At 45.6% G+C, this 576716-nt stretch overlaps 3 protein-coding genes across 4 annotated transcripts; 2 read left to right on the top strand and 1 right to left on the bottom strand.

Annotated features, from left to right (window-relative positions):
* Positions 1-14576: 14576 nt before the first annotated feature.
* On the top strand, positions 14577-42129 carry LOC140196955 (claudin-1-like). Its single transcript, XM_072256891.1, has 4 exons — positions 14577-14637; positions 24068-24232; positions 33364-33448; positions 39602-42129. Exons 1-4 carry the CDS (start codon positions 14577-14579, stop codon positions 39753-39755), a joined length of 465 nt encoding a protein of 154 aa, XP_072112992.1. The 3' UTR covers positions 39756-42129.
* A 102257-nt stretch (positions 42130-144386) lies between these two features.
* On the top strand, positions 144387-262688 carry p3h2 (prolyl 3-hydroxylase 2). Of its 2 annotated transcripts, XM_072254861.1 has the most exons (15): positions 144387-144800; positions 212418-212570; positions 214347-214536; positions 218234-218365; positions 218790-218932; positions 219841-219930; positions 230310-230362; positions 237219-237316; positions 244226-244353; positions 244448-244543; positions 252864-253014; positions 259891-260008; positions 260351-260426; positions 260906-261046; positions 261309-262688. In XM_072254861.1, exons 1-15 carry the CDS (start codon positions 144408-144410, stop codon positions 261399-261401), a joined length of 2055 nt encoding a protein of 684 aa, XP_072110962.1. In that variant the 5' UTR covers positions 144387-144407; the 3' UTR covers positions 261402-262688. The 2 variants fall into 2 exon arrangements, with proteins under 2 accessions (XP_072110962.1, XP_072110963.1); XM_072254862.1 differs by lacking the exon at positions 260906-261046.
* Positions 262689-279279: 16591 nt separating this feature from the next.
* tp63 (tumor protein p63) lies at positions 279280-444130 on the bottom strand. Its single transcript, XM_072254860.1, has 12 exons — positions 444066-444130; positions 386718-386969; positions 331518-331704; positions 330878-330993; positions 329388-329497; positions 326778-326914; positions 320848-320933; positions 315256-315380; positions 290087-290235; positions 283149-283290; positions 281858-281951; positions 279280-279983 (listed from the first exon to the last, which is right to left on the bottom strand). Exons 1-12 carry the CDS (start codon positions 444105-444107, stop codon positions 279687-279689), a joined length of 1737 nt encoding a protein of 578 aa, XP_072110961.1. The 5' UTR covers positions 444108-444130; the 3' UTR covers positions 279280-279686.
* Positions 444131-576716: the final 132586 nt, after the last annotated feature.

Raw genomic sequence — 576716 nt, 5'->3', positions numbered from 1 at the left:
AGCCGTGGTCCCGCAGCGTCCAGCTGGACAACCCTGGTCCCGCAGTGTCCAGCCCTGGTCCTGCAGCGTCCAGCTGGACAACCCTGGTCCCGCAGTGTCCAGCCCTGGTCCTGCAGCGTCCAGCTGGACAACCCTGGTCCCGCAGTGTCCAGCCCTGGTCCCGCAGCGTCCAGCCCTGGTCCTGCAGCGTCCAGCTGGACAACCCTGGTCCTGCAGTATCCAGCCCTGGTCCCGCAGCGTCCAGCTGGACAACCCTGGTCCCGCAGTGTCCAGCCCTGGTCCTGCAGTGTCCAGCTGGACAACCCTGGTCCCGCAGTGTCCAGCCCTGGTCCCGCAGCGTCCAGCTGGACAACCCTGGTCCTGCAGCGTCCAGCCCTGGTCCCGCAGTGTCCAGCTCTGCGGAAGGTAGCTCGACCCGGATTGGAAGTAGTCCTGAGGAATCTCAGGCTGGAGATCAGTGGTTGTTTATGACGTCAGTGTCACTTTGCAAGTTTTTTACAAAATTACACTATGGAAAATGACAAAACTACAATAGTACGACACGCACAGAGACAGCAACAGGAGTAACACAATCACTGAGAGGGATGTTCCTATCCCTGTCTGGGATGACACAGAATGTAGAACAGTGCGACACATTCTGTGCTCCATGCACAGGGACAGGGACAGGCCATTCGGCCCACAATGCTGTACAGAACCAATTAAATTAATCATCAAATGGAGAACTAAGCTAAAGCTTTCCACCCACTTTGGGAAGATGTTGAGGGTGCAGAATGGGTGTACCTGGATGCTGCCGGTATGTGCAGTGACACCAGCACGTCCTTGCGTTGTTGGTTGTTAACACATGTCACTGTACATTTCCATGTACATGTGATCAATAAATGTGAATCAGAACTTTTGAATGGGGTAGAGGATCTTTGACATAACATAGTGAAATCAGAGAGTTCCTGGACTTGGGAAGATCATAAATAACAAAAAGTTAGTGTTCTGAACGAGAAGCTGGACAAACTCGAGTTGATCTCTGTGGAGCTGTGGATGCTGAGGGGAGATCTGACAGAGGTTTATAAGATTATCAGAGGCATAGACAGAGTGGACAGACTCTATATATATATATATATATCCTTTTCCCAAGGTTAAAATGTCTGATACTAGCGAGCATATATTTAAGGTGAGAGAGGATAATTTCACAAGGAAATGTGAGGGGCAGGTTTTTGTTTGCACAGAGGGGTGGGGGCCTGGACTGTGCTGCCTGGGGTGGTGGTAGAGGCAGATACGATAGAAACTTTCAAGAGAAGTTTAGATTGGCAGACGAATGTGAGGAAAATGGAAGGATCTGGACATTGTGTAGGCAGAAGAGATTAGTTTAATTGGCCATTTGATTATTAATTCAATTGGTTTGTTACAACATTGTGGGCCTGTCTCTGTGCTGTACATTGTGGGCCGAACGGCCTGATCCTGTGCTGTACACTGTGGGCCAAATGGCCAGACCCTATGCTGTACACTGTGGGCCGAATGGCCTGATCCTGTGCTGTACACTGTGGGCCAAATGGCTGGATCCTGTGCTGTACACTGTGGGCCGAATGACCTGATCCTGGGCTGTACATTGTGGGCCGAATGGCCAGACTCTGTGCTGTACACTGTGGGCCGAATGGCCTGATCCTGGGCTGTACATTGTGGGCCAAATGGCCTGATCCTGGGCTGTACATTGTGGGCCGAATGGCCTGATCCTGGGCTGCGTTCTGTTTCTGCTGATGGCACTGTTTCTCTGTCAGAAGGTAGACTGAGTGGGCAGTTATTAACCAGACCGGACTCGTCCTGCATGTGAACAGGATGTACCTGGGCGGAGTTCCCCATTGCGGGCCACTGCAGTGGGAGAGCCTGACGGGAGAAGCAGATACCGGTGGAGTGTGTGTGTGTGTCTGGAAGCCCATCCTGCACAGGCTCCTTTGCTAAATCCAACATTCTGAGGGATGTCGTGTGGTGCCTCACATGGCTTCAGGCTGCTTTCGTGCCGGTGTGGGTCCCGGGAGGAGGTGGAGCCGATATGCACGATATGCAGCTCCCCCAGCTGGACCCTACCATCGCTTAGTGAGCCAGGGTCTGAAAGCCACCCCTCCCTGTCATATCTAACCATGACCAGACATCTGTGGAGAGTTTTGAAAGCCGTTGCACTCTCTCAGCTTCGGATGTCTCAGTGCAGTGGTGGAAGTAATCGTCTTTGGTTGGAGTGGATGACCGTGGCTACGTGTGTCTCCTCACTTCCTGCCCGTCCTTCTGATCCACCCAGTCTGCCGGAGCTGGCTTCACGTGCGACAGGATAAGAAACCTGCATCTGGCTTAGCCCACCTGTCTGTGTACTGGGGTGTGGACACTATCGCAAGCCCCTTCCCATTGGCTTTTTAGTTGCCCTGGACCATTCATGGACAGAGGTGGTTGGGCCACTGACTTTTGACCTGATCCAAAACCGTTTGACCTTTGTGTCTTGAACTCACTGGGTGCCTGAAGTTCAGGGGTCAGGAGTTCTGCAGAGATATCCTCCAAGAGTATCTCTGTCCTCAAGAGCTGAGCCCACACCCTCAGGCACTCCAGTGCAGGGAGAAAAAAAACACCGTTACTCCAGTGGAGGGGGGGGGGAAACGAACCACCGTTACTCCAGTGGAGGGGGGGAACGAACCACCGTTACTCCAGTGGAGGGGGGGAACGAACCACCGTTACTCCAGTGGAGGCAGGGAACAAACTGCTGTTACTCCAGTGGAGGGGGGGGACGAACCACCGTTACTCCAGTGGAGGCAGGGAACAAACCGCCGTTACTCCAGTGGAGGGAGGGAAGAAGCCACCGTTACCCCAGTGGAGGCAGGGAACAAACCGCCGTTACTCCAGTGGAGGGGGGGAACAAGCCACCGTTACTCCAGTGGAGGGGGGGAACAAACCACCGTTACTCCAGTGGAGGGGGGGGGACGAACCACCGTTACTCCAGTGGAGGGGGGGGACGAACCACCGTTACTCCAGTGGAGGGGGGGGACGAACCACCGTTACTCCAGTGGAGGGGGGGAACGAACCACCGTTACTCCAGTGGAGGCAGGGAACAAACCACCGTTACTCCAGTGGAGGCAGGGAACAAACCGCCGTTACTCCAGTGGAGGCAGGGAACAAACCGCCGTTACTCCAGTGGAGGGAGGGAACAAACCACCGTTACTCCAGTGGAGGGGGGGAACAAGCCACCATTACTCCAGTGGAGGGGGGGGACAAACCACCATTACTCCAGTGGAGGGGGGGAACAAACCACCGTTACTCCAGTGGAGGGGGGGGATGAACCACCGTTACTCCAGTGGAGGGGGGGGACGAACCGCCGTTACTCCAGTGGAGGGGGGGGACGAACCGCCGTTACTCCAGTGGAGGGGGGGAACGAACCGCCGTTACTCCAGTGGAGGGGGGGAACAAACCGCCGTTACTCCAGTGGAGGCGGGGAACAAACCGCCGTTACTCCAGTAGAGGGAGGGAACAAACCACCGTTACTCCAGTGGAGGGGGGGAACAAACCGCCGTTACTCCAGTGGAGGGGGGGAACAAACCGCCGTTACTCCAGTGGAGGGAGGGAACAAACCACCGTTACTCCAGTGGAGGGGGGGGACAAACCGCCGTTACTCCAGTGGAGGGGGAGAACAAACCACCGTTACTCCAGTGGAGGGGGGAGAACAAACCACCGTTACTCTAGTAGAGGGGGGGACAAACCACCGTTACTCCAGTGGAGGGGGGGACAAACCACCGTTACTCCAGTGGAGGGGGGGACAAACCAACCATTACTCCAGTGGAGGGGGGGATCAAACCAGTGTTACTCCATGGAGAGGTCAGAATCTGGTCCTCTTGGTGTTTCATCCTTTCGTCTAGAGGAAATGTAGGCCCAGTCTGATCTTAAATGGCATAGCCTACAAGATGTCCCTAATGGATAAAACCCTCCCCACCACTGACCACATGTGCATGGAGAGCTAGCACAGGAAAGCAGCATCCGCCATCAGAGATCCCCACCACCCAGAACATGTCCTCTTCTCACTGCTGCCATCAAGGTGAAGGTACAGGAGCCTCAGGTCCCACACCACCAGGATTAGGAACAGTTATTACCCCTCAACCATCAGGTCCCACACCACCAGAGGGGCAACTGGACAATTGTGTTTCAATTCTCGCCGCTGTCTGTAATGAGTCTGTACATTCTTCCTGGACTGCGTGATTCCTCCGGGTGTTCATTTCTGGTCGCCTCACTACAGGAAGGACGTGGAAACCATAGAAAGGGTGCAGAGGAGATTTACAAGGATGTCTTATGAGAATAGGTTGAGTGAACTCGGCCTTTTGTTGTTGGAGCGATGGAGGATGAGAGGTGACCTGATAGAGGTGTATACGATGATGAGAGACATTGATCGTGTGGATAGTCAGAGGCTTTTTCTCAGGGCTGAAATGGTTGCCACAAGGGGACACAGGTTTAAGGTGCTGGGGAGTAGGTACAGAGGAGATGTCAGGGGTAAGTTTTTCACTCAGAGAGTGGTGAGTGAGTGGAATGGGCTGCCGGCAATGGTGGTGGAGGTGGATACAGTTACAAATACGGTGGGTCTTAAGAGACTTTTGGATAGGTACATGGAGCTTAGAAAAATAGAGGGCTATGGGTAAGCCTAGTAATTTCTAAGGTAGGGACATGTTCAGCACAACTTTGTGGGCCAAAGGGCCTGTATTGTGCTGTAGGTTTCTATGTTTCTATGTTCCAAAAACATTTAGGTTAGAGTTAGTGAGTTGTGGGCATGCTGTATTGGTTGGTTCTGGGAGCATGGTGACACTTGTCGGCTTCCCCCAGCACATCCTCAGACACAAACAACACATCTGACTGTAAGTTTCGATGGTTTCATGTATGTGTGACCAAAAACCCTAGTGGCTCTTTACGCTATTGAAGGTTGACAGAGGCAGCAGCACTACCTTGGTAGAGGGCTGTCTCATCGCCAAGGCTGGGTAGCTCTGTGGTTTTGTGCACGTGGGGTTGAATCACCCATTCTCTCCCCCCACCCCCCCCGCACCCCCATTCTATGCTGCAGGCAATGAATGGGGGAGGGCAATATCACTGAATCCTATCGAATACTGAAAGACCAAAATAGAAGTGGATGTGGAGAAGATGTTTCCTATAGTGGGGAAGCCAAGGACCAGAGGAAAGAGGCTCAGAACAGAGGGATGTCCATTTACAGCAGATATGAGGAGAAGTTTCTTTAGCCAGAGAATGGTGAATCTGTGTGGCTGTTAGTGGGTATATTTACAGTGAAGGTTGATCAGTTCTTCAATAGTCAGAGCATCACAGATTACAGAGAGAAGACAGTAGAAGGGGGTTGAGAGGAATAATAAATCTGCCATGATGGAATGGGGGAGCAGACTCAATGGGCCGAATAGCCTAATTCTGCTTTTATGTCATGTGGTCTCAGACCGGGATGGGGAGGCTGGCACAGAACGAAAGTATTTCTGCCATGTCTGTCCTGACATGTCTCACTGACGCAACTCCCTGCCGGAATGTGTTGAGTCCTGGCCGGTGTCTGGACATGTTGGGAAAGAAATGACGAAGATTGTCTGCCGAGATACGAGGAATGGGAATAGGGTAGGTTCAGTATCACTCGCATGCGTCATGAAACATGTTGTTTTGCGGCCGCAGCACAATGCAATACATTATAAAAATTATAAATTACAATAAGATTTTTTTTAATCGTGCAAAAAGAGTAAAAAAAAAAGGAAAATATATGTATACAGTGGATTCCAGTTAATTGGGCCATCGGTTAATCAGCACAGCCACTAATTTGGGGAAACTGTTAAAGGACAAAAACTAATTGAGAAAATAGCCAGTATTCCCTTTGTCCAGTTCTGGTCACCTCACTATAGGAAGGATGTAGAAGCGTTGGAAAGGGTACAGAGGAGCTTTACCAGGATGCTGCCTGGTTTAGAGAGTATGCATTATGATCAGAGATTAAGGGAGCTAGGGCTTTACTCCTTGGAGAAAAGGAGGATGAGAGGAGACATGATAGAGCTATACAAGATAATAAGAGGAACAGATAGAGTGGACAGCCAGTGCCTCTTCCCCAGGGCACCACTGCTCAATACAAGAGGACATGGCTTTAAGGTAAGGGGTGGGAAGTTCAAGGGGGATATTAGAGGAAGGTTTTTTACTCAGAGAGTGGTTGGTGCGTGGAATGTACTGCCTGAGTCAGTGGTGGAGGCAGATACACTAGTGAAGTTTAAGAGACTACTAGACAGGTATATGGAGGCACTTAAGGTGGGGGGTGATATGGGAGCAACACACATCAAAGTTGCTGGTGAACGCAGCAGGCCAGGCAGCATCTGTAGGAAGAGGTGCAGTTGACTGAAACTCGGCCTGAAACATCGACTGCACCTCTTCCTACAGATGCTGCCTGGCCTGCTGCGTTCACCAGCAACTTTGATGTGTGTTGCTTGAATTTCCAGCATCTGCAGAATTCCTGTTGTTTGGGTTACATGGGAGGCAGGGTTTGAGGGTCGGCACAACATTGTGGGCCGAAGGGCCTGTAATGTGCTGTACTGTTCTATGTTCTATGTTTATTCCAGAGAGTGACATATTGTATTAAAGACGAGAAATTCTGCAGAAGCTGGAAATCCAGAGCAAGACACACAAAACGCTAGAGGAACTCAGCAGGCCAGGCAGCATCTGTGGAGGGAAATGAGTAACAGTCGATCTTTTGGGCCAAGACCCTTCATTAGGACTGGAAAGGAAAGGAGAAGACTCCAGAATAAAAAGGTAGGGAAGGAAGACAAGCTGAGAGGTGGTAGGTGTATCAGAATGGGAAGGAAAGGTAAAGGGCTGGAGATGGAGGAATCTGATAGGACAGAGAGAAAGGATTAGAGGAGAAGGGAAGGAGGAGGGCCCAGGCAGGTGTTCATGCCATCAGGTTGGAGGCTGCCCAGCTGGAATACAAGGTGTTGCTTCTCCAACCTGAGAGTGGCCTTGTGGTGGCACATGGACGGGATTGGAATTAAAATACTTAGCCACCAGAAAGTTCTGCTTTCGCTGGATGGATGGAGCAGAGGTGTTTGATGAAGCAGTCCCCAATTTGTGACACATCACGCACACACAATGCTGGAGGCTCTCAACAGGTCAAACACAAACTACTGGATCTTCCAAAAAAGCAGAACCTCCTGTGGCCAAGCATTTTAACTCTAACTCCCATTGCCTGGAAATTGTGGACATGCTGTGTTGGCGCTAGTATATGTAGTGACGCTCGAGGGTAAATTCAAAGGGGCAAGTGTTTTTACACAGGGAGTGGCAGGAGCTTGGGTAGAGGCAGAGGTAGACAGATTAAGGATATTTAGGAGATGTTTAGATAGACACATGAATGAGGAAACTAGAAGGATATGGACATTGTGTAGGCAGAAGGGATTAGTTTAGTAGGCTATTTGATTACTAAATGAATTGGTTCAGCACAACATTGTGGGCCAAAGGGCCTGTTCTTGTTCTGTACTGTTCTGTGTACAGAAACTGGATGAGGTGGGGCTTTCCATTGCTACATGCGGTGTGCTCTCCACCTTCCCAAAGAAGGAAGTCCTGGAGGGGTTAAGTTGCTAATGCAAGACTTGACTTGAGTTTTTGTTTAAGTTATGACTTCTATATCATCAGTGAGGGCAGGTTAGAACAGAGCATTTGTCATCACTGGTGATTAACAGTGAGTGTACTGGGCTGGTCCGCTTTCAGTGCTACTGCTGGCTGTGAAAACAGTTTGCTCAGGAACAACGGACAGGGAGGAGAGGCAGCTGGCTGAGATGGAAATCATCTCTGCGACATCTGTGTCTGAAGCTTGTGTGACTCAGAGCCAGCAAGTAACTTCACCTCCTGCTCCCACCACTGAAAGGAGAGGGTTATCCGCCGAGGGAGGATTGCCAGTTGCAGAAGTTGATGCCCTCAAGGTTGTTTGTCATTTGTAAGTGTAAAGGAGAACGAAACAATTAATACTCTGTATCCAATTATTTCAATTCAGTTCAAGTAGGGTGCAACGGCTTGGACGCCTCTCCTTCAGAGGCTGAAAAGCAAGTGACCCTGCAGCTTGAGACTCGAGTCCATTGAATGCCACTGAAGATCTGCGGCCAGCCACAACGGAGCTCGTCTTCTGCCGAGTGAAACTCTGCGAGGGCAGCACTGACTGTTCAGAACACCGTGCGACGCTTCGTCCCCTCACTCTGCCGGTCGCAAACAGATGACACCATATGGCTTCAGGCCTAACCCTCATTACAACCGAGGACTAAGCCCCCTCCATCTATCCCTGTTCGTATCCAATACATCAGCGTGGGGAGGGGGTGAAGCTGTTGATCAGTCTTACTGCCTGCGGAAAGTTAATTATTTTTGATTCTGGTGGTCCTGGTGTGAATGTTACGTAGCCTCCTCCCTGATGGGAGTGGGACAAGCTGGTAGCGGACCCAAATGCAAGACACAGACACTGAAGTATGAGGAACAGGACTTGACTAGAGTAGAGACGTCACCGGATACAGGCAAGGAGCAGGGACAAGAACGTAGATTAGGGCTTGGACCCTGAGCCAGATACTGGACAAGGACCCAGAACCTGGGTCTTGCCTCGGACTTGGGCCCTAGAACCAGGCAAGGACATGACATAACTGCAGGACTGGAGCTGGGGTCTTGCTCTCGAGGCCTGCAGGCTGGGGTCTTGGGTCTAGGGTACTTCGAGGCTTGGGTATGGACTCCGAACCAGAGACTGGGCAAGGACCCAGAACCTGGGACTTGACTGGGGCTCGGACTCCAGAACTAGGCGAGGACAAGACGAGGCTACAGGACTGGACAAGGCTTGAGTGTGGAACTCCTGGGTAGGGCGAGACACAAGGACAGGTAAAGGCACATGGACAGGAGTCAGATAGGACTGGACGAGGCACAGACTGGATGAGGGTCTTCAGGAGCATGGAGCCATGGACTAGAAGAGACAGAAGCACGGAACACAGAGCCGGGACCCCTCCTTGGGAGCAGGACGTAGGGCTGGGACTCTCACACAGAATACCGAACATGAAGAGACGGATCCCAACACAAGGTGGCGGCAAATGGCCGGACCCACCTAGCAAAGGCATGGACACAGAGACAATTCCACACAACGGAAGACAGTTCCTTATCTTGACCTAACAATGCTCCGGTCTTGCTCCAGCGTTAAGACTTCAGCAATACAGGTGGGGTATCCAGGCGGGTATCCAGGCTAGGTGAGCAGGCTGAGAGTCAGGTGAGGTTTCCAGGCAGAGAGTCAGGCAAGGGGGAAAAAGACAGGGAGGGGAACAGGACAGTTCAGCAGGGAATCTCCTTCTCCTTCTCCTATTTCCGGCTGTTTAGACGCATCTAGGCATATTACAGCCCTCTGCAGGATGTATAATTAATTATAGAACTTCAAGGAACTCAAATTCTCGAATACAACCTAGTCTCACATATAAACTGAATAATACTCTTCAATCAGATGTTGATTCTCTTGATGGCCAAACAAAGATTTAATAGAAAACCAAAAATAAATTTAAGCCAGATAGCCTCTTGAACAACATGCTTCTTTCAATTTTGTATCGATTACAGCTCAGCAAAACATGCTGGACTGTCTCTGGACTACCACAGTCACCTAATCCAGTACGATGTTTTCCTATTATCTTTAAATAATAGTTTAGCCCACAATGCCCCAACCCAAGTCTTGTAAATTTCACCATATCTCTATGATTTAAAAGGTAACAGTCTGAGACATTTTTAACTAGTGGGTGACTAGAAAAATAATGCCTGCCCCTTAATTCATTTTTCCAGTCCTCCTGCCACTTCTTCTCTATACCTTTTTTAATCCTACTTCTCAATTCTGCTCTGCCTAGGGGAACTCAAATTTCTACTTGTCTGCTCTGTAAGGAAGACTTTGCAATGTCATCCACAATTTCATTTCCCTCCACCCCAGCATCCCCAGGTATCCATCAAAATCTAACTGCACAACCCATCTTCCCTACTCTAAACAACACTAAGAGAATCTCAATAACTATGTCAGGATGAGCTTTTGATTCATTCCCTTTTATAGACTAAGGCAGCAGCAGAATCCGAACAGATGATAACCCTACGTGGTCGAGAGTCTTCTATCCACCATAAGGCCCAGAAGATTGCTAATAATTCTGTTGCAAAGACAGAAACACCATCCGAAACCCGGTTACCAATCTTAACTCCAAGTTGAGACACATACATCCCAAATCCTGCCCTACTGCTCTCTGGGTCCACTGAGCCACCAGTAAAAATCTTCAGACAAGATCCTCATTTATTATTTAAATATTCATTTGTGATCAATGCTGATGAAACTACATTGCTTCCTTGAAGCTGAAAAAGGAGGAATAGGTCTACTTCTGGTTCTGGAAAAAGCCAAAAAGGGACGGGTGGCAAGCAAATTTGGTCAACTATGTCTTCCTCAGTCAGTTTCAATTTCACAGCCCAGTTATTAACAAAATCTAAAAATGGATATCTTTTAATTTTACTTTGGCGCTCCGACTTCCCTTGCAAAAGACACTTTGGTGGACAGCTGTGATTGAATCCATTTAGTTTTACCCAATACTGCAGGCCCAACTGAATTCGTCTTAAATGCAGAGGCACTTCTCCCATCTCCACACATAATGCCGGGACTGATGTTGTTCTAAAAGCTCCACAACAGAGTCTAAGTGCTTTGGACTGCACAGTGTCTAGTTTTTCAAGCACTGCTGTAGCAGCAGAACCATAAGCAATACAACCATAATCAATAACTGATCTAATCATAGCTAGATATATCAAGTACATAGTTTCCCGCCCTGCTCCCCAGTCACATCCAGCAATACTTCTCATAACACTGAAAACTTTCTCACACTTTCCAATTGTTTTATCTAAATGAACCCTCCAAGTAAGTCTTTCATCAAACCAGACACCTAAAAACTTGAATACCTTGACCCTTTCTAGTGGAGAATCATATAGACACAATTCACGATCAGGAATCTTTCTTCTAAAGCCCAAAATCATGTATTTGGACTTAGAAGCAGAAAACCTGAAACCCCATTTATTAGCCCAGTTTTCAACTGATCTTAAAGCCTTAATATATACTTGACATTTCTTCCTCTTTTCCAGATGGTACCATCGTCTGTAAACAATGATTTGCCAAATTCTGTCTCTACCTGATCAAAGATATCGTTTATCATGACATTAAAAAGAACTGGACTAATGACACTTCCTTGAGGGGTACCATTACCCATTTTAACTGACTTGGAGCTTGTTCCACCTATTCTTACTTGAATTGGCCTTTCCTTAAGGAAATCTTTGATCCAATTAAACATTCTACCTCTAATTCCCGCATCATAGAGTTTAATTAATAAGTCATCCTTCAATAGTGAGTCATATGCTCTTTCAATATCTAGAAATACACTGACCATTACTTCTCTATTTTGAAATGCTTTTTTAATATCATGATCTAAAAGGGCAACAGATTCCACTGTTGATCTTCCAGTTCTAAAACCATTTTGATAGGCAGCAAAATGTCCCTTATTTTCCAAAAAATTGGTGACCATTCATTTCATAGTTTTACAAAGCACTGGCGTTAAAGCTATAGGCCGATACGAACTAGGACTAGACACATCCTTACCTGGCTTTAAAACTGGAACTACCACCACATGCTTCCATTCTACTAGTAATTCTCCTTCTTTCCACACTGAATTAAACAATGCTAGAATTTCTATTAATACAGAGTCATCTAAATGCTTAAGCAATTCATAACACAGTCCATCCAAGCATGATTGGACAGCTTCCCGCAATTCCTGAAGGGAGGAAAAACAAATTTATGGAGCCATTATCATCCAAACTCCTTTAACATAATTTCCAACTTTCCTTTAACATAATTTCCCTTTTCAAATCACCAAACTCTCCAGAACTGTGTAACACTTGGAACAGCTCTACAAACATGTCAGCCTTTTCCTTATTGGTTACAGCTTCAGTATCTCCTTCCAGCAAAGCTGGGATAGATGGTTTCCTGTATATCCCTGACATTCTGTGAATGATCATCCATAGCTGCTTTATAGGTGTCTCAGGGCCCAGGATTCCACAAAATCTTCTCCAACTATCCCTCTTTGCATTTTTAATTACTCTCCTTGCTACTGCTCTTTCCTTTTTATAATCCATAACGTTATCTAACACTGGGTACTTTCTTAATTTTCTTTAAGCTCGATTTCTGTTTCTTACTGCTATATCACAATTTTTATTCCACCACAAAACTAATGCTCAAGCCTTAAGTACATTCTGTAGCGGAATAGTCAACTGAGCAGCTTTATGAATTATAGAACAGAGGGATTCATTCCAATCGTCTATGGAGCCCTCACTATTAATCACTTCTATTACATCCACAGCTTTATCCTGGTACTCATCCCAATGGGCTAAAGAAAAACTATACCTAGCTGACCTCTCCTCAACTTCTACTATCAAATTTCTACGAAATCTACATAATATAGGATAGTCATCACTTCCTAGTGTGTATCTGTCCATAACATCCCATTCTCCAACCCTAGCTAAGTTTGAGGAAGTGATAGACAAGTCTAAGTGACTACAAGTATTCTTTACAATATTAAATCTTGCAGGCCTTCCATCCTTTAGCAGTACCATGTTGTATTTATCTAGAAACCCTTCTATTACCGCTCCATTACTATCTTTACTTTCACTGCCACATATAGGATTATGGGCATCGAAATCTCCAACCCAGATTACTGGGGATCTTACCTTATTCATAAATTTCATCCAAATCTGATAACATCATATTACCTGGATTATAAAAGCTAATCAAAGTTATTTGACCACTAGAGCTCCAAACCTCCACAGCCACAATTTCGAGGTTAGATTTAAAATCAAGTCTTCTAAACTGAAGTCCTGTTTTTATGAAAGTTGCACACCCTCCACCAGATTTACCTGTTCTGTCAGCTCTCAAACTATCCTATCCAGGGATCACAAAATCTAAATGTCTCCTGTATACAGATCAAATCAGGCTTGTCTTTAAAAGTTCCAACAAATCTTTTTAATTTTTGACCATTTGCAGATAAACTTCTTGCATTCCATTGTAATATTAAAAACATCCAAATACTAATTATTGGCCTCTTCATCCACATAAAGCTCCCCCATGCTCTCTGATCCCGACAATTGGGAAGTATTCAGTGATTGTTTGTCTGTCATATACTCATGTAATTTTTCCAGCAAAATCCGTTTCATATCAAGGAATCTCTCTGCATCTCCAACAACTACTTTTATCATATCCGACCTCTTGGCTGTAGTTTTAGCCCCGACCAGTACATCAACAACAAATGCCAAAAAAGACTCTTTAGTCATCAGCAACATGCCTGAAGGAACCATAGTTGGAGAACTCAGAATGTACTGACTCCCCATCGTTCCAATCTTTTCTTTACTTATCCTTTGCTCTCTATCAACTTTCTTTACTGCTTCAGCATATGATATTTTTTGTTGGATACTAACATCTTGAATCTGCTTTGCCTTACTGAAATACTCACATCCTCTGAACACCGCTATATGGTCCCCTCCACAGTTACTGCATTTAGGCACGGCTGCCTTACATGCTTTAATATCATGATCCTTTCCACATTTCATACATCTTCTTTTACCTCAACATGAACCAGCAACATGTCCAAATCTCTGGCAATTATAACAGCGCAAGGGAGCTCTAATGTATTCTCTAACTTGATAAGACATGCACCCAAGATAGACTCTAGTTGGAAGAACATCACCTGCAAAAACCAGAAGAACAGGGGAATCCCAATTACCACCTTCTCTTGATTTTAATCATTTGGCTTCAGTCACTCAACCACCTTTAATATTGTCCAAAATTTCCTTTTCAGTCATTCCAGACCAAATACCATACACTACCCCCCTAACTCCCTTCCTTTCTTTCAGAGTAATACACTCCACTTTCACAACCAATTTTCCCACCATTTTAGCACTGTTATATTGGTCAATATCTTTGCAACAAATTTTCAGCAATCCATTAGACAAAATCTTGGCCTGGAATCCTTTACCTACTTGGTTCTCTAACGCTGCTGCCACTTTCAAAGGATTAAGGGCTCTAAATCCTCCTTCTCCTTCCTTCTGACGTTTAATTTTATACAGAACTTCCTCAAATTCACCCACGTCCCTCAATTTGTTGTCCCCCATTACTTCAGGTCTTTCACTTGATGCACCCCTTTTTTGGCTACCCTTACTTCTGGAGTATTCCACAGTCTCCCCCTTCAATCTCACCCCCCCTGCCACCCTTTTGCAGCCATAGGCTACAAACTAACCCTTTCCAAACTACTAGGCTCCTCCACGCCAAAGTCCCCACGCACTCAATCAACAGCCCCAACTGCCAGTCTTGGCTCAGATACAAATGCTGGAAAGGCTCAGGAAATTTCACTGCCACAATCTAGCCCTGACCCAGCAGGGAATCCCTGCTTTGCGGAGGTATTTATGTCTCAGCCCCAAAACGAGAAACATGTGCCCACAACAGAAACTGGGGAAAACCAGAAACCCCGGAACAAGGAACCATGGATCGGACTGTGAACCGGAACACGGATCTCACGGACCAGCCCATGACACATGAGCAGGGTAGATGGGATCTTTCTTGATGTTCTTGCACTTTTCTGTATATACAGTATGTCCTTATGGTGAGTAGACTGGTGCCAGTGATGTGCTGGGCAGTTTTGACTACCTGTTATGGAACCTCAAACACGAAGGAATCTGCTGATGCTGGAAATTCAAGCAACACACACACAAAATGCTGGTGAACGCAGCAGGCCAGGCAGCATCTATAGGAAGAGGTACAGTCGACGTTTCGGGCCGAGACACTTTGTCAAGACTAACTGAAAGAAGAGATAGTGGGAGGGGAAGGCCCCTCCACACCCCTCCCATCCATGTACCATCCGAATTTCTACCTGGTCCCGTTGACCCACACCCGGACAATATCCCTCCACGCCCCTCCCATCCGTGTACCATCCGAATTTCTACCTGCCCCACCCAACATACTTCCTCCTCCTGCCACCCCATCCTTCCTCCCCTGGACCTGCCCCTTTCTTCTTGCATCCTTGACTCCTCTTATACTCCTCACCACTTTGAGAAGTTCCAGCTTCCAGTCTTGATAGAGGAACAGCTAGCACGATGCTGTTACAGTTTGGAGTATGGGACTTTGGAGTTAATTCTGATGTTCCCATGCAATGCGTGGGTTTCCTCCGGGTGCTCTGGTTTCCTCCCGGAGTCCAAAGACATACTGGTTAGTAGGTTAATTGGTCATTGTAAATTTTCCTGTAATGAGGCTATGTTAATTCAGTGTTTTCTGGGCAGTGCGGCTTGGTACATTGGAAGAGCCTGTTCTACGCTTGTCTCAATAAATAAAAGAACAGAGAACGTAGAACAAAGAACCATCAGCACAGCACAGGCCCTTCGGTCCGTCATGCGGTGTTGACCCTTTAGCCTACTCCATGATCAATCCCTCCCTTCCACATAGTCCTCCATTTTTCTATCATCCATGTGCCAGTCCCTTAAATGTCCCTAATGTATCTGTCTCAACCACCACCTCTGTCAGCACATTCCATGCACCTACCACTCACCGAGGAGAGGGAGGGGAGAGAGTAAAACTCCTTTGTATCCCCTCTATACTCTCTACCAATTAGATTCTCTGGCCTGGGAAAAGATCTCTGGCTGTCTCCTCTATTTAGGCCTTTTATCGTCCTGTACACTTCTATCAAGTCACCTCTCATCCTCCTTCACTCCAAAGAGAAAAGCCCTCATTCGCTCAATCTATCCTTATAGGCATGCTCTCCAACTGGGACTGCATCCTGGTAAATCTCCACATCATCTCTAATCCTTCTCGTAATGAGCCGACCAGAACTGAATGTGATACTCAAGTTTGGTCTAACCAGAGATTTCTAGACCTGCAGCATTATCTCCTGGCTCGTGAACACAATCCCCCCAACTAGTGAAGGCCGGCACAACCCATGCATCTTTGGAATGTGGGAGGAAACATGAGGACAAGGGCGCTATGGTAGCATAATGGACCTGTTGCAATCACAGTAGCTCTTGTAATGCTACTGTGACACTGTCATTTCTTTTGGGATCAATAAAGTGTCTATCTACAACTCGGGGTGTTGTGGATTTTGGAATTCAACCTCAGCATCCTCTGCACATCTTCCCCGTGGAATGTGTGGGTTGTTACACCCCGATCACTGGCACCGTCAAGCGTTGTGTGAACCACCAGCTACCGCGCCATCCCATATTTAAGCTACAACACACTAGTTCTTTATCCACCAACACCATTCCCAGCATTATGAACCCATGAACACCACCTCACTCTTTTTTGCTCTTTTTACACTACTTAATTTAAATGTTTAATATATATTTCTCATTGTATGTTATAGTTTTTTTATCATACGCATTGCATTGTACAGCTGCCGCAAAACCACAAATTTCATGACATAGCCGGTGATATTAAACCTAATTCTGCTCCATCTGGACCTGTACCTTCCTCTACACCCATCCAATTGGCCCACGTCAGGCTCACTTCCTTCTGTAATCATGTAATCACATACCTGTCCAGATACCTCAAATGTTGTGACTGTATCAAACTCCTCTGGCACTGTCTAATTATCAATCACTATATGTGGCTGTATTTTTTAAAAATCACTTTCCACAAATCCTCTTTGAAGCTCCTTCACTCTCTTCTATGGATGTGTGGTGGAGAGTGTATTGACTGACTGCATCATGGCCTGGTATGGGAACACCAATGCCTTTTGAACTGAAAATCCTACAAAAGGTAGTGGATTTGGCTTCATGTACCTATCCAAAAGACTCTTAAAAGACCCTATCGTATTCACCTCCACCACCGTCACCAGCAGCCCATTCCACGCACTCACCACTCTCTGCGTAAAAAACTTACCTCTGACATCTCCTCTGTACCTACTCCCAAGCACCTTAAACCTGTGTCCTCTTGTGGCAACCATTTCAGCCCTGGAAAAAAAGCCTCTGACTATCCACACGATCAATGCCTTTCATCATCATATACACCTCTATCAGGTCACCTCTCATCCTCCATCGCTCCAAGGAGAAAAGGTCGAGTTCACTCAACCTGTTTTCATAAGGCATGCTCCCCAATCCAGGCAACATCCTTGTAAATCACCTCTGCACCCTTTCTATGGTTTCCACATTGTTCCTGCAGTGAGGCAGCCAGAACTGAGCATAGTACTCCAAGTGGGGTCTGACCAGGGTCCTATATAGCTGCAACATTATCTCTTGGCTCCTAAATTCAATTCCACAATTGATGAAGGCCAATACACCGTATGCCTTCTTAACCACAGAGTAAACCTGCGCAGCTGCTTTGCGTGTCCTATGGACTCGGACTCCAAGATCCCTCTGATCCTCCACACTGCCAAGAGTCTTACCATTAATACTATATTCTGCCATCTATTTGACCTATAAACTTGCTGAGTATGCCCACAGGAAAATGAATCTCAGGGTTGTATATGTACTCTGATAATAAAAACTTTGACTTTTGAACTTTAAACCTGTACCCTCTTGCTTTAATTCCCCCTATCATGGGGAAGGATTTGAACTATCTACCTTAGATGAGGGAATTAAAAGTAACATTAGCAAATTTGCCAATGACACAAAGCTGGGAGGCAGTGTGAAATGTGAGGAGGATGTTATGAGAATGCAGGGTGACTTGGACAGGCTGGGTGAGTGGGCAGGTGCATGGCAGATGCAGTTTAATGTGGATAAATGTGAGGTTATCCACTTTGGTGGTAAGAACGGGAAGGCAGATTATTATCTAAATGGAGTCAAGTTAGGAAAAGGGGAAGCACAACGAGATCTAGGTGTTCTTGTACATCAGTCACTGAAAGCAAGTATGCAAGTACAGCAGACAGTGAAGAAAGCTAATGGCATGCTGGCCTTCATAACAAGAGGAATTGAGTATAAGAGCAAAGAGGTCCTTCTACAGTTGTACAGGGCCCTGGTGAGACCACACCTGGAGTACTGTGTGCAGTTTTGGTCTCCAAATTTGAGGAAGGATATTCTTGCTATTGAGGGAGTGCAGTGTAGGTTCACAGGGTTAATTCCCGGGATGGTAGGACTGTCATATGTCGAAAGATTGGAGCGACTGGGCTTGTTTACTCTGGAATTTAGAAGGCTGAGAGGGGATCTTATTGAAACATATAAGATTATTAAGGGATTGGACACGTTGCAGGCAGGAAGCATGTTCCCGCTGATGGGTGAGCCCAGAACCAAAGGCCACAGTTTAAGAATTCGGGGTAGGCCATTTAGAACGGAGTTGAAGAAAAACTTTTTCACCCAGAGAGTGGTGGATATATGGAATGCTCTGCCCCAGAAGGCTGTGGAGGCCAAGTCTCTGGATGCTTTCAAAAAAGAGATGAATAGAGCTCTTAAAGATAGAGGAATCAAAGGTTATGGGGATAAGGCAGGAACTGGATACTGATAGTGGATGATCAGCCATGATCACAGTGAATGGCGGTGCTGGCTCAAAGGGCCGAATGGCCTACTCCTGCACCTATTGTCTATTGTCTATTGTCTTAGACATGCTCATAATTCCAAATCCTTCTGACAGGGTAGAGGAAATAGGAACGCAATTTTCATACTACGAATGTTTTCAGAAAGGGCAATTGAATATCAAAATGATTTCCTTTTATGTTTTATTGATTTCACTAAAGCATTCAACAAAGTGCATCATGAAAAATTATTTCAAATTCTCACTAAACTAAACATTGACGGAAGGGACCAACAACTGTTTCAAAATTTATATTGGAACCAAATGGTGGCAGTAAAAATTGATGATAATATAAGCAGTTGGACTAAAATTCAGAGAGGAGTTAGACAGGGATGCATTGCCTCACTGGAATTATTTAATATCTATAGTGAAATAATTCTCAGAGAAATAGAAGACCTAGATGGGATCAAAATTGGAGCTGTTAACATCAGCAATATAAGATATGCAGACGATACCACCCTAATAGCAAGTGCTGCAGAAGACCTACAAATCCTCCTAGACAAAGTAGTACAAACAAGTGCAGATTTTGGTCTAACCCTCAACTGTAAAAAAACCAAATGTATGGTAATATCAAAACAGCAGGATACTCCCAACATCAGTAACCAAGAGATTGAACAAGAGACCAGCTTTAATTACCTTGGTAATCTTATATCACAAGATGCTAGAAATAAAGTAGAAATAAAAAGAAGAATTGGCATTGCCAAAACCAACTTCCAAAAAATGAAAGCCATTTTTACCAACAGACACATTTCTATGACAACAAGGCTTAGGTTACTAAAGTGTTACATCTGGTCAATCTTGCTGTATGCTTCCGAAACATGGACTATAACACCAGAACTCCAAAGAAACTTAGAAGCAACAGAAATGTGGTTTCTCAGAAGAATGCTGAAAATATCATATAGAGATAGGGTAACTAGTGAGACAGTACTCCAACGTGTCCATACAAAAAGATCTTTAATGAGAACATTAAATGAGAGGAAACTTAAATTCCTGGGCCATGTCATCAGAAAGGGAGAAATAGAATGCCTTCCATTACAAGGCCATATGCCTGGGACACGCGGAAGAGGAAGGCAAAGTAGAAAATATGTGGACACTTTGAAAGAACTAACAGATCTAAATGTGCGAGATATCATTGACGCTGTGAGGGATCGTTTGATGTGGAGAGCCATGATCGCCCAAGCGTGTAACACACAAGGCACATGAAGAAGAAGAATTAATTAAAGTCCTCCAATTCAGTGAATCACACAACATTTTGTGCACTCTGACCAGTGATTTGTAAAGCTTTATTCTGACATCCCATCTCTTAAACACAGTGCCCTGACCTATGAAAGAAATCCTCTTTCATCTCATTTGAAGCCTCAGCTGAAGACTGTAGCACCAGTAGTGAGGACCAAGAAGGTATGGATAAGGGAAGCACAGGAGTGCTTACAGGACGCTTTGAATCGGTAGACCAGACTGTATTCAGGGGTTCATTTAGAATCGTTACTGACTTCATTTAAACCTATGTGGATAAGTGTGTGCCTACAAAATCTTGCTGTACGTTCACAAACCAGGAGGTTGGTCATCTGCTGAGGGCTAGATCAGTGGCATTTAAGTCTGGTGACCCAGGTCTATACAAGAACACCAGGTATGACTTGCAAAGGCCTATCTCAAGGGAAAAGAAACTATCACGAGCGAGGTTGGAAGCAACATCAGATGTACGTCAACTCTGGCAGGGTTTGCAGGATATTACTTCCTACACAGTGAAACCCAATGACATGAATGGCAGCGATGCTTCACTACCAGATGAACTCAACACCTTCTATGCCAGCTTTGAAAGGGCTGTGAAGATCCCTACTGCAGCTGGTGATCCTGTAATCTCCGTCTCAGAGGCCGGCGTTAGGCTGTGAACCCTCGCAAGGCAGAAGGTCCCAATGGAGTACCTGGTAAGGCTCTGAAAACCTGTGCCAACCAACTGATGGGAGTAGTCAAGGATATTTTCAACCTCTCACTGCTACAGACAGAAGTTCCCACTGGTTTCAAAAAGGCATCAATTACACCAATGCTTAAGAAGAATAATGTGGGCTGCCATAATGACTATGCCCAGGAGCACTCACATCGACAGTCATGAAATGGCCATGGGTAAAATGAGCTCCTGTCTCAGCAAGGACCTGTCACTGCAAATTGCCTATCGCCACAATAGGTCAATGGCAGATGCAATCTCAATGGCTCCACACAGCCTTAGATCAACTGGACAACACAAGCACCTGTGTCAGGATGCTGTTCTCTAGCACCATCATTCCAAAAATCCTGATTGATAAGCTAATGAACCTGTAGCTCCCTCTGCAATTGGATCCTCGACTTCCTAACCGGAAAACCACAATTGTGCGGATTGGGGATAACATCTCTTCCTCACTGACAATTAACACTTCTGCACCTCAGGGGTGTGTGCTTAGCCCGAGTCTGTACTCTCTACAAGCCATGACTGTGTGGCCAGGCATAGCTCAAATACCATCTATAAATTTGCTGATGATACAGCCATTGTTGGTAGAATCTCAGGTGGTGACAAGAAGGTGTACAGGAGTGAGATATGCCAACTAGTGGAATGGTGCCACAGCAACGACCTGGCACTCAATGTCAGTAAGATGAAAGAGCTGATAGTGGACTTCAGGAAGGGTAAGATGAAGGAACACATACCAATCCTCATAGAGGGATCAGAAGTGGAGAGAGTGAGCAGTTTCAAGTTCCTGGGTGTCAAGATCTCTGAGGATCTAACCTGGTCCCAACATATCAGTACAGCTATAAAGGAGGAAAGGCAGTGGCTATATTTCTTTAAGAGTTTGCAGAGATTTGGTTTGTCACCTAAAATGCTCAAACTTCTGTCGATCTACTGAGTACTGTCTGACAGGCTGCCTCACTGTCTGGTACGGGATGATGGGGGGGGTGGGGGGTGGGGGGGCTACTGCTAAGGACTGAAAGAAGCTACAGAAAGTTGTAAAATTAGTCAGCTCCATTTGGGTACTAGCCTAGTATCCAAGACATCTTCAAGGAGTGATGTCTGAGAAAGGTGGTGTCCATTATTAAGGACCTCCAGCACCCAGCACATGCTCTCCTCTCATTGTTACTGTCCAGAAGGAGGGACAGAAGCCTGAGGGCACACACTCAGCACTCCAGGTGCAGCTTCTTCCCCTCTGCCATACAATTTCTAAATGGACATTGAACCCATGAACACTACCTCACCTTTTTTAGTCATTGTCATAGTCATAGTCATACCTTATTGATCCCGGGAGAAATTGGTTTTCGTTACAGTTGCACCATAAATAATTAAATAGTAATAAAACATAAATAGTTAAATAGTAATATGTAAATTATGCCAGTTAATTATGAAATAAGTCCAGGACCAGCCTATTGGCTCAGGGTGTCTGACCCTCCAAGGGAGGAGTTGTAAAGTTTGATGGCCACAGGCAGGAATGACTTCCTATGACGCTCTGTGCTGCATCTCGGTGGAATGAGTCTCTGGCTGAATGTACTCCTGTGCCAACCAGTACATTCTGTAGTGGATGGGAGACATTGTCCAAGATGGCATGCAACTTGGACAGCATCCTCTTTTCAGACACCACCGTCAGAGAGTCCAGTTTCATCCCCACAACATCACTGGCCTTACGAATGAGTTTGTTGATTCTGTTGGTGTCTGCTACCCTCAGCCTACTGTCCCAGCACACAACAGCAAACATGATAATTTTAATATATATTATTTCTGTTTTGCAGTATTTTTAAACTAATGTACATATATATACTTAATTTTTCTTTCTATATTATCATGTATTGCATTGTACATGCCGCTGCTAAGTTAATAAGTTTTATGACACATGCTTGTAATTGTAAACCTGATTTTGTTTCTGATTTTAATTTAATCCCAGCAAGTGCAAGGCGATGCTGTTTAGGAAATCAGATAAGGGTAGATTCAGGATTGGTCAATGTCCTTTCCAGTACACAAGAGTAAACCTCCCGAATTGACGCAAAACAAACCAACTTGACGGGAAAACCAACACCAAGGCCTTTACAAGGGAAACAGCAGACTCCATTTTCTAAAGAAGCTGAGATCCTTCAATGTGTGCAGCAGGATGTTGGAGATCTTTTACCAGCTTTTTGTAGCGAGTTCAGTTTTCTTTGCGGCTTTATGTTGGGGGAGTGACATCGGTGCTGGTGATGCACAAAGACTAAATAGATTCATCCAAAAGGCTGGATCTGTCCTTGGCTACAACCTGGACTCTTCTGAGTTAGTGGTGGAGAGGAAGTCACTAAACAAACCGTCATCCATTATGGACAATCAGGCACATCCTCTCCATGACCTACCGAATATGCAGCTGAGCACCTTTTCAAACAAACTCATTCAACTCTGCTGTCACAAAGGTCATTATAGGAAATCTTTCCTACCAAGTGCAATAAGCATATACAACAGCTCACCTCTGTGCGACAGGAGGACACACATCATAGTACACTGTCTCTGCTTTACTATTTTGTACAGTATTATTGTGCACTGCTACACTATTATTGTGTGTATTCTTTGTATATTATTATTCGTTAAGTCTGCACACTGCTAAGTGTGTCTTTAAATGTTGCTGCTGTAACGAAAGAATTTCCCACTCTGAATCAATAAGGTACTTATTATTATTATTAAAAAACCAATTAGATAAAGAACACAATAATAAAAACACAATATAAATACCGAAGATAGCTTATACACATAGATTGATTGTATGTCCATAAAGTGACGCTAGGCACAGGAGTGTCTGTACATAAGGTGACTGACAGGAAATGATAAAGTCGTGGTGGTTGGGCATGCGGAGGGCTAGGTTAGTGGGTGGGTGGAGGTGTTGATCAGCCTTACTGCTCGGGGACAGGAACTGTTTTTGAGTCTGGTGGTCCTGGTGTGCCAATGGTCACCTTGACAATGTGATTACTCAGATGTTTGGCCGTGCAGTGCTGTCTGAGCAGAGTTTACAGCAGTCAGCTCAGCACACAGCCCTGGGGGGGTGGGGGGTGGCCGTGTTGAGGATGATGGGGAGGGAGGAGTAGTTGTGCATCCTGACTATCTGAGGTTTGTTTGTGAGGAAGTCCAACATGTGGTGGAACAGTGAGGCCCTTCATGGTCAGTGGGGGTTTGAGATCTTCCCCTAGATGGGCTGCCAGCACAGCTGCTGAGCCATACCTGCCTGAAGCGACCCGCTTTAAGGCACCAGTAACTTGCCTTTGACCCTTCTCCTGTCAGTAGAAGTGATTCCGTCGTAGCTCAGTAACTCCGCCACGCGTGAAGGCCAGGAGCTGGACTTGGTTGTCAGAGGCTATCTGGGACTCACATCATTGGGATCATTTAATATTTAGTGGGAGCCTAACCCCACTACCACCCCAGAGTCTGAGAACCTTAAAGAACTGACAATACCAATACCGTACGATGTGGCATATCAGGAGTGGTTCTCACCGTGTTCCCCTGTCCTTTCTCAGGAACCCTGCAGGCCACCCGGGCCCTCATGGTGATCAGTATCCTGCTGGGAGCCGTGGCGATCCTTGCCTCGTGTGTGGGAATGCAATGCACGACCTGCCTTGCGGGTGACGAAGGAAAGAAGGCGAAGGTGGCAGGCACTGGCGGTATCCTCTTCATCCTCTCAGGTACGCGGAAGGGCCAGAGCAGGCCCAGTACATACTCAGAACAGGCCCCAGGCTGACCTTTTAACCTATTCCAACATCAAATTAACCCCTCTCTCCCATATAGCTACTGTTTTCCTTTCATCCTGGTGCCTATCAATCTCTTAAATATCCTTAATGTATCTGCCTCTAGCACCATCCCTGGCAGCGTTCCAAACACTCACCCCCACTTCTATTCCCCACTATGGCCCCTTACCTCTTCTCCTCTCCCCCTTCCCTTTCTCCCATGGTTCACGCTCCTCTCCTATCAGATTCCTCCTTCTTCAGCCCTTTACCTGTTCCCACCTATCACCTCCCAGCTTCTTCCTTCATCTCTTTTCCCTTACCCATCTGACTTCACCTATCACCTTCTAGCTTGGCCTCCATCCCTCTCCCCCAATTTCTTATTCTGGCATCTACCCCTTCCTTTCCAGTCCTCATGAAGGGCCTCAGCCCGAATTTTTCACTCTGTATTGCCCTGCATAGATGCTGCCTGACTGGCTGAGTTCCTCCACCATTTTGAGTGTGTTGCTCTGGATTTCCAGTATCCGTTGAACTTCTTGTGGTTAAGATTCTGAATCTGCCTGTATGACCACAGGCACCGTGAGCCGGGGATCACTGAGTGTTAACACGGGGGAGGGTGGCTGACAGAGACTTGGGTAAAATACTGAACCCAGTGAGTGAATGGTTTGACAGAAGGTGGTATCCATGGCGACAGGCAAACTGCTGGAGGACCAAGGGGTTGACATCTGATCATAAGGGCCCCCGAACTTCCTCCTTAACCATCCACTCCAACATCCACACACCCAGTCAGAACAGCCCATCCCTTGCCTCCCAAAACAGCCTGGGATCAACTTCCAGAGATTAACTTTATTTGTCAAGTGTATATCAAAATATTAGAGATGCTGGGGTGGACATACGTCTCTACCAGAGGAAGTGTGAGAGGACGGGGTGGAGATGTGTCTCTACCAGAGGAGGTGTGAGGGGACGGGGTGGAGATGTGTCTCTACCAGAGGAGGTGTGAGGGGACGGGGTGGAGACGTGTCTCTACCAGAGGAGGTGTGAGGGGACGGGGTGGAGACGTGTCTCTACCAGAGGAGGTGTGAGGTGACGGGGTGGAGATACGTCTCTACCAGAGGAGGTGTGAGGGGACGGGGTGGAGACGTGTCTCTAACAGAGGAGGTGTGAGGGGACGGGGTGGAGACGTGTCTCTACCAGAGGAGGTGTGAGGGGACGGGGTGGAGACGTGTCTCTACCAGAGGAGGTGTGAGGGGACGGGGTGGAGACGTGTCTCTACCAGAGGAGGTGTGAGGGGACGGGGTGGTGGAGACGTGTCTCTACCAGAGGAGGTGTGAGGGGACGGGGTGGAGACGTGTCTCTACCAGAGGAGGTGTGAGGGGACGGGGTGGAGACGTGTCTCTACCAGAGGAGGTGTGAGGGGACGGGGTGGAGATACGTCTCTACCAGAGGAGGTGTGAGGGGACGGGGTGGAGACGTGTCTCTACCAGAGGAGGTGTGAGGGGACGGGGTGGAGACGTGTCTCTACCAGAGGAGGTGTGAGGGGACGGGGTGGAGACGTGTCTCTACCAGAGGAGGTGTGAGGGGACGGGGTGTTGGAGACGTGTCTCTACCAGAGGAGGTGTGAGGGGACGGGGTGGAGACGTGTCTCTACCAGAGGAGGTGTGAGGGGACGGGGTGGAGACGTGTCTCTACCAGAGGAGGTGTGAGGGGACGGGGTGGAGACGTGTCTCTACCAGAGGAGGTGTGAGGGGACGGGGTGGAGACGTGTCTCTACCAGAGGAGGTGTGAGGGGACGGGATGGAGACGTGTCTCTACTAGAGGAGGTGTGAGGGGACGGGGTGAGACGTGTCTCTACCAGAGGAGGTGTGAGGGGACGGGGTGGTGGAGACGTGTCTCTACCAGAGGAGGTGTGAGGGGATGGGGTGGAGACGTGTTTCTACCAGAGGAGGTGTGAGGGGATGGGGTGGAGATGTGTCTCTACCAGAGGAGGTGTGAGGGGACGGGGTGGAGATACGTCTCTACCAGAGGAGGTGTAAGGTGCTCCTTCCCTCCGTTTGCCTGCAGGTCACCCTTGGGCAAGGTGTAGCATCTATTTACCTCCCTGATCAGGGTCACATGAAGCCATGGGAGCAGGTGGTGGATATCACAAGTCCTGGTTATGCGACCACTAATGCCAGGCAGACAATCTCTGAAGAGTGTTGAGGATGGCTAGGGTCACCCATCTTGTAAAGACACTGCCCAGACGAAGGCAATGGCAAACCACTTCTGCAGAAATATGCACCAAGAGCAATTATGGTCATGGGAAGATTGCCCACATTGTACAACACAGCAGATAAAAAGAGAACAAATATCAAAACATACAGTCAAGTGTGTTGTTTGCGTCAATAATGAACAGAGAAGAGGATGTGCTGGGGTCATCCTGTAAATATCGCCACGTGTTCCAGTGTTAACGTAACATGACCACATTGACTTCCCCCCCCCTATGACTTCCTCCAATCACCTTAAAATTATGTCTGCTTGCATTAGCCAATTGTAACAAACTGAATCTTTCTTCAGGAGCATTGCAGCCACCTCAAACAGACCATCCCTGGGATTTCCTGTCCGTCCACTGACACTGGTATTCAGTGACGGTTTGCTTTACCTAGCAATAGATCTCAATTTCAGATTAATTCTAACTTAACTTGTCATATGAATATCAACACATCGAAGCAAGTGGTGAAATGTGTCGTTTGCGTCCAAGGATGTGCTGGGGCAGTCCTGAGTGTCACCACAGTTTCAGCACCAATACAGCATGCCCATAACTTGCTAACGTCAACCTGTACGTCTTTGGGCTGTGTGAGGGAACCAGAGGCCCAGCAGTCACGGGGAGAATGTATAAACTCCTTATAGACACTGGTGGGAACTTAACCTGGATCACTACCATGTGCCCTTGGGGAATTATCCACCGTCAAGCCTGCCAAAGCCTCCACTGCCTAAAAATAATTTCACTCTCCACATCAGATGTGGAATGTGCATCGCAAGTAGTTATACAACCCATGCTGCTGTGCACAGAGCGATTCTGATCACACCGGCCCTTTCCCCGGCCAATGTGATTGCCGGGGTGGAGTCTCTGCAGGTTCACACTGTCCCATGGGAGACATGGTCAGGATGGGGTTCAGCCTGCTGATTGTGGTCGGCGTGCTGTGTTGGGTGCCAGAATGCTGGCTGACACCAGTGGGCTGTCCCCAGCACATCCTTCGGTTAGAATTGAATTGACGTTGCTTACATCCTTCAAATACATGAGGAGTAAAAATCTTTATGTTACGTCTCCATCTAAATATGCAATGAGAAATTATAGTAATTTGTAATAAATAGTATGTACAACAGAACAGTCAATATAACATAGAAATACAATTGTATCAGTGTGAATTAATCAGTCTGATGGCCTGGTGGAAGAAACTGTCCCGGAGCCTGTTGGTCCTGGCTTTTATGTTGCGGTACCATTTCCCGGATGGTAGCAGCTGGAATAGATTGTGGTTGGGGTGACTCGGTCCCCAATGATCCTTCGGGCCCTTTTTACGCATCTGTCTCTGTAAGTGTCCTGAATAGTGGGAAGTTCATAACTACAGATGCGCTGGGCTGTCCGCACCACTCTCTGCAGAGTCCTGCGATTGAGGAAGGTACAGTTCCCATACCAGGCAGTGATGCAGCCAGTCAGGATGCTCTCAATTGTGCCCCTGTAGAAAGAGACCAAAAAAACCATACCATACAGGAGCAGAAGTAGGCCATTCGGCCCATCGAGTCTGCTCCGCCATTCCAGTCATCCCCTGCCTTCACCCCATACCCTTTGATGCCCTGGCTAATCAAGAATCTATCTATCTCTGCCTTAAATACACCCAATGACTTGGCCTCATGGCAACAAATTCCACAGATTTGCCACCCTCTGACCAGTCATAGTCATAGTCATACTTTATTGATCCCCGGGGAAACTGGTTTTTGTTACAGTTGCACCATGAATAATAAATAGTAATAAAACCATAAATAGTTCAATAGTAATATGTAAATTATTTATGCAGGAAATAAGTCCAGGACCAGCCTATTGACTAAAGTAATTTCTTCACACCTCTGTTCTAAATGGACGTCCTTCAATCCTGAAGATGTGCCCTCTTGTCCTAGAATTCCCTACTATGGGATATAACTTTTCCATATCTAATCTGTTCAGGCCTTTTAACATTTGGAATGTTTCTATGAGATCCCACCTCATTCTCCTGAACTCCAGGGAATACAGCCCAAGAGAAGACAGATGCTTCTCGTGTGGTAACCCTTTCATTCCTGGAATCATTCTCGTGAATCTTCTCTGAACCCTCTCCATTGTCAATAAATCCTTTCTAAAATAAGGAGCCCAAAACTGCACACAATATTCCAAGTGTCTCACAAGTGCCTTATAGAGTGTCAACATCACATCTCTGTTCTCATATTCTATACGTCTAGAAATGAATGCCAACATTGCATTCACCTTCTTCACAACTGACTCAACCTGGAGGTTAACCTATAGGGTATCTTGCACAAGGACTCCTAAGTCCCTTTGCATCTCTGCATTTTGAATTCTCTCCCCATCTAAATAATAGTCTGTCCGTTTATTTCTTCCTCCAAAGTGCATGACCGTACATTTTCCAACATTGTATTTCATTTGCCACTTCTTTGCCCATTCCTCTCAACTGTCTAAATCTCTGCGGGCTCTCTGTTCCCTCAACACAATCCACTCCTCCACCTATCTTTGTATCATCGGCAAATTTAGCCACAAATCCATTAATCCCATAGTCCAAATCATTGACATACATCGTAAAAAGCGGCGGTCCCAACACTGACTCCAGTGGTAACCGGCAGCCAGCCAGAATAGGATCCCTTTATTCCCACTCTCTGTTTTCTGCTGATCAGCCAATACTTCACCCATGCTAGTAACTGCCCTGTAATTCCATCGGCTCTTACCTTGCTAAGCAGCCTCAAGTGCGGCACCTTGTCAAAGGCCTTCTGAAAATCGAAGTACAGCATATCTACTGCATCTCCTTTGTCTAGCCTGCTTGTAATTCCTCAAAGAATTGCAGTAGGTTAGTCAGGCAGGATTTTCCTTTCAGGAAACCATGCTGGCTTTGACCTATCTTGTCATGTGCCTCCAGGTATTCTGTAATATCATCACAAGATCACAAGACAAAGGAGCAGAAGTAGGCCATTCGGCCCATCGAGTCTGCTCTGCCACTCCACCATGGGCTAAACTATTCACCCATCTAGTTCCAATTTCCGGCTTTTTCCCCATATCCCTTGATACCCTGACTAATTAGATACCTGTCAATCTCCTCCTTAAACACCCTCAATGATCGGGCCTCCACAGCTGTATGTGGCAACGAATTCCATAAATCCACGACCCTCTGGCTAAAAAAATTTCTCCTCATCTCTCTTTTAACTGGGTACCCTTTAATTCTAAGACTATGGCCTCTTGTCCTGGACTCACCCACCAAGGGAAACAACCTTTCCACATCTACTCTGTCCAACCCTTTCAACATTCGAAACGTTTCTATAAGATCCCCTCTCATTCTTCTACACTCTAATGAATACAGTCCAAGAGCCGACAAATGCTCCTCAAATGTTAGCCCCTGCATTCCAGGAATTATCCTCGTAAATCTTCTCTGAACTCTCTCCAACATCAGTACATCCTTTCTAAGATAGAGGGCCCAAAACTGCACACAGTATTCCAAATGAGGTCTCACTAATGCCCCATAGAGCCTCATCAACACCTCCTTACTCTTATACACTATTCCTCTTGAAATGAATGCCAACATAGCATTCGCTTTCCTTACCGCCGATCCAACTTGGTGGTTAACCTTTAGGGTATCCTGCACGAGGACCCCCAAGTCCCTTTGCACTTCCGATTTTTGAATTTTCTCCCCAGCTAAATAATAATCTGCCGGATTATTTCTTCTTCCAAAATGTACAACCGTACATTTGTCAACATTGTATCTCATCTGCCATTTCTTTGCCCACTCTCCTAAACTTACCAAGTCTCTCTGCAACCTTTCTGTTTCTTCAACATTTCCTGCTCCTCCACCTATCTTGGTGTCATCCGCAAATTTAGCCACAAAACCATTTAATCCATAATCTAAATCATCGATATACATTGTAAAAAGAAGCGGCCCCAACACCGACCCCTGCGGAACACCACTAGTAACCGGCAACCAATCAGAATGGGATCCCTTTATTCCCACCCTTTGCTTTCTGCCTATCAGCCAATGCTCCACCCATTTCAATATCTTTCCTATTATTCCATGGGCTCTCATCTTATTAAGCAGCCTCATATGCGGCACCTTATCGAAGGCCTTTTGAAAATCCAAATACACAATATCCACAGCCTCTCCCTTGTCAATCTTATTTGAGATTACCTCAAAAAATTCCAATAGGTTGGTGAGGCAGGATCTTCCCTTCATGAAACCATGCTGGCTTTGGCCTATCTTGTCATGCACCTCGAGGTATTTCATAACCTCGTCCTTGAGGATTGACTCCAGTATCTTTCCAACTACCGATGTCAGACTAATAGGTCTGTAATTTTCTTTTTGCTGCTTCCCACCCTTCTTAAATAGCGAAGTAACATTTGCAATTATCTAGTCACCTGGTACAATACCAGAATGTATCGATTCTTGAAAGATCATCGTTAATGCCTCCACAATCTCTCCAGCTACTTCCTTCAGAACCCAAGGGTTCATTCCATCAGGTTCAGGAGATTTATCCATCCTCAGACCATTAAGCTTCCTGAGCACCTTCTCAGCCATAATTTTCACTGCACAAACTTCACTTCCCTGATACTCTTGAATGTCCGGTATACCGCAGATGTCTTCCACTGTGAAGACTGATGCAAAATACACATTCAGTTCCTCTGCCATCTCTGTGTCTCTCATTACAATATCTCCAGCATCATTTTCTATTGGTCCTATATCTACCCTCAACTCTCTTTTACCCTTTATATACTTAAAAAAGCTTTTAATATCTTCTTTGATATTAAGAGGATAGAAGATTGTCTTTATTTATCTATCACATGTACATCGAAACAGTGAAATGTATCGTTTGCCTCAACGAAAAACACAAAACAAGGATGTGCTGGGGCAGCTCACAAGCACTGCCATGTTTCTGAGGCTAACACAGCTCACCCACAACTCACTAACACAGCTCACCCACAACTCACTAACACACCTCACCCACAGCTCACCCACAACTCACTAACACACTAACACAGCTCACCCACAACTCACTAACATACTAACTCACTAACACAACTCACCCACAACTCACTAACACAGCTCACCCACAACTCACTAACACAGCTCACCCACAGCTCACCCACAACTCACTAACACACTAACTCACTAACACAGCTCACCCACAACTTACTAACACACCTCACCCACAGCTCACCCACAACTCACTAACACACTAACTCACTAACACAGCTCACCCACAACTCACTGACACACTAACACACTGACACAGCTCACCCACAACTCACTAACACACTAACTCACTAACACAGCTCACCCTCAACTCACTAACACAGCTCACCCACAACTCACTAACACAGCTCACCCACAACTCACTAACACAGCTCACCCTCAACTCACTAACACACTAACACAGCTCACCCACAACTTACTAACACACTAACTCACTAACACAGCTTATCCACAACTCACTAACACACTAACACAGCTTATCCACAACTCATTAACACACCAACACACTAACACACTAACTCACTGACACAGCTTACCCACAACTCACTAACACTCTAACACACTAACACAGCTTACCCACAACTCACTGACCCTAAGACAGCTCACCCACAACTCACTAATTCACTAACACACTAACACACTAACTCACTGACACAGCTTACCCACAACTCATTAACACAATAACACACTAACTCACTAACACAGCTTACCCACAACTCACTGACCCTAAGACAGCTCACCCACAACTCACTAATTCACTAACACACTAACACACTAACTCACTAACACAGCTTACCCACAACTCACTGACACATTAACACACTGACACAGCTCACCCACAACTCACTAACACAACTCACTGACACACTAACACACTGACACAGCTCACCCACAACTCACTAACACAACTCACTGACACACTAACACACTGACACAGCTCACCCACAACTCACTGACACAACTCACTGACACACTAACACACTGACACAGCACACCCACAACTCACTAACACAACTCACTGACACACTAACACATTGACACAGCTCACCCACAGCTCACTGAACAAACCTGTATGTCTGTGGAATGTTGGAGGAAAGCAGGGCACCCACAGCAAACTCGCACTGTCACTGGGAGGACATACAAATCTCTCACAGACAGCAGCAGATATCAAACCAGGAGTGGCAGTGTAAATCGCTAATCGCTATGTGGTCATGCCTTGTTGGTTGTTATTGCAAACGTCATGTTTCACTGTAGGTTTTGATGTACAAGAGATAAATGAGTCTGATCTCACTGATGCTGGGACAGGTTGATGATCAGTGTTACTGTTGTTTTATATATTGCAATTTCAATGATCCACCTACAGTTGGATAAATGTTATCAATAATAAGAACTGTTGAGAGGATCACCCCCTTATTTGTGACATTCACTGGGAGACGAAGGGCCGGAAGCATTGTTGAGGATCCCTACCACCATCCCACAATCTCTCTCACCCAGTCATCAGGAAGGAGGTACAGGAACATCAGGACTCAGGCTTCCAGACTGGGAAACAGCTTCTTCCCTCAGACAGTGAGACTAATGAATCCCCTGTCACCAGCGAGGTCTCGTCACCAGGACAGAGAGCTGTTTACTGTTTACCTGTGCTGCAGACTGCATGGATTTCTAAAAATTATTTTAGTTTGTGGTAATATTTTGTTTTAGCTGTTGTGTGGGTGCACTGTGGTCCGGAGGAAGGTTGTTTCGTTTGGTTGTATATGTGTACAGTCAGATGACAGTAAACTGCAACTTGAATTTGCCTGCTTCGAAGGTCCGAGACACTAACGCTCCCATCCCACCTCGCAGGTCTCCTCGCGCTCGTTGCCACAGCATGGTACGGAAACAACGTTGTGCGAGATTTCTATAACCCCGCCGTCCCGGTAAACACTCGGTAAGCTTTGCATGGAACGGGAAAAAAAGCCTGCAGTCTTCTGCCACTGGGCAAAGTTCTCGCGGCAACAGCTTTGATTTGGTTTAAATGAATTTGAAAAGGTTGTTTCCAGATCTGATACAGCACAAAAAAAAGATGAAAAACACAATAAGTATAAATACATTAGATAGCTTATATACACAAATTGATTAGAAACATATAAACACAGAAAACCTACAGCACAACACAGTCCCTTCAGCCCACAAAGCTGTACTGAACATGTCCTTACCTTAGAAATTACCTAGGCTTATCCATAGCCCTCTATTTTTCTAAGCTCCATGTACCTGTCCAGGAGTCTCTTAAAAGACCCTATCGTATCCACCTCCACCACCGTCACCGGCAGCCCATTCCACGCACTTACCGCTCTCTGCGTAAAAAACTTACTCCTGACATCTCCTCTGTACCTGCTTCCAAGCACCTTAAACCTGTGCCCTCTCGTGCTAGCCATTTCAGCCCTGGGAAAAAGTCTCTGACTATTCACACAATTAAAGCCTCCCATTATCTTGTACATTTCTATCAGATCAACTCTCATCCTCCGTCGCTCCAAGAAAAAAAGGCCAAGTTCACTCAACCTGTTCTCATAAAGCATGCTTCCTAATCCAGGCAACATCCTTGTAAATCTCCTGTGCACCCTTTCTATGGTTTCCATGTCCTTCCTGCAGTGAGGCGACCAGAATTGAGCACAATACTCCAAGTGGGGTCTGACCAGGATCCTATGTAGCTGTAACATTACCTCTCGGCTCTTAAACTCAATCCCACAATTGATGAAGGCCAATACACCGTATGCCTTCTTAACCACTGAGTCAACCTACACAGCAGCTTTGCGTGTCCTATGGACTCGGACCCCAAGATCCCTCTGATCCTCCACACTGCCAAGAGTCTTACCATTAATACTATATTCTGCCATCATATTTAACCTACCAAAATGAACCACTTCACACTTATCTGGGTTGAACTCCATCTGCCACTTCTCAGCCTAGTTTTCCATCCTATCAATGTACCGCTGTAACCTCTGACAGCCTTCCACACTATCCACAACACCCCCAACCTTTGTGTCATCAGCAAATATACTAACCCATCCCTCCACTTCTTCATCAAGGTCATTTATAAAAATCGCAAAGAGTAAGGGTCCCAGAACAGATCCCTGAGGCACACCACTGGTCTCCGACCTCCATACAGAATATGACCCGTCTACAACCACTCTTTGCCTTCTGTGGGCAAGCCAGTTCTGAATTCTCAAAGCCATGTCCCCTTAGATCCCATGCCTCCTTATTTTCTCAATAAGCCTTGCATTGGGTACCTTATCAAATGCCTTGCTGAAATCCTTATACACTACATCCACTGCTCTACCTTCATCAATGTGTTTAGTCACATCCTCAAAAAATTCAATCAGGCTCATAAGGCACGACCTGCCTTTGACAAAGCCATGCTGACTACTCCTAATCATATTATACCTCTTCAAATGTTCATAAATCCTGCCTCTCAGGATCATCTCCATCAACTTACCAACCACTGAAGTAAGACTCACTGGTCTATAATTTCCTGGGCTATCTCTACTCCCTTTCTTAAATAAGGAAACAACATCTGCAACTCTCCAATCCTCCGGATCCTCTCCCGTCCTCATTGATGATGCAAACATCATTGTCAGAGGCTCAGCAATTTCTTCCCTCGCTTCCCACAGTAGCCTGGGGTACATCCCGTCCGGTCCCGGTGACTTATCCAACTTGATGCTTTCCAAAAGCTCCAGCACATCCTTTTCCTTAATATCTATGTGTTCAAGCTTTTCAGTCCACTGCAAGTCATCCCTACAATCACCAAGATCCTTTTCCATAGTGAATACTGAAGCAAAGTATTCATTAAGTACCTCTGCTACCTCCTCTGGTTCCATACACACTTTTCCACTGTCACACTTGATTGGTCCTATTCTCTGATATCTTATCCTCTTGCTCTTCACATACTTGTAGAATGCCTTGGAGTTTTCCTTAATCCTGTCCGCCAAGGCCTTCTCATGGCCTTTTCTGGCTCTCCTAATTTCATTCTTAAGCTCCTTCCTGCTGGCCTTATAATCTTCTAGATCTCTATCATTACCTAGTTTTTTGAACCTTTCGTAAGCTCTTCTTTTCTTCTTGACTACAACGGTTTCTCCGTAAGAACATCTGTTTCCAATGTATGCTTCCACGTTCCTGCCTGATAGACTTATATTTCCCCTTACCCAATTAAACGTTTCCCTAACTTGTCTGTTCCTATCTATCTCCAATGCTATGGTAAAGGAGATAGAATTGTGATCACTATCTCCAAAATGCTCTGTCACTGAGAGACCTGACATTTGACCAAGTTCATTATGATTGTATGTCCATAAAATGACACTAGGCACAGGAGTGTCTGTACATAAAGTGACTGACAGGAAATGATAAAATCTTGGTGGTTGGGGGTGTGGAGGGGTAGATTAGTGGGTGGAGGTGTTGATCAGCCTTACTGCTGGGGGAAAGGAACTGCTTTTGAGTCTGGTTGTCCTGACGTAGATGCTACGGAGCCTCCTCCCTGATGGGAGTGGGACAAACAGTCCATGAGCAGGGTGGGTGGGATCCTTCATGATGTCACTGGCCCTTTTCTGGCACTTCTCTGTATACGTGTCCTTGATGGTGGGGAGGCCGGTGCTGGTGACGTGCTGGGCATTTTTCACCACTCGTTGCAGGGCATCCTGTCTGCCACAGGGCAGTTTCCTACACAGATTCTTTCATATGTGAGGCAGTAGAAATGGAAACAGGGTTTCAGAGGGAGTGCAGTGCAGGCGGGAATCTCCTTCCCTCAGGGATCTGAGTAGGTTCGAGGGGATGTTGACAGTGAGTGAGCAGGAAATGGCAATGAGGTCAAATGGGATCTGCACTGGTCTTGTGGGTTGGACTCTTGTTCCCTCGAAACCAACAGAATGCAGTGTAGCCAGTGCCCGGCCCCTCTTTTTCCACCAGTGAATAATCCTGTGAGGCCTCCGTAGGTCGGTGTTGACAGGGGTGTTGCGTCCCAGCTCTGCGTCATACACAAACCAGGGCAGTACGATCTGGAGAGCGAGCTGTTGCCCACCCAGCAGGCGCCCCCTCTCCACACAGCTGATCAACCAAAAGGAGTGGCAGAGACCGGTACAGTTTGGCACCAGTGGCATCATAGGAGTTGTCAGTCAGCATTGAAAGCAACGTAGGACTGTATTAGGGACTTCAGCTCTGGATTTTTCCCTTGGGGTTTACTTCCAAAGCCTTTCCCATGGGTGGGTAAAGCCGAACGACAGTGGAGGTTTCATGTCAGAGTTTCTGTGCTCCTAGATGAGCCACCAAGCACGGCTGAACGGCCCCAAATGCCCAAAGCAACTGGTTTTAAGGTGCCTGTAACCCATCTTTTCCCCTTCTCCTGTCAGTAGAAACTGCTCTGGTGGGGCTCAGTAGCTAAGCCGCACGTGAAGGCCAGGAGCCCAACTTGCTCATCAGAGGCTGTTTGAGACACATGCCATTGGGAGCATTTAATAGCTGGTGGGAGCTTTCCCCCAGTACCACCCTTGGCTAAAACCATAAGACGTGGGAGCAGAATGAGGCCATTCAGCCCATCGAGTCTGCTTCACCATTTCTCAACCCCATTCTCCTGCCTTCTCCTCATAACCTTTCATGCCTTGACTAATCAAGAACCAATCAACTTTCACTTTAAATATATCCAGAGTTCTGGCCTCCTCAGTTAACTGTGGCAACAAATTCTACTCACTAGCCTCTGGCCACAGAATTTCCTCCTCATCTCCATTCTAAATGGATGTCCCTCTATTCTGAGGCTGTGCCCTCTAGTCCTAAGCGCCCCTCTATAGGAAACATCCTCTCCACATCCACTCTATCCAGGCCTTTCAACTTTTGAAAGGTTTCTTTGAGGCCAGTCCTCACTCTTCTGAATTCCAGTGAGTACAGTCCCAGAGCCATTAAACGCTCCTCACACGATAAGCCTTTCAATCCTGAAATCATTCTCATGAACCTCCTTTGAAACCTCTTCAATGTCAGCACATCCTTTTTTAAATAAAGGCCCCACAATACTCCATATTGTGGCCTCAGCAGTGCCTTATAAATCCTCAGGATTACATCCCTGTTTCTATATTCTAGTCCTCTCGAAATGAATGCTAGCATTGCATTTGCCTTCCACACCACTGATCTAATGTGCAAAGGACTCCCAACTCCCTTTGCAACTTGGAGTTTAGAATTTTTTTCCCATTTAGAAAATAGTCTATGCTTTTATTCCTTACATGAGCATATACTTCCCAACACTGTATTCCATCAGCCACTTCTTTGCCCATTCTCCTCATCTGTCTAAGTCCTTCTGTAGCCTCCGCATTTCCTCAAAACTACCTGCCCCTTCACCTATCTTTGTATTATCTGCAAACTTGGCCACATAACCATCAGTTTCATCATCCACAACAACCTTAATGAACCAGTAAATAATTGCAGAGCTAGAAATGGAATTGAGTTTACTTATTCTCCATGAAACCCCTCAGTGGGAGTGCCTTTCGGAGATATTATCACTGATTACCACTGCCACTCCCACAGCTTTCTTTTACCTCCCTCCCTGTCCCTTTGAAACATCAAAATCCCCAGATCATCCTGCTAATGGCAGCATAATCCTTGCTCCCCGGATTACACACTTCCCTATACCATCTGCTCCAGGATTCTCAGCAGTGTGGAGGAACAGATCTTGGGGTCCATGTCCATAGATTTCAAAAGTTGATAGGGTGGTTAAGAAGGCACATGGTGTGTTGACCTAAATTAGTCTGGGGTTGAGTTCAAGAGCCACAAGGTATTGTTGTAGGTCTATAAAACTGGTTTGACCAGCGTTGGGAGTATTGTGTTCAGTTCTGGTCATTATAGAAAGGATGTGGGAGCTTTAGAGAGGGTGCAGAGGAGATTTACCAGGATGCTGCCTGGATTAGAGAGCGTGTATTATGAGGATAGGTGGAATAACCAAGAGCTTTTCTCTTTGGAGTGAAGGAAGATGAGAGGTGTCTTGATAGATGAGTGCAAGATGATAAGAGGCAAAGATCGAGTGGATAGTCAGAAACCCTTTTTCCAGGGTAGAAATTGCTAATATGAGAGGCAGAATTTTAAGATGATTGGAGGAAAGTATGGGTGGAGGGGGGGATGTGGGCTGTAGGTTTTTTTAATACAGAGAGCGGTTGGTGTGTGGTACATGCTGTGGGATGGTGGTAGAGGCAGATATATTAGGCACATGGATGATGGAAAAATGGAGGGTTTTGTAGGACGGAAGGGTTAGATTGGTCTTAGAGTACGTTAAAAGGTTGGCACAACATTGTGAGCTGAAGGGCCTGGACTCTTCTACATTCCATAAGCTGAGGAATGGAAGCAGGAGTCAGCCATTCAGCCCTTTGAGTTCTGGCTGTTCAGAGCAATAACGATTGATCCAGTGTGTCTGGTTTACTTGCTTCTCCCATCCACTCTTTGATGTCCACAACAGGTGACCAACATTGGAGGCGTTGTAGAAGAGATTCACCAGACCATTCTTAGGACGAGACTTTCACTGTTCTATCTTTATTGCCAGTATGTGAAACTGTCCAGAATTGATCGCAGTTCAGTGCCAAACATAAAACACAGGGCAATACCAGAACAGACAACACAATAGCAACCAATAATTAACAAGACAACAGTGCAAACGGCCATGAGGAATCTACAATTAGCTGAACGGTCACATGCTGAAACGTCAATACTCAAACTGAAATAAATGTAAGCATGTGAACAGACTGAATAATTCTCACAGAACAAGGAGAGCAGGAAAGGCCATTTCACAGATGTTGAACGGGGACAGTCAGGGTATTACACCTGAGTGAGTTTTGTGGAGAAGCTGGGTAGCTACAGAAAAGAAGCTTCAGAGCTGACATGTAGACCTGGTGCCAATGGACTTGTGGTGTCTCCCTGATGGCAACTTGGTGAATAGGTGACTGGCAGGGTGGGTGGAGTCGGCAGTAATTTGTTCAGTGTTCTTGGACTTGGGCTATACTTCAAGTTTGGCTGTATTCATGGGTATTCATGAATGGTTGAATGACAATTAAACCGGAACTTGCTCTGTGTTCCCTTGCAGGTTTGAGTTTGGCCAGGCCCTCTTCATTGGCTGGGCAGCGGCTGCTCTCTCCATGTTGGGAGGAGCTTTCCTCACCTGCTCCTGTGCCAAAGGCGGGTCCTCAGGACGTTCATACCCGCGATCAACTCCCTCTGCCCCAAAGAACTATGTGTAAGCTTGGCCCCGGCGGGGGCTGACGTGTTCCCCCTCGGACTGGGCACACCCTGCATGTCTCTGAGCTTTGCCAAATGTTACCCCTGATGATGGTTCCCACGGGGACAGCTGGGGACTGAAGGGGTTGGAGGGTATTAGTGTGGGGGCCTTTGCAGCTTGCTGGAACCCATTTCTAATCTCAGAGTATCAGCAGTGACGTATCCACAGCAAATGTGACTCTGTCTGCCTGGGCCCCACCTGTGTCCATTTTAACCCACAATATCTGACCATCACACACTGTCCTATCATTTCATTTCAAGTAATCTTGAGTAATTCCCATTTCATTAAGGCTTTCCTGCAACATGTAGTATCTGAAGCAGCTTTCTTTCAAGGGGAGATTGGATGTGTCATAGCCTGCTTCTGAGGTCACTGGGTGGAGGGTGATCTCTCTAATGTCACACTCGGGGACCCCAGGAGACTAACACCCAGAGGAGACTTTCGCCCAGACTCCAGTTCACCCTCATATCATCTACATTGCCCTTTGTGTCGACCTGAACAGAAGTCCGACCAGAGGTCCCCATTCCATAGTTGTCTTGTTCATGATCAGTTACGGTTCTTCAAAACCCCGGCTGCCACGTGTCCAGGTCACACTTCCCCAGAGCTGCTGCCTGACCTGCTGAGTCCATTCAGCACTCTGCGTGGTTTGTTCTGGATCGCCAGCACCTGCAGACACCTTGTCCGCTCATCCTTCCCCAGTGACCTCCCTCCTGGCACTTGTCCTGCTTGCAGTGGTGGATGTTACTCCAGCCCATACACCCCTCCTTCATGACCACTCAAAGCTCCAAACAATCCTTCCAGGTGAGGCAACACCTCACTGCAAGTCTGTTGAGGGTTGTCTTCTGTTTCTGATGTTTGTGAGACCCGATGCAGATTGGGGGATTGCTTTGTCTAGCAATTTGCTCTGTCTGCCACAGAAGATAGGATTTCCCAGTGGCCGTCCATTTCAATTCTACTTCCCCTTCCCATTCCGGCATGTTGGTCCTGGCCTCCTCTACTGCCAGGTAGACCACACACAGGTTGGAGGAACAACACCTGATATTCCATTTGGGTAGCCAGCCTGATGGCATGAACACCAATTTTTCCATCTTCCGGAAATTTCTCCCTTCTCTCTTTTTCCATTCCCTATTCTGGCTCCTCTCTCACCTGTTCTCTTTTGCTCACCTCCCCCTGGCGTCCCTCCTCCTTCCCTTTCTCCCCTGGTCCACTCTCCTCTCCTTCAACGTCCCACCTTCGCACTCTGTCACCCTCACCCACCTTCCCACCTCCCCCCTCACTTGGATTCACCTCTCACATGCTGGCTTGTCCTCATTCCCGTCTCCCCACTTTCTTATTCCGGTCCCGATGAAGGGTCTCGGCCCAAAACTTCAACTGTTTATTCATATCCATAGATGCTGCCTGACCTGCTGAGACCCCACAACATTTTGTATGTGTTGCTCTGGATTTCCGACATCTGCAGAAACTCTTGAATTGGCAGACCCCATTACCTGTTTGCCCTGTGCCAACCTATCCTCCTCAAAGAACGGATTGGTGACCCCAGCCATCCTGGAACAGACAAACCAGCAGGAGGGGTCTTTAAACTCAGTCTTCGCAGGTTGGGACACAGATCTGACCTGGGACTGGAGTTCAATTTGTCAGAGCCCCAGGGAGGAGGGGGGAGATTGGCCTTCACACAGGTCCCCTGTGGTTGGGACACAGATCTGACCTGAGACTGGAGTTCAGTTTGTCTCCTGCACTCGAGGAATAAAGACCTAACATATTGAACCTTTCTCAATAGTTCAGGACCTCAAGTCCCAGCAACACCCTTGAAAATTTTCTCTAAACACATAATAACACAGGTTCTGCCAATGCTGGAATCCAGGGTAACACACACAATATGCTGGAGGAACTCTGCAGGTCAGGCAGCATCTGTGGAGGGGAATAAACTGTTGATGTTTCAGTCCAAGACGCTCAATCGAATGAAGGATCGAGAAGTAGGATGCTTATCCATACATTGTCAACAACTTTTGGAGCTCAACTTTCGTTTTAAATTCAGCATATGACTAGAAATGGACTTTCTGACCAGTTGCAACATAATCTCTCAGGCTGAAGTATCAGAGCCACTGCTTGCCTGCTCCTACCAATCACTGGGGTCTCATGGGATCACTGGAGTTTCTATTTTTACTGAACACTGGGGTCTGGTCCTCTGCTCTGACTGAATACTGGTGTGGAGGTAATTACAAATTCTTCTAACCTTCTTCAAGATTTGAGTGTTTTTTCACAGAGCTGTTTATAAAACCTGTATCCGCTGGCCCAAGGGCATTGTTTATGGTTTAAGTTTTTGTGCTTTGCTTGTTTAAATAGACTTTTCAATAAATGATGAATTTTTGAACAAAAGAAAAGATGTGTCATTTAGTTTACAGAAGAACAATCATTTCCTCTGCTTTGGCTTCAGTAGAGTATGTGTGAAAGGGTGATCTTCCGAATCTCAATCAGAATCAAATTCAAAACAATGTGAAATCTGTTACTTTGTGGCAGCAGTACGATGCAATAAGATTAAAAAATACTATAAATTGCAACAAGAAATAGTGCGAAAAGAAAACAAGATACTGTTATACTGAAGATTCTTTCAGTCAGTCCTGACGAAGGGTCTCGGCCTGAAACGTCGACTGTACCTCTTCCTAGAGATGCTGCCTGGCTTGCTGCATTCACCAGCAACTTTGATGTGTGTTGCAAGATACTGAGGGTGTGTTCATGGGTTCATTGTCCATTCAGAAATCTGATGGTGGAAGAGGAGAAGCTGTTACTGAACCATTCAATGTGTGTCGTCAGCTCCTGTCGCTCCACAGTAGCAATGAGAAGAGGCCGTGTCCTGGGTGATGGGGTCCTTAGTGATGGATGTCACCTTCCTGAGGCATCACCTTTTGAAGATGTCCTCGATGCTGGGAAGGCTGGTACCCATGATGGAGCTGGCTGAGTTTACAACTTTCTGCAGCTTTAGGGTCAACTTGTCTCTCACCTCACGGTAACTGTGCTCACGCTTTAACTGGTACTGACCTCCTGACCTCCATTCAGTGGGGCCCTTCCAAACTTCGAACAGAAACAGACTCCGGTGAAAACACAGTGTGTCAGCAAGTCTCCATGGGGTGAGATGTTGTCAACATTTCAAGATTCAAGATAGTTCCAGTGCACAAGTGTAAAGGAGAACAGAATTTTCCCTCTTCCCTCCCCACTAAATATCCCCTCTCCCCATCCCACTCAATTTCCACTCTCCCCTCCCAACTCAATTTCCACTCTCCCCTCCCAATTTCCTCTCTCCCCACCCCACTCAATTTCCTTTTCCCCTCCCCACTCAATTTCCTCTTCCCCTCCCCACTCAATTTCTCCTCTTCCCTCCTCAATCAATTTCCCCTCTCTCCTCCCCACTCAATTTCCTCTCTCTTTTTCAATATTTTTATTAGTTTCTACATAGAATACAGAGTACAAGAAAGTATATATAAAGGTCGAAAAAAACAACTACCAATTACATTACATCAAAGTTACTGGTGAACGCAGCAGGCCAGGCAGCATCAGTCCTGACGAAGGGTCTCGGCCTGAAACGTCCACTGTACCTCTTCCTAGAGATGCTGCCTGGCCTGCTGCGTTCACCAGCAACTTTGATGTGTGTTGCTTGAATTTCCAGCATCTGCAGAATTCCTGTTGTTTACCAATTACATTATGTCTATTCATAATAACAATCTAATTACCCCGTATTCATGTAGGTTAGTCAAAGTTATATTGAAATATACTAATTTATTACAAAAAAAGTCTAACCCCCACCAAGACCGAAGCTGTTTATTAATGAGAAAAAAAGGTAAAATACCTTCTCATATAATAAATATTAATAGTAGCCAACATCAAAATTTAAACAACGAATTGAGGGTTTTGAAAGTTTTGAAAATAATTCAGAAAGGGTCCCCACAATGTTTGGAAGTCTTTACGAGATTCACAAATTGAAAAACGAATCTTCTCTAAATCTAAGCATGACATAACGTCGCATAACCATTGAGCATGAGTAGGAGGAAAAACATCTTTCCTTTTAAACAAAAGCACCCTCCTAGCTCTAAGAGAACTAAAGGCCAAAATATGTAAATCAGATGTCTTCAGCTTGATATCTTGTCTGGCAACAATACTGAATTGGGCCGTCAGAGGATTAGGCTTAAAATTGACTTTGAAAAGTAAAGAAAAAGTTTGAAAAACTTCCTTCCAATATTTTTCAAGATACGGACAAGTCCAAAACATATGAATTAATGAAGCTTCTCCATGTCACAGTTGGGGGATATATCCGAAGAAAACCGAAATAGCTTATCTTTGGTCATATGGACTCTATGTACCACCTTAAATTGTATGAGGGAATGGCGAGCACATAGCGATGAAGTTTAAAAATTTCATTCCAAGTTTCTTCAGATATTGATGTCTGTAAATCTTGTTCCCAGAGATTCTTAATTTTCTCTAAAGGAATATTCCTCATCTCCAGTTACATACCATAAATATTAGATATTGAACCATTATAAAAAGGTGTCAAATTGAAAATTACGTCTAGTAAGTCCTTATAGGAAATGAGCATAACTGAGATCTTAGAAGGTCTCTGATTTGAAGATAGCTAAAAAAGTGAGTTTTGGGTAAGCTATATTTAGCTGACAATTCCTCAAACGAAAAAAGATTTCCTCCAACAAACAGATCCCCAAAACATTTAATAGATAGATAGATAGATAGATATACTTTATTAATCCCGAGGGAAATTTGGTTTTGTTACAGCCACACCAACCAAGAATAGAGCATAAATATAGCAATACAAAAACCACAAACAATCAGACAACAAAATATAAACTATGCCAGATGGAAAATTAGTCCAGGACCAGTCTAATACCCAACCTGTCCAATTCTTTAAAAACTAAATCAGTCATGGAGGGTTTAACAAAAGTTAGAATAAATGGGACTAGAAAGGGAAAATCTCAATAAACCAAAATGTTTTCTAAATTGTATTCTGATCCGCAGAGAATGTTTAACTATTAAATTATCAGTTAGTTTACTTACAAATAAAGGAACTGAGGGTCCAAGATGAGAAATAATAGAAAATTTATGAACAGAATTAGCTTCTAAAGAAACCCATACCAGACAGTCTACACGATTAATATAATACAGCCAAAATGTAAGATATTGTATATTAACTGCCCAGTAATAAAACCTAAAATTAGGTAAGGCTAAACCTCCAGACTTTTTAGGGTTTTGAAGATCAACTTTATTTAAACGAGGGCATTTATTTTTCCATATATAGGAGGATAAAATAGATTCAAGAAAGTCAAAAAACGATTTAGGAATAAAAACAGGTAAAGCCTGAAAAAGATATATAAATGTAGGTAGAATATTCATTTTAATAGAATTAACTCGTCCAATCAACAATATTGAAAGAGGTGACCAATTTAATAATATCTTTTTTTACATGGTTCAATAAAGTAAGGAAGTTTTACTTAAACAGGTGTTTGTAATTCTTAGTGATTGTTACACCCAAATAAGTAAATTGAATCCTTACAATTTTAAAAGGGAAATTAGTATTAATTGATACCACATTATTTAAAGGAAATAATTAATTCTTATGTAGGTTCAATTTATATCCTGAAAACTGGCTAAAACAGGAGGGTAAAGAAAGTGTGCAAAGTAACGAGGTCTCAACATTAGAGATAAAAAGCAATATATCATCAGCATAAAGCGAGATTTTGTGGGTGATACCTCTCCTTAAAATACCACAGATATCATTAGATTCTAGAAAAGCAATGGCAAGGGGTCCTAAAGCTAAATCAAAAAGCAAAGCACTCAACAGACAGCCTTGTCTAGTTCCCAATAATCCCATCCAACCCGATCGAAGGCCTTCTCAGCATCTAAGGATATCACACATTCTGATATCTCCCGAGAAGGAGAGTCAGTAACATCTAATACACGGCATATATTAAAATGGGAATGTTGGTTTTTAATAAATCCAGTCTGATCATCAGAAATAATACAAGGTAAAATATTTTCAATCCTACGAGACAGAACTTTAGAAAGAATTTTAGTATCTACGTTAAGTAATGAAATTAGTCTATACGAAGAGCATTCAGTTGGATCTTTGTTTTTTTTAGGGTAGGCGAGATAGAAGCTTCATAGAAAGATTGAGGCAAACTACCCAATTTGAAAGAATCCAAAAACACTAAGTGTAATTGCAGTATAATTAATGAGGAAAAGGCCTTATAAAATTCTCCAGAAAATCCATCTGGACCCGGAGCCTTCCCTGAGTGTAATGAACGTATAGCCTCGGCAATTTCCTCATATGAAATGGGTTGATCCACAGTCATAGTCATAGTCATACTTTATTGATCCCGGGGGAAATTGGTTTTCGTTACAATTGCACCATAAATAATAAATAGTAATAAAACCATAAATAGTTAAATAGTAATATGTAAATTATGCCAGGCAATAAGTCCAGGACCAGCCTATTGGCTCAGGGTGTCTGACCCTCCAAGGGAGGAGTTATAAAGTTTGATGGCCACAGGCAGGAATGACTTCCTATGACGCTCTGTGTTGCACCTCGGTGGAATGAGTCTCTGGCTGAATGTACTCCTGTGCCCACCCAGTACATTATGTAGTGGATGGGAGACATTGTCCAAGATGGCATGCAACTTAGACAGCATCCTCTTTTCAGACACCACCGTCAGAGAGTCCAGTTCCATCCCCACAACATCACTGGCCTTATGAATGAGTTTGTTGATTCTGTTGGTGTCTGTTACCCTCAGCCTGCTGCCCCAGCACACAACAGCAAACATGATAGCACTGGCCACCACAGACTCGTAGAACATCCTCAGCATCGTCCAGCAGATGTTAAAGGACCTCAGTCTCCTCAGGAGATAGAGACGGCTCTGACCCTTCTTGTAGACAGCCTCAGTGTTCTTAGACCCGTCCAGTTTATTGTCAATTCGTATCCCCAGGTACTTGTAATCCTCCACCATGTCCACACTCACCCCCTGGATGGAAACAGGGGTCACCGATACCTTAGCTCTCCTCAGGTCTACCACCAGCTCCTTAGTCTTTTTCACATTAAGCTGCAGATAATTCTGCTCACACCATGTGACAAAGTTTCCTACCGTAGCCTTGTACTCGACCTCATCTCCCTTGCTGATGCATCCAACTATGGCAGAGTCATCAGAAAACTTCTGAAGATGACAAGACTCTGTGCAGTAGTTGAAGTCCGAGGTGTAAATGGTGAAGAGAAAGGGAGACAAGACAGTCCCCTGTGGAGCCCCAGTGCTGCTGATCACTCTGTCGGACACACAGTGTTGCAAGCACATGTACTGTGGTCTGCCAGTCAGGTAATCAAGAATCCATGACACCAGGAAAGCATCCACCTGCATCGCTGTCAGCTTCTCCCCCAGCAGAGCAGGGTGAATGGTGTTGAACGCACTGGAGAAGTCAAAAAACATGACCCTCACAGTGCTCGCTGGCTTATCCAAGTGGGCGTAGACACGGTTCAGCAGGTAGACGGTGGCATCCTCAACTCCTAGCCGGGGCTGGTAGGTGAACTGGAGGGGATCTAAGTGTGGCCTGACCATAGGCCGGAGCAGCTGTTTGCAATTAACTGCAGAAAGTGCAGGGATATTTAATTGATCTGGAAAATTATTCTTTACAGTACTACCTTTAGGGGAATCAGAACTATAAAGCTTAGAATAGAATTCTCTCAAGGTATCATTTATTGCAGAGTGAACAGTTGTCCTATCACCATTAGTTTTACAAATTTCTTTAATTTGTCATTTAACTACAGAAGTTTTTAATTGGTTGGTCAATACTTTGCCTGATTATCTCCACGAGTGGGGATGAGCGGGAATGGAGAGCAGAGAGGGTATTGAGTGGGGTGGGGGTGGAGTGTGGAGGAGGAGTGATGGAGTGGGGAGTGTAGGGCTGATGATGTGGGAAGGAGAGGGGGAATTGAGTGGAGAGGGTAGGGATGACGATGTGGAGAAGGTAGGGGCAATGGAGTAGGGTGGGGAGGAAGATGGAGAGGGGAGGAGGTGTGGTGCAGAGGAGAGCTGGATGGAGGGGGATTGAGTCGGGTGGGGGATGGGCGATGGAGTGGGAGGGGAGGGCAGAAGGGGTGTGGAGAACAGGGGACAAGGATTGGGAATTGAGTCAGAGGGACAATGGTGTGGGAAAGGGAGGGGCATTGTGGGGGAGAGGAGAGGATGGGAGGGGGATGGAATAGGGAGGGAAGGGCGATGGAATGGGAAGGGGAGAGGATGGTGACGGATTAGGGAGGGGAGGGTGATGGAGTAAGGAAAGGAGGGGACGGCGACAGAATAGGGAGGGGAGAGTGATGGAGTGGGGAGGGGAGGGGATGGCGATAGAATAGGAAGGGGAAATGGAGAGGGGAGAGGGGAGCAGAAATTGCATTGCCTGGTAGAGGGGAAGTTAAGTGGTGAGGGGAGATGGGAAATTGAATGGGGAGTGCAGAGGGGCAATTGAGTGGGCAGGGACAGGGGAAATTGAATGGGGATGGAGAGGGGGATAGACTGTAAAGGCGTGGGGAAATACAGTAGGGAGGGGTGAGGGAAATTTGTGTGAGGAGGGGAGAGGGGAAATTGAGTGAAGAAGGGTGGGTGGAAATTGATTTGGGAGGGGAGAGGAGGGGAAGGCAGAGGGAATGGAGTGGAGAGGTGAGAGAGGAAATTGAGTGAGGAGGAGAGAGGGGAAATTTAGTGGGGATGGGAGGGTGAAGTAAAGTCTGGAGGGAGAGGGGAAATTGAGTGAGGAGGGGGGAAATTGAGTGGGGAAGGGAGGGGATAGACTGTAAAGGTGTGGGGAAATACAGTGCAGAGGGGAGAGGGAAAATTGAGTAAGGAGGGGAGGGGTAATTGAGTGAGCTGGGTAGAGAGAAAATTGAGTGGGGACGGGAGGGTGAAATAAAGTGGGGAGGGGAGAGGGGATTACTGAGTGGGCGGGAAGAGGGGAAATTGAATGGAGAGTGCAGTGGGGAGGGGAGAGCAGAGGGGGATAGACTGTAAAGGCGTGGGAAAATACAGTGGGGGAGGGATGAGAGGAAATTGAGTGAGGAGGGAAGGGGGAAATTGAGTAGGGAGGGGAGAGGGGAAATTGTGTGGGGGCAAGAGGAACTTAAAGAGGAGGGGAGGGGGCAATTGAGTGGGGAGTGGAGAGACGAAATTGAATGAGGGGGTGTAAGGGGAAATTGAGTGGGGAGCGGAGGGGGAAATTGAGTAGAGGTGTGAGAGGGACAATTGAGTGGGGACAGGAGAGGGGTAATTGAGAGGGCAGGGGAGAGGGGAAATTGAGTAGGGATGGTAGAGAGGAAATTAAGTGGGGAGGAGACAGAAGAAATTGAAAGAGGAGGGGAGACAATATTGCGGGGAAGGGAAGAGGGGAAATTGAGTGGAGAGGGGTAATTGAGTTGGCAGGGGATGGGGAAATTGAGTGGGGAGGGAAGAGAGGAGATTGAGTGGGGAGGGGAGAGGGGAAATTGGATTTCCTGGTGGTGGCTGATGGAGTAACAGCAATCTGCCGTTGCTCTAACTTTAATTATCTTACTATTTCCAGCCTGTCCTGAAACTTTCTTTTTAAGTGTGATGTTCTTTCATTATGGGTACAAGGAGGGCCAGAGGTACTAAAAAGGATGATCTTCCTGCCTCTTTGGATTCTATTATGGAATTGCTGCAAAGTCATACACGAGGAGCCTCTGAGAAGTTTCAACAATTCAGCACTGAATTTAAACAAATAGATGGTAAATTGGACTCTATTCAACAAACTCCTAATGAACATGATAAACGTACTAAAAATAATGAGGAAAATTTGTCGGCTCTGGAAACGGAAGTGGATGAATTGCAGAAGCCTTGTGAAAAGCAATCAAAGTCCAGCGAAAAGTTAAGACAGAAGATTATCAACCTAGAAAATAGAAGTAGAAGGAACATCCTACGGGTTCTGGGTCTCGAAGAATTAATCGAAGGTAATCATCCTACGGAGCTTTTTGCAAACTTTTTGCAAGAATTATTTCCGGAGATTTTGACGTCTGTGCCTATGATCAATCGAGTTCACAGATCTCCTGCATTTAGACCTCCTAATGCTCAGAGACCAAGATCAGTAATAATCTGTTTTCAGGAATTTAAAACAAAGGAACTCTTAATTTGCGAATCTCGTCGAAGAGGCATGATTGACTATAATGGTTGCAAGATTAGAATTGTTGAAGATTATTCACCTGAGGTTATGCAGGAACGTGTTAAATTCAAAGAAGTTATGTCCAAGCTTTTTAATAAGGGTTTCCCTTCGCTACCCAGTCCTACTCAGAATCACACTTAAAAACGGCTCTTTCGAATGGTTCTGCTCGACTGTCGAAGCACGAAAGTTTTTAAAATCCAAAGGCTAACTGTTTAGTTTCTCCTTACATGAAGACAGGATTAAATGAGAAATTTTTAATTCGCAAGTCCTATCGAAGGGGCATGATTGGTTATAGGGTGGTATATTAAGATTCTTGAAGATTATTTGCTTGAGGTTATGCAGGATTGTATTAAGTTTAAACAAGCAATACACATCAAAGTTGCTGGTGAACGCAGCAGGCCAGGCAGCAACTTTGATGTGTGTTGCTTGAATTTCCAGCATCTGCAGAATTCCTCGTGTAAGCTTAAACGAGCTCTGTTGGAGTTTTTTTAACAAGGGTTTTAACCCGTCCCTTGGCTACCCAGTTTGACCGAGAATCTCCTTAAAGATGGATCCTTTGAATGGTTTCGTTTGAATGCTGAAGCACAAAGATGTTTTAAATTTGAAGGCTAACTGCTTAGTCTGTTTTTCCATGAAGATATAGGGTTAATATCTAATGTCTATCTGTATGAATAATTGTATCTTTTACTTTTGGTAAACCTTTGTAACTAATTTCCTTTTGTATTTTTAATACTGTATTTTTGATATACGAGAATTCAATCTCTTGTTTGGGTATTGTTTAGTCTAGGTTGGAATATAAATAATCTTGAAACTAATTGGAGTGATCACAAGGTTTTTTGGGGGTTTGTCTGTAGTTTGTAGATGCTGACTTTCTATTGGTCGGTTTTCTTCTTTTGGGAGTTGGGCGGGGTGATGTTTTTTCGCCCAGAAGCTGTTTCCGAATTTTTAGCCAACTTGTTGCTTGGTTACCATTTCTCAAGGTTTATGGCTTGGTTTTTAACTTACATTTTAACCTTTCCTTTAAATAATATTAAAAATGGATCAAACTATTAACTTACTCAGTTTTAATGTGAAAGGGTTAAATCACCCTGTTAAACATAATAAGATTTTTGATTATATTAAGAAATTTAAGGTCCCTATTTTTTTGTACAAGAAACTCACATACGCAAATGTGATCATCTACGTTTCCTTAGCCGTTGGAATGGACTTTGTCTTCACTCTTCTTTTCAGGCCAAATCTAGAGGAGTTTTGATTCTTATAGATAATACACTTTCCTTTCTCCAACATAAAGTAGTGTCTGATACTAATGAATGTTTTGTTATAGTTTCAGGAAAACTAGATAATAAATTAATAGTATTTGCCAATGTGTATGCCCCAAATGTAGATGGCCCAGGGTTCTTTGAACACTTTTTTTCCGTTTTTACCAGATCTGAATCTTTATTCTTTGGTGATAGGAGGAGATTTTAATTGTTGGCCTGACCCAATTTTAGACCAGTCACCTTCTAAACCAGCATTTCTTAGTAAATCAACTTTGTTTATTCAATCCTTTTTATTGAAGAGTGGTATAGTTGATGTTTGGTGTTTTTTGTACCCTTTAGATAGGGAGTAATCGTTTTATTCCCATGTTCATCATACATATTCCAGGATTAATTTTTTTTAACGATAGTCAAATGATTTCATTAGTTGGTTGCTGTGAATATAAAGAGATTGCTGTTTCAGACCATGTTCCTATATTTTTATCTTTAAAACTCCCTGGTCTTCTTCAAACCAACAGATTCTGGCATTTTAATACAACTTTGTTATCTGATAAGGAGTTTTTAAAATTTCTAGAGAAGCATCTTATTTGCTTTTTGAAGAGATTAAAAGGAAGAGACTTTTAATCTTATTGTATGAGATACTTTCAAGGCCTATATTAGAGGATAAATTAATTCCTGTACTGTGAGTGTTAAGGATAAAGCTAATAAAGAAAGAATTTAATTAGCCAATCTATTAAAACAATTATATCAAAAATATGCTATAGCTCCAGATCCTGTATTATATAAAAGATGTGTTGAAGTTAAAACTAAATATGATCTCTGTTAACAAATCCAATTGAAACTCAATTTTACATTCATGGAGATAAATCAGGCAAAGTATTAGCCAACCAATTTCAAACTTCTGTAGTTAAACAACAAATTAAAGAAATTTGCAAAACTAATAGTGATAGGACAACTGATTACTCTGAAATAAATGATACCTTTAAAGAATTCAATTCTAAACTTTATAGTTCTGATTCTCCTAAAGATAATACTGTAAAGAATAATTTTCTAGATCAATTAAATATCCCTGCACTTTCTACAGATAATTGCAAACAGATGGATCAACCCATTTCTTATGAGGAAATCACCGAGGCTATAAGTTCATTACACTTGGGGAGGTCTCCGGGTCCAGATGGATTTTCTGGAGAATTCTATAAGGCTTTTTCTTCATTAATTATACCACAGTTACACTTAGTCTTTTTGGACTTTCCAATTGGGCAGTTTGCCTCAATCTTTTTATGAAACTTCCATTTCATTTATCCTAAAAAAGAACAAGGATCCAACTGAATGCTCTTCATATGGGCCAATTTCATTACTTAATGTAGATACTAAAATTTTTTCTAAAGTTCTGGCTTGTAGGATTGAAAATATTTTACCTTGTATTATTTCTGATGATCAGACTAGATTTATTAAAAACCAACAGTCCCATTTTAACATACGCCGTGTATTAAATGTTACTTACTTTCCTTCTCCGAAGATATCAGGAAGTGTGATATCCTTAGATGCTGAGAAGGCCTTCGATCGGGTTGAATGGGATTATTTATTTGAAACCTTAGAAAAATTTAATTTTGGACCAGATTTTATTCAATGGATTAAATTACACGCGACCATCGAGCATGTTATCGTCCACAACCAGGGCTACACAATATACAGTATACATTCTTCAGCCCAATGTGTCCACAAAAGATTTAGCATTGCCAGGAGAATCAAATATCTTGGTGGCCCCATTGTAGGTGATTTTCAGCGCCACTGGGTATAGCATAAAGTATTGGATTCCAGATTCTCTCAGCCGCTTCTTTACCTGGTCGAATTCCTTGTGCTTCCAAATAATGGCTGCTGAAAAATCTTGAAAAAACGTAAGCCTGGATCCCTCCTATATTAAAGCCTGGGCATCAGTCCTGCGGCGCCTCGAAGCCCCCATCACTCTTTGCTTATCACCGAAATTATGGAACCGCACAAGGACGGGTTGAGGGCGTTGGCCTAGGCCTGGTTTTGGCGCTAGCATACTGTGAGCTCTTGCCACTTTAATCCATCCAGCCTTGGTTTCCAAGTCAAGGAACTTAGGCAGCTAGCCCTCAAAAAACTTCGCCGGTTGGCTGCCTTCCGTACCTTCAGGTAGACCGATGATTCGTATATTCTTTCTCCTACCTCTGTTCTCAAGATCATCGATATAGTCAGACAGGCTTCAACCCTGTTTTTCCAGCGCCCAGATGCAGCTTTGGGCCTGATCAGCTACAGTTTCTACAGAGGAGACTCGGCCCTCGGCTGTGGTTGTCCTTGTATCACGATTTTTAAGCTCCAATGTGTGGTTCTGGAGTGTCAGAGAGAGTGGACCCAGCTTCTCGTCCATCATTTTGGATATGTTCTCCGTTACTTCCTGAATTACTTGATGAAAAGCAGGGTCCAACGTGTTAGCATAGCTAGCTCCTCAGCCCGGTCGACCGCTCTGTGCAGTCCACCTTGGCTGCCTTTTTAGTGCCTTTCGATGGCATGTTGTTGAAACAGCTCAAAAAAATACTCATCAATGTTCACGTCATTAAATCCGACACTTGAGCATTTAAAAAGAAAGCTGTAACGGATAGGTTTATATGCGAAATTATCAGTGTTGCGGTGCTGAGTTCAGCAAAGCAGACTTTTCACTGCACCGCCATCTTGAAACTGCCCAATATACGATATCTTACATTTTGGCTATATTATATTAATCATGTAGACTGTCCGGTATGGGTTTCTTTAGAAGCTAACTCTGTTAATAAATTTTCCATTATTTCTCTTCTTGGATCCTCACTTCCTTTATCTGTAAGTAAACTAACTGATAATTTAATAGTTAAACATACTCTGAGGATCTGGATACAATTTAGAAAGCACTTTGGTTTATTGAGATTTTCCCTTTCAAGTCCCACTTATTCTAACTTTTGTTAAACCCTCCATGACTGATTTTGTTTTTAAAGAATGGTACAGGTTGGGTATTAAATGTTTTGGGGATCTCTTTGTTGGAGGAAATCTTTTCTCATTTGAGCAATTGTCAGCTAAATATAGCTTACCCAAAACTCACTTTTTTAGATATCTACAAATCAGAAACTTTCTAAGATCTCAATTATGCACATTTCCTATAAGCTCAGATAAGAACTTACTAGACATAATTTTCAATTTGGCACCTTTTCATAATGGTTCAATATCTAATATTTATGGTATGTTACTGGAGACGAGGAATGTTCCTTTAGACAAAATTAAGAATCTCTGGGAACAAGATTTATGGACATCAATATCTGAGGAAACTTGGAATGAAATTTTTAAACTGGTTAATGCTTCGTCATTATGTGCTTGCCATTCCCTCATACAATTTAAGGTGAAACATAGAGCCCATATGACTAAGGATAAGCTATCTCGTTTTTATTCGGATATATCTCCCTACTGTGACAGATGTAATAATGGAGAAGCTTCATTAATTCATATGCTTTGGACTTGTCCAAGTCTTGAAAAATATTGGAAGGAAGTTTTTCAAACTTTTTCTTTACTTTTCAAAGTCAATTTTAAGCCTAATCCTCTGACGGCCCTATTCGGTATTGTTGCCGGACAAGATATCAAGCTGAAGACATCTGATTTACATGTTTTGGCCTTTAGCTCTTTTATAGCTAGGAGGGCGCTTTTGTTTAAATGGAAAGGTGTTTTTCCTCCTACTCATGCTCAATGGTTATGCGACGTTATGTCATGCTTAGATTTAGAGAAGATTCGTTGTTCAATTTCTGAATCTCGTAAAGACTTTCAAACATTGTGGGGACCCTTTCTGAATTATTTTCAAAACCTTCAATTTGTTGTTTAAATTCAGATGTTGGCTATTTTTTTTATTACATGAGAAGGTATTTTACCTTTTTTCTCCTTAATAAACAGCTTCGGTCTTGGTAGGGGTTAGATTCTTTTTTTTTTGTAATAAATTAGTATATTTCAATATAACTATTGATTAGCTTACATGAATATAGGGTAATGAGATTGTTATTATGGATAGATATAATGTAATAGCTAGCTTTTTTCATCTTTTTTGACCTTTTATATATACTTTCTTGTACTCCATGTTCTTCTATGTAGAAACTAATAAAAATATTGGAAAGAATTTCCCCCCTCCCCTCCCCATTCAATTTCCTCTCACCCCTCTCACTTTATTTCCCATCACCTTTACGGCCTATCCCCTCCCCTCCCCACTCAATTTCCCCTCTCCCCTCCTCAGTCATTTTTGTCTCTCCTCTTCTCTTTCGATTTCCTCTCGCCTCTCCCCTCACAATTTCCCCCTCCCCTTGACACTCAATTTCCTACCTCCCCTCCCCAACAATTTCTCCCTCCCCTCACCACTCAATTTCCCCTCTACCAGGCAACACAGTTTCCGTTCTCCTCTCCCCACTCCACTTCCCCTCACTCTTACAGCCCTCCCCTCCCCACTCCATCACCCTCCCCTCCCTATTCCATCGCAGTCCCCTCCCCTCCCCTCCCACTCCATCGCCCATCCCCCACCCCACTCAATTCCCCTCCATCCACCTCTCCTCTGCACCACACCTCCTCCCCTCCCTACTCCATTGCCCCTACCTACTCCACACCGTCACCCCTACCCTCCCCACTCACTTCCCCCTCTCCTTCTCACATCATCACCCGTACACTCCCCACTCCATCTACCCCTCCCCACTCCATCATTCCTCCTCCACACTCCACCCCCACCCCACTCAATAACCCCTCCCCATTCCATCCCCCCTCATTCCCACTCAATTCCCCCACCCCTCCCCACTCCAGCACTCCTCCCCCCAACAACATCACCTCTCCACACTCCATCACCCCTCCCCTCCTGCTCAATTCTTCTTCCCCTCCAGATCAATTCCCCCTCCCCTCCATTTGCACTCCATTCCCCTCCTCTCCCCACTCCATTTCCCCCTCCCGATAGCATCGCCCCTCCCCATTCCATTCCCCTCCTCTCCCCAGTCCATCTGTCCCCTCCCCTGCCCACTGCACTTTCGCTATGATTTTCGACCTGATACTGGGCACACCCTGGCCCTGCCCTCCATTTTCCAGCTGGCCCACCCCTGTGGTTGTGTGGACTGAGAGAAGTCTCAGCTCTCCGTAACCCCAGCCAAGCTTCCTTTGTGTTTTTGAACAGAAAGATGTGGTTTCAGTCATAGAGCTGACAACCAGCCACCTCTTGTGTCTGGATGCGGAAGATGAGGCTGACAGACTCCGCTTCTTCAGCTGTGGGCTTCGCCTCTCTAACCTCGCCTTCACTCCCTCCTGGGGCCTGTACTCACTGCAGTCTAGAAGAATGAGGGGGGAACCTCATTGAGACTTATCAAGTATTGAAAGGTCTGGATAGAGTGGATGTAAAGAGGATGTTTTCTAGAGTGGGGAAGTCTTGGACCAGAGGGCACAGCCTCAAAAAAGAGGGACATCCACTTGGAATAGAGATGATGAGGAATTTGTTTAGACAGAAGGTGGTGAATCTGCGGAATTCACTGTCACAGGCTGCGGAGGCCAATTCATTGGCTCTATTTAAAGCGGAAATTGACTGGTTCTTGATTAGTCAGGGTGTCGAAGGTTCCAGGGAGAAGGTAGAAGAATGGGATTGAGAGGGATGATAAATCAGCCACGATGGAATGGCAGAGCTCCCCTATCTTACTGTTTCCAATTCCTCCTGCCATCATCTACGTCGACTGGGTCATAAAGAGCTCACGATAAAAGTCAGCTTATTTGCAGGATACCATTGGTACAGCAGGCATCTGAACTTTCCAGGGACCTGGGACCCAAGCTGGATTTTAAATCCTGTCTCTCTGGGTTGGGTTAGTGCAAGGAAAGCTGAGGCATACGTGTAACAGAAAACCTACAGAAATGAGTGAATATGGCTCAGTCCGTCTCGGGTAAAGCCCTCCACTACAAAGAGCGCTGTGGCAGGAGAGCAGCATCCATCATCAGAGATCCCCACCACCCAGACCAAGCTCTCTTCTCACTGCTGCTGTCAGGGTGAAGGTACAGGAGCCTCAGGTCCCATACCACCAGATTTAGGAACAGTTATTACCCCTCAGCCATCAGGTCCCACACCACCAGGTTCAGGGACAGTTATTACCCCTCAGCCATCAGGTCCCACACCACCAGGTTCAGGGACAGTTATTACCCCTCAACCGTCAGGTCCCACACCACCAGGTTCAGGGACAGTTAGTACCCCTCAAACATCAGGTCCCACACCACCAGGTTCAGGAACAGTTATCATCCCTCAACCATCAGGCTGAAGCTAAACTTCACTCAGCTGCACTCACTCTAACACTGAACTGTTCTCACGAACTAGGGACTCATTTTCGAGGACCGTTCATCTCTGTTCTCGATATTTATTGTTTATTTATTTGTTATTATTATTATTTGTTTATTTGTATTTACTGTGAATGCCCAAAAGATAATGACTCTCAGGGTTATATACGGAGACATAAGTGTACTTTGAACTTTGAGGGAGGAGTGTAGGATTGGGTAGGGTTTAGAGGCAGGGTGGGGTTACAGGTAGAGACACACCATGGGTCTAACACCTTCCCCCCGTGGAATGAGCAATCTCCTCTCAGTAATACCCCTGCTTACACCCCCCTGCCTTCTCCCCCGTGGGTCTAACAACCTCCCCCTGTGGAATGAGGAGTTTCCTCTCAGTAAACCCATCCTTACACCCCCCACTGTGTCCCCCGAGACTCTCATAATCTCTCACTGTGGAGAGAGCAGTTTCCTCCCAGAAACAACCCCACCACCCACCCCCAATGGGTCACAACCTCCGTCTGTGGGGTGAGCAGTCTGCTCCCAGAAACACCCCCACCCCGACCCTCTGCCCGTGGGCGTCGTAGCTTCCCTCTGGAGGCGAGAAGTCTATTCTCAGAGACACACACACACCCCAACCGCCCCGTGCTTGGGTGGGCTCAGGTATCAGGTAGAGAGGTTACAGCACTGTGTTTGTGGGTGTGACATGAATCATATCTCCCCATGCCTGCACTCTTGGCAGATCAAATGGCAGTTTGCAACTAATCTGATGATTCATCAAAACATCTTCAGAACAAACAAGGCAGGAGAGCATGCCCTGACTGGAGCCTCTTATAAAGGAAAGCCTTTAGAAGGAGTGTTTGTTTTGTTCATGTTTTATTCTGTGGGACTGGGTAGATCGAACATTAAAATCGTTAACCAGTTCAAATCCAAGTTCCAGTTCCATTCCCAAAACACAAATCTCTGGTGTCGGCCCGAAGTCAGGGGAAATTCTGTCTATTGGAGTTCTCTGAGGATATAACAGACAGGATAGAAAAAGGAGAGTCAGCAGATCTTATTTACTTGGATTTTCAGAAGGATTTTCAAAAAGTCTCCCCACTTTTTAAGTTAAGGTTAAATTGTCATTCAACCAGACATGAATACCCACGAATACAGCCAACCGAGGCAGCGTTACTACAGGGCCAAGGTGCAGAACACAGTACCAATAGATACAAACAGCAGAAAATACATATAAGATAGTGGTAAACATGCAGCCACACAGAAATACGTCATCCAAGACCGAGTACGTAAATGTTACAGCAGTCGGTGGTCAAACACAACACACCTTGCCTCTTGCCGAACAAACACTGGGGGTGGCACCAACCCCAGTTTAGATGAGAATCAACGACGGTGGGGTAGGACAGGGACTGGGTGATGGGGTGGGGCAGCAGAGGAAGAGTAGGGCCGGCAAAGGGTCATGAGGGATGGGGGAGAATAGGGCGAAGAGCGGGGAGCAGGAGGAAGGGAAGAGCAGGACAAGAAGTTGGAGACGAAGGAAGAGGGGAGTGTAGAACTGGGAAGTGGAGACGATGGGGAGGAGGGTGTAGAACTGGGAAGGGGAGACGATGGGGAGGAGGGTGTAGAACTGGGAAGGGGAGACGATGAGGAGGAGAGTGTAGAACTGGGAAGTGGAGACGATGGGGAGGAGGGTGTAGAACTGGGAAGTGGAGACGATGGGGAGGAGGGTGTAGAACTGGGAAGGGGAGATGATGAGGAGGAGAGTGTAGAACTGGGAAGGGGAGACGATGGGGAGGAGAGAGTAGAACTGGGAAGGGGAGAGGATGGGGAGGAGTGTAGAACTGGGAAGTGGAAACGATGAGGAGGAGAGTGTAGAACTGGGAAGGGGAGACGATGAGAAGGAGGGTGTAGAACTGGGAAGGGGAGACGATGAGGAGGAGGGTGTAGAACTGGGAAGGGAAGACGATGAGGAGGGGAGTGTAGAACTGCGAAGGGGAGACGATGAGGAGGGTGTAGAACTGCGGAGGGGAGACGATGGGGAGGAGAGTGTAGAACTGGGAAGGGAAGACGATGAGGAGGAGGGTGTAGAACTGGGATGGGGAGACAATGGGGAGGAGGGTATAGAACTGGGAAGGGGAGATGATGAGGAGGAGAGTGTAGAACTGGGAAGGGGAGACAATGAGGAGGACAATGTAGAGCTGGGAAGGGGAGACGATGAGGATGGGAGTGTAGAACTGGAAACGGGAGATGATGAGGAGGGGAGTGTAGAACTGGGAAGGGGACACGATGAAGAGGAGTGTAGAACAGGGAAGGGGAGACGATGAGGAGGAGGGTAGAACTGGGAAGGGGAGACGATGAGGAGGGGAGTGTAGAACTGGGAAGGGGAGATGATGAGGAGGGGAGTGTAGATCTGGGAAGGGGAGACGATGAGGAGGAGCGTGTAGAACTGGGAAGGGGAGACGATGAAGAGGGGAGTGTAGAACTGGGAAGGGGAGACCATTAGGAGGAGAGTGTAGAAGTTGGAAGGGGAGGTGATGAGGAGGGTGTGTAGAACTGGGAAGGGGAGACAATGAGGAGGAGAGTGTAGAACTGGGAAGGGGAGATGATGAGGAGGCGACTGTAGAACTGGGAAGGGGAGACGATGAGGAGGAGAGTGTAGAACTGGGAAGGGGAGACGATGAGGAGGAGAGTGTAGAACTGGGAAGGGGAGACGATGAGGCAGAGTGTAGAACTGGAAACGGGAGATGATGAGGAGGGGAGTGTAGAACTGGGAAGGGGACACGATGAAGAGGAGTGTAGAACTGGGAAGGGGAGACGATGAGGAGGAGGGTAGAACTGGGAAGGAGAGACGATGAGGAGGAGGTTGTAGAACTGGGAAGGAGAGACGATGGGGAGGAGGGTGTAGAAATGGGAAGGGGAGAGGATGAGGAGGAGTGTAGAACTGGGAAGGGGAGAGGATAAGGAGGACAGTGTAGAACTGGGAATAAGAGACTGTGAGGAGGAGTGTAGAACTGGGAAGGGGAGACGATGAGGAGGAGTGTGGCACTGAGAAGGTGAGACGATGAGGAGGGGAGTGTAGAAGTGGGAAGAGGAGACGATGGGAAGGAGTGTAGAACTGGGAAGGGGACACGATGAGGAGGAGTGTAGAACTGGGAAGGGGAGACGATGAGGAGGAGGGTGTAGAACTGGGAAGGAGAGACGATGGGGAGGAGGGTGTAGAGCTGGGAAGGGGAGACGATGAAGAGGGGAGTGTAGAACTGGGAAGTGGAGACGATGAAGAGGAGAGTGTAGAACTGGGAAGGGGAGACGATGAGGAGGGGAGTGTAGAACTGGGAAGGGGAGACGATGAGGAGGGGAATGTAGAACTGGGAAGGGGAGACGATGAGGCGGAGTGTAGAACTGGGAAGGGGAGACAATGAGGAGGAGTGTAGAACTGGGAAGGGGAGACGATGAGGAGGAGAGTGTAGATCTTGGAAGGGGTGACGATGAGGAATAGAGTGTAGAACTGGGAAGGGGAGGCGATGGGGAGGAGAGTGTAGAACTGGGAAGGGGAGACGATGAGGATGGGAGTGTAGAACTGGGAAGGAGAGACGATGAGGTGGGTGTAGAACTAGGAAGGGGAGACAATGAGGAGGAGTGTTGAACTGCGAAGGGGAGATGATGAGGAGGAGTGTGTGGAACTGGCAAGTGGAGACGATGAGGAGGGGAGTGTAGAACTGGGAAGGGGAGACAATGAGGAGGGGTCTTGAACTGGGAAGGGGACACGATGAGGATGGGTGTATAGAACTGGGAAGGGAAGACGATGAGGAGGGGAGTGTAGAACTGGGAAGGGGAGACGATGAGGACGGGAGTGTAGAACTGGGAAGGGGAGACAATGGCGAAGAGTGTAGAACTGGGAAGGGGAGACGATGAGGAGGGGAGTGTAGAACTGGGAAGGGGAGACGATGAGGAGGAGTGTAGAACTGGGAAGGGGAGACGATGAGGAGGAGTGTAGAACTGGGAAGGGGAGACGATGAGGAGGAGAGTGTAGATCTTGGAAGGGGTGACGATGAGGAATAGAGTGTAGAACTGGGAAGGGGAGGCGATGGGGAGGAGAGTGTAGAACTGGGAAGGGGAGACGATGAGGATGGGAGTGTAGAACTGGGAAGGAGAGACGATGAGGTGGGTGTAGAACTAGGAAGGGGAGACAATGAGGAGGAGTGTAGAACTGCGAAGGGGAGATGATGAGGAGGAGTGTGTGGAACTGGCAAGAGGAGACGATGAGGAGGGGAGTGTAGAACTGGGAAGTGGAGACGATGAGGAGGAGAGTGTAGAACTGGGAAGGGGAGACGATGAGGAGGGGAGTGTAGAACTGGGAAGTGGAGACGATGATGAGGGGAGTGTAGAATTTGGAAGGGGAGACGATGAGGAGGAGTGTCGAACTGGGAAGGGGAGACGATGAGCAGGAGAGTGTAGATCTGGGAAGGGGAGAAGATGAGGAAGAGAGTGTAGAACTGGGAAGGGGATACGATGGGGAGGAGAGTGTAGAACTGGGAAGGGGAGGCGATGAGGATGGGAGTGTAGAACTAGGAAGTTGAGACAATGAGGTGGGTGTAGATCTGCGAAGGGGAGACAATGAGGAGGAGAGGTTAGAACTGGGAAGGGGAGATGATGAGGAGGGGCGTGTAGAACTGGGAAGGAGAGACGATGAGGTGGGTGTATAACTAGGAGGGGGAGACAATGAGGAGGAGTGTAGAACTGGGAAGGGGAGATGATGAGGAGGAGAGTGTAGATCTTGGAAGGGGAGACAATGAGGAATAGAGTGTAGAACTGGGAAGGGCAGACGATGAGGATGGGTGTGTAGAACTGGGAAGGAGAGACGATGAGGTGGATGTAGAACTAGGAAGGGGAGACAATGAGGAGGAGTGTTGAACTGGGAAGGGGAGATGATCAGGAGGAGAGTGTGGAACTGGGAAGGGATACGATGAGGAGGGGAGTGTAGAACTGGAGCGGGAGACGATGAGGAGGGGAGTGTAGAACTGAGAAGGGGAGACGTTGAAGAGGGGAGTGTAGCTCTGGGCAGTGGAGACGATGGGGAGGAGTGTAGAACTGGGAAGTGGAGAAGATGAGGAGGAGACTGTAGATCTGGGAAGGGGAGACGATGAGGAGGAGAGTATAGAACTGGGAAGGGGAGACAATGAATAGGAGTGTGTAGAACTGGGAAGGGGAGAAAATGAGGATGAGAGTGTAGAACTGGGAAGGGGAGACGATGAGGAGGAGGGTAGAACTGGGAATGGGAGACGATGGGGAGGAGAGTGTATCACTAGGAAGGGGAGACGATGAGGATGGGAGTGTAGAACTGGGAAGGGGAGATTCTGAGGTGGGTGTAGAAATAGGAAGGGAAGACGATGAGCAGGAGTGTAGAACTGGGAAGGGGAGACGATGAGGAGGAGAGTGTAGAACTGGGAAGGGGAGACGATGAGGAGGGTAGTGTAGAACTGGGAAGTGGAGACGATGAGGAGGAGAGTGTAGAATTTGGAAGGGGAGACGATGAGGAGGAGTGTCGAACAGGGAAGGGGAGACGATGAGCAGGAGAGTGTAGAACTCGGAAGGGGAGACGATGAGGAAGAGAGTGTAGAACTGGGAAGGGGAGACGATGAGGATGGGAGTGTAGAACTAGGAAGTTGAGACAATGAGGTGGGTGTAGATCTGGGAAGGGGAGACAATGAGGAGGAGAGGGTAGAACTGGGAAGGGGAGACGATGAGGAGGGGAGTGTAGAACTGAGAAGGGGAGACGATGAGGAGTAGAGTGTAGAACTGGGAAGGGGAGACGATGAGGAGGAGTCTTGAACTGGAAAGGGGAGACGATGAGGATGGGAGTGTAGAACTGGGAAGGAGGGACGATGAGGAGGGGAGTGTAGAACTGGGAAGGAGGGACGATGAGGAGGGGAGTGTAGAACTGGGAAAGGGAGACGATGAGGATGGGAGAGTAGAAATTGGAATGAGAGACGATGAGGAGGAGTGTGTAGAACTGGGAAGGGGAGAGGATGAGGAGGAGTGTAGAACTGGGAAGGGGAGATGATGAGCAGGGGAGTGTAGAACTGAGAAATGGAGACGATGAGGAGGGGAGAGTATCTCTGGGAAGGCGAGACGATGGGGAGGAGAGTAGAACTGGGAAGCGGACAAGATGAGGAGGAGACTGTAGATCTGGGAAGGGGAGACAATGAGGATGAGAGTGCAGAACTGGGAAGGGGAGATAATGGGGAGGAGAGGGTAGAACTGGGAAGGGGAGACGATTAGAAGCGTGTGTAGAACTCGGAAGGGGAGACGATGCGGAGGGGAGCATAGAACTCGGAAGGGGAGACGATGAGGACGAGTGTAGAACTGGGAAGGGCAGACGATGAGGAGGGGAGTGTAGAACTGGGAAGGAGGGACGATGAGGAGGGGAGTGTAGAGCTGGTAAGGGGAGACGATGAGGATGGGAGAGTAGAAATTGGAATGAGAGACGATGAGGAGGAGCGTATAGAACTGGGAAGGGGAGACGATGAGGAGGAGTGTAGATCTGGGAAGGGGAGACGATGAGGAGGAGAGGGTAGAACTGGAAAGGGGAGACGATGAGGAGGGGAGTGTAGAACTGGGAAGGGTAGACGATGAGGAGGGGAGTGTAGAACTGGGATGGGTAGACGATGAGGAGGAGTGTAGAACTGGGAAGGGGAGACGATGAGGAGGGAAGTGTGGAACTGGGAAGGGGAGACGCTGAGGAGCGGAGTGTAGAACTGGGAAGGGGAGACGATGAGGAGGAGAGTGTAGAACTGGGAAGGGATACGATGAGGAGGGGAGTGTATTAGTGGTAAGGGGAGACAATTAGGAGGGGAGTGTGGAACTGGGAAGTGGAGACGTTGAAGAGGGGAGTGTAGAACTGGGAAGGGGAGACGATGAGGAGGAGTGTAGCTCTGGGCAGTGGAGATGATGGGGAGGAGTGTAGAACTGGGAAGCGGAGAAGATGAGGAGGAGACTGTAGATCTGGGAAGGGGAGACGATGAGGAGGAGAGTGTAGAACTGGGAAGGGGAGACGATGGGGAGGAGAGTGTAGAACTGGGAAGGGGAGACGATGAGGAGGAGTGTTTAGATCTTGGAAGGGGAGACGATGAGGAATAGAGTGTAGAACTGGGAAGGGGAGACGATGAGGATCGGAGTGTAGAACTGGGAAGGAGAGACGATGAGGTGGGTGTAGACCTAGGAAGGGGAGACAATGAGGAGGAGTCTTGAACTGGGAAGGGGAGACGATGAGGATGGGTGTATAGAACTGGGAAGGGGAGACGATGAGGAGGGGAGTGTAGAACTGGGAAGGGAAGACGATGAGGAGGGGATTGTAGAACTGGGAAGGGGAGACGATGAGGACGGGAGTGTAGAACTGGGAAGGGGAAACAATGAGGCGGGGAGTGTAGAACTGGGATGTGGAGACGATGAGGAGGGGAGTGTAGATCTGGGAAGGGGAGACGATGAGGAGGAGGGTGTAGAACTGGGAAGGGGAGACGATGAGGACGGGAGTGTAGAACTGGGAAGGGGAGACAATGGCGAAGAGTGTAGAACTGGGAAGGGGAGACGATGAGGAGGGGAGTGTAGAACTGGGAAGGGGAGACGATGAGGAGGAGTGTAGAACTGGGAAGGGGAGACGATGAGGAGGAGAGTGTAGATCTTGGAAGGGGTGACGATGAGGAATAGAGTGTAGAACTGGGAAGGGGAGGCGATGGGGAGGAGAGTGTAGAACTGGGAAGGGGAGACGATGAGGATGGGAGTGTAGAACTGGGAAGGAGAGACGATGAGGTGGGTGTAGAACTAGGAAGGGGAGACAATGAGGAGGAGTGTAGAACTGCGAAGGGGAGATGATGAGGAGGAGTGTGTGGAACTGGCAAGAGGAGACGATGAGGAGGGGAGTGTAGAACTGGGAAGTGGAGACGATGAGGAGGAGAGTGTAGAACTGGGAAGGGGAGACGATGAGGAGGGGAGTGTAGAACTGGGAAGTGGAGACGATGATGAGGGGAGTGTAGAATTTGGAAGGGGAGACGATGAGGAGGAGTGTCGAACTGGGAAGGGGAGACGATGAGCAGGAGAGTGTAGATCTGGGAAGGGGAGAAGATGAGGAAGAGAGTGTAGAACTGGGAAGGGGAGGCGATGAGGATGGGAGTGTAGAACTAGGAAGTTGAGACAATGAGGTGGGTGTAGATCTGCGAAGGGGAGACAATGAGGAGGAGAGGTTAGAACTGGGAAGGGGAGATGATGAGGAGGGGTGTGTAGAACTGGGAAGGAGAGACGATGAGGTGGGTGTATAACTAGGAGGGGGAGACAATGAGGAGGAGTGTAGAACTGGGAAGGGGAGATGATGAGGAGGAGAGTGTAGATCTTGGAAGGGGAGACAATGAGGAATAGAGTGTAGAACTGGGAAGGGCAGACGATGAGGATGGGTGTGTAGAACTGGGAAGGAGAGACGATGAGGTGGATGTAGAACTAGGAAGGGGAGACGATGAGGAGGAGTGTTGAACTGGGAAGGGGAGATGATCAGGAGGAGAGTGTGGAACTGGGAAGGGATACGATGAGGAGGGGAGTGTAGAACTGGAGCGGGAGACGATGAGGAGGGGAGTGTAGAACTGAGAAGGGGAGACGTTGAAGAGGGGAGTGTAGCTCTGGGCAGTGGAGACGATGGGGAGGAGTGTAGAACTGGGAAGTGGAGAAGATGAGGAGGAGACTGTAGATCTGGGAAGGGGAGACGATGAGGAGGAGAGTATAGAACTGGGAAGGGGAGACGATGAATAGGAGTGTGTAGAACTGGGAAGGGGAGAAAATGAGGATGAGAGTGTAGAACTGGGAAGGGGAGACGATGAGGAGGAGGGTAGAACTGGGAATGGGAGACGATGGGGAGGAGAGTGTATCACTAGGAAGGGGAGACGATGAGGATGGGAGTGTAGAACTGGGAAGGGGAGATTCTGAGGTGGGTGTAGAAATAGGAAGGGAAGACGATGAGCAGGAGTGTAGAACTGGGAAGGGGAGACGATGAGGAGGAGAGTGTAGAACTGGGAAGGGGAGACGATGAGGAGGGTAGTGTAGAACTGGGAAGTGGAGACGATGAGGAGGAGAGTGTAGAATTTGGAAGGGGAGACGATGAGGAGGAGTGTCGAACAGGGAAGGGGAGACGATGAGCAGGAGAGTGTAGAACTCGGAAGGGGAGACGATGAGGAAGAGAGTGTAGAACTGGGAAGGGGATACGATGAGGAGGAGAGTGTAGAACTGGGAAGGGGAGACGATGAGGATGGGAGTGTAGAACTAGGAAGTTGAGACAATGAGGTGGGTGTAGATCTGGGAAGGGGAGACAATGAGGAGGAGAGGGTAGAACTGGGAAGGGGAGACGATGAGGAGGGGAGTGTAGAACTGAGAAGGGGAGACGATGAGGAGTAGAGTGTAGAACTGGGAAGGGGAGACGATGAGGAGGAGTCTTGAACTGGAAAGGGGAGACGATGAGGATGGGAGTGTAGAACTGGGAAGGAGGGACGATGAGGAGGGGAGTGTAGAACTGGGAAGGAGGGACGATGAGGAGGGGAGTGTAGAACTGGGAAAGGGAGACGATGAGGATGGGAGAGTAGAAATTGGAATGAGAGACGATGAGGAGGAGTGTGTAGAACTGGGAAGGGGAGAGGATGAGGAGGAGTGTAGAACTGGGAAGGGGAGATGATGAGCAGGGGAGTGTAGAACTGAGAAATGGAGACGATGAGGAGGGGAGAGTATCTCTGGGAAGGCGAGACGATGGGGAGGAGAGTAGAACTGGGAAGCGGACAAGATGAGGAGGAGACTGTAGATCTGGGAAGGGGAGACAATGAGGATGAGAGTGCAGAACTGGGAAGGGGAGATAATGGGGAGGAGAGGGTAGAACTGGGAAGGGGAGACGATTAGAAGCGTGTGTAGAACTCGGAAGGGGAGACGATGCGGAGGGGAGCATAGAACTCGGAAGGGGAGACGATGAGGACGAGTGTAGAACTGGGAAGGGCAGACGATGAGGAGGGGAGTGTAGAACTGGGAAGGAGGGACGATGAGGAGGGGAGTGTAGAGCTGGTAAGGGGAGACGATGAGGATGGGAGAGTAGAAATTGGAATGAGAGACGATGAGGAGGAGCGTATAGAACTGGGAAGGGGAGACGATGAGGAGGAGTGTAGATCTGGGAAGGGGAGACGATGAGGAGGAGAGGGTAGAACTGGAAAGGGGAGACGATGAGGAGGGGAGTGTAGAACTGGGAAGGGTAGACGATGAGGAGGGGAGTGTAGAACTGGGATGGGTAGACGATGAGGAGGAGTGTAGAACTGGGAAGGGGAGACGATGAGGAGGGAAGTGTGGAACTGGGAAGGGGAGACGCTGAGGAGCGGAGTGTAGAACTGGGAAGGGGAGACGATGAGGAGGAGAGTGTAGAACTGGGAAGGGGAGACGATGCGGAGGGGAGCATAGAACTCGGAAGGGGAGACGATGAGGACGAGTGTAGAACTGGGAAGGGCAGACGATGAGGAGGGGAGTGTAGAACTGGGAAGGAGGGACGATGAGGAGGGGAGTGTAGAGCTGGTAAGGGGAGACGATGAGGATGGGAGAGTAGAAATTGGAATGAGAGACGATGAGGAGGAGCGTATAGAACTGGGAAGGGGAGACGATGAGGAGGAGTGTAGATCTGGGAAGGGGAGACGATGAGGAGGAGAGGGTAGAACTGGAAAGGGGAGACGATGAGGAGGGGAGTGTAGAACTGGGAAGGGTAGACGATGAGGAGGAGTGTAGAACTGGGAAGGGGAGACGATGAGGAGGGAAGTGTGGAACTGGGAAGGGGAGACGCTGAGGAGCGGAGTGTAGAACTGGGAAGGGGAGACGATGAGGAGGAGAGTGTAGAACTGGGAAGGGATACGATGAGGAGGGGAGTGTATTAGTGGTAAGGGGAGACAATTAGGAGGGGAGTGTGGAACTGGGAAGTGGAGACGTTGAAGAGGGGAGTGTAGAACTGGGAAGGGGAGACGATGAGGAGGAGTGTAGCTCTGGGCAGTGGAGATGATGGGGAGGAGTGTAGAACTGGGAAGCGGAGAAGATGAGGAGGAGACTGTAGATCTGGGAAGGGGAGACGATGAGGAGGAGAGTGTAGAACTGGGAAGGGGAGACGATGGGGAGGAGAGTGTAGAACTGGGAAGGGGAGACGATGAGGAGGAGTGTTTAGATCTTGGAAGGGGAGACGATGAGGAATAGAGTGTAGAACTGGGAAGGGGAGACGATGAGGATCGGAGTGTAGAACTGGGAAGGAGAGACGATGAGGTGGGTGTAGACCTAGGAAGGGGAGACAATGAGGAGGAGTCTTGAACTGGGAAGGGGAGACGATGAGGATGGGTGTATAGAACTGGGAAGGGGAGACGATGAGGAGGGGAGTGTAGAACTGGGAAGGGAAGACGATGAGGAGGGGATTGTAGAACTGGGAAGGGGAGACGATGAGGATGGGTGTATAGAACTGGGAAGGGGAAACAATGAGGCGGGGAGTGTAGAACTGGGATGTGGAGACGATGAGGAGGGGAGTGTAGATCTGGGAAGGGGAGACGATGAGGAGGAGGGTGTAGAACTGGGAAGGGGAGACGATGAGATGGGGAGTGTAGAACTGGGAAGGGGAGATGATGAGGAGGAGAGTGTAGAACTGGGAAGGGGAGACGATGAGGAGGGTGTGTAGACCTGGGAAGGGGAGACTATGGGGAGGGGAGCGTAGAACTGGGAAGGGGAGACGATGAGGAGGGGAGTGTAGAACTGGGAAGGGGAGACGATGGGGAAGAGTGTAGAACTGGGAAGGGGAGACGATGAGGACGAGTGTAGAACTGGGAAGGGCAGACGATGAGGAGGGGAGTGTAGAACTGGGAAGGAGGGACGATGAGGATGGGAGAGTAGAAATTGGAATGAGAGACGATGAGGAGGAGCGTGTAGAACTGGGAAGGGGAGACGATGAGGAGGACTGTAGAACTGGGAAGGGGAGACGATGAGGAGGAGTGTAGAACTGGGAAGGGGTGACGATGACGAGGAGAGTGTAGAACTGGGAAGGGTAGACGATGAGGAGGAGAGTGTAGAACTGGGATGGGGAGACGATGAGGAGGAGTGTAGAACTGGGAAGGGGAGACGATGAGGAGGAGAGTGTAGAACTGGGAAGGGGAGTCGCTGAGGAGGGAAGTGTAGAACTGGGAAGGGGAGACGATGATGATGGGAGTGTAGAATTGGGAAGGGAAGACGATGAGGAGGAGTGTAGAACTGGGAAGGGGAGACGATGAGGATGGGAGAGTAGAACTGGGAAGGGGAGACGATGAGGAGGTGGGTGTAGAACTGGGAAGGGGAGACGATGAGGAGGAGAGTGTAGAACTGGGAAGGGGAGACGATGAGGACGAGTGTAGAACTGGGAAGCGGAGACGATGGGGAGGAGAGTGTAGAACTGGGAAGGGGAGACGATGAGGAGGGGAGTGTAGAACTGGGAAGGGGAGACGATGGGGAAGAGTGTAGAACTGGGAAGGGGAGACGATGAGGAGGGGAGTGTAGAACTGGGAAGGAGAGACGATTAGAAGCGTGTGTAGAACTCGGAAGGGGAGACGATGCGGAGGGGAGCATAGAACTCAGAAGGGGAGACGATGAGGACGAGTGTAGAACTGGGAAGGGCAGACGATGAGGAGGGGAGTGTAGAACTGGGAAGGAGGGACGATGAGGATGGGAGTGTAGATCTGGGAAGGGGAGACGATGAGGATGGGAGAGTAGAAATTGGAATGAGAGACGATGAGGAGGAGCGTGTAGAACTGGGAAGGGGAGACGATGAGGAGGAGAGGGTAGAACTGGAAAGGGGAGACGATGAGGAGGGGAGTGTAGAACTGGGAAGGGTAGACGATGAGGAGGAGAGTGTAGAACTGTAAAGGAGAGACGATGAGGTGGGTGTAGAACTAGGAAGGGGAGACAATGAGGAGGAGAGTGTGGAACTGGGAAGGGGAGACAATGAGGAGGAGAGTGTGGAACTGGGAAGGGGAGACGATGAGGAGGAGTGTAGATCTGGGAAGGGGAGACGATGAGGAGGAGAGGGTAGAACTGGAAAGGGGAGACGATGAGGAGGGGAGTGTAGAACTGGGAAGGGTAGACGATGAGGAGGAGAGTGTAGAACTGTAAAGGAGAGACGATGAGGTGGGTGTAGAACTAGGAAGGGGAGACAATGAGGAGGAGAGTGTGGAACTGGGAAGGGAAGACGATGAGGAGGGGAGTGTAGAACTGGGAAGGGAAGACGATGAGGAGGGGAGTGTAGAACTGGGAAGGGGAGACGATGAGGAGGAGTCTTGAACTGGGAAGGGGAGACGATGAGGATGGGAGTATAGAACTGGGAAGGGGAGACGATGAGGAGGGGAGTGTAGAACTGGGAAGGGAAGACGATGAGGACGGGAGTGTAGAACTGGGAAGGGGAAACAATGAGGCGGGGAGTGTACAACTGGGAAGGGGAGACGATGAGGAGGGGAGTGTAGAACTGGGAAGGGGAGACGATGAGATGGGGAGTGTAGAACTGGAAAGGGGAGTTGATGAGGAGGAGAGTGTAGAACTGGGAAGGGGAGAAAATGAGGAGGGTGTGTAGAACTGGGAAGGGGAGACTATGGGGAGGGGAGGGTAGAACTGGGAAGGCGAGACGATGAGGATGAGTGTAGAACTGGGAAGGGGTGACGATGAGGACGAGTGTAGAACTGGGAAGCGGAGACGATGGGGAGGAGAGTGTAGAACTGGGAAGGGGAGACGATGAGGATGGGAGTGTAGAACGCGGAAGGGGAGACGATGGGGAGGGGAGCGTAGAACTCGGAAGGGGAGACGATGAGGACGAGTGTAGAACTGGGAAGGGCAGACGATGAGGCGGAGTGTGTAGAACTGGGAAGGGGAGACGATGAGGATGGGAGTGTAGAACTGTAAAGGAGAGACGATGAGGTGGGTGTAGAACTAGGAAGGGGAGACAATGAGGAGGAGAGTGTGGAACTGGGACGGGAAGACGATGAGGAGGGGAGTGTAGAACTGGGAAGGGGAGACGATGAGGACGGGAGAGTAGAACTGGGAAGGGGAAACAATGAGGCAGGGAGTGTAGAACTGGGAAGGGGAGACGATGAGGAGGGGAGTGTAGATCTGGGAAGGGGAGACGATGAGGAGGAGTGTGTAGAACTGGGAAGGGAAGGGGAGACGATGAGATGGGGAGTGTAGAACTGGAAAGGGGATACAGTGAGGAGGAGTCTTGAACTGGGAAGGGAAGACGATGAGGATGGGAGTATAGAACTGGGAAGGGGAGACGATGAGGAGGGGAGTGTAGAACTGGGAAGGGAAGACGATGAGGAGGGGAGTGTAGAACTGGGAAGGGGAGACGATGAGGACGGGAGTGTAGAACTGGGAAGGGGAAACAATGAGGCGGGGAGTGTAGAACTGGGAAGGGGAGAAAATGAGGAGGGTGTGTAGAACTGGGAAGGGGAGACTATGGGGAGGGGAGGGTAGAACTGGGAAGGCGAGACGATGAGGCTGAGTGTAGAACTGGGAAGGTGAGACGATGAGGACGAGTGTAGAACTGGGAAGCGGAGACGATGAGGAGGAGAGTGTAGAACTGGGAAGGGGAGACGATGAGGATGAGTGTAGAACTGGGAAGCGGAGACGATGAGGAGGAGAGTGTAGAACTGGGAAGGGGAGACGATGAGGACGAGTGTAGAACTGGGAAGCGGAGATGATGGGGAGGAGAGTGTAGAACTGGGAAGGGGATACAGTGAGGAGGAGTCTTGAACTGGGAAGGGGAGACGATGAGGATGGGAGTATAGAACTGGGAAGGGGAGACGATGAGGAGGGGAGTGTAGAACTGGGAAGGGGAGACGATGAGGACGGGAGTGTAGAACTGGGAAGGGGAAACAATGAAGCGGGGAGTGTAGAACTGGGAAGGGGAGACGATGAGGAGGGGAGTGTAGAACTGGGAATGGGACACGATTAGGAGCGTGTGTAGAACTCGGAAGGGGAGACGATGGGGAGGGGAGCGTAGAACTCGGAAGGGGAGACGATGAGGACGAGTGTAGAACTGGGAAGGGGAGACGGTGAGGAGTAGAGTGTAGATCTTGGAAGGGGAGACGATGAGGAATAGAGTGTAGAACTGGGAAGGGGAGGCGATGGGGAGGAGAGTGCAGAACTAGGAAGGGGAGACGATGACGATGGGAGTGTAGAACTGGGAAGGGGAGACGATGAGGTGGGTGTACAACTGGGAAGGGGAGACGATGAGGAGGGGAGTGTAGAACTGGGAAGGGGAGACGATGAGGAGGAGAGTGTAGAACTGGGAAGGGGAGACGATGAGGAGGAGAGTGTATCACTAGGAAGGGGAGACGATGAGGATGGGAGTGTAGAACTGGGAAGGGGAGATTCTGAGGTGGGTGTAGAAATAGGAAGGGAAGACGATGAGCAGGAGTGTAGAACTGGGAAGGGGAGACGATGAGGAGGAGAGTGTAGAACTGGGAAGGGGAGACGATGAGGAGGGTAGTGTAGAACTGGGAAGTGGAGACGATGAGGAGGAGAGTGTAGAATTTGGAAGGGGAGACGATGAGGAGGATTGTCGAACTGGGAAGGGGAGACGATGAGCAGGAGAGTGTCGATCTGGGAAGGGGAGACGATTGGGAAGAGAGTGTAGAACTGGGAAACGGATACGATGGGGAGGAGAGTGTAGAACTGCGAAGGGGAGACGATGAGGATGGGAGTGTAGAACTAGGAAGTTGAGACAATGAGGTGGGTGTAGATCTGGGAAGTGGAGACAATGAGGAGGAGAGGGTAGAACTGGGAAGGGGAGACGATGAGGACGGGAGTGTAGAACTGAGAAGGGGAGACGATGAGGAGGAGAGTGTAGAACTGGGAAGGGGAGACGATGAGGAGGAGTCTTGAACTGGAAAGTGGAGACGATGAGGATGGGAGTGTAGAACTGGGAAGGAGGGACGATGAGGAGGGGAGTGTAGAACTGGGAAGGAGGGACAATCAGGAGGGGAGTGTAGAACTGGGAAGGGGAGACGATGAGGATGGGAGAGTAGAAATTGGAATGAGAGACGATGAGGAGGAGCGTATAGAACTGGGAAGGGGAGACGATGAGGAGGAGTGTAGATCTGGGAAGGGGAGACGATGAGGAGGAGAGGGTAGAACTGGAAAGGGGTGACGATGACGAGGAGAGTGTAGAACTGGGATGGGGAGACGATGAGTAGGAGTGTAGAATTGGGAAGGGAAGACGATGAGGAGGAGAGTGTAGAACTGTGAAGGGGAGTCGCTGAGGATGGGAGAGTAGAACTGGGAAGGGGAGACGACGAGGAGGTGGGTGTAGAACTGGGAAGGGGAGACGATGAGGTGGGTGTAGAACTAGGAAGGGGAGACGATGAGGAGGAGAGTGTAGAACTGGGAAGGGGAGACGATGAGAAGGGGAGTGTAGATCTGGGAAGGGGAGACGATGAGGAGGAGTGTTGAACTGGGAAGGGGAGACGATGAGGATGCGAGTGTAGAACTGGGAAGGGGAGACGATGAGGAGGGGAGTGTAGAACTGGGAAGGGAAGACGATGAGGAGGGAGTGTATAACTGGGAAGGGGAGACGATGAGGAGTGGAGTGTAGAACTGGGAAGGGGAGACGATGAGGTGGGGAGTGTAGAACTGGGAAGGGGAGACGATGAGGAGGAGAGTGTAGAACTGGGAAGGGGAGACGATGAGGAGGAGAGTGTAGAACTGGGAAGGGGAGACGATGAGGAGGGTGTGTAGAACAGGGAAGGGGAGACGATGAGGACGAGTGTAGAACTGGGAAGCGGAGACGATGAGGAGTGGAGTGTAGAACTGGGAAGGTGAGACGAGGGGGAAGAGTGTAGAGCTGGGAAGGGGAGATGATGAGGAGGGGAGTGTAGAACTGGGAAGGGGAGACGATTAGGAGGGTGTGTAGAACTGGGAAGGGGAGACGATGGGGAGGGGAGCGTAGAACTGGGAAGAGGAGACGATGAGGACGAGTGTAGAACTGGGAAGGGGAGACGATGAGTATGGGAGTCTAGAACTGGGAAGGGGAGACGATGAGGAGGAGTGTAGAACTGGGAAGGGGAGACGATGAGGAGGAGAGGGTAGAACTGGAAAGGGGTGACGATGACGAGGAGAGTGTAGAACTGGGATGGGGAGACGATGAGTAGGAGTGTAGAACTGGGAAGGGGAGACGATGAGGAGGAGAGTGTAGAACTGTGAAGGGGAGTCGCTGAGGATGGGAGAGTAGAACTGGGAAGGGGAGACGATGAGGAGGTGGGTGTAGAACTAGGAAGGGGAGACGATGAGGAGGAGAGTGTAGAACTGGGAAGGGGAGACGATGAGAAGGGTAGATCTGGGAAGGGGAGACGATGAGGAGGAGTGTTGAACTGGGAAGGGGAGACGGTGAGGATGGGAGTGTAGAACTGGGAAGGGGAGACGATGAGGAGGGGAGTGTAGAACTGGGAAGGGAAGACGATGAGGAGGGAGTGTATAACTGGGAAGGGGAGACGATGAGGAGTGGAGTGTAGAACTGGGATGGAGAGACGATGAGGAGGAGTGTAGAACTGGGAAGGGGAGACGATGAGGAGGGAAGTGTAGAACTGGGAAGGGAAGACGATGAGGAGGGAGTGTATAACTGGGAAGGGGAGACGATGAGGAGTGGAGTGTAGAACTGGGAAGGGGCGGCAATGAGGCGGGGAGTGTAGAACTGGGAAGGGGTCACGATGAGGAGGGGAGTGTAGATCTGGGAAGGGGAGACAATGAGGAGGAGGGTGTAGAACTGGGAAGGGGAGACGATGAGGTGGGGAGTGTAGAACTGGGAAGGGGAGACGATGAGGAGGAGTGTTGAACTGGGAAGGGGAGACGATGAGGATGGGAGTGTAGAACTGGGAAGGGGAGACGATGAGAAGGGGAGTGTAGATCTGGGAAGGGGAGACGATGAGGAGGAGTGTTGAACTGGGAAGGGAAGACGATGAGGATGGGAGTGTAGAACTGGGAAGGGGAGACGATGAGGATGGGAGTGTAGAACTGGGAAGGGGAGACGATGAGAAGGGGAGTGTAGATCTGGGAAGGGGAGACGATGAGGAGGAGTGTTGAACTGGGAAGGGGAGACGATGAGGATGGGAGTGTAGAACTGGGAAGGGGAGACGATGAGGATGGGAGTGTAGAACTGGGAAGGGGAGACGATGAGGAGGAGAGTGTAGAACTGGGAAGGGGAGACGATGAGGAGGAGAGTGTAGAAGTGGGAAGGGGAGACACTGAGGAGGGTGTGTTGAACTGGGAAGGGGAAATGATGGGGAGGGGAGGGTAGAACTGGGAAGGCGAGACAATGAGGACGAGTGTAGAACTGGGAAGCGGAGACGATGGGGAGGGGAGTGTAGAACTGGGAAGTGGAGACGATGGGGAAGAGTTTAGTACTGGGAAGTGGAGACGATGTGGAGGGGAGTGTAGAACTGGGAAGGGGAGACTATTAGGAGGGTGTGTAGAACTGTGAAAGGGTGACGATGGGGAGGGAAGCGTAGAACTGGGAAGGGGAGACGATGGGGAGGAGAGGGTAGAACTGGGAAGTGGAGACGAGGCGGAGGGGTGAGTAAGACAGGGAGAGTGTTGATGGGGAGTCGTGTTTGGACAAGGAGGGAATGGCAAGGAGGAGGGAAAGTGGAATGTAGGACGGGGAGGGTGACGAGCGGAGGAGAGGGGAGGATAGGACTGGGATGTGCTGATGCGGGGTGGAGAGGGTAGGACAGGGAGGGTCTGAAGAGTGGGAAGCGATCGGGAGAGTAGAAAAGGGAGGGGGAGTTAGTGAAGGATAATGAGGGTTTTGAGGGTAGGTGAAGATATGAGGGATTTGTGGGAAGTTGAGAATAATGAGGGATTTGAATGACTGTGGCAGTAGTGAAGGATTTGAAGGAAGGTGAATATTGTGAAGCTGAGGGTACTCAGGGACTTGAGGGACATGGATGATGAGAGAATTGAAGGAGAATACTGAGGAATTTGTGGGGAGGTGAGGATGGTAAGGGATTTGAGTGATGCTGGTAATATTGAGGGATTTGAATGAAGGTAAGGATAGTGAGGGATTTGAGGCACAGTGGGGTTAGTGAGGGGTTTGAGGAAAGGTGAAGATTGTGTGTGAGTTGAGAAGCACTGAAGGATATTGAGGGATTTGAGGAAGGTGAGGATAGGGATGGAGTTGTGAGACAGTGTGTATAGTGATGGATTTGAGGGAATGTGATGGATTGTGCAGGATTTGAGAGAAGGTAAGGGTAATGAGGGATTTGAGTGACAGTGGGGATGGTGGTGAATTTGAAGGAAGTTAAAGATGGTGAGGCATATGAGGGAACTTGAGGATAGTTTGATTTATGGAAGGTGAGGATAGTGAAGAATTTGAGAGACGGTGAAGGATATTGATGGATTTGAGGGACGGTGAGAATAGTGAGGGATTTGAGGGAATGTGTGATTATTGCGGGATTTGTGGGAAGGTGCAGATAGTGAGGGATTTGAGGGACAGTGAAGGATGGTGAAAGATTTGAGACAAGATGAGGATAGCGAGGGATTTGAGTGAGAGTGGGGATAGTGACGGACTTGAGGGAAGATAACGATAGTGATGGATTTGAGGGAAGGTGAGGATAGTGAGGTATTTGAGGTACGGTGGGAATAGTGTGTGGTTTGAGGGAAGGTGAAGATTGTGAGGGATTTAATGGACGCTGGAGGATAGTGATGGATTCGAGGTATGGTAAGGATGGTGAGGCATTTGAGAGAAGGTGAGGATAGTGAGGGATTTGAGAGGCAGTGAGGACAATTATGGAAAGAGCAAAGGAGAAGATAGTGAAGGATTTGAGGGACGATGAGTATAGTAAGGGATTTCTGATAACATGGGTTTTGAGGGAAACTGAGGATTGTGTTGGAGTTGAATGACGAGAGGAGAATGAGGCAATTGGGGGAAGGTGAGGATAATGAGAGATTTGAGGGAAGGTGAGGATTTAGAGGGAGTTGATGGAAAGTGAAGAATGTGAGGGAATGAGGGAATGGCAGTGATTGATTTGAGGGGCAGTGAGGATAATGACAGGTTTAAGGGAAGGTGGGGATAGTGAGGAATTTGAGGGAAGATGAAGGTGGTGGGGCATTTTTAGGAATATGCAGATAGTGAAGAATTTGAGGAACTCTGAAGGATAGTGATGGATTTGAGGGAAGCCGAGGATAGTGAGGAATTTGAAAATGCTGAAGGATTGTAAAGGATTTGAGGGATGGTTGGGATAGTGAGGAATTTCAAGGAAATTATGGATAGTGAGGGGTTTGAGGAAAGGTGTGGGCACGTGGCCAAATGGTTAAGGCATTGGACGAGCTACCTGAAGGTTGTGAGTTCGAGCCCCAGCCAAGGCAACGTGTTGTGTCCTTGAGCAAGGTACTTACTCACACAGTGTTCTGCGACGACACTGGTGCCAAGCTGTATGGGTCCTAATGCCCTTCCCTTGGACAACATCGGTGTTGTGGAGAGGGGAGACTTGCAGCATGGGCAACTGCCGGTCTTCCATACAACTTTGCCCAGGCCTGCACCCTGGAGAGTGAAGACTTTCCAGGCACAGATCCGTGGTCTCGCAAGACTAATGGATGTCTTTATTTATGAGGATAGGTGAGGGTAGGTGTTTTGATGAAAGGTGAGGATAGAGAGCAATTTGGGGGAAGGTGAAGATATTGAGAGATTTGAGGGATGGTGAGGATATTGGGGGATTTGAGGGAAGGTTGGAGAGTGAGGGTTTTGATAGATGGTGAGGATAGTGAGGGATTTGAGTGACAGTTTAGAATACTGAGGGATTTGTGGGAAGCTGAGGATAGTGAGGAATTTGAGGGAAGGTGAGGATCGTGAGGGGTTCAGGGATGATGAAGCATAGTAAGGGATTTGAGAGAATGTGAAGGATAGTGAAGGATTTGAGGGAAGGTGAAGGATAGTGAGGGATTTATGGGACAAAAAGGATAGGCAGGAGTTTGATGGACAATGAAGATCATGAGGGATTTGAGGGATGGTGTAGGATTCTGAGAAATTTGGTCAGGGTAGTGGGGGATTTGTGGGACAGTGACAGATAGTGAGGGAATTGAGGGAAGGTGAGGATAGTAAGTGATGTGAGGGAAGCTGGGGATAGTGAAGGATTTGAGGGTAGGTGTGGATAATGAGGGGATTGAGGCAAGGTTGGGATGGTAAGGGATTTGAGGGAATCTGGGTATAGTGAGGGATTTGAGAGACGGTGATGGATACTGAAGGGTTGGAGGAATGGTGGGGATAGTGAGGGATCTGAGGGAAGGTGAATATTGTGAGGTTGTTAAGAGAAGGTGGGGATGGTGGGAGATTTGAGGGAAAGTGAGAATAGTGAAGGATTTGAATGATAGTGAGGGATTTGAAGAACAGTGAGGATAGTGAAGGTTTGAGGGACAAAAGGATAGTGAGGGAAGATGAGGATAGTGATGGATTTGATGGGCAGTGGTGATACTGAGGGATTTGAGGGTAGTGTGGGATATGAGGAACAGTGAAGTATAGTGAGGGATTGGGGGAATGTGAAGGATATTGAGTGATGGGAGGAACAGTAAGGATATTGAGGGATTTGAGGGATGGTAAAGCATAGTGAGGGATTTGAAGGTAGGTGGGGATAGTGAGGGATTTGAATAACGGTGGGGATAGTGATGGATTTGAGTAAAGTTGAGGATAGTGAGGTGTTTGAGGGAAGTTGGGGATTGCGAGGGATTTGAGGGACAGTAGGGATAGTGAGGGATTTGAGAAAAGATGAGGATAGTGCGGGGGGGTTTGAGGGAAGGTACAGATAGTGAGGGATGGTGTCAAGAAGTGATATCAAGAAAACAACCTCTCTCTCAATGTCACAAAAACAAAGGAGCTGGTTGTGGACTACAGGAGGAATGGAGACAGGCTAACCCCTATTGTCATCAATGGATCTGGGGTTGACAGGGCTAACAGCTTTAAGTTCCTCAGCATCCATACCACCGAGGACCTCGTGTGGTCTGTGCACACCAGTTGTGTGGTAAAAAGGCACAACAGTGCCTCTTTCACCTCAGATGGTTGAGGAAGTTTGCTATGGGCCCCCAAATCCTAAAAACTTTCTCCAAGGACACAGTTGAGAGCATCCTGACTGGCTGCATCACTGCCTGGTATGGGAACTGTACCTCCCTTAGTCTCAGGACTCTGCAGAGAGTGGTGCGGACAACCCAGCGCATCTGTAGTTGTGAACTTCCCATGACTCAGGACATTTACAAGGACGGGCGTGTAAAAAGACCCGAAGGATCACTGGGGACCCAACTCACCCCAATCATAAACTGTTCCAGCTGTTTCAAACAGAGACGTAACGTGAAGATTTTTACTCCTCATGTATATGAAGGATGTAAGTAATAAAGTCAATTCAAATTCAAGTTTGAGGGACGGTAGGGATAGTGAGGGATTTTAGAGAAGGTGCAGATAGTGATGGATTTGAGGGAAGGTAGAGGTAGTGAGGGATTTGATGGAAGGTGATGATAGAGATGGATTTGAGGGAAGGTGTGAAAGTTGAGGAATTTGAGGGGTGGTATAGATAGTGAGGGATTTGAGGGAAGGTGAGGATAGTGAGGGATTTGAAGAAAGGTGAGGATCGTGAGGGAAGTTGGGAATTGTGAGGGACTTGAGGGACACTGGGGATAGTGATGGAATTGAGGAAAGGTGAAGATAGTGAGGGATTTGAGGGAAGGTGGTATAATGTGGCAGTTTCGAGGATTTGATCCTGAGTTCGGTGCTGAGCAGCTCCCAGGCTCCCCCTGGTGACGGTGCTGGCAGTTGCAGCCCTTCCTCGGACACTTCATATCCTCGCCATCCATCCGAGGCTACGCCTTCTAGTGTCTTGGACTCACCCATTGTTGGAAACATCCTCTCCACATCCAATCTGCACTGCTTGCTAGAAGCAATACATCAGAAAAACACATACATTAGAGTAATCATATAACCATATAGGGGTCGCCAACCCATCGATCGTGATCGACCAGTCAATCTTTGAGACTTTCCCAGTAGATCCCGAAGAAAAATCAAAAATAAATACACAAATTCTGTTGTAATGTGAGCATTATAAACGTAAGTAATACTAGTTAGGATAACAGTAATATAGCAATATTTTCACTGAAAAGCTGTTTGTAAAGAAAGATTGTTTCTGGGTTGCGGGAGTTTAGTTCCGTTCTTTCTGCCCAGTGTGCATGTGTGTAGTTCCCCCGCCATGCACCGCGTTTTCAGCGTAGCCTGTGCTGCATCAAAGTGACCAATTAGATTAGGTAACAGTACGGACTGTCGCAAACGTCAATGTACCGCAGTGTCCCCAACCTCCGGGCTGTGAAGCAGGCAGGGGTGCAGCCGTAGTCAGGAGGCACACAACACATCTTTAAAAAAAAAGCCGAAATAAACAAGCTAATTAATTAGGTGAACGTCAGCTCAGATCAGAGGCAACACAATCGGCACTCGCTCGTGATATCCTGATAGCATGGCGGAGGCTCCACGAAGGAAGGCGAAAAAAGCAAATTCCATCCAGAATGGGAAGAGGAATTTCTGTTTACCTTGGTGAAAGACAAGTGCGTATGTATGTTGTGCCACCAAACACAAGCACTGACTAAAAGAGGGAATCTGGAGCGGCACCGCAACACCAACCACCAGGAATTTAAAGACACCTACCCCCCAAAGAGCACAATTCGTGCCTGGAAAGTTGAGCTGAAATCGGGGATGAAGGCCCAGCAATCGTTTTCCACAAAACATGCTGCTCAAAATAAGACTGCTATTGAAGCATCATTTCGTGTAAGTCACCTTTTGGCTAAACACAAGAAGCCTTTTACAGATGGCGATTTATTCAAGGAAGCAATGACCATTACCACAGAGACTGTTTTTAATGACTTTAAAAACAAAAACGACATCACAACCGCAATACATAATATACCGCTTGGCCCTGCAACAGTGACAAGGAGGGTAGAGTCACCGTCAGAGTTTGTGGATCGACTTGTCACTCTGTGAATATTTTTTCACTACAGTTCAACGAGTCCCTGGGTGTAATGCAAACAGCTCAGCTTGTTGTATTTGTCAGAATGGCTTTCCAGGATTTTACAACAAAGGAGGACTTCCTCACTCTTTTGCAATTAAAGGAAAGAACGAGAGGTGAGCATATTTACAATAAGTTTAAAAATATGTCCGTGAAAATGACATCCTCATTCATAAACTGGTGGCAATTACACCGAGCAATGCACGGTGTGCGCATTAGTTTTATAGTACTGAAAGTCAGTGCCTACTTCGGGTCAACTTATCTATGTGAAATTGCATTTTCACAGATGAAAATTATTAAATCTAAGTACAGGAGCCGACTTACTGACAGACACCTCACTAGGGTTGCCAACTTTCTCACTCTCAAATAAGGGACAAAAGTAGCAGTCAAATCCCGAGACATTTGTGTTTACCCCAAAAAGACTACAATGACCATGAAACCTTGCGCGGGCACCTGTGTGTGCATGCGTGTACGTGCCGATTTTTTTACCCCATGAATCGGTTTTGGCTTAATCTTCATTATTTCTACTTTATATAGGCTGTGTATTTATCATATCATTCCTGCTTTTACTATATGTTAGTGTTATTTTAGGTTTTATGTGTTATTTGGTATGATTTGGTAGGTTATTTTTTCGGGTCTGGGTACGCTCAAAATTTTTTCCATTTAAATTAATGGTAATTGCTTCTTCGGCGTAAAGCATTTCAGCACGAAAGGTTTCATAAGAACGTTCTACCTTAGCGGGGGAAATACGGGACAGTTGGCAACCCTACACCTCACAGACTGTCTCAGACTGGCTGTCTGTAGTTATGAGCAAAATTTCAGGGAACTAGCAGAAAGTATTCAGCCCCAGTCATCACACTGAGTGCAACAGTCAATTTTTATTCATTTATTTTTCATGTTGAAATAAAATTAAATAATGCAACTTAGAATTAAAGGTGTGAAGTATCATAATATTCTTAAAGAAAGACAGCTATGGCCTGTTTGATATGCTAGTTACAGTGTTCTCTTGTTTGAATTAATTTGAAAGTTTGGCAAAAGTATTTTGTGTAATTCAAATACAATTCGCCCAAATAAAAGGCATCAAATTGGAAGTACAATCTGAGCTGTTTTTTCTCTAAACAATTTAGTAGGTAGATCTTGTTTTTCACTGAGGTTGAGGTAGGGGATCTTGGGCTTAAAAAGGTTGGTGACCACTACTATATAACAATTACAGCATGGAAACAGGCCATCTTGGCCCTTCTAGTCCGTGCCGAACTCTTATTCTCACCCAGCCCCACCGACCTGCACTCAGCCCATAACCCTCCATTCCTTTCCTGTTCATATATCTATCCAATTTAACTTTAAACGACAACATCGAACCTGCCTCAACCACTTCTGTTGGAAGCTCGTTCCACACAGCTACCACTCTCTGAGTAAAGTTCCCCCTCGTGTTCCCTAAACTTTTGCCCTTTAACTCTCAACTCATGTTCTCTTGTTTGAATCTCCCCCACTCTCAATGGAAAAAGCCTATCCACATCAATTCTATCTATCCCCCTCATAATTTTAAATATCTCTATCAAGTTCCCCCTCAACCTTCTACGCTCCAAAGAATAAAGACCTAACTTGTTCAACCTTTCTCTGTAACTTAGGTGATGAGACCCAGGTAACATTGTAGTAAATCTTCTCTGTACTCTCTCTATTTTGTTGACATCTTTCTATAATTCGCTGACTGAAACTGTACACAATACTCCAAATTTGGCCTCACTAATGCCTTGTACAATTTCAACATTACATCCCAACTCCTATACTCAATGCTCTGATTTATAAAGGCCAGCATACCAAAAGCTTTCTTCACTACCCTATCCACATGAGATTCCACCTTCAGGGAACTATGCACCATTATTCCTAGATCCCTTTGTTCTACTGCATTCTTCAATGCCCTACCATTTACCATATATATCCTATTTTGATTAGCCCTACCAAAATGTAGCACCTCACATTTATCAGCATTAAACTCCATTTGCCATCTTTCAGCCCACTCTTACAACTGGCCTAAATTTCTGCAAGCTTTGAAAACCTACTTCATTATCCACAACTCCATCTATCTTAGTATCATCTGCATACTTACTCATCCAATTTACCACCCCACCATCCAGATCATTAATGTATATGACAAACAACATTGGACACAGTACAGATCCCTGAGGCACACCACTAGTCACCGGCCTCCAATCTGACAAATAGTTATCCACCACTACTCTCTGGCATCTCCCATCCAACCACTGTTGAATCCATTTTACTACTTCAATATTAATAGCTAACGATTGAACCTTCCTAGCTAACCTTCCTTGAGGAACTTTGTCAAAGGCCTTACTGAAGTCCATATAGACAACATCCACCGCTTTACCCTCGTCAACTTTCCTAGTAACCCCTTCAAAAAATTCAATAAGATTTGTCAAACATGACCTTCCACGCACAAATCCATGTTTGCTGTTCCTAATCAGACCCTGTCTATCCAGATAATTATATATACCATCTCTAAGAATACTTTCCATCAATTTACCCACCACTGACGTCAAACTCACAGGCCAATAATTGCTAGGTTTACTCTTAGAACCCTTTTTTAACAATGGAACAACATGAGTAATACGCCAATCCTCCGGCACCATCCCCGTTTCTAATGATATTTGAAATATTTCTGTCAGAACCCCTGCTATTTGCTATTTCCATACTAATTTCCCTCAAGGTCCTAGGGAATATCCTGTCAGGACCCAGAGACTTATCCACTTTCATATTCCTTAAAAGCGCCAGTATTTCCTCTTCTTTAATCATCATAGTTTCCATAACTTCCCTACCTGTTTCCCTTATCTTACGCAATTCAATATCCTTCTCCTTAGTGAATACCGAAGAAAAGAAATTATTCAAAATCTCCCCCATCTCTTTTGGCTCCACAAATAGCTGTCCACTCTGATTCTCTAAGGGACCAATGTTATCCCTCACTATCCTTTTGCTATTAATATAACTGTAGAAACCCTTTGGATTTATTTTCACTCTACTTGCCAAAGCAACCTCATATCTTCTTTTAGCTTTTCTAATTTCTTTCTTAAGATTCTTTTTACATTCTTTATATTCCTCGAGCACCTCATTTACTCCATGCTGCCTATATTTATTGTAGATATCTCTCTCTTTCTGAACCAAGTTTCCAATATCCCTTGCGAACCATGGCTCTATCAAACTTTTAACCTTTCCTTTCAACCTAACAGGAACATAAAGATTCTGTACCCTCAAAATTTCAGCTTTAAATGACTTCCATTTCTCTATTACATCCTTCCCATAAAACAAATTGTCTCAATCCACTCCTTCTAAATCCTTTCGCATCTCTTCAAAGTTAACCTTTCTGCAGTCAAAAATCTCAACCCTGGGTCTAGACCTATCCTTCTCCATAATTATATTGAAACTAATAGCATTGTGATCACTGGACCCGAAGTGCTCCCTAACACAAATCTCCGTCACCTGACCTATCTCATTCCCTAACAGGAGATCCAACACTGCCCCTTCTCTAGTTGGTACCTCTATGTATTGCTGCAAAAAACTATCCTGCACACATTTTACAAACTCCAAACCATCCAGCCCTTTTACAGTATGGGCTTCCCAGTCTATGTGTGGAAAATTAAAATCTCCCACAATCACAACCTTGTGCTTACTACAAATATCTGCTATCTCCTTACAAATTTGCTCCTCCAATTCTCGCTCCCCATTTGGTGGTCTATAATACACCCTCATAAGTGTTACTACACCTTTCCCATTCCTCAATTCCACCCAAATAGCCTCTCTAGACGAGTCCTCTAATCTATCCTGCCAGAGCACTGCTTTAATATTTTCTCTAACAAGCAATGCAACACCTCCCCCTCTTGTCCCTCCAATTCTATCACACCTGAAACAATTAAATCCAGGAATATTTAGTTGCCAATCACACCCCTCCTGTAGCCATGTTTCACTAATAGCTACCACATCGTACTTCCAGGTATCAATCCATGCTTTAAGCTCATCCACCTTTCTTATAATGCTCCTAGCATTAAAATAAATGCATTTAAGAAATTTTCCACCTCTTACTGTGTGTTTATCACTAACGGTGCAAACAACTTTACTATTTCTTTTTCTTCTTTCTCCCCTACATCTGTTCCTGCATTCTGTTTCCTCACCCCCCTTTGTATCTATTTTAAATCCACCAGAGCCTCTCTAGCAAACCTACCTGCAAGAATATTTGTCCCCCTCCAGTTCAGATGTAGACCATCCCGCCGGAACAGGTCCCACCTTCCCTGGAAAACTGCCCAATTATCTATAAATCTGAAGCCCTCCCTCCTGCACCTTGTCTTCAGCCACAATAGATCTCAAATTAAATTAAATTATAAGTGCAAAATGAGAGGAAAAAAACAAAAAATATATAAATGTTGTGTTCATGGGTTCATGTCCATTCAGAAATCTGATGATAGAAGTGAAGAGGATGTTCCCAAAATGTTGAGTGTGTTTCTTCAAACTGCTGAATCTCCTCCTTGGTGGTAGCAATGAGAAGAGGACAGGTCCTGTGTGATTGAGTTTGCTAATGTTGGATGCCACTTTTTTGAGGCATCACATTTTGAAGTTGGCCTCAGTGCTGGGGAGCCAGTGCCCATGATGGAGCTGGTTGAGTTTACAACTTTCTGCAGCTTTTTCTGATCCTGTGCAGTGGCCCCTGTGTGCAGCCAGTTAGAATGCTCTCCACAGTACATCTGTAGAAAATTGCAAGAGTCTTTGGTGACAGACAAAGTCTCCTCAAAATTCTAAAGAAATATAGCTGCTGTTGTGCATTCTTTGTAATTGCATCGATATTTTGGGCTGTGGAGAGATCTTCAGAGATGTTGACACCCAAAGTTGAAACTGCTCACTCTTTCCACTGCTGATCCCCCAGTGGAGACTGATATATGTTCCCTCATCTTCCCCTTCCCGAGCCCAAACTCAGTTCCTTGGTGTTACTGTTGTTCAGTGCAAGGTTGTTGGTGTAACACCACTCAACCAACTGATCTGTCTCAGCCCTGTATGATAATGCTGGTGATCAATGTCTGGATGATCGTTGACGTCTGACTGATCTGTCTCAGCCTTGTATGATAATACTGGTGATCAATGTCTGGGTGATGGTTGGCGTCTGACTGGACTGTCTCAGCCCAGTATAATAATGCTGGTGATCAATGTCTGGGTGATTGGGATACACAAGTTATCACTATATGCAGATGATCTGTTACTGTATATCTCTAACCCTGAGAAATCCATTCCTGTAGTAATATCCCTGCTTGCTCAGTTTAGTAACTTTTCTGGCTACAAACTGAATCTTAATAAGAGTGAACTTTTTCCATTAAATATGCAGGTTCCAATTTATAGACGTTCATCATTTAGATTAGTTACTGACTATTTTACTTATCTGGGTGTTAAAATTACTAAGAAGCATAAGGATTTATTTAAGGTCAATTTTTTGCCTTTAATTAATCAGGTTAAACAATTGCTTACTAAATGATCCCCATTGTCTTTTTCACTGATTGGTCGAATCAATGCTATTAAGATGATTATTCTACCTAAATGTTTATATCTATTTCAAGCAATACCAATTTTTATTTCTAAATCCTTTTTTGATGCTGTTGACTCTAAAATTTCTTCATATATATGGCAGAATAAAAATCCTAGGCTAAGTAAAAAATACTTACTGAAATCTAAAAAGGATGGTGGCTTGGCATTACCGAATTTAAGGTTTTATTACTGGGCAATTAATGTCCGATATTTAATATTTTAAACAAAGGATTTGGATACAATGGGTAAACCTTGAATGTAAATCTGTACAAGGGTTTTCATTGGTTTCTATTTTAGGGACTTTGCTTCCCTTTGTTCTTTCCAAATTGAATAAACAAATGGTCAATTCAATAATTAAATATACATTATGAATATGGTTTCAATTTTGTAAATTTTTTGGTTTGAACAAATTTATTTTATCAAGCCCTATTATATCTAATTTTTTTCCCAACCCTCTGTTATGGATCAAGCCTCTTTGGTCTGGAAAATTGAAGGGTAGAATAATATGTTTTTGTGACTTATTCTTGGATAACTGTTCATGTCTTTTGAGCAGTTGTCTAATGAATATAATTTGCCCAGATCCCATTTTTTTAGATAATTACAAATTAGAAACTTTTTAAATACTATGCTACTTACTTCTCTGACTTCATGTCCAACTGATATCACGGAAAAATTTTAGGTTTAACCCCATATCAGAAGGGTTTAACAGCAACTATTTATGATATGATTATGAAAATACAGCCAAGTATATCTGATAAAATTAAGAATGAATGGGAAAAGGAACATCAACTTCTCTTACCTATAGAGAAGTGGGAGAAAATTTTCCAATCAGTTAACTTTTGCTCTATATGTGCTAAACATGCCTCGATACAATTTGAGGTGGTACATAGTGCCCACATGTTTAAAGATAAACTAGCTTGTTTTTACTCTCATATAAGTCCTGTCTGTGACAGATGTCATTCTGAGGTGGCTTCTTTGACTCATATGTTTTGGACTTGCCCTCTTTTGGAAAAATATTGGAAAGACATTTTTGATCCTATTTCAACAGTTTTGCATATTGATTTAAAACCTCATCCTATTACCGCAATTTTTGGTTTACCAATGACAGAACATAGTTATTTATTCTCTTCAGCTCATCGGATGATTGCATTTGCTACATTAATGGCTAGAAGATCCATTTATTGAATTGGAAAGAGATTAATCCTCCTACTGCATTTCAATGGTTTTCCCAAAATATATCTTATTTAAATTTAGGAAAAATCAGAAGTGTCACTTTTGGTCCTTCGGTCAAATTTGAAGAGACTTGGAGGCCATTTATTCAACACTTTCATATAATGTAACTTGACCTTTTCTGAATCCTTTTTATTAACCTTAAATATATGGATAGAGGAGCGAAGTTAATAACACTAATGATTGTATCCAATGTAATATAATAGCCCAGCTTTGTTTAGTTTAGTTTTGTTTAGTTCAGTTTTTTTTCTGATTTGGGTTTTTTTTCTTGACGTTTTTTCATTTTTCTTTTTATCATGTTTAATTACATTAAGAGTTTGGGAGGCTTGGTATACTTGTGTTATCTGTAGTTTATATTTGCATACGTTAATTATCAATAATGTAATCCCAATCTCTTTGTACTAATATTGTTGTTATAGGTGCACAGTAGAAAGCATTCTTCTAGGGTGCATCACAACCTGGTCTGGAAGTTGTCCTGTCCAAGACCGAAAGAAGCTGCAGAAGATCGTGAGCACGGCGCAGCACATCACACAAACCAATCTTCCGTCCTTGGACTCACTTTACACCGCACGCTGTCGGAGCAGTGCTGCCAGGATAATTAAGGACATGACCCACCCAGCCAACACACTTCTCATCCCTCTTCCCTCCAGGAGAAGGCTCAGGAGCTTGAAGACTTGTACGGCCAGATTTGGAAACAGCTTCTTTCCAACTGTGATAAGACTGCTGAACGGATCCTGACTCGGATCTGGGCCGTACCCTCCAAATATCCGGACCTGCCTCTCGGTTTTTTGCACTACCTTACTTTCCCTTTTCTATTTTCTATTTTCTACCTGGCACTAGTCCTCCCCAGGGCCAGCTCTTTTCCCTCTCTTGTCCTGAAACGGTGACCATGGAGGAATACATCAAGGAAACATTGGCCGGGGGAATTATCTGTCTGTCAACCTCGCTGGCAGGAGCGGGCTTCTAGTGAGCAAGAAAGATGGCCAGCTCTGTCCCTGCATCGATTATCGGCCCCTGAACAACATCTCTGTGAAGAACCACTACTGTCTTCTCTTGTTGGCATCTTTATTTGAACATCTCCAGGGAGCAACAATATTTTCCAAAATTGATCTGCGCAATGCTTACAATCTGGTTCATGTAAGAGAAGGGATGAGTGGAAATCGGCTTTCAGCTCCTCTAACGGCCTCTATGAGTACCTGGTGATGCCTTTTGGTCTGACCAACTGTATTCCAGGCCTTGGTTTACCATGTGCTCAGGGACATGTTGAACCTGTTTGTGTTTGTATGTTTAGATGACATCCTTATCTATTCCCACTCTCCTCAGGAACACGTCCAGCGTGTCCGGAGTGTTCTCAGGTAGCTCCTGAAAATAACCTGTACACCAAACCCAAAAAATGTGAGTTCCATAAAGACCAGGTATCATTTTTGGCCTATATACTTACCCCATCCAGTGTTCAAATGGACACTAGGCAGTTACAGAGTGGCCCAAACCATCTACAGCCAAACAAACAGGTATGGCGCTTCATGGGGTTTGTGAACTTTTATCACTGCTTCATCTGGAATTCTGGCTCTATGACGCTCCTATAAATGCACTCACCAGCAAGACCTCAGCAGGATTCCATTGGACAGACAATACTGACCAAGCATTTTCCGAGTTGAAGTTTGAATGCTTTCTTGTAAGATTCCACAAAGTCAGCGATCTCTCACTGTATCACTGAGCCCACTGCTGACTGGCAATGCCCAGACAATCTCTTCAATTCATCCATGCACACTCAAGTGGATTCCCTTTTTTTTTATTCCATTTATGGAGGAAACCTAAAGCATTCTGCAACCAACAATGTATTCAGTTCCAAACAATCCTGCATCACTTTCACCATTTCAGCACAGTTAATTTCTGCTGGCTTGGTTGGAACAGTTAAACATAGAAAACCTACAGCAGAGGTTCCAGTGATGTCATCATCCAAAATGGCAGCTTAAATCAATAGCTCCTCCGGAAAAATGCATATTTTGCCCCGTTAATCCATCAAATATAAGATCTTTCGAAAATATCTGAATTGATAAGGGGGCAAGAATGGGGAACAAGAATGGAGATAAAAAAGCACCACTGCGGAGCCTATGGAAGAGAGAGGTGCAGCGCGCAGCTCTCCTACACGTGTGCGTGGGGCGAGGCTGACACAGGGCCTCGTGCAGGAGAAGCGGCAAATATGATAAGGAATCTGGAAGAGATAAGGGATGTCCAGAAAGATATAAAACAGCAACTCAATGATACAAAGTCAGAGCTCACCAATGTCAATCAGAAAATAGTGGTGGCAGACACACGAATTGGGAAGGTGGGAGATTGCATGCAAAACGTGGAACAAATACTAAGTAAGATGATAAAAATATTAAATCAACTGGGAAGTAAATTGCTTGACCAGGAGGGAAGATCGCGATGGAAAAATATCAGGATTTATAATGTTCCCGAAGGAGCAGGGTTTGTCGATGATGGAGTTTGCAGGAAAGTTACTGCGGGAAGCGCTGGAGATTCCCCGGACTATGGAGATTGAAATTGAGAGGACGCATTGTGCGTTCATCATAGTCGTAGTCATACTTTATTGATCCCGGGGGAAACTGGTTTTCGTTACAGTTGCACCATAAATAATTAAATAGTAATAAAATCATAAATAGTTAAATAGTAATATGTAAATTATGCCAGGAAATAAGTCCAGGACCAGCCTATTGGCTCAGGGTGTCTGACCCTCCAAGGGAGGAGTTGTGAAGTTTGATGGCCACAGGCAGGAATGACTTCCTATGACGCTCTGTGCTGCATCTCGGTGGAATGAGTCTCTGGCTGAATGTACTCCTGTGCCCAACCAGTACATTATGTAGTGGATGGGAGACATTGTCCAAGATGGCATGCAACTTGGACAGCATCTTCTTTTCAGACACCACTGTCAGAGAGTCCAGTTCCATCCCCACAACATCACTGGCCTTACGGATGAGTTTGTTGATTCTGTTGGAGTCTGCTACCCTCAGCCTGCTGCCCCAGCACACAACAGCAAACATGATAGCACTGGCCACCACAGACTCGTAGAACATCCTCAGCATCGTCCGACAGATGTTAAAGGACCTCTGTCTCCTCAGTCCGGAGGCCTTCTGGAGACAGAGAAAGTAAGCCACGCTCAATAGTACTTAAATTCCTTTGATTCAAGAGCAAGGCGGAAATTCTACGAAAGGCCTGGGGTAAGAAGAGGATGTTTTGGAACCGGAAGTTAATATGCTTCAATCATGATTACCCCACAGCGGCCCTACAGAAATGGAAGGAATATTCCGAAATGAAATGAATATTAAAGCAAGAAAAGATTAAATTCCAAACCCCGTACCCTGCTAAACTGAGGGTGTTTTACGAAGAAAGGATACAGTTATATCAGACGGTTGAAGAGGCAACTACAGACATGCGGAACAGAGGACTGCCCATGTAGTCAAACCAAGGGAAAGTCTGGCTGAGCAGTTATCCCGATCCGCTTGGGAAATAGTAAGGGAACCAAGAAAGCAGGGGATGGGAGCAGGACGAGAGAAGGATATTAGGAAGAGACTGTGAGTTCTCTGAGGACAGCCCTCACCTCCTCCAGAAGAGCCATAAGGTTTGGCTGACTTTAAAAGTGTTGATAAACTAAATGAAAGCAAAAATAGATGGTGATATACCTATCTCGAGAAATACATATTATAATGTGGATTTTATATTACTCAATTTTTTTTATTCATTCATTCACTCCTTTTTCCCCACCTAAATGAGAATATATATATATATGGGAAGGAATACACAGGGAAATCATTTCTGTATAATGGACATAGATTTTTTTTTACTTACTCTTATAGGTACTGCAGCGGGGACCCTCAACTCACAGGTAGGAGGGGCTATCCCCCACGGCTAGACGTTTCTTCTAGCTCAACCCAGGGTCATCTAGAGACCCCAGCCTTGGAATCACATCTTTGTTACCTTTTTTTTATTATTGGCGTTTCTTAGCTCTTATTTGTTCAGGGAGTGGATCGATAAAGTTATATTCTGCAAATTTCAAAGTTATACTAACAGATAAATACACATGGCTAAGGACAAAGTAAAATTCATTTCTTTTAATATCAATGGGCTGTTGAATGCAGTCAAGCACATTAAAATTCTATCAAAAATGAAAAAAGAACAAGCCCATGTAGTATATTTACAGGAAACTCACTTAAGTGATAATGAGCATGGAAAATTAAAGAGAATGGGCTTCACTAATTTGTTTTTCTCCTCATATAAATCAGGATTTAGAAGAGGAGTTCCTATTCTCATCTCAAGCAAGCTTAATTTTGAAAAAGTATTTGAAATGGGAAATAATGAGGGCAGATATATTCTGGTAAGGGGGAATATAGACAGAAATCCAGTTACTTTATTGAATATATACACACCCCCAGGAAGTGATATTAGTTTCTTCCAGAAAATTACTAATATTATGGTAACAGAAAGGGAAGGTCTCTTGATATGTGGGGGAGACTTAAATTTACAATTACAACCAAAGTTAGACTCTTCCAATAGAAAAACTTACGAAACAAAGTTCTTACATAAGAAAGTTAACACTCTTTTTGAGGATGTACTAGAATGATTCCGGGAATGAGAAGGTTAACATATGAGGAACGTTTGTCCGCTCTTGGACTGTATTCCTTGGAGTTTAGAAGAATGAGGGGAGACCTCATAGAAACATTTCGAATGTTGAAAGGCATGGACAGAATGGATGTGGCAAAGTTGTTTCCCATGATGGGGGAGTCTAGTACGAGAGGGCATGACTTCAGGATTGAAGGGCGCCCATTCAGAACAGAGATGCGAAGAAATTTTTTTAGTCAGAGGGTGGTGAATCTATGGAATTTGTTGCCATGGGCAGCAGTGGAGGCCAAGTCATTGGGTGTATTTAAGGCAGAGATTGATAGGTATCTGAGTAGCCAGGGCATCAAAGGTTATGGTGAGAAGGCAGGGGAGCGGGACTAAATAGGAGAAAATGGATCAGCTCATGATAAAATGGCGGAACAGACTCGATGGGCCGAATGGCCTACTTCTGCTCCTTTGTCTTATGGTCTTATGTTGATCTAATTGATATATGGAGGGACCTTTTCCCCGACAGAAGGGATTACACTCATTATTCTGCCCCCCATTCCGTATATACAAGAATAGACTATTTCATAACATTTGGAAAAGATAAAGACAAAATAATCACCTGTGGAATTGGGATAATAGGTGCAAGTGACGATGCAACTATATATTTACCTGTTGATTTTGACCTACAACCAAAGAATACTATTTTGAAACTAAATTCAAGTCTACTCAATGATCCCTATCTTAAGGAACAAATTAAAAAAGAAATTGGTCTTTGCTTAGAATGCAATGATAATGGAGAGGTTTCACCTCCCATTCTATAGGATACTATGAAGGCTGTATTAAGAGGGAAAATTATAGCGATATCTTCATATAAGAAAAAAATAAGGAATAAAACATTAGAGGAATTACAAAATAAACTGAAGGAACTAGAAAAAAAACACAAATGAGTTTGGCACAGGATACGCTAGAGGAAATTTTAAAAATTAGAAATGAAATTAATAGTTTGGCTACACAAGAAATTAGAAAAAAATAAGCGTTTCTGAAACAGAGACACTATGAAAGTGGATCTAAATCAATGAAAATACTGGTGTGGAAACTGAAAATAAAGATAGCAGAAAATACAACTCATAGAATTAGGCTAAGTGAAATTCAAGAATCTGTTGAAATGTTCTACAAAACTCTATATTCCAAAGTTCCAGGGGGAAGCATAACCCAGATTGACACTTTCCTGAATTCTTTAGAGTTACCCACTTTAAGCAAAGAACAAAATAGAACGATGACTGCTGACATAACTGAAGCTGAACTAAAAACTGCAATTAGTAGGCTTAAATGAAGCAAGTCACCAGGATCAGATTGATATACGGCAGAGTTGTACAGAGAATTTAGAAATGAGTTAATTCCTGTTTTGCTCCCCACACTGAACTGGGCTGTAAGAAAGGTGCAAATGCCACCCAGCTGGAAGGAGGCGATAATCTCAGCAATACCGAAAGAAGGCAAGGATAAAATGGAATGTGGGTCATTTAAACCAATATCTGTTCTTAATGTGGATTATAGAATATTTACCTCCATCATGGCCAAACAATTAGAAGAGTTTCTACCCACACTGATACATAATGATCAGACGGGCTTTATACAACAATGCCAACACAAGACAATATACAAAGGACACTTCACATTGTGGACCATATAAAAAAAATGAAATTGAAGCAATAGTGATAAGCGTGGACACTGAAAAGGCATTTGATTCAGTTAATTATAATTTTTTTACAGAGTTTTACATAGATTTGGTCTACATGACACAATTATTAAAACTATACAGGCACTATATGACAATCCTACTGCTAGGATTAAAATCAATGGATACTTATCTAATAGTTTTACCCTAGAAAGGGGCACGAGACAGGGTTGTGCATGGTCACCTCTACTCTTCGCATTACATCTGGAACCATTGGCTTAATACATCAGACAAAATGAAGATATCAGGGGAATTACTATTAAAGGGACAGAGAATAAATTGGCCTGTTATGTGGATGACATTTTGATCTATATAGCGCAATCAACATACTCTTTACCTAAATCGATGCAATGCTCTGAACAATATGACCAATTATCAGGATACAAGATCAACATAGATAAAACTCAACTACTTTCATATAACTATAGCCCACCAAGAGAAATTGAAAGTAGATATCCTTGAGCATGGCAAACAGAGTCTGTCAAATATTTGGGCATCATTAAGCCAAAAGATCTGGCAAAATTACCAGGATGAAATTATCAGCCTATATATAAAAATTAAGGAAGATATAACAAGATGGAACCTAATTCCTTTTCTTGGTCTCAGTTCTAGGATTGAATCTATTAATATGAATATACTGCCCAGACTACTATATCTCTTTCAGACCCTACCAATAGAGATTAACCAAAATCAATTCAATGAATGGAACAAGATGCTATCAAGATATATATGGCAGGGTAAAAGGCCTAGAGTTCATCTCAAAACTTTGCAATTAGCCAAGGAAAAGGGGGGATGGGGCCTACCTTCTTATAGAGATTATTACTCTGCAGCACAGTTGAGAGCTGTGATATGTTGGTGCAACCCATCATATGACACTTAATGGAAAAACATTGAGGAGAGGATACTTTCCATCCCCATACAGGCAATTTTGGCTGATAACAACCTACAGAGTTACATAAGTAATATTGACAACCCGTGGGTGAAATAGACTCTTAAAATATGGAAAACTATTATAAAAGAATATAAACAACAGGAATTCTGCAGGTGCTGGAAATTCAAGTAACACACACCAAAGTTGCTGGTGAAAGCAGCAGGCCAGGCAGCATCTCTAGGAAAAGGTACAGTCAACATTTCAGGCCGAGACCCTTCGTCAGGACTAACTGAAGGAAGAGTGAGTAAGAGATTTGAAAGTTGGAGGGGGAGGGGGAGATCCAAAATGATAGGAGCAGACAGGAGGGGGAGGGATAGAGCCAAGAGCTGAACAGGTGATTGGCAAAAGGGATATGAGAGGATCATGGGACAGGAGGCCCGGGGAGAAAGAAAGGGGGAGGGGGAAACCCAGAGGATGGGCAAGGGGTATAGTGAGAGGGACAGAGGGAGAAAAAGGAGAGTGAGAGAAAGAATGTGTGTATAAAAATAAATAACAGATGGGGTACGAGGGAGAGGTGGGGCATTAGCAGAAGATAAGAGAATATAAACTAGAGAGAGAAATTGCAATTCTTAAATGGTGTACATATGACTCGGATTTTACGCCGAACAAACTGGATGCTAGATTTAAGGACTGGACAGCTAAAGGAATAACAGCTATTTGCAATATAATGAAAGAAGGAACACTGTTCAGTTTTGAAATGCTCAAAGAGAAACATTTATTAGAAAAACAAGACTTTTACCGGTATTTACAGATGCAACAGTATGTTAATAGGACAGTTAAAAAATGTAACCAAGGCAAGTACATGTCTGATAGAGCTATTTAGAAAAGCATATAATTCAGACAACGGTAGTAAGATCATTTCAAGTGTGTATAAGGGTTTGTCAAATCTTAAAAAAACACATTCGACGTCATACATTAAAACAAAATGGGAGAAGGAAGGAGGGATAATAATATCTGAGGAAGACTGGACAATAACATGGAGGTTATCAATGGAAGTGTACCAGTTCACAGAAATGGAGGGAGTTCAGGTGGAAAAACTTGACAAGATATTTTATTACACCCTCTCAGAAATCCCATTATGATAGTAACCTCCCTGTTTGCTGGAGAAATTGTGGAAATCAAAATGCAAACCATTATCATATTTTCTGGGAATGCCTCGTTATAAAAGACTATTGGAGTGGGACACATAATGCCCTACAAGAGATCTTTAAATGTGAAATACCCTTAGAGAGTAAGACCATATATTTTGGGTATATACCTCAAGAATGGTTGAAAAGAGATAAATATTTAATGAATGTACTGCTGGTGGCTGGTAAAAAGACCATTACCAGGAAATGGTTATCACAGGAGAGCCCAACTTTAAATGTATAGATGGAAATTACAATGGACATTTACAAAATGGAGAATATAACAGCGTCTGTTAATCATAAGTTGGAACAACTTTATTAATGCTGGAAAAAAATGGTTTAATTACATAACACCTCATAGGCCTGATTTTATTCTCACAAGCCAATGAACATGTTGTAAAAAAAAAGATCACTCCCTACTTTGTACATAGTTTTCTTCTTTCGATTGTTCTTTCTTTCCTCTCCTTTCTATAAGTGTATACCTCAGATAAATATTATGTGGAGATTTGTGACAAATATGATTATATGATATATATGTACAGTATCTGAAATACATCTTATGGAAATGTTTGTTTGATGATGAAATTCAATAAAAAATAAATTACAAAAGAAAACCTACAGCACAATACAGGTCCATCGGCCCATAAAGTTGTGCCGAACATGTCCCTACCTTAGAAATTACGAGACTTCCCCATAGCCCTCTATTTTTCTAACCTCCATGTACCTATCCAAAAATCTCTTAAAAGACCCTATCATATCTGCCTCCACCACCATTGCCAGCAGCCCATTCCACATACTCACCAATCTCTGCGTAAAAAACTTACCCCTGACATCTCCTCTGTACCTGCTTCCAAGCACCTTAAACCTGTGTCCTCTTGTGGCAACCATTTCAGCCCTGGGGAAAAGCCTCTGACTATCCACAAGATCAATGCCTCTCATCATCTTATACACCTCTATCAGGTCACCTCTCATCCTCCATCGCTCCAAGGAGAAAAGGCTAAGTTTTCATAAGGCATGACCTCCAATCCAGGCAACATCCTTTTAAATCTCCTCTGCACCCTTTCTATAGTTTCCACATGCTTCCTGCAGTGAGGCAACCGGAACTGAGCACAGTACTCCAAGTGGGGTCTGACCATAGTCCTATATAGCTGCAACATTACCTCTCAGCTCCTAAATTCAATTCCACGATTAATGAAGGCCAATACACCTTACGCCTTCTTAAGCACAGAGTCAACCTACACAGCTGCTTTGAACGTCCTATGGACTCGGACCCCAAGATCCCTCTGATCCTCCACACTGCCAAGAGTCTTACCATTAATACTATATTCTGCCATCATATTTGACCTACCAAAATGAACCACTTCACACTTATCTGGGTTGAACTCCATCTGCCACTTCTTAGCCCAGTTTTGCATCCTATCAATGTTCCGCTGTAACCTCTGACAGCCCTCCACACTATCCACAACACCCCCAACCTTTGTGTAATCAGCAAACTTACTAACCCATCCCTCCACTTCCTCATCCAGGTCATTTATAAAAATCACAAAGAGTAAGGATCCCAGAACAGATCCCTGAGGCACACCACTGATCACCGACCTCCATGCAGAATATGACCCGTCTACAACCACTCTTTGCCTTCTGTGGGCAAGCCAGTTCTGGATCCACAAAGCAAGTTCCCCTTGGATCCCATGCCTCCTTACTTTCTCAATAAGCCTTGCATGGGGTACCTTATCAAATGCCTTGCTGAAATCCATATACACTACATCTACTGCTCTACCTTCATCAATGTGTTTAGTCACATCCTCAAAAAATTCAATCAGGCTCGTAAGGCACGACCTGCCTTTGACAAAGCCATGCTGACTATCCCTAATCATATTATACCTCTCCAAATGTTCATAAATCCTGCCTCTCAGGATCTTCTCCATCAACTTACCAACCACTGAAGTAAGACTCACTGGTCCATAACTTCCTGGGCTATCTCTACTCCCTTTCTTAAATAAAGGAACAACATCCGCAACCCTCCAGTCCTCCAATCCTCCTGAACTTCTCCCATCCCCATTGATGATGCAAAGATCATCGCCAGCGGCTCAGCAATCTCCTCCCTCACCTCCCACAGTAGCCTGGGGTACATCTCATCCGGTCCCGGTGACTTATCCAACTTGATGTTTTCCAAAAGCTCCAGCACATCCTCTTTCTTAATATCTGCATGCTCAAGCTTTTCAGTCCACTGCAAGTCAGTACTACAATCACCAACACACATCAAAGTTGCTGGTGAACGCAGCAGGCCAGGCAACATCTCTAGGAAGAGGGACAGTCGTCGTTTCAGGCCGAGACCCTTCGTCAGGACTAACTGAAAGAAGAACTAGTAAGAGATTTGAAAGTGGGAGGGGGAGGGGGAGATCCAAAATGATAGGAGAAGACAGGAGGGGGAGGGATAGAGCCAAGAGCTGGACAGGTGATTGGCAAAAGGGATATGAGAGGATCATGGGACAGGAGGCCCAGGGAGAAAGACAAGGGGGAGGAGGGGAAAATCCCAGAAGATGGGAAAGGGGTATAGTCAGAGGGACAGAGGGAGAAAAAGGAGAGAGAGAGAAAAAGAATGTGTGTATATAAATAATTAACGGATGGGGTACGAGGGGGAGGTGGGGCATTAGCGGAAGTCTGAGAAGTCAATGTTCATGCCATCAGGTTGGAGGCTATCCAGACAGAATATAAGGTGTTGTTCCTCCAACCTGAGTGTGGCTTCATCTTTACAGTAGAGGAGGCCGTGGATAGACATATCAGAATCAGAATGGGACGTGGAATTAAAATGTGTGGCCACTGGGAGATCCTGCTTTCTCTGGCGGACAGAGCATAGGTGTTCAGCAAAATGATCTCCCAGTCTGCGTCGGGTCTGGCTAGTATATAGAAGGCCACATCGGGAGCACCAGACGCAGTATATCACCCCAGCCGTCTCACAGGTGAAGTGTCGCCTCACCTGGAAGGACTGTCTGGGGCCCTGAATGGTGGTAAGGGAGGAAGTGTAAGGGCATGTGTAGCACTTATTCCGCTTACAAGGATAAGTGCCAGGAGGGAGATCGGTGGGGAGGGATGGGGGGGACGAATGGACAAAGGAGTCGCGTAGGGAGCGATCCCAGCGGAAAGCAGAGGGGTGGGAGGGAAAGATGTGCTTAGTGATGGGATCCCGCTGGAGGTGGCAGAAGTTACGGAGATTAATATGTTGGACCCGGAGGCTGGTAGGGTGGTAGGTGAGGACAAGGGGAACCCTATTCCTAGTGGGGTGGCGGAAGGATGGAGTGAGAGTAGATGTGCGTGAAATGGGGGAGATGCATTTGAGAGCAGAGTTGATGGTGGAGGAAGGGAAGCCCCTTTCTTAAAAAAGGAGGGCATCTCCCTCGTCCTGGAATGAAAAGCCTCATCCTGAGAGCAGTCGCGGCGGAGACGGAGGAATTGCGAGAAGGGGATGGCATTTTTGCAAGAGACCGGGTGAGAAGATGAGTAGTCCAGATAGCTGTGAGAGTCAGTAGGCTTATAGTAGACAACAGTAGATAAGCTGTCTCCAGAGATAGAGACAGAAAGATCTAGAAAGGGGAGGGAGGTGTCGGAAATGGACCAGGTAAACTTGAGGGCAGGGTGAAAGTTGGAAGCAAACTTAATGAAGACAACGAGCTCAGCGTGCATGCAGGAAGCAGCGCCAATGCAGTCATCGATGTAGCGAAGGAAAAGTGGGTGACAGATACCAGAATAGATGTGGAACATAGATTGTTCCACAAAGCACCAGAATAGGTTTGGAATACAATCACCAAGATCCTTTTCCATAGTGAATACTGAAGTAAAATAGGACCTCTGCTATTTCCTCCTGTTCCATACACACTTTCCCACTGTCACACTTGATAGGTCCTATTCTTTCACGTCTTATCTTCACATACTTGTAGAATGCCTTGGGGTTTTCCTTATCCTGTCTGCCAAGGCCTTCTCATGGCCCCTTCTGGCTCTCCCAATTTCCTTTTCAAGCTCCTTCCTGTTAGCCTTATAATCTTCTAGATCCCTAACATTACCTAACTCTCTGAATCTTTTGTAAGCTTTTCTTTTCTTCTTGACTAGATTTATTACAGCCTTTGTACACCATGGTTCCTGTACCCTACCATCCTTTCCCTGTCTCATTGGAACCTACCCATGCAGAACTCCACACAAATATTCCCTGAACATTTGTCACATTTCTTTTGTACTGTTCCCTGAGAACATCTGTTCCCAATTTAAGCTTCCAATTTTCTGCCTGATAACCTCACAATTTCCCTTATTCCAATTAACTTTGAAGCAAACAGTATACCTTTAATCCCAATGACCTCAGCAAAATGGGTTCTTGTTTCTCATTGGCTATTTCATTTCTTTCAAATTACTCTCCAATTTGCTCAGTATACAATATCCAGTTCTCTCTGTGCAATTGCATGTGTCAATCATTCTAATGCAGCCAGACATTTTTACTATTTATTTTAATTATTAATTATTATTACTCTGTACTTACTGCTGATGAACCCATGAATCTTTCCATTTTCTGCTTTTTTTTAACTCTACAAACTCTGTATGTGCTGTGCTGATCTTTTTTAAAACTCCAGCATCTGGCTGTGCTTCCATTGGTAGGGAGTTGTCTCGAGTTTGTTTCAAGAATACCTTGGTCACTATTTATGCCTTATAACTCCAAAACATAAAACTAATCAAAATAAAAACAAGTGAGTCCAGAGTAATATACCTAACTTCGTGTTTACTTTAAGAAAGTTGCGCATGCATCAGAATTAAGTTTATTATCACTGGCATGTATCGTGAAATTTGTCAACTTAGAAGCAGCAGTTCAATGAAATACATAATATAGAGGGAAAAAATCAGTAAAAATAAGTAAATCAATCACAGTACATGTGTATTGAATCCATTAAAGATTATGCAAAAACAGAAATATTATATATTAATGTGAGGCAGTGTGTTCATGTGTTCAATGTCCATTTAGGAATCAGATGGCAGAGGGGAAGAAGCTGTTCCTGAATCACTGAGTGTGTGCCTTCAGGCTTCTGTACCTCCTGCCTGATGGAGCTGAATAAATTTACAATCCTCTGCAGCTTCTTTCGGTCCTGTGCAGTAGCCAACCGCCCCCCCACCATACCAGACAGTGATGCAGCCTGTCAGAATGCTCTCCATAATACTTCTTTAGAAGTTTTTGAGTGTATTTGTTGACATACAAAATCTCTTCAAACTCCTAATGAAGTATAGTCGTCGTCTCGCCTTCTTTATAGTTTCATCAATATGCCGGGACCAGGTTAGGTCCTCAGAAATCTTGACATCCAGGAAGTTGAAACTGCTCACTCTCTCCACTTCTGATCCCTCTATGAGGATTGGTGTATGTTCCTTCATCTTACCCTTCCTGAAGTCCACAATCAGCTTTTTTGTCTAACTGATGTTGAGTGCCAGGTTGTTGCTGCGACACCATTCCACTAGTTGGCATATCTCACTCCCGTACACCCTCTCATCACTATCTGAGATTCTACCAACAGTGGTTGTATTGTCAGCAAATTTATAGATGGTATTTGAACTATGCCTAGCCACAAAGTCATGGGCATAGAGAGAGTAGAGCACACACCCCCGAGGTGCACCAGTGTTGATCATCAATCAGGAGGAGATATTATCACCAATTTGCACAGATTGTGGTCTTCTAGTTAGGAAGTTGAGGATTCAACTGCAGAGGGAGGTAGAGGCCCAGGTTCTGTAACTTATCAATCAGGATTGTGGGAACGGTGTTAAATGTTGAGCTATATTCGATGAACAGCAACCTGATATGGGTGTTTGTAGTGTGCAGGTGGTCTAAAGTCGTGTGGAGAGCCATTGAAATTGTGTCTGCTGTTGACCTATTATGGTGATAGGCAAACTGCAATGGGTCCAGGTCCTTGCTGAGGCAAGAGTTCAGTCTAGCCATGACCAACCTCTCCAAGCATTTCACCACTGTAGATGTGAGTGCTACTGGGTGATAGTCATTAAGACAGCTCACATTATTCTTCTTGGCCACTGATATAATTGTTGCCTTTTTGAAGCAAGTGGGAACTTCCACCCATAGCAGTGAGAGGTTGAAAATGTCCTTGAATACTCCCGCCAGTTGGTTGGCACAAATTTTCAGAACCTTGGCAGGTACTCCATTGGGACCTTCTGCCTTGCAAGGGTTCACCCTCTTTAAAGACAGTCTAACATCGGCCTCTGAGATGGAGATCACAGGGTCATCAGGTGCAGCAGGGATCTTCACAGCTGTAGCTATATTCTCCCTTTCAAAGTGGGCATAGAAGGCATTGAGTTCATCTGGTAGTGAAGCATTGCTGACATTCATGGGTTTCACTTCATAGGAAGTAACGTCTTGCAAACCCTGCCATAGTTGTGTATCTGATGTTGCCTCCAACCTCATTCAAAACTGTCTCTTCAACCTTGAAGTAGCCCTCCACAAGTCATACCTGGGTTGCCAGACCAGAATGTCACAGATCTGGCCTTCAGCTGATGACGTACCTCCTGGTTCATCCACAGCTTTTGGTTTGGGAATGTACAGTAAGACTTTATGGGCACACACTCATCCACACAGGTTTTAATAAAGGTGGTAACAACTGCAGCATACTCATCCAGATTCGAAGATGAATCCCTGAATACAGTCCAGTCCACCGATTCAAACCAGTCCTGTAGGCGCTCCTGTGCTTCCCTTGTCCAAACCTTCTTGGTCCTCACTGCTGGTGCTGCAGTCTTCAGTCTCTGCCTATACTCAGACTTCCCGAAGTGAGGGTGTGGAATAGCCCGGTCGGCATTCTTGATGGTGGTGTAGCAATGGTCCAGTGTGTTGCTTCCTCTGGTATTGCAAGTGATCTGTTGATGGTAATAGTTAAGTGATTTTTTTTTTTAGACTGGCCTTGTTAAAATCCCCCCAAAACGATGTTGAAAGCGTTGGGATGTGCTGTTTCATGCACGTTGATCCCATTGCTCAGATTATCTAAAGCCTTATTGACATTGGCCTGAGGTGGAATGTATTCTGCTATCAAAATGGCCCCGGAGAATTCCCTTGTTAGGTAAAATGGACAGCATTTAATTACAAGATATTTCAGGTCTGATGAGCAGAATTGGGACAGCACTGATATACTTGTGCACCAAGAGGAGTTGATCATGAGGCATACTCCTCCACCTCTGCTTATGAGAGACTCTATATGATGGCATCATGACTTCATTCACTTATTTTTACATTTAACCCATAATGATTTATTTAAGTGAACAAGAATGCTTAATCACACAACACATTTACAATTTTACTCAAATAATACTAAAATAGAGTCAGAGTCCATGCCAAAACCATTTAAACTGCCTCCTCACATGAACCTGACAGGGTCCATACGCCTCCATACCCCTACCATCCATGCACCTATCCAAGCCTCTCTTAAACTTTGAGCTTTGCATGCACCACGTCCGCTGGCAGCTCGTTCCATACTCTCACAGCTCTCTGAGTGAAGAAATTCCCCCTCATGATCCTGTTAAACTTTTCACCTTTCAACCTTAACCTATCACCTCAAGTTGTAGTCCCATCCAACCTCAGTGGAAAAGCCTGCTTGCATTTACCTTATCTATCATCATCATCATCATCAGGTGCCGTGCCCAGTTTGAGCTTTGACTGCCATGGCCCACACACTCCCGTTTCGGGTCAAGTGGATCAATTCATTGGTATTCATTTCCAGTTCTCTGGATGCTGTCTCCATCATCATTTGTCTTTGCCTTCCTCTTGCTTTCTTCCCTTCAATCTTTCCCGTAATTACCGTGCATTCTAACTTCTCTTTCCTAATCACATATCCAATGAAGTTACGTTGCCTTTTCAGGATCTCATACGTTATTTCTCTTTTTGTGTTTGTTCTGTTCATGACATCCTCGTTAGATATTCGTTTCGTCCATGATATTCTTTGCAACCTCCTCAAAAACCACATCTCTGCTGCTTCAATTCGTTTCCTCATGTTACTATATATTGTCCAACAATCTGAGCCATATAATATAACTGGATAAATGTAACATTTCAGTACTCTGAGGCGGGTTGTCATGCCTAGTTTAGTGTTGGTCAGTATACTCTTCATTCTCGTAAAGGTGTCTTTTGCCATCCCTATTCTTCTTTTGATGTCCATGTCACACCTGCCATCTGATGTCACCCAACTTCCTAAGTAGCAAAAGTTCTGTACTTGTTTTATGTCTTCCCCATTTATTCTCAGCCTGCAGATAGGATTCTCCTTCTTTTTGGATATCACCATACATTTTGTCCTTTTGCAATTGATAGATAGACCCATTTTTGCACTTTCTTCAACAATTATATCAATCAAGGTTTGTAGTTCTTCTTCCGTACTTGCAATTAACACAGTGTCATCTGCATATCTGAAATTATTGATGTTTTCTCCGCCAACTTTGATTCTCAAGATATTTCTTATTTTTTGTAATATTGTTTCACTGTACACATTATACAAATCAGGGGAGAAAACACACCCTTGTCTAACGCCTCTCTTGATTTTCGTAAACTGACTCACTTCTCCATCTATTCTTACAGCGGCAGTTTGTTCCCAGTACAGATTTCTGATTAGGTGGAGGTCTTTCGAATCTAAATTTAGAGTTTCCTGTAATGTTTCAAGTAATTTATTGTGCTTCACTTTATCAAAGGCTTTTGTGTAGTCCATAAAACAAACAAATCTTTTTGCACTTGAATAGCTCGTTCTGATAGTATTCTTAACATCAATATTGCATTTCTTGTACCTTTGTCTTTCACAAAACCACATTGTTCTTTGCCTGTTTTAGCTTGTATCTGACTTTTAGCTGTTGTCATCAAAATTCTTAGAAGTATCTTGGTGATATGACACATTAAACTTATGGTCCCATGTATTGTTCCAGGTTTCTTAGGAAGAGTGATAAGTACTGATTTTTTCATCTCTTCTGGTATAATTCGTTAATTTTTCCGTTAAAGACGGCGCTGGTAACTGGCGACTCTGTGCGTGCTCTCCTGATCAAACTGCCCTCTCCACTATCTTATACCCGAGAAACCCTTCTAAACCTCCAATCTAGCAAGATCAAGATCCACAACACCCTGGCGAAGCTACTGACCGAGCTGGAGACCACCGCGCCAGAACTGCTTCTTAAACTCCGGACCGCACCTGGACCTGACCAACGAGGCCCACCACATTTCTGGAGACCCGTGGTCTGCTACCGTGCCGGAGTGCTTGGAGACATGGCCCATTCCGACCAGCACCTTTCTGGAGCAGACAACGACACAGAAGTGACGCCGCAGACCTCAAGGTGCCTCAGATGCTTCCCCGGAGCGACCACTGTAAAGTCCCGTTGGTGGCCATCCACAGCTGCCGGAAGTGAGGCCTCCGCGACCGACCTCGGAAACCGAGCCCGAGGCTCGACTGGAGCGGAGGCCTCGGCAAGCGTGACTCGGTTTAAGGACTTGTTTCAGCCAGGAGCCCGGCCATCCGGGATTAAGTGTCGGCTTCGGGGCCCAACCCAATCGACAGCCCGGGCCCCCAGCAGCTGGAGGTGGCAGCGGAGCCTCCCCCGTTACTCGGTGCGACCCGGAGCGTCCGACGACGCGTCCCGCCGATCGATTCCTGCGGGACGCGTCCACCAACCTCAAAGAGCTGACAACACTGCATCGATGGAAACCTGGAAAGATGCACTATTTACCAAGGAAGCATGGGAAAAGAGCTGGGCTGCTGGTCAGATTGAAGCTGAGGGGCTTCAGGGTCCCTATGCCCACCATGGAGAACAAGGTGGATGATCTTAAAGGGAGACTCACCTACTGCAGGGAGATGCAGAACTGCTGTGTATTCTGTTTCACCGAGACCTGGCTCTCCCCTGCCACCCCCCCGACTGTACCATCCGACCGGAGGGATTTTCGATCCATCGGATGGACTGCACGACATCTTGGGGCAAGACGAGGGGAGGCCGTGTCTGCCTACTGATCAACACTACGTGGTGCTCGGACACAGTGGCACTGACAATCTCCTGCAGCCCGGACCTGGAACATCTGTCGGTGAAGTGTCGTCCATATTATCTGCCATGGGAATTCACCTCGATCGTACTGACAGCGGTCTACATTCACCCCCAGGCGGACGTGGAGTGTGCTCTGAACATACTGTATGCCAACGTCAGTGAACTTGAGACCAGATATCCAGAGGCTTTGCTCATTACAGACGGGGGCTTTAGCCAGGCCAACCTCAGAACGGCACTGCCAAAGTTATACCAACATGTCTCCTGCCCCACTAGAGGCCCGAATATACTTGACCACTGCTACACAGCAGTCAAGGATGCCTACCGTTCTGTCCCACAACCTCACTTCGGAAAATCGGACCATCAGGCCGTACTTCTCCTCCCGGCTTACAAACAGAAACTGAAGCGGGAGGTCACGGTGTCAAAAGTAGTGTCGTGTTAGACGGAGGAAACAGATGAGGTCCTCCGTAACTGCTTTGAGTCGGTGGACTGGTTAGTATTCAAGGACTTGGCAGCTAACCTCGATGAGTATGCTTCAGCTGTCACGGACTTTAGTTGGAAATGCACGGAGGACTGTGTGTCTCGCAAGACGATCCGGGTATTCCCTAACCGGAAACCTTGGATGAATTATGAGGTCAAGTCCCTTTTAAAGGCTAGAGCTGTGGCTTTTAGGTCCGGGGATACCAGTCGCTACACAGAATCCAGGCGTGAACTCCGGAAAGCCATTAAGGGTGCCAAGAGGCAATATCAAGCCAAGTTGGAAGCCCATGCTAACCAGAGGGATGCCAGTTGACCATGGCAGGGTCTAAATGAGATCACTGGGTGCAAAGAAAAGGCTGGGAATATCAATAACTGTGGCGCTTCTCTTCCTGACGAACTTAACGTATTCTACGCAAGATTCGAACAGAAGAGGAGCGTCCCGCTCCCTCCGGATGAACCGGACCTGGTGGCATCGAGATTCATCATCACCGAGGAGGACGTTAGAAGGGCCTTCCTGAAGATAAATCCAAGGAAGGCGACGGGACCAGATGGCGTCCCAAGACGGGTTCTCCGGGCCTGTGCAAGCGAGCTAGCTGGAGTGTTTGCTGACATCTTCAACTGCTCCTTGCTTCAGTCTAAGATCCCCTCGTGTTTTAAGAAGGCAATGATAATCCCAGTGCCGAAGAAGAGCAAGGTGGCATGCCTGAATGACTATCGACCTGTGGCTCTGACATCAATTGCTATGAAGTGCTTGGAGAGATTGGTTATGGCACACATCAACCACAGCCTACCGGTCAACCTCGACGCTTTGCAATTCGCCTACTGGAGCAACAGGTAAACGGCAGATGCCATCTCTCTGGCCCTACATTCCTCCCTAGAACACCTGGAGAATAAAGACGCGTACGTAAGGCTCCTTTTCATTGACTACAGCTCTGCCTTTAATACCATCATTCCAAATAAACTGATTCCTAAGCTCCGGATGCTGCATGGGGCGACTGAGGAGAACCCAAGTGCAGGACTCCGGCACGTCGACTGAGTTGGGGATGCTGGCATAGACGTGAACGTAGAACAGCAAACCAGAGGAATCTTGACAAGGAGACGGGATCTACAGGGACTATCTTGAAACTGGAGCAGAACTTGGAACTAAACTTGGAGCTAACGGTTCTAAGCGGACGAGAGAACGAAGTATTGCACAAGAATAGACTAACAAACTGGTGACCTGTGTAGTGATGCCATCGTACTTATTTCACAGTCTGATGCAAACCAGGTGTACCATAACTAGGTAAACTAGCAGCAATTGGAAATCTAATGGCTGTAATTAGGGCATAATCAGGGAGAAAGGAGCGTTAAAGGGGAACAACCAAACGGAACCATGACTCCGGAACCTGGGCCTTAGCACTCAGATCTGCAGCTGGATCTTCAACTTCCTCACAGACAGGACCCAGGCTGTAAAAATAGGGGACAAGCTCTCCTCTACAATCACTCTGAGCACCGGTGCCCCACAAGGCTGTGTACTCAGCCCCCTGCTGTACTCACTGTACACCCATGATTGTGTAGCCAAGTTTCCATCAAACTCAATATATAAGTTTGCTGATGACACAACAATTATAGGCCGTATCTCAGGTAATGATGTGTTTGAGTACAGAGATGAAATTAAGAACCTGGTAGCATGGTGCAAAGACAATAACCTATCCCTCAACGTCAGCAAGACGAAGGAATTGGTTGTTGTCTTCAGAAGGAGTAGCGGACCGCATGACCCAATTTTCATCAGTGGTGCACAAGTGGAACAGGTCAAAAGCCTTAAGTTCCTCGGGGTCAATATCACAAATGACCTGACTTGGACCAACCAAGCAGAGTCCACTGCCAAGAAGGCCCACCAGCGCCTTACTTCCTGAGAAAACTAAAGAAATTTGGCCTGTCCCCTAAAACCCTCACTAATTTTTATAGATGCACCGTAGAAAGCATTCTTCTAGGCTGCATCACAGCCTGGTATGGAAGTTGTCCTGTCCAAGACCGAAAGAAGCTGCAGAAGATCGTGAACACGGCGCAGCACATCACACAAGCCAATCTTCTGTCCGTGGACTCACTTTACACCGCACGCTGTCGGAGCAGTGCTGCCGGGATAATCAAGGGCACGACCCACCCAGCCAACACACTTTTCGTCCCTCTTCCCTCCAGGAGAAGGCTCAGGAGCTTGAAAACTCATACAGCCAGATTTGGGAACAGCTTCTTTCCAACTGTGATAAGACTGCTGAACGGATCCTGACCTGGATCTGGGCCGTACCCTCCAAATATCCAGACCTGTCTCTCGGTTTTTTTGCACTACCTTACATTTTTCTATTTTTTATTTATAATTTAAATTTTTAATATTTACTAATTTTAACTATTTTTAATATTTAATATTTGTAATCCAGGGAGCGGGAAGCACAGAATCAAATATCGCTGTGATGATTGTACGCTGTAGTACCAATTGTTTGGCGACAGTAAAGTATAAAGTATAAAGTAGTATTTCAGTCTCATAAATGTCATTGATTAAATCAGCAAGTTTTTCAATTCCATCATCTTCAAGGGCAATAATTTGTTCTATTACTTATTCATCGGTACCTGCTGCCTTTCCTTTCTTCATCTTATTTATTGCATTACGAACTTCAGATTTTAAAATACTTGAATCTTCAATGTTTTTCTTAATTTCTGTTTTTTTGCCTCGATCGTCTTCAAACACTTCCTGAATATACTCAGTCCATCTGTTCATAATCTCATCTTTTTCCATGATAATGGTACTGTCCTTTGCTTTCAAACATCCAGCTGAAGAACAGAGGAGCTTTTTACCAGTGATATTCTTGATTTGTTGATGTAACCTTTTTGGATCAGTAATAGGAATTCTTTCTGGTTGCTCACATTCCTGGTTTAACCATTCTTCTTTGGCTTTTTGACATATGCTTTTAACTTTTTTATCTAAGGACTTATATTCTATAGGATTTGCTTTCTTCCGTCTCCTTTCTTCCATTAGATTTTTGATTTCATCTGTCATCCATTTATTCTTTGTGCTTTTTTCTTTTTTAGGAGTCACTGACTTTGCTGATTCTACCAAGGCATCCTTCAGAGAGTTAAATTTCATTTCTATGTGTTTGCTATCATCTTCAACAGATTCTATTTCTAGACTCTGAAATCTATTCCTTACTTCAATTGTAAAATTTTGTCTTAAGTTTTCTTCTTTAATTAATTGCGAGTAGTCAAGGGATTGTTCAGGTTTTTGCTTCTTTAGTTTTTTAAGTTTTACTTTTAGAAACATAGAAACATAGAAAATAGGTGCAGGAGTAGGCCATTCGGCCCTTCGAGCCTGCACCGCCATTTATTATGATCATGGCTGATCATCCAACTCAGAACACCGCCCCAGCCTTCCCTCCATACCCCCTGACCCCCGTAGCCACAAGGGCCATATCTAACTCCCTCTTAAATTTAGCCAATGAACTGACCTCAACTGTTTTCTGTGGCAGAGAATTCCACAGATTCACCACTCTCTGTGTGAAGAAGTTTTTCCTAATCTCGGTCCTAAAAGGCTTCCCCTCTATCCTCAAACTGTGACCCCTCGTTCTGGACTTCCCCAACATCGGGAACAATCTTCCTGCATCTAGCCTGTCCAATCCCTTTAGGATCTTATACGTTTCAATCAGATCCCCCCTCAATCTTCTAAATTCCAACGAGTACAAGCCCAGTTCATCCAGTCTTTCTTCATATGAAAGTCCTGCCATCCCAGGAATCACATGACATACTACTGGGTTATCGTCACTGTTACAGTCTGCACCTGGATATGTTTTGCATTGAGTCACTGAGTTTCTAAATCTTTGGTTTACAGTAATAAAGTCAATTTGATTTCTGGTGTTATCACCTGGACTTTTCCAGGTCCACAAGCGTCTTGGATGGTTTTTAAAGTAGGTATTCATAATGACCTGATTATTCATCTTGCACCATTCTACCCATTTCTCACCTCTTTCATTTCTTTCCCCTAGTTCAAATTTTTCTATGGTATTTCCATCAGCACCTTGTCCTACTTTAGCATTTAGATCTCCCATGACAATAACAATATCTTGAGATTTACATCCGTTCCTTGCTTGTTCAAGCTCTTCATAGAATTTAACTATATCTTCATTTGTTCCATCTGTTATTGGTGCATGTACCTGTATAATTGCTAAATCAAATGGTTGTCCTCTGAATCTAACAAGGAACACTCTTTCTGATATTGCCCAATGTCCTAAAGCACTTTTTGCCATGTTTTCATCCATAAGAATTCCTACTCCATTAGTATGGGATGTTCCCCAAGAATAAACTAGTGTTTTATTTCTAATTTGACATGTTCCAGCACTTATCCAATGAACTTTGCTATTTCTCATGATGTTAATCTTTAGTCTTCCCATTTCATTTATCACATTGTCCAATCTTCCTGCTTGATATAGGGTTCTTACATTCCAAGTGGCAATAATTTTCTTTGTGTGTTACTTTAATTTTATGAGCAGTAGCTTGATGACGGTTGGGGATCCCCTGCTGGCCAGAATCAACCCTGCCGAGCAAAGCATCTTCAGAGTTGTCCTGAAGATCCTCTTGATGCTGTTGTTGTGTGATACATTTTGTGAGTTTGACCATGGTTTTCTCAGCAAATATCAACAGTGGTTTGCTATTGCCTACCATTGGGCGAACTAAAGAAATCGCTATTTCTCTTCCCAAATGTTCACCCGCCTATGCTATAGCCGTTGATGTTTGAGGTCCAAGCTCATCCGCCTTCTCTGTCATAAGTTCAGTTACTGAACCTCCCGGATCTGCCGTTGGCCTTCGCTCGTATCCTGAGCAGGAACCCTGGCAGGTGCTACCATTCCGGGTCAGAGCGGCCCTGGGAGCAATGAATGACTAAGGGGCAACTCCACTTTCCCCAAAGCTCTGAAAGTCCCCAATCAGAGCCTCATCACTAGGTGCAGTTTAGACGTGGACTTACCCAGGACTGAAATTCGGAAACTACCCTCGCCTCTGCCTGTGTACGCCAAAGCCTGTTGAGCCAAAGCCATCCCACTCTGATACAGTCCACTCTGACGACCACTCCTCCTTTTTCAATTCTACTAGTCACATCCTTAAAGAACTCCCAAACAAAAGAACTTTATCTATACCCCTCATAATTTTATACTTCTATCAAATCTCCCCTCAATCTTTGAGAGCCAGCAAAAACCTTGTAATTTTTCTGCACCCTTTCAACCTTATTTACCTACCTGTTGGTAGGTGACCAAAACTGTATGCAATACTCCTAATTAGGCCTCACCAATGTCTTATACAACTTCAGCATAACATCCCATCTCCTGCATTCAATACTGTTCACTAAGACCAACCCTAGTTGGTCCTACTGCAGTGCAACACCCTGCGCTTGTCTGCATTAAATTCCATCTGCCGTTCTTCTAGCTGATACAGATCCCTCAGCAAGCCATGATATCTTTCCCCGCTGTCCACTGCATCCCCAATCTCAGTGTCATCCGCAGATCCCTAATTTGCCTCAAGACAGTAAACACCCTTTCTTCTGCAATCTGCACAGGTTCAATGATCTTGCTGCTGCTTGTCCTCACTTCTATAGACTCTGCATCCAGCTGGGTAAATGCAAATGCAAAATAAGTTCCCCCCATCTATTTTGGCTCTTTGCATTGTTTACTGTTCTGGACTTCCAGGGAACCCATTGCCCTTTGCAATCCTTTTGCCCTTGCCTGCTAGAGAAACTCCATCAACAACAGGAATTCTGCAGATGCTGGAAATTCAAGCAACACACATCAAAGTTGCTGGTGAACGCAGCAGGCCAGGCAGCATCTCTAGGAAGAGGTGCAGTCGATGTTTCAGGCCGAGACCCTTCGTCAGGACTAACTGAAGGAAGAGTGAGTAAGAGATTTGAAAGTTGGAGGGGGAGGGGGCCATCCGAAATGATAGGAGAAGACAGGAGGGGGAGGGATGGAGCCAAGAGCTGGACAGGTGATAGGCAAAAGGGGATACGAGAGGATCATGGGACAGGAGGTCCGGGAAGAAAGACGGGGGGGGGGGGGACCCAGAGGATGGGCAAGGGGTATATTCAGAGGGACAGAGCAAGAAAAAGGAGAGTGAGAGAAAGAATGTGTGCATAAAAATAAGTAACAGATGGGGTACGAGGGGGAGGTGGGGCCTAGCGGAAGTTAGAGAAGTCGATGTTCATGCCATCAGGTTGGAGGCTACCCAGACGGAATATAAGGTGTTGTTCCTCCAACCTGAGTGTGGCTTCATCTTTACAGTAGAGGAGGCCGTGGATAGACATGTCAGAATGGGAATGGGATGTGGAATTAAAATGTGTGGCCACTGGGAGATCCTGCTTTCTCTGGCGGACAGAGCGTAGATGTTCAGCAAAGTGGTCTCCCAGTCTGCGTCAGGTCTCGCCAATATATAAAAGGCCACATCAGGAGCACCAGACGCAGTATATCACCCCCGTCGACTCACAGGTGAAGTGTTGCCTCACCTGGAAGGACTGTTTGGGGCCCTGAGTGGTGGTAAGGGAGGCAGTGTAAGGGCATGTGTAGCACTTGTTCCGCTTACACGGATACATGGAGAAACTCCATGCCTTCTTTTAGCTGTCCTCATTTCCTTAAGTGTTCTCTTGCATTTCTTGTATTCCATAAGCACCCCATTTGTTCCTACCTGCCTATATCTGCTTTTTTTCCTTAACCAGCATCTCAACTAAGGTTCCCTAAACCTGTTACCGTTACCTTTTTTTCCTGACAGGTACATACAAGCTTTGTACTCTCAAGATTTCATTTTTGTAAGCCTCCCACTTACCAGGTACACTTTTGACATAAAACAGCTTGTCCCAATCCACACTTGCCAGGTCCTTTCTGATACCATCAAAATTGGCCTTGCTCAAATTTAGAATCTCAGCCTCCAGTTCAGACCTACCTTTTTCCATATTTGCTTTGAAACAAATGGCATTGTGATCACTAGATGCAAAGTGTTCTCCGACATGTTAGTATCATAAGACATAGGAGCAGAATTAGGCCATTTGGCCCATCGACTCTGCTCTGCCATTCAATCATGGCTGATCCATTTTCCCCTCTTCAGCCCCACTCCACAGCCTTCGCTCCGTAACCTTTGATGCCATGTCCAATCAAGAACCTATCAATCTCTGCCTTAAATACACCCAATGACCTGGCCTCCACAGCAGCCTGTGGTAATAAATTCAACAAATTCATCACCCTCTGCCTAAAGAAATTTCTCCACATCTCTGTTTTAAAAGGACACCCCTCTATCCCGAGGCTGTGCCCTCTTGTCCTAGACTCCCCCACCATGGGAAACATCCTTTCCACATCTACTCTGTCTAGGCCTTTCAACATTCAAAAGGTTTCAATGACAGCCCCTCTCATCCTTCCAAATTCCAGCAAGTACAGACACAGAGCAACCAAACATTCCTTGTATGATAACCCTTTCATTCCTGGAATCATCCTTGTGAACCTCCTCCGGACCCTCTCCAATGCCAGCACATCTTTTCTAAGATGAGGAGCAGGTGACACAAACCTCATTCCCTACTAGCAGATCTAGTATCGCATGTGCTCTCATTGGGACTCCTACGTACAGATGAAGGAAACGTTCCTGAACACATTTGACAAACTCTATTCCATCTAGTCCTTCCACAAACACGAGGAATTCTGCAGATGCTGGAAATTCAAGCAACACACATCAAAGTTGCTGGTGAACGCAGCAGGCCAGGCAGCATCTCTAGGAAGAGATATAGTCAACGTTTCGGGCCGAGACCCTTCGTCAGGACTAACTGAAGGAAGAGTGAGTAAGGGATTTGAAAGTGGGAGGGGAAGGGGGAGATCCAAAATGATAGGAGAAGACAGGAGGGGGAGGGATGGAGCCAAGAGCTGGACAGGTGATTGGCAAAAGGGATATGAGAGGATCATGGGACCGGAGGTCCGGGAAGAAAGACAAGGGGGGGGAACCCAGAGGATGGGCAGGGGGTATAGTCAGAGGGACAGAGGGAGAAAAAGGAGAGAGAAAGAACGTGTGTATATAAATAAATAACTTCCGCTAATGCCCCATCTCCCCCTCATACCCCATCCGTTATTTATTTATATACACACATTCTTTTTCTCTCTCTCCTTTTTCTCCCTCTGTCCCTCTGACTATACCCCTTGCCCATCCTCTGGGTTTCTCCCCCCATCCCACTTTTCCTTCTCCCTGGGCCTCCTGTCCCATGATCCTCTCATACCCCTTTTGCCAATCACCTGTACAGCTCTTGGCTCCATCCCTCCCCCTCCTGTCTTCTCCTATCATTTTGGATCTTCCCTCCCCCTCCCACTTTCAAATCTCTTACTAGCTCTTCTTTCAGTTAGTCCTGACGAAGGGTCCCGGCCTGAAACGTCGACTGTACCTCTTCCTAGAGATGCTGCCTGGCCTGCTGCGTTCACCAGCAACTTTGATGTGTGTTGCTAGTCTTTCCACAGAATGGTATTCCCAGTCAATATGTGGAAAATTAAGATCACCTAGTATACAGCCTTGTGTTTCTTGCAACAGTCTGTGACCGCTTTACAAACTTGTTCCTCTAAATCTGTTGGGTGGTCTGTAATAGGGTGTCATTAACATGGTCATACCTTTCACATTCCTCAATTCCACCCATAAAGCCTCACTAGACAAGTTCTCCAGTCCGTCCTGACTGAGCACTGCTGTGACATTTCCCTGACTAGTAATGTCACCCCTCCTCCTTTAATCCCTCCCACTCAGTGTCTAAAACAGCTGAACCCCTCCTGCAACCAAGTCTCACTAAAGGCTGCAATATCATAATTCTGGGTGTTGATCCATGCCCTCAGCTGACCTGCTTTTTCTACAATACTCCTTGCATTGAAATATAAACAGCTCAGGACATTAGGTGCACCATGCTCAATTTTTTGATTCCTGGCTTTGTCTGACATCTTAATGTCTGTCTTCACAATCTCTCCACAAACTGTTCTGTCACTCTGGTTCCCATCCCCCAGAACTCTAGTTTAAACCCCACCATGCAGCATTAACAAACCTTTCCGCTGGGATATCAGTCCCCCTCCAGTTTGGTGGCAAACCGTCTCTGTACAGGTCCTTCCTTCCCTGGCTTGTGGACCCCCCTCACCTACTCCTTAGCCACTTATTAAACTGTATGATCTTCCTGTTTCTGGCCTCACTCTCACACGGCACAGGTAGCAATCCTGAGATCACTACCCTGGAGGCCACATCCTTTAGCTTGGCACCTAACTCGCTGAACTCACTTTGCAGAACCTTGTCACTTTCCCTCCCTATGTCATTAGTACCTACAGGCACATGAACCAAGTCCTCTGGCTGCTCACCCTCCCACTGAACAATCTGAAGACTCAGTCTGAGATATCCCAGGCCCTGGCACCTGGGAGGCCACGCACCATCCAGGAATTTTGTTCTTGCCCCCAGAACTTCCTGCCCATTCCCCTAACTAACGTATCCACTATCACCACAGCCTCTTCTCCCCCTTCCCTTTTGAATGACAGAGCCGGAAATATTAAATACACAACTGAATTCATAGCGGTGGATGCCAAATCATTGGGTCTATTTAAAGAGAAGGTTGATAGGGTCTTGATTAGTCAGGGCATCAAAGGTTATGGGGAGAATCAGCAGAATGGCATTGAGAGGGATAATAAATCAGCCATGATGGAATGGTGAAGCAGACTTGATGGGCTGAATGGCCTAATTCTGCTCCCATGTCTTATGGACAAAAGAAAAATGGATACCTATGTTGTAGGGAATGACTAGATGGATCTTGGAAAAGATTAAGCGGACAGCACGACATAGTGGGCTGAAGGGCCTGTACCATTTTATGGACAGCAGACATGGGAGCCTGGTTTTGATTCTGTGTTGCTGTCTGTGGTCACCCTCAGGCACAGAATCGCCTCCCAAGCCACCACACCACCAGGTTCAGGAACTGTTATTACCACTCAACCATCAGCCTCTTGAACCAGAGGGGATAACTTCACTCACCCCAACACTGAATTGTTCCCACAACCTATGGACTCACTTTCAAGGACTCTTCATCTCATGTTTTTAATATTCATTGCGTGGTTATTTATCATTATTGCAGTATTTGCACTCTTTGTCTTTTGCACACTGTCCATATTGTTGTGTGTGGTTTATCATTGCTTCTATTGTGACCCGAGTCACCATAACTGCAAACTGTTGCAGCTGCTACCATCTGGGAAACGGTACCGCAGCATAAAAGCCAGGACCAACAGGCTCCAGGACAGCTTCTTCCACCAGACCATCAGACTGATGAACTCACACTGACATGTATTTCTAAGCTATATTGACTGTTCTGTTGTTTATCTTACCGTACATACTACTTATTACAAATTAATATAATTTGTACATTCAGACAAAGATGTAATGTAAAGAATTTTACTCATGTATGTGAAGGATGTAAGAAATAAAGTCAATTCAATTCTATTCAGTTTCATACATCACATGAACAGTTGTTAACTATTCACATGTAGCAATCTGTGCAATAAATTCATTATTTATGGGCGTTTACATATAAATGAGGTGAGGTGATGGCCTCTGTTGGTCAGAGTTGACCATGGATATTGTGCCTTGGCGGTCGAGATAAGCCAGCCTCAGCAACATGGAATCAACACATAAATATCCACAAACTAATCCAGTCTCATCACCTCATACAAAACACGTCACTCTGAATGTTAACTGTTCACTCCCCACTGATAATTCCACCTATCACCTCTCCAGGCCACCTGTTCAGCAGCTGTTATTTCAACACAATTGTTTCCATCAGCTTGAATACAGTATTACATATCCGACATTCCAAGCTGTGCACACAGAACGTACTTTGTTTATCAGATACCACACCACATCGCTACGCTCATGTACGTCATCAACTCACTCACAACAATCTCTGGCTGCCTCTCAAGGCTTCCATCCCCTGGCACTGTTCTGATGTGATCTGCACCCTCTCTGACTGCCCACAAACCTCTGTCTATTGCAGACGGTGTCAGCCTGTCTCGAGCTGACCATGGTGCCCACCAAACCAGTCCTGTTTGCACCATTGTTTCTCTAAACCGTTCCTATCCACATACCTGTCCAAATCCCTTGTTACTGACCCTCCTTTGCCAGTTGGTCTGGCAACGTGCTCCATATACTGCGCCCATCATCTCCTGGCTGGAAGTCTTTGCCGCTCAGCTCCCATTTAAATTTCTCCCATCCCTCCTTCCAACCTGTGTCCTTTAGTTCTCAGTTTCCATCTCTGGGAAAAAGACTGTCCCCTTCACATATGTGTGCATCTCATGAGTTTGTAAAGATTTTCAAGGTCACTCCACATCTCCTAAATTCCTAGTATTAACATCCGTGATAGTCCAGCTTTTATTTATGAGGAAGTTGCCAGGCCAGTGAGTCCTGGCAACATTTTCATAAACAGTCTCCCCTCTCTCTTACAGCATAATTTAAAAAAAAATTTAGGTCCTTCCGGCCCTTCGAGCCTGCCATCCAGAAACCCGCTGATTTAACCCTAGCTTAAGCACAGGACAATGTACACTGACCAATTAACCTACTAACTGCATGACTTTGGACTGTGGGAGGAAAGCCAGACGTTCCATGGGCAGGGCATACGGAGACTCCTTACAGAGACGTTGCAGTTGAACTCTGAACTCTGACACCCTGAGCTCTAATAACCTCATGCTAACTGTCACCATGTGGTGGCGCCCAGTAACGCTGTGGTGTAAGGAAGAGGTGACGATGTCTTTCTTATAACCGGAGACAGCTTGTAAACTCATGAACTATACAGAAGGTGCAGATAAAAGGTGAGAGGGGTCACATTTAAATAGGGCCCGCAAAACAACGTTTTCTCGCAGAGGGTGGTGGGTGGGTTTATGGAACGAGCTGTCAGGGTGGGTACAATTACAACATTTGGACAGATACATGGATAGGGAAGCATGCACTGTCAAGTTTGGAGATGTATGGGGCAAATGGACAAGCTTGCTGGGCCCAGCATTTCGATGCAATTACGAAGTTATGATAGAGACTATATTTCATTAGGAGTTTGAGGAGATTTGGTACGTCACCAAAGACCCTCAGCAATTTCTACAGACCAACCATGGAGAGCATCCAAATTGGTTGTGTCACTGTCTGTTTGGAGCAACCATCACACAGGATCAGAAAAAGCTGGAAATTCACCCATTTCCATCATTGGCACAGCCTTCCCAGTATCGAGAACATCTTCAATAGGTGATGCCTCAGGAAGGTGGCATTCGTCACTAACGACCCCCATCACCCAGGACATTCTCTCTTTCCATTAGTCTGAAGACACACACTCAATGTTTCAGGAACAGCTCCTTCCCTCCACCACCGGGTTTCTGAATGGACAATGAACCTAGGGACACTATTTCAGTACCTCTCCCTCTCAATTTGCACTACGTATTGAATGTTTTATTATATACCGTCACGTACCCCGTGACAGGGATAAAGAAACCAGCAGAAATAGAAAACACTTTGGAGTCCAGTATTGCTATAAACTACTAATATTTATTAGTAACTACACAATACAGTAATATCAATGTAAATAAATCACACAGGTTAGCAATGATTATATATAAAAGTAAGTGTGGAATATATATGTATGAAAAACCAAGCTTCTTTAAGTCTAGGGGTAAAAAGATACAGTCTTACAATGTTGAGTAAAGTTCAGTTCAGTTCAGTTCGTGGTATTTAGTTGAGTAGTGATGGAGAGAGAGTGAGTGAGTTGACTCTTCAGGTGAGCTGCTGCTGTCGATCTTCTCGTCGTCCTCCGAAATCCTTTACAAGTCACCGACTGTGACTTTAACCAGGGGGACTGGTTTTCCTGTGGTGGAGCTATCACCCAGGCGAGGGTGGACACATAGACAACTCCCCACCAGTCAACCCCTTCTTCACCGCTGGAATAGCAATTTGGATCAATCCACCTGATCGATCCTCCAAAACCCACTTTCTCTGCAGGCACAATAATGCTCATTCAATGTCCAGATCATGTGTCCTGAGGTCTGTATCATCTGACCTCCCATTTATTTCACCAGGCTGAGCATCACCTGTCATTCAAAGAGTCCCTCCTTCCTTTGTCTGTAAAGAAATGCACAAACAGGCAACAAGTCCTTGAAAGTAACATCAACAATCTGCCTTTGGTCACCATAGCAACCTTCGAGCTGCTCGGTGCTGTCTCCAACTCCAAACTCAGTAGAAATCCAAAGTTACTTCCAATGCCTTAAAGTGACAGTCCAACCGTTAATCTTCGTCTTTCTCTCTCCTTTCAAAACAAACCATCAATGATGAATGTCTCTCTCTGTCTCTCTTCAAACAGTTAATAGGGGCACTCTTGGATCCCCTCACACTCCCCCTTCCTCAGGGAAAAAAAATTGTCGAAGACGATTTTTTTAAAATATCCATCACAGGGTTTTAAACAATACAGGGAAAAACATCAGATGACAAAGCAAAAATGGTTACAGTTTTCAACTTAACATCGGGATAAGCAATCAGCTATGATGTTATCAGTACCTTTTACATGTTTGATTATCAAATCAAATTCCTGCAATACTAGACTCCAATTTAACAACCTCCTATTTTTATCTTTCATTTTATTTAAAAACATCAACAAGTGGTCTCTGAGCAGGACAAATATAAACCTCAAAAACTTATAAGGGCAGAATAGGTGCCGATAACTCCTTCTCAACAGTTGAATAATTTTTCTGGTTTCAAGACCCTATCAACCTCCTCTTTAAATAGACCCAATGATTTGGCATCCACCGCTATGAATTCAGTTGTGTATTTAATATTTCCGGCTCTGTCATTCAAAAGGGAAGGGGGAGAAGAGGCTGTGGTGATAGTGGATACGTTAGTTAGGGGAATGGGCAGGAAGTTCTGGGGGCAAGAACAAAATTCCTGGATGGTGCGTGGCCTCCCAGGTGCCAGGGCCTGGGATATCTCAGACTGAGTCTTCAGATTGTTCAGTGGGAGGGTGAGCAGCCAGAGGACTTGGTTCATGTGCCTGTAGGTACTAATGACATAGGGAGGGAAAGTGACAAGGTTCTGCAAAGTGAGTTCAGCGAGTTAGGTGCCAAGCTAAAGGATGTGGCCTCCAGGGTAGTGATCTCAGGATTGCTACCTGTGCCGTGTGAGAGTGAGGCCAGAAACAGGAAGATCATACAGTTTAATAAGTGGCTAAGGAGTAGGTGAGGGGGGTCCACAAGCCAGGGAAGGAAGGACCTGTACAGAGACGGTTTGCCACCAAACTGGAGGGGGACTGATATCCCAGCGGAAAGGTTTGTTAATGCTGCATGGTGGGGTTTAAACTAGAGTTCTGGGGGATGGGAACCAGAGTGACAGAACAGTTTGTGGAGAGATTGAGAAGACAGACATTAAGATGTCAGACAAAGCCAGGAATCAAAAAATTGAGCATGGTTCACCTAATGTCCTGAGCTGTTTATATTTCAATGCAAGGAGTATTGTAGAAAAAGCAGGTCAGCTGAGGGCATGGATCAACACCCAGAATTATGATATTGCAGCCTTTAGTGAGACTTGGTTGCAGGAGGGGTTCAGCTGTTTTAGACACCGAGTGGGAGGGATTAAAGGAGGAGGGGTGACATTACTAGTCTGGGAAATGTCACAGCAGTGCTCAGTCAGGACGGACTGGAGAACTTGTCTAGTGAGGCTTTATGGGTGGAATTGAGGAATATGAAAGGTATGACCATGTTAATGACACAAGCCTGAAGGCACACACTCAGCGATTCAGGAACAGTTTCTTCCCCTCTGCCATCCAATTTCTGAATGGAATTTGAAGCTTTGTACCTCACTTTTTTAATATAGTGTACAGCATTTCTGTTTTGGCACATTTTTAATAATCTATTCAATATGTGTAATTTACTTGTTTATTTATTATTTTTTATTTTTTTTATTATGACTATTTTTTTCCTGTCTCTGCTAGATTACGTATTGCATTGAACTGCTGCTGCTAATTTAACAAATTTCACGTCACGTGCCCATAATAATAAACCGAATTCTGATACTGATTCTGATTGATTCTCTAGAGTTTACAGAGAATGGTGCAAGAAACAAAAAAAAAATCAAATGAACAGCATTTCTGTGGGTGAAAATGTCTTGTTAATGAGAGAGGTCAGAGGAGAACAGCCAGACCAGTCCAAACTGCCAGGAAGACGACAGTGACTCTGAAAATCACACATAACGACAGTGATGCACAGAGGAGCATCTCTGAATGCACAACACGTCAAACCTTGAAGTGGGTGGGCTACAACAGCAGAAGTCCACAAACATCCACTCAGTGGCCAGTTATTTAGGTAGAGGAGGTGTAAATGGCCAAAGGTCCCAGCACAGAGCCCGGGTGGCCTGGGGACTCACCGTTCCAGTCTGAGAAATAACTTTCAGCCTTCGCACTCTGTTACCCAACATGCAGCCATTTATGTATCTTCATCACTAGGTTTTGCCACTTCCCAAATAAAGTCAATCAGTCTCACGAGATAGGATCTGTCCGTCACAAAACCATGAAGACCTGACTACCCATAGCACCATTAAACATTGAAGAAGAATTAGGCCATTCAGCTCATTGTGTCTGCTCCACCATTCCATCACGCCTAATTTATTATCCCTCTCAAACCTATCCCTCTGCCTTCTCCCCATAACCTTTGACTCCCCGGCTAATCAAGAACCTATCAACCTCTGCTTTAGATATACCCAATGTCTTGGCCTCCACAGATGTACTTGGCAATGAATTCCACAGATTCACCACCCTCTGGCTAAAGAAATTCCTCTTCATCTTTGTTCTAAATGCAAGTCCATCAATTCTGAAGCAGTGCCCTCTGGTCCTAGACTACCCTACAATAGGAAACATCCTCTCCACATCCACTCTATCTAGACCTTTCAATATTCAATAGGTTTCAATGAGATCCCCCTCATTCTTTTAAACTCCAGCAAGTACAGGCCCGGAGCCATCAAACACTCCTCATGCATTAACCCTTGCATTCCCAAAATCATTCTTATGCACCTCCTCTGGATCCTCTCCAATGCCAGCACATCTTTTAGATAAGGGGCCCACAACTGCTCACAATGCTCCAAGTGTTGGCTGAGCAAAACTTTATAAAGCCTCAGCATCACATCATTGTTTTAAAATTCTACTCCTCTGCAAATGCTGTAAATCCTGTCTCTGAGAATCCACTCCATTAGTTTGCCCACCACTCATGGAAGGAGTCGGAGTGGAGATGTTACACTTCGGTAGCACCAACCGGGGTAGGTCTGACACAGTGAACGGTAGGGCACTGAAGATGTGGTGGATCAAAGGGATCTGGTAATACAGGTCCATAAATCATTGAAAGTGGCTTCACAGGTAGATAGGGCCATAAAGAAAGCTTTTAGCATATTGGCCTTCATAAATCTGTAGCCCCCCTGGCTACCCTCAGGGTCACTTGGCTCACTGTCGACTGGGGAAACAGCCTCAGCCCTGCCAAACTGGGTAATTCATTTGTTTGGATGCTGTGTGATGTACCCCACCCCGCCCAAATAACAGACCATACACCAGATACGATTAAATGATTTAGTTTATAGATATTACTGGAACTATATAATTAATAGACAATAAAATATAAAAGGAAAATAAAAGGCACCACACTTATCAAAGTTCAATCGCTACGTGCACAAAACAGTTGGAGCTCGGGACCCTTCTTCTTCCCCTGCGACCCATCGGACCACCTCGACCTGCCACCTGGGACCAACAACAGTGGTCGACCAGACGCTCCACACGAGTCCGTCTCCGTCTCCCCGCCGAATGCCCTCCTCGTGGTCCGACCCCGTTAGCGGAGTCACAGCACCTGGTCCATTCTCTGTCTCGCTCTCCCGCCTTCTGCCCCAAAACCCCGGGCATACAAATCTTCCAGATACACCAAAATCATAACAACTATCCTAGTTGGTTAATAGCACCCTGCTGTCTGTACTAACCCAAGCAAGTGTCTAGCTGGAGACTTTCTCAGCACTTAACATAACAAAGAAGCATTCCCGAGTATAACATAACCAAGAAGCCATTTTAATTAACCTACGCAGTAAAAGACGAAACCCCCTTACAAATCAAACTACTGAGTACAGGAATTGGGGTGTTATGCTGAAGATGTATAAGATGTTGGTGAGGCCTAACTGGAGTATTTTTGTGCAGTTTTGGCCACCTACCTAGAGGAAAGATATAAATAAGATTGAAAAAGTGCAGAGAAATTACAAGGATGTTGCCAGGTCTGGAGGATCTGCGATATAAGGAAAGATTGAATAGGTTAGGACTTTATTCCTTGAAGGTAGAAGATTGAGGGGAGATTTGGTAGGGTAAACAAAATTATGTAGAGTATAGTTAGTGCAATGCTTTCACTAGACCCAATCGCTAACTCTGCTAACGGCCACGTGATTCAGCAGTGAGAAGGCCACCTTTCATAAACAATATACGTCTCGGGTTCGTAAACAATATACATCTAGGGTCTTATTGAAACAAATAAGATTATTAAGGGATTGGACACGCTGGAGGCAGGAAGCATGTTCCCACTGATGGGTGAGTCCAGAACCAGAGGCCACAGTTTAAGAATTAGGGGTAGGTCATTTAGAACGGAGTTGAGGAAAAACTTTTTCACCCAGAGAGTGGTGGATATATGGAATGCTCTGCCCCAGAAGCTGTGGAGGCCAAGTCTCTGGATGCTTTCAAGAAAGAGATGGATAGAGCTCTTAAAGATAGCGGAATCAAAGGTTATGGGGATAAGGCAGGAACTGGATACTGATTGTGGATGATCAGCCATGATCACAGTGAATGGCGATGCTGGCTCGAAGGGCCGAATGGCCTACTCCTGCACCTATTGTCTATTGACTATTGTCTATTGTCTCTCGAATGTTCCATGGCGTCCCACTGGGTAGAAAGTTGCAACCCATATGGCTGACATAACATTCTTAAGTTGGACAAGCTTCAGTCAGGGTTTGGAGGAATTGAATAATTTAAAGATAAGCTTCTTATCTTTAGCTGAAGCCAAAACACTCTTACTAGCAGGACCTATTGCTTAGCAGGGGAGATGAGGCTAAGTACAGGGCTACGGTAGGAAACTTTGTCACATGGTGTGAGCAGAATTATCTGCAGCTTAATGTGAAAAAGACTAAGGAGCTGGTGGTAGACCTGAGGAGAGCTAAGGTACCGGTGACCCCTGTTTCCATCCAGGGGGTCAGTGTGGACATGGTGGAGGATTACAAATACCTGGGGATACAAATTGACAATAAACGGGACTGGTCAAAGAACACTGAGTCTGTCTACAAGAAGGGTCAGAGCCGTCTCTATTTCCTGAGGAGACTGAGGTCCTTTAACGATGTCGGACGATGCTGAGGATGTTCTACGAGTCTGTGGTGGCCAGTGTTATCATGTTTGCTGTTGTGTGCTGGGGCAGCAGGCTGAGGGTAGCAGACTCCAACAGAATCAACAAACTTATTCATATGGCCAGTGATGTTGTGGAGATGGAACTGGACTCTCTCACGGTGGTGTCTGAAGAGAGGATGCTGTCCAAGTTGCATGCCATCTTGGACAATGTCTCCCATCCACTACATAATGTACTGGGTGGGCACAGGAGTACATTCAGCCAGAGACTCATTCCACCAAGATGCAGCACAGAGCGTCATAGGAAGTCATTCCTGCCTGTGGCCATCAAACTTTACAACTCCTCCCTTGGAGGGTCAGACACCCTGAGCCAATAGGCTGGTCCTGGACTTATTTCCATCTGGCATAGTTTACATATTACTACTTAATTATTTATGGTTTTATATTGCTATATTTATACTCTATTCTTGGTTGGTGCAACTGTAACAAATCTCAATTTCCCTCAGGATCAATAAAGCATGTCTATCTATCTATCTATCTATTTTACAAAAAACTGCTAAAATAAAATACCTCATAGCATAGCAGTAGAAATCTTAACCAGGTCATTACATTCTTCTTCCACCTAAAAATAGTCCTGTCCTCATGATTTTGGAACCATTATTTATAACACAATATTCAAATGAATTTTATGATTTCAGGACCCCCAATCCCTTTGTAAATGGCAGTAAGGTATCTCACTGGTGGGATAGATGCAACACTCTGTTTCCCCAGTGCATCATATGCCGGGCTACCTGGAGATTTCCTGACCCTCTGACATCTTTGTATTTCATCTTCAGCTTCTTCACCCTCAGGCACTCCTCATAGCTCTTCCTGATTACTTGGGGATGCTTCCCCTATCATTCGTACCTCCTGGTGATTCAATTCCTCCAACCCCTGACTGAACTCAGTTTCCTTCAGTTTAAGCAGGTGCTACCGAACGTCTTCAACCTCTCTTGGAAAGGGTTGTCCTCTGTCACTCTAGCTACTCCTCCGGGACAAACATGGCAGGTTTACATGGGATGCACCACACAGTTCCTTGTTTCTGCTCATCATCCTGCTTAGGAGGACGATGAGCAGCTTCTCAAAATCAGCTCTGAACACTGGGTGAATGGAAAAGGACTTCAAAAAATTCTCTCCATTTCTCTCCTTGCATGCTCCCACAAGCCTTCTCACAATGGGAATATTTGTTCCCACAAAAAATGGAAGCTTCACCTTTTTCAACCGGATCCGGGCAGACCAACACTGGTATGTCAATAGTCTAAGTTACTCCAACATCTGCTTCCGAAAACTCCAGTTTCAATGACAAGTAACCATCGTGTGGACCCCCATCAGTACTACTACTACTACTACTACTACGTCGACTCAGACCTAGGGGGCCGGCGTCGGGCACGATGACGGACTCTCCACTTCTCCCTCTCCCTCATCAGTGTGTTCAGTTCATCTACATTAGCCGCGCCGCTGTCTTCTAGGAGCGTGTTGACCATAGTCTTTGGAGGGCGCCCAGGGTTCTTCCTCCCACGCTTGGGCTCCCATATGATGACTAGGCTGTCAGGTAGCTTGGGTTGGCGTAGACAGTGCTCCGCTAGTTGCAGTCTCCTCACCTAAATTTTAGTGGTGAGCATCGGTAGGTCGTTATAGAGCTCGACGTTCGTCATTTGCTGTTGCCAACTCACGTCAAGAGCCATCTGGGGCATTCGTATATAGCAACCATTTAGAGACTTTCGCATAGTCTTGGTGAGTGTCCACATCTTGCATCCGTACGTGAGAATGGACTCTATGACTGCTATGAAAATCCTCTTTTTAAGCCCCCTGATCTAAGTACCCATCAGCACCAAGCCCCAAAATCCCAAAGGCAAGGGCACTGAGTGGCGTCAATGGTAAATGCATCAAATACCAGTTGTAAAAGGAAAGTAACTTGAGAACCTGTGTCAAGCATTTCTCTGGCATAAATGTCTTCAATCTGTACAGATACATCAGAGCTTGGTCCTCTTCCAGAACTTGCATGTAGTGAGCTGACGTGGCTAATGGGTTTTCTGCCTTTGGGAACCTCTCTCTATCAGCTGCCAGTCCCTTGAAACTCTCTACCAGTCTCTGTTTTTCATATTATCTGAGCTCTGCCATTCCTCCAGTAACTCAGCCCAAGCCTCAGATTCTTCTTCCCCATCCAGCATGGGCTTGACCTCAGAGAACGTTCTCAGCCTACGATAACTTTGGCTCTCCGCAGGTACACGTTGGCATTTATCAACCACTGATGTACTAGCCGAAATCAGCTCAGTCCAACAGCTGAAAGACTTATTAGACTTCTCACATCAGACAACTCCCTTTTCCTCACTTCACAGAAATGAGAACAGCTTGTCCTTAAAGTTTTCGCACTCAGCTACATTCCCCCCTTCTCTGGAGATATGAACTGGCCATGACCCCCCCCCACCCCACCTCTCCAGGTGCCCATCCTATCGGGCAGTGTGACTTCAATCATGACACTGGTGGTCTGGACTAACGCAACTTCTGTACCAAGACATCATTCAATCAGTGTAACTTCTCCCAACACTTTCACAGAACTCAGTGCTCTAAGTAGCAGTTCGTTGGGAATTCAGATGTCCACCCTGCTCAGAACACAACCATTACGTGTGGATACCCTCTTCATATTGCACCAGACCTTAATCCCTGTGGCATCTATAACATACCTTAAATATGACACACCTCACTTTCCACAAACACTAGTTTAAACACTGGCTTAAATACACAAATAAACTGCTTAATCAATGTTTATACAGCATCCGACCTCGCATGAGTCCCCTCAATGTAACCACTCACAGGGCTCGTATACAAACTTGCTAACTCTGCAAACAGCCATGTGACTCCGTGGTGGAAAAGCCACCTCTCATACATCCATCTCTCACTGCTCGCCATCACCATCTCTCACTGCTCGTCATCACCATCTCTCACTGCTCCCCATCACCATCTCTCACTGCTCGCCACCACCATCTCTCACTGCTCGCCATCACCATCTCTCACTGCTCCCCATCACCATCTCTCACTGCTCCCCATCACCATCTCTCACTGCTCGTCATCACCATCTCTCACTGCTCCCCATCACCATCTCTCACTGCTCGCCACCACCATCTCTCACTGCTCGCCATCACCATCTCTCACTGCTCGCCATCACCATCTCTCACTGCTCGTCATCACCATCTCTCACTGCTCGTCATCACCATCTCTCACTGCTCCCCATCACCATCTCTCACTGCTCGCCACCACCATCTCTCACTGCTCGCCATCACCATCTCTCACTGCTCCCCATCACCATCTCTCACTGCTCCCCATCACCATCTCTCACTGCTTCCCATCACCATCTCTCACTGCTCCCCATCACCATCTCTCACTGCTCGCCACCACCATCTCTCACTGCTCCCCATCACCATCTCTCATTGCTCGCCATCACCATCTCTCACTGCTCCCCATCACCATCTCTCACTGCTCGCCCTCACCATCTCTCACTGCTCACCATCACCATCTCTCACTGCTCGCCATCACCATCTCTCACTGCTCGCCATCACCATCTCTCACTGCTCCCCATCACCATCTCTCACTGCTCCCCATCACCATCTCTCACTGCTCGCCATCACCATCTCTCACTGCTCGCCATCACCATCTCTCACTGCTCCCCATCACCATCTCTCACTGCTCCCCGTCACCATCTCTCACTGCTCCCCATCACCATCTCACATTCCTCGCCCATCACCATCTCTCACTGCTCCCCATCACCATCTCTCACTGCTCGCCATCACCATCTCTCACTGCTCGCCCATCACCATCTCTCACTGCTCCCCATCACCATCTCTCACTGCTCGCCATCACCATCTCTCACTGCTCGCCATCACCATCTCTCACTGCTCGCCACCACCATCTCTCACTGCTCGCCACCACCATCTCTCACTGCTCGCCATCACCATCTCTCACTGCTCCCCATCACCATCTCTCACTGCTCGCCATCACCATCTCTCACTGCTCCCCATCACCATCTCTCACTGCTCGCCACCACCATCCCTCACTGCTCGCCCTCACCATCTCTCACTGCTCGCCACCACCATCTCTCACTGCTCCCCGTCACCATCTCTCACTGCTCCCCATCACCATCTCTCACTGCTCCCCATCACCATCTCTCACTGCTCCCCATCACCATCTCTCACTGCTCGCCATCACCATCTCTCACTGCTCGCCATCACCATCTCTCACTGCTCGCCACCACCATCTCTCACTGCTCGCCACCACCATCTCTCACTGCTCGCCACCACCATCTCTCACTGCTCGCCATCACCATCTCTCACTGCTCCCCATCACCATCTCTCACTGCTCGCCCTCACCATCTCTCACTGTTCGCCATCACCATCTCTCACTGCTCGCCACCACCATCTCTCACTGCTCCCCGTCTGTAATTTCTTGGGCTCCTCAACTTTTCGACCACATTTTGACTCAGACTCGCTATCACAGCCATATATCCTTTCTTGGAATGTGCCCCCGTCTCCAACTTACTCCAGTTGGCTTTAGGATTTGTTTCCGAGCCTCTCAATTTGGACCTTCTGAGGATCCCAGGTACTCACATTTTATTGACTCTGCCTCTTGTCGCTTCTCCCATCAAGCTCTGAAGGCGACCCTCTCCACCATGGCGTCCCCATCCCAGACCCTTCCACACCTTCGGGACACTTTCTTCGCCGTCTGTCATGGACCTGCTCGTTATTTCATCCTCTGTCGGATCCACACCCGCAATCACCGTTTTTTTTACTTTCTCGTGTTAGGCAAGGGTTGCAAGATCTTAGATCTGCAGACGCCAGAGCCTGCTGGCCCCGACGCTAGCAGGCATAGACTTCAGATTGCCTCTGCCATTGATCTCACCGGCTCCAGCACCTCAGGGCATATTCAAAACCCAGTCTCCAGCAACAACCATGGACACCTTCACAGCGATTGCGCAACCACCAACTGTGACTCCAGCCTTGAACTCCAGGCCGGGTCTTTATGTGCTGCTATTGTGACTCCTGTCTGATCTTCCCCCACCAATACTCTGCAATCCCGTCTCCCTCAGATCCCACCGTCAGCTCCTGGGTCCTCAGAGGCTCCATCTTTCTCTCACCCCAACCCTCCCCTTTCCATTGACACCCCCCAGCCTCCTCCCTCTGATCCTAGCTCTCATCCGTGCGTGGTCTTTACCATCCCCTCCGACCTTCAGCTGTCTCAATAAGGGCCTCACCTTTGTTCCCCTTCGCACACACCTCAGCGAGTTCCGTGTTCGCCATGACACTGAACTCTTCTTCCGCCGTCCCCGTCTCCGAGCCTACTTCTTCGGCAAGGACTCTTCCACCCCCACCGATGACCCCTTCTCCTGTCTTCAATCCTCCTCCTCTTCATGGAGGCCCGACTCTGGTCTTCTGCCTGCTCTGGATCTCTTTATTGCTAACTGCCGACGAGACATCAACTGTCTCGACTTCACCGCACCTTGTTCCAATTCCAACCTCACTCCTTCCGAACGCTCTGCTCTCCACTCCCTCCGCACTAATCCTAACCTTATTATTAAACCCGCGGATAAGGGGGGCTGCTGTTGTAGTCTGGCGTACTGACCTCTACCTTGCCAAGGCACAGCGACAACTCGCGGATACCTCCTCTTATTTACCCCTCGATCGTGACCCCACTAAGGAGCACCAGGCCATTGTCTCCCACGCCATCACCGACTTTATCCACTCAGGGGATCTCCCATTCACTGCTACCAACCTTATAGTTCCCACACCTCGCACTTCCCGTTTCTACCTCCTACCCAAGATCCACAAACCTGCCTGTCCTGGCCGACCTATTGTCTCAGCTTGCTCCTGCCCCACCGAACTCATTTCTGCATACCTCGACACTGTTTTATCCCCCCTTGTTCAATCCCTTCCTACTTATGTTCGTGACACTTCTCACACTCTGAAACTTTTCGATGATTTTAAGTTCCCTGGCCCCCACTGCTTTATTTTCACCATGGATGTCCAGTCCCTATATACTTCCATCCCCCATCAAGAAGTTCTCAAAGCTCTCCGCTTCTTTTTGGATTCCAGACCTAACCAGTTCCCCTCCACCACCACGCTGCTCCATCTAGCAGAATTAGTCCTTACTCTTAATAACTTCTCCTTTGACTCCTCCCACTTCCTCCAAACTAAAGGTGTAGCTATGGGCACCCGTATGGGTCCTAGCTATGCCTGCGTTTTTGTTGGCTTTGTGGAACAATCTATGTTCCAAACCTGTTCTGGTATCTGTCAACCACTTTTCCTTCGCTACATCGACGACTGCATTGGCGCTGCTTCCTGCACGCATGCTGAGCTTGTTGACTTCATTAACTTTGCCTCCAACTTTCACCTTGCCCTCAAGTTTACCTGGTCCATTTCCAACATCTCCCTCCCCTTTCTAGATCTTTCTGTCTCTATCTCTGGAGACAGCTTATCCACTGATGTCTACTATAAGCCTACTGACTCTCACAGCTATCTGGACTATTCCTCTTCTCACCCTGTCTCTTGCAAAAATGCCATCCCCTTCTCGCAATTCCTCCGTCTCCACTGCATCTGCTCTCAGGGTGAGGCTTTTCATTCCAGGACGAGGGAAATGTCCTCCTTTTTTAAGAAAGGGGCTTCCCTTCCTCCACCATCAACTCTGCTCTCAAATGCTTCTCCCCCATTTCACGCACATCTACTCTCACTCCATCCTCCCGCCACCCCACTAGGAATAGGGTTCCCCTTGTCCTCACCTACCACCCCACCAGCCTCCGGGTCCAACATATAATTCTCTGTAATTTCCACCACCTCCAACGGGATCCCACCAATAAGCACATCTTTCCCTCCCCCCTCCCTGCTTTCCACAGGGATCACTCCCTACGCGACTCCCTTGTCCATTCGTCCCCCCCATCCCTCCCCACTGATCTCCCTCCCGGCACTTATCCTTGTAAGCGGAACAAGTGCTACACATGCCCTTACACTTCCTCCCTCACCACCATTCAGGGCCCCAGACAGTCCTTCCAGGTGAGGCAACACTTCACCTGTGAGTCGTCTGGGGTGATATACTGCATCCGGTGCTCCCGATGTGGCCTTCTATATATTAGCAAGACCTGACACAGACTAGGAGATCATTTTGCTGAACGCCTACGCTCTGTCCGCCAGAGAAAGCAGGATCTCCCAGTGGCCACACATTTTAATTCCACGTCCCGTTCCCATTCTGATATGTCTATCCACAGCCTCCTCTACTGTAAAGATGAAGCCACACTCAGGTTGGAAGAACAACAACTTATATTCCATCTGGGTAGCCTCCAACCTGATGGCATGAACATTGACTTCTCTAACTTTTGCTAATGCCTGACCTCCCCCTTGTACCCCATCTGTTATTTATTTATACACATATTCTTCTTCTCTCTCTCCCCTTTTTCTCCCTCTGTCCCTCTCACTATACTCCTTGCCCATCCTCTGGTTTCTCCCTCCCTCCCGCTTTTCTTTCTCCCTGGGCCTCCTTTCCCATGATCCTCTCGTATCCCCTTTGCCAATCACCTGTCCAGCTCTTGGCTCCATCCCTCCCCCTCCTGTCTTCTCCTATCATTTCGGATCTCCCCCTCCCCCTCCCACTTTCAAATCTCTTACTAGCTCTTCCTTCAGTTAGTCCTGACGAAGGGTCTCGGCCCGAAACGTCGACTGTACCTCTTCCTGGAGATGCTGCCTGGCCTGCTGTGTTCACCAGCAACTTTTATGTGTGTTGCTTGAAATTCCAGCATCTGCAGATTTCCTCATGTTAACATACATCCATTGTTTTGGGCTTCAACCACACAGGAAAGCTGGGATGTTCCAACTGATTGGAGTGAATGCAGACATCCCACCCTGCAAAAACTCATTTCAGGGAGGTAGCACCATCAATTTGCGGGAGACTTCCGGGAGAGGTGGGATGTCTGCAATAGAGTAGCTCCTTAGCAGCCAGCCAGATAGTTTAAATAACGTTAGCTATGCTAATGAACAAATGACACCTGTTAAACTCACCTCAACATGTCTTTTACAGTCTTAACCCACCATGGGCAATAGAAAAGTCACTGTTGCAAACAGTGCAGCAGGCAACACTGTCATTATTTTTGACCCCTATTAGGCAGGGTAGTCTGGGGTGACATACGTTTTATATTTTTTTTGGAACACTCTGCCATGGCACGCTCTCGCTCGCGCTCTCCCTCTCTCTCGTGGTCGCTCGCGCACTCTCTCGCTCTCTCGCTCGCGTGCTCTCACTTGCTTTCTCTCTCGCTCTCTCTCGCACGTGTGCACTCTCTCTCGTGGTCGCTCGCGCGCTCTCAAGTGGTCTCACTTGCTTTCTCTCTCGCTCTCTCTCGCGCGCATGCACTCTCTCTCGTGGTCACTCTCACACTCTCTCTTGCTCGCTCTCAAAAAAATCGATTTCCGTGATATTGTATATAATTTGCGGGCATCAGGGAGACACTATTAATATGCGGGAGACTCCTGGAACTTCCAGGAGAGGTGGGATGTCTGTGAATGTTGTGTAAATACTGCCTTGTACACAGTTATCGTTCAGCAGGAAATAGATAGGTACCGTACATAATAGTAGGGGTATGGACAGCTATAGTCCTGAGTATGACTCTAAACTGCAGCCGGTGATGAGAAGCAAATACCTGAACAATCCTTTGACTACTTGCAATTAATTAAAGAAGAAAACTTAAGACAAAAATTTACAATTGAAGTGAGGAATAGATTTCAAAGTCTAGAAATAGAATCTGTTGGAGATGATAGCAAACACATAGAAATGAAGTTTAACTCTCTGAAGGATGCCTTGGTAGAATCAGCAAAGTCAGTGATTCCTAAAAAAGAAAAAAGCACAAAGAATGTCAGACTAAATCAAAAATCTAATGGAAGAAAGGAGACTGAAGAAAGCAAATTCTATAGAATATAAGTCCTTAAATAAAAAAGTTAAAAGCTTATGTCAAAAAGCCAAAGAAGAGGAGAAGAAGATGGCAGTGCATGCGGCCTCTCCAGTGATGAATATCTGTTATCTCTCAAGTAGGGGACCGTGCACAATTCTGATTTGATGGAGACGGACGTGAGAGTACGGAGGAACACCTGGAAAACTTCTGAAATGCCCGCTTCACTGTCGCTGCTACTGAGTGGTAACTGGAATCTCTGGAGCAGAAGGCCCCGAAACCTGGGCTTTGCTTGTTTCAGCAGCCGGGGCTAGGTCGAAGGCGCTCAGCAGAGGATGGCGCTCGGGAGGCTGTATCGGAGGGGCTGGTCAGAAGCTCAAAGTTTTCGGACGGATGGACTCAGTGTTGGCTGTTTCCAAGGCATCAGCAAGTTGACGGTGCCTGGAGGTTTATGGCAGGGAGTTTCTCCCTTTTGCCGCCTGCTATCAGGGACTCGGGAGTCGATCGACTCGGGGACTTTGAGACTATTTTTACCGTGCCCATGGTTTGTTCTTCGTCAAATTACGGTATTGCTTTGCACTGCTGTAACTATATGTTACAAATTATGTGGTTCTGTCAGTGTTAGTCTTCGGTTTGTCCTGTTTTCTGTGATATCACTCCGGAGATATCTGCAGATATCACTCCACTACCATGGGCACGTGGCCAAGTGGTTAAGGCATTGGGCTAGCTACCTGAAGGCCGTGAGTTCGAGCCGCAGCCGAGGGAACATGTTGTGTCCTTGAGCAAGGCACTTAATCACACATTGCTCTGCGACGACACTGGTGCCAAGCTGCATGGGTCCTAATGCCCTTCCCTTGGACAACATTGGTGTTGTGGAGAGGAGAGACTTGCAGCATGGGCAACTGCTGGTCTTCCATACAACCTTGCCCAGGTCTGCACCCTGGAGAGTGAAGACTTTCCAGGTGCAGATCCATGGTATCGCAAAACTAACGGATGCCTTTAACTCCGGAGAAACATTGTTTCATTTTTTAATGCATGTATGAATTTCTAAATGACAATAAAAGAGGACTGAGTGTTCTCATATCTCTTCATCATCAACAAATCAAGAATATCACTGGTAAAAAGCTCCTCTGTTCTTCAGGTGGATGTTTGAAAGCAAAGGACGGTACCATTATCATGGAAAAAGATGAGATTATGAACAGATGGACTGAGTACATTCAGGAATTGTTTGAAGACGATCGAGGCAAAAAAACCAGAAATCAAGAAAAACATTGAAGGTCCAAGTATTTTAAAATCTGAAGTTCGTAATGCAATAAATAAGATGAAGAAAGGAAAGGCAGCAGGTCCTGATGAATTAGTAATTGAAAAAATTATCGCCCTTGAAGATTATGGAATTGAAAAACTTACCGATTTAATCAATGACATTTATGAGACTAGAATAATACTAGAAGAGATGAAAAAATCAGTATTTATCACTCTTCCTAAGAAACCTGGAGCAATAGAATGTGAATTACATAGAACCATAAGTTTGGTGAGTCATATCACCAGGATACTTCTTAGAATTTTGATGACGAGAGCTAAAAGTAAGATACAAGTTGAAATAGGTAAAGAACAATGTGGTTTTGTGAAAGACAAAGGTACAAGAAATGCAATATTGATGTTAAGGATACTATCAGAATGAGCTATTCAAGTGCAAAAAGATTTGTTAGTTTTATTGACTACACAAAAGCATTTGATAAAGTGAAGCACAATAAGTTATTTGAAATATTACAGGAAACTCTAGATCTAGATTTGAAAGACCTCCGCCTAATCAGAAATCTGTACTGGGAACAAACTGTCACTGTAAGAATAGATGGAGAAGTCAGTCAGTTTATGAAAATCAAGAGAGGCGTTAGACAAGGGTGTGTTTTCTCCCCTGATTTTTTTAATGTGTACAGTGAAACAATATTACAAAAAATAAGAGACATTTTAGGAATCAAAGTTGGCGGTGAAAACATCAATAATTTTAGATATGCAGATGGCTGTGTTAATTGCAAGTACGGAGGAAGAACTACAAAGCTTAATTGATATAATTGTTAAAGAAAGTGCAAAAATGGGTCTATCTATCAATTGCAAAAAGACAGAATGTATGGTGATATCCAAAAAGAAGGAGAATCCTATCTGTAGGCTGAGAGTAAACAGGGAAGACATAAAACAAGTACAGAACTTTTGCTACTTAGGAAGCTGGGTGACATCAGATGGCAGGTGCGACATGGACATCAAAAGAAGAATAGGGATGGCAAAAGACACCTTTACGAGAATGAAGAGTATTCTGACCAACACTAAACTAGGCATGACAACCCACCTCAGAGTACTGAAATGTTACGTTTATCCAGTTATGTTATATAGCTCAGAATGTTGGACAATATCTAGTAACATGAGGAAACGAATTGAAGCAGCAGAGATGTGGTTTTTGAGGAGGATGCAAAGAATATCACAGAAGAAACGAATATCTAATGAGGATGTCATGAACAGAGCAAACACAAAAAGAGAAATAATGTACGAGATCATGAAAAGTCAACGTAACCTCATTGGACATGTGATTAGGAAAGAGGAGTTAGAATGTACGGTAATTATGGGACAGATTGAAGGGAAGAAAGCAAAAGGAAGGCAAGACAAATGATGATGGAAACAGCATCCAGAGAACTGGAAATGAATACCAATGAATTGATCCACTTGACCCGAAACAGGAATGTGTGGGCCATGACAGTCAAAGCTCAAACTGGGCATGGCACCTGATGATGATGATAGAGGGCTAAGTTCCCGGTGCTGGTCAATGGGAGTAGGCAGTTTAAATGGATTGGCCTGGACTAGATTGGCAGAAGGGCCTGCTTCTGTGCTGTACTTTCCTATGACTCTATGAGGAGGTTTCATTCCATTTGTACAGGACATTGGTGAGACCACACTCAAAGTGCAGTGTGCAGTTTTGGTCACTCTGTTGTAGGAAAGACATCATTATGCTGGAAGGACGGGGAGAACGTTTACAAATATATTGCCAGGACTCGCTGGCCTGGCAACTTCCTCATAAATAAAAGCTGGACTATCACGGATATTAATACTAGGAATTTAGGAGATGTGGAGTGACCTTGAAAATCTTTACAAACTCATGAGATGCACACATATGTGAAGGGGACAGTCTTTTTCCCAGAGATGGAAACTGAGAACTAAAGGACACAGGTTGGAAGGAGGGATGGGAGAAATTTAAATGGGAGCTGAGCGGCAAAGACTTCCAGCCAGGAGATGATGGGCGCAGTATATGGAGCACGTTGCCAGACCAACTGGCAAAGGAGGGTCAGTAACAAGGGATTTGGACAGGTATGTGGATAGGAACGGTTTAGAGAAACAATGGTGCAAACAGGACTGGTTTGGTGGGCACCATGGTCAGCTCGAGACAGGCTGACACCGTCTGCAATAGACAGAGGTTTGTGGGCAGTCAGAGAGGGTGCAGATCACATCAGAACAGTGCCAGGGGATGGAAGCCTTGAGAGGCAGCCAGAGATTGTTGTGAGTGAGTTGATGACGTACATGAGCGTAGCGATGTGGTGTGGTATCTGATAAACAAAGTACGTTCTGTGTGCACAGCTTGGAATGTCGAATATGTAATACTGTATTCAAGCTGATGAAAACAATTGTGTTGAAAAAACAGCTGCTGAACAGGCGGCCTGGAGAGGTGATAGGTGGAATTATCAGTGGGGAGTGAACAGTTAACATTCAGAGTGACGTGTTTTGTATGAGGTGAGGAGACTGGATTAGTTTGTAGATATTTATGTGTAAACATTGATAAATAATGAACTCATTGTACAGATTGTTATATGTGAATAGTTAACCACTGTTCATGTTATGTATGAAATAGAACAGTACTGCACAGGAACAATGCTGTGCCAAACCAAACACATTAATAATCAAATGGCCAAGTGAACTCATCTCTGCTACCACAATGCCCATTCTCCTCACATCGATGTCCCTCTGTGAGACCCTCTGGAATGTCTCTGCCCCTGCTACCACTCCAGGCTGCACATCGCAGACACCTACTCCTCTCTGTGTAAAAACTGCCCTGCTCATCTCCTTAATCCCACGACCTTAACAGCATGCCAGTCGTTCAGAGTCAGAATCGGGTTTAACGTCTCAGGCATATACTGTGAAATTTATTGTTTTGTGGCAGTAGCACATGATAATAAAAACTATAAATTACAATACATATACACAGTATATAAAATAAATTAAACAAGTCATGAAAAAAGAGAGGAAAGTAAAAAGAGGTGTGTCCATGGGTTCGTTGTCCATTCACAAATCTGATAGCCGAGGGGTAGAAGCTGTTCCCAAAACATTGAGTGTGTGTCTTCAAGATCCTGTACTTCCTCCCTGATGGTAGCAATGAGAAGAGGGATGTCCTGGGTGATGGGGGTCCTTAATGATGGATGCTGCCTTTTGAAGATGTCCTCAATGCTGGGGAGGAGAGGGCCCATTATTTAAGTAGTTGGGGGCTGGATGGAGTAATTCCTGTCTTTGGAAGGTAAAGGAGTACATTATGGGAAAGTGGTTGGGAAAGGATGAGAAAAGGTGTAGTTGGGAACGGATGAGACTGGGAGGGGGGAGGAATAGGAATAGGGAATTTAGAAAACAAAGAGCTTGGAAGAGGGTTGTAGTTGGAAATGGGAGAGTTCCTGAAAATTGGAGATTGGGAAAGAGGTTTAGGAAACCTTCACCTCCCAGCTTCTTGCTTCATCCTCACTCACCTGGCTTCACCTATCATATTATAGACAATAGGTGCAGGAGTAGGCCATTCGGCCCTTCGAGCCAGCACTGCCATTCACTGTGACCATGGCTGATCATCCACTATCAGTATCCAGTTCCTGCCTTATCCCATAACCTTCAATTCTGCTATCTTTAAGAGCTCTATCCATCTCTTTCTTGAAGCATCCAGAGACTTGGCCTCCACAGCCTTCTGGGGCAGAGCATTCCATATATCCACCACTCTCTGGGTGAAAAAGTTTTTCCTCAACTCCGTTCTAAATGGCCTACCTCTTATTCTTAAACTGTGGCCTTTGGTTCTGGACTCAGACATCAGCGGGAACATGCTTCCTGCCTGCAGCATGTCCAATCCCTTAATAATCTTATATGTTTCAATAAGATCCCCTCTCAGCCTTCTAAATTCCAGAGTAAACAAGCCCAATCGCTCCAATCTTTCGACATATGACAGTCCCGCCATCCCGGAAATTAACCTTGTGAACCTACGCTGCACTCCTCAAAAAATTCCAGAAGATTAGTCAAGCACGATTTCCCCTTCGTAAATCCATGCTGCCTGGGACCAATCCTGTTACTGCTATCCAATGTGTCGTAATTTCATCTTTTTTAATTGACTCCAGCATCCTTCCCACCACCGACGTCAGGCTAACTGGTCTATAATTCCCTGTTTTCTCTCTTCCTCCCTTCTTGAAGAGAGGGACAACATTAGCCACCCTCCAATCCACAGGAACTGATCCAGAATCTATAGAACATTGGAAATTGATTACCAATGTATCCACGATTTCTAAAGCCACCTCCTTAAGTACCCTGGGATGCAGACCATCAGGTCCCAGGGACTTATCAGCCTTCAGACCCAGCAGCCTATCCAACACCATTTCCTGCCTAATATAAATTTCCTTCAGTTCATCCATTACCCTAGGTCCTTTGGCCACTATTACATCTGGGAGATTGTTTGTGTCTTCCCTAGTGAAGACAGATCCAAAGTACCTGTTCAACTCGTCTGCCATTTCCTTGTTCCCCATAATAAATTCAACTGCTTCTGTCTTCAAGGGCCCAATTTTGGTCTTAACTATTTTTTTCCTTTTCACGTACCTAAAGAAGCTTTTACTATCCTCCTTTATATTCTTGGCTAGTTTACCTTCGTACCTCATTTTTGCTCTGCATATTGCCTTTCTAGTTACCTTCTGTTGCTCCTAAAAGTTTCCCAATCCTCTGGCTTCCCACTCGTCTTTGCTATGTTATACTTCTTCTCTTTTATTTTTATACTGTCCTTGACTTCCCTTGTCAGCCACGGCCTCCCCTTACTCCCCTTAGGATCTTTCTTCCTCTTTGGAATGAACTGATCCTGCACCTTCTGTATTATTCCCAGAAATACCTGCCATTGGTGTTCCACTGTCATCCCTGCTAGGGTATCTTTCCATTGAACTTTGGCCAGCTCCTCCGTCATAGCACCATAGTTCCCTTTATTCAACTGTAATACTGACACTTCCGAGTTTCCTTTCTGCCTCTCAATTTGTAGATTAAAATTTATCATAGTCCAAAAGTGTCTAGCAATTGAGAAATGACTGCTTGGCTATGCCCGTCCCTCAGGTTTTACTAGCTTGAACTGATAAAAAATAAAAATACAACAAAAGTAATATTAAGTAAATAAGCAATAAATATTGAAAACATGAGGTGAAGAGTCTTTGAAAGGGAGTCTATAGGTTGTGGGGTGAGTGAAGTTGAGTGAAGTCGTCCCCTCCAGTTCAACAGCCTGATGGTTGACTGTTCCTGAACCTGTTGGTGAGTTCTGAGGCTCCTGTATCTTATTTCTAATGGCAGCACTGAGAAGAGATCATAGCAAGGTTGGTGGGGGTCTCTGATGTCATAGCAAGGGTGGTGGGGGTCTCTGATGTCATAGCAAGGGTGGTGGGGGTCTCTGATGTCATAGCAAGGGTGGTGGGGGTCTCTGATGATTCCCTTTCAATGATGCTCTGTGTACATGTGTTCAATGATTGGAGGCATTATTCATGAAGGACTGAACTGCATCGACTACTTTTTATAGGATTTTCCGTTCAAGAGCATTGGCGTTTCTATACCGGGCTGTGATACAACCAGTCAATATACTCTCCACTACACTTCTATAGAAGTTTGTAAAGACATTAGCACTCAAATACGACATGCTTTGTTTCACAAATACGCTGTGAAGGCATGAATTACAAATTAAATTAATAAGTCAAGGACATGTTCACAGACCACAGAGAACATGACCTCCCCCCTCCCCCCATCCCAATCCCCAGCTGCCCTGCCACTCCACAGCCATTCTGCCCATCTGCCCACTTACCTTCCCTCCTCCAACATCTCAAATCCTCCCTCTTCCAAGCCTCTCCCTTTCCTAAGCAACACACACAAAATACTGGAGGAGTTCAGCAGATCAGGCAGTGTCTGTGGAGAGGAATAATTAGTCAACATTTCTGGCCAGGACCCTTCTTCAGGACTGGAACAGAAGGGGGAAGAGGCCAGAATTAGAAGGTGGGGTGGGGGGAGGAAGGAGGATGCTAGAATGGACAGGCTGGGTGAGTGGGCAGATGCATGGCAGATGCAGTTTAATGTGGATAAATGTGAGGTTATCCACTTTGGTGGTAAGAACAGGAAGGCAGATTATTATCTAAGTTAAGTCAAGTTAGGAAAAGGGGAAGCACAACGAGATCTGGGTGTTCTTGTACATCAGTCACTGAAAGCAAGCATGCAAGTACAGCAGGCAGTGAAGAAAGCTAATGGCATGCTGGCCTTCATAACAAGGGGAATTGAGTATAAGAGCAAAGAGGTCCTTCTGCAGCTGTACAGGGCCCTGGTGAGACCACACCTGGAGTACTGTGTGCAGTTTTGGTCTCCAAATTTGAGGAAGGACATTCTTGCTATTGAGGGAGTGCAGCGTAGGTTCACAAGGTTAATTCTCGGGATGGTGGGACTGTCATATGTTGAAAGATTGGAGCGACTGGGCTTGTATACGGTGGAATTTAGAAGGCTGAGAGGGGATCTGATTGAAACATATAAGATTATTAAAGGATTGGACACGCTGGAGGCAGGAAGCATGTTCCCGCTGATGGGTGAGTCCAGAACCAGAGGCCACAGTTTAAGGATTAGGGGTAGGCCATTTAGAATGGAGTTGAGGAAAAACTTTTTCACCCAGAGAGTGGTGGATATATGGAATGCTCTGCCCCAGAAGTCTGTGGAGGCCAAGTCTCTGGATGCTTTCAAGAAAGAGATGGATAGAGCTCTTAAAGATAGCGGAATCAAAGGTTATGGGATAAGGCAGGAACTGGATACTGATTGTGGATGATCAGCCATGATCACGGTGAATGGCGGTGCTGGCTCGAAGGGCCGAATGGCCTACTCCTGCACCTATTGTCTATTGTCTTTTCCAGTGGTGTTTAGTATTGTGGCTCTCTGGAGATTTACATAAATATTGCTTTGTAGGACTAATTGTTTAATACTACTGTGTGGTGACTTTGGGGTAATACCAGTTGCAGATATTACCATCGGGACAATGTACAACCACAGTCTTTCAATTTCTTTTTTAATTCGGCATATTTCTGTTGTTTTTCACGTACTGATTTCTGCATGTTATGTGTGTTTGGAACGGATATATCGATTAAATAAGTTGATCTTGCTTGTTTATCCTGCATATCGTATCTGGAGAGTTACTATGGATTGTCTTATCTGTAATAATGGATTGGTTTTATGAGTCTGTGGTGGCCAGTGCTATCATGTTTGCTGTTGTGTGCTGGGGCAGCAGGCTGAGGGTAGCAGACACCAACAGAATCAACAAACTCATTCGTAAGGCCAGTGATGGTGTGGGGATGGAACTGGACTCTGACGGTGGTGTCTGAAAAGAGGATGCTGTCCAAGTTGCATGCCATCTTGGACAATGTCTCCCATCCACTACATCATGTACTGGGTGGGCACAGGAGTACATTCAGCCAGAGACTCATTCCACCGAGATTCAGCACAGAGCGTCATAGGAAGTCATTCCTGCCTGTGGCCATCAAACTTTACAACTCCTCCCTTGGAGGGTCAGACACCCTGAGCCGATAGGCTGGTCCTGGACTTATTTCATAATTTACTGGCATAGTTTACATATTTAACCAATTTCCCCCGGGATTAATAAAGTATGACTATGACTACTATGACTATGGTTGTAATATAATTTGTGGGACTGACTCTAAAACTGGAGCAGGCTTGTATTTACAGTGAGGTATGGTGTCTTTTATGAGTTTGTATTCTAAAGCCAGGTTTTGGTGAAGGATGTTTGCCACTTGATTGCGCATGTGTAAGTAATCAGATTGTGTTAACCAACTACAGAATCCGTTAATGTGTTGGATTGTTTCTCAGGGTAAAGCAACATCACCACAACTTTATGTACAGATACTCCTGTACCTAGCGTCACTTTATGGACATACAATCAATCTATGTATATAAGCTATGTATTTATATTTATTGTGTTGTATTTATAAATATAAAGGACATTATTATTGTGTTGTTTATCTTCTGTGATTTATATGTTGTGCTGCATTGGATTCGGAATAACAATTATTTTGTTCTCCTTTACATTTGTGTACCGGAAATGACATTAAACAATCTTGAATCTTCAACCTCTTGTTGTCGATATTTATTGCTTGTTTGTTATTACTATCTGTTTATTTTTATTTACTGTGAATGCCCGTAAGGAAATGAATCTGACGGTTTTTATATGGTGACATATGTGTACTTTGGTAATAAGTTTGCACTTTGGATGATCTGGGGGCGATTATCAGGGCTGGCCAGATGCGTTGTTCGGGACTCGGTTGTTGTGGTCTGGCCTATATAAGAGCAGAGTGGGGCGGACGTTCCTCATTCGGTGTGGTGGGCGGGAGGGAGAGAGAGAAGGAGGGGATGTTGTCGCTGCTCAGCCTGGCGCTGTACCTCGGCTGTGGGGCGGCCGACGGTCCGCTGCTGGAGCCCTTCGATCTACTCTACGAGGAAGGCATCCGCGCCTATTACCGGAGTGACTGGCCGGAGGTGGTGCGGGCCATGGAAGCGGCGGTCGACAGCTACCGGCAACTGCGGCGGCTCCAGGTGCGCTGCCGGCTGGAGTGCGCCGCCCGTCACGGCCTGGGGCAGTCCGGAGACCAGCTGGTCGCCGCCGTCCTGCACCGGGCAAACTGCATCCGCCGGTGCCAGACCGGCTACATGGGGCCGGCCTCCATCTACCGGGTCAGCTCGGACATAGAACACGAGTTCGAGCGGCGCGGCCCCTACAACTACCTGCAGCTAGCTTACTACAAGGTAAGAGGTACCCAGAGAACGGGGGGACAGGACCGGGAGATGGGATCCGGAGAACGGGGGGACGGGACCGGGAGATGGGATCCGGAGAACGGGGGGACGGGACCGGGAGATGGGATCCGGGGAACGGGGGGACCGGAGCAGGGGGGAGAAGATGACGGGAAGACCTGGGCTGGTCCTGGACTTATTTCCTGGCATAATTTACATATTGCTATTTAATTATCTATGGTTTTATTACTACATAATTATTTATGGTGCAACTGTAACGAAAACTAATTTCCCCCGGGATCAATAAAGTATGACTATGAACGGGGAGACCGGGAGAATCGGGAGACTGGACCGGGGGAACGGAGAGACCAGGAGTTGGGGGAAGACTGGAACGGGGAGACTGGGGTAGGGGGAGACTGGACTGGGGGAACGGGGAGACCGGGGGGGGGTGGAAAGACTGGACTGGAGAACGGGGAGACTGGGGAGGGGGAAGACTGGAACGGGAGAACAGGGAGGCGGGGGGGGGGGGAGAGAGGAGACTGGACCGAGGGGATGGGGGGTGGGGGGGGGAGAGACTGGAACAGGGAGACCGGGGGGGGGGAGACTAGGACGGGGGGAACGGGAGACCGGGGTGGGGGGAGACTGGACCTGGGGAACGGGGAGACGGGGGGGGGGCAGGGGTGTGGAAGGCGGGACCAGGGGGACGGAGGTTGGGGGGGAGACGGGACTGGGAGAATGGGGTGTGGTGTGAGTCTCCCCGGGACGGTTGGTGGCGGGGGGGGGGGGTGGTTTTGATGGGCTCGGGGCAGTCTGGTGCTGGGGTTGGGGGCAGACAGCAGGACGAGGAAGTTGGGTGGCCCATAATTAGTGTCTATTATAGTTTGGTGCTGCACAAATCGGTGTGAGTAATGCCAGGCCAATGACCCTCTGTCCATTCCCATATCCATGTATCCAGTCTCACATTGTTTCTCTGTGCCCCCTTCCCCTTTGTACCCACTCACCCTCTGTTGTCACTCCCTCCCTCAGCTACTCCTCCTCCTCATGGTGTTTCCCGTCCCCATCCACAACTCCTTTGCAGCTCAAAGGCCCTGGTGGAAACGTGGTGATAGGTCATGTGTACCTGTGATACCCTGTCCCAGTCCCAAACTGGAATAGTGTTTAATATGTTGTCAAATCTGCATTTTGTGGCTGCGGTATATTGCAATACATAATAAAATAACTATAAATTACAATGACAAATATAGATTAAAAATTAAATTAGTGTAAAAAGAGTTCAAAGAAGTGAGGTAGTGTTCATTGCCCATTCAGAAATGTGATGGTTGGTCTGGCTTGAGGAAGGTGATGAGAAGAGGGCATGTCATGGTGACGAGAGGCTCTGTGGACAGATGCTGCCTTTTTGGGGCATTGCCTTTTGAAGATGTCCTGGTGCCCGTGAGGAACTGACTGAGTTTACAACTGTATGCAGTTTCTTCTGATCCTGTGCAGTGGCCCCTCCGTACCAGATGGTAATGTAACCCGGGAGATGGGGTGAGGCACAAGATACACAACTGGACCCTGCAGGGAGTGGGTACTGTGCCCAGGGGAGCTGGGTGTCAGTATTGCCTGCTGTGGGAATGGTCGCGTATCTTCACCCGGTGTGCAGGGCAGAGATGTAGCCTGAATTTACATGGTGCCTTCCACAAAGCCAAAGCGTTGTTTCAAGCAGCAAATCCTGACCGTTCACATGGATATTAGAGGGAGGAGTCTGGGCCAGGAAGCAGAAGGAGGGATTCACTTTGTCGAATATACATTGAAACATGTTGTTTGTGCCAATGGCTGACAGTCTGAGGATGAGCTGGTGGCAGCCCGCAAGTGCCACCACGCTTCCAGCGACAACGTAGCAGGCCTTCAGCTTGCTAACCCTAATCCGTATCCCTTTGAAATGTGGGAGGCAACCCACCTACTGTGTTCTACATTATCCACGTTGGTTTAGAGGCCTGATGGTGTGAGGTAATAACGTTTCCAAACCCAGTGGAGAACTTGAGAAAGCTGCTTGGAGCCTGGTCCTATTTATAGAGGCACCGCAGGCGGACAGAAAACAAGGAAGCAATGCCCATGTAAAAACACTGGCTAACCCCGGATGGAGAGTAGGGTCAGTTCTGATCTCACACTGTGAAGGATGGGTCTTTATATGGAAACAGAAACTGGCGAGGAGAGTTTTGGGAATGAAAGGGCTTCAGTTGTGAGGAGAAGCTACAGAATCTCAGATTATTTGCTTTGAAGGAGAGCTCGAAGGGCGGCTATAGATGTTCAGAATCATGAAGGCTTGTGGTGGAGCAAACAGCTGTTCCCTATGCCAGAGGCTATGGGCAATTAATCCCAGAGGAGAAGTCTAACAAACAAAAACAGCCGACCAGTGACTGGGGTGCTGTGTGACAACCTTTAACGCAAGTTTCAGAGGGCTGGAACCAGTAATTGAAAGGGAAACATTAAAACAACTCCAGGTAACAGGGACCATTTCAAACAAAACTAGAGCATTGCAGTCCAGGCCCTTCAGCCCATGATGTTGTGCTGACCTTTTTCCCTACTCCAAGATCAATCTATCCCTCCCTCCTACAGAGCCCTCCTTTTTTTCTATTGTCGATGTGCCTACCTGAGTCTGTTGTCCCTAATATATCTGCCTTTACCTCCATCCCTGGCAGGGTGTTACAGGAAAATAAGGAATACATAGAATTTACAAAAACCCGTAACAGGCTGACAACCAATGTGCAAAAGAAGATAAACTATGTAGATAAAAAAAATACCGTGAACATGAGTGTAGAGTCCTTGAAAGCGAGACTATAGGTTGTGGAAACAGTTCAGAGTTGTGCTGAGTGAAGTTATCCCCTCTGTTTAAGAGCCTGATGGTAGAGGGGTTGTAACTGTTCCTAAACTGGTGGTGTGAGTCCTGAAGTTCCTGTACCTCCTGCCCAATGACATCAGCCTGGCCTGGATGGTGGGGTTCCTTGATTTTGGATGCTGCTTTCCTACGACAGCACTCCCTATCGATGTGTTCATGGTCGTGAGTCCCTAACCCATGATGGACTGGGCTTGTATGCATCACTTTCTGTAGCCTTTTCCATTCATGGGCATTAGTGTTTCCAACCAGTCAATACTCTCTCCACTCTGCATCTGTAGAAGTGCTACACCTGCCCCTACACCACCTCCTTTGCTACCTTTCAGGGTCATAAACAGTCCTTCCAGGTGAGACGACACTTCACCTGTGAGTGTTGGGGTCATTTGCTGTGTTCAGTGTTCCCGGTGTGGCCTCCTGTATATCAGTGAGAGCCGGCGTAGATTGGGAGACCACTTCACCGAGCATCTACGCTCTATCCACCAGAACAAGCGAGATCTCCCAGTAGCCACCCATTTTAATTCCATTTCCCATTCCGATATGTCCATCCATGGCCTCATCCACTGTCGTGATGAGGACACAGGTTGAAGCAACAAAAACTTGTAATCCGTTTGGGTAGCCTCCAACCTGATGGCATGAACATTGATTTCTCAAACGTCCAGTAATGCCTCCACCCCCTCCTTTCACCATTTCCCATCCCCCTTTCCCTCCCTCACCTCATCTCCTTGCCTGTCCATCGCCTCCCTCTGGTGCTCCTTCCCCCTTTTTCTTTCCTTGGCCTTCTGTCTCTTTCACCAATCAACCTCCCAGCTCTTTACGTCATCCCTCCCCCTCCAGGTGGTTCTCTCTCCCCTCCCCCTACTCCTCAGCTGTTTTTCTCCAGTCCTGCCAAGGGTTTTAGCCTGAAACGTCGACTGTACTTATTTCCATAGATGTTGCCTGGCCTGCTGAGTTTCTCCAGCATTTTGTATGTGTTGCTCGGATTTCCAGCATCTGCAGATTTTCTCTTGTTCATGATTGAGTGTTTGGGGTCTTTCAACATCAGACACTCTCGCCCAGGCGACCGACCCAGGGTTGCTCAGGTCCTGGCTTGTGCCCCCAGCCATATTGGTCCACGGGTCACACACTCTGGAGGCTTGCTCTGCAGGCTCTGTCACGGTCCTCATAATGCGAAAGAGAGAGTTGTTCCTACAGCGAGCAGACAGCAAAACCACTGTAGGCTCGCATCGTGCCCTCCACCCCTCTTTGGTACTGCTGCTACCAGCTCCTGGTCTTTGGCTTTCTTGTGTTCAGGTGCCTCCTCAATCTAGTCTTCCCAAGGCACTCTCACCTGCTTCATGGTTTCTGACAGAAGCACCATATCAGGCCTCACTGATGATGCGATGGAGTTAGGGTAATTGCTTGCCAAGATCGCCTTTCAGTTGTCAGTCAGACGCAGTGGTGAGCAGGGCTGCTGGTGATCTGGTCTGAGGCTGCAGTTGGTCCCCACCTTTGACAAAGGCCATGGGGCTTTCTGGGTTGACAGATGCCTTCTGTTGCTAATGGCTGAGGAGATGCTTTCTGCCGCTGCCTTCAGCACCTGGTCATGGCACCTGCTGTAGTGGCCTTCTCCCAGGGCTTTTGGGTAGCTGCTGGGGATGCGTTTCAGGGTCCATCTGCCAGAGCAGAGAGGACATGATGGAGCTTCACTTGCCCCGAGCAAAAAGGTTTGCTGGACTAGGAAGGATGTTGTACACAGTCTGTATCATGAACTTGATGTTATAGAACAGTACAGCACAGTACAGGTCCTTCGGCCCATAATGTTGTGCCGACCCTTAAACCCTGCCTCCCATATAACCCCACCTTAAATTCCTCCATATACCTGTCTAGTAGTCTCTTAAACTTCACTAGTGTATCTGCCTTCATCACTGACTCAGGCAGTGTATTCCACACACCAACCACTCTCTGAGTTAAAAAACCTTCCTCTAATATCCCCCTTGAACTTCCCACCCCTTACCTTAAAGCCATGTCCTCTTGTATTGAGCAGTGGTGCCCTGGGGAAGAGGTGCTGGCTGTCCAGTCTATCTATTCCTCTTATTATCTTGTACACCTCTATCATCTCTCCTCTCATCCTCCTTCTCTCCAAAGAGTAAAGCCCAAGCTCTATTAATCTCTGATCATAATGCATACTTTCTACACCAGGCAGCATCCTGGTAAATCTCCTCTGTACCCTTTCCAATGCTTCCACATCCTTCCTATAGTGAGGTGACCAGAACTGGACACAGTACTCCAAGTGTGGCCTAACCAGAGTTTTATAGAGCTGCATCATTACCCCGCGACTCTTAAACTCTGTCCCTCTACTTATGAAAGCTAACACTCCAGAAGCTTAACTACCCTATCTACCTGTGAGGCAACTTTCAGGGATCTGGGGACATGTACCCCCAGATCCCTCTGCTCCTCCACACTTCCAAGTATCCTGTCATTTACTTTGTACTCTGCCTTGGAGTTTCTCCTTCCAAAGTGTACCACCTCGCACTTCTCTGGCTTGAACTCCATCTGTCACTTCTCAGCCCACTTCTGCATCTTATCAATATCTCCCTGCAATCTTCGACAATCCTCTATCCTATCCACAACACCACCAACCTTTGTGTCGTCTGCAAACTTGCCAACCTACCCCACTACCCCCACATCCAGGTTGTTAATAAAAATCACTAAAAGTAGAGGTCCCAGAACCAATCCTTGTGGGACACCACTAGTCACAACCCTCCAATCCAAATGTGCTCCCTCCACCACGACCCTCGGCTTTCTGCAGGCAAGCCAATTCTGAATCCACCTGGCCAAACTTCCCTTCCATGCCTTCTGACTTTCTGAATAAGCCTACCGTGTGGAACCTTGTCAAATGCCTTACTAAAATCCATGTAGATCACATCCACTGCACTACCCTCATCTATATGCCTGGTCACCACCTCAAAGAACTCTATCAGGCTTGTTAGACAGGACCTGCCCTTCACAAAGCCATGCTGACTGTCCCTGATCAGACCATGATTCTCTAAATGCTCATAGATCCTATCTCTAAGAATCTTTTCCAACAGCTTTCCCACCATAGACGTAAGGCTTACTGGTCTATAATTACCTGAACTATCCCTACTACCTTTTTTGAACAAAGGGACAACTTTCGGCTCCCTCCAATCCTCCGGTACCATTCCTGTGGACAATGAGGACATAAAGATCCTAGCCAGAGGCTCAGCAATATCTTCCCTCGCCTCGTGGAGCAGCCTGGGGAATATTCCGTCAGGCCCCGGGGACTTATCTGTCCTAACGTATTTTAACAACTCCAACACCTCCTCTCCCTTAATATCAACATGCTCCAGAACATCAACCTCACTCATATTGTCCTCACCGTCATCAAGTTCCCTCTCATTGGTGAATACCGAAGAGAGGTATTCATTGAGGACCTCACTCACTTCCACAGCCTCCAGGCATATCTTCCCACCTTTATCTCTAATCGTTCCTACCTTCACTCTTGTCATCCTTTAGTTCTTCACATAATTGAAGAATGCCTTGGGGTTTTCCTTTACCCTACTTGCCAAGGCCTTCTCATGCCCCCTTCTTGCTCTCCTCGGCCCCTTCTTAAGCTTCTTTCTTGGTACACTATTTTCCTCAATAGACCCATCTGATCCTTGCTTCCTAAACCTCATGTATGCTGCCTTCTTCCACCTGACTAGATTTTCCACCTCACTTGTCACCCATGGTTCCTTCACCCTACCATTCTTTATCTTCCTCACCGGGACAAATTTATCCCTAACATCCTGCAAGAGATCTCTAAACATCGACCACATGTCCATAGTACATTTCCCTGCAAAAACATCATCCCAATTCACACCCGCAAGTTCTAGCCTTATAGCCTCATAATTTGCCCTTCCCCAGTTAAAAATTTTTCTGTCCTCTCTGATTCTTTCCTTTTCCATGATAATATTAAAGACCAGGGAGCGGTGGTCACTGTCCCCCAGATGCTCACCCACTGAGAGATCTGTGACCTGACCCGGTTCATTACGTAATACTAGATCTGGTATGGCATTCCGCCTAGTCGGCCTGTCCACATACTGTGACAGGAATCCATCCTGGACACGCTTTACAAACTCTGCCCCGTCTAAACCATTGGAACTAATCAGGTGCCAATCAATATTAGGGAAGTTAAACTCACCCATGATAACCATCCTGTTATTTTTTCACCTTTTCAAAATCTGCCTTCCAATCTGCTCCTCCGTATCTCTGCTGCTACCAGGGGGCCTATAGAATACCCCCAATAGAGTAACTGCTCCCTTCCTGTTCCTGACTTCCACCCATATTGACTCAAAAGAGGATCCTGCTACATTATCCATCCTTTCTGTAGCTGTAATAGTATCCCTGACCAGTAATGCCACCCCTCCTCCCCTTTTTCCACCCTCTCTATCCCTTTTAAAGCACTGAAATCCAGGACTATTGAGAATCCATTCCTGCCCTGGTGCCAGCCAAGTCTCTGTAATGGCCACTACATCATAATTCCATGTATGTATCCAAGCTCTCAGTTCATCACCTTTGTTCCTGATACTTCCTGCATTGAGGTACACACACTTTAGCCCTTCTACCTTACTACCTTTACACCCTTTATTCTGCTTCCCTTTCCTCAGTGTCCTGGGGTTCTGCCTGCCAGATGTTGACCAGGAGATCTGGTGCTTCATTGTGCCGTCCCACCTTGTGCAAGCTCCCTGTTGCTCCATTCCTGCTGGCACACCAGTAGCTCACACTACTTAACGGACCAGTTGTACCTGTCTGTAACCTGGGCCCTTTCAAAGCGGTATACAAGCTATCTTACATATTTATATTTAATGTATTCTTTATCTTAATTTTTTTGTGCTCTCTTGGATCCAGAATAACAATTATTTCGTTCTCCTTTACACTTGTGTACTGGAAATGACAAACTATTGTGAATCTTGAGACAATATTGCATGCCGTCCTTGTGGATGGATTCATTATGTGCTTCACTGAGGTAGAACAAGGTAAAACAATAACAGACTACAGAATAAAGTGTAACAGCTACAGAGGGAGTGCAGCGCAGGCAGACAATAAGGAGCGAGCCATTAACAAGGTAAGTTCAGGTTGAGTCCGTCTTTCCACGCTGGGGTAGAACCTATTCCTCAGCCTGAAGGAATGTGATCTCAGGCTTTTCTCTTTTCTGCCTAATGGGAGGGGCGAGGGGAGAGCATGTCCCTGATGTGGGGCTGCTTTACCCAACAATGAGAAGTCTAGACAGTTGGGTGCACGTCATAAGCAGGAAGCCTGCCTCTCTGACCATAGTAAATTTATTATCAAAGTACATTTTTGTCACCAAACCCGCCCCGAGATTCATTTTCTTTAGGACGTTCACGAGACAGGCAGTAGTATCAATGAGAAACCACACGCAATTAGATGGGCAAACAACGAGTGGTGTGCAGAAAACGATAAACTGTGCCAATACAAAAAGAAAAGAAAAAAACTAATAAATAGGCAATAAATATCAAGAACATGAGATGAAGAGTCCTTGAAAGTGAGTGCGTGGGTCGTAGGAACAGTTCAATGCTGTGGTGAGTGAAGTTGTCTGTCTGGTTCAAGAGCCTCATTGCTGAAGGGTAATAACTTCCTGAATCTTGTGGTGTGGGCCCTGAGGCTCCTGTTCATCCTCCCTGAAGGCAGCAGCAAGAAGAGAGCATGGTCTCGATGGTGGTGTGGGCCCTGAGGCTCCTGTATCTCCTTCCTGAAGGCAGCAGTGAGAAGAGAGCATGGTCTCGATGGTTGTTGGGGCCCTGAGGCTCCTGTACCTCCTTCCTGATGGCAGCAGCGAGAAGAGAGCATGGCCTGGGTGGTGTGGGCCCTGAGGCTCCTGTACCTCCTTCCTGATGGCAGCAGCGAGAAGAGAGCATGGCCTGGGTGGTGTGGGCCCTGAGGCTCCTGTACCTCCTTCCTGATGGCAGCAGCGAGAAGAGAGCCTGGTCTGGACGGTGGTTGGGGCCCTGAGGCTCCTGTACGTCCTTCCCGATGGCAGCAGTGAGAAGAGAGCATGGCCTGGGTGGTGTGGGCCCCGATGGATACTGCTTTCCTGCAGCACCATTTCATGTAGATGTGCTCAGTGGTAGGGAGGATTTTACCTGTAACCTACTAGGCCATATACACTACTTGTTGTATTTTCCGTTCAAGTGTGTGGCTGTGACCAGCTGTGCAGAACTTTCCAGATGTTTTGTCTCCGAGGTGAGCTGTAGGCTGCTTCACCAATGTTCCTCTGGTACTGTAGAATGCTGATGGTGTTAACTCATTAATCTACCCAATCATGCTTGAAGGAAGTTACTTTGCATTTATTTTGTCCTCCCTCCTGAGAAATACTGTGGTAAATAACTTGATAATGTGTGGCATATGGTGTTGTTCAGACCACATTGTGAACAGATTCTAGCCCCTTATCTAAGAAAAGACATTGCTGGCATTGTAGAGGGTCCAGTGGAGTTTTGTGAGATTGATCCCAGGAATGAAAGAGTTAAAGTTTGGGGAACATATGGTGGCTCTGGGCCTGTACTTGCTGGAGTTTAGAAGAAAATTGAAGCCTGTTGAATATTAAAAGCTGTAGATGGAGAGGATGTCTCCTATAGTGGGATAGTCTAGGATCTGAGGGCACAGCCTCAGAATGGACGTCTTTGTAGAACAGAAATAAAGAGGAATTTCTTTAGCTATAGGCTGGTAAATCTGTGAAATTAATTGCCACAGGCAGCTGTGGAGGCCAAGTCATTGGGTATATTTTTAACACGGTTGATAGGTTCTTGAATAGTTAGGGCAACAAAGGTTACAAGGAAAAGGCAAGAGAATGGGATTTGAGAAGGATAATATCGCTGTTTGCCTCTTGGTTTTGTATTCCTGGGGTTCAACTATGTTAAACAAAGACATTCCTCTCTGCTTGCATTTGGCGGAGGAAGTTTGGGGGAGGGGGGAAGTCAGTGATGGGAGGGCTGGTGTGGGATCAAGTTTGGCAGAGAAAGAATGCATTTATTCCTTATTTTGCATTAACTTTGGATTTTGGCCTCTCTCCTGTCATTTGAGTTCTGCAATCGATGCAACATTCACTGCTTCTGGCAGGCCAGCTTTCATTCCAGAATCTCCAGAGAACTTACCTCTGCGCTTCAATATCTGGTACTCATTTTTAGATCACATCCTCTTTCCTCTCACTAATCTGCCAATAAAAACAATCTGTCTGTGCTGAAAGACCTACACAGAGTGGACATGGAGTGGATGTGTCCTGTAGTGGGGGAGTCTGGGACCAGAGGGCAAAGCCTCAGCACAGAGGGACGTCCATTTAGAACAGATGAGGAATTTCTTTAGCCAGAGGGTGGTGAATCTGTGCAATTCACTACCACAAACGGCTGTGGGCGCCAAGAAGTTGAGTATATTTAAAGTCGCAGTTGATAGGTTCTAGATTAGTCAGGTGATGGAGAGAGGGCAGGAGAATGGGGTTGAGAGGGTTGATAAATCAGCCATGATGGACTGGGGGAACAGACTCGATGGGCTAAATGGCCTGATTCTGCTCCTATGTGTTATAGTCTAACTTTAAGTCTGTTTGGGTATACCACCGAGTTGTGTAATTTCTGTGGTGAATAGGGGTTGGCAGAGAGATTTCCAATTGTGACGTGTGGGGAGAGAGAGAGAGAGTGACACGCCAGCCTAGTGGTTAGTGTCCCATTTACAGTGCCAGCAAAGCAGCTGAAATCCATTGCTGTCTGCAAGGCCTGCATGTCCTGCACCCACAGGAAAGGCGAAAATAAGGTTGAAAAAGTACAGAGAAAATTTACAAGGTTGTTGCTGGGTCTGGAGGACCTGAGTTATAAGGAAAGATCGAATAGCTTAGGACTATATTTAGACTATAGAAGATTGAGAGGAGATTTGATAGAGGTATGCAAAATTGAGGGGTACAGATAGGGTAAATGCAAGCAGGCTTTTTCCACTGAGGTTGGGTGGGACTAAGGGTGAACGGCGATAAGTTTAAGGAGAATATGAAGGGAAACTTCACTCAGAGGGTGGTGAGAGTGTGAACTGAGCTGCCAGTACAAGTGGTCCATCTCAGCTCGATTTCAACATTTAAGAGAAATTTGGATAAAGAGGTAATGTTGAGATTTTATAAAGCACTGGTGAGGCCCCATTTGGAATATTGTGAGCAGGTATGGACACCCTATCAGAAAGGATGTGCTGAAACTGGAGAAGATTCAAAGGAGATTCATGAAAATGATTCCAGGATTGAATGGCTTGTCATATGAAGACTGTCTGATGGCTCTGGACCTGTATTCAGTAGAATTCAGAAGAATGAGGGGTGACCTCATTGAAACCTATCAGATGGTGAAAGGCCTTGAAAGAGTGGATGTGGAAAGGATGTTTCCTATGGTGGGAGAGTCTAGGTCCAGATGACACAGACTCAGAATAGAGGAGTGTCCTTTTATAAAGGAGATGAAGGATTTCTTTAACCAGAGAGTGGTGAATCTGTGGAATTCTTTGCCACAGGCAGCTGTGAAGGCCAAGTCTTCATGTATATTTAAGACAGAGGTAGATAGATTCTTGATTGGTCAGAATATGATGGGATATGGGGAGAAGGCAGGAGTTTGGTGCTGAGAGGAAAATTGGATCAAGTATGATGAAAAGGCGGAGCAGACACGATGGGCCAAGTGGTGCAGGTCGATGGAAGTAGGCAGTTCAATGGTTTGGCACATATTAGATGGGCCAAAGGGCCTTTTCTATGACTGATTTTCTACGCTTTCCTCATGACCACGTGGGTTTCTGCCGAGTACTCCAGTTTCACCCCACATTCCACAGACATTCAGGCTGGGTTAACTGGGTGACATGGGCTCCCCGGGCTGGAAGGCACTGTTACTGTGCTGTATCTGTAACTACGGGCAGGAGCTGGTGGAGAGATTCAATATCCAGAGGACTAGAGAGAGAAACTTCTCATTTGGTGGGAGGGTCAAGAGCCAGTGGAGATACGGAGGGGGTGATGGTAAAAGAAGGGCCAAAGGTTCTTTGTAGATCTAGTATAACATCGATGGGCTGACTGGCCTCTCCATGTGTTACCATCCTGGGTTACTTAGAACACTGCATTACAATAGAGTACAGGCCCTTCAGCCTGTGATGTTGTGTTGGCCTTTCGATCTACCCTGGATTAGAGGGCACGTGGTATAGTGAGAGGCTGGACAGACCGGGGTGTTTTCTCTGGAGCACCGATCAGATGAGCAAAGATCAGATAGAGGTTCATAACATTACGAGAGGGATAGGTAGAGTGGACAGGGAGTATCTTTTTCCCAGGGTTAAAATGTCTAATAGTAGAGGGAATGTATTTAAAGTGAGAGGGAGTAATTTCAAAGGAGATGTGAGGCACAGTTTTTTTTTAATAGAGTGGAGGGTACCTGGAATGCGCTGCCTGGGCTGGTGGTAGAGGGAGAAACGTGAGGAGCTTTTTAAGAGACATGGAGGGGAAGAGGCTGTTCCTGAAATGTTGAGTGTGTGTCTTCAGGCTCCTGTACCTTCTCCCTGATGGTGGCAATGAGAAGAGGGTATATCCTGGGTGATGGGGGTCCTTAATGATGAAAGCTGCCTTCCTGAGGCATCACCTTTTGAAGCTGTCCTCGATGCTGGGGAGGCTGGTGCCCGTGATGGAGCTGGCTGAGTTTACAACGTTCGGGGGCAGTTTTTTTTCCAGTCCTATTCCATGGCCACTCCAGGCTTGTGATATCACTTCCATGGCATCCTGTTGAGAGTTGTATGTTGGACTGGACCACCTCCGTTCTAAAATCCAGTACAACACCAGTCTCCCTCGCTTGAAGGATGGTCCCTATTGGAGCTACTGGAACAGGCTTTGTGGTGTTCGAGGTTCCAACAGTAAACTTCAGTTCCTGAGTATCGCAGTTGGTTCAGAGGAAGCTCATGAGAATTACTCTGGAAACAAAAGAGTTAATGTGTGGGGAGCATTTGACGGCTCTGCTCAGTGGAGTTTGGAAGAAAGGGGGTGATCTCATTGAAACCTGTTTAATATTGAAAGGCCTAGATAGAGCAGATGCAGAGAAGATGTTTCCTATAGACGGGGAGTCTTGGACTACAGGGCACAGCCTCAGAATGGGGGGACGCCCATTAAGAATGGGTGAGAAGGAATTTCTTCAGCCAGGGGGTGACGAATCTGTGGAGCCAAGCCATTAGGTATATTTAAAGTGAACATTGATAGGTTCTTGATTAGTCAGCATGTCAAAGATTACAGGGTGAAGGCAGGAGAATGGGGTTGAGAGGGATAATAAATCAGCCATATGAAATTGACGAGTTCTCTCCTATGTCCTATAGTCTAATGACAAGGCTCCAGGTGTTATGGAAGCTTTGCTTTTTTCTGGAGGTCTGTCAGAGTCAGCAGGGTATCTCCTGCCTTGGGTGGATATCCGGTCCCTTGGTGAATGAACTGCTCCTCTGTGCTTGATCGGAACAAATTTGCCATGTGGGTGTGCTCATCCAAGGAATAAATTCACCCCTCCCTTTCTCTAACAGTGATGCTCTATCCACACACGTCCTGACCAAACTGCTGAGTGCTTCCTTCCGTGTTTTCCCTGGGCATGGCCCAGTCTGAGGTAAACCACAGTCCCAAATGCTATGGACAGCATCTCCAAGCAGAGTCATTGCAACATACTCCAAATCCTGTCATTATCCATAACAAGTCACAGCGCAATGAGGTCATTCAGCCCATCAAGTCTGCTCCTGCATTCTGTCATGTCTGATTTATTATTCCCCTCAACACTATTCTTCTGCCTTCTTCCTGTAATCTTTAGTGCTTTGACCAATCAAGAACTTATCAAACTCTGTTTTAAACCTACCCAAAGACCTGGCCTCCACAGCTGCCTGTGGCAAAGAATTCCACAGATTCACTATTCTCTGGCTAAAGAAATTCCTCCTCATCTCTGTTGTAAATGGACATTCCTCTGTTCTGAGGCTGTGCCCTTGGCCCTGGACTCCCCTACTCAAGGGAACATCCTCTCCACCCCCACTTTATCTAGCCCTTTCATTATTCGATAGGTTTCAATAAGATCTCCTCCTCATTCTTCTGAACTCCAGTGTGTACAGGCCCAGAGCCATCAAATACTCCTCATACATTCACCCTTTCAAGGTCTAGCCAGCAGGAAAGAGCGACTCCGTCAAACATCAGATGAGAGGCACCCTCTACATGGTCATACACCTACACCCAGCCGCCTAAAGTCAAGGAAGAGCTTCATGAACAGTGTTGTTTCATTGCAATCAACCCCATCTGAAGCCCTCATCACCTTGTGGAAGAACCGGCTCACCAGTCTCAAACAATCCCCAACAATGGAAATTCCACCGGATGAAAGCCTTCCCCCAGGAGCTAATTGCAACTGGGCAACCTGGAAGTGCCTAAACAGACTTAGGACTGGTGTAGGTCGTTCAAAGGTGTCATTAAGCAAATGGGGATATACAACCAGCCTGACAACTTGTGAATGTGGAACTGAGCCACAAACTATGCAACATCTCCTGCAATGCCCATCACTAGAGGAACCCTGTACTGTTACAGATCTTGCCAAATTCAACAACAAGGCGCAAAAATGTGTCCAGTTCTGGCTGGGCCACGTATAGACTGTCCGTGGACACGGTAAGAAGAAGACCCTTTCATTTCTGGAATCAATCTCATGAACCTCCTCTGGGCCTTCTCCGATGTCAGCACATCATATCAAAAAAAGTAATTTTTCTGATCACTCACCAAGAATTCTAATCTCCCTCCAGCAGCTTAAATTAAAAATTCCCAATTTGAGTATTCACAAATCTGATTCCCAATTTGAGTGTACACTTCCTCTCTAGAATGTGGAAATCCTGTATCTGTTATCAAGACACTCACATGTCTGTTCCGTTAACCTGGATTGCACGTGGCCATTGCGGAATCTGGTCTCTCTCACTTCAATACCGATTCTAAAGTAAAGAAATAAATGGACATGAACTTAAAAGACAGATAAGACAGAACAAAATTTATGCTCACACTTTCCTTCTGAGCTTCACAAACTAACAGAAACTTGGAACAAGCATTTAATGTACAATAAACACATTCACATTCCAAAGATGAAAGGAGTAGGAAAATTTGGACAGCTGGGGCTTCTGCAACACACATCTTGGATGAATTCAAACACCCTTCCAGTACAGATTTTACAAACATGACCTTGCGCTCGTCCTTTCCCTCTCACCCCCCAACTCAAACCATTCATGTTGTAGTTAATTTTAGTGGTTAAACATTCAGCAAAACATCTTCAAACAGACACTCACAACCACTTCCCCAAGTCTCAGGTCTTAAGGGTTTGAAATAAACAATACCAGAAATTAGCCGTCATAGCCTAGCAAACATTCAACCATCCCCATATCCAGCAAATTTCCAACATCTGAGCTTCCTCAGATTGAAATCTATAAAGTTCTGATGATGTGACCTGTTGCTCTCGGTCTTGGACAATGTGCTTAACTTTAGAACAACTGGTCCTTCTAGAACCATCCCTTAGTTCTCGCCTTTGCTCCCACTTGGTGTGTTCTAATTGCATTTATTCTGACTGGCTCGCAATCTTGTTTGTGTTCACCCCTCACCCCTGTTTGTGTTCACCCCTCACCCTGGGATCTTGACATAATCTATGTACACCATCCGGTCCCTGCTGATCGGGGCTTCTGTGACCATATTGTCAGTTCTGTGAATCTTGTGAGTGCTACATTGATTTGTCCATGTAATCTGTCCCTAAATCTATGCCAGCACCTGCCTTATCAAGTGCATATCTCCCCAGGAGAGTAACTTCATTGTTCAGCCATTCTCAGATATCCACTGAAAGTGCACTCCATCTCTCCCAGGTACCTGCGGCTCCTTTCTTCCTGACCTCATTGCTACCCCCTTACACCTGCAAGATAAAAAGCCTCTCCAGTTGTGGGCAAAGGCCGGTCAGTTATGGATACTGAAACCCCTGTGTCCACTAATATCACATTGCAGCCCCCAACTGTGTGCACCATGGGTGAACAGGACAGGCAATGGCGGTTGCCAACAGCTAACTGACGGATGCTGGCTCTACTAGTTCTATACTCTGCTCAGTGTGGGTGTGGAGTTTCCGCCTGTCTTGGTTGGGTGATCATACCAGCTTTCCTCCTTGCGACATTGCCTCTGGCTATGGCCTGTGAGGTCAGCTGTAACAAACCATCTCCTTCACCCGTCTGTCTGTTTTGACAGTCTCTTGTTTGGTGCCCTGGCCAGTGGTGAGTCCTCTCTGTGTGCAGCACCACTGACACATTACAATCCCTCTTCCCTCTCTTTTGGTCCCAGCCCATGAAACTGTGGAGTAGATGGATCCTACAGTTATCCCAAGTCTAAAACCTCCTGGTGGGCTGAGATCAGCCCTCTGTTAGCATTTTCAGGAAGTCTGGATCATCCCTCCAGATTGCCCAGGCCTGAGTATTCCTCGTAGGCTTGGTCTTCACATTCTGCGTAGTCCCTGACAGGTCCACTGGCTGCCTTAACTGACATTATCATTCCACGGTTACTCTCACCTCCCCCCAGTCACTGTTTACTGGGCTGCACAATAGCACAGTGGGATTGTCACAGTCTACACGCCAGCTGTAAGATCTGGGAGGGAGAGGGGTCAATACCCACTGCTGTCTGTATGGAGTTTGTACGTTCACTCATGACCCTGTGCATTTCTACCGGGTGCTCTGGTTTCCTCCCACAGTCCAAAGAAGTCGGGGTCAGGGTTAATCAGCTGAGGGTATGTTATATTGGCGACACTTGTGAGCTGCCCTCAGCACATCCTCGACCCACGTTGATCATTGACACAGACAAAGCCTGTTTCATTGTATGTTTTGATATATAAGCTCCCTATCCTCTAGTGCTTTCCCAGCATATGTGACAAATAAACTCTACTCAGACTTCCAGCCGGGTACAGGTATCGATTATAACAGTTTCAGTGACCATCTCTGCCATCTCCATCTGTGATGGCGGAGTTTGTCATCGAAACTTCGGTTATAATTGATACCGTTACCCAGATGGACGCCCGAGAAGAGTTTATTGCTCCCTATCTTCATCCTCTGCACTCTCCCTTACACATGGAAACAAGCCATCTGACCCGCCTTGTCCATGCTGACCTGTGAGTAGTCATAGAGCACCAGAAGTGGGCCCTTCAGCCCGTCTAGTCTATGCAAAACCATTAATCTGCCCAGTGCGCTTGACTGGCATCTGCAATATCGCTCTCCACACTCCTCCCATCCATGTACCTATCCAAACTTCACTCAAGTATTGCAAACAAACCCTCATCCACAACTTCCTCTGGCAGTTTATTCCACACTCTCACCACTCTCTGAAGAAGCTCCCCCTCAGGCCTGTCAGTATTAATCCTATGCCCATCACATGGCCTGTAGCCTCCTAGATCTCGAGGTTCGAGGGTTCATCAAGACATTCACACAGAGCAGTACGGTACAGCACAGAACAGGCCCTCTAGCCTACTAAGCTGTGCTTCTCCCCAGAACTTTTGATACCATGACTAAGCAAGGCCCTCATGCTTCTAAGCCTCAGTGAGTATAGGCCCAATACCATCAAATGCTTCTCGTACTTTAACCCTTTCATTTTTGGAATCATTTTTGTGAACTTCCTTGGAACCCTCTCCAATGCCAGCACACCTTTTCTTAGAGGGCACAGAAATGCTCCGAATACTCCGAGTGTGGTCTGACCAATGCTTTATAAAACCTCAGCGTTACATCTTTGCATTTAGTATTGCGTTTGTTATATTATGATTGCACTGCCCCTGAGAGACGCTGTCTCATTCTGCCCTGCAGAGCTGATGTATGGTTAGAATGACAATAAAATTTTTTGAGTCTTGAATCTTATATTGTAGTCCTCTCGTAATGCCTTCCTTGCCACCGGCTCAACCTGCAAGCGATGTGGGGCTAGGTTTCAGTGCTGGCATGAGACAGGAGCTCTTGGCTGGGCTCCCGTTGAGGTTTGGCTGCCTTCTCCGTGACTGTACTTGCCTGCAGCCAAGCAGCGTTCCTCTCTCAGCTCCGAACCCCCGCTTGGGCAGCTGGCCAAATCCTTCTCCATCTGCCGAAGGTACTGGGGCTGGGCAGTGAAGCCTTCACAATCCTACAAATGCTTTACTGCTATTGAACACTCCCGCAGCAAGCCATTATATATGCTTAAAGACCATTTAATGTGCTTTGTTCAGTGGAGTGACCGTCCAAGTTGAAGGAGTGGTGTGACAATGCAGGATACAACAGCGCTGACCAGACAGATGGGTACTTTATTGATCCCAAAGGAAATTAGTGTCACAGTAGCTTTGCATGTGCACAGATATACAAATATTAGAAGATTTTTTTTAAAAAAATACTTTAAAAGTAAGATGTACTAGATATACAAGTTAAACATTACAAGATTACATCTTCGGCTATAGGTTGACTCATTATAGAGTCTGATGGCTGAGGGTAAGAATGGCCTCGTATAGCGCTCTTTGGAGCAGCACAGTTGTCTTGGTCTATTACTGAAAGAGCTCCTCTGTTCAGCCAAGGTGGTAGGCAGTGGGTGAGAAACACTGTCCAGAATTGCCAGTATTTTACATGGGGTCCTTTGTTCTACCACAGTCCCAGTGTGCCCAGTTTGACTCCTAACAGAGCATCCTTTCTAATCAGTTTGTTGAGTCTGTTGGTATCACCTGTGTTGATGCCATTGCCCCAGCATTGAATATTGTACTGGTGACAACAGACTGGTAGAACAAGTGAAGGAGAGGCCTGCATACTCCAAAGGACCTCAGTCTCCTCAGGAGGTAGAGGCAACCCTGGCCCTTTTACACAACCTGTGTTGGTGCTGTACTCAAGTCTGTCACCCAGGTACTTGTCGGTCCTCACCACATCCACATCCTGAACGTCAGTAATAACAGGGAGCCCTGCAGGCTTAGTCTTTCAAAAGTTCATTACCATCCCCTTTGTCTGACTGATGTTGAGCTGAAGATGATTCAACTTGCTCCATTGGACAAAGTCCTCACTAGAGCCCTGTATTCATCCACCAGTCCTTCACTTGTACACCCAACGATTGCTGAGTCGTCAGAGAATTTCTGCAGATGACATGACTCAGTGTTGTATCTAAAGTCCCAGGTGTACAGAGTAAACAGGAAGGGACTCCAATACCATGCCCTGTGGGCCCCAGTGCTGTTTATAACCACGTCTGACATGCAGCTCTGCTGCACACACTGTGGTCTGCCAGTCAGGTAGTCCATTATCCAGAATACCGACATTGAACGGAGCTTTTACCCCAACAATGAGGGCTGTGTGGTATTGAAGGCACCTGAGAAATCAAACGATGATCCTCTCAGTGCTGCTGTGCTTATCCAAATGGGAGCAGGCTCTGTTCAGCAGGTAGATAACAGCATTGTTGACTCCAGTGTGCTCCTGGTAGGCAAACTGCAGGGGATCAGGGGTTGAAGGTGAGCCAAGCCCCTTTAGGGACTTCATGATGTGCAAGGTCAGGGCCACTGGACGGTAGTCATTCAAGACTGTCGGTCAGCCCTTCGGTACTGGGACAACACATGATGTTTTCCACACAGTCAGGACCTTTTCCAGGCTGAGACTAATTGATAACACGCTGGAGAACTCCACACAGCCGATCAGCACACTCCTTCAAGACTTTGGAGTTCACACCATCCAGCCCCAATGCTTTGCCATGTCAGCGTTTCCCCCAGAGCCCTTCTCACCCGCTCAGTAGTGAAGGTGAGTCCATGATGACTGGGGAGTTGGTGAAAGGTAGGGCTGGAGGAGGTGAAGATTGGGCCAATAGCAGTCGGTACATGGAGGTGTGAATGGTAGGTGCAGGGCAAGGAGGGGATGTAGACGGTGGTAGTCTGTTGTTCATGTGTTGAACTGGAGGGAGGAGGGGAGGTGTTGGTGCTGAGGGAGCATTGGTGTACTGAGGGGGTTTGAACAGGAGGTGAATTGTCAAAGTTATTGAAGAATTGGTTTAACTCATTAGCCCATTCACAGCTGCATTCCGAGGCTCTACAGTGAGTCTGATTGAAGCCAGTGATGTTCTTCACGCCTTTCCACACCTCCCGTGTGCTACTCTGCCCAAGCTTGTTCTCCAACTCTTTCCTGAATTCCTCTTTGGCCACCTTGATGTTCTCTTTTAACTCCCTCTGCACGTTTAATCCCTCCCTGTCCCCTGATCTAAAGGCTCTGTTTTTGTGGTTGAGAAGGGCCTTTAGGTCACTGGTGACCCACGGTCTGTTGTTAGGGAAGCAGCAAATAGTCCCCTTGGCTCACCATGATGTTCCGTCTTTTGTGTTAATTTATTTAGAGATACATCTGGAAACGGATCCTCCCAGCCCAACTGCACCCTAACGATTTAACCCTTGTCTAGTCACAGGACAATTTAGTTACCGTTTAACTTACTAACCAGTACATCTTTGGGCAGTGGGAGGAAACTGGAGCCATAAGATATAGGAGCAGAAGTAGGCCATTTGGCCCATCGAGTGTGTTCCACCATTCAGTCATTGGCTGATCCAATTCTTCCAGTCATCCCCACTCCCCTGCATTCTCCCCATACCCCTTGATGTCCTGGATAATCAAGAACCTATCTGTCTCTGCCTTAAATACACCCAATGCCTTGGACTCCACAGCTGCTCGTGGCAACAAATTCCACAGATTTACCACCCTCTGACTACAGTAGTTTCTCCACGTCTGTTCTAAAAGGACATCCTTCAATCCTGAAGTCGTGCCCTCTTATTCTAGGCTCCCCTACCATGGGAAATAATTTTGCCATATCTAATCTGTTCAGGCCTTCTAACATTCGGAATGTTTCGATGAGATCCCCCCCTCATTCTCCTGAACTCCAGGGAATACAGACCAAAAGCTGCCAGACGGTCCTCATACAGTAACCCTTTCATTCCTGGAATCATTCTCTGAACCCTCTCCAATGTCAGTGTATCTTTTCTAAAATAAGGAGCCCAAAACTGCACATAATACTCCAAGTGTTGTCTCACTAGTGCCTTATCGAGCCTCGACATTGCATTTGCCTTCTTCACCACCGACTCAAACTGGAGGTTAACCTTTAGGGTATCCTGCACAAGGACTCCCAAGTCCATTTGCACCTCCGTATTTTGCATTTGCGTTCTCTCCTGTTAATAGTCTGCCTGTTTATTTCTTCCACCAAAGTGCATGACCTTACACTTTCCAACATTGTATTTCATTTGCCACTTTGCCCATTTTCCTAAACTATCTAAGTCTCTCTGCAAGCTCTCTATTTCCTCAACACTATCTGCACCTCTGCCTATCTTTGTATCATTGGCAAATTTAGCCACAAATCCATTAATACTGTAGTCCAAATTATTGACATACATTGTAAAAAGCAGTGGCCCCAACACTGACCCCTGTGGAACTCCACTGGTAACTGGCAGCCAGCCAGAATAGGATCCCTTTATTCCCACTCTGTTTTCTGCCATCAGCCAATACTCCACCCATGCAAGTAACTCCTCTGTAATTCCATGGGCTCTTATCTTGTTAAGCAGCCTCCTGTACAGCACCTTGTCAAAGGCCTTCTGAAAATCCAAGTACACCACGGCTACTGCATCTCCTTTGTCTACCCTGCTTGTAATTTCCTCAAAAAAATTGCAGTAGGTTTGTCAGGCAGGATTTTCATTTCAGGAAACCATGCTGGCTTTGGCCTATCTTGTCATGTGCCTCCAGGTACTCTGTAATCTTATCCCTAAAGATCGATTCCAACAACTTCCCAACTACTGATGTCAGGCTAACAGGTCTATAGTTTCCTTTCTGCTGCCTCCCACCCTTAAATAGCAGAGTAACATTTGCAATTTTCCATTCATCCGGTACAATGCCAGAATCTATCGATTCTTGAAAGATCATAGTTAATGCTGCTGCAATCTCTCCAGCTACTTCCTTCAGAACCCGAGGGTGCATTCAATCAGGTCCAGGAGACTTATCCACCCTCAAACTATTAAGCTTACTGAGCACATTCTCAATTGTAATTTTCACTGCACATACTTCACTTCCCTGACACTCTTGAATGTCCGGTATACTGCAGATGTCTTCCACTGTGAAGGCTGATGCAAAATATGCATTCAGTTCCTCTGCCATCTCTGCATCTCTCATTACAATATCTCCAGCATTCATTTGTACTGGTCCTCTATATACCCTTGACTTTCTTTTACCCTTTACAGGTGTCCCTCGCTTTTCGAATGTTCGCTTTACGAAACCTCGCTGTTACGAAAGACCTACATTAGTTACCTGTTTTCGCTAATAGGAGGTGTTATCACCGTTATGAAAAAATGCAGCGTGCGAAAAATGTAGCGCATGCCCCGAGCAGCCAAGCTCCTCCCCCGGAACTGCATTTTAGCCGGCATTGCTTAAACATGTGCCTGTGAGCAAGATGAGTTCTAACGTATCAGAAAAGCCTAAAAGAGCTCATAAGGGTGTTACACTTAGCGTAAAACTAGACATAATTAAGCATTTCGATCGTGGTGAACGAAGTAAGGACAAAGTGAGTTTGGCTTGTGGAAGTTGACGAAGATGATGTTGAAGAGGTTTTGGCATCCCATGACCAAGAACTGATAGATGAAGAGCTGATGAAATTGGAAGAGGAAAGGATAACAATCGAAACCGAATGCAGTAGCAGACAGACCGAAAGTGAAGTCGTCCAGGAACTGAACATGAAGCAACTGCGTGAGGTTTCTGCTGCAATGATTGCAGAAAAGTACGACTTTAATTTTGGAAGGATACGTAGCTTTAGGGCATATTTGCAAGATAGTTTGAGTGCTTACAAAGAACTGTATGATAGAAAAACGCGCAAAGCTAAGCAGTCAAGCATACTGTCATTTTTCAAGCCTTCCACATCAGCCACAGCAGATGACGGACCTCGCCCTTCGACATCGAGGCAGGCAGACATAGAAGAAAATGACCTGCCTGCCCTGATGGAAACAGACGATGATGAGATGACACTCCAGTGTCCCACCACCCCAACCCCCGGGCTGCGGACCAATACATTGCTGTGGAGAATGCAGCGGTAGCCGGGATGCACCCAGCACATCTTTAAGAAAAAGGCTGAAATAAACAAGCTAATTAGTTAGGTGCTGCCTGGCACGTAAATGTTGGCGCAGATCAGAGGCGATTGCCGATATACTAAAAAAAAAGTTTTTAGTATCTTCTTTGATATTAGTCACCAGCTTACTTTAATAATTCATCTTTTCCTTCCTAATGACCTTTTTAGTTTCCTTCTGCAAGTTTTTAAAAGCTTCCCAATCCTCTATCTTCTCACTAGCTCTGGTTTCCTTGTATGCCATCTCTTCTGCTTTTACTTTTTGGCTCTGACTTCACTTGTCAGCCACGGTAATGTCCTTCTTCCCTTCGAAAATTTCTTCTAATTTGGAATATATCTGTCTTGCGCTTCCCTCGTTTTTCACAGAAGCTCCAGCATTGCTGCTCTGCTGTCCTTCCTGCAAATGTCCCTTTCGCATCAACCTTGGCCAGTTCCCCTCTCATGCCATTGTAATTTCCTTTATTCCACTGAAATACCAATACACTGGATTTTATTTTTTCCCTCTCAAAAACACCTAGTCCAGCACAGCCGATCCCCTAGTGGGCTCAACAACAAGCTGTTCTAAAAAGCCATCCCTTAGACATTCTACAAATTCTTTGTCTTGAGGTCCAGTACTGAAGTACTGGTCTGGTTTTCCCAATCCACTTTCATATTAAAATCCCTAATGATTATCATGATACTGCCTTTCTGACATGCCTTTTCTATCTCCTGCTGTAATTTGCAATCCACATCCTGACTGCTGTTTGGAGGCCTGTATACAACTGCCATTGGGGTCCTTTTGCCCTTACCATTTCTTAACTCAACCCATAGAGACTCTACACCTTCTGATCCTATGTCATCACTTTCTAATAATTTAATGTTATTTCTTGGAGCCCTGGAGGAAACTGACATGCACATGGGAAGAACGTACAAACTTGCTTACAGAGGAGCCCGGAATTGAACTCAGAACTGAGCTGTAATAGTGTTGCACTAACAGCGACAGCTGTAGCGACCCCTAATCCAGGTTCATTAGATATGTGGGAGGAAACCAGAGCACCCGGAGGAAATCCACACTGACACGTGGAGAAGGTACAATCTCCCTACAGCCAGTGGCAGGAATGGAACCCAGGTCGCTGGGAGTGGATTGGTGTTCTGCCAACTGATATGCCACCATCTTTTGGTGTATGTCTCTCCATGTCTGCTGGACAAAGGAACAAATCAGAAACCATCTCGGATGGTTGTAGATGAGATGGGCTGTTGTGTCCTGAATGGTATCGAGGGGTGTGACTGTTGTTGAAGTTACACTCATTCTGTTGCTCCCAACTCGGGTTCTAGCTGGTGGACAGGCTATGGGGAGTTAGGTGAGTTGCTCACTTAGGATCCCCAGCCTGTGGTCGCGCTGTGTGCATGGTGACTGTAATCGTAACTTCCAAAATATTGATAGTGGGGGTTTCAGTGATGGTAATGTCACCTAGTGTTAGGGGTCATGACTGGGGATTTCCTCCTGGATTTCAACATTGGCCAGCATTTATCCTGTCCCAGCCCTGCTGTTTGTACAGATCTGTTTTCACTTTGACACAAGTCTTTATATTGATCAGTGTCAAAAAAAAAGCCAAATTCAATCACTGTGGTTCAATGTTGTAAAACATGAAAAATTCCAAAGGGACATGAATACATTTTATAGGCATTGTAAATGCAACTAGATGCAACAGCATTCCTTCAGACCATGGTGTCCCCACAAAAACATACATCACACACAGCACGTAAACCAAAGTGAATAAAGTGTAATTCAACAGCTGTAGTGCACAGCACAGGTAAACAGTTCACTGTCCTGGTGACGAGACTCCAGTGGTGACAGGGTATTCATTAGTCTCACAGACTGAGGGAAGAAGCTGTTACCCAGTCTGACAGTCCGAGTCCTGATGGTCCTATACCTCCTTCCTGACAATAGTGGGTCCAAGAGATTGTGGAATGGGTGGTGGGGATGCACAACAATGCTTTGGGGCCCTTCATCTGCAACACCACCGGTAAATATCACAATTTGGGAAGAAGGAGATCCCGGTGATCTCGGTGATTTTTACTGTCCTCTGTAGTGTCTTGCTGTCTGATGCCTTGTAGCGTCCGTACCACACTGATGCAGCTGGACAGGGCAGACTTTTAACTGAATGAACATCAGTGACTAATGACCGAAGATAGAGAAACCAGGTTATGTCTTACACAGTGAACAGTAGGGCACTGAGGAGTGCAGTAGATCGGAGGGATCTGGGAATACAGGTCCATAATTTCTTGAAAGTTGCATCACAGGTAGATAAGGTCATAACGAGAGCTTTGAAAAAGTGCAGAGAAAATTTACTGGGATGTTGCTGGGATTTGAGGAACTGAGTTATAGGGAAAGGCTGAATAGGTTAGGGCTTCACTCCCCGGAGTGTAGCAAATTGAGCGGAGATTTGACAGGCATTCAAAATTATGTAGAGTATAGATAGGGTAAATGCAGGCTTTTTCCACTAAGATTGGATGAGACTACAACATGGGTTAAGGGTGAAAGGTGAAATGTTTAAGGGGAACATGAGGGCAAACTTCTGTCAGTAGTGGTGAGTGTAGAACAAAATGCCAGTGGAAGTGGTGGATGGGGGTTCAATTTAAGAGAAATTTGGTTAAGTATGTGGGAGGAAGAGTTATGAAGGCCTGTGGTCTGGGTATGAGTCAGAGGGACAAGACTAACATTTCACCATGGATTCAATGGACCGAAGGGCCTGTTTCTGTGCTGAAGTCCTCTATGACTGTGGTGGGGCCTAGGATACTACCCTGAAAATCTCTGTGGAGGAGAGGATTGACCCCCGACCATAACAACATCGTCTTTTGTGATGAGTATAGTTTCCCCACCCCTACCCACTCATTCCAGTTTAGCCAGTCTGAGCCAATTGAAAATACCGTAGGGTAGAGGTTAGCACAGCGCTATTAATCCTCGGGCTGTCAGAGTTCAGAGGTCATCCTGGAATTTGTATGCCCTGCCTAGGTGCTCCAGTTCCCTCTCACTGTCCGAAGGTGTGTTGGTCATTTAATTTGCCCCAAGGTGAAACTGGGTGGTGTGGCTCTGGCTGAGACGGCTTGTGCCACACCAAATCTCTAAATGCCAGAACTTGTTACTGTTGTGGGAAAGGTTTGGGTAAGAGTCGATGCAGAGAAATGGAGAAGTTTAATCCTTCAGTTCTTCTGTTCTTTCTTGCTGGGATCAGGCCAGGTCCTGTATATTCCTACTGTACACCTGTAATCATGGTCAGACCCAGATTCTCCCTCCTATAATTACATCAGCTCACTTGCAGAGACCCATCACTAACATTGGTCTGTCTGAAATATTGCTGTGCTATCCCACACCATAATCCAGCACCTGATCAACCCTGGCTGGGTTGCCTGCACTAGACTGCCTGATGTTGAAAGACCTGAAACACTCGATGGCCCCAGCTTACAGCACTGGTGACGTATCCAAGTATACCCCAGGGTGTATCTCAGCATCATGGAGTCGGTATGTTAGATTTTAAATCCTTGTCTCAAGCTCTGTACCTGCCCTGTGAGTGTAGAGACTTTCACTGTCTATCTGCCCCCAGAGGTGTGTGATGAGGCAGTGTACTTTAATATCACTGTCATATGTCGTGAAATATGTTGCTCTGTACTGCAGTTACACCAAAAACAAATTTCATGACAGATGTGATGATAAACATGATTCTGAAATAAGTGTCTGGAAAAAATAGAGGGCTATGGGTAACCTTAGGGAATTTCTAAGTAAGTACATGTTTAACACAAGGTCCTGTATTGTGCTGTAGGTTTTCTATGTTTCTATGACATGGGTCTCTAATGTGGGCTGAAAGTGGGAGAAGGGCAGGGAGGGGTGAATCATGGTTGGGGAAAAGGGAAGGGAGAGATGAGGGAATGGGAAGCACCGGAGACACTTTCTGTAATGATCAATAAATCAGCTGTTTGGAATCAAGTGACCTTGCACGGTATCTCAGGTGGGTGTGTCTGTACCCACATCACTTGACCCCCCCCCCCCACAAACCTGCTGCTGGCATATCTTCTCAGCTCTCTGTCCCGCACCCCTCCCATAGTGTTCCACCCTCACCATTCCCAACATCCTTTGCTCCCACCAGACTTACAAACTTGCTGTCCATTTCACAGTACTGTTTATGTATGAAATTAAATCAGTCGTGCAAAATGGAGTAAAAGAAAGAGGTAGAGTTCATGGGTTCATTGTCCATTCAGAAATCTGATGGCAGAGGGGAAGAAGCTGTTGTCAAAATGGTGAATGTGTATCTTCAAGCTCTTGGACCACCTTGATGAGAAGAGGGATGTCCTGGGTGATGGGGGTCCTTGATGGATGCTGCCTTCCTGAGGCATTGCCTTTTGAAGGTGTCCTCAGTGCTGGGGGGGGGTTAGTGCCTGTGATAAAGCTGGCTGAGTTTGCAGCTTATTGTGCAGTGGCCCCTCCATACCAGACAGTAATGAAAGCAGTTAGGATGCTCTGCACGGTGCATCTGTGGAAATTCACTCCATATCTGACCCCAGGAGTGTGTGATGGGATAGTGTAGAGGGAGCTTCACTCTGTCTGACCCTGGGAGTATCTGATGGGAAGGTGTAGAGGGCAATTTTCTCTGTGTCTGTGTGATGGGAACTTCAGTCAGTGAGGTGATTGGAGGACTGGTGTGCGAGGTCTGGCGTAACAGAGGTACAGTTGGGCACTGTCTTTAGGGACCTGGTGTCAAAAATGTCACACGGTGGGAGATGAGAGATGGTGGGAATGATTAGTGGTTTTGTTCAGATGTGTCCAGACGGTGATGCAGGTTACTATGAATACTGAACAGTAAGGCTCTTTGGCCCACAGTGTTGTGCTACGAGGTCCGCTGAGAAGGTCGCTGTGATCTCTCTCACACTTATCAGAGATACTTTATCAGGAGCACTGTGTCCCCAGGGCCTTTAGCATTGTCAATGATCCCCCTCGTCCCTCTAACTATCTTTGACCCCCAACAATCAGGGAGGATGTACCTACCGTAGCATTAGGACAAGGACTGTTAGGATGGGAAAGAGCTTCTTCCCCCAGGCCGTGAGACTACAGAACAACCTGCCACCACCCAGACCTCATCATGTATGAAGCACCAGCTGTGGTACCCTATTTACTTTGTACTTGAGTGGTAAATGCACCTAATTATATTTGTCAGAGTTCTAAGTAAATTTATTAAAGTATATGTATGTCAAGCCTGAGATTCATTTCCTTGCAGGCATACTCAATAAATCCATCATAGAATAATTGACCATTACAGAACCAATGAAAGACTGCAGCCAGTGTACTAAACACAGACTGTGCAAATACAAAACGAAAGAAATAAGAAACATAAATAAGCATTAAATATCGAGAACGTGAGATGAAGGGTCCTGGAAAGTGAGTCCGTAGGTTGAGGGTAACATTTCAATTATGAGGCTAGTGAGGCTGATGGTTGTGGGGGTAATAGTCCTGAGACTCCTATACCACCTTCCTAATGGCAGCCACGAGAAGAGGTGGTGGGGGTCCCGGATGATAGATGCTGCTTTCCTGTGACAACACTCCATGTTGTTGTGCAGTGGTGGTGAGGGCTTTCCCCATGGTGGCCTTGGCTCTGTCCACCACTTCCTGTCGGATTTTTCTTCAAAGGCATCGGTGTTTTATGTATTATTTGTGGTAACATTACTTTGTGTTGTGTGCGTGTGTGTGTTACTGTACAGTATCCTGTGTGTGTGGGACACTGTACAGTAACACACTGGACGCTGTACAATAACACTGGACACTGTACAGTAACTCTCACACAACACAAAGTAATGTTACCACAAATAACTGTGTTGCGTATCTTGTTCCTGAGGAACGCTGTTTCATGTGGTTGTATATGTGACCGGCTGAATGACAAGAACTTGATCCATATAAAACCATACCATAGTCACACTAACCCTTCCCTCTATTTTTCTTTCATTCATGTGTCTATCTCAGGGTCTCTGAAATGTCTCTAATGTATCTGCCTGTACCACCAGTGCCAGCAGTGCATTCTGTGCTCCTATCGCTCTGTGAACAGCAGACCTTCTGGCCCATGACCATTTAATCTACTCTAAGGTCAATCGAACCCCTCCCTCCCACGTAGCTCTCCTTGTGCCAGAGTTTCTTACTGTAATTATCTGACTCCACTACCACTCATGGCTGTGTGTTCTACCACTGTGTAAAATTTTAAAAACTACCTCTGGTATTTCCCCCCCCCCCCCCCCCCCGGAATTTCCCTCCAATCACCTAAATGGAATATTACCCCTGACATCCTGCCCCCCCAAACTTCCCTCCAGTCACCTAAATGGATGTGGTTTGGTATTTCCTCCCTGCTGTCTGTCCACTCTGTCTCTGCCTCTTAGCATACTTTACACCTCTATGAAGTCAGATCTCATCCTCCTTGCTCCAAAGAGGAAACCCCAACTCTCTTAACCTATCCTCATGACACGCTCTCTAATTCAGGTAGCGTCCTTGTGAATCTCCTCTGTACCCACTCTAAAGCGTCCATATCCTTCCTGTTATGAGGGATCCAAGTGTGTCCTGACGAAAGTTTTATAGAACAGAGGTCCCTGGAACAACAGTCAACAACACAGTCAAGTTTTGTCATCTGACTACATGTAGACAACCAAATGAAACAATGTCCGTCCGGACCATCGTGCATCCACACCACATAGATCACACACAGCAAAATATTACCACAAATAAGTTAATAAAATTCAATTCCATCCGTTACCACTCTGTGTACAACAGATTGGAGATCACACCCTGTGATTAGGTTCAGCTCTGCATTGCTGGATAACTGAATCACAGGGGTGAGGTGTACCGTCCTCTGCTAAGCTGAGCTTTAGATATGAGCTAAATTCTCTCCCTCTTTTACAACGCCCATGTTAATGGGAGTGTGAGCATCCCTTTGGCAGCTGAAACTCAACATGTCCGCACAACCCTGACAGCAGCAGGAAGAGGTGTTTGTCCCCTGCAAAGAACTCACTTAATTCCTCAGCTGGCATGTTCTAACAGTGTCATTTGCCTCATGAAGAAACAAGCACACATTTCTAAACTTACAAACACAATATTCTGCTGATGCTGGAAATCCAGAGCAACACACACAGAATTCTGGAGGAACTCTGCAGGTCAGGCAGCCTCTATGGGACTAAACAAACAGTTGACGTTTCGGGCTGAGACCTTTCTTTGGGACTAGTCTTCAAAATTCAAAGTAAATTTATTATCAAAGTACATGTATGTCACCATATTCAACCCTGAGGTACATTTTCTTGCAGGCCTACTCAATAAATTCAGAATAGAATAATAACTATAACAGACTCAATGAAAAACTGCAACCAGTGTACTAAACACAAATGGTGCAAGTACAAAAGGAAAGTAATAATAAATTAAGAATAAGCAATAAATTTTGAGAGGTTCATTCTGAAATCGTGTACGTAGACCACAGAATGTCATCACAGAATGCACCATCTGGCCTCCAAAGGGTAAAGAGAAACTTAAATGTTTAAAATGAGCCTCAGGTTCCAAACCGCTGGGTTACTAACCTTCAACCACCAGGCTGCTGAACTGGCGTGGATAACTTCACTCAGCTCAACTCTAAACTGATTCAGCAACCTCTCAAAGCTTCTACAACTCGCGCTCTCAGCCTTAATTATCTTTGCACAATTTATTGTCTTTTACACGTTGGTTTTTTGGCAGGTTTTTTGTATGCTTATTTCAAAAATATTGTATTCTACTTCCTGAAGTGTTTGAAACGTCGACTGTTTATTCATTTCCATAGCCACCGCCTGACCTGCTGAGTTCCTCCAGCATTTTGTGTGCTTTTGTACTTGTTTACAATACATCTGTTTCTGTCCCGTAATGATGCTGAAAAACTAATTCACACCTTTATATCGAATAGACTAGATTGCTGTAAATACACTTTATTGGCCTTCCAGAACAATCTACTGATGAACTTCAACTCATTGAGAACACTGCTGCTGCTAGACTTTTAACTAAAACCAGGGTGAGAGAACATATCAATTCCCATCCCAGCTACTCTGCATCGGCTTCCTGTATCTTTTACAATTGATTTTAAAGTTCTCTTAAAGCTCTCAACTGTGGGGACTGATTTATAATTCTGCCTGAGCAGTGTTTCCTTTTGCAGGGTCTCCCTCAAAAGATAATTAGCTCAGCTTTTTTTTTGAACTTTGCTCCTAAGCTGTGGAATTCAATACCTGAAACTGTAAGGGATGCAGACCCGGTCAACACTTTTAAACACCAGTCCAAAACCTATTTATTTAACTTTACTTTTAATGAACACCTTTTTGTCTTTTATTTTCATGTTAATTTTTATTTTTTATTTTAGTTTCCTGTTTGCACTTCATCCCAGTGTAAAGCAATTTGAACTGGATTGTATGAAAAGTGCTCTATAACTGAGTTATTATGATATCCTGTAAAGGCCCATAGGATAGTAATTCTCAGTGGTATATGGACTGTGATAATAAGTGTGCACCGCCAGAGATCCCCGCCATCTGGTCTATGCCATCTTATCACAGCTGCCATCGAGCAGGAGCTACAGAAGCCTGCAGTCCTGCACCAGCCCAGATTCACAAACAGTCCCTCCTTCAACCGTCCAGTGTTTGAACAACGCTGAACACCACTGCAATACAGCAACCCCAGGGCCACTACAATCACTTAGCAATAAAATCACCTGGTTTTCTTCTGACTGTTTTCTTGTAAAAAATGTGAATAAATTGTGTTTAATTGATGCTTTTCTCATGAATGTTGTGTCTCTGACGCTCCGTGCCTGTGATGCTGTTGCAAGTCAGTTTTTCAATGCACCTGTGCACACTCACTCATGCAGATGACAATAAACTTTTGAATCAGAATAAGGTTTATTACTGAAAAATGCCCCTAAGACATAGGAACAGAAATAGGCTGTTCGGCCCATTGAGTCTGCTCTGCCATCCAGCCCCATTTTCCTGCCTTCTTCCTGTAGCCTTTGTCACCCTGACTGATCAAGAACCTATCAGGCTTCACTCTAAATATACCACATATGTCATGAAATTTGTTTGCAGCAGAAGTACAGTGAAATACATAGTGAAAAATCACTTGCATAAAAAATATAAAAAATAGTAAGTGCAAGTAAAGTCAAACAGTGAGGTGGTGTACAGGGGCTCAGTGTCCATTCAGAAATCTGATGACGGAGGGGAAGAAGCCGTTCCTGAAATGTTGAGTGTGTGTCTTCAGGCTCCTGTACCACCTCCCTGATGGTAGCAATGAGAAGAGGGATGTGCTGGGTGATGGGGGCCACTAATGATGGATGCCTCCTTTTTGAGACATCACCTTTTGAAGGTATCTTCGATCCTCTGGTGGCTAGTACCCTTGATGGAGTTGGCTGAGTTTGCAACTTTCTGCAGCCTATTTCAGTCCTCAGTCAGAGATAGTGGTGTAACCACTTGGAATCCTCTCCATGGTACATCCGTACAAATTTGCAAGAGTCTTTAGTGACATGCTAAATCTCCTCAGACTCCTAATGCAATATAGCCACTGCTGTGCCTTCTTTGTAATTGCATCAATATGTTGGACCCAGGCCAGATTTCCAGAGATATTGACACCCAGGAACTTGAAGCTTCTCACGAGCAGCCCCTCGATGATGTCAGCACAGAAACCAGTCCTTGTTATCCCTTGTGACGACATCGTGGATTGCATTCTCTCCGCTGCACACAACGTGCCTCCCGATCCCATGTACTGGTCAAACTGCTTACATGGAGCACTACTTATCGCAGCCGTACAGAGCAGCAAAGACGATGAGAGGGGACACAAGATGATAAGAAGCACAGGTAGCAGAGATATTTTCCCAGGATGCAACTGGGGTATCTGCGAGGGCATAATCAGTGGTTTTGGGCCTTTTATCTAAAAGATATGCTGGCATTGGAGAATGTCCAGCGAGGGTTCATGAAAATGATTCTGCGAATGAAAAGGATATGTATGAGGAGTGTTTGATGACTCTGGGCCTGAAGAATGAGGGTTCTCATTGAAGCCTATCAAATATCAAAAGGCCTAGATAGAGTGAATGTGGAGAAGATGTTTTCTATAGTAGCAGGGTCTAGGGTGAGAGGGCGTAGACTTAGAATAGAGGGATGTACATTTAGATCAGTGATGAGTAATTTCTTTAGCCAGAAGTGGCGAATCTGTGGAATTCATTGCCACAGACGGCTGTGAAGGACAAGTCACTGGGTGGATTTAAAGCTGAGGTTCTTGATTAGTCAGGGTGTCAAAAGTTACAGGGAGAAGACAGGAGTATGGGGTTGAGAGGGATAATAAATCTGACATGATGGAATGGCAGAACAGACTCGAAGGGCTGATTAGCCTAATTCTGTTCCTATTTCTTTCATTTTTTAGGTGATTAGAGGAAAGTATGGGGGGGGGTGGTTATGTCATTACAGTGTTTGGTGGGTTGGTGTGACTCGCTTCCAGGGGGTGTTGGTCAAGTGTGCTATGCTGTGGGAGTGTAGGTAATGTGAGGGATGTCATTACTCAGAGTGGGGTTGGGGGTGGGGTCGGAGTGTAGGTACAGTGAGGGATGTCATCACCAGGGTCACCCCCCCCCCCCATAAAACCATTGAGAGGCTTGCTGGGATCTGTCTCTCTCTCTCCCCTCCCCCGTAAAACTGTTGAGAGGCTCACTGGGGTCTGTCTCTCTTCCCCCTCCCCCCACATAAAACCGTTGAGAGACTCACTGGGGTCTGTCTCTCGTCCCCCATAAAACCATTGAGAGACTCACTAGGGTCACCCCCCCTTGCTATTTATGACATTTACCAGAGTGTTGAGGACAAAGGGCCCAACGTATCATTGAGGATCCCTACCACCCATCCCACAATCTCTGACCGACTCCGGTCAGGAGCGTCAGGACTGAGTAACAGATTCTTCCCTCAGACTGTTAGACTAATGACTACCCTGCCACCACCGAGGTGTCGTCACTCAGACAGTGAACTGGGTAACAGCTCCTTCCCTCAGACTGTGAGACTAATGACTACCCTGCCACCACCGAGGTCTCGTCACTAAGACAGCTGTTCGGGTTGTCCCACTATGGGCAGGATGTTGAGGCTTTGGAGAGGGTGCAGAAGAGGTTTACTGGGATGCTGCCTGGTATCGAGGGCATGTGCTATCACGAGAGGCTGGGTAAACTTGGGGAAAAAAAGTGACTTGATTTGTTTTCTCTGGAGAAGCAGGTGCCAGTGGGAGATCCCACAGGTTTACAAGATGTATAGATAGAGTGGACAGAGAGTATGTGTTTCCCAGAGTTCAAATGTCCATACCAGAGAGCATGCATGGAAGGTGAGAAGGGATAGATTCAAAAGGGATGTGAGGGCTACTCAGAGAGTGGTGAATACCTGGAATATGCTGCCTGGTGTGGTGGTAGAGGTGAATACATAGAGGCTTTTAAGAGATGTTTGGATATAAGGAAGATAGAGGGATCTGGGCATGGTGTAGGCAGGAGAGATTAGTGTTTGGGTGTTTTTGATTTGCTTTTTAGCTGGTTCAGCACAACATTGTGGGCCGAATGGCCTGTTCCCGTACTGTACTGTTCTACGTTCTATGTGCTGTTTACCTGTGCTGTGCACAACATGCGTGTGGAATTTTATTTTATTAAGCTGTTTATGATATTTTGTTGTGCTGTGTGTGATATATGTTGTGTGCTTGCATCATGGTCCAGAGAACGTTCCATTTGGTTATGTGTACGTAGTCAGATGACAATAAGCAAACTTGGAACACTACAGCACAGTGCAGGTCCTTTGGCCCACAAAGTTGTGCTGATCTTTTTGACTGACTCCAAGATCGATCTCACCTTTCTCTCCTACAAAACCCTCCACACTTCTATCATCCATGTGTCTAAGAGTCTTTTGAATATCTCTAATGTATCTGCCTGTACCACATTCTACACACCCCTCACTCTCTGTGTAAAATAAAACATCCCTGTACTTTCACCTTAAAATTATGCCCCCTGGTATTAGCCATTTCTCTCCTGAGAAAGAGGTATGGCTTTCGACTTGATCCATGCCTCGTCATCTTGTACCACCTCAGTCAAGTTGCCTCTCATCTTCTAACACTCCAAAGAGAAAAGTCCTCGCTCACTCAGCCTCTCGTCATAAGACATGCTCTCCAATCCAGGCAGCATCCTGGTAAATCTCCTCTGCACTCTCTCTAAAGTTGATCAGAAAAAGAAGACATTTTACAAATACTAGAAATCTTGTAAAACGTACAGAAAATTCTTACCATTCTTTGTGTGTGTGTGGGGGGAAAATCTACCTCTGCTATTCCTCCCCACCGTCCCCCCAATACTTTCCTCCAATCAATTGGTAATTATGCTCCCTTGTTTTAGCCATTTCCACCCAGGGAAAAAAGGATAATTTTTCCTGAACCGCCGCCCCCCCCCCCCCCCCCCCCACCGCCCCGGGCTGCCCTGCCCTGCATCATCTGCCTACTACCTGCAGGCCCCCACTCCCGCATCTCCCCAACAGGCATGCAGTCATAACAGCTGCATTATGCTGGTGTTCGTAGTGACTGTGGAGAGCTGGCTTCAAAGTCTTTCAAATTCTCCTCAATCCAGGGATGTTTTTGCAAAGAAGAAAGGTTTTAAATGAATGGGCAGGAGTGGAAAACTGGGCTCATTAACTGCCACACAGACCTGATTGTTTGGCGTGTGTATGGTTGGCTCGGGAGAGACTATAAATCAGCTGGTTCTCCCACAGGAACCCCCTGCAGGAAGTTGTAAACTCAGCCAGCTCGTTCATCGGCACTATCCTCTCCAGTATCCAGCACATCTTCAAAAGATTAAAACATTTATAAATTACAATAAGAAATATACAAAATTAAATTACACGAGTAGTGCAAAAAGAGACCAATAAAAGAAAAGGAAATAATGAGATAATGTTGACAGGTTTACTGTCCATTCAGAAATCTGATGGCCGAGGGGAAGAAGCTGTTCCTGAAACGCTGAGTGTGTGTCTTCAGGCTCCTGTGCCTCCTCCCTGATGGTAACAGTGAGAAGAGGGCAGGTCACAGTAGTGTAGCAGTTTACACGACGGCATTGCACCTCGTGGCTTCAGAGTTGAGTTCTGCACCGCTCTGTCCGGAGTCTCTGTATGTTCCCTCCGTGGCACGTGTGGATTTTCCCCGTGTGCTTCGGACTTCTCTCACCGTCGAAAGTCAAACAGAGAAGGTTAACTGGCCATTACAAATTGTCCTATGATTTGGGTTTGCTGGGGAGGCATAGCTTGAAGGGCCAAAAGGACCTACTGTACAGTCTATCACTAACCTAAAAATAAACATTGAATAAAAATGAGAGGTGACCTGATAGAGGTGTATAAGATGATGAGAGGCATTGATCGTGTGGATAGTCAGAGGCTTTTTCCCAGGGTTGAAATGGCTACACAAGAGGGCACAGGTTTAAGGTGCTTGGACGTAGGTACAGAGGAGATGTCAGGGGTAAGTTTTTTTACGCAGGGAGTGGTGAGTGTGTGGAATGGGCTGCCGGCGACGGTGGTGGAGGTGGGTCTTTTAACAGACTCCTGGATGGATACGTGGAGCTTAGAGAAATAGAGGGTTATTGGTAACCCTAGGTAATTTGTAAGGCATGGACATGCTCGGCACAGCTTTATGGGCCGAAGGGCCTATATTGTGTTGTAGGTTTTCTATGTTTTCTAAAAATGTCCTGGGTGCTGCAGCCAGTCAGAATGCCTCCATCTACAGACATCTGTGAGAGCCTTTGGTGGTAGCAATGAGGAGAGGGCATCTCCTGGGTGATGGAGGCCCTTCACAACAGGTGCTGCCTTTTGAAGTTCAAGTTGTCACTCAACCACACGTGAATACTCATGAGTACAGCTAAATGAAACAGTGTTACTCTGGGGCCAAGTTGTGAAACAGTGCAACAGTCACACACAGCACAAGGCACGTATAAGATAGCAAGCATTATAAAATATCAGTGAAATACAGTCACACGAAAAAAATAGCCCTAGTCCCTGAGTCCATGAATGTTGCAGCAGTCTGCAGTCAAACACAATACAACTTGCCTTCTGCCAAGTGAACACTGGGGGGCAGCACTGACTCCAGCACGGACACTGCGCCACACTGTCTCTGTTGGAGTGCACCAACTCCAATGCCTCTCTCCTGGGTGGCTGTCGGCAGGTGAGACTGAGGCCTCACTGTGATGCCTCTCTCCTGGGTGGCTGTCAGCAGGTGAGACTGTGGCCTAAGGCCTGGTCCTCACTACAAGCAAGGCCACACAGCTCCCCTGCTGTCCACCAGTGAACCAGCGACTCAGACCTGCAGCATTCCACATTAACAATGCCCAGCAGGGTCTTGTGGTCACAAGAAGAGCGACCGAGAGAATCACTGCTGTAGGCCTGCACGCTTCCTTCCTGTATCAGCTCCTCAGAAGCCCCTCAGACACAGTCAGCAGCTCGAACCGCACCAAGTTTGGCTCCTTCAGTTCCTCTGCCAAAGAACAACTCGCTGATGAGGTAGACCCGCAGTACCTTCAGTTCTTAATGTCCAGCAGGGCCTTAAGATGGTAAAAATGATGTTTAAAAAGGACAATAGCACCTTTGGTTGACCCTGTAGAAACTGCTGTGATCAAAAATGCCTTCGTGTTACTGGAAGATCCTTCTGAAGATGGCCTCAGTGCTGGGGAGGCTGGTGCTCGTGTTGGGTATGAAAACGTAGCCTTCCCATTGCCGTTAGTCGGAGACTCATGGCTGATCTCCACACAGGCAGCTGTCTGTGTGGCCCTTTGGGAATATAGGTGTGGGGGTTGGGGATGACTAAGCAAGATGGTGGCCAGGATAAGACCATAGGAGCAGAAATAGGCATTCCATCATGGCTGATTCATTATCCCTCTGAATCCCATTCTCCTGCCTTCTCGTAACCTTTGACATCCTGACTAATCAAGAACCTTTCAACCTCCACTTTAAATATATCCAATGACTTGGCCTCCACAGCCACCTGTGGCAATGAATTCCACAGATTCACCACCCTCTGGCTAGAAATTCCTCCTCATCTCTGTTCGAAATAGATGTCCCTCTAATCTGAGGTTGTGCCCTCTGGTCGTAGACTCCCCCACTGTAGGAAACATCCTCTCCACTCTCCACACCTTTTGGCAGCATGTGCGAATGTAGCGGTCCCTCAAAGGCCACCCAAAGGTGCTTTTCTCTTTATAAATTTGTTATTTTACAATTCAAAGACAATTCTATTCCAAGAACTTTGGGTACTGCTGGACAATCCATCAGTGAGCTGCTCGTTGATCAGAGTAGCTGGATTGGTGCTGGCGTCAGAGCTGGCCGAGGTGTCAAAAGGCCGGCCGTGATGTTGGAGAAAGAGCTGGCTGAAGTGTTGAAGGGGCCGGCTGGGATGTTGGAGAAGAGACCGGCCAAGGTGTCGAAGGAGCCGGCCGTGATGTTGGAGAAAGAACTGGCTGAAGTGTTGAAGGGGCTGGCTGGGATGTTGGAGAAGAGGCCGGCTGAGATGTTGAAGGGGCCAGCCGTGATGTTGGAGAAGCCCACTGATGAGTCAGAGAAGCCGGATCGGGTATAGAGGAGCTGATCTGGCTGCAGACCGTGTTGCTGCCTGCTACTCGGAAGCATCAGAGTTGGTGCAGTATAAACGTGGGAGCTTGTCTCGGACATTTCACTTGTGATGGTTGGACAGTGATAATGTAAGTTGCTGCAGGCCCGACACCCTTGTCTAGTGGTGGGGCAGTCAACATGGGAGCTGTGTAGTCTCGGTTGTCGCGAGGACTAGGCCTCAAGCCTCGGGCTTGCCTGCTGCTGCAGAACAGATGAGAGATGCGGAAGCGCTGAAGCTGATGTCTGCGCTCAGCTGGGGCCTGGCCTCTCCCATCGGTGCTGCCCTCGTGTGTTCGAGCAGTGGAATGACAGGCTGGATTGCGTCTGTCCGCATACTGCCAGGAGACTGATCGCTGGACATTGTCACTCAGGGTCTTGGACTATAGATTCTTTTTTCAGCGAATATGCTTCTTTGCTCAATATTTGAATTATGTTACTCACTATTTTTGAACGTTTTACACATTGGCCCCAGAGGAATGCTGTACATATGTATGGTTTGAATAAGAATTAAGCTTGATTTGATACTTTGTGGGCCTTTCAATATTCAGAATCAGGTTTATTATCACCGGCATATGACGTGAAATTTGTCAGCAGCAGTTCAATGCAATACATAATATAGAAGAAAATATAATAAATAAATAGGTAAATCTTATTCAGTATACTTTATACAGTATACATATATTAAATAGATTAAAATCATGCAAAAAACAGAAATACTATATATTTTAAAAAGTGAGGTAGTGTCCAAGGGTTCAATGTCCATTTAGGAATCGGATGGCAGAGGGGAAGAAGCTATTCCTGAATCGCTGAGTGTGTGCCTTCAGGCTTCTGTACCTCCTGTCTGATGGTAACAGTGAGAAAAGGGCATGTCCTGGGTGCTGGAGGTCCTTAATAATGGATGCTGCCTTTCTGAGACACTAGTCCCTAAAGATGTCCTGGGTACTTTGTAGGCTAGTACCAAAGATGGAGCTGACTAGATTTACAACCTCCTGCAGCTTCTTTCTGTCCCGTGCAGTAGCCCCTCCATACCAGACAGTGATACAGCCTGTCAGAATGCTCTCCATGGTACAACTATAGAAGTTTTTGAGTGTATTTGTTGACATACCAAATCTCTTCAAACTCCTAATTTAGTCGCTGTCTTGCCTTCTTTATAGATGTATCAATAAGTTGGGACCAGATTAGATCCTCAGAGATCTTGACACCCATGAACAGGCCCAGGTTCTGCAACTTCTCAGTCAGGATTGTGGGAATGATGGTATTAAATCCTGAGCTATAGTCAATGAACAGCATCCTGACGTGGGTGTTTGTGTTGTCCAGGTGGCCTAAAGCCGTGTGAAGAGCCATTGAGATTGTATCTGTCATTGACCTATTATGGCAATAGGCAAAATGCAATGGGTCCAGGTCCTTACTGAGGCACGAGTTCAGTCTAGCCATGACCAACCTCTCAAAGCATTTCATCACTGTAGATGTGAGTGCTACTGGGCGATAGTGATTCAGGCAGCTCATGTTGTTATTCTTAGGAACTGATACATTCGATAGGTTTCTCTGAGATCCCCCCGTTCTTCTAAACTGCAGTGAGTACAGGCCCAGAGCCGTCAAACACTCCTCACATTCCTGGAATCACTGGATTTCTTTTTTAAGTGTTTAACCTTGGAGGGGGAGATATCTCTGCACCCTTTCACTCCTGGAGTCATTCTTGTGAACTTCTCTGGACCCTCTCGAACGGCAACACATCTGCTGACAGGTGTGGTCTGGCCAGTGCTTGATTCTGTGCCTGTCCCGGTGCACAGCAGTTAGGCGTAGTCTCAGAATTCAAGGTTGACTGTCCAGAACTGAGCTTGAGAATTCCCATTGATTCATTACTGTCCATACACATCAGATCATCATACAGGCAGAACAAGGTAAAACAGTCACGGCACTTGGAGTATTGTCAGTCATTCTGGGTCCCTTATCTAAGTAGAGGCATTGGAGAGGGTCGACAGGACATAAGAAACAAGAGCAGGAGTCGGCTGTCGAGCCTGTTCCACCATTCAATAGGATCGTGGCTGATCTGGCCACAGACTCATCTCCACCTACCTGCCTTTTCCCCGTAAACCCTTAATTCCCCTGCTGTGTAAAAATCTATCCAACCTTGTCTTAAATATATTTATATTTACTGAAGTAAATTTAACTGAGGAATTTAATGAGAATGAATCTGGGAACGAAGGGGTTAATGTATACAGAGTGTTTAATGGTTCTGGGCCTGTGCTCGTTGGAGTTTAGAAAAATGAGCGGGAATCTCATTGAAACCTATTGCATATTGAAAAGTTTAGATAGAGTGGATGTGATGAGGATGTTCCCTATAGTGGAGAAGTCTAGGACCAGAGGGCACACCCTCAGAATAGAGGGACGTCCATTTAGAATGGAGACAAGGGGGAATTTCTTTATCCAGAAGGTAGTGAATCTGTGGAATTCACTGCCACAGGCGGCTGTGGAGGCCAAGTCATTGGATATATTTAAAGCAGAGGTTGATAGGTGTTTGATTAGTCATGGTGTCAAAGGTTATGGGGAGAAGACAGGAGAATGGGGTTGAGAGGGATAAATAAACAATTCTATGACATTTGCCAGTGATACTAAACCTGATTTTGATTCTAAATCGGGTATCGGAATGGCACAGCAGACTTGATGGGCTGAATGGCCTAAACCACCTCCTATGTCTTGTGCTGTTACGAAATCGAATGTCTCTGTGACCCATTCTGAGAGTTACCTGTAAGTGTACTTCCTGGTGGAAAAAATTACTTAAGAGTGCAAATGCCTGCAGTCAGTAATCATTCCTTTCAAATATCAGACAGACCGTGTTTGAAAACTCACAGACCAAGTTAGAAACGTAATCAAAGTTTCTTTAGTGTCCCTCAGATGTGTGCTGCTCTTGGCTAGCGATCACAGTGGCCTTGTGCAGCCCAGCATCGGGCTTGGCCACAGCGCCCAAGGCTTGGCTCTGATCATATGCTCAAGGGAGGTATTCCTGCATCTTGCTGAGGTGTCTTTGATTTTGCAAGCAAGTGGCAGACAGGTGGGCCGTAAAGGTGGTTGGTCACATACAGAGTCCTCACTGGCCACGTGCGTAGTTCCAGAAGGTTGGATTCGACATCGAACATTACAGCACAGTGCAGGCCCTTTGTGTCTTACTGACCTTTTCACCTACTCTAACATCAATATAACCCTTCCCTCCTACATAACACTGAACGTTTCCATCATCTATATGCCCATATTGGATCTCCTGTTAGGTAACGAATTAGGGCAAGTGACGGAAGTTTGTGTAGGGGAGCACTTTGGTTCCAGTGATCATAACACCATTAGTTTCAATTTGATCATGGACAAGGATAGATCTGATCCTAGGGTTGAGGTTCTGAACTGGAAGAAGGCCAAATTTGAAGAAATGAGAAAGGATCTAAAAAGCGTGGATTGGGACAGGTTGTTCTCTGGCAAAGATGTGATTGGTAGGTGGGAAGCCTTCAAAGGGGAAATTTTGAGAGTGCAGAGTTTGTATGTTCCTGTCAGGATTAAAGGCAAATTGAATAGGAATAAGGAACCTTGGTTCTCAAGGGATATTGCAACTCTGATAAAGAAGAAGAGGGAGTTGTATGAAATGTATAGGAAACAGGGGGTAAATCAGGTGCTTGAAGAGTATAAGAAGTGCAAGAAAATACTTAAGAAAGAAATCAGGAGGGCTAAAAGAAGACATGAGGTTGCCTTGGCAGTCAAAGTGAAGGATAATCCAAAGAGCTTTTACAAGTATATTAAGAGCAAAAGGATTGTAAGGGATAAAATTGGTCCTCTTGAAGATCAGAGTGGCCGGCTTTGTGCGGAACCAAAGGAAATGGGGGAGATCTTAAATAGGTTTTTTGCGTCTGTATTTACTAAGGAAGCTGGCATGAAATCTATGGAATTGAGGGAATCAAGTAGTGAGACCATGGAAACTGGACAGATTGAAAAGGAGGAGGTCCTTGCTGTCTTGAGGAAAATTAAAGTGGATAAATCCCCGGGACCTGACAGAGTGTTCCCTCGGACCTTGAAGGAGACTAGTGTTGAAATTGCGGGGGCCCTGGCTGAAATATTCCAAATGGTGCTGTCTATGGGTGAACTGCCGGAGGATTGGAGAGTGGCTCATGTTGTTCCGTTGTTTAAAAAAGGATCGAAAAGTAATCCAGGAAATTATAGGCCGGTGAGTTTAACGTCAGTAGTAGGTAAGTTATTGGAGGGAGTACTAAGAGACAGAATCTACAAGCATTTGGATAGACAGGGGCTTATTAGGGAGAGTCAACATGGCTTTGTGCGTGGTAGGTCATGTTTGACCAATCTATTGGAGTTTTTCGAGGAGGTTACCAGGAAAGTGGATGAAGGGAAGGCAGTGGATATTGTCTACATGGACTTCAGTAAGGCCTTTGACAAGGTCCCGCATGGGAGATTAGTTAGGAAAATTCAGTCGCTAGGTATACATGGAGAGGTGGTAAATTGGATTAGACATTGGCTCGATGGAAGAAGCGAGAGAATGGTGGTAGAGAATTGCTTCTCTGAGTGGAGGCCTGTGACTAGTGGTGTGCCACAGGGATCAGTGCTGGGTCCATTGTTATTTGTCATCTATATCAATGATCTGGATGATAATGTGGTAAATTGGATCAGCAAGTTTGCTTATGATACAAAGATTGGAGGTGTAGTAGACAGTGAGGAAGGTTTTCAGAGCCTGCAGAGGGACTTGGACCAGCTGGAAAAAGGGGCTGAAAAATGGCAGATGGAGTTTAATACTGACAAGTGTGAGGTATTGCACGTTGGAAGGACAAACCAACGTAGAACATACAGGGTTAATGGTAAGGCGCTGAGGAGTGCAGTGGAACAGAGGGATCTGGGAATACAGATACAAAATTCCCTAAAAGTGTCGTCACAGGTAGATAGGGTCGTAAGGAGAGCTTTTGGTACATTGGCCTTTATTAATCGAAGTATTGAGTATAAGAGCTGGAATGTTATGATGAAGTTGTATAAGGCATTGGTGAGGCGGAATCTGGAGTATTGTGTTCAGTTTTGGTCACCAAATTACAGGAAGGATATAAATAAGGTTGAAAGAGTGCAGAGAAGGTTTACAAGGATGTTGCCAGGACTTGAGAAACTCAGTTACAGAGAAAGGTTGAATAGGTTAGGACTTTATTCCCTGGAGCGTAGAAGAATGAGGGGAGATTTGATAGAGGTATATAAAATTATGATGGGTATAGATAGAGTGAATGCAAGCAGGCTTTTTCCACTGAGGCAAGGAGAGAAAAAAACCAGAGGACATGGGTTAAGGGTGAGGGGGGAAAAGTTTAAAGGGAACATTAGGGGGAGCTTCTTCACACAGAGAGTGGTGGGAGTGTGGAATGAGCTGCCAGACGAGGTGGTAAATGGAGGTTCTTTTTTAACATTTAAGAATAAATTGGACGGAAACATGGATGGGAGGTGTATGGAGGGATATGATCCGTGTGCAGGTCAGTGGGACTAGGCAGAAAATGGTTCGGCACAGCCAAGAAGGGCCAAAAGGCCTGTTTCTGTGCTGTAGTTTCTATGGTTTCTATATAAATGCATATTTTGTTTAACAAATGCCCATAATGTACCCACGTCTACCACCAACCCAGGCAGTGTGTCCACATACCCACCACTCCACTGTGGCAGCTCCCCGTCCCCCCATACTTTCCTCCTATCACCTTAAAACTACGCCTGCTTGTTCCACCCGGGGAAAATGTCTCTGGATGTGCACTATTTTATCATCTTTTACAGCTCTATCAATCACCTCTCATCCTGATGAAGGGTCTTGGCCTGGAATATCGCCTATTTACCCTCTTCCATAGATGCTGCCCAGCCTGCTGTGTGTTTTATGTGTGCCCTTTGTGTGAGTTGCCACCTCCTGCTCTGAGAAAATCCCCAACTCACCTAACCTATACTCATAAACCATGCTCTCTAATCCAGACAGCATCCTGGTAAATCTCCTCGGCACCCTCTCTAATCCAGGCAGCATCCTGGTAAATCTCGGCACCCTCTCTAATCCAGGCAGCATCCTGGTGAATCTCCTCTGCACCCTCTCTAATCCAGGCAGCATCCTGGTGAATCTCCTCTGCATCCTCTCTAATCCAGGCAGCATCCTGGTAAATCTCCTTGACACCCTCTCTAATCCAGGCAGCATCCTGGTGAATCTCCTCGGCACCCTCTCTAATCCAGGCAGCACCCTGGGAAATCTCCTCTGCACCCTCTCTAATCCAGGCAGCGTCCTGGTGAATCTCCTCTGCACCCTCTCTAATCCAGGCAGCATCCTGGTAAATCTCCTTGGCACCCTCTCTAATCCAGGCAGCATCCTGGTGAATCTTCTCGGCACCCTCTCTAATCCAGGCAGCATCCTGGTAAATCTCGGCACCCTCTCTAATCCAGGCAGCATCCTGGTAAATCTCCTTGGCACCCTCTCTAATCCAGGCAGCATCCTGGTGAATCTCCTCTGCACCCTCTCTAATCCAGGCAGCATCCTGGTGAATCTCCTCTGCACCTTCTCTAATCCAGGCAGCATCCTGGTAAATCTCCTTGGCACCCTCTCTAATCCAGGCAGCATCCTGGTAAATCTCGGCACCCTCTCTAATCCAGGCAGCATCCTGGTGAATCTCCTCGGCACCCTCTCTAATCCAGGCATCATCCTGGTAAATCTCCTTGGCACCCTCTCTAATCCAGGCAGCATCCTGGTGAATCTTCTCGGCACCCTCTCTAATCCAGGCAGCATCCTGGTAAATCTCGGCACCCTCTCTAATCCAGGCAGCATCCTGGTAAATCCCCTTGGCACCCTCTCTAATCCAGGCAGCATCCTGGTGAATCTCCTCTGCACCCTCTCTAATCCAGGCAGCATCCTGGTGAATCTCCTCTGCACCTTCTCTAATCCAGGCAGCATCCTGGTAAATCTCCTTGGCACCCTCTCTAATCCAGGCAGCATCCTGGTAAATCTCGGCACCCTCTCTAATCCAGGCAGCCTCCTGGTAAATCTCCTTGGTACCCTCTCTAATCCAGGCAGCACCCTGGTAAATCTCCTCGGCACCCTCTCTAATCCAGGCAGCACCTGGTGAATCTCCTCTGCACCCTCTCTAAAGCTTCCACATCCTTCCTACAATGAGGCAATCAGAACTGAACAGAACATTCCAAGTGTGGTCTAACTAATCTTATTGAAGTACGACATTACCTCATGGCACTTGAACTCAAATCCCCTGAGTAATGAAAGGCTAATACACTTTATGCCTGTGTAACCACCCTATCAGTTTGCAGGCAACTTTGAGGGATGTTACTTCTTTGTTCAAGAAAGGGAGTAGGGATAGCCCTGGGTGTTACTTCTCTGGTGGGCAGGTTCTGAGACAGGATATCCTATCCCCTGCCTGCTCTGAATTCAGGTACAGATGGAAAAATGGGAGGGAAGGGTTAGATTGCTCTTAGCGAAGGTCAGCACAGCATTGTGGGCAGAAGGGCCTATTACTGTGCTGTCGCATTCTAGGTTCCACGTTAAAAATTAGCTTTATTTGTCACAGGTATATCGAAATCCGGTGAATTTTGTCATTTACTTCAACACTCCAGGGATTGGTGGGGCAGCCTGCAGGTGTAACCACCTGTCTGGCACCAACACAGCATGCTCACAACTCATTAACCCTAACCAGTTGCGTCTTTCTGGAATGTGGGAGTAAACTGAAGGAAACCCACACTGTCACTGGGAGAAAGGACAGCGGTGGAAATGGAAACCCAATCTTCCAGTGGCTGGCGCTGTCAATTGTTACACTAACTGCTGGGCTACTCTACTGACCACAAACACATGGGAGCAGAATTAGGCCGTTCAGCCCATTTATCATCCCTCTCAACACCATTCTTCTGCCTTCTCCCTGTAATCTTTGACGTCCTGATTAATCAAGACTCTATCAGCATCCATTTTGACTATACCCAATGATTTGGCCTCCTCAGCCATCTTTGGCAGTGAATTCCACAGATTCACCACACTCTGGCTAAAGAAATTCCTCCTCATCTCTGTACTAAATGAACATCCTCATTTCTGAGGCTGTGCCCTCTGGTCCTAGACTCCCCAGTCACTTTAGGGAGCATTTTTCGATAGAGTGCAGGACAGGTCTTTCCAGGCAATGAGCCACACTGCCCGGCAACCCACCGATTTAACCCTAGCCTAATCACAGGACGATTTGCAATGACCAATTAATCTACTCAGTGGAACGTCTTTGGACTGTGGGAGGAAACTGGAGCATGCGGGGGAAACCCACGCACAGACGGGGAGGATGTACAAACTTTCTTTAGGGGTCGCTGGAATCGAACTCCAAACTCTACCCCCAGCTTTAATAGTGTCACACTGACCACTATGCTAGCGTGGTACCCATACTCTCTCGCAGGCTGTCATCTGCGGCAATACTTGGGTAATGAGAGGAAAGAGTGAGCTGGTGTTTGATTCCCAAATTCCTGTGGAGGAAAATGCTGCTCAGCAGGCACGTGAACAGCTGCTGATCGTGTGCCCAGTCTTTCAAAGGACCCATTCACCATGTCTTTCGGATATAGGCCCTTGGATCGGGCATTGCTGCGGTCCCCACAGTGGGATCTGTTTAGAAGGTCTGCATACCACTTTCCTTTGATGTGAAGTTGGCCAGAGGAGCTTTTATTTCCAGAGGTGGCATAGTTTCTGAGAAGCCGGAAGGTAAGAATGTGAGGCTTGTGCTGAATGGCTGTGATGTTGAGAACTCCACACGATGTCCTTTCACGGACCAGGCTACTGGTAGCGTGTGCACTATCTGCCGCACAGATTGTGTGGGTGAGTGCCTCTTGCCTCAGGAGCAGAATGCGAATCCAGTCTATTATCAGAAGCGAGTGTTGTGAAATATGTGACAGCAGTACAGAACAAAAAAGATACAGAGGCGTAGTGGTTAGCACAACGCTGTTACAGCTCAGGGTGTCTGAGTTTGGAGTTCAATGCCCACATCTTCTGTAAGAAAGTTTGTATTTTCTCCCCGTGACCACATGGGTTTCCTGGTTTCCTCCCACAGTTCAAAGGTTAATTGGTCATTGTAAATTGTCCTGTGATTAAGCTAAGGTGGAAGGGCCTGTCAATAAAATACAATAAATATATTAAACAATCAAATTCAATAAGCAGTGTAAAAAGAGCAAAATAAAGAGAAAAAAGTGAGGTAACATAGATGGGTTCATATTCCATTCAGAAATCTGATGAGATGCTGTTCCTGTCTGACTCTCTCAGTGCTTGAGTGATTTAACATGCTTCCGTTTGGTCTTCTGCGAGCGTTCTTTAGCTCCTGCTAAAGAGATACCAGATCATGTTCTTCACAGTGGGAGAGGGAAGGACTGTAGACCTTAACACCGTGAATAAATGGTATACACAATACTCCACATTTGATCTCATTAATGCCACGTGTTACACCAGTATAATGTCCCGACACAGCAGATTCTGCAAATCCCGAGCGACACACACAATGCTGCAGCTCAGCAGCATGTCTGCAGAGGAATGAACAGTCAATGTTCCGGGCTGAGCCCGTTCATCTGCATCCAGTGTTCCCAATGTAGCCTCCTCTACGTTGATGAGACCCTACATAGACTGGGGGACCCCTTTGCCAAGCACCTGTGCACCATCTGTTTCATGATGGCCAACCATTGAAATTCCAATCTCCGTTCCCATTCCAGTATGTCAGTCCATAACCTCTTTTCTACCAAGATGAGGCCACTCTCAGGTTGGAGGAACAACACCTTATATTTCTGTCTAAGTACCCTTGAATCTGATGGCATAAATATGGATTCTTAAACTTTCTATAACTGTCCTCCTTACCCCTTCTTCCTCCTTCAATTCACCACTCTGACTACCTTTTCTCCTCATCTGCCTATCACCTTCCCCAGTGCCCCTCCTCCTTCCCTTTCTCCCATGGTCCACTCTCCTATCAGATTCCTTCTTCTCCAGCCCTTTACCTCTTCCACCTATCAACTCCCAGCTTCTTACTTTATTCCCCCTCCCCACCCACCTATCAGATTCTAGCTTGTCCTCCTCCCCTTTTCCGCACCACCTTCTCATTCTGACATCTTCCCCCTTGCTTTCCAGTTCTGAAAACGGGTCTCGGGCCAAAACATTGACTGTTTGTTCATTTCCACAGATGCTGCCTGACCTGCTGAGCTCCTCCAGCATTTTGTGTGTGTTGCTAAGTGATGCTCACTAGTTGGATGCACCCATATTCTAGTTGTTCATCACCCAGATCCCTCTGCATCTCACAGCCCTGACCTTCCACATCACAGATGTGTGCATGTTGGGAAGTTACGCAGCTGTCGTAAACTGTGCCCTTTGAGTGAAGGTGAGGGGTAATGTATCAACATCCCAGAAGATCTGTCCAAGGTCTGTCCAAACATATTGATGCAATCGCAAAGAAGGTGCACCACTGGCTACGTGTCATTAGGAGTTTGAGGGACTTGGTATGTCAAAAAAAGTCTTTAACAAATTTCTACAAGTGTACTGTGGAGAACATTCTGTCTGGTATGGAGGGGCCACTGCACAGGATCAGAAAAATCTGCGGAAAGTTGTAAACTCATTCGGCTCCATCATGGGCACCAGCCTCCCCGGCATCCACCATTGAGGAGCCCATCACCTGGCTTGCCCTCTTCTCAGTGCTACCATCAAGGAGATGGTACAGGAGCCTGAAGCCACACACTCAGTGTTTCAGGAGCAGCTTCCTGCCCTTCACCATCCAATTTCTGAACGGACAATGACCCCATGTACAGTACCTTGCTACTTCTCTCTTCTTGCAGTACTTATTTATATGTTGGGTAGTTGTGACTCACGTTGTCAAACGTTCATTTCCACTGCAGTGCAGTTTCCGTACCAAGCAGTGATTAGTAGATGTAATTTAAGGTTGTAAAAATCAAATTCAGTTCACAGGTACAGATTTATTTAAGAAAAGAGCTAACATTTAAAATTTTTTAATGTTTTGAGAAAAGATGGGCTGGCACTGGAGAGGATCTAGAGGAGGTTCACGAGAATGATCCTGGGAATGAAAGGGTTAATGTACAAGGAGTGTTTGATGGCTCTGGTCCCTGGGCTTGTTCTTGCTGGAGTTTAGAAGAATGAGGGATATTTGATGGGAGTGGGATAAACCGTCTGTGAACAGGGTAGGTGGGATCCTTCATGATGTTACTGGCCCTTTTCCGGCACCTTTCTCTGTACATACACCTAGTGGTTGAAATTGTGACGGTGGCAATCAGAGCCGCCGGGACAGCTGTTCCTCCAGGCACAGACATCTAATGGAAACTACTGGTGCTATAAGCAAATGACTTCTGGGCTCAGAGCTTGGGCAGAGAAGAGCTTTGTCTTCAGGACCCTAAGCAATGATGTTCATAGACTCTGTATAGGAAGGATGGGATATGGGTGCAGGAGAGATTTTCTAGGATGTTGCCTGGATTAGAAAGCATGTCTTACGAGGATAGGCTGAGTGAGTTAGGGTTTTTCTCTTTGGAGTGAAAAAGGATGAGAGGTGACTTGATTGAGGTGTACGGGATAAGAGGCATAGATCGAGTGGAAAGTCAGGTACTTTTCCCAGGGAGGAAATGGCGAACATGAGGGGGCATCATTTTAGGCTGATCGGAGGAAAGTACAGTGAGGATGGCAGGGGTAAGATTTTACAGTGGTGGGTGACTGGAGCACCCCACTAGGGGTGGTGGTAAAGGCAGAAACTTTAACGATATTTGGGAGGCACTTAGACAGCACATACTGTAGAAGATAGAAAATTGGAGGGTTACGTAGGAGGGAAAGGTTAGATTAATCTTGGAGTAGGTTAAAAGATCTGTGCAACATTGATGGCCTGGGAGCCTGTCCTGTGCTCTAATCTATGTTCTACAGTAAGTTCAATTCTATAAGACATAAGAACAGAACTAGGCCATTCGGCCTATCAAGTCTGCCCTGCTGTTCACTCCACTCTCCCACTTTCTTTCCCATAGCCTTTGATGCCCTGACTAATCAAGAATCTCGCAACCTCCACTTTAAGTACCCTCAATGACTTGGCCTCCACAACTGACTGTGGCAATGAATTCCACAATTCCACCACCGTCTGGCTAAAGAAATTCCTCCTTGTCCCTGTTCTAAGTGGATGCCCTTCTGCTCTGAGGCTGTGCCCTCTGGTCCTAGACTCCCCCACTATAGGAAACATCCTCTCCACATCCACTCTTTCTGTGCCCTCTGGTCCCAGACTCTCCCACTATAGGAAACATCTTCTCCACGTCCACTCCAGCTGTGCCCTCTGGTCCCAGACTCCCCCACTATAGGAAACATTCTCTCCACATCCACTCGTATCTGTGCCCTCTGGTCCCAGACTCCCCCACTATAGGAAACATCCTCTCCACATCCACTCTATCTGTGCCCTCTGGTCCCAGACTCTCCCACTATAGGAAACATTCTCTCCACATCCACTCTATCTGTGTCCTCTGGTCCCAGACTCCCCCACTATAGGAAACATCCTCTCCACACCCACTCTATCTGTGCCCTCTGGTCCTAGACTCCCCCACTACAGGAAACATCCTCTCCATATCCACTCTAGCCAGACCTTTCAGTATTCACAGGTTTCATCGACGTCCCTCTCATTCTTCTAAACTCCAGTGACTATAGACCCAGAGCCATGAAATGCTCCTCATAAGTTAACACTTTCATTCCTGGAGTCAATAGATTCCCTTCATGGTTAACCTTGGAGGGGGAAACATCTCTACACTCCCACACTAATGGACGGAGTGGAAAAGGGTGGGAGCGAGGCTTTCCGCACCACTACTTGGCTGTTCAGAGAGTCTGACCTGTTGGGAGACAGGTAAGGAGACAGTGTGGGTTGGATGCCTAGATTTGAGCAGGGCACAGGCTGGAAAGGGTTAACTCACCCCCTCTAACTCTGGAATGTGGATTGTGAAAACTTTTCCATTGGACCGTGGCAGACTTGAATTCTTTAGGAATTACATAAGAATCTCGCTGTTGCTACAGCAACCAGAATTTGAGCCAAAACACTGCTGCGTGGGGCTGTTATGGAGGAGGGGGGTTATAGTGAAGGTGGTATCAGTGAGAGGTCTCCTTGTCGGTCAGCTCCACCACCAGGCCGAGGGAGGCAGTGGGTGTTTTGTCCAAGTTGACTGCCTGCCCCTCCTTCCAGCATAGGCCCCTGCCCACCCAGGAGACCCAGAGAGAGTGGACAGTGTGTGAAGCAAAGCATGGCTGAGGCTGGCTCTGTCCTCTCCCTTATCTCATCTTCTATAGAACATTAAAACATGGATGCAATGCTGAGGCTTCCTGAGGCATTGGTCAGACCTCACTTGGAGTATTGAGAGCAGTTCTGCGCCGCTTATCTAAAAAAAGGTTGGAGAGGGTCCAGAGGAAGTTCACGAGAACGATTCTGGGAAAGAACGGGTTAACGTATGGGGAACATTTGATGGCTCTGGGCCTGTACACTCTGGAGTTTAGAAGAATGAGGAGGGACGTCATTGAAACCTATCAAATATTGGAAGGCCTAGGTAGAGTGAGTGTGGAGAGGATGTTTCTTATAGTGAGGGAGTCTACGACCAGAGGGAACAGCCTCAGAATAGAAGGACGTCCATTTCGAACAGAGATGAGAAGGAATTTCTTTAGCCAGAGAGTGGAGAGTCTGTTATTTATTGCCACGGACGGCTGTGGAGGCCTGGTCATTGGGTGTATTTAAAGCAGAGGTTGATTGGTTCTTGATTAGTGATGGCATCAAGGGTTATTGAGAAAAGTGAGGAGAATGGGGTTAAGAGAGATAATAAATCAGCCATGATGGAATGACAGAACTGACTCGATGGACTGAATGGCGTAGTTTTTATGGACAGTTGTGTTGTGAGTCTTCTCATGTCTGTGCGTAAGGACTGTCCATGCCTTCCTGCAGGGAGGTATGGGCGGTTTCAGTCACTGGGCTGACGGGTGGGAACACTGGGTAGTGAAGATCTCACATCTCGCCTCAGGCCGAAAGGAAAGTCTCCGTCAATGCAGCAGCAGTTGGCCAGGTTTCGGACTGAGGACCCTCGTCAGTGATGCTTGAGGGCTCCAACAGACACCTGCCATCGGGTAGGGGAAGTTCCCCTGTGTAGAAACTGCTCCCGGTCTGTCTAGCTGGTGACGGAAAATCCTGCTGGTATCGCTCTGTCAGTACAATAGGCCAAGTTCTGCTTCAGTATATCATGGTCTTGTCGTACAAAGAGAGTGTTTTCAATGTTGAAAGTAGATTTATTATCAAAGTACATATATGTCACCATACAACCCTGAGATTCATTTTCTTGTGGGCATACTCAGTAAATCCATAATAGAGTAATAACCATTAACAGAACCGTGCCAACTTGGGCATCCAACCACTGTGCAATATAAAAAGAAAAATATTAATAAATAAGTAAGCAATAAATATTGAGAAGATGAGATGAGTCCTTGAAAGTGAGTCGATAGATTGTAGGAGCATTTCAGTGATGGAGCAAGTGAAGTTAACCCCTTTGGTTCAAGAGCCTGATGGTGGAGGGGTAATAACTGAACCAGTTTTGCAAACAGTGCTGCACCCCTCCAGTATATCACCCCCTCCCCAACCACAGGAGTATTTGAAGGTGGTAGAAGTACAGTGGGATATAGGTCAGTTGCAGATATGGGTGGAGAAATGGCAGATGGAGTTTAACCGGCCGAATGTGCAATACATAGAAACATAGAAAATAGGTGCGGGAGTAGGCCATTTGGCCCTTCGAGCCTGAACTGCCATTCAGTATGATCATGTTTGATCATCCAACTCAGAACCCTGTACCAGCCTTCCCCCCCATACCCCCAATCCCTTTAGCCACAAGGGCCACATCTAACTCTCTCTTAAATATAGCCAATGAACTGGCCTCAACTGTTTCCTGTGGCAGAGAATTCCACAGATTCACCACTCTGTGTGAAGAAGTTTTTCCTAATCTCGGTCCTCAAAGGCTTCCCCTTTATCCTCAATACTGCACCTTGGTAGTTCAAAAGTTAAAAAAAAAGTACGCGGTTAAGGGCAAGATGCTTAACCACAAGTATAGGTGCAGAATTAGGCCATTCGGCCCATTAAGTCTTCTTGCCACTTCATCATGGCTGATTTACTATCCCTCTCAACCCGCCTTCCTCCCCATAACTTTAAGCTGTAAGAAATGATCAACCTCTGCTTTAAAGTATACCCAGCAATTTTGCCTCCACGGCCACAATTCCCCAATTCACCGCTCTCTGGCTAAAGCGATTCCTTCTCATCCCTGTTCTAAATGGATGTCCCTCTATTCCAAGACTGTGTCCTCTGGTCTAGACCACCCCCACCCCCCCACTATAGGGAGCATCCTCTCCACATCCACTCTGTCAAGGCTTATCAACATTCGATAGGTTTCAATGAGATCCCCCTTATTCTTCTAAACTCCAGCGAGTATAGGCCCAGAGGCATCAAATACGTTTCATATGTTAACCCTTCCATTCCCAGAGTCATTCTCATGAACTTCCTCTGGACCCTCTCCAATGCCAGCACACCTTTTCTTAGATAAGGGGACCAAAACTGCTCTCAATACTCCACGTGCAGTCTGATGGATGCCTTACAGAGCCTTGGGAATAATCCTTGCTTTTATATTCAGTTTATATATAAACAGCAGCCAGGATGTGGACTACAAGTTACAGCTGGAAATAGAAAAAGCGTGTCAGAAGGAAAATGTCAAGATAATTATGGGAATTTTAGTATGCAAGTGAATTGGGAAAGTCAGGAAGGTACTGGATCTCAGGAGAGGGAGTTTGTAGAATGCCTACGGGATGGCTTTTTGGAGCAGCTTGACCACAAGCCCACCAGGGGATCGGCTGTTTTGGATTGGGTGCTGTGTAATGAAGCTGAGGCGATTAGGGAGCTGGAGGTAGTGAAACCCCTTGGAAGTAGTGATCATAATATGATTGAGTTCCGTTTCAAATTTGAAAAGGAGAAGCTGGTATCAGATCTATCGATATTTCAGTGGAACAAAGGAAATTACAGTGGTATGAAAGAGGAACTGGCCCAAGTCGAGTGGAAAAGTAAGCTAGATGGAGGGACGGTAGAGCAGAATTGGAAGAAATTCCTACAAGAAATAAAGAAAGTGCAGGAAAAATATATTCCAAGAAAAAAGAAAATCATAAATGGAAAAATGGCATGAATGTGCCTAACAAGAGAGGTTAAGGCAAAAATAAAAGCAAAAGAGACGGCATACAAGGAAGCAAAAATTAGTGGGAAAACTGAGGACTGGACGACTTTTAAAAACTTACAGAAGGAAACTAAGAAAGTCATTAGGAATTGTGACGAGAATACACATAAATTAAGACGTTTGCTGGCCTGGGCTGGCATCAGCAGTTGGTCTGCCACCTGTCCTCAGGGGAAGGAGAGATAAGGAACAATGAAGCAGGCGATCTGGAGATGTGTAATGAAGGGACGGGAGAGAGAGCTGTCTAGAGCGGCTCCCCCTTTGAACCCTGAACTGTTTGAAGTGATGGACAGGCGATACCCCAGCAGGGGGATAAAAAGGGACAGGTTCGCTAAGGAAACACACACACGACACCTGAGTTAACAAGACCCTGGAAGCGGTGCGCCTCTCACAAGTCGGTGGGAAGCTCTTGGACGGCTGATTGGGGGATCAGCCTTAAACGCACAGGGTGGAAAGGTACGATCAGCGGGAACCCGGTGTGTGTCCGCCCTTGCTTGGGTGCTGGGTTCACTGCAGAGGATCGACCGCATCTGGAGGAGAGGTCACAGTCGGTGACCTCAGGTGACATCACCAAGGACCTGCCCGGAAGCTGTTTGTGAGCCATATCGCCGGTCTGTGAGTGGAAGCCATGTCTGAATGATCAGTCGTTCCCGTTCTATCTCTCTCTCTCCCCACGTTGTCCATCGCCACGGCAACGATTACTGCGAACTGAACTAAATTGGACTGAACTTTGTGTCACTTCGAAATTGGTCATTTACCCCTAGACAACGATAGAGCTTGATTGATGCTGTTATCTTAATTCTGTGCACATGTGTGGTTATCATTGCTGAACTGTTGCATTTATTATCCTTTCGATTACTGTGTTGCTTGTTTCTTTAATAAAACTTTCTTAGTTCTAGTAATCCAGACTCCAACTGAGTGATCCATTTCTGCTGGTTTGGCAACCCAGTTACGGGGTATGTAACATAAGGAAAAGATGAATTATGAAAGAAAGTTGGCGATTAACATAAAAAAGGATACTAAGAGTTTTTTTAAATATATGAAGAGTGAGAGTGACACAGGTAGATATAGGACCGATTGAAAATGATGCTGGAGAAATTATAATGGGTAACAAAGAGATGGCAGAGGAACTAAGTGAGTATTTTGCATCAATCTTCACAGTGGAAGACATTAGCAACATACCTGATAGCCAGAGGTCTCAGGGAATAGAATTAGCTACAGTCAAGATTACTAGAGAGAAAGTACTTGGGGAAACTAAATGGACAAGAATAGGTAAGTCTCCTGGACCCGATGAGGTGCACCCACGGGTTCTGAAGGAGGTGGCTTTGGAGATTGGGGAGGCATTGGAAATGATCTTCCAGGAATCAATAGACTCTGGCATGGTTCCGGAGGACTGGAAGGTCGCAAATGTAGTTCCGCTGTTTAAGAAAGGAGGGAGGCAGCAAAAAGAAAATTACAGGCCTATTAGTCTGACATTGGTAGTTGGAAAGTTATTGGAGTCGATCCTCAAAGACGAGGTTATGAAATACCTCGAGGTGCATGACAAGATAGGCCCAAGCCAGCATGGTTTCATGAAGGGAAGATTCTGCCTCACCGACCTATTGGAGTTTTTTGAGGTAAACTCAAGTAAGATTGACAAGGGAGAGGCTGTGGATATTGTGTATTTGGATTTTCAAAGGGCCTTTGATAAGGTGCAGCATAAAATAAATAAAGGCATCCGTTAGTCTTGCAAGACCATGGATCTGCACCTGGAAAGTCTTCACTCTCCAGGGCGCAGGCCTGGGCAAGGTTGTATGGAAGACCAGCAGCTGCCCATGCTGCAAGTCTCCCCTCTCCACGACACCAATGTTGTCCAAGGGAAGGTCATTAGGACCCATACAGCTTGGCACCAGTGTCGTCGCAGAGCAATGTGTGATTAAGTGCCTTGCTCAAGGACACAACACGTTCCCTCGGCTGGGGCTCGAACTCACGACCTTCAGGTCACTAGTCTGATGCCTCAACCACTTGGCCATGTGCCCACACAATTCCTCTGCCATCTGTTTGTTACCCATTATAATTTCTCCAGCTGCTTAATATGAATTACAGGAAAGATATTGGAATGGATGGAGCATTGGCTGATAGGCAGAAAGCAAAGGGTGGGAATAAAGGGATCCCATTCTGATTGGTTGCCGGTTACTAGTGGTGTTCCGCAGGGGTCGGTATTGGGGCCGCTTTTTATAATGTATATCGATGATTTAGATTATGGATTAAGTGGTTTTGTGCCTAAGTTTGCGGATGACAGCAAGATAGGTGGAGGAGCAGGAAGTGTTGAAGAAACGGAAAGGTTGCAGAGAGACTATGTCAGTTTAGGAGAGTGTTCAAAGAAATGGCAGATGAAATACAATGTTGAGAAATGTACGGTTGTACATTTTGGAAGAAGAAATAATCGGGCAGATTATTATTAAATGGGGAGAAAATTCAAAAATTGGAAGTGCAAAAGGACTTGGGCGTCCTCATGCATGATACCCTAAAGGTTAACCACCAAGTTGGATTGGCAGTAAGGAAAGCGAATGCTATGTTGGTATTCATTTCAAGAGGAATAGTGCAGCGGTCCCCAACCACCGGGCCGCGGACCGGTACGAGCTGCAAGGCATGCGCTACCGGGTCATGAGGAAACGATATGATTTGGCAATATGAATCAGCTGCACCTTTCCTCATTCCCTGTCACGCCCACTGTTGAGCTTGAACACACACGAGGTCATTACCCGCACATCATCCATGTCAGCGTGGAAAGAAGGTCAACTCCTCGAGCTTGCAAATGACGGCGGGCTGAAAAGTATGTTTGACATAACATCTCTGCCGGCATTCTGGATCAAAGTCAAGGCTGAATATCCTGAGATAGCCACGAAAGCACTGAAAACGTTGCTTCCATTTCCAACATATCTCTGCAATGAATGCAACGAAAACTAAATTGCAGAATAGACTGGACATAAGGAACCCCCTTTGAGTATCGCTGTCTCCCATCACCCCTCGATGGAACCGTCTTGTTGCAGGAAAACAAGCCCAGGGCTCCCACTGATTCAGCGATATTGGTGTGTTGCAATGATTTTATATGTTCATACGGGGAAAATATGTGCTGTGTGTTTAATATCCAAACGTTACTTAAAATGTTATGATGCTGTTATAAGTGACTTATATAACCATATAACAATTACGGCATGGAAACAGGACATCTCTGCCCTTCTAGTCCGTGCCAAACGCTACTCTCACGTCGTCCCACCGACCTGCACTCAGCCCATAACCCTCCATTCCTTTCCTGTCCATATAGCTGTCCACTTTAATTTTAAGTGATAATATCGAACCTGCCTCTACCACTTCTACTGGAAGTTCGTTCAACACTTACTTCAAGCTCCCCGTCCTCCCCTGATGATTGACTTATCACTATATTCATGCGAGGAAAATATGCGCTGTGTGTTTAATATTAAATTCGTTAGATAAACCATTTTAGAAATGAAATTGAGTGTATTAGCCACTTATCACCTATATTCCGTTCGTGATTAACACCCCCACCCCGCAACAGAATCGGCAAAAACGATTTTTTAAAAATCGGCACATACACACATGCACAAGTTACGCATGCACACTGGTGCCCGCACAAGGCTTCATGGTCATTGTAGTCTTTCCCGGGGTAAACGCAACGTATTTGACTGCTACTCTTGTACATTCCAACCCTAACCCCCCACCACCCGCCGCTCGGCCGGTCTGCAAGAATATTGTCAATATGAAAGCGGTCCGCAGTGCGAGAGAGGTTGGGGACCCCTGGAATAGTGTATAAGAGTGAGGAGGTGTTGATGAGGCTCCATGGGGCACTGGTGAGACCTCATTTGGAATACTGTCTGCAGTTTTGGGCCCCTATCTTAGAGGGGATGTACTGATGTTGGAGAGAGTTTAGAGAAGATTTACGAGGATGATTCCTGGAATGCAGGGGCTAACATATGAGGAGCGTTTGTTGGCTCTTGGACTGTATTCATTAGAGTGTAGAAGAATGAGAGGGAATCTCACAGAAACATTTGGAATGTTGAAAGGGTTGGACAGAGTAGATGTAGAAAGGCTGTTTCCCTTGGTGGGTGAGTCCAGGACAAGAGTCCACAGTCTTAGAATTAGGGGGTACCCATTTAAAACAGAGATGAGGAGAAATTTTTTTAGCCAGAGGGTCATGGATTTATGGAATTTGTTGCTACATACAGCTGTGGAGGCCTGATCAATGAGGGTGTTTAAGGAGGAGATTGATAGGTATCTAATTAGTCAGGGTATCAAGGGATATAGGGAAAAAGCGGGAAATTGGAACTAGATGCGAGAATAGTTTAGCTCATGGTGGAATGGCAGAGCAGAACCGATGCTCCTTTGTCTTGTGATCTTGTGATATTCGAAATAGATGCTAACATCGCATTTGCCTTTGCACCTCAGATTTTTGAATTTTCACTCCATCTAGTAAATAGACTATGCTTTCATTTCTTCTACCAAAGTGCATGACCGTACACTTCCTGACACTGTATTCCGTCTGCCCTTTCTTTGCCCATTCTCCCTATCTGTCTGTCCTTCTGCAGATACCCTGCTTCTTCAACACTACCTGCCCCTCCACAAAGTCTGTCAAAATGCTCAGCATTTGTTTGTGTGTGGGTGTGTGTGTGTTTGTTTGTGTGTGTGGGTGTGTTTGTGTTTGTGGCGTGTGTGTGTTTGTGGCGTGTGTGTGTGTGTGTGGTGGGTAGGTGTGTGTGTTTGTGGCGTGTGTGTGGTGGGTGTGTGTGTGTTTGTGGCGTGTGTGTGGTGGGTGTGTGTGTGTGGTGGGTGTGTGTGTGTGTGTGGTGGGTGTGTGGTGTGTGGTGGGTGTGTGTGGTGTGGGTGTGTGTGTGTTTGTGTGGGTGTGTGTGGTGGGTGTGTGTGTGTGTTTGTGGCGTGTGTGTGGTGGGTGTGTGTGTGTTTGTGTGGGTGTGTGTGGTGTGGGTGTGTGTGTGTTTGTGTGTGTGTGTATGTGTGTGTGCACGCGCTCGCGTTTGTGTGTGGGTGTGTGTGTATGTGTGTGTGCACGTGCTCACGTTTGTGTGTGGATGCAGCTGTGTCTGGGCTGCTGAGAGACGAGCTGCATCCTGTATTCCAGAAGTTTGCTGGTACGTCTTGCATTCCTGCAGTGTGAATGAGCACGTACCACTGTGTGGGCTGGAGCAGAGCAAATGTTTATCACTTCTCAATCTTCCCGGCCAAGAGCAACTCGCTTTTACAAACAAGAGAAGTGGTGTGGGGAACTTCAGTTAAAACTGGCTCTACTTCCTTAGAGGTTGTTGAGGATATGTGATGTCATCTAAAACTTTGACAAACTTTATAGTTGTGTGACTGGCTGCGTCACTGCCTGGTATGGAAACAACAGTGCACTTGTATGGAAAATCGTAGGGGATACGGTCTAATCCATCGTGGGTGAAGCCCTCCCCACCATTCAGCACATGGAGCATTGTCGTAGGAAAGCAGCGTCCATCGTCAGGGACCCCCACCACCCAGGCCATGCTCTCTTCTCACTGCTGCCATCTGGAAGAGCTGTATAGGAACAGTTATTACCCCTCAACCATCAGGGTCTTGAACCGGGGGGGATAACTTCACTCACCCCATCACTGAACTGCTCCCACAACCTATGGACTCACTTTCAAGGACTGTCCATCTCATGTTCTCAGTATTTTTGCTTATTATTATTACTATTTTGTGTTTTCTCTTTGTATTTACTGTGTATGTCCTTGGGGTTGTATTCGGTGATGTGTACAGTATATATATACACTTTGATAATACATTTACTTTAAACTATGAACCATTCATCTGAAGGTTCATCATGTTGGTTAGCAGGGTGCGGGTGCTGTGAGGGTGTCTGTCTGTTGTTGCCCTGTCTGGGGTGTGAAGATGCCACAGCAACAGCCAGCCTCATCAGCCTTCCCTGTTTCTCCACTGAACAGAACATCGAACACTGCAGCACAGTACGGGCCTTTCCGCTCACGATATTGTACTGACCTCTAACTTACTCCAAGATCAGTCTAACCATTCCCTCTCCCAAAGCCCTCCATTTTTCTATCATCCACAAGCCTATCAAAGAGTCTTTCAATGTCCCAAATGTATCTGCCTCTATTTATTTAGTGATATAGAAACATAGAAACATAGAAAATAGGTGCAGGAGTAGGCCATTCGGCCCTTCGGGCCTGCACCGCCATTCAGTATGATCATGGCTGATCATCCAACTCGGAACCCTGTACCAGCCTTCCCTCCATACCTCCTGATCTCTTTAGCCACAAGGGCCATATCTAACTCCCTCTTAAATATAGCCAATGAACTGGCCTCAACTGTTTCCTGTGGCGGAGAATTCCACAGATTCACCACTCTCTGTGTGAAGAAGTTTTTCCTCATCTCGGTCCTAAAAGGCTTCCCCTTTATCCTCAAACTGTGACCCCTCGTTCTGGACTTCCCCAACATCGGGAACAATCTTCCTGCATCTAGCCTGTCCAATCCCTTTAGGATTTTATACGTTTCAATAAGATCCCCCCTCAATCTTCTAAATTCCAATGAGTATAAGCCTAGGCGATCCAGTCTTTCTTCATATGAAAGTCCTGCCATCCCAGGAATCAGGGAGTAGGCCAGTAACCCAGGCGACACCCATTCTAACCCGAAAGGAATCATGGGAGAATTTATGGTCAGGTAACCTACCTGCTCTGTCTTTCTACTGTGGGTGAAAACCCTCACATTCTGTGGGGAGGATCCGCAGTCAACGCCGGAATTGAACTCTGAACTCCGCTCCGTGCTAACTGCTACACTACTGAGGCGCCCACCACCCATAGCAGAGCGGACTCGATGGACCAAGTGGTGTGATTTCTGCTCCTACGTCACAGGGTTCTGGAAGAACTGGAGGGATTCCGGATGCGGTAAAGAGATTGGGTCAGAGGGAAATAGTGAGATTGGTGGAATTACTCTGTGGGCTAGCAGGACTCAATGGGCTGAAAGGTGTTTCCAGCAGTGAGTCCAGAATCAGAATCAGGTTCAATATCACTGGCACGTTTCATGAAATTTGTTGTTTGCAGTAGTACAGTGTGACCCATAGTAACAAAACAATAACATTACAGTATGATAGATTTATATACCATTTGAAGATGTCCTGGATGCTGGGGAAGCTGGTGCCCATGATGGAGCTGGCTGAGTTTACAACTTTCTGCAGCTTTTTCCAATCCTGTGCAGTAGCCCCTCCATATTATAGGACCATCAGAATTTGGACATTTGGCCAATCGAGGCTCTGCCACTATTTCATCATGGCTGATCCATTTTCCCTCTCAGCCCCAATCTCCTGCTACTCCCTGTATCCCTTTCTGCCCTGACCAATCAGGAGTCTGTCAACTTCTGCCCTAAATATACATAAAACTGGCCTCCAGTGTCAGCGAATTCCACAGATTCACTACGCACTGGATTAAAAAACATTCCTCCTCATCTCCATTCTAAAAGGGCGCCCGTGTATTCTGAGGCTGTGTCCTCTGGTCTTAAGACCATAAGACATAGGAGCAGAATTAGGCCATTCAGCCCATTGAGTTGCTCTGTTCCTCCACCATGCCCCTCAGGTTTGAGGCTGTGCCCTCTAGTTCTGGATACCCCCAGCAAAGGAAATATCCTCTCCACATCTACCCTATCTAGTCCTTTCAACATTTGGTAGGTCTCAATGAGATCTCCACGTATTCTTCTAAATTCCAGTGAGTACAGCCCCAAAGCTGCCAAATTCTCCTCGTGTGTTAACCCTTTCATTCCAGAATCATCCTCATGAACCTCCTCTGGACTCTCAACAATTGCAACATATCCTTTCTGAGATATGGGGCCCAAAACTGTTGACAATACTCCAAGTGCGGCCTGACCAGTGTCTTATAAAGGCCCAGCATTAACTCCTTGCTTTTATTTTTAATTCACCTTGAAATAAATGCCAACATTGCATTTGCCTTCTTTACCACAGTCTCAACCAGTAAATTAACCTTCTGGGAGTCTTGAATGAGGACTCCTAAGGCCCTCTGCACCTCTGATGTTTGAATCTTCTCCCCATTTAGAGAATGGTCTACACTGTTGTTCCTTTTACCAAAATACGTTATCGTACATTTTCCAACACTGCATTCCATCTGCCACATTTTTGTCCATTCTTCCAATTTGTCTCAGTCCTGCTGCAATCGCATTGCTTTCTCAGCACCACCTACCCCTCCACCTTTCTTCATATCATCTGCAAACTTTACCATAAAGCCATCAATTCCATTATCTAAATCATTGACAAACAATGTGAAAGGCAGTGGTCCCAATACTGACCCCTGAGGAACACCACTAGTCACTGGCAGCCAAACAGAAAAGGCCCCTTTTATTCCTACTTACTGCCTCCTGCCTGTCAGCTATTCCTCTACCCATGCCAGTATCTGTCCTGTAACGCCATGGGATTTTATCTTGTTAAGCAGCCTCATGTGTGGCACCTTCAAATGCCTTCTGAAAATCCAATTAAATGATATCCACTACTTCTCCTTTGTCCAGCCTGCTTGTTACTGCCTCAAAGAACTCTATAATAAAGATTCGTCAGGCAAGATTTCCCTTTACAGAAACCATACTAACTTTAACTTATTTTTATCATTAGTCTCCAAGAACCCCAAAACCTCATTCTTAATAATAGACTCCAACACTTTCACAACCACTGAGGTTAGGCTAACTGACCTATAATTTCCTTTCTTTTGCATTCCTCTCTTCTTAAAGACTGGAGTGACATTTGCAATCTTCCAATCCTCCAGGACCATGCCAGAATCAAGTGATTCTTGAAAGATCATGACCAATGCATCCATTATCTCTTCAGCAACCTCTCTCAGGACCCTGGAATGTAGTCCATCTGGCCCAGGTGACTTTCCTACTTTAATACCTTTGAGTTTGCTGAGTACATTTTCCTTTGTAATAGCAATGGCACTCACTCCTGCTCCCTGACACTCACGGACCTCTGGCACACTGCTAGTGTCTTTCACAGTGAAGACAGGTGCAAAGTCCCCATTAAGTTCACCTGCCATTTCTTTGTCCCCCATTACTACCTCCCCAGCATCATTTTCCAGTGGTCCAATATCAACTCTCACCTCCCATTTACTCGTTATATAAGCTATAAAAACTTTTGGTATCCTACTTTCTATTACTGACTGGTCTGCGCTCATGTTTCATCTTTTCCCTTCTTATAGATTTTTAGTAGCCTTTTGTTGGATTTTAAAAGCTTCCCAATCATCCAACTCCCACTGATTTTTGCTACCTTATATACCCTTTTCTTGGATTTTATGCAGTCCTTATTTTCCCTTGTCAACCACGGTTGCCTAGTCCTGCCATTTGAGAACAACTTCTTCTGTGGGACATATCTATCCTACACCTTGTGAAGTATTCCCAGAAACTTCAGCCACCTCTGCTCTGCTGTCACCTCCACCTGTATCCTCCTCCAATCCAGCAGGACAAGTCCCTCTCTCATCCCTCTGTAATTCCCTTTATTCCATTGTGATACTGATACATCTAATTTATGCTTCTCCCTCTTAAACTGCAGTATGAATTCAATCATATTATGATCACTGTCTCCTAAGGATCCCTTTACGATAAACTTCCAAATAAGATCTGGGTTATTACATAACACCCAGTCTAAGATAGCCCTTCCCTGAGTAGGCTCAAGCACAAGCTGCTCTAAAAAGCCATCTCATAGGCATTCAACAAATTCCCTCTCTTGTGATCTGACACCAACCTGATTTTTCCAACCCCCTTGCATATTGAAGTCCCCCATTACAATTGTGACATTGCCCTTATTACATGCCTTTTCCAGCTCTTTCTGCAATCTCAACCCCACATCTTGGCTACTATTTGGAAGTCTATATATGATTCCTATAATGTTATCTTTTACCCTTGCAGTTTCTTAATTCCACCCATAAAGATTCAACATTCTCTGACCTACGTCACCTCTTTCTAAAGATGTAATTCCTTCTCTTGTCATATTGTGAGCAGTTTCCATCTCTTACCAACAGAGCCACACCGCCACCTATGCTTTCCTGTCGATACAAAGTACATCCTTTGATGTTAATTTCCCAACTGTGGCCTTAGTTCAGCCACAATCAGTGATACCCACAACGTCGTTCCAACCAATCTCTAGTTGCATCACGAGTTCGTCCATCTTATTCGGAACGCTACGCACATTCAAACACAGCACCATTAGTCCTACATTCTTCGCCCTTTCTGAATTTTGTCTCCGTGGTACAATTGAACTCTTTGCTCTGTCTGCATTTGTTCCCAGTCATTGCCTTGTCCTTCCTTACATTCATGGTACACCCATCATCTACTCGTAAACCTGCTGGCTCACCCTCAGCTCTATCATACTGGTTCCCACCCCACTGTCATATTAGTTTAAACTACTCCCAACAGCTCTACAAAACCTGCCTGCAAGAATATTGGTTCCCCTCGGATTCAAGTGCAACCTGTCCCTTTTGTACAGGTCCCACCTGCCACAGAACAAGTCCCAATTATCCAGAAATCTGAATCCCTGCGCCCTGCTCCAATTCTTCAGCCACGCATTTATCTGCCACCTCACTCTATTCCTACCCTCACTGTCGCATGGCACAGGCAGCAATCCCGAGATTACTACCCTTGAGGTCCTGCTTCTCAGCTTCCTTCCTAACTCCCTGTGTTCTTTTTTCAGGACCTCCTCCTTTTTTCTTCCTATGTCATTGGTACCAATATGTACCATGACTTCTGGCTGCTCACCCTCCCTTTTCCAGATATTGTGTACACATTCAGAAACCTCACCAACCCTGGCACCTGGGAGACAAAGAACCATCTGTGTTTCCTTTTTACATCCACAGAATCGCCTATCTGTCCCCCAACTATAGAGTCCCCTATCACTGCTGCCATCCTCTTCTGTTCCCTACCCTTCTGAGCCACAGGGCCAGACTCAGTGCCAGAGGCATGGCCGCTGTTGCTTCCCCAGGTAGGCTCCCCCCCGCCGCCCAACAGTATTCAAAATGGAGTACTTATTGTTTATAGGGTGGGCCACAGGACCTAGACTCTCCCACCGGAGGAAACATCCTCTCCACATCCTCTCTATCAAGGCCTTTCAACATTCGATGGGTTTCAATAAGGTCACCCCTCATTCTTCTGAATTCTGGTGAATATATGCCCGGAGCCACCAACGCTCTTCATATGACAAGCCATTCAATCCTGAAATCATCTTCATGAACCTCCTTTGAACATTTTCCAGTTTCAGCACATCCTTTCTAAGATAAGGAGCCCAAACCTGCTCACAGTGCTCCAAGTGAGGCCTCACCAGTGCTTTATAAAGTCTCAACATTAAATCCCTGCTTTTATATCCTAGTCCTCTTGAAATGTATGCTGACTTTGCATTTGCTTTCCTCACCACAGGCTCAACCTGCAAATTAACCTTCAGGGAATTCTACACAAGGACTCCCAAGTCCTGTTGTACCTCAGTTTTTTGTATTTTCTCTCCATTTAGAAGATAATCAACCCTTTCATTTCCTTCACCAGCTCCATGGCCATACACTTCCCGACACTGTATTCCATCTGCTATTCCTTTGCCCATTCTCCTAATCTGTCTAAATCCTCTTGTAGCCTCTCTACTTCCTCAAATTATCTGCCCCTCCACCTATCTTCATATCGTCTGCAATCTTTGCAACAAAGCCATGAGTTCCACCCTCCAAATCAACACCATGTAAGATAAGAAGAATGGGATCCAACACAAACCCCTGTGGAACACCACTAGTCTCTGGCAGCCAGCCAGAAAAGGCTTCCTTTATTCCCACTCTTTGCCTCCTGCCAATCTATGGTAGGATATTTCCTGTAATACCTTGGGCTTATAGCTTGTTCAGCAGCCTTGTATGTGGAACCTCGTCAAAGGACTTCTGAAAATCCAAGTACACAACATCAAGCAATTCTCCTTTGTCTTTCCTGTTTGTTATTTCTTCAAAGAAGATTTGTCAGGCAAGATTTTCCCTCGAGGAGACCATGCTGACTACAGCCTATTTTAACATGTGCTTCCAAGTACCACGAAACCACAACATCCTTAACAATTGACTCCACAATCTTCCCAACCATTGAGGTCAGACTAACCTGCCATTAATTTCCTTTTTTCTGTCTCTATCCCTTTCTGAAGAGTGGAGTGACATATGCAATTTTCTAGTCTTTTTGGAACCATTCCAGAATCTTGTGATTCTAGAAGGATCATTACTAATGTCTCCACAATCTCTTCAGCCACCTCTTTCAGAATTCGGGGGGGGTACACCATCTGGTCTGGGTGACTTATCTACCTTCAGACCTTTCAGTTTCCCAAGAACATTTTGTCTAGTTATGGTAACTTCACATACTTCGTGCTCCCTGACTCCTGAAAATTCTACCATACTGCTAGTGTCTTCCAAATTGAAGACTGATGCAAAACACTTATTCAGTTCATCAGCCATATTGTTGCCCCCCATTGCTACCTCTCCAGTATGGTCTTCCAGTGATCTGGTATCCACTCTCGGCTCTCTTTCACACTTTATCTACACTATGTGAAGAAACTTTTGGTATCCTCTTTAATATTATTGGCTAGCTTACTTTTCGTATTCCATCTTTGCCTTAATGACTTTCAGCTGCCTTCTATTGGTTTTTAAAAATGCTTTCCATGGTATTCCTAGAAATTTGCAAGTGTAAATGTGGGTAACGCACTGTGTGTCTCTTCCAGCTGGGTGAACTGGACAAGGCGGCAGCTGCTGCCCACACCTTCTTCTTGGCCAACCCCGAGCACGTGGAGATGAGACAGAGCCTTGAGCGCTACAGGCAGATGGAGGGCGTCCAGGAGAGCCACTTCGCCGACCGGGAGATACGACCGTACATGGTAGGGTGTGCTGGGGCCAGGGATGGTGGAGATTGTCAGTCCCTGCCTTCTGGGAATCTGCCATCCAGTGGGCCGGTGTGTAGGTAGCTGGATGTCTAGTGATGGAGGTTCCAGGTTCAAAGGTTCACCTTATTTTCAAAGTATGCATGCAGAATACAACCCTGAGATTTGTCTTCCCCAGATAGCCACAAAATACAGGAAACCATAGAAGTAGTTGAACGAAAGATATCAATCACACCCTGCATGAAAAGAAAAAGAAAAACTTGCAAACCCCTCCCTTGCACAAAAACTAACAGATCACCCACAAGGAGAGACAACAAGAACATCAAACTCCAAACTCTCAGCGCACCAAGCTGCAACAAGAAAGAAAGGGTGAGAACTGAAGAAGATAAAAACACAGACCTGAAAGAGGTTGTGAACTACAGTTAGTTTAAACTGGTCCAATCCATAAATCTCAGAATTTCGATAGCATCTCCGTGATCATTGCGATCCTCCAAGGGCTTTGACTCGATCCAGTGGCCACTCCCAAGGGCAGTAGCCCAGCCAGCAGCCCCTCCCAGGACAGTGGCTCGAACCAGTGGCCCCTCCCAAGGACAGTGACCGGAACCAGCAGCCCCTCCGAGGACAGTGAATCGAACCAGCGGCCCCTCCCAAGGACAATGACTCGAACCAGCGCCCCTCCCAAAGACAATGACTCGAACCAGCGCCCCTCCCAAGGACAATGACTCAACCCAGCGGCCCCTCCGAGGACAGTGACTGGAACCAGCGGCCCCACCCAGAACGGTGACTGGAACCAGCGGCCCCACCCAGAACGGTGACTGGAACCAGCAGCCCCTCCCAGAACGGTGACTCAAACCAGCGGCCCCTCCCAGAATGGTGACTCGAACCAGCAGCCCCTCCCAGAACGGTGACTCAAACCAGCAGCCCCTCCCAGGACAGTGACTCGAACCAGCAGCCCCTCCCAGGACAGTGACTCGAACCAGCGACCCCTCCGAAGACAGTGACCGGAACCAGTGGCCCCTCCCAAGGACAGCGACTTGCTGTCCTCTGCATTTGCCTTGATGTTTCAATTTTACTTGATGTTTTAATCAGTGAGAAATATTGTCAGTTATGGTCCTTTGTCTCATCTCTGAGCTTCTCCTCGTGCTCACATTTGTCTCCTGGAGCTTTCTCAGGACAGTAGAGTGCTAGCTCGCTCAATTGAACTGCAGACTCTTAGTCACAGGGCTCAACAGTTTCAAAACAATTAAAATGTTAACAGTAAGTGGGAGACATAGCAAAGCTGAAGTGATTGACTATCTGGAAGATGTCACCCAAGGAATCATTGTTCTCTTGACTGGGCTGTACCAGGCTGGGACACTGTGCATTGACAGGCAACCAGTGGGCCACTGGCATTGCTTCCTGATGGACGGAGCGAGTAGAATCGGTGTATGGCCTGTGTCGTGGAAGTAGAGGAAGCCATGGTGTGACATGTCAGAATGGGAGTGGGGATTGGAATTAAAGTGATGGGCCACTGGAAATCCTGATTTCTGCAGTTGGAGCTGAGATGCTTGACCAAGTGGTCCCCCAGTCTTCAGGATCCTGGTGAGGTCAGGGTCAGAGGTCACAGTGGGGTCAGGGGTCCCAGCAATGTCGGTGTTGGTCAGTGAACAGCAATCACCGGTGGTGGGTGTGGGGGACTGCTGGTTTTGGCACGGTGGGGTGAGGGTGGGGGTATGGGTGCAGAGAGTGCAGCTGAAGTTCTGTGTGAGCTGTCCCACGCTGCTTCATTGGCAGGAGGCCTTTAACAGGGGGCTGAAGCACTTTGAGGAGGAGGAGTACGGTCTGGCCATCACTGCGCTTGAAGAGGCCCTGAGTCAGTTCTGGCAGGCGGAAAAGGAGTGCAGGGCCTACTGTCAGGGCCCGCTGGTGTTTGACAGTCGGACCCAGCAGTGGCGGGGCCTGCACCTCTATGAAATTATCACAGGTATGTCTGTGTTTGTCTTTACTGGGAGTCCACCATTCCCTCAGTAGGGAAACAGCCTGTCAGTGTGAAAGTTCAAAGTAAATTTATTACCAAAGTATTATACGTCACCTTACACAACCCTGAGATTCATTTTCCAGTGGATATTCACAGTAAATACAAAGAAATACAATGGGATCAATGAAAAACCAGACACAACAGGATGGGCAAACAAGCAATGTGTAAAAGTCAACAAACTGTAAATATAAAAATAGAAATAAAGAAATTATAATAATAAATAAAAATAAACAGATAAATAAGTAAGCAATCAACCGAAAACATGAGATGAATAATCCTTGACAGTGAGTCCATTGGTTGTGGGAACAGTTCAGTGATGGGTCAAGTGACGTTGAGTGAAGTTATCCCCTCTGGTTCAGGAATCTGATGGTTGAGGGGTAATATATGTTCCTGAACCCAGTGGTGTGGGTTCTGAGGCTCCAGTATCTCCTTCCTGATGGCAGCAGTGGGAAGAGAGCCTGGCCTGGGTGTGGGGTCCCTGATGATGGCTGCTGTTCTCCTGTGACAGCGCTCTGTGTAGATGTAGAGATGGACCGGGGAGGGTGGAAAGGGCAGGATGTTAAACATTCCTGGTATAAAACAGCGCAGAAACATGCCACTCAGTACATCTGCCCATACTGAACAGGGTGCCCATGGTTAATGGTTGGGAATCCCTGTTGTAAATTTTTTTATCCACGTACCTGTCTTAATGTTCCAATTCAAGATTGTTTAATGTCATTTCCAGTACAATAAAATAATTGTTACTCTGGATCCGATACAGCAGAAAAAACATAATAAGATAAAGAACACAATAATAATTTTAAAAAAGCACTGTACACAGATTGATTGTATGTCCATAAAGTGACACAAGGCACAGGAGTGTCTGTACATAAGGTGACTCTGACAGGGAATGATAAAGTAGTGGTGATTGGGGGTGTGGAGGGGTGAGTCAGTGGGTGGAGGTGTTGATCAGACTTACTGCTTGGGGAAAGGAACTGTTTTTGAGTCTGGTGGTCCTGGTGTGGATGCTACGTAGCCTCCTCCCTGATGGGAGTGGGACAGACAGTCCATGAGCAGGGTGGGTGGGACCCTTCATGATGTTTCTGGCATGTTTCTGTATAAATGTCCTCGATAGCAGGTAGGCTGGTGCTGGTGATGCGTTGGGCAGTTCTGACGACCCATTGTAGAGCTTTCCTGTCCGTCACGATGTAGTTTCCATACCCTGCAGTGATATAGCATGTTAGGATGCTACGCCAGGGTAAGTGGGACGGTTTGCACCTGAACAGGAAGGGAACCAATATCCTAGTGTGAATGTTTGTTAATGCTGCACGGTGGGATTTAAAGGAGAGTTGCAGGAAGAACCGGAATGCCAGAGCAATGAGTGGAGAAGTTGTGAAGGCAGATGTTCGTAAGATCTCAGACAAAGTCAGGAATTTAAAAAGTTCAGCATGGTGCGACTAGTGTCCTGAGCTGCGTATATTTCAAAGCAAGTGGTATTATAGGAAAGGCAGACGAGCTCAGGGCATGAATCAGCAGCTGGAATTACGACATTGTAGCCAGCGGTGAGACTTGGTTGCAGGAGGGGCAGGACTCAGAGTTCCAGGGTTCCATTGTTTCCTACCTGGCAAAGCGGGAAGGATTAAAGGAAGAGGGATGGCATTGTTAGTCAGGGAAAATGTCACAGTGCTGCGTCAGGATGGACCGGACAGCGTCACACGGTGCTGCGTCAGGACGGGCCGGAGAGCGTCACACGGTGCTGCGTCAGGACGGGCCGGAGAGCGTCACACGGTGCTGCGTCAGGACGGACCGGACAGCGTCACACGGTGCTGCGTCAGGATGGACCGGACAGCGTCACACGGTGCTGCGTCAGGACAGACGAGAGCGTCACACGGTGCTGCGTCAGGACGGACAGGACAGCGTCACACGGTGCTGCGTCAGGACGGACAGGACAGCGTCACACGGTGCTGCGTCAGGACGGACAGGACAGCGTCACACGGTGCTGCGTCAGGACGGGCCGGAGAGCGTCACACGGTGCTGCGTCAGGACGGGCCGGAGAGTGTCACACGGTGCTGCGTCAGGACGGACAGGACAGCGTCACACGGTGCTGCGTCAGGACGGACCGGAGAGCGTCACACGGTGCTGCGTCAGGACGGGCCGGAGAGCATCACACGGTGCTGCGTCAGGACAGACGAGAGCGTCACACGGTGCTGCGTCAGGACGGACCGGACAGCGTCACACGGTGCTGTGTCAGGACAGACGAGAGCGTCACACGGTGCTGCGTCAGGACGGACCGGACAGCGTCACACGGTGCTGCGTCAGGACAGACGAGAGCGTCACACGGTGCTGCGTCAGGACAGACGAGAGCGTCACACGGTGCTGCGTCAGGACGGGCCGGAGAGTGTCACACGGTGCTGCGTCAGGACGGACAGGACAGCGTCACACGGTGCTGCGTCAGGACGGACAGGAGAGCGTCACACGGTGCTGCGTCAGGACGGACAGGACAGCGTCACACGGTGCTGCGTCAGGACGGGCCGGAGAGCATCACACGGTGCTGCGTCAGGACGGGCCGGAGAGCGTCACACGGTGCTGCGTCAGGACGGGCCGGAGAGCGTCACACGGTGCTGCGTCAGGACGGACCGGAGAGCGTCACACGGTGCTGCGTCAGGACGGGCCGGAGAGCGTCACACGGTGCTGCGTCAGGACAGAGGAGAGCGTCACACGGTGCTGCGTCAGGACGGACAGGAGAGCGTCACACGGTGCTGCGTCAGGACGGACAGGACAGCGTCACACGGTGCTGCGTCAGGACGGGCCGGAGAGCATCACACGGTGCTGCGTCAGGACGGGCCGGAGAGCGTCACACGGTGCTGCGTCAGGACGGGCCGGAGAGCGTCACACGGTGCTGCGTCAGGACGGACCGGAGAGCTAGACCAGTGAAGCATGATAGGTGGTCTGGAGAAATAAGAAAGGTATGGCTATGTTAATGGGGCTATATTACAGACCACCCAACAGGCCTTGGAATTTAGAAGAACAGATTCGTAAAGATCACAGACTGTTGTAAGAAATGTAAGGCTGTTACAGTAGGTGATTTTAACTTTTCATATTGACTGGGAATCCCTTACTTGTAAAAGGATTAGGTGGGATAGAGTTTGTCAAACGTGTTCAGGAAAGTTTCTTTCAGTACGTAAAAGTCCCAATGAGAGAGCGTGTGATACTGGATCTGCTAGTAGGGAATGAGGCAGAACAGGTGACAGAAGTCTGTGTAGGGGAACGCTTTGTATCCAGTGACCACAATGCCATTAGTTTCAAAGAGTATACAAAGAGATAGGTCTAGTTCACAGGGTGAAGTTCCAATTTAAAGAAAGGACAATTTTGACTGTATCAGAAATGATCTGGCAAGTGCGGATTGGGACAGGCTGTTTTCTGGCAAAGATCTACTTGGTAAGTGGGAGGCCTTCAAAGATGAAATTTTGAGAGTACAAAGCTCGTATGTGCCCGTCAGAATAAAAGATACAGACAACGGATGTATGGAGTGTTAGTTTTCAAGAGATGTTGAGGCCCTGGTTAAGAGGAAAAAGGTGCAGAGCAGGTATAGGCAGGTAGGAACAAATGAGGTGCTTATGGAGTGTACTGTAACCCTTCCTCCTCCTCCTCCCCCCCCCCCCAGCTCACTACCTACAGGTGCTGGTGTGTGAACACAGCTGTGTGAGGGAGCTCTCGACGCGCGCAGGCCGACTCTCGCCCATTGACAGCTACCTGCCCCTGCACTACCACTGCCTGCAGTATTCCTACTACAAGGGTAAGACCGCGTACGCCGCACGCCGACCCGGACCGCGTACGCCGCACGCCGACCCAGGCCGCGTCAGTCCCAATACCCTCACCAAGAATCCACTGACATTTCCAGCTTGTGATATGACCATAAGACCCAGCTTCTTGCTTCATTCCCCCCCCTCCTCCACCCACTTGGCTCCATCTATCACCTTCTAGGTTGCCCTTCTTCCCTCCCCCCCACATTCGGGCTCCATCCTCCTTCCTCTCCAGTCCTGATGAAGGATCTCGGCCCAAAATGTCAGCTGGTTATTCATTTCCGTAGATGCTGCCCGACCTGCTGAGTTCCTCCAGAATTTTGTGTGTGTTGTCCTTTTCAATTGTACACTTTCCTGTGTGGTGACCTCTGGCCAGAGTCCAGGCCCCGACTCACCTCTCCCTCTCTCCCTCTGCAGTGAAAGACTACAAGAAGTCACTGGAGGCCGCGCGATCATACCTGCTACTGGTGCCTGAGGATGCGGACATGCTGGCAAGCGTAGCCTCCCAGCAGCATCTGCTTCAGCGGGAGAGAGACCCTGCTTTTGTCGACCCTCGCCAGGTCTGTGCTGTCCACCGCCGATCCCACCCACCCAGGAACGCCACCAACCCCTCCCCACAAACCAACTGCACCCAAAGCCCCCCACACACATACACACAGGGCTATTCGGCCCATCTCTGGGGCAGGCAGGGGTGGACAGTTAAGACCATAAGACATCGGAGCAGAATTAGACCATTCGGCCTATCAAGTCTGCTCTGCCATTCCATCATGGCTGGTTTATTGTCCCACTCAACGCCAATCTCCTGCCTTCTCCTCGTAACCTTTTGACACCCTGACTAATTAAGAACTGGTCATCTTCAGTTTTAAATACACCCATTGACTTGGCCTCCACAGCCACCTGTGGCAATGAATTCCACAGATTCACCACCCTCTGCCTAAAGAAATTCCCCCTCCAATGGACATCGCTGTATTCTGAGGCTGTGCCCTCTAGTCCTAGACTTCCCTACAATAGGAAATACCCTCTCCACATCCACCCTATCTAGACCTTTCAATAGTCATAGGTTTCAATGAGATCACCCCTCATTCTTTTAAATTCCAGCAAGTACAGGCGCAGAGCTATCAAATACACCTCATACATTTACCCTTTCATTCCCATAATCATTCTTGTGAACATCCTCTGGCCCCTCTTCAATGCCAGTACATCTTTTTTAGATAAGGGGCCCAAAACTCTCAGAATACTCGGTGAAGTCTGACCAATGTGTTATAAAGCCTCAGCATTACATCCTTGCTTTTACGTTCTAGTCCTCTCCAAATGAATGCCAACATTGAATTAACCTTCCCCACAAACGACTGAAGAACCCCTCCCCCCCTCAGCACACATGGCCCTGTCAGCCCAGTCTCGGGGAACAGCCAGAGCTGTGTGCAGTGCCTGTGAGTGATGCCTGTTGTCGGTGTGTGTGTGTGCGCAGGAGCTGGTCCAGTACATGGAGAGGTATCGGCTGGAGAAGAAGCTCTTACAGTCCCTCGCAGTGGATTGGGAATTCACGTACGTGGATCCGGTAGGTGGGAGAGGATGAGCCCGTGCCTCTGTAATCCGGCTGGGTTGGGGGAGGGGGAGATCACAGGGCACCACCCTAACGTAATGGTTTGCCCTATGGTGTCTCAGCTCGGACCGTCAGTGTGCAGTTCTGATATCTTCTGCACGCAAGTTTCTCCATTCTACCTGCGATTTCCTCCCACGATACGACGACGTGCCGGTTGTGAATTGGTCATTTTAAATTGTCCTGAGATGAGGCTGGGGTTAAATTGGTGTGTTGCTGGGTGCTGCGGCTCGTTGGGCCAAAAGTGTGACAATGTTGCAAGGCTACGGCAGGGACTGTGCAGCCTGTCCCTCGTGATTTGGGACAGGATGGGATGGTGGCAGGTAGTTACGGAACAGTATAGTGCTGGGGAGCCGCACTCTGTGTCTAACCGTGATGGTGTGTGGAGTGAGCTTCACCCTGTATCTGACTGGGGGAGTGTGTGATGCGACAGTGTGGAGGGAGATTCACTCCATGTCTGACCCTTGTGTGTGGAGGGAGATTCACTCTGTGTCTGACTCTTTTTTTTCATAATATCTTTATTACAAATTCATTTCTACAATATATTCAAACCAGTGACTAACAGAATTGCTACACTACAAATAGACAAATGACATTAAACTAAAATGTTTCCATCTCCGTCAATGACGGCAATAACACCCCCCTCCTCCCGCGGAGCCCAACGGTCCCAGAACGCTTCTATGGTGGCCATGGAGAGCGTGTGTTCCTTCTCAATATTTTCCCGGGCACGAACATACCCCCTAAACATGGCCAGGCAGTCTACCCGGGCAGATCCTCCCACCACCTGTTTCCAGGAGCCACGGATGGCTGATTTCACCAGCCCCAGGAGCAAGTTGACAAGGACATCCTCATCCCTCCATGCCCCCCTCCTTACTGGATGACCGTATGTAAATAGGGTGGGGCTAAAGTGTACCCAGAAGGTGAGAAACAGCCCACGCAGATACACAAAAAGGGGTTGCAGTCTCGCACACTCCATGTACATGTGGTACACGGTCTCCTCCATCCCATAGAAGTGACACGCAGCTGGGAGATCCGTGTACAAACTAAAGAACTTATTGCAGTTCACTGCTCTGTGCAGCGGCCTCCACCCAGATTTCCCAGGTGAATGGGAAGAACCCCCTCGTAAAGGGACTTCCACTGGGGACCCCCTCACCTCCAGGTGGAAAGACTGACCCCCATAGCGTGTCGGGATGGTGGACAAGGGCAAGGAAGTGGAGGGTGTGGAGCAGCAGCCTTTACAGATGCCTCCTACTTGCATCCCTGAATGGGATTGTGGGTGTCGATGAAAGACGGCTCAAGTTGTGTGGACTCGGCTCTCGGATAAGATTGCAGGGCCTGGGCCCGACCAGCAGCTCAGCTTGAGTCGATCCACACACCCAAGCCGCACCGACATCGCTATGGCGGTCAGTCTTTCCACCTGGAGGTGAGGGGGTCCCCAGTGGAAGTCCCTTTACGAGGGAGGCAGGGCAAGGGTCGGCCAGGACTCCGCCCTCTGCCAGAGGAGGGGATTCCCGGCGTGAGGGAACCATGTTCCAGACTCTCAGTAGGTCCTGATAGAAGCCGGGCAGACTCCGCAAAGCAGCATGGCTGACGCCCGCCAGTGGTAGCTGCGTATCTTCGTGAAGACAGCAGCCCCTCCGGAGGAAGAAAGTTGCCAACACGTGCCACCTGGGAGGGTGTTCGGCGTACAGGAATCTCTGCAGAGTCCAGAGGCGGAGAGCCGCCAGTCGCGTACGTACACACACCAGCGACTGTCCGCCCTCTCCCACTAGGTTACTCAGAACCGCTGCAGAGACCCAGTGTTTCCTGTTACCCCAGAAGAAATCCACTAACTTCCTCTGCATTCTCGCAACTAAAGGGGCAGGAGGGGCCAAGGTGACCATCTGGTACCACAACATGGAGACCACCAGCTGGTTTATGACCACCACCCTGCCTCGATAGGAAAGCACCCTGAGAAGGCCTAACCAGCGCCCCAGCCAGACCATGACTTTCGTCTCCAGGTCCTGCCAGTCCGCCAGCCAGGTCTCCCCAGAAGGACTCAAGTAGACTCCCAGATAGAGGAGACGTCTGGTGCTTCACTCAAAAGCTTTAACCTCCTTCGTCAGGGGATCCACCTGCCACTGACCCACTAAGAGTCTGGAACATTTCGTCCAGTTGATCTAGTGGAGGGTGCCGCCGAGAAAACTTTGTGGCATTCGCGCATCCTCTGCAGATCACTGGGATCTGTCACCATGAGGAGTATGTCGTCAGCGTAGGCCAAGAGGACGACCTCCATGTCCGGTTCACGCAGAACCAGACCTGTCAGCCTTCGCCAAAGAAGGCTCAGGAATGGCTCGACACAGGTCGCATACAATTGGCCGGATATGGGGCACCCCTGACGTACTCCTCTTCTGAAGGGAACAGGTGCTGTCAATGATCCACTGATCTTAACAAGGCACTCTGCAGCAGAGTACAGGAGCCGAACTCGGGCCACAAAGTGTTGTCCGAGCCCAAAACCTTGCAGACTGCCCACCAGGAAACTGGTCTACCCAGTCAAACGCCTTCTCCTGGTCAAGAGAAAGAAACGCTGCCGGAGACCCAGTCTCCTGTCGCAGGTGAATCAGGTCCCGTACTAAGTGGACATTGTCCTGGATGGAGCGGCCCGGGACTGTGTAAGATTGGTCAGGATGGATCACCTGTCTCAGTACTGAACCAAGACGGTTGGCTATTGCCTGGGCGAAGATCTTGTAGTCCGCGCACAAGAGGGAGACCGGCCTCCAGTTCTTTAGCAGGCAGAGGTCTCCCTTCTTGGGCAGTAAGACCACAACAGTTCTCCGCCATGAGAGGAGCGTTTCTCCGGTGGCTAGGCTCTCCCCTAGGACAAGGCTGTAATCATCTCCCAGGACATCCCAGAAAGCCTGATAAAACTCTACACTCAGTCCATCTAAGCCAGGGGACTTGCCCCTCTGGAGTTGCTGAAGGGCAGTAGACAGCTCCTCCCGAGTCAGGGGTGCGTCCTCTGGGCTGACCTTAGGCAAATCTTTCCAGACCTCACTGCACGCCTCTGCATTTGACAGATCTGGTGAGAATAAGGACCGATAGAATGAGCGGACTTCTTTATTGATTTCATCAGGGTCCGTGATGGAGGAGCCATCAGCAGCCAGTAACTCCACTAGCTGCTTTTGAACTCCCCGCCACTTCTCCAACGAGTAGAAGAAGGGTGAGCCACGGTCCAAATCCTGCACCTCGGGACTGCTGGAACCGCAGATTCCTTAGTGCGTCCTTCTTCTCCTGGTGTTCCTGCCATGGAAGTTGGTCCCAGCGGTCAGACCAAGACGGGACTCTAGGTCAAGCAATGCTCTCTCAAGCTGCTCAATCTCAGAGCCCCGCCTCTGTCGACCCCCTAATGTACTCCCGACATAAAAAATGGATGTGGGCTTTGCCCACATCCCACCATAGCCGAAGGGAGCAGAAATCTGCCCGTTTCTCTCTCCAGGTGACCCAGAACGCTCGGAACGAATCCTGGAATCGGCTGTCCTCCAGCAGCCGGTTGTTAAAATGCCAATACCCGGATCCGAGCATGACACTGGCCACATGGAGGACACCGACACACGGGAGATGTGAGCCCGAGAGATATACAGGCGGTCTATGCGGGAACCTCCCTCTCCAGACCTTCTCGAGAAGGCGCTAGAGTCGGGGTGAAGATTCCGCCAGCTGTCCACCAAGTCAAAGGAGCCGACTAGCTCCTTTAACTTTTACGCCGGTGCTGGGTCGCGTTGGAGGCCCGAGCGGTCCTCCACCTCAAGGGTACAGTTGAAGCCTCCCCCGAGGATGATGCAGTCCCCAGGATCGATGGAACTCAGCAGAGTGGACAGCTGACAAAATAGGTGCGTCTGCATCACCCCGCGCCTCGGAGCATACGCATTGATAAAATACAGAGGTACATCACCCAGGGGCACAGCCAGGTGGAGCAGGCGGCCGGGCACGATTTCTGGCTGGAAGGTCGGGGCCAACAGGATCGCCACCCCGCTGGAGTTGGAGCTGAGGTGGCTCATGTAGACCCCGCCCTGCCACTCCAGGAGCCAAGCAGACTCGTCCCTCGGGATGGTATGGGTTTCCTGCAGGAAACTCATCGCACATCTCCCATCCCTGAGGACTGAGAGATTGTTATATCTGTGGAGAGGGCCCCTGCTACCGTCTACGTTTAGACTAGCTATGGTGAGCTTTATGTCGGGAGTACACTAGGCCTCGGCACCAGTACCCTTCCCGGTGAGAGCGGAGGAGCCCTCAACCACACTATCCCGAAGAAAAGCAAGAATGCTCTTTGCTGTCCGGGCCCGAGTGTTGCCAACGCCACCCTGTGACCCGCCATCTCCCAAAGGAGCGAGGCTGCTTCCCTCACCAGGTCATCCAGGAAGGATTCAGCTGTCGCCTGTCATTCCCAGACACAGCATTCCTCTTCCCCTCTCCCTTCCGTCTGAGGATGACAGGCAGAGACTTCACCAGCCTCGGCAATCTAGACCAACAAAGAGAGGCTAGTTTCGGCCGATGCTTTGCACCCTCAGAGGTGAGAATGAGCTTTCTGATTTCCTCCAGAGGTATCAATACCGATTTCTCAGGAGGGGTGAGGGTGTTCATTGTCTCGCTATCAAAGGGGTCTCCCACACCCCCATCTTCCTCCCCGTGTTTTCTAATAGACGGCTGCACTTGTGACCCACACTGCACAGCAGGTACCTCACTCATACCTGCCCGCTCCACCGTCGCATCAGCCTTATCACAGTTACAACAATGGAGGGATAATCCCCAGGGACTAGTTGATGGGATTGGCATGCAGAGTACGTCACCCTCCCCAGGAGACGGGTACGAGGTGGACCCCAGTAACTCTGGTCCTAGGGGTCAACCAGCAGCCTGAGGCCGCTCTCTCCTCTGCACTTGCATTATTCGATACACTTGCCTCCAGGGAGGCACTAACTACTCAGTCCTGGGTGGAGGGCTCCAGGGCTGTCTCAGTTGTGCAAACAGGGCTAACACTACCTTTCTGCACAAGCACTCCACCTACCACAGGACTGGAGGCTACATCTGGGGATTCAGGTCTAGAACCAACCTCCACCCGGATTCCCACCTCTTCCTGGGACTCCCCCGCACCTACATTCCCTGCCCCCTTGGGGGAACGTTCCCTTCTCCTCTTTACGCCGGAGGAGCACATGGCTGCAGGGTTCACCGATGCAGCGGCACTCTCCAATTCCATCGCCTCTTCCACCTGCGCACTTCCCCGAACTTCCTGCTCCACTTCAGGGCAAGTGGGCGTGGGCTCTGCGTTCTCGGGGTCTGACTTGTTAGGGTGTTTGTACAAACCCCATTTCCAGAAAAATTGGGATATTTTCCAAAATGAAATAATAACAAAAATCCGTGATACGTTAATTCACATGAACCTCTATCTAACTGACAAAAGTACAAAGAAAAGATTTTCAATAGTTTTACTGACCAACTTAATTGTATTTTGTAAACATACACAAATTTAGAATTTGATGGCTGCAACACACTCAACAAAAGTTGGGACAGAGGCACGTTTACCATTGTGTTACATCACCTTTCCTTTTAATAACACTTTTTAATCGTTTTGGAACTGAGGATACTAATTGTAGTAGATTTGCAATTGGAAATTTTGTCCATTCTTGCTTGATATAAGACTTCAGCTGCTCAACAGTCTGTGGTCTCCGTTGTCTGATTCTCCTCTTCGTGATGCGCCATTCATTTTCAGAGTGAATGGTAGCTTCACATACGTGCAACTCACCCATGCCGTGGGCACTGATGCACCCCCATACCATCACAGATGCTGGCTTTTGCACCTTTCGCTGATAACAACCTGGATGGTCGTTTTCATCTTTGGCACGGAGAACTCGATGCCCGATTTTTCCGAAAACTAGCTGAAATGTGGACTCATCTGACCACAGCACACGGTTCCACAGTATTTCGGTCCATCTGAGATGAGCTCAGGCCCAGAGAACTCGCCGGCGTTTCTGCATATAGTTGATGTACGGCTTCCTCCTTGCGTAATACAGTTTCAAGTTGCATTTCTGGATGCAGCGACGGACTGTGTTGAGTGACAATGGTTTTCCGAAGTACTCCCGAGCCCAGGTGGCTATAATTGTCACAGTAGCATGACGGTTTCTTAGGCAGTGCCGCCTGAGGGCTCGAAGATCACGCGCATTCAACAGTGGTTTCCGACCTTGCCCTTTACGCACTGAGATGTCTCTGAATTCTCTGAATCTTTTCACAATATTATGTACTGTAAACGTTGAAAGACCTAAGTTCTCTGCAATCTTCCGTTGAGAAATATTCCTTTTGAATTGACTAGCAATTCTCTCACGAATTTTGGCACAAAGGGGTGAGCCACGACCCATCCTTGCTTGTAAAGACTGAGCCTTTGATAGATGCTACTTTTACACCCAGCCATGATACCTCACCTGCTACCAATTAGCCTGTTTAATGTGGAGTCTTCCAAACCGGTGTTACTTGAATATTCTGTGCACTTTTCAATCTTATTTTAACTCTGTCCCAACTTTTGTTGAGTGTGTTGCAGCCATCAAATTCTAAATTTGTGTATATTTACAAAATACAATTAAGTTGGTCAGTAAAACTACTGAAAATCTTTTCTTTGTACTTTTGTCAGTTAAATGAAGTTTCACGTGAATTAACATATCACAGATTTTTGTTTTTATTGCATTTTGGAAAATATCCCAACTTTTCTGGAAATGGGGTTTGTATTTCTTCTCCGCTTTCTTGCCCCGAACAGGCTCCACCCCGTCCACTGCCAGAACCTCCCTGCACGTAGCATCAAGATCTCCCACCTGAACTACGGGGGCAGGAGCAGGGGCTGAAACAGGCACAGGACAGGAATGGGCAGCTGGAGATTGATATGGAGTGAGACAGGGCTGTGTGTGTGTGGAGGGGGGTGTGTGCCATGGGTTGGAAAGGTCTAGCCTCTGGGACAGTTGTTCTCAAGTGACCATAGAACATTGAACAAACGGCACAAGGACAAGCCCTTCGGCCCACAGTGCTGCTGCTGACCAGTCAACAAAATTGAATTGAATTGACTTTATTACTTGCATCCTTCACATACATGAAGAGTAAAAATCTTCACGTTACGTCTCTGTTTAAATGTGCAATGTGCAATTTATAGTAATTAATAATAAATATTATGTACAACAGGATAGTCAATATAACATAGGAATACAATTGCATCAGCATGAATTAATCAGTCTGATGGCCTGGTGGAAGAAGCTGTTCCGGAGCCTGTTGGTCCTGGCTTTTATGCTGCAGTACCGTTTCCCAGATGGTAGCAGCTGGAACAGTTTAAGATTGGGGTGACTCAGGTCCCCAATGATCCTTCGGGCCCATTTTACACGCCCGTCCTTGTAAATGTCCTGAATCATGGGAAGTTCACAACTACAGATGCGCTGGGCTGTTCGCACCTCTCTCTGCAGAGTCCTGCGATTAAGGGAGGTACAATCCCCATACCAGGCAGTGATGCAGCCGGTCAGGATGCTCTCAATTGTGCTCCTGTAGAAAGTTCTTAGAATTTGGGGGGCCATACCAAACTTCTTCACCCGTCTGAGGTGAAAGAGGTGCTGTTGTGCCTTTTTCACCACAAAGACAGTATGTACAGACCATGTGAGATTCTCGGTGATGTGTATGCGGAGGAACTTAAAGCTGTTCACTCTTTCAACCCCAGATCCATTGATGTCAATAGAGGTTAGCCCGTCTCCATTCCTCCTGTAGTCCACAATCAGCTCCTTTGTTTTCTCGACATTGAGGGGGAGGTTGCTTTCTTGACACCACTGTGTCAGAGAGATGATTTCTTTCTTCCCTGTAGGCTACCTCGTTATTGTTTGAGATTAGGCCAATCAGTGTAGTGTCATCAGCAGATTTAATTAGCAGATTGGAGCTGTGGGTGGTGACACAGTCAAGGGTATACAGAGAGTAAAGGAGGGGGCTTAGTTCACAGCCCTGAGGGGCTCCTGTGTTGAGGGGCAGAGGTGAGGGAGCCCACTCTTACCACCTGCCAGTGATCTGACAGGGAGTCCAGGATCCAGCTACACAAGGCGGGGTGAAGGCTGAGGTCTCCGAGCTTCTTGTCAAGCCTGGAGGGAATTATGTTGAATGCTGGACTGTAGTCCAAGAACAGCATTCTCACATAATCCTCCTCCTCCAGATGTGTAAGGACAGTGTGTAGAGCAGTGGCTATTGCTCATCTGTCAATCGGTTGTGTCGGTAGGTGAATTGTAGGGTGTCCAGTTTGGGTGGTAGCAAGCTGCAGATGAAATCCTTGACCAGCCTCTCAAAGCATTTGCTTATTATTGAGGTGAGTGCGACAGGACACCAGTCGTTCAGGCATGTTACCTTAGCCTTGTTAGGGACAGGACAATGGTGGATGTTTTGAAGCAGGAGAGGGAGAGATTAAAAATATCTGTAAGCACACCTGCCATTTGTGCTGCGCACGTCCTGCGTACCCGTCTTGGGATGCCGTCCGGTCCCGCAGCCTTGGCGACTGTCCACTCGGAAACACCTGCGTACTCAGCCTCGGAGATGACCAAGATGGTGGTTGCATCCTCTGCAGGTCTCCTCAGGGGCTCAGTACTGGCGACATTGAATTGAGCATGAAAAAGATTTGGCTTGTCTGGGAGAGAGGCATCAATGTTGGAAACTCCACTGCGTTTAGCTTTGAAGTCTGCGATGGTGTGCAGACCTTGCCATAAGCTGCATGTGCTGTTGGTGGAAAAGTTGTGTACAGGAGGTACAGGACACATGGTGGGAAGGTGGAGAGAGTTGGCACTACCTGATCGGGATCTCTGATGAAGGGTGTGAAGCTGAGGCAAAGAATCACTCCCTCCACAGATGAGTGTTTCCAGCGTTTATCTCAGGGTTCCTGTGGCTGCCACATTTTGCTTTCCTGCTGATGCTGCGGACAGATCACTGCTGCCACCCTGTGGTGGTTTGGGGGAACTGCCAGGAAAGTGAATGTGATCCCAGAGACAGAATAAGGTTTAATATCACTGGCAGATGTTGTGAAATATGTTATTTTGTGGCAGCAGTACATTGCAATACGTAATGATGAAGCTATAAATTGCAATCTGAAAGATAAATTAAAAATTAAATAACTGGTATAAAAAGAGAAGAAATAGTGAGGTTGTATTCATTGTCCAGTCAGAAATCTGATGCCGGAGGTAACGAAGCTGTTCCTGAAACATTGAGTGTGTCTTCAGGCTTCTGTACCTCCGCCTTGATGGTGGCAATGAGAAGAGAGAATATCCTGGGTGATGGGGGCCCTTAATGATGAAAGCTGCCTTCCTGAGGCATCACCTTTTGAAGCTGTCCTCGATGCTGGGGAGGCTGGTGCCCGTGATGGAGCTGGCTGAGTTTACAACTTTCTGCAGCTTTTTCTGACCCTGTGCAGTGGCCCCTCCATACCAGACAGTGATGTAACCAGTTAGAATGCTCTCCACCTGGTACATCTGTAGAAATTTGAGAGTCTTTGGTGACAAACTGTTCCCATCCTGATTCAGTCCCCACCCTCATACCATTCCCATTATGATCTCCTCCCTGAGGCCGAATGCCCAGCAAATAACTTCCTGCTCAATGTCAACAGGATGAAGGAGGTGTTCAGCAGCTTCAGGAGATTGGCGCCACTCACACCCCTCTTCACATCGGTGGCACAGCAGGGAGCTGCAAGGAGTTTCAAACCCCTGAGAGTGCACATCACACCCAACACATCCTCCTCAGTTAGGAAAGCTCACGAGCACCCTTTACTCTCTGAGGAGAACTGGGCCTTGCATGTCCATTCTCACGGCATTCTGTGGTTGTACAGTAGACAGCATCCCAAAAAGCTGTGTCACTGTTTGCTACGGAAACTGTATTGCTGCAGACAGGTAGTCAAAACTGCCCAACGTCTCACCAGCAGGAGTCTCCCCGCCATCAACGGAAAGGTGCCAGAAAAGGGCCAGTAACATCATGAAGGATCCCACCCACCCTGCTCATGGACTGTTTGTCCCACTCCCATCAGGGAGGAGGCTACGTAGCATCCACACCAGGACCACCAGGCTCAGACAGTTCCTTTCCCCATGTGGTAGAGGGACGTGAGTATAGATGTGCAACGCCTCCTCTTAATGGAGAGATGTTGTGAGCTTTCCCAAGTGAGTAGGATATGTTCCGGAACCACGAGAGGTTCTTGTCTCTGAGTTGGTGAAGATCAGTGTGTTGTTTGACTCATTCCCTGGTTACATACAACCTGATCGTGCCTCATTGAACTCTGAATGCCTGTGCTGTGTGACTGAATAGAATTTCTTTGTTGTCGGCAGATGAGCTGGAGTGTGTTCCAAGAGAAGAGCGAAGATGAGCGCCGTGCAGACAGGTGGGGGGCTGTCAGATTACGTTCTCCATGCAAAGGACTGTATGACGTACGAGCGTAAGAAACAGGAGCACAATCAGTCCATTTGGCCCATCGAGTCTGGTCTGTCATTCCATCATGGCTGATTTATTAATTCTCTCAGTCCCATTCTCCTGCCTTCTCCCTGTGACCTTTTGACGTTCTGACTAATTAAGAATTGGTCAACCTCAGCTTTAAATACACCCAGTAACTTGGCCTCCACAGCCGTCTGTGACAATAAATTCCACAGATTCTCCACCCTCTGGCTAAAGAAATTCCTCTTCATCTCTGTTCTAAATGGGCATCTCTCTGTTCTGAGGCTGTGCCCTCTGGTGTTGAACTTCCCCTCTGTAGGAAACACCCTCTCCACATCCACTCTATCTAGGCTTCAGTGAGATCCCCCTCATCTCCAGCGAGTGCAGGCCCAGACCCATCGAATCCTCATACATTAACCCTTTCATTCCCGGATCGTTCTCGTGAACTGCTCTGGAGCATCCCCAATTTCCGCACATCCTTTCTTAGATCAGGGGCCCAAGGCTGCTCATTATACTCCCAATGTGGACTGACCAATGCCTTATGAAGCCTCAGCATCAAATCCTTGCTCTTGTATTCTAGCCCTCTTGAGATGAATGCTAACATTGCATTTGCCTTCCTCACCACCAACTCAACCTGCAAGTTAACCTTCAGGGACCCCTGTACGAGGAGGTCCCTTTGCACCTCGGATTTTTGACCCCTCAGAATCCCCTCTAGTCACCTACAGGTAGCGACCACAGATGTTAGGTTCCCTGCTCTACAGTTCCCTTAATATTCTTCACCATCCTTGTTAATTACAAGCCCAATTTTAGTCACCCTCCAATTTCCCAACAAGGTGATGCACACATCACAGCCAGGTCTCTTGCAATGTCCTCTCTAGTTTCCCACTGTTGTTGAACATACCGTACCAGACCAGACCCAGGGGATTTATTCACCCTCTCACCGTACCGGACCCAGCCCGGGGGATTTATTCACCCTGTCACTGTACCAGACCAGACCCAGGGGGTTTATTCACCCTCACGCCGTACTGGACCCGGCCCGGGGGATTTATTCACCCTCACACTGTACCAGACCAGACCCAGGGGATTTTTTCACCCTCACGCCGTACCGGACCCAGCCCGGGGGATTTATTCACCCTCACGCCGTACCGGACCCGGGCCAGGGGATTTATTCACCCTGTCACTGTACCAGACCAGACCCAGGGGATTTATTCACCCTCACACCGTACCGGACCAGGCCCAGGGGATTTATTCACCCTCACACCGTACCGGACCAGGCCTGGGGGATTTATTCACCCTGTCACTGTACCAGACCAGACCCAGGGGATTTATTCACCCTCACACCGTCCCGGACCAGACCAGACCCAGGGGATTTATTCACCCTGTCACTGTACCAGACCAGACCCAGGGGATTTATTCACCCTCACACCGTCCCGGACCAGACCAGACCCAGGGGATTTATTCACCCTCACGCCGTACTGGACCCGGCCCGGGGGATTTATTCACCCTCACACTGTACCAGACCAGACCCAGGGGATTTATTCACCCTCACACTGTCCCGGACCGGACCCAGGGGATTTATTCACCCTCATACATTTTAAGACAATCAGCAGCACTTCAATTTCAAGTTCAGTTTATTGTCATTCAGTTTTACACACGTATACTGTCAAACAAAACGTTCCTGTGGACCAAGGTATACAACACAGTACATGCAACTCACACACAGTGAAACAACTTTACTCCAGACCAAGGCGTTCAACACAGTACGGGTAACTCACAGACAGCACACAAGGTAATATTACCACAAGTAGGAAGGTTCGTTTAACACACAAGCTGGAAAGTGATCAGTGTTACGCTACTGGCTGTTCATGTGTGATGAGACCTGGTTGGTGGCAGAGAGTTCAATAGACTCACGGCCCAGGGGAAGAAGCTCTTTCCCATCCGAACAGCCCTTGTCCTAATGCTAAGTTACCTCCTGCTTGATGGAGGGGACAAATCAATTGTTGGATGGAGAGATTATTGACAAGGCTCCTGATAAATATCCTTGATATCCTGTCAGCAGGACATCCTGTGGTCAGATGCCTTCTGCTGTAATGAACTATCTCAACATCCGAAGTCAGCTCATCTCAGCAGAGGAGAGATGCTCTGGGATGTCCATATTGATCCTTGGGAGCTGATAGAGAGCCAAACATCTTTCCTTCCCAACAGCACAAGATACAGGAGGAGAATTAGGCCATTTGGCCCATCGAGTCTGCTCTGTCATTTCATCCTGGCTGATCCAATTTTCCCCGTATCCCTTCACGCCAATCAAGAACCTATCGACCTCTACCTTAGATATACCCAATGACATTGCAGCCACAGCTGCCTGTTGCAAAGAATTCCACAGATTCACCACCGTATGGCTAAAGAAATACCTCCTCATCTCCATTCTAAAAGATTGCCCCTTTATTGTAAGTATTATAAGACATAGGAGCAGAATTAGGCCATTTGGCCCATCAAGTCTGCTCTGCCATTCCATCATGGCTGATCTGTTTTCCCCTTCCTCAGCCCCACTCCCCAGCCTTCTCCCTGTAACCTTTGATGCCATGTCCAATCAAGAACATAACAACCTCTATCTTAAATACACCCAACGACCTGGCCTCCACAGCTGCCTGTGGTAATAAATTCCACAAACATACCACACTCTGGCTAAAGAAATTTCTCCGCATCTCTGTTTTAAATGGGCGCCCCTCTATCCTGAGGCTGTGCCCTCTTGTCCTAGACTCCCCCACCATGGGAAACATCCTTTCCACATCTACTCTGTCTAGGCCTTTCAACATTCGAAAGACTTGAATGAGATCCCACCTCATCCTTCTAAATTCCAGCGAGTACAGACCCAGAGCCATCAGACGATCCTCATATGATAACCCTTTCATTCCTTGAATCACCCTTGTGAACTTCTTCTGAACCCTCTCCAATGTCAGCACATCTTTTCAAAACTGTTCACAATACTCAAGGTGAGGCCTCACCAGTGCCTTATAAAGACTCAGCATCACATCCCTGCTCTTGTATTCTGGACCTCTTGAAATAAATGCTAACATTCCATTTGCCTTCCTCACCACTGACTCGACCTGCAAGTTAACCTTCAGGGTGTCTGCATAAGGACTCCCAAGTCCCTCTGCATCTCAGATTTCTGGATTTTCTCTTTGTTTAGAAAACAGTCCGCACAATTATTTCTACTACCAAAGTGCATGACCATGCGTTTTTCAACATTGTATTTCATTTGCCACTTTCTTGCCCATTCTCCTAATCTGTCTCAGTCTTCCTGCATCCTACCTGTTTCCTCAACACTACCTGCCCCTCCACCAATCTTCATATCATCTGCAAACTTAGCAACAAGGCCATCTATTCCACCATCTAAATCATTTATATTTCGCATAAAAAGAAATGGTCCCAACACTGACCCCTGTGGAACACCACTAGTCACTGGCAGCCAACCAGACAATTTTCCTTTTATTCCCACTCGCTGCCTTCTGAAAGTCCAAATATACAACATCCACTGCATCCCCTTTAGCTAATCTGCTCAAAGAATTCAACAGGTTCGTCAGGCAGGATTTTCCCTGAAGGAAACCATGCTGACTTTGTCCTATCTTGTCCTGTGTCACCAAGTACTCCATAACCTCATCCTTAACAATTGATTCTAACATCTTCCCAACCACTGAGGTCAGGCTAACTGGTCTATAATTTCCTTTCTGCTGCCTTCCTCCTTTCTTAAACGGTGAAGTGACATTTGCTATTTTCTAGTCCTCTGGCACCGCGACAGAGTCCAATGATTTTTGAAAGATCATTACTAATGCATGCACAATCTCTACTGCTACCTCATTCAGAACCCTAAGCTGCAGTTCATCTGGTCTGGGTGACTTATGTACCCTTAGGTCTTTCAGCTTTTTGAGCACCTTCTCCCTGGTAATAGTAACTGTACTCACTTCTCTTCCTTCACACCCCCCAACATCTGTCACACTGTTAATGTCTTCCACAGTGAAGATTGATGCAAAATACTCATTTAGTTCATCTGTCATCTCCTTGGCCCCTGTTATTGTTTCTCCAGCCTCATTTTCTAGTGGTCCTATATCCACTCTCATCTCTCTTTTTATTTTTTATACACTTAAAAAAAGCTTTTACTATCCACTTTGATATTGTTTGCTAGCTTGCTTTCATATTTCATCTTTTCCCTCCTAATGATTCATTTGTAGGTTTTTAAATTGCTCTCGCTATCTTCCCACTAATTTTTGCTTTATTGTATGTTCTGTCTTTTGGTTTTACATTAGCTTTGACTTCCCTTGTCAGCCATGGTTGTACTATTTTGCCATTTGAGTATTTCTTCAGTTTTGGAATACCCATGTCCTGCACCTTCCTCATTTTCCCCAGAAATGTACGGCATTGCAGCTCTGCTGACATCCCTGCCAGCTTATTTTGGTCAACTCCTCTCTCGTACCACTGTAATTTCCCTAACTCCACTGAAATACTGCTACATCAGACTTTACTCTCTCCCTATCAAATCTCAAGTTGAACTCAGTCATATTGTGATTACTGTCTCCTAAGGGTTCCTTTGTCTTAAACTCCCTAATCACCTCCGGTTCATTATATAACAACCAATTCAGTACAGCTGATCCCCAAGTAGGCTCAACGACAAACTGCTCTAAAAAGCCATCACATAGGCATTCAACAAACTCAATCTCTTGAGATCCATTACCAACTGATAATCCCAATCAACCTGCATGTTGAAATCTCCCATGACTATCCCATTTCCTTTTCTCCTGACGGTCACCCAGCTACTCGCCTCCTGCAGCTTTGGGGTGACTACTTCCCTGTAACTCTGATCAATTATCTCCTCACTCTCCCGTACAGGCTGAAGATCATCCAGCTGCTGCTCCAGATCCCTAACATGGACTTCAAGGAGCTGCAGCAGATGTTGTTCCCTGGGAGATACTGAGGGTCTGTTCTTTGGTCTTAGACTCTCCCACCGTAGGAAACATCCTCTCACATCCACTCTATCAAGGCCTTTCACCATTTGATAGGTTTCAATGAGGTCACCCCTCATTCTTCTTCTTCCAGTGAATACAGGCCCAGAGCCATCAAATGCTCTTCATATGACAAGCCATTCAATCCTGGAATCATTTTAATGAACCTCCTTTGAACCCTCTCCAGTTTCAGCACATCTTTTCTAAGATAAGGCACCCAAACCCACTCACAATATTCTGCTGAGGGCTCACTGGTAATTTATGAAGTTTCAACATTATATCCTCTCTTTTATTTTGTAGTCTTATTGCTATGTCCAGAGAAGTCCATTGGACAGAGTTCAGAGGAGGCTCACGAGGATGATTCTGGGAATTACGGGGTTAACATATGAGGAGCATTTGGCAGTAATCACTGGAATTTAGAAGAATGGGGGAGGGGGGAATCTCATTGAAGCCTACTGAATGTTGAAAGGCCTTTTTTGGGTGGATGTGGGGAGGATGCTTCCTATGGTGGAGATATCCAGAACTATAGACACAGCCTCAAAATTGAGGGGCAACCTTTTAGAATAGAGGTAAGGAGGAATTTTTTTGGACAGGGCAGTGAATCTGTGGAATGCACTGCCACAGACAGTGATAGAGGCCAGGTCCGTGCCTATACTTAAAACAGAAGCTGATCATTTCCTGATTGGTCAGGGCATCAAAGGATATTGTGAGAAGGTAGGTGTATGGGGTTGAGTGGGATCCGGGATCAGCCATGATGGAATGGTGGAGCAGACTCGATGGGCTGAATGGCCTAATTCTCCTTTGTCTTATGACTTATGAATTTGTCTTCCTCACCACAGACTCAACCTGCAAATTAACCTTTAGGGAATCCTATGGAAGGACTCCCAAGTCCCTTTGCATCTCAGTTTTTTGTAATTTCTCTACATTTAGTGAATAGGCCTTTCATTTCTTCTACCAAAGTGCATGACCATACACTTCCTGACACTGTATTCCATCTGCCACTTCTTCATCCATAATCTGTCCAAGTCCTTCTGTAGCCTCTCTACTTCCTCAAAACTATCTGCCCCTCCACCTATCTTCATATCGTCTGCAAACTTTGCAACAAAGCCATGAATTCCTTCATCCAAATTATTGACGTGTATCAAAAAGAAACTGTCCCAACGCAGGTCCCTGAGGATCACCACCGGTCACCGGCAGCCAGCCAGGAAAGGCTCCCTGTATTCCCACTCCTTGCCTCCTGCCAATCAGCCGCTGCTTTACCCATGCTAGAATCTTTTCTGTGATACCACGGGCTCGTAGCTGGTTAAGTAGCCTCATGTGTGGCACCTTGTCAAAGGCCTTCTGAAAATCGGACACCTTCCATCGGTGCTGAGTTCTTCTAGCATTTTGTGCGGTGGCATCCAGTGTTACTGCCTGCCCGTGGTAACGTGCACCTAATGCTGGAGGAACTAAGCAGGTCAGGCAGCGTGTACGGGAAGAATAAAACATCGGCGTTTCAGCCTGAGACCTTTCTTCAGGGCGTTAGCCCCCGACCTCCTCTCCGAGCAACCGCCCCCCACCGCACCCCCACTCGAAGGTGCTTTATGAGCAGAATCTCAGCATCCTCACGTGGTACGTTGTCCCACAAAGGAAGTTGTTGTAGAGCCCATGTCCTGGAAGGTCCTCAGTGCCCCTGTGTGGGATAGAGTGGGGTGTAGACCTTGGCTACAGGACAGATGGACACACCAGTGGGATGGGGATGAGGTGTTGGAACGACCTTCCATTGAGCTCCTGGCTGTGCCAGCTAACTCCTGTTCCTCCTGTCCACAGGTCCCCAGCAACTGAGGTGAACACCCTGAAGGCACCACCAGCGCCGGTAATGCAGAAGAAGAGGACAGAAAGGAAGGCTGATCAAAATCTGCATGAAGGTACGAGATTGAAACCTACCAATAGAGTGGCTGTTCAAAGGATGTTTCTAGTGCTGGGGAGTCTGGCACCAGAGGGACATCCATTTAGAAAGAACGCAAAGAGGTAATGCTGAGGCTTTATCAGACATTGGTCAGATCACAGTTGGAATACTGTGAGCAGTTCTAAGCTCCTTATCTATGAAAAGACATGCAGGTATCTTCCTCAACCCCATTTCCTGGCCCTCTCCCCGTAATCATTGATGCCATGTCCGATCAAGAACCTATCGATCTCTGCCGTAAATACACCAAATGACCTGGCCTCCACAGCTTTACGTTGCAAGAAATTCCACAAACTCACCACCCTCTGGCTAAAGAAATTTTTCCACATCTGTTTTGAATGGAAGCCCCTCTATCCTGAGGCTGTGCCCTCTTGTCCTAGACTCCCCCACCATGGGAAACATCCTTTCCACATCTACTCTGTCTAGGTCTCTCAACATTCGAAAGGTTTCAATGAGATCCCCCCCCACCCCCCCCGCCTATCCTTCTAAATTCCAGTGAGTACAGACCCAGAGCCATCAAACGTTCCTCAAATGATAACCCTTTCATTCCAGGAATGATCCTTGTGAACCTCCTCTGAACCCTCTCCAATGCCAGCACATCTTTTCTAAGATGAGGGGCACAAAGCTGTTCACAATACTCAAGGTGAGGCCTCACCGGTGCCTTATAAAACCTCAGCATCACATCCCTGCTCTTGTATTCTAGACCTCTTGAAATGAATGCTAACATGGCATTTGCCTTCCTCACCACCGACTCAACCTGTAAGTTAAACTGAGGGTTCTGCACAAGGACTCCCAAGTCCCTTTGCGTCTCAGATATTTTAATTTTCTCCACTTTTAGAAAATAGTCTGCACGTTTATTTATACTGCCAAAGTGCATGACCATGCATTTTCCAACATTGTATTTCATTTACCACTTTCTTGCCCGTTGTGCTAATATGTCTAAGTCCTTCTGCATCCTACCTGTTTCCTCAACACTACCTGCCCCTCCACCAGTCTTTGTATCATCTGCTAACTTGACAACAAAGCCATCTATTTCATTTTCAAAATCGTTTATATACAGCATAAAAAGAAGTGGTCCCAAAACCGACCCCTGTGGAACACCGCTAGTCACTGGCAGCCAACCAGACAAGGATCCTTTTATTCCCACTCACTGTGTCCTACCAATCAGCCAGTGCTCTAACAATGTTAGTAACTTTCCTGTAATACCATGGGCTCTTAACTTGGTAAGCAGCCTCATGTGGCACCTTGTCAAAGGCCTTCTGGAAGTCCAAATATACAACATCCACTGCATCCCCTTTATCTATCCTACTTGTAATCTATATCACCATAACCATATAATCTCCTCAAAGAATTCCAACAGGTTCATCAGGCAGGATTTTCCCTTAAGGAAACCATACTGACTTTGCCCTTTCTTGTCCTGTGTCACCAAGTACTCCATCACCTCATCCTTAACAATTGACTCCAACGTCTTCCCAAACGCTGAGGTCAGGCTAACTGGTCTATAGTTTCCTTTCTGCTGCCCTCCTCCTTTCTTAAAGAGCAGAGTGACATTTGCAATTTTCCAGTCCTCTGGCACCACGGCAAAGTCCAATGATTTTTGAAAGATCATTTCTAATGCCACCACAGTCTCTTACCACCACCTCTTTCAGAACCCTAGGGTGCAGTTCCTCGGGTCTGGGTGACATATGTACCTTTAGGTCTTCCAGCTTTTTGAGCACCTTCTCTCTTGTAACAATAACTGCATCCACTTCTCTTCCTTCACACACTACAACATCAGGCATACTGCTAGTGCCTTCCACAGTGAAGACTGACGCAAAACACTCATTTAGTTCATCAACCTTCTCCTTATCCCCCATTTTTATTCCTCCTGCCTCATTTTCTAGTGGTCCTATATCCACTCTTATCTTTCTTTTATTTTCTACATACTTGAAAAAACTTTTACTATCTACTTTGATATTATTTGTTAGTTTGCTTTCATATTACATCTTTTCCCTTCTAATGATTCTTTTAGTTGCTCTCTATAGGTTTTTTAAAACTTTCCAGTCCTTTATCTTCCCACTAATTTTTGCTTTGTTGTATATCTTTTTTTTTTGCTTTTACAATAGCTTTGACTTCCCTTGTCAGCCACGGTTGTACAATTTTACCATTTGAGCATTTCTTCAGTTTTGGAATACACATGTCCTGCACCTTCCTCATTTTCCCCAGAAATGCACGCCATTGCGGCTCTGCTGACATCCCTGCCAATTTACTTTGGCCAACACCTCTCTGATACCAGTATAATTTCCCTTAATCCACTGCTACATCAGACTTTACTGTCTCCCTATCAAATCTCAAGTTGAACTCAATCGTATTGTGATCACTGGTTCCTAAGGGTTCTTTTACCTTAAGCTCCCTAATCACCTCCAGTTCATGACATGACACCCAACCCAGTGTAGCTGAACGTAGTAGGCTCAACAACGAACTGCTGTAAAAAGCCATCTCATAGGCATTCACCAAGCTCACTCCCGAGATCCATTACCAACCTGATTTGATTGTGACTACCATAACATTGCCCTTTTGACACCACTGTTCTATTTCCTGTTGTAACCTGTGGTCCACCTCCCAGCCACTGTTGGGAGGCCTGTATATAACTGCCATCAACGTCCTTTTACCCTTGCAGTTTCTTAACTCAGCCCACAAGGATTCAACATCTTTCTACTGACTTGATGCCATTCTTTACCAGTAGAGCCACACCACCCCCTCTGCCTACCTTCCTATCCCTCCAAAACAACGTGTAGCCTTGGACATTCAGCTCCCAACTACAACAATCATTCAGCCACGATTCAGTGATGGCCACATCATCATACCTGGCAATCTATAATAGTGTAAAAAGATCATCCACCTTATTTCTTATACTCTTTGCATTGAGATCGAGCACCTTGAGTACCGTATTTGCTACCCTTTTTTGATTCTGCATCCCTAATGTTTTGATACCCTGTTGTCTGCGACTGTGTCCCATCGCCTGCCTGCCCTTCCTGATAGTCTGGCTGCATGCTCTCTTTACTTTTTTACAATCCGTCCTGTCCTGAGTCTCAATCACTCCAGTTCCCACCCCCCTTCCAGGTTAGTTTAAACCCTCCCCAACAGCTTTAATAAACCTGCCCGTGAGAATATTGGTTCCCCTCAGGTTCAGGTGCAACCTGTCACTTTTGAACAGGTCAGACCTCCCCCAGAAGAGATCCCAATGATCCAAGAACCTGAAGCCCTGCCCCCTGCACCAGCTTCTCAGCCATACATTTATCTGCCAAATCATCCTGTTTCTACCCTCACTGACACGTGGCACAGGCAACAATCCAGAAATTACTACCCTGGAGGTCCTGCTTCTCAGCTTTCTACCTAGCTCTCTAAATTCTCTTTTCAGGACCTCTTTGCTTTTTCATCCAATGTCATTGGTACCAATATGTACTAAGACATCTGGCTGCTTCCCCTCTCTCCAAAATGTTGTGGACACAATCTGAGACATCCCTGACCCTGGCACCTGGGAGGCAACATACCATCTGTGTGTCCTGTTCACGTCCACAGAATCTCCAGTCTGTTCCTCTGACTATTGAGTCCCCTGTCACTACCACTCCCTTCTTCTCCCTCTTTCCCTTCTGCACGACAGACCCATGCTCAGTGCCTGTAACCCGGTCGCCGTGGCATTCTCCCGGGAGGTCATCCCCCACAAGAGTATCCAAAGCGGTATACTTATTTTCGAGGGGACTGGCCACAGGGTGCTCTGCTCTAACTGCCTATTCACATTTCCATTCCTCCTGACAGTCACCCAGCTACTCACCTCCTGCAACTTCGGGTGACGACTTCCCTGTAACTCTGATCGATTATCTCCTCACTCTCCTGTACAAGCTGAAGGTCAACCAGCTGCTGCTCCAGATCCCTAACACGGTCTCCAAGGAGCTGCAGCCGGATGCACTTCACGCAGATGTAGTTCCCAGAGAGACTCTGGTTCTTCCAGGACTCCAACATCCGGTACGAAGAACACACAACCGCCAGGTACAGTAAGAGAAGAACAAAACAAAACCTTAACAGAAACCTACCCAGAGCCCACACCTCTTCCAAGCCGAAGCCTCCTTTGAGCCAAAACCTGATGTTTCTACTCTTGCCACTGGCCTACCCCCAACAATGGCCACCCTGACAATGGTTGCTCTGCTTGTCCCTCCTGTACTTTTATTTAGTTTGCAGTCTTCTGCTCCTGCTGCTGATAGGGCCTCTGCAACGGGCAAACGCCTGCGAATCTCTCTTTTTAAACAAGTGTCGCCAACCTGCGAGAAACCCCGTCACAGTGCTCTGCACCCACCGCTGATAGGGCCTCTGCAATCGGGGTTCATATCCTGCCCCTGTCTGTCAGGTTTTGTTCGTTCCCTAGCTTTCTTCAACGTGCACGTGACAAGTAATTTCTAAATCAGCTGTAATAGAATGACGCAATGGCCTAATTCGGCTCCTTGTCGTATGGTGTTACGGACTAATGAATTCACCTCTGGGGTGAGGCAGATGGAGGAAGCTGACAGGTTGGGGAGCTCAGAGTCAGAAGCAGGTTTAATGTCAGTGGCATGTGTCGTAAAATGTGCTGTTTTTGCAACAGTACATTGCAATAGATAACCAAAACAAAAAAGAGAGGAAAATAAATAGTGAGGTAGTGTTCATGGGTTCATTGTCCACTCAGAAATCTGATGGTGGAGGAGAAGAAGCTGTTCCTGAGATAATGAGTGTGTGTCTTCAGGCTGCTGTACCTCCGCCCTGATGGCAGCAATTAGAAGAGGGCCTGTCCTGGGTGAATGGGGTCCTTAATGATAGAAGCCGTCCTTCTGAAGCTGTCCTCAATGCTGGAGATGCTAATACCCATGATGGAGCTGGCTGAGTTTACAACTTTCTGCAGCTCTGTGCAGTGACCCCTCCATACCAGACGGCAATGCAACCAGTTACTATGCTCTCCATAGTACATCTGTAGAAATTTGTGAGTCATTGGTGACCAAACCAAGTGTCCTCAAACTCCTAACGGAATATAGCTGCTGTTGTACCTTCTTTGTCAATATGTTGGCCCTGGAATAGTCCTCCTTCAAGGAGAGGGAGGGAGGAAGACAATCTTCTCTCTGGCTAGCAGCAATGATCTTACTGGGTCAGACAGACCCTGGCCATCTCCCCACCTCATTCAACCTCAATACAGAGCAGAAGACCCTGTGATAAAGACTGCTCTGTGAGAGGGCATTCCGGGTGCCTCGTGTGGCATTTTGTGACCACAGCTGAGTGCCGCGAATGGCTCTGGCCCCTGACGGTTGCCATGTCAGCATTGAGGAGTGTAATACTGAGGCTTCACAAAGCACTGCTCAGACTTCACCTGGGGTACTGGGAGCAGTTTCTTATCCGAGAAAGGATGTGCTGACATCGGGGAAGGCCCAGAGGAGGCTCACGCAAATGAAGGGTTAATTAATATATGAGGAGCATTTGAAGTCTCTGAGCCTGTAGTCACTGCAGTTTAGAATGAGGAGATCTCATTGAAACCTGTTGAATGTTGAAAGGCCTGGGTAGAGTGGATATGGAGAGGGTGCTTGCTACAGTGGGAGAGACGAGGAACAGAAAGCAGGGCCTCGGAGCAGAGAGATGTCCGTTTAGATCAGGGATGAGGAGGAATTTCTTCAGCCAGAGATGGTGAATCAGTGGAATTCATTGCCACAGATGCTGTGGAGGCTGTCACTGGGTATACTAAAAGCGGAAGTTCATACCTGTAGAGGGGGTGTGGAATCAGAACGGTCAGGTGGGGGGTCTCGGGTCAGTTTTCACACCTGTGGAGGGGGTGGGGAATCAGAATGGTCGGGGGGGAGGTTTCACACCTGTGGAGGGGGTGTGGAATCAGAATGGTCGGGGGGGTCAGTTTTCACACCTGTGGAGGGGGTGTGGAATCAGAATGGTTGGGGGGGGGTCAGTTTTCACACCTGTGGAGGGGGTGGGGAATCAGAATGGTCGGGGGGGGGTCAGTTTTCACACCTGTGGAGGGGGTGTGGAATCAGAATGGTCGGGGGGGGGTCAGTTTTCACACCTGTGGAGGGGGTGTGGAATCAGAATGGTCGGGGGGACGGAGGTTTCACACCTGTGGAGGGGGTGTGGAATCAGAACGGTCGGGGGGGGGTTCAGTTTTCACACCTGTGGAGGGGGTGTAGAATCAGAATGGTCGGATGGGGGTTCAGTTTTCACACCTGTGCAGTTGAGGGTGGGGGGGGGCAGTTCTCTCAGGTCGTTACTGTTGGGCAGCTCATGAATGGCGCTGTGGAATGGGAGAGTGCTCTCGTGAGAGGGTCTGTGTGTGTTGAGATCAGTATTTTAATATTTGTGCTGTTTGACCATAAAACCTGGGAGCAGAATTAGGCCATTCAGCCCATTGAGTCTGCCCCACCATTCCATCATGCTGATTTATTATCCCTCTCAACCCCATTCTCCTGCCTTCTCCCCCCGTAACCTTTGACACCCTAGTCAAGAAACTATCAGCCTCCTTCGGTCCCGGACTCTGTTTAGGCCTTTCAGTGTCTGATGGGTCTCAGTTAGATTCTCACTCCCCCTTTCATTCATTTGAATTCCAGCAAGTACAGGCCCAGTGCCATCCAACGCAGCTCATACATTAACCCTTTCCTTCCCAGAAACATTCTACTTTTGTCCCAATTTAGTTCTGTTGTTCTCAGTAGATAGTTGGCGTTTGTAGATAACTGGAAGACACTGCCTGTCCTGTGTTCCTGTAGAATTTTGTGTGTTGATTTGGAAGTTGTGTCTTTCTGTCTCATCAAGTTGATTCCAAGAACCTGTTGTTGTAATGAAACATGACCCACTACTGACTCTCCCGTTCCAGGTGGGCCAGTGCTTTTCAAGCATGTGAAGGTCGTTCACAACTCCCAGGAGCTGAACGGGACGCAGCGGGTGCTGCTCGATGACGTCCTCACTGCCCAGGAGTGTCGGGAGTTGTACCGCGTGGCCAACGTAAGTGGCCTGGTGCGTTGTCTCTCCGTCCCCGTCAGCGACACAGCCTCAGAGCCCATCCTTACTTCCAGCCCTGTCTCTCCTGTTTCTGTAGAGAATCGCCACGGAGGGGGACGGCTACCGAGGGAAGATGTCCCCTCACACACCCAATGAGCGCTTTGAGGGAGCAACAGTGTACCGGGCCCTGACGGTGAGACACGTTGTCAACTGTTCACTAAAAACAAAGCTGAGCTTAGCTGTTGTCTGCACGATGTTCCCTCTACATGAGTCCACTTGAGCAGCGGTCCCCAACCACCGGGCTGTGAGGAAACGATATGAGTCAGCTGCACCTTTTCTCATTCCCTGTCAGGCACTGTTGAAACATAGAAATATAGAAAATAGGTGCAGGAGTAGGCCATTCGGCCCTTCGAGCCTGCACCGCCATTTATTATGATCATGGCTGAACTTGAACATAGGGTTACCAACTGTCCCGTACTTGCCGGGACATCCTGTATATTGGACTAAATTGGTTTGTCCCGTATTTCCCCCGCTACGGTAGAGCATTCCTATGAAACCTTTTGTGCTGAAATGGCGTAAAGCAAAGAAGCAATTACCATTAATTTATACGGGAAAAATTTTTGAATGTTCCCAGACTCAAAAAAAACTACCAAATCAAACCAAATAACACATAAGACCTAAAATAACACTAACATACAGTAAAAGCAGGAATGATATGATAAATACACAGCCTATATAAAGTAGAAATAATGTATGTACAGTATAGTCGGGAAGATGAAGGCAAAACCGATTTGTGGGGAAAATATCGGCACGTCACGCATGCGCACGCAGGTGCCCGCGCAAGGCTTCATGGTCATGGTAGTTCTTCCTGGGGTAAAGTGTCCCGGGATTTGACTGCTACTTTTGTCCCTTATTTGGGAGTGAGAAAGTTGGCAACCCTAACTGTAAAAGACATGTTGAGGTGAGTTTAACCCCACTTGAACACCCCCCCCGGTCGGCCGGTCCGCAAAAATATTGTCAATATTAAATTGGTCCGCGGTGCAAAAGAGGTTGGGGACCCCCGCACTTGTGCATAGGCGCAGGGAAACTGACAGCGTCACAGGCGCAGGGAGACTCACAGGCGCAGGGAAACTGACAGCGTCACAGGCGCAGGGAAACTGACAGCGTCACAGGCGCAGGGAAACTCAGCGTCACAGGCGCAGGGAAACTCACAGCATCACAGGCGCAGGGAAACTGACAGCGTCACAGGCGCAGGGAGACTCTCAGGCGCAGGGAAACTGACAGCGTCACAGGCGCAGGGAAACTGACAGCGTCACAGGCGCAGGGAGACTCACAGGCGCAGGGAAACTCACAGCGTCGCAGGTGCAGGGAGACTCAGACTGACAGTCCTAGTCCTGATGCTCCTGTACCTCCTTCCTGACGGTAGTGGTCAAAGAGATTGTGGGATCCTTAATGATACTTTGTGCCCTTTACAATGATCCTGGTAAATGTCACCATTTGGGAGGAGGGAGATCCTGGTGATCGTCTCAGCAGTTTTTACTGTCCTCTGTAAGTTCTTGCTGTTCGATGCCTTGCAGCTTCCGTACCACACAATGATGCAGCCGGTCAGGACAGGCTCGATGGTGCTCCTGTAGGAAGTTGTTGGAATGGGGTGCGGAGCCTTGCAATTTTTCAGTCTCCTCAGTGTAGAGGCTGCTGTGCCTTCCTGACTGGTGAGGAGGAGTTGTGGGTCTAAATTAGATCATCCATTATGTGCACTCCAAGCAATTTAGAACAGTACAGGCCCTTCAGCCCACAATGTTGTGCTGACCCCTTAATCATACTCAACATCAATCTAACCCTTCCTTCCCACATAGTCCTCCATCTTTTTATCATCTGTGTTTGAGTCTGTTGAATGCCCCTACCACCACCGCTGGCAAGACATTCCGTGCACAAAACTTAGCCCTGACATACCCCGATACTTCCCTCCAATCACTAAAATTATGCCCCCTTGTATTAGCCTTTTCCATAAGACCTTAAGATACAGGAGCAGAATTAGGCCATTTGGCCCATCGAGTCTGCTTTGCTATTCAATCATGGCCGATCCTTTTTTCCCCCTCCTCAGCCCCAGTTCCCGGCCTTCGCTCCGTAACCTTTGATGCCGTATTCAATCAAGAACCTAGCAATCTCTGCCCTACACCTAATGACCTGACCACAACTGCATGTGGAAATAAATTACACAAATTCACCACCCTCTGGCTAAAGAAACTTGTCTGCATCCATTTTAAATGGACAGCTCTCTATCCTGAAGCTGTGCCCTCTTGTCCTAGACTTGCCCACGATCAGAAATATCGTTTCCACATCTACTCTGTCTCGGTCTTCCAACATTCAAAAGGTTTCAATGAGATCCCCCCCCTCCCCCATCCAGCGAGTACAGACCCAGAGCCGTCAAATATTCCTCATATGATAACCCTTTCACTCCTGGAATCATCCGTGTGAACCTCCTCTGAACCCTCTCCAATGCCAGCACATCTTTTCTAAGATGAGGGGCCCAAAACTGTTCACAATACTCAAGGTGAGGCCTCACCGGTGCCTTATAAAGCCTCAGCATCACATCCCTGCTCTTGTATTCTAGACCTCTTGAAGTGAATGCTAACATGGCATTTGCCTTCCTCACCACCAACTCAACCTGCAAGTTAACCTTTAGAGTGTTCTGCACAAGGACTCCCAAGTTCCTTTGCATCTCCAATTTTTGGATTTTCTCCCCATTTAGAAAATAGTTTGCACATTTATTTCTACTACCAAAGTGCATGATTATAAATTTTCCAACATTGAATTTCATTTGCCATTTTCTTGCCCGTTCTCCTCATCTGTCTAAGTGCTTCTGCATTCTACCTGTTTCCTCAACACTACCTGCCCTTCCACCAATCTTCATATCCTCTGCAAACTTAGCAACAAGGCCGTCTATTCTGTCATCTCAATCATTTATATACAGCATAAAAAGAAATAGTTCCAACAGCAACCCCTGCAGAACACCACTAGTCACTGGCAGCCAACCAGACAAGGATCCTTTTATTCCCATTTGCTGCCTCCTACCAACCAGCCATTGCTTTAACCACCTTAGTAACTTTCCTGTAATACCATGGGCTCTTAACTTGGTAAGCAGCCTCATGTGTGGCACCTTGTCAAAGGTCTTCTGAAAGTCCAAATATACAACATCCACTACATTTCCCTTTATCAACCCTACTTTTAATCTCCTCAAAGAATTCCAACAGGTTCATCAGGCAGGATTTTCCCTGAAGGAAACCATGCTGACTTTGTCCTATCTTTTCCTGTGTCACCAAGAACTCCATCACCTCATCCTTAATTTGAGGTCAGGCTAACTGGTCTGTAACAGTGGTCCCCAACCCCCGGGCCGCGGACCAGTACCGGGCCGCGAGGAAACGGTATGAGTTAGCTGCACCTTTCCTCATTCCCTGTCACGCCCACTGTTGAGCTTGAACGCACGCGAGGTCATTACCCGCACGTCATCCATGTCAGCGTGGGAAGAAGATCAAATCCTCGAGCTTGTAAATGATGGCGGGCTGAAAAGTATGTTTGACATAACATCTCTGCTGGCATTCTGGATCAAAGTCAAGGCTAAATATCCTGAGATAGCCACGAAAGCACTGAAAACGTTGCTTCCATTTCCAACATATCTCTGCAATGAATGCAGCAAAAACTAAATTGCGGAATAGACTGGACATAAGGAACCCCCTTCGAGTATCGCTGTCTCCCATCACCCCTCGATAGGACCGTCTTGTCGCAGGAAAACAAGCCCAGGGCTCCTACTGATTCAGCGATATTGGTGTGTTTCAATGATTTTATATGTTCATACGGGGAAAATATGCACTGTGTGTTTAATATCCAAACGTTACTTAAAATGTTATGATGCTATTGAATTATAAGTGACTTATATAACCATATAACAATTACAGCACGGAAGTAGGTGATCTCGGCCCTTCTAGTCCATGCCGAAAGCTACTCTCACCTAGTCCCACCGACCTGCACTCAGCCCATAACCCTCCATTCCTTTCCTGTCCATATACCTATCCAATTTTTCTTTAAATGATAATATCGAACCTGCCTCTACCACTTCTATTGAAAGTTCGTTCAACACTTACTTCAAGCTCCCCGTCCTCCCCTGATGATTGACTTATCACTATATTCATGCGAGGAAAATATGCGCTGTGTGTTTAATATTAAATTCGTTAGATAAACCCTTTTAGAAACGAAATTGAATGTATTAGCCCCTTATTACCAATATTCCGGTCGTGATGAACACACCCCCCCCCCCACCCCGAACAGAATCGCCAAAAACGATTTGCAGAGAATAATATCGGCAGGTATACACATGCTCAGGTCACGCATGCGCACTGGTGCCCGCGCAAGGCTTCATGGTCATTGTAGTCTTTCTCACAGTAAACCCAACGTATTTTTTGACTGCTACTCTTGTCCGTTGGCAACCCTACCCCCCTCCCCCGGGTCGGCCGGTCCGCAAGAATATTGTCAATATTAAACCGGTCCACAGCGCAAAAAAGGTTGGGGACCACTGCTCTATAATTTCATTTCTGCTGCCACCCTCCTTTCTTGAAGAGTGGAGTGACATTTGCTATTTTCCAGTGCTCTGGCACCATGCCAGAGTCCAATGATTTTTGAAAAATCAATACTAATGCATCCACAATCTCTTTCAGAATCCTAGGGTGCAGTTCATCTGGTCCAGGTGACTTATGTACTCTTAGTCTTCTCCATTGTAATAGTAACTGCGCTCACTTCTCTTCCCTCACACCCTTCAACATCTGACACACTGCTAATACCATTCACAGTAAAGACTGAAGCAAAGTGCTTATTTAGTTCACCTGCCATCTTCTTGGCCCCTGTTATTATTTGTCCAGCCTCGTTTTCTAGTGGCGCTATATCCGCTCTCATCTCTCTTTTATTTTTCATATGAAAAAGCATTTACTCTTCACTTTGATGTTGTTTGGTAGCTTGCTTTAATATTTCATCTTTACCCTTCTAATGAGTCTTATAGTTGCTCTCTGTAGGGTTTTAAAAGCTTCCCAATCCTCTATCTTTCTTCCCTAGGAAAAAGTCTCTGGCTATCCCCTCGATCTCTGTCTCTGATCAACTTGTACATCTTTATCAAGTCACCTCTCATTCTCCGCTCCAAAGAGAAAACCCCTAGCTCACTCAACCTCTCATCATAAGACATACTCTCTAGTCCAGGCAGCGTCCTGGAAAATCTTTGCACCTTTTCTAAAGCTTCCACATCTTTCCTATAATGCGGTGACCAGAACTGAACACAGTATTCTGAGTGTGGTCTAACCAGGCTTTTAAAGAGTTACAGCATTACCTCACAGCAAAAACATCAACATAAATCTTTGAAATTTATGCAGGGAACTTTCAGGAAAACAAAACTCCATTTTAGTACAAAATGCTGGTGTTGTAGCGAGGTAGTGATTGGAGTTGTGCTGGGTTCTTCCAGAACCGAATGGTTGAGGAAAAGGAGCTGTTCCTGAACCTGCTGATGTGGGACGTGAGGCTCCTGTTCCTCCTGTGCGATTGTAGCTGTGAGAAGATGGCCTGTTGGGGGTCTTTGATAAATGCTGCCCTTCTTGAGGCAGCATGCCCTGTAGAAACTAACAGTGCTGGGGAGAGATGTGCCTGTGACGTTTTGCTCAGAGTCCACTGCACTATGCAGCTTTTTAATTTCCTGCACATTCAAATTGCCGTACCCAGGACATGATGCAGCCTGTCAGGGTATGTTCAAAAGTACTTCTGTGGAAGCTTAAACACGCGGGATTCTGCAGATACTGGAAATCCAGAGCAACACACAAAATGGTGGAGGAACTCAGTAGGTCAGGCAGCATCTATGGAAAAGAGTAAACAGTCGATGGTTTGAGCCAGTCAAACCAGTCTTCAGGACTGGAAAGGAAAGGGGAAGATGTCTGAATAAAATGGTGGGGAGGGGTGGGAGAAGGGAGGATAGTGAAAAGGTGATAGATGAAGCCAGGGGTTTGGAAAGATAAAGGGCTGGGGAGGAGGGAATCTTATTCAAGTACACCACAGGAGAAAGGGAAGGAGGGAGGAGGGAAGCTGGGCGAGGTGATAGGCGGGTTACATGAGGTAGGAGGCTAGAATGGGGAATAGAAGAAGAGGGGAGGAGGAGAGAAAAAGTTCGTATTACTGGAAGAAGAAATCAGTCTCTGCCATCAGGTTAGGGAGCACCTGGAGAGAAGATAAGGTGTTGCTCCTCCACCCCAAGCGTGGCCTCATTTTGGCACAAGAGGAGGTGACGGACCGACATGTTGGAATGGGAATTAAAATGTTTGATCCCCGGGATAGGCAGGAGCAAATGAGGTACTTGAGTATAAGAAATGCAAGAGAACACTTCAGAAAGAAATCATGGGGGCTAAAAGAAGACATGTGGTTACCCTAGCAGACAAAGTGAAGGAGAATCCTTAGGGAATCTACAGGTATGTGAAGAGCAAAAGGATTTCAAGGACAAAATTGGTCCCCTGGAAGACCAGAATGGTAATCCATGCATGGAGCCAAAAGAGATGGGGCAGAGCTGAAATAGATTTTTGCATCTGTGTTTACTCAGGAGATGGACACAGAGTCTATGGAATTGATGTTGTGCCACAGCGAGGTCATAGACCCTATACAGATTACGGAGGAGAAGGTGTTTGCTGTCTTTGGGTGAATTAGGGTGGATAAATCCCCAGAGCACGACGAGGTGTTCCCTCGGACTCTGTGGGAGGCAAGTGCAGAAATTGCAGGGCTCCAGCGGAAATATTTGAAACGTCTGTTCAAGGGGAACATGAGGGGAGTTTCTTCACTCAGAGGGTGGTGGGAGTGTGGAACGAGCTGCCTGGGCAAGTGCTGGATGTGGGGATGATTTTAATATGTGGATAGGGTACAGTGGGCCATAATCTGGGTGCAGGTCGACGAGACTAGGCAGATTAATCTCGCATGGACCAGATGGGGCTGTTTCTGTTCCATGACTCCACAGATACTGGCCTGCCTTCCTCGTGACTGTATCAGTATTCTGGGCACAGAACAGGTCATCTGATAGGTTAATGCCCAGGAGTTTAAAGCTACACCCTCTCCACCACCGATTTTCCCAGTGCAGCCTGTCAGCATATCCCAGACAGCAGTCTGGCATGGGGACGGAGAGACATACTACAGCACCCACAGGTTCAAAAATCAGCAATTTATGCTGCAACTTCATAAAAGTAGTTAGGCCGCATCTGGAGTATTGTATACAATTCCGGTTACCCCACTTTTGGAAGGATGTCGAGGCTTAGGAGAGGGTGCAGAAGAGGTTCAACAAATGTTGCCTGGATTAGAGGGCATGCACTTCATGAGAACCTGGTTGTTTTCTCTGCAGTGCTGGAGGCTGAGGGGAGATCTGATAGAGGTTTATAAGATTATGAGAGGCAGAGATAGAATAGACAGGCAGTATTGATCTCCCATGGTTGAAATGTGTAATACCAGAGGACATGCATTTAAGGTGAGAGGAGGTAATTTCACAGGAGATGTGAGGGGTGTTTTTACACACAGAGAGTGGTGGGTGTCTGGAATGTGCTCCCTGGGGTGGTGGTAGAGGCAGATACATTCAAGACTTTTAAGGGACGTTTTGATAGGCAGATGGATGTGAGGAAAACGGAAGGACATGGACATTGTGTGGGCAGAAGAGGTTAGTTTAGTTAGCCATTTGATTACTGATTTAATTGATTCAGCACAACATTGTGTGCCGAAGGGCCTGTTCCTGTACTTGACTATACTGTTCTATGTTCACTCACGGTGACTGTAACATTCTGTTATTGTTTTACCTTATTGCACCTCAGTTCACTCTGTAATGATCGGTTAGTACGACTGGTATGCCAGACAAGCTTCTCACTGTTATCTCAGTACATATGACAATATTAAATCATTTTTGATTATAAGGACAGTTTTCCACCCTCCCTTGGTACAATTAGACTATAAGATTGGAACTGAATTAGGCCATTCGTCTCATTGTGTCTGCGCAGCCATTCTGTCATAACTGATTTATTATTCTTCCCAACCCCATTCTCCTGCCCTCTCCCCATAACCTTTGACACCCTTAATAATCAAGAACCTATTAACCTCTGCTTCAAATATACCCAACGATCTGGTCTCCACAGCCATTTGTGGCAGTGAATTCCACTGATTTACCACCTTCTGGCTAAAGAAATTCCTCTCTATGGCTGTCTCTCTATTCAGAGGTTGTGGCCTCTGGTCCTAGACTCCCCCACTATAGGAAACATCCTCTCCACATCCACTCTACCTTGGCCTTTCAGTGAGATCCCCTGTCTCTTCTAAACTCCAGTAAGTACAGACCCAGAGCAGTCAAATGATCCGCATCTGTTAACCCTTTCATTCCTGGAATCATTCTCCAATGCCAGCACTTTTTTTTTTAGCTAATGGTGCATGTGCCAGTGGTTAACTAGTTCTGATCTGCTGTCTTTCAGTACGGATTCGAGGGCCGGATCTCGATGCGTGCAGCTAAGCTGTTCTATGACGTGAGTGAGAGGGTTCGCCGGATTGTCCAGTCTTACTTCATGCTGAACTCCACCCTCTACTTCTCGTTCACACACCTGGTGTGCCGCACGGCCATCGAAGGTAAGGCCGTTCTCTTCTCCCCATAGTGTGGCGCCACTGTAGTGTAGCGGTCACTATGACGCTCTTACCACTGGGGGCATTTCACAGTTCAGTTCTGGTGTCCTCTGTGATGAGTTTCTAAGCCTTTCCCATGCGTTTGAGGGTTTCCTCCGGATGCACGGATTAGCTCCCACAGTCCAGAGACGTACTGGTTTGTAGATTCACTGGTCATTGTAAGTGATCCGGTGATTAGGGTCGGGTCAAGTCAGTGGGGTGCTAGATGATGCAGTTCGTTGGAGACTAATAATGATTTCAGGATGTATATTCTATACATTTCTCTGACATTAAATGTACCTATTGAAATAAGTCAAAGTCAGCATGGTTTCTGTAAAGGGAAATCTTGCCTGACAAATCTGTTAGAGTCCGTGGAAGTAACAAGCAGGGTGGACAAAGGAGAGACAGTGGATGTCATTTACTTGGATTTTCAGAAGGCATTTGATAAGGTGCCACACATGAGGCTGCTTAACAGGATAAAATCCTACAGCATTACAGGAAAGATACTGGCATGGATAGAGGAGTGGCTGACAGGCAAAAGGCAGCGAGTGGGAATAAAAGGAGCCTTTGCTGGTTGGCTGTGGTGACTAGTGGTGTTCCTCAGGGGTCAGTATTGGGACTACTACTTTTCACATTGTTTGTCAATGATTTAGATAATGGAATTGATGGCTTTGTGGCAAAGTTTGCAGATGATATGAAGATAGGTGGAGGGGTAGGTAGTGCTGAGGAAACAATGCGATTGCAGCAGGACTTAGAGAAATTGGAAGAATGGGCAAAAAAGTGGCAGATGGAATACAGTGTTGGGAAATGTATGATAATGCATTTTGGTAAAAGGAGCAAAAGTGCGGACTATTATAGGAATGGGGAGAAGGTTCAAACATCAGAGGTGCAGAGAGACTTAGGAGTCCTCGTACAAGGCTCCCAGAAGGTTGAGTCTGTGGTAAAGAAAGCAAATGCAATGTTGGCATTTATTTCAAGGAGAACAGAATATAAAAACAAGAAATAATGCTGAAGTTTTGTAAGACACTAGTCAGGCCGCACTTGGAGTGTTGTCAACAGTTTTGGGCCCTGTATCTCAGAAAAGATGTGTTGTGATTGGAAAAGTCATGGAGGATGATTCCAGGAATGAAAGGGTTAACACATGAGCATTTGGCAGCTTTGGGCCTGTACTCACCGGAATTTAGAAGAACGTGGGGCATCTCATTGAAACCTATAGAATGTTGAAAGGACTAGATAGGGTGGATGTGGAGAGGATATTTCCTATGGTGGGGGTATCCAGAACTAGAGGGCACAGCCTCAAAATTGAGGGGTGAACTTTAGAACAGAGTTGAGGGGGTGCAATAATAAGAGTTTTCATGATGGGAGATTTTAATTTCCTAAATATCGATTGGCATCTCCCTAGAGCAAGGGGTTTAGATGGGGTGGAGTTTATTAGGTGTGTTCAGGAAGGTTTCTTGACACAATATGGAGGAGGGAGGGAGGGAGGGGTTCTTGACCGGCGGGATTGTACAGGGGGATGGACGGGGTGATGACCGGCAGGGTTTTCCGTGGGAGGGGGAGAGACAGGGTGATGACCGGTGGGATCATCGGGGGAGGGAGGGGGTGATGACCAGTGGGATTGTCCGGGGGGGGGGGGTGGAGGGGGTGATGACTGGCAGGATTTTCCATGGGAGGGGGAGGGACAGGGTGATGACCGGTGGGATTATCGGGGGAGGGAGGGAGTGTTGACCGGTGGGGTTATCGGGGGGAGGGAGGCAGGGGGTGTTGACGAATTGGATTGTCCGGGGGAGGGAGGGAGGGGGTGATGACTGGTGGGATTGTCTGAGGGAGGGAGGGAGGGGCTGTTGACTGGTTGGATTGTCCGAAGGAGGGAGGGAGGGGCTGTTGACCAGTTGGATTGTCCGGGGCAGGGGGTGATGACAGGTGCGATTGTCCGGGGGATGGAGGGAGGAAGGGGGTGATGACCGGTGGGATTGTCCGAGGGAGGGAGGGGGTGATGACTGGTGGGATTGTCTGGGGGAGGGAGGGAGGGCGGGGCTGTTGACCGGTTGGATTGTTTGGGGGGGGGCGGTGATGACCGGTGGGATTGTCCGGGGGAGGGAGGGGCTGTTGACCGGTTGGATTGTCCGAAGGAGGGAGGGAGGGGGTGATGACTGGTGGGATTGTTGGAGGGAGGGAGGGGCTGTTGACCAGTTGGATTGTTCAGGGAAGGGAGGGGGTGATGACCGGTTGGATTGTCCAGGGAAGGGAGGGAGGGGGTGATGACCGGTGGGATTGTCTGGGGGAGGGAGGGAGGGGGTGATGACCGGTGGGATTGTTGGGGGGGAGGGAGGGAGGGGGTGATGACTGGTGGGATTGTCTGAGGGAGGGAGGGAGGGGGTGATGACCGGTTGGATTGTCCAGGGAAGGGAGGGGGTGATGACCGGTGGGATTGTCCGGGGGAGGGAGGGGCTGTTGACCGGTTGGATTGTCCGAAGGAGGGAGGGAGGGGGTGATGACCGGTGGGATTGTTGGGGGGAGGGAGGGAGGGGGTGATGACTGGTGGGATTGTCGGAGGGAGGGAGGGGCTGTTGACCAGTTGGATTGTCCGGGGGGGAGGGGGTGATGACTGGTGGGATTGTCTGGGGGAGGGAGGGAGGGGGTGATGACCGGTTGGATTGTCCGAAGGAGGGAGGGAGGGGGTGATGACCGGTGGGATTGTCCGGGGGAGGGAGGGAGGGAGTGATGACCAGTGGGATTGTCCGAAGGAGGGAGGGAGGGGCTGTTGACCAGTTGGATTGTCCGGGGGAGGGGGTGATGACTGGTGCGATTGTCCGGGGGATGGAGGGAGGGAGGGGGTGATGACTGGTGGGATTGTCTGGGGGAGGGAGGGAGGGCGGGGCTGTTGACCGGTTGGATTGTTCGGGGGGGGCGGTGATGACCGGTGGGATTGTCCGGGGGGGAGGGGCTGTTGACCGGTTGGATTGTCCGAAGGAGGGAGGGAGGGGGTGATGACCGGTGGGATTGTCCGGGGGAGGGAGGGGGTGATGACCGGTGGGATTGTTGGAGGGAGGGAGGGGCTGTTGACCAGTTGGATTGTCCGAAGGAGGGAGGGAGGGAGGGGGTGATGACCGGTGGGATTGTCCGAGGGAGGGAGGGGGTGATGACCGGTGGGATTGTCCTGGGGAGGGAGGGAGGGGGTGATGACCGGTTGGATTGTCCAGGGAAGGGAGGGGGTGATGACCGGTGGGATTGTCCGGGGGAGGGAGGGGCTGTTGACCGGTTGGATTGTCCGGGGGAGGGAGGGAGGGGGTGATGACCGGTGGGATTGTCCAGGGGAGGGAGGGAGGGGGTGATGACCGGTGGGATTGTCCTGGAGAGGGAGGGGGTGATGACCAGTGGGATTGTCCGGGGGGGAGGGGGTGATGACTGGTGGGATTGTCTGGGGGAGGGAGGGAGGGGGTGATGACCGGTTGGATTGTCCGAAGGAGGGAGGGAGGGGCTGTTGACCAGTTGGATTGTCCGGGGGAGGGGGTGATGACCGGTGCGATTGTCCGGGGGATGTAGGGAGGAAGGGGGTGATGACTGGTGGGATTGTCCTGGGGAGGGAGGGAGGGGGTGATGACCGGTTGGATTGTCCAGGGAAGGGAGGGGGTGATGACCGGTGGGATTGTCTGGGGGAGGGAGGGAGGGGGTGATGACCGGTGGGATTGTTGGGGGGGAGGGAGGGAGGGGGTGATGACTGGTGGGATTGTTGGAGGGAGGGAGGGGCTGTTGACCAGTTGGATTGTCCGAAGGAGGGAGGGAGGCGGTGATGACCGGTGGGGTTGTCCTGGGGAGGGAGGGAGGGGGTGATGACAGGTTGGATTGTCCAGGGAAGGGAGGGGGTGATGACCGGTGGGATTGTCCGGGGGAGGGAGGGGCTGTTGACCGGTTGGATTGTCCGAAGGAGGGAGGGAGGGGGTGATGACCGGTGGGATTGTTGGGGGGAGGGAGGGAGGGGGTGATGACTGGTGGGATTGTCGGAGGGAGGGAGGGGCTGTTGACCAGTTGGATTGTCCGAAGGAGGGAGGGAGGGGGTGATGACCAGTGGGATTGTCCGGGGGAGGGAGGGGCTGTTGACCGGTTGGATTGTCCGAAGGAGGGAGGGAGGGGGTGATGACCAGTGGGATTGTCCGGGGGAGGGAGGGAGGGGGTGATGACCGGTGGGATTGTCCTGGAGAGGGAGGGGGTGATGACCAGTGGGATTGTCCGGGGGAGGGAGGGAGGGAGTGATGACCAGTGGGATTGTCCGAAGGAGGGAGGGAGGGGGTGATGACCGGTGGGATTGTCCGGGGGAGGGAGGGAGGGAGTGATGACCAGTGGGATTGTCCGAAGGAGGGAGGGAGGGGCTGTTGACCAGTTGGATTGTCCGGGGGAGGGGGTGATGACCGGTGCGATTGTCCGGGGGATGGAGGGAGGGAGGGGGTGATGACTGGTGGGATTGTCTGGGGGAGGGAGGGAGGGCGGGGCTGTTGACCGGTTGGATTGTTCGGGGGGGCGGTGATGACCGGTGGGATTGTCCGGGGGGGGAGGGGCTGTTGACCGGTGGGATTGTCCGGGGGAGGGAGGGAGGGGGTGATGACCGGTGGGATTGTCCGGGGGGGAGGGGGTGATGACTGGTGGGATTGTCTGGGGGAGGGAGGGAGGGGGTGATGACCGGTTGGATTGTCCGAAGGAGGGAGGGAGGGGCTGTTGACCAGTTGGATTGTCCGGGGGAGGGGGTGATGACCGGTGCGATTGTCCGGGGGATGGAGGGAGGAAGGGGGTGATGACTGGTGGGATTGTCTGGGGGAGGGAGGGAGGGAGGGGCTGTTGACCGGTTGGATTGTTCGGGGGGGGGGGGGCAGTGATGACCGGTTGGATTGTTCAGGGAAGGGAGGGGGTGATGACCGGTTGGATTGTCCAGGGAAGGGAGGGAGGGGGTGATGACCGGTGGGATTGTCTGGGGGAGGGAGGGAGGGGGTGATGACCGGTGGGATTGTTGGGGGGGAGGGAGGGAGGGGGTGATGACTGGTGGGATTGTCTGAGGGAGGGAGGGAGGGGGTGATGACAGGTTGGATTGTCCAGGGAAGGGAGGGGGTGATGACCGGTGGGATTGTCCGGGGGGGGAGGGGCTGTTGACCGGTTGGATTGTCCGAAGGAGGGAGGGAGGGGGTGATGACCGGTGGGATTGTCGGGGGGAGGGAGGGAGGGGGTGATGACTGGTGGGATTGTTGGAGGGAGGGAGGGGCTGTTGACCAGTTGGATTGTCCGAAGGAGGGAGGGAGGGGGTGATGACCGGTTGGATTGTCCGAAGGAGGGAGGGAGGGGGTGATGACCGGTGGGATTGTTGGGGGGAGGGAGGGAGGGGTGATGACTGGTGGGATTGTCGGAGGGAGGGAGGGGCTGTTGACCAGTTGGATTGTCCGAAGGAGGGAGGGAGGGGGTGATGACCGGTGGGATTGTCCTGGGGAGGGAGGGGGTGATGACCAGTGGGATTGTCCGGGGGGGAGGGGGTGATGACCGGTGGGATTGTCCGGGGGAGGGAGGGAGGGGGTGATGACCAGTGGGATTGTCTGGGGGAGGGAGGGAGGGGGTGATGACCAGTGGGATTGTCCGGGGGGGGGGGAGGGGGTGATGACCGGTGGGATTGTCCGGGGGAGGGAGGGAGGGGGTGATGACCAGTGGGATTGTCTGGGGGAGGGAGGGAGGGGGTGATGACCAGTGGGATTGTCTGGGGGAGGGAGGGAGGGGGTGATGACCAGTGGGATTGTCTGGGGGCGGAGGGGGGTGATGACCGGTTGGATTGTCCGGGGGGGGAGGGGGTGATGACCGGTGGGATTGTCTGGGGGAGGGAGGGAGGGGGTGATGACCAGTGGGATTGTCCGGGGGGGGAGGGGGTGATGACCGGTGGGATTGTCTGGGGGAGGGAAGGAGGGGGTGATGACCAGTGGGATTGTCTGGGGGAGGGAGGGGGTGATGACCAGTGGGATTGTCCGGGGGGGGGAGGGGGTGATGACCAGTGGGATTGTCTGGGGGAGGGAGGGAGGGGGTGATGACCGGTTGGATTGTCTGTCTCTCCATTATCCTCGCTGAAGTATTTTCTTCCTCAGCGTTTGCCACTCTGAACTGTTGTTGATTAACACCGTCACTCACTGGCTGCTGACCACAATTCATTAACCCTCTCCTGTATGTTGTGCTGGAATGCACGAGGAATGTCACACATTAGTGGGATTAGTGAAATGTGTGAATTTCTTGCAGACTGTGATTGCAATTGAAAGTTGATCGATCATTGACGACACTAATTGTTAGGCTACTGTGTTGATGAGATCGGAGCAGAACTCAGACCCTCCTGGCTGATTTGTTATCCCTCTCAACCCCATTCTCCTGCCTTCTCCCCATAACCTTTGACACCCTCACTAATCAAGAACCTGTCAGCCTCTGATTTAAATATACCCAATGTCTTGGTCTCCACAGCTGCCTGAGGCAGTGAATTGCACAAATTCAGCAGTTTCTGGCTCAAGAAATTCCTCCTCATCTCTGTTCCAAATGGACATCCCTCTACTCTGAGGCTGAGCACTCTTGTCCTAAACACTTCCACCTCAGGAAACAGCATCTGCACATCCGCTGTATCGAGGCCGCTCAGTATTCGATAGGATTCACTCCATCGTCACACACACCACCCTCCCCGACAACACCACCATCCTTCCCGTTCAGAGACTCTTCTCCTCGCACCACCTTCCGCACAGTGACACCCGGGGGTGAGTGGCTGTGGTACAGCCACAGACAATGCTACAGGATGTGTTGTTCATGGTCTTCCTGCTGTTGTCAATGGCATTCTAGGTCAACAGGACAATCGCAACGACCTTAGTCACCCAATCCACGCCGACAACTGCCTCCTGGACCCCGACGCACAGGAGTGTTGGAAGGAGCCGCCCGCGTACACACACCGCGACTACAGGTATCATCACCCCCCCACACACACACCGCGACTACAGGTATCATCACCCCCCCCACACACACACACACCACGACTACAGGTATCACCTACACACACGCCGTGACTACAGATGTAACCACCCCCCACACACACACACAGTGACTACAAGTATCACCACCCCATGCACAGACAGCAACTACCCCACCCCTCCACACCCCCCACTCACTGAGCAGCTGCGCAACCCCCCCCAGCACAGTGTGACCACACACACAGCCTATGTATATCTCTGACTGCTGTCGTGTTGTCAGTGTTTCCTCTCCCCTCCGTCCAGTACACCAGTAATGGTTCCTGTTTTCTCTGCAGTGCCATCCTCTATTTGAATGGAGATTTTGAAGGCGGTGAATTTATATTCACCGAAGCTGATGCTAAAACGATCACGGTGAGTGTGTCCTTCTGCCAACCCCTTTCCTCTCCTCTGCTCAGTGGGCATCCTCTGTTCTCTCCTCCCGAAAGGCTTCCTGCTGTTCTAAAGCTTTTGAGCGGAGAATTGGACTCAATTTCACAATGTACCTTGTTCTGAATCAGCATCATATGGTTTATCTGCACCGCACGTTCTCTGTAACTGTTACACTTCATTCTGCGTTCTGTCATTGTTTCCTGTTGTTCTGCCTCACTGTGCTTCCAACCCTGATGAATGGGTTCATTCCCCTCCATAGATGCTGCCTGACCTGCTAAGTCTCTCCAGCATTCTGTGGGTGTTACTCTGTGTAATGATCTGATCTGTCAGACAAGCTTTTCACTGGATTGTGGTTCAGTAACAAAACCAATTTTCTTCCTTGCCCCCTTCTGTTCCCCCATCTGCCCCATTTCTCCCCACTTCCCCGTCTCCCTTCCCTTCCTCCCCCGCCCCCCCCATAGGCCGCGGTGAAGCCGCGCTGTGGGAGGGTGGTGAGCTTCTCCTCGGGGGGAGAGAACCCTCACGGGGTGATGGCCGTCACCCGGGGTCAGAGATGTGCTGTCGCTCTTTGGTTCACCCTCAACCCCCGCTTCCGCGAGCAGGTGAGTCCAGCGCGGTCTGGGGGGGTGGAGGGAGTGGTGTAGGGGTAATGGTTTGGGTCAGGGGTCTGGGGGGAAGGTGGAAAGGAGAGGAGGGAGGGAGAAGAGGTGTGGGGGTAATTTCCCAATCAACTTCCCCTGGGATCAATAAAGTATGACTAATGGTTTGGGTCAGGGGTGTAGGGGTCAGTGGGTGTGAGCCAGACACTGACAACACCCCCTCAGTGTCCCTGTTCTCACATAGTTGCCTCCCTTTGCCCCACAGGAGCGGATCCGGGCCGACGAGGTGGTTCAGCTCATCTCTCTCCAACAGAGTTTGGACAACAAATTCCATATAAACCCACGAGATGAATTATGAATCCTGGTTTAGAATATATTTATTTAAATCTCTGGCAACCCCTGTAGAAATTCTAATTTTCTGTAAAAAGATTATTTAAGTTTTAAACTTCACAGTGTGAGCACATCAATTGTTCTGCCTCAGGAGGTGGTTCCAGGTATGTCCGGTCTGCGGATGGTGTCTGCTTCACAGGCAGACTCGTTCCCTGGCCATTCACCTCCCGTTCCCCATCGTCACCACTGACAACAGAGCTTCATTCCATCACTAGCCAGCCTGTCCCATCGGGGAGCGTGCAACTGAATGGTGAAGAGCTTCACTCGGCGTGATGGATGGTGTGGAGGGAAACTCATTCTGAAGTGCAGACGATACGAAATTCCCATGGTTCTGGAGATGAGGAGTTGTGCCCCGACTGCGCCATACCCTAGGGAAGGCGACGGGGTCACTGTGGTGTGTTCTGAGTTTGTGGTCTGGTTTATCTGAGTGCAATGTATTTACACCCTGCACAGGAATTTATGATATTGTGATTAACAGATTATTTATAAAATGAATATTTTGCAGATTCTATGGAAATGTATTATGTTGGTGAGTCTGTGAAGTGTGTGGGCTGTCACTGTCACCAGTCTTGGGTAGCGTAAGTGGCCTCACACCCCATTCTGGGACTGTTCATTTGTTTTGCCCCTCTGGGTCAATGCCAGGATTTGGATGGGTTTCACAATGCTGAGATTTGTAACAATGATAATGTACTGTGATTTGGTCCCAAGACTCCAGATTGCTTAACGTCATTTCCGGTACACAAGTCTAAAGGCGAACAAAATAACTATTACTCTGGATCTGATGCAGCACAAAAAAGGGACACTAACAATAAATTCATAAGACAGCTTATATCCATAGATTGAGTGGCCGTACAGGAGATGATAAAGTGGAGGGTGGGTTAGTGGGTGGAGGTATTCGTCAGTCTTGGGGAAAGTAACTGTTTTTGAGTCTGGTGGTCCTGGCGTGGGACAAACAGGCCATGAGCAGGGTGGGTGGGATCCTTCATGATGTTACTGGTCCTTTTCTCTGTATCCTGTATTTGCTGGGGTTGGGGCAGGTGATGTGGTGGGCAGTCTTGATCCGGTGTAGTGCCTTGTCCCTGTTACCTGGTCTGTCTGATCAACTCCCTTCTTCCTGTACCCTTCTAGCAACTGGGGGGGGGGGGGTGACATGGGTTACTGGTTCATATTATTTGAATATATGATGAGAATTTTTAAAGATTAATACTTTGTGAAAAGTGAAAGACTTGAATCTATGAATAAAAGTTAAAATTCAGCTGTGTGTGGCCATTTCTGTTGCACAGAATACATGTTTAGTACATAGTACACAGTACACCGCAGGCCAGCTCCTACTGCTGATGACATTCAAAGGTTAATTTAGTATCAAAGCATACAACTTGAAATTCTTCTTCTCCAGGTAGCCATGAAACCAAAAGAAAGGCAGCGTGATCATTAACCCCAAAAAATTCGCCCTCCCTGCGCAGAAGAAAAACAGAACAGGGTCACGTGATCGGCAACAATGAATTATCAATTATAAAAACAAACATTTATTAAACTCCGCTCAACAAATAGCGAAAAGTATACAAGCGACTAACTTAACCAGAAGTTAACTGCTATATGGCAACTCTGAAACAGTTCTTAAAGTGGTAAATTCAAAAGTCCAAGCGATTCACAGAGTCAATAAGGAGAGACTTCTGGAAACAAATTTCTTCAAAGATGTGACGTTACTGCTGATTCGCCAAAGCATTCACGACAAAGGAAATAAAACCGCTTAAAGGAACTGACCTTTTGCTGGTGAGTAGACACTGCTCAAACTTCTCTGCTCTTGCAGCAGTTATCTCAGATACAGGTCACCATTTCTGAAACTAATCCTCAATAAGGTCAATCCTTTATAAAACCGCCAACTTTATTCCGATCCTTCAGGTTCACAGCCTTTAATAAAGTCTTCACTCTCCAATACTGAAAAGGGAAAATTATAGATGCAACACACAAACCTGGCAGTAATTGGCGAAACTGCCAGCACCAATCTTTGCATCTTAAAATAGACAGGAAAACAAAACTGCGCCATGACAAATGCGCAGCATAACAGAGTAACTAACGAAGCAAACAACAACTCAACTGAAACTAACTGCGTCACCAGTGTTTCCCTTTATATACCTGTTGAGAGCAGGTCATCATGTGACCTCCACAAGACCATTACATCATGACCACTAGTCACCAGCAGGCAACTAGAAAAGGCTCCCTTTATTCCCACTCTTTGTTTCCTGCTTTATCCATGCTAGTAACTTTCCTGTAAAAGCATAGCAGTTCACTTGTTAAGCAGCCTCATGTGTGGCACCTCATCAAAGGCCTTCTGAAAATTCAACAAGATTAAAACACAGAAATCCCCAGATTAACCAACATTCCAGCATATCCTGACCTTTCTCTAACTCCAGTTGCTGATCTATGTTGGGATTCAGATTAAATGAACTGTTTTGGCTGTACAGCTCTAGCATAGTGACCCACATTACCAGCAGATTTGAGTACTGCACTGGGAAGCTTGCCACAGACAACAGCCTCTCTGATTTGGTGAAAATGCACTCCAACGCTGTGTTACTTCACTCCAGCAATTTCTCTGCCAGCTTCTATCCTGACCTGCATCTCACTACACGATACTTTGAGGGTGCAACACTTCAGCTGTCCCTGAAATATTCCTACAATTGAAATCTAACTCCCGCACTTCCTTCTCCCAAGCTCTAATCATTTTCCTAAGCACCCACGCCTCAGTGTGTGCAGGGTCACTGGGATCAAACAGTTCTAGCACTCTTTTGCTCTCGTCAGTACTGTGTGATACCAAGGTCCTCAGCCAGTCACTACTCAGTCGCTGGGCCAAATTCTGCCAATGCAAAGTAGGACCATAAACACTCGAAAACCAGCCACAACGTGGTCACAAGTGCTCTCCTCTGCTCTATCTACACCTGTGCAAAGCCTCCACCAGGTCACCTCGATTAGCCTCTGTAGATCACCCAGTGTCCCTGGCCTTGTGCCTGATCCTCTGGTGGGACAGAACGGTTAACTACCATTCCTCTGCTTCATCTGAACCATGAATTATCCTGTGCTGTTGAATGCACTGGAGAAGTTCCTGTGGATCGTCTCCCAATTCCACACTTTGGTGTATTCTCAGTTATAACAATCAATTGAGCCACATGGAAGGGGTAGAATACCGTGTCACAACTGGTGCCCCTGGGCTGTGGTGTTTTCTGAACTCTCTCCGTTACAACGGGTGCCACTGGGGCAGCGGGTGTTGATAGAAAGGAAGCGCACTTCCCCAATCATCCTCCCTACTATAGTGTCGCACCCTACACACCAAACACCCCATCATCAGCCCTCGCACCAGATGCACCTATCACTCCTCTCCGAGCAGCATCGATCTAAATCAACCCAATCTATATCACCATTGTCATCACCCCTCGCACCAGATGCATTTATCACTCCTCTCTGAGCTGAGAGTTGACGTTGCAGATTTTCAGTCTGTTTTGAACACTCGGTGTGATTGGCACCGCCTTTCTTCTCAGCTGCCGATTTGTGTCCGGTCACTGGGGCTCCCCCTCGGTAGGTCTCATTACCAACAGTATCTAAAGTCGTACAGTATACGTATTATGGAGGGGAATGGCCACAGGGGGACTCTGCACTGGCTGTCCATTTCCCTTCCTTCTCCGGACAGTCACTCAGTTACATGCCTCCTGCAACCTAGGGTTGACTACCTGCCTGTAGCTTCTATCTATCACCTCCTCATTCTCCTGTACGAGTTGAAGGTCATCGAGCTGCAGCTCCAGTTCCTTAACACGTTCTGAGGAGCTGCAGCTCAGTGCGTCTGGTGCAGAAGTAGTTATCTGAGAGGCTGGAGGTCTCTCAGAATTCCCATATCTCACACAAGGGGTCGGACATCCTGAGCCAATAGGCTGGTCCTGGACTTATTTCATAATTTACTGCCATAATTTACATATTACTATTTAACTATTTATGGTTTTATTACTATTTATTATTTATGGTGCAACTGTAACGAAAACCAATTTCCCCCGGGATCAATAAAGTATGACTACTACTAACACAACACAGCCCCCGGAGCCATTCCCATCGCTCTAACTGTGCACAGACGAAGAATGAAGAAACTTACCTTGCCCAAACCTGATGAACAAAAGCATCTCCACTCTAACCCTGGTTCACTCACACAATGGCCTCTCCACTTGTCCCTGCCTTATTTTTATTTGCCCTTGTTGATGAATCGTGACTGTGCCACCAACAAAAGCCAATAGCCCATGAAAGTTCCATTTAAAATTCACTGCCTTGTCTTAATCAACTTCCTCAGAAAACTCTAAGATTGGTTAGACAAGGCCTACCATTCACATTGACCATCTCTAATCAGCCTGTCTGTCCAAATACTTACATACCCTTAGAATACCTGCTCCAAGATCAACCGAACCCTTCCCTCCCACACACCTTTCATTCTTTTATCATCCATGTGCCTATCTAGGAGTTTCTTAAATGCCTCTAATGTATCTGCCTCTACCAGCCCTCTGGAGAGCACATTCCATGGCCCCTCCACTCTGTGTACAAATAAACAACTTCTGGCACACCCATATACTTGCCCCAAGTCAGCTTCAAATTATGTCCTCCTCATATTAGCCATTTCCAACCTGGGAAAATGTCTGGCCATTCACATAATTTATGTCTCTTAACATCTTGTACACCTCTCATCCTCCTTTGCTCCAAAGAGAAAAGCCCAAGCTCGCACAACGTTTCCTCATGAGACTTGCTGTCTAATTCAGACAGCATCTTGGTAATTCTCCTCTGCACATCCTTCTTATAATGAGGTGACCAGAACTGAACACAATATTCCAAGTGAGGTCTGACCAGGGTTTTTATAGAGCTGCAACATTACGTTGACCTCAATCCCCCCACCCCAGCTCCCCTCCCTGACTAATGAGAGGCAACAGTCCATACGCCTTCTTAACAAGCCTATCAACTTGTATCACAACTTTGAGGGATCTAGGAATGTGGACCCTAAGGTCTCTGTGTTCCTCAAGACAGAGAAGCCTTCATGATGTCCCACGGTGTCTGCCTGGAGGCTTGCAGACCTGTAAAAAGTGCTTCCAGCTGCAGCTCCTGACAAACCGAGTTAAGGAACTGGAGCTGGATGAACTTCGGATCATTCAGGAGGCAGAGGCAGAAATAGAGAGGAGTTACAGAGAGATGGTCACTCTTAAGAGTCAGGAGACATGTAGCTGGGTGACTGCCAGGAGAGGGAAGAGGAACTTATAGGTGTAGTTATCAGGGACGATTGTGCTCGCCCTGACTTCCCCCATCCTGCAAACGGAGCACTCAACTGCCCTAACTGCTGCCTCCATTACCTACTCCTAAGGTAATTAGATTTATTAAAGGAACTTATCCGGCCTTTCCTCACTTGGAGTGAAGCTCTTCCTCAGCCTCTGCTCGCCAAAGCCTCAGGAGCCAAAGCCTTCCTACTCTATTTCCCTCTTCTCCGTCGCCCGTTCTGTTAATCTTCTCGCTTTTAAACACTCCCGCTGCCTCACGGTCCAACTTACACACGCTTGCGCAGTCATGCCCTGTTCATCTGCCGAAGAAAAACTCGTCTTAAATGCAGAGGCACTTCTCCCATCTCCACACATAATGCCGGGACTGATGTTGTTCTAAAAGCTCCACAACAGAGTCTAAGTGCTTTGGACTGCACAGTGTCTAGTTTTCCAAGCACTGCTGTAGCAGCGGAACCATAAGCAATACAACCATAATCAATAACTGATCTAATCATAGCTAGATATATCAAGTACATAGTTTCCCGCCCTGCTCCCCAGTCACATCCAGCAATACTTCTCATAACACTGAAAACTTTCTCACACTTTCCAATTGTTTTATCTATATGAATCCTCCAAGTAAGTCTTTCATCAAACCAGACACCTAAAAACTTGAATACCTTGACTCTTTCTAGTGGAGAATCATAGAGACACAATTCACAATCAGGAATCTTTCTTCTAAAGCCCAAAATCATGTATTTGGACTTAGAAGCAGAAAACCTGAAACCCCATTTATTAGCCCAGTTTTCAACTGATCTTAAAGCCTTAATATATACTTGACATTTCTTCCTCTTTTCCAGATGGCACCATCGTCTGCAAACAATGATTTGCCAAATTCTGTCTCTACCTGATCAAAGATATCGTTTATCATGACATTAAAAAGAACTGGACTAATGACACTTCCTTGAGGGGTACCATTACCCATTTTAACTGACTTGGAGCTTGTTCCACCTATTCTTACTTGAATTGGCCTTTCCTTAAGGAAATCTTTGATCCAGTTAAACATTCTACCTCTAATTCCGGCATCATAGAGTTTAATTAATAAGCCATCCTTCCATAGTGAGTCATATGCTCTTTCAATATCTAGAAATACACTGACCATTACTTCTCTATTTTGAAATGCTTTTTTAATATCATGATCTAAAAGGGCAACAGATTCCACTGTTGATCTTCCAGTTCTAAAACCACTTTGATAGGCAGCAAAACGTCCCTTATTTTCCAAAAAATTGGTGACCATTCATTTCATAGTTTTACAAAGCACTGGCGTTAAAGCTATAGGTTGATACAAACTAGGACTAGACACGTCCTTACCTGGCTTTAAAACTGGAACTACCACCGCATGCTTCCATTCTACTGGTAATTCTCCTTCTTTCCACACTGAATTAAAGAATGCTAGAATTTCTATTAATACAGAGTCATCTAAATGCTTAAGCAATTCATAACACAGTTCATCCCTACCAGGAAAAGTGTTTCAACCTGACTGGACAGCTTCCTGCAATTCCTGAAGGGAGAAAAAACAAATTTATGGAGCTATTATCATTCAAACTCCTGTCCAATTTTCAACTTTCCTTTAACATAATTTCCTTTCTCAAATCACCTAACTCTCCAGAACTGTGTAACGCTTGGAACAGCTCTACAAACATATCAGCCTTTTCCTTATTGGTTACAACTTCAGTATCTCCTTCCAGCAAAGCTGGGATAGATGGTTTCCTGTATATCCCTGACATTCTGTGAATGATCATCCATAGCTGCTTTATAGGTGTCTCAGGGCCCAGGATTCCACAAGATCTTCTCCAACTGTCCCTCTTTGCATTTTTAATTACTCTCCTTGCTACTGCTCTTTCCTTTTTATAATCCATAACATTATCTAACACTGGGTACTTTCTTAATTTCCTGTAAGCTCTATTTCTGTTTCTTATTGCTATATCACAATTTTTATTCCACCACAAAACTAACGCTTGAGCTTTAGGAACATTCTGTAGCGGAATAGTCAACTGAGCAGCTTTATGAATTATAGAACAGAGGGATTCATTCCAATCGTCTATGGAGCCCTCACTATTAATCACTTCTATTACATCCACAGCTTTCTCCTGGTACTCATCCCAATGGGCCAAAGAAAAATTATACCCAGCAGGCCTCTCCTCAACTTCTACTATCAAATTTCTACCAAATCTACATAATATAGGATAGTGATCACTTCCTAGTGTGTACCTGCCCATAACATCCCATTCCCCAATCCTAGCTAAGTTTGAGGAAGTGATAGAAAACACAAAATACTCTGCAGATGCTGGGGTCAAAGCAACACTCACAACACGCTGGAGGAATTCAGCAGGTTGGGCAGCATCCGTGGAAACGATCAGTCAACGTTTCGGGCTGGAACCCTTCGTCAGGACTGAAGAGGGAAGGGGCAGAGGCCCTATAAAGAAGGTGGGGGGAGGGTGGGAAGGAGTAGACTGGTAGGTTCCAGGTGAAAAACCAGTAAGGGGAAAGATAAAGGGGTAGGGGAGGGGAAGCAGGGAGGTGATAGGCAGGAAGGGTGAAGAAGGAATAGGGGAAAACACAATGGGTAGTAGAAGAAGATGGAACCATGAGGGAGGTGGTAGGCAGCTGGGGGAAGGGGCAGAGTGAAATAGGGATAAGGGAAGGGAGGGGGAGGAAGTGATAGATAAGTCTAAGTGACTACAAGTATTCTTTACAATATTAAATCTTGTAGGCCTTCCATCCTTTAGCAGTACCATGTTGTATTTATCTAGAAACCCTTCTATTACCGCTCCATTACTATCTTTACTTTCACTGCCCCATATAGGATTATGGGCATTGAAATCTCCAACCCAGATTACTGGGGATCTTACCTTATTCATAAATTTCATCCAAATCTGATAACATCATATTACCTGGATTATAAAAGCTAATCAAAGTTATTTGACCACTAGAGCTCCAAACCTCCACAGCCACAATTTCAAGGTTAGATTTAAAATCAAGTCTTCTAAACTGAAGTCCTGTTTTTATGAAAGTTGCACACCCTCCACCAGATTTACCTGTTCTGTCAGCTCTCAAACTATCCTATCCAGGGATCACAAAATCTAAATGTCTCCTGTATACAGATCAAATCAGGCTTGTCTTTAAAAGTTCCAACAAATCTTTTTAATTCTCGACCATTTGCAGATAAACTTCTTGCATTCCATTGTAATATTAAAAACATCCAAATACTAATTATTGGCCCCTTCATCCACATAAAACTCCCCCATGCTCTCTGATCCCGACAATTGGGAAGTATTCAGTGATTGTTTGTCTGTCATATATTCATGTAATTTTTCCAGCAAAATCCGTTTCATATCAAGGAATCTCTCTGCAGCTCCAACAACTACTTTTATCATACCTGATCTCTTGGCTGTAGTTTTAACCCCGACCAGTACATCAACAACAAATGCCAAAAAAGACTCTTTAGTCATCAACAACATGCCTGAAGGAACCATAGTTGGAGAACTCGGAATGTGCTGACTCCCCATCATTCCAATCTTTTCTTTACTTATCCTTTGCTATCAACTTTCTATTTTTTGTTGGATACTAACATCCTGAATCTACTTTGCCTTAATAAAATACTCACATCCTCTGAACATCGCTATATGGTCCCCTCCACAGTTACTGCATTTAGGCACGGCTGCCTTACATGCTTTAACATCATGATCCTCTCCACATTTCATACATCTTCTTTTACCTCGACATGAACGAGCAACTTGTCCAAATCTCTGGCAATTATAACAGTGTAAGGGAGGTCTAATGTGTTCTCTAACTTGATAAGACATGCACCCAAGATAGACTCTAGTTGGAAGAACATCACCTGCAAAAACCAGAAGAACAGGGGAATCCCAATTACCACCTTCTCTCGATTTTAATTGTTTGGCTTCAATCACTCAACCACCTTTAATATTGTCCAAAATTTCCTTTTCGGTCATTCCAGACCAAATACCACACGCTACCCCCTTAACTCCCTTCCTTTCTTTCAGAGTAATACACTCCACTTTCACAACCAATTTTCCCACCATTTTAGCACTAAAATCAATCTTTGCAACAAATTTTCAGCAATCCATTAGACAAAATCTTGACCTGGAATCCTTTACCTATTTGGTTCTCTAATGCTGCTGCCACTTTCAAAGGATTAAGGACTCTAAATCCTCCTTCTCCTTCCTTCTGACCTTTAATTTCATACAGAACTATAATTTCCTCCAATTCACTCATTTTCCTCATTTTGTTGTCCCCCATTACTTCCGGTCTTTCACTTGATGCACCCCTTTTTTGGCTACCCTTACCTCTGGAGTATTCCACAGTCTCCCCTCCTCTCCCTTTTGCAGTCATAGGCTACAAACTAACCCTTTCCAAACTACTCGGCTGAATCTGGGTAAGATATTTCCAACTCCCTTGCAGTCAGGAACCTCTCGCCCCTGGCAGCCCCCTCCTCAACCAGCCAGCAGTTGCACTTTCCATATACAGGTGTGTTTTTACTACAATCAACTGAAACACCTTGACCACACACAGGTCATCTCCATTTAACTAATTATGTGACTTCTGAGACCAATTGGCTGCACCAGTGATGATATGATGTGTCATATTAAAGGGGTGAATCTGTATGCAATCAATTATTTTGTGTTTTATGTTTGTAATTAATTTTGATTACTTCGTAGAGGTCGGTTTTCACTTTAACACGAAAGAGTCTTTTTCTGTTGATCAGTGTGAAAAAACAATAAAACAGGGAAAACCTTTGGGGGTGTGGTTGAATACTTCTAGGCACTGTACTTAAAATGTAAAAGAGAGATGAGATTGGATATCAGTCCGTTGGAAAACGATGCTGAAGAGGCAGTAATGGGGGACAAACTGAATAAGTATTTTCCATCAGTCTTTACTGTTGAAGATGCCAGCAGGATGGTGGAAGTTCCAGGTGTTAGAGGGCATGAAGTGTGTGCAGTTACCATTACTAGGGAGAAGGTTCTTGGGAAGCTGAAAGGTCTGAAGGTAGATAAGTCACCAGGACCAGATGGTCTACACCCCAGAGTTCTGAAAAAGGGGACTGAAGAGATCATGGAGGGGCATGAGTGATGATCTTTCAAGAATCACTAGTTCCTGGAATGGTTCCGGAAGACTAGAAAAATGCAAATGTCACTCCACGCTACAAGAAGGGGAAGAGGAAGAAGAAAGGAAACTATAGGCCAATTAGTCTGACCTCAGTGGTTGGGAAGATGTTGGAGTAGATTTTTGAGGATGTAGTTATGGGGTACTTGGAGACACATGATAAAGACTGTAGTTAGCATGGTTTCCTCAAGGGAAAATCTTAACTGATTACAAGCAGGATAGACAAAGGACAAAGGTTGATAGTGTGTACTTGGATTTTCAGAAGGCATTTGACAAGATGAACACATAAAGATGCTTAACAAGCTATGAGCCCATGGTATTAGAGGAAAGATTCTCTCATGGATAAAGCATTGGCTGATTGGCAGGAGGCAGAGTGGGAATACAGGGAGCCCTTCCTGACTGGCTGCCGGTGACCAGTGCTGTTCTGCAGGGGTCTGTATTGGGAACGATTCTTTTTAAGTTATATGTCAATGATTTAGATAATAAAATTGATGGCTTTGGTGCAAAGATTGCGGATGATAAGAAGATAGGTGGAGGGGCAGGTAGTTTTGAGGAGGTAGAGAGGCTACAGAAGGACAGACAGATTAGGAGAATGGGCAAAAAAAGGCAGATGGAATACAGTGTCAGGAAGTGTATTGTCACACTTTGGAAGAAAAAATAAAAGGTTTGACTATTTTCTAAATGGAGAGAAATACAAAATAATGAGGTGCAAAGGGACTTGGGAGTCCTAGTTCAGCATTCCTTAAAAGTTAGTTTGCAGGTTGAGTCTGTGGCAGGGAAGGAGAATGCAATGTTAGCCTCACTTCCAGAGGACTAGAATATAAAAGCAAAGATGTAATGTTGGAACTTTATAAAGCACTGGTGAGGCCTCTCTTGGAGTTTTGTTGGCAGGTTTTTGGTACCCTTACCTTAGAAAAGATGTGCTGAAACTTGAGAGGGTTCAAAGGAGGTTGATGAAAATGATTCCAGGATTGAATGGCTTGTCGTACAAGGAGTGTTGGATGGCTCTGGGTCTGCATAGACTGGAATTCAGGAGAATGAGGGGGGACCTCACTGAAACCCATTGAATGGTGAAAGGCCTCGATAGAGTGGATGTGGAGAGAGTGTGTCCTATGGCAGGAGAGTCTAGACCAGAGAACACTACCTCCGAATAGAGGGGCATCCTTTTAGAATGGCGTGAGGAATTTTTTAGCCAGAGGGTGGTGAATCTGTGGAATTCTTTGCTACAGGCAGCTGTGGAGGCCAAGTCTTTCTGTATATTTAAGGCAGGGGTAGATAGATTCTTGATTGGTCAGGGCATGAAGGGATATGAGAAGGCAGGAGATTGGGGCTGAGAGGAAAATTGGATCAGCCATGATGGAACAGCAGAGCTCTCGATTGGCCAAATGGCCTCATTTTGCTCCTACGTCTTAGGGTCTTATCCACACAGTCTGGCGGAGCTGATCTCACCTTCCAGGCCAGGCATGTCCCTATCTCACCGAGTTATGTCCCACCGGCTATCCTCACTTGGGTTAGCCTGCCTGTCGAAGCGGGGTACCAGGCTATGGGCGCTATCACAGGCAAACAGCTACGTGGAGCCACAAGTGAGAGCTGAGTGTCCAGTGCAGATCAAAGGTGAGTGAGCTTCCCCTTCACCAGAGGTGGTCAGTATATATATGCAATTGTTCAGTGTGTTCCCTCATAATTAGAAGTTATTGGTCTCTTTTCAGAAGCTTCTCTTGGGATTGCATTATTTGATAGGGGCTGATAGGTGAAACCTTTTCTACAATCGCTTGCTTATCTGGGATAAAAGATAGGCAGCATTGCTGCACTACAGTTAGTCTTGCTTCCTTCCCTTCCCCTACTCAACGTCTGCTTCTCCCATTTCCCTTCCCCTACTAGACGTCTGCTTCTCCCATTTCCCATCCCCTACTAGACGTCTGCTTCTCCCATTTCCCTTCCCCTACTGGACGTCTGCTTCTCCCATTTCCCTTCCCCTACTGGACGTCTGCTTCTCCCATTTCCCTTCCCCTACTAGACGTCTGCTTCTCCCATTTCCCTTCCCCTACTAGATGTCTGCTTCTCTCATTTCCCATCCCCTACTAGACGTCTGCTTCTCCCATTTCCCTTCCCCTACTAGACGTCTGCTTCTCCCATTTCCCTTCCCCTACTGGACGTCTGCTTCTCCCATTTCCCTTCCCCTACTAGACGTCTGCTTCTCCCATTTCCCTTCCCCTACTAGATGTCTGCTTCTCTCATTTCCCATCCCCTACTAGACGTCTGCTTCTCCCATTTCCCTACTAGACGTCTGCTTCTCCCATTTCCCTTCCCCTACTAGACGTCTGCTTCTCCCATTTCCCATCCCCTACTAGACGTCTGCTTCTCCCATTTCCCTTCCCCTACTGGATGTCTGCTTCTCCCATTTCCCATCCCCTACTAGACGTCTGCTTCTCCCATTTCCCTTCCCCTACTAGACGTCTGCTTCTCCCATTTCCCTTCCCCTACTAGACGTCTGCTTCTCCCATTTCCCATCCCCTACTAGAAGTCTGCTTCTCCCATTTCCCAACTAGGCGTCTGCTTCTCCCATTTCCCTTCCCCTACTGGACGTCTGCTTCTCCCATTTCCCTTCCCCTACTAGACGTCTGCTTCTCCCATTTCCCTTCCCCTACTAGATGTCTGCTTCTCTCATTTCCCATCCCCTACTAGACATCTGCTTCTCCCATTTCCCTACTAGACGTCTGCTTCTCCCATTTCCCTTCCCCTACTAGACGTCTGCTTCTCCCATTTCCCATCCCCTACTAGACGTCTGCTTCTCCCATTTCCCTTCCCCTACTGGATGTCTGCTTCTCCCATTTCCCATCCCCTACTAGACGTCTGCTTCTCCCATTTCCCTTCCCCTACTAGACGTCTGCTTCTCCCATTTCCCTTCCCCTACTAGACGTCTGCTTCTCCCATTTCCCATCCCCTACTAGAAGTCTGCTTCTCCCATTTCCCAACTAGGCGTCTGCTTCTCCCATTTCCCTTCCCCTACTAGACGTCTGCTTCTCCCATTTCCCTTCCCCTACTAGACGTCTGCTTCTCTCATTTCCCTTCCCCTACTAGACGTCTGCTTCTCTCATTTCCCATCCCCTACTAGACGTCTGCTTCTCCCATTTCCCAACTAGGCGTCTGCTTCTCCCATTTGCCTTCCCCTACTGGATGCCTGCTTCTCCCATTTGCCTTCCCCTACTGGATGCCTGCTTCTCCCATTTTCCTTCCCCTACTAGACGTCTGCTTCTCCCATTTCCCATCCCCTACTAGACGTCTGCTTCTCCCATTTCCCTTCCCCTACTAGACGTCTGCTTCTCCCATTTCCCTTCCCCTACTAGATGTCTGCTTCTCCCATTTCCCAACTAGACGTCTGCTTCTCCCATTTCCCATCCCCTACTAGACGTCTGCTTCTCCCATTTCCCAACTAGGCGTCTGATTCTCCCATTTCCCTTCCCCTACTAGACGTCTGCTTCTCCCATTTCCCATCCCCTACTAGACGTCTGCTTCTCCCATTTCTCATCCCCTACTAGACGTCTGCTTCTCCCATCTCCAATGCCCTTTGCTCTGTGAGTGCTTAAAAAAACGATCATGAAGCAAGAAGTATTGTGCCTCTTCACTGACATCTGACAGAACCCTGGGCACCACATTAGTGTAGCGGTTAGCGGAACACTATTACAGATTGGGGTGTCGGAGTTGGCATCCTCCCCGTGGAATGTGTGGCTTTCCTCCCACAGCCCAAGGAGGTAACAAGTAGGTAAACTGGTCACTGTTAGTTGTCCCATGATTAGGTCAGAGATCAGGGTTGTTGGGTTGCTGGGCTGACGTGGCTCATGGGCCAGAAGGGTCTACTCAGCACTCTATCACTATATAAATGACTCAAACCATCAGAATCCAACAAAAGCTTTCAGAAGAATGAGAGGGGGTCTCACTGAAACCTATCAAATATTGAAAGACTGAGATAAAGGGAATGTGGAGAGGATGTTTCCAATACTGGGAGAGTCTAGGATCAGAGGGCACAGCCTCAGAATAGAGGGAGATGAGGAGAAACTTCTTTAGCCAGAGGATAGCCAATCTGTGGAATTCATTGTCACAGACGGCTATGAAGGACAAGTCATTGGGTATATTGAAGGCAGAGGTTGATAAGTTCTTGATTAGTCAGGTGTCAAAAGTTACAGGAGGACAGCAGGAGACTTTGGTTGAAAGGGATAATAAATCAGCCATGATGGAAAGGCAGAGCAAACTCAATGGGCTGAGTGGCCTAATCCTGTTCCTGTGTCTTTTGGCCCTTATCCCTCTAAACCTTGTTTATGCCATGGACCAATACCAGTAAGTAAGGAGTCGGTGAATCCCAGGTTGGGAACCCCCGCTCTAAAGCTTTCCTATTCAAGTGTCTCAGTGTCTTTTGCTAAAAATCATTATGTTATGACGAAATAAAAATTGAAACAACAGTCAAAGGAATCTCGAGAAGTTTTAATTGAATGCGTAATACTGCAAAAAGAAAAAAAATCAGTATTGTGGTGGAATTTAACACAGACGACAGTAAAGTGCATCAAATCCAACACATGACGGCAGAGTTACACAGGCTGAAATGTAAATACCACTTCCAAACACGACAATGCACCTGCCGGCAGCCCCAACACCTGCTGTGCTCTTCACTCTGTTCACAACAGCCAATTACCTACGCAGCAAAACAGTCTGAATGAAAATAGCATCCATTGTTCACCAACCCTCTTTGCAGCCTTACTGCAGACCCAGGCTTAAAACAGTGGGTAAAAAATACCCGCTCTCTTTCTCTCCGGGACCCGTAACCGCCAGTGTTGGTGCACGCACAGTTGACCAAGTTAGTCACCGATTAGACCACCTTAAACAAATATATTTATCTTTTTATATATTGAAAATGACAAAATATTCCAATGATATATTTACAATAATGTGAAATGAAGACTGACCAGTTTGTTAATGATTCTGAAACCCATTGCAGAAGAACTCCCATTTAAATGTTAACAAATATCTGTAATATATTGAAGTCTGTCCCAGCCACGTCTGTACTCTGCAGAAAACATCAGTTATGTTCCTCCTTGCCTGCACAGAGAGCATCTCAAAACTGTTTCTAGCCTCATCCACTGGGGTGTCTGGGACGTCACACAATGCAGGCCTTGCGTGAAATGCTCATGCTTTTCGTGCCTCCCTCTCTCCGGCTGACCTTGCTGGTCTGTGCAACATTACAGACTCCCCTCCCACCCCGATGACGCAGAGAAGAGGCTGGCCAACAATTCCTCGGTGGTGGACCTAAACTCTGGAAATCAATCAGTTTTCAAAGTGGTCAAAATTACCAGAGCTTAAATGGTCTCTCTGTATATGCCACAGAAACTGCGGGGAATGGGTTTGATAGGTAGAACAGTGCAACAGAAGTTCCAAAGTCCTCATCCCTGGAGGGAAGAACACCAAGAAGATGGGCTATACCTGGGGACAACCTGAACGACTGACCCAGGACGGAGGACTTTGGCCAGCTGGCCTCGGTGGCCTGCGCCCCAGTAGGGGCGATGGGCTTAGCAGGAAGTTTAGAACAATTGTAAACTGTTGAAGTGCGAGTTTGAGTGTGGCTGTTGCAGACTTCACCTCACCGCACAGTTTGTGAGGAATTAGATGACCCCCTCCCCTTCAGACAATAGCACCAAAATGCTTGGAGTTCACCAGCAGGACAGCCTCAGTCTCTATAGCAAAATATCAAAAGATGATTGCATATAACATTGAAATCTAGGACTCAGATACAAAATGGTTAACACACAGACAGCCCGTTCAAGCAGGAAACACAATGGCACCATACACAAACAGTCACCAGACAAGTGGTGGCTTCAGTCAATGCTTTAAGAAAGTCTCTCGTTTAACATCTCCTTCATGCCAAATCAGGCCAGACTACCCGCCAGCATGTAACCAGGTGACAGTGCTATGAAGTGTAAGATTAACAGGCTGTCACACATTTTTATCACCTAATTTCCACATGACATGGGATCCAGGAATGACTATTATAGTTATCAGTCACTGTCCAGATTTGACACTGCCTCAGAAAGGTGTACTAACTATCCAGTGTCCTCTGCACACTGTCATAACTGGGGGGGGGGGGGGGTCCGAGCACATCCAGTGACAGACTGACACTGGGACAGTGTGGAACTGGATGTTCTCTCCAGTGACAGTCTGGCACTAGGACAGCGTGGAACTGGATGTTCTCTCCAGTGTCGGACTGACACTAGGACAGTGTGGAACTGGACATGCTCTCCAGTGGAAGACCGACACCGGGACAGTGTGGAACTGGATGTTCTCTCCAGTGTCAGACTGACACTGGGACAGTGTGGAACTGGGCATGCTCTTCAGTGGCAGACTGACACTGGGACAGTGTGGAACTGGGCATGCTCTCCAGTGGCAGACTGACACTGGGGCAGTGTGGAACTGGGCATGCTCTCCAGTGGCAGACTGACACTGGGACAGTGTGGAACTGGATGTTCTCTCCAGTGGCAGACTGACACTGGGACAGTGTGGAACTGGGCATGCTCTTCAGTGGCAGACTGACACTGGGACAGTGTGGAACTGGATGTTCTCTCCAGTGTCAGACTGACACTGGGACAGTGTGGAACTGGGCATGCTCTCCAGTGGCAGACTGACACTGGGACAGTGTGGAACTGGGCATGCTCTCCAGTGGCAGACTGACACTGGGACGGCGTGGAACTGGACGTGCTCTCCAGTGGCAGGCTGACACTGGGACAATGTGGAACTGGACATGCTCTCCAGTGTCGGACTGACACTGGGGCAGTGTGGAACTGGACGTGCTCTCCAGTGTCCCTCAGAGTCTGGGCTGCACCTATAGGGTCAGGAAAATCTCACATCCTGCAGCTTCCCACAACTGAAATGCACATGGAGACAGGTCCCAACATTTCATTCTGAAAAGTTATAAAATTAAACATTGAAATCAAACATTTTTTCCCTCAGCCCTTCTAACTTTGGGCTAACTCACATGACTGAGTCAGTCTTCATCTGGGTCAGTCAACAGCCCAGTGCTGGGAGCAATATTCCCTCCGCAATGGTAACGTTCTGAGCTGGCATCAGAAAGCTGCAGGTTTTCACCACAGCTACCCCAGAGTAGGCTTACTCAGGGAGACTGGGTCAGCCAGAAGAACCTTTGGAACAGGGGGCAGTGCCTAGCCATTTCTCACCAGACACCGGCTGGTGGCAGGTTTAGTAGCAAGCTTATCACTGCAGGACTGAAACTGAGTTCAAAACCCCACAGGCGGACAGATTCGATACAGTTACTACAATCAACAGCACAGCCTCCCACTGAGAGACTGACCACCACTGTTACAATGACAATGAGTGACATCTCCCCTGGTTGTGTGGAATGTCCTGGTGTCCTCTCCAAAGTACATCTAGCCAGGGGTGTAGTGAGGAAGGGTGCCTGTGACTGTCCACTCACCCCAATCCTTTGTGCATCTGATGGAAACGATCCATTTCGAACAGGAAGAGATGTATAAAATACAGCTGATGCAAACCCCACATAGCCCCCTCAAGCACCCTATAAGCTTTCATACAGCTACCAAAATAATGGGCCGTTTGGGCTTAAGACAAAAAAAAATGTAAAAATAAAGACGGAAAACAAAACTAGGTTAAGTGCAACCAGATGATTGCGAGTGCGCGTACAGAAACTGTTCCAACAGTGTCCCCTCGATTTGTTATGCTTGGTAAAGAGCTTGGAACATCGTCCTTTGGGGATAAATCTGGCCATGATGGCTGCCACATCACTCTCCTTCCTCTTTGATCCGCTGCTTACTGCGGCGGCCGTCCACATCGAACCCGAAGTCGTTCCAGTCATCACGGGGAGGGAAGGAGATGGTCTGGCGCAGGGTGAAGCGGACGGCGTCGATTACACGCTCGCCCCGCGTCTCGCTCTGGGAGCCCAGGCTGGCGGTGGAGCTGCTGCTGGTGTTTCTCAGGAGCTGGGGGGTGTTGGCAAAGTCGAGGGACTGTCTGTGGTCCAATATTCCTTTCCAGATGGCATGCCTGTACTGCTCGGGGATCTTCAGGCTGATCAGGTCCTGGGAACAAGGTGGAAGGAAGGATGTTGATTATTGACAGATAGGAGCCGGGATATTTTCAATATTCAAGATTGTTTAATGCCATTTCCAGTACACAAGTGTAAAGAAGAACGAAATAACTGTCACTCCGGATCCTATGCAGCACAAAAAAAACACAATAAGATAAAGAACACAATCATAGTAAAAACACAATCAATATAAATACACAAGATAGTTACATACGTGGATAGTAGGTTGATAAAGTGACACTAGGCACAGGAGTGTCTGTGACTGACAGGAACTGATAAAGTAGTGGTGTTTGGGGGTGTGGAGGGGTGGGTTACTGGGTGGAGGTGTTGATCAGTCTTACTACTTGGGGAAAGTAACTGTTTTTAAGTCTGGTGGTCCTGGTGTGGATGCTATGTAGCCTCCTCCCTGATGGGAATGGGACAAACCGGCCACGAGCTGGGCAGGTGGGATTGAGGCCGAGCTGGTCAGGTGCTCCTGTTCCGCACGCTGAGACCAAGCTGGGGACACACTCCATCCACATCCTCTCTCTGGTAATCTGTAGCAAAGGTATGGATGGATGCAAAAAGATTGCCAGATTTCCTGTAGAGATCTTGTCCAAGATCTAAAGACCAGGAAAGTGAGAAATCGAAAAACCACAGAGTTTCCCAAACCATGTTAAACAACTAGTCAAGGGCACACACACCAGTCCTTATTGACAAATCTGCGGTGGAACAGGTGAGGAATTTCACCTCCTTGGGTGTCAACATTTCTGAAGATCTATCCTGGGCCAACATATTGATGCCATTAATATTGAATATTGAATGGCCTAGGTAGAGTGGATGCCCATTTAGAAGAGATGAGGAGTATTTTGTTTTAGCTAGAGGGTGGTGAATCTGTGAAACTCATTGCCACAGATGCCTGTGGAGGAAAAGTATATTTAAAGTGGAGATTGATGAGTTCTTGATCAGTCAGGGCACCAAAGGTTACAGGGAGAAGGCAAGAGAGGGATAATAACTCAGTCAATGTTACAGTGGAGCAGCCTCAATGGGCCAAAAAGCCTAATTCTGCTCCTATGTCTTAACAGGAGTTCCCAACCCAGGGTTCATAGACCCCTTGCTTAATGGTGCTGGTCCATGGCGTAAAAATGGTTGGCAGCCTCTGGTCTAAAACAAAGAAGGCACGATGGTGGCTATATTTCATTAGCAGTTTGAGGAGACTTGGTTTGTCACCAAAGACTCCAGCAAATGTCTACAGATGTACTGTGGAGAGCATTGTAACTGGTTGCAACATTGTCTGGTATGGAGGGGTCTCTGCATGGGATCAGAAAGAGCCGCGGAGAGTTGTAAGCTCAGCCACGGGCATCCGCCTCTCCATCAGCCAGGACACCTTCAAAAGGTGATGCCTCAAAAAGGCGCCATTCGTCATTAAGGAGCCTCCTCACCCAGGACGTGCCCTCTTCCCATTGCTACCATCAGGGAGGAGGTACAGGAGTCTGAAGGCACACTCAATGTTTCAGGAAAGCTTGTTCCTCTCCACCATCGGATTTCTGAATAGACAATGAACCCATGAACACTAACTCAGTTTATTTTTGCACTTTTTGCACCACTTATTAAAGTGATATTTAAAGAATGGATTTCTTATTGTAAGTTATAGTTTTTTAAATTATATATTACAATGTACTGCTGCCTCAGAACAACAAGTTTCACGACATACAACACTGATATTAACCTGATTCAGATTCATTACATTGCCTTCTCAAAGTCAAGGTCCAGACATTGAGGACTTTGGCCTGACCTATAGCTGACACAATGCCAAGCTTATAATGTAGGCAGCTTGAGGAGAAATGGGGAGAACTGGAGGCACAAAGGGCAATGAGAGCTACTCACATCCATGGTAAAATGTTCGATCTGGTAAACATTCATCAGTCCCTGGGTGGTGAAATACTCCAGGCATGACGCACAACCAGCTCTCGTCAGGAAACTGTGAGCAGAGAGGGTAGGATTGGTCAGCAATGCACTCTTCTCCAAGCCTTTAACATCTCTGAATGCTGGCTATAGCTCACTAAAGTCACATACAACCAGCCAATGAAAACAACACGTGACAGAAAACATGCCAAGCGAAAGTCCATGCACGGCAGAAGAAGTAATTTTAAGTCATGAAAGATAATCCCAGGGGCCAGATGGGACATAAACAAGGTCATTACGAGAAGCAGGGTGACTTGTTTTGAAACAGCACAGAACAGGAACAGGGCCTTCAGCCCACAATGTTGTGCTCAACCAAATCAATTAGTAATCAAATGGCAAACTAATCTCTTCTGACTACACAACATCCATATCCTTCCATTTTCCTCACATTCATGTGACTATCTAAACGTCTCTTAAAAGTCTCTGATGTACCACCACCCCAGGCAGCACATTCCAGGCACCCACCACTCTCTGTGTAAAAATAACTTGTCCCTCACATCGGTTTTGAAATTACCCCCTCTCACCTTAAATGCATGCCCTCTGGTGTTAGACATTTCAATCCTGGGAAAAGGATACTGCCTGTCCACTCTATCTATGACTCTCATAATCTTATAAACCTCTGTCAGATTCTCCCCTCACCCTCTGCCACTCCGGAGAAAACAACCCAAGTCTGTCTGACCTCTCGTTACAGCTCATGCCCTCTAAACCAGGCAGCACCCTGATGAACCTCCTCTGCACCCTCTCCAAGACCTCGATATCCTTCCGATAATGGGGTGACCGGAAATATATGCAACTCGAGATGTGGCCAAACTAGAGCTTTATAAAGCTGCAACATAACTTCCTGAGCTTTGAACTCAATGTCTCAATTAATAAAGGGAAGCATGTCAAATGCCTTCTGAACCACCCTACCAACCTGTGTAGTCACTTTCGGGGAGCTCCGAACTTGAATGCCAAGATCGCTCTGCTCATCGACACTGTTAAGCATCTTGCCTTTAACAGTGTACTGTCTCTTTATGTTTGCCTTCCAAGGAGCAACGTTTCAAGCTGAAGGTTCATTCCAGGAGAGTGACACAGAGCAGGAAAGCTGAGCTGTCAGTGAAGCGATGGGGGAGCGGATGTGGGGTCTGGGATTTCACAGGAAGTGTAAGAAGCAGGCTTCACCCTCAGTAGCTAGCCAGAAGAGTAAGTCATTAATCGAATCACCACCTCTGACCTGGAGATGCTGTTGTCAGACGGGTACGGCGGTGGGGGCGTGCAGTGAGAGGTCGATGCCATTGGAGAAGACAACCCCTGCGTTGGGCTCAGACCATTCATTTCCCCGTTCATCTGCATTGGGATGTTCATCATCGGAGCAACTGAAAAGAGAGAAAGGAGACGATGAGAATTATTCCACAACAATGTCACTGAAGTAATCCACCCACACAACCTTCCATACCCACAGGGTAAACCATAGAAACTACAGCACAGAAACAGGCCCTTTGGCCCTTCTTGGCTGTGCCGAACCATTTTCTGCCTAGTCCCACTGACCTGCACACGGACCATATCCGTCCATACACCTCCCATCCATGTATCTGTCCAATTTATTCTTAAATGTTAAAAAAGAACCCGCATTTACCACCTCGTCTGGCAGCTCATTCCATACTCCCACCACTCTGTGTGTGAAGAAGCCCCCCCCAATGTTCCCTTTAAACTTTTCCCCCCTCACCCTTAACCCATGTCCTCTGGTTTTTTTCTCCCCTTGCCTCAGTGGAAAAAGTCTGCTTGCATTCACTCTATCTATACCCATCATAATTTTATATACCTCTATCAAATCTCCCCTCATTCTTCTACGCTCCAGGGAATAAAGTCCTAACCTATTCAACCTTTCTCTGTAACTGAGTTTCTCAAGTCCCGGCAACATCCTTGTAAACCTTCTCTGCACTCTTTCAACCTTATTTATATCCTTCCTGTAATTTGGTGACCAAAACTGAACACAATACTCCAGATTCCGCCTCACCAATGCCTTATACAACCTCATCATAACATTCCAGCTCTTATACTCAATACTTCGATTAATAAAGGCCAATGTACCAAAAGCTCTCTTTACAACCCTATCTACCTGTGACGACACTTTTAGGGAATTTTGTATTTGTATTCCCAGATCCCTCTGTTCCACTGCACTCCTCAGTGCCCTACCATTTACCTTGTATGTTCTACCTTGGTTTGTCCTTCCAACGTGCAATACCTCACACTTGTCAGTATTAAACTCCATCTGCCATTTTTCAGTCCATTTTTCCAGCTGGTCCAAGTCCCTCTGCAGGCTCTGAAAACCTTCCTCACTGTCTACTACACCTCCAATCTTTGTATCATCAGCAAACTTGCTGATCCAATTTACCACATTATCATCCATATCATTGATATAGATGACAAATAACATTGGACCCAGCACTGATCCCTGTGGCACACCACTAGTCACAGAGTAAGGGAGTGTGTTGTACATAAAACAACAGCTGGCTCACTGGAGGTTCGCGTTAATTGCCATCTGACTGTACAAATATACAGCCAACCAAAACAACATTCCTCCAGAGCACAGTGTACCCCTACAACATATATCAGTTACATCACATAAGACAGACACTCCACTGTGGATGGTCCCAAATCCCGGTTGCGAAAGGAAGAGAGTTGGGTATGGGGCTAGCAACCCCATATCGTAAAATCCCATTGCTACAGGAGCAGGCAGAAGGTGTGATATATACAACCAAACGAAACAATGTTCCTCCAGATCACAGTCACCCATAAGACACAGATCACTCACAGCACACAAAACTAAATACGATTATTGATAAGTTAATAAAATATAATTCAAAATGCATGCAGCACAGGTAAACAGTAAACAGCTCACTGTCCTCATGATGAGACTTCAGTGGTGGCAGGGTATTCCTTAGTCTCACAGTCTGAGGGAAGAAACTGTTTCCCAGTCTGACAGTCCTGGTCCTGATGTTCCTGTACCTCCTCCCTGACAGTAGTGGGTCAAGGAGTTTGTGGGATGGGTGGTAGGGGTGCTCAACAATGTTTTCGACTCTTCTGCCGCTACACCCTCGCTAATTATGAGAAATAATGGGGAGGGAGATCCCAGCGATCTTCTCAAAGTGCAAAAAGTTCAAAGCAAATTTATTGTCAAAGTACACATATGTCACCATATACAACCTGAGATTTGTTTCCTTGTGAGCATTCACAGTAAATCAATCATAATCAGTGAAAGACTGCACCCAACAGGATAAGCAACCCATGTACAAAGGACAACAAACTGTGTAAACACAAAGGTAAAAAAATAATAATAAATAAGTAAACAATAAGTATGGAGAACATGAGATGAAGAGTCCTTGAAAGTGAGTCCATAGGTTGTGGGAACAGTTCAGTGCTGGGGTGAGTGAAGTTATCCCCTCTGATTCAGGAGCCTGATGGTTGAGGGGTAATAACTGCTCCAGGTGGTGTGGGTCCTGAGGCTCCTGTACCCCCTTCCTGATGGCAGTAGTGAGAAGAGCGCATGGGGGGCTCTAATGATGGATTTCTTCTTTTAATTTATAATTTTTATGCAATTTCAATATACTCTCCACTACACAGCTCTATACTGCAAGTTTTTCAAAGTTTTATATGTCATGCCGAATCTTTGCAAATTTCTAAGAAAGTAGAGGTGCTGCCGTGCTTTCTTCATAACTGTCCAGGACAAATCCTCTGAAATGATTTTTTAAAGGCATCCGTTAGTCTTGCGAGACCATGGATCTGCGCCTGGAAAGTCTTCACTCTCCAGGGCACAGGCCTGGGCAAGGTTGTATGGAAGACCAGCAGTTGCCCATACTGCACGTCTCCCCTCTCCATGACACCGATGTTGTCCAAGGGAAGGGCATTAGAACCCATACAGCTTGGCACCAGTGTCGTCGCAGAGCAATGTGTGGTTAAGTGTCTTGCTCAAGGACACAACACGTTCCCTCGGCTGGGGCTCAAACTCACGACCTTCAGGTCGCTGGTCCAATGCCCTAAACAACTTGGCCACGTGCCCACACTCTGAAATGATCACACCGAGGAATTTGAAGTTGCTGACCCTCTCCACCTCTGATCCTCTGATGATGGACTGGCTCACGGACCTCTGGTTTCCTCCTCCTGAGGTCAATAATCAGCTCCTTGGTCTTGCTGACATTGAGTGAGAGGTTATGGTTGTGGCACCACTCAGCCAGATTGTCAATCTCCGTCCTGTATGCTGGTTCGTCACCACCTCTGACTTGGCCAATGACAGTGGTGTCCTCAGCAAACTTAAATATGACACTGGAGCTGTGCTTAGCTTCACAGTCATAAGTATAAAGTGAGTAGAGCAGGGGACTAAGCACACAGCCTTGTGAACTGTTGTTGCCAATCCGAACTGACTGGGGTTTGCAAGTGAGGAAATCCAGGATCCAATTGCATCAAGAGGTATTGAGGCCGAGGCGTTGAAGCTTATTGATTAGTTTTGAGGGGATGATCGTACTGAATGTCACGCTGGAGTCCATAAAGAGCATCCCGATCCATGCACCTTTGTTGTCCAGATGTTCCAGGGTTGAGTGAAGAGCCAATGAAATGACATCTGCTGTGGGCCTGTTGTCCGGTAGGCAAACTGGAGCAGATCCAAATTGCTTCTCAGGCAGGAGCTGATATGTTTTATCACAACTTCTCAAAACACTTCATCACTGTGGATGTAAGTGCTGCTGGATGACAGTCATTAAGGCAGGTCACCACACTCTTCTTGGGCACCGGTATAATTGCAGCCTGCTTCAAGCATGTAGGGACCTCAGACCGCCAAAACAAGAGGTTAAAGATCTCAGTGAATACTCCAGCCAGTTGATCAACACAGGTCTTTAGTACTCGGCCAGGTAGCCCATCACGGCCAGATGGTTTCTGTGGGTTCACACTCCTAAAGAATGCTCTCACATCGGCCTCAGAAACTGAACTCACAGGGTCATGGGCGACTGTGGGAGCTCATGAAAGCTGGTCAAAGTGAGCATAAAAGGCACTGAACTCATCTGGAAGCGAAGCCTTGTTGTCACTACGTCACTTGGTTTTGTTTTGTAAGAGGTAATGGCATTCAAGCGCCGCCACTGCTGTCGAGCATCCTTTAAGTTTAATTCAGAATTGCCACTTTGCCTGTGAGATGGCTTTCTGGATATTGTACCTGGACCTTTTGGCAGACCTGAATGCCACTGATCTGGCCCTCAGCAGACTGAGAACATCATGGTTCATCCAGGACTTCTGGTTGAGGATGACTCTGAATTATTTTGTGGGGACACACTCGTCTACGCCTGTTTTTACAATGTTCTGATCGATTTTACTATCCTACTATCCTCTGCTGGTCTTGTGGTCCGATACTTTGGAGATTCCATATCACGCGACAATGCAGGCAGGCAGGGGTTACACTCCTCTGTTCAACCCCAGTGTGTGGTGTGGCTGTACAGGGCACAGACTGAGCTTCCTCAGGCTCTTCCCACTACACTTTAGGTGATGGAAGCAGTCTGAAACACAGGGTCTGTTTCACCACTTACAGGAGACTCAAAACTAGCCTTCACCTCCATCAAGGATGCTTCTGTGAGACTAATGAATACGCTGCTACCCTGCGGTCTCGTCACTAGGACAGTGAACTGTTTACTCTTTATCAGTGCTGCATCCACCCATCTCTTTGACCCATTACCATTAGGAGAGAGGTATAGGAATGTCAGACTCCTTCCCTCAGACTGTGAGACTAATGAATACCCTGCCATCACTGAGGTCTCGTCACTAGGATAGCGAGCTGTTTACTCTTTACCTGTGCTGTGCACCACATGCATTTTGAATTATATTTCATTGATTTATTTGTGGTAATACTCTGCTTTATGTGTTGAGTGTGATATATGTTTTGTGGTGTACGTGGTCCCAAGGAATGATATTTCGCTTGGTTGTATATACGTACCTTGGATGAGAGGGAACTTACAGGCACACATCAAGTGGACAGCTAGAGACTTTTTTCCCAGGGTGGAAATGGCTAATACAAGGGGGCATAATTTTGAGATGATTGGAGGAAAGTAAGGGAGGGATGTCAAAACAGTCAAGTTTATCCAGCCTCTTGTGATAGCACACACCCTCTAATCCAGGCAGCATCCTGCACCCTCGACATCCTTCCTATAGTGGGGTGACCAGAACTATAAGCAATACTCCAGATGTGGCCTAACAAGAGCTGCATAACTTCCTGACTTTTGATGTCAATGCCTCAACTAATAAAGGCGAAGATGCCATATGCCTTGTTAGTCACTCTCAGAATGAGTAGTACACTCATTCTGATTCTGACCCATTAGTAAACATACCCTTGAACAAGAGGACAGCATGTGAGAGAGGAGTTTCTCTCCCTTGTGCCTATCTCCTTTCTAGATGTAGGTAGGAGGAGGCTGGAGAAACCCCTTTGTGGAACTGCTAGGACTTGAGAACCCGAGTAATAGGGCAAGGTTGAGTAGGTTAGGACTCTATTCTCTGGAGCGCAGGAGAATGAGTGGAGATATTATAGAGGTGTGCAGAATTATAAGGGATATACATAGGGTAAATTCAAGCAGGTTGTTTCCAGAGTAACACTCACAAAATGATAGAAGAACTCAACAGTTTATAGGCAGCATCTATGCAAATGAATAAAGTATTGTTTTGGGTTGAGACCCTTCAACAGTTTTTTTTCCACTGAGGTTGGGTGAGACTAGAACTAGAGGTTCTGGGTGAATGGTGAAATATTTAAGGAGAGCCTGCGGGAACTTCACTCTGAGGGTGGTGAGAGTGTGGAACGAGCTGCCAGTGGAAACAGCGGATGTGAGTTCCATTTCAACATTTAAGTGAAGTTTGGATGTACGTGGATGGGACGGGGACGGAACCAGGCAGATTAATAGTTCAGCCAAAGGGCCGGCGTCTGTGTTCTGGTGATCTATCACTTAATGAACAAGATAAGGGCCCACGGTATAACAGGAAAGATGCTAGCATGGACAGAAGATTGGCTACTGACCTATGACTCCAGGGACTAAAGGGATGAGGATGGAACGTCAAGCCCACCAGGAACACTGGGGTATACGCTATGGGAATAAGCTACTTAACCTAGAGATGGAGGACATGGGAACTATCTTCATTTAGAATAGAGATGAGGAGGAATTTCTTTAGCCAGAGGGTGGTGAATCTGTGGAATTCATTGCCATAGCCAGCTGTGGAGGCCAAGTCATTGGGTATATTTAAGACGTTGGTTGATAGGTTCTTAATTAGTAAAGGCATGAAAAGTTATGGGGAGAAGACTGGAGAAATGGGTTGAGGGGGATAATAAATCAGGCATGATGGAATGGCGGAGCAGGCTCAATGGGCTGAGTGGCCTAATTCTGCCTATCTCTTATGGTCTGATTAGAAGTGGTCCTAAATATTGTATTTGCTTATTGATTGTCCAGGCAAACGAGAAGGTTGGCAAATCAGAGGGAAAGACCACGGGAGGCAAAGGTGGGCTCAGTGGTTTTCAGGTGGATTTGGTATAGGTGGATACCTTAAGGTTGTCATAGCCCATAAAAAATGGGTGAGGGGTGGTAGTGGGTACAAGCTCCCACTACCTATTAAATGCTCCCAATGGCATGCGTCTCAAATAGCCTCTGAGAGCCAAGTCCAGTTCCTGGCCTTCACGTGTGGTTTAGCTACTACACCCCTCTGAATTATTTCTACTGAGGAGAAAGAGCAAAGGCGGGTTACTGGCACCTCGGGGAGATGGGCTCAGCAGCCGTGATGGCAGCTCATCTCAAGGAAAGAAAAGTCTGATCTCCGCTGGCTGGTGGCTATACCCAGAGCTGGAATTCCTAAGGCTGACCTACATTGAGTTCAACACTAATTAGCAACTTCTACACTTGTGCCAAACTGTACGTGTCTCTGGATTCATCAGCTGTTTGGAGAGGGGAGCCTGCTACATGGGCAACAGCTTGCTCTCAATACTGTGCTGCCCTGGCTTGTACATAGACAGCTAGGACACAACATCTACCATCAACCCCAGACAAGGGCATTGGTAATGGTTGGCAGGGAGATGGGAGAGATGACATTTGTGCTTGTGTAGGGGAGAGACGAATCTCTCGAGTGAGACTGGTCAAGCCGCGTGGAGATCACTCTTACCCATACTCCCCGGCATGGCTGCCTGCGTGAGAGTGTTGCGCTGAGGGCTGATCAGCTGGCTGACAGACGGCAGCTTGTTCCCGGTGCTGTGCATTTTATTCATCGGCGGGGGCGAAGGCCCAAACGATTGTTGTGACTGCATCGATGGTCTGAAAGAGAAGAGACAGAAGTTCAAGTTCAGCTTCAAGTTTAATTGTTATTCAACCACACACATGAATACCGCCAAATGAAACGGTGTTCCACCGGGGCCAGGGGCCAAGGTGGAAACTGCAGCACCAGCAGCGCAGGGCACGTGTAATCGTGGCAGCAGAAAGTCATACAGTTACAGATAATATATTAAAAAGTCAAGCCCAAGTCCCTGAGCATCATGGTTGGACTGATGCTGCATGGCTGTGGTCCTGGAGTTGAGCCTGCACATCTCAACCTGCACAAGGGCAGCTGCAGATGAACACAAGCAGGCTTGTATTCCACTGGGTGGACAGTGGAGGGCAGTACCAGTGGGAGGGGCAGCCCCACCCAGTACGGAATGCAGCGACACAAGACAGCTCCAACCTCTCCTAACCAGCAGCTGATAAAGTCACAGCTCCCAGGAATGTCAGGCACACATTTACCACCCCAAATGTACAGAGGAACCGCCAGCCCCACACAACGTCACGTGTGATCCACATCTTCCAAATCTGCACTCAAGATTTATCCAATATTTGTTAGAAAGGAGATCCTTGTAAATATAATTCCGCCTAATCCTGATGCTAGGCTTCAACCTGAAATGTTCACCATTTCTCTGCTCCACAGGTTCTGCTTCACCCACTGAGTTCGTCCAACTGCTTGACTTTCTTTCTGGAGACCAGCATCTTGTTTCAATCTTCCAGATCCATAATTCAATGAAGGTGGTGTCACAGGTAGATAGGTCATAAAGAGAGCTTTGGGCACATTGGCTTTCATAAATTAAAGCACTGAGTACAGGAGATGGGATGTTATGTTGAAGTTGTAGAAGACATTGGTGAGCCTTGATCTGGAGTGTTGTGCACAGTTTTGGTCACCTGCCTACAGGAAAGAGTACAGAGAATATTTACAATGATATTGCTGGGTCTGGAGGATTTTACTCCATGGAGCATAGGAAACTGAGGGGAAAGTTGATAGAGTGTAGAAAATTATGAGGGGTAGAGATAGGGTAAATGCAAGCAGGCTTTTCCCATTGAAATTGGGTGAGACTACAACTAGAGGTCATGGGTTAAGGGGGAAAGGTGAAAAGATTAAGGGGATCCTGAGGGGGAACTTCTCTCAGAGATTGGCGAGAGTGTGGTAATGGAGGATGAGGGCTTCCATTACGTTTTGGATCAGTTGGGATAGGCACATGGATGGGAGGGGTATGAAGGACTCTGGTCTGGATGCAGGTTGATGGGATTAGGCAGAATAATGCTTGCTTCTGTGCTGTAGTGTTCCATGACTGCACAACTCATCGAACTGTCAGTGCAACGGGATGATTTCATTTCCCTCCACAAACGCCACATTAATCCAGAGCACGAGATCCTGCCTGTTGTGCCTCAGCTGGAAGTTGCAAGGCCCAGGTGCCTGCTCCGAGATCTGGAATGTACCTGGAGTCGGCATGTCTTCGGATTGGTGGGGGTGTGTGTGTGTGTGTGTGTGTGTGTGTATCAGTGTGTCTGTGTGCGCGTGCGTGTGTCAGTGTATCAGTGTGTGTGTGTGTGTGTGTATGTATGTGTGTATGTGTGTGTGTGTGTGTATGTATGTATGTGTGTGGGAGGGAGGAAAGGGGCTTGCTTTGCTGTTGCTTCGTTGCTTGTTGAGTCCTGATGAAGGCTCTCGTCCTGAAACATTGACTGTTTGTTTCCCTCCATAGACGCTGCCTGACCTGCTGAGTTCCTCCAGCATTTTGTGTGTGTTGCTCTGGATATACAGCATCTGGAGAATCTCCTGTGTTTTTGTTTAGCTGCTGCTGTTGTTTGTGTTGTTGTGTTGAACACTGTGGACATGCTGTGTTGTTTGTGTTGTTGTGTTGAACACTGCGGACATGCTGTGTTGTTTGTGTTGTTGTGTTGAACACTGCGGACATGCTGTGTTGTTTGTGTTGTTGTGTTGAACACTGCGGACATGCTGTGTTGTTTGTGTTGTGTTGAACACTGCGGACATGCTGTGTTGTTTGTGTTGTTGTGTTGAACACTGCGGACATGCTGTGTTGTTTGTGTTGTTGTGTTGAACACTGCGGACATGCTGTGTTGTTTGTGTTGTGTTGAACACTGCGGACATGCTGTGTTGTTTGTGTTGTTGTGTTGAACACTGCGGACATGCTGTGTTGTTTGTGTTGTTGTGTTGAACACTGCGGACATGCTGTGTTGTTTGTGTTGTTGTGTTGAACACTGCGGACATGCTGTGTTGTTTGTGTTGTTGTGTTGAACACTGCGGACATGCTGTGTTGTTTGTGTTGTTGTGTTGAACACTGCGGACATGCTGTGTTGTTTGTGTTGTGTTGAACACTGCGGACATGCTGTGTTGTTTGTGTTGTTGTGTTGAACACTGCGGACATGCTGTGTTGTTTGTGTTGTGTTGAACACTGCGGACATGCTGTGTTGTTTGTGTTGTGTTGAACACTGCGGACATGCTGTGTTGTTTGTGTTGTGTTGAACACTGCGGACATGCTGTGTTGTTTGTGTTGTTGTGTTGAACACTGCGGACATGCTGTGTTGTTTGTGTTGTGTTGAACACTGCGGACATGCTGTGTTGTTTGTGTTGTGTTGAACACTGCGGACATGCTGTGTTGTTTGTGTTGTGTTGAACACTGCGGACATGCTGTGTTGTTTGTGTTGTTGTGTTGAACACTGCGGACATGCTGTGTTGTTTGTGTTGTTGTGTTGAACACTGCGGACATGCTGTGTTGTTTGTGTTGTGTTGAACACTGCGGACATGCTGTGTTGTTTGTGTTGTGTTGAACACTGCGGACATGCTGTGTTGTTTGTGTTGTTGTGTTGAACACTGCGGACATGCTGTGTTGTTTGTGTTGTGTTGAACACTGCGGACATGCTGTGTTGTTTGTGTTGTTGTGTTGAACACTGCGGACATGCTGTGTTGTTTGTGTTGTGTTGAACACTGCGGACATGCTGTGTTTGTGTTGTTGTGTTGAACACTGCGGACATGCTGTGTTGTTTGTGTTGTTGTGTTGAACACTGCGGACATGCTGTGTTGTTTGTGTTGTGTTGAACACTGCGGACATGCTGTGTTGTTGTGTTGAACACTGCGGACATGCTGTGTTGTTTGTGTTGTTGTGTTGAACACTGCGGACATGCTGTGTTGTTTGTGTTGTTGTGTTGAACACTGCGGACATGCTGTGTTGTTTGTGTTGTGTTGAACACTGCGGACATGCTGTGTTGTTTGTGTTGTTGTGTTGAACACTGCGGACATGCTGTGTTGTTTGTGTTGTGTTGAACACTGCGGACATGCTGTGTTGTTTGTGTTGTTGTGTTGAACACTGCGGACATGCTGTGTTGTTTGTGTTGTGTTGAACACTGCGGACATGCTGTGTTGTTTGTGTTGTGTTGAACACTGCGGACATGCTGTGTTGTTTGTGTTGTTGTGTTGAACACTGCGGACATGCTGTGTTGTTTGTGTTGTTGTGTTGAACACTGCGGACATGCTGTGTTGTTTGTGTTGTGTTGAACACTGCGGACATGCTGTGTTGTTTGTGTTGTTGTGTTGAACACTGCGGACATGCTGTGTTGTTTGTGTTGTGTTGAACACTGCGGACATGCTGTGTTGTTTGTGTTGTGTTGAACACTGCGGACATGCTGTGTTGTTTGTGTTGTTGTGTTGAACACTGCGGACATGCTGTGTTGTTTGTGTTGTGTTGAACACTGCGGACATGCTGTGTTTGTGTTGTTGTGTTGAACACTGCGGACATGCTGTGTTGTTTGTGTTGTTGTGTTGAACACTGCGGACATGCTGTGCTGTTTGTGTTGTGTTGAACACTGCGGACATGCTGTGTTGTTGTGTTGAACACTGCGGACATGCTGTGTTGTTTGTGTTGTTGTGTTGAACACTGCGGACATGCTGTGTTGTTTGTGTTGTGTTGAACACTGCGGACATGCTGTGTTGTTTGTGTTGTGTTGAACACTGCGGACATGCTGTGTTGTTTGTGTTGTTGTGTTGAACACTGCGGACATGCTGTGTTGTTTGTGTTGTGTTGAACACTGCGGACATGCTGTGTTGTTTGTGTTGTTGTGTTGAACACTGCGGACATGCTGTGTTGTTTGTGTTGTGTTGAACACTGCGGACATGCTGTGTTGTTTGTGTTGTGTTGAACACTGCGGACATGCTGTGTTGTTTGTGTTGTTGTGTTGAACACTGCGGACATGCTGTGTTGTTTGTGTTGTTGTGTTGAACACTGCGGACATGCTGTGTTGTTTGTGTTGTGTTGAACACTGCGGACATGCTGTGTTGTTTGTGTTGTTGTGTTGAACACTGCGGACATGCTGTGTTGTTTGTGTTGTGTTGAACACTGCGGACATGCTGTGTTGTTTGTGTTGTTGTGTTGAACACTGCGGACATGCTGTGTTGTTTGTGTTGTGTTGAACACTGCGGACATGCTGTGTTGTTTGTGTTGTGTTGAACACTGCGGACATGCTGTGTTGTTTGTGTTGTTGTGTTGAACACTGCGGACATGCTGTGTTGTTTGTGTTGTTGTGTTGAACACTGCGGACATGCTGTGTTGTTTGTGTTGTGTTGAACACTGCGGACATGCTGTGTTGTTTGTGTTGTTGTGTTGAACACTGCGGACATGCTGTGTTGTTTGTGTTGTGTTGAACACTGCGGACATGCTGTGTTGTTGTGTTGAACACTGCGGACATGCTGTGTTGTTTGTGTTGTGTTGAACACTGCGGACATGCTGTGTTGTTTGTGTTGTGTTGAACACTGCGGACATGCTGTGTTGTTTGTGTTGTTGTGTTGAACACTGCGGACATGCTGTGTTGTTTGTGTTGTGTTGAACACTGCGGACATGCTGTGTTGTTTGTGTTGTTGTGTTGAACACTGCGGACATGCTGTGTTGTTTGTGTTGTTGTGTTGAACACTGCGGACATGCTGTGTTGTTTGTGTTGTGTTGAACACTGCGGACATGCTGTGTTGGTTCTGGAATGTGCCGCCACACTTGGGCGCTGCTCTAAGCACATCCTTGGACGAGTTGCTTGCTAGCGCAAACAATGCACTCACTGTGTGCTTCAATGCACATGTGATAAATAAATCTGTATAAACAGTAAACGTGGTTGTTTTAACAGATTGGCTCGTGTTGGAGGAATTGTCAATAATGTTTAGTGCTCCTCAGAAACATTTAGAGATGAAAACCTAGTGCAGCATTTTGGAAACATGATCTATAAGAGGTTTGGGCAGTTCAGCTGTATCTGGTGGTGGTTACACAGGGTAACCAGATGCTGAGGCTTTATAAGACATTGGTCAGACCACACTTAGACCATAAAACATAGGAGCAGAATTAGGCCGTTCAGCCCATCGAGTCTGTTCCACCATTTCATCATGGCTGATCCCGGATCCCACTCAACCCCATTCACCTGCCTTCTCACCATATCCCTTGATGCCCTGACCAATCAAGAAACTATCAATTTTCACATTAAATATATCCACGGACTTGGCCTCCACCACAGTCTGTAGCAGAGCATTCCACAGATTCACTACTGTTTGGCTAAAAACATTCCCCCTCAGCTCTGTTCTAAAGAGTCGCCCCTCAATTTTGAGGCTGTGCCCTCTAGTTCTGGATACCCCCACCATAGGAAACATCCTCTCCACATCCACCCTATCTAGTCCTTTCAACTTTCAGAATGCTTCAATGAGAACCCCCCGTATTCTTCTAAATTCCAGTGAGTACAGACTCAAAGCTGCCAAACCCTCCTCATATGTTAACCCCTTCATTCTTGGAATCATCCTCGTGAACCTTCTTTGGCATCCTTTCTGAGATACGGGGCCCAAAACTGTTGACAATACTCCAAGTGCGGCCTGACTAGTATCTTATAAAGCTTCAGCATTATCTCCTTGCTTTTATATTCTATTCCCCTTGAAATAAATGCCAACATTGCATTTGCCTTCTTTACCACAGACTCAACTGGTAAATTAACCTTCTAAGAGTCTTACACAAGGACTCCAAAGTCCCTCTGTACCACTGATGCCTGAACCTTCTCTCTATTTGGATAACAGTCTGCACTATTGTTCCTTTTACCAAAATGCATTATCATACATTTCCCAACACTGTATTCCATCTGACACTTTTTTGCTCATTTTTCCAATTTGTCTAAGTCCTGCTGCAATCGCATTGCTTCCTCAGCACTACCTACCCCTCCACCTATTTTCATATTATCCACAAACTTTGTCACAAAGCCATCAATTCCATGATCCAAACCATTGACAAACAATGTGAAAGTAGTGGTCCCAATATTGACCCCTGAGGAACACCTCTCTTCACTGGCAGCCAACCAGAAAAGGCTCCCTTTATTCCCACTCACTGCTTCCTGCCTGTCAGCCACTCCTCTATCCATGCCAGTGTATTTCCTGTAACACCATAGGATTTTACCTTGTTAAGCAGTCTCATCAAATGCCTTATGAAAATCTAAGTAAATGACACCCACTACCTCTCCTTTGTCCACCCTGCTTGTTAATTCCTCGAAGAACTCTAACTGAGTTATCAGGCAAGATTTCCCTTATCTTATCTTTAGTCTCCAAGTTCCCTGAAAACTCATCCTTAATAGTAGACTCCAACACCTTCCCAGCCACTGAGGTTAAGGTAACTGGCCTATAATTTCCCCTCTTTTGCATTCCTCCTTTCTTAATGAGTGGAATGACATTTGCAGTCTTCCTCTGGGACATGCCAGAATCAAGTGAGTCTTGAAAGATCATGACCAATGTATCCGTTATCTCTTCAACAACCTTCATCAGGACTCAGGGATGTAGTCCATCTGGTCCAGGTGACTTATCCACTTTAAGACCTTTGAGTTTGCCTAGCACTTTCTCCTTCATAATAGCAATGTCACTCACTCCTTCTCCCTGACACTCACGGACCTCTGGCACACTGCTAATGTCTTCCACAGTGAAGACAGATGCAAAGTACCCATTAAGTTCATCTGCCATTTCTTTGTCCCTCATTACTACCTCACCAGCATCACTTTCCAGTGGTCCAATATTAACTCTCACCTCCCTTTTACTCTTTATATAATTGAAAAAAACCTTTTAGTATCCTGCTTTATATTATTGGTTAGTTTGCCCTCACATTTCATCTTTTCCCTTCGTATAGCTTTTATAGTTGCCTTTTGTTGGATTTTAAAAGCTTCCCAATCATCCAATTTCCCACTCACTTTTGCTACATTATATGGCCTTTCCTTGGCTTTTATGCAGTCTTTAACTTCCCTTGTCAGCCATTTCACTGGTTGCCTTCCCCTGCCATTTGAGAACAACTTCTGTGGGACATATCTATCTTGTGCCTTGTGAACTATTCCCAGAAACTTCAGCCACCTCTGCTTTGCCATCATCTCCGTCAGTATCCCCCTCCAATCCACCTGGGCAAGCTCCTCTCTCATGCCCCTGTAATTCCCTTTATTCCATTGTGATACTGATACATGTGAGTTATGCTTCTCCCTCTCAAATTGCAGTATGAATTCAATCATATTATGATCACTGCCTCCTAAGGGTTCCTTTACATTAAGCTCCTTCAATGGATCTGGGTTATTACATAGCACCCAATCTAATATAGCCTTTTTCCAAGTAGACTCAAGCACAAGCTGTTCTAAAAAGCCATCTCGCAGACATTCAACAAATTCCTTCTCTTGCAATCCTACATCAACCTGATTGTCCCAATCCCCTTACATATTGAAGTCCCCCATTAGAGTTATGTGATTATCCTTATGTGATTATTACATGCCTTTTCCAGCTCCTTTGCAATCTCAGCCCCACATCCTGGCTACTATTTGGAGGCCTATATATGATTCCTATAATGTTATTTTTTACCGTTGCAGTTTCTTAACTCCACCCACAAAGATTCAACAGATCTGTCAAGTCAAGTGCTTTTTATTGTCATTTCGACCATAAGCTGCTGGTACAGTACACAGTAAAAACGAAACAACGTTCCTCCAGGACCATGGTGCTATATGAAACAACACAAAACTACACTAGACTATGTGAGACAACACAAGGCTACACTAGACTATGTAAGACAACACAAAAACTACACTAGACTACAGACCTACATAAAGTGCACAAAACAGTGCAGGGCAGTACAATAATTAATAAACAAGACAATAGGCACAGTAGAGGACAAATTACAATATAATAATAAATGATGTCGATGTCAGTCTAGTCTCTGGGTATTAAGGAGTCTGATGGCTTGGGGGAAGAAACTGTTGCACAGTCTGGTCCTGAGAGCCCGAATGCTTTGGTACCTTTTGCCAGATGGCAGGAGGGAGAAGAGTTTGTATGAGGGGTGCGTGGGGTCCTTCATAATGCTGTTTGCTTTGCGGGTGCAGCGTGTGGTGTAAATGTCTGTAATAGCGGGAAGAGAGACCCTGATGATCTTCTCAGCTGACCTCACTATCTGCTGCAGGGTCTTGCGATCCGAGATGGTGCAATTCCTGAACCAGGCCATGATGCAGCTGCTCAGGATGCTCGCAATACAACCTCTGTAGAATGTGGTGAGGATGGGGGGTGGGAGATGGACTTTTCTCAGCCCTCGCAGAAAGTAGAGACGCTGCTATCCTTTTTGGCTATGGAGCTGGTGTTGAGGGACCAGGTGAGGTTCTCTGCCAGGTGAACACCAAGAAATTTGGTGCTGTTACTGCTCTCTACGGAGGAGCCGTCAATGTTCAGCACAGAGTGGTTGCTCTCCTGAAGTTAACAACCATCTCTTTTGTTTTGTTCACATTCAGAGACAGGTTGTTGGCTCTGCACCAGTCCGTTGGCCGCTGCACCTCCTCTCTGTATGCTGACTCGTAGTTCTTCCCTTGTTAGCCATGGTTGTCTAGCCCTGCCATTTGAGAACTTTTTCTGTGGGACATATCTATCCTGCGACTTGTGAACTATTCCCAGAAACTTCAGCCATCTCTGCTCTGCCATCATCCCCATAGTATTCTCCTCTAATTCACCTGAGCAAGCTCCTCTCTCACCCTTCTGTAATTCCCTTTATTCCATTGCAATACTGATACATATGACTTGTGCCTCTCCCTTTCAAATTGTAGTATAAATTCAATCATATTATGATCACTGCCTCCTAAGAGTTCCTTTACGTTAAGCTCCCTAATAAGATCTGGATTATTACACAACACCCAGTCTATGACAGCCTTTTCCCAAGTAGACTTAAGCACAAGCTGCTCTAAAAATTTGTAGGCATTCAGCAAATTCCCTCTCTTGTGATCCAACACCAACCTGATTTTCCCAATCCCCTTACACATTGAAGTCCTTCATTACAATTGTGTCATTACGCTTATTACACGCTATTTCCAGCTCCCTTTTCAATTTCAACCCCACATCTTGGCTGTTATTTGGAGGTCTATATATGATTCCCATAATGGTTTTTGCACCCTTACAGTTTCTTAACTCCACCCACAAAGATTCAACATTCTCTGACCCTATGTCACCGCTTTCTAAAGACATAATTCCATCTCTTGTCATATTGTGAGCAATTTTGGGCCTTTCATCTCAGAAAAGATGTGCTGACATTGGAGAGGGCTCAGGGGAAGTTCACAAATTTTTTTTCTGGGAGGGAATGGGTTAATGCATGAGGAGCATTTGATGGTGCTGGACTTCGGAAGTCTGAAATGTGGGGGGGGGATCTCTTTGAAACCTCTTGAATATTGAAAGGCCTCGATAGAGTGGATGTTGAGAAAATCTTTCCTATAGTAGAGGAGTCTAGGACTAGAGGGCACAGCCTCAGAATAGAGGGACGTCCATTTAGATCAGAGGTAAGGAAGAATTTCTTTAGCCAGAGGGCGATGAATCTGTGAAATGCATTCCCACAAATGGCTGTGGAGGTCAGGTCATTGAATATATTTAAAGCAGAAGTTGATAGTTCTTGATTAGTCAGGGTATCAAAGGGTATACAGAGAGAGGGCAGGAGAATGGGGTTGAGAGGGATAATAAATCAGCCATGATGGAATGGGGAAACAGACTTGATGGGCCGAATGTACGAATTCTGCTCCTATGTCTTATAGTCTAAAAGCACAATAAATTATAAAATAAATATATAGTACAATAAAATGACTAATGAGGAAAATACTAGGTGGGCAGGAGGCTGGATAGCTATACATAATGTTAATCATTCTCCACTCTAAGTTTCAATCTATTGATAAGGGACTTTGGGCTTCTCCATCTCACAACTGCAGGACAGTCACTTCTCCAGCCACGTCCTCCACAGGACTCGGTCAGCCCAGACCCAGGAGCCTATAAGGAGTAGAAGATGTTGGGGAAGTCCAGAACAAGGGGTCACAGTTTGAGGATAAAGGGGAAGCCTTTTAGGACCGAGATTAGGAAAAACTTCTTCACTCAGAGAGTGCTGAATCTGTGGAATTCTCTGCCACAGGAAACAGTTGAGGCCAGCTCATTGGCTATATTTAAGAGGGAGTTAGATATGGCCCTTGTGGCTACGGGGGTCAGGGGGTATGGAGGGAAGGCTGGGGCGGGGTTCTGAGTTGGATGATCAGCCATGATCATAATAAATGGCGGTGCAGGCTCGAAGGGCCGAATGGCCTACTCCTGCACCTATTTTCTATGTTTCTATGCTGCCATCTCTGATGCCTTGTCATGGGCTCCGTTCTACTTTCAGGCCAGGGGAGTGGAGCCAGACCTGACTGATAGATCTCCTGCTGGAACTCTGTCTGTGTCAGCCTGCTAGGGTGGGGGAGTGGGGTATCTGCTGTCCAATGCACTATTTCCCTTAATAGTTATAACTTGAATTTTGAGGGTTTTTAAAAAAAATTTAATTTCTCGCTCCTTCTCTCTGAGCTCATGCTGAGAATCCATATTTCTGACAAAAAACACCCTTTGTATCAACTCTTTTTAAGCAATGCTACACCTCAAATTAAAATGACAATGGATTTGAAATATGAAAAAACACAGGACTCACTGACTGCTGAGTACCACACCATTGTCTGGCTGGGCTCCCACAGGACGAGCTGCTTCTGTCCACAGGTTGATGAAATGCTTAAGGTGATCCTGAGGGAGAACTTTTTCATTTAGAGGGTGGTGGGAGTGCGGAACGAGCTGCCAGTGGATGTGGGTTTGACGGCAACATTGAAGAGAAGTTTGGTGACTCCATGGATGGGAGGGGTGTGAAGGACTTTGGTCGCGGTGCAGGTCAATGGCCGTAGGACGAGTAACAGTCCAGCACAGACTGCTCCAGCTGCAAAGCCTGTTTTTACTCAGCTCGTAAACTTCTCAAGGTTCCAGAACACATTCTACACAATCAGTAAAACTCACCAACGCCTCTCACATCCCGAGGAGACTGAAGAGAGCCGGGCTCTGAACGTCTATACTCATGTCACTGTACAGATGGGCAGTAGAGAACATCCTCACAAGCTGCGTCACCACAGGGTACGGACACGGCACTGCGGTGGGCAGGGCCCACAACAGGTAGTAAAAACTGCCCAATGCATCAGCACCAGCCTACCCACTATCTAGGACACATATAGAGAAAGGTGTCGGAAAAGGGACAGTAACATCATGAAGGATCCTACCCACCCTGTTCATGGATGGTTTGTCTCACTCCCATCAAGGAGGATGCTATGTAGCATTCACACCAGGACCACCAGACTCAAAAGCAGTTATTTTCCCTAATCAGTAAGACTGATCCACACCTCCACCCACTAACCCACTCCTCCACACCCCAACCACCACTACTTTATCATTTCCTGTCAGAGTCACCCCATGTACAGACACTCCTGTCTCTTTATGGACATACAAACAATCTATGTATAAGATATCTTATGTATTTAGAGTATATTTAAGTGATACCCTTGGGTGTCTCTAGAGCTGTGGCTCTTTAGTCCCTCAGCGAATAGCTACTGGCCTCAGCAGTGAGAAAACCTCCTTTCTCAGGCTGTTATCGTCTAGGGTTGATAGGACTTGGGTCCCACCAAAACCATGAAGTTGGTGGAGCCAGACCTGACTGATAGATCTCCTGCTGGAACTCTCTCTGTGTCAGCCTGCTAGCGTGGGGGGAGTGCGGTATCTGCTATCCAATACACTATTTCTCTTAATAGTTATAACTTGAATTTTGAGGTTTTTTAAAAAAAAGTTCTGGCTCTTTCTCTCTGAGCTCATGCTGAGAATCCATATTTCTGACAAATATTTCAACCACCCAAACCCCGATCTGTGTGAATCCTGTATAAATAGCCGCATGCAATTAGCCGTCAGCAAGAAATAACAGATCGTACACCGTATACAATTATAAAGAAAGTATATTTACAAATTTCAGCTTTATTGAACCGTTAGTAGGAAAAAGAAAAGGAAGAAAATTAAAAGGGCTCATTACAGTTAACCCAGTCCAAATGTACACGTAAATTGGAGGTCATCTTGAAGGCCACTGTCTGCCTTGAACAAACGGGCTCCCCCGTGGGCGTCCTGGTCCTTCTTCATTCATCTGCACAAAGCAGCTCGTGCAACAGGGCCGGCAACCTCAGCCACTCTCCCTTCTGTGTTCTCTGAGCTCCCACAAAAAAGAACTCGACCCCCACCAGTGTCTGTCACAAAAACCTCTCCGCCCAGCGTTCTCTGGAACCTTTGCCCAATTCCACCATCCTGATGGGCTGACGCAACATTTCCAAGTTGAACAACACAGCCCTTTATCTTTAGATCAACCCTGAACATGCTAAAGGCAGAACAGACTGCTCTTACAGAACTGCTAACATGAAATACTTGCAGCATAGCGGTAAAAATCTTAACCAGGGTGTTACATACACAACAAACACAAAATGCTGGAGGAACTCAGCTGGTCAGGCAGCATCGATGGAAATGAACAAACAGTCAAAGTTTCCGGTGGAGACTCGACAGTTCACTTATTACCCTTGATGCTGCCTGACCTGCTGGGTTCCTCTGGGTTTGCAGCACCCGCAGAATTTCTCATATTTATGTGTGATTGTGTTTTTTATTATTACTGTGTTCTTTATCTTATTGTACCTTTTTGTGCAGCAACAGATCTGTAGTAACAATAATTTTGTTCTCCTTTACACTTGTGTACCGGAAATGACATCAAACAATCTTAGATCTTGATTCCATGCTCTTTGGGACTCTGAGGTCACCAGAGCCAAGAAACACTCCACATAGACTCTAGTGAACTGATTTATTTGAAGTATCAAGAACAGTTTTCCGTGGTATACGAAAGTGGCAACAATGATACTGCAGAGACACACACTCCTTCTCTCAGTAACACACGTGACCCACAGCAACAGCACCATTCCACACTGGGCTCAGCCAAGAAAGGGGATTCCACAATAAAACAGAGAATGCTGGTGTAGTCAGCAGCTCAAGCAGCATCTGGGAAGAGAGAAAGAGTCTCTGTTTCAGGTCGATGACTTTTGTTAGAATGAGAACATTAATCCTGTCTTTCTCGCTGCACAGATGCTGCCTGCGGTGGTGAGATGGTGCCTATGGTGTACCATGGAGAGCATTCAAACTGGTTGTATCACTGTCTGGTATGGAGGGACCACTGCACAGGATTGAAAAAAGCTGCAGAAGGTTGTAAACTCAGCCAGCTCCATCACCGGCACCAGACTCCCCAGCATCAAGGACATCTTCAAACGTCGGCATCCATCATTAAGGAGCCCATCACCTAGGACATGCTACTGTCAGCCAGATGGTGCAAGAGCCTGAAGACACACATTTAACATTTTAGCATAGCTTGTTCCCCACCACCACCAGCTTTCTAAACGGACAATGAACTCACATACACCTCCTCACTATTTTTTTTCTCTCTTTTTGCACTACTAATTTATTTTAAGTTTTTAATATATTCATTTCTTATGTAATTTAACATTATTTATTGCAATGTACTGCTGCTGCAAAGCAACAAATTTCATGACATACGCCGGTGATATTAAACCTGATTCTGAGCATTCCAGCATACCCCGTTTTTATTTCAGATTTCCAGCATCTGCAGTGTTTTGCTTTCCTTACGCCAACTCCAAAGAGAAACTCTGAGCAATGAGAGACAAAGACATGTGGCTACTCTGATTTACAATATGGATCAATGTTCTGGAACGCCACCATGGGCAGCCCTGAGCCCAGCTGTGAGAGGAGGAGGTTTGGGCATGGCGCCAGCAACTCATAGACCCAGAGCTACAGAAACACCAACGGAAGCTCCGAAGACCCATCCCTGGGAAAGGAAGGAGCTTTGCCTAGAAGATGTAGAATTGGGCTACAAACACCCGGGCATGAAAGACTGACCCAGAACAGAGGGCTCTGGCAAATTGCTGTCAGCGGCCTATGCCCCATAGGGTGACGGGCTTAAGAGGATGAAGATGTTCCCGTTAATTCCATGGGTTGAAGCATCCATGGCTGGAGGGGGGTGTGACAGCCCAGGATAAGATCGAGGGGAAAACTGCCCTGCACCATTGCTTTGCTCCACAGGAGGGAGCTACAGACTAGACTGGGGCCCTGGGATAACATAAAACAGCCCATTGCAGTAACTGGGCCTTCGGTTAAACAAGGCAGCCATTTATTTGGGATGACTCTTAAAGAACAAAAGCTAGTCGAGAAAATAGCCAGGTTTCTTTTGTTTATTTGTATCACCATTAATTGGGGCAGCCACTTAACTGGGCCAAAATGTACTGATCCTGGGGTGTGTGAATTAACCAGAATCCACTGTAATTCCATGTGGCTCTGCGTTTGATATGTTAAGTACAAAACACTCGGCATTCAGGAGCCGGCCACGCCTCTACTAGTTTATTTATTTCCAGATACAATGCAGAACAGGCTCTTCCGGCCCAACAAGCTACACGGCCCTGCAAACCACCGATTTAACCCTGGCCTAATCACATGAGAATCGACAACCACCAGTTAACCTACTAACCCGGACATCTTAGGACGGTGGGAGGAAACTGGAGCACCCCGGAGCACCCGGAGGAAATCGGAGCACCCAGAGGAAATCGGAGCACCCGGAGGAAACCGAAACACCCGGGGGAAATCGGAGCACCCGGGGGAAAGCGGAGCACCCGGGGGAAAGCGGAGCACCCGGGGGAAATCGGAACACCCAGGGGAAATCGGAACAACTGGGGGAAGCCCAAGAACTCAAGGGAAGGACGCACAACCTGCTTACAGAGTATGCTGGTATTGAACTCTGAGCTGCGACAGCTCAAGCTGTAACAGTGCCGTACCAACTGCTACACTACTGTGGCGCCTGGAGCACAGTGATTTTGGGCATGATAGCACTGAGCATTGGAGTGTGAGAAATCAACAGCCAAGTGCCATCCTATTGTTCTACATAAGACATGAACTGATACACTGGGATCATCACTCCAAAAAGCACCAGAAATCAAAAACATCTCTGCAATAAAATTAGAATTACTGCCACAAGGCAGGCTCTTGGCACTTAGGTCAAATTGTGATGGAACAAAGACTGCCAGGTAACCACAGTCCAGACGGACCATTGCCCATCCACTCACATTCATTATGTTAATCCCCTCTCTGAGGACCATTTACAGTGGCTAATTCACCCACCAAACTCCACACATTAGGAATGAGGGGGAAAATCCGAGCAGACAAGGGAACCTGTGAGGACACAGAAAGAAAGTACAAGCACAACTACACACAATACTCCAAGAGCAACATAACCAAAGTCTTATACTGTTGTAATGGGACAACACAGCACTTGTACCTAGTGCCTCAGCTCATGAAGACCAGAAGACATAGGAGCAGAATTAGGCCATTCGACCCATTGAGTCTGCTCTGCCATTCCATCATGGCTGATTTATTACCCCCCTCAACTCCATTCTCCTGCCTTCCCCCTGTAACCTTTGAAATCCTGACTAATCACTTTCAGAGCCCTGGTGTGTACACCATCTGGTCCAGGTGACTTATCTATCTTCAGACCTTTTAGTTTTCCAAGAACCTTCTCTCTAGTTATGATAAATTCACATACTTCATGCTCCGTGACACCTGGAACTTCCACCATACTGCGAGTGTCTTCCACAGTGAAGACTAGCGCAAAATACTTATTCAGTTCATTCACCATTTCCTTATCCCCCATTACTATCTCCCCAACATCATTTCTCGAGGTCCGATATCCATTTTCATCTCTTACGCTTCATGTATCTTAAGAAACTTTTGGTATCTTCTTTAATATTATTGGCTAGTTTACTTTCGTTTTCCATCTTTACCTTCTTAATGACTGTTTTAGTTGCATTCTGTTGGTTTTTAAAAGCTTCCCAATCCTCTAACTTCCCACTAATTTTTGCTCTATTATATGCCCTTTCTTTGGCTTTTATATTGGCTTTGACTTCTCTTGTTGGCCACGGTTGTGTCATCTTTGCTTTAGAATACCTCTTCCTCTTTATATCTTGTATATGTCCTCCGGGATATATATATAACGTACCTTCCAAACTGCTTCCAGAAATTCCACTCATTGCTGTTCAGTCACCATCCCTGCAAGTGTTCTTTTCCAAGCATTTCCGGCCAACTCCTCTCCCATGCCACTGCAGAACCAGCCCCCTAACCCTACCTCATATCTGACCCCAGCCCCTCACCCCACCCCAAACCCCAGGGCAAACCTGACCACACCACAATCACCTGTCCTGAAGGGTCCACCTCAAGATCCCCAACCACTTACAGCTCATCGCACAATACCCAACCCAGAACAGCCAATCCCCCAGTAGGCCCAACCACGAGCCACTCCAGAAATTCCCACTCCTGAAACCCAGCACAAACCCCATTCCCCCAATCCACCTGCACTTGAGATCGCCCATGACTATTGTAACATTGCCCTTTTGGCATACATTTTCTATCTCCCATTGTAATTTGAAGACCACATCCTTATTACTGTTTGGGGGAGTCTGTGTATAACTTCCATCAGGGCCTTTTTACCCTTGCAGTTCCTTAGCTCTATCCACAATGATTCAGCACCTTTCAACCCGATGGCACCTCTTTCTGATGATTTGATTTCATTTCTTACCAACAGAGCAACACCACCCCCTCTGCCTTCCTGCCTGTCCTTTCAATACAATGTGTATTCTTGGACATTGAGCTCCCAATCAACAAGTTATGTTGCAGCTTTATAAAACTCTAGTTAGCTCACATCTGGAGTACTGCATACAGTTCTGGTTGCCCCACTACAGGATGTCGAGACTTTGGAGAGGGTGCAGAAGAGGTTTACCAGGATGCTGCCTGGATTAGAGGGCATGTGCTGTTCAAGAGGTTAGACAAACTTGGGTTGTTTTCTATGGCCAGCTGGAGGCTGGGGGGAGATCTGACAGAGGCTTATTAGATGATGAGAGGCATGGATAGAGTAGACAGATAATACCTTCTTCCCAGGGTTGAAAAATCTAATACCAGAGGGCATGTATTTAATGTATATGCGAGGCACAAGTTTTTTTACACAGAGGGAGGTGGATGCCCGGGGTGGTGGTAGAGGAAGGTACATTAGAGACTTTTAAGAGATATTCAAAAGGCAGATTAATGTGAGGAAGTTGGAGGGATGTAAACATTGTTTAGGCAGAAGGGATTAGTTTAGTTGGCTATTTGATTACTAATTCTTTTGGTTGGACACAATACTGTGCGCTGAAAGGCCTGTTCCTGTGCTGTGTGGTGCTATGTTCTAAATGAGCAGGTCTTGCATTATCCTGCAATGTGGAGAGACGTGGATGGGTAGAACTTGCAGAACAGTTGTAACAAGGAGCTAAGATATGATCAGAGGTTGCCAGAATCACTCTTTGCTTTCTGATAAGTGAAGGGTCTGAGAGCTAAAGGGCTGCAACTACCTTTGTTTCTTAAGAAGCCACACGGTACATGAGTCATTGGTCAGGCCACACGGAGTATTGGAGTATTGTGAGCTGTTATGGGTCCCTTATCTCAGAGAAGATGTGCTGGCATTGGAGAGGGTCCAGAGGAAGTTCACGAGAATGATTCCAGGAACGAAAGGGTTAATGTATGAGGATCTAATTGAAACCTATCAAACACTGAAAGAGTTGATGTGGAGAGAATGTTTCCTTTAGTGGGGGAGTCCAGGACCAAGGGGCAACGCCACAGAATACTGGGATGTCCATTTAGAACGGCGATGATGAGGAATTTCTTTAGCCAGGGGGTGGTGAATCTGTGGAATTCATTGCCACAGACGGCTGTGGAAGCCAAGACAGTGAATACATTTAAGGCAGAGATTGATAGGTTGCTAACTATTCAGGGTGTCAAAGGTTCCAGGGAGAAGACAGGAGAATGGGGTTGAGAGGGAAGATGTCTGCCATGATAGAATTGTGCAGCAGACTCAACAGGCCAAATGACTTAAATCTGCTCCTATGTGGAATTTTAGAAGAGACATTTTTTCCACTCCAAGTTCCCCAGTACTGATGTATTCCCAGTCTCTCACCATTCTCTGCTAATCTTCAGTCAATACTTGTTATCAATGTAAACACTCAACATCTGCTTCTCGCAGTCTGATGAGGAACTAACTTCTGGTCCAGTGAGTGTGTGACTCTTAGTGATTGCATTTGCAACAAAATGCTAGATGATTGTGGTTCTGGATTAGCAAGGCGAAGGCTGCAAGCTGCCAAGCTCCATGAATTCAATATGTCATGATCTGTCACCCCACCCCGCACCATGCCACTGCTAACCCCACCATCCACACACTCAGCCTACACCAGAAAACATTTCCTCGCCACATTTGCTCAGGTGATAAAGAAAATCAGAGAGAGAGGCCCTTCGTTGGTTGGGGTCAACCATGGATGTTTCACACCATCTGTCTACGTGATATCCAATCCTGGTCAGGACGATATAGAGAGCAAACTGTTGCCCACGTAGCAGGCTTTCCCTCTCCATGCAGCCAGAGACTGATACAATTCCATCCCAGTGGTATCACAGGAATTCCCAGTCAGTGTCTGCTGCAGAGACTCCAACTCCAGATTTTGTCAGTCAGCATTGAACTCAATGCGGGGCTGCCTCAGGGACTCCAGTTCTGGCATTTTCCTCGGGGTTTACTCCCGAAGCCTTTCCCATGAATGGGTACAGGAGTGGAGCTCTCAGATCAGAGATTTCCTTCTCTTACGTGAGCTGCCAACCACGGCTGACGAGCCCCATCGGCCCAAAAGTGAGCACAGTACTCAAAATCACAACCACAAAGGATGTGTGGTTTCTAAGCAGTTAAGAATTGGGTGAGGCCGTGAAGATCGTTCTGGTTTTGCGTTCTGAAGCTGTCTGAATTTGGCCCACAGGTACTTCACCTGAAGTAAGCTGGGGAAGAGAAGGCAGCATCTAATCAGTAACCTGTGAGGACACACTTGGTTCAGGTGTCCTACAGAAGATATAGGAACTGAATTAAGCCATTTGGCCTATCAAGTTTACTCTGCCATTCCATCATGGCTGACAGATTCATTCGTTCATTATGTGCCGTGTTGCATGACACGGGTGGTCACTGTCTTTCCATGACCATCATTGTTCTTGGCAAATTTTTCTACAGAAGCTGATTATACCTCTCGACCCCATTCGCCTACCTTCTCCCATAACCTTTGACACCCTGACTAATTAAGAACCTGTTAACCTCCGCTTTAGATATACCCAATGACTTGGCCTCCACAGTGGCAGTGACAATGAATTCCACAGATTCACCAACTTCCGGTTAAAGAAATTCCTCCTCATCTCTGCCCTAAATGGACATCCTCAATTCTGAGGCTGTGCTCTCTGGTCCTAGACTCCCCCACTATAGGAAACATCCTCCCCACATCCACTCTAGTTAAGCCTTTCAATATTGAGCTCCCCCCCCCTTCATTCTTCTAAACTCCAGTGAGTACAGGCCCAGAGCCCTTAAACATTTGCTCATAAACCTTTTCATTTTTGAGATCATTTTTGTGAACCTCTTCTGGACCAAACTGCTTACAATAATTCCAACTTAGTTCTTGGACAATTGCTCCTGTTACAGATAGTGGAAGGCTTGAGTTATGGTCTCTTCACTCCACCCCTCTTTTGACAAGTTGTGCAAGGCATTTTCACTCTGCACACAATCGGACGTTTTCTCCTTCACCAATAGCCTTTTGCCATTGCTTGAGTCCAAATGTTCATTTTGAAAGCAGGCCTTGAGAAGACTGGAGAGAGGGAACGAGAGAGAAAGAGAGAGAGAGAGAGAGAGAAGGATAAGGATTGATAGACTGGACCTCACCCCAGACTTACCCATCCCTCCCACCTCCTCACCACGACTGTTCCATTTGGAATTGTGAACTGATTCCGACTGGCTGGAACCTGGGATCAACTGTCAAGCACCTCAGCAAACAGCAGAGTTACTAAACAACTGTGCTGCCTGGGGTGGTGGGAGAGGCGGATACATTGGGGATATTTAAGAGACGTTTAGATAGACACAGGAATGTGAGGAAAATGGAAGGATATTGACATTGTGTGGGCTGAAGAGATTAGTTTAGTTGGCTATTTGATTACTAATTTAATTGGTTCAGCACAAGGGCCGGCTGCTGTTCTGTACCGTTCTATGTTCCATGACAGGGAGACATCAGAAGGATTAAGATTTCAGAATCCTCCCATCCAACAGGTACCATTCTCTGCATATTCCCTTGGTTTCATTGTCCACTGTCCACAGAACTTTCTAAGCCTGGTCGCAGGACACTAATCTATTACTGATGGGACGTTCATGCTGTAGTGCACTGTGATATTTCTGAGAACGTGCACGAGCTCTCAGCTAACCCATCTTACACCTGGGAACTGCAAACACCACAGCGACATTGATGAAGAAAGGATAGTTTGTGGAGCAGATGGAATTTAACCTGGACGAATGTGAAGTGTTGCAAAGATACAATAGTCTTGTTAAAGGCAAGACCGTTAACAGTGTTGATGAGCAGAGGGATCCTGGGATCCAAGTTCATAACTCCCTGCAAGTGGCTGCACAGAGTGACTAGGAAGGCATTTGACACACTTAATATTATTAGTCAAGGAATCAAATTCAAAAGTCAGAAAGTTATGTTGCAATGTTATAAAACTCTAGTTCGGCCATATCTGGTGTATCGCATACAGTTCTGATTGTCCCATTATAGGAAGGATGACTGTACTCTTTTCCACAGATGCTGTCCGGCCTGCTGAGTTCCGCCAGCATTTTGTGTGTGTTGTGTGTATTGCTAGGAAGTATGTCAAGACGTTGGAGAGGGTGCAGAAGAGAACTTGCCTGGATTAGAGGGCATGTGTTATAGTGACAGGTTGGACAAATTTGGGTTGTTTTCTCTGGAACAGCGGAGGCTGAGGGGAGATCTGATAGAGGTTTATAAGATTTTGAGAGGCATAGATACAGTAGACAGACAGCATCTTTCTCCCAGGGTTGAAATATCTAATACCAGAGGGCATGTAGTTAAGGTGAGAGGGGTAATTTCAAAGGAGATGTGAGGGGGGGTGTTACACAGAGAGTGGTGGGTGCCTGGGGTGGTGGTAGAGGCAGATACATTGGGACGATTCGATAGGAAAATGAATATGAGGAAAATGGAAGGATAAAGACATTGTGTAGGCAGAAGAGATTATTTCAGTTGGCCATTTGAATACTAATTTCAAATGGTTCAGCACAACATTGTGGGCCGAAGTGTCTGCTCCTGTACTGTACTATTCTATGTTCTACGTCGAAGGGAATGGCTTATAGTGCACTATTAAAGGTCACTGAGTGAGGGAAGTTTGTGCGATGTCACTAGGTGCCTTGTGGTGTCTTCAAGTCTGAATAAGTGAGCCAGCAGACCTGTTCTCCAGACCTCGTCCCCCCTGAGCTGAGTGAGTGAACCTGTTCTCCAGACCCCGTCCCTCCTGAGCTGAGTGAGTGAACCTGTTCTCCAGACCCCGTCCCTCCTGAGCTGAGTGAGTGAACCTGTTCTCCAGACCCCATCCCCCCTGAGCTGAGTGAGTGAACCTGTTCTCCAGACCCCGTCCCTCCTGAGCTGAGTGAGTGAACCTGTTCTCCAGACCCCGTCCCCCCTGAGCTGAGTGAGTGAACCTGTTCTCCAGACCCCATCCCCCCTGAGCTGAGTGAGTGAACCTGTTCTCCAGACCCCGTCCCTCCTGAGCTGAGTGAGTGAACCTGTTCTCCAGACCCCGTCCCTCCTGAGCTGAGCCAGCGGACCTGCTCTCCAGACCCACACATTTGCACTTGGAGTCAGGCTGCTTCTTCAGAAAGAAACCAATCCGGAAGTGAAGTGGTGTGGGGGTGAAGATCGAGTGAGGACGTGGCCACTATTTCAGACCTTGTCTTGACCCTGCAGCACTTGTGCCGACAGCCACAGTTTTACGTTTGAGTTCAAGTTTAATTGTCATTCATGAACACAGCCAAACGAATCAGTGTTCTTCTGGGGCCAACGTGTAAACCACACTACCAACAGCACACAGTAACAGCACGTAGCACATATAGTTATGACAGCAGAAAAACATATAGTCTCACATAAAAAAACCTAGCCCAATCCGAGTGGCATGGTCTGCAGACTGATGGTGCACGGGCTGTTGTCCTGTTTTTGACCGAGCGAACACTGGGGGGCAGCACCAACAGGAGGAGCCAGTCGCCAACACAGTACGGATTCCGGCGTGCACACAGAGCCCTCTGTACTGTCCCTTATCCCCTCTGGAGTCTCCTCTTCTGCGCAGCTACAACAGTCGACCTGGTCATGAGGGCCTGGTCCACACAACTGAGGCAACGGGAAGTAGACTTGTTTCCAACTACCTCTGTCCGGTTTGCGCAGTTGTGGTTTCAAGTCCAGTTCCAGGATGTGAGGCTGCTTGTTGATCATTAAAGAGCAATCGCTTGATGCTGAAATAGAGTATTATGGCTGAATGCCTACCCAAAGACCCTTACCAACCACACGGTCCTGTTTAATATCACTGACGTATGATGTCAGATTTGTTGTTTAGTGGCAACAGTATGGTGCAAGGCATAACAATAAAGACTATAAATTACAACTATATATAGGCACACACACAGCCTCTTCCCTCAGGCTGCGAGATTAATGACTACCCTGTCACTAGCACAGTGAACTGGTCAATGTTTACCAGTACTGCGCACTATGTGCATTTTGAATTAGATTTTATTAATTTATGGTCATATTTTGTTTTATGTGGTGTGTATGATATGTGTTTTGTTGTTTCGTTTGGTTCTATATATGTACAGTCAAATGACAATAAACTTCAACTTGATTTGTTTAAAATAAATTAAATAAGGTAGCACAAACAAGAGAACCCAAAATAGTGAGGTAGTGTTGAGACATTGTCCATTCAGAAATCTGATGGTGGAGGGGAAGAAGCTGTGTGCAGGGAATGCGGTCATGGAAACACGGGGTGAGTGAGATCAAAGGAAAGGTGACGAAGAACGAAAGAAACAGCCAGCAGCCATGCAGGAAATCAGACAATATGTGGGAGACAGACACCCCACATCAGTACACTGTAACACTTCATCATTTTACAAGTGTATATACACACACACACACTCTCTCTCACACACACACACTCTCTCCCTCAGACACACACACACACACACACTCTCTCTCACACACACACTCTCTCCCTCAGACACACACACCCACCCTCACACACACAAACACACACTCTCTCACACACACAAACACACACACTCTCTCACACACACAAACACACACACTCTCTCTCACACACACACTCTCTCACACACACACACTCTCTCCCTCAGAGACACACACACACACACACAAATTACGTAACTCTGAAGGTAGGTCACTTTTTTCAGATTTGCCGCCTTCAACCATATGAACAGTAACTCCCACAAAGCTCCAGTGAATGAAGGCAAATTGACACACAAGTCGTGATAACACCAGAGGGACGAGGCAAGAAGCTTGATGAATAGTGGGCCCTTGGTAGGATTTGTGCATCCCTCAAGACCATAAAACTTAGGAGCATAATTAGACCATTTGGCTCATCGAGACTACTCTGCCAATCATGGCTGATTTATTATATCTCTCAACTCCATTCACCTGCCTTTGTCTCCTGTCTAATCAAGAACTTATCAACCTCAGCTTTAAATATACCCAATGACTTAGCCTCCACAGCTGCCTGTGGCAATGAATTCCAGCGATTCACCACCTTCTGGCTAATGAAATTTCTCATCTCTGTTCAAAATGGAAGTTCCTCTATTCTGAGGCTGTGCCCTCTGGCCCTAGACTGCCCCACTATAGGAAATATCCTCTCCACATCCACTCTTCCTAGGCCTTCCAATATTCAATAGGTTTCAAAGAGATCTCTCCCTCATTCTTCTAATTAAACTCCAGTCATCAAATCCTCCTCATATATTAACCTTTTCATTCCCGTAATCATTCCGGTGAACCCCCTCTGGACTCTCTCCAATGACAGTACATCCTTTCTTTGACAAGGGGCCCAAAACTGCTCACAAGTACAGTGTAACCAATGCCTTACAAAACCTCAGAACAACAACACTGCTTTTATATTCTTGAAATGAATGCTAAAATTTCATCTGCCTTCCTCACCACCAACTCAACCTGAAAATTAACATTTAGGAAATCCTACACCCGACTCCCAAATCCCTTTGCACCCCCGATAACCTTCTACACTACGCCACAACTCTATGAAGCTTTGAGTCAGGTGCAGCCTCCTAACCCACCCTTCCCATTAATTGTGATATACTGTATTTATTTAATTTAGAGACCCTGTGCAGACAGGCCCTTCTGGTCCTTCGAGTTGTACCACCCAGCCACACACTGATTAACCCTCACCTACCAACCGGTATGTGTATGAAGAAACCAGAACACCCAGAGGAAACCCATGTGGTTACAGGGAGGATGTACAAACTTGCTTACAGAAGATGCTGAAATTGAACTCTGAACTTCGGTGCCCTGAGCTGTAACAGTGTTGCACTAACCTCGGCACCCCAAATGATGGTTGGATTGTGTTTGCAGCGTAACTAGCCCAGCCTGCCTCCAGGGGATCTCCCCAGACAGCATTAAGGTTGCGCTGGTCACATCACTCACTGTTTCTGCAGTAGATGCTGCTGCTGTTGTCTGTAGCTTTCAATGGTGTGCTGCGGTAGCAGCTGCATCAGCTCCAGTGACTCCTTAATCTTCAGCAACACTTCATATGTCTCCCGTCCCCTGATCTGGAAATGAAAAATTGCCAGACTTAGAGGGTGCAGATGCCATAGAATAAACTGGTAGTACACGTGAGCCGAGTCAGATGGATCAAGAGGATAGTCAGAGACTTTTTCCCCAGGGCGGAAACTGCTAACCCAGAAAAGTGTGAAGTGATTCACTTTGGGAAGTCGAATTTGAAGACAGAATACAGGGTTAACGGCAGGATTCTTGGTAGTGTGGAGAAACAGAGGGATCTTGGAGTCCACATGCATAGATCCCTTAAAATTGCCAACAAGTTGTTAGAGTAGTTAAGAAACTTTATGGTTATTTGGGAAAATGAGCTCAAGAGCCATAAGGTAATATTGAAGCTCTATGAAAGACTGGTCAGACCACACTTGGAATATTGTGTTCATTTCTGGTTGCCTCATTATAGGGAAGATGTGGAAGCTTTAACCATATAACCATATAACAATTACGGCAGGGAAACAGGCCATCTCAGCCCTCCTAGTCCGTGCTGAACTCTCACTCTCACCTAGTCCCACCGAGCTGCACTCAGCCCATAACCCTCCATTCTTTTCCTGTCCATATGTCTATCCAGTTTAACTTTAAATGACAACATCGAACCTGCCTCAACCACTTCTGCTGGAAGCTCGTTCCACACAGCCACCATTCTCTGAGTAAAAAAGTTCCCCCTCATGTTACCCCTAAACTTTTGCCCTTTAACTCTCAACTCATGTCCTCTTGTTTGAATCTCACCCACTCTCAATGGAAAAAGCCTATCCACGTCAACTCTATCTATCCCCCTCATAATTTTAAACACCTCTATCAAGTCTCCCCTCGACCTTCTACCTTTAGAGAGGGTGCAGAGGACTTTCACCAGAATGCTACCTAGATTATTGAGCATGTCTTATGAAGAAAAGGCTTTTCTCTTTGGAGGGAAGGAGGATGTGAGATGACTTGATAGAGATATCTAAAATGATAAGAGGCATAGATGGACTGGACAGTGAGAGTCTTTTTCCCTGATGGAAATGGCTAATACGAGAGGACATAATTTTATGGCGAATGGAGGAAAATATAAGGGGGATGTCAGAGGTAAGTTTTTTACATAGAGAGTGGTAGGTGTGTGGAACATGCTGTCATGGATGTGCTAGAGGCAGATACACTAGGGGAAAAGAATCTTAGCTAGTCACATAGATGATAGAGAGAGAAGGGAGAGATGAGGAGGAATTTCTTGAATCAGAGGGTGGTGAATCTGTGAAATTCATTGTCACAGTGAGGCCATCGTTGGGTATATTTAAAGTGGAGGTTGATAGATTCTTCATTAGTCAGAGCATCAAAGATATTGGGGGGAAAGCAGGAGAATAAGGTTGAGAGAGATAATAAATCAGCCATTGTGGAATGGGACAGCAGACTGGCCTGATTCTGCTACTATGCCTTAGGGCTAGATTGATCTTAGAGTACTTTAAATGGTCGGCACAACATCGCATGCCGTACCATTCGATGTTTTATATTCTCAGCCAGGTTGATCAGGCTTTGATGAAGATACTGGAGCAGAAAAGCAGAGACTTTGCAAGTTCAGGATTATTTAGTGCCATTTCCAGTACACAAATGTAAAGGAGAATGAAATAACTGTTACTCCAGATCCAATGTAACACAAAGAAAAACCACAATAAGATAAAGAACAAAATGATAATAAAAACACAATACATATAAATACAGAAGATAGCTTATATACTTATATAAGCTTATATTGATTGTATGTCCATAAAGTGATGCTACGCACATAAGTGTCTGTACATAGGGTGACTGACAGGAAATGATAAAGTAGTGGTGTTTGGGGGTGTGGAGAGGTGGGTTAGTGGGTGGAGGTGTTGATCAGTCTTACTGCTTGTGGAAAGTAACTGTTTTTGAGTCTGCTGGTCCTGGCGTGGATGCTGTGTAGCCTCCTCCCTGATGGGAGTGGGATAGACAGTCCATGAGCAGGGTACAGTGGTGCCAGAAAATTTGTGAACCCTGTAGAATTTTCTGTATTTCTGCATAAATATGACCTAAAATGTGATCAGATCTTCACATAAGTCCTAAAACTAGAAAACTAGATAAAACTAGTGCTAAAACAAGATAAACCCTGTAGGTTTTTTGATCTCCAAACTTGAATGCTTCTGATGTGGCTCTTAGTAGGTTCTGGATTTCATTGTTCATCCAGGGTTTCTGACTGGGGAAAACCCTGGATGATTTTGTGGGGATACCCTCATCCACAGTAGTTTTAATAAAGTCTGTAACGACCCTGGTGTAGTCTCGAGTCCTCAGGTGAGTTGTTGAACACAGCCCAGTCCACTGACTCAGGGCAATCCTGTCACCATTCCTCAGACTCCTGCGACCACCCCTTAGTTGTGTTGATCTCTGGAGCCTCGCTCTTTAGGCTCTGTCTGTATGCAGGTAGCAGCAGTACAGCCAAATGATCCGACTTGCTAAAATGACGTCTCAGGAAGGAACGATAGGCATTCTTTATTGTAGCACAGCAGTGGTCTAGTGTGTTGGGACCTCTGGTTACATGCTGGTGATAACTGGGCAGGGCTTTCTTCAAACAGGCCTGGTTAAAGTCACTATAAATTGACTATAATTTGAAATGCATCGGGATGGGCTGTTTCCTGTTTACAGACAGCATTGTGCAGTTTTGCAAGACTTGCCTATAATCGGCTGCTGCAAATTGCAGTCGGGATCATGGATGAGAACTCTCGAGACAAGTAGAACAGCCTACATTTAATCTTAAGTTATTCTAAGTCGGGGAACAAGAAGCAACCCCAACATCCTTGTACCAGCATGAACTGACTCAAAAGCACACACTGCCACCTCTTTCCTTACTAGAATTTGAGGTTCGATCCATTCTGAAAATCATAAAACCTTCTGGCCGGATAGCTGCATCCGGCCTGTTCTCTGTTAACCAAGTCTCAATGCAACAGACAATTGAGATCTGTCTCATCTGCCTCTGCTTCAGCAGCCTTGCCCTGAGATCGTCAGCATTATTTTCAAGTGGCTGTACATTCGCTAAAGAGGCTCCCTCCCCTTTGCCCTTCAGCCTGGTTTGAATTCTGCCTCTCCTGATATTGACCCTTTAAGATGCCACGCTTAACTGCCCTGCATTCATCTTCCTTGACAAAACCGTTACAATTCTTTGAAGAAAAAACAAGCAGGATAGACAAAGGAAGAATTGGTTGATGTTGTGTACTTGGATTTTCAGAAGGCCTTTGATAAGGTGCCACACATGAGGCTGCCTAACAAGATACGAGCCCATGGTATTACAGAAAAGATTCTAGCATGGATAAAGCAGCGGCTGATTGGCAGGAGGCAAGGAGTGGGAATACAGGGAGCTTTTTCTGGCTGGCTGCCGGTGACTAGTGGTGATCCACAGGGGTCTGTATTGGGACCAATTTTTTTTACGTTATATGTCAATGATTTGGATGCTGGATTTGATGACTTTGTTGCAAAGTTTGCAGACTATACGGAGATAGATGAAGGAGAAGGTAGTTTTAAGAAATAGAGAGGCTACAGAAGGGCTTAGATTAGGAGAATGGGCAAAGAAGTGGCAGATGCAATGCAGTGTCGGGAAGTGTATGGTCATGTACTTTGATACAAAAAAAATGAAAGTGTTAACTATTTTCTAAATGGAGAGAAAATTCAGAAATCAGAGGTGCAAAGGGACTTGGGAGTCCTTGTGCAGGGCTTCCTAAAGGTTAATTTGCAGGTTGAGTCTGTGGTGAGGAAGACAAATGTGATGTTAGCATTCATTTCAAGAGGACTAGAATATAAAAGCAAGAATGTCATGTTGAGACTTTATAAAGCACTAGTGAGGCCTCACTTGGAGTATTGTGAGCAGGTTTGGGCCCCTTATCTTAGAAAGGATGTTCTGAAACCGGAGAGGATCAGAGGTTCACGAAAATGATTCCAGGACTAAATGACCTGTCATATGAAGAGCATTTGATGGCTCTGGGCCTGTATTCACTAGAATTCAGAAGAATGAGGGCTAATCTCATTGAAACCTATCAAATGGTGAAAGGTCTTGATAGAGTGGATGTGGAGATGATGCTTCCTATGTTGGGAGAGACTAAAACCAGAGGACACTACCTCAGAATAGAGGGGCATCGTTTTAGAACAGAGATGAGGATGAATTTCTTGAGCCAAAGAGTGATGAATCTGTGGAATTCATTGCCACAGGCAGCTGCGGAGGCCAAGTCTTTATGTATATTTAAGACAGAGTTTGATAGAGTCTTGACTGGTCAGGGCATGAAGGGATAGAGAGAGAAAGGAGGAGATTAGGGCTGAGAGGAAAAATGGGTCAGCCAGGATGACATGGTGGAGCAGACTCGATGGGCCAAATAGCCTAATTCTGTTCCTATATCTTATGGTTTTGTGTATTTATTGTTATGTTTTTTATTGCATTTGCACGGTTTGTTATCTGTTGCACTCTGATTGTTTGTCCACCTTGATTGAGTGGATTTTCCATTGATTCTATTGGGTTTCATTGTATTTAACATGACTGCCTGCGAGGAAGTGAATCTGAAGGTCATATATGGTGACATATATGTACTTTGATAATAAATTTACTCTGAACTTTGAACATTAAACTTAGATAAATGTCTGACCGTACATTATGAGAAACTTTATGCAACGTGTTTTGTACAGAGGAATTTTGGAAAATAATGGGTGTAAAATGGTGAGTGTACAAAGCAGCCTTCATGGATGTGGTCTGAAGGGCCTGCGTCAGGGTTATAGGACACTATGACAACCATCTGACCAACAAAACTGTAACACGATGACATACACTGACACCACAAAGCTTGGTGCCGGACCCAGCAAAGCTGAAACATGTACCGTGAGAGCACTCTAACTGGTTGCATCACCATCTGGTCTGGAGGGGCCACTGCACAGGATCAGAAAAAGCTACAGGAAGTTGTAAACTCTGCCAGTTTCATCATGGGCACCAGCGACCCCAGTATTGAGGGCATCTTCAAAAAGGTGATGCCTCAAAAAGGCAACATCCATCATTAAGGACCCTCATCACCCAGGACATGCCCTCTTCTCATTGCTACCAGTAGGGAGGAGGTACAGGAGCCTGAAGGCCCACACTCAATGTTTCAGAAACAGCTTCTTCCCCTCTGACATCAGATTTCCCAATGGACATTGAACATAATTTAATAATTTGTTTCACTTTTTTTGTTCTACTTATTCAATTAGATTTTGATCTATATTTCTTATTGTAATCTATAGTTTTTTTTATTATTATGTATTGCAATGTCCTGGTGCTGCAGAATAAACAAATTTCACAATATAAATCCAGAGATATTAAACCTGAATCTGATTCTGCACGACAAGCGAGATGGGAAATAGAAACTGTCAGCAGAAACCTAACACTGCTTCAGAATTCCCCGTGAGCTAGCAGAATTTCAGTGGAAATGCACACAGAACAGGAGTTAAACTGGAGCAGTGGAAACATACTGGTAAGTAGAAGAGCTCCTCATCGCCTGGCCGCCGTTTCTTACTACTGATGGCGGCCACCTGGATTCCCTGGTTCACATGACGGACTGCAAGGGAAAGCAGAAGCTCAATTAACTGCTTGAATGCACGAGTGTCAGCTCATGAACAACAGCTTCAGTGACAAACAAAATGCTGGAAGAACTAGTCAGGCTGCAGTTGGAGTATTGTCGCAACATACATCAAAGTTGCTGGTGAACACAGCAGGCCAGGTAGCATCCCTAGAAGTCTCGGCCCGAAACGTCGACTGTACCTCTTTCCTAGAGGTGCTGCCTGGCCTGCTGTGGTCACCAGCAACTTCGATGTGTGTGCTTGAATTTCCAGCATCTGCAGATTTCCTCGTGTTGGGAGTATTGTGAAGAGTTTTGGGCCCCCTGTCTCAGAAGGGATGTGTTGTCACTGGAGAGAATCCAGAGGAGGTTTAAAAGGATGATTCCAGCAATGAAGAGGTTATCATATTTTGCTTGGCAGCTTTGGACCCGTACTCACTGGAATTTAGAGGAATGTGGGGGGGATCTCATTGAAACCAACCGAATGTTGTGGATGTGGAGAGGATGTTTCCTACGGTAGGGGTATCCAGAATTAGAGGGCACAGCACCAAAACTGAGGGGTAAACTTTCAGAACAGAGTTAAGGAGGATTTTTTTTTTAGCCAGAGAGTGGTGAATCTGTGGAATGCTCTGCCACAGACTGCAGTGGAGGCCAAGTCCGTGGGTGTACTTAAGGTGGAAGTTGATTGTTTTCTGATTGGTCAAAAGGATATGGCGAGAAGGCAGGTGAATGGGGTTGAGTGGGATCCGGGATCAGCCATGATGGAATGGTGCAGCAGACTCAATGGGCTGAATGGCCTAATTATGCTGCTATCTCTTACAGTCTTACCATATTTGCAACAGCAATACTGACCATCTGTGACCACAGATTGAACATGGTTGTCAGAACCCCATGTGTTCACAAAAGGAAGTGTCGTGCACAGTAGGAAGTATCCTGGAGTTTTGTGAACATAGCAGACAAGGACGGTCTCCAGTTCTCACTGTGTATTGTAAATCGCAAGCAGTAAATTGAAGGCAAAAGCACAGCATTGCACTGTCTGTGGAGCACTGTCTGGCCCAAACACAAAGAGATAGGCTTTGCAAAATGGGGACCATCATTCCTTGCATACGCATCAGCCAATGGGGTTGTGTTAATTGGCCTGCATCAAATCAGGTGGTGTGAGCTAAGTTATTTACACCATTGTGACTTGAGTTTAAGCTAACAACAAGACGGATGTTGTTCCTCAGCATCTCAAACACGTTCAGAGCTATAGCAATCAATAGTTTTTGTATACTCAGAGACAGTCCTAACAATATTAATTTTGGGTGCCTGGGATGTCTGTGCCCAGGGCTTTTAGACTCTATGTGTGAATCATTTCACTGTAGTGTAGTGGCTATGGCAACACTATTACAGACTGGAAGACTGGAATTTGGAGCTCAATCCCAGCATCCTCTCTAAGGAGTCTGTACATCCTGCCTATGGAATGTGTAGGTTTTCTCCCACAGTCTAAAAATATACTGGCTAGGTTAACTGGTTATTGTAAATTGTTCCGTGATTAGGTTAGGGATAAATCGGGTTTGCTGTGGCGGCCTGGCACGAAGGATTGCAAGGGCCCACACCACACTGTATCACCAAATAAAATAAATAAAACAATTTGTGACAAAGATATTTGAATACTCAGAGATGTCTCACTGGAGACATGTAATTCAAAGGAAGCATTGTCAACCCAAAGTATTGAAGTAAACAATGACACTGTAACTATTGAGATTGTAGTGAATCACCCGCTGTTACCTTTGATCTTAATATCATGTACTTTTGGGTCTGTGAGTGTCTCCAGAAAGATGCCTGCTCGTTGTGCTGATTAAACATTTCTCTATCACCAGCTTCAGGGTCTCTCCAGTGACTCTGATCACAGTCACAACAAAGTCAAGGGTTTTCACCAGTGTTCAATCGTAAAGAACCACTCCGAGCAATGTGCAGGTACGGGTCATAGTCACTAGAATTTTCTTTAGTAGTCTCCTCAGAACAAAAGAGATAGTGCAGAGGAGATTTACCAGGATGCTGCCAGGATTGGAGAGAATGTATTATGAGGATACATTGAGCAAGCCAGGGCTTTCTCTCTGGAGTGAAGGAGGACATTATAGATGATAAGGGACATAGAGAGAGTGGATAGCCAGAGACATTTTCACAGGTGGAAATGGCCAACACGAGTGTGCTCCACAGTACCGCGACACTATTACAGCTCGAGGCGTCAGAGTCTGGACTTTAATCCTTTTATCCCCTGTAAACCCCATCTTTTCGTGTATGAGCCAGACAGTGCTCCACAGACAGTACTTCATCCCTGTGCTGTGGGTGGGTCTCCTCCCGCAGTCCAAAGACGTACTGGTTAGTAGGTTAAATGGTCATTGTAAATTGTCCCACAATTAGACTAGGGTTAATTGCTGGTTGCTGGGTGGCGCACCTTGTTCAGTTGGAAGGGCCTAATGTGTGTTGTACCGTTAAAGAAATAATTTAAAGGTGATTGGAGGAAATAATAGGGGTGACGTCAGAGATAATTTTTTTACACACAGAATGGCGGGTGTGTGGAACATGCTGCAGTGGTGATGGTAGTGGTAGATACATTAGGAACTTGTAGGTAGGTTTGCTAGCATGGTTCATGAGGGTTTAAACTAATTTGCAAGGGGGATAGGACCCGGAGCGATAGAACAGTGAAAGAAGTGCATGGAATAAAGCCAGATCTAACATATAGTGAGGCTTTGAGGAAAGAGAAGCAGAATAAAGGGTGTAAAGACAGTAAGGTAGAACGACTAAAGTGCGCGTACTTCAGTGCAAGAAGCACCAGGAACAAAGGTGATGAACTGAGAGCTTGGATACGTACATGGAACTATGATGTAGTGGCCACTACAGAGACTTGGCTGACACCAGGGCAGGAATGGATTCTCAATATTCCTGGATTTCAGTGCTTTAAAAGGGATAGAGAGGGGGGAAAAGGGGAGGAGGGGTGGCATTACTGGTCAGGGATACTACTGCAGCTGCAGAAAGGTGGGTAATGTAGCAGGATCCTCTTTTGAGTCAGTATACTCTATTGGGGGTATTCTATAGGCCCCCTGGTAGCAGCAGAGATACAGAGGAACAGATTGGGAGGCAGATTTTGGAAAGGTGCAAAAATAACAGGGTTGTTATGGGTGACTTTAACTTCCCTAATATTGATTGGCACCTGATTAGTTCCAATGGTTTAGCCGGGGCAGAGTTTGTTAAGTGTGTCCAGGATGGATTCCTGTCACAGTATGTGGATAGGCCGACCAGGGGGAATGCCATACTAGATCTAGTATCAGGTAATGAACCGGGTCTGGTCACAGATCTCTCAGTGGGTGAGCATCTGGGGGACAGTGACCACCGCTTCCTGGCCTTTAGCATTATCATGGAAAAGGACAGAATCAGAGAGGACAGGAAAATTTTTAATTGAGGAAGGGCAAATTATGAGGCTATAAGGCTAGAACTTGCGGGTGTGAATTGGGATGATGTTTCTGCAGGGAAATGTACTACGGACATGTGGTTGATGTTTAGAGATCTCTTGCAGGATGTTAGGGATAAATTTGTCCCAGTGAGGAAGATAAAGAATGGTAGGGTGAAGGAACCATGGGTGACAAGTGAGGTGGAAAATCTAGTCAGCTGGAAGAAGGCAGCATACATGAGGTTTAGGAAGCAAGGATCAGATGGGTCTATTGAGGAATACAGGGAAGCAAGAAAGGAGCTTAAGAAGGGGCTGAGAAGAGCAAGAAGGGGGCATGAGAAGGCCTTGGCGAGTAGGGTAAAGGAAAACCCCAAGGCATTCTTCAATTATGTGAAGAACAGAAGGATGACAGGAGTGAAGGTAGGACCGATTAGAGATAAAGGTGGGAAGATGTGCCTGGAGGCTGTGGAAGTGAGCGAGGTCCTCAATGAATACTTCTCTTCGGTATTCATCAATGAGAGGGAACTTGATGATGGTGAGGACAATATGAGTGAGGTTGATGTTCTGGAGCATGTTGATATTAAGGCAGAGGTGGTGTTGGAGTTATTAAAATACATTAGAACGGATAAGTCCCCGGGGCCTGACTGAATATTCCCCAGGCTGCTCCACGAGGCGAGGGAAGAGATTGCTGAGCCTCTGGCTAGGATCTTTATGTCCTCGTTGTGTACGGGAATGGTACCGGAGGATTGGAGGGAGGCGAATGTTGTCCCCTTGTTCAAAAAAGGTAGTAGGGATAGTCCGGGTAATTACAGACCAGTGAGCCTTACGTCAGTGGTGGGAAAGCTGTTGGAAAAGATTCTTAGAGATAAGATCTGTGGGCACTTAGAGAATCATGGTCTGATCAGGGACAGTCAGCATGGCTTTGTGAAGGGCAGATTGTGTCTAACAAGCCTGACAGAGTTCTTTGGGAGGTGACCAGGCATATAGATGAGGGTAGTGCAGTGGATGTGATCTATATGGATTTTAGTAAGGCATTTGACAAGCTTCCACACTGCAGGCTTATTCAGAAAGTTAGAAGGCATGGGATCCAGGGAAGTTTGGCCAGGTGGATTCAGAATTGGCTTGCCTGCAGAAGGCAGAGGGTGGTGGTGGAGGGAGTACATTCAGATTGGAGGGTTGTGACTAGTGGTGTTCCACGAGAATCTGTTCTGGGACCTCTACTTTTCGTGATTTTTATTAACGACCTGGATGTGGGGGTAGAAGGATGAGCTGGCAAGTTTGCAGACGACACAAAGGTTGGTGGTGTTGTAGATAGTGTAGAGGATTGTCAAAGATTGCAGAGAGACATTGATAGGATGCAGAAGTGGGCTGAGAAGTGGCAGATGGAGTTTAATCTGGGGAAGTGTGAGGTGGTACACTTTGGAAGGACAAACTCCAAGGCAGAGTACAAAGTAAATGGCAGGATACATGGTAGTGTGGAGGAGCAGAGGGATCTGGGGATACATGTCCACAGATCCCTGAAAGTTGTCTCACAGGTAGATAGGGTAGTTAAGAAAGCTTATGGGGTGTTAGCTTTCATAAGTCGAGGGATAGAGTTTAAGAGTCACGATGTAATGATGCAGCTCTTTAAAATTCTGGTGAGGCCACACTTGGAGTACTGTGTCCCGTGTCCAGTTCTGGACGCCTCACTATAGGAAGGATGTGGAAGCATTGGAAAGGGTACAGAGGAGATTTGCGAGGATGCTGCCTGGTTTAGAGAGTATGCATTATGATCAGAGATTAAAGGAGCTAGGGATTTATTCTTTGGAGAGAAGGAGGATGAGAGGAGACATGATAGAGATATACAAGATATTAAGAGGAATAGATAGAGTGGACAGCCAGCACCTCTTCCTCAGGGCACCACTGCTCAATACAAGAGGACATGGCTTTAAGGTAAAGGGTGGGAAGTTCAAGGGGGATATTAGAGGAAGGTTTTTTACTCAGAGAGTGGTTGGTGTGTGGAATGCACTGCCTGAGTCAGTGGTGGAGGGAGATACACCAGTGAAATTTAAGAGACTACTAGACAGGTATATGGAGGAATTTATGGTGGGGACTTATATGGGAGGCAGGGTTTGAGGGTCGGCACAACATTGTGGGCTGAAGGGCCTGTACTGTGCTGTTCTATTCTATGTTCTATGAACATTTAAGAGACTTTTAGATAGAAAAATGGAGGTTTATGTGGGAGGGAAGGGTTAGCTTGACAGGTTAAAGGTTTGGCAGAACATTGTGGACAAAAGGCCTGGACTGTGCTGTATCAGGCTTGATGCGGGGTCTCGACCATAAACACCGAACCCTCTACAGAAGCTGCTTTCACTCTGAACAGTCTCTAGTCTCTACTCAACAGCTGGAAGCCCAGCACAGTAGTGACTTACGCCTTTTGGTGGTGTCAACGCCTTTTACCCCATCAGTCACTTGCTGCTTGCGGATGCTGTCCTCATCTGCCTTACGGTCACGGCCAGGGCACGCACAAATTCGGGCTTCAAAGCAGCGGCGTCCCAGAACCTGGCCACTGGACACAGATAATGAGATGTGAGCTTCCTCCAGCACAAACAATGTCATGCTTATATACAGGAACTAAGATACTGGTAAGACCTCTGGTTACAGATGCCCTGAGTATCTGATGCTCATGTCTAATACCATCAGGTATTTCACTGTCTTACTGGAGTTCCTCTGTTCGTCAGGGTTGACCATGCACGTTGTGTCCTGGCTGTCTACTTGCCAGTATACAAGCCTGGGCAGTACAATACGGAGAGTGAGCTGTTGCCCAGGCAGCAGGCTCCCCCTCTCCTCACATCTGATGAACCCAAAGGAACGGCAGAGACCGATACAGTTTGGCACCAGCAGTGTCACAGGAGTTGCCAGTCAGCATTGAACTCAATGTAGGACTGTATTAGGGACTCAAGTTCTGGATTTTTCCTCGGCGTTTACTCCCGAAGCCTTCCCTCGTAAGTGGGTATAGCTGCAAAGCACATCAGAGTTTTCCTTCTCCTAGATGATCTGCCAACCACGGCTGACAAGCCCCATCTACCCAAAGTGACTGGTCTAAAGGTGTCAGTAACTCACCTTTGACCCTTCTTCTTAGTAGCTAAACTGCTAAGCCACACGTGAAGGCCAGGAGCTGGAATTAGTTGACAGAGGCTATTTGACACATATGCCAATGGGGGAATTTAATAGTAGTGGGAGTTTATTCCCTCCCCCCCACCCCCACCACAGCTATGACAAGCTTAACCTTACTGTTCTAAAGGCACAATAAGTCCTGAATATTGGTCAGAAAAGCAGAGCGTGGCAGTGAGAGGAATCACTTCAATCCCTGCCACTGTGTGAGAGGACTCTGTACCCTTTCCCTGTAACCACATGGGTTTGCTCTGGGTGCTGCAGGCTTCTCACCCATTCCAAAGGCACAGGGGTCAGTAGGTTCAATGGGTAGGACAGGTTGTTGGGCTGGAAGGGCTCCAGCCTCCTCCCACGTTCGGAGGCCATTCAGGTTAGGCTTGGTACGTTTGACCTTGATACGTTAGCGCAGGAAGCACGGTGACACATCCAGCACATCCTCAGACTGTGTTGGCTGTTCAAGGCTCAAGATAGTTTCATGTCATTTCCAGTACACAAGTGTAAAGGAGAATGAAATGATTGTCAATCTGGATCAGATGCAGCACAAAATAAGATAAAGAACACAATAATAAAAACACAATAAATATAAATACTTAGGACAATTTATACACATAGATTGACAGCATGTCCATAAAGTGATGCTAGACACAGGAGTGTCTGTACATAAGGTGACTGACAGGAAATGCTAAAGTCGTGGTGGGATCCTTCGTGATGTTGATGCAGAAAAACACAATTCACTGTTTCGGTGTACATTTAACAAATAAAGCCAAACTAGGAAGGTTAATCAGAGGATGAGAGGACAAGCTGTATAGGCAGCCGGGATGAACCTGTGTCCCTCACCTGTACAGGGTAGCTGAGCAGCTCTGCAATGATACTCAGAGGGTGACTGACAGCAACACCAAGGCCAGAGATCAACTTTATTCACCGTACACACTGACATGTATCAGGGATTTGCCATGGTGTGCTGGTCATGCAACAAAAAGCATCATTCTTTAGTTATAGGATAATAACTAGGGTTTGTACTTTACTTACTATAGGAATGATTTGATAGCATAGGGGTTAGCACGAAGCTTTACAATACTAGTGACCTGAGTTTAAATCCCACCACCGTCTGTAAGGAGTTTGTATGTTTTCCCAGTGATCACGTGGCTTTCCTCCCACATTCCAAAAACGTACAGGTCAGTAGCTTAATTCGTCACATGGGGGGAATTGGGTGGAGTGGGCTCGTTGGGCCAGAAAGGCTGTATATCTAAATAAATTAAACATCGCATTATAACTACAGGCATGGAATAAAATGTGCACAAATACCAGCATGTATTTATAATGTAAACAGCATTAGAAAAAATGGTATGAAGTATTTACAGTGCAGTGACAGGGTTAATTGATAGAGAGGGGTGGGGCGGGGGTGGTTCTCACTAGAATGGTTGATCAGATTCACTGCCTGGGGAAGAAACCTTTAACCGGGCATGAAGCAACAGCTTCTTCCTCCCCACCATCAGATTTCTGAATGGAGAATCAATTTGCTGTCTCGTTGCACTGCTTACTCGTTTCCATCGATGCTGCCTGACCTGCTGATTGTGTGTGAAAAAATAGCTTGCTTATAACAGGCTGCTAATGCAGCCTGTCCTCTGGTTAGCATTTTGTGTGAGTTGGATTTCCAGCAACTACAGTATATCTTATGTTTATTATTTAATTTATTTATATTATATGTACATACTTATTGGAATTAATAGGTTATAGTTTTTTATTATTATGTATTGCAATGCACAGCTGCCACAAACAACAAATTTCACCACATTTGCCTGTAATATTAAACCCGATTCAGATTCAGAGTTTTGCTGAGCCCACCTGCAGAGAGCTCCATTACTTACTCCCGGTTCTCCAGGGTGACGATGATGAGGATAGGGCGCCGGTTCATTCCCCCAACACAGCTACTGTTGCACATGAAGTTGTAGAGAATGGTGGTGAATTCTGTACCGACCTGGTGCAGGGTGAACAGAGAAAACATGAGGCTGGTGTCTGGTCTTCCTGCTTACCGTGTGATTAGGGCGAGGGTTCAATGCTTCCTTAAGATATTTCTGATCTTCACTGATCAGTCACAAACACACCACAACACCATGAGGACTGTTTGATATTTCTGATCTTCACTGATCAGTCACAAACACACCACAACACCATGAGGAGTGTTTGATGGCTCCGGGCCTGTACTTGCTGGAGTTGAGAACAATGAGGGGATCTCATTGAATCATTGGATATTGAAAAACCTAGATAGAGTGGACATGGAGAGAGTGTTTCCACTAGTGGGGCAGTCCAGGACCGGAGGGCACAGTCTCAGAATAGAAAGCCATCCATTTGGAACAAAGGTGAGGAGGAATTCCAGAGAGTGGTGAATCTGTGGAATTCATTGCCATGGACGGCTCTGCAGCCCAAGTCATTAAGTATACTTAAAATGGAGGTTGATAGGTTCCTGATTAGTCAGGGCATCAAAGGTCACGAGGAGAAGGCAGAGAAACGGAGCTGAGAGGGATAATAAACCAGCCATGATGGAATGATGCAGCAGAATCAGTGGGGCAAAGAGGAGCTTAATTCTACCCCTATACAATATACAACAGAACACAGAATATTGCAGGCACTTCAGCCACGACGTTGCGTCGACCTTTTAACCTGCTCTAAGATTAATCAAGTTCTTCCCTCTCACGTAGCCGTCCATTTTTCTATCATCCATGAGCCTATCAAAGAGTCTCTTAAATGTCCCTAAAGTATCTGCCTCTACCACCACCCCGGGAGTGTGTTCCATGCCCCACCACTGTGTGTGTGTGTAAAAAAACGACCCCTGACCTCCCCCTCCATACTCTCCTCTAATCACCTTAAAATTAAGCCCCCTTTAGAGAACCTAGAACATAGAACAGTACAGCATGGTACAGGCCCTTCGGCCCCCAATACCATGCTGACCCTTTAACCTACTCCAAAATCAATCTCACATTTCCCTCTCCCACAGCCCTCAATTTTCCTATCATCCATGAGTCTGTCTAAGTCATCTAACATGAATACAAATGACTTTGTATTAGCCATGTCCACCCTGGGAAAAGTGCTGGCTGTTCGTTCTGTCTGTGCCTCTTACCATCTAGTACACCTCTACATCTCATCCTCTTTCAGTTCAGAGAGAAAAACCCGAGCTCACCCAACCTACCCTCGAGAGATATGCTCCCTCGTTCAGGCAGAATCCTGGGTGGATGACTAACACACTGGTAATTGTTCTTGGAACTGAATTTGGTCTGGGTGGATAAACCAAACCCCGCGTACAGAGTCAGAGTCAGAGCGGGGCGGTTTTATTGGAACTGGGGTCTCAGGGGTACCTTACCTGTGGTGGCTCATAGGGCACCATCACACTCTGTCTGCCAGTGATCGGGTCCTCTACATACTGAGCATGGCTGCTCCCCTCCACTCGAATCAGGTGGCTGGGTGGGGCCACTTGACCTACAGAGATTTAAATATTAGCTTTATTTGTCACATCTCCATTAAAACACTGAAATATACAGTGAAATATGCTCAGTCTCCCCTTCCATCAGATTCCTTCTTCTTCTGCCCTTTACCATTTCCACCTATCACCTCCCAGCTTCTGTCTTCATCCCCCCTTTTCATCCCCCCTTCCCACCCACCTCCCTTTACTTGTCACCTTCTGGTTTGTCCTCCTTCCCCTCCCCCTATCTCATTCTGGCATCTTGCCCTCTCCATTGCGGTCCTGATGCAGAATCTCAGACTGAAACGTTGACTGTTTATTCATTTCCATAGATGCTGCCTGACCTGCTGAGTTCTTCCAGCATTTGTGTGTGTGTGTTGCATCTGGTTTCCCATCTGCTCCCAATGACCAATGTGGACATCCTGGTGTGGAGCCACAGAGTAGGGTCATCTCCTCAACCAGTATCTCTGCTCTGCTTTCACGGCAGAGAGTGACATGACGACCTCAGATAGTTAATGAGACGGCTTTGGGGAAAGTTTACCATCATTGAACTCCCGACTCAGCTCGTGGTTTGGGCAGCGTTTCACCACCTCGGTGACGTGCTCCGCCTTCTTGTACACAGGCATGGCGCGGATCACAGCTCCCTGCGGCGGCTGTGTCATCACTTTGATCTGGATTGGACAAGTCTTGGCAATCTGACAGTACAGTTTCTTCAGCTCTGGAGAATACTGCAGGAGAAGTGAAAAGCGGGTTGGGTCGTTAGCATCTATAAAGCTTTAACTTTATTCATTTACTTAGAGATACAGTACAGAACAGGTCCTTCTGGCCTTCCAAGCTGCACCGCCCAGCAGACCAATTAACTTACCAACCTGTATGGCTTTGAACTGTGGGAGGAGGCCAGGGTGCCAGGAGGAAAGCTGGTGCAACCGGGAAGGAATGTACAAACTCTGACCGTCCAGGCTGTAATAGTGCTGCACTAACTGCAACACTATCATGGCCCTCACATGGAACAGACAGTGAAATCACCCTGCACGTGCACATGCCCGCTCGTCATTGCCGCCATCAGGGAGGCAGTACAGGAGACTTCAGACACACACTCCATGTTTCAGGAACAGCCATCTCCTCTGCATTCCGATTTCTGAGTGGACAATGAACCCATGAACACTAGATCATTATTATTTTATGCTCACTTTTTACACTACTCATTTAAATTGTTTATTTACTATATATTTCATATTACAATTTCTAGTTTTGTATTATTACGAATGCACTGTATTGCTGCTGCAAAACAGATTTCATGACATATATTACCGTGCACGTGTCTCAGCTACACGCATGTAGCCAGGGACATATGATACTGTGCACGTGTCTCAGCTACACGCATGTAGCTAGGGTGCCTGACTTTTGCACAGTATGGTACGGCAGTGATATTAAACCTAATTCAGATGCTGATTAAATGCAAGTCCCTTTTCCAACAAACTCCAGACTCATGAGATGGGACAGCAAAGACAGGGTAAATAATTGTCAGGTGAAAGGTCAAAACTGGAAATAAATTTGTGAAAAATGACAGGATGCAATTATCTCTATTTTGATAATGAATTGTTTTATTTATCATATTTAACTGGGCTACTGTGTCAGAACAGCTGATGTCTCAGGCAGACTCCGTCCTTTAACACAACTGTAACTAAATGTTGTTGGGTACGTGGCCAAGTGGTTAAGGCGTTGGTCTAGTGATCTGAAGGTCGCTAGTTCGAGCCTCAGCTGTGGCAGCGTGTTTGTGTCCTTGAGCAAGGCACTTAAGCACACATTAATCTGCGGCTTGTAAGGTATGAAAATCCCCGACGCAGGCCTCTCATCGTCTGAGTTGACGTTCCCTCTCTCCCGTAACTAAATGACAAACACAAGAAAATCTGCTGATACTGGAAATCCAAAGTTAAACACACAAAATGCTGGAGAAACTCACCCGGGTCTCGGCCCAAAACGTTGACTGTTTACTCTTTTCCACGGATTCTGCCTGGCTTGCTCCAGCATTTTGTGCCTTGCTGAAATATGTTCAGTTTATTGTCATTTGACTGTACACACGTACACACAACACTTGGTATATAACTCACACTCCTTTGCTGGGATCGACCATGGATACTGCATCTTGATTCTGATTCTGAAACGTGCTGTTTCACGTCAACAACCAACACAGTCTTAGGAGTGCTGAGGGCAGCCCACAAGTGCTGCCATACTTTGGGTGACAAAGTAGCGTGCACATTAACCCTAACTCATATGTCCTTAGAGCGTGGGAGAAACGAAAGAGGGAACCTACAAGGTCACAGAGAGAAAGTGGCGGCAATTGCTGGCACTGTGAAGTTCAAAGTTCAATGTAAATTCATTACCAAATACATATATATCACAATATACAACCCGTAGGTTTGTTTTCTTGCAGGCATTTACAGTCTGTGCAGTAGCCCTCCCACTTGTCTGGTATGGATGGCCTACTGCACAGGACTGAAAGAAGCTGCAGAGGGTTGTAAATATAGTTGGCTCCATCTTGGGTACTAGCCTACAAAGTACCCAGGACAACTTCAAGGAGTGGTGTCTCAGAAAGGCAGTGTCCATTATTAAGGACCTCCAGCACCCAGGGCATGCCCTTTTCTCACTGTTATCATCAGACAGGAGGTACAGAAGCCTGAAGGCACACACTCAGCGATTCAGGAACAGTTTCTTCCCCTCTGCCATCTGATACCTAAATGGACATTGAACCCTTGAACACTACCTCAGTTTTTGCACCGGTTTTAATCTCCAATATACATATACTGCAATTTATTTATTTATTTATTTTTCTTCTATATTATGTACAGCATTGAACTGCTGCTGCTAAGTTAATAAATTTCACGGCACATGCCAGTGATAATAAACCTGATTCTGATTCCAAATACAAAGAAATTTTAAAAATAATAATTATAAATAAATAAGCAATAAATATCTAGAACATGAGATGAAGAGTCCTTGAAAGTGAGTCTATAGGTTGTGGGAACAGTTCAGTGTGGGAGTGTGAAGTTGAGTGATGCTCTCCCCTCTGGTTCAGGATTCTGATGGCTGAGGGGTAATAACTGTTTCTGAACCTGGTGGTGTGGGACCTGAGGCTCCTGTACCTCCTTCCTGATGGCAGCAGTGAGAAGAGAGCACAGACTGGGAGGTGGGGATGCTGTTTTCCTGTGACAGCGCTCCATGTAGGTACATTACGTTATCTAACCATTATACTAGCATATCAGCCATGGGACAATGTGATAGTGCTGGAGAAATTTCACCACGATGTTGCCTGGGATGCAACATTTTATTTACGACGGGAGACTCAGTTAGGTTTGGTTTTCCTGGAGTGGAGGAGGTTACGGGGGAAATGATTAAGGCTACAAAAAATTACAAAGAGTGCAGATACGGTATACCCCTCTGTCATAGGTGATTAAAACTAGAGACTTAGAGTAAGGGAGAAATGATCTAAAGGGAAAGTTGCAAACTCAGCCAGCTCCATCTTCGGACATCTTCAAAAGGCGATGCCTCGATAAGGTGGCATCTGTCATTAAGGACCCCATCAACCAGGACATGCCCTCTTTCCATTGTCTCATTAGGGAGGAGTTACAGGAGTCTGAAGACACACACTCAATGTTTTAGGAACATCAGCTTTCCGTCCACCATCAGATTTCTGAAAGGACATATATAATACATGCACACACACACAACAGATTCAGGTTAACTGGGACCAGCACATTTTGGCCCAGTAAAGAGGCTGGCCCAATTATCCCTGCCACCCCACCAGGGATAGGGTTCCTCTTGTCCTCACGAGCCTCCGCGTCGAGCACATAATTCTCCGAAACTTCCGCCACCTCCAATGGGATCCCACTACCAAGCACATCTTCTCCCTCCCACTTTCTGCTTTCCGCAGGGATTGCTCTGCTCCCTATGCGACTCCCTTGTCCACTTGTCCCTACCCACTGATCTCCCTCCTGGCACTTATCCTTGTAGGCAGAACAAATGCTATGCCTGCCCCAACACTTTCTCCCTCAGCATCATTCGAGGCCCCAAACAGTCCTTCCAGGTGAGGCGACACTTCACCTGTGAGTCTGTTGGGGTCATCTACTGTATCTGGTGCTCCTGGTATGGCCTCCTATATACCGGTGGGACCCGATGTAGATTGGGAGATCACTTCGCTGACCACCTATGCCCTATCAGCTAGAAAAAGCAGGATCTCCCAGTGGCCACCCATTTTAATTCCACTTCCCATTCCCGTTCTGACATGCCAGTCCACACTTTTGTGATGAGGCCACACTCAGTTTGGAGAAGCAACATGTTATATTCTGTCTGGGTGGCCTCCAACCTGTTGGCAGGAATATTCACCATTCCCTTTTCCTTCTCTCACCTTATCTCCTTACCTGCTCAACACCTCCCTCTGGTGCTCCTCTCCATTTTCTTTCTTCCATGGCCTTCTGTCCTCTCCTAATGGATTTCCCCTTCTCCAGTCCTGTATCTCTTTCACCAATCAATTTCTCAGCTCTTTACTCCATCCTCCCCCCCTCCCCACTAGTTTCACCTATCACCTTGTGTTTCTCACTCCCCTCTCCCACCTTCTAACTCTGACTCCTCATCTCTTCGTCCAGTCCTGATGAAAGGACTCGGCCCAAGACACAAACTACTGTTTAACTGAGGAACAAATTATGGATTTAAATGAAAATCCAAACAAATTCAAACACTATTAATACTACTATAGTACTATAAAACTATGCATTAGTTCCTGATAGTTATTGACTGAGGAATTCATCCAGTGTACACTGCTTCGTTCTTTTGATTGCCTGTAAATGAACAAAATCAATGCAGACACCCAGTGTAGAGAATCGATTGCCTTCGATGATTGTATCCTTCAAATCTTCATTTTCATCATAACATTCAAGATAGTTGACGATACCTTCAAGTTGTTCATAGTGCCTAATTTGTTGAAGTAGTGAAATCAATTCATTTTCATTCCTGGCCGTTTCTGGCATCTCCAAGCCTGAATGCTTGAAACTGTGAGCAAACTATTAGTGTCACTGCCTTTTGAACACAAACATACAAGTGACGCTATTTAAAAAGTGTTTGCTCTAAGCATGGTGTAGTATCTAACGGCCACACGAGGTGCACGTGACTGGCACTAGTTAGAAACTGGCAACAGTCTCCTCTCCCAATTAAGCAGCATACTGTCCCAAATAAACAAAGGGAAACTCAGCTAGTTTCTCGATTAGTTTGTGTTCTTTAAGAGTTGTCCCAAATAAGCGATTGCCCCAATTAAGTGGAACCCACTGTAAATATTTCTTATAGTTTTTTATTACTATGTATTGCAATGTATTGCTGCCACAAAACAACAGATTTCATGACATAAGCCAGTGATATTACACCTGATCGTGATCCTCCAGTGCAGCAGTGGAAGCAGTCACTGACAGCACCAACTAAAGAAAGTTAAGGAGTTTATTGTGAGCAAGAAGTTTCAGTTCAGTGAGGCTCCAGCACAGGGGACAAAGTTATTTCTGCCAGCATCATGCTGCTGACCTGCTCTGTCTCCTGTGCATGCAAGCAACGCTTCACTGAATGCCTTTCAAATGCACAAAGCCCAGAGTGATCACAGCAGGTGAGCAGGTGTTTTCTCAGGGTTTTCAGTCTGAGTCAAGGTGTAGAGTGTGACAGTTCTGTTACTGCCATGGTTACTGTGGCTACTCCACCCTGCCGTGGAATGATCTGAAAAGGAATGGAGCTCAATTTAACACATTAACCACCTAGCTTGTTCTTAATTTCAGCTGTTGGCAGGAGGGCTTCAATGTGCAAATGTTTGCTTTGGGAAAGCCTGTCTGTAGCATTCACCATGGTTCGTTAGGGTTGTCAGAGCCGGGAGGAGATAGTGGGGATAAGCTCCCACTACCTATTTATTCAATGCACCCAATGGGGTGTGTCTCAAATAGCCTCTGACAACCAAGTCTAGCTCCTGGCCTTCACGTGCAGTTTAGCTACTAAGACCAGCAGAACTATTTCTACTGGAAGGAGAAGAGGCAAAGGCGGTTACAGACGCCTTAGAACCAGTCACTTTGGGCAGAAGGGTTCATCAGCCATATCTGGCAGCTCATCTGGAAGGCAAGCTCTGATCTCAAACCATTTTGGAGTTGAGCTGTTGAACTACCTCTACAACCTGACAGTTTTGGGGTGTAGACTGAAGTGTCGAAGCTGCAGGACAGTTGTGTGTGGCAGTTACAGGCTGAATTGAGGGGGTGGGCCTGGTCCGAGAGTGGGGAATCAGCCAATGTTGGGGCCACTGCTGGAAGAGATTTGAAGGTGAATGGACGCGACAGAACCTAGGTGAAGCAAGCAGAGGTGATACAGAGTCGAGGAGCTGGGGCTCGGGCCTGTGCCCGAGAGCAAGGAATGACCCACTGTTTGGCCAATTTAGTAGCCTGGCCAGATCAGAAAGGTGAGTACAGGTCAAATCGAGGTGGCGGGGCCCTGGCCTGAGCGCGTAGTGAATCGATAAGGTCAGAGCCTGAGAACGAGGAACAGCCCAAGGTTTGGCTGATTTAAACACCAGGCCAGATTAAAAGGGTCAAGGTACTGGGCTCCTGATTTGGCTTTCGTAAACTTCAGTTCTGAATGCTTCTTGCTTAATTTTATTATTTACATGATTTTTTTCATGTGTTTGCCAGTCTTCCTTCTTTAATGGGTTCCATTGGGTTTCTTTGCTTTGTGGCTGCCTGTAAGGAGATGAATCTCAAGGTCATATATGAATACATACTTTGATAATACATGTACTTTGAACTTTGTACAAACCCAGACCACAGATTGGCAGGCTCTAGGATAAAAGGATTAGGCTCCAAGTATAAGCAATGGAAGATGTAGCAATCAAAACAGTCTTTAAAGATTGCATCCTACAGGATCAAACAGGATCAAACAGAATCTTCCGTCTCTAGAGCAATCATCCCCCTACTGGAGGAGGTCAACATGAACAAAGCAACACCAACTCTGATGGATCGGTCACATCATCCAGATGTCCAACCCATGTCTCCCCAAACAGATCCTTTACTCCCAGTGGAAGGATGGTCAGAGATCCCCCGGTGGGCAAAAGAAAGGCTTCAAAGATAAAATCAAAATCAGCCTGAAGAAATTCAACATTACAACTAAAAACTGGGAACAGATTGCACTCAACAGGTACACCTGGAGGAAATCTGTTCAAGAAGGAGCTGTGCCACGTGACAGCAACCTCCACTGCACCGCAGAGAACAAGCAGCAGCTACAAGACTAAAAAACCAAAACAGCCAAGCACTAACCACAGCCACCACTTAAACTTGTCCACCCCCACTGCACCAGATTATGTGGATCCCAGATCAGCCTCTAGAGGAACCTGAGAACCCACTGCTAGACAACTCCTTAGGAGAACATGAACACTCGATTCGAATGACCACACCACTACTAACCCAGAATTCACTGCACCTTTACATTAAGTTATATCAGCTTTTCTTACTATAAATGCAGAATAAACTGCAAAATTGGCGAGGATCAGCTTAGCTGATGAAGCCCATTAAAGTTTCCAGTTCCACTGGGTGTGCCAGTAACTCTATTCCTCAGTTTGAACTTATTATGATCCATAAGCTTTCAATAAATAAGGGCGTAACACCACTCGCTGAGCTGTCTCACTTGTTTACTTGTTCAGATGTCATGCACCCAGATACACCTTCGGCTTAGCACACAGATCTTCACGTAGTGCAGGGAGGCCCAGTCACAGCCTCACGGCTGAATGGGGAACTGTGAAAGGATTTCAAGTATAATTTCATGTCATTTCCAGTACACAAGTGTAAAGGAGGACAAAATAATTGCTACTCCTGATTCAATACAGCGCAAAAAAACACAATTGATAAAGAACACAATTATAATAAAAACACATTAAATATAAATACATAAGATAAGATTGCATGTCCATAAAGTGATGCTAGGCACAGGAGTGTCTGTACATCAGGTGACTGACAAGAAATTATAAAGTAGTGGTGGTTGGGGGTGTGGAGTGGTGGGTTAGTGGGTGGAGGTGTTGATCAGTCTTACTGCTTGGGGAAAGTAACTGTTTTTGAGTCTGGTGGTCCTGGTGTGGATGCTACATAACCTCCTCCCTGATGGGAGTGGGACAGACAGTCCATGAGCAGGGTGGGTGGGATCCTTCATGATGTTACTGGCCTTTTCCCGGCACCGTTCTGTATATGTCCTTGATGGTGGGTAGGCTAGTGCCAGTGATGTGTTGGGCAGTTTTGACTACCCATTGTAAAGCCTTCCTGTCTGCTGCAGGGCAATTTCCACAATAAGTAGTGATCATTATTATATGTAAATTGCCCAGTTTAAGATTGTTTAAAGCAAATTCAGTTCATAGACATATTTATTTAAGGAAGAGCTATTTTGTAAACTGTTTAATGCTTTGAGAAAAAGATGTCTAAGAAAAGATATGCTCATATTGGGGAAGGTTCACCAGTATGATCCAAGGAATGAAAGGGTTAACACATGAGGAGCATTTGATGGCTCTGGGGAAGAAGAATGGGGAGGAGGGGATCTCATTGAAACCTATGGAATATTGAAAGGGCTAGAAGGGTAGATGTGAAGAGAATGTTTCCTATAGTGAGGAAGACTAGAACCGGACACCGGACAGCACAGCTCAGAGTAGAGCAGAGATTCCCAGCCTGGGGTCCACAGCATAAAAAAAAATTGGGAACTCCTGGAAAATAGGGATGACCATTTAGTACAGAGACGAGGAGGAATTTCTTTAGTCAGAGTATGGTGAATCTGTGGAACTCAATGCCACAGACGGCTGTGAGGCCAAGTCATTGGGTGTAATTAAATCAAATTAGTCAGATTATCAAAAGTTACTGGGAGAAGACAGGGGAATGGGGTTCAGAGGATTAATAAATCAGCCATGATGGAATGGTGGAGCAGACGTGATGGGCTGAATGGTTTACTTCTTCCCCTGTGTCTTATCGAGAGCTTTTCCAAGCAACGTTACTGGAGGAGAGACACTGACCCCAGACAACTGGGATTGATCAGTTATAAACTTTCAGGAAGCCCGACAGCATTCTGAACACAAGCATGTACATCTTTGAATGGTTGCTGCCTCTTGTGGGTGAAATTAAACAGAAGCAATGATTAATAGTGTTTCAGGGAGCTGTTTTCGCCACGACAGAAAGGAATGAAAACATTCTGCCTCAAATCGTCATGTTTGTAAGTATTTTATTCAAACATTGAATTCCTGGTAACAAAGAACAGTTTGTCAGCAGTGCAGGAGCTGGCAATAAATTAGAAAGAAATATAAATACACAGGTTCAGAGGAGACCACTCAGCCCATTGATTCTGGTCTATCACAAATAGGATCATGGCAGATCTGTTTGGAACTAAATGAGTTTCTACCCTTGGTAACATTTTATCCCCTTATTTAGACTGATATTGCACTGCAGCACAGAAACAGGCCTTTCGGCCCATCCAGCCCATGCTGAACTGTTATTCAGTGTAGTCCCATTGACACTGACCCAGTCCAAAGCCCTTCACACCTCACCCATGCAACCTTCTTTTGATCAGAATGATATTTAATATCAATGGCATTTGTTAGGAAATTTGTTGTTTTGTGGCAGTAATACATTGTAACACACAATAAAAACTGTAAATTACAATAACAAATTTAAAAATTAAATAAGTAGTACAAAAAAAAAGAAAAAAAACAGTGAGGTGGTGTTGATGGGTTCGTTGTCCATCCAGAAATCTGATGGTGGAGGGGAAGAAGCTATTCCTGAAACAGTGAGTGTGTGACTTCAGGCTCCTGTATCTCCTCCTGACCCCTCTTGACGAAGGGTCTCAGCCCGAAACGTCGACGGTACCTCTTCCTATAGATGCTGCCTGGCCTGATGCGTTCACCAGCAACTTTTATGTGTGTTTACAAGGATTTTGCCTGGATTGGGGAGCATGCCTTATGAGAATAGATTGAGTAAACTCAGCCTATTCTCCTTGGAGCGACAGAGGATGAGAGGTGACCTGATAGAGGTGTATAAGTTGATGAGAGGCATTGATCGTGTGGATAGTCAGAGGCTTTTTCCCAGGGCTGAAATGGTTGCCACAAGAGGACACAGGTTTAAGGTGCTTTGGAGTAGGTACAGAGGAGATGTCGGGGTAAGTTTTTTTACGCAGAGAGCGGTGAGTGCGTGGAATGGGCTGCCGGTGATGGTGGTGGAGGAGGATACGATAGGGTCTTTTAAGAGACTTTTGGATAGGTACATGGAGCTTAGAAAAATAGAGGGCTGTGGGTAAGCCTAGGTAATTTCTAAGGTAGGGACATGTTCGGCACAACTTTGTGGGCCGAAGGGCCTGTATTGTGCTGAGGGTTTTCTATGTTTCTATGTGATCTAGTCCCCACATCTTACTGCATCTCTACCACCTACTGCACTGAGATTCTACCACTTACACGTACTACCCGTTGCCCTGCTAACATAGCAGTTAGCGTGGCGCTATTACAGCTCAGGGCGCCGGATTTCGGTGTTTATTTCCGGTGTCCTCTGTAAGCAAGTTTTTATGTTCCTTCTCGTGTGCGTGTGGGTTTCCCCTGGGTACTCTGTTTCCTCCCACAGCCTAAAGACGTACCTGTTAGTAGGTTAACCCAAGTCCTCTCATTCAGTTAGGCTAGGGTTAAACTGGTGGGTTGCTGGGCAGCGCGGTCTGGTGGGCTAGTATCAACTGTCCTGTTCTGCATCCCCAAACAAACAAACAAGTATAGAAATAAAACCTATTGTCGCCAAGTAAAGTACCAACCAGCACACCTTGACAATGTGGGTGGACACCAAGGCAAACCCACATGACCAAATGGAGGATATGCATCACCGATCCTGGTACACCCTGGCTCACTGGAGCTCAGTCAGCAGCACTACTCTGTCACCCTGACATTCATTTTTATTTTGTATTTCTGCCAAAATGGAGGTTCCAATTTTCCCACACTATACCCCATTTACTAGATCTTCTCCCATAGAACCATAGAAACTACAGCACAGAAACAGGCCCTTTGGCCCTTCTTGGCTGTGCCGAACCATTTTCTGCCTAGTCCCACTGACCTGCACACGGACCATATCCCTCCATACACCTCCCATCCATGTATCTGTCCAATTTATTCTTAAATGTTGAAAAAGAACCCGTATTTACCACCTCGTCTGGCAGCTCATTTCATACTCCCACCACTCTGTGTGAAGAAGCCCCCCTAATGTTCCCTTTAAACATTTCCCCCCTCACCCTTAACCCATATCCTCTGGTTTTTTCTCCCCTTGCCTCAGTGGAAAAAGCCTGCTTGCATTCACTCTATCTATACCCAACATAATTTTATATACCTCTATCAAATCTCCCCTCATTCTTCCCTCCCATTCAGTTAATCCATGTATAAAATCGAAGGTTATAGAAACAGGCCCTTTGGTCCATCTAGTCCATGCCAAACTATTAATCTGCCCACCTCCATCGACCTGCATCAGGACCATAGCCCTCCATATTCCTACTATCCAAACTTCTCCTAAACGTTGAAATCAACCTGCATCCAGCACTTCGACCGGCAGCTCGTTCCACACTCTCACCACCCTGAGTGAAGAAATTCCCCCTCATGTTCCCGTTAAACATTTCACTTTTCACCTTTAACCATGAGCTCTAGTCCTAGTCTCACCGAACCTCAAGTTTGGAGAGGTACATGGATAGTAGGGGTATGGAGGACTATTGTCCGTGTGAAGTTCAAAGGGTGTAGGTAGTTCAAATGGTTCAGCAAGAACTAGATGGGCCAAATGGCCTGTTTCTGTGCTCCATTTTTCTATGACTCAACTCAGTGGGGAAAACATGCTTGCATTTATCCTGTCTACATGCTCATAATCTTATATATCTCTACCATATCTCCCTTCGTTCTCCTACAGTCCAGAGATTAAAGTCCAACATTATTAGTTACCGCACGGAAGTCTATTCAGCCCATTGTGTCCATTTCTGATTAATCCTAGCTTTGCTCTTTTTCCAAGCCTGACCATATACTCATCCAGATTCTCCTGAAGGCCACCACGTCTGCAGGCAGTGCACTCCAAAGCCCAACCTCACTGTATAATGCAAATGCACCAATCGTGCATGCAGCCTGGTACAGCCGTTCCGATCAGTATTCTTACTTTTTTCTTCTTACTTTTTAACTTACGTTATTTTTTGTATTTTTTTTCACGGTAACACGTCGAAGCTGTGCCCTCTCTAACATGCTGGTAGAGAGAGTTTTATTTGGGTTTTTAGCGCTGGAAATAGTTACATCCCAACACATGGGACAGAAGCATGGTCGCATTGTGTATTCCAGGGACCAGCTGATTGAGCTTATGCCGGCCGGTTTAGCGAGCAGAGCGGCGGACACCCCTGCTGAAATCTGGAGGAAAACACACAGAGGATGCGAGGGGAATCACAAAGGCGAGGAAAGAGGACTGGGTCGAGACAACAGAGACTTATGGAGAAGAGGAGTTCGGTGGGTAATAAAATGGACGAGTTCACGGCTCTAGCCAAGCGTCAGAGAACATTCCGGGAGGGCAGTGTTATGTGTTTCACTGGAACGGGGCTGCACGAGGACATACCCGATCAAAACTTCTCCATGGACGGCTTCCAGACCGTTCGGGCTGACAGGAAGTGCACTGAGAGCCGTAAGCGTAAAGGAGTTGGGTGCTTATTGTTCTGGTTAACAACGGATGGTGCAATCCGGGTCATATTACGATCGAGGAACGTGTTTGTGGACTGGATATTGAACTTCTTACTGTTGGACTTCGGCCACATTCCACCGTGATACAACACTAGGAGGTCGTTCCTGCCTGTGGCCATTGAACTTGCAGCTCCTCCCGTGGAGGGTCAGACATCCTGAGCCAATAGACTGGTCCTGGACTTATTTTCCATTTGGCATAGTTTATATTTTGTTGTTTGATTGTTTGTGGTTTTTGTATTGCTATATTTATGCTCTATTCTTGGTTGGTGAGGCTGTAACAAAACCCAATTTCCCTCAGGATCAATAAAGTATATCTATCTATCTATCTAATGATGTTGCTATTAATTCTCTGCTCCTTTATTTTACCCCAGATCTTAAGTAGACTAGGCCTATGCTTTTGTTTAAACAAATGCTAAAGCTTTATAAGCCACTGGTCAGAAATGCAATATTGCAAACAGTTTTGGGTACCAAATGAGGGCCCAGGGAGGTTCATGAGCTCTGTTCCCTCCAACCTGCATTGGTACGCGGCCATGCTCCCACACACATAGGCTTTGTTGTTGTGCAGCATGTAATGTTTTATTAAAGTGTTGAGCAGTTTTCAGGCCGTGAAAAAATGTCCTCCTCAGAGCAGTGGTTATTCCGTGCAGTTGTGAAAAAACAATTACAGTGGATGTTGTTCTTGAGGATGATTCTGGGAACAAAAGGGTTAGCATGTGAGGAGGAGCATTCGATGGCTCTAGACCTGCTCCTGATGGAATTTAAGAATTGGGCAGGTGGGGGGGGGGGATTTCGTTGAAACCTATTGAATATCTACTTCATTTCTACCTCCCGTTTCCATTTCGACAGGTCAGTCCCTGGCCTCTTAAACTGCCGCAATGAGGCCACACTCAGGTTGCCTTAAACTCCATCTGGGTAGCCTCCAACCTGATGGCATGAATATTGATTTCTCTTTCTGGTAAAAATTTACCTCCCCCTTCCGTCTTCTATTCCCACTCTAGGCGCTTAGTTCTTCTCACCTGCCTACCACCTCCTCCAGGTGACCCTCCTCTTTCCCTTTCTCCTATGGTCCACTGTCCTCTCCTATCTGATTCCTTCTTCTCCAGCCCTTTACCTTTCCCACCTATCATCTCCCAGCCTCTTACTTCATCACCCCATCCCCACCCACTTGGTCTCATCTTCCAGCTTGTCCTCCTATCCCTCCCCCACCTTCTTATTTTGGCATCCTCCCCCTTCCTGTCCAGTCCTGAGGAAGGGTCTTGGCCTGAAACACTGACTGTTATTCCTCTCCATTGATGCTGCCTGGCCTGCTTAGTTCCTCCAGCAGTTTGTGTGTGTTTCTCTGCATTTCCAGCATCTGCAGAATCTCTTGTGTTTTGAATATTGAAAGACCTAGATAGAGTGGATGTGGAGAGGATATATCTTACAGTGGGGGCGTCTAGGACAGGAGACTCAGATAGAGTGGATGTGGAGAGGATGATTCCTATAGTGAGGATGCCTGAGACCAGAGGGTGCAGCCTCAGAATAGAGGCTGTGCATTTCATTTATAACAGAGACGAAGAGGTAAGGTGGTGAATCTGTGGAATTCATTGCCACAGACAACTGTGGAGGCCAAGTCATTGGATATATTTAAAGCAGAGGTTGATAGGCTCCTGGTTAATCAGGGTGTGAAAGATTACAAGGAGAAGGCAGGAGAACGGGGTAGAGAGGGAAGATGGAATGGTGCAGCAGACTTGATGGGCCCAATGGCCTTCTCTTGCTTTCAATGCTCATGTACTTATGGAATGCAACCCCCGACAGCTTATTTCCTCTTTGGTCTCAAAATGCACCTGCACCTACTGCCCCAGCCAAGCTTCCCCCTCACTCTCTGACCCTCCCCACTTTCTTCCTTACTCAACCTGTCCTGGATTCTCTATTCTCTATCAGTTTCATACTACGCCAAGTTTTTAACTCCTAAGGTGTTGGTGTTGGGAACTTTAAGTTCCTGGGAGTGAACATCAGCAATAGTGTGTCCTGGTCCAACCACACAGACACGCAGACACTAGAAAGTGGGAGAGTACAGCAAAGGAGCAGGAGTGCACCTTTCAGACCACAATGCTGTGCCAAACCAGTTAAATTAGTAAGCAAATGGCTAACTAAATTAACTTCTTTTGCCTACACAATGTGCCTATCCTTCCATTTTCCTCACATTCATGTGTCTATATGAATGTTTCTGAAAAGCCTCGAATGTATCTGCCTCTACCACCACCCCAGGCAGCACATTCCAGGCCCCCACCACTCTCTGTGTGTGAAAACTTGCCTATCACATCTCCTTTGAAATTAAACTCCTCTCACCTTAAATGCATGCCCTCTGGTATTAGATATTTCAACCTAAAGATATAACTATCTTAAAAGTTAAGGAACTGTGGTCACTGTTTCCTAACTGTTCACCCACCGACAAGTCAGTCACCTGGCCAGGCTCCTTACCCAGCACCAGGTCCTGCACAGCCCCTCCTGTTGAACTCTCTACATACTGATCTTCTTATAGATTTATTGAATATGCATGCAAGAAAATGAATCTCAGGGTTGTATATAGTGACATATAGAAACATAGAAAACCTACAGCACAATACACGCCCTTTGGCCCACAATGCTGTGCTGAACATGTACTGACTTTAGAAATTACCTAGGGTAACCCATAGCCCTCTATTTTTCTAAGCTCCATGTACCTATCCAAAAAACTCTTAAAAGACCCCATCGTATCCTCCTCCACCACCATCACCGGCAGTCCATTCCACGCACTCGCCACTCTCTGTCAAAAAACTTACCCCTGACATCTCCTCTGCACCTACTTCCAAGCACCTTAAAACTGTGCCCTCTTTGATTATGTACTTTGATAATAGATTTACTTTGAACTTTGAATTTAGGAAGCCCTCCTGGATGCACCTAACAAATTTTGCAACATCTCAACCTCTTACAGTCAAAAGTTTGTACAGTATTAGGGAAGTTGAAGTCCCCCATGACAACCCTAGTACCCTGTGGTTTTTACACCTTTCCTCAATCTGATTGCATACCTGGATCCTCAATGATCCGGCAGCTTTTTTTTGGGGGTGGGGGGAGGGCTCTGTAGTAGAATCCCACGCTTCCTATTTTTGAGTTCTATCCATATAGAGTCAGTGAACAAGCCTTATTAGACGTTTCAACTTCTTGACTACAGTCAAGAAAACTCAAGGTCAGAAGGCTGAAGAAATCTGCCATGTTCAAAGTAAATTTATTATCAAAGTACTCATATGTCACCATATACAACCCTGAGATTCATTTTCTTGTGGGCATTTACAGTCAAACAAAGAAATAGAATTGAATCAAAGAAGGGTCCGCATTAATCCTTACCAATTTTTATCGATGCACCACAGAAAGCATCACGGATTGGTAGGGGAACTGTTCTGCCCCTCACCACAAGAAACTGCAGAGAGTTGTGGACACAGCTCAGCGCATCATTGAGACCAGCCTCTCCTCTGTGGGCTGTGTCTACACTTCTCCCGGCCTCAGGAAAGCAGCCAGTATAATCAAAAACCCCACCCACCCCGGACATTCTCTCTCTCCATCCTCCCACTGGGCAGAAGATAGAAATGTCCTGAAATCATGTACCACCAGGCTGAAGGCCAGCTTCTACTCCCTGCTATATGACTATTGAATGGTTTCCTGGTACGATAAGATGGATTCTTGATTTCAAAATCTTTCTCGATATGATCTTGCAGCTTATTGTCTGCCTTTACCCTGCATTCGGTTGTGGGCTTGCTTTGAACACTGGAATGATTTGATCTGCAAGACAAAGTTTACACTGAACATCGACATATGTGGCAATAAACCAATTCCCATTTTCCTATGGTCCTCTTCCACAATTTGACTCCTCAATCTAAGCTGCTGCTTTTCTCAAACGCTGGCCATTTCTGTAAGAAAATGTGTACGTTCTTTTCGCCTGTGTGTAATTTCCCTCCAGGTGTTCTGGTTTCCTCCCACAGTCCAAGGACGTACCGGTTAGTAGTTTAATTGGTCTTTGTAAATTGTCCTGTGATCTGGCTGGGGTTAAATCGGTGGGTCGCTGGTTGGCGTGGTTCGGTGAGCCGGGAGGACCTACTCTGTGCTGTATAAAGCAACCTCATGCTCTTTGACACAGGGTTAAAGAAAATGCTTTCGTCTGCAAGTTCTCCCTGTGCGCATGTGTTGTGTGCCAACTTCTGTCAGCTAACACCTGCCTTCTTTCGCAATACGCCGCCAGTCAAGGTGTGCCTCTCAAAAAAAGCCTTGAACAATTGTGCTGATGTTGGATCAGATGCCTGCAGAGAATTCAGCTCTTTTGCACTCAGCTTCCAGCTGCTGCCAGCTGTCAGTCTCTCCATAAATTACTTCAAAGCTGCAACGCTCTCACACTCCCAGGTGCTGACATCAGACAGGTGGGTCTTGGACACGGCTAACTTGTCAGAATCCACGCGACAGGATATGTCCATTAAACCAACCACAAAGGAATTAATGCACATGCCACAGTAATTCTCCAAGCCCTGAGGGCAAGAATTGCTAAACACGGGTAATACTGCACTCCAAAACAGCTGCACACAGCAAACGCTCCCACTTCCATGCACACTTTCCGACAAGGAAAGCAAATTTAGTGAGGCTGCTAATCAGATTAGAAAGTCTCACTTTAAATTCAGTGAGTGTGTGCACTGAAGAACAATTTTGACACTGTATGCAAATTCCTGAAACTTTTTCTAAATACTTTGTCAAATGGGGGAAAAAATCCCATTTCGTACAACTATATTTTACTCTCTCTCACACACACAGACCCAGACACAGACACTAACACAGAATAAGAATCAGTTTAAAATCACTGGCAAATGTTGTGAAAATTGATGTTTTGTGGTAGCAGTACATTGCAATACATAATAATAAAAACTGTAAATTACAATAAAAATTTATAAAGATTAAATTAAGTAAATAGTGCAAAAAGAGAGAGAAAAAAATGAGGTCGTGTACATGTTTTCATTGTCCATTCAGAAATTTGATAGGAGGGGAAGAAGCTGTTCCTGAAACACTGAGTATGTGTCTTCAGGCTCCTGTACCTCCTCCCGCATGGTAGCAATGAGAAGAGACATGTCCTAGGTGACAGAGGATGCCTTTCTGAGGTATTGAGAGTGTCCTCGATGCTGGGGAGGCTTGTGCCCATGATGGAGCTGGCTGAGTTTACAACTTTCTGCAGCCTTTTCCATACACACACACACACACACACACACACACACACACACACACAAATAAAATCAGAACAAACTGTAAATCACTGAGAATACAAATATGAGTTACTAACTCATTCTGAATACACAAAACCATTGCCTGGGGAGTGCAAGCAGAGGTCAAGTAGCAGCTAATGTCAGCCAAATTTTATCACTTAGACAGAGACAGGAACAATTTTGGAGAATAAGGAAGTAACAGAAAAAAAATTAAACCAATATTTTGGCTTTGTCATAATAGAAGTGATACAGAAATTTTCCTGGAATCAGTGGAGAATTATAGTCTAGTCTTTGGAATGAATGAGTTCAAAGAAATTTGCATTAAGGAATTCGGATTTCACTGTAATGTAGTGGTTAGCACAATGCTATTACAGCTCAAGGCATTGGAGTTCAATTCCAGCGGCCTCTCTGAGAAAGACTGTACGTCCTTCCCATGTGCACATGGGTTTCCTCTCACAGTCCAATGACGTACTAGTTGGTAGGTAAATCGGTCATTGTAGATGGTCCTGTAATGAGGCTGGGTTGGCTTGCTGGGTGGCGTGGCTCAGTGGGCCAGAAGGGCCAGACAGAATAGAGGTGGAACTAAAGGGCCTGAAAGATGATAAGTCTCCCAGTCCCAATGACCTGTATTGCTGGATTCTGAAGGTAATCGTGGAGACAGTAGATCGACTGGTTCAGAATGTCATCGAACTTACAGCAGCCTTCACAGACTGGATTGCAGCAAACACAACCACAAAAGAGACAGAAAAGAAGAAGATTTAACATCAGCAATAAGAAAATGGTAATGGACACACTTTCCGGACAGATAGGGCTCATCATTCACGGATGGCAGCTCATCGAAGAGAAGGGAGACTGATCTCAAACCTCCACTACCTTGTGGCTATACCCATTCATGGGGAAGTCTTCAGGAGTAAACCCTGAGGAAACACCCAGAGCTGAAGCCCCTGTGGTAGTTATGTTCAGTTCATTGCTGACTGGCAACTCCTGCGACGGCGCTGGTTCAAACTGTATCGGGCTCTGCCGTTCCTTTGGGTTCATCAGTGGCACAGAGAGGGGGCGCCTGCTGCCTGGGCACGGCTTGTTCTCCATATCATACTGCCTCGGTTTGCATATTGGCATCGACCCTGACCAGCAGAGGGCATTCAATGGGACTACCAAAGATTGCACAGAGAATTTACAAATTTATGAAAGGAAAGCCTGTTACGATTTCCTTGAATGGAATGAAATGCAAAGCTATTGCTGTGGTGTATTTGAACATTTAAAAAATCTTCAACACCGTGCCATGCCACACCAGATTGTGAAGGAAATTTTTGAAAGTACTAAACTGTAGTGGATTAAGGACTGGTTAATAGAGGGATTCCTCATCCTCTTTTCCCCCCTCCCATCTTATCTCCTAGCTTGTCCATCGCCTCCATCTGGTGCTCGTCCCCCTTTTCTATCTTTCATGGCCTTCAGTCAGACTCGTCCTGCCCTAGTCCTGTGTCTATTTCACCAATCAACTCCCCAGCTCTTTACTTCACCCCTGCCCTTCCCAGTTTCACCTATCACCTTGTATTTCTCTCTCTCCCCCACCCCCACCCCTTTTAAATCTACTCCTCATCTTTTTTTTCTCTAGTCCTGTTGAAGGGTCTTGGCTTGAAACATTGACTGTACTCTTTTCCATAGATGCTGCCTGGCCTGCTGAGTTCCTCCAGCATTTTGTGCATGTGAATAAATGGGCCTAATGTGGATTCAAAGATTGTAACTAATGGAGCTGCTGCTGGGCCTCAACTATTCACAATAGAGTCTTAGAGCATTACAGCACAGAAATTGGCCCTTTGGCCCATCTATTCCGTACTGAACTGTTACTCTGCTTAGTCCCATTGACCTGCACCTGGACTATAGCCCTCTATACCCAAAATGCTTCCTGGATTAGAGGACATGTGCTATAACAAGGGGTTGGACAAACTTGGAGTGGCGGAAGATGAGGGGAGATCTGAGGTTTACAAGATTATGACAGGCATAGATAGAGTAGAGGGAGAGAGTGTCTTTTTCCCGGGGTTGAAATGTCTAATACCAGAGGGCATATATTAAGATGGGAGAGGGTAATTTCAAAGGAGATGTGAAAGGCAAGTTTTTACAGAGTGGTGGGTGCCTGAAATGCACTGCCTGGGGTGGTGCTAGAGGCAGATACGTTACAGACCTTTAAGAGATGTTTACATAGGCACATGATGTGAGGAAAATGGAAGGATAGGGACATTGTGTAGACAGGAGAGATTAGTTTAGTTGCCATTTGATTGGGCAAAGGGTGCTGTACTCTTCTACGCTCCACTCCTCACCCCTCCCATTCATGTACTTGTCCAACCTTCTCTTAGACATTCAGTCAGGTGGTAAAGTAAAATATACCCACACTCGTTTGTGATGTAAAGCAGGCTGGCAGTGCCAACTGTGAGGCGGGTGTAAAGACGCTTCAGAAGATGTACTCAGACAAAGCGAGGAAGGGCACGGGACTGAAAATGCAAGGCAGAGAAACAAGGTTTTGGATATTAGGGGAATCAAAAGCTATGACTCTGCCAGGAAAAATAACACTTTGGCATGGACTAGATGGGCTGAAAGGCACTTTTCTGTGCTGTAGTGCTCTATGGGGATGCGTGGGGTGTCCAGGGAGGGCTAGCACCACTGGTGAAGGGGCATGTCATGTCCATTCTGGAGCACCTCACCTTTGGGCCCCACTGGACACTCAGCTCTCACCTGTGGCTCTAAGAAGCTGTTTGCATGTGGGTGAGCAGAGCTTCAACAATCGGGTTAAACCAGGCGATGGTAGTCAGTGGGTCTCATACTCCGGTGAGACAGGGGACATACCTGATCTAGCATGCGAATGAAGTCAGCTGTGGCAGACTGGACAGCTGAGATCTCCACTGAGATCCAGCGGCCAAGAAGGCAGTTCGTGATGTTTTGAGCAGGGCGAAGGGCATGACAAGGCACAGGAGAAGTCACAGTCATCCACTGCAACCAAGGAACCTCAGCTGTGACGACTACTCGTCCCCTGGATGTGGACTTTCGAGGTCAAGAGAGTGGAATGGACCCAGTGCAACAGCTTTTCCACTTTCAAAACTCTCCCGCATACGTCTCCCGTCATCGTCGGGTACAACAGACAACCAACAGTGTTCTATAACTATGAAATCATTACAGAGAAGTGGTGCTGAGGTAAAAGACCAGATCATAATGAATGGCAAAGCAGGCGGCAGTGGGGGGGGGGGGGGCAAACAGATTAGCCTGGCTTCCACTTTCCCTTTCCTATATTCACTGGAGAAAGTGCACTGCAGGGCCCACAATGGGACACACCTTTTCATCCAAGTTACGGTGAGCAAGGTGCAAAGTTGAAAGTAAATTGATAATCACAGTACGTACATGTTACCATATACAACCCTGAGAATCATTTCCTTGCAGGCACATCTCCGCCACGTCAGTGCCGAGACTGGCTGCGAAAGGAGGCGGCTTGGGCATGGGATGAGCAACCCCATCCCATAAAAACCCCGAGCTACAGAGACCCCAAAAGAAGCTCTGCAGACCTCATCCCTGGGAGAGGAAGGATCTTCAAGGATGAGTTACACCTGGGGACAAGTTGAAAAACTGGCCCAGGCCAGAGGGCTCTGGTGTGCTGCTGTCAGGGGTGATGGGCTACTGTGCCTCTACATTCATGGTAAATATAAAGACACACAACAGAATGAATGAAAAAACACACACAACAGAGACAGATAAACAACCAGTGTGCAAATACAGAAAGTACATGGCATCCAGGACATCTTTAGAAGGCAGCATCTGTCCATAAGGACCCTCCCATCATGCAGGACGTGCCCTCTTCTCATTGCTACCATCAAGGAGGAGCTACAGGAGCCCAAAGACACACAGACAACGTTTCAGGAAAAGCTTCTTCCCCATTGCCTTCAGATTTCTGAATGGACAATGAACCCATGAATACTAGCTCAGTTTTCCCTCTCTTTTCGCACTACTTATTTAATTTATTTCACTATAAATATTTCTGATTTGAGATGCCGGGGCTTCAGGGATTCAGCTCTATGGACTCAGTATGGTTGATGATGCTGTTGCTCACTTCTATTGTTAGCATGATCTGTGTCTTTTTCTCTTTATACACATTCGATGTTGGTCTTTGTCTTTTTTTTATTATTGGGTTCTTTTGGGTTTCTTGCTTTGTGGCTGCTGTAAGCAGACAAATCGCAAGGTTGTATAATTTATACATTCTTTAATAATAAATGTACATTGAATCTTATTGTAATTTATCATTTTTATTATGTATTGCAATGTACTGCTGCCAGAAAACAACAAATTTCACAACAGATGCCAGTGATAATACACCTGATTCTGAGAAAAAAATAATTTATCCAGTAAATAAGCAATAAATGCTGAGAGCATGAGGCTTAGAGTCCTTAAAATTGAGCCCATAGTTTGTGGGAACAGTTTAGCGATGGGGTAAGTGAAGGTGAGCGAAGTTATCCCCTCTGGTTGAGAGCAGATAACCTGGTGGTGTGGGACTGGCTCATCGCAGACAGAGAGCTTGTCTTGCTCACAGACCCAGGTAAGGGAGAGATAAACGGTGCAGATACATTCCACCCAGTTTTCTTTCAGCAGTGCAGAACAGCAGGAGTTCTCAGCTGGAGCGTGACGTGACTTCCCACCCACAGCTGCGTGACTTGTCTTCAAGTGCACTGATCGGGAAGCTCTTGTGAAATCTGTCTGGATGGGAACTGGGATGGGTTGCAGAGAGAGGAACTGGGACTGGCACATGCCAGGGGCTTAAGCTTTGTACATTTTACAAAGCCCCTTAAATAACATTACGCTTTGTAGCTCTGACTGAACCATCATGGTATTTTACTCTTTGTAGACCAGACGAGTTAAGCTATTCGGCCCGCCAAATCTGCTCCACCGTTCCGTCATGGCTGATTTATTATCCCTCTCAACCCCATTCTCCTGTCATTCCCCCTATTAACCATCTCAACCTTGTTCTCCTGCCTTCTTTCCATAACCATTGACACTCTAACTAATCAAGAACCTATCCACCTCTGCTTTAGATATACCTAATGTCTTGGCCTCCACAGCCATCTGTACAATTAATTCCACAGATTCACCACTCTCTGGTAAAGAAATTTCTCCTCATCTCCATTTGAAATGGACATCTCTCTGTTCTGAGACTGTGCCCTCTGGTCCTTGACTCCTCCACTATAGGAAACATCCTCTCCACAATTACCTTGTACTACCAATGGGGCAAAGTCAGCAACTCTCAGTTCAAGATTTAAATTTATTTCACTAAATCTGTTCAACAATTTGAGAGGTACGAACTGTACCCCATCTGTAGACCAGTGCGCATTACTACGACAATGTGCATTGGGAGTGTCCTTTGGTCTGTGCTGTGGGATCTATTATTTTATTATCTTTGCAGTTTAACAATTGCCTGTTGTTTAATATGTCTGCTAGTGATCACAGTATGTGTCTGCAGTTGTCCAGCATGTTCCCTAGTGCTTACATTTGTATGATTCTGAAAAGTTCTGGAAACTTTTCTGGTGCTGTATTATTTGAATAGTGGGTATCTGATTGGTTGACTCTTATCTATGAATTTGATTGGAATGGTTCTTATCTATGGGTATAAAAAGACCAACTGCGCAGTGGCGCCATCTTTTTTCCTATTCTCTCCCTTCCCTCACTAGACCTCTATCACTGTCTGTTTTTCAACTTTCTTTGTTCTATCAGCAAACAATCGTGAAGCAACAAGTTTTGTGCATCTTTCCTGACTTTCAAAAGTACCTTAGATTAAAAACATCAGAATCTAACAGATCGCTCTATGCCCTGGCATGCTGGCCTTGAGGATCCCACCAGCTAGTTGATTTTTCCAAAGAGGGAAGGCAGGTGGGTCATGTTTAGTCGGGTGGGAGGGGGTTGGGGGTAGAGGAGCTGCAGGGAGGCCAACATCAAAACACTCCCTCCTCCAAATACAAGGCTCCTATAACTCTGACTGAAGCTGAAGAAGTGTGGACATTCCGCAAAAAACCAACCCCTCCACACCCCCGACCACCACTACTCTATCATTTCCTGTCAGAGTCACCTTATGCACAGACACTCTTGTGTCATACAATCAATGTATATAAGCTATCTTATATATTTATAAATATTGTGTTTTTTAAATTATTATTGTGTTCTTTATTTTATATTTTTTCTGTGTTGTATCAGATCCAGAGTAACAATTATTTTGTTCTCCTTTACACTTGTGTACTGGAAATGACATTAAACAATCCTGAATGTTGAATTTTCTTTGAGGATCTGGGCACTAACAAATTACATGATGTATGCCAGTGATATTAAATCTGATTCTGATTCTGAAGTCTGGGGGTCTGCTTGGGGAAGTGTAGAAATTCAGAAAAACAATAGGTTATGCTCGAAGGACTTTCAAGCCAGATAGAATGATTTGTGATCAGTGTCTTCATTATATTTGAGGATCTGTGCACTGACATCTGGGCTGGCACTGAAGTCAGGGTGCCACAGTAGAATAGCAGTTAGTGCAATGCTATTACAGCTTGGAGCACCGGAGTTTGGAGATTAATTCCAGCATCCTCTGTAAGCATATTTGTTTGTTCCTTCCTGTGTGCTCTGGTTTCTTCTCACAGTCCGAAGACATACCGGTTAGTAGGTTAATTGGTCATTATGATTAGGTTAAGGTTTAATCACTGGGCTGCTGGACAGCACAGCTCGAAGGGCTCACTCCGTGGTGTATCTCTAAATAAGTAGACTGCAGAAGTGTGGAATTCAGAAAGCGAAAAGGTATAGTTACAAAGCCTGAGTGAAGATTTTGTGATCTGGGCATTGTTGCCAAAGACAATATGTATTGCCCACCCCCAGTTATCCTGGAAAGAGTTGGTAAGTTAAAGTTTCAAACCACTGTGGTCTGTTGGAAGAGGATGTTCCCTATAGTGGGGAAGTCTAAGACCAGAGGAAACAGCCTCAAAATAGAGGGACATCCAATTAGAACAGAGATGAGGAGGAATTTATCGAGCCTGAATGTGGTGAATCTGTGGAATTCATTTCATAGACGGCTGTGGAGACCAAGTCACTGGATATATTTAGGTTCTTAGTCAGAACATCAAAGTTTAGGGGAGAAGGCAGGAGAATGGGGTTGAGAAGGTTAATAAAACATCCATGATAGAATAGCAGAAAAGACTTGAGGGGCCAAATGGCCTCAGTTGCTCCTTTGTCATATGGTCTGCCCTTGGGACTGCTCCCCAAGTTCTGAGGCAACGAAGTTGCCGGATTAGACCCAGAGTGATCTATTCCCAGTGCAGGACAACAAAGGGTTAACAACTGACTGCCTAGTACACACACAGCCCCTGCTTCAGGCACAGCCTCACCCTGAGGTCTGGCCACGTTCCAGCCACGCTCCCAAAGTTAATGAAGAATGCAGAAGCCACCCAAACTTCATTAGCAGCCAAATACAGTACTGTGTTCACCGAGAGAGCAAGGGAGGGAGAGAAAGAGAGGAGATGGTACAGAACAAAGGCTGACTGTGGGCAATTGGCAGGGAAGGTCTGGGGTGAATATTTTGGGTGCAGAGTTGGGTGGGAGAGCTGGAGCTGTTGGGCTGAAGTGGGGGCCAGGAAAGGCAGCACAGATACAGTGGAGAGGGGAGGAAGGGGCGGGGGGAGAATAGGTAGAGGTGGGGGCCAAGAGAGGCAGCAGAGGGAAGAAGGGGCGGGAAGAGCAAGAGAAAAGCAAGAGTGCTTTACAGATAATCCTCTCAAAGCACTTACAGTCACTGGGCTCCTAGACATGAAGCCCATTGACTGCTCCTGAACCCAGCAACCCAAGAATCTGCACCTCCCACTGATGGTAATAGCGAGAAGAGAGGGAAATCGGTCAATGCAGGCAGACTCCACTGAACACAAGTTCATTTTCTGTTCTCATCCTTGATCATTTTAATCTTTCTTCCAAGTTTCTTAAAATGCTACTGAGAACAGATGCTTCTTTCCAGATAGTCTTGGTACAATGGGGGGGGCTATGTGAGAGGGCGGAGTCAGGTTGAAGATTTGACACAACATTGTGGGCTGAAGGTTCTGTACTGTCAAACGTTCAAACGCAATTTCTTGAACTGAAATTAGAGCGACACACACAAAATGCTGGAGGAACTCAGCAGGGCAGGCAGCAACTAGGAAGAGAGTACAGTCTACATTTCAGGCCGACACCCTTCAGCAGTACCCTTTGGTAGGGTGTTGGTCTCACATTCTTCAGAAGGGCAAACAGTCCAAATCTTCAATACAATCAGGAAAGCTCACCATCCTCTCTATTTTCTGAGGAGGCTGTCAGTCACTTTGTGTACAGACACTCCTGTGCCTAGCGTCACTCTATGGACATACAATCAATCTATGTGTATAAGCTAGCTTCCCGCCAACTATCGTGACAATAATCACTGCCTCTTCAATACATGCAACAGACAATATTTAAAAACTGTTTGCTCTAATCACAGTGTGGTGACTAAGAGCCACACAGTGCACGTGACTGACACTAGTTAGAAACTGTGCATCAACAGTCTCCTGCCCCAATTAAGTAGCACAGTGTCCCAAATAAATGAAGGGAATCCCAGTAATTTTCTCAATTAGTTTTTGTTCTTTAAGAATTATCCCAAATAAGTGGCTGCTCTGATTAAATGATAGCTCAATTAACTCATTAGAATGCTCTCTATGGTACATCGGTGGAAATTTGCAAGTATCTTTGGTGACATACCAAGTTTGCTCAAACTCCTAATGAAATATCAAACAGCTGTTGTGCCTTCTTTGTAATTGCATCGATATGTTGGGCCCAGGATAGATCCTCAGAGATGCTGACACCCAGGAACTTGAAATTGCTCAACTTTCCACTGCTGATCCCTCAAAGAGGACCAGTGTGTGTTCCCTCAACTTCCCCTTCCTGCAGTCCAATGAACTCCCTCTACTACAATCGTACCCTTCCTTGGACAATGAGAACAGTCTTGCACACAATAATGCAGATGTGACCTCACCAGCATGCCACTTAATTAAAGCAAGACGTCTTGATTCCTGTAATTGAATGCTCTCCCAGTAAAAGGCCGTATATTGTTTCCCTTGTAACACACTCAAAATGCAAGAGGAACTCAGCAGGTCAGGCAGCATCTATGGAAATGAATAAATAGTTGATATTTCAGGCTGGGGTCTTGGCCCATAATGTCAACTGTTTATTCATTTCCAAAGATGCTGCCTGGTCAGCCGAGTTTCTCCAGATTTTGTGTGTATTGCTCTGGGTTTCCAGCATCTGCAAGATGTCTGTACATTGATTATATTGTTTCCCTTACTAACTGGAGGCTGTACCTGCACGTTATCTTTACTAGTTTGTGTACAAGGATGGTCAGTTCCCTCTGAATAGCAACAACTTTCAAATGTCTCACCATTTGCAAATTATTTCACCTTGCTGTTTTATTTCTACTTACGGCTTGAAAAGTATCTTAAAAAGAAGTTTGTCAGCTCAAAAAAAAGCAATGAAGTAAATCACAAGATACTACGGAGGGGTTGTGTTACTCGAAGACCATCTGTATCATGATGCTTGCAACCTGCTATTGGAAAGATGTTATTAAACTGTAGAAAGTGCAGAAATAATTTACAAGAATGCTGCCTGGACTGAGTTTATAGGCAGAGGTTGGGCAGGCTAGGACTTTATGTCTTAGGACGCAGGATGTTATAGAAGCGTAACAGTAGTGTAGCGGTTAGTGTGACACTGTTACAAGTTCAGGGTGTTCCACAGCTCAGAGGTCTATCTGTAAGGAGATGTATAAGAACATTTGTAGGTCTTTCTCATCAGCATGTTTTCCCTGGGTGCTCCAGTTTCCTCCCGTAGTGCAAGGACGGACCGGTTAGTAGGTTAATTGGTCATTGTAAGTTGCCCTGCGATTAGGTTTCTATTGAACAGGCTACGGTTGTTGGGCCAAAGGGCTTGTTCTGTGCCTTATCTCTCAATAAATAAATAAATAAGCAAAATCACGAGAGGCATAGATCGGATGAATACACTCAGTCTTTTGGGAAAGGAACACAGGTTTAAGGTGAGAGGGACAAGATTAATGGGAATAGGAGGGACAAAGGGTGATATGTACTGTACGTTGATTGAGCTGCCAGAGGAACTGGTTGAGGCCAGTTCAATTACAGCTTTTAAAAGACATTTGGACAGGTATGTGGATTGGAAATACTGACCTGGCTTGGATGAACATCTTGGTTGGTATGGACCAATTGGCACAAATGCAAAGCCAACTTGTTTCCTCTGCTCCCTATTTCTGACAAGGCGATGGGGATGAGGGTATTGTTTCATCTGAAAATTTTATCTTCTTGCTAGTTTCATACTTCGGCTACCCTGAGAAGCTCCTCCAAACCTCGAATCGTTACCGCTGAGGAGGGCATGGGCAACGTGTCCACGGAGAGATATCCACTGGAATGTTTCTCTCCAATCGCACACCACCCTGAATTGGAAATCTATCACCACTCTCCATCACTGGAAGCTCCCTGCTTTACAGCTTGTAGAAGTTACAGTAAGTCAAGGGTTAACATAACATCCAGGCAAGGATGGATTGCAGAGAGTGCAGACTGCCTAGGCAATAAAGGTCTTTGAAGAGCTAGCTTCTCTTTGCACACCAGGGGTCTAGACATGAGATAAATGACCCAAGGCACATACAACGACTGCGAGGCATTATCGATTGTCAGCTTGCACCTGTATTGTGAATGGTGATTGATCTTGCAAGTAAGGAATTCAAACATACACAGTTTATCAAAAGGTTAATATCCGTAACTGCTCGTCAATTCTGTATAAAAATGGTATTTATCTGGTCAGATTTCAAATCAGTGAGGGTGACAGGGGTCATGCTGTTCTCCTTGTGCACAAGAAAAATAAAGTGTGGTTGAATCATCAGAGTGTGTGCACTCTGGGCCCAGTTATTTTATTTTATTACCAGCGATGACAAGCTATGGGGGACTGGCTTTACCTGGAGGACTGTTGTGGTTGACTGCTACATTCTCGTGGACATTAAGTACTGACCTCGCTGGCAAAGCTCACATCCTGAAAACTGAGTACAGCAAAGCCCTAGAACTCTGCCAGAAAACCCATCTCATTTCTATTCTTCCTGCCCAAAATGTTTTGACTTACACTGATGTCATGATTTTGTCATATTGCTTGAAAATGACCATAAAAATGCTCCAAGCCCGGCTGGAAAGAAGATGCATGCAGAATGCTGCAGTGCAGGCTCTAGCCAGGAGGTGGTACCATGGAGATAATTTGAAGTCACCAAGCTGAAACTAATAAAAGCAAATCTTCATACTCTGTGGATATGGGACCAGTTTACCACAAGCAAGTGCTGAGATCTGTTATAGTCTTCAGCTCAGTAAGACCGTGAGGCCAATCAAGAATTCAGCCCATTGAATCTGCCCTGCCATTCCATCATGGCTGAATTATTATCCCTAAAACACCATTCTCCTGCTTTTGTCCATAACCGTTGACACCCCGACTAATCAAGAACCTATCAACAGCCACTTTAAATACACCCAATGAATTGGCCTGCACAGGCGGCATGGCAAAGAAAGCTCTGTTCTAAATAGACCTCCCTCTACTCTGAGACAGTGCCTTCTAGTCCTGGACACCACCACCATTGACAGCATTCTCTCCACATCCACTCTATCTAGGCCTTTCAATATTTGAGTGGTTCCAATGAGATTCATCCCCTCATTCTTCTAAACTTCAACAAGTTAAAATGTTGTTACATTTCCTGAAAGACAAGGACAAGTTGAAACTCTTTTGACCAGCAGATCCCATAGTCTGGTGTGTTTTGGATTGTGGACACCATATCCACTCCCTCACTGTTTCCATCTACCCTCCCGAACTCCCACCCCTCTGATTCTAAACTCCATCATAATCCCTCCCCAACTCTCATAGAACATAGAAATCTACAGCACATTACAGGCCTTTTGGCCCACAATGTTGTGCTGACCATGTAACCTACTCCAGAAACTGCCTAGAATTTCCCTAGTGCATAGCCCCCTATTTTTCTAAGCCCCATGTACCTATCTAAGAGGCTCTTAAAATACCCTAGTGCATTCCAGGTACCCACCACTTTCTGTGTGAAAAACTTACACCTGACATCCTCTCGCTACCCATTTCCAAGCACCTTAAAACTGTGCCCTCTTGTGTTAGCCATTTCAGCCCTGGGAAAAAGCCTCTGGCTATCCACACAATCAATCCCTCTCATCATCTTACACACTGCTATCAGGTCACCTCTCATCCTCTGTCATTCCAAGCAGAAATGGCCAAGTTCACCCAACCTATTCTCATAAGGCACACTTTCCAATCCAGGCAACATCTTTGTAAATCTCTACACCTTCTCTATAGTATCCACTTCCTTCCTTCAGTGAGGTGACCAGAAATGAACACAGTACTCCAACTGGGGTCTGACCAAAGTCTTTATAGCTGCAACATTACCTCATGGCTCTTGAACTCAATCCCATGGTTGATGAATGGTAACACACCATACGCCTTCTTAACAACACTGTCAACCTGTGCTGCAGCTTTGAGTGTCCTATGGACACAGAGCCCAAGATCTCTCAAATCATCCACACTGCATAGTCTTACGATTAATATTATATTCTGCCACACCGCCAAGAGTCTTACCATAATTATATTCTCATCCTCTCTGATTCTAAACTCCATCATCTGTCCTCACCAACTCCCATCCCCTTTGTTTCTATATCTACTGTCCAATTGATCATATTCATGAGGTTGTTACCTCTACTCTCTTCTCCCAGCTTCTTAAAAGATCAAAGTTCAAAGTACAAGGGGTGATTGATAAGTTTGTGGCCTAAGGTAGAAGGAATCAATTTTAGAAAACCTAGCACATTTATTTTTCCTACATTTACCCACTTAGTCCCGCAGTTGTGGAGCATACAGATTCCTTTTTTGTAGAAGTTGGCATCTTGCACTCCAGAAATGGTCCACAGCTGGGGTGATTGATAAGTTCGTCGCCCAAGGTGGAAGGAGATGAGTTATTAACTTCAAACTTTCTGCATTTTCACTCAAAGATTTGAACTGGAGGTGCATGTAACGATAGCTGTATAACTCATCTCCTTCTACCTTAGGCCACGAACCTATCAATCGTCCCTGCTATGGACCACCTGGAGGTCCAAGACGCTCTCGTTACATGCACATGCAGTTCAACTCTGAGTGATAATGCAGAAAGTTTGAAGTTAATAACTCATCTCCTTCTACCTTAGGCCACGAACTTACCAATCACCCCTGCCGTGGATCATTTCTACAAAGAAGGGATCCGTATGCTCCTTGACCGCTGGACTAAGTGTGTACATGTAGGGGGGGGACTATGTTGAAAAATAAATGTGATAGGTTTTCTAAAATTGACTCCTTCTACCTTAGGCCATGAACTTATCAATCATTCCTCGTAAATTTATTATTGAAGTACGTATGCTGTGTACTACCATATACAACCAAGATTCATCTTCTTGTGGTAAATAGAAAAAAAATGAACAAATAAATAAGTAAACAATAAATATCGAGAACATCACTGAAGAGTCCTGGAAAGTGATTCCATAGATCGTGGGAACATTTCAGTGACGGGGTGCATGAAGATGAACGACGATAAGCCCCTCTGGTTAAGAAGCCTGATGGTTGAGGTGAATAACTGTTCCTGAAGCTGGTGGTATGGGTTCTGAGGCTCCTGCTCCTCTTTCCTGATGGCAGAACACTGCCTAGATGGTGGAGATTTTGATGACGGACGCTGCTTTTCTGTGACAGCGCTCCTTTTAAAAGTGCTCAGTGATGGGAGGGCTTTACCCACAACAGGCTGGGCTCTATCCACTACTTTTGATGTTAGTGTTCGCTGAGCTTGGCAATTAACTTGCAGACATTTTATCACCAATTGAGGTCCCGCCCCCCCATTCACCCAGATCTATTTCCCCCTCCCTATTCACCCGATCTGTTCTCCCCCCCTCCTTCACCCAGATTCACTCCCCCCCATTCACCCAGATCCACTCTCCCCCTCCCCATTCACCCAGATCCACTCTCCCCCCATTCACCCAGATCCACTCTCCCCTCCCCATTCACCCAGATCCACTCTCCCCTCCCCATTCACCCAGATCCACTCTCCCCTTCCCATTCACCCAGATACACTCTCCCCTCTCCCCATTCACCCAGATCCACTCTCCCCCCTCCCCATTCACCCAGATCCACTCTCCCCCATTCACCTGGACCCACTCTCTCCCCTCACCATTTACACAGATCCACTCTTCGCCCCACCATTCACAGGGATCTACTCTCCCCTCCTCCCTATCAACTTGGACCCACTCTCCCCCCTCCCTATTCAGATGGATCCACCAATTGTCTGTCAACTCTTGAGACAGGTCATTTCCCTCTGTGGGAAACAGTGAGGGAGGGAAAGTCCAGGTGAAGGTTCTTGGCCCAAAATGTGGGCTGCGTATTTCACTCCACAAATGCTACCTGACCTGCCGAGTTCCTGCTGCAACTTAATGTTGCTTTGAATCTGTAATTCTGACATGCACTAATGAATTCTAACAAAGGGGGATTGTGTTGACTTCATTTCTATTCAAATCAAGTTTAAAAGAATGAGAGAAGATCTGATGAAAATGTACAAAATTCTGACAGGTCTAGGCAATATCTTTCCCCAGGCTGGGATGACTACAGTAGAGAGCATCCTCACGAGCTGCATCACTGCAGGCTATGGAAACTGCACTGTGGCAGGCTGGACGCTCTGCAAACTTGCCCAACGCATCACCAGCACCAGCCTACCTGCCATCAGGGACATATATACAGAAAGATACCAGAAAAAGGCCAGTAACATCTCCCCCACCCTGCTCATGGACTGTTTGTACCACTCGCATCATGGCATCCACACCAGGGCCACCAGACTCAAAGACAGTTACTTTCCTCAAGCAGTAAAGCTGATCAACACCTCCATCCACTAACCCACCCCTCCACACCCCCAACCACCATGACTTTATCATTTCCTGTCAGAGTCACCTTATGTACAGACACTCCTGTTCTAGTGTCACTAGTTATTCCTGTGTCTAGTGGGGAGAGTTTAAACTAGAATTGCGGGGGGGTGGGAACTGAACCGAAGAGCCGGAAAGGGGCAGTTGGCTCACAAATAGAGGAAGCTTGTAGGTTGTGTGAAAGGGAGGATAGGCAGGTGATAGAGAAGAGATGCACTCAGACTGATGGTTTGAGATGTGTCCAAGTCCATAGGATACTCACAGCTGCTGTGCAGGTTGACTGCGTGGTTAAGAAGGCATACGGTGCATTGGCCTTCATCAACCACGGGATTGAGTCTAAGAGCTGAGAGGTAATGTTGCAGCTATATAGGACCCTGATCAGACCCCACTTGGAGTACTGTGCTCAGTTCTGGTCACCTCACTACAGGAAGGATGTGGAAACTATAGAAAGGGTGCAGAGGAGGCTTACAAGCATGTTGCCTGGATTGGGGAGCATACCTTATGAGAATAGTTTGAGTGAACTTGGCCATTTTTTCCTTGGAGCGACGGAGGATGAGAGGTGACCTGATAGAGGTGTATAAGATGATGAGAAGCACTGATCATGTGGATAGTCAGAGGCTTTTTCCCAGGGCTGAAATGGCTAGCATGAGAGGGCACAGTTTTAAGGTGCTTGGAAGTAGGTACAGAGGAGATGTCAGAGGTATGTTTTTTTACCCAGAGCGGTGAATGCATGGAATGGGCTGCCGGCAACGGTGGTGGAGGGTCTTTTAAGAGACTCCTGGACAGGTACATGGAGCTTAGAAAAATAGAGGGCTGTAGATAACCCGAGGTAATTTCTAAAGTAATTACACGGTCGGCAGAGCATTGTGGGCAGAAAGGCCTGTATTGTGCTGTGGGTTTTCTGTCATTTGTATGATTCTATGATTTATGGGCATACAATCAATCTATGTATGTAGCTATCTTATATATTTATATTTATTTCGTTTTTATTAGTGATTATTATTGTGTTCTTTACTTAGTGTTTTTTTGTGTTGCTTCAGATCCGGAGTAACAATTATTTCGTTTTCCTTTACACTTGCGTACTGGAAATGACATTAAAGAATCGCAGGATATGGACAAAGACTTGGATGAGGAGAAACTGCTCAGACGGTGGTGAACTTGTGCAATTCCATACCATGGAAAACTGAGGTGCTGATTATGTTTAAGAGGGAGATAGACTCTATCCTTTCTGTAAATGGGATCGAGAAGGTGACACAGGAGCACAGTGGTTCACTTGATGCTATTACAGTTACAGTGGCAGTGCCCGGGGTTCAATCACCACCATGGTGTGTAAGAAGTCTGTTCTCCCCATCATCACGTGGGCTTCCTCTGAGTGCTCTGGCTGCCTCCCACATTCAGAAGGTGTACAGGTTAGTAGGTTAATTGGTCACTTGTGGAAGGCACGGGTTTGTTGGTCTGAAAGGGTCTGTTACTACGCTGTATCTCCAAACTTAAAGAAAAGATCATGAACAAAATGCATCAAGGAACCCGGGAGTGAATGGGAATATGACAATGAGACAGAGGGACAGACTCCATCACACTGAGAGATGGAGGTGGCTCAAAAGATCCAAAACACCTGTTCTTGCTTCTATTTTCTGCCTCGATTTTCAACAATGTACTCTCTTTTGAGATAAGGCAGCAAAGGCAGAGGATGAGCCTTCCCAGAGATAAATCTAATCCACTGGGCACTGCACTTACAGACAGCATCCTTCACAGGAAATATTACAGCAAAATACTTCCAAACTCCGGTGAACTGTCCACGGCACATGGTGAATGTAAGTACAAAGACAGTATCCTGTCATTCCATTGTTCCCCACGGGGCTGTACTGTCTGAAAACCTTCCCCATGGATAGAAGACTGGCTGGCTGACTAGCAGGAGGCAAAGAGTGGGAATAAAGAGAGACTGTTCTGGTTGGCTGTTGATGACTAGTGGTGTTCAGCAGGGGTCAGTGTTGGGACCAATTCTTTTCACATTATATGACAATGACTGGATGATGGAAATGGCTTTCTGGTCAAGTTTGCGGACAATACAAAGATAAGTGGGGGGGCAAGTAGTGTAGAGGAAGCAGAGAGTCTGCAGGACTTAGATTGGAAGAATGGGCAAGCAAGTGGCAGATGGAATAGAGCTTGAGGTCATGCACTTTGGTAGAAAGAATAAAAGTATAAGCTACTTTTTAAAAGGGGAAACAATTCAGAAGTCAGAGATGCAAAAGGACTTGGGAATCCTTGTGTGGAATTCCCAAAAAGGTTGAGTCAGGGGTAAGGAAGGTAAATGCAATGTTAGCATTCATTTCAAGAGGACAAGCGAAGATTAGAACTCCTCCCTGAGAGGAAATTTGGATCTGCAGTTTGACTACCGGCATAACAATTCCACAGCAGATGCCATTTCATTGGTTCTTCACTCAACTATAGCTCAGCATTCAATACTATCATCTCCTTAAGTTTCACGACCTTGGCCTCAATACCTCCTTCTGCAATTGGATCCTCCATGTCCTCACTTGTAGACCCATCAGTTCGGATTGGTAACGACATCTCCTTCACAATCTCTATCAGTACATGTGCACCACAAGGCTTTGTGCTAAGGCCCTTGTTCTATCATTTTATACTTATGACTGTGAGGCTAAGCACAGCTCTAATGCCGTATTTAAGTTTGCTGATGACACCGTTGTCAGAGGCTGAATCAAAGGTGTTGACAAATCAGCATATGCCCACAAGAAAACAAATCTCAGCGTGGTATATGGTGATATACATGTACTTTTAACATTGGAAAGTTAATTTCAGAATGAGATGGGAGATTAAAAATCTGGCTGAGTGATGCCATAACAATCTTTTACTCAATGTCAGCAAGACCAAGGAGCCGATTATTGACTTTGGAGGAAGAAACCAGAGATCCTTGAGCCAGTCCTCATCAGAGGATTGGTAGCAGAGAGGGTCAGCAACTTTGCATTCGCTGGTTTTGTCATTTCAGAGCACGTGACCTGTCCTGGCCCAACACGCAAGTTCCATTACAAAGAAAGCACGGCAGCACCTCTACTTCCTTAGGTTTGCAAAGACATGACATTTAAAACTTTGACAAACCTCTATAGATGTGTAGTGGAGAGTATATTAACTGCCTGTATCACAGCCTGGTATGAAAACACCAATGCCCTTGAACTGAAAGTGCTACAAAAAGCAGTGGATATGACCCAGTCTATCACGGGTAAATCCCTCTTTACCACTGAGCACATCTACATGGAGCATTGTCGCAGGAACCCAGCATCCATCATCAGGGACCAGGCCAGGCTCTCTTCTAGCTGTTGCCATCAGGAAGAAGCTACAGGAGCCTCAGGATTCACACCACCAGGTCCAGGAACAGTTATTACCCCTCCACTATCAGGATCTTGAACCAGAGAGGATAATATCACTCAACTTCACTCACCCCATCACTGAACTGTGCCCACAACCTGTGGACTCACTTTCAAGGACTCTTCATCTCATGTTCTCAATATTTATTGCTTATTTATTTATTATTTTTAATAGCTTGTTGTCTTCTTTGTATTTAGATTATGAGGACACTCAGTCCTCATTTATTGTCATTTAGAAATGCATGCATTAAAAATGATACAATATTCCTCCAGAATGATATCACAAGAAAACACAGGACAAACCAAGACTAAAACTGACAAAACCACATAATTATACCATATAGTTACAATGAATACCCATAAGAAAACAAATGTCAGTGTGGTATATGGAGACATATATGTACTTGTAACTTTGGAAAGTACATTGCAGAATGAGATGGGTGATGCTCTCATACCCGAGCAGCCTGAAACTTGTCTGAGGAAGCAGGGCATCTGGCAGGGAGAACCCTTTCACTGTCAGCCAAGCAAGGTCCTGGTGCTTGTCTGTAAGTTCTGGTGACTAAGCATTCTCACAGTATGCTCCGGGGCTCGTTAGAATGGATCCACTTGCAGGTTGAGTTGGTTGAGGAAGGCAAATTCAATGTTGGCATTCATTGCGAGAGGACTAGAATATAAAAGCAAGGATGTAATGCTGAGGCTTTATAAGGCATTTGTCAGACCTCACGGAGTACTGTAAGCTGTTTTGGGCCCCTTATCTAAGAAAAAATGTGCTGATATGGGAGAGGGTTCAGAGGAGGTTCATGAGAATTATTCGAGGAATGGAAGGATTAACGTATGGGCAGTGTTTGATGGCTTTGGGCCTGTACTCGCTGGAGTTTAGAAGAATGAGGGATGATCACATTGAAACCTATTGAATACTGAAAGCCCTAGATGGAGTGGATGTGGAGAGGGTGTTTCCTATAGAGGGGGAGTTTAGGACCAGACGACACAGCCTCAGATTAGAGGGATGCCCATTTAGAACAGAGATGAGGAGGAACTTCTTTAGCCAGAGGGTGCTGAATCTGTGGAATTCATTGTCACAGACAGTTGTGGAGGCCAAGTCATTGGGTATATTTAAAGTGCAGTTTGATAGGTTCTTGATTAGGCAGGGTGCCAAAGGTTATAGAGAGAAGGTGGAAAATGGTGCTGAGAGAGATAATAAATCAGCCATGGTGGAATGATGGAGCAGACTCGAGGGTCCAAATAGTCTAATTCTGCTACACACATAAAAGTTGCTGGTGAACGCAGCAGGCCAGGCAGCATCTCTAGGAAGAGGTACAGTCGACGTTTCAGGCCGAGACTCTTCGTCAGTCTAATTCTGCTCCTATGTCTTATATACTGTGGTCTTAGCAATATCAATAGCACCTAGTTCCTTCCTGACCTGTGATTATTAAAGGCTCTGGGGTGTTGGTGAACCTCTGAGGGATTTGATACTGGGAGAATCAGTGATGGCAATGGATGTTTAAAAATATTTTACTTGGAGATACGTTGTGGAATTGGCCTTTCTGGCCTTTGAGCCACACCACCCAGCAACCGCTGCCAACCCTGACCACTTACAATGACCATTAACCTGCCCGGTATGTCTTTGGACTGTGGGAGGAAAGCGGAGCTACCTGGGGAGAGGCCACACACATTCCAAGGGGATGAAAGTACAGACTCCGAACATCAAAGCTGGGATTGAACTGTGATGCCACAAGCTGTAAAATTGTTGCACTAACCTCTACGCTTTCGTGGCGCCCCAGTTGGATAAGAGCAGTAGTTATCCTGGTTTTCACACGGTGTAGAGGGAGCACCACACCCACAATCTCATTGTCTGTTTGGCTGCCTTTGCACTGCACCCATTTCTTGCTGCTGTGCTGGCAACTCCACACTTTCCCAGCACCTTCAGGTGCTGCCCGGCAAGCAGGCTGGGTGTGCTGTGGAAATGGCTGTTCCCACAGCTCAGGTGTCATGGCAACCATGGCCTTTTCAACTTGAGAAAACACTCCCACAAACTGGGAAGTCATATAGAATAAAAGCTTTCACCTTTTTTTTTTCTTCTGAATCCAGATGTCTCCTGTATTACCCGTTTGACCATGGATTCCCAGCTGACAGGTTAGGTGCAGTCACTATATATTCAAATCAAGCCAGGGAACCAGAAATACAGGAGCTGTTGTTGGATTTGATGTGCCTATGGTTGCTTTTCTTCACCGCAGCACCTACTTTAATAGTTTAATGTTGACTGTTTTCCCACCACATCATATAAGGGCCCCAAAACTGTTCACAATACTCCAAATACTGCCTCAGCATTACATTCTTGCTTTTAAAGTTCAAAGTAAAATTTATTATCAAAGTACATATATGTCAGCATATATAACTCTGAAATTCATTTTCCTGCAGGCATACTGAATGAATCCATAATAGAATCAACAAAAGACCCCACCCAACTGGGTGTTCAGCCAGCATGAGTGTGCAAAAAACAACAAACTGCAAACACAAAAAGAAAGAAAAAAATGAAATAATAAATAAAGAAATAAGCAATAAATATCGAGAACATGAGATGAAGAGTTCTTGAAACTGAGTCTATACGTTGTGGGAACAATTCAGTGATGGGACAAGTGAAGTTGAATGAATTTTAGCTCAAGCCTGATGGATGAGGGGTAATAACTGTTCCTGATCCTGGTGGTGTGGGACCTGAGGCTCCTGTACCTTCACCTTGATGGTTGAGGGTTAATAACTGTTCCTGATCCTGGTGGTGCGGGACCTGAGGCTCCTGTACCTTCACCCTGATCGTTGAGGGGTAATAACTGTTCCTGATCCTGGTGGTGTGGGACCTGAGGCTCCTGTACCTTCACCCTGACGGCAGCAGTGAGAAAAGAACAGGTCAGGATGGTGGGGACCTTGAAGATGGATGATGCTTTTCTGCGACAGCACCCCACGTAGATGCACTCAATGGCTGGAGGGCTTTACCTGTGATGTACTGGGCTGTATCCACTACATTTTGTATGATTTTGCATTCAAGGGTTTTGGTGTTTCCTTACCATGCCACGATGCAAGCTCGGTAAAGGGGTGCTTCAGTGACATATGTCAGTGGTCTCCTTGAAATCTCTGGAGCAAGGAGCTGATCACAGACTGGGTGCATTTCACGCTCTGTGCTCAGGTACATACGGGATGCTGGGTGCAGGACAACTAGGGCTCTGAAGAGCAAGCCGACAGACACTTCTCTGAAGATCCATCTTGGGCCCAGCGTATTGAAACAATTACAAAGAAGGCACGACAGAGGCTACGTTTCATTCGGAGTTTGAGGAGAATTGGTATGTCATCGCTCACACATTTCTACAGATGGTAGATTTCTACAGGGTCTTTTAAGAGCCTCTTAGGTAGGTACAAGGAGCTTAGAAAAATAGAGGGCAATGCGCTAGGGTAATTCTAGTCAGTTTCTAGAGTAGGTTGCATGATCAGCACAACATTGTGGGTTGAAGGGCCTGTAATGTGCTGTGGATTTCTATGCTCTATATTCTAGATGTACCAGGGAGAGCATTCTAACTGGTTGCATCACTGTCTGGTATGGAGGGGCCAGTGCACAGGATTGGAAAAAGCTGCAGAAAGTTGGAAACTCAGCCAGTTCCATCATCGGCACCAGACTCCCCAGCATCGAGGACATCTTCAAAAGGCCATGCCTCAAAAGGCAGGCATCCATTATTAAGGACCCCCATCACCTAGGACGGAGCAGTTACAAGAGACTGGAGACACACACTCAACGTTTTAGCAACAGCTTCTTCCCCTTCACCATTAGATTTCTGAATTAACCCATGAACGCTACCTCGTTAATAGTTTTCTTTTTTTGCTTGCTTTTTGCACTACGTATTTAATTAAATTTTAAATAATCTATATATTTCTTATTGTAATCTATAATTTTTTTACTATGCACTGTTGGCGCAAAACAACAAACTTCACAACGTATACCTGTGATATAAAACCTGATTCTGATTTGGATTTGAGTAGGAGAGATTCAAAAAAGGTGGAAAAGTTCACCAGCCCAGGGAAACATTGGTGGTAATAATGGGTTTGCTTTGGAAAATTTACTGGATTATCGATGCTACAATCTTCCAGTAAACCACATGACCATGGTGAGTAATTTTCCTGTTTACTTCAAAGTCTCTCAGCCAGGGCAGGACAGGTTTGATCAGGTAGGATTTTGGAACAGCGGTGGCTTCCCTTATCCAGACTCACGCTGTGGGCGATAGACACAGGCAAGTTGCAACACAAAACGAACGCGTTACTAGGTTCTCCGGCGCCTCTGGTCTTGTCTCTCTCACATAGCTTGCAAGTAGTGTCATGTCCTGCAAATTCTGAAATCTGTTTCATGTGTCAGATTGATACAGCCTTTCTTTCACACACACCTGCCTGGTGTCTGGGAAAAAAAAACAACCTTGGCTTGCAGAAGGAAGGGAAAGGGCAAAAATGATCACTTTGGCTGCACTAGCATTTAAACCTTAAACACAAAATATTCTGCAGATCCTGCAAATCCAGAGACACACACAGAAACTGCTGGAGGAACTCAGTAGGTCAGGCAGCTTCTATGCAAATGAATTAGCAGTTGATGTTTTAGGCCAAGTCCCTTTACCAGGACTGGAAAGGAAGGGGGAAGATGCCAGAATGAGGAGGTGGGGGTTGGGAAGAGGACAAACTAGAAGGTGGGAGGTGAAGCCAGATGGGTGGGACAGGGGATGAAGTAAGAAGCTGGGAGGTGATAGGTGGAAAAGGCAAAAGAATCTATTTCTCCTGCCCAAAGTAGCAGAGGAGAGTGGACCATGGGATAAAGGGAATGAGGAAGGACACCATGGAGAGGTGCTGGACAGATGAGGAGAACAGAAGGGATGAGAGGTAAAATAGAATGGGATGGGCTGAAAGGCCTAATTCTGCTCCTATAGATTTCAGAGAGGTGATCAGAACTGTCATCAGTGACAGCAGGTGTGCAGGACAATAAGCAACAAAATCAGAAACTCAATTATAAGACGCAAAGAGATTTATGGTGCCATTACCTTCCTCCAACGACGTGAGCTCCTGTTACATATGCCAGTGTTGGGAATGCAGACTGTTGCTTCAGAAGTAAATGGCCTCATCCTAATTACAGTGCAATTTGATCAGTGCTACTTTTCTACCCACAATCATTCATCATTCTGGATAAAGGTTCCCAAATTATATCATTGGGATGGAAATTGTCTCTGCTCCTCGATTTGCCAGTCAATGATAAAACAAGCATCAAAGAAAACCGTAGACCATAAGACATTGGATCAAATTAGGCCATTCGGCCCATTGAATCTGCTCTGCCATTCTATCATGGCTGATATATTCTCCTGCGCTTTCTCCCTGTAACCTTTGATGCCCTGACTAATCAAAAGACCATTGACCTCTGCTTTAAATATATCTAATGACTTGGTCTCCACAACTGCCTGTGGTCACTAAGGGAAACATTCCCTCCCCATCTACTCTAATTGGGTCTTTCAATATTCAGTAGGTTTCAATGAGATCCCCCTTCATTCTTCTAAACTCCAGCAAGTACAGACGCAGAGCCATCAAATACTCCTCATGCATTAACCCTTTTGTTCCTGAAATTATTCTCATGAGCCTTCTCTAGACCCTCTTCAATGTCAGCACATCTTTTCTTAGATAACCAGCCTGAACTGTTCACAATCCTCCAAGTGTGGTCTGACCAATGCCTGACAAAAGACATGCCAAGCAAAACACCAGAAGGTACCAACAAGCCAAATGTTATTCCTGTATATGAGGGAAGCAGCAGACAGTGAAAAAAGACTCCAGCTGAAGTCCTTTTTACCTTTATTTTCCAAATACTAGCAAATTATTTGAACATTTCCTCCATGTTATCTTTTGCGTTCTTTATTGTTTATGTGTGGGTTCATGTACCTATATACAAGAGGGAGACTGATGGGTATGCTAAAGTGAGAGGCTTTGGAGAGGGTGCAGAAGAGGGCTTGTCTAGATTGGAGGGTATGTGCTATAATGAGAGGGTGGACAAACTTGGGTTGTTTCCTCTTGAGTGGCAGAGGCTGGAGGGAGATCTGATAGAGTTTCATAAGATTATGAGAGGTATAATATCTTTTCCCCAGAGTTGAAATGTCTAATATGAGAGGGCGTGCATTTAAGGTGAGAAGGGGGTAATTTTAAAGATGTGAGGGGCAAGTCTTGTATTCAGAGAGTGGTGGTAGAGACAGATACATTAGAGACTTTTAAGAGACGTTTAGATAGATATATGAATGTGAGGAAAATGGAAGGATATGGACATTGTGTAGGCAGAAGGGATTAGTTTAGTTGACTATTTGATTGTTAATTTATTTCGTTTGGCACAACATCGTGGGCCAAAAGGCCTGTTCCTGCGCTGTAAGGTTCTGTGTTCCATGAACTCCATTTCACCCTTCGGCATTATGATGTCATTATTATATGTGTGTGGTTTGTGCACATGATGGGTCTGCTAAAGTGAGAGGCTGTGTGTGTGACAGAGAGGGCAAGGCTAAATGTGTACGTGTATTTGACTGATTTTCACCCTCCTCTGATTTCCATTTTTTGACCTTTTCTTATTAAAACACTGATGCATTCCAAAGGACTGAGCAGTCTATAGATTTTCATGTTTAGAGCAATTTGCTGTGAAAAACAAGTTGTAACAAGTCTCGGCGCATAAACAAGTTCATACCGCGTCACATGCTGAATGGGCTGGTAGCAGATGTTCTGTACAAGCTACATCTTGCTTTTCGCTCAAGCTTTTGAATGAAAACTATAGTCTTGATTTAAATGTATTATCCTGAGGAAGGGGGTTAGACAATGATGCACAATTCTAACCAATCTTTACAGGAGCACCATCGAGAGTGTCCTGACCAGCTGCATCACCGTCCGGTACGGGAATTGCAAGACATCTGACAGCAAGTCCCTGTAAGGGGTTGTGAGGATGCTGAGAGGATCACTGGGGTCTCTCTTCCACCCAGTAGAGATGTTTATCAGGAAGGCTGCATACGCAGGACCTTTAGCATTGTCAATGATCCCCCTCATCTGTCCAACAATCTCCTTGACCCCCAACAATCAGGCAGGGAGGTACTGTAGCATTAGGACAAGGACTGTTAATACGGGAAACAGCTTCTTCCCCCAGGCTGTGAGACCACCGAACTCCCTGCCACCAGCCAGGTCTCCTCATGCATGAAGCACCAGTTATGTTACACTGTCTATGCTGTAACATATCGTATTTGCACCATATTACTTGTTAATTTACTAGGCAGTATTTCTTTGTGTGTTGTCTTTGAGTTACATGTACGGAGTGTGTAGCTTGTCCCAGACGAACATCGTTTCATTTGCTGGTATACACGTGTACGGTGTGTGTAGCTTGGCCAGGACAAACGTCGTTTCGTTTGCTGGTATACACGTGCACGGTGTGTGTAGCTTGGCCAGGACGAACGTTGTTTCGTTTGCTGGTATACATGTGCACGGTGTGTGTAGCTTGGCCAGGACGAACATCGTTTCATTTGCTGGTATACACGTGTACGGTGTGTGTAGCTTGGCCAGGACAAACGTTGTTTCGTTTGCTGGTATACACGTGCACGGTGTGTGTAGCTTGGCCAGGATGAACGTTGTTTCGTTTGCTGGTATACACGTGTACGGTGTGTGTAGCTTGGCCAGGACGAATGTTGTTTCGTTTGCTGGTATACATGTGTACGGTGTGCGTAGCTTGGCCAGGACGAACGTTGTTTCGTTTGCTGGTATACATGTGTACGGTGTGTGTAGCTTGGCCCAGACAAACGTTGTTTCGTTTGCTGGTATACATGTGTATGGTGTGTGTAGCTTGGCCCGGACAAACGTTGTTTCGTTTGCTGGTATACATGTGCAGAACTGGGTCATTCAGCTAATTGAATCTTCTCTTCCCTCCCACCATGCCTGACTTATTATCCCTCTCAATCCCATTCTCCTGTGTTCTCCCTGTAACCTTTGACATCTGAGTAACCAAGAACCTATCAACTTTGGCTTTAAGATTACTTCACCTCCAAATAGTAAATCTGTGGAATTCATTGTCACAGACAGCTGGGAGGTCAAGTCATTGGGTGTATTTAAAGCGGAGGTTGATAGGTTCTTCGTTAGTCAGGGTGTCAATGGTTACAGGAAGAAGGCAGGAGAGGGATAACAAATCAGCCATGATTGAATGGTGGTACCAATTCGATGGGCCAAATAACATAATTCTGCTCCTATGTCTGAGAGTCTTGTTATCATTATCCATAAATATTACACAATGAAATGTACTTTATAATATTTATATTTTAAAATGGCTATTTAAAATTTAAACTGCTGGCAACTCTTGCAACACCACTGATCCCAAACTGTACGTGTCTCTGCCACTCCTTTGGATTCATCAGCTGAGTGGCGAGGGAGAAGCCGGGCTACATTCTCTCCACATCCTACTGCCCTGGCTTCACCTACTGGCTTGCGTATCATGTGGGACAGCTAGGATGCAATCTTCACGGTTGACCTGACCAAAGGAATGCCAAAGTGTGCAATAGTTTTGTTTTTATGCTAATCTCTTGCACATGTTTAACTTCCTATAAATGGGTTAGAAAGCTAATAGCATTTTTTCTTCCTCAGCTTCACGTCTGTTAGAACTTGTAATGTCATTACAGATCCTAGAAACAAGGAGACCACGTATGGTCACCAGATTGACCACAACTATCGGCCTTGTCAGTAAAAATCCCATTCTGCAAATGAAAGGAAAAGGATATTGCAAGGGCCTTTGCTGTGCTGTGGACTGTAAAACCAGGCCATATCTAGGCCATCACCAGGGAGTGGTAGTACAGGGTTGCCTCTCTGAGCTAGAGGTCAAGGGTTAAAGGTGAATATTTAATTGGAACATAAGGGGAAATTTATTCACTCAGAGGATGGTGGGAGTGTGGGATCAGCAGCCAGCATAAGTGATTTGATTTCAAACATTTAAGAGAAATTTAGATAGGTACATGGACGGGAGGGGTATGGAGGTGCAGGTTGATGGGACTAGGCAGTTTAATGGTTTGTCATGGACTAGATGGGCCAAAGGCCTTTTTCTATGACTTTACTGGGAAGGCTTACCAACCAGGCAGGTATTAGATCCAAGTGTGGAACGGTCATTTTAAAACACTGATTCCATAGGGAAAGAACGAATATCTTACTTGATTCCACTGCTCCAGTGAAGTTAAAGATAAATTAAGATAGCAAAACCTAGACCCCAAAAAGATTCAGTTAACCAGTGCTCCCCAAAGCAAGCTTTCAATACAATCACAAATAGGGTGTGCTTCTCTCAGCCCTTCTTATCCTTTCCCTGCAGCAGAAATATCTTTCCTTATTCATTTCAAAGAGATAACATTTTAAAACCTTTCAAAATCAAAATCAGGTTCAGTATCAGTGGCATATGTCATGAAATTTTTAAATAGCAGTGGAATACAGGATGTCGTAAAATTTGTTGTTTTGTGGCAGCAGAACATCGCAATACACAACAGAAAATGTAAAATACAATATGAATTACACATAAAAATTAAATGAAATAAGCAGTGTAAAAAGACAGGAAAAAAATAGGAAGTGTCCATGGGTTGAGTGTCCATTCAGAAATCTGATAGCGGAGGGGAAGGTGGTGTTCCTGAAACATCGAGAGTCCTCCTTCAGGCACCTCCCTGATGGTAGCAACGAGAAGAGGGCATGCCTGTACCTCCTCTGTTGTAAGGAAGTCACAGTATCTCCTCATAACTCTGCTTTCCCATCCTTGGCTCAATTCCAATCAATGTCACCTAACACTGCTCGTGGCTGGAAGTAACCCTAAGACTCCAATTATGGCCTAACCATGGTTTTGTTCAGACCCTATCAATCATTCTTTCTTTGCCCTCTATTCACTGTAAGTTACAAATTTCACCCAGTATCTATTATCTTCTGCTTGCATTCACACTTACAACTCATGTTTGGCTAGATCCCATTCCCCATATGAGCCATCTGTTGTTGGCCCCCAACCAACATATGTTCCAGTCTCCCCTCCTACCCTTCCTCACAGTCCCCCACCCTGCTCGCATGACTATGCCCCTCCCCCACACAAAACCACCACGGTGGGCTTCACGGCTGAACAGGTGAGAAGACAGCTGAAACGTCTCAACCCAAGCAAGGCTGCAGGACCGGATGGTGTCAGTACCAGGGTGCTCAAAGCCTGTGCCCCTCAGCTATGTGGAGTACTTCGCCATGTATTCAACCTGAGCCTGAGGCTCCGGAGGGTTCCTGTACTGTGGAAACATAGAAACATAGAAACATAGAAAATAGGTGCAGGAGTAGGCCATTTGGCCCTTCGAGCCTGCACCGCCATTTATTATGATCATGGCTGATCATCCAACTCAGAACACCGCCCCAGCCTTCCCTCCATACCCCCTGACCCCCGTAGCCACAAGGGCCATATCTAACTCCCTCTTAAATATAGCCAATGAACTGGCCTCAACTGTTTCCTGTGGCAGAGAATTCCACAGATTCACCACTCTCTGTGTGAAGAAGTTTTTCCTAATCTCGGTCCTAAAAGGCTTCCCCTCTATCCTCAAACTGTGACCCCTCGTTCTGGACAACCCCAACATCGGGAACAATCTTCCTGCATCTAGCCTGTCCAATCCCTTTAGGATCTTATACGTTTCAATCAGATCCCCCCTCAATCTTCTAAATTCCAACGAGTACAAGCCCAGTTCATCCAGTCTTTCTTCATATGAAAGTCCTGCCATCCCAGGAATCAATCTGGTGAACCTCCTTTGTACTCCCTCTATGGCAAGGATGTCTTTCCTCAGATTAAGGGACCAAAACTGCACACAATACTCCAGGTGTGGTCTCACCAAGGCCTTGTACAACTGCAGTAGTACCTCCCTGCTCCTGTACTCAAATCCTCTCGCTATAAATGCCAGCATACCATTCGTCTTTTTCACCGCCTGCTGTACCTGCATGCCCACTTTCAATGACTGGTGTATAATGACACCCAGGTCTCGTTGCACCTCCCCTTTTCCTAATCGGCCACCATTCAGATAATAATCTGTTTTCCTATTTTTGCCACCAAAGTGGATAACTTCACATTTATCCACATTAAATTGCATCTGCCATGAATTTGCCCACTCACCCAACCTATCCAAGTCACCCTGCATCCTCTTAGCATCCTCCTCACAGCTAACACTGCCACCCAGCTTCGTGTCATCCGCAAACTTGGAGATGCTGCATTTAATTCCCTCATCCAAGTCATTAATATATATTGTAAACAACTGGGGTCCCAGCACTGAGCCTTGCGGTACCCCACTAGTCACCGCCTGCCATTCTGAAAAGGTCCCGTTTATTCCCACTCTTTGCTTCCTGTCTGCTAACCAACTCTCCACCCACACCAATACCTTACCCCCAATACCGTGTGCTTTAAGTTTGCACACTAATCTCCTGTGTGGGACCTTGTCAAAAGCCTTCTGAAAATCCAAATATACCACATCCACTGGTTCTCCCCTATCCACTCTACTAGTTACATCCTCAAAAAATTCTATGAGATTCGTCAGACATGGTTTTCCTTTCACAAATCCATGCTGACTTTGTCCGATCATTTCACCGCTTTCCGAATGTGCTGTTATCACATCCTTGATAACTGACTCCAGCAGTTTCCCCAGGAAGATGTCCTGTCTCGTCCCTGTGCCGAAGACGCCACACCCCAGCGGCCTCAATGACTACAGACCAGTGGCATTGACCTCCCACATCATGAAGACCCTGGAGAGACTTGTTCTGGAGCTGCTCCGGCCTATGGTCAGGCCACACTTAGATCCCCTCCAGTTCGCCTACCAGCCCCGACTAAGAGTTGAGGATGCCATCGTCTGACCTGCTGAACCGTGTCTACGCCCACCTGGACAAGCCAGTGAGCACTGTGAGGGTCATATTTTTTGACTTCTCCAGTGCATTCAACACCATCCGCCCTGCTCTGCTGGGGGAGAAGCTGACAGCGATGCAGGTGGATGCTTCCCTGGTGTCATGGATTCTTGATTACCTGACTGGCAGACCACAGTACGTGTGCTTGCAACACTGCGTGTCCGACAGAGTGATCAGCAGCACTGGGGCTCCACAGGGGACTGTCTTGTCTCCCTTTCTCTTCACCATTTACACCTTGGACTTCAACTACTGAACAGAGTCTTGTCATCTTCAGAAGTTTTCTGATGACTCTGCCATAGTTGGATGCATCAGCAAGGGAGATGAGGTCGAGTACAGGGCTACTGTAGGAAACTTTGTCACATGGTGTGAGCAGAATTATCTGCAGCTTAATGTGAAAAAGACTAAGGAGCTGGTGGTAGACCTGAGGAGAGCTAAGGTACTGGTGACCCCTGTTTCCATCCAGGGGGTCAGTGTGGACATGGTGGAGGATTACAAGTACCTGGGGATACGTATTGACAATAAACTGGACTGGTCAAAGAACACTAAGGCTGTCTACAAGAAGGGTCAGAGCCATCTCTATTTCCTGAGGAGACTGAAGTCCTTTAACATCTGCCGGACGATGCTGAGGATGTTCTACGAGTCTGTGGTGGCCAGTGCTATCATGTTTGCTGTTGTGTGCTGGGGCAGCAGGCTGAGGGTAGCAGACACCAACAGAATCAACAAACTCATTCGTAAGGCCAGTGATGTTGTGGGGATGGAACTGGACTCTCTGACGGTGGTGTCTGAAAAGAGGATGCTGTCCAAGTTGCATGCCATCTTGGTCAATGTCTCCTATCCGCTACATAATGTACTGGGTGGGCACAGGAGTACATTCAGCCAGAGACTCATTCCTCCAAGATGACGCACAGAGCATCATAGGAAGTCATTCCTGCCTGTGGCCATCAAACTTTACAACTCCTCCCTTGGAGGGTCAGACACCCTGAGCCAATAGGCTGGTCCTGGACTTATTTCATAATTTACTGGCATAATTTACATATTACTATTTAACTATTTATGGTTCTATTACTATTTATTATGCAACTGTAACGAAAACCAATTTCCCCCGGGATCAATAAAGTATGACTATGACTACTGAAAACACAAGAGGTTCTGCAGATACAGGAAATCCAGAGCAACACACAAAATGCTGCAGAAGCTCAGCTCAGCTCAGCATGCCAGGGCAATAAAGAGCCAAATAATTCTGCTGAGACCCTTCATCACGACTGGAAAGGAATGGGGAAGATGCCAGATTGAGAATGTGGGGGGAGGGGAAAGAGGACAAGCTGTAAGGTGATAGGTGAAGCTGCAAGAAGGGCGGGGAGGTGAAAGGTGGAAAAGGTAAAAGGCTAGAGAAGAAGTAATCTGGTAGGAGATGAGAGTGTTGCTCTCACTGCGGCAGGAGTGGAGACCACTGACCAACATGTCAGAACTGGAATGGGGATAGGAATTAAAATGGTTGGCCACTGGGAAATCCCACATTTTGCTCATGGAGTGAGCTGCTTGCTTTGAAAGACTGATGATGTTATCACAATTAGAAACAAAACCCGATCCTCTCACTCCCTGGAGAAAAAAAAAGCAACCATCCCCTTCACAAGCAAGAGAAAATCTGCAAATGGTGGAAATCCAAGCAACACACACAAAATGCTGGAGGAACTCTGCCAGCCAAGCAGCATCTATGTACTCTAACCCTCAGCCTAAACCATCCATAGCAACCGTGATGCCTATGTATTCTAAACCTTGGCCTAATCTGTCCATAGCAACTGAGATGCCTATCTAGTCTGACCCTAGGCTAAGCCTTTCCTTAGCAACCATAATCCCATCTGTCTCCATTAGACCAGCATCCCTCTGCTCCTTTCCTACCATTGAATTAGGGTGTAGAATTGTTATTTTTATGTAAGGAATAAGAGCAGAAGAAGGGCCATTTGGCCCATTGAGTCTACTCCATCATTTCATCACGGCTGATCCATTTTCCTCTCAACCTCATTTTCCTGCCTTCTCCCGTAACCTTTCATGCCCTGACTTATCAAGAATCTATTAAACTCTGCCTTAATTACACCCAATGAACTGGCCTCCACACCACCTGTGGCAACGAATTCCACAGGTTCACCACTCTGTGGTTGAAGAATTCCTCCTTATCTCCATTTAAATTGACTATCCTTCACTTTGAGGCTGTGCCCTCTGGTCCTAGACTCCCCCACCATAGGAACCATTGTCTACAAATTCACTTTATCTATATCTTTCAACAATTGATAGGTTACAATGAGATCTCCCGTCATTCTTCTAAATTCCAGAGAGTACAGGTCCTCATATCGCTCCTCATATCTCTTCATTCCTGGAATCATTCTCATGAACCTCCTCTAAACCCTCTCCATAGGCCCAAAACTGCTCACAATGAGGCCTCACCAATGGCTTTTAAAGCAAGCGTTATATCCTTGCTTTTATATTGTAGTCTTCTTGAAATGAATGCTAACATTCAACTGTCTTTAACACCGACTTAACCTGCAAGTTAACCTTGACGAAGACACCCAACTCCCTTTGCACCTCAGATTTTTTAATTTCCTCTCCATTTCGAAAACAATTAAACTAACAAAGAATGCTGATCAAACAATATATTTACAATATTACTGAAATAGTAAAGACACACCACTCCTTCCTGTTTAGCTATCAATTCCAACTCAATATATTAGTGGTTAATCGTGTTATGTTTTGTAACTCCAAAACATAAAACTGATCAAATTAAAAATACAGGGAAACCGAGACAAATGTGTACTCTTCAGTTTTACTTATGATGCAGTGGCGTAATGACGTATGTCGTTTACAAAGAGATGGTTATTGACTTCAGGAGGACACGGAACGACCACTCTCTGCTGAACTTCGACAACTCCTCCATAGAGATCGTTAAGAGCACCAAATTTCTTGGTGCTCGCCTGGCAGAGAATCTCACCTGGTCTCTCAACACCAGTTCCATAACAAAGAAAGACAGCAGCGTCTCTACTCTCTGCAAAGGCTGAGAAAAGTCCATCTCCCACCCCACTGTCCTCACCACATTCTACAGAGGTTGTATTGAGAGCATCCTGAGCAGCTGCATCATGGCCTGGTTCGGGAATTGCACCATCTCGGATTGCAAGACCCTGCAACGGATAGTGAGGTCAGCTGAGAAGATCAACGGGGTATCTCTTCCCACCATTACAGACATTTACACCACACGCTGCATCCATAAAGCAAACAGCATTATGAAGGACCTCACGCACCCCCTCATACAAACTCTTCTCCCTCCTGCCATCTGGCAAAAGGCACCGAAGCATTCGGGCTCTCATGACCAGATTATGTAACAGTTTCTTCCCCCAAGCCATCAGACTCCTTAATACTCAGAGCCTGGACTGACACCAACCTACTGCCCTCTACTGTGCCTATTGCCTTGTTTATTATGCATTGTAATGTCTGCACTGTTTTGTGCACTTTATGCAGTCCTGGGTAGGTCTGTAGTCTAGTGTAGTTTTGTGTTGTTTTACATAGTTCAGTATACTTTTTGTATTGTTTCATTTAGCACCATGGTCCTGAAAAACGTTGTCTTGTCTTTACTGTGTACTAAACCAGCAGTTATGGTCGAAATGACAATAAAAAGTTACTTGACTTGACTTGATATGAATAATGAATTATATAAACAACAAAGAAATATTAAATACACTACAGAAGGGAACAGGAGCACCCAGGGAAAACACACACATTCCATTAGGAGGGTGTACAAAGACTTCCTGCAGGAACACCCCAGGCTGCAATAGTGTCACACTAACTGCGATGTTGCCATGGCATACGAGTAGGTTAAGTGGTCACACGGGTATTCTTGGGTAGTGTGGGCTCGTTGGGCTGGTAGGGCCTGCTACTGTGCTCGATCTCTAAATGCAATAATCACATATATACATGGAATTGTTGAGTGGTTTTCTAGTAATTACTGTACAGTTCCTTCTGTGTTTCTCAAGAAACTTTGTAGATTTCACTAGCAGGTGTCATGCTATTTGAATATGGACATTTCATTGATTGTTATTACTGCAATTTATGTCATCTCCAGTCTGAATATGAGACAACCATGAGTGCTTTTCCTTTATCTTCTTTCTGTTCTCTTTTCTCTAGTTTCTTGTTCATTTTCTGCCCTTGTAATACTTAATAAAATGATTGTAAACAATAAGCTTTATGGCTTATCCTTGATGTTTGAAGAACTGTGGATCACAAAAGTATAAGGATTCAACACTATCAAAACTATCTAAGTATTTCCATTATCTCCACTGCCAGCTTATTTTATAAAACCACCACCCTCTGTGTCAAAACCTACCCTTCGGATTTCAAAATTCAAGAAATTATGTTACAGACTTAATAAGTTCAAAAGTCAGGAAGTTATGTGGCAGCTTTATAAAGCTCTAAATAGGCTGCATCTGGAGTATTGCGTTCAGTTCTGGTCACCTCATTATTGGAATGATGTCGAGGCACTGGAGAGGTTGCAAAAGAGGACTTGCCTGGATTAGAGTGCATGTGCTATAACAAGAGGGTGGACAAACTTGGGTTGTTTTCTCTGGAGCAGCGGAAGCTGAGAGAAGATCTGACAAAATATTTTTGCAAGGGTTGAAATGTCTAATACCAGAAGACAGACATTTAAGGTGAGAGGGGCTAATTTTAAAGGAGAATTGAGGGGCAAATTTTTTACACAGAGAGTGGTGGGTGCCTGGGGTGGTGGCAGAGGCAGACACATTAGAGACTTTTAAGAGACATTTAGATAGGCTCATTGATGTGAGGAAAATGGAAGGATATCAAAATCCGAATCACCAGCATGTGATGTGAAATTTGTTAACTTAGCAGCAACAGTACATAATCTAGCAGAGAAAAAATTAATAAACAAGTAAATCAATTACATATATTGAATAGATTAAAAAAGTGGAAAAACAGAAATACTGTATATTAAAAAAAAGTGAGGTAGTGTCCAAAGATTCAATGTCCATTTAGGAATCGGATGGCAGAGGGGAAGAAGCTGTTCCTGAATCACTGAGTGTGTGCCTTTAGGCTTCTGTATCTCCTACCTGATGGTAACAGTGAGAAAAGGGCATGTCCTGGGAGCTGGAGGTCCTTAGTAATGGATGCTGCCTTTCTGAGACACCGCTTCTGGAAGATGCCCTAGGTACTTTGTTGGCTAGTATCCAAGATGGAGCTGACTAGATCTACAACCTTCTGCAGCTTTTGGTCCTGAGCAATACGGACATTGTGTAGACAGAAAGGATTAGATAAATAGCCATTTGATTGGGTCAGCACAACATTATGGGCTGAAGGGCCTGTTCTAGGTGAACATTGCCCCTCCTTATGTTCTGTCTGCTACAAATCTTTTCCCTCTTTCCTTTAACCTTGTTTTCACTATCTGACACTGGGAAAAGTACTGAGTATCGACCCTAATGCCCTTCATGACATTCTATATCTCCATGACGTCACCTCTTATCCTCCTTGGCACCAGAGACAAACAACCCAATACCATCCAATCTTCCCTCTGTTTCAGGCCAATCCTGGTGAATACCTCTGCACTCTTCCAACGATACCACATACTTCCTGTGGTGTGGTAGAAACATAGAAAACCTACAGCACGATACAAACCCTTTGGCCCACAATGCTGTGCCAAATATGTTCCTACCGTAGAAATTACCTAGGGATACCCATAGCCCTCTATTTTTCTAAGCTCCATGTACCTATCCAGGAGTCTCTTAAAAGACCCTGTCGTATCCGCCTTAACCACCATCGCTGGCAGCCTATTCCATGCACTCACCACTCTCTGCGTAAAAAAAACTTACCCCTGACATCTCCTCTGTACCCATTTCCAAGCACCTTAAAACTATGCCCTCTCGTGCTAGCCATTTCAACCCTGGGAAAGAGCCTCTGACTATCCACACAATCAATGCCTCTCATCACCTTATACACCTCTATCAGGTCATCTCTCATCCTCCATCGCTCCAAGGAGAAAAGCCCAAGTTCACTCAACCTATATCACATATGGCATGCTCCCCATTCCAGGCAACATCCTTCGCACCCTTTCTATGGTTTCCACATCCTTCCTGTATCGAGGCGACCACAACTGAGCACAGTACTCCAAGTAAAGTCTGCCCAGATAGCTGCAACATTACCTCTCGGCTCCTAAACTCAATCCCATGATTGATGAAGGCCAATGCACTGTATCCTTTCTTAACCACAGAGTCAACCTGTGCAGCAGCTTTGAGTGTCCTATGGACTCAGACCCCAAGATTCCTCTGATCCTCCACACTGCCAAGAGTCTTACCATTAATACTGTATTCTGCTATATTTGACTTACAGAAATGAACCACCTGACACTTATCTGGGTTGAACTCCATCTGCCACTTCTCACTCCAGTTTTGCATCCTATCAGTGTCCCACCGTAACCTCTGACAGCCTTCCACACTATCCACAACACCCCCAACCTTTGTGTCATCAGCATATTTACTAACCCATTCCTTCACTTCCTTATCCAGGTCATTTATAAATATCACGAAGAGTAGGGGTCCCTGAGGCACACCACTGGTCACCGACCTCCATGCAGAATATGACCTGTCTACAACCACTCTTTGCCTTCTGTGGGCAAGCCAGTTCTGGATCCACAAAGCAATGTCCCCTTGGATCCCATGCCTCCTTACTTTCTCAATAAGCCTTGCATAGGGTACCTTGTCAAATGCCTTGCTGAAATCCATATAGACTACATCTACTGCTCTACCTTCATCATCAATATGGTGATCAGAACTGTACACAAAGTTCTAAATATTGTGTTTTGAACAGTTGTGTTTGGATATGGCAACTCCCACAGTCAATAACCATAAGTCATGGCAGCAGAATTAGGCCATTTGGCCTATTAAGTCTGCCCCACCATTCCATCATGGCTGATTTATTGTCCCTCTCAACCCTATTCTTCTGCCTTCTCCCCATAACCTTTGACACCCTGAATCAAGAACCTATGACCCTCCACTTTAAATATGCCCAATGACGTGTCCTTCACCATCATTTGTAGCAATGAAATCCGGAGATTCCTCACCCTCTGGTTAAAGAAGTTGCTCATCTCCATTTACAATAAACACAATTATTTATGTTTTTAATTATTATTATTGTATTGCTTTTTTGTGCTGCATTGGGTCCGGAGTAACAATTATTTTGTTCTCCTTTACACTTGTGGACCGGAAATGACGGTAAACATTCTTGAATCATGAAACATTGGTCACAGGCATTGCAAAAATCAAACGGACAGCATGCATCATTGAGGTCACCTACCGTCCATGTGGCAGACTTGGCTGTGCTGGACTGCTGGAATGACACATCAAAGCCATGTGGGCCTGGATAGTCAGTATTGGACGGGATGGCTGGTGATGGGGAGAGAGCTTCGAAGGTGGAGCTGGGCTGGGCATACGGAGAAGGCGCCGTCACGCTGGTGGGGTGCTCATTGCTGTAAGGGCTCGTGGAGGATGACCCATTCGGCATCTGCTGCTCCATACTGTTGAGGAGCCCCAAGTTCGTGAACTGAGGCTACAGGGGGCAGAGAGAGAAAGAAAGAAAACATGGCGTTAGTGATAGACACATTCCCATTCTGACCTGTCGGTCAACACACATCAAAGTTGCTGGTGAACGCAGCAGGCCAGGCAGCATCTCTAGGAAGAGGTACAGTCGACGTTTCAGGCCGAGACCCTTCGTCAGGACTAACTGAAGGGTCTCGGCCTGAAACGTCGACTGTACCTCTTCCTAGAGATGCTGCCTGGCCTGCTGCGTTCACCAGCAACTTTGATGTGTGTTGCTTGAATTTCCAGCACCTGCAGAATTCCTGTTGTTTGCTGACCTGTCGGTCCATGGTTTCCTCTACTGCCTGGATGAAGTCAAACTTTAGCTGGAGGAGCAAAACCTCACATTCCCTCTGCATAGCCTCCAACCTAATGGTATTAACATCAGTTTCTCCAACTTCTGGTAATGCCTCTCCCTAGTCCTCATTTTTCCATTCCCCATTCTGACTCCCCTCCTCAGCTGTCCAACACCTCCCTTTGCTTCCCCTCCTCCTTCCTTTTCTCCCATGGTCCACTCTCCTCTCCTATCAGCTTCAACTGCAATTTAGCCCTTTACCTTTTCCACCTATCCACTCACAGTTTGTTATTTCAAAATCTTTCGCACCCATGTCTTTTCCCCTCACCTGGTTTGACCTAGTACCTGCCAGCTTGTACTCCTTTCCCTCCCCCACTATCTTCAGCCTCCTTCCTTTCCAGTCCTGAGCCCCTCCGGCAACTTGTATGTGATGGCATTAACAATGTTCTCATTTCCACTGCCTGGGAATAATCCCTGAGGTTATCCACAACAATTCTCTCTAAAACTGTTTCCAATCCCAAATCTCATTCTGACATGTCGGTCCATGGCCTCCTCTTTTGGAACAATGAGCCCACTCTCCTCTCCTATCAGATTCTTTCTTCTCCGGCCCTTTGCCTTTTCCACCGATCACCTCCCAGCTTCTTACTTCATCCCCCTTCCCCACCCACCTGGTCTCACCTATCACCTACAGGATTGTTCTTGGTCCCCTCCCCCCATCTTCCCTCTTCATTCTCAGTCCTGATGAAAGGCCTCGGCCTGAAGCGTCAACTGTTTATTCATCTCCATAGATGCTGCCCGACCTGCTGAGTTCCTCCAGCATTTTTGTGTGTTCCTAAAGTATTCACAGTTCAGATTGATTTCATTACGCATTGTAGTGGTGTACTATGAAAAATTATTTTTGCCTGCTCTGCACAGAAAAGCGAGTTAAATAGCTCCACTGATAAATTCCATTCTGCAATTCACAACTGTCAAAATGTTTTGATTTTTTTCAGAATGAAAGTAGCTGATACTACACAGTCCATCATGAGTAAAGCCCTCCCCACCATTGAGTATACCTATATGGAGAGCTGTCGCAGGAAAGCATCCTCCATCATCAGGGACCCCCACCACCTTGAACATGCTCTCTTCTCGCTGCTGCCATCAGGAAGAAGGAACAGGAGTCTCAGGATCCACACCACCACGTTCAGGAACATTTATTACCCCTCAATCATCAGGATCTTGAACCAGAGGGGATAACTTCATTCACCCCAACACTGAACTGTTCCCATAACCTATGACCTCACTTTCAAGGACTCTTCACCTCATGTTCTCGATATTTGTTGCTTATTTATTTATTATTATTTTGTTTCTTTTTCTTTTTGTATTTGCAGTTTGTTGTCTTTTGCACGTTGGTTATTTACCCGTTTTGTGTGTGGTCTTTCATTGACTCTATTGAGTTTCTTTGTATTAACTGTGAAAGAATCTCTGGGTTGTACATGCCAACATATATATGCACAGCAGACACATCAGGACCCAGTACATTTTGGTGCAACTAACCAGTATCTCAATGAAATAATTAAAAGGTATAAAAAAGAATACAAACTATGTTTAACTGGGTAACAGTTTATGTATTTAAATGAAATACAGAACAAATTGGAACACTACCAATACATCTACAGTACCATAGAATGGTGTATTAGTTCCTAATAGTTATCAACAGAGGAATTCATCCACTGTGTTGTTTCGATTAGCGGTAAATGAATAAAATCAGAGCAGATATCTAGTACAGATAATGGACTGCCTTCACATAATGTTTTTGATGATTGCATCCTCCAAATCTTCACTTTCATTGTAACATTTGAGATGACAGTTGATACCTTCGCAATTCATAATTTGAAGTAGTGAAACTATTTCATCTTCACTCCTGATCATTTCTAGCATCTCCAATACTGAATGCTTGAAACCACAGAGAACAAAACAGTTCCAAGTTATTTTTCTACTTATTTCTTGCCAACTATCACTGCATTTTGAACACCCACACAATGGATGCTACTTAAAAACTGATTGCTGTAAGCATGGTGGTAGTCAATAGATTTGAGTCTAATGGTCACACAAGTTCACTAACCCAATTTAGTGGCACAGTGTCCCAAATAAACTATGTTGAAAAATAAATGTGCTAGGTTTTCTAAAATTGACTCCTTCTACCTTAGGCCACGAACTTATCAATCACCGTGGGTGTGTGTGCGCGCCTGTGTGTATATAGGAACAAACCTAAGACTAGTTTCTCAGACAACCTTTCTCCTTTGCTGCATTTGATTTCGAAATGGAGACATATCATAATATCCAGGTACAAAGCCACTGTGTACTGCAATGACACAGAACATCAGCAATGTTGTCAGTTACAGGCTCTTTTCATTCCCTTTTACTGGATATCAGAATCAGGTTTAATTTCACCACGTATGTTCTGAAATTTGTTGTTTTGTGGCAGCAGTACATAAAAATATATAAATTACAATAATTGTACATATATAAAAAATTGAATAAGTTGGGCAAGAAGAGAGGAAAAAATTACTCAGTTAATGTTCATGGGTTCAATGTCTATTCAGAAATTTGATAGCAGAGGGGAAGAAGCTCTTCCTGAAACGTTGAGTGTGTGTCTTCAGGCTCCTGTATCTTCTCCTTGATGGTAGCAATAAGAACAGGGCATGTCCTGGTGATGGGGTCCTTAGTGATCAATGCAGCCTTTTTCAGGCTAGTTGGACAGAGCCCCACCTAACTTTGGGTCTGCCCAGCAATAAGAAAGCTCAGGAAGCTTCCCTGCAATGGCAGTCTTGGTCTAGAGTGTTATATACTCTACAAAAAGGTGCCAAAAAAAGGGCGGTAACATCATGAAGGATCCCACTCACCCTGCTCATGGACTGTCTGTCCCACTCCCATCAGGGAGGAAGCTATGTAGCATCCACACCAGGACCACCAGATTCAAAAACAGTTACTTTCCCCAAACAGTGAGACTGATCAACACCTCCACCCACTAACCCACCCCTCCATACCCCCAACCATCACTACTTTATCATTTCCTGTCAGTCACCTTACGTACAGACACTCCTGGGCCCTGCATCACTTTATAACATACAATCAATATATGTTTTGTCCCTTTATAAATCATTCAACCCCCCCCCCCAACCTTTTGTTCATGTAAATGAGTATTACAACCAGGTCAAATTAATTGAGAATTTTTATTTGTGAATCTCATGCTCATTTTTTCACAGTGGAGGCCCACAAATAGAGAAAATTGTAAAGCATGAATATTCAGAAACTGAAATGTCAGCAGTTCGAAAGTATTCATCCCCCTTTGCCTAGTACTTAATTTAACCACCTCTGGCAGCTATTACAGCCAGTAGTTTTTTATTAGCTTGTGTACAACACAATGGAACAAGTTCTGTACATTCCTCCTTGCACAATTGCCCAAGCTGTGCCAGGTTAATTGGGGAGCAGTGCTGGACAGCAACCTTGAGGTCTTGCCAGAGATATTCAGTCGGGTTAAGTCAGCACTCTGACTGGGCCACTCAAGGACATCAACTTTCTTCATTTGAAGCCACTCCATGATCCACACTCTGGCAGTGTGCTTTGGATCATTGCCCTACTGAACGACAAGCTTCCTCCCCAGTTTAAGCTTTCTGGCAGAGGCTAGCGCGACCTCTCTGAGTTGAGCAGCACTAACTTTCCCATCGATCCTGGTCACATTTCCAGTCCCTGCTGCTGGAAAGCACCCCAACGGCATGATGCTACCTCCATGATACTCTACAGCAGGGATGGTGTTACGCTGTATTAAATTTATGCCACATGTACTGCCTAAAAATTCCACTTTAGTTTCATCCGACCATATCTTTACATTTTCTTTGAAGTGACGCTGTGCAAATTCTTTAAGGACAAGGATATGCGCTTTTTTTTTAGCCAGGATATTTTCCTCGCCACTCTCCCACAAATACCCTTTTTGTGCAAGGCCTTAGAGATTGTGGAGCCATGAACTTCATTGCCAGTTACAGCCACAGAGTTCTGCAGTCACTCTGAGTGACTGGTGGTGTCACAGTAGCCTCTCGTACAACTGCCATTGTCATTGTTTGGTGCCTAAGGTCAGAGAGGCAGCCTAGCCTAGGCAGTACAGCTATGTTTTCATACTTTTTCATGATGGATTGCACTGAGATCCGAGGTGTGTTCAACTGCTTTGAGATACTCTTGTACCCTTCCCCAGATCTGTGATGCTCTATTACCATTTCCCTGACTTGTCTCAAATGGGGCATATTTAAAGTGGAGGGTCACAGGTTCTTGATTCAGGGTGTCAAAGGTTATGGGGAAAAGGGTTGAGAGGGACAGTAAATCAGCCATAATGGAATGGTGGGGCCTCAATGGGCCAAATGGCCTAATTCTGCTGCCATGTCTTATGGTCATTGTCTGGGGGAGTGCCATATCCAAATGCAACTGTCCAAATGTATTCAAATGGCAGGATACTTCGCAGTATGAAGGAGCAGAGGGAACTGGGGGTACATGTCCACAGATCCCTGAAAGTTGCCTCACAGGTAGATAGGGTAGTTAAGAAAGTTTATGGGGTGTTAGCCTTCATAAGTCGAGGGACAGAGTTTAAGAGTCATGAGGTAATGATGCAGCTCTATAAAACTCTGGTCTGGCCACACATAGAGTACTGTGTCCCTTGTCCAGTTCTGGTCGCCTCACTATAGGAAGGATGTGGAAGCATTGCAAAGGGTACAGAGGAGATTTACCAGGATGCTGCCTGGTTTAGAGAGTATGCATTATGATCAGAGATTAAGGGAGCTAGGGCTTTACTCTTTGGAGAGAAGGAGGATGAGAGGAGACATGATAGAGGTGTACAAGATAATAAGAGGAATAGATAGAGTGGATAGCCAGCACCTCTTCCCCAGGGCACCACTGCTCAATACAAGAGGACATGGCTTTAAGGTAAGGGGTGGAAAATTCAAGGGGGATACAGTATTAGGGAAAGTTTTTTACTCAGAGAGTGGTTGGTGCGTGGAATTCACTGCCTGAGTCAGTGGTGGAGGCAGATACACTAGTGAAGTTTAAGAGACTACTAGACAGGTATATGGAGAAATTTAAGGTGGGGGCTTATATGGGAGGCAGGGTTTTCAGGGTCGGCACAACAATGTGGGCCGAAGGGCTTGTGCTGTGCTGTACCATTCTATTCTATGAAATTACAATATTTGGATCTGTGTACAGTTCTGATCAGCACACCACAGGGAGTATGTGGTATCATTGGAAAGCGTGCAGAGGTATTCACTGGGATCGGCCTGAAACAGAGGGGAGATTGGATAGAAACATAGAAAATAGGTGCAGGAGTAGGCCATTCGGCCCTTCAAGCCTGCACCGCCATTTATTATGATCATGGCTGATCATCCAACTCAGAACACCGCCCCAGCCTTCCCTCCATACCCCCTGACCCCCGTAGCCACAAGGGCCATATCTAACTCCCTTTTAAATATAGCCAATGAACTGGCCTCAACTGTTTCCTGTGGCAGAGAGTTCCACAGATTCACCACTCTCTGTGTGAAGAAGTTTTTCCTAATCTCGGTCCTAAAAGGCTTCCCCTCTATCCTCAAACTGTGACCCCTCGTTCTGGACTTCCCCAACATCGGGAACAATCTTCCTGCATCCGCCTGTCCAATCCCTTTAGGATCTTATACGTTTCAATCAGATCCCCCCTCAATCTTCTAAATTCCAACGAGTACAAGCCCAGTTCATCCAGTCTTTCTTCATATGAAAGTCCTGCCATCCCAGGAATCAATCTGGTGAACCTTCTCTGTACTCCCTCTATGGCAAGGATGTCTTTCCTCAGATTAGGGGACCAAAACTGCACACAATACTCCAGGTGCGGTCTCACCAAGGCCTTGTACAACTGCAGTAGTACCTCCCTGCTCCTGTACTCAAATCCTCTCGCTATAAATGCCAGCATACCATTCGTCTTTTTCACCGCCTGCTGTACCTGCATGCCCACTTTCAATGACTGGTGTATAATGACACCCAGGTCTCGTTGCACCTCCCCTTTTCCTAATCGGCCACCATTCAGATAATAATCTGTTTTCCTATTTTTGCCACCAAAGTGGATAACTTCACATTTATCCACATTAAATTGCATCTGCCATGAATTTGCCCACTCACCCAACCTATCCAAGTCACCCTGCATCCTGTTAGCATCCTCCTCACAGCTAACACTGCCACCCAGCTTCGTGTCATCCGCAAACTTGGAGATGCTGCATTTAATTCCCTCATCCAATTCATTAATATATATTGTAAACAACTGGGGTCCCAGCACTGAGCCTTGTGGTACCCCACTAGTCACCGCCTGCCATTCTGAAAAGGTCCCGTTTATTCCCACTCTTTGCTTCCTGTCTGCTAACCAACTCTCCACCCACACCAACACCTTACCCCCAATACCGTGTGCTTTAAGTTTGCACACTAATCTCCTGTTGTATTGGGAGATGGTATTGGGTTGTTTGTCTCTGGTGCTGAGGAGGATAAGAGGTGACGCCATGGAGATATAGAATGTCGTGAAGGGCATTAGGGTCGATACTCAGTACTTTTCCCAGGGTCAGATAATGAAAGCAAGGTTAAAGGAAAGAAGGGAAAGATTTATAGCAGACAGTACATAGGGTGAGGACAATGTCACCTAGAACAGGCCCTTCGGCCCATAATATTGTGCTGACCCAATCAAATGGCTAACTAAACTAATCTCTTCTGTCTACGCAATGTCCATATTCTTCCATTTTCCTCACATTTATGAGCCTTCCTAAAAGTCTCTTCAAAGTCTCTAATGTATCTGCCTCCACCCACACTCCAGATAGCACATTCCAGGCACCCACCCCTCTCTGTGTAAAAAACTTGCCCATCACTTCTCCTATGAAATTACCCCCCTCACCTTAAATGCATACCTTCCAGTATTAGAGATTTCAATCCTGGGAGAAAGATACCATCTGTCTACTCTATCTTTGCCTCTCATAATCTTATAAACCTCTGTCAGATCTCCCCTCAGCCTTCGCTGCTCCAGAGAAAACAATCCAAGTTTGTTCAACCTCTCGTTATAGCACATGCCCTCTAATCTAGGCAGCACCCTGATGAACCTCCTCTGCGCCTTCTCCAAAGCCTCGACAGCTTCCTATAATGGGGTGACCAGAACTATATGCAATACTCCAGAAGCAGCCAGAGAGTTTTATAAAGCTGCAACATAAATTATAAGATAATTTATGTTATCATTACAACATAAATTCAAGTGGTACTTGATACATACTTAAAGAGCTCCAAGTATGCATGAAGTACCATTTGAACATCCTGTGTATTTCTGTCCTCACCAATCTTTGGATGCAAACAATTCACTGGACTGCTCTTTAACCCTTCCACTAATTCCCTCTAAACCATCCATTAATTGATGCCCTCCAGACAACAATATCTCTACTGAAGGAATAGGGTCCCTCCTACCCACTCCTCAGAACCAATACAGATTAATTACACCTCCCCTTGGCATTTTCTGTCTGAATGCAAGCAACCACAGCTCAGACTCGTTCCCCGTGGCTGAGCTTCACCAAACCTTGCAGTGTCGTCATTGACCTGAATCAGAATCAGGTTTAATATCACCAGCACATGCTGTGACATTTGTTGTTTTGAGGCAGCAGCACATTGCAATATGTAATAATAAAAAACCTCATGCAGAGCCGTGGTAGTAGGGGACTCCATAGTGGGAGGTACAGAAAGGGGTTTCTGCGGCAACAGGCGAGATTTAAGGATGGTGTGTTGCCTCCCTGGTGCCAGGATCCAGGATGTCACGGACCGATTGCAGGGAATCCTCAAGGGTGAGGGTGAGCATCCGGAAGTGGTGGTGCACGTCAGCACAAATGACGTGGGGAAGAAGAGGAAAGACGTTCGACAGAGTGACTTCAGGGAACTCAGAAGAAGGCTGAAAAACAGGACTTCCAGGGTGGTTATCTCCAGTTTGCTTCCAGTTCCTCGTGTTGGAGAGGGCAGGAAGAGGGAGATAATGGATCTGAATGTGTGGCTGAGGAACTGGTGCAGGAAGCAAGGATTTACATTCTTGGACCACTGGGGTATGTTTCGGGGTAAGGATGAATTGTACAAAAGGGATGGGTTGCACCTTAATAACTCTTCAGCCACATCTTTTTGGACAATCTTACACCTTAATAAGCGGGGGACCAGCATTCTGGCAGGCAGGTTTGCCTCTGCAACACGGGTGTGTTTAAACTAAGTAGTGGGGGGAAGGGGATGAACTGGAAATATAAGGAGGGAGATAAAGGGAAAGTGAGAATAAGAAAAGTTAAGAAAGACAACAGAATCAACGGAGCAGAAAGCTCAAGAAGGGATCGTACAGTATGGCCAAGTGAAATAGGAATTGATATGGGAGGTAAGGGGAGTAATGAATTAAAAGCATTATATATGAATGCACGGAGTATAAGAAATGAAGTGGATGAGCTTGAGGCTCAGTTGGAAATTGGTAAGTATGATGTTGTGGGAATAACGGAGACATGGCTTCAAGTGGACAAGGCCTGGGAAATGAATATTCAAGCATATACGTCCTATCAAAAGGACAGACTGATGGGCAGAGGGGGTGGGGTGGCTCTGTTGGTGAGGAATGATATTCAGTCCCTTGCGAGGAGGGACATAGAATCAGGAGACGTAGAGTCAGTATGGATAGAATGAGAAATTCTAAGGGTAGAAAGACCCTAATGGGAGTTATCTATAGGCCCCCAAACAGTAGTCTGGATGTAGGGTGTAAGTTGAATCAAGAGTTAAAATTGGCATGTCACAAAGGTAATGCTACAGTTGTTATGGGGGATTTCAACATGCAGGTAGACTGGAAGAATCAGGTTGGTACTGGACCCCAAGAAAGGGAGTTTGTGGAGTCCCCCCGAGATGGATTCTTAGAACAGCTTGTACTGGAGCCTACCAGAGAGAACGCAATTCTAGATTTAGTGTTGTGCAATGAACCGGATTTGATCAGGGACCTCGAGGTAAAAGAGCCATTAGGACAGAGTGACCATAATATGATAAGTTTTAATCTACAATTTGAGAGGGAGAAGGGAAGATCGGAAGTGTCAGTATTACAGTTGAATAAAGGGAACTACATAGCTATGACGGAGGGGCTGGCCAAAGTTCAATGGAACAATACCCTAGCAGGGACGACAGTGGAACAACAATAGCAGGTATTTCTGAGAATAACGCAGAAGGTGCAGGATCAGTTCATTCCAAACAGGAAGAAAGATCCTAAGGGGAGTTAGGCGAGGCCGTGGCTGACAAGAGAAGTACAGGACAGTATAAAAAAAAAAGAGAAGTATAACATAGCAAAGATGAGTGGGAATCCGGAGGATTGGGAAACTTTTAAAGAGCAACAGAAGGTAACTAAAAAGGCAATACATGGAGAAAAAATGAGGTATGAAGGTAAACTAGCCAAGAATATAAAGGAGGATAGTAAAAGCTTCATTAGGTATGTGAAAAGGAAAAACAATAGTTAAGACCAAAATTGGGCCCTTGAAGACAGAAACGGGTGAATTTATTATGGGGAACAAGGAAATGGCAGATGAGTTGAACAGGTACTTTGGATCTGTCTAGGGAAGACACAAGCAATCTCCCAGATATAATAGTGACCAAAGGACCCAGGGTAATGGATGAACTGAAGGAAATTTATATTAGGCAGGAAATGGTGTTGGATAGGCTGTTGGGTCTGAAGGCTGATAAGTCCCCGGGACCTGATGGTCTGCATCCCAGGATACTTAAGGAGGTGGCTTTAGAAATCGTGGACGCATTGGTAATCATTTTCCAATGTTCTATAGATTCAGGATCAGTTCCTGCGGATTGGAGGGTGGCTAATGTTGTCCCTCTCTTCAAGAAGGGAGGAAGAGAGAAAATAGGGAATTATAGACCGGTTAGCCTGACGTCAGTGGTGGGAAAGATGCTGGAGTCAATTATAAAAGATGAAATTACGACACATTTAGATAGCAGTAACAGGATAGGTCCAAGTCAGCATGGATTTACGAAGGGGAAATCGTGCTTGACTAACCTTCTGGAATTTTTTGAGGATGTAACTATGAAAATGGACAGGGAGAGGCAGTGGATGTAGTGTACCTGGGCTTTCAGAAAGCCTTTGATAAAGTCCCACATAGGAGATTAGTGGGCAAAATTAGGGCACATGGTATTGGGGGCAGAGTACTGACATGGATTGAAAATTGGCTGGCTGACAGAAAACAAAGAGTAGCGATTAATGGGTCCCTCTCCGAATGGCAGGCGGTGACCAGTGGGGTACCGCAGAGTTCAGTGCTGGGACCACAGCTGTTTACAATATATATTAATGATTTAGATGAGGGAATTAAAAGTAACATTAGCAAATTTGCCGATGACACAAAGCTGGGTGGCAGTGTGAAATGTGAGGAGGATGTTATGAGAATGCAGGGTGACGTGGACAGGCTGGGCGAGTGGGCGGATGCATGGCAGATGCAGTTTAATGTGGATTCATGTGAGGTTATCCACTTTGGTGGTAAGAACAGGAAGGCAGATTATTATCTAAATGGAGTCAAGTTAGGAAAAGGGGAAGCACGAGATCTAGGTGTTCTTGTACATCAGTCACTGAAAGCAAGCATGCAGGTACAGCAGGCAGTGAAGAAAGCTAATGGCATGCTGGCCTTCATAACAAGGAGAATTGAGTATAAGAGCAAAGAGGTCCTTCTGCAGTTGTACAGAGCTCTGGTGAGACCACACCTGGAGTATTGCGTGCAGTTTTGGTCTCCAAATTTGAGGAAGGACAGTCTTGCTATTGAGGGAGTGCAGCGTAGGCTCACAAGGTTAATTCCCGAGATGGCGGGACTGTCATATATTGAAAGGTTGGAGCGACTGGGCTTATATACACTGGAATTTAGAAAGATGAGAGGGGATCTGATTGAAACATATAAGATTATTAAGGGATTGGACACGCTGGAGGCACGAAGCATGTTCCCACTGATGGGTGAGTCCAGAACCAGAGGCCACAGTTTAAGAATAAGGGGTAGGCCATTTAGAACGGAGTTGAGGAAAAACTTTTTCACCCAGAGAGTGGTGGATATATGGAATGCTCTGCCCCAGAAGGCTGTGGAGGCCAAGTCTCTGGATGCTTTCAAAAAAGAGATGGATAGAGCTCTTAAAGATAGTGGAATCAAAGGTTATGGGGATAAGGCAGGAACTGGATACTGATTGTGGATGATCAGCCATGATCACAGTGAATGGCGGTGCTGGCTCGAAGGGACGAATAGCCTACTCCTGCACCTATTGTTTATAAAAAAAAATTATAAATTACAATATGAATATATTAAAAATAAATTGAATAAGTAGCACAAAAAGAGAGGAAAAGTGGTGTTCATGGATTCATTGTCCACTCAGAAATCTGATGATGGAGGGCAAAAAGCTGATCTTGTGTCTTCAGGCTCCTGTACCTCCTCCCTGATGGTAGCAATGAGAAGAGGGCATGTCCTGGGTGATGGAGGCCCTGAATGATGGATGCCGTGTTTTTGAGACATCACCTTTTGAAGATGTCCTGGATGCTGGGGAGACTGGTGCCCATGATGGAGCTGGATGAGTTTACAACTTTCTGCAGCTTTTTCTAGTCCTGTGCAGTGGCCCCTCCATGCCAGGCAGTGATGAAACCAGTTACGATGCTCTCCACAGTACATCTGTAGAAATTAGCGAGCCCCTTCGTGAGTTTTCACATCGTTCTGCACAACATCCCTTATTTAATTTACTTTTTTAAATATATAAGCTAAATAAACTACTTACTTAATTTACTTTTTTAAATCTATATATATTTCTTGTTGTAATTTACAGTTTAAAAAAATTATTTATAACAATGCACTCCTGCCACAAAACAGCAAATTTCACGACATATGCCAGTGAAATGAAACCTGATTCTGATTCTGAGTACAATCACTCCTGGTTTTCATTGCTTCTCGATTCAGATTATTTAGCCTTTTCTGATACATCAGACAGATCAGGATGTTAGCTCATCAAAGATGTAAATCAGAATCGTTTCATATCACTGGCATATGTTGTGAAATTTGTTATTTCATGGCAGCAGTAAAATGCAATACATAATAAAACTCTAAATTACAAAAAGATATATATATTTAGATTAAATACTTAGTGCAAACAGAGAAAAAAATAACGACATGGATGCTGGGGAGGCTAGTGTCCATGATGGAGCCGGCTGAGTTTTTAACTTTCACCCTCCCACTATGCACACCACTTATACCCTCCAGTTCTCAGCTGGCAAGCAAGAGCTGAATATTGAATAAAAGAAAAAAGCAAAATCTACTTTAAAATAATTCTTATCAGTGCAATCAACCTTTAGGTGGTGTCTTGAAAATGCAACACCACCATGTTCTAGGTGTATCTGAAATGCTGCTTTATAAACACATCATGACCACATTTCACCATTCAAAGTTCAACATACATTTATTATCAAAGAATGTATAAGTTATACAACCTTGAGATTCGTCTGCTTACAGGCAGCCACAAAACAAGAAACCCAAAAGGACCCAATTTAAAAAAAAGCCTAACACCCAATGTGCAGAGAGAAAAAAACATAAATTGTGCAACCAATAAGAGCAAGCTACATCATTCAGAATTGAACTGAGTCCATAGACACGAAGCCCAGAGCAGTCCCACAGCCTCAGCCTTAGTTCATCATCATACAGTGGGACAAACCACCTTGGATCTCAAAGACATGAAACCTGGAGCATTCTCACAATCTCAGCATTGCGGAGAGAGGAGTAAACGTCACTGAAGAAGAAACAAAATCAGCCTGACCCCCTGCCTTTTCAATCTATCTGGACTGACAATTAAATTGTCCAAACACTGTGTTGTCCCCTGCATTGGGAGCCAGGCCCCACGGCAGCGATACACTCTGTGCCTGGACCTTGCTTTCACACTCTGGCCCTCACTAGACGTTTCCAAATCGGCCCAGTGCTTACATTGAACTGGTGTACAGACTCCAAAGCCCCACTGCTCTGACTCCGGTCCGATTTGCTCACTCCAGCTCCGTCTGGAACATTCTTCACCCTCACTCTAACCACTGCTCCTCAAACATGCCACACTCCAACTTTGCAGCATATCTATTATCCCTCTCAACCCCACACTCCTGCTTTCTTCCCGTTACGTTTGACTAACCAAGAACCTATCAAACTCTACTATAAGTACATCCAAGGACTTTGGCCTCTGTGGCTGTCTGTGCCAAAGATTCACCATCCTCTGCCTAAAGAAATTCCTCCTCATCTCTCATAACCAGATCCCGTTCACCCTTGCCTTTGCTCTTATTAACTCTGCCCAAATTAAGAACTCTCAGCTTAAGTGGTAATAATGATAATAATAATTACATCAATAATGCAAAGTCATATGAGGAACCATACCTTACTATAAATACAAGCCTGATCCAGTTTTAGGGTCAGATTCCTACAAATTATATTACAACCAATCCACTGTCTAGATATAATGTTACAGGATAAACAAGCAAGATCAATTTATTTAATCGATATATCCATTCCAAAGACACATAACATGCAGAAATCAATAAGTGAGAAACTCCAGAAATATGCTGAATTAAAAAAGAAATTGAAAGACTCTGGTTGTACATTGTCCCGATGGTAATATCTGCAACTGGTATCACCCCAAAGTCACCACACAATAGTATTAAACAATTAGGTCTACACACTAAACTTATGTAAATCTCCAGAGAGCCACAATACTAAACACCACTGGAATAGTCCAAAAGTGTCTAACAATTGAGAAATGGGGATGCTTGTCTATGCCCGTACCTCAGCTTGAGCTGAGTAAAAATAACTGATACTAATAATGACAACTTATTTATCCAGCGCTTTTCATACAGTCGATGTAGTTCAAAGTGCTTTACACTGGGATAAGATACAAACACGAAAATAAAAGACAAAAAGATGTTTGTTCAAAGCAAGGTTAAATAAACAGGTTTTGAGCTGGTGTTTGAAAGTGTCAGGAGAGTCTGCATCCCTTATAGTTTTAGGTATGGAATTTCACAGTTTAGAGTGTGATCCCTAAGGCAGTCAACATTGAGCTTAATGCAGACTGGTAACTTGTGATGCTGCTGGTGCCTAACTGTATGAGTCTCTGCTGTTCCTTTGGATTCTTATGGGGAGGGGGAGCCTGCAACAACTTGCTCTCCATACCATCTTGTCCTGGCTTGTGTATCATGTACACAGTTACGACGCAACATCCATGGTTGACCTTGACAAATGGAAGGCCTTAGGACCATAGTTCAAAAAAGTTGAGCTGTGAACGATCTTTTGAGGGAAATTGTTCAATTTAAGAGTCCGACAGAAGAAGATCTGAGAGCTCGAGCAGGAGATGGTTTTGCTAATTACTCAGAAATATAAACGTTTGAAAATATAATTAAAATTTAATTCATGCTTACGTTCTGTTAGTATTCCACCTTAATCTGCAAGCACATGGCCTGAAGTACTACACAATATAATCATCCATGCACTAGCCTGGATGGGTAAAGAAGAAAAAGGCAAGACACACCCAGCATTGAGGACATTGTCAAAAGGCAATGCCTCATAAAGGTGACATCAAGGAGGAGGTACAGGAGCCTGAAGAGACACACTCAACATTTTAGAAACAGCTTCTGCCATCGGATTTCTGAATGGACAATGAACCCATGAACACAACCTCACTATTTTTTGCTATACATTTCTTACTGTAATTTACAGTTTTAATTATATATACAGTGTATCAGCAGCCACAAAATTACAAATGTCATGATATATGCCAGTGATGTTAAACCTGACCCTTGGGAGAGGTACAAAAGTTTAAATTAGTAGTGGTAGAAGTGAGATGAAAACAAGGTATACAAATGAAGTACCAAGGACCATCAATAACATTAAAGTCAACGACAGTCATCACTCACAGAGAAGAGGACAGATATGATTGTTGAGGGCAAGTGATCTGAGCCAGAGGTTTCTGGCTTCCTTGGGGCAGGATTCCAGGTGCAGTCATCTTCAGCTGCTGCAGACATAACCTTTTCACCCTCATGGAGTCAGAGTAGGAAGTTTGCTTATGATTCTAGGGTTCAATTCTATCGCAAACTCCTCAAGTAAAGAAACAATGCACAGGCGAGATCTGAACACCATCCAGACACATGTTGATAAGATGTTCAATCTGTGGATATTGTTCAGGAATGTGGTGGTGTCATGTGGACAAACAACTGATACTAGTTGTTTTTAAAATGTGATTCTGCAGATGCTGGAAACACAGGTCTTCATACACAAAATGCTGGAGGAACTCAGCAGATCAGGTAACATCTATGGAAATGAATAAACAGTCCATGTTTTGGGCGGAGCTAGTTCTTTCAGTTAGTCCTGACGAAGGGTCTCGGCCCGAAATGTCGACTGTACCTCTTCCTAGAGATGCTGCCTGACCTGCTGCATTCACCAGCAACTTTGATGTGTGTTGCTTGAATTTCCAGCATCTGCAGATTTCCTCGTGTTCATGAGGGCTACATCATTTTTAAATAATTCCTTTAAATAGAACTTTGCAGCATTTTATAGTGGCAGCTGAGCAGTACCCTCAAAGGATAATTAAAGTATTAAATGCATGACTTATTAGAGATGACCACCAAATCAGAAAATAAAATATTTGGGACTGAGGGAATTGGTGGAAGGATTAACAGGCAGTCCAGTGAATTATTTGCATCCAAAGATTGCTGAGGACAGAAATGCACAGGGTCAGAAAAAGCTGCAGTAAGTTGTAAACTTAGTCATCCCCTTCATGGACACTCACCTCCCCAGCATCAAGGATATCTTTAAAAGGTGATGTCTCAAAAAGGCAGCATCCATCATTAAGGGCCCTAAATATCTAGAACAATCCCTCTTCCCATCGCTAACATCAAGAAAGAGTTACAGGAGCCTGAAGACACACACTCAACGATTCAAGAGCTGCCACTGCTCACGGCCATCAGATTTCTGAATGTATGCTAACTTATGTACACTACCTCACTATTTTTGCTCCCTTTTTGCACTAGTCATTTAATATATAGAATGTCTATAAAAAGTATTCACCCCCTTGGAAGTTTTCGCGTTTTGTTTTGTCTTACAACATTAGATCACAGTGGATTTAATTTGGCTTTTTTGACACTGATCAACAGAAAGGACTCATTCATGTCAAGGTGAAAACGAGTCTCTACAAAGTGATCTAAATTAATTACAAATATAAAACACAAAATAATTGCTTGCATAAGTATTCACCTCCATCAAGACAAAATTTAGTAGGTGTACCTTTGGCAGCATGACACCCTTCAGTCTGTGTGAATAGGTCTCTATTAGCTTTGCACATCTGGACACAGTAATTTTTCCCCATTCTTTACAAAACTGCTCAAGTCCTGTTAGATTGCATGGGGATTGTGAGTGAACAGTCCTTTTCAAGTCCAACCACAAATTCTCAATTGGTTTAAGGTCTGGACTCTGACTTGGCCACTCCAGGACATGAACTTTTTTTGTTTTTAAGTTATTCCTGTGTAACTTTGGCTTTATGCTTGGGGTCATTGTCTTGCTGGAAGACAAATCTTCTCCTAAGTTGCAGTTCTCTTGGAGACTGCATCAGGTTTTCCTCCAGAATTTCCCTGTATTTTGCTGCATTCGTTTTACCTTCTACCTTCACAAGCCTTCCAGAGCCTGCTGCAGTGAAGCATTCCCACAGCATGATACAGCCACCACCATACTTCACGGCAGGGATGGTATTTTTAATGATGTGTGGTATTTGGCTTATGCCAAACATAGCGTTTAGTCTGATGGCTAAAAGGCTCAATTTTGGTTTCATCAGACCATAGGACCTTCTTCCAGCTGTTTTCCGAGACCCCCACGTGCCTTCTGGCAAACTCTAGCCAAGATTTCATGTGTTTTTTCAACAGTGGCTTTCTCTTTGCCATTCTTCTGTTATTGGTGAAGAACCCGGGCAACAATTGTATGCGCAATCTCTCCCATCACAGCCACTGAAGCTTGTAACTCCTCCATAGAGAATAGATCTCTTGTTAACCTCTCTCACTTCACCCCTTCTTGCATCGTCACCCAGTTTTTGAGGACGGCCTGCTCTAGGCAGATTTATAGCTGTGCCATATTCTTTCCATTTCTTGATGATTGACCTAACTGTACTCCAAGGGATATTCAGTGACTTGGAAATTTTCATGTATCCATCTCTTGACTTGTGCTTTTCAATAACCTTTTTGCAGAGTTGCTTGGAGTGTTCTCTTGTCTACATGGTGTAGTTTTTGCCAGGATACTGACTCATCAACAGTTGGACCTTCCAGATACAGGTGTAATTTTACTACAATCAATTGAAACACCTTGACTACATACAGGTCTCCACTTAACTAATTATGTGACTTCTAAAACCAATTGGCTGTAGCAGTGATAATTTTATTTGTGTTTTTATTTGTAATTAATTTAGATCACTTTGTAGAGACCTTTTGCTTCAAAATGGCAACAATTATACCAGTACCTAAGAAGAATAATGTGGGCCGCCTTGACGACTATTGCCCGGTAGCACTCACATCGACATGATGAAATGCTTTGAGAGGTTGGTCATGACTAGACTGAACTCATGCCTCAGCAAGGACCTGGACCCATTGCAGTTTGCCTGTCACCACAATAGGTCAACGGCAGACGCAGTCTCAATGGCTCTCCACACGGCTTTAGACAACCTGGACAATACGAACACCTATGTCAGGATGCTGTATAGCTCAGCATTTAATACCATCATTCCCACAATTCTGATTGAGAAGTTGCAGAACCTGGGCCTCTGTACCTCCCTCTGCAATTGGATCCTCGACTTCCTAACCGGAAGACCACAGTCTGTGCGAATTGGTGATAATATCTCCTCCTCTTTGACAATCAACACTGGCACACCTCAGGGATGTGCGCTTAGCCCACTGCTCTACTCTCTGTATACACATGACTGTGTGGCTAGGCATAGCTCAAATACCATCTATAAATTTGCTGACGATACAACCATTGTTGGCAGAATCTCAGGTGGTGACAAGAGGGCGTATAGCAGTGAGGTATGTAAACTAGTGGAATGGTGCCGCAGCAACGACCTGGCATTCAACGTCAGTAAGACGAAAGAGCTGATTGTGGACTTCAGGAAGGGTAAGATGAAGGAACATATACCAATCCTCATAGAGGGATCAGAAGTGGAGAGAGTGAGCAGTTTCAAGTTCCTGAGTGTCAAGATCACCAAGGATCTAATCTGGTCCCAACATATCCAAGTAGATATAAAGAAGGCAAGACGGCAGCTACATTTCATTAGGCGTTTGGGGGGTGGGGGGGCACCGCAGAGGGTTGTAAATCTAGTCAGCTCCATCTTGGGTACTAGCTTACAAAGTACCCAGGACACCTTCAGGGAGCGGTGTCTCAGAGTGGCAGCGTCCATTACTAAGGACCTCCAGCACCCAGGGCAGGGCCTTTTCTCACTGTTAAGTAGGAGATACAGAAGCCTGAAGGCACACACTCAGCGATTCAGGAACAGCTTCTTCCCCTCTGCCATCCGATTCCTAAATGGATATTGAACCCTTGGACACTACCTCACTTTTAATTAATATACAGTATTTCTGTTTTTTGCACTTTTAAAAATCTTTTCAATATACATATACTGTAATTGATTTACTTGTTTATTTATTGCTATTATTATTTTTATTTTATTTTTTTCTCTGCTAGATTATGTATTGCATTGAACTGCTGCTAAGTTAACAAATTTCACGTCACATGCCGGTGATAATAAACCTGATTCTATTTGCACTTTGACATGAAAGAGTCTTTTTCTGTTGATCAGTGTCAAAAAAGACAAATGAATTCCACCATGATTCAGTGTTGTAAAACAATAAAGTGTGAAAATCTTCCTTGGGGTGTGAATACTTTTTATAGACACTGTATGTCTATAGTTTGTATTGTAATTTTTACCTTTTTATAATTATGTATTACAAAGTACTGTTGCCTCAAAACAACAAACTTCACAATATTTGCCAGTGATGTTAAACCTGATTCTGAGTTTGATTCAGTTTGCAGTTAAGTTTTTAAACTTCTGAAGACCTTTAGGATGCCGACATGCCCTAACGCAAAGGTACATTTGATACGTGCCCAGTGCACAACGTGAAGGAAGCAGCTGAGAGTCTGTGACAATGAACGTGCTACGCAAAAGGACAGAGAAAAAGTTACGCCAATTACTGTCAAACAGAGTATAAATAATCCAGTCATGTACTAGAGCTTACACCATAAGGCCATTTGACCATAAAACAAGGTACAAAATTAGGCCATCTGGCCCATTGAGTCTGCTCCCACATTCCATCTAGACTGATTTATTATTCCTCTCAACCCCATTCTCCTGCCTTCTTCCCATATCTTTTGATGACCTGTCTAATCAAGAACCTATCAACCCCTGCCTTATATGCACCCAGTCACTTAGCCTCTACTGCCATCTGTGGCAATGAATTCCAAAGACTTATCACCTTTTGGCTAAGAAATTCCTCCTCATCTCTGTAATAAATGGATGTTCCTCTTTTCTGAGGCTGAGCCCTCTGGTCCTAGACTCACCCACAAAAGGAAACATCCTCTTCACATCCACTCGATCTTGGCCTCTCAATATTCAATAAGTTTCAATGAGAAATCTACTTCAGACGAAGAGAACTTAGGTGAAAGTTGATCGACTTGAAATGTTAACTTGGTTTCTCACTTACGTTGCTGTGTTATTCCAACGTTTTCACACTCCAATTAACAAAGAAATAGTAGGGGCAGAGAGGTTTCCGGACACCTCCTACTTGCACTGCATAAATCCAGCAGAATAACATTTTCTGATCTGCAGATTCCTGTTACACAGGAAATGGGACTGTACCTGCTGGAGTTTACAAGTTTGAAAGGAGATCTCTTTGGAACTAATTGAATATTGAAAGGCTTAGAGTGGATGTCGAAAGGATGTTTCCTAACATAGGTGAGTCCAGGACCAAAGGACACAGCCTCAGAATAGAGGGAACAGAGATGGGGAGGAATTAACTTAACCAGAGGGTGGTGAATCTGTGGAATTCATTACCACAGACAGCTGAGCAGGCCAAGTCATTGAGTATATATAAAGTAGAGGGTGACAGGTTCTTGATTCATCAGAACACCATAAGTTACAGGGAAAAGGCAGGAGAATTTGAATGATGGTCAGAGGGGTAATGAATCGGCCATGATGTAATGGCAGAGCAGAATTGACAGGACTAATGGCTGAATACTGTTCCTACATTTTATGAGATCTCACACAAGGAGACTTTAATTCCCTGTTGGATGTACACATTGTAATCCATACAGTTTAGCAAAGATGTTGTACATAGAACATACAGCTGATATTGATTTAGGCTTTTTTTATTAATCCCCATTGAAACAAATGATGGTTAATCTCAGTGAGGTGACATATACTCTACACCAGCATACTCCATAAAACCATAAGACATAGGAGAATTAGGCCATTCAGCCCATCTAGTCTGTTCCACCATTTTGTCATGGTTGATCCTAGATACCACTGAACTCCATACACCTACCTTCTTGCCATATCCTTTGATGTCCTGACCAATCTGGAAACTGTCATCCTCTGCGGCTTCCACAGCAGTTTGTGGCTGAGTGTTCCACAGACTTACTACTCTCTGGCTAAAAAAATTCCTCCTTACCTCCATCCTAAAAGGTCAATTCTGAGGCTGTGCCCTCTAATTCTGGATACCCCCACCATAGGAAACATCCTCTCCACATCCACCCTATCTAGTCCTTTCAACATTCGGTGGGTTTCATTGAGATCACCCTGCATTCTACTAAATTCCAGTGAGTACAGGCCCAAAGCTGCCAAACACTCCTCATATGTTAACCCCTTCATTCCCAGAATCATCCTCTGGACTCTCGCCAATGACAACACATCCGTTCTGAGATATGGGGCCCAAAACTGTTGACAATACTCCAGTGTGGCCTGACTGGTGTCTTATAAACACTCAGCATTACCTCCTTGCTTTTATATTCTATTCTCCTTGAAATAAATGGCAACATTACATTTGCTTCTTTACCACAGACTCAACCTGTAAATTAACTTTCTGTGAGTCTTGCATTAGCACTCCTAAACCCCTCTGCACCTCTGATGTTTGAACCTTCCCCTCACTTAGATAAGACTGCACTATTGTTCCTTTTACCAAAATGCATTATCATACATTTCCCAACACTGTATTCCATCTGACACTTTTTTGCCCATTCTTCCAATTTCTCTAAGTCCTGCTGCAATCGCATTGCTTCCTCAGCACCACCTACCCCTCTACCTATCTTTGTATCATCCGCAAACTTTGCCACAAAGCCACCAATTCCATTTTCTACATCATTGACAAATGATGTGAAAAGTAGCTGTCCTAATACTGATCCCTGAGGAACACCTGAAAACCTGAAAAGGTCTTCTTTATTCCCATTCGTTTCCTCCTGCCTGTCAGCCATTCCGCTATCCATATCAGTATCTTTCCTGTAACTTGCTCAATCTATTCTCATAAACCATGCTATCGAATCCAGACAGCAATCTTCCTATAATGAGGTGACCAGAACTGAACACAATACTCTAAAAAGAAGCATGAATAAGCCATTCAATAAGATTATTGCTTATCTTTTCCCTCAGTACTAACCCCATATTTCTAAACTCGCTTAATGTCCAAACATCTAACCGTCATGAATGGTGACAAGGTAGCATAGTGGTTAGTGTAACCTTTACAGCGCCAGTGAGTTGGCATTAATTCTCGCCGCTGTCAGTGAAGAGTTTGCACATTCCTCCTTGCAGGCTGGTGAGTTTCTTCCCACATTCCAAAGACGCAACGATTAGAAGGTTAATTGGTAATTTTAAATTGACTTGTGATTGGGCTGGGGTTAAATGGGTGGGTTGCAAGACAGCACCACTTTTTGGGCCAGAAGGGCCCATCCTGCACTACATCCCGAAATAAATTTTAAAAACCCAGCAACAAAGCTGCACAATGCTCTTTGGGTAAGGAATACTAGAGATGCCCTACCATAAGAGTACATGATTCCTTTGGCTAATTCCAATAATAGTCCGCATTATTGTTCCTTTTTACCAAAATGCAATATTATACATTTCCCAACACTGTATTCATCTGCTGCTTTTTTGCCCATTCTTCCAATTTGTCTAAGTCCTGCTGCAATCACATTGCTTCCTAGACACTATTACCCCTCCACCTACCTCATATCATCCACAAACTTTGGCACAGAGCCATCAATTCCATTATCTAAACCATCGACAAACAACGTGAAAAGCTGCGGTCCCAATACTGACCCAAGGAACACCACTAGTCAATGGCAGCCAATCAAAAAAAGCCCCTTTTTATTCCCACTTGCTGCCTCCTGCCTGTCAGCCATTCTGCTATCCATTCCAGTATCTTTCCTGTAATGCCATAGGCAGCCCCATGTGTGTCACCTTATCGAATGCCTTCTGAAAATCCACTACCTCTCTTTTGTCCACCCTGCTTGATACTTCCTCACGGAACTCTTAACAGGTTTGTCAGGCAAGATATCCCTTCACAGAAACCATGCTGACTTATTTTATCATTAGACTTCAAGTACCCCGATTTCTCATCCTTAATAATAACTTCATTGGACATGTGATTAGGAAAGAAGAGTTAGAATGCACGGTAATTATGGGAAAGATTGAAGGGAAGAAAGCAAGAGGAAGACAAAGGCAAATGATGATGGAGACAGCAGCCAGAGAACTGGAAATGAATACCAATGAATTGATCCACTTGACCTGAAACAGGAGTGTGTGGGCCATGGCAGTCAAAGCTCAAACCGGGCATGGCACCTGATAATGATGATGAATAATAGACTACAACACTTACCCAACCACTGAGGTTAGGCAAGCTGGCCCATAATTTCCTTTCTTTTGCCTTTCTCTCTTCTTAGAGTGGAGTGACATTTGAAATCTTCCAGTCCTCTGGGACCATGCTGGAATCATGACCAATGCATCTGTTATCTCTTCCGCAACCTCTCTCAGGACTCTGGGATGTAGTCCATCTGGTCCAGGAGACTTATCCACCTGAAGACTTTTCAGTTTGCTTAGCACTTTTTCCTTTAGCCATATAACCATATAACAATTACAGCACGGAAACCGGCCATCTCTGTCCTTCTAGTCTGTGCCGAACTCTTACTCTCACCTAGTCCCACTGACCTGTATTCAGCCCATAATCCTCCATTCCTTTCCTGTCCATATAGCTTTCCAATATAACTTTAAATGACAACATCGAACCTGCCTCAACCACTTCTGCTGGAAGCTCGTTCCACACAGCTACCACTCTCGGAGTAAAGAAGTTCCCCCTCATGTTCCCCCTAAACTTTTGCCCTTTAATTCTCAACTCATGTCCTCTTGTTTCAATCTCCCCCACTCTCAATGGAAAAAGCCTATCCACATCAACTCTATCTATCCCCCTCATAATCTTAAAACCCTCTATCAAGTCCCCCCTCAACCTTCTATATTCCAAAGAATAAAGACCCAACTTGTTCAACCTTTCTCTGTAACTTGGGAGATGAAACCCAGGTAACATTCTAATAAATCTTCTTTGTACTTTCTACTTTGTTACATCTTTCCTATAATTCGGTGACCAGAACTGTACACAATACTCCAAATTTGGCCTCACCAATGCCTTATACAATTTCAACATTACATCCCAACTCCTATACTCAATGCTCTGATTTATAAAGGCCAGCATACCAAAAGCTTTCTTCACCACCCTATCCACATGAGATTCCACCTTCAGGGAACTATGCACCATTATTCCTAGATCCCTCTGTTCTACTGCATTCTTCAATACCCTACCATTTACCATGCGTGTCCTATTTTGATTAGTTCTACCAAAATGTAGCACCTCACATTTATCAGCATTAAACTCCATCTGCCATCTTTCAGCCCACTCTTCTTTGTAATAGCAATGGCACTCAATCCTGCTCCCTGACACTCACAGAGATCTGGCATTTTCCTCAGTGAAAACAGATGCAAAGTACCCATTAAGTTCATCTGCCACTTCTTTGTCCCCCATTACTACCTCACCAGCATCATTTTCCAGTGGTCCAATATCAACTCTCACCTCACTTTTACTTTATATAATTGAAAAAAACTTTGGTATCCTGCTTTATATTATTGGCTATTTTGCCCTCATATTTCATTTTTCCCTTCTTATAGTTTTTTCAGTTGCCTTTTGTTGGATTTTAAAAGTTTCCCAATGCCACACACTTTTGCTACCATATATGCCCTTTTTTTGGTTTTTATGCAGTCATTAACTTTCTTTGTCAGCCACGGTTGCCTACTCCTGCCATTTGAGAACTTCTTCCTCTGTGGAACATATCTATCCTGCGCCTTGTGAACTATTCCCAGAAATTTCAACCAGCTCTGGTCTACTGTCATCCCCACCAGTATCCTCTCCAAATCCACCCGGGCAAGCTCCTCTCTCATGCTTCAAAAAAGACATCTCGTAGGCATTCAACAAATTCCCTGCTTGCAAACTGACACCAACTGATTTTCGCAATCCCCTCGCATTATGAAGTCCCCCCCATTACAATTGTGTCATTACCATTATTGCATCTCTTTTCCAGCTCCCTTCGGAATCTTAACTCCTACTCATTCCCACTGAAACAATGGTATATCTCAGTGAGGGACCTTTTCTGGTTGGCTGTTGGTTACTAATGATGTTTCTCATGACAAACGTTGAGCTCTATGTCGACCTATTGATGCTCACTACTAAAATTGAGGTGAGAAGACTGCCACTAGCGGGGCACTGTCTATGCCACCCCGAGCTACCTGCCGGCCTAGTCATCATATGGGAGCCCAAGCACGGGAGGATGAACCCTGGGCGCCCTCCCAAGCCTATGGGCAACATGCTCCTAGAAGACAACAGAGCAGCTAATGTAGATGAACTGAACACACTGATGAGGGAGAGGGAGAAGTGGAGAGTCCGTCATCGTGCCCAACGCCGGTCCCCTAGGCCTGAGTCAACGTAGTAGTAGTTCTCAGGGGTCAGTATTGAGAATGCTACTTTTCAAATAGTCTGTTAGTGATTTGGATTATGGAATTGATAGTTATGTGGCAAAGTTTGTGGATGATACGAAGATAGGTGGAGGGGTAGGTAGTGCTGAGGAAGCAATGTGATTGCAGCGGAACTTAGAGAAATTGGAAGAATGGGCAAAAAAGTGGCAGATGGAATACAGTGTTGGGAAATGTATGATAATGCATTTTTGTAAAAAGAACAATAGTGAGGACTATTATATAAATGAGGAGAAGGTTCAAACATCAGAGCTTCAAATGGACATAGGAGTCCTCATGCAAGACTCCCAGAGGTTAATTTACAGGTTGAGTCAGTGGTAAAGAAGGCAAATGCAATGTTGACATTTATTTCAAGGGGAAAAGAAAATAAAAACAAGGAGATAATGCTGAGCCTTTATAAGACACTAGTCAGGCGGCACTTGGACTATCATCAACAGTTTTGAGACCCATATGTCAGAAAGGATGCGTTGTCATTGGAGAGTGTCCAGAAGAGATTAACGAGGATAACTCCAGGAAGGGGTCAACATATAGTCATAGTCATACTTTATTGATCCCGGAGCAAATTGGTTAATTGAGGAGCATTTGGCAGCTTTGGGCCTATAACTCACTGGAATTCAGAAGAATACATGGGGATCTCATTGAAACCTGCCGAATGTTGAAAGGACTACATAAAGTGGATGTGGAGAGGATGCTTCTTTTGGTGGGTATATCCAGAACTAGTGGACACAGCCTCAAGACTGAGGGGCGACCTTTTAGAATGGAAGTGTACAGGAATTTTTTTTTCACCAGTGAATGGTGAGTCTGTGAAATGTTCTGCCACAGACTACGGGGAGGCCAAGTCCATGAGTATATTCATAGGATAGATTCCTGATTGGTTGAAGCGTCAAGGGATGAATGGGATCCGGGATCAGCCATGATGAAATGGAGGAGTGGACTCAATGGGCTGAATGGCCTAATTCTGCTCCTTTGTCTTAAGGTCATACACCCCACACCAGCATACTCAGTCCCATTGAAACGGCGGGAAATCTCAGAGGGGACTACACACATCCCACATCAGCACACTCATTCCCATTGAAACGGTGGGAAAACTCAGAGAGGGATCACACACACCCCACACCAGCACACTCATTCCCATTGAAACGGCGGGAAATCTCAGAGAGAACTACACACACCCCACAACAGCACACTCATTCCCATTGAAACGGCGGGAAATCTCAGAGAGGACTACACACACCCCACACCAGCACACTCATTCCCATTGAAGCAGCGGGAAATCTCAGAGAGGGATCACATACACCCCACAGAAGCACACTCATTCCCATTGAAACGGCGGGAAATCTCAGAGGGGACTACACACATCCCACACCAGCACACTCATTCCCATTGAAACGGCGGGAAATCTCAGAGAGAACTACACACATCCCACACCAGCACACTCATTCCCATTGAAACGGCGGTAAATCTCAGAGAGGACTACACACACCCCACACCAGCACACTCATTCCCATTGAAACGGCGGGAAATCTCAGAGAGGGATCACGTACACCCCACACCAGCACACTCATTCCCATTGAAATGGCGGGAAATCTCAGAGAGGACTACACACACCCCACACCAGCACACTCATTCCCATTGAAACGGCGGGAAATCTCAGAGAGGGATCACATACACTCCACACCAGCACACTCATTCCCATTGAAACGGCGGGAAATCTCAGAGAGGGATCACATACACTCCACACCAGCACACTCATTCCCATTGAAACGGTGGTAAATCTCAGAGAGGACTACACACACCCCACACCAGCACACTCATTCCCATTGAAACTGTGGTAAATCTCAGACAGGGATCACACACACCCCACACCAGCACACTCATTCCCATTGAAACGGCAGGAAATCTCAGCGAGGGATCACATACACCCCACACCAGCACACTCATTCCCATTGAAACTGTGGTAAATCTCAGACAGGGATCACACACACCCCACACCAGCACACTCATTCCCATTGAAACGGCGGGAAATCTCAGAGAAGACTACACACATCCCACATCAGCACACTCATTCCCATTGAAATGGCGGGAAATCTCAGAGAGGGATCACACACACCCCACACCAGCACACTCATTCCCATTGAAACGGCGGGAAATCTCAGAGAGGGATCACACACACACCACACCAGCACACTCATTCCCATTGAAACGGCGGGAAATCTCAGAGAGGAGTACGCACACCCCACACCAGCACACTCATTCCCATTGAAACGGCGGGAAATCTCAGAGAGGAGTACGCACACCCCACACCAGCACACTCATTCCCATTGAAACGGCGGGAAATCTCAGAGAGGGATCACACACACCCCACACCAGCACACTCATTCCCACTGAAGCAGCGGGAAATCTCAGAGAGGGATCACATACACCCTACAGAAGCACACTCATTCCCATTGAAACGGCGGGAAATCTCAGAGAGAACTACACACATCCCACACCAGCACACTCATTCCCATAGAAACGGCGTGAAATCTCAGAGAGGACTACACACACCCCACACCAGCACACTCATTCCCATTGAAGTGGCGAGAAATCTCAGAGAGGGATCACGTACACCCCACACCAGCACACTCATTCCCATTGAAACGGCGGGAAATCTCAGAGAGGGATCACGTACACCCCACACCAGCACACTCATTCCCATTGAAACGGTGGTAAATCTCAGAGAGGACTACACACACCCCACACCAGCACACTCATTCCCATTGAAACGGCGGGAAATCTCAGAGAGGGATCACGTACACCCCACACCAGCACACTCATTCCCATTGAAACGGCGGGAAATCTCAGAGAGGGATCACGTACACCCCACACCAGCACACTCATTCCCATTGAAACGGTGGTAAATCTCAGAGAGGACTACACACACCCCACACCAGCACACTCATTCCCATTGAAACGGCGGGAAATCTCAGAGAGGGATCACGTACACCCCACACCAGCACACTCATTCCCATTGAAACGGCGGGAAATCTCAGAGAGGGATCACGTACACCCCACACCAGCACACTCATTCCCATTGAAACGGCGGGAAATCTCAGAGAGGGATCACGTACACCCCACACCAGCACACTCATTCCCATTGAAACGGCGGGAAATCTCAGAGAGGGATCACATACATCCCACACCAGCACACTCATTCCCATTGAAACGGCGGGAAATCTCAGAGAGGAGTACACACACCCCACACCAGCACACTCATTCCCATTGAAACGGCGGGAAATCTCAGAGAGGGATCACATACACCCCACACCAGCACACTCATTCCCATTGAAACCGTGGTAAATCTCAGAGAGGACTACACACACCCCACACCAGCACACTCATTCCCATTGAAACGGCGGGAAATCTCAGAGAGGGATTACGTACACCCCACACCAGCACATTCATTCCCACTGAAATGGCGGGAAATCTCAGAGAGGACTACACACACCCCACACCAGCACACTCATTCCCATTGAAACGGTGGGAAATCTCAGAGAGGGATCACATACACCCCACACTAGCACACTCATTCCCACTGAAACAGCGGGAAATCTCAGAGAGGGATCACATACACCCCACACCAGCACACTCATTCCCATTGAAACGGCGGGAAATCTCAGAGAGGACTACACACATCCCACACCAGCACAGTCATTCCCATTGAAACTGCAGGAAATCTCAGAGAGGGATCACACACACCCCACACCAGCACACTCATTCCCATTGAAACGGCGGGAAATCTCAGAGAGGACTACACACATCCCACACCAGCACAGTCATTCCCATTGAAACGGCGGGAAATCTCAGAGAGGACTACACACACACACACCACACCAGCACACTCATTCCCACTCAACAGCGGGAAATCTCAGAGAGGACTACACACATCCCACACCAGCACAGTCATTCCCATTGAAACGGCGGGAAATCTCAGAGAGGACTACACACACACACACCACACCAGCACACTCATTCCCACTCAACAGCGGGAAATCTCAGAGAGGACTACACACATCCCACACCAGCACAGTCATTCCCATTGAAACGGCGGGAAATCTCAGAGAGGACTACACACATCCCACACCAGCACAGTCATTCCCATTGAAACGGCGGGAAATCTCAGAGAGGACTACATACACACACACCACACCAGCACACTCATTCCCACTCAACAGCGGGAAATCTCAGAGAGGGATCACATACACCCCACACCAGCACACTCATTCCCATTGCACACGTTTCTCAGATGGCTGTTGTCTCCTGCTCACTCACCAAACACCTATGAATCTGTCTACACTGTAACACTGAGCGCTAGCACATTTGTCCCTCCTGAATCACGTCAGCAGCTGTGAACTCTCAGGGAAGAGACACACAGCTCTGATTATGGAGCTTGGAAGCACCACTCGTAAGAACAAAGTCAGGAAGCAGTCATTGGATTGACTGGTCTTTTTGAAAGTCAATGTCATGTTTTGGAAGCGGGGGTGGGGGGTAACTGAACACATTCTTCATTAAACCATGGCTAATCTTTTCAAAGCCACGCGCTGTGTGACACTTCAACAATTAATGGGATACACTGTCTGTGCTGAGAGGAATTCTATTGTAGTGCTAAAAGGGATCAGATTACAATCTCCTTGACTCTCCAGCAATATATTTCAAATGTGAAGTAACATCCCTGGTGAAGGGGCTTGTCACCTCCATTCTGGGACAGCTCACTTACCTTTGGGCTCTGCCAGACACTCAGTTCTCACGAGTAGATGTTTGCATGCGACAGTGGTTACACCCCGGTACACCGCTTCGACAGTCGGGCTAAAGCAGGTGAGGGTAGCCGGCTGGTCTCATACCCCAGTGTGCAGTGTGAAAGGGACATATCTGGCCTAGCACGCAAAGTCAGCTCTGGTGAACAAGGTTGAAGAGATCTACAGTGTGATCCAATGGCAACCGCGAAAGAGCCTAGTTTGTGACAACTACTCATACCACTGGACCCGGACTGAGGTCAGGAGAGCAGAACTGCCTCAGGGCAATGGCTTTTCCACATTAAAAGTCTCCCGCACGCCACCATTTTGGTTGGGGAATAAGACAATGTGGTTGGGGGAAGTATGACCATCTGATGGGACCAATCTCCTGCACTGGACCTGGACCTGGACCACGACCACAATCTGTGCAGATTGGAATTAACACCTGCACCTCACTGACATTCAACACTGGTGCACCTCAGGGATTGTGTTTAGCACACTGCTCTACTCTCTCTGTACCCATGACTGTGTGGACAGGCACGGCTCAAATGCCATCTATAAATGAACACAACTATTGTTGGCAGAATTTCAGATGGTGATGAGAGGGTGTACAAGAGCAAAATAAATATCAGTTAGTTGAGTGGTGTCGTAGCAACAGCCTTGCAATCAATGTCTGGAAGACCAAAGAAATGACTGTGGACTGCAGAAAGGTTAAGAGGAATACACACCAGTCCTCATAGACCAGTCAGAAATGAAGAGAGTAAGCAATTTCAAGTTTGACGGTGTCGATATCTCTGAGGATATTGGACCTGGACCCAACATATCGATGCAGCTACAAAAAGGTGCTGTACGTCATTAGGAGTTTGAGGAGATTTGGCATGTCACCAACGACTCTCACAAATTTCTACAGATGTACTGTGGAAAGCATTCTAGCTGGCTCTATCACTGTCTGGTATGGGGGGGTGGGGGCTACTGCACAGGACTGAAATAAGCTGCAGAGACTTGTAAACTTAGTCAGCTCCATCATGGGCACCAGCCTCCATAGCATCCAGAACATCTGCCAGGAGCGATGCCTCAAAAAGGTGGCATCCATCATTCAAGATCCTCTTCGGCCCTCTTCTCACTGCTACCATCAGGGAGGAGGTACAGGACTCTGAAGACACACACTCAATGCCTTAGGAACAGCTTCTTCCACTCCGCCATCAGATTTCTGAATGGAAACTGAACCCATGAACACAACCTCACTACTTTTATCTTATTTTTATTTTTCCACCACTTATTTCATTTAACTGATTAATTTATATACTTACTGCAATTCACAGTTTTTCTCTGTATTATTATGTATTGCATTGTACTTCTGCCACAAAGACAACAGTTCACAACAAATGGCAATGACATTAAACCTGATTCTGATCCGGAAGTGCACCCAGACCGTATGGGAGGACCGATCCCCTGCACTGGGACTGGAACACTACATCATCACTTGGAGAACAAAAATGAGACCACTCTCAGGCTGCACAAGCAACACCTCATTTTCCATCTGGGTAGCCACCAACTTAACGGTATCAACATCAATTTATTCAACTTCCAGTAATTTTTCCCTTCTCCCTTCTCTCGTCTTTTATTTCCCTCTCTGGACTTTTACCTCTTCTCCCCACCTGCCTATCACTGCCCCGGTGCCCTCCCACTTCCCTTTCTCCCATAGTCCACTCTCCTCTCCTTCAGATTCCTTCTTGTCAGCACTTGACCTTTCCCACCTCTCACCTCTCAGCTTCTGATCTCATCCCCCCTCCCCCAGCCATCTGACTTCACCTATCACCTTCGAGCTTGTCCTCCCTGCCCTCGCCACACCTCCTTATTCCAGCATCTTCCCCCTTCTGTTCCAGTCCTGATCAAGGACCTTGGCCCAAAATGTTGACTGTTTATTTATTTCCATTTATTTCCTGAGTTCCTCCAGCAATTTGGGTGTGCTGCTCTGGATTTCCAGCACCTGCAGAATCTCCGGTGTTTTAAAGATTGAAACTGTGAGGTGTGACAACACTGTGTTCCTCAGCTTCCTCCCCTCCTCTGGCAAAGGTTTTCTTTAAAAACTCACATCTGTTTTGTACAGCATTTGGTGAATTCTCAATAAATGGAGCAATCTGCTCACCCATCCCATGCTCTATCCAACAAAGGCTATCAACGTTGTTGGACACAGCAATGGCTCTGATACCTAGACAGACTTGCAGGAGAAGTGACTCATGCACCACGTTTCCTTTTAAGATGATTTCAAAATGTATTCAGTCCTGTTCATCATGGGAGAAAACCCTCCCCTCCTGAGCACATCTATAAGGAATGCTGTCGTAGGAAAGCAGCATCCCCCATCAAGGACCCCCACTATCTAAGCCATGTTTTCCATAACACATGGCAGAATGGGGATGGGGCTAGGAATTAAAATGGTTAGCCTCCAGGAAATTCCACTTTTGGTGGATGGAGTGGAGATGGTCAATATCGGGTCTCACCAATGAACAGGAGGCCTCATCAGGAGCACCGGGTATAATACATGACCCCAGACGATGTCTGGCAGCTCATCTCGGAGAAGGAAAACTCCTCCGATACTGGGGGATCTCACTGACACCTATAATCTATTGAAAGGTTTAGGTAGAGTGGATATGGAAAGAATGTTTCCTATAGTGGGGGAGTCTAGGACCAGAGGGCACAGATAGAGTGGACGTGGAGAAGATGTTCCTATAGTGGGGGAGTCTGGGACCAGAGGACACAGATAGAGTGGATGTGGAGAGAATGTTTCCTATAGTGGGGGAGTCTGGAACCAGAGGGCACAGATAGAGTGAATGTGGAGAGGATGTTTCCTATAGTGGGGGAGTCTAGGACCAGAGGGCACAGATAGAGTGGATGTGGAGAGGATGTTTCCTATAGTGGGGGAGCCTGGGACTAGAGGACACAGATAGAGTGGATATGGAGTGGATGTTTCCTATAGTGGGGGAGTCTAGGACCAGAGGGCACAGCTGAAGAGGACGTGGAAAAGATGTTCCCTATAGTGGGGGAGTCTGGGACCAGAGGACACAGATAGAGTGGACGTGGAGAGGATGTTTCCTATAGTGGGGGTGTCTAGGACCAGAGGACACAGATAGAGTGGATGTGGAGAGGATGTTTCCTATAGTGGGAGAGTCTGGGACCAGAGGACACAGATAGAGTGGACGTGGAGAGGATGTTTCCTATAGTGGGGGTGTCTAGGACCAGAGGACACAGATAGAGTGGATGTGGAGAGGATGTTTCCTATAGTGGGAGAGTCTGGGACCAGAGGACACAGATAGAGTGGATATGGAGAGGATGTTTCCTATAGTGGGGGAGTCTAGGACCAGAGGGCACAGATAGAGTGGATGTGGAGAGGATGTTTCCTATAGTGGGGGAGTCTGGGACCAGAGGACACAGATAGAGTGGATATGGAGAGGATGTTTCCTATAGTGAGGGTGTCTAGGACCAGAGGACACAGATAGAGTGGATGTGGAGAGGATGTTTCCTATAGTGGGGGAGTCTAGGACCAGAGGACACAGATAGAGTGGATATGGAGAGGATATTTCCTATAGTGGGGGAGTCTGGGACCAGAGCACAGCTTTAGAATAGAGAGATATCCATTTAGAACAGAGATGAGGAGGAATTTCTTTAACCAGAGGGTGGTGAATCTGTGGAATTCATTGCCACAGATGCTGTGGAGGCCAAGTCAGTGGGTATATTTAAAACAGAGATTGATAGTTTCTTGATTAGTTACGGCGTCAAAGGTTATGGGGAGAAGGCAGGAAATGGAGTTCAGAGGAATTATAAATCAGACATGTTGGAATGGTGGTGTAGTCGGTGGGTTGAATGGCCTAAATCTGTTCCAATGTCTTACAGTCACATTGGAGTAGGGATGGTGACCAGACCATAGTAGTTATGCTCTTCATATTTAAAGGACAGATGGTCTTGGAGTCGAGGCAGCAGTGAAGATTGACTGGGATGAAGGGGTCAATATATGATAAGTGACTGAACCTGCACCAGTTGGAATATAAGAGAACCGGAGGTGATCTATGTCAAAAATATACGATTCTAAGGTGATTGCCAAGGTAAATTGCAGAGAGGAGGTATCTAGAACTTCAGGGCATAGGTTCAATGTTTCTATTTTATTTAGAGATACAGTGCAGAACAGGCCATTCCAGCCCAAGCCATGTGGCCAGCAACCAATTTAATCCTTGCCTAAACACAAGGCAATTTATAACGACGAATGAATCCACCAACCAGTACATCTCTAGACTGTGGGAGGAAAGCTTAAACACAAGGTAATTTATGCTGGAAGCATTCATTGGAAACAGATGTGCTCAGGAAAATGTACGGAAGAAATGTGGCAAATATTGAGGGGATATTTATGTGGAGCTCTGCGTAGGTACATTCCAATGAAACAGGGAAGGGATGGTACACTACAGGAACCGTGGCATACAAAGGCTGTTGTAAATCTAGTCAAGAAGAAAAGAATTGCTTACGAAAGATTCAAAAAGCTAGGTAATGATAGAGAGCTAGATGATTATAAGGCTAGCAGGAAAGAGTTCAAGAAAGAAATTAGGAGAGCCAGAAGGGGTCATGAGAAGGCCTTGCCGGACAGGATTAAGGAAAACCCCCAAGGTATTCTACAAGTATGTGAAGAGCAGGAGGATAAGACATGAGAGAATAGGACCAATCAAGTGTGACAGTGGAAAAGTGTGTATGGAACTGGAGGAGGTAGCAGAGGTACTTAATGAGTACTTTGCTTTAGTATTCACTACGGAAAAGGATTTTGGTGATTGTAGGGATGATTTATAGCGGACTGAAAAGTTTGAGCATGTACATATTAAGAAAGGGGATGTGCAGGAGCTTTTGCAAAGCATCAATGGATAAGTCACCGGCACCAGACGGGATGTACCCCAGGCTACTGTGGGAGGTAAGGGAAGAGATTACTGAGCCTCTGGCAATGATCTTTCTATCATCATTGAGGACAGGAGAGGGTCTGGAGGATTGGAGGGTTGCAGATGTTCTTCCATTATTCAAGAAAGGGAGCAGAGATAACCCAGGAAATTATAGACCAGCGAGTCTTACTTCAGCAGTTGGTAAGTTGATGGAGAAAATCCTGAGAGGCAGGACTTATGAACATTTGGAGAGGCATAATATGATTAACAATAGTCCGCATGGCTTTGCGAAAGGCAGGTCATACCTTACGAGCCTGATTGAATTTTTTGAGGATCTGACTAAACACATTGATGATGGTAGAGCAGTCGATGTTGTGTATATGGATTTCAGCAAGGCATTTGACAAGGGACCCCCATGCAAGGCTTATTGAGAAAGTAAGGAGGCATAGGATCCAAAGGGACATTGCTTTGTGGATCCAGAACTGGCTTGTCCACAGAAGGCAAAGAGTGGTTGTAGATGGGTCATATTCTACATGGAGGTTGGTGACCAGTGGTGTGCTTCAGGGATCTGTTCTGGGACCCCTACTCTTCGTGATTTTTATAAATGACCTGGAAGAAGAAGTGGAGGAATGGGTTAGTAAATCTGTTGATGACACAAAGGTTGGAGGTGTTGTAGATAGTATGGAGGGCTGTCAGAGGTTACAGCAGGACATTGATAGGATGCAAAACTGGGCTGAGAAGTGGCAGATGGAGTTCAATCCAGATAAATGTGAGGTGGTTCATTTTGGTAGGTCAAATATGATGACAGAATATAGTATTAATGGTAAGGCTCTTGGCAGTGTGGAGGATTAGAGGGATCTTGGGGTCCGAGTCCTTAGGACACTCAAGGCTGCTGTGCAGGTTGACTATGTGGATAAGAAAGCATCAGTTGTGGGACTGAATTTAGGAGCCGAAAGGTAATGTTGCAGCTATATAGGACTCTGGTCAGACCCACTTGGGAGTACTGTGCTCAGTTCTGATCACCTCACTACAGGAAGGATGTGGAAACCATAGAAAGGGTGCAGAGGAGATTTACAAGGATGTTGCTTGGATTAGGGAGCATGCCTTTTGAGAATAGGTTGAGTGAACTCGGCTCTTTTTCCTTGGAGCGATAGAGGATGAGAGGTGAACTGATAGAGGTGTATAAGATGATGAGAGGCATTGATTGTGTGGATAGTCAGAGGCTTTACCCGGGGCTAAAAGGTTAGCACGAGAGGGCACAGTTTTAAGTTGCTTAGAAGTAGGTACAGAGGAGATATCATTTTTACGCAGAGAGTGGTGAGTGCGTGGAATGGGCTGCCGGCGACAGTGGTGGAGGCAGATACAATAGGGTCTTTTAAGAGACTCCTGGATAGGTACATGGAGCTCAGGGAAATACAGGGCTATGGGTAACCCTAGGTAATTTCCCAGGTAAGGACATGCTCGGCACAGCTTTGTGGGCCGAAGGGCCTGTATTGTGCTGTAGGTTTTCTATTTTTGTATGTTTCTGTGTTTATAATGTCCAATGAACCTACCAACCAGTACACCTCTGGACTGCGAGAGAAAAGCTATGCAGTCACAGGGGAACTTGCAGATGGCATTGGAATGCCACACCCCTATGCTCCAAGCTGTAATAGCTCCTGCTAACTGCTACACTACCATAGCACCCAACCCTTTTTGAGGATTATGCAGTTTTCATTTCAGCCAGGGTGAGAATGAATTTATTCAGTCAGGGCTGTGAACCTTCAGAATTCTCTAATATCAGACAACAGTAGAGGTGGAGCCATTCGTGTGAATGACTGCAAGAAAACAAATCTCAGCGTTGTGTCTGCTGACATATGTGTACTTTGATAATTAATTTATCTTGAGCTTTCTGCTTTTGAACTATGAATATACTCAAGGTCAAATCATAAACCACAAGGGTGTCAGAGTTCATGGGGAGGGAGTGAGAAAGTGGTGGTGAGGCTACAATTGAGTCAGTGAAATTCCTACTGAACGGCAGAGGAGGCGACTGACCACATCCCACTCTTGGTTGTTGTACTAACGTCAGCTCTAAGTGTCAGTACGAGAGGAACACAAGACACCCAAAATCAGCCAACACCCAGCTTAACGACAAAGAACAGTTTACTTCACACTAACCCAACGACACTTGTATCTCAGCAATTTTATAATCACTTTAGAGATTAAGCAACGTGACACACCTTCCTTCCCATGGAGTAAATACTGCTTCGGTTTTCTATTAAGGCAATCTCTCATTATGGAGGATGAATTGCTTCTGCTGCAGTTGTGAGAAGATTAACATGAGGTGGTTGGCAGACAAACAACCTCTATCCCCAAGAGAAAAGGAGATGGTTATCAGCTTCAGGAGAATTTGCACCACCCACATCCCTCTTTACATTGGCGGCACAGCAGTGAAAACTGCGAGCAGTTTTAAACGCCAGGGAGTGTGCACCTCACATGGTCCCAGAACATATCCTACACAATCAGGAAAGCTCGCCAATGCCTCTGTCTTCTGAGGAAGCTGAAGAGATCTGGACTTTGCACATCCATAGTCACATGTCATTCCACAGATGCGCTGTAGACAGTATCCTAACAAGCTGCGTCACTGCAAGGTTTGGAAACAGCACTCCCGCAGCCAGGGCATCTCTATAGCAGGTGGTCAAAACTGCCCAACGCATGACCGGCACCAGCCTACCCACCATCAAGGACATATATAGAGAAAGGAGCCGGGAAAAGGCCAGTAACATCATGAAAGATCCACCCAGCCTGCTCATGGACAGCGTGCCCCACTCCCATCAGATGGGAGGCTATGTAGCATCCACACCAGGACCACCAGATTCAAAAACAGCTACTTTCCCCAAGCAGTAAGGCTGATCAACACCTCCACCCACTAACCCACCCCTCCACACCCCCAACCACCACTACTTTATCATTTCCTGTCAGAGTCACCCCATGTATAGACACTCCTATACATACTCCTGGGCTGAGAAGTGGCAGATGGAGTTCAACCCGGAGAAGTGTGAGGTGGTACACTTTGGAAGGACAAACTCCAAGGCAGAGTACAAAGTAAATGGCAGGATACTTGGTAGTGTAGAGGAGCAGAGGGATCTCGGGGTACATGTCCACAGATCCCTGAAAGTTGCCTCACAGGTGGATAGGGTAGTTAAGAAAGCTTATGGGGTGTTAGCTTTCTTAAATCGAAGGATAGAGTTTAAGAGTCGCGAGGTAATGATGCAGCTCTATAAAACTCTGGTTAGGCCACACTTGGAGTACTGTGTCCAGTTCTGGTCACCTCACTATAGGAAGGATGTGGAAGCATTGGAAAGAGTACAGAGGAGATTTACCAGGATGCTGCCTGGTTTAGAGAGTATGCATTATGATTAGAGATTAAGGGAGCTAGGGCTTTACTCTTTGGAGAGAAGGAGGATGAGAGGAGACATGATAGAGGTGTACAAAATAATAAGAGGAATAGATAGAGTGGATAGCCAGCACCTCTTCCCCAGGGCACCACTGCTCAATACAAGGGGACATGGCCTTAAGGTAAGGGGTGGGAAGTTCAAGGGGGATACTAGAGGAAGGTTTTTTACTCAGAGAGTGGTTGGTGTGTGGAATGCGCTGCCTGAGTCAGTGGTGGAGGCAGATACACTAGTGAAGTTTAAGAGACTACTAGACAGGTATATGGAGGAATTTAAGGTGGGGGGTTATATGGGAGGCAGGGTTTGAGGGTCGGCACAACATTGTGGGCCGAAGGGCCTGTACTGTGCTGTACTATTCTACATTCTATGTTCATACTTTATAGACATACAATCAATGTATATAAGCTATATTATGTATTTATATTTGTAGAAACCCCCTTACATATTTATTTGTGTTTTTATTATTATTGTGTTCTTTAGCTTATTGTTTTTTTTGTATCAGATTTGGAGTAACGATTCTTTTGTTCTCCTTTAAATTTGTGTACTGGAAATGACGTGAAACAATCTTGTGATCCTGGACATTGTACACCAGCCACCACGTCGTCTAGACAGAGCAGGCTCTTGTCTGGAGCTCTACTGACAGTTGGATAGGTTCTAGTGTCCCAGTGGCTAGTTGATCTGGTTAGATTCATGTCACTAAGGTGTTAATCACTCAACTTTCATAATGAGTCCAATCTGTCCCTCAAAATGAGAAGGCCTCTGTCTCCTGCATTGCATTGAAACTCAGGGGGCTAATTGAAATGCATTATTTGAACAGATTTAATTCATTCATTTCTGCACACTTTCAACCAAATGATCTGTTGTTTAGCATGCTAAAATGATTTGTATATCACTGATATTCATAAGATGGTTTTAAGCTCCAACCCTCTAGAAGATGACAATGGAAGGAAAAAACTGCAGAGGGTGGAATTCTGACATAAAATGGGGCAGTACGTTAGCGGAGTTGCTTCACAGTGCCAGGGCTCGATTCCCACTGCTGATTGTAAGGGGTTGGTAATTCTCTGTACAAGTAATTGCCGATATATCACAAATCTTTCTCTTCCAATTTCCTTGTTTAAGACATCCCACCCTGCAAAGACTCATTTCAGGGAGGTAGCAGCCCCGCTCCCCGCAATTCCAAATCCCCCACCACCCTGGTCAACCTCCAAGGGTGTATGTAATACTTGTTTAGTGATTTTGTCTAGCCTGTAAAGCAAGTTAGGTATATGCATAAAATGTGACATTAAAATAAGTACATATATTCTATATTATATTATCATGTTTATACTTTCACAACTTTAGGCAAGTCTACAGGGAGTCTGGCATCATCACGTAGGACATCAATAGAGTAGCTCCTTAGCAGCTAGCCAGGTAGTTTAAATAACGTTAGTTACATTAATGAACGAATGACACCTGATAAACTCACCTCAACATGTCTTTTACATTTTAACCCACCATGGGCAATAGAAAAGTCACTGTTGCAAACAGTGCAATGAGCAACACTGTCATTATGTTTGAGGTCGACTGTAAAGCCCGCCCACAAAGAAAACTGATAGGTCTACTTAGCACGAAGAGAGACCAATCAGGATGCTCGCTCTCGCTCTCCCTCTCAAAAAAATCGATTTGCGGGATATTATATATAATTTCCAGGCATCAGGGAGCCACTATCGATATATGGGAGACTCCCGGAACTTCCAGGAGAGGTGGGATGTCTGTTGTTTGTTTTGCGCACAACAGACGTTGTATAATCACTTGCCTCATCCACAAACACTGAAAACATGGCTGTAGATCGCCACAAATCTCAGTTTAGGATAGATGGTATGAAGTTTATGATTTCCTAAGTAGCATGCCTGTACTTCTGATAAGCAGTGTTCTGGAATTACGTAAAGCATACTGTAGAGCACAGAACAGGAACATGCCCTTAGGCCCACAATGTTGGTTCCAAACTAATCTGAGGGAGTATGAACTTGGTCCCCAAGATTACCTGTTAGTACAAGCCACGGTAATATGGCAGTTTTTATGATGCTACTAGAGGTTGGACCTTGGAGTTCAGAGCTCCTCTGTAAGCAGGTTTGTACATTATGGAGGATGGGTTTCCTCCGGGTGCTCTGGTTTCCTCCCACAGTTCAGAGATGTTCGAGTTGTGATTAGTGAGTTGTGGACATGCAGGAAGCATGGCAACACTTGTAGGCTGCTCCCAGCACAACCTGGCTGATTCTATTCACTGTGCTTATCGATGTAATGTGACAAATAAGGCAAACCTTTCATAAAAGCCAGCAAAATCTGTGGAGAATCAGCTAATTCTTCACCAGATCTCAGTTTTTCCTTTATGCCCCTTGGAGACAGTAAATGTTTGACCCACAGGGAATCCCACAATTAAGCTCACTTGCTCCTTGCTTGACCCACAGGCACATACTTGCCATCACAATTGGGAATACAAATCCTGCTCGTCATGAACTTCAGAGATGATAAATTGATAATTTCTCACTGGAAGAGGGAGCTTCAGTATTTGAGGGATTTAACATATTAATATTAGATAAAATTGGCAGTACCAAGCTATTTCAGCATAAGAGGAGATTTTTTTCAAAGTTTATCTTTATTTGTCACATAATCTAAATTAACTGTTTAATTATCATTTTCTTTGTAGTTTAACAATTACTTACCTGCCTGTATTTAAATAGCTTTTACATACATGTAACTGTTTAGTATGTTTCCTAGTGGTTGCAGTACGTATAAGTAATGTTTTACTGTGTCTCCTAGTGGTTATATTTGTATGATTCTGGAAGCTTCTTTTGGTATTGCATTACTTAAATTGGGGCTATCTGATTGGTTGGCTCTTATCTGTGAATTTAAATGGAATGTTCCTCATCTATGGCATAAAGAGAGCTGACCAGGCGGCTTCACTATCCTTCTTGCTTCTCTCTAATCGCTATCCATATTCCAACTCTCTGTTTTATTAGTGCTTAATAAAACTATCACGAAGCAATAAATGTTATGCCTCTACCCTGACTTCCAAAAGAACCTTTGATCAAAAACATCTGAATCCAACACATGCACATCAAAACATTCAGCGCAATGCTCCATTCTGTGTTAAACCAAATGAGTACGGATGTGCTGGGGCCAGCACACCAATGTTGCCATACTTCCAGTGACAAAATAGAGTACCCACAGCTCAGTAACCCTAACCCATATGTCTTTGGACCATTGAGAGGAAACCAGAGCACTCAGAGAAATCCCACATGCACAAACTGCTTACAGGACAGTGATGGGAATAGAATCCAACCTTACTGCTGGCATTGTAAAGTGTTACGTTAACAGCTACACTACCATGACACTATTACCTTTCAGGAAAGATTTTCAATATTTGATCAACCAAAACAATATTTCAGGATAAGAACACAAACACAGGAATTCTGCAGATGCTGGAAATTCAAGCAACACACATAAAAGTTGCTGGTGAACGCAGCAGGCCAGGCAGCATCTCTAGGAAGAGGTGTAGTCGACGTTTCAGGTCGAGACCCTTCGTCAGGACTAACTGACGGAAGAGTGAGTAAGGGATTTGAAAGTTGGAGGGGGAGGGTGAGATCCAAAATGATAGGAGAAGACAGGAGGGGGAGGGATGGAGCCAAAAGCTGGACAGGTGATAGGCAAAAGGGATACGAGAGGATCATGGGACAGGAGGTCCGGGAAGAAAGACAAGGGGGGGGAACCCAGAGGATGGGCAAGGGGTATATTCAGAGGAACAGAGGGAGAAAAAGGAGAGTGAGAGAAAGAATGTGTGTATAAAAATAAGTAACAGATGGGGTACGAGGGGGAGGTGGGGCATCAGCGGAAGTTAGAGAAGTCAATGTTCATGCCATCAGGTTGGAGGCTACCCAGACGGAATATAAGGTGTTGTTCCTCCAACCTGAGTGTGGCTTCATCTTTACAGTAGAGGAGGCCGTGGATAGACATGTCAGAATGGGAATGGGATGTGGAATTAAAATGTGTGGCCACTGTCCGCCAGAGAAAGCAGGATCTCCCAGTGGCCACACATTTTAATTCCACATCCCATTCCCATTGACATGTCTATCCACGGCCTCCTCTACTGTAAAGATGAAGCCACACTCAGGTTGGAGGAACAACACCTTATATTCCGTCTGGGTAGCCTCCAACCTGATGGTATGAGCATCGACTTCTCTAACTTCCGCTAGGCCCCACCTCCCCCTCGTACCCCATCTGTTACTTATTTTTATGCACACATTCTTTCTCTCACTCTCCTTTTTCTTCCTCTGACCCTCTGAATATACCTCTTGCCCATCCTCTGGGTCCCCCCCCCCCCCACCTCCTTGTCTTTCTTCCTGGACCTCCGGTCCCATGATCCTCTCGTATCCCTTTTGTCAATCACCTGTCCAGCTCTTGGCTCTATCCCTCCCCCTCCTGTCTTCTCCTATCATTTTGGATCTCCCCCTCCCCCTCTAACTTTCAAATCCCTTACTCACTCTTCCCTCAGTTAGTCCTGACGAAGGGTCTCGGCCCGAAACGTCGACTGTACCTCTTCCTAGAGATGCTGCCTGGCCTGCTGCGTTCACCAGCAACTTTGATGTGTGTTTCAGGATAAGAGTTAATTTATGGAATAACTCTACAGTAAAACAGTAATTATGTTCTATGTTCTATGTAAAATAGTAATTATATTTGGTATTGATTAATTGAAACTGGATATTTTGCAAAATTTGGGGTTAAATTGCTTCAACTCACCTAATGAGGGCCTGGATGACAGTCAAGCTCCTGAGCTGTAAGTTCTGGATGTGACCCCCTTTTCTAATCACCTAAGTGCAGCCCTTACCTGAGACTCGTTAGGCCAAATGGCATAATTCTGCTGCTCGGGTTTATGGTCTTACTGGATCTGCAAATGTTGTGACTTTAGTGACATCAAAGTCACAAATAATTTCCTGAAATTTGACAGGTCTTCATTGCGTGAGCAATCCCCTATCTCAAGTGAAGTTTTTTTCTGAGAAGGTACTGTCTCCGTACAAGTAACTGCCGATATATCGTATCATTTCCTTCTAATTATTCATTTGTTTCCAGCACAGCAGACAAACAGTCTTTATAATCACTTGCCTCATCCACAAACAGTGAAAACATGGCTGTAGATCGCCACAAATCTCAGTCTAGGACGGACAGTATGAAGTTTACGATTTCCTAAGTATCACGCCTGTACTGATGAGCAGTGATCTGGGATTACCTAGAGCATACTGTAGAGCACAGAACAGTACAACATGGGAACGTGCCCTTCGGCCCACAATGTTGTGCCAAACCAATTGAATTAGTAATCAAATTGCCAAGGCTGTCTATACAAGGCCCATATCCTTCCATTTTCCTCACATTCATGTGTCTATCTAAATGTCTCTTAAGAGTTTCTAATGTATCTACCTCAACAACCACCCCAGGCAGCACATCCCAGGCACCCACCACTCTCTGTGTAAAAATACTTTCCCCTCACATCTCCTTTGAAATTACCTCCTCTCACCTTAACTGCATGCCCTCTGATACTAGACATTTCAACCCTGGGAAAAAGATACTGTCTGTGCCTCTCATAATCTTACAAAATCACTATTAGATCTCCCTTCAGCCTCTGCCACTGCAGAGGCTACAACCCAAGTTTGTCCAACCGCATGCCCTCTGATCCAGGTAGCATCCTTTTCTGCCCCTTCTCCAAAGCCTCGACATCCTTCCTATATTGGAGTGACCAGAATCGTATGAGTTTTATAAAGCTGCAACATAACTTCTTGATGTTTGAGCTCAGTGCCTTGACTGATAAAGGCAAGCATGCCATACGCCTTCTTAACCACCCTATCAATCCGTGTAGGGAGTTATGAACTTAGTCCCCAAGATTACCTGCTAGTAAAAGTCATGGTACTACAGCAGTTTTTGTGATGCTACTAGAGCTTGGGTCTTGGAGTTCAGAGCTCAATTCTGGCGTCCTCTGTAAGTAAGTTTGTACGTTCCTTCCTGTGTGCGCATGTGTTTCCTCCGGGTGCTCTGGTTTCCTCCCACAGTCCAAAGACATACCGATTAGTAGGTTAATTGGTCATTGTAAATTGTCTTGTGACTAGGTTGGGGTTAAATATGCTGGCAGCGTGGCTCAAGGGGCCTGTTGTGCGCTGTATCTCTGTATAAATAAATCTGAAGATTTTTAGAAAAAAAAACAAATGTTGCAGTGTGGTATGCACTTCAAAATTCCAGGTTAGAGAAAGGACTGATGTGTTAGGTGTAATTCTTCATCAAAGAGTGTCTGAAGTCAAAGGACATTGACAACAATTTCCACCCCTGCCTGAAACTAGATGATACCAGACATGATATGGAGACTTGTAAATCCTTTGTATGTCACCAAGATGATATCACGATAGAGGAGAGTAGTGAATCAGGGGGGAAGGAGCAGGAAATATCTGAACACAGGAGATCCTGCAGGTGCTGAAAATCCAGAGCAGCACACATCAAATGCTGGAGGAACTCAGCAGGCCAGGCAGCATCTATGGAAATTAATTAACAGCCAACATTTTCGGCCAAGACCCTTCAACAGGACTGGAAAGGAAGGGGGAAGACACTAGAATAGGGAGGTGGGTGGGAGAGGATAGGAGAACAAGCTAGAAGGTGATAGGTTAGATCAAGTGGGTGAAGGACAGGGAAGAAGTGAGAAGCTGGGTGGTGAAAAGTGAACCAGATGGCTGGTGAAGGTAAAGGGCTGTTTTATCCAAGTAAAACTAAGTTATCAATAGTATTCAAGTATCTCTGGTGTGACTATAAGCATGAAGGGCTGACGTAGTGAAATGGCAAAAACTAATAATCCGTAAATAATTTCTCTATATTTGGAATTTGTGACGTTATTAGAAAGCAAGATGGTGCCAGTGACCAACAGCGACATCATTAGATAGCTCACAAACTACTCAATACACTTGTTCCTTTAAATATACCCCTTCTCCCGCACTGCAATTGACTGCAGCCTGTAATTTCCATTTTGAGGATGTGATTTTGAGCCAATGAAACGAACTGAGGGTTTTGGTGAGGTCGAAGGTGGAGTGTGCAGGGGTAGTCATTGACAGCAGATAGCAGATCAGGAAAACATGTTGGCTCTATTACTCTGCACTGATTAAAGTGTCAATCAAGATTAAAATTGACAAGGCTGAGAGTGGAAACGAACGGGGTTCAGCTCTTTTGCCTGCGTTTGACCAGTCTCCCCATCGCAGCTGCCAGTGGAAGGTGCAGGAATCTTGTGTCCCACACCGCCAAGTGCAATCACCTTGGCGGCTCGTGGCTGTGGACTCATCTTTTGGGGAACTCTGCAGTTTGATGTTTAATGTCCTCAGTGCTGAACACAACTGTGGACTCCCTTTTGGAACTCTGCGGTTTGACGTTTAACGTCGTCTGCACTGAATACGACTGCGGACTCACTTTTGGAGCTCAGCTCTTTGACATCTAACGTTCTCTGCGTCGATCACAACTGTGGACTCCCTTTTGGAACTCTGCGGTTTGACGTTTAACGTCGTCTGCACTGAATACGACTGCGGATTCACTTTTGGAGCTCAGCTCTTTGACATCTAACGTTCTCTGCGTCGATCACAACTGTGGACTCCCTTTTGGAACTCTGCGGTTTGACGTTTAACGGTCCTTGGTGCTGAATACAACTGCGGACTCACTTTTAGGGTCTCTGCAATTCATCTTCCATGTGTTTTTCTTTACTCTTTTGTTCCTATTTGTAATTGTTCGAGGCATTTCAGCACGGAACTGGTTCTGTGGCTGTGGCCTGCAGCTACTGTCAACTCTCTGTGTTTTGATGATCTGTAACGTTCTGTGTTATTTGCTCGTTTCCTGGTGCTTGTGCAATTTGCTCCTTTTTCTGCACGTTCGGTGTATGATGGTCTTGTGTGGTATTTTTCTTTAAATGGGTTCCACGGTGTTTCTTTGTTTTGTGCCTGCCTGCAGGAAGACGAATCTCAGGGTTGTATACTACACACTTTGATAATAAATGTACTTTGAAACTTTACTATTAATAATAGCATTTAATGCCATATTCACGATTCTAGATTCGAGATTGTTTAATGTCATTTCCAGCACACAAGTGTAACGGAGGAGTATAAAATCAGTTACTCTGGATCCAATGCAGCACAGGAAAACATACAATAAGATAAATAACATGATAATGATAACAAAAAGCACAATAAATATAAACACAAATACATGCACATGCACAATCAAAGCAGTTGCAACTCTGGGCACTGCCATCTTGAACAACCTTCTCCTTGCGAAGGATGGCATTCGGATTCTAACATCACTTTTTACCATCTCATTCTGAGAAATGAATATTTTGAATGTAATCAATTCAGAATATTATCCTTCAATTATAAATTTCTGGTCCATCCAATAGGCAGATTGTCCTAGGTATTATAGAACACTCAAATCTGTCCGAAGTCCCTGCCTCTCCATCATTGTAAGTTCTTAATTATATATACAGAAAGGTGCCGGAAAAGGACCAGTAACATCATGAAGGATCTCACCCACCCTGCTCATGGACTGTTTGTTCAACTCCCATCAGGGAGGAGGCTACACAGCATCCACACCAGGACCACCAGACTCAAAATCAGTTACTTTCCCCAAGCAGTAAGGCTGATCAACACCTCCACCCACTAACTCACCCCTCCACACCCCCAAACACCACTACTTTATCATTTCCTGTCAGTCACCTTATGTACAGACACTCCTGTGCCTAGTGTTACTTTATGGACATACAAACAATCTATGAATATAAGGTATCATCTATTTATATTTATTGTTTTTTATTATTATTGTGTTCTTTATCTTATTGTGTTTTTCTTGTGCTGCATTGGATCATTAGTAACAATTATTTTGTTCTCTTTTACACTTGTGTACTAGAAATGGCATTTAACAATCTTCAGTCTTGAATCTTGGCACCATAAAGCACTTAGAGAATCGCAGCCTCCATTGTATTTCAACGATTATAGTTCATTTTTAAATCCAGCTTTTCAAATATTCAGGCATTCTTTGCACAGTCCCCGAGTTTGACCTTTAAAAAGTTTTTTTTTGTTCTGCTTTTGTAATACAGGGTGTAAGAAGCAGAATGATTCATGGGGACAGGTGGTTGGGTAAAAAATGATGATTATTGAGCCTGAAGCCACATTGTTGACTAAGTCTGCTTCATAGACTAAAATGGCTGAGTGTACCACTTTGTTTCATCTGATCGTCATACTTTTTGTGCCTGTCTTTCTTTACCTGGGAGTGTACAATCAGGGCACAGACTGATTGGTAAAACTTGTGTTTCTTGTAAACCAGTTGTGGCTTTGAGAGGAACAGGATGACAATGATAATAACTTTTTTACCCAGCTCTTTTCATAGAGTCAATGCAGTTCAAAGTGCCTTTATACTGGCATAAAGTGTCAATGTCAAAATAAAAGAAAAAGGAACATGAAAATAAAAGACTAAAAGATTGTTAGTTATAAGCAAGGTTAAATAAATAGATTCAGAATCAGAATCAAGTTTAACACCACTGGCATGTGTTTTAAAATATGTTGTTTTCCAGCAGTAATACATTGCAATACATAATAAAAAAAACTGTAACTTACTATGAGAAATAAATATCTGAAACATAAATTTAATTAGTGGAAAAAGTATGGAAAAATAGTGAGGTAGTGCTGATAGTGAGGATTCATGATGGAGCTGGCTGTGTTTACAACAATCTGCAGCTTTTTCTGATCCAGTGCAGTTGCCCTTCCAACCAGACGGTAATGCTTATCTCTGACTGGTGGGAGACTTACCCAGAACATTAAGATTTATGGAAATAAAATACAAAAATACACATAAACATGAAAAGACAGAAAGGTGTTCATTAAAAGCAAGCTTAAATAAATAGGTTTTGAGCTGGTGTTTGAAAGTGTCCACTCAGTCTGCATTCCTTATAGCTTTAGATATTGAATTCCATAGTTTAGGAGAGTAGTTCAATATGCTGAGCTGTCGATTTAAGAGACCTGAGAGCTCGAGCTGGATTATAAAACAAAACCGATTCTGTGATGTACTCCGGTCCCAGACCAATGAGAACTTTAAAAACCGGTAAGAGAACTTATAAATCAATTCTAAAAGATACAGGAAGCCAATGCAGAGTAGCTGGGACTATCCTCCCACATTGCAAAGATGTACAGGTTAGGGTTAATGAGTTGTCGCTGGAAGCACGGTGACACTTGCGGGCTGTCCCCAGCATGTGCTAGGACCAATGTTGGTCATTGATGTAAAATGACGCATTTTGCTCTATGTTTCAATGCACATGTGACATATAAAGCAACGCTCTTTATCTTTAGACTGATTGGCAGGTCGTTAACAGTGACAGTTTTTGTGAATAGTCATGCTTAGGCAGTTTTCCACACTGTCACATAGATAGCAATATTGAACCACTTTGAACCATCATAGTTAAGGACACAGCTACAGAGCACATATTTTCAGTACTACAGCCAGGATGTTGTCTGATCCTGCAGCCTCCAGTACTCTCAGCTGCTTCCTGATATCACAAAAGCTAGAAGATTGGGTGAACACCAAAAAAACAGGAAGGAAGTTTCAATCTGACAGGATATCAAAGCTTCAAGATTCAAGATTTTTTTAATGTCTTTTCCTATACACAGATACAAAGGAGAACAAGATACTGTAATTGTTACTCTGGATCTGATGCAGCAAAAAAAGCCAAAAAGTTAAAGAAGATCACTGTACATAAGATTGATTGTATGTCCATAAAGTGATGTTAGGCACAGGAGTGTCTGTACATAAGATGACTGGCAGGAAGTGATAAAGTAGTGGTGGTTGGGGGTATGGAGGGGTGGGTTAGTGGGTGAAGATGTTGATCAGCCTTACTGCTTGGGGAAAGTAACTCTTTTTGAGTCTGGTGGTCCAGGCGTGGATGCTACGTAGCCTCCACCATGATGGGAGTGGGAAAAACTGTCCATGAGCAGGGTGGGACGGATCTGTCATGATGTTACTGGTCCTTTTCCAGCACATTTTTGTATATAGTCATAGTCATACTTTATTGATCCCGGGGGAAATTGGTTTTCGTTACAGTTGCACCATAAATAATAAATAGTAATAGAAATAGTAATAGTAATATTACTATTAGTAAATAGTAATAGTCATGGAAATAATAAATAGTAATAGAATAGTAATAGAAAATAGTAATAAATAGTTAAATAGTAATATGTAAATTATGCCAGTAAATTATGAAATAAGTCCAGGACCAGCCTATTGGCTCAGGGTGTCTAACCCTCCAAGGGAGGAGTTGTAAAGTTTGATGGCCACAGGCAGGAATGACTTCCTATGACTCTCTGTGTTGCATCTCGGTGGAATGAGTCTCTGTCTGAATGTACTCCTGTGCCCACCCAGTACATTATGTAGTGGATGGGAGACATTATCCAAGATGGCATGCAACTTGGGCAGCATCCTCTTTTCAGACACCACTATCAGAGAGTCCAGTTCCATCCCCACAACATCACTGGCCTTACGAATGAGTTTGTTGATTCTGTTCCTGTCTGCTACCCTCAGCCTGCTGCCCTAGCACACAACAGCAAACATGATAGCACTGGCCACCACAGACTCGTAGAACATCCTCAGCATCGTCCGGCAGATGTTAAAGGACCTCAATCTCCTCAGGAAATAGAGACAGCTCTGACCCTGGTCCCAGGTCACTAAAATTGCCGTTAAAGCAGCTGTTCTAGCACGCAGAGAACATTAAGCACAGCATCAATCATTTCCAATTATATTTTATGATTCAATAATGTAGTATTGAGCAGGTTTTGGTCCATTGTCTCTTTTGCATCACCTTTAAGCAGCTTTGCAATCCCCCTTTCAACTCTGCCAGGTCCAAACAAGAATCTCGAGACATGAATACGAAGACCAAGACTGACAATCTAGTTCATCACTGGGGGAATGTTGTAGTGCAGAAGTTACGTCTCATCAACTCCTTCTGGTACAAATAAAGGATTTCACAGCACCACTATTACTCCCAATGCTCTGCTATACAGGAGCTATGCCTCTCAAACCAAACTGCTACTGCAAATCCAAATTTCAGCAAAAATTGATCTTCTGAGCTATTATTGCATTGCATTTGAAAATAATACAAAAATCAAACATCGTGCAAAAATCTCCAGTACATGTAAAAAATTTTGTAAAGCAAAGATGCTTTCAAAAATAATTAAATGTTTCTTAAAATCAAAAAAAAACTACAAAGAGCAGTAAAAAGTCTAAAACTAAATCAATTCAATATTTGGTGTGACCACCTGATGCCTTTAAAACTGTATCAGTTCTCTTGGCTACACTGTTGTGCAGTTTTATAAGAAAATCGACTGGTAAGTTGTTCCAAGCATCTTGGAGAACTTGCCATAGTTCTTCTGTAGACTTTGGCTGTCTTGCCTGCTTCTGTCTCTCCAGGTAATCCCAACAGCCTCGATGATGTTGAGATCAGGGCTCTGTGGAGGCCACACCTTCTGAAACCAGATAAAAACCTGGGGCACCCAGGACTTTTGCTCAGTACTGAACAGGCCCTTCCAGTCCAACGATACACACTGTCCAGCAACCCACCTATTCAACACTAGCCTAAAGGGAAAACTTACAATGACCATGTGGTATATCTTTGGACTGTGGGAGGAAACTACAGAACCCAGAGGACACCCATAATGCTCACAGGGAGAATGTACAAGCTCTTACAGACAATGCTGGAAGGAACCCTGAACTGTAACAGTATTATGTTAACCACCATGCTACCATTTTATTTTTCTACATTTGATACATGGATCCCACAGGGAGTACACTAAATGATAATGGTCTTACAGTTAGAAATGGGCCCTTCCATTGACATTGTGTCTATCTATACTCAGCCCGCTTGCCTACAATACTTGCTCCCATCAAGGACAAGATACAGGATCCTGAAGACACACATTCAACGTATCAGGAACAGCTTCTTACCCATTGCCGTCAGGTTTCTGAATGGACAATGAACCCATATACACTACCTCAGTAGTTTTTTTACTTTCTTTTTGCACGACTTATTTAATTCAAGTTTTAAATACATTTCTTATTGTAATTTATAGTTTTTTGATGTACTGCTGCCACAAAACAACACATTTCATGTATACCAGTGATGCTAAAGTTGATTCTCATTCTAATTCAGTTAAGCCCTCACCCATTTCCTGAGAATCTGCAGATGGATGATCTCACAGATCTTTATGAGGATCTACTCTCTCCCTCACCCTTTTTAATAGGTTCAGTTTGCCCTCTTTTCTCCATGGTCACCCGTTCTCTACATGACATTACCAACCCCACCCTGCAATCCATCACAGTCAAGTCGAACGAAAACTGCAGACAATTCTCTATAAACAAGAATACTCAACATATTTTATGCATGGATCTAGTTTTGCCAAATTAGAACTACCATGAAGGTTGATAGTGTTTGCGCTGTATTCCTGTCAGGACTGTTTGAGTCACTGGACAGGTGGGGAATTATTAACCCCCATAAATTACCTCTCGAGATGACGAGAGTGCTTTGATCAACATTAAAGAGTAGTAACGTGCAGCCAGGCTGAGGGTTTAACTTTGTTCTCTTTCGTCTGACTGAACACTGCAATTAGGCAGAATACTCAATCTCCCTCAGCTGCAGATGAAAATAGTCCGTAACTGCACTGTGCTGGTAACTTAGAGAATGTCAGAGCAACTAGGTCACAAATGCTCAGAGATTCCATCCACTAAGTTAGTGGCCAGACCTATACAAGATGTAGATAGAACATAAAAACCACTTTTTAAAACCATGTGGCTGACATTCCACTACGCGTGAGTATTTAGTATCTTTACTACTGTCCGCATGCTTGATGACCAGGCTTAACATCTAAAAACTTATTTCATTTTAGTTTATTTTATTTAGAGATACAGCACAGAACAGGCCCTTCTGACCCAATGAGACACACTGCCCAGCAACCCACATATTTAACCCTATAATCACAGGATAATTTACAATGACCAATTAACCCACTAACCGTAATGTCTTTGCTCTGTGGGGGAAAACCGGAGCATCCGCAGGAAGCCCATACGCCCACGGGAAGGAACGTACAAACTCTTTAGAGAGGATGCAGGAATTGAACTCCAAACTCCAACGCCCCAGGCTGTAATAGCCACTATGCTACCATGCTGCACAGTTTTGTGTTGTGGACCCCAATTATATCAGACCTGTGGTGCTGGTGATAGAAATTCTGTGGTTACAACTGAGTGCATTGCGGAATTAAACGTTGCTTGGCAGTTTCTACCCACAACTACTGATTAAAGATATCAAGCACAAAGGTATTTTAAATAGCCGCCCAAACATTACTGTTTGGGACAATATGAAAATACATGGTGTGAGCCGTTTGGTGGTTCTTTTTCAGTTGTTTTTGTCGGAATCAGAATCAGGTTTAATATCATCAGTAGATGTTGTGAAATATGTTGTTCTGCACAGTGGTACATTGCAATACACAATAATTTAAAATCTATAAATTACAAGAAAAGTATACAGAAAAATAAATTAAATAAGTAGTGCAAATGAGAGGCAAAACACTGCGGAAGAGTTCATGAGCTCATTGTCCATTCAGAAATTTGACGACAGAGGAGAGGAAGCTGTTCCTGAAACACTGAGTGTGTCTTCAGGCTCCCGCATCTCCTCCTTAGCGGCAGCAGTGAGAAGAGGGCGTGTCCTGGGTGATGGGGGCCCTTAATGCTGGAAGTCAACTTTTTGAGGCATCACCTATTGAAGATGTCCTCGATGCTGGGGAGGCTGGTGTCCATGACTCAAGTGGCTGATCTTGCACCTTTCTGCAGTCTTTTCTGATCCTGTGCAGTGGCCCCTCCGTACCAGAAAAGTGACACAACTAGTTAGAAACCTCTTCGTGGTACTTCTGTAGAAATTTGCCAGTGTCTTATTTTTGCGAGTGTATTAACTATTACATTTTTTTTCCTTTATGGTCTGAGGCTCTTTGCAAAAGACAATCTAAGTTGCACATTTGGCGGTCCGAAACCAATCTCTTTGAAATTGGAGGCATATACACTCTGGTATCAGCAACCTTGCTTCAACATTGAAGAACTTCTAAAGTGATTCCACATCCAATTAACAAGTCAGGCAACATTTATGGAAATTATTAAACAGTCGACATTTCAAGTCAAGACCCTTCCTTGGGACTCTTCTGAAGAATTCTTCTGAGAACATTTTGTCCTCAGCAAGGGCCTTCCTTTTTTCCTCCTTCACCCGCACCTCACTGACTTCCACACCCGTCATGACACCCAGCTCCTCTTCTCTCATCTCCATCTCTGAGTCCACTTCTTTGGTAAGAATTCCCCCACTTCACACTGATGGCTCCTTCTCCCGTCTTCAATGCTTCTCCTCTTCTTGGACACCCTGCTCTGGATCTTTTCATCTCTGATCGCCCACAAGACATCAACTGGCTCAATTTTTACTCCTCATTTATGCGAAGGATGTAAGAAATAAAGTCAATTCAATCCAATTCAATTTAGCAGTCCTCTCTCCCCTCGAATCTTACAAGAGTCCTGATGAAGGGTCTCAACCGAAAAAGTCAACTGTTTATTCATTTCCACAGATGCTGCCCGACCTGCTTTCTTCTTCTAACATTTTGCGTGAGTGCGTTTCTCTGGATTTCCAGTATCCGCAGAATCGCTTGTGTTCACAGCTAATTGTCACATGCATTATTTTGATATTTTTTCCATACTGCTTGCTGATTTTACATTCACTAGTATGTGTTTGCCCATATTTGTTACAGGAACTGTCTCAGAGGATTCTCACCTGTAGAAGCTTTCGAATGACAGTGCAAACTTCCTGAATGTCAGCATCTCTGAAATCTAACCTGGGCCCAACATATTGAAACAATTACAACGAAGGCATGATATTTCATTAGGAGTTTGAAGAGATTTGATATGTCACTAAAGACTTTCAAAGGTTTCTACATACGTACCGTGGAGAGCATTCTGACTGGTTGTGGCACTGTCAGAGAGGCCACTGCACAGGATTGGAAAACACTACAGAAAGTTGTAAACTCCGCCAGCTCCCTCATGGGCACCAGCCTCCCCAGCATCGAGGATATCTTCAAATGGTGACGCCTCAAAAAGGCAGCATCCATCATTAAGGACCCCCATCGCCCAGGACATGCCCTCTTCTCATTGCTACCCCAGGGAGGAGGTACAGGAGCCTGAAGACACACACTCACATTATGCACATATTCATCAAAAATTGCAAAGTAAGTATTCATACAACTCCACTCACTAAATCACCCCCTATTCCCCAAACACCACTATTTTATCATTTCCTGTCAGAATCACCTTACGTACAGACGCTCCTGTGCCTAGCGACACTTTACGGACATACAATCAATCTATCTATATAAGCTATCCTATATATTTATATTTCTTGTGTCTTATTGTTTTTGTGTCCTTTATCCTTTGCGTTCTTTTATGCCGCATCCATTCTGGGGTAACTATCATTTTGCTCTCCTTTCCTCATCACCCATTTCATGCCCTTTTCTTGTTGCTACGATCAAGGAGGAGGTACAGGAGCCAGAAGACACACAGTCAACTTTTCAGGAACAGCTTCTTCCCCTCCATCATCAGATTCCTGAATAGACAATGAGCCCATGAGCACTGGCTCAGTACTTTTCCCTTTTTGCACTAATTTAATATATAAGTATATATACACTTCTTATCATAACTGATAGCTCTTTATTAGGTATTGCTTTGACTGCTTTCATGACCTATGCCACTGATACTGAACCTGATTCTGATTTGCACGTGTATATGGAAATGACATGAAACAATGAATAAATCACAGTTAACAGTTTCCAGACAATCACTGTCCATACTTGGCTGATTGTGAACTTCAGTGAGTTCTGACTGTCGCTTTTAAACATCCGGCATTTAATAAGGGTGTAACACATCACTCAGCAAGGAGTAAATGGCTGTATTATGGATCTCAGTAAATACATTCGACTGTAATTTTAAAGCCTGCACACTTGAAGAGAACCAAGTAGAGCCAATGAAGAGACGTGAGGTATTCGTGCTGCAGAAATGTGTATGAGTTCCGGTCATCACTGAAAATCTGGTCAAAGTGAGCAGTGATTAAGTTTCAGATAAACAGTCCAAAAACCTGAACATGTTATTTGGAGGTTGCCTTTTGGCAAATGAATGTAACCTGGACTGCCCGCAGTAATATGGGATGTTGTTTTGTTTAATTTGAAGAAGACGTCTTATCTTTCCAAAGATCAGAATTTGACCAGGGCTGCTGCATTATTAAACCATTAACCCACACTCTCAAAAGGCAACTTTCCCTCATCACCGGACTCTGCCAACTCACTTCACTTGCTGCACACATTTCCAAATCTCCAGCCTGTTCACCTGGACTACTTTGGGAGACTGGATGCATAATTTTACACGTACTAATGAGTTACTGACAGAACAGTTTTGAAAAGCAGACTGTGCAGAACTCCACAGAAAAATATATACACACTTCATTCCATTACCTGCCATCACTAAATATTCAACAAAATTCCTCAAGACAATGACATCGTACAATGACATTTGCAACGTCAATAGTGCAGAAAAGTCCAGTTCTTCACTACCCATGATCCAAAAATTGAAACACAGCAAAGTCCAAGATTTTTAATGTCAACCCTATCACAAACACATAATTTCCGAGCTTCTCACCAAATTTCCAGAACTAACTCAAGGTGTGAAAACAACAAGAGATTTTGCAGATGCTGGAAATCCAGAGCAACACACAAAATGCTGGAGGAGCTCAGCAGGTCAGGCAGCGTCTATGGAAATGAATAAACTGTCAACGTTTCGGGCCAAGACCCTTCATCAGGACTGAAAAGTAAGGAGGAAGGTGATTTGACAAAGTTGTTTCAATAAATGAATTAGCAATCTGTACAGCTATTACTTCTAATAGTGGCTGATCTTGAACTTGGATGAAGTGCTCAAAAGGACATTTGAGATTTAGAGCATAGAACATAGAACAATATTGTGCTAAACCAAATAAATTATTAATCAAATGACCAACTAAACTAACCTCTTCTTCCTACACAATGTCCATATCCTTCCATTTTCCTCACATTCATGTGCGTATCGAAATGACTCTTAAAATTCTCTAATGTATCTGCCTCTACTACCACCCCAGGCAGCACATTCCAAGCACCCACCACTCTGTGTTAAAAAAGCCATCTATCAGTTAAATTAAATTAGTTAAATATGACTGTGTAAACGATTTAGAAAATCACAGATTTGATTCAATTGCAATGCAGAGTCTGGAGACTGTACGTTATGAAGGGCAATTCTGCATGGATAAATCACAGCAGGATGCAATCAGAGCAGGTTCAGTCTGAGTGGATGTGAGCTCTCTGTACTGGCAGATCAGCTTACCTCACTGTACTGTGGCTGGGCTGCATTCTCCAAGTACAGCATGTTTGCAGCGATGTTGATGAGCACAGAAGTGCCGTCGCCTGCCTCCAGGTTCCTGGCTCTGTCTATGCTGGGACTTCTAGTTCAGATTAAGTGAGAGAGAGAGAGTGTGTGTGTGTTTGTGTGTATGTGTGTGTGTGTGTGTGTGTGTGTGTATATCTGTTTTTTTTAAACCAGATTCTCTTATATGTAGACCTGGTTGAACAGGTAAGGTACAAAGGGGTGGGACCTCCACGCCAGCTGCCAGCCAATCTTTCCCAAACTTCCACCTCAAACGTGTAAACTCAACACCAATGGAATTCTCCAGCAGCTCATCTACATATCAGCCTCTCCCCCTCCATTACATCCCTTACTTGCTACTTTTCCCAAACTTTCTCTATATCGACGTTATACTGCAGCTCACTTATTACCCAAGTAGTTGTAGGATGTTTCACTATAATATATGTTGACTGGAGTGGGGCTTTGGAGTGGTGGGGGGTGGGCAGCATTTCCTGTCAGTCACCTTACCTATAGACACTCCTGTGTCTAGTGTCACTTTATGGACATACAATCAATGTATATAAGCTAGCTTATGTATTTATATTTATTGTGTTTTTTTATTATTGTGTTTTTGTGCTGCATCAGATCTAGAGTAACTATTACTTTGTTCTCCTTTACACTTGTGTACTGGAAATGACATTAAACAATCTGGAGTGTTCAATAAATGTAGTTGTTGATTCTGTAGCAGAATCCCTTCCTGCCTTACCTGCTGCTTCTGTACAATTGACCGGCTAATTGACACAACAATCACAACACAGTGACCTCTGCTCTCCTCCAGGCACTTAGCACACTCACTGAAGCTTGTTCCTGAGATACCTATTGTAAACCTGGCTGGTGGTAGAATATACAGGTGTACAGCTGTGGCCATACAGTCAACTGGAAAAGCAAAAGACGCTTGCAAGAACTTAAACCAGTAATTCCCTGACTGAAACTGATAATCGTGGGGGAAGCCGTAACATTAACCCCTTCAATGCATCATCTTTTTCAATGATAAAAACTTCAAACTTCGAAGTATGTTTACTATCAAAGTACATATGTGTCACCGTATACAATCCTCAGATTCATTTTCTTGCAGGCATACACAGTAAATACAAAGAAACAACAAAAAACAACAAACACAATAATAATAATAATAATAATAATAATAATAATAATAATAAATAATCTGGAGAACATGGGATGTCCTTGAAAGTGACCCCATGGATCGTGGGAACAGTTCAGCGATAGGGTGAGTGATGTTGAGTGAAGTTATCCCCTCTGGTTCAACAGCCTGTTGACTGAAGTGTAATAACTGTTCCTGAACCTAGCAGTGTGAGTTCTGAGGCTCTTGTATCTTATTCTTGATGGTAGTTATAAGAAGAGAGCATGTCCTGGGCGGTGGGGCTCCCTAATGATGGATCCTGCTTTCCTGCGATAATGCTTACTAACTTACTGATAAGCAATATTTCGATTTTAATTTGAATTTACTGAACTGCTCTTCTTTCTTATACTGCAGTCCTTTCTCTTGAGAAACGGAACCAATAACTAGCGGGCAGAAATTACAGTGAGAGGGGAAAGATTTAAAAGTGATGCGAGAGACAACTTTTTCACTCGGTAATTATACGGACTGAGCTGCCAGAGGTAGTGCTTCAGACACATAACATTCAGAAGACATTTGGATAAGTAGATGGACAAGAAAGGTCTAGGGATATGGACCAATGTGGACAAGTGCGACTAACATGGACAGGCTGGGCCGAAAGGCCTGTTTCTGTGCTATATAAACCTATGGCTGCGAATTGAGGTTAGCTGTTTGAAAACAGCCTCTCATCTTCTCACAGCAGTTAGTTCCCAGCACTGCAAAGTATACTATTCAATTCAAGATTGTTTAATATCATTTCCTGTTCACTAGTATAAAGGAGAACTAAAAACTATTCCGGATCCAACGCAGCACAAAAAGACACAACAAGATAAAGAAAACAATAAATATAAATACATAAGATAGCTTATATACATAGATTAATTTTATATCCATAAAGTGACACTAGACACAGGAGTGTCTGCACATAGGTGACTCTGACAGGAAATGATAATGTCGTGGTGGTTGGGGGTGTGGAGGGGTGCGTTAGTGGGTGGAGGTGTTGATCAGCCTCACTGCTTGGGGAACGGAACTGTTTTTGAATCTGGTGGTTCTCGCATTGATGTGCTGTAGCCTCCTCCCTGATGGGAGTGGGACAAACCATCCATGAGCTTTCCTGGCACTTTTTGGTATGCATGCCCATGATGGCGGGAAGGCGGGTGCCAGTGCTGCAGTTTTGACTACCCGTTATAGAGCAGTTTCCAAACCCTGCAGTGATACAGCTTTTTCAGATGCTCTCTACTGCGCATCCATAGAATGACGTGAGTATAGATGTGCATAATCCAGCTCTCTTCAGCCTCTCAGAAAGGACAGGCATTAGTGAGCTTTCCTGTTTGTGTTGACTCTGTTCTGGGACCATGAGAGGTTGTGTGAGATGTGCACTCCCAGGAGTTTGAAACTGCTCAGATTCCATCCCTGCATAGTTGCAGGGAGCTCCTCATTTGGCTGAAATTCTCTTGACCTTTCAATCAGTATGCCAAGCACTATCTCACTGCTTCAGTGCTTTTACACTTGTGTTCCTCAGTGTCACTCCCACTTGGGTTGCTCGTTGAACAGCCCAGAGCTATTGAGAGTCGATGCAGGCTTCTTGCTCATGGATCTGCTTTGCAAACGTGTTTCTTGCACAAGCCCTTCTTGACGGCCCCTCACAATGCACAGCGACTGCTTGACCAGGGTTTGGCTGACATCAAATCTGCCAGTGTGCCAGGTGCCAAATATCTCATCTGCTTCCAGTGATTTGCGTAGTTTTTGGCTGTGAAGCAGGTAGTTAACTATAAGGCAGTAACAGTGGAATATTGCTTTGACTCCTTTTGAGCAAAGTGTTCAATTTCTTCATCTGCACAAACAAAAATCTCAGAAAAATGAGAAACAAACCCCTGGCCCTTCCCCGCCATACTAACTAAGGCTAAAGAAATCTGAAATGTTATCGGACATGGTGATGAGTTTATTACAAAGCTGCAGCTGCATAATGTTTTCATTCCCATACAGGCGATGTTGCAACCATTCCCAATGACTCATTGCATGCAGAATATTTCATCTTCAACTCACTATGATGTCAGTTTCCTGTCTCACAGTCACCTTGGTCATCTGGAATGGTTTAGGGCTTGTAGGTTTCAACCTACTTGATTGAGATGGTCCTGTATTTGCTGCTTTTGTCATCAGTGATCCCAGGCGTGTGCAAGTATGCAACTCCTGCTGTAATTGAGAGCATTTCCTGCTCCCCTGTAGTTTGGCAATGTAACTAGCATCCACTCCATGGTCCAGCCTGTTTCCTTTTTATTCCATGTATCCCATCTAGACTCAGCTTCCTTTGAAATCTGTGCAGCAGCCTGCTATATCTGTGGAGTAGGGAATGGAAGGGTTAATGTATGTTTGACGACTCATATATTAACTCTGAGCCTGTACTCACTGGAGTTCAGGGCTGAAATGGCTAACATGAGAGGGCACCGGCTTAAGGTGCTAGGGAGTAGGTACAGAGGAGATGTCAGGGGTAAGTTTTTTACGCAGAGAGTGGTGAGTGTGTGGAATTGGGCAGCCGGCGACAGTGGTGGAGACGGATACGATAGGGTTTTTTAAGAGGCTCTTGGACAGGTACATGGAGCTTAGAAAAATAGAGGGCTATGGGTAACCCTAGTTAATTTCTAAAGTAAGTACATGCTCGGCACAGTATTGTGAGACGAAGGGCCTGTATTGTGCTATAGGTCTTCTGTTTCTATGAGTTTAGAAGAATGAGGAGGAATCTTATTGAAACCTATCTTCTGGATTTATACTTAATGTGCTTTTATTATTATTGTGTTCATTATCTCATTGTGCTTTTTTGTGCTGTATCAGATCTGGAGTAACAATTATTTGTTCTCCTTTACGTTTGTGCACAGGAAATGACGTGAAACAATCTGGAAGCTTGAATCTCAGTGTTGCTTTCTGATGTGGCATAGTCATCCAGAAGGTCGATCAAAGCCTATGTACGAGGCTGCGTGCCCACGATATCCCTGATCTTCATGCTTTCAGATACACGCCAAAAAAGTCACATTATATTAACCATCATCTCCTTTACTGTAACCTGAACCTACATAGTAAAAGAATTACATTTCTGGTATTTAAGGGAATTCAAATCAACATCAACTTGAACTGGAGTGGATAACCTCACTCGCCACTACTATCATCTGATTCTACAACCTACACTTCCAAGGGCTCTTTAAAGCTTGTGTTCTCAGTAAGTTTACAAAATTTCTTTGCACATTGGTTGCTAGTTAGCCTTTGACAAACTTCTAAAGATGTGCGGTGGAGGGTATATTGACTGACTGCATCACTGCCTGGAATGGAAACATCAATGCCTGTGAATGGAAAATCCTACAAAAAGTCGTCAATACAGGCATGTCCATCCCCTCCACTGAGCACATCTACACAGAGTGTTGTCACAGGAAAGCAGTATCCATCATCAGGGACCTCGAGAATCCAGGCCACGCTCTCTTCCCACTGCTGCCATCAGGAAGGAGGTACAGGAGCCTCAGAACTCACAGCATCAGGTTCAGGAACAGTTATTGCCCCTCAACCATTCGGTTCTTGAACCAGAGGGGATAACATCACTCAATGTTAGCAGCACTATTAATTAATTAAAATACTATTAATTACAGAAAGAAATTAAAATTTCAAAAAATTAAATGAGTAGATCAAAAATAGTGAGGTTCATTGCAATACATAATAATTATTGAACAACTATAAATGAGAATAAGAAATAGAGTATATAAAAGAACCAGAGAGTGATATTACCGCAGATAATAGATCAGAGAGCATAGTCAATGGAGCATGGAGCTAGACCATAAAGCATGGAACATAGAGCATAGACCCCAGAACATGGAGCTTACAGCACAGACTACAGAGCCTGGAGCAAAGAGCAAACGTCACAGAGCACAGACCAGATACCATAGAGCCTATAGCACAGCCCAAGAGAACAGCCATCGCCTCTGTGGGAGTGAGCAGCTGTGTTGCTGGTCCTGCACTTCACTGAAGACATGTGGAGACAATTCATACAAAAGGCTCCGACTCCTGGGTGGTTCCCAGCACAGTTGTGCCGCGCTAGTTAGATAATCTGTCAAAAATGCAGGCTGCAGGCACTCCCAATCCTTTAATACAGTAGCAGAATTCAGATTACACACTTACATTCATCTCAGAACACTACAACCCAAGCAACAACACACCACCAAAATATTCACACGTACTCACCCAGAAGGCACAAAGATTTAATACCCTTATCTAGAAAAAGATGTGTTGGCATTGGAAAGGGTCCAGAGGACGTTTATGACAATGATCCCAGGAATGAAAAGTTTGCTATACGAGCAATGTTTGATGACCCTGGGCTTGTACTCACTGGAGTTTAGAAGAATGAGGGGGATCTCACTGAAACCTACTGAATATTGAAAGGCCTCAGTAAAGTGGATGTGAGGAAGATATTTCCTACAGTGGGGGAGTCTAGGACTAGAGGGCACAGATAGAGTGGATGTGAAGAAGATATTTCCTATAGTGGGGGAGTCTAGGACTAGAGGGCACACTCTCAGAACAGGGAGCCACCCATTCCTTTAGCCAGGGGGTGGCATATTTGTAGAATTCATTGCTATGAACAGCTGTGGAGACCAAGTCATTGGGTGTACATAAAGCAGAAGTAGATAGATTCTTGATTAGTTAGGGCATGCTGAGGATGTTCTACGAGTCTGTGGTGGCCAGTGCGATCATGGTTGCTGTTGTGTGCTGGGGCAGCAGGCTGAGGGTAGCAGACACCAACAGAATCAACAAACTTATTCGTAAGGCCAGTGACGTTGTGGGGATGGAACTGGACTCTCTGACGGTGGTGTCTGAAAAGAGGATGCTGTCCAAATTGCATGCCATCTTGGATAATGTCTCCCATCCACTACATAATGTACTGGGCGGGCACAGGAGTACATTCAGCCAGAGACTCACTCCACCGAGATGCAACACAGAGCGTCATAGAAAGTCATTCCTCCCTGTGGCCATCAAACTTTACAACTCCTCCCTTGGAGGGTCAGACACCCTGAGCCAATAGGCTGGTCCTGGATTGATTTCCATCTGGCATAATTTACATATTACTATTTAATTATTTATGGTTTTATATTGATATATTTATACTCTATCCTTGGTTGGGGCAACTGTAACGAAAATCAACTTCCCTCGGGATCAATAAAGTATGACTATCAAAGGTTACGAGGAGAAGGCAGCAGTATAGTGTTGAGAGGGATAATAAATGAGCCATGAATTGAATAGCAGAGCAGACTCAATGGGCTGAATGGCCTAATTCTGCTCCAATGTTTTATGCTCCAAATGAAGGTGTTCAATTTATATATGGTAGATCAAGAAGAATGTCTTCACTGGCAGGAGGGTCATGACCAGTACAGGCCCTTTGGCCCACAATGTTGTGCCAACCATTTAACCTAAGCTAAGATCAATTTAACCCTTCCCTCACACATAACCATCCATTTTTCTATTATCTATGTGCCTATCTAAGACTTTCTTAAAAGTCCCTAATGTCTCTGCCTCTACCACCACCCCAGCAGTGCATTCCACATACTCACGACTCTTCGTAAAAAACTTAGCTCTGACATCTCCCCTATAATTTCCTCCAATCACCTTAAAATTAACCTCCTTGAATTAGCTATTTCCATCCAGTCTCCGGTTGTCCACTCAATCAGTCACCTCTCATCCTCCTTCACTCCAAAGAGAAAAGCCCTAGCTCACTCAAGATACCCTCATAAGTCATGCTCTCTAATTCAGGCAGCACCCTGGTAAATCTCCTCTGCAGCCTCTCTAAAGCTTCCACATCCTTTCTATAATGAGGCGATCTGAACTGACCATACACCAAGTGTGGTCGACCAGAGTTCTATTGAATTGCAACATCACTTCATAACTCTGAACTCAATGCACTAACTAATGAAGGCCAGCACTCCACATGCTTTCTTAACCACTCTATCAACATCACGATGGCATGGGTGAACTGTGGCGACACTCTGTGGGCTGTACACAATACTTCTAAATATACCTCTCACACTGCTCAGCATTCAACACTATCAGCTCTGCAAAACTAATCATTAAGCTCCAAAACCTTGACCTCGATACCTGCTTGAGCAATTGGATCCTCAGTTTCCTCACTTGCAGATCCCAGTCAGATCCGATTAGCAACACCATCTCCTCCACAATTTCAATCAGTACAGGTACACCACAAGGCTGTGTGCTTAGCCCCCAGCTCTATTCGCTTTACACCTATGACTGTGTGGCTCAGCACAGCTCTAATGCCATATTCAAATTTGCTGATGACACCACTGTCGTAGGCTAAATCAAAGGTGGTCACAAATCGGCATACGTGGGGGAGTCTGAAAATCTGGCTGAGTGGTCCCACACCACCAGGCTCAATAACAGTTATGATCCCTCAACCATCAGGCTCTCGAAGTTAACCCAGAGGGGATGACTTTACTCAACTTCACTCACCCCAACACTAAACTGCTCCCACAACTTATGGACTCACTTTTAAGGACTCTCATGTTCTCGATAAGATTTTGGGGTCTGTAAGTTTTGTTTCTTTTCTTTTTTGTGCCGGGGAGTTAATGTCTTTTCTTTCATCAACACCAATGGTCTTTCTGTACATAATGGCTATCTGGAATAGACAAATATCAGAGTTGTACTTTGATAATAAAATGAACCTTTGAACATTTTATTGCTTATTATTATTATTATTATTCTTTTTCTTCTTGTATTTGCACAGTTTGCTGTCTTGTGTGTAATTTTTCATGGGTTCTATCGTTGCCTTGTATTTACTGCGAATACCCACAAGAAAATGAATCTCAGGATTGTATATGGTGACATACATGTACTTTGACAATAAATTTACTTTGAACTTTGATTATTTAATTTGTTCCTCTATCCCTTCATTCTCAATGGTTCTGCAAGATTTTCTAATTTCTTTGACAGTTCCTGTTGAATCTGCTTTTACCGGCTCACTATATTAAAATTGTTACCTCTTTCTGCTGCTGCAAGCATTCAGGTTAAATTTGTGAGGGGCAGGCCTTGCCATGAATCTGACTGACTTTTTTCAGGAAGTGACAAAATAAATTGACAAACGTAGAGCAGTGGTTTTGATGTACATGGATTTTAGTTTAAGGCCCTCTGTTGGTCAGGGTCGACCATGAATGTTGCGTCCTAGCCGTCTACGTGATACACAAGCCAGGGCAGTACGATATGCATAACAAGCTGTTCCCCAGGCAGCAGTCTCCCCCTCTCCGCGCAGCTGATGAATCTAAAGGAATGGCAGAGACCGATACAGTTTGGCACCAGCAGCGTCACAGGAGTTGAACTCAACATAGGACTGCCTTAGAGCTCTGGATTTTTTCCTCAGGGATTACTCCCAAAGCCTTCCCCGTGAGTGGGTATAGCTACAAGGCAGCAGAGGCTTGAGATAAGAGTTTTCCTTCTCCTAACTGAACTGCCAGTCATGGCTGATGAGCCTCATCTGCCAGCACAGATTTTAGTAGGGCTTTTGATAAGGTTCCCATGGTAGGTTCATTCAGAAAATCAGGAGGCACGGGATCCATAGGAACTTGGCTGTGTGGATTTGGAATTGGCTTGCTCGCATGAGGCAGAGAGTGGTTGTAGATGAACTATATTCTGCATGGAGATCTGTGACCAGTGGTGTTCCTTTCTGAGGAATTGGAAAGCTGGGTTAGTAAGTTTACAGATGACATGAAAGTTGATGAGAGTTGTGCATTATATAGAAGGTCATCTTAGCTTACAATGGAGCATTGATAGGATGCAGAGTTGGGCTGAGAGGTAGCAGATGGAGTTCAGTCTGGAAAAGTGAGAAGTGATTCACTTTGGAAGGCAGAGTACAGGGTTAATGGCAGAATACTTAGCAGTGTGCAGAGACAGAGGGATCTTGGGATCCACGTCCATGTCTTGCTCAGGTTCAGAGTTCAAAGTAAATTTATTATCAAGTTACATATATGTCATCGAATACAACACCGAGCATTTTCTTGTGCGCATACTCAATAAGTCTATAGAATAATAACTATAATAGAATATATAATATAATAATAACTATAATAGAATCAGTGAAAGACCATCCAACTTGAGTGTTTAACCAGAGTGCAGAAGACAACAAACTGTGCAAATACTAAAAGAAAGAAATAAAATAATAATAAACAAATAAGCAATAAATATTGTGAACATGAGATGAGGAATCCTTGAAAGTGAGTTCATAGGTTGTGAGAATGTTGGGACGAGTGAAGTTATCCCCTCTGGTTCAAGAGCCTGATGTTGAGGGGTAATAACTGTTACTGTGCCTGGTGTTGTGAATCCTGAGTCTCCAGTACCACCTTCCTGAAGGCAGTAGTGAGAAGACATCATGTCCTAGGTGGTAGAGGTCTTTGATGATGGATGCATTTCAAAGGATCAGAAAGGATCCCACTGCCCTGCTCCTGTGAGTTTGGGAGTTAGAGCTGAGGTAATGTTGCAGCTCTCTAAAACCCTGGTCAAACCACACTTGGAATATTGTATTCAGTTCTGGCCAGGATGTGGATGCTTTAGAAAGTGCAGAGGAGATTTACAAGGATGTTGCCTGGATTAGAGGGCATACCTTATGAGAATAGGTTGAGTAAACTTGCCCTTTTCTCCTTGGAGCGATGGAGGATGAGAGGTGACCTGATAGAGGTGTATATGATGATGACAGGCATCGATCTTGTGGTTAGCCAGAGGCTTTTTCCCCAAGTTGAAATGGCTAACATGAGGGGGCACAGTTTTAAGGCGTTTGGAAGTAGGTACAAGGGGGATGTCAGAGGTAAAGTTTTTCACACAGAGAGTGGTGGGTGTGTGGAATGCACTGCCAGTGATGGTGGTAGAGGTGGATACGATAGGGTCTTTTAAGAGACTCTTAGATAGGTGCACGAAGCTTAGAAAAATAGAGGGCTATGCAGTAGGGAAATTCTAGGCAGTTTCTAGAGTAGCACAACATTGTGGGTCAAAAGGCCTATAATGTGCTATAGATTTCTATGTTTCTATGAAGATAATAGGAGCAGAAATAGGCCATCTTACCCATCAAGTCTTCTCCAACATTTCATCGTGGCTGATCCATTTCCCTCTCAGCCCCAAATCTCCTGCTTCCTCCCTGTTTCCCTCCATGCCCTGACTAATCAAGAACCTAACAACTTCACTCTTAAATATTCCCAATGACCTGGCCTCCACAGTTGCCTGTAGCAAAGAATTCCAGATTCACCACTCTCTAGCTGAAGAAATTCCTCTTTATCTTTGTTCTAAATGGAATTCTGAGGCTGTGTCCTCTGGTCTTAGCCTCCCTCACCGTAAGAAGCATCCTCTCCACAGCAACTCTATTGAGGCCTTTCAAAATCCGACAGGTTTCAATGTGATTCCCCCCCTCATTCTACTGAATTCCAATGAGTACAGGCCCAGCGCCATCAAAACGCTCCTCATATGATAAGCCTTTCAAGCCCAGAATCATTCTCGTGAACCTCCTTTGAACCCTTTCCAATGCCAGCACATCCTTTCCTAGATAACAGGGCTAAAACTGTTCACAATGCTCCAAGTGAGGCTTTGCTGGTGTGTTATAAAGCCTCAAGATCTTAAAACATTTCTCTAAATAGAACATAGAACAGTACAGCACAGGAACAGGCCCTTTGCTCAATAATGTTGTGCCAAACCAATTAAATTAGTAATCAAATTGTTAATTACTACGGCCATATCCTTCTATTTTCCTCACATTCATGTGCCCAGCTAAATGTCTCTTAAAAGTATCTGCCTCTACCACCACCCCAGCCAGCATTTCAGACACCCACCACTCTCTGTGTAAAAAGAAACTTGCTCCTCCCATCTCCTTTGAAATGATCCCCTTTCACCTTAAACTCTGGTGTTAAACATTTCAACCTGGGGAAAACATTTCAACTCTCTGTCTACTCTATCTATGACTCTCAAGATCATATAAACAAACCCCGATCAGATCTGCCGCTCAAGACAAAGCAACCCGAGTTTGTCCAGGCTCATTATAGAACACGCCCTATAATCTAGACAGCATCCTGGTAAACCTCTCCAAAGCCTCAACATCCTTCTTGTAGTGGAGCGACCGGAACTGTACACAATATTCCAGATGCAGCCTAGTTTTATAAAGCCCCAACGTAACTTTCTGACGTTTGAACTCAATGCCTTGACTAATAGCAGCAAGCATGCCAGCTGCCTTCTTAACTGCCCTTCGGACTATGTAGTCTCTCTCAGGGCGCAATGAACTTGGACCCCTAGATCTCTTTGCTCATCAACACCAGCTCTACTGCAAGATCTTTGACATGTTGTCCATTCATTACTCTCCATAGATGTCACCTCCATTTTGTGAAAGTGATTCTTTTACTTTCTTCCTCCAACATAATGTGAATTCCCTGGGTGGGAACCTTTAATAACGTGCGCAAGCATGGCATGAGGACATGGTTACAACTCGACTGAGCAAACCCACTGAAATAGAATCACCACCCTGACATCTTCGTTCTTCGTTCAGGCTGAAATTTCACACCTGACCTAAGAGAGCTTCCCACTGCAACTCCAGCAGTTCAAAATAACCCAGCACCACTTCCGTGCAGCCACCAGAAATGCTGCTTAGACAATGAGGCTTACATCCTGAGACTACATCAACAAAAACGCTGGACATTTCCCAGTTTTGGTCTGAAATTGGATTGATTTCTGAGTAACAGCACTGTCCAATGAGGATGTGTTAAGCAGAATAGGTTTACCTTGCAGAGACTTTAGGAAATTATTTCATTGATACATACTAAATTATTACAGTGCTTCTTACAGTACATGAGCATTGCAGCACACTACAGGCCCTTTGGCCACAATGCTGTGCCATCCTTTTAAGCTACTCCAAGATGAATCTAACCCTTCCCTCTGACATGACGCTCCATTTTTCTATCATCCATTAAGAATCTCTTAATTGTCCCTAAAGTATCAGCCTCTACCACCACCTAGCAGAGCATACCACACACCCACCACTCTCTGCGTAAAACAAACTGCTTTTCACATTCCCCTTATATTTTCCTCCAAACAGCTTAAGATAATGTCCCCTTGTATAACCCATTACTGCTCTGGGAAAAAGATTGGCGATCCATGCCTCTTATTATCTTTTACGCCTCTATCAAGTCACCTCTCATCCTCCTTCGCACCAAAGAGAAAAGCCCAGCCTTATCAAACTTTTCTCATAAAACGTGCTCTCTTATGCAGGCAGCATCCTGGTAAATCTCCTCTGCGCTTGTTCTGAAGCTTCCACGTCTTTCCCGCAATGACAGTTTACCATTCGAAACACCTTCATTATCAAAGAATGTATGTGTACTATATACAACCTGAGATTCATCTCTTTACAGGCAGCCACCCAACAAAGAAACCTCTGTAGAACCTGTCAAAAAAAATCCATCAAGTACCCAATGTGCAGACGAAAGAACAAACTGTGCCAACGCTAAAAGTAAGCAAATAAGTGAAGTTGATGAAAGTGAGTGCACAGCCACGAGGCCAGTGGTCGCTGCAGCCGATCCAGGAGCCCGCTAGTTGCAGGCCAGTCTCAGTTCAGCGTAGAGACGAGTAGACCTCCTGAGCAGCCAGCTGAACACACTTTCCCTCATCTCCGGCCCCAATACCCTGACCTCTTCAATTTGTCCCGGCGCTTAAACTGGCCAAATAGCAGATCGTTCCTCACGCTCCGACCTGGGCCCTGCTGCTTTGATACACTCTCGGGCCTGGGCCCCACCACTTTGACTCTACCTAGTTAGAGAAGTCAGTGTTCATGCCATCAGGTTGGAGGCTACCCAGACAGAATATAAGGTGTTGTTCCTCCAACCTGAGTGTGGCTTCATCTTTACAGTAGAGGAGGCCATGGACTGACATATCAGAATGGGAATGGGATGTGGAATTAAAATGAGTGGCCACTGGGAGATCCTGCCTTCTCTGGCGGGCAGAGCGTAGGTGTTCAGCGAAATGGTCTCCCAGCCTGTGTTGGGTCTCATCAATATAAAGGCCTCACTGGGAGTAGTACATCACCCCAGTCGACTCACAGGTGAAGTGTTGCCTCACCTGGAAGGACGGTCTGGGGCCCTGAATGGTGGTGAGGGAGGAAGTGTAAGGGCACGTGTAGCACTTGTTCCGCTTACACGGATAAGTGCCAGGAGGGAGATCAGTGGGAAGGGATGGGGGGGGACGAATGAACAAGGGAGTTGCGTAGGGAGCGATCCCTGCGGAAAGCAGAAAGATGGGAGGGAGGGAAAGATGTGCTTGAAGGTGGAATCCCATTGGAGGTGGCGGAAGTTACAGAGGTTGGACCCAGAGGCTGGTGGGGTGGTAGATGAGGACAAGGGGAACCCTATCCCTAGTGGGGTGGCGGGAGGATGGGGTGAGAGCAGATGTGCGTGAAATGGGGGAGATGCGTTTGAGAGCAGAGTTAATGGTGGAGGAAGGGAAGCCCGTTTCTTTAAAAAAGGAGGACATCTCCCTCATCTTGGAATGAAAGGCCTCATCCTGAGAACAGATGTGGCGGAGACGGAGGAACTGCGAGAAGGAGATGGCATTTTTGCAAGAGACAGGGTGGGAAGAGGAATAGTCCAGATAGCTGTGAGAGTCCGTAGGCTTATAGTAGACATCAGTAGATAAGCTGTCTCCAGAGATAGAGGCAGAAAGATCAAGAAAGGAGAGGGAGGTGTCCGAAATGGACCAGGTAAATTTGAGAGCAGGGTGAAAGTTCAAGGCACAATAACTCCTTGGCTGCTCTCCATCTTCCTCTGGTGCTCCTCTCCCCCTTTCTTTCTCCCTAGGCTTCCCATCCCATGATCCTCTCCATTCTCCAGCCTCGTATTCCTTTTGCCAATCAACTTTCCAGCTCTTAACACTATCCCTCCCCCTCCTGTCTTCTCCTATCATTTCAGATCTCCCCCTCCCACTTTCAAATCTCTTACTATCTCTTCTTTCAGTTAGTCCTGACGAAGGGTCTCAGCCCGAAATATCGACTATGCTTCTTCCTATGGGTGCTGTCTGGCCTGCTGCATTCCACCAGCATTTTGTGTGTGTTGATTAATAGAGTAGTTTTGTTCACTGCCAGCAAGTCGTCACTGTGTTTCACCAGTCCCATCCCAAATGAGGTAATCAGAACGAAACACGTCAATCCAAGGGTATCTAACAAGACTTTTACAGAGCTGCAACATTACCTGATTTCTCTTGGACTCAAACACCCGACTAATGAAGGCCAATACACCATATGGCTTCTTAACCATGCTATCAACTTGCTCGACAACTTTGATGTATCCGTGGAAGTTTCCCCAAGACCCCTCTGTTCCTCCACACCGCAAACTTATGCAGTGGCTAATGGCTAGGAAGTCCAGAACCAAAGGTTACATTCTCAGTTACTCAATACTGAGATGAAAATACCCTTCACCCTGAGAATGGTGAACCTTTGGAATTTTCTGCTCAAGTGGTCCATGAGGGCTCAGTTGCTGAGACAGAAATCACTAGAGTTTTGGATATTAATGTTAAAGACCATAGCATAGCACAGTACAGGCACTCATCCCACAATGTTGTGCTGACCTTTTAAACTACCCTAAGGTCAGTCTAACTCGCCCTTCCCTCCTACGTAACCCTCCATTTTTCGAGTATCCACTGCCACAGACGGCTGTGGAGGTCAAGTCACAGGGTGTATTTAAAGCGGAGGTTGATAGGTTGGTTCTTGGTTAGTCAGAGTGTCAAAGCTTCTGGGGAGGGGGCAGGAGAATGTAGTTGAGAGTGATGGGGGGGGAATGGCCTATTTCTGTTTCGACGTCCTTTGGTCTTATGGTCTGAGTGTTGGAGAGAGTGTTCAGAGGTGAGAACGCCAAAGTTGTTGAACAAGTGTCCCAAGAATTAGAGGCAATGAAGTGCAAACATTCTGTAAAGAAATAATGCAACAAATATAATGTACAAAACCCAATGTAATAATCTGCTATTATGTTGAAAGTAAGGCTGCTAATGGCAGGCTGAAAGGATGGAGGCGTGACAGTGACCACCTTTCGAGAATACTTCATGATTATCAAGTGCTTTAAGACATCCTCAAAGACAAGTGAAAGTTGCTACAGGAATACACGTCTCTTTTTCCCTCTCAAGATCAATCACAAAAGGATTATTGATTCACGGTAAATCACAGACAGAGGAGCAACAAAGTCAAAGAGTGATTTGCAGACAACAGGATTTCTGAGAAATCATTAACTTGTGGCCAATGTAAGTGAAGAGGGTAGTAAACCAGAAATGGTGTAGCACATATGGCATGCTGAACAGTAAACCTATTTTTAACAATTATTTAATGTCATTTCCAGTACACAAGTGTAAAGGAGAACAAAATAATTGTTACTCCAAAGCAGCACAAAAAACACAATAAGATAAAGAACATAATAATAAAAAAACACAATAAATATGAATATATAAGATAGCTTATATACATTGACTGTATGTCCATAAAGTGACACTAGACTCAGGAGTGTCTGTACATAAGGTGACTCTGACAGGAAATGAAAAAGTAGTGACTTTATCATTGATATCAAGTCCTAGGTACAGTGTATCTAGGACTGTATCTAGGTGACTGTCAGGAGAGGGAGCAGGAAGAGACAGAAAGAGCAGAGCACCCCTGTGGCTGTTCCATCAATAATAAGTACACCGTTTTGGATACTGTTGATGGGACGACCTATCAGGGACAAGTTGCAGTGGTTGTGTCTCTGGCACTGAGATGGGACCCTCAGCTCAGCAGGGAAGGAGGGAAAAGAGGAGAACAGTAGTGATAGGGGATTCGATAGTTAGGGGGACAGATAAGAGGTTCTGTGGAAGAGATCGAGAATCCCGGATGGTCTGTTGCCTCCCTGGTGCCAAGGTCCGCGATATCTCGGATAGAGTTCTCGTTATTCTCAAGAGGGAGGGTGAGCAGCCGGATATCGTGGTCCATGTACGGACCAATGACGTGGGTAGGAAGAGTGAGGAGGTCCTGAAAGGTGAGTTTAGGGAGTTCGGCGCCAAGTTAAAGGACAGGACCTCCAGGATAGCAATCTAAGGATTGCTACCAGTGCTACGTGCAGGCGGGTTTAGAAGTAGTAAGATAGTGCAGATCAACATGTGGCCGAAGGCATGGTGCAGGAGGGAGGCCTTCAGATTTATAGATAATCCGGAAATTTTCCAGGGAAGTTGGGACCTGTCTCGGCAGGACGGTCTACATCTGAACTGGAGGAGGACAAATATTCTTGCGGGTAGGTTTGCTAGAGAGGCTCCGGTGGATTTAAACTAGATACGAGGGGGGAGGGGAACCAGAGTGTAGGAACAGATGTAGGGAAGAAGGAAGAAAAAGAAAATAGTAAAGTTGTTTGCACAGTTAGTGATAAACAAAGAGTAAGAGGTGGAAAATTTCTTAAATGCATTTATTTTAATGCTAGGAGCATTGTAAGAAAGGTGGATGAGCTTAAAGCATGGCTTGATACCTGGAAGTATGATGTGGTAGCTATTACTGAAACATGGTTACAGGAGGGGTGTGATTAGCAACTAAATATTCCTGGATTTAATTGCTTCAGGTGTGATAGAATCGGAAGGACAAGAGGGGGAGGTGTTGCATTGTTTGTCAGAGAAAATATTACAGCAGTGCTCTGGCAGGATAGATTACAGGGCTTGTCTCGGGAGGCTATTTGGGTGGAATTGAGGAATAGGAAAGGCGCAGTAACACTTATGGGGGAGTATTATAGACCACCAAATGGTGAGCGAGAATTGGAGGAGCAAATTTGTATGGAGATAGCAGATATTAGCAGTAGACACAAGGTTGTGATTGTGGGAGATTTTATTTCTCCACACATCGACTGGGAAGCCCATATTGTAAAAGGGCTGGATGGTTTGGAGTTTGTCAAATGTGTGCAAGATAGTTTTCTGCAGCAATACATAGAAGTACCAACGAGAGAAGGGGCGGTGTTGGATATCCTGTTAGGAAATGAGATAGGTCAGGTGACAGAGGTTTGTGTTGGGGAGCACTTCGGGTCCAGTGATCACAATGTCATTAGTTTCAATATGATTATGGAGAAGGATATATCTGGACCCAGGGTTGAGACTTATGATTGGAAAAAGGCTAACTTTGAGGAGATGCGAAAGGAATTAGGAGTGATTTGGGACAATTTGTTTTACGGGAAAGATGTATTAGAGAAATGGAGGTCATTTAAAGGTGAAATTTTGAGGGTACAGAATCTTTATGTTCCTGTTAGGTTGAAAGGAAAGGTTAAAAGTATGAGAGAGCCATGGTTTTCAAGGGATATTGGAAACTTAGTTCAGAAAAAAAGAGAGATCTACAATAAATATAGACAGCATGGAGTAAATGAGGTGCTCAAGGAATATAAAGAATGTAAAAAGAATCTTAAGAAAGAAATTAGAAAAGCTAAAAGAAGATATGAGGTTGCTTTGGCAAGTAAGGTGAAAATAAATCCCAAGGGTTTCTACCGTTATATAAGTAGCAAAAGGATAGTGAGGAATAAAATTGGTCCCTTTGAGAATCAGAGTGGACGGCTATGTGTGGAGCCAAAAGAGATGAGGGAGATTCTTAACAATTACTTTTCTTCGGTATTCACTAAGGAGAAGGATATTGAATTATGTAAGATAAGGGAAACGGGTAGGGAAGTTATGGAAACTATGATGATTAAAGTAGTAGTAGTACTGGGGCTTTTAAGGAATATAAAAGTGGATAAGTCTCCGGGTCCTGACAGGATATTCCCTAGGACATTGACGGCAGTTAGTGTGGAAATAGCAGGGGCTCTGACAGAAATATTTCAAATGTCATTAGAAACGGGGATGGTGCCGGAGGATTGGCGTATTGCTCATGTGATTCCATTGTTTAAAAAGGGTGCTAAGAGTAAACCTAGCAATTATCGGCTTGTGAGTTTGACATCAGTGGAGGGTAGATTGATGGAAAGTATTCTTAGAGATGGTATATATAATTATCTGGATAGACAGGGTCTGATTAGGAACAGTCAACATGGATTTGTGCATGGAAGGTCATGTTTGACAAATCTTATTGAATTTTTTGAAGCGGTTACTAGGAAAGTTGACGAGGGTAAAGCGTTGTAATGTTGTCTATATGGACTTCAGTAAGGCATTTGACAAGGTCCCACACGGAAGGGATTAGGAAGGTTCAATCGTTACGTATTAATGTTGAAGTAGTAAAATGGATTCAGCAGTGGCTGGATGGGAGACGCCAGAGAGTAGTGGTGGATAACTGTGTGTCAGATTGGAGACCAGTGACTAGTGGTGTGCCTCAGGGATCTGTACTGGGTCCAATGTTGTTTGTCATATATATTAATGATCTGGATGATGGGGTGGTAAATTGGATTAGTAAATATGCAGATGATACTAAGATAGGTGGAATTGTGGATAATGAAGTAGGTTTGCAAAGTTTGCAGAGAGATTTAGGCCAGTTAGAAGAGTGGGCTGAAAGATGGCAGATGGAGTTTAATGCTGATAAATGTGAGGTGCTACACTTTGGTAGACTAATCAAAATAGGACATACATGGTAAATGGTAGGGCATTGAAGAATGCAGTAGAACAGAGGGATCTAGGAATAATGGTGCATAGTTCCCTGAAGGTGGAATCTCATGTGGATAGGGTGGTGAAGAAAGCTTTTGGTATGCTGGCCTTTATAAATCAGAGCATTGAGTATAGGAGTTGGGATGTAATATTGAAATTGTACAAGGCATTGGTGAGGCCAAATTTGGAGTATTGTGTACAGTTTTGGTCACTGAATTATAGGAAAGATGTCAACAAAATAGAGAGAGTACAGAGAAGGTTTACTAGAATGTAACCTGGGTTTCATCACCTAAGTTACAGAGAAAGGTTGAACAAGTCCTTTATTCTTTGAAACGTTGAAGGTTGAGGGGGGACTTGATAGAGGTATTTAAGATTATGAGGGGGATAGATAGAGTTGACGTGGATGGGCTTTTTCCATTGAGAGTGGGGGAGATTCCAACAAGAGGACATGAGTTGAGAGTTAAAGGGCAAAAGTTTAGAGGTAACATGAGGGGGAACCTCTTTACTCAGGGAGTGGTAGCTGTGTGGAACGAGCTTCCAGCAGAAGTGGTTGAAGCAGGTTTGATGTTGTCGTTTAAAGTTAAATTGGATAGCTATACGGACAGGAAAGTAATGGAGGGTTATGGGCTGAGTGCAGGTCGGTGGGAATAGGTGAGAGTAAGAGTTCGGCTCGGACTAGAAGGGCTGAGATGGCCTGTTTCCGTGCTGTAATTGTTATATGGTGGTGGTTGAGGTATGGAGGGGTGGGTTAGTACGTGGAGGGGTTGATCGGCCTTATTCTTGAGGAAAGTAACTGTTTTTGAGTCTGGTGGTCTTGGCAGGGATGCTCCACAACCTCCTCCCTAATGGGAGTGGGACAGACTGTCCATGAGCAGAGTGAGTGGGATCCTTCATGATGTTACTGGGCCTTTTGCAGCACCTTTCTGCATATATGCCCTTGTCCGTGGGTCAGTGATGGTGATGCATTGGGCAGTTTTGACTGCCCGTTGTAGAGACGTCCTGTCCGGTTTCTGTAGAATGCAGTGATACTCTCTACTATACATCTGTAGGATGACGTGAGTATAGACTTGTACAGTCCCTCTCTCTTCAGATTGTGAGAATCTGTTCTGGAACCATGAGAGGTTGTGTGTGACATGCACTCCCAGGAGTTTGTAGTTTCCACTGTTGAGCCGCTGATGTGACTGGTGTGAGACCCCAAGACCCCAGACCTACATATATCCTTTGGTCTTTGGATAGCAGTTATGATTCCTGTCCCTCCTCGGTACCTCTGAGAGCTAGTCATCACACAAGAGACAGGTCAAGTTATTGAAGAAGTACCATCCATGCAGCCAACGTGAACCAACATCAGGGAGCTATCCCTGAGACTGAGGCCTTTGTTACATCGGAAGGTCATGGCATACACAGAATTGTTCAGATGCTGGATACAGCGTGTGTGGATACAGCCCAGTCCATCACAGTGAAGCCCTCCCCATCACTGAGCTCTGCAAGAAGAACAACACTACCAAGGGTGACATCCTTCAGACGGTTCACAAAAATGACTTCTTGCACATTGTTTACATCTTCTTCTCTCAAATGTGGTTCTGCTACTGTTGGAGCCTGTGATCTACATTTTGATGCTGTGTGCTCAGGCCGATTGGGTAACCTGGTGCTTTGTTGTCTCCAAGGATGTTCTATGATGCATGTGGCCTAGAGGTCAAGAAGCCTATAGTCAGGGCGCAAGCCCATAATCAACTCCATTTCTTCCCAATCTAAGCGCGGTGGAAGGTGAGTGTGGAAGGCGAGGGGGTGCTCAGAGCCGTCCACTCCTGCAGGAGGAAGGTGTCTGTGTGTGACAATCTCTCTCACTCACCGCTCTCAGATAAAGACCATAAGACAAAGGAGCAGAAGTAGGCCATTCAGCCCATCGAGTCTGCTCCGCCATTTTATCATGAGCTGATCCATTTTCTCCTATTTAGTCCCACTCCCCTGCCTTCTCACCATAACCTTTGATGCCCTGGCTACTCAGATACCGATCAATCTCTGCCTTAAATACACCCAATGACTTGGCCTCCACTGCTGCCCGTGGCAACAAATTCCATAGATTCACCACCCTCTGACTAAAAAAATTTCTTCCCATCTCTGTTCTGAATGGGCGCCCTTCAATCCTTAAGTCATGCCCTCTCGTACTAGACTCCCCCACCATGGGAAACAACTTTGCCACATCCACTCTGTCCATGCCTTTTAACACTTGAAATATTTCTATGAGGTCTCCCCTCATTCTTCTAAACTCCAAAGAATACAGTCCAAGAGCAGACAAACGTTCCTCGCATGTTAACCCTCTCATTCTCGGAATCATTCTAGTGAATCTTCTCTGTACCCTCTCCAACGTCAGCACATCTTTTCTTAAATAAGGAGACCAAAACTGCCCACAGTACTCAAAGTGAGGTCTCACCAGTGCCTTATACAGCCTCAACATCACATTCCTGCTTCTATACTCTATTCCTCTAGAAATGAATGCCAACATTGCATTCGCCTTCTTCACTACTGACTCAACCTGGAGGTTAACTTTAAGGGTATCCTGTACGAGGACTCCCAAGTCCCGTTGCATCTGTACTCGGACGGTTCATCTCTCCCTCAATGCTCTTGGAGGATGGTGCCAGGATCCTAGGTCTTGGGCAAGGCTTAATCAACACAGTTGTGGGTTGGATTCTGTAGTTCATGTTGAGATGTTATTCTGGTCGCTCTTTTTTGTTGCTACGTAGGGTGCTTTTGAATTGGGATGAGCTGCAGATAACGAGCATTGAACTGAACTGAATATGCCTGAACTTTTTGATTTTGTGTTTTATATTCTGTGTTTTCACTCATTTTTTGTGACCGTTTGCACGATTTTTGTTTGGCATGGTGGGGGAGGGGGTTTGATGTCTTTCTTTCAATGGGTTCCATGGCTCTTTGTTTCGTGGCTGTCTGTGGGGAAGACGAATCTCAGGGTTGTATACTGCGTACGTACTCTGATAATAATCCATACGAAGCACTGCTGCAGGAAAGCAGCACCCACCATCCAGGCCATGCTGTCTACTCGCTACTGCTGTCAGGAAGGAGGGACAGGAGCCTCAGGACACACACCACCAGCTTCAGCGACAGTTATTACCCCTGAACGGGGCTGTTGAACCAGTGGGGATAACTTCACTTAACTTATCACGGAACACATCCACTGAGCTGAAGTCACTTTCAGGCACTCTTCATCTCATGTTCTCGATATTTATTGTTTATTTATTCATTATTATTATTATTTCTTTTTTCTCTTTTTGTATTTGCACAGTTTGTTTTTTTACACATTAGTTGTCTGTCCTGTTTGGTGTGGTCTTTCATTGATTCGAGTGTGTTTCTCTGTATTTATTATGTCTGCAAGAAAACAAATCTCAGGGTTGTACATGGCGACCTTTATGTACTTTGATAATAAATTTACTTTGAACTTTGAAATTTTGAGCAACACACACAAAGTGCTGGAGGGGCTCAGCAGGTCAGGTAGTATCTATGGATGGGAATAAACAGCTGATGTTTCAGGATGCGACTCAGGGACTTGGACTGTATTGGTTTGTGTGTGACTGATATCTTTTATGTGCTTTGTGTGACTGTGGTACTGTGTTTTGCACCTAGTCCCGAAGGAATGCGGTTTCGTTTGGCTGTATTCATGGGTATTCATGTATAGTTGAACTTGAACAAGATTTATGCTGGAATTCTTCAGGATGACAGGGACTCTGTGACCATACTTCATCTGGGAGTAAAGGATCTGTTTGGGGAGACGCGAGTTAGGCATCCAAATGACGTTAGCTGGTGTTGCTTTATTATGGTGGAGGAGGTGCTCGTGTTGGCCTCCTCCAGTATGCTGGTGTTAGTGCGTCTGACCCAGTTGATCATCAAAATCTTCCACAAAGGCTCTTTGGTGTTGTTGCTCCAGCGCTTTCAGGATCAGGATCAGAATCGGGTTTAATATCACTGGCGTATGTCATGAAATTTGTTGTTTTGTGGCATCAGTACATTGCAGTGAATAATAATTTTAAAACTATAAATGACAGTAAGAAATATATATCTAAAAATAAATTAAGTTAAGAAAGAGCAGAAAAGATCAAAAACAATGAGGTAGTGTACATGGGTTCATTGTTCATTCAGAAATCCGATGGTGGAGGGGAAAAAGCTGTTCCTGAAGGATTGAGTGTGTGTCTTCAGGCTACCGTTTCTGCTGACATGAGAAGGAGCAAAGGTGGGTTACTGGCACCTTAAACCAGCTGCTTTGGGTAGATGGGGGTGATCAGCTGTGGTTGGCAGCTCATCTAGGAGAAGGAAGACTCTGACCTCAAACCTCCACTGCCTTGTGGCCATACCCGTTCATGGGGAAAGCTTTAGGAGTACACCCCGATGAAAAGTACGCAGTTGCAGCCCCTAAGGCAGTCCTACATAGAGTTGGCACACAGAGAGAAGTTCACAACTTGTGTAAGCAAAACATTTCATTTGGATAAATCAGGGAACTTTAAGCATTGCAACATAAAAGCTGGCACATTTGAAAGATTTTGTTTAGTACCGCTTGTGGGAATTATCTTCAGATCTGAACAGGGAGATCAGCCATTTGCCATAAGTGCATTATTCTACCTCTCCTCATTCCTTTTTGTTGCAGTTGCCACTGTTTATGCTGAATTCCTTCGTGTTATTTGCACTCCTCACCCCTACAAACCAGGATATTTAAGAATATCTGAGAAATGTCACAGACACAGTTCAGCTCCCAGATAGGCAGGTGTTGTCAGAGCTCTGTGCCTCCAGCTATTAAAAAAGGCATTTCAGATTAAACAAATGCTACAAAAGCAATCACCTCCCACATCACTAAACCCTGCCGAAGCAAGCTGTATTCAAATGAGAGCAGGGTCGCCACACCCACACAGACAGACTCTGCACACTCACAGCTCTCAAACCTCATTGCGACCTTAAAGTGGTAATTCTGCAACTCTAGCATCCTGAGCACCTGATGATTACAGGAATTACACCACATTTTGTTTTTCTATAAAGTTTTACTCCAAAGACTGAATAGACAATATTTCACTGGTAAAGTTGGATCATAACAGGAGAATCGGTTCTATATCATTCCATGCAGATCTGAACAAATTAAATTTTGAGTCCCTCAGAAGACCCATCCAGACCATGCTCTCTGCCATCAGGAAGCAGCTACAGGAGCCTCAGGACTCACACCACCAGGTTCAGGAACAGTTATCACTCCTCAACCACCAGGTTCCTGAACCAGAGGGGATAACTTCACTTAATCTCCCTCACCCCAACACTGAACTGTTCCCACAACCTATGGACTCTTCATCTCATGTTCCAATATTTATTGCTTATTTACTTATTATTCTTCTTATTTTTTTTTGCAGATGGGTCATTTGTCCATCTTGTGTGTGGATTTTCATTGATTCAATGGTATTTCTTTGTATTTACAGTGAATGTCCTCAAGAAAATGAATCTCAGGGTTGTACAAGGTGACATATATGTACCTTGATAATAAATTTACTCTGAACTTTGAATATCTGTATATTCATAGCTATATATTATAGCTATGAATATCTGTATAGTTTTCTTCCTGAAGTTTAACCAACATACTTACCAGCCAGGCCATGCTCTCTTCTCACTGCTGCCATCAGGAAGGAGGTACAAGAGCTTCAGGACTCACACCACCAGGATTAGGAACAGTTGTCACCCATCAACCATCAGGCTCTTCAACCAGAGAAGATAACTTCATTCAACTTCACTCACGCCGACACTGAACTGTTCCCACAACCTATGGACTCACTATCAAGGAGTTTTCATCTCATGTTCTCCATATTCATTGTTTATTTATTATTATTTTTTTTGCATTTGCAATGTTTGTTGCATTTTGCACATTGGTGGTTTATCTGTCTTCTTGTGTGCGGTGTTTCACTGATTCTATTGTGGTTCTTTGTTACTGTGGATGCCTGCAAGAAAATGACTATTAGGGCTGCACACGGTGTATTTAGACGCCATGGTAGCATGGCGGTTACTGTGATGCTATTACAGCTCAGGCATGCCTGTTTGGAGTTCAGTTGTGAGGTCATCTGTAAGGTGTCCGTACAACCTCCCCATGGAATGCGTGGGTTTCCTCCCACAGTCCAAAGATGTACCGATGGGTAGGTTAATTGGTTGTTGTAAATTGTCCTGTGATTAGGTTAAGGTTTGTCGGGGAGTTGATGCGGCCGCGTGGCTCGAATGGCCGGAAGAGGTTACTCAGCACCATATCATAAAATAAATAATTATAGACTCACAGTATAAACAGGGCCACAGAATACTCTAAAATACAGTGCTCTTCATGTTCTTTCCACTTTGTTTCAGCTCACACAATGTTTCCCCTTTATGTTAACTGCACTACTGTGCCTTCATATGAAATGCCCATTTCTCTGTGAATGAAACCTAATGCCCAGGGAATGTGTGCCCTGAGGGTAGATTTCCACCTACATATTGCTGTACACTGCTGACACTGCACATCTTCCTCACCCATCCCATTAAGCAATCCATAGCAACGCACCTTTTGGATATTTATTATGAATTATTGTCCTTGCCAATGAACAGCTTCCCTCTGCCTAGAATACAGTCACAAGCAGCAGCTAAGCACTGCAAAATCAATTCAACATTTAAAGCACAAAGATAGTACATCTTTACCTACTTAGCTTTGACATATACAAAGTCTAGACTTTGATTGTAAAATAGGTTCTTTAATAGACGTTGAGTGGACAGAGGCTCCACAAACTCCCCAACACATTGTCAGCACCAGCCTACCCACCAACAAGGACATCGATACAGAAAGGTGCCAGAAATATCATGAAGGATCCCACCCACCCTGCTCATGGACCACTCCCATCAAGGAGGATTCTACGTAGTATGCACGCCAGGACCACCAGACACAAAAACAATTGTATATAAGCTATCTTATGTATTTAGATTTATTGTGTTTTTATTATTATTATTTCCTTTACCTTATTGTGTTTTTTGTGCTGCATTGGACAATCATTTCATTCTCCTTTACACTTGTGTACAGGGAATTTCATTGAGCAATCTTGAATCTGAAATCTCAATGGGAAATCAATTAAACAGGGGAAAATTGGATCATTAATTACCACTAGATATAATTTATGACTGACAGCAAATCTACACTAGTTAACCCATGAACCCATAATATTGTTTACACTTGGGACAAAAGGTCAGATTTTGCTAACTGGCCACAAATTAGTTCCCAATCTGGTGAGAACATAGCTTCACACCAAGATATAACATCTCAGTCACGTCAGCAGCACAAAAAAATACTATATAATAAAGAACATAATAATGATAAAAACACAATACAAATAAACACATGAGATAGCTTATATTCATAGATTGATTGTATGTCCATAAAGTGATGCTAGGCACAGGAATGTCTTTAGGTGACTGGCAGGAAATGATTAAGTAGTGGTGGTTGGGGATGTGGAGGGGTGAGTTAGTGGGTGGAGGTGTTGATCAGTCTTGCTGCTTGGGGAAAGTAACTGTTTCGAGTCTGGTGGTCCTCCCATGAATGCTATGTAGCCTCCTCCCTGATGGGTATGGGACAAACAGTCCACGAGCAGGGTGGGAGGAATCTTTCATGATGTTACTGACACCTTTCTGTGTCTATGTTCTTGATGGTGTGTTGGCTAGTGTTGCTGGTGCTTTGGGCAGTTCTGACTACCTGCGATAGCGCATGCCTGTTGCCGACAGACATATGATTGGCACAGGAAGGGCAAAGGAATAAACTGGAAGTTCTGGTGTGCAAAGTGTCACCCACAGACTTACTGGTGAGAGGAACACTGAATATCCACAAAGGGAATGGAGGACTGGTGCCTGAGAAAGCCAAACTACATCACTTTGAAAAGTATTTGTGCAAGTCAAAAAACTATATGACTACATGATCTTGAGGTTTATGAAGTGTCCTGGGAGGGGCAGAACCTCAGATGAAGGGAGTTGTCATGTTCATTCTGGGTCAGCTCACTCACCTTTGTCCCCAGCAGACACTCAGTTCTCACCTGTGGCTCCAAGTAGCTGTTTAACAGGTGACAGGAGCCACACTCTGGTACACCACTTTGATAAAGCAGGTGAGGGTAGCTGGCGGGCCTCACACCCCAGTGAGATAGGGATGCCTGTCCTAGCATGTGAAGCCAGCTCTGGTGGACTGGGCAGATGAGAACTACAGTGAGATCAACGACCAGGAAGACAGTTCTGTAATGCTCTCTGGTGAGTGAAGGACATGAAGAGGTACAGAAGTAGTCGTGGTCATCTACTGCAACCAAGGAAGGGTTCAGTTCTGACGACTACTCGCACCACTTGGCCTGACTTCTGAGGTCGAGACACTGAAACCGTCCCAGTAAAACGGCTTCTCCACTTTAACAACTCTTTTGTGTAGGTCTGCTGTCATTGTCAGATACGATGGACAACCAACACATAATTTTCCATCCTGAATTGTTTATTGTAATAATTAAATTATTACCATCAATCACTCGAAGAGTTGAAGTCTGCTCGATGCATGGCCGTTGTTATAAAGCCAATCGGATTCTGCTGGCCTGCTGAGTTCCTCCAGCATTTTGTCTGTGTATACTAAATCAAGTTGAGATTGACAAACTAACTCTTTCATATGTGCAGCCAAATTGCTTCTTTTTAACCCCAGGGCAACTTAAAAAATTAATTAAGAATCCACAAAAACCAGACATGAATATATTGTTCCTGTTAGCAGTCCATAGTTGGACTGTGATGTGATGGGATGTGATGTTGAAGTTGTATAAGACATCGGTGAGGCCTAATTTGGAGCACTGTGTGCAGTTTTGGTCACCAACCTACAGGAAGACTACCAAGAAGATTGAGAGTGCAGAGAAAATTTACCAGGATGCTGCTGGGTCTGGCCGACCTGAGGATGTGAGTTAAAAGGGAAAGGTTGAAGAAGTAAGGACTTATTCCCTGGAGCATAGCAGAATGAAAGGAGGTTTGAAAGAGGTATGCAAAATTAGGAGGGGTATAGATAAGGTAAATACAAGCAGGCTTTTTCCACTGAGGTTGCAGACTAGAACTAGAGCTCATGGGTTAAAGGTGAATGGTGAAATGTTTAAAGGAATATGAGAGAGAACTGCTTCACTCAGGATACCAACTACGCTCTCTGCCCACTGATTTATCTTACAGTTCCTCAGATCAGCCAAGTCAACTGCCTGAATCACAGTTCCTGGAGTTCTGCTCCAGCTGTTGGCCACACCATGCACAGAAATAGTTTGTGATGGCAAAGCTTCTCCTTCACGCTCTGAATTCATGAGCTTTGCTCCAATCATAGAAATATAGAAACCCTACAACACAATACAGGCCCATCGGCCCACAATGCTGTGCCGAACATGTACTTACTTTAGAAATTACCTAGGGTTGCCCATAGCCCTTTATTTTTCTAAGCTCCATGTACCTATCCAAGAGTCTCTTAAAAAGTCCTATCGTATCCGCCTCCACCACTGCCGGCGACACTTGTGGGCTGCCCCCACCACACCTTCGGACTGTGTTGGACACAGATGCAAACGATGTATTTCACTGTATGTTTCGATGTACATGTGGTAAATAAAGTGAATCTAATCAATGCCTCAGAAACATAGAAAACCTACAACACAATACAGGCCCTTCGGCTCACAATGCTGTGCTGAACATGTCCTTACTTTAGAAATTACTCATAGCTCTCTATTTTTCTAAGCTCCATGTACCTATCCAGGAGTCTCTTAAAAGTCCCTATCGTATCTGCCTCCACCACCGTCGCCCGCAGCCCATTCCACTCACTCACCACTCTCTGAGTAAAAAAAAAAATCATCTGACATCTCTTCTGTACCTACTTCCAAGCACTTTAACGCTGTGCCCTCTTACGTTAGCCATTTCAGCCCTGGGAAAAAACCTCTGACTATCCACACAATCAATGTCTCTCATCATCTTGTACACCTCTATCAGGTCTCCTCTCATCCTCCGTCACTCCAAGGAGAAAAGGCTGAGTTCACTGAACCTATTCTCATAAGGCATGCTCCCCAATCCAGGCAACATCCTTGTAAATCTCCTCTGCACCCTTTCTATAGTTTCCACATCCTTCCTGTAGTGAGGTGACCAGAACTGAGCACAGTACTCCAAGTGGGGTCTAATCAGGGTCCTATGTAACTGCAACATTACCTCTCGGCTCCTAAACTCAGTCCCACGATTGATGAAGGCCAATGTACCGTATGCTTTCTTAACCACAGAGTCAACCTGCGTAGCTGCTTTGAGCATCCTGTACACTCAGATCCCAAGATCCCTCTGATCCTCCACACGGTCAAGAATCTTACCATTAATACTATATTCTGCCATCATATTTGACCTATCAAAATGAACCACCTCACACTTATCTGGGTTGAACTCCATCTGCCACTTCTCAGCCCAGTTTTGCATCCTATCGATGACCTGCTATAACCTCTGACAGCCCTCCACACTATCCACAACACCCCCAACCTTTGTGTCATCAGCATATTTACTAACCCATCCTCCACGTCCTTATCCAGGTCATTTATAAAAATCACGAAGAGAAAGGGTCCCAGAACAGATCCCAGAAGCACACCACTGGTCACTGACCTCCATGCAGAATATGACCCATCTACAACCACACTTTGCCTTCTGTGGGCAAGCCAATTCTGGACCCACAAAGCAAAGTCCCCTTGGATCCCATGCCTCCTTACTTTCTCAATAAGCCTGGCATGGGGTACCTTATCAAATGCCTTGCTGAAATCCTTATACACTACATCTACTGCTCTACCTTCATCAATGCGTTTAGTCACATCCTCAAAAAATTCAATCAGGCTCGTAAGGCATGACCTACCTTTGACAAAGCCTTGCTGACTATTCCTAATCATATTATGCCTCTCCAAATGTTCATAAATCCTGTCTCTCAGGATCTTCTCCATCAACTTAACAACCACTGAAGTAAGACTTGCTGGTCTATAATTTCCTTAGCTATCTCTAGATTCAAAGATTCAAGATTCAAAAAACTTTATTGTCATTTTAACCGTACATCAGCTCTGCTGGGCAGAATGAGACAGCGTTTCCCAGGAGCAGTGCAATCATAACATAACAAATGCAGCACTAAATAAACATAACAATAAATAGTAAAACACAACAGTTAAATCAGTTATAGGTGTCCAGTGCAAGTTAAAAGTGTCCAAAGCAGAGTCAGGTAGAGCATCTATTTAGCAGTCTGACTGCCTGTGGGAGAAAGCTGTTTAGTGGTCTTGTGGTTTTAGTTTTGATGCTCCTGTAACGTTTGCCTGATGGCGGAAGAACAAACAGTTCATGGAGAGGCTCTACTCCCTTTCTTGAATAAGGGAACAGCATCTGCAACCTGCCAATCCTCTGGAACCTCCCCCGTCCCCATTGATGATGCAAAGATCATCGCCAGAGGCTCAGCAATCTCCTCGCTCGCCTCCCACAGTAGCCTGGGGTACATCTCATCCGGTCCCGGTGATTTATCCAACTTGATGCTTTCCAAAAGCTCCAGCACATCCTCTTTTTTAATATCTATATGCTCAAGTTTTTCAATCTGCTGTAAGTCATTCTACAATTGCCAAGATCCTTTTCCGTAGTGAATACCATGGAATCCAACGTGAACAGCAACTCTCTTTTCCCTGCCCTCACAGTGGTACTGAATGCATTCTTCCATCTATTTTACAGTAGGTTATCTCATATAGACATCGAGCATAGAAACGAACAGCACGGGAACAATATTGTTTTATCTATCTTACAGTAGGTTAATATTCTCATATAGACATTGAGCATAGAAATGAACAACACGGGAACAATATTGTTTTATCTATTTTACAGTAGGTTAATATTCTCATATAGACATCAAGCATAGAAACGAACAACACGGGAACAATATTGTTTTATCTATTTTACAGTAGGTTAATATTTTCATATAGACATCGAGCATAGAAACGAACAGCACAGGAACAATATTGTACCGAACCAATTAAATTAGTAATCAAATTACTAACTAAACTAATCCCTTTGCCAACACAATGCCCATATTCTTTACATTCATGTGTGTGTCTATGTTCTAAGGACATAACTTTAATACTGACATGTCCTTCCTATCAGCTGGCCTTAGAGACAGTGCACAGAAAGGTAGGCAGGTGCGAGCACAGCAACCCGAGTCTCAGTGTGAACAGGATCATAGCGATGATTGTGGACTTTAGGGAGGTGCAGGCTGACCACTCGTCACTGCACATAAATGGCTCCTTCACGGAGAGAGTTAGGAGCACCAAATTTCTAGGAGTGCATAGATCGGTCATCTCACCTGGTCCTTCAACACTATGTATTTGGTCAAGAAAGCACAGATATGTCTCCACTTCCTGAGGAAATTGATGACAGCAAGGGTCCCTCCCCAATCTAACCAATCTTTACAGGAGCACATTCGAGAGTGTCCTGACCAGCTGCATCACCATCCGGTACGGGAATTGCAAGACATCTGACAGCAAGTCCCTATAAGGGGTTGTGAGGATGCTGAGAGGATCACTGGGGTCTCTCTTCCACCCAGTAGTGATATTTATCAGGAAGGAGCACTGTGTCAGTATTTGTCAGTGATCCCTCCCTCTTTAATCCCTTACCATCAGATTCCACTAATTCATCATCCTCTGGCGAAAGAAACTTCTCCTCATCTCAGTTCTAAAGAGACAAAGTGATCTGATGAAGAGTAAAACTGTTAGGCTTTCTCAGGCACCAGTCCTCCATCCCCTTTGTGGATACTCAGTGTTCTTATCACCATCCTGCTCCTGGCTTTCACTGAAGGACACAGTATGTCTGTGAGTGGCACTTTGCCCACCAGTGCTTGCAGCTTCTCGCTTTGCCCCTCCTTTAGGAAATCAACTTTCTTTCAGCAACAGGCAAGTTCTACGACAGGTGGACAAAACTGCCCATCGCATCAATAGCACCAAGGACATATATAAGGAAAGGTGCTGGAAAAGGCCAGTAACATCATGAAGGATCCCACCCACTCTGCTCATCAACTGTCAGTCCCACTCCCATCAGGGAGGAGGCTATGTAGCATCCATGCCAGGACCACCAGACTCAAAAACAGTTACTTTCCCCAAGCAGTAAGGCTGATCAACACCTCCACCCACTAACCCACCACTCCACACCCCCAACCACCACTACTTTATCATTTCCTGTCAGTCACCTTATGTGACAATTTATGGACATACCATCAACGTATATAAACTATATGATCTATTTATATTCATTGTGTTTTATTATTATACTGTGCTTTATCTTATTGTGCTTTTTGTGCTGTAACAATTATTTTATTCTCTTTACACTTGTGTACTGGAAATAACATTAAACAATCTTGATTGTTGAATCTTGTTGTTTGTGAGATGAGACTAATAATGAGGCTTTCATTTTGAAATGGTAGAGCATCTGAAATGATGAAATGCAAGCTCAAACAGCTTAGTGATACGCAGGGTGTTAACAGAACAACGCAGGCGTCATGAGTAACAGATGCATGATCATCACCAGTAACAGTGAGAGACAGACTAGAATGTATTCGGGAATTGGAGTATTGTGTGCTGTGCAGTTTTGGTCACCTACCTAGAGGAAAGATATCAATAAGATGAAAAAGTGCAGAGAAACTGAACAAGCATGCTGCTGGGACTGGAGGGCCTGAGTTATAACGAAAAGTTGAATGGTTTAGGAGTTTATTCCTTAGAATATAGAAAACTGAGGGGAGAATTGAAACAAGTTTATAAAATTATGAGGGGCATAGATACAGCAAATACAAGCAAGCTTTTTCCACTGAGCCTGGGTGGGACTGCAACTAGAAGTCATGGATTAAGGGTGAAAGGTGGAAGGTTCAAGGGAACATGAGCGGAAGAGTGGAGAGAGTGTCGAATGAGATGCCAGGGGAAGTGGTGGATGCGAGCCTGGTTTCACCATTTAAGACAAGTTTCAATAGGTACATGGATAGGAGAGGATGGAGGGCTCTGGTCTGGGTGCACATCGATAGGACTAGGCAGATTAATGCTTCAGCACAGACTAGATGGCCTGCCTTTGTGATGTAGTGTTCTATGACTCAAATAGATTAGAATTAACTGAAGGTGCAGTAATGGGGGGGGTGTCATCCTCACACTCAAGAACATCTTCAAAAGGCAATCTTTTAAGGCTGCATCCATCAAGGAGAACCCTCGCTATCCAGGACATGCCCTCTTCTCATTGCTACCATCAAGGAGGTGATATAGGATCCTGACGACATACACTCAATGTTTCAGGAACAGCTTGTTCCCCAGTGCCATCAGATTTCTGAGTGGACAATGACTCTATCTGTTTAGGTCTCTTTTTGCACTCCCCACCCTCCCTATCAATGAGCAGTCTACAAGGAGCACTGTCACAGGAAAGCAACATCCACCATCAGAGACTCCAACCACCCAGGCCATGCTCTCTTCTCCCTGCTGCCATCCCGAAGGTACAGGAGCATCAGGTTGCACACCACCAAAATCAAGAACAGTTATTACTCCTTAACCATCAGGCTCTTGAAGCAGAGGGGATAGCTCACCCAATACTAAACTGTTCGCAAGACCTACGGACTCACTTTCAAGGACTCTTCATCTCATGTTCTCCAGATTTATTGCTTATTTATTTAGACCACAAGACATAAGAGCAGAGTTAGGCGATAACGTGGGGCCTTGGAGAGTTGGCGGTCAGCTTGACGCTTGACCCTAGCAGAGGCACGGAGAAGGGCAGAGTGAGTGTGCCTCCACGTCCGCTGACAACAGCGGATGAATGCCTCGGCAGATGGAACGCCAACCTCCTCCTCCTGGGCAGGAAACAGTGGAGGCTGGTAGCCAAGGCAGCACTCGAACGGGGACAGACCGGTGGATGAGGACGGATGAGAGTTTATGATGTACTCAGCCCAGGGTAGCTGTTGACTCCACACGGAGGGGTTCTGGGAGACCAGGCACCGCAATACTGTCTCCAGCTGTTGGTTGGGCCGCTCAGTCTGGCCATTGGTCTGTGGGTGGAATCCTAAAGACAGACTTACAGAGGCACCCAGAAGATTACAGAATGCCCTCCAGAAGCTGGATGTGAATTGAGAGCCCCTGTCTGACACAACATTGACAGGTAATCCATGTAATTTAAAAACATGCAGTACTAGTAATTTGGCTGTTTCTTTGGCAGAGGGGAGTTTAGGTAATGGAATGAAGTGTACAGACTTGGAGAAACCATCAACTACTGTGAGAACGGCGGTGTTACAATCTGATGGGGAAGACCGGTGACAAAATCCAGGGCAATGTGGGACCAGGGTCTCTTGGGGATAGACAAGGTTTGTAAGAGACCAGCAGGTGACTGGTTAGAGTTTTTGCCTTGAGCACAGACCAAGCAGGCTGAGACAAAGTTGCAGATGTTATCTCCCATGGAGGGCCACCAGAACTGCCGACTGATGAAGGCCTGAGTACACTTGGTTCCAGGGTGACAGGATAACCGGGAAGAATGACCCCACTGCAATACCTGTGAGTGGACTGAGTTGGGAACGTAAACACGGTTAGTGGGGCATTGACCGGGGGCTGCCTCGCTCTGTTGAGCAGCTTGCACAATGGATTCAATGTCCCATTGCGCTGCACCCACGAGACAGTGAGCAGGGAGGATGATATCGGATACCTCAGGGGTCTCAGAGGGCATCAGGTTTTCCATTTTTGGAACCGGGGCGGAAGAACAGAGTAAAATTGAATCTTGAGAGAAACAGGGACCAACAAGCTTGGCGGGAGTTGAGATGCTTGGCCGTACGGATATATTCCAGATTCTTGTGATCAGTCCAGACTAAGAATGGCACCTTGGCTCCCTCCAGCCAATACCTCCACTCCTCCAGAGCAAGCTTCACAGCCAGCAGCTCCCGGTTTCCGACATTGTAATTCCGCTCCGTGGGAGTGAGGCGGTGAGAGAAGACAACGCAGGGGTGTACCTTCTCATCCTTGGCCGAGTGCTGAGAGAGAACAGCTCCAACACCAATGTCAGACGCCACAATGAGCTGCCGGTCAGTGTCGAGTTGAATCAGGATGGGGGCAGAGGTGAAACGCTCCTTCAGGTCAGAGAATGCTTTCTCAGCAGCAGGAGAACAGAAGAATCTGACAGCTGATGAGGTAAGATCAGTGAGTGGTGCAGCCAGCGTACTGTAATTTCTGATGAAGCGGTGATAGAAGTTAGCAAAGACCAAGAAGCGTTACAGTTCCCAATGAGTCGAGGGTTTGGGCCATTCGACCACAGACATGACCTTTTGTTGGTCCATCTGAATGGAACCACCTGAAATTACATACCCCAGGAAGGACACTGTATTGTGATAAAACTCATATTTCTCAGCCTTCACAAAGAGCTGGTTCTCCAGAAGGCACTGGAGAACTCTGCGGACGTGACCTGTGTGTTCAGCAAGGAACTTAGGAAAAATCAAATGTTGTTGAGATACATAAAAACAAATTGGTTCAGCATGTCCCTGAGAACATCATTTACCAGGGCTTGGAACATGGCGGGGGCATTGGTGAGACCGAATGGCATGACCAGATACTCGCAATGGCCTGAGGTGGTGTTGAAGGCCATCTTCTACTCGTCCCCTTTGGAGATGCGGACAAGATGGTAGGCATTATGGAGATCAAGCTTGGTGAAAACCAAGGCTCCTTGCAGTAGTTCAAATGGTGAGGTCTTGAGCAGAAGAGGGTAACGATTCTTCACAATGACTTCATTCAGTCCCCGGTAATCAATGCACAGACGCAAGGAGCCGTCCTTCTTTTCAACAAAGAAACAACTGGCACCAGCAGGGGAGGAAGATGGCCGGATGATGCCTGCAGCCAGAGACTCTGGAATGTACTTATTCATGGCTTCTGTTTCAGGTACGGACAGGGAATACAGGCGGCCCCTTGGGGGAGATGTGCCAGGCAAGAGGTCAATGGCGCAATCAACTGGACGATGAGGCAGCAGGGACGTGGCCCGGGACTTGCTGAACACAGCCTTGAGGTCCATGTATTCAGGAGGGATGGCACTAAGGTCCAGAAATTCCTTGGGGAATCTGGGCTTGGAGACAAGGGGATCTGAGCATGGCAGAGGCAGTGGGGGTGACAGAATGGACTCCAGCCTACAATCTTGCGACTGAACCAATCAATGTGGAGGTCGTGTTTGACTAACCAGGGATGGCCCAGGACAATGGGAATTTGAGGAGAGTCAATAACGTAAAGGGTTAACTGTTCATGATGGTTGCCGGATAAACTGAGACTTACCGGGGCCATGACATGGGTGATGTTAGCCAGTCTCTGACCGTTCAAGGTGTTGGCTATCAATAGTGACTGGAGAGCAGATGTGGGTAATCCCCATTGGACAGCCAAGCTGGAATCGATAAAACACCCCTCCCACCAGAATTGACCACGACAGAGACTGCTCGCCGTTGGACGCCCCAATCCAGGGAAGCAGGGATGAGAGTGAGTGGCGTTGAGGAGGGCCGGACAGGGGTCATGCTCACCAATACTCCTCGTCCTACTGGTGAGTGCTTGGCTTTTACTGGGCAGGTGGAGATGAAGTGGTCTGGTTGGCCACGGTACAGACAGGAATGGGTGCTGATTCTCCTTTGACTTTCAGTCGGCATCAGGCGGGTACGGTCAACATGCTCTAGAATGGGAATTGTAGATGGGGGCAAACGGCAGGGCAATGTAGACTGACGAGGAGCTTGGAACTCACCCAGTGCCCCCAGGGACCCTCTGGAATCCCTCCCTCTGCAGCGCTGCTGAAGGCAAACATCAATACAGATGGCCAAATCCACCAGGGCTTCAAAAGTGGCAGGAAGGTCCCGGGTGACCAGCTCATCTTTGATGTCTTCGGAGAGGCCATTCAGGAAGGTGTCGTACTGTGCATCCGAGTTCCAGCTGCTGGAGGTGGCTAGAGTCCGGAACTCTATGGTGTAATCTGACACAGATCTGCACCCCTGGTGCATGTGCAGCACTTCACGGGCAGCCTCTCTCCCATGTTTGGAGTGATCAAACACTTTTCTCAACTCCTCAGAAAATAACTGAAAACTACTGCAGAAAGGGGAGCCTGCCTTCCAGACAGCTGTTCCCCATTCTCTCGCCCGACTGGACAGTTGAGTGATGACGTAGGCCATCTTGGCACGATCAGTCGGAAAGGTTGTTGGTTATAATTTAAAAATGAGGGTGCACTGGGAAAGAAAAGAGTAGCAGATACCGGGCTCACCTGAGTACTTTTCTGGAGGAGGCAGATGGGGCTCTTGGACGGGAGGAGTGAGCGAGAACGTGGAGGGTGGGGTGGAAGATGCAGTCACAGAAAGTTGATGGATGCTCTGGGGCAGCTGGAGTGACTGAGTCTGGGCCCCAAGATCGGCTACATCAGCAGAAAATGACTCCGCTGCCCTGAACGCAGACTCCAGCTGGTTCTGGAGTTTCCCCAGCATCACTCCCAGTTGTTCCAGGGCAGCTCTCAGACGACCGGTGTCTGCTGGATCCATTCTGGCCAGATTGCACTGTCGGGACACTGAAGCAGGGACCCATTTGCAGACCAAGTACCGTGTACACTGTGATATTTACTGAGTAGCAAATCCAGAGGGACAACAAAGTCAGTGTCAAAGTTCAGGCAGAGATCAAAGCATCCAGAGAAATCCAAAAACCAGAATCGGAAAACAGTCAGAGTCAATATTCAGACGGACAGAGTACAGATATGATTGCTCGAAAGGCTCAGGGATATTCACTGGCACAATCTGGCAACAAACAGCTGAAAGCACAGGACTGAGCAATAAACAGAGAGGCAGATGATAGGTGGAGCACAATGAGACACAGGTGGCAGCAATACAGGTAATAATGAGAAACAGGTGAGAGACAGAGTACTCAGTAATACAGGTGCTGGAGTAGAGCAGGAGCAAGGACAGGAGCACATGGCAATACAAAACCACAGACTGACAGCTAGGGGGAAACACACAAAAAGACAGAGTTCAACTGGAGATACTGACACCTTTCCACATCTGAAAGGTTTCAATGAGATATCCTGCTCATCCTTCCGAATTCCAGCGAGTACAGACCCAGAGCCATCAAACGTTCCTCGAATGATAACCCTTTCATTCCTGGAATCATCCTTCTGAACCTCCTCTGGACCCTCTCCAATGCCAGCACATCTTTTCTAAGATGAGGGACCCAAAACTGTTCACAATACTCAAGGTGAGGCCTCACCAGTGCCTTATAAAGCCTCAGCATCACATCCTGCTCTTGTACCCTAGACCTCTTGAAATGAATGCTAACATGGCATTTGCCTTCCTCACCCCCGATTCAACCTGCAAGTTAACCTTCAGGGTTTTCTACACAACGACTCCCAAGTCCCTCTGCATCTCAGATTTTTGGATTTTCTCCCCATTTAGAGAATAGTCCACACATTTATTTCTACTATCAAAGTGCATGACCATGCATTTTCTAACACTGTATTTCATTTACCACTTTCTTGCCCATTCTCCTAATGTGTCTAAGTCCTTCTGCATCCTACCTGTTTCCTCAACACTTCCTGCCCCTCCACCAATCTTTGTATCATCTGCAAACCTGGCAACAAAGCCATTTATTCCATCATCTAAATCATTTATATATAGCTTAAAAAGAAGTCATCCTAAAACCGATCCCTGTGGAACACCACTAGTCACTGGCAGTCAACCAGAAAAGGATCCTTTTATTCCCACTCACTGCCTCCTGCCTATCAGCCAATGTTTTCTCCTGTATTACTATGGGCTCTTAATTTGGTAAGCAGCCCCATGTATAGCACCTTGTCAAAAGCCTTCTGAATGTACAAATATACAACATCTACTGCATCCCCTTTATCTATCCTACTTGTAATCTCCCTCAAAGAACTCCAACAGGTTCGTCAGGCAGGATTTTCCCTTAAGGAAACCATGCAGACTTTGTATTATCTTGTCCTGTGTCACCAAGTACTCTGTCACCTCGTCCTTAACAATTGACTCTAACATCTTCCCATCCACTGAGACCAGGCTAACTGGTCTAGAATTTCCTCTCTGCTGCTTTCCTCCTTTCCTAAAGAGTGAAGTTGACATTTACAATTTTCCAGTCTTCTGGCACCATGCCAGAGTCCAATGATTTTTGAAAGATCATTTCTAATGCCACCACAATCTCTAACGCCACCTCTTTCAGAACCCTAGGGTGCAGTTCATCTGGTCTGGGAACTCATATACCTTTAGGTCTTTCAGCTTTTTGAGCACCTTCTCTCTTATAATAGTAACTGCACCCACTTCTCTTTCTTCACACATAACATCAGGTACACTGTTAGTGTCCTTCACAGTGAAGACCGATGCAAAATACTCATTTAGTTCATCAGCCATCTTCTTGCCCCGTTATTATTTCTCCTGCCTCATTTTCTAGCGGTCCTATATCCACTTTCATTTCTCTTTTATTTTTAACATACTTGAAAAAAACTTTTGCTATCCACTTTGATATTATTTGCCAGCTTGTTTTCATATTTCATCTTTCCCTTCTAATGATTCTTTTAGTAGCTCTTTGTAGGTTTTTGAAAACTTCCCAATCCTCTATCTTCCAATTAAAATTTGCTTTGCTCGTTCTTTTGCCTTTACAATAGCTTTGACTTCCCTTGTCAGCCATGGTTGTACTATTTTACCATTTGAATATTTCTTCATTTTTGGAATACACATGTCCTGCACCTTCCTCACTTTTCCCGGAAACGCACGCCATTGCAGGTCTGCTATCATCCCTGCCAGTGTCTCCTTCCAATTTACTTTGGCCAACTCCTCTCTCATACCACTGTAACTTCCCTTAATCCACTGAAAGACTGCTACATTAGACTTGACTTTCTCCCTATTGAATTTCAAGTTGAACACAAGCATATTGTGATCACTAGTTCTTAAGGGTTCTTTTACCTTAAACTCCCTACTCGCCTCCGGTTCATGACATGATATTCAGTCCTGTATAGCTGATCCCCTAGTAGGCTCAACGACAAACTGCTCTGAAATGTCATCTCTTAGGCATTCAACAAATTCACTCTTGAGATCCATTATCAACCTGATTTTCCCAATTAACCTGCATGTTAACCCCTGTTTCCATCCAGGGAGTCAGTGTGGACGTGGTGGAGGATTACAAATACCTGGGGATACGAATTGACAATAAACTGGACTGGTCAAAGAACACTGAGGCTGTCTACAAGAAGGGTCAGAACCGCCTCTATTTCCTGAGGAGACTGAAGTCCTTTAACATCTGCCGTACCTTGCTGAGGATGTTCTACGAGTCTGTGATGGCCAGTGCGATCATGTTTGCTGTTGTGTGCTGGGCAGCAGGCTGAGGGTAGCAGACACCAACAAAATCAACAAACTCATTCGTAAGGCCACTGATGTTGTGGGGATGGAACTGGACTCTCTCACGGTGGTGTCTGAAAAGAGGATGCTGTCTAAGTTGCATGCCATCTTGGACAATGTCTCCCACCTACTACATAATGTACTGGTTGGACACAGGAGTACATTCAGCCAGAGACTCATTCCACCGAGATGCAACAGAGCGCGTCATAGGAAGTCATTCCTGCTTGTGGCCATCAAACTTTACAACTCCTCCCTTGGAGGGTCAGACACCCTGAGCCAATAGGCTGGTCCTGGACTTATTTACTGGAATAATTTACATATTACTATTTAACTATTTATGGTTTTATTACTATTTAATTATTTATGGTGCAACTGTAATGAAAACCATTTTCCCCCAGGATCAATAAAGTATGACTACGACAATGTTAAAATCTCCCACAACTACCATAACATTGCCCTTTTGACTTGCCTTTTTTATTTCCTGTTGTAACCTGTGGTCCACCTCCCAGCCACTGTTGGGAGGCCTGTATATAACTGCCATCAACGTCCTTTTACCCTTGCAGTTTCTTAACCCAACCCACAAGGATTCAAAATCATCCAATCCTATGTCACATCTTTCCACTGATTTGATGCCATTCTTTACCAGCAGAGCCACTCCACCCCCTCTTCCTACCTTCCTATCCCTCCGATACAACGTGTAACCTTGGACATTCAGCTCCCAACTACAACCATCCTTCAGCCACGATTCAGTGATGGCCACAACATCATACCTGGCAATCTGTAAAAGTGCAACAAGATCATCTACCTTATTTCTTATACTACATGCATTTAGATACAACAGCTTGAGTACCGTATTTGCTATCCTTTCTGATTCTGCATCCCTAATGTTTTGATACTCAGCCTGTTGGCTACAACTAAGTCCCATTGCCTGCCTGCCCTTCCTGACAGTCTGACTGCATGCTATCTTTACTTTTTTACCATCCATCCTTTCCTGAGTTCCTTCACTCCAGTTCCCACCCCCCTGCCAAATTAGTTTAAACCCTCCCAAACAGCTCCAACAAATCTACCCGCAAGAACATTGGTCCTCCTCGGGTTCAGGTGCAACCTGTCACTTTTGAACAGGTCATACCTCCCCCAGAAGAGATCCCAATGACCCAAGAACCTGAAGCCCTGCCTCCTGCACCAGCTTCTCAGCCACGCATTTATCTGCCAAATCATCCTGTTTCTACCCTCACTGACACGTGGCACAGGCAGCAATCCAGAAATTATTACCTGGGAGGTCCTGCTTCTCAGCTTTCTACTTAGCTCTCTAAATTCTCTTTTCAGGACCTCTTTGCTTTTCCTTCCTATGTCATTGGTACCAATATGCACCAAGACATCTGACTGCTCTCCCTCTCTCTCCGAAATGTTGTGGATGCAATCTGAGACGTTCCTAACTCTGGCACCTGGGAGGCAACATACCAACTGCGTGTCCCGTTCACATCCACAGAATCTCCTGTCTGGTCTCCTCACTATCGAGTCCCCTATCACTACTGCTCCCTTCTTCTCTCTCTTTCCTTTCTGCACCACGGACCCACGCTCAGTGCCTGTAACCCGGTCACCGTGGAATTGTCACTATTTCTTTTCTTCTCTCTCTTTTTGTATTTGCACAGTTTGTTGTCTTTTGCACATAGGTTGTTCATCCATCTTGTGTGTGGCCTCTCTTTGACTCTACTCTGCTTCTTGTATACACTATGAATGCAGGAAAATGAATCTCACAATTGTTTATGGTGACATACTGTATATGTATTTTGATAATAAATTTACTTTGCACTTTGAATTTATTTTGTATATATTCCCATAACCTATAGAAGTTTTATGTTTTGCTCTGTACTGTTACATCTCATGAGATATGCCAGTGATAACATACCTGGGTCTGAAGTTTGAGGACGAGCAGAGCCTGAGAACTGCACTCCATGAGAACCAAAAGCAAAATAACCAAGAGACAGGAGAATCAAGACAACTTTTACAAAGAGAAAAGGAATAGACAGTAAAGGTTTTGGGACTTCTAATCAATCAGTCAACTATTCACAGGACTGAGGTCACATTTATAAACATTCCCAGCAATTAATCATTTCCATCCCATGACGAGGTTTTCTTGTAACTCAATCCGATTCTGATTCTAGATTGTTTAATGTCATTTCCAGCACACAAGTGTAAAAGAGATCAAAATAATTGTTACTCCAGATCTGATGCAGCACAGAAATACACAATAAGGTAAAGAACGCAATAATAATAAAAACACAATCAATATAAATACGTAAGATAGCTTCTATACATAGATTGATTGTATGTCCATAAAGTGACGCCAGGCACAGGAGTGTCTGTACATCAGGTGACTGACAGGAAATGATAAAGTAGTGGTGGTTGGGGGTGTGGAGGGGTGGGTTAGTGGGTGGGGGTGTTGATCAGCCTTATTGCTTGGGCAAAGTAACTGTTATTGTGTCTGGTGGTCCTGGTGTGGATACCATGTGGCCTCCTCCCTGATGGGAGTGGGACAAACAGTCAATAAGCAGGGTGGGTGGGATCCTTCATGATGTTACTGCTGTTTATCCAGCACCTTTCTGTACACATCTTCCTTGAGCACCACAACTTTGTCGTGGTTTGGAGGCTCAATTACCCAGACAGCAATGTTGGCTGGAGTCGGGGCTTTGTTCTTTGACTTTGCTAGGGTCACTCATGGCAAACAGGTCAAAAGGTAGAGGCCAGACTAAGAGCGGTCCACCGGTCCTCCAGGTTCAGGGATTTAGCTCAGGGATAACAACCCAGACTGGTGAAATGAAACTATTACGGAAACAGCAATGAAGACTCCTTCTACATCTGATTGTGATGGTATTCCTGAGTCTCCACCCAGAACCTGCATGGCTGGCAGTAGCGAAAACTGCGAGGAAGCTACTGGCATGATGAAGGGAGTCCTGAACATCCCCAAGACCAAGACTAAAATTGGTGGCTAAGAACAGATGAGATGGAGGACCTTCATTGCTGGCCTAAACACCAGTGTTGTAACAGGCAGTAAGTACTTTCTGTATACAGGATATGTCCTTGATGGCAGGTAGTCTGGTGTAGCAGCTAATAATTTCAAACCAGTGTTCAGGTTTACTTGTAACTCACTACTGGCTCCCTTTTACAATTGCTGGGGATTATTTTGTATTTCCCTTCAATACACATCCAAATATATTGAACAGAAAGATTCAGTGTCAAATCTGCATCAATTATGAAATGCTGATGTGACACAGTTAAGAGTCTTGACGCGATTCATTTAAAACTCAGCTCGCTGGCTTTTCCTGCCTGTGGACCTGTGAGCGGCCCTGAGCGGCTACCACTGCTGACCCCTAGTGGATACCAGAGGAAACAGGTGAAGAAGACAGCCACTCTTCAGTTCGCCTGCAGTTCTCAGAGTTCAAAGTTCAAAGTCACTTTATTATCAAAGTATATATGTCAACATATATAGCCCCAAGATACAATTCTTTGCAGGCAATCACAGTACAATAAAAACAAAGAAACAAAAGCCAAAAAAGCAATAATATTAACAACACAAACCTGAGCAATATGAGAACAAAATGACAGAAGCGATTATGGAACAAAATTGAAATCTTAAGAGCAGAAATAGCCCACCTAATCAAATATAATATGGATAACCTGAGCAAGAAAGTTAAGAGAAAAGCTAAGGAAATACTAGGGAAATACAAGGCCCATACGAGATATGATTAACCTAACAATAACGCTAAAACAAAAGCTTGGTACATACAAAGCCACACTAACTAGAGACATGAAAGGTGCCAGACGAAGTAAGCACAATTAACAGTTCAGGAACAATGAAAAAGGTTTATACAGGACATTGAAACTAAATTTGACTTGTCAAAATGTTGCCAACAACACAGAGATATTTTGGTCTAATATCTGGTCAAACAGGGTGATGCACAATCAAGAAGCAAGCTGGATTAGGGAGGAAAATCACATACTCATCCAATTGAGGAAATGCAAACACCTTAAACTACAGTGGATATGTTGAAACCATACCCACAACTGCCAATGATAATATTCATTATTATTGGTACAAAAACATACTTGTCTTCATCTGTACCTGTTAATGCATATCAACAATTTTCTTAAAAGTCCTGAAAAAGTGCCTACATTGTTGACAGAAGGTAAGACACATCTCTTACTGGAAATGAGAAATCAGAAATGACCCATCAAAATACTTTCCTATTACTTGTTTACAAACTACATAAAAAGTTGCAGCACTGTGTATCTCGCAATTAATCACCACCCATTTAGATAAGCACAGTGTACTTACAGAGGAGCAGAAAGGATGCTGTGAGGGTATGAAGGATGTAAAGAACAACTTATAATAGACTCTGTCATTCTAAATCAAGCCCAGTGGAAAACCAGAAATTTTTTATATTATTACACTGACCACCAAAAGGCATTTGATTCTGTCCCAACTTACGGTTAATAGAACTTCTTAATGTATGTAAAGTACATTCAATACTTGTAACACAAACAAAATGCTGGAGGAACTCAACAGGTCAGGGAGCATCTCTGGAAAAGAGTAAACAGTCGACATTTTGGGCCGAGACCCTTCAGCAGGACGGGAAAGAAAGAGAAGTCAGGTTAAGGAGGTGGGAGAAGGGGAGGAAGAAGTTCCAGGTGGTAAGACCATAAGGCGTAGAAGCAGAATTAGGCCATTCAGCCCATCGAGTCTGCTCTGCTATTCCATCATGGCTGATCCCAGATCCCACTCAACCCCATTCACCTGGCCTCTCATCCTTTGATGTCCTGACCAATCAGGAAACTATCAACTTCCACCTTAAATATACCCACGGACTTGGCCTCCACCTCAGTCTGTGGCAGAGCATTCCACAGACTCACTACTTTCTGGTTAAAAAAATTCCACCTTACGTCTGATCTAAAAAGTTGCCGCTCAATTTGCAGGCTGTGTCCTCTAGTTCTGGATACCCCCACGGTAGGAAACATCCTCTCCACATTCACCTTATTTAGTTCTTTCAACATTTGGTAGGCTTCGATGAAATCCCCTCACATTCTTCTAAACTCCAGTGAGTACAGGCCCAAGGCTGCCAAATACTCCTCATATGTTAACCCCTTCATTCTTGGAATCATTCTCGTGAACCTCCTTTGGACTCTGTCCAATGACAACACATCCTTTCTGACCCTATATTTCTGAGATATGGGGCCAAAACCTGTTGACAATACTCCAAGTGCAGCCTGACTAGTGTCTTATAAAGCCTCAGCATTATCTCCTTGTTTTTATATTCTATTCCCCTTGAAATAAATGCCAATGTTACATTTGTCTTCTTTACCACAGACCCAACTGTAAATTAACCTTCTGGGTCTCTTGCACAAAGACTCCTAAGTCCCTCTGCACCTCTGGTGTTTGAATTTTCTCCCCATTAAGTTAATAGTCTGCATTATTGTTCCTTTTACCAAAATGAATTATCATACATTTCCCAACACTGTATTCCATCTGCCACTTCTTTGCCCATTCTTCCAATTTGTCCAAGTCCTGTTGCAATCACATTGCTTCCTCAGCACTAACTACCTCTTGGTATCATCCACAAACTTTGCCACAAAGCCATCAATTCCATTACCCAAATCACTGACAAACAATGCGAAGACTAGAGGTCCCAATACCGACCCCTGTGGAACACCACTAGTCACTGGCACCAACCAGAAAAGGCCCCCTTTTTTCCCCAGTCACTGCCTCCTGCCTGTCAGCCCTTCCACTATTCACACCAGTATCTTTCCAGTAATGCTGTAGGATTTTATCTGGTTAAGCAGCCTCATGTGTAGCACCTTATCAAATGCCTTCTGAAAACCCAAAGAATTAACACCCACTGCCTCTCCTTTGTCCACCCTGTTTATTGCTTCCTTGAAGAACTCCAACAGATTTGTCAGGCAAGACTTCCCTTTCCAGAAACCATGCTGACTTTGACTTATTTTATCATTAGTCTCCAAGTACCCTGAAACCTCATCCTTAATCATAGACTCCAACACTTTTCCAACCACTGACATATAATTTCCTTTCTTTGGCCTTCTGCCCTTCTTAAAGAGTGGAGTGACATTTGCAATTTTCCAGTACTACATTACCAGCATCATTTTCCAGTGGTCCAATATCATCTTTCATCTCCCTTTTACTCTTCAGTTGCCTTTTGTTGGGTTTTAAAAGCTTCCCACTCACCTTTGCTACCCTGTGTGCCCTTTCATTAGCTTTTATCCAGTCCTTAACTTCCTGTCAACCATGGTTACCAAACCCTGCCATTTGAGAACGACGACTTCCGACGATAGGTGAAACCAGGAGAGGGGACGGGTGAAGGAAAGAGCTAGGACGTTGACTGGTGAAAGAAATAAAGGGCTGGAGACGAGGAAATCTGATAGGAGAGGGCAGAAGACCATGGAAGAAAGGGAAGGGGAGAAGTACCAGAGGGAGGTGATGGGCAGGTAAGTTTATAACGTGAGAGAGGGAAACAGGGATGGGGAATGAAGAAGTGAGGGGTGGAGGTGGGGAAGGATTACAGTTACCAAAGCTGGAGCAATCGATGTTCATGCCATCAGGTTGGAGGCTATCCACATGAAATATAAAGTGCTGCTCCTTGTAAAGTTGGGGGGGGGCGGGTGGTAAAGATGTGCTTGGTGGTGGGATCCCGTTGGAGATGGAGGAAGTTATGGAGAATTATGTGCTGGATGTGAAGGCTAGTGGGGTAGTAGGTGAGGACAAGAGGAACCCTACCCCTGGCATGGTGGCAGGAGGATGAGGTGAGGTCGGATGTGACTCACCTCTCCCCACTGATCTCACTCTTGGTACTTATAGTGGACCAATTGCCACACCTGCCCCTAAACCTGCTCCTTCACTACCATTCATGGCCCAGTCAGTCCATGGCCTCCTCTACTGCCACGATGAGGCCATCTTCATGTTGGAGGAACAACACCTTATATTCCATCTGGGTAGCCTCCAACCTGATGGCATGAACATCCATTTCTTGAGCTTCTGGTAACTACCCCTCATCCTTCACCATACCCCATTCTTGTTTCCGTATCTCACCTTATCCCTTTACCTGCCCATCACCTCTTTCTAGTGCTCCTCCTTCCCTTTCTTCCATGGTCTTCTATCCTCTCCTATCAGATTCCACCTTCTTCATCGCTTTATCCCTTTCACCAATCGACTCCCCAGATCACCGCCTCCCCCTCTCCAGGTTTCACCAATCACCTGCCACCTTGTACTTCTTCCTTCCCGCCCCCCACACCTTCTTACTTTGAGCTATCCTCTTCCTTTCCACACCTCATGAAGGGTCTCGATCCAAAACGTCGACTGTATTCTTTTCCATAGACACTGCCTGGCCTGCTGAGTTCCTACTGCATTTTGTGTGTGTTGCTCTGGATTTCCAGCATCAGCAGATTTTCTAATGTTTGTGACCCAATACTTTCAACATCTGATATAATCATCCTATCTATTAACAACCGAAAAAGAACAAGTCAAATCAAGTTTAGCTATCATTTAGACCATACATCGATATAGCTTACCGAGACAGCATACCTATGGGGCCAAGGTGTAAAACATTCAAAATAGCAAGCAAATATTCAAAAATAGTGAGTAACATAATTCAAACATTGAGCAAAGAAGCATATTCGCTGAAAAAAGAATCTATAGTCCAAGACCCTGAGTGACAATGTCCAGCAATCAGTCTCCTGGCAGTATGCAGACAGACACAATCCAGCCTGTCATTCCACTGCTCGAACACACGAGGGCAGCACCGATGGGAGAGGCCAGGCCCCAGCTGAGCGCAGACATCAGCTTCAGCGCTTCCGCATCTCTCATCTGTTCTGCAGCAGCAGGCAAGCCCGAGGCTTGAGGCCTAGTCCTCGCGACAACCGAGACTACACAGCTCCCATGTTGACTGCCCCTCCACTAGACAAGGGTGATGGGCCTGCAGCAACTTACATTATCACTGTCCAACCATCACAAGTGAAATGTCCGAGACAAGCTCCCACATTTATACTGCACCAACTCTGATGCTTCCGAGTAGCAGGCAGCAACACGGTCTGCAGCCAGATCAGCTCCTCTATACCTGATCCGGCTTCTCTGACTCATCAGTGGGCTTCTCCAACATCACGGCTGGCCCCTTCAACATCTCGGCCGGCCTCTTCTCCAACATCCCGGCTGTTTCCATCTCCAACATCACAGCCGTTTCCTTCTCCAACACCTCGGCCTGTTCCGTCCCCAACATCATGGCCATTTCCATCCCCAATATCACAGCCGTTTCCTTCTCCAACACCACGGCCGTTTCCTTCTCCAACACCACAGCCGTTTCCTTCTCCAACACCACGGCCGTTTCCTTCTCCAACACCACAGCCGTTTCCTTCTCCAACATCACGGCCGGTTCCTCCTCCAACATCACGGCAGTTTCCTTCTCCAACATCACGGCCGGTTCCTTCTCCAACATCACGGCCGGCCTCTTCTCCAACATCCCGGCAGTTTCCTTCTCCAACATCACGGCCGTTTCCTTCTCCAACATCATGGCAGTTTCCTTCTCCAACATCACGGCAGTTTCCTTCTCCAACACCTCAGCCTGTTCCGTCCCCAACATCATGGCCGTTTCCATCCCCAACATCATGGCCATTTCCTTCTCCAACACCACGGCAGTTTCCTTCTCCAACACCACGGCAGTTTCCTTCTCCAACACCACGGCCATTTCCTTCTCCAACATCACGGTCGTTTCCATCCCCAACATCACAGCCGGTTCCATCCCCAACATCACGGCCGTTTCCATCCCCAACATCACGGCCGTTTCCTTCTCCAACATCACAGTCATTTCCTTCTCCAACACCTCGGCCGGTTCCTTCTCCAACACCACGGCTGTTTCCTTCTCCAACACCTCGGCCTGTTCCGTCCCCAACATCACCGCCGTTTCCTTCTCCAACATCACGGCTGTTTCCTTCTCCAACATCACGGCCATTTCCTTGTCCAACATCACAACCATTTCCTTCTCCAACATCACAGTCATTTCCTTCTCCAACACCTCGGCCTGTACTTTCTCCAACACCACGTCTGGTTCCTTCAAAACCTCAGCTAGCTCCTTCTGAAACATCAACCGGCCCCTTCAACACCTCGGCCGCTTCCTTCTCCAAGATCCTGGCCGGCTCTTTGTCACCTCGGCCAGCTCTGACACCAACACCAGTCCAGCTACTCTGATCAACACTGATGGATTAGCTGAGCAGTACCCGAAGTTCATGGAATAGAATTGTCTTTGAATTGTAAAAAAACAAATTTATAAAGAAATTTGCTGCGTACGCATGCACTGCCATCTTACTCAGGTTAGGCCACTGTTATCAAAATAAACGGAGGATCTTTCATAGCAACTCTCTAAGCCCACTCTGTTTTTGCCTAGCTGTAAACCCACACTCTAATATACTGAACCAAATGAAAATAGGGTATCAAATCAGAAACAACTAAACAAATTATACCTTGACACACCTTCTATACATGGACTATTTGAAATTATATGCTCCTTCATCAGTAAAACTAAAGCTATTAATTCAAATAGCTGAAGTATTTTTGAAAGATACAAACATGAACTTTGGACTGGATAAATGCAGAACATGAAACATAAAGAAAGGTGCATTAGAGCTAATTGAAGACAAAACAGAGCAGCAGGATACATCACAACTGATGGATGAATATGAAACATATGAGTATCTGAGATGTCAACAAGCAAAGAAAATAGATCATTGTGTGATAAAGGGAAAGCTTTCGACAGAATTTACTTCAAGACTTAAGAAAATCTGCCAAACAGAGCTCAATAGTGAAAATATAACTAAGGCAATAAACATTGTTGCAATACCCGTAGGAACATATTCTTTCGGCATAACGTCTTTGTCCGAAACTGATCTGAAAATTTACAAAGAAATTACAAATTTTAGAAAATACTGTTTACATTCAAATGCACTGTTAACTAGGACAGAAGGTGGAAGAGGAATTATAGACATAAAAGTTTACACCACAATCAGATAAAACTTCTAAGGATATATTTTCATCAATGAAACACTCCACCTGAGTATATAAAATTCTTGTTCAAAAAAGGTAGTAGGGATAGTCCAGGTAATTATAGACCAGGTAGCCTTACGTCAGTGGTGGGAAAGCTGTTGGAAAAGATTCTTAGAGATAGGATCTGTGGGCATTTAGAGAATCATGGTCTGATCAGGGACAGTCAGCATGGCTTTGTGAAGGGCAGGTCGTGTCTAACAAGCCTGATAGAGTTCTTTGAGGAGGTGACCAGGCATATAGATGAGGGTAGTGCAGTGGATGTGATCTATATGGATTTTAGTAAGGCATTTGACAAGGTTCCACATGGCAGGCCTATTCAGAAAGTCGGAAGGCATGGGATCCAGGGAAGTTTGGCCAGGCGGATTCAGAATTGGCTTGCCTGCAGAAGGCAGAGGGTCGTGGTGGAAGGAGTACATTCAGATTGGAGGATTGTGACTAGAAGTGTCCCACAAGGATCTATTCAGGGACCTCTACTTTTCGTGATTTTTATTAACAATCTGGATGTGGGGGTAGAAGGGTGGATGGGCAAGTTTGCAGATGACACAAAGGTTTGTGGTGTTGCAGATAGTGTAGAGGATTGTCAAAGATTGCAGAAAGACGTTGATAGGATGCAGAAGTGGGCTGAGAAGAGGCAGATGGAGTTCAACCCAGAGAAGTGTGAGGTGGTAAACACAAAATACTCTGCAGATGCTGGGGTCAAAGCAACACTCACAACACGCTGGAGGAACTCAGCAGGTCGGGCAGCATCCATGGAAACGATCAGTCAACGTTTCGGGCCGGAACCCTTCATCAGGACTGTAGAGGGAAGGGGTATAAAGAAGGCGGGGGGAGGGTGGGAAGGAGAAGGCTGGTAGGTTCCAGGAGAAAAACCAGTAAGGGGAAAGATAAAGGGGTGGGGGAGCGGAAGCACAGAGGTGTTAGGCAGGAAATGTGAAGAAGGAATAGGTGAAAACACAATGGGTAGTAGAAGGAGGTGGAACCATGAGGGAGGTGATAGGCAGCTGGGGGAGGGGGCAGAGTGAAATAGGGATAGGGGAAGGGAGGGGGAGGGAATTACCGGAAGTTGGAGAATACTCCATTCATACCAAGGGGCTGGAGACTATCTAGACGGTATTTGAGGTGTTGCTCCTCCAACCTGAGTTTAGCCTCATCATGGCAGTAGAGGAGGCCACGTATGGACATATCTGAATGGGAATGGGAAGCAGAGTTGAAGTGGGTGGCTACTGGGAGATCCTGTCTGTTGTGGCGGACGGAGCGGAGGTGCTTGACGAAGCGGTCCCCCAATCTGCATCGGATTTCACCGATGTAGAGGAGGCCACACCGGGAGCACCGGATGCAATAGATGACCCCAACAGACTCACAAGTGAAGTGTTGCCTCACCTGGAAGTACTGTTTGGGGCCCTGAATGGTGGCAAGAGAGGAGGTGTAGGGACAGGTGTAGCACTTGCGCTTACAGGGATAAGTGCCGGGTGGGAGATCCGTGGGGAGAGATGTGTGGATCAGGGAGTCGCGGACGGACCGATATTTGCGGAAAGCGGAGAGGGGTGGAGAGGGAAAGATGTGCTTAGTGGTGGGGTCCTGTTGAAGGTGGCAGAAGTTGCAGAGGATAATGTGCTGGATCTGCAGGCTGGTGGGGTGGTAGGTGAGGACAAGGGGAACTCTGTCCATGTTGTGGTGGCGGGAGGATGGGGTGAGGGCCGAAGTGCGGGAAATGGAGGAGATGCGGGAAGGGAAACCACGATCCTTAAAGAAAGACGACATTTGAGATGTCCTGGAACGGAAAACCTCATCCTCGGAGCAGACGTGGCAGAGACAGAGTAACTGGGAATAGGGAACTGGACGAGGGAGATGTCCTCCTTTTTTAAAGAAAGGGGCTTCCCTTCCTCCATTATCAACTCTGCTCTCAAACGCATCTCCCCCATTTCACGCATATCTGCTCTCACTCCATCCTCCCGCCACCCCACTAAGAATAGGGTTCCCCTGGTCCTCACCTACCACCCCACCAGCCTCCGGGTCCAACATATTATTCTTCGTAACTATGGGATCCCACAACGAAGCACATCTTTCCCTCCTCCCCTCTCTCTGCTTTCCACAGGGATCGCTCCCTACGTGACTCCCTTGTCCATTTGTCCCCCCCATCCCTCCCCACTGATCTCCCTCCTGGCACTTATCCTTGTAAGCGACACAAGTGCTACACATGCCCTTACACTTCCTCCCTGACCACCATTCAGGGCCCCAGACAGTCCTTCCAGGTGAGGCGACACTTCACCTGTGAGTCGGCTGGGGTGATATACTGCGTCCGGTGCTCCCGATGTGGCCTTCTATATATTGGCAAGACCCAACGCAGACTGAGAGACCGCTTTGCTGAATACCTACGCTCTGTCTGCCAGAGAAAGCAGGATCTCCCAGTGGCCACACATTTTAATTCCACATCTCATTCCCATCTGACATGTCTATCCACGGCCTCCTCTACTGTAAAGATGAAGCCACACTCAGGTTGGAGGAACAACACCTTATATTCCGTCTGGGTAGCCTCCAACCTGATGGCATGAACATTGACTTCTCTAACTTCCGCTAATGCCCCACCTCCCCCTTGTACCCCATCCGTTATTTATTTATATACACACATTCTTTCTCTCACTCTCCTTTTTCTCCCTCTGTCCCTCTGACTATACCCCTTGCCCATCCTCTGGATTTCCCCCCCTCCCCCTTTTCCTTCTCCCCAGACCTCCTGTCCCATGATCCTCTCATATCCCCCTTGCCAATCACCTGTTCAGCTCTTAGCTCCATCCCTCCCCCTCCTGTCTTCTCCTATAATTTTGGATCTCCCCCTCCCCCTCTCAAATCTCTTACTAACTCTTCCTTCAGTTAGTCCTGACGAAGGGTCTCGGTCTGAAACGTCGACTGTACCTCTGCCTAGAGATGCTGCCTGGCCTGCTGCTTTCACCAGCAACTTTGATGTGTGTTGTTGGGAATAGGGAATGGCATTTTTGCATGTGAGGTGGTACACTTTGGAAGGACAAACTCCAAGGCAGAGTACAAAGTAAATGGCAGGATACTTGGTAGGGTGGAGGAGCAGAGGGATCTGGGGGTACATGTCCACAGATCCCTGAAAGTTGCCTCACAGGTGGATAGGGTAGTTAAGAAAGCTTATGGGGTATTAGCTTTCATAAGTCAAGGGACAGAGTTTAAGAGTCACAAGGTAATGATGCAGCTCCATAAAACTCTGGTTAGGCCACACTTGGAGTACTGTGTCCAGTTCTGGTCACCTCACTATAGGAAGGATGTGGAAGCATTGGAAAGGGTACAGAGGAGATTTACCAGGATGCTGCCTGGTTTAGAAAGTATGCATTATGATCAGAGATTAAGGGAGCTAGGGCTTTACTCTTTGGAGAGGAGGAGGATGAGAGGAGACATGATAGAGATGTACAAGATAATAAGAGGAATAGATAGAGTGGATAGCCAGCGCCTCTTCCCCAGGGCACCACTGCTCAATACAAGAGGACATGGCTTTAAGGTAAGGGGTAGGAAGTTCAAGGGAGATATTAGAGGAAGGTTTTTCACTCAGAGAGTGGTTGGTGCGTGGAATGCACTGCCTGAGTCAGTGGTGGAGGCAGATACACTAGTGAAGTTTAAGAGACTACTAGACAGGTATATGGAGGAATTTAAGGTGGGGGGTTATATGGGAGGCAGGGTTTGAGGGTCGGCACAACATTGTGGGCCGAAGGGCCTGTACTGTGCCGTACTATTCCATGTTCTAAAATTCTGGTAAGAAATACACACCACTAATTAAATGAAAACACAACCCAGAAAAATAAAGAAATTATCACTGTAGAAGAAAAAAGGTAACCAATGGAAGAGCATGACCCTCCACGAAAGACATCCCCATGATCCGAGCAGACGAGATGTCAACAAGGAAGCATTGAAAGCCTGGCTTGGAGTTGGAGACCTCTTCCCAGAAACAGAGGGCTTGCTTGTGGCCATACATGATCAGGTGGTTAACACAAAAAAATGATCAAAAATACATAATAAAAGACCAAAAAATTCAAGATGATAAATGCAGAAAATGCTAGAGAAACCAGAATCATTCAACACATTACAGGGTCCTCAGTCGCTTAACTCAATCTGATTACCTACACAGGTGTTATCAAGAGGCAAACATCATTCACCAAAATCTTGCTTTAAAATATAAGCTCATAAAAGACACCATTCCTTCCAATAAATACAAGCCTGATCTAGTTTTAGAGTCAGAATGCAACAAATTATATTATTACAGATAGGACAAACCATAATAACCATCCGGATATATTACAGGATAAACAAGCAAGAGCAACTTATTTAATAGGTAAAGCCATTCCAAACTCCAGAAATTAATAAGTGAAAACACCAGAAATATGAAATAAAGAGGAAATTGAAAGACTCTAAAACATGGACAGGGTATACATTGTCCGGATAGTAATATCTAGAACTGATATCATCCTAAAGTCAATAGCATTAGCCAATTAGGCCTACACACCAATATTTATGTAAGTTTCCAGAAAGCCACAATACTAAACACGACTAGAATACTCCAGAAGTTTGTAGCAATTAAGAAATGAATGTGTTTCGCAATGCCTGTACCACAGGTCTTATCAGCTTGAGCTGAGAAAAAATTTTAAAATTATAGTAATAAATAATTGGGGGGAAGGCTGGTACAGGATTCTGAGTTGGATGATCAGCCACGATCATACTGAATGGTGGTGCAGGCTCGAAGGGCTGAATGGCCTACTCCTGCACCTATTTTCTATGTTTCTATAAACAAGCAATAAATATTCAGGACATCAGATGAAGGTTCCTTGAAAGTGTGTCCATTGATTATGAGAATAGTTCATTTGCGGGGCGAGTGAAGTTATCCCCTCTGGTTCAGGGGTAATGACTATTCCTGAACCAGGTGGTGTGGGTCCTGAGGCTCCTGTACTTCCTTCCCGATAGCAGCAGTGAGGAGAGAGCTTGGCCTGGATGGTGGGGTTCTTTGATAATGGATGCTACTTTCCTGTGACAGCACTCTGTGTAGATGGCAGAAGGGGGAAGGCAGTTTAATCTGGCAGCACTTTCGCATCTGACCTTTCCACATTCATACTGTGTTCAGCTTAGACCAGTTGTATCACTCTGAAACATGGAATATCAGTTTGGACTAATGACATCAAAGCGCATGGATCAGAAGCCAGAACAGGACTCCAAGATGACACAAAGGTTGGGGGTGTTGCGGATGGTCCAGAGTGTTGTCAGAGATGACAACGTGACATCGATAGGATACAGACTAGGCTGAGAAGTGGCAGATGGAGTTCAACCCAGATAAGTGTGGAGTGATTCATCTTAGTTGGTCAAATTTGAAGACAGTATATAATATTAGTGGTATGACTCTTGGCAGTGTGGAGGATCAGCAAGATCTTGGGGTCTATGTCCACAGGACAGTCAAAGCTGCTGTGCAGGTTGACTGTTGTTAAGAAGGCTAACACAAGGGGCATAGTTTTAAGGTGCTTGGAAGTAGGTACAAGGGGAATGTCAGAGGTAAGTTTTTCACACAGAGAGTGGTGTATGTGTGTGTAATGCACTGCCAGCAACGGTGGTGGAGGCGGATACAATGGGGTCTTAGATAGGTACATGGAGCTTATGAAAGACCCCCTTCCTCTCCACATCTGATGAAGGATCTCAGCCCAAAACAACAACTGTTTATTCACTTCTACAGATGCTGCCTGACTTGCTGAGTTCCTCCAGCATTTTGTGTGTGTTACTCTAGATCTCCAGCATCTGCAGAATCTCTTGTGTTTATTAACCTGGGATGACCTGTATGCAAAAGAAACTGCTTCCCTTCTTGGTCTTAACAGCAGAACTCTTATCAGTGGGCTATATGTAAATACTCCAGTTTCACGAATCTAAGAAAAGCAAAAACCATTTCTGAATCAATCCAATAACTAACTCTTTCAGAATTTTATGTGGCTCAATAAAATCACCTCATTCCAGTTTTATTCAGTATTGTGTCTTACAACCCACCTACTCATTGCAGAAAAGAATTGAGAGAACTTCTACCCAGCTGACTCCAAGTCACAAATACCTTAGTTTAAACATTAAAACCAAAAATATCCCATCAAGTGTAGCAAGAATTCCTTACCTTTTTGCTTCTATACAGCAGCATAACAGCTAGTGTAACACTTCAGAGTGCCAGCAGCCAGGACCAGAATAAATATGTTCTCCCTATGACCCCGGGTGCTTGGTTTCTCTCACATTACACAGATGTACGGGTTCGGGCTAGTAAGTTTATATTATCCTTCATTATTTATGACATTTACTGGGAGCCTTGCAGACGAGGGGCCTAAAGTATTGTTAAGAATCCCTACCACCCGTCCCACTATCTTTTTGACCCACTACCATCAGGAAGGAGGTTCAGGAGAATAAGGATTAGGACTGTCAGACTGGGAACAGCTCCTTCCCTCAGGCTGTCAGATTGATGAATACCTTGCCACCACTGAGGTCTTGTCCGAGGACACCGAGCAGTTCCTGTGTATCTGTGCTGTGCTTTACTACGTGCAATTTAAGTTATATTTTATTTTATGAGTATAATATTTTGGTCTGTGCTGTGTGTGATATATGTTGTGCGGGTACACTATGCTCCGGAGGAACTTTGTTTCGTTTGGTTGTATATGTACAGTCAGATGACAATAATGTTGGAAGTTACGGGCATGCTATGTTGGCACTGGAAGATTGCAATACATACAGGCTGCGCCCACCACACCTTCGGACCGTGTTGGATGCAGATGCAAACGATATATTTCGCTGTATGTTTCGATGTACATGTGATAAATAAAGTGAGTCTAATCAATGCCTTAGAAACATAGAAAACCTGCAGCACAATACAGGCCCTTCAGCCCACAATGCTGTGCCGAACGTGTACCTACTTTAGAAATTATCTAGGGTTATCCATAGCCTTCTATTTTTCTAACCTGTCCAGGAGTCTCTTAAAAGACCCTATCGTATCCGCCTCCACCACTGTCGCCAGCAGCCCATTCCACGCACTCATCACACGACATCTCCTCTGTACCCACTTCCAAGCACCTTAAAACTGTGCCCTCTAATGTAAGCCATTTCAGCCCTAGGAAAAAGCCTTTGACTATCCACACGATCAACGCCTACCATCTTATATACCTCTACCAGGTCACCTCCCATCCTCCGTTGCTCCAAGGAGAAAAGTTCACTCAACCTACTCTCATAAGGCATGCTCCCCAGTCCAGGGAACATCGGCCTGACCAGAGTCCTATATAGCTGCAACATTACCTCTTGGCTCCTAAACACAATCCCACGATTGATGAAGGCCAATACACCCTATGCCTTCTTAACCACAGAGTCAACCTGCACAGCAGCTTCGAGTGTTCTACAGACTCAGACCCCAAGATCCCTCTGATTCTCCACACTGTCAAGAGTCTAACAAAAATACTATATTCTACCATCATATTTGACTTATTAAAATGAACCACCTCTCACTTATCTAGATTGAACTCCATCTGCCACATTTCAGCCCAGTTTTGCAGCCAATCAATATCCCGCAGTAACCTCTGACAGCCCTCCACACTATCCACAACACCCCCAACTTTTGTGTCATCAGCAGGTCATTTATAAAAATCACGCAGAGTAAGGGTCCCAGAACAGATCCCTGAGGCACTCCACTGGTCACTGACCTCCATGCAGAATATGACCCGTCTACAACACTCTTTGCCTTTTGTGGGCAAGCCAGTTCTGGATCCACAAAACAATGTCCCCTTGGATCACATGCCTCCTTACTTTCTCAACAAGCCTTGCATGGGGTACCTTATCAAATGTCTTGCTGAAATCCATATAGACTACATCTACTGCTCTACCTTCATCAATGTGTTTAGTCAATCAGGCTCGTAAGGTATGACCTGCCTTTGACAAAGCCATGCTGACTATTCCTAATCATATTATGCCTCTCCAAATGTTCATAAATCCTGCCTCTCAGGATCTTCTCCATCAACTTACCAACCACTGAAATAAGACTCATTGGTCTATAATTTCCTGGGCTATTTCTACTCCCTTTCTTGAATAAGGGAACAACATTCGCAACCTCCAATCCTCCGGAACCTCTCCTGTCCCCATTGATGATGCAAAGATCGGCACCAGAGGCTCAGCAATCTCCTCCCTTGCCTCCCACAGCAGCCTGGGGTACATCTCATCCGGTCCCAGTGACTTATCCAACTTGATGCTTTCTAAAGCTCTAGCACATCCTCTTTCTTAGAAGCCTTGAAATGAACACCAATAAATACATGCTAATTAACTTCTCACATGCCAAATCCCAGGGTAAGGGCATTCTTTCACCCATCAATATTTGATAACTTACCTTTCAACATTGTCTTCCCATACTCCATCTGATGTGAATCCATCGCACTAACAACCTTACGTTTTCCAAAATACCCTATCAACTACAGCAACACACACAAAATGCTAGAGAATTCAGCAGGACAGGCAGCATCTACACAGAGGCATAAACAGTCAATATTTCGGGCCAAGATCCTTCATCAGGACTGGAGAGGAAAGGAGAAGAACCTGCGATTTCTTGCATAAGCATTTCACACCCTTTTGAATTCTGTAAGAACAAAGATTCTCCAGATGCTGTGATCCAGAGCAAATATACACAAAATACTGGAGGAACACAGCATGTCAGGCAGCATCTATGGAAGTGCTGAGCTCCTCCAGCATTTTGTGCAAGTTGCTTTTGAATTTTGTGCTTTCCCTCACAGTTTGTCACCTATCCTTTAACCCTCACCCCACACCAGCCTGTGCTTCCACATTGTCTCACAACATAGGAGACCACTGAGTCTAGTTACTTTTCAGAGCAACCCCATTGCTTCTTTTCTCCCCTCATCTTTTTTCTCAGGTCCTTGGTTTGCCCTCCACTTGAAATACATCATCACATCATGCCATCACATCATCTCTTCACATCATCGCATCACATCATGTCATCACATTACATCAAAACATCGCATCACATCAATCATCATATCATATGATTTCATATCATTACATCACATCATCACATCGTCACATCATATCACATCACCACGGAACATCACCACATTGGACCGCCTTCAACGCAGCACTATTTGTTCTTACATAAGCACTGCAAAACTACTCCCACTGCTCCCCTGTTGTTAAGAGTGTAACCAAAGAAACCAGAGTTAGGGAAACCATCAACTCTATAACAGCAGTGAATCTGCCATAAACGTACTCACCCATTTGGGGTCCAAAGGGTCCATATCCTGCATGCGCACCACATCCATGCTAATCTCGATCCGATTCTCTGGTATCCCCTCGTGTGGCTCATCGCTGAAGGTCAGGTCAATTGGCTGAACATTCAAAACTGGCCTGTGAAAAAACAATAAATATATAGTACTTTCCCTGTGACAGACAGGAGCACTGGACACCAAGTATCCAAACTGTGCAACACATCCCTACCCAACACATCCCTGTCCAACACATTCCCATCCAACACAGCCCCATCCAAACACATCCCTGTCTAACACATTCCTGTCCAAACACATCCCTACCCAACACATCCCTACCCAACACATCCCTACCCAACACATCCCTGTCCAACACATCTCTCTCCAACATATCACTGTGGAAAACTCCTCTATCCAATACATCAGTGCCGAACACATCCCTGTCCAACACATGCCCATTCAACACATCCCTACCCAACACATCACTGCCAAACATGACCCTGTCCAACACGTGCCAGTCCAACACATCAGTGTCCAACGCAGTGCTGTCGAACACACCCCTGTTGAACTACTCCTTATCCCACACATCACCGTCCAACACATCGCTGCCCAACAGATCACAGTACAACACATCACTCTCCAATACTTCCCTGTCCAACACATTGCTCTTCAATACATCCCTGGAAAACACATCCTTATCGAACACATCCTTGTCCAACACATCCCTATCCAACACATCCCTGTCCAACACAACCATGTCCAATACTTCGATATGCAACAAATCCCTGTCCAACACATCCCTGCCCAACAAATCACTCTCCAACACATCTCTGTCCAACAAATTGCTCTCCAAAACATCCCTGCCCAACACATCAGGCACAGCACCTGTCTGTCCAACACATCCACATCCAACACTTCGATGTCCAACACATCCCCCTCCAATACTTTGCTGTCCAATAAGTCCCTGACCAACACATCACTGTCCAACACATTACCTTCCAACAGCATGCCTGTACAACACCTGCCTGTCCAACATATGCCCATCCAACACATTCCTATCCAAAACATCAGTGTCCAACAGATCATTGCCCAACGCAACACTTTTCAACACACGTACCCTGTCAAACACACATTGGCAACACATTGCTCTCCAACACATCCCTTTCAAACACATCACTGTCAAAATACATAATTGCTCAGCATAATCTCTGTCCAACACATCATTTTCCAACACCATCCTGTCCAACACTTCACTGTACAACATATCCCTGTCCAACACATCCCTGTCTAACATGTCGCTGTCTTACACATCACTCTTCAACACATCACTTTCCTACACACACATCCCTGTCAAACACACACTGGCAACACATTGTTGACCAACATATCCCTGCAACACATCCCGTCCAACACATCCCTGTCAAACAAATTCCAGTCCAACACAACATTGCCCAATATAGCCCTGTTCAACACATCTGTCAAACACATCCCTGTCCAATACCCAGTTGTCCAACACATCACTCTCCAACATGTCGCTGCCCTGCACATCACTCTTCAACACATCATTTTCCAACGCACACATTCCCAGTCAAAAACATTGCTGTCGAAAACATCACTATCCAACATATCCCTGTCCGACATATCCCTGTCCAACTATTCCCAGTTGAACACATTCCTGTCCAACACATTCTTATCCGACTATTCCCAGTTGAACCCTTCCGTGTTCAATCCATCCCAGTCCGACACATCCCTGTCCGACTATTCCCAGTTGAACCCATCCCTGTCCAACACATCCTTATCCGACTATTCCCAGTTGAACCCTTCCGTGTCCAACTCATTCCTGTCCGACTATTCCCAGTTGAACCAATCCCTGTCCAACTCATTCCTTTCCAACACATGCCCGCCTGACATACCCCTGTCCGACTATTCCCAGTTGAACCCAACCCTGTCTAACACATCCCTGTCCAATACATCTCTAACACACCCCTGTCTAACACATCACTGTCTAACACATAGAATAGTACAGCACAGTACAGGCCCTTCGGCCCACAATGCTGTGCCGACCCTCAAACCCTGCCTCCCATATAAGACCCCATCTTAGATTCCTCCATATACCTGTCTAGTAGTCTCTTAAACTTCACTAGTGTATCTGCCTCCACCACTGACTCAGGCAGTGCATTCCACGCACCAACCACTCTCTGAGTAAAAAACCTTCCTCTAATATCCCCCTTGAACTTCCTACCCCTTACCTTAAAGCCATGTTCTCTTGTATTGAGCAGTGGTGCCCTGGGGAAGAGGCGCTGGCTATCCACTCTATCTATTCCTCTTAATATCTTGTACACCTCTATCATGTCTCCTCTCATCCTCCTTCTCTCCAAGAGTAAAGCCCTAGCTCCCTTAATCTCTGATCATAATGCATACTTTCTAAACCAGGCAGCATCCTGGTAAATCTCCTCTGTACCCTTTCCAATGCTTCCACATCCTTCCTATAGTGAGGTGACCAGAACTGGACACAGTACTCCAAGTGTGGCCTAACCAGAGTTTTATAGAGCTGCATCATTACATCGCGACTCTTAAACTCTATCCCTCGACTTATGAAAGCTAACACCCCATAAGCTTTCTTAACTACCCTATCCACCTGTGAGGCAACTTTCAGGGATCTGTGGACATGTACCCCGAGATCCCTCTGCTCCTCCACACTACCAAGTATCCTGTCATTTACTTTGTACTCTGCCTTGGAGTTTGTCCTTCCAAAGTGTACCACCTCACACTTCTCCGGGTTGAACTCCATCTGCCACTTCTCAGCCCACTTCTGCATCCTATCAATGTCTCTCTGCAATCTTTGACAATCCTCTACACTATCTACAACACCACAAACCTTTGTGTCATCTGCAAACTTGCCAATCCACCCTTCTACCCCCACATCCAGGTCGTTAATAAAAATCACGAAAAGTAGAGGTCCCAGAACAGATCCTTGTGGGACACCACTAGTCACAATCCTCCAATCTGAATGTACTTCCTCCACCACCACCCTCTGCCTTCTGCAGGCAAGCCAATTCTGAATCCACCTGGCCAAACTTCCCTGGATCCCATGTCTTCTAACTTTCTGAATAAGCCTACCGTGTGGAACCTTGTCAAAGGCCTTACTAAAATCCATATAGATCACATCCACTGCACTACCCTCATCTATATGCCTGGTCACCTCCTCAAAGAACTCTATCAGGCTTGTTAGACACGGTCCTCACAAAGCCATGCTGACTGTCCCTGATCAGACCATGATTCTCTAAATGCCTATAGATCCTATCTCTAAGAATCTTTTCCAACAGCTTTCCCACCACAGACGTAAGGCTCACTGGTCTATAATTACCCAGACTATCCCTTCTACCTTTTTTGAACAAGGGAACAACATTCGCCTCCCTCCAATCCTCCGGTACCATTCCCGTGGACAACGAGGACATAAAGATCCTAGCCAGAGGCTCAGCAATCTCTTCTCTCGCCTCGTGGAGCAGCCTGGGGAATATTCCGTCAGGCCCTAGGGACTTATCTGTCCTAATGTATTTTAACAACTCCAACACCTCTTCTACCTTAAAATCAGCATGCTCCAGAACATCAACCTCACTCATATTGTCCTCACCATCATCAAGTTCCCTCTCATTGGTGAATACCGAAGAGAAATATTCATTGAGGACCTCGCTCACTTCCACAGCCTCCAGGCACATCTTCCCACCTTTATCTCTAATCGGTCCTACCTTCACTCCTGTCATCCTTTTTTTCTTCACATAATTGAAGAATGCCTTGGGGTTTTCCTTTACCCTACTCGCCAAGGCCTTCTCATGCCCCCTTCTTGCTCTTCTCAGCCCCTTCTTAAGCTCCTTTCTTGCTTCCCTATATTCCTCAATAGACCCAGCTGATCCTTGCTTCCTAAACCTCACATATGCTGCCTTCTTCCACCTGACTAGATTTTCCACCTCACTTGTCACCCATGGTTCCTTCACCCTACCATTCTTTATCTTCCTCACCAGGACAAATTTATCCCTAACATCCTGCAAGAGATCTCTAAACATCGACCACATGTCCATAGTACATTTCCCTGCAAAAACATCATCCCAATTCACACCCGCAAGTTCTAGCCTTATAGCCTCATAATTTGCCTTTCCCCAATTAAAAATTTTCCTGTCCTCTTTGATTCTATCCTTTTCCATGATAATTATAAAGGCCAGGGAGCGGTGGTCACTGTCCCCCATATGCTCACCCACTGAGAGATCTGTGACCTGACCCGGTTCATTACCTAGTACTAGATCTAGTATTGCATTCCTCCTGGTTGGCCTGTCCACATACTGTGACAGGAATCCATCCTGGACACACTTAACAAATTCTGCCCCATCTAAACCCTTGGAACTAATCAGGTGCCAATCAATATTAGGGAAGTTAAAGTCACCCATGATAACAACCCTGTTATTTTTGCACCTTTCCAAACTCTGCCTCCCAATCTGCTCCTCTGTATCTCTGCTGCTACCAGGGGGCCTATAGAATACCCTCAGTAGAGTAACTGCTCCCTTCCTGTTCCTGACTTCCAGCCATATTGACTCAAAAGAGGATCCTGCTACATTACCCACCCTTTCTGTAGCTGTAATAGTATCCCTGACCAGTAATGCCACCCCTCCTCCCCTTTTTCCGCCCTCGCTCTCCCTTTTAAAGCACTGAAATCCAGGAATATTGAGAATCCATTCCTGCCCTGATGCCAGCCAAGTCTCTGTAATGGCCACTACATCATAATTCCATGTATGTATCAAAGCTCTCAGTTCATCACCTTTGTTCCTGATGCTTCTTGCATTGAGGTACACATATTACAGCCCTTCTACCTTACTGTCTCTACACCCCTGTCTAACACACCTCTAACACATCCCTGACACACATAAGACCTGTTTGAATCTCCCTTACTCTCAATGGAAAAAGCCTATCCACGTCAACTCTATCTATCCCCCCCATAATTTTAAGTACCTCTATCAAGTCCCCCCTCAACCTTCTACGCTCCAAAGAATAAAGACCCAACTTGTTCAACCTTTCTCTGTAACTTAGGTGCTGAAACCCAGGTAACATTCTAGTAAATCTTCTCTGTACTCTCTCTATTTTGTTGACATCTTTCCTATAATTCGGTGACCAGAACTGTACACAATACAGGTTTCCCCCGCCATCCGAAGGTAGAGCATTCCTATGAAACGGTTCATAAGCCGACATGTCGTAAAGCGAAGAAGCAATTACTATTTATTAATATGGGAAAATTTTCTGAGTGTTCGCAGACCCAAAAATAACCTACCAAATCATGCCAAATAACACATAAAACCTAAAATAACAGTAACATATAGTAAAAGCAGGAATCATATGATAAATACACAGCCTATATAAAGTAGAAATACTTCTCTACAACGATTGCCTGCACAGATCTCCGTAGCGAAAATCTCACGCAAGTGCTCTCGGCAGAAAACCTCACGCAAGCGCTGTTGGCATAAACGCACTCTCCAGTAACCTTTAAACTATGAAGCTGCCAAATCTACCAAATAACACGTAAAAATACACAGCCTATATAAAGTAGGAATAATGTATGTACAGTGTAGTATCACTTACGGAAATTGGGAAGACATCGAGCACACTGATGATGGTGTGTTAGACTGAGTCGTCGCAGGTTGGGGTGGTACAGTGGCCCCCACCCTCCAGGCCGCCTACTGATACGTTGCCGTGAAGCACGCAGGGGTCCAGCGGTAGCCGGGAGGCACACAGTACATCTTTAAGAAAAAAGCCAAAATAAACAAGCTAATTAATTACGTGCTGCCCGGCATGTAAATGTCGGCGCAGATCAGAGACGATTGCCAATTGCTTCAGCACTGATCTGGGCCGACAATTACGTGCTAGGCGGCACCTAATCAAGTTTATTTCGGCTTTTTTCTTAATGTGCTGTGTGCCTCCTGGCTACCGCTGCATTCTCCACGAATCAGTCCAGTATCTGTCCGGGGCCCGGAGGTTGGGGTGGTGGGACACGGGGGTGTCATCTCATCGTCAATCAGGGCAGGCAGCTCATCTTCTCCTATGACTGCCTGCCTCGATGTCGAAGGTCGAGGTTCGTCGTCTGCTGTGGCTGATGTGGAAGGCTTGTTTGACTGCTGAGCCTCGAGCATTTTTCTATCACACAGTTCTTTGTAAGCACTCAAACCATCTTGCAAATATCCCATAAACCTACGTACCCTTTCAAAATTAAAGTCGTACTTTATCATTGCAGCGAAAATCTCACGCAGTTGCTTCACATTCAGTTCTTGGATGACTTCACTTTTGCTACTGCATTCGGTTTCGATTGTTATCCTTTCCTCTTCCAATTGCATCAGGTCTTCATCTATCAGTTCTTGGTCATGGGATGCCAAAACCTCTTCAACATCATCTTCGTCAGCTTCCACAAGCCAAACTCACTTTGTCCTTGCTTCATTCACCACGATCGAAAAGCTTAATTATGTCTAGTTTTACGCTACATGTAACACCATTACGAGCTCTTTCAGGCTTTTCCAACACCTTAGAACTCATTTTGCAAACGGCTGCTCACAGGCTCGTGTTTAAGCAATGCCGTTCTGAATCCAGGGGAGAGTGGCTGCTCGGGGGGCGCGCTGCCTTTTATCGCGCGCTGATTTTTTCGCGTGCTGCCTTTCTTCGTAACAGTGAAAACACCTTCTGAAAGCAAAAACAGGGTACCAATGTAGGTCTTTCGTACCAGTGAGGTTTCATAAAACGAATGTTCGAAAAGCGGGGGACACCTGTACTTCAAATTTGGCCAAACCAATGCCTTGTACAATTTCAACATTACATCCCAACTCCTATACTCAATGCTCTGATTTATAAAGGCCAGCATACCAAAAGCTTTCTTCACCACCCTATTCACATGAGATTCCACCTTCAGGGAACAATGCACCATTATTCCTAGATTCTTCTGTTCTACTGCATTCTTCAATGCCCTACCATTTACCATGTATGTCCTATTTTGATTAGTCCTACCAAAATGTAGCACCTCACATTAAACTCCATCTGCCATCTTTCAGCCCACTCTTCTAACTGGCCTAAATCTCTCTGCAAGCTTTGAAAACCTACTTCATTATCCACAACGCCACCTATCTTAGTAACATCTGCATACTTACTAATCCAATTTACCACCCAATCATCCAGATCATTAATGTATATGACAAACAATATTGGACCCTGAGGCACACCACTCGTCACCGACCTCCAACCTGACAAACAGTTATCCACTACTACTCTCTGGCGTCTCCCATCCAGCCACTGCTGAATCCATTTTACTACTTCAATATTAATGCCTAACTCCCGGTAATGCCCCCGCCCCCCAAAATTCACCCTTCCCCATTCCCTTCTCTCACCTCCTTACCTGCCCATCACCCCCCTCTGGTGCTCCTCCCACTTTTCTTTTTCCCATGGCTTCTGTACTCTCCCACCTGATACCCTCCCCCTTCTCCAGCCCTGTATTTCTTTCACCAATCAACTTCCCAGCTCTGTACTTCGCCCCCTCCCTCTCCCGGTTTCACCTATCACCTTGTGATTCTCTCTTCCCTCCCTCCACCTTCTAACTCTGACTCATCTTTTTTGTCTGGGCCTGAAACGTCAACTGTACTCTTTTCCATAGAAGCTGCCTGGCTTGCTGAGTTTATCCAGCATTTTGTGTGTGTTTCTCAGATTTCCAGCATTTGCAGATTTTCTTGTTTGTGATTTATCATCACTAACATTTGTTGTTAAATTTCTTGTTTTGTGGCATCAGTACATTGCAATACATAATAATTTTTTTTTAAACTATCATCATCATCATCATCATCATCATCATCATCAGGTGCCGTGCCCAGTTTGAGCTTTGACTGCCATGGCTCACACACTCCTGTTTCGGGTCAAGTGGATCAATTCATTGGTATTCATTTCCAGTTCTCTGGCTGCTGTCTCCATCATCATTTGTCTTTGTCTTCCTCCTGCTTTCTTCCCTTCAGTCTTTCCCATAATTACCCTGCATTCTAACACCTCTTTCCTAATCACATGTCCAATGAAGTTACGTTGCCTTTTCATGATCTCATACATTATTTCTCTTTTTGTGTTTGCTCTGTTCATGACATCCTCGTTAGATATTCATTTCGTCCATGATATTCTTTGCATCCTCCTCAAAAACCACATCTCTGCTGCTTCAATTCGTTTCCTCATGTTACTAGGTATTGTCCAACATTCTGAGCCATATAACATAACTAGATAAACGTAACATTTCAGTACTCTGAGGCGAGTTGTCATGCCTAGTTTAGTATTGGTCAGTATACTCTTCATTTTCGTAAAGGTGTCTTTTGCCATCCCCATTCTTCTTTTGATGTCCATGTCGCACTTGCCATTTGATGTCACCCAGCTTCCTAAGTAGCAAAAGTTCCTTCTTTTTAAGTCTTTTTATTGAATTAGTACACAAAAGGTAAATCATGTAGAAACTGATACACTGTTGCAATATAAATTTACAAGAGATATTAATACACAAAAAAAATTAGTACAAACAGTGCAGTTTAGATATAAAATAACAAGATAATATAATAGTATACTAATTTTCCATACATATCAATAAAGAGAAGAAAAAACCCCCCCAAAAAACCCACCATGCAACGGTATCAAGTAGACTTAAACAACTTAAAACAATCACGTCCTCAAACCCGACCTCCATTAAAAACAGTTAAAAAGCAAGAAGGGAATGTAAATATGGGCAAATAGAAAAAAAATTACATTAAATGAAAATGTTGAATAAAAGGTCTCCAAGTCTATTCAAATTTAACTGAAGTATCATAAAGATTACTTCTGATTTTCTCCAAATTTAAACATAGTATCGTCTGAGAAAACCAAAAGAACGTAGTTGGGGCATTAATCTCCTTCCAATGTTGTAAAATATACCTTTTCGCCATTAAAGTAAGAAATGCAATCATTCTACGGGCTGAAGGGGAAAGATTACTGGAAATTTTAGGTAATCCAAAGATAGCAGTAATAGGATGGGGAGAAACATCTATATTCAATACCTTTGAGATAATATTAAAAATGCCTTTCCAAAAAGTTTCCAAAGTAGGGACAGGACCAAAACATATGAGTTAAGGAGGCTATCTCCCCATGACATCTGTCACAAAGAGGGTTAATATGAGGATAAAAACGAGTATCTTTAGACATATGTGCTCTATGAACAACTTTAAATTGAATTAGGGAATGTTTGGAACAGATAGAGGAAGTATTGACTAGTTGTAAAATATGTGCCCAGTCATCCGCCAAGATAGTAAAGCCCAATTCCTTTTCCCAATCTGACCTAATCTTATCGAATGGATCTTTCCTAAGTTTCATGATAGTATTACAAATAATAGCCATTACACCTTTCTGACAACACACATCAAAGTTGCTGGTGAACGCAGCAGGCCAGGCAGCATCTATAGGAAGAGGTGCAGTCGACGTTTCAGGCCGAGACCCTTCGTCAGGACTAACTGAAGGAAGAGTGAGTAAGGGATTTGAAAGTTGGAGGACACCTTTCTGACATGGGTTAAGGTTAATTATAGTATCTAAAATATATGTAGGGAGTAACATCAGAAAGGAAGAGAGTATGGTACTTAGGAAATTTCTAACTTGGAGATATCGAAAAAAATGTATTCTTGGTAAGTTATATTTGTTAGATAATTGTTCAAAAGACATAAGAGAGCCATCTAAAACTAAATCCAAAAACCGTGATATACCATTAGTCTTCCAAATTTGAAAGGCACGGTCCGTGGAAGAGGGGGGAAAGAATATGTTACCTAAAATAGGAATCGCAAGCCCAAATTGATTAAGATCGAAAAATCTTCGGAATTGAAACCAAATACGTAAGGTATATTTAACTATCGGGTTACAAACCTGTTTATGGCGTTTCAAACTGAAAGGAAGAGAAGAACCTAATATAGAGCCAAGTACATAACCTTGAGCAGATTGTAATTCCAATATTACCCATTTAGGAATGGATAGTGCATCTTGGTCAAATAACCAAAATTTCATGTGTCGAATATTAATTGCCCAATAATAAAATCTAAAGTTAGGTAATGCCAAACCTCCATCTCTCTTAGCTTTCTGTAGATGTATTCTACCCAGTCTCGGGTTTTTATTTTGCCAAATAAATAAAGAAATTTTAGAGTCAACTTTGTCAAAAAAGGATTTTGGAACAAAAATCGGTAATGCCTGAAATACATATAAAAATTTGGCAGAATAAACATCTTAACAGCATTAATACGACCAATCAAAATTAAATAAAGTGGAGACTATTTAAATGAAAGTTGTGTAATGTGATCAATTAAGGGTAGAAAATTAGTCTTAAATAAATCCTTATGTTCACAGGTAATTTTAATCCCAAGATATGAAAAATGATTATTAACCAATTTAAACGGGAGGTTCTGATATAAGGGAACTTGCTTATTAATCGGGAAAAGTACTAAGATTTTAACTTATAACCTGAAAAAAGACTAAATTGTGCTAATAAATCTAAAGCTGCAGGAATAGATTTTTGAGGATTAGAAATATATAAAAGTCATCAGCATAAAGTGATACTTTATGAGACTTTAAACCACGAGTTATGCCAATAACATTTGGAGATTCTCGAATAGCAATTGCAAGAGGTTCTAATGCAATATCAAATAATAAAGGACTAAGAGAACAACCTTGTCTGGTACCTCGAAAAAGAGGAAAAAAAGGTAAATTTAGAGTTAGTACAAACTGAGGCCATAGGAGAATGATATAACAATTTGATCCAGGATATAAATTTCGATCTAAAATTAAACATTTCAAGCACCTTAAATAAGTAAGGCCATTCAACCCTGTCAAAGGCTTTTTCAGCGTCTAGGGAAATGACGCATTCAGGATCATTTTGTGATGGGGTATAGACAATGTTTAACCGTGTACGAATATTATAAAAAGAGTAACGACTTTTAATAAGACCCGTTTGATCTTCCGAGATAATATAAGGAAATGCCTTTTCTAATCTGTTTGCTAATAATTTAGAAAAAATTTTAGAGTCAACATTTAATAAAGATATTGGTCTATAAGATGCACATTGAGCAGGGTCTTTATCTTTCTTTAATATTAAAGAGATCGATGCTCTATAAAAGGATTCGGGAAGTTTACCAAGTTTTAATGAGGCCTCCAGAACCCTGAATAACCAAGGGATTAATGAGGATGCAAAAATTTTATAAAATTCCACGGTAAACCCATCAGGACCAGGAGCTTTCCCCGGGTTCATAAAAAAATAACATTCTTAATCTCATCAGTGGTAAAGGAAGTGTCTAACATAGAAGATATATCGTGTGAAATCTTAGGGAAATCTAGGTTATCTAAAAAGTCATACACATGTTTAGAATCTCGTGGAAACTCTGATTGATATAAGGAGGAATAAAAGTCAAAAAAGGATTGATTAATTTCAGCTTGATCAAATATCAGTTGATCTTTTTGATTATAAATCTGATTAATTTGAAATCTAGTATAGTTAGTCTTCAACTGATTAGCCAACAGCTTACCAACTTTGTCACTATGTATATAAAATTCGCTTCTTGTTTTCATTAATTGATTTGCATCTAAGTAGCAAAAGTTCTGTACTTGTTTTATGCCTTCCCCATTTATTCTCAGCCTACAGATAGGATTCTCCTTCTTTTTGGATATCACCATACATTCTGTCTTTTTGCAATTGATAGATAAACCCATTTTTGCACTTTCTTCAACAATTATATCAATTAAGTTTTGTAGTTCTTCCTCTGTACTTGCAATTAACACAGTGTCATCCGCATATCTGAAATTATTGATGATTTCACCGACAACTTTGATTCCCAAGATGTCTCTTATTTTTTGTAATATTGTTTCACTGTACACATTAAATAAATCAGGGGAGAAAACACACCCTTGTCTAACGCCTCTCTTGATTTTCATAAACTGACTCACTTCTCCATCTATTCTTACAGCGGCAGTTTGTTCCCAGTACAGATTTCTGATTAGGCGGAGTTCTTTCGAATCTAGATGTAGAGTTTTCTGTAATACTTAAAAACTATAAATTACAAAAATAGATAAAAATTAAATTAAGTATGTAATGCAAAAAGATCACAAAAAACACGGTGAGATAGTGTTCGTGGGTTCTTTGTTCATTCAGGAATCTGATGGCAGAAGGGAAAAAGCTGTTCCTGAAACATTTGAGTGTGAGTCTTCAGGCTCCTGTACCTCCTCCCTGATGGTAGCAATGAGAAGAGGACATGTGCTGGGCGATGGGGGTCCCTCATGACGGATGCCACAAATACATCTGTTTACAAACCTTTTTAACCTGTTTTCACTCTCGTTGCTCCCACTGAAAAGTTTCACCTCTCATCACTCTACACTAAACTGTATCTTCTATGCTCTCTCCAGAACCCACTGCAATTAAACTGACAAGCTTTGAACTCAGAAATTGTGACTTACATCTCCAACTCATTGTCCTTAATATCAACCAAAAAAGCACTGGGGAAACCAACTATAAAACCATAAGACATAGGGGTAGAATCAGGTCATTTGCCCACTGAGACTGATCCCCCATTCCATCATGGCTGATTTATCATCCCTCTCAACCCCATTCTTCTGCCTTCTGCCTGTATACCTTTGATGCCCTGACTAAGCAAGAACCTATCAACGTTTGTTTTAAACATACCCAATGATTTGGCCTCCACAGCCGTCTGTGGCAATGAATTCCACAGATTCACCACTCTCTGGTTAAAGAAATTGAAATTGAAGTGTACATTCAATCGTACACATGTAGTGCATTCAGCAAAATGAAACAACATTCCTCAGAAACTGAGGTGCAAAACACAGTACATGTACCACATACATCAAATAGAATATTATACTAGATTTTTTAAATTCTGCAGAAGTACAAGTTGACATAAAGTGTCTCTGCAACATATGGTAAAATATACACAGCATTACTGTTAGTGGTGCTGTCATAAATAGTGTGTACTGGGTAGGAGCAGGCTGCTCAGAAGTCTCACGGCCTATTACCTTGTTTTTTATACTGCTATACTCCTGACTGATGATAGGAGGTCAAAGAGATAATGGGACAAATCAGAGACATTGTCCTTGACAATGCTAAGTCAAATTCCTCATGTAAGTTCTAACGGGACATCTTTATATTCTGATGCTGTGCCCTCTGGTCCTAGACTCACCCAATATAGGAAACACCCTCTCCATATCTGCTTTATCTAGGCCTCTCATTCTTCTCAACTCCAGTGAGTATAGGCCGACAACCGCTCCTCAGACATTAACCCTTTCATTTCCTAGAATAGTTTGTGTGAATCTTCTCTGGACCCTCTCCAACAGCAGCACACTCTTTCTCAGATAAGGGACCCAAACTGCTCACAATACTCCAAGTGAGGTCTGACCAATGCTTTACAAAGCCTCAGTATTACACACTTGCACTTATGTTCTAGTTCTCTCAAAATGAACACTAACATTGTTTTTGCCTTCCTCACCACCGGCTCACCTTCCTCAAATCTAATACGCAAGGACACTCTTTTGCTTGTGTAACATGCTGTAGGGTTTCACTGGTAATGTAATGGTTTCTCTGTAGCAGCAATGTTTGTGTTATGACTAGAGATGATAAACAATAGGTGCAGGAGTTGGCCATTCGGCCCTTCGAGCCAGCACCGCTATTCACTGTGATCATGGCTGATCATCCACAATCAGTATCCAGTTCCTGCCTTATCCCCATAACCTTTGATTCCACTATCTTTAAGAGCTCTATCCATCTCTTTTTTTGAAAGCATCCAAAGACTTGGCCTCCACAGCCTTCTGGGGCACAGCATTCCATATATCCACCACTCTCTGGGTGAAAAAGTTTTTCCTCAACTCCGTTCTAAATAGCCTACCCCTAATTCTTAAACTGTGGCCTCTGGTTCTGGACTCACCTATCAGCGGGAACATGCTTCCTGCCTGCAGCATGTCCAATCCCTTAATAATCTTATATGTTTCAATAAGATTCCCTCTCAGTCTTCTAAATTCCAGAGTATACAAGCCCAGTCGCTCCAACCTCTCGACATATGACAGTCCCGCCATCCCGGGAATTAACCCTGTGAACCTACGCTGCACTCCCTCAATAGCAAGAATATCCTTCCTCAAATTTGGAGACCAAAACTGCACACAGTACTCCAGGTGTGGTCTTACCAGGGCCCTGTACAGCTGCAGAAGGACCTCTTTGCTCTTATACTCAATTCCCCTTGTTATGAAGGCCAGCATGCCATTAGCTTTCTTCACTGCCTGCTGTACTTGCATGTTTGCTTTCAGTGACTGATGTACAAGAACACCTAGATCTCGTTGTGCTTCCTCTTTTCCTAACTTGACTCCATTTAGATAATAATCTGCCTTCCCATTCTTACCACCAAAGTGGATAACCTCATATTTATCCACATTAAACTGCATCTGCCACGCATCTGCCCACTCACCCAGCCTGTCCAAGTCACCCTGCATTCTCATAACATCCTCCTCACATTTCACACTGCCACCCAGCCCTGTGTCATCGGCAAATTTGCTAATGTTACTTTTAATTCCCTCACCTAAATCATTAATATATATTGTAAACAGCTGCGGTCCCAGCACTGAACCCTGCAGTACCCCACTGGTCACCGCCTGCCATTCCAAAAGGGACCCGTTAATCACTACTCTTTGTTTTCTGTCTGCCAGCCAATTTTCAATCCATATCAGTACTCTGCCCCCAATACCATGTGCCCTAATTTTGCCCACTAATCTCCTATGTGGGACTTTATCAAAGGCTTTCTGAAAGTCCAGGTACACTACGCCCACTGGCTCTCCCTTGTCCATTTTCATAGTTACATCCTCAAAAAATTCCAGAAGATTAGTCAAGCACGATTTCCCTTTCGTAAATCCATGCTGACTCGGACCAATCCTGTTACTACTTTCCAGATGTGTTGTAATTTCATCTTTTATAATTGACTCCAGCATTTTTCCCACCACCGACGTCAGGCTAACCGGTCTATAATTCTCTGTTTTCTCTTTTCCTCCCTTCTTGAAGAGAGGGACAACATTAGCCACCCTCCAATCCACAGGAACTAATCCTGAATCTATAGAACATTGGAAAATGATTATCAATGCGTCCACGATTTCTAAAGCCACCTCCTTAAGTACCCTGGGATGCAGACCATCAGGTCCCGGAGACTTATCAGCCTTCAGACCCAACAGTCTATCCAACACCATTTCCTGCCTAATATAAATTTCCTTCAATTCATCCATTACCCTAGGTCTTTTGGCCACTATTACATCTGGGAGATTGTTTGTGTCTTCCCTAGTGAAGACAGATCCAAAGTACCTGTTCAACTCGGCTGTCATTTCCTTGTTCCCCATAATAAATTCACCCACTTCTGTCTTCAAGGGCCCAATTTTGGTCTTAACTATTTTTTTCCTTTTCACATACCTAAAGAATCTTTTACTATCTTCCTTTATATTCTTGGCTAGTTTACCTTCGCACGTCATTTTTTCTCCGCATATTGCCTTTTTAGATACCTTCTGTTGCTCCTTAAAAGTTTCCCAATCATCCGGCTTCCCACTCGTCTTTGCTATGTTATACTTCTTCTCTTTTATTTTTATACTGCCCATTACTTCCCTTGTCAGCCACGGCCTCCCCTTACTCCCCGTAGGATCTTTCTTCCTCTTTGGAACAAACTGATCCTGCACCTTCCGCATTATTCCCAGAATAATGGGGTTAGGAATGCTGTTGTTCTTGCTTGTGAGCTGGAAGAGAGTTTTCTCACGGTCTTTTAGCCAGGGAGAGATGAGGAGAGAAGACGCGAATGGAGAGAGTTGGTAGACCGCCGAACGGGATGGACTTGGAGTGAGAATCCGAAGGGCAGTGACGATCGGAGGAGGTCGATGATGGATGAATGGCCGTATTTGTGAACTCCAACATTGCGCAATAAGATTGGGCCCTTTTTTTCCTTTTATCGTTTCTTTACTAATAATATAATCAAAGTAAGAATTATAAAGCTTCACACATCAAAGTTGCTGCCTGGCCTGCTGCGTTCACCAATTATAAAGCTTAATCGTTTAATCACACATTGTGTATTGTTTGTTATTCCAGGGTACTCATTTGTAACAGGGGACACATCTCGCAGCATCCACTCAAACAAGATTTCTTAAGTTTGGCCGGGCTGGGAGTTATCACCCCCTGCATTAAGCTGCTAGCCGAAGCAAGAGTTACACTTCTTGCTTCACATTTGTACGGATGCTGAAGAAAGGTCTCCACCCAAAATATCGACTGCTTATTCCTTCCACAGATGCTGCCTGACCTGCAGAGTTACTCCTTCATTGTGTGTGCGTTGCTCTGGGTTTCCAGCGTCTGCACAATCTCTTGTGTTATTGTATGGTTCTATCACTTTTCATACAATTACACAACAACTGTGCTGTAAAATTGTTCTGCAGTACATTATCAAGTCACAGTGTCAGAGTCATAGAGCACTGGCCCTCCGTCTCACCTAGTCTGAGCCAAGCTGTTATTCTGCCTATTGCCATCAACCATACAACTCAATACCCCTCCATCCATCTACCTATCCAACCACAGCACTCAATACCCCTCCATCCATCTACCTATCCAACCACAGCACTCAATACCCCTCCATCCATCTACCTATCCAACCACAACACTCAATACCCCATCCATCCATCTACCTATCCAACCACAGCACTCAATACCCCTCCATCCATCTACCTATCCAACCACAGCACTCAATACCCCTCCATCCATCTACCTATCCAACCACAACACTCAATACCCCATCCATCCATCTACCTATCCAACCACAGCACTCAATACCCCTCCATCCATCTACCTATCCAACCACAGCACTCAATACCCCTCCATCCATCTACCTATCCAACCACAGCACTCAATACCCCTCCATCCATCTACCTATCCAACCACAACACTCAATACCCCATCCATCCATCTAGCTATCCAACCACAACACTCAATACCCCTCCATCCATCTACCTATCCAACCACAGCACTCAATACCCCTCCATCCATCTACCTATCCAACCACAACACTCAATACCCCATCCATCCATCTACCTATCCAACCACAGCACTCAATACCCCTCCATCCATCTACCTATCCAACCACAGCACTCAATACCCCTCCATCCATCTACCTATCCAACCACAACACTCAATACCCCATCCATCCATCTACCTATCCAACCACAGCACTCAATACCCCTCCATCCATCTACCTATCCAACCACAGCACTCAATACCCCTCCATCCATCTACCTATCCAACCACAACACTCAATACCCCATCCATCCATCTACCTATCCAACCACAGCACTCAATACCCCTCCATCCATCTACCTATCCAACCACAGCACTCAATACCCCTCCATCCATCTACCTATCCAACCACAACACTCAATACCCCATCCATCCATCTACCTATCCAACCACAACACTCAATACCCCTCCATCCATCTACCTATCCAACCACAGCACTCAATACCCCTCCATCCATCTACCTATCCAATCACAGCACTCAATACCCCTCCATCCATCTACCTATCCAACCACAGCACTCAATAACCCCTCCATCCATCTAGCTATCCAACCACAACACTCAATACCCCTCCATCCATCTACCTATCCAACCACAGCACTCAATACCCCTCCATCCATCTACCTATCCAACCACAGCACTCAATACCCCTCCATCCATCTACCTATCCAACCACAGCACTCAATACCCCTCCATCCATCTACCTATCCAACCACAACACTCAATACCCCTCCATCCACCTACCTATCCAACCACAGCACTCAATACCCCTCCATCCATCTACCTATCCAACCACAGCACTCAATAACCCCTCCATCCATCTAGCTATCCAACCACAGCATTCAATACCCCTCCATCTACCTATCCAACCACAGCACTCAATACCCCTCCATCCATCTACCTATCCAACCACAGCACTCAATACCCCTCCATCCATGTACCTATCCAACCACAGCACTCAATACCCCTCCATCCATCTACCTATCCAACCACAACACTCAATACCCTTCCATCCATCTACCTATCCAACCACAGCACTCAATACCCCTCCATCCATCTACCTATCCAACCACAACACTCAATACCCCATCCATCCATCTACCTATCCAACCACAACACTCAATACCCCTCCATCCATCTACCTATCCAACCACAGCACTCAATACCCCTCCATCCATCTACCTATCCAACCACAGCACTCAATACCCCATCCATCCATCTACCTAGCCAACCACAACACTCAATACCCCATCTATCCATCTACCTATCCAACCACAGCACTCAATACCCCATCCATCCATCCATCTACCTATCCAACCACAGCACTCAATACCCCTCCATCCATGTGTTTCCATTGGAAATATGTACCTCAAATTTGTCATCTCAAAATATTGAAGTATACAATGTTATTGTAACAATTGAGATTGTATTGAATCACTTGCTGTTACCGTTGATCTTAAAGATATAAAAAATGTGATGTCCTTTTGCATTTGCGAGACTCTACCATGAGTGTCTACACAAGAATACCTGCTTGGTGTGATGAATGAGACCTCTATATCACCAGTGTCTCTCTGGTGTCTTTGATCACAGTCATAACATACACCAGTGTAGGAACACAGTCATTACAGTGACTGAAGTACTGAGAAAGATGGCAAATGAGTGATCTGAATAGAATTTGAACAGAGAGCGTTCCACAAACCCACCAAAAATTCAAGTATAAGACCATAAGACAAAGTAGCTGAATTAGGCCATTTGGCCCATCGAACCTGCTCCACCATTCCATCGTGACTAATTTATTATCCCTCTCAACCCCATTCTCCTGTAACCTTTGATAACCAAGAACCTACCAACCTCGCTTTAAAATGGCGTCCTCCACAGCCATCTGTGCCAATGAATTCCACAGATTTACCACCCTCTGGCAAAAGAAATTCCTCCTCATCTCTGTTCTAAAGGGATGCCCTTGTTATTCTGATTCTGTACCCTCTGGTCCTATCCTCTCCACTATCAAGGATATCTTCAAGAGTCGATGCCTCTAAAAGGTGGCATCCATAATTAAGGATCCTTCCTTCCCACCCAGGACAAGCCCTCTTCTTACTACAACCATCAGGGTAGAGGCTCAAGAGCCTTAAGATGTTAGGAACACTTTAACCCCTCCCTGGAGTTACAGTCACAAGCAAGAGAAAATCTGCAGATGCTGGAAACCAGAGCAACACAATCAAAATGCTGGAGGAACTCAGCAGGTCAGACAGCATCTATGGAAAAGCATCTTGTGTGTGTTCCCCGGAATTACATTGGTGATCTGGAGAGAGTAAGTGGAGTTGAAGGAGTTTAGCTGAGCGACTGAGGGCTGAGGGCTGAGCAGGACTGGTGGGTTCTCTGTTCAAGTGAAGAGGTGAAGGTCCCTCAGACAATTCTGCAGGAGTTGGGGGGGGTGGGGGGTGGGGAGAGAGGGGTCGAGATAGCCACTATAATAGATTGCTCTATTAAGATTGTTATCTTAATAACAATCTTAATAAAGATTGTTAAGGACATTAAGATTGCTCAAGATTATTTAACGTCAGTTCCACAACACTAAACAAATAACTATTACTCCGGATCCGATGCAGCACAAATAAGATAAGATAAAGAACATAATTTAAAAAACACAATGAATATAAATACCTAAGATAGCTCATAAACATAGATTGATTGTATGTCCATAAAGTGATGCTAGGCACAGGAATGTCTGTACAGGGTTAATGGTAAGGCACTGAGGAGTGCAGTGGAACAGAGGGATCTGGGAATACAGATACAAAATTCCCTAAAAGTGGCTTCACAGGTAGATAGGGTCGTAAAGAGAGCTTTTGGTACATTGGCCTTTATTAATCAAAGTATTGAGTATAAGAGCTGGAATGTTATGATGAGGTTGTATAAGGCATTGGTGAGGCCGAATCTGGAGTATTGTGTTCAGTTTTGGTCACCAAATTACAGGAAGGATATTAATAAGGTTGAAAGAGTGCAGAGAAGGTTTACAAGGATGTTGCCAGGACTTGAGAAACTCAGTTACAGAGAAAGGTTGAATAGGTTGGGACTTTATTCCCTGGAGCGTAGAAGAATGAAGGGAGATTTGATAGAGGTGTATTAAATTATGATGGGTATAGATAGAGTGAATGCAAGCAGGCTTTTTCCACTGAGGCAAGGGGAGAAAAAAACCAGAGGACATGGGTTAAGGGTGAGGGGGGAAAAGTTTAAAGGGAACATTAGGGGGGGTTTCTTCACAGAGAGTGGTGGGAGTATGGAATGAGCTGCCAGACGAGGTGGTAAATGCGGGTTCTTTTTTAACATTTAAGAATAAATTGGATAGATACATGGATGGGAGGTGTATGGAGGGATATGGTCCGTGTGCAGGTCAGTCGGACTAGGCAGAAAATGGTTCAGCACAGCCAAGAAGGGCCAAAGGGCCTGTTTCTGTGCTGTAGTTTCTATGGTTCTACATAAGGTGACTGACAGGAAATGATAAAGTAGTGGAGGTTGAGGGTGTGGAGGGATGGGTTAGCGGGTGCAGGTGTTGATCAGCCTTATTACTCAGGGAACCAACTATTTTTGAGTCTGGTGGTCTTAGTGTGGATGCTACATAGCCTCCTCCCTGATCAGAGTGGGACAGACAGTCCATGATCAGGGTGCCCTGAAGAGCACCGTGTTGAGGATGATGAAGAGGGAGAGTGGTTGTGCATCCTGTCTGTTGGTTAGGAAGTCCAATACCTAGTTACACAGTGGTGTAATTAGACTGAGGAGTAGGAGTTTTTTCACCAAGGACAATAGTGCTGAATACCAAACTGAAATTCAGAAGCAGCATTCCGACATAAGAAAGTAGACAAAATGGAAAACTGCCAAGGATTCCGAGTACAGAGCCTCTTATTCTGAGGTTTATTTGCCAATGCCTACAGTAATAATCCAGTACTCGTTGCAATTCAGTCAGATTATTCCAGTGTAATATACTAGGACACGATGAAGATCTGGCCACTAATTCAATAGGCCAGGGCAATGGTCTTAGAATGGAGAACAGTAAAGCATAACATTATGCTGAACCGATTAAATCAGTAATCAAATGGGCAACTAAACTAATTCCTCTGCCTATTCAATGTCCATATCCTTTCATTTCCTTCACATTAATGTGCCCATCTAAATGTCTCTCATAAGTCTCTAATGTATCTGCCTCTACCATCACTCCAGGCAGCACATTCCAGACACCCACCAAACTCTGTATAAAAAATTGCTCTTCACATCTCCTTTGAAATTATCCCTTCTCACCTTAAATATATGCCCTCTGGTATGAGATATTTCAACCTTGGGAAAAGGATACTGTCTGTCCACTCTGTCTATGCCTCTCATAGTCTTATAAACCTGTATCAGATCCTCCCTCAGCCTCTCCCACTCCAGACAAAACAACCCAAGTTTGTCCGCCCTCTCATAATAGCACAAGCCCTCTAATCCAGACAGTATCCTGGTAAACCTCTTCAGTACCCTCTCCAAAGCCTCGACAACCAGAACTGTATCCAATACTCCAGATGTGGCCTTTATAGAACCTACAACATAACCTTCTGACTTTTGACCTCAATGTCTCTCCTAATAAAGACAAGTATGTCATATGCCTTCTTAACCACCCAGTTAATCTGCGTAGCCACTTTCAGGGAGCTATAACATGTGTAACCTATTGAAACCTATTCAGCAACGTTGGGCAAGAAGCAGAGTAACAGATGGAAAGGGGGCATGCATCACTAAGGACCCCCATCACCCAGGGCATGCCCTCTTCTCATTGCTACCATCAAGGAGAAGGTACAGGAACCTGAAGACACATTCTCAACATTTCAGGAACAGCTTCTTCCTACCTGCCATCAGATTTCTGAAAGGACAATGAACCTATGTACACTACCATATACATTTTTTTATTACTGTAATTTATAGTTATTTTATTATTATGTATTGCAATGCACAGCTGCTACAAAACCACAAATTTCATGACATATGCCTGTGGTATGATCATGATCTTGATCCTGATTCTGAAATACTAATTTCCCTGACTTGTTTAGATTTTTTTAAAAATTACTTCTGCTGGGGAATAAAAAGAGCTTTGAAATGAGGGAACTGTGTTCACACTGAGTCAAACATGCACAGAACATCTGGAAATTCAGGGATTGTACGAATTGTGAAGAAACATGGTAGTTATGATCACAGGTTTCAGTTGTGAGTCAAGCGCAACATCACGGCATTCCTAACCAATCTCAACCTGCTACAGATCCAACTGGGAAATTCCAGCCCTGATCCCAAATCCATCAGAGAGTGGCAGACCAAACAAAACAGTGTGCAAGGAATCGAGTTCAGAGAAAAGAGGTGAGACTAACTTTTAACACTACAGCACAGAGCAGTTACAATATATATGTGATCTATTCCCTGCCAGGTGTCAGATATGAAGATTGGAAGGGAAGGATGATGAAAACACAGAACAAAATGAACTCTCAATTGTGGGCACAAAATTGAGCAATGCACTGAATTTTGATTAACTGGGATACACTGGGGCCAGCACATTTTGGCCCAATTAAGCAGCTGTTTCATTTAGCCTAAGTTTCACAAAAACAGTTAAAAAGGTATTTAAAAAAAGGCGTAACAAATTATGTATTGAACTGAAATACAAAACAAATTAGAACCCTACTGCTACAAGGATTATCCCTCAATAACAAGTCTCAATAATCCCCCAATTAGTCCTGCTGAAGGGTCTCAGCCCGAAACGTCCACTGTATCCACAGATGCTGCCTGACCTGCTGTGTTCCTCCAGCATTTTGTGTGAGTTGCTTGGATTTCCAGATTCGCAGCCTTCTTTTTGTTTCTCTCAATAACAATGACCAGTGAGGCACAGAGAGGATCTGTATTTACTGACAAGTACCTTTATTGACTCAGTTCACAAGCGTGTTAATTTTCACAATTGTATACCTGTGTGCACACCTACTAGGTTCCAATAACCCTCCATAAACAGTCGAAGTATGAAAAGGTAATACCCAGGAAGAAGAGTCTATGCTAGCCAGGTGTTCCTTATGATTCCAATCTAATCCCCACACGTCCAACATGGGGTCCTCCACATCTGTGATAGTTGGTCTCTGGAAAGTTGTCGTTGCCTATGCTCCCAAAACACTGCATTTTTATACTTTTCCTGATCAGGCAAATCTCTGATGTTTCAATTTTGTTGGCTCAAGATCAATCTGACTGACCTGTGTCACATTCTCATTGGATGTGGCCCTCAGCTACAATCAGCATTTCTTTATGGCCTTTCCTTGAGCCTCATGCCTGAGGTGATTTTCTTTTTTTTCCCCAACTCAGAATGGTTGAAACTAGTCTACCCAGGTCACCCAAATACTGGGCCCAGAAGACCTGATCACGGGCTGTTCTTTCTGCAAACCTGCCATTTCATATAATCAGACATCCCACCCTGCAAAAACTCATTTCAGGGAGGTAACACCCCCGCTCCCTGCAATCCTATATCCTCCTCCCCCCCCCCACCCCAGTCAACCTCCAAGGGTGTATGTCTGTAAACCAAGTTGGGTATATGCAGAAAATGTGACATTAAAATATGTACTTAGATTATATTATATTATCATGTTTATTCTATAACAACTTTAAGCAACTCTACAGGGAGTTTGGCCTCATCACGTAGGACATCAATAGCGTAGCTCCTTAGTAGCTAGCCAGCTAGTTTAAATAACGTTAGCTATGCTAATCCATTATTTTGAGGTCGATTGTAAAGCCTGCCCACAGAGAAAACTGATAGGTCTACTTAGCACAAAAAGCAACCAATCAGGAGGCTCACTCTCCCTCTCAAAAAAATCGAATCTTTGTATATAATTTTCGGGCATCAGGGAGCCACTATCAATATACGGGAGACTCCTGGAACTTCCAGGAGAGGTGGGATGTCTGTATAATAAACAGCTTCTTATCAGAGAATGATCCCAGGTTTACCAAATCGTTAGCAGAAACTCCATGTGTGCATGTTCAACTGCTCTGATTAAATTACCCTGGGGCAAGAATCAATTCACCAAGGCAGCTGCAAGAGCAGTCTCTCAAAATGGCCACCTCCATTCTTGCCACCACATGGCAACACAAAGACTTTTGGTTCTGTCTGTTTTCACCCCCCTTGCCTCCTCCCTGATTACTTACTTGTAGATTGTAGTTCTTTCTGACAAACACTATGAATACCACTACAATACTACAAAACTGTGTATTAGTTGCTAATACAATTGCATTGGTGAAATGCATTGTATTTGATTTGATCAAGCTCAGTGGACATAACTCTCAAGCACACAGGCACATATTAAATTGAATTGACTTTATTACTTACATCCTTCATATACACGAGGAGTAAAAATCTCTATGTTATGTTTCCGTCTAAACGTGCAATGTGCGATTTATAGTAATTTGTAATAAATAGTATGTACAACAGGACAGTCAATATAGCATAGAAATACACTTGTTAATCAGTCTGATGGCTTGGTGGAAGAAGCTGTCCTGGAGCCTGTTGGTCCTGGTTTTTATGCCGCGGTACCGTTTCCTGGATGGTAGCAGCTAGAACAGTTTGTGGTTGGGGTGACTCGAGTTCCCAATGGGGCCCTTTTTACGCATCTGTCTCTGTAAATGTCCTGAATAATAGGAAGTTCACAACTACAGATGCACTGGGCTGTCCACACCACTCTCTGCAGAGCCCTGTGATCGAGAGAAGTACAGTTCCCATACCAGGCAGTGATGCAGCCAGTCAGGATGCTCTCAATTGTGTCCCTGTAGAAAGTCCTTAGGATTTGGGGACTCATGACAAACTTCTTCAACCGTCTGAGGTGAAAGAGGCGCTGTTGTGCTTTTCTCACCACAGAGCCGGTTTGTACAAACCACGTGAGATCCTCGGTGATGTGTATGTTGAGGAACTTAAAACTGTTCACTTTCTCAACCCTAGATTCATTGATGTCAATAGGGGTTAGCCTGCCTCCATTCCTCCTGTAATCCACAACCAGCTCCTTTGTTTTTGCGACATTGAGGGAGAGGTTGTTTATTGACACCACTGTGTCAGGGTGATGACTTCTCTGTAGGCTGCCTCATTATTACTTGAGATAAGGCCAATCAATGTAGTATCATTGGCAAATTTAATTAGCAGATTGGAGCTGTGGGTGGTGACACAGTCATGGGTATAGAGGGAGTAAAGGAGGGGGCTTAGGACACAGCCCTGAGGGGCACCTGTGTTGAGGGTCAGAGGGGCAAAGGTGAGGGAGCCTACTCTTACCACCTGCTGGCAATCTGACAGGAAGTCCAGGATCCAGCTACACAAGGCCAAGGTCCTTGGTGAAGGCCAAGGTCTCTGAGCTTCTTGTCAAGCCTGGAGGGAATTATGGTGTTGAATGCTGAACTGTAGTCCAAGAACAGCATTCTCACATAAGCATCCCTTTTCTCCAGATGCGTAAGGATGGTGTGTAGAGCAGTGGTCATTGCGTCATCTGTCAATCAGTTGTGTCGGTAGGCAAGTTGTAGTGGGTTCAGTGTTAATGGCAGCATGCTGCAGATGTAGTCCTTGACCAGCCTCTCAAAGCATTTGCTTATTATTGAGGTGAGTGTGACAGGATGCCAGTCGTTCAGACATGTTACCTTGGTCTTTTTAGTCTCAGGAACAATGATGGATGTTTTGAAGCAGGAGGCCAATCTACACTGGGAGAGGCAGAGACTGAAAATGTCTGTAAGCACACCTGGCAGTTGTGCTGTGCCCTGGGATGCCATCCGGTGCTGCACCCTTGTGACTGTCCACTCATTGGAAACACCTGTGTACTTCAGCCTCAGAGATGTCCAAGGTGCAGGTTACTTCGGGTGCTCTCCTCAGGAACTCAGTGTTGGCAACATTGAATCAAGCGTAAAAATGGTTTAGTTCATCTGGGAGAGAGGCAGCGATGTTGGAAGTACCATTGCACTTAGCTTTGAAATCTACAATAGTGTGCAGACCTTGCCTTAAGCTGCATGTGTTTTGTCCACCATTAACGAACAAAGGTACATCGCCATGGTCGGAAGAGAGGGGGGAGAGGAAGACTCCAAGCCAGATGCAGAGGAGTGAATCTCCCTCTACCTAGCATCTTGATTGCAAATGTAGAGTCGCTGGAGAACAAGATTGAGGACCTAAGGGCAAGATTGCAGAATTGGAGGGCAATGAGGAATTGATGTGTTCTGTGTTTTACTGAGAACTGGCTCACACCAGACATGCCAGATTTGTCGATAAAATCCAAAGGCTTCCCAGTACACAGGATAAACCCAACTGCTGATTCAGAGAAAGCAAAAGGTGGGATGGTGGGTGTTCTGTACTTCACGATAAACACTTTGTGGTGCTTGGACGTGGCAGTTTTGTTGTATTTGTCTTCCCCAGACCTGGAACATCTAACAGTTGTGCCGACCATTACACAATACTTATCAAGAGAGTTCTCCATGATCCTAACCGCAGCTTACGTACTGCCAAAGACCTATGTTCAACAGGCACTCAAGGTACTGAGTGCCATCATCAGCAAACAAGAAACAGTCCACCCCAACGCATTTCAAATGATAGTCAGGGACTTCAATCAGGCTTGTTTGAAGAATTCTCTGCCTCATTATCGTCAACATGTAAACTGCAGCACCCAGGATCCCAACACACTCAAACACAGCTATACTATAATAAACTCTGCCTACTATACCATGCCCAGACCATGTTTTGGGAAATCTGATCACTTGGCTGTCCTCCTACCTGCAAAAAGGCAGAGGCTAAACAGCAAAGCTACAGAGATAAGGATAACAAAGAGGTGGCTGCGTGAGGAAGAAGAGTGGCTACGGGACTGTTTCGAATCCATGGACTGGGCCGTGTTTAAGGACTCAGAGGATCTGAACAAATATACCATGGTTGTCATGAATTTTATAAAAACAATCACAGACGAGTGTGTCCCCACAAAATCAATCAGCCTTCCCTAACCAGCAGCCCTGGATGAACGATGAGATCCACAGTCTTTGGTTACTCACTCAATCCTGGAACATCTGAACAGCAAAGATCAGGATGCTCTTTATTGACTACAGCTCAGCAATCAATACTATCACCCCATCAAAATTAATCAATAAACTTCAACATGTTGGCCTCAATAACTCTCTGTGCATTTGGATCTTTGATTTCCTCCTCTGCCGGTCCCAGTCAGCTTGACAACATCTAATTTACAATCTCCATCAGCACAGGTGCACCACAGGCTGTGTGCTCCACTCCCTGCTCCATTCACTTTACACTTCTGACTGTGAGGCTAAGCACAGCTCCAATGCCATATTTAAGTTTGCTGACAATACCACTGTCACAGGCTGAATCAAAGGTGGTGACAAATCAACATATAGGAGGGAGACTGCAAATCTGGCTGAGTGAAGTCACAACAATAACCTCTTACCTAATGTCAGCAAGAGCAAGGAGCTGATTATTGAGTTCAGGAGGAGGAAACTGGAGGTCCACAAGCCAGTCCTCATCAGGGAATCAGAGATGGAGGGGGTCAGCAACTTTAAATTCCTCAGTGTTATCATTTCAGAGGATCTGTCCGGGGCCCAGTACATTACTGCAAATACAAAGAAAGCACAGCAGTGCCTCTGCTTCCTTAGAAGTTTGTGAAGATTCAGAATGGCATCTACAAATTTCTATGGATGTATGGAGGAGAGTTTGTTGACTGGTAACATCACAGCCTGATATGGAAGTACCAATGTCCTTGAACAGAAAATCCTATAAAAAGTAGTGGATAAGGTACAGTCCATCACAGATAAAGCCCTCTCCACCACTGAGTACATCTCACAGAGCTCCACCACTGATCACATATCCATCACTGAGGACATCTACAAAAAGTGCTTTTGCAGGAAACCAGCATCCATCATACAGGACCCCACCATCCAGGCCATGTTGTCTTAGACCATAAGGCATAGGAATAGAATGAGGCTCTTTGGCCCATCAAGTCTGCTCTGCCATTTCATCATGGCTGATCCATTTCTCTCTGAGCCTCAATCTCCCACCTTCTCCCTGTCTGCCTTCATACCTTGACTAATCAAGAACCTATCAACCTCTGCGTTAAATATACTCAATGACTTGGCCTCCACAGCCACTTGTGGCAACAAATTACACAGATTCATCACTCTCAAGGCAAAGGAATTCCTCTTCATCTCCATTCTAAATGAACATCCCTCTTACTCTGAGGCTGTGTCCTCTAGTCTTAGACTCCTCCACCACAGGAAACATCCTCTCCAAATCTACTCTACACAGGCCTTTCAATATTTGATAGGTTTCAATGCGATCCCCCCTCATTCTTCTGAATTCAGTGAGTACAGGCTCAGAGCCACAAACACTCCTCATATGTTAAGTCTTTCAATCCTGAAATCATCTTTGAGAACCTACTTTGAACACTCTCCAATGTAAGTACTTAGATAAGTGCCCCAAGAACGGCTCACTATACTGCAAGTGAGGCCTCCCTAGTGCCTTATAGAGCTTGAACATTACATCCTTGCTTTTAAATTCTACTCCTCTCCAGTGAGTGCTGACATTCCATTTGCTTTCCTCACAACTGATTCAACCTGTAAATTAATCTTTAGGGAATCCTATATGAGGACTCCCAAGTCCCTTTGCATCTCCCCCTGTAGAACACAACTAGTCACCAGCAGCCAATCAGAAATGGCTCCCTTTATTCCCACTCTTTGCCTCCTGCCATCAACCACTGCTTTATCCATGCTAGAATCTTTCTTGTAGCACCATGGGCTCGTAACTTGTTAAGCAGCTTCATGTGTGGCACTTTGTCAAAGGCCTTCTGAAAATCCAAGTACACATATCAACCAATTCTCCTTTGTCTATCCTGCTTGTTTTTTCTTCAAAGAATTCCAACTGATTTGTCAGTCAAGTTTTTCCCTTAAGTAAACCATGCTGACTTTTGCCTATTTTATCACGTGCCTCCAAGTATCCCAACGCCACGCCCTTAACAGTCAACTCAAAAATCTTCCCAACCACTGAGGTCAGACTAACTGACCTGTAATTTCCTTTCTTCCACCTCTCTCCCTTCCAGAAGTATGGAGTGGCATTTGCAATTTTCCAGTCCTCCGGAACCATGCCATTGATTCGTGAGAGATCATTACTAATCCCTCCGCAATCTCTTCAGGGATGAAGTGGTGTAGCAGACTCAATGGACCAAATGTTCCTTTCTTTGCTACAGTTTGGAGGTCTGTATGTAACTCCCATCAGGATCTTTTTACCTTACACCTTCAGATCCTGTGACACTTCTTTCAATGTTACCAACAGAACAATGCCACCCCCTCTGCCTACCTGCCTCTCCTTTCAATACAATGTGTATTCTTGAACATTAAGCTTCCAGCTATAGCGTTCTTTCAGCCATGCCTACATCACACACGCCAATCTGTAACTCGGCTACAAGTTCATCTTTCTTATTCCGTATACTGTCTGCATTCAACTATAACACCTTCAGTCCTGTGTTCATAATTTTCGACTTTGCCACCTTTCACATTGCAACTCATCCTGTTGACTGCAATTTTGCCCTGTTATCAGCCTCTCCTTGCTTGGATTCCCATTACAGATTGCCTTTGTTTGTAAACCAAGTACCTCATCCTCAGCCCTATCACTTCAGTTTCCTGCTGCCATCAAGAAGGTAGAGGAGCCTCAGGACCCACACCACCAGCTTCAAGAACAGTTATTACCCCTCAGCCATTCGTCTCTTGAATCATAGGGGTTAACGTCACTCTCCCCATAATAGACTGTTCACAAGGGTTTGCTTTCATCTCATGCTCTTCACATTTATTCCTTATTTATTTATTATTAAGGACGGTGGTGTCTGAAAAGAGGATGCTGTCCAAGTTGCATGCCATCTTGGACAATGTCTCCCATCCACTACATCATGTAACGGTTGGGCACAGGAGTACATTCAGCCAGAGACTCATTCCACCGAGATGCAACGCAGAGCGTCATAGGAAGTCATTCCTGCCTGTGGCCATCAAACTTTACAACTCCTCCCTTGGAGGGTCAGACACCCTGAGCCAATAGGCTGGTCCTGGACTTATTTCCATCTGGCATAATTTACATATTATTATTTAATTATTTATGGTTTTATATTGCTATATTTATAGTCTATTCTTGGTTGGTGCAACTGCAACGAAACCCAATTTCCCTCAGATTCAATAAAGTATGTCTATCTATCTATTAGCATTTTCATTTTTATCTTTTTGTACAGTACTTGCACAGTTTGTCACCTGGCTGTTTGTTCATTATGTGTGCAGTTTTTCCTTTATGTTTCTTGGATTTACTGAGTACAAGAAAATGAATCTCAGGGCTCTATATGGTGGCATATACGTACTTAGATAATAAATTTATCTGGAACTTAGGTCGCATCCTCCCAATCTTCACTTTCATTGTAACATTCAAGATGATTATCAATTCCTTCAAATTCTTCATAGTTTCTAAAAAAAAAATTGATGATGTTGTGAAAATGTTTCATTTTCACTCTCGGCCATTTCTGGCATCTCCAAACCTGAATGCTTGAAACTACAGCAAGCAAAACAGTTCTGAATTGTCTTACTGCTTATTTCTCGCCAACTATTAGTGACACAAGTCACTGCTTTTTGGGCACAAACACACGCAATTGACGCTATTTTAAAATTGTTCACTCTAAGCATGGTGGATTGCCTGACGGCTATACATGACTGATACTAGTTAGAAACTGGCAAGCCTCCTGCCCCAATTAAGTGGCATAGCATCCCAAATAAATTAAAGGAATCTGGCAATTTTCTCAATTAATCTTTGTTCTTTAAGAATTGTCCTAAATAAGCGGCTGCCCCAATTGCCCTGACGGCTCAGTTAACTGGAATCCACTGTACACCTAAACAAGGAATTTTCACTTTTATCCTCGGCAAACTTCAACCAATAATTAGACATTTTAACAGGACTTGTTATTTTAACATAATTTAATGAGCACAGATAAAATGTAGGTCTCTAACTAAAAGCGACTGAGGATCTTAAATCATATTAATGTCTAAGTGGAAACAACATCACAAAAAAACTGATGATAATTCAGTTAGATTTAGCAGATAGAGATAAAGCAAGAATGACAGTTTTCAATTGGGGTAAAGCCAATTGAACCAAAATATAACAGTGCTAGAATAACGAGTAGCATTTGCGATGGAGATCAACCTCATTCTGGGAATGAAAGGGTTAACATATGAGTAGTATTTGGTGGCTCTGGGCCTGTACTCACTAGAATTCAGAAGAATGGGGGGTTGGGGGAGAGAGGATATCTAACTGAAACCTATCAGCTGAAAGGCTTAGATAGAGTGGATGGGGACAGGATGTTTCCTATAATGGGGGAGTCCAGAACCAGAGGACACAGCCTCAGAATAGAGGAACGTCAATTTAGAATGGAGATGAAGAGGAATTTCTTCAACCAGAGAGTGGTGGATCTGTGGAATTCGTTGCCACAGGCAGCTGTGGAGGCCAAGTCATTGGGTATATTTAAGGTAGAGGTTGATAGATCCTTGATTAATCTGGACATGAAGCGATACGGGGAGAAGGCAGGAGATTGGGGCTGAGAGGATAAATGAGCCATGGTGAAGTAGCGGAGCAGTCTCGATGGGCCAAATGGCCAAATTGTGCTCCTATGTCTTATGGTCTTACGGTTAAAGTGGAGTTGGTAGGTTCTTGATTAGAAAGGATGTCAAAGGTTACAGGGAGAAGGCAGGAGAATAAATCAGCCACGATGGAATGACAGAGCAGATTTGATGGGTTGAATAGCCTAATCTGCTACTATGTCTTATGGTCTCATGGTCCAACGCACACACAGGATACCAGAACGATGTACAGATGCAGGTCATCAGAACTGCACATGCACACAGGTGACCAGACTGCATACACACACACACACACACACACACACACACAGGATACCAGAACTGCATACGCACACAGGGTACCAGACCTGCGTGTATATATACATACACACACACACACACACACACACACACAGGATAAAAGAACTGTGTATACACACACACACACACACACACACACAGGATAATAGAACTGCGTACACACACATACACACACAGGATACCAGAACTACATACGAACGCAAGATACCAGAACAGTGTACCTACTAAGGATACCAGAACCGCTTATGCACAAAGGGTACCAGACCTGTGTATACACACACACACACACACACGATACTAGAATAGTGTACCCACTAAGGATACCAGAACTGTACACACACACACACACACACACACACACACACAGGATAATAGAATTGTGTACACACACATACAAGATACCAGAACTGAATATGCACACAGGATAGCAGAACTGTACACACGCAGGATACCAGAACTACATACAAACGCACAATACTAGAAACAGTGTACATACTAAGGATACCAGAATTGCATATGCACACACAGGATACCAGAAATGCGCGCGTGCACACATACAGAGAGCATACCAGAACTGGGTACGCACAAGGATACCAGAATTGTATGCACACAGGATACCAGAACTACTTACGCATGCATGTGACTAGAAATCTGTACACACATACAGGATACCAGAACTGTGTACGCACACACACAGGACACCAGAACTGCGTACACATGCAGGATACCATAACTGCGTACGCAGGCAGGTGACCAGAACTGTGTACACACTCAGATGATCAGAGCTGCACTTGCACACAGTATTTCAAGTGAAGCTTGACGCAGTCGTTTACATTTGCAACCTGAAGTCACAGCTCCTACAATCAATGCACTCACTAATGAAAACAAATACGCCAAACGCCACCGTCTATCTGCAGCCTGACCAATGTCTTTTACAGTTGCAACATGATATCCCAGTTCCTGTTCACAACAACCCTCACTGAGGAAGGCAAGCTTCTCAAGTTCACCCTGTCTACCGTGTCTTGTCTCCGTAGTGATGTGTACTTGCACCTCTGGGTTTTCTCTCCGCCATTGTCATTTGTAGCCCACATCCTGGCTACTGTTCAGAGGTCAGTACATAAATCCCTTCAGCGTGTTTTCACCCTTGCAGTTTCTTAGCTCCACCCCAAGTATTCTACCCCTTCCTATCCTATGTCACCTCTTTCTAAGTACTGTATTTGATTTCACTTTTTACCACTACAGCCGCGCCATCCCTTCTACCTACCTGCCTGTCCTTTTGATAAAGGTGTAGCCGTGAATGTTAAACTCCCAACTATGATCTTCTTTAATGCTCACAATGTCATACCTGCCGATCTCCAACTGCGGTACGAGATCATCGACCCTATTCTACATACTGCATGCATTCAAATACAACAGTTTCAGTCCTGTATTCATCACCCTTTTCAATTTTGCCTCCATGTTACATTTCAGCTCATCCAATTGACTGCAATTTTGCCCCATCTGCCTGTCCTTCCTGTCAATCTCACACACTGCAACTAGTTGTACACCAATTGCCCCATCCTCAGCCTATGACTCTGGTTTCCATCACCCTACCAAATTAATTTAAACCTTTCCCACTAGCTCTATCAAGCATACCTGCAAGGATATTGGTCCTCCTTGGTTTCAGGTGTAACCTGTCCTTTGTGTACAGGTCATAAAATATTACAACATGCAATAATATCCAATACTTGTAAGCTTTTCTAATAATACTGCAGTTACTCACTGTGTCAATTCAAAGAGTTGTTTGAACCAGTCCTGGTTAAGCAGATCGTTGGACTGCGAACTGTGTGACATGGTGGAATGGCAACAGTTCTCTAGCCAGGGGAAGTGAGCCACTGGATCTACCAATCTGCTGGGGAAGAGAACAAGAAAAACAAAGAAATTAGGATATACATTCAGAATAATTCCTTGCAGAACTTAACTACAGGCCTAAAAAGTACAGAAATGGATCCCATGGTTCTGGCCCATGAGGTCTCTACAAAGCAGGGAGAAAATTGCGTTATTTTCTTGCAAAGGTATTGTTACCTTTACTTTTGCAGCTGGGTGACCATCATGCAGGAACCCACTACCCTGCTCATGAACTGGGGATGGAAAAGGGAGGCGAGAGGGGACTGGGAGAGGAAGGAATTGAAGTACAACAATGAGCAGGCTTCCACCAACTAGCAAGGCAGAGAATTCCACAGGAACTTCCACAAGAAGTTTATACATAGCTCAATTTTAAATGACCGGGCCAATTTTCATAACTATATCCCCTCGTTTGAAACATTCCCATTAAGGCAATAACATGATAGTGATTCCAGTTAATTGGGACACATTGGGACCAGTACATTTTGACCCAAATAGCCAAAGTTTCATGGAACTAGTTAAAAAGGTATTTAAAAAAACAATCTACCATTTAGCCATGCAACAAATTATGTATTTAAATGAAATACCGAACAAATGAGAAGTCCACCAGTATATTACAACTCTCGTCAGGAGTGAGTCATTACTTGAACTAGCAATTGAGAGTGTGACATCTTGCAGGACAGGAGCCATTTGAAAACTGCAAGTCTCATCGGGAGAGAGTCTTATTTGAGCCAATTAAAATAAAGGAAGAGTAAGCAGAGAGGCCATTGTTCAAGTGGTCCGGCATCGACTCAACAGGCTTCGACACCAACAGGCTTGAGCAAGCCAGGTGGGGGTTCTTAGTAAGATCCCAGTAAGTTTTTTTTTTCTGTTGGTACAGTTAGTGCGCTGAAAATGGGTCCAGAGTGAGAGGTATGTTCCTTGTGTGAGATGTGGGAACTCTGGGAGACCTCATGTCTCCTGATAACTGCATCTGCACAAAGTGCATTCAGCCACAGCTCCTCAGACACCGTGATAAGGAACTGGAGCTGGATGACCTTCGACTCATATGGAAGAATGAGGAGATGGTAGCTAGTAGCTACAGGGTGGTCGTCACCTCTAAGTTGCAGGAAGCAGCTACCTGGTTGACTGTCAGGACAGGGTAAGAAAATAGGCAGCCAGCACGGAGTGCCCTCAGTAAGAAGTATACTGCTTTGGATACCATTGGGAGGGATGACGTACCAGGGAGATATCACAACGAGCAAGTCTCTGGCTCTGTGGCTCAGAAGGTAGACAGAAGAATAGGAATGCAGTTGTGATAGGGAATGCTGTAGTTCAGAGAGCAGACATGAGATTCTGTGGACATGATAAAGACACCTGGATGGTATGTTGCCTCTCAGGTGCTGGAGTCACAGATGGCTCAGATTGGGTCAACAGCACTCTGAAGGGGGAGGGTCAGCAGCCAGAATTCTTGGTATTTACATAGTAGGAAAAGGGAAGAGGCCCAGAAGAGAGAATTTAGGTAGAAAGCTGAAAAGCAGGACATCCTGGGTTGTAATCTCTGGATTGCTGCCTGTGCCACGTGCCAGTGAGCGTAAGAAGAGGATGATTTGACAGGTGAATGTGTGGCAGATGAAAGTACACAGGACATCTTCTGATCAGTGTCTCAGAAAGGCAGCGTCTATTATTAAGGACCTCCATCACCCATGCCCTTTTCTCACTGTTACCATCAGGCAGGAGATACAGAAACCTGAAGGCACACACTCAGCGATTCAGGAACAGCTTCTTCCCCAATGCCATCCAATTCCTAAATGGACATTGAACCTGTAAACCCTACCTCACTTTTAATATATATTAAAATTGCTGAGCCTCTGGCGATGATTTTTGCATCATCAATGGGGACGGGAGAGGATCCAGAGGATTGGAGAGTTGCAGATGTTGTTCCATTATTCAAGAAAGGGAGTAGATAGCCCAGGAAATTATAGACCAGTGAGTCTTACTTCAGTGGTTGGTAAGTTGATGGAGAAAATCCTGAGAGGCAGGATTTATGAACATTTGGAGAGGCATAATATGATTAGGAATAGTCAGCATGGCTTTGTCAAAGGCAGTTCGTACTTTACGAGCTCGATTGAATTTTTTGAGGATGCGACTAAACATATTGATGAAGGTAGAGCAGTAGATGTAGTGTATAGGGATTTCAGTAAGGCATTTGATAAATTACCCCATGCAAGGCTTATTGAGAAAGTAAGGAGGCATGGGATCCAAGAGGACATTGCTTTGTGGATCCAGAACTGGCTTGCCCAGAAAAGGCAAAGGGTGGTTACAGACAAGTCATATTCTGCATAGAGGTTGGTGACCGGTGGTATGCCACAGGGATCTGTTCTGGGACCCCCTACTCCTCATCATTTTTATAAATGACCTGGATGAGGAAGTGGAGCGATGGGATAGAAAATTTGCTTATGACACAAAGGTTGTGGGTGTTGTGGATAGTGTGGAGGGCTGTCAGAGGGACATTGATAGGATGCAAAACTGGGCCGAGAAGTGGCAGAAGCAGTTCGACCCAGATAAGTTTGAGGTGGTTCATTTCGGTAGGTCAAATATGATGGCAGAATATAGTATTAATGGTAAGACTCTTGGCAGCGTGGAGGATCAGAGGGATCTTGAGATCCGTGTCCATAGGACACTCTAAGCTGCTGTGCAGATTGACTCTGTGTTGAGAAGGCATACGGTGTATTGGCCTTCATCAATCGTGGGATTGAGTTTAAGAGCCAAGAGGTAATATTGCAGCTATATAGGACCCTGGTAAGACCCCACTTGGAGTACTGTGCTCAGTTCTGGTCGCCTCACTACAGGAAGGATGTGGAAACCATAGAGAAGGTGCAGAGGATATTTACAAAGATGTTGCCTGGATTGGGGAGTATGCCTTATGAGAATAGGTTGAGTGAACTTGGCCTTTTCTCCTTGGAGCGACGGAGGATGAGAGATGACCAACTAGAGGTGTACAAGATGATGAGAGGCATTTATCATGTGGATAGTCAGAGGCCTTTCCCCAGGGCTGAGATGGCTAGCATGAGAAGGCATAGTTTTAAGGTGCTTGGAAGTAGGTACAGAGGAGATGTCAGGGGTAAGTCTTTTTTACTCAGAGAGTGGTGAGTGCATGGAACGGGCTGCCGGCAACGGTGGTGGAGGTGGATACGACAGAGTCCTTTAAGAGGCTCCTGGATAGGTACACGGAGCTTAGAAAAATAGAGGGCTATAGGTAACCCTAGGTCATTTTTAAGGTAAGGATATGTTCGATACAGCTTTGTGGGCCAAAGTACCTGTATTGTGCTGTAGGTTTTCTGTTTCTATATTATTTGTTTTTACACAATTTTTAATCTATTCAAAATACGTAGACTGTAACGGATTCAGTTATTTATTTATTAATATTATTATTTTCCTCTTCTATATTATGTATTGCATTGAACAGCTGTTGCTAAGTTAACAAATTTCACAACACATGCCGATGATAATAAACCTGATTCTGATTCTGGCTGAGGAATTAATGCTGGGGACAGGGTTTCCGATATCTGAACCCCTGAATCTCTTCTGGTTGGTGGTATGACCTGTATAAAAACGGGTTACACCTGAACCTGAGGACCACCAATATCCTTGCGAGCAGGATTTAATCTAATTAGCAGGGGGATGGGAACTGGAATGATAGGGCTGAGGATGGGACAGTTGGTATATAAGTAGATGCAGTGTAGTGAGACTGTGAGGAAGGACAGGCAGATGCAGGGAGAATACAGAATAAGGTAGATGTTCTTGTAGTGCAATTGGAGATTGGCAGGTATGACATTGTGGGCATCACTGGGGTGTGGTTGAAAGAAGATGGTAGTTAGGGACTAAACATCGAAGGATATACCTTGTATCAAAAAGACAGGCAGATAGCAACGGGGGTGGGGTGGCTCTGTCGGTAAATAATGAAATCAAATCCTTAGAAAGAGGTGACATAGCATCGGAAGATGTAAAATCCTTGTGCTAAAGTTAAGAAACTGTAAGGGAAAAAAGCTGCCGATGGGAGTTGTATACAAGCCTCCAAATAGTAGCTAGGATGTATGATACAAATTACAACGAGAGGTAGAAAAGGTACGTCGAAAGGACAATGTTACGATAGTCGTGGGGAATTTCAGTATGCAGGTAGAATGAAAAAATTAGGTTGGTGCTGGATCCCAAGAGAGGGAATTCGACAATGCCTCAGAGCACTAGGGGAAAGCAAATCCTAGAGTGGGTGTTGTGTGATAAACCAAACTTGATTGGGGAACATAAGGTAAAGGAACCTTTAGGAAACAATTATCTCAATGTGTCTGGATTCACCCTACAGTTTGAGAGGGAGAAAATAAAGTCAGGTATATCAGTATTACCAGAGAGTAAAAGGAATTACACAGGCATGAAAAAGGACCTGGCCAAAGTTGATTGAAAGGGAACACTAGCAGGGATGACTGCAAAAAACAATGGCTGGAGTATCTGCGGACAATTCAGAAGCTGCAGGAAAGATTCAGCCCAAGGATGAAGTAGTATTCTAAAGGCAGGGTAAGGGAACCATGGCTATCAAAGGAAGTCAAAGACAGCATAAAAGCAAAAGAGAGGGCATATATTAGAGTAAAAATTAGTGTGAGGTTAGGCAACTGGGTAGTTTTTAAAAACTAATAGAAGGAAACTAAAATAACCATAAGAAGAGAAAAGATGAAATGTGGAGGGAAACTAGTTAATAATATAAAAGAGGACATCAGAAGATTTTTTTTGAACATATAAAAGAGAGGTGAGAGTGGATTATCAGACTACGGTAAGGACATATGGGAAATATAGTAATGAATGAAGGGAGGGAGGCAGAAGAAAAGAAATTATAGGCCAGTTAGCCTGACTTCAGTGGTTGGGAAGATGTTGGAGTCCATTATTAAGGATGAGGTTTTGGGGTACATCGAAGTGCATGATAAATTAGGCCGAAGTCAGCATGGTTTCCTTAAGAGGAAATCTTGCCTGATAATATCTAGTGGAATTCCTTGAAGAAATATCAAGTAGAATAGATAAAGGAGAATCGGCAGATGTTGTTTCCTTAGATTTTCAGAAGGCCTTTGACAAGATGCCACACATGAGGCTGCTGAACAAGACCCCATGGTATTATAGGAAATATATTAGCATAGATAGAAGATTGGCTGACTGGCAGGAGGCGAAGAGTGGCAATAAAGGGAGCTTTTATTGTTTGGATGCAAGTAACTAGTGATGTTCCGCAGGGTGCAGTGTTGGGACCACTTCTTTTCAATTTGTATGTGAATGATAGTGTTGAGGAAGCATTGAGTCTGCAGAAGGACTTAGATTTGAAGAAAGGGCAAAGAAGTGGAAGATGGAATATAGGGTAGGGAAGTATATGATCTTGATTAGTCAGGGCGTCAAAGGTTACAGGGAGAAGGCAGGAGAATGGGATTGAGAGGGATAATAAATTAGTCATGATGTAATGGTAGAGCAGACTTGATGGGCTGAATGGCCTAATTCTGCTCCTACGTCTTATGGTTTCTTTTGGTCTGCGTTGGATCCAGACTAACAATTATTTCACTCACCTTTACACTTGTGTACTGGAAATGATGCTTGGGCTAGGGGCTGGGGGACTGTGGGGGACAGACTCAGGGTGGAGATGGATTGGACTGGGTCTCAATGGACAGGAGCGTGTTGGACTGGGTTGCATTGGACAGAGTTGCTTTGAATTGGGTTGGGTTTGACTGAAGTACCTGTAATGACTAGTCTCCACCAAACACCAGGGCAAAGAATTCCACAGGTTCACCACATAAAGATATATCTCTGTTTTAAATGACTGGCCCCTTAATTGTAACTATGTCCCTTTCTTTGAAACACTCCCATTAAGGCAATAACGCAATATTTCAAAACTATTAATCTGATCTAAAGATAGCCATTGATTCACAGTAACCCTGTCCTATTGCCACTGTACTTCAGCATTTCTCTTCTACCATGTTACAGCAGATCAGCAAGTATTTGTAAAGACCAGAAACAAGTCGGCCCGAAACATCGACTGTACCTCTTCCTATAGATGCTGCCTAGCCTGCTGCGTTCACCAGCATTTTTTGTGTGTGTTGCTTGAATTTTCAGCATCTGCAGATTTCCTCATGTTAACTTTTCAGGTTGATAGCCTTTTATTCCAAATTACCAACATTGGTAGCATCTTTCTTTCACACAGCAGCTTCTCCACTCCCTGAGGAGACTGTAGCATTGCGAGGCTCCTCCACACTATTTTAACGAATTTTACAGAAGCACCACCAAGAGGCTCTTGACCAGCTGCAACACCTTCTGGTACGGTAATCTAACTGCAAGTCATTAACACAGGACTGCATTGCCCATGATCTTTCCCATCCTCCAACAATCCCTTTGACCCCCTACCATCAGGCGGGAGGTACGAATATGACGACAAAAACTGTTCGAATGAGAAACAGCTTCTTCCTCCAGGCCGTAAATTTACTGAACTCCCTGCCACCACCCAGTTCTACACATCATACTGTTTACTTTCAAACTTGTGATGTAAATGCACCTTGGTCCGGAGGACGTTGTTTTGTTTGGCAGTATACACGTGTACAGTTGAATGTTGATCTGATGTAAGTGCTGCCACACTCAACACTTACTTGTACATTGTGTTTTATGTGACTGGTTTTATATTTATATTTATTGTGTTCTTAATCTTGTTTTTTATGCTGCATCAGATCCAGAGTATCAATCATTTTGTTCTCCTTTAAACTCGTGTACTAAAGAATGCCAATAAACATTCTTGAATAGTGATCTGATCTGTATGAACAGCATGGACAAACTTTTCACTGTAATGCTGAAGGAACTCAGCAGGTCAAGCAGTATTTTTGCAAGGGAATAAATAGTCGATGTTCATTGACTGTATATTCATTTCCCTTGATGCTGCCTGACCTGCTGAGCTCCTCCAGCCATTTATATGTGTTGTTCTGGATTTCCAGCATCTGCAGAATCCCTCGTGTCCAGGTCTGGACAGGAGATGTGGAGAGAATGATTCTTCGCGTAAGAGATCCAGTTGTCACTGTTAAGGGGATCTTGTCTAAGAAAGGTGAGGGTACGGAGTCTTTGCATCTTTAAGTACAGTGGCTCCTTCATACAAGTGATGCAACGTTTAAAAACAGCATTCAACAATTATGACACAAAACTAATAAAGTTAGCGATTCAAGGATGGATATGGAGTAAAATGAGCAATAATAAAACCAGCATGTATTTGCAATGTAAACAGCATTATACAATGTGGTTTAAAGAGTCTACAGTGCAGTGACAGGCAATGGCACTCACTAGAATAGTTGATCAGATTCATAGACACAGCCGAAACCCTTCATCAGGACTGGAAAGGATGGGGGAAGATGCCAGAATATGAAGGTGGGTGGGGGAAGGGGAAGGGGAAGGGGGAGGGGGACAAGCTAGAAGGTGAAGCCAGGTGGGTGGAGACGTGGGAATAAAGTAAGAAGCTGGGAGGTGATAGGTGAAAAAGGTAAAGGTCTGAGGAAGCAGGAATCTGATAGGAGGAGTCCATGGGAGAAAGGGAAGGAGGAGGGGCATCGAAGGGAGGGATAGAGAAGAGATAAGAGGCCAGAGTGAGGAACAGAAGAGAGAAGGGGGAAGGAAAAAGAAAAAGAAACACAAAATGGACATAAAGAGTAGGGTCTGTATGTTCTCCCCGTGGGATGTATTGGTTTTCCACAGGTGCTTCGACTTCCTCCCACAATCCAAAGACGCACCAGGTGGTTAACTAGTCATTCCTGACTTCTAAAAGAAACTCTGGCTTAAACAGCAGAAACCAACAATCTGAAGGAATGTTGTTTCATTTGGCAGTATTCATGTGTACAGCTGAATGGCAATAAAGTGCACTTGGACTTGAACTTTAGATACTGCACGAGTTTCCCATCTCATCCCAGAAAGAGTTCCTTCCTGACCCTGATGGGACACACTGAGGGTAATGCTAAAAAACAACCTTGTGACTCATCTGAACATAGCTGTTGCTGTTACACTGTGATACGGTATGTGCACCATTTTGCTTTGATTTCTACTGACTGCCAAATAACACACTGGCTGCACAAACCTGCTTTGCACTTTTGCAGCCTTGGAGTCATCAACAGGTCAAAGAAAAAGAACACTGGAAGTCAGTTTTTATACTGCACTGGTATGAATCAGGTTTCATGAAAGGGAAGGAGAGGGTAGAGCTGTGGAGAGTGAGGCAATTCTAGAAGTCACTGGAAGGGCAAATTCCATCTACAACACTGTCCAGCACTGTGGACTGACAGATTTATCAAGCACCACCGGGGAACGACACAACAAAAACCACCAGTTACAGTCAGAGGATGGGGAGTCTTTGGAATTTGCTGGAAGGCTATGGAGCCTCATTTATGCTTATGGCATTTTGGTATACTGTTCATGCATTTGAAGGGAGTGGGACTGGCATAGGATTGCAAATGGAGCTGGGTTGGCACAGGGTTGGGAATGGGGATGGCATAGGATTGGAAATGGGGCTGGGTTGGCACAGGGTTGGGAATGGGGATGGCATAGGATTGGAAATGGGGCTGGGCTGACATACCATAGGGAATGGGGATGGCATAGGATTGGGAATGGGGCTGGGTTGGCATAGGGTTGGGAGTGGGACTGGGCTGACATACGATAGGGAATGGGGATGGCATAGGATTGGAAATGGGGCTGGGTTGGCACAGGGTTGGGAGTGGGACTGGGCTGATATGATAGCGAATGGGGATGGCATAGGATTGGAAATGGGGCTGGGCTGGCATAGGGTTGGAAAAGGGACTGGCAAAGGATTAGTGTAAATAGGTGAATGAGGGTCGATGTGGACTTGGTTTTTTAAACTGAATGTAGAATAGAAAGAGAAATGTATTTCCTCTTATCAAGGAATCCTGATGAATGGATTGTGCATCTCCTCCAGAAGGTCCGCTACAGTTGTGAAAAGCAGCCAATCACCACCTTCTCAAGACAATTTGTCATGGGTAATAAACATAAGCCTCACAGTGACACCTGCATCCTGAAAAACTAATAAAATACAGAGGATGGCGGAAACCTGGGAAACTCAGGACAGGCGGCTAAAGATGCTCAACTGGGCAATCGGCTAGAAACGTAAAGAGGTTTCAAGAGGGCATGAACAAGCTCAAGGACGAGGAGAGAAAATGGCAAATAGAACATAAATATAAAGAGACTTCGGCGTAGACTGGACCTGTATTCTCTAGAACAGCGGTCCACAACCACCGGGCCACAAAGCATGTGTCAGCTGCACCTTTCCTCATTCCCTGTCACGCACTGTTGAACTCGAACATAGGGTTGCCAACTGTCCCGTATTTGCCGAGACATCCCGTATATCTGGCTAAATTGGTTTGTCCCATACGGGACCGCCCTTGTCCCATAAGGTAGAGCGTTCCTATGAAAACTTTCGTGCTGAAATGGCGTAAAGCGAAGAAGCAATTACCATTAATTTATATGGGAAAAATTTTTGAGCGTTCCCAGACTCAAAAAATAACCTACCAAATCAAACCAAATAACACATAAAACCAAAAATAAGTAACACTAACATATAGTAAAAGCAGGAATGATATGATAAATACACAGCCTATGTAAAGTAGAAATAATGTATGTACAGTGTAGTCGGGAAGATGAAGGCAAGTGGGGAAAAAAAATCGGCATGTCACGCATGCGCACACAGGTGCCCACGCAAGGCTTCATGGTCATGGTAGTTCTTCCTGGGGTAAAGTGTCCCAGGATTTGACTGCTACTTTTGTCCCTTATTTCAGTGAGAAAGTTGGCAACCCTAACTGTAAAAGACATGTTGAGGTGAGTTTAATCCTACTTGAACACCCCCCGGTTGGCCGCAAGAATATTGTCAATATTAAACCGGTCCGCGGTGCGAACAAGGTTGGGGACCCCTGCTCTAGAGTTCAGAAAAATGAGAAGAGATCACATTGAGGTTTACAATGTTTTTAAAGGGCATTGCTGTCTGTACACAAATGATTATGCAGATGCTTGAAATCCCCAAGGCCACACACACAAAATGCTGGAGGAACTCAGCAGGTCTGGCAGCATCTATGGAAATGAAAAAAACAGTCAACCTTTCAGGCCAAGACCCTTCATCAGGACTGGAAAGGAAAGGGGAAGATAGCAGAATAAAAAGGCAGGGGGAAGGGAAATAGGACAAGCTAGAAAGTGATAGGTGATTCCAGGTGGGTGGGGGAAGGGGAGCGATGAAGTCAGAAGCTGGGAGGTGATGGGTGGAAAAGGCAAAGGGCCAGAAAGGAAAGAATCTGATAGGAGAGGAGAGCGGAAGGAGAAGGGGCACACGGGAAGGGCGATAGGCAGGGGAGGGGAAAGATTACTGGAAGTTGGAGAAATCAATGCTCAATGTCATCAGGTTGGAGGTTACCTGTAATGTTCAATCAGGATCATGGGTCTGGTAAGTGATACACTGACTGCAAATAGGTATATTAATTATTTAATTACAAACAGCAAAAATTCCACCAAATATTCACGTTCCCGAGTTACAGACACTGCACAGTCAAATTCTCAACAGACGTACCTACATTCAACAAACATACTTAGTTAAAAGTGCCGGCACAGCATACCTTCCCAATGGCCATGTCTTAAACAAAGGTAGAAGAGAGTAAGCCCCTTCCATGTGCTATTTTATATCCCCAGGATATGTGAAACTGAACACCAGGCATCTATCCAGTGGAGAAAGCAGCTGTACCTTCTGAACTAACCGAGCACAACGGAAGTGGCTTTGGACAACCAGAATAAGGCACACTCCCGCAGGACACTACCCAGACAAACATAAGATTTTGTGCCTCCAACCAGAGAGTGGTCTCATTGTGGCACAAGAGGAGGTCATGGACTGACATATTCAAACGGGAATGGAAATAGAAATTAAAATAGTTGGACACCAGGAAATTCCACTTTTGTCAGATGGAGTAGAGGTGCTAGAAAAAGCAGCCCCCAAATCTACATCTGGCCTCCTTAAAGCAGGGGAGGCAGTACAGGGAGCACCAGATTCACCAGTATAGAGGAGGCTGTATCGAGAGCACAAGATTCACCAATGCAGAGGAGGCCACATCAAATCACAGGAAAATAACTACCATTCTACGATGCCAGAGACAGTGCTCCTACTGGGATCAGTGGTGGTGCAACTGAGGAATGATCACTGTGAAACTCCACTCCAGCTGCTGACTTCTGTCTCTGAAGAAAGAATAAATAACTAAATAAATGCTTTCTGCACAAGTCACTGCCCTGTGAGAGGAATGTGTTAGTCAGAAGAATCTGCTCTTGGAATCTACCACTTCTGTAGTAAGTCACAGCTCATTGTTGTGTTGTGTCGCTGTCCTGGTAGTGCTCGATACATCTGTCAGTCCAAGAGCTGAACAGTGTCGTGGGTGGAATGTGCCTCTCCAGTGACTGCTGCAATTCACTTACTATCCGCAGTCCTACCCTTATCTTCCCCTTCATGAAACCTAACCCTCTGACGCATACCAAAGCAGTAGCAAAACTGATCTTTTGTGTTATTTTTCTATGCTCTGTACTCCTACTCCAGAATCTTAACCATCTGCTAAAATCAGCAAATCGTCTTTTACAAGCTGAACTGTGTCTGAAGCCAGTATCAAATTTGAGCTGATAGAGTGCCAAATTTCAAATAAACCTTAACATTCATAAGCCTTTTCAATTTCCTTCATTCACAGCTATGTCTCTCATTTTAACTCAGCCCACCGAGTCTGCTCTGCCATTCCATCATGGCTGATTTATTATCCTTCTCAACCCCATTCTCCTGCCTTCCCCCATAACATCTGACGCTCTGACTAATCGAGAACCTATCAACCTTCGCTTTAAATATACCCAATGACTTGGGTCTCCACAGCCGTCTGTGGCAGTGAATTCCACAGATTCTCCACCCTCTGGCTAAAGAAATTCCTCTTCATCTCTGTTCTAAATGGACATCCTTCTATTCTGAGGCTGTGCCCTCTGGTCCTAATTCACCCACTAAAGGAAACATCCTCTCTACATCTGCTCTATCTAGGCCTTTTCATATTCAACAGTTCTCAATAAGATCCCCCCTCATTCTTCTAAACTTCAGTGAGTACAGACCCAAAGCCATAACTACGAGAACTACAAAGGATTGGACGATGTACTTTGAGCCCTTGTGGGTAGAGATAAGAAAATGCAATGGTAAAAAGACTCTGATGGCTGTAATATACAGGCTTCTGAACAATGGCAAAGTTGCGAAAATCATGGGGGATTTCAATATGCAAGTAGATTGCAAAAATCAGGTTGGGTGCTGAATCCCAAGGGAAAGAATTTGTAGAATACCTATGAGATGACTTTTTAGAGCAGCTTGTGGTTGAGCCCACTGGGGAACAGCACCATTGGATTGGGTATTAAATAATTATATATCTTTGATTAGGAATCTTAAGATAAAGGAACCCTTAGCAGACAGTGATCATAAGATGACAGATATCACCCTGCAGTTTGAAACGGAGAAGATAAAAATGAATATAGCAATATTACAGCGGAGTAAAGGGAACCACAGAGGCATGAGACAGAGATGGTCAAGGTTGATTTGAAGGGGACACTAGCAGTGATGATGGCAGAAAAGCAATGTCTGGTGTTTATGGGGGGAGTCTGGAAGGCGCAGGAAAGATAGATCCCAAAGATGAATAAGTATTCTAAAGGGAGGATAAGGCAACTGTGGATGACAAGGGAGTTCAAGGGCAACTTGAAGGCAAAAGGGAGGCCATATAATATAGCAAAAATTAGTGGGAAGGGTAGGATTGGGAAGCTTTTAAAACCAACAGAAACTACTAAAAATGCCATAACGATAGAAAAGATGTAACATAAAGGAAAATTAGCCAATAATGTAAAAGAGTATACAAAATTTCTTTTTCAATATATAAAATGTAAAAGCGAGGCAAGAGTAGATACTGGTACGCTGGAAAATGACGCTGGAGAGGTAGTAATAGGAGACAAAGAAATGGTGGACGAACTGAATAAGTAAACAACAGGAATTCTGCAGATGCTGGAAATTCAAGCAACACACATCAAAGTTGCTGGTGAACGCAGCAGGCCAGGCAGCATCTCTAGGAAGGGGTACAGTCGACATTTCAGGCCGAGACCCAGTATTTCGCTTCCGTCTCCACTGTGGAAGTCATTAGCCGAGTGCCAGAAATGAGAGTGTCAGGGGGCAGTAGTGAATACCATTGCATTTACTAAGGAGAAGGTTGGTAAAAAAAAAATGAAATAAAATCCTTGGAAAGAGTTGACACAAGATCAGAAGGTGTAGAATCTTTCTGGGTAGGGTTAGAAATTGAAAGGGTAAAAAGACCCCTGATGGGAGTTATATGCAGAGCTCGAAACACCGGCAAAGATGTAGGCTACAAATTACAATGGGAGATAGAAAATGCATGTCAAAAGAACAATGTTACGATGTCAAGGGGATTTCAATATGCAGGTAGATTGGGAAAATCAGGTTGCAGCTTGATCCCAAGAGGGAGAATTTGTTGAATGCCTACAAGATGGCTTTTTGGAGCAGTTTACCGTTGAGCCCACAAGGGGATAAACTATTCTAGATTAGGTGTTGTGCAATACACCGGAATTGATTAGGTAAAGGAAACTGAAAGGTAAAGGAACCCTTAGCGAGTAGTGATTATTTTTGAGAAAGTGATGCTAAGGACAGATCTATCAGTATTACAATGGAGTGAAGGGAATTACGGAGGCATGAGCAAGGATTTGGCCGAAATTGATTGGAAGGGGACACCGGATGGGATGACTGCAGAACAACAATGGCTGAAGTTTCTGGTCGCAATTTGGAAGGCGCAAGTTAGATATATTCCAAAGAAGAAATAGTATTCTAAAGGCAAGATGACGCAACACTGACTGACAAGTCAAAGACAACATAAAAGCCAAAGAGAGGGTATATACTAAAGCAAAAATTAGTGACAAGTTAGAGGATTGGGAAGGTTAAAAAAAAACAAAATAAGGGAACTAAAAAAGTTATAAAGAAGGAAAAAATGGAATATGAAGGTAAGCTAGCTAATAATATCAAAGAGGATACTGGAAGTTTCTTCAAATATATAAAGAGTAAAAGAGAGGAGAGAGGAGATATTGGACTGCTGGAAAATGGCGCTGGAGAGGTAGTAGTAGTGGACAAATAGATAATGGATGAACTAATAAGTATTTTGCTTCAGTCTTCACTCTGGAAGACACTAGCAGTATGCCGGAAGTTTGAGAATGTCAGGGGGCAGAAGTGAGTGAAGTTGCCATTACTAGGGACAGGGTGTTTGGGGAACAGAGATCTAAAGGTAGCAAAATCATCTGAACCACATGGTCAATACACCTGGGTTCTGAAAAAGGTGGCTGAAGAGATTGTGGAGGTATTAGTAATAATCTTTCAAGAACCACCTGATTCTAGCATGCTTCAAGAGGACAGAAAAATTGCAAATGTCACTCCACTCTTCAAGAAGGGAGAGAGGCAGAAGAAATGGAATTTAAAGCAGACAAGTACAAGGTGTTGCACTTCATTAGGACCAACACAGTAGGCCTTACACAGTGAACAGTAGGGCACTGAGAACTAGGGCATTAGAACAAAGGGATCTGGGAATACAGGTCTGTAAGTCACTGAAAGTGGTGTCATATGTAGATGGGGTCATAAAGAATGTTTTTGGTGCACTGGCCGTCATAAATCAGAGTACTGAGTACAGGAGATGGAATGTTATGTTGACATTGTATAAGATGTAGGTGAGGCCTAATTTGGGGGAATTGTGTGCAGTTTTGGTCACCTACCTATAGGAAAGACGTAAATAAAGTTGGAAGAGTACAGAGAAAATTTACAAAGATACTACCACATCTGGATGACTTGAGTTATATAGAAACACTGAATTCTTTGGGATGCAGAAGATTAACAGGAGATGTAACAGAGGAATACAAAATTATGGGGGGGGGCATCGATAGAGTAAATACAAGCAGGCTTTTTGTGCTGAGGTTGGGTAGGAAGACAACCAGAGGTCATGGGTTAAGGGCAAAAGATGAAAAACATAAAGAGAACACGAGTGGAAACTTCTTCTCTCAAAGGTCATAAGAGTGTGGAATGAGCTGCCAGTGCAGGTGGTGCCAGCTCAATTTCAACGTTGAAGAGATAGGTGCACGGTTGGAAGGGATATTAAGAGCAGTTCGTAGGAGTAGGTAATTTAAATGGCTCAGCACAGACTAGATGGGCCAAAGGACCTGTTACTGTACTGTACTCTTTTTTTTGGCGTGTGCCTGCGTGCGTGTCTGCGTAATCATGCGCGTCTGTGTGTGTGCGTTTACATGTACATGCATGCATCCGTGATGATGTCTTCTTCATGGATTTTAACAAGGCGTGGAGCAAGAGAGAGAGTCTGTGTGGCGCTCCACTCCTCACACAGACATTTTCACAGTATTTTTCCCTTTATTTTACGAGGTCAAGTTGCGACCTCGACACTCAACCCGGCACGGATGGAAAGCGTACTCGGGTGCGGACTCGACTAGTTTCGAACCCGGAAACCTCCACTCCCGGATCCGACGCCGATATTATTATGCCACCAGCCGGCTCAGTACGGTACCTTTCTATGACCCTAAAAGAAACGCTAGACAATTAGCCTGCCCTCAATGGTTGGAAAGATACTGGAGTGTATTGTTAAGGAAGTGGTTTTGGGGTAATTAGGACACATGACAAAATTGGCTGAAGTCAGCATGGCCTCCTTCAAGGAAAATTATTGTCTGACAAATCTGTTGGAATTCTTTCAAGCAGCATAATCAAAGGAGAATCGGTGCGTGCTGTGTAGTGGGGAATCGGTGCGCGTCGTGTAGCGGGGAATCGGTGCGCGTCGTGTAGCGGGGAATCGGTGCGCGTCGTGTAGCGGGGAATCGGTGCGCGTCGTGTAGTGCTGAATCGGTGCGTGCTGTGTAGTGGGGAATCGGTGCGCGTCGTGTAGCGGGGAATCGGTGCGCGTCGTGTAGCGGGGAATCGGTGCGCGTCGTGTAGCGGGGAATCGGTGTGCGTCGTGTAGTGGGGACTCGGGTGTGTGTTGTGTAGTGGAGAATCATTGTGTGTTGTGTAGTGGGGAATCGGTGTGTGTTGTGTAGCGGGGAATCGGTGTGTGCTGTGTAGTGGGGAATCGGTGTGTAGTGGGGAATCGGTGTGTGCTGTGTAGTGAGGAATCATTGTGTGTTGTGTAGTGGGGAATCGGTGTGCGTTGTGTAGTGGGGAATCGGGTGTGTGCTGTGTAGTGGGGAATCGGTGTGCGTTGTGTAGTGGGGAATCGGGTGTGTGCTGTGTAGTGGGGAATCGGGTGTGTGCTGTGTAGTGGGGAATCGGGTGTGTGCTGTGTAGTGGGGAATCGGTGTGTGCTGTGTAGTGGGGAATCGGTGTGTGCTGTGTAGTGGGGAATCGGTGTGTGCTGTGTAGTGGGGAATCGGGTGTGTGCTGTGTAGTGGGGAATCGGTGTGCGTCGTGTAGTGGGGAATCGGTGTGCGTTGTGTAGTGGGGAATCGGGTGTGTGCTGTGTAGTGGGGAATTGGTGTGCGTCGTGTAGTGGGGAATCGGGGTGCGTCGTGTAGTGGGGAATCGGGTGTGTGCTGTGTAGTGGGGAATCGGTGTGTGCTGTGTAGTGGGGAATCGGTGTGTGTCGTGTAGTGGGGAATCGGTGTGTGCTGTGTAGTGGGGAATCGGTGTGCGTCGTGTAGTGGGGAATCGGGTGTGTGCTGTGTAGTGGGGAATCGGTGTGTGCTGTGTAGTGGGGAATCGGTGTGTGTCGTGTAGTGGGGAATCGGTGTGTGCTGTGTAGTGGGGAATCGGTGTGTGTCGTGTAGTGGGGAATCGGTATGTGTCGTGTAGTGGGGAATCGGGTGTGTGCTGTGTAGTGGGGAATCGGTGTGTGCTGTGTAGTGGAGAATCGGTGTGTGTTGCGTAGTGGGTCATTGTGTGTTGTGTAGTGGGTCATTGTGTGTTGTGTAGTGGGGAATTGATGTATATTGTGTAGTGAAGAAATTGTATATATTGTATGTTGGAAAGTAATCAAAGGATCCTTTGTGTATGTTCTGTAGTGGATTTGCAGAAGGTCTTTGAGAAGGTGCCACACATAAGGCTGCTTAACAAGTTACAGCCCATGGTATTACAGGTACGATAATACCATGGATAAAGCAATGGCTGACTGGCAGGAGGCAAGGAGTGGGAATAAACACTCGTGAGTTTGAGATCTCTAAGAGAGGAGATGACACACAGGTCCGGGAGTGAAGTTTAAATGGGGAAAGCTTCGAGGGAACTCGGCTATAACCGGCATACCAATCGTGTGTTGTAGAGCTGGGAAGGTTCAGGCATAAAATGGAGATACTGCTTCACGAAGCGGTCATCGACGGAGTGGTCTGAGACAGAGTTGTAGGGCTTTGGCTCATTCAGGCTTCGGCGATGTAAGAGGGTAGGCGGATTTCATTTTTCCTCCCGTGCATTTTTTGAGGAATAGACAGCATGTCTGTATGGTTAGTACTTTGCACTGGGTACCAGATGTGGGAATCCTGAGAATCTTTCAGTCTCCCAGATGGCCACATCTGCGCCAGGTGCACCAAGATGCAGCTCCTCAGAGACCGTGTTAGGGATCTGAAGCTGCAGCTTGATGACTGACAGCTTATTAGAGGGAATGAGCAAGAGACAGATAGGAGTTATAAGGAGTTTGTAACCCCGGGGCTGCAGGAGTTAGATTAGAGGGTGATTGTCGGGAAAAAGATGGGAAGAACTCAGATAGTAGAGAGCACCCCTGTGGCCTTCCCCCTCAGTAAACATTATCTTGTTTTGGATGCTGTTGAGGGAGGTGACCTGACAGAGGACGACCATGGCGATCGGGTCTCTGGCACAGAGTCTGGTTACGTGGTGCAGAAGGGAAAGAGGAAGATGAGGAATGCGGTAGTCATAGGGGATTCCATAGTGAGGGGAACAGACAAGAGGTTCTGTCAGCCTCACCGAGATAACCGCATGGTTGTTGCCTCCCAGGTGCCAGAGTACAGGATACCTCAGATCGGGTGCAGAGTATTCTAGAAACATAGATAACCTACAGCACAATACAGGCCCTTCGGCCCACAAAGCTTGCCGAACATGTCCTTACCTTAGAAATTACCTTGGGTTACCCAAAGTCCTCTATTTTTCTAAGCTCCATGAACCCGTCCATGAGTCTCTTAAAAGACCCTATTGTTTCCATCCCTACCACCATCGTCAGCAGCGCATTCCACCCACTCACCACTCTCTGAGTAAAAAACTTACCTCTGACATCTCCTCTGTACCTACTTCCAAGCACGTTAAAACTGTGCCCTCTCATGCAAGCCATTTCAGCCCTGGGAAAAAGCCTCTGACTATGCACACAATTAATGCCTCCAATCATCTTATACACCTCTATCAGGTCACCTCTCATCCTCTGTCGCTCCAAGGAGAAAGGGCCAAGTTCACTCAACCAATACTCATAAGGCATGCTCCCCAATCCAGGCAACATCCTTGTAGATCTCCTCTGTACCCTTTCTATGGTTTCCACAACTTTCCTGTAGTGAGGTGACCAGAACTGAGCACAGTACTCCAAGTGGGGTCTGACCAGGGCCCTATCTAGCTGCAACATTACCTCTTGGCTCTTAAACTCAATCCCACAATTGATGAAGGCCAATGCACCGTATGCCTTCTTAATCACAGAGTCAACCTGCGCAGCAGCTTTGAGTGTCCTATGGACTCGGACCCCAAGATCCCTCTGATCCTCCACACTGCTAAGAGTCTTACCATTAATACTATATTCTGCCATCATATTTGACATACTAAAATGAGGCACTTCAGACTTAACTGGGTTGAAACTTAACCACATCACGCTTAACGCCGTCTGCCACATCTCAGCCCAGTTTTGCGTCCTATCAATGTCCCGCTGTAACCTCTGACAGCCCTCCACACTATCCACACTACCACCAGCCTCTGTGTCATCAGCAAATTTACTAACTCATCCCTCCACTTCCTCATCCAGGTCATTTATAAAAATCACAAAGATTAGGGGTACCAGAACAGATCGCTGAGGCACACCACTGGTACATCCACTCTTTGCCTTCTGTGGGAAAGCTAGTCATGGATCCACAAAGCAATGTCCTTAGGATCCCATGCCTCCTTACTTTCTCAATAAGCCTTGCACGGGGTACTTAGCAAATGCCTTACCGAAATCCATATACACTACATCTATTGCTCTACCTTCATCAATGTGTTTAGTCACATCCTCAAAATATTCAATCAGGCTCGTAAGGCACGACCTGCCTTTCACATGCTGGCTATTCCTAATCATATTATGCCTCGCCAAATGTTCATAAATCCTGCCTCTCAGGATCTTCACCATCAACTTACCAACCACTGAAGTAAGATTCACTGGTGTATAATTTCCTGGGCTATCTCTACTCCATTTCTTGAACAAAGGAACAACATCCATAGAAACATAGAAAATAGGTGCAGGAGTAGGCCATTCGGCCCTTCGAGCCTGCACCTCCATTCAGTATGATCATGGCTGATCATCCAACTCAGAACCCTGTACCAGCCTTCCCTCCATACCCCCGATCCCTTTAGCCACAAGGGCCATATCTAACTCCCTCTTAAATATAGCCAATGAACTGGCCTCAACTGTTTCCTGTGGCAGAGAATTCCACAGATTCACCACTCTCTGTGTGAAGAAGTTTTTCCTCATCTCGGTCCTAAAAGGCTTCCCCTTTATCCTCAAACTGTGACCCCTCATTCCACAACTCACCAATCCTCCAGAACCTCTCCCGTCCTCATTGATGATGCAAAGATCATTGCTAGAGGCTCAGCAATCTCCTCCCTCGTCTCCCACAGTAGCCTGGGGTACATTTCGTCCGTTCCCAATAACTTCTCCAACTTGATGCTTTTCAAAAGCTCCAGCACATCCTCTTAATATCTACATGCTCAAACTTTTCAGTCCGCTGTAAGTCATCCCTACAATCGCAAAGATTCTATTCCGTAGTGAATACTGAAGCAAAGTATTCATTAAGTCCCTCTGCTATGTTCTCTGGTTCCATACACACTTTCCCACTGTCACACTTGATTGGTCCTATTCTCTGACATCTTATCCTCTTTCTCTTCACATACTTGTAGAATGCCTTAGGGTTTCCCTTAATCCTGTCTGCCAAGGCCTTCTCTTGGCCCTTTCTGGCTCTCTTAATTTCATTCTTAAACTCTTTCCTGCCAGCCTTATAATCTTCTAGGTCGCTATCATTACCTAGTTTTTGAAACTTCTGTAAGATCTTCTTCTTGACAAGATTTACAACAGTCTTTGTACACCATGGTTCCTGTACCCTACTATCCTTTCCCTGTCTCACTGGAACATACCTATGCAGAACTCCATGCAAATATCCCCTGAACATTTGCTACATTTCTTCAGTACGTTTCCCTGAGAACATCTGTTTCCAATTTATGCTTTCAAGTTCCTGCCTGATAACCTCAGATTTCCCCTTACTCCAATTAAACGGTTTCCAAACTTGTCTGTTTCTATCCCTCCCCAATGCTATGGTAAAGGAGATCGAATTGTGATCACTGTCTCCAAAATGCTCTCCCACTGAGAGATCCGACCCCTGACCAGGTTCATTTCCCAATACCAGTTCAAGTACAGCCTCTCCTCTTGTAGGTTTATCTACATATTGTGTCAAGAAACCTTCCTGAACACACCAAACAAACTCCACCCCATCTAAACCCCTCGCTCTAGGGACATGCCAATTGATATTTGGGAAACTAAAGTCTCCCACCGCAACAACCCTGTTATTATCACACTTTTCCAGAATCTGCCTCCCTATCTGCTCCTCGATGTCCCGGTTACTATTGGGTGATCTATAAAAAACACCCAGTAGAGTTATTGGCCCCTCCTTGTTCCTAACTTCCACCCACAGAAACTCCGTAGACGGCGTAAACAATCCCTCCCTGACTTCTTTCTTTTCTGCAGCCGTGACACTATCTCTGATCAACAGTGCCACACCCGCTCCTCGTTTGCCTCCCTCCCTGTCCTTTCAGAAACATCTAAAGCCTGGCACTTGAAGTAACCATTCCTGCCCCTGAACCATCCAAGTCTCTGTAATGGCCATAATATCATAGCTAAAAGTACTGATCCACATTCTAAGCTCATCCGCTTTTTTCATAATACTCCTTGCATTAAAATAGGCACATCTCAAGCCATTGGTCTGAGCGCGTCCCTTCTCTATCACCTACCTATCCTCCCTCTTGCACTCTCTCCAAGTTTTCTCTATTTGTGAGCCAACTGCCTCTTCCTTCATTTCAGTTCCTACTCTGCAGCAATTCTAGTTTAAACTCTCGGCTTTTGCAAACCTCCCTACCAGGATATTGGTCCCCCTGGGATTCAAGTGCAACCCATCCTTTTTGTACAGGTCACACCTGCCCCAAAGGAGGTCCCAATGATCCAGAAATCTGAATCCCTGCCCCCTGTTCCAACCCCTCAGCCACACATCTATCCTCCACCTCATTCTATTCCTATACTCACTGTGTCTTTTTAAACTCTTCTCACTATTCTAACTGGCTGACGTCCACATGCTTGCGCAGTCCTGCCCTGATCAAACCACTGAACAAATAACCGTCAGCTTTTAAACTCTTCTCGCTGTTCTAACTGGCTCCCTTCTGAAGGGAGAGCCAGAAGTCTTCGTACACGTTGGTACCAATGACATAGGTAGAAAAAGAGAGGTGTTGAAGAGAGAATTCAGGGAGTTGGGTAGGAAGCTGAAAAGCAGGACCTCCAGGGTAGTAATCTCATGATTGCTGCCTGTGCCACATGCTAACAAGTGCAAGAATAGAATGATCAGGCATATTAATTCATGGCTGAGACTGATGTAGGGGGCAGGGCTTCGGGCTCCTGGATCACTGGGGCCTTTCTGGGGGAGGTACAACCTGTACAAAAAGGTCGGGTTACACCTGAACCCAAAGGGGTCCAACGTCCTAGCAGGCAGGTTTAATAGAGCTGTTTAGGAAGGTTTAAACTAATTTGGCAGAGGGATAGGAACTGGAGTGATAGGGCTGAGGAAGGAGAAAACAGAAATAAATCAAAGATAGTGTGCAACAGAGATGATAGAAAGGACAGGCAGATGAGGCACAATCACAGCCAATGGCATGAGTTACAGGGCAATAGAGGTGTGGTGCAGTTAAAACAGAAAGCAACAAATACTGGACTGAAAATGTCATATTTAACTGTATGTAGCAAAAGAAATAAAATGGACAATCTTGAAATTCAGCTACAGACTGGCAAGTATGACGTTGTGGCCATCTCTGAAACTTGGCTAAAGGATGGCTGCCATTGGGAGCTGAACGTCCAAGGATATACGGTGTATCGGAAAGATACGATGGTAGGCAGAGGGGGTGGTGTGGCCCTGTGTATAAGAAATAATATTATATCATTAGAAAAGGATAACATAGGATCCGAAGGTTGAGTTAAAAAATGGCAAGGGTAAAAGGACCTCAGTGTTGTTGTACACAGGCCTCCAAACAGCAACCAGGATGTAGATTACCAATTACAGCAGGAGATAGAAAAGCTGTGTTATAAAGGCAATGTCATGATAATCGTTAGGGATTTCCACATGAAAGTGGATTGGGAAAACCAGGCTAGTACTGGACCTCAAGAGAGAATTTGTAGAATGTCTAAGGGATGGCTTTCAGAACAGCTTGTTGTTAAGCCCACCAGGGGATCGGCTGTGCTGGATTGGGTGTTGTGCAATGATCTGGAGGTGATGAGAGCTTAAGGTTAGGGAACCCTCAGGGAACAGTGATCACAATATGATCGAGTTCACTTCAAAATTTGAGAAGAAGAAACTAAATTCCAATGTGTTAGTATTTCAGTGGAATAAAGGAAATTACAATGGCATGAGAGGGGAACTGTCCAAGGTTGGCTGGAAAGGAACATTTTCAGGAAGGACAGCAAAGCAGCAATGGCTGGAGCTTTTGCGAAAAATGACGGAAGTGCAAGACAGATATATCCCACATAAGAAGAAATTTTTGAATGGAAGAAGAACACTACCATAGCTGACAAGTCAGAGTCAAAGTAAAAGCAAAAGAGAGGGCATACAAGGAAGCCAAAGCTACTGGGAAGATAGAGAATTGGGAAGCTTTTAAAAACTTACAGAAGGAAACTAAGAAGGTCATTAGGAAGGAAAAGATGAATTATGAAAGGAAGCTTGTGACTAATATCAAAGAAGATACTAAAAGCTTTTTTAAGTATATAAAGTGTAAAAGAGAGTCAAGGGTAGATATAGGGCCAATAGAAAATGATGCTGGAGATATTGCAAAGAGAGACGCAGAGATGGCAAAGGAACTGATGCGTATTTTGCATTCAGTCTTCACAGTGGAAGACATATGCAGTATACTGGACATTCAGGGGAGTGAAGTATATGCAGTGAAAATTACACTGAGAAGATGCTCAGGAAACTTAATGGTCTGAGGGTGGATAAATCTCTTGGACCTGATGGAATACACCCTAGGATTCTGAAGTAAGTAGCTGGAGAGATTGCGGTGGCATTAACAATGATCTTTCAAGAATCCATAGATTCTGGCTTTGTACCAGATGACTGGAAAATTGCAAATGTTATTCCACTATTTAAGAAGGATAGGGAGGCAACAGAAAGGAATCTATAGACCTGTTAGCCTGACATCAGTGGCTGGGAAGTTGTTGGAATCAATTGTTAGGGATGAGATTACGGAGTACCTGGAGGCACATGACAAGATAGGCCAAAGCCAGCATGGTTTCCTGAAAGGAAAATCCTGCCTGACAAACCTACTGCAATTTTTTGAGGAAATTACAAGCAGGGTAGACAAAGGAAATGCAGTAGATGTGGTGTACCTGGATTTACAGAAGGCCTTTGACAAGGTGCCGCACATGAGGCTGCTTAACAAGATAAGATCCCATGGAATTACAGGGGAGTTACTCGCACGGGTGGAGTATTGGCTGATGGTAGAAAACAGAGAGTAGGAATAAAGGGATCCTATTCTGGCTGGCTGCCAGTTACCAGTGGAGTTCCACAGGGGTCAGTGTTGGGACTGCTGCTTTTTACAATGTATGTCAATGATTTGGATTATGGGATTATTGGATTTCTGGCTAAATTTGCCAACGATGCAAAGATAGGTGGAGGAGTGGGTAGTGTTGAGGAACCACAGTGTCTCCAGAGAGACTTAGATAGTTTAGGGGAATGGTCAAATAAGTGGCAAATGAAATACAACGTTAGAAAGTGTATGGTCATGCACTTTGGTGGAAGAAATAAACAGGCAGACAATTACTTAGATGAGGAGAGAATTCAAAATGTAGAGATGCAAAGGGACTTGTGCACAATACCCTAAAGATTAACCTCCAGGTTGAATTGATGGTGAAGAAGCCGAATGAAAAGTTTGCATTCATTTCTAAAGGTATAGAATACAAGAGCAGAGATGTGATGTTGAGGCTGTATAAGGCAGGGGTCCTCAACCTTTTTTGCACTGCGGACCAGTTTAATATTGACAATATTCTTGCAGACCGGCCGACCCGGGGGGTGGGGGGTAGGGTTGCCAACGGACAACAGTAGCAGTCAAATACGTCGTGTTTACTCCGAGAAAGACTACAATGACCATGAAGCCTTGTGCGGGCACCAGTGCGCATGCGTGTACGTGCCGATTTTCTCCCCCTGCAAACCGTTTTTGGCGATTCTGTTCGGGTGGGGAGGAAATGTTAATCACGACCGGAATATAGGTGATAGGTGGCTAATACATTCAATTTTGTTTCTAAAAGAGTTTATCTAACGAATTTAATATTAAACACACAGCGCATATTTTCCTCACATGAATATAGTGATAAGTCAATTATCAGGGGAGGACAGGGGAGCTTGAAGTAAGTGTTGAACGAACTTCCAGTAGAAGTGGCAGAAACAGGTTCGATATTATCATTTAAGGAAAAATTGGATAGCTATATGGACAGGAAAGGAATGGAGAGTTATGGGCTGAGTGCAGGTCGGTGGGACTAGGTGAGAGTAGCATTTGGCACGGACTAGCAGGGCAGAGATGGCCTGTTTCCGTGCTGTAATTGTTATATGGTTATATAAGTCACTGATAAGTCAATAGTATCATAACATTTTAAGTAACATCTGGATATTAAACACACAGCACATTATTTTCCACGTATGAACATACAAAATCATTGCAACACACCAATATCGCTGAATCAGTGGGAGCCCTGAGCTTGTTTCCCTGCAACACATGGTCTTATCGAGGGGTGATGGGAGACAGTGATACTCAAATGGGGTTCCTTATGTCCAGTCTATTCCGCAATTTAGTTTTCGTTGCATTCATTGCAGAAAACTCCGCTTCACAGAAAAATGTTGGAAATGGAAGCAATGTTTTCAGTGCTTTCATGGCTATCTCAGGATATTTAGCCTTGACTTTGATCCAGAACGCCAGCAGAGATGTTATGTCAAACATACTTTTCACCCGCCGTCATTTGTCGAGGAGTTGATCTCCTTCCCGCACTGACATGGATGACGCGCAGGTAATGACCTCGCATGCATAATGGCTCAACAGTAGGTGACAGGGAATGAGGAAAGGTGCAGCTGACTCATATCGCCAAATCATATCATTTCCTCGCGGCCCGGTAGCGCATGCTTTGCGGCCCGGCACCGGTCCACAGCCCAGTGGTTGGGGACCGCTGCTATAAAGCACTCGTGAGACCACACTTGGAATATTGTGTGCAGTTTGAGGCTCCTTATTTTAGAAATGATATACTGACATTGGAGAAGATTCACAAGAATGATTCCAAGAATGAAAGGGTTACCCTATGAGGAACGTCCGGCAGCTCTCGGGCTGTATTCCCTGGAGTTCAGGAGAATGGGGGCGGGGGGGATCTCATAGAAACATTCCAAATGTTAATAGGCCTGAACAGATTAGCTATGGCAAGGTTATATCCCATGGTCGGGGAGTCCAGGACAAGAGGGCATGACTTCAGGATCCAAGGACGTCCATTTAGAACTGAGATGTGGAGAAATTACTTTAGTCAGAGGGTGGTAAATCTGTGGAATTTGTTGCCATGAGTGGCTGTGGTGGCCAAGTCATTGAGTGCATTTAAGGCAGAGATAGATAGGTTCTTGACTAGCCAGGGCATCAAAGGGTATGGGGAGAAGGCAGGGGAGTGGGGATGGCTTTGTGGCTAAGTTTGCTGACGATACGAAGATAGGTGGAGGGGCCGATAGTGCTGAGGAAATGGAGAGTCTGCAGAGAGACCTGGATAGATTGGAAGAATGGGCAGAGAAGTGGCAAATGAAGTACAATGTTGGCAAGTGTATGGTTATGCACTTTGGCAGAAAAAATAAACGGGCAGACTATTATTTAAATGGGGAAAGAATTCAAAGTTCTGAGATGCAACGGCACTTGGGAGTCCTCGTACAGGATACCCTTAAAGTTAACCTCCAGGTTGAGTCAGTAGTGAAGAAGGCGAATGCAATGTTGGCATTCATTTCTAGAGGAATAGAGTATAGGAGCAGGGATGTGACGTTGAGGCTCTATAAGGCGCTGGTGAGACCTCACTTGGAGTACTGTGGGCAGTTTTGGTCTCCTTATTTAAGAAAGGATGTGCTGACATTGGAGAGGGTACAGAGAAGATTCACTAGAATGATTCCGGGAATGAGAGGGTTAACATATGAGGAACATTTGTCCGCTCTTGGACTGTATTCCTTGGAGTTTAGAAGAATGAGGGGAGACCTCATAGAAACATTTCGAATGGTGAAAGGCATGGACAGAGTGGATGTGGCAAAGTTGTTTCCCATGATGGGGGAGTCTAGTACGAGAGGGCATGACTTAAGGATTGAAGGGCGCCCATTCAGAACAGAAATGCGAAGAAATTTTTTTAGTCAGAGGGTGGTGAATCTATGGAATTTGTTGCCACGGGCAGCAGTGGAGGCCAAGTCATTGGCTGTATTTAAGGCAGAGATTGATAGGTATCTGAGTAGGCAGGGCATCAAAGGTTATGGTGAGAAGGCGGGGGAGTGGGACTAAATGGGAGAATGGATCAGCTCATGATGAAATAGTGCAGCAGAGTCGCTAGGCCAAATGGCCGACTTCTGCTCTTTTGTCTTATGGTCTTATGACTGGATGAATTGAATCAGCCCATGGTTGAATGACGGAGCAGACTCGATGGGCTGAATGGCCTACTTCTGCTGCTGTATCTTATAGTTTTATTACATGGAGCCTTTTCTGGTTGGTTGCTGGTGACTAGTGGTGTTCCACAGGGGTCTGTGCTGGAACTGATTCTTGTTATGTTAGAACAGAGAACATAGAACATGCAGCACAGGAACAGGCTATTCAGCTGAGAATGTTGCGCCAAACCAGCTAAAAAGCAAATCAAAAATATCCAAACACTAATCTCTCTCCAACCTACACAATGTCCATATCCCTTCATCTTCCTTACATCCATCCATGTGTTCATTGCAATATCCCTTAAAAGCCTCTAATGTATTTGCCTTCACCAGCTCATTCCAGGTATCCATGACTCTCTGAGTAAAAGGTTTACCGCTCACATCTCCCCTAAAGCTATCCCCTCTCACTTTCAATGCATGCCCTCTGGTATTAGATATTTCAACTATGGGGCACAGATACTCCCTATCTACTCAACCTATGTCATTCATAATCTTGTAAACCTTTATCAAATCTCCCCTTAGCCTTCAGCACTCCAGAGAAAACAAGCCAAGTTTATCCAGCCTCTCTTGATAGCACATGCCCTCTAAACCAGGCAGCATCCTGGTAAACCCCTTTTGCACCCTCTCCTAACCCTCAACATCTTTCCTAAAGTGAGGCAACTAGAACTGTATGCAATAGCCAAGATGGACCAGAGTTTTATAGATCTGCAACATAACCTCTTGACTTCTGGAAACCTTATCGACCTGTGTAGCCACTTTCAAGGAGCTATGAACTTGAATCCCAAGATCTCTCTGCTCAGCAACACTGTGAAGGATCTTGTCCTTAACACTGTACTGTCTCCTTGCACTTGCCCTACTAAGGTGCAACACCTCACATTCATCTGGGTTAAACTCCATCTGTAATTTCTATCTGTAAGATTCACAAACACTCTTGTCCAGATAAACCCATTGTTTCACATTGTTCCTGCCCCACTGAACTCATATCAGCTTACCTCGACTCTGTTTTATCCCCCCCAGTTCAGTCCCTTCCTACCTCATCCGTGACACCTCACACACTCTTGATCTTTGCAGTGATTTCAAATTCCCTGGCCCCCATCATCTTACTTTTACTATTGATGTCCAGTCCCTATACACCTCCATCTCCCACAGAAAGGCCTCAAAGCTCTCCGTTTCTTTCTGGACACCAAACACAACTAGTTACTCTCCTCTACCTAGCAGAACTTGTCCTCACTAAATAATTTCTCTTTTGGCTCCTCCCACTTCCTTCAAACAAAAGGAGTAGCCATGGGCACACACATGGGTCCCAGCTCTGCCTGCCTGTTTGTCAGCTACATGGAACAGTCTATGTTCCAAGCCCGTACTGGTGACCATCTGTCCCGCACTTTTCCTATGCTACATCGATGACTGCATTGGTGCTGCTTCCTGCACCTGTGCTGAACTCACCGACTTCATCCACTTTGCCCCCAACTTCCACTCTGCCCTCAAATTTACCTGGTCCATTTCTGACACTTTCCTTCCCTTTCTCGATCTCACTGTCTCCATCTCCGGCAACAGCTTATCTACCGATGTCTATTACAAACCCACGGACTCCCACAGCTACCTGGACTACATCTCGTCCCACCCTGCTACCTGTAAAAACGCCATTCTCTTTTCTCAATTCCTCTGTCTCAGCTGTTCTGTTTTCAGGATGAGGCTTTTCATTCCAGAACGAAGGAGAGGTCCTCTTTTCTCAAAGAAAGGGGCTTCCCTTTCTCCACCATCAACACTGCCCTCAACTGCATCGCTCCCATTTCATGCATGTCAGCTCTTACCCCGTCCTCTCACCACCCTACCAGGGGACAGGGTTCCTCGTCCTTATCTACCACCCCATCAGCCTCTGCGTCCAGAACATAATTCTCCAAAACTTCCACCACCTCCAACGGGATCCCACCACCAAGCACATCTTTCCCTCCCACCCCCTCACCCCCCCCACTTTCTGCGGGAATCACTCCCTACATGACTCCCTTGTCCTTTCGTCCCTCACCACGGAGTTCCCTTCTGGCACTTATCCTTGTAAGTGGAACAAGTGCTGCACCTCCTCCCTCACTACCATCCAGCACCCTAAACAGTCCTTCCAGGTGAGGTGACACTTCACCTGTGAGTCTGTTGGGGTCATTTACTGTTTTCGGTGGTCCCAGTGACGCCTCCTGGAGGAACAACATCTTATATTCTGTTTGGGTAGCCTCCAACCTGATGGCATGAACATCGATTTCTCAAACTTCCAGTAATGCCCCCACCCCACCTTCAGCATTTCCCATCCCCTTTTCCCTCTCTCACCTTATCTCCTTGCCCGCCCATCACCTCCCTCTGGTTCTCCTTCCCCCTTTTCTTTCTTCCATGGCCTTCTGTCTCTTTCACCAAACAACTTCCCAGCTCTTTACTTCATTCCCCCCCTCCAGGTTTCACCTATCACCTGGTGGTTCTCTCTCCCCTCTCCAACCCCCCCACCTTTTAATGCTTTTTTCCTCCAGTCCTGCCGAACGGTTTTGGCCGGAAACATTGATTATACTCTTTTCCTAGATGCTACCTTTCCTCCAGCATTTTGTGTTTGTTGTTCGGATTTCCTGAATCTGCAGATTTTCTCTTGTCTGCAATTTCTCTGCCCATATCTGCAACTGGTCTATATCACTCTGTATGCTTTGCCAATCTTCTACACTATCCACAACTCCATCAATCTCGGTATCATTAGCAAATTTACTAACCCACCCAGCTACATTTTCATCCAGGTCATTTATAAACATCACAAACAGCAGAGGTCCCAGCACAGATCCCTGGGGAACACCACTAATTACAGACTTCCAGCTCAAGTCAGTCCTTTCGACCACTACCTCTGTCTTCTACCCGCAAGCCAGCTCTGAATCCAAACAGCCAATTCACCGTGGACCCCATGCATCTTAATCTCCTGGATTAGCTTTCCATGAGGAACTTTGTCAAACCCCTTACTGAAATCTATGTAGACAACATCCACTGCCCTACCCTCATTAATCTCTCTCATCACCTTGTCAAAAAACTCAATCAAGCTGGTAAGACACTACCTACCCTGCACAAAACCACGCTGGCTCTCCCTAACTAGACCGTGGATTTCCAAATGCTCAAATATCCTATTCCTAAATATTTTCTCCAACAGTTTCCCTACAACTGACGTGAGAATTATCGGTCTATAGCTCCCAGAGTATTCCCTTGTTTCCTTCTGAAATAGAGGTACAACATTAGCCACTTGCCAGTTCCGGGACCTCGTCTGTGGTTAGACAGGTCACAAAGTTACTGGTCAAGGGCCCAGCAATCTTGTCCCTTGCCTCCTTCAATGACCTGAAGTAAATCCCATCAGGCCCTGGGGATTTATCATAGTCATACTTTATTGATCCCGGGGGAAATTGGTTTTCGTTACAGTTGCACCATAAATAATATTAATAAAACCATAAATAGTAATATGTAAATTATGCCAGGAAATAAGTCCAGGACCAGCCTATTGGCTCAGGGCGTCTGACCCTCCAAGGGAGGAGTTGTAAAGTTTGATGGCCACAGGCAGGAATGACTTCCTATGATGCTCTGTGTTGCATCTCGGTGGAATGAGTCTCTGGCTGAATGTACTCCTGTGCCCACCCAGTACATTATGTAGTGGATGGGAGACATTGCCTAAGATGGCATGCAACTTAGACAGCATCCTCTTTTCAGACACCACCATCAGAGTGTCCAGTTCGATCCCCACACCATCACTGGCCTTACGAATGAGTTTGTTGATCCTGTTGGTGGCTGCTACCCTCAGCCTGCTGCCCCAGCACACAACAGCAAACATGATTGCACTGCCCACCACAGACTCGTAGAACATCCTTAGCATCGTCCGGCAGATGTTAAAGGACCTCAGTCTCCTCAGGAAATACAGACAGCTCTGACCCTTCTTGTAGACAGCCTCAGTGTTCTTTGACCAGTCCAGTTTATTGTCAATTCATATCCCCAGGTATTTGTAATCCTCCACCATGTCCACACTGACCCCCTGGATGGAACCAGGGGTCACCGGTGCATTAGTTCTCCTCAGGTCTACCACCAGCTCCTTAGTCTTTTTCACATTAAGCTGCGGATAATTCTGCTCACACCATGTGACAAAGTTTCCTACCGTAGCCCTGTACTCAGCCTCATCTCCCTTGTTGATGCATCTAACTATAGCAGAGTCATCCAAAAACTTCTGAAGATGACAAGACTCTGTGCAGTAGTTGAAGTCCAAGGTGTAAATGGTGAAGAGAAAGGGAGACAAGACAGTCTCCTGTGGAGCCCCAGTGCTGCTGACCACTCTGTTGGACACACAGTGTTGCAAGCACACGTACTGTGGTCTGCCACTCACCTTAATGCTGATTAGGAGGGCCACACTTCCACCCACATGGACTCAGTGTCTGTTATTATGTCTTCCAAGTGCAGCTGTGATATTGTCTCCCCCACCCTCTTTTATCTCCTCCTCTATCTTTTGTAAACCTTTGAAAACCTGGTTCATTAATCACTCATTTGCCAATCTTCTATCTTTAAGGCAGGTTTTGGTGCTTTAAAACCAGTGCTTCGGGTAGATGGAGTTCGTCAGCCTGGCAGTCCATCTAAGAGAGGAAAACTCTGATTTCAAACCTCCGCTGCCTTGCGGCCATACCCACTCATGGGAAAGGCTTTGGGAGTAAACCCTGAGGACAAATCCGGAGCTGGGGTCCCTAAGGCAGCCCGACGTTGCCTTCAACCTCGTTCCGGCAACTCCTGCGATGACACTGGTGCCAAGCTGTATCGGCCCTTGCCCTTCCCTTGGACAACATCGGTGTCGTGGAGAGAGGAGACTTGCTGCTTAGGCAACTGCTGGTCTTCCGTACAACCTTGCCCTGAGTCCATTTGGGAACCGTTCCAGGCGCAGATCCATGGTCTCGTGAAACTAATGGGTGCCACCAACCAACCAACCTGCTGCTCTCTCAACCAAGTTTCAGAAAAGGTTACAACATCATAGTTCCATGTACTGATCCATCACCCTTACCCATAATACTCTTAGCATTAAAATATACACACTTCAAACAACCGAATCCAACATACCTATTATTTCAATTTTGCCTTTCAATATTTTTCCTGACATCTACATTCTGGTCCCATGTTTCCCTTTCTGACCGGGGGCTCCAGTTCCCAGCCCCTTGCAAAACTGGTTTAAGCTCCTGAGTGTCATTAGCAAACCTGCCAGCCAGGATATTGGTTCCCCTCCAGTTCAGGTGCAACCCATCCTTCTCGTCCAGGTCACCCCTTCCCCAGGAAAGGTTCCAATGATCCAAGAACTTGAGACCCTGTCCTGGCACTACCTCCTCAGCAACTCATTCATCCATGCTATTGTCCCCATTCCTACCTGCTACCATTCCTACTAGCCCATGGCACAGGGAGTCAGAAGGAAATTACTACCTTGGAGGTTCTTCTCTTCAGCCCCTTTATATATACTCACTGCATAGGACCTCTTCCCCTTTTCTGCCTGTATTTCAATGACTTGGATGACAGAATTGATGGTTTTGTTGCCAAGTTTGCAGATACAAAGATACATGGAGGGACAAGTAGTGTTGGGGAAGTAGAGAGGCTACAGAGGACAGATTAGGAGAATGGGCAAAGAAGTGGCAGACGGAATACAGTGTCGGGAAGTGTATGGTCAATCACTTTGGTGGAAGAAATAAGAAGTACAGACTATTTTCTAAATGGAGAGAAAATTGAAAAATTCTGAGGTGCAAAGGGACTTGAAAGTCCTCGTGCAGGATTTCCTAAAGGTTAATTTGCAGGTTGAGTTGGAGAAGAAAGCAAATGTGATGTTAGCATTAATTTCAGGCGGACTAAAATATAAATGCACGGATGTAATGTTGAGGCTTTATAAGGCCCTGGTGAAGCCTCACTGGAGTATTGTCAGCACTTTTGGGCCTCTTATCTAAGAACAGATGTGCTGACATTGGAAAAGGTTCAAAGGAGGCTTACAAAAATGTTTCCAGGATTGAAAGGCTTATCATATGAGGAGCATGTAATGGCTTTGGGCCTGTACTCACTAGAATTCTGAAGAATGAGGGGTTATCTCAATGAAGCTCATCGAAAGTTGAAAGGTCTTGATAGAGTGGATGTGGAGAGCATGTTTCTTATCATGCGGGAGTCTAAGACCAGAGGGCACAGCCTCAGAATAGAGGGGCATTCATTTAGAATGGAGATGAGGAGGAATTTCTTCCTGTGGAATTCTTTGCCACAGGTGGCTGTGGAGGCCAAGTCACTGGACTTTAATAGGTTTTTGATTAGTCTGAGCATGAAGGATTACAGGGAAAAGGCAGGAGATTGGGGCTGAGAGAAAAATTGGATCAGCCATGATGAAATAGCAGAGCAGACTCGATGGGCCAAATGGCCTAATTCTGCTCCTATATCTAATGGTCTTATGGTGTTTAGGAAGAGAGATAAGTCACCAGACCAGATGGACTACATCCCAGGGTCCTGAAAGGTAGCTAAAGAGATTGTGATTAAGAGATTAGTAATGATCTTTCAAAATCACTAGATTCTGGAAGGGTTTCAGAAGACTGAAAAAATGTAAATGTCACACCACTCTTCAAGAAGGGAAGGAGGGAGGAAGAAGAAAGAAAATTATAGGCCAGTTAGTCTGACCTCAGTGGTTGGAAAGATTTTGGAGTCTATTATTAAAGATGAGGTTTCAGGGTACTTAGAGCCAAAGTCAGCATGGTTTCCTTAAGGGGAAATCTTGCCTGACAAATCTGTTGGAATTCTTTGAGGAAATAATAGGCAGAATAGACAAACGAGAGTCAGTGGATGTTGTTTATTTGAATTTTAGGAAGTTGTTTGACAAAGTGCCACACATGAGGTTGATTGACAAGATAAAAGCCCATAGCATTACAGGAAAGATTCTAGCATAGGTAGAGAATTGGCTGACTGACAGGGGTCAGGAAGTGGAATAAAGGAAGCCCCTTCTCTTTGGATGCCAGTGACTAGTGGTGTGCCGCAGGAGTCAGCATTGGGCCTTTTCACATTGTACATCAATGATATTGATGATGGAATTGATGGTGTCCAAGTTTGCAGACAATATAAAGATAGGTGGAGGGGCAGGTAGCATCGAGGAAGCAGGGTGTCTGCAGAAGGACTTGGATAGATTGGGAGAATGGGTGAAAATAGGTGGAAGGGCAGGTAGCATCAAGGAAGCAGGGTGTCTGCAGAAGGACTTGGATAGATTGGGAGAATGGGTGAAGAAGGACTTGGATAGATTGGGAGAATGGGTGAAGAAGGACTTGGATAGACTGGGAGAATGGGTGAAGAAGGACTTGGATAGACTGGGAGAATGGGTGAAGAAGGACTTGGATAGACTGGGAGAATGGGTGAAGAAGGACTTGGATAGATTGGGAGAATGGGTGAAGAAGGACTTGGATAGATTGGGAGAATGGGTGAAGAAGGACTTGGATAGATTGGGAGAATGGGTGAAGAAGGACTTGGATAGATTGGGAGAATGGGTGAAGGAGGATTTGGATAGACTGGGAGAATGGGTGAAGAAGGACTTGGATAGATTGGGAGAATGGGTGAAGGAGGATTTGGATAGACTGGGAGAATGGGTGAAGAAGGACTTGGATAGATTGGGAGAATGGGTGAAGTAGTGGCAGATGGAATATAATGAAGGAAGTTGACTGGTTACGCACACTGGCAGGACGAATAAAAGCATGCTCTATTTACCAAAATCAGGAGAAAATTCAAAGATCAGAGATGCAAAGGGATTTGGGAGTCCTAGTACAGGACTCCTTGAAGGCTTAGATGAAAGTTGAGTAGCTGGTCAAGAAGGCAAATACAATTTTAGCATTCCTTTCAAAAGGACTACAATACAGAAGTAAGGATGTAATGCTGAGGCTGTCTAAGGGTTTGGTCAGATCACATTTGGAGTATTGAGAGTAGTTTTGGGCACCTTATCTAAGAAAGATGTGTTAGCACAGAGATTGTGCAGAGGAGGTTCATGAGAACGATCCCGGGAATGAAAGGGTTGACATAGGAGCAGTGTTTGATAGCTCTGGGCCTGGATTTGCTTAAGTATAGAAGAATGGGGAGAAACCTCACCGAAACCTATCGAATATGCAAAGGCCTGGACAGAGTGGATGTGGAGATAATGGTTTCTATCATGGGGGAGTCTAGGATCAGAGGGCACAACCTCAGAATTGTGGGACATCAATTTAGAACAGAGATGAGAAAAAAATTCTTTAGCCAACGTATTGGTGAATCTGTAGAATTCATTGCCACAGATGACCGTCAAGCTCTAGTCATTGTGTAGATTTAAAGCAGAGCTTGATAGGTTCTAGATTAATCAGGACATCAAAGGATACGGGTAAAAGACAGAGAATGGGGTTGAGAGGGTTAATAAATCAGCCATGATGGAATGATGGAACAGACTTGAAATATGAATGGCCCAATTCTGCTGCTATATCTTCTGGTCTAATAATTGACCTTGAGCTCAGTATTTACATGCCATATGTAATCACACTGCAGGAGGAGGAAAAGAAAACATTTACACATTTCCTAATGCTGCCAAAGAGAAATGCCTCCGAACGAGGGAAATCACTCATGCCCTCTGTACCAGACTGGCAGTGAGCACAACATTTCCTGTGGTAAATTATAGTTCACCAACGTGAATCCTCCGGCTTTTCAATTCGTATAAATCAGTCTGCATTCAAGATGAACTGTGCATACAACTCTCACTAAAAGGTCAGAACATCCATTCCATAAATACCTCAGCTAATCCACATGGGTTAGAATTTACGTTTTTACTTTATTTAAAGATACAGCACAGAATTGTCCTTCCAGTCCACTGAGCCATCCAACAATCCAACAAGTTAACCCTAGCCGCATCGAATCACCGGCAACTTACAATGACCAATTAACATAGTGACTACAGCCCTGAGTCACAGTAGCACCGCACTGACCACAGCCCTGAGTCAGAGTAGCACCACACTGACCGGTACTGACCACAGCCCTGACTCACAGTAGCACCATATTGACCAGCACTGACCACAGCCCTGAGTCACAGTAGCACCATATTGACCAGTATTGACCACAGCCCTGAGTCACAGTAGCACCGTACTGACCAGTACTGACCGCAGCCCTGAGTCACAGTAGCACCACACTGACCAATACTGACCACAGCCCTGAGTCACAGTAGCACCGTATTGACTGGTACTGACCACAGCCCTGAGTCACAGTAGCACCACACTGACCGGTACTGACCACAGCCCTGAGTCACAGTAGCACCACACTGACCGGTATTGACCACAGCCCTGAGTCACAGTAGCACCGTACTGACTGGTACTGACCATAGCCCTGAGTCACAACAGCACCGTACTGACCACAGCCCTGAGTCACAGTAGCACCGCACTGACCAGTACTGACCACAGCCCTGAGTCACAGTAGCTCCGCACTGACCAGTACTGACCACAGCCCTGAGTCACGTAGCACCGTACTGACCACAGCCCTGAGTCACCGTAGCACCGTACTGACCACAGCCCTGAGTCCAATAGCACACTGACCGTTACTGACCACAGCCCTGAGTCACAGTAGCACCACACTGACCAGTACTGACCACAGCCCTGAGTCCAATAGCACACTGACCGTTACTGACCACAGCCCTGAGTCCAATAGCACACTGACCAGTACTGACCACAGCCCTTAGTCACAGTAGCACCACACTGACCAGTACTGACCACAGCCCTGAGTCACAGTAGCACCACACTGACCAGTACTGACCACAGCCCTTAGTCACGGTAGCACCACACTGACCGGTACTGACCACAGCCCTGAGTCCAATAGCACACTGACCAGTACTGACCACAGCCCTTAGTCACAACAGCACCACACTGACCAGTACTGACCACAGCCCTGAGTCACAGTAGCACCACACTGACCGGTACTGACCACAGCCCTGAGTCACAGTAGCACCACACTGACTGGTACTGACCGCAGCCCTGAGTCACTGTAGCACCACACTGACTGGTACTGACCATAGCCCTGAGTCACAACAGCACCGTACTGACCACAGCCCTGAGTCACAGTAGCACCGCACTGACCAGTACTGACCACAGCCCTGAGTCACAGTAGCTCCGCACTGACCAGTACTGACCACAGCCCTGAGTCACAACAGCACCGTACTGACCGGTACTGACCACAGCCCTGAGTCACGTAGCACCGTACTGACCACAGCCCTGAGTCACCGTAGCACCGTACTGACCACAGCCCTGAGTCCAATAGCACACTGACCGTTACTGACCACAGCCCTGAGTCACAGTAGCACCACACTGACCAGTACTGACCACAGCCCTGAGTCCAATAGCACACTGACCGTTACTGACCACAGCCCTGAGTCCAATAGCACACTGACCGTTACTGACCACAGCCCTGAGTCACAGTAGCACCACACTGACCAGTACTGACCACAGCCCTGAGTCACAGTAGCACCACACTGACCAGTACTGACCACAGCCCTTAGTCACGGTAGCACCACACTGACCGGTACTGACCACAGCCCTGAGTCCAATAGCACACTGACCAGTACTGACCACAGCCCTTAGTCACAACAGCACCACACTGACCAGTACTGACCACAGCCCTGAGTCACAGTAGCACCACACTGACCGGTACTGACCACAGCCCTGAGTCACAGTAGCACCACACTGACTGGTACTGACCGCAGCCCTGAGTCACTGTAGCACCACACTGACTGGTACTGACCACAGCCCTTAGTCACGGTAGCACCGTACTGACCGGTACTGACCACAGCCCTGAGTCACAGTAGCACCGTACTGACCGGTACTGACCACAGCCCTGAGTCACAGTAGCACCGTACTGACCAGTACTGACCACAGCCCTGAGTCACAGTAGCACCGTACTGACCGGTACTGACCACAGCCCTGAGTCAAAGTAGCACCGTACTGACCGGTACTGACCACAGCCCTGAGTCACAGTAGCACCGTACTGACCGGTACTGACCACAGCCCTGAGTCACAGTAGCACCACACTGACCAGTACTGACCACAGCCCTGAGTCACTGTAGCACCACACTGACCAGTACTGACCACAGCCCTGAGTCACTGTAGCACCACACTGACCACAGCCCTGAGTCACAGTACCATCACACTGACCAATACTGACCGCAGCCCTGAGTCACAATAGCACCACACTGACCGGTACTGAGCACAGCCCTGAGTCACAATAGCACCACACTGACCGGTACTGAGCACAGCCCTGAGTCACAGTAGCACCACACTGACTGGTACTGACCATAGCCCTGAGTCACAACAGCACCACACTGACCGGTACTGAGCACAGCCCTGAGTCACTTTAGCACCACACTGACCAGTACTGACCACAGCCCTGAGTCACTGTAGCACCACACTGACCGGTACACTATTGCAGCACTCACTCACACTAGCTTTCCGATTCATACGATCAAGATAAATAGTGCAAAAGTACAACACTGACTAAAAGCTCAGAACAGCCACTCCACGAATACCTGAGTTAATCTACATGGGGTGGAATTGTTACACACATAACCTGCATTTCACAAACTATTTTTACAGCATCTATTTTTACTCAACGTTCTGTAGTTACGATGTTTTTAACAAAGCAGAACTACAGATTTCCAATTACATTGCATTCTTCATCATTCAGTTTGTTCACCTGGGCCTGGTACATCGTGGCGTGGTACTCCAGTAAGAAAGCACAATTCCAGCCTACAGTGCCAGTCTCACTCCACCAATCTGAACTCAAGCTCTCTTTGCCTTGGGTCATTGTGCACATATTCCTGCCACATGGGA

This window comes from Mobula birostris, chromosome 4 (genome assembly GCF_030028105.1).
Source record: "Mobula birostris isolate sMobBir1 chromosome 4, sMobBir1.hap1, whole genome shotgun sequence".
NCBI classification, from domain to species: domain Eukaryota; kingdom Metazoa; phylum Chordata; class Chondrichthyes; order Myliobatiformes; family Myliobatidae; genus Mobula; species Mobula birostris.
Note: the sequence above shows the minus strand (reverse complement) of the source record. Positions and strands in the feature narration are given on the sequence as shown.

Bases quoted from the DNA above. Each gene is read 5' to 3' on its own strand.
- LOC140196955 (XM_072256891.1), top strand. From the start codon at position 14,577: ATGGATCGGACTGTGAACCGGAACACGGATCTCACGGACCAGCCCATG. The intron at 24,233-33,363 runs GTACGCGGAAGG...CCCACCTCGCAG, and splicing joins TATCCTCTTCATCCTCTCAG to GTCTCCTCGCGCTCGTTGCC. The intron at 33,449-39,601 runs GTAAGCTTTGCA...GTTCCCTTGCAG, and splicing joins GCCGTCCCGGTAAACACTCG to GTTTGAGTTTGGCCAGGCCC.
- p3h2 (XM_072254861.1), top strand. From the start codon at position 144,408: ATGTTGTCGCTGCTCAGCCTGGCGCTGTACCTCGGCTGTGGGGCGGCC. The intron at 144,801-212,417 runs GTAAGAGGTACC...TGTCTCTTCCAG, and splicing joins TGCAGCTAGCTTACTACAAG to CTGGGTGAACTGGACAAGGC. The intron at 214,537-218,233 runs GTATGTCTGTGT...CCCCCCCCCCAG, and splicing joins CCTCTATGAAATTATCACAG to CTCACTACCTACAGGTGCTG.
- tp63 (XM_072254860.1), bottom strand. From the start codon at position 444,107: ATGCTGTACTTGGAGAATGCAGCCCAGCCACAGTACAGTGAG. The intron at 326,915-329,387 runs GTAAGTAATGGA...ATCTGTGTCCAG, and splicing joins GTCACCCTGGAGAACCGGGA to TGGCCAGGTTCTGGGACGCC. The intron at 315,381-320,847 runs GTATGTTTCCAC...TTTCATTTCCAG, and splicing joins AGGAGCTCTTCTACTTACCA to ATCAGGGGACGGGAGACATA.